The sequence below is a fragment of the Typopeltis vanoorti genome, chromosome 2 (genome assembly GCF_054136105.1).
Source record: "Typopeltis vanoorti isolate ZY-2024b chromosome 2, IOZ_Tvanoo_1.0, whole genome shotgun sequence".
NCBI lineage: Eukaryota > Metazoa > Arthropoda > Arachnida > Uropygi > Thelyphonidae > Typopeltis > Typopeltis vanoorti.
This window is the reverse complement of record NC_143550.1, coordinates 174,375,555-174,952,270: the sequence shown is the minus strand read 5'-3', so window position 1 is coordinate 174,952,270 and position 576,716 is coordinate 174,375,555. Positions and strand designations below refer to the sequence as shown.

Here is a 576,716-nt window from a genome sequence, read left to right as displayed (position 1 = left end):
ATATCATTTTAAGACTTATATTGAAATGCTAGACATTTAGACATTTTAAAACATATTAAATATATATAAAATATAGATCTCTAAATCTGTATTACAAAATGTAAATAATTTTTTTGCCTAATTTTATAAATAAGAGATATTCAGAGTCCTAGATTTTCAAACAGCATGCACATTTTGCCAACTGAATATTAATTTTTACAATAGGGGAAAAGGGCTTCAGGTTTTTTTATGATAATGTTATGTCTGATGAAGCAAGTGCTTCTAAAAATGGCTATTTGCAGTTGGATTATTCTAGCCACACTCTTCTTTTCCTTTTAGGAATGGCACCAGCTGTTTCAGGAGAAAGCAAACAGCCGAAATTATTCTAATTTTACAAACACATTTCCTCTTATATTTATGTCATAAAAATGCTAGTTTTTGAGTATTACTGTTTTATTATTATCATTCAGAACCTCCATGCTGTATCTGATTGGTATATTTACTAAAAGGTGTAAATAGGTGAACTACCATTAATGAGCCATATGAGAATGGGAAATACAATGGAGAGAAAGATCAGGTGTGAATAGAAATACTTTCATTACTGGCCAACAATTTATTAATAAGTAACATTTGTGATATTATGTGTGTGTCCTAAAAGTTGTTGGGTGGAGTGGATAGCATGTAATTCTATGAACTCTAGACATAATTATGGCATAATTATTAAAAAAAAACTTATGAGGAGAGTGAAAGAGATGTGTTTGCAAAATATAAATATAAATAACCAACCAATAATAAACAGCAGATGTATACATTTGGTAGCTTAGTAAATAAATATAGGGAGGGGCTAATCCAATGAACTAATAATGCTGATTAGATAATTCATCTAGACATGGCAGGAATACATGTGGACTGATTGAGCAGCAAATCATCTTGTAAAATTTATGTGATTGTAATGTGTATTTATTTATATTTTGCTTGGTTTTCTAAGAATTTTCTTTTATTTACTTATGATCAGTGTTCACTTTTTACATAGTAATATATAGATGAATAATTTCTGATCATCATTGGAATTATACACCTTTTCATGAATCCTCTCTTCAGCAAAATCAGTACATAATTTTTTCTTCTTTTTTTGTCAGCGGCTCTTTTGTCTTATCAATAATAGATATCTCACATATTCTAGTATTTTGTTGGAGATCAATGGACACAGTCCTCTTAAAATACAAAGAAGGATTCATTTTTATTCAGGAATAGATGTATTTTACTCACTGTCCTGAAGATACTTCAGGTGCAAACTTTGTTTGCTTACACTTCGATAAAGGATTAAGCTAGATGTATTATAGTCTAACCAAGTGAAAAAAACTTCCAACATCTTTATCTAAATTCATCATCAAATTCCTGCCATGTACCCTCAAGGGATGTACAGGATATGATAGTACTACATGAAAAATTTACATCATTACTAACTTCCTATCTACAATTTTCCTCCAAATCAGTCTCTTACTTGTCAAGACTCCAACATTATCAGATATTATATTTCTATCGTCTAAGGCACTTTGTACCGTATCAATCCACCTATATCTTGGTCTTCCTCTGGGTCGTTTTGCTGCCAACCTGGCAGAGAACACTTGTTTTGCTAATCTCTCTTTGTCGTAAAGTGAAGACCTCATCCTGACAGCCTCTATTTGACTTGAATTCAGCTTGTTCTTCACCAAGCTTTTCTTTCACAATTCTTCTCAACCGTTTCTCAAGTATACTTGCATATATCTTACCAGGAACACTCAATAGGGCTATACTTCTGTAATTCTCACATTCAGTTTTATTTCCCTTTTTATATATAGGTACTACGAGAGCTCTACTCCAATCATTGGGAATTCGTCCCTCTGTCCAAGCTTTCTGAACTATGCAGTAAAGCCACTGTAAGACTTTTTATACCTCTATATTTGAGCATTTCTGGTCGAATATCATCTACTCCTGCTGCCTTTCCACATTTCAACCTTTTGATGGCTTTTTTCTACTTCAAGTATGGATATGTATTCCTGACTGCATACCTGGTCAGTGTTTTTTATCACTGTGCTCTCATCGCAGCTTGTTTCATTTAGCAAATTTTCAAAATAATTACTCCATACTTCAAGGATATCTTTTTCTCCTTTTCATTTCACCTTTATCATCTCTAACCTCCTTTTACAGCACCCTTTCCTCCATTCCTAAGCTTCTTCAACAACCTCCAGAATATTTTGCCACCTTCTTGATATTTATTTTCTATGTTCTTGCCAAAGTCCTCCCATGATTTTTGTGTAGCTATCTTACATTTGTCTCTGTATTCTCTAAGGGCACAAGCTGACTTATTTGCCAGGAACTTTTGATATGCTTTCTTCTTTTCCTTCACTGCCTCTTTAACTTCCTATATCCACCATGGAGTTCTAATTTTTCTATCCTTGCAGACAACTTCACCACATGCCTCTCTAGCTGAATCAATCAGGGTTTTCTTCAAGGCTTGCCACTGAATCTCCAAGGTTTGGTTCCTGTTCGCAAACTCTTTCATTTTTTCTTCAATAATCTTTGTGTATTTTAGTCTACAGTTCACATCTGAGAGTCACTCAACTTTTATTCACTTTAAAACTTTCTTACATGTCATTCTTTTCAATATGAAATTCAATTTTATCCTGCTCAAGACTAAATAGTGATCACTTCCAATTTCAAATCCTCTACACACTCTGGTGTCCTGCACCAGGGAGAAAACATCACTATCAACAATAACGTAGTCAATGAGACTTTTCTTATTCCTTGCCTCTTCTCTCCATGTGAATTTGTGCACACTTTTATGTTGGAACATCGTGTTAGTAATAACCAGTCCATGTCCTGAGCAGAAATCCAACAGGTATTTGTCATTATTATTAGCTTTGCTCTTTTCTCCAAATTTTTCCAAAACATTTTTGTATATCTGACAATCATTTCCTACTCTGCTATTTAGATCCCCAACAAGGACCAACTTTTCTTTTTTCATTGTGTCAGCAGCTTTCTCTAGAGCCTCAAAAAATTCCTCCACTTCTACTTTAGTAGAGCCTTCTGTGGGACCATAGGCACAAATAAGTCTCATTGTTCAGTTCCCCATTCTGATATTTGCCCAAATCACTCTACTTGACACTGCCTGCCATTCAAGAAGATTAGCCTCATATTTTGTGTTGAATACTGTGGCTACCCCTTCTTTTCCTTAATTGTCATTGTCTGAATATAACATTTTGTATTTATTGCTCAGAAAGATCTCACTAGTTTCTGTCTTTTTTGTTTCAGTCATCCCTAATATGTTGAGCTGGTACTTATCTAATTGCTCTGCTAGCTCTATTTCTTTTCCATTCAGACTTCTTATGTTGATAGTACCGATCTTTAACTCTGGTGATGTTGAGTTGGGGTGTATTTTCAGATTTGTTCCAGTAGCTGACTTTTCGCTGTTCACCCTGGTTACCTGGCGAAAACAACGGGGGCCTTGTTTAACCAGGCGACGCCCAGCCGGCATGAAAATTTGTCATGTTGTACTATCATTTTGTAGTTTGGTTTAACCAATAAGAATACAATTTGGTCGGCTAAATCCCAAATTGCCAGCCCATCCTCATCCGTTCAGTATCCAGATAGATACCCAACAGGGTGCACCACGAGAAGGTGAGGATTGGACAGGTCAGAAGCCCTGGTCAGTCCTCCGCATTCCTTTAAAGGCTATGTGGAGGTCTCCTCTCAGTTATACAGCTCTGACCCTTAAGCACTCCCTCTCTAAATTCATAGTAATTTAATAATAAGGTGGTACACCTTTTGGCAACTCGTATAGGTAAATATGACTTCTCCATTGCATCTGCCTTAGTATCACTATTTCTGGGTCTGGCTCCTACTGATGAGACCTCAATAAAGGTCGAATCCAGTCTGGGTAGTGGCCCTTCCCTTAATGCATTGCATTATACATGTCTGCAAGGAGATGTGCTTTGCATTATGGCAGATACTGAGACAAGGAGTGATTAGAGCTTGGTCCACCTTTACCACAAGTTGCCTCCGTCCAGAAGATACTTCAGGTGCAAATTTTGTTTGCTTCCACTTGGATAAAGAATTAAGCTAAATTTATTATACATCTATTCTTTCTGAAGGCTAGAGTGAAAATGTTATTACAGTTTAAAAAACATCTCATCTGCAACAGACATTATGCTGCAGCAGCAAGAAAAACAAGTAATTTTATTGTATCACTAAATACAGTACAGATTAATTTGATTCACTTCATAATGAACAACACTCCCCTCCCACAGACACTGCTGCATGCATGCAAGCAAAACAGATTTATTGTAGCAATAACCACAGTAACTAACCAAACACATTTGACCTAACATTCTCTTTCAAATTTTTATTTGCAGAAAATGTGTAAACAGCTGCTTATAATAGTCATCGGGTACAGAAAATCACAATTATGTAAAGCAAATTTTCTAAAGAAAATATAGATGCATATGTGTATATAAAACTTGAAATTACTTTGAATTTGTATTTGATATTTTCAATATCATTAAGAGATCTCACAAATGCTAATTTCACAAATAAAATTACAAAAAAAAAAAAAAAAAAAAAAATGCAGCTAACATGCCATATAAGCATTGTGAAAATGCGACCACTTGTTGCAGAATCAGCAAAGACAATTTTTGCTGGGTTTCCATATGCATGGACACTGCCTTGCATGAATGTGTTAAACTCATTCACTCTTTGTGCTCTCACTACCCTATCAGGCAATGCACTCCAGAGTCCAAATACTATCCATTCAAAAAGGCTACTCATATGTACAATCATATGAAAGATCTCTCCAGTGTTGATTGTGTAACTGCCTCTCAACAGTTTAAATGTCTCAATTGCATCACCTCTCCTTTTATCTACCAAACTTTGCAGTCCACATGCCCTCAATCTATTTTCAAAACGAAAACTGTACAGTCCTGATATCATTTTTGTTAACTACCCTCTCCGATTTATCCCCTTCAAATCTAAGCACAATAATCCACATGTGGTCTGATCAGGGCTTTATGCAGTGGAATTACCACTCTTCTATCTCTGCTGGTCAGCATCCTTTTCAGTATTGCAGTCATTCTCTGGGTTACCTAAACCAACCCTTGTGATATGTCTTCCTAAACTTTCTATAGTCTCTATCAATCATCACCCCAAAGTCTCTTGCCTTCCTTCACTTCCTCTAGTCCCATCGACATCTATACAGCCTCCTATCAATGAATCCCAAATTTTAAGACACTGGATTTTAGCTGCATTAAACTGACTGAAAATCTTATGAACAGAGATTTAAGTTATTGTGATATGATGCTAGAAGATAGGACACCCAGGTTGGAAGGCACTGAAATGGCTACTGGGGAAGGGCAGGGAGGAACTTCCAATGAAGTTAACAAGAATGATGAAGCTGGATCGAAGCCTTCTGGAAGTTCAACTTCTAATAGAGTTAATCTCAGAAGAGGATGCCTCCACTTTACTGATTTACATAAAATAGAAACATGGAATGTAAGAGGTATGTATCAAGGAAAACTGGAACTAGTGAAGAAAGAAATGAGAACTCGAATTAAGATGTGAGAAATCAGTGAACTGAGATGGACAGGAATGGGTCACATTGATACCGATGATTTCATGATGTATTACACTGGACATGAAAACTTCAAAGAAATGGAATAGCATTCATAGTAAGAAGAGAATACAGAAAATACATTCTGGGTTACAACCCAGTGTCCAATAGAATAATTCTAATCAGAAAAAAGGCATATCCAGTGAAAGTTACACTTATACAGGTGTATGCACCCAAGTACAGATTCAAGTGAAAATAAAGTAGAAGAATTTTACAGCAGCCTACAAGTAATATACAGTACTGATAAAACAGACTTTCTTTTAATATTAGGTGATTGGAATACAAAAGTGTGTGAAAAAGAAGACTATCACTGGAAAATTTGGTTTAGCACTGGGGAATGAAGCAGGAGAAAGACTGTTGGAGTTTTGTGTTAAGAACAGTTGCTTTATTGCAAACATTTGCTTCCAACAACATAAGAGGAGATTGTACACATGGACTTCACCTAATGGAGAATACAGAAATCACATAGACTGTATTGTTGCCAGCAGCAGGTGGAGGAGGAGTGCTATCCAAGCAGCTAAAACACTACCTGGTGCAGACTGCGGGACAGATTATGAATTAGTAATACTGAAATTAAGGGCGAAGAAGAAACAAAAGGATAGTATCAGATTTGATTTAGATCTTATAAATGAAGCATTTAAAGTAGAAGTCAGTAAGAAATTAAAAAGTTTGGAGAAGACAGGAAGAGAATTAGAACTATGGGAAGAAACAAAATGTAAGTCATAGAAGCAAAGAATACTCTTAATAAAACAACAAGAAAGAATTGTAAATGGTTGTCTTCTTTCCTCTGCTAATTGAATAGCAGAGGAAAGAAGAAAAATTAAACTTCAGAGAAACAAAGAAAGGTTTAGACAACTGAGTGCAGATTTCCAAAGACAGGCTAGGAAAGATGAGGAAAAAGACATCTAAACAAAAGGTGCGAGGAAATTGAGGAAAGCAATATTAAGGGTAGAACAAGGGATCTGTCATCATCATCATCAAATTCCTGCCATGTACCCTCAAGGGGTGTACAGGATATGACAGTACTACATGAAAAAACTACATCATTACTAACTTCCTATCTACAATTTTCCTCCAAATCAGTCTGTTACTTGTCAAGACTCCAACATTATCAGATCTTATATTTGTATTGTCTAAGGCACTTTGTACCGTATCAATCCACCTATATCTTGGTCTTCCTCTGGGTCGTTTTCCTGCCAACATGGCAGAGAACACTTGTTTTGCTAATCTTTCCTCTCCCATTCTATTTAAGTGACCATACCATCTGAGATTAGCTCTGCTAATGCATTCCTGGATGCTGACAATGTCAAGTTCTTTCCTCAATATCATATTAAAAATATCCTCATTTTTAATATGATATTGCCATTGATGCCATCTGTTCACGCTTCTGATCTTTCTCAGGACTCTCATATCTGCGGTCTCTAGTCTTTTGTCAAGTGTTTTACTTCTGACCCAGCTCTCAGATCCATAAGTTAAAATTGGTTTGAACACTGTCTTGAATACAGCTAATTTAGTGTTCCAACTAATTTCTTTCTTATTCTTAATGAATTTATTCAATTGACTTCCCATGATACCAGCTTTGCTGATTCTGTTGTCTATTTCTATATTTAGTTTACCATCTTCAGTAAAAATTGTGCCTAAGTAGCTGAAATGTTTTACTTGTTCCACAGGTTCTCCATTCACAACACAGTTGACATTTTCAATGATTCTGCCTATTTTCATTGTCTTTGTCTTTTTATTGCTGACCTTCATACCATATCTATTACAACAGCTATTCAATTTAGTCAGAGAATCTTGCAGACTTGTAGCGGATTTATTTAGAAGTATAACATCATCCGCATAAAGCAAAGAGCTGACATTAACATCTCCAATTTTGATATCAGGTTTAATACCAAATTCCTTCATAATGTGATCCATATAGATAATGAATAACAGAGGGGATAATGTACATCCTTGTCTCACACCAGATTTAACATTAAACCATCTTCCTGTACTTCCTTCAATTCTAACTGCTGACTCACAACTCAAATAAAGACTAAGTATTGCTTGATATAATGCCCCATTGACACCATATAACTGCAGCGTATTGAATAGCTTCTCTCTTGGCACCTTGTCATATGTCTTTTCCAAATCGACAAAACTTAAATACAGATCTTTGTTATATTCCCATGCTTTCTCAACTATTTGTCGTAAAGTGAAGATCTGATCCTGACAGCCTCTATTTGGCCTGAATCCAGCTTGTTCTTCACCAAGCTTTTCTTCCACAATTCTTCTTAACCGTTTCTCAAGTATACTTGCATAGATCTTGCCAGGAACACTCAGTAGGGAAATACCTCTGTAATTCTCACATTCAGTTTTATTTCCCTTTTTATATATGGGTACTATGAGAGCTCTACTCCAATCATCAGGAATTCGTCCCTCTGTCCAGGCTTTCTGAACTATGCAGTGCAGCCACTGTAAGACTCTTATACCACCATACTTCAGCATTTCTGGTCGAATATCATCTACTCCTGCTGCCTTTCCACATTTCAAGCCTTTGATGGCTTTTTCGACTTCAAGTATGGATATGTATTCCTGACTGCATGCCTAGTCAGTGTTTTTTATCACTGTGCTGTCATCACTGCTTGTTTCATTTAGCAGTTTTTCAAAGTAATTACTCCATATTTCAAGGATATCTTTTTCTCCTGTTTTCATTTCACCTTTATCATCTCTAATTCCTTTTACAGCACTCTTTCCTCCATTCCTAAGCTTCTTCAACAACCTCCAGAATATTTTGCCACCTTCTTGATATTTATTTTCTATATTCTTGCCAAAGTCCTCTCATGACTTTTGTTTAGCTAGTTTTACACACTGTTTAGCTTTCTTACATTTGTCTCTGTATTCTGTAAGAGTAAAAGCTGACTTATTTGCCAGGAACTTTTGATAAGCTTTCTTCTTTTCCTTCACTGCCTCTTTAACTTCCTGTGTCCACCAGGGAGTTCTGATTTTTTTATCCTTGCACACAACCTCACCACATGCCTCTCTGGCAGAATCAATCAATGTTTCCTTCAGAGTTTGCCACTGAATCTCCAAGGTTTGATTCCTGTTCTCAAACTCTTTCATTTTCTTTTCAATAATATTTCTGTATTTTAGTCTACAGTTCACATCTGAGAGCTGCTCAACTTTTATTCGCTTTAAAACTTTCTTACATGTTATTCTTTTCAATATGAAATTCAATTTTATCCTGCTCAAGACTAAATAGTGATCACTTCCAATTTCAAATCCTCTGTACACTCTGGTGTCCTGCACCAAGGAGAAAACATCACTATCAACAATAACATAGTCAATGAGACTTTTCTTATTCCTAGCCTCTTCTCTCCATGTGAATTTGTGCACATTTTTATGTTGGAACATGGTGTTAGTAATAACCAGTCCATGTCCTGAGCAGAAATCCAACAGGTATTTGCCATTATTATTAGCTTTGCTCTTTTCTCCAAATTTTCCCAAAATATTTTTGTATGTCTCACAATCATTTCCTACTCTGCTATTTAGATCCCCAACAAGGACCAACTTTTCCTTTTTCATTGTGTCAGTTGCTTTTTCTAAAGCCTCAAAAAATTCCTCCACTTCTACCTTAGTAGAACCTTCTGTGGGACCATAGGCACAAATAAGTCTCATTGTCCAGTTCCCCATTCTCATATTTGCCCACATTACTCTACTTGAGACTGACTGCCATTCAAGAAGATTAGCCTTGTATTTTGTGTTGAATACTATGGCTACTCCTTCTTTTCCTTGATTGTCATTGCCTGAATATAACATTTTGTATTTATTGCTCAGAAAGATCTCACCAGTTTTGGTCTTTTTTGTTTCAGTCACCCCTATTATGTCGATCTGGTACTTATCTAATTCCTCAGCTAGCTCCATTTCTTTGCCATTCAGGCTTCTTACGTTGATAGTACCGATCTTTAACTCTGGTGATGTTGAGTTGGGGTTTGTTTTCAGATTTGTTCCAGTAGCTGACTTTTCGCTGTTCGTCCTGGTTCCCTGGCGAAAACAACGGGGGCCTTGTTTAACCGGGCGACGCCCCAGCCGGCATGAAATTTTGTCATGTTGTACCATCATTTTTTATTTTGGTTTAACCAATAAGAATACAATTTGGTCGGCTAAATCCCAAATTGCCAGCCCATCCTCGTTCGTTCAGTATCAAAGTAGATACCCAACAGGGTGCACCACGAGAAGGTGAGGATTGGACATTAGGTCAGAAGCCCTGGTCGGTTTTCTGCATTCCTTTAAAGGCTATGTGGAGGTCTCCTCTCAGTTATACAGCTTTGACCCTTAAGCACCCCCAAGGGATCTGTTTAGAAAAATAAATGATGTTACAGGGAAGTTTATCCCTGTAACATCAGGGATAATAGATTAGGAGTTGTAAAAAGTAATTCAGGTAAATGTCTGGTGAAAAAAAGATGGAAAGAGTATATAGAGGATTTGTACAAAAGATAATACTATTGAAGGAGAATTTGAAAGGAGAGTATTTGTTGAGGAACCCATGATAATGAAAAGTGAAGTGATATCAGCAATGGAACAGTTGCCAAAAGGAAAAGCTCCAGGAGCTGATGGTGTGTCAGTGGAATTACAGTAAATCCTTGATTTAACGGACTAATTTGGATAAGGGGGTGTCCGTTAAATTGAAAGTCTGCTAAATAGAAATTTTTTTAAATAAAAATATCTGTAACATCATACTGCAATTTTATCAATATTAGCACTGTAATAAGAAAAAAATTGTTTTACACACAATTTTCACACTTTAAGTTAATGTGAGAAATTAATGTTCGATGTTGAGGCGCTTGGTTTAGGTAACCCTGCTTTGAAAAAACTATCTTTTGAACTTTTGAATTCTGCTTTTTGTTTATAATTAACTCCCTAAAATTACAAAAATTTGTGTAATAAAACTGCCGCAGAAAGTCATACCACGTGACAAAAGAACCAATTAGAGTGCGATTGGTGTGATCACTTCCTAATCATTCGGCGAACATGTTTTCTGAGCGGTGACTCATTCATGTCGGCTAAATTACTACAGTGTTTTTCCAACATATGTTGGCCTATTTGCCAAAATTTGTTAAAAATAACAGGAAATTAATAACAAAAAAATAATTTAATTATAAGCAAATTTAACCTGTTAATTTAATTATAAGCAAATCTTGGTTAAAAGCGTTTTAAAATTAACAGGGTGTTAATTGTCACATGTGACATACGGACCGGAAATTTTGCCCGTTAAATCCGAAGTCCATTAAATCGAGAGTTTACTGTATTGAGAGAAGCTGGGGATGAAATAGTGAATATATTGACTGAAATTTGTCAACAGGTTTGGAAGAAAATATACTGGCCTAGAGATCGGAAAACATCAGTATTCATCCAATCCCCAAAAAATCAAATGCCAGATATTGTAATAATTATAGAAGTATTGCTTTAATTTCACATTCAAGTAAAGTTATGCTGAAAGTGATCCAACAAAGGTTGGAGCTATATGTGAATAGAGAAATGCCACAAGAACAGGCATGCTTCAGGAGAGGCAGAGGAACTAGAGACCAAATAGCAAACATGAGATGGATTATGGAAAGAACAAGAGAATTTCAGAAGGAAGTATTCATTTGTTTTATTGATTATAAGCTTTTGATTGCGTGGATAACAACAGACTGTGAATTGTAATGAGATAAATGGGAATATCTGAACATCTAATTCTTTTGATAAAAGAGCTGTGTGACAACCAAGAAGCTTCAGTAAAAACAGTCTTTGGAGAAACACAGTGTTCGAGTGGAAAAAGGGACAGTAAGGTTGTATACTGTCACCCTACCTTTTTAATATTTATAATAAATATGTTATGAGAATGGCTAATTTAGACAAAGATCCCACTGGAATTAAGATTGGTGGCAGAAATATATATAATTTAAGATATACAGATGATACAACAGAAACTAAGGAAGATCTGGAGCAGTTCATTGTATTGGTTAAGATGGAAAGTAACAAAGCCAGGCTTAATTTAAACATCAGCAAAACAAAAGTAATGGCTTCTGACAATTTAAATGAATTTATAATAGAGGGAGATAAAAATAGAAATCATTGAAAGTTATGATTTACTGGGGTCCAGAATCAGAAATGATTGTAAATGTGAAAATGAAAATAAAAGAAGGATAGTCATGGGGAAAAAAGCGATGTTAAACCTGGCAAAAATTATGAAAGAGGTGTGAGTAAGGCCACGAAAGTGTCAAAGCAACGATGTATAGATGTGAAAGCTGGATTATTAAGAAGATAAAAAGCGAATTGATTCATTTGAATTATGGGTGTGAAGGAGATTAAGAATATCATGGACTGCAAGAATGACCAACAAGAAGGTTTTAGAGAATATAAAGACAGAAAGTTCCTTGGAGGTGGTGATCGCTAAACAGAGGTTTATGTACTTTGGACATACCATATTTTTTCGGACGATAAGACACACCCAAAATTTATGAGACAATTTTTAGAAAAAATATATTATTATATAAAAATATTCACAAACCTTAAATTTCATTTATTTTTACCATAACTTGTACCAGCAGTATTCAGTTCATCTTCACCATCTCATTACTGTCACTTTTTGTATTATTGTCTGAACTATTGTTATCACTCTCTTCAAAAACTAAGTCATCTTCAGTACCATCCATCACATTACTTTTGCCACATTTTTTAAGAGACTTAATAATCATCTCATCTGTTCAAAACCACATACGCTTGCCTATTAACTACTATTGATGTCAGCAAAGTTTTCATATGTAAATTCGAGGATTCCCACATATGCAGTGAGACATGCATTTGGCTTGCATCGAATCCAAGATTCACCTGGCATTTACCCATATTTAATTTACAGTCTTCACTAAAAATTGTGCCTAAGTATCTGAAATGTTTTACTTGTTCTATAGGTTCTGCATTCACGATGCAATTGATATTATTTTCAATGTTTATAACCAAGCCCGAAATAGATGAAGAGAAAAAAAAAATCAATACTTCCAAGTTCGAAAGAGAAAAAACCCGAAACTAGCAGCCTGTCCAAATGGCAGCCAAGACTTCTTGGCTCTTGGCAAAGCAATTGGTCGCAATTTCTGCCCTGCACTATTCCCACCCCTATCATACTCAGGTGGTTCTATTGCATCACCACCCACAGAAAAAAAAAAAAAATTTCCTGGGCTTCACACTTTGTTTCCAATGTATGCATAACTAACAATGGTAAATGCCCCCACAACCATTCTTGATGCCCAACGTACAATGCCCCTATATCCTTTTGCTAGAAAGAGATCAGAAAAATACTGTCCAAATTAGACACAAAAAAGTCCCCTGTAAGTTTGTGCACCAGTACTGACTCCTATCCTATGTTTCTGGTATATACTCTCTTACTCTATTGGTATCTATCCCGCAGCCTGGAAATTGGCCTATATTCAACCCATTCCCAAGAAGGGCAAGAAGTTACTGTTGTCTAACCACGACCCTATCTCACTCAACTCAGTCCTGTCTAAAGTAACGGAAAAAGTCATCAATTCCCATATCCTACACTACCTTGAAGGCACCCACCTAATAAATAAACGACCGCCAGTATGGATTCTATCACTGCAGATTAAAAGGAGATCTGCTCACATGCAGAAGTTTGGTAAATCTCAAGTGGTTGCATTTGATATCTCCAAAGCTTTTGACCAGGTCTGGCACAAAGCCTTACTAAGCAAACTCCAATCGTTTGTTCTGTCTCAGAACTTCTGTAGTTGGATTGCCAGAATTCTGTCTAGATGCACAATATGTGTGGTGGTAGATGGTTCGTTATTCTCTCACCATTCAACCAATGCCAGGGTTCCACAAGGTTCTGTCCCCCTCACCAATCCTCTTCTTGCTATATATCAATGACCTACTTCAGTTGACCTCCAACCCAATACACAGTTTTGCAGATGACAGCACACTGCAGTATTCCCTTTCATTTGATAACTTTACCCTGCACAACTCACCTCAACCTACAGAACATCAACCACCACCACCTCCCTCAATTCTGATCTCCAAACCATCAAACAGTTGGGTTCAAATAACCTCATCGATTTCAATGCTAATAAAACCCAGTTCTTTCTTATTTCTCATAAAAAAGAACTATATTTTCTCCCAGTATTATTTTTGACAATACCCAAATTTCCAGATAGCATGTGATTTCTGTTCTTGGAATTACCCTGACATCAAGTCTCTCCTGGCATAAACACATCACAATCATTGCATCCTCAGTTAAAAAACTAGGATTTCTCTTTCGCTCAAGACATTACACCCCTGAACAGCTGTTAACCTTATACAACTCACAAATCTGCCCAGCTATTGAATGCTGCTCTCAGATATGGGGTGGAGCCTCTAAAAGATCCCTCAAAATGCTTGACTCAATACAGAGGAGAGCAATTAGACTTATTAATCACCCATCTCTTACCAACTAGCTCCCCCACTTTTGCACAGACGTTTTGTTTCCTCAATATGTGTATTCTACAAATATTTCCATGGATTACTGATGTTATTTCAGATAGCATCAATAATTCTGCCACTTAGTACTAAGCTGATTGGAATACATGAAGCTGCTGCTCAATATCCCTTCACAGTGCACCTTGAAACCCATAGAAGAAGTTTCTTTTCCTCCTCCTTCATCTCTGCAACTGCTGTATTGCGGAACGGTCTTTCCCCTGTTGTGTTTCCCAATGAATACAATATACAGTCTTTTAAATAAATGTAAACAAGTTCCTCCTTTCCCAACCCACTACCCATATACAATACTAATGTACTATAGGTTGATCAACCAACCTCTCATGTATGGGCTCAACATTTAAAAAAAAAAAGTAAATTAAATCGGAATTATTGCGGAACGGTCTTTCCCCTGTTGTGTTTCCCAATGAATACAATATACAGTCTTTTAAATAAATGTAAACAAGTTCCTCCTTTCCCAACCCACTACCCATATACAATACTAATGTACTATAGGTTGATCAACCAACCTCTCATGTATGGGCTCAACATTTAAAAAAAAAAAGTAAATTAAATCACGACACAAATTGCAAAAATGTAGAGAAGGAAGGGAAGAGAATATGCGTAAATAAATAAAATATGCACTTACCTTGGTTCGGGTGGACTTCTGTTATGCCTCTGTACAATTGAAGTGAGTACAGCAATTGGATTAGGAATAACCCAAATATCACTTAGTTCCTTGCCTATTAACTGAGTCAGTATGAAATCTTGAACAAACAGTTGAGCTTGATGCACATCCTGGGGAAAAAAAAAAAAATCTGAATATCCCAATAATTTAATTACTTCAATTAATAATCAATTTTATTCATAAATCTGTGCTTTTGTATTCCATTAATTCCAAAATAATCTGAATGCAATGAATGCATTCAGATTCATTTTTAAAATGAAAATAATTATTCTTGACCTGTATTAGAAATAATGAAATAATAAAAAGCGCCTTTTTTATTGCTGATTTTTCGTTCCAGATTTGTTATAGGAGTTATTAAATTTCATTAATAAGCTCTGAAGGCTTGTACTAGATTTATTTTTCATCATCATCATCATCATCAAATTCCTGCCATGTACCCTCAAGGGGTGTACAGGATATGACAGTACTACATGAAAAAATTACATCATTACTAACTTCCTATCTACAATTTTCCTCCAAATCATTCTGTTACTTGTCAAGACTCCGACATTATCAGATCTTATATTTCTATCGTCTAAGGCACTTTGTACCGTATCAATCCACCTATATCTTGGTCTTCCTCTGGGTCGTTTTCCTGCCAACCTGGCAGAGAACACTTGTTTTGCTAATCTTTCCTCTCCCATTCTATTTAAGTGACCATACCATCTGAGATTAGCTCTGCTAACGCATTCCTGGATGCTGACAATGTCAAGTTCTTTCCTAATATCCTCATTTTTAATATGATATTGCCATTGATGCCATCTGTTCACGCTTCTGATCTTTCTCAGGACTCTCATATCTGCGGTCTCTAGTCTTTTGTCAAGTGTTTTACTTCTGACCCAGCTCTCAGATCCATAAGTTAAAATTGGTTTGAACACTGTCTTGAATACAGCTAATTTAGTGTTCCAACTAATTTCTTTCTTATTCTTAATGAATTTATTCAATTGACTTCCCATGATACCAGCTTTGCTGATTCTGTTGTCTATTTCTATATTTAGTTTACCATCTTCAGTAAAAATTGTGCCTAAGTAGCTGAAATGTTTTACTTGTTCCACAGGTTCTCCATTCACAACACAGTTGACATTTTCAATGATTCTGCCTATTTTCATTGTCTTTGTCTTTTTATTGCTGACCTTCATACCATATCTATTACAAGAGCTATTCAATTTAGTCAGAGAATCTTGCAGACTTGTAGCGGATTTATTTAGAAGTATAACATCATCCGCATAAAGCAAAGAGCTGACATTAACATCTCCAATTTTGATATCAGGTTTAATTCCACATTCCTTCATAATGTGATCCATATAGATAATGAATAACAGAGGGGATAATGTACATCCTTGTCTCACACCAGATTTAACATTAAACCATCTTCCTGTACTTCCTTCAATTCTAACTGCTGACTCACAACTCAAATAAAGACTAAGTATTGCTTGATATAATGCCCCATTGACACCATATAACTGCAGCGTATTGAATAGCTTCTCTCTTGGCACCTTGTCATATGCCTTTTCCAAATCGACAAAACTTAAATACAGATCTTTGTTATATTCCCATGCTTTCTCGACTATTTGTCGTAAAGTGAAGATCTGATCCTGACAGCCTCTATTTGGTCTGAATCCAGCTTGTTCTTCACCAAGCTTTTCTTCCACAATTCTTCTCAACCGTTTCTCAAGTATACTTGCATAGATCTTGCCAGGAACACTCAGTAGGGAAATACCTCTGTAATTCTCACATTCAGTTTTATTTCCCTTTTTATATATGGGTACTATGAGAGCTCTACTCCAATCATCGGGAATTCGTCCCTCTGTCCAGGCTTTCTGAACTATGCAGTGCAGCCACTGTAAGACTCTTATACCACCATACTTCAGCATTTCTGGTCGAATATCATCTACTCCTGCTGCCTTTCCACATTTCAAGCCTTTGATGGCTTTTTCTACTTCAAGTATGGATATGTATTCCTGACTGCATGCCTCGTCAGTGTTTTTTATCACTGTGCTGTCATCACTGCTTGTTTCATTTAGCAGTTTTTCAAAGTAATTACTCCATACTTCAAGGATATCTTTTTCTCCTGTTTTCATTTCACCTTTATCATCTCTAATTCCTTTTACAGCACTCTTTCCTCCATTCCTAAGCTTCTTCAACAACCTCCAGAATATTTTGCCACCTTCTTGATATTTATTTTCTATATTCTTGTCAAAGTCCTCCCATGACTTTTGTTTAGCTAATTTTACACACTGTTTAGCTTTCTTACATTTGTCTCTGTATTCTGTAAGAGTAAAAGCTGACTTATTTGCCAGGAACTTTTGATAAGCTTTCTTCTTTTCCTTCACTGCCTCTTTAACTTCCTGTGTCCACCAGGGAGTTCTGATTTTTTTATCCTTGCACACAACCTCACCACATGCCTCTCTGGCAGAATCAATCAATGTTTCCTTCAGAGTTTGCCACTGAATCTCCAAGGTTTGATTCCTGTTCTCGAACTCTTTCATTTTCTTTTCAATAATATTTCTGTATTTTAGTCTACAGTTCACATCTGAGAGCTGCTCAACTTTTATTCGCTTTAAAACTTTCTTACATGTTACTCTTTTCAATATGAAATTCAATTTTATCCTGCTCAAGACTAAATAGTGATCACTTCCAATTTCAAATCCTCTGTACACTCTGGTGTCCTGCACCAGGGAGAAAACATCACTATCAACAATAACATAGTCAATGAGACTTTTCTTATTCCTAGCCTCTTCTCTCCATGTGAATTTGTGCACATTTTTATGTTGGAACATGGTGTTAGTAATAACCAGTCCATGTCCTGAGCAGAAATCCAACAGATATTTGCCATTATTATTAGCTTTGCTCTTTTCTCCAAATTTTCCCAAAATATTTTTGTATGTCTCACAATCATTTCCTACTCTACTATTTAGATCCCCAACAAGGATCAACTTTTCCTTTTTCATTGTGTCAGTTGCTTTTTCTAAAGCCTCAAAAAATTCCTCCACTTCTACCTTAGTAGAACCTTCTGTGGGACCATAGGCACAAATAAGTCTCATTGTCCAGTTCCCCATTCTCATATTTGCCCACATTACTCTACTGGAGACTGACTGCCATTCAAGAAGATTAGCCTCGTATTTTGTGTTGAATACTATGGCTACTCCTTCTTTTCCTTGATTGTCATCGCCTGAATATAACATTTTGTATTTATTGCTCAGAAAGATCTCACCAGTTTTGGTCTTTTTTGTTTCAGTCACCCCAATTATGTCGATCTGGTACTTATCTAATTCCTCAGCTAGTTCCATTTCTTTGCCATTCAGGCTTCTTACGTTGATAGTACCGATCTTTAACTCTGGTGATGTTGAGTTGGGGTTTGTTTTCAGATTTGTTCCAGTAGCTGACTTTTTGCTGTTCGCCCTGGTTCCCTGGCAAAAACAACGGGGGCCTTGTTTAACCGGGCGACGCCCCAGCCGGCATGAAATTTTGTCATGTTGTACCATCATTTTTTATTTTGGTTTAACCAATAAGAATACAATTTGGTCGGCTAAATCCCAAATTGCCAGCCCATCCTCGTTCGTTCAGTATCAAAGTAGATACCCAACAGGGTGCACCACGAGAAGGTGAGGATTGGACATTAGGTCAGAAGCCCTGGTCGGTTCTCCGCATTCCTTTAAAGGCTATGTGGAGGTCTCCTCTCAGTTATACAGCTTTGACCCTTAAGCACCCCAGATTTATTTTTAAGTATATTAACTGCATAAAGTAAATGGCTGATTTTTTAATATCACCAATTTTGATACCAGGGCTAACTGGTATTTAAGAGTCACTTCTTTAAAACCTTCCAAAACTTCTAAAAATTCCTAGCCATAAATGCTCTATAGAATAAAAACAGATAAGAATATACTAAAGTAATCCTGAACTCACTGATTATGTTCATAAATTAACCGCCTTACTAAAAGAGTATTCCATCTACCACTTGTTGGACTCTGATTTCACTGATACACATATTACAACTGTCCACATACTCTAAAAATTTAATTATTCACCAGTTGAAGTCAGAGACAAACAAACCTTATAAGTGCAGATTCCCGTGGAATATATGGGTAACCCGAAATCCACAACCTAACTGATCTTTATAGACCACATATTTAGCAATATCCCCTAAGATGTCAAAAGCTCAACTTATTTTAAAACTAGTTACAAAATCTTATGCTCAGTGGTACTGCTGTGTCGCTTCTTCTTATTTACACTATTTTCAATCTTTGTTGCTTTATCTCCGTAATACACTATCAGGTAGCATGTGGTACCTCTGAGGAACAATGGAATTTCCTCATGATCGAGGCAGTACCAGAGTATCAGAGTGTCTGAGATTTACCTCTCGTAAAACGTCAAGAAATTTATTTGTTTCGTTGCGCCACTTAGCGCTATTAGATTATTAATATTAATAACCAAGAGGTAATCTCAGGACAGTACTTAATGTAACCAATAAACTCTGCAGACGTGGCCAAAATATACCCTTTTAATATCCCGCATAGGTTCGCATTAATATTTTATAAGAGGTGCATCGGATTCCAGAAATCACAGAAAGTCTGTTAGAATCAAAAGCAAGGTTTATTAATTATTCTCCAAAGTAGATACACTTAATAACATAAATTAAAATCCCATCTTAAGGGAGTTCCAGACAAGGTATATAATATTCAAACACTACTATTATACTTATAAAATAATATACAGTAGCTTCCTAAAGTATGAATTATATTAACCTTCGCTAATGCATTAGTCATGTACTATTATCACAATCAATCTAAGACTCCGTAGCTCTGTCAGACTACACAAGATAACATTGATAACATTCATATCTTTCACAATCTCTTTATATTATGCCAATTCTTTACTCTAAACATATCCTTAATTTCATTCAATATAAAGGCGAACTTTAACACAACGACAGATAGTAAGGTTAAAATCAATATTCTTCTAATGATAACAATACAATCCTATCCTATATCATTAATGTTCTTCTTCTATAACATATTAACGTGACACAAATCTTTCATTCATAAATGGTGTAACACAAACAAAGTTTACTTATCTTCCCTTTTCGGCTCTTTAGTGCTTCATAGGTTCACAGGAAACTGGCCTTCTGTGGACTGCCAGACTTGCTTCTTTTCGCGGAGAATACAGCCGCCAAGACCGTAGCTGCCTATTAGGATCTGTCCGACATCGAGGGCACTCGCACCCTACACCACCACGAATGACGAACACACAGGAGATCGAGGGGAAAAAGGCCTTGTTACAGGGTCGCATGACCCTTATATTTCCCTTTCGCTGTCCAGCGAACTCTCACGTGTTACTACGGCATGCCGTCCATCATCTTCCCCGCTTATCACACATACGCTGATGTCACGTTGTTTACTTGGGGGCGAGCTGTTCCCTCGCGTTACGACTCCGTAACCTTTGGACTTGACCCCCCCCCCCCCCCCAACTGTTGGATTTGTGTTTACATTTTATAATTCTTTTATACATATTTTATAATGCTCTGCTAATGTTTTACATTTTCAATATTAAATAAACCACATTCGTGAATGGCACAAAATATATACTTATTTAACCCTTTCATAACAGAACACACCTGATTTACATATGCATATTACTTATTTTACACTTAGAGGCAGTTTGCTGTATTTATCTCCCCTTTTTGTTTGGAAAAGCATGTTAGATTGTGATAAGATAGTTCATAAAATTCTACTCCATCACAATCCAACAGTACTGACATGGTCAGCCTCAATGTTTCCTACTCATGTACTAATAACCCCTCCTAAATACATTACAATTAATCCAAATCTAATTTCATCCCAATGTCTTTACTCAATTTCAGTTTATGAAATAGATTTGTTCCTAATCTGTCAAAGACAAATTAAAAATTTTTCTATGATAAGGAAATTTTAGGAACAAATACAGCCATGGGTTCCCTACTCTCACCCATCCACACTAACTTCTTCACAGAGACATCTGGAAATAATCATCATCATCATCATGCGTATCAAGGATTTAGGCCTAGCATGGCCTGTTACGGCTTTAGAAGTCATCGTTGAATTGTTTAAGAGGACGTCCTGGTTTTCTTTTTCCTAATGGCTTGTACTTTAAGGCTTGTTTTGGTAATCTTTCTGTTTTCATTCTTTGAACGTGTTCCATCCATTTATGTTTATATTTTTTAATTTTTTCTATTACTGGTTCTTGGTTTAATTCTTTCATAATTTCTTTTGTGATCAAATAGGGTATACTTTGCAGTTTTTCTCATAAACTTCATTTCTGCTGTTGTTAATCTTTGTTTGTCTTTTTGTTTTATTGTCCAGATTTCACTTCCATACATAAGACTAGTAGGGCTAATGTCTGGTTTATTTTTGAAATAGGTTTGGTTTAAATATAGAGTTAATTACACCTGTTATTTTTAAATATTTTGCAATATTTACATTTATATCTTTTTCATTTTCATATGTGATCATACATCCTAGGTAGTTAAATGAATTCAACTGTTCTAAGATCTTGTTATCTATTACTATTTTAGTTCTTGCTGGATCTTGTCCTTTAAAGGCCATAGTTTTTGATTTTTCTGTTGATATTATCATACCATAATCTTTGGATATCTCATTTAGATCTAAAATAGCTTTCTGTAAGTTATCTTCAGAATTTGTAATTATTATTTGGTTGTTGGCAAAGAGGAGAGTGTTTAAGTTTACTGTAGTTTACTTAAGTTTACTAAATCTTTACAGTAAATCTGGAAACAATACTTTTAAAAATGTCCAACACGGACTCACCATCTGGCTATGCTATGCTATGGATGATGTGTTCTCCATATTAGTACATGGCCCCAATGTATTAACCATTTTTAACACTTTCAACACTTATGCAAACAACTAGCATCCTGGGATCCACTTCATATCAGAAAATAAAAAAAAATAAAAAAAAAAAAACAGTCTGCTCTTCCTGGAAAACTTGGTCACAAGACAATCAAACAAATCCTTAACATTCACAGTTTACAGGAAACATGCACAAACACTGAGGTAAGTTCATTCATCAACAGTTTCACCATTATCCCTCATGATATAGCATTTTAAAAGTGATTAGGTTGATCACTTTTAAAATGTGATTAACAAAAATTATCTATTCAGATGATAAAGGCCCTCACTACTGAGCTCAATGAAATATGCAATACTTTCATAGCAAATGGCTGTAATCATATTAATAAAATGTTATCTTCTGCATCCCTACCCCTCAAAACTGCAGAAATACTATTTTAACCATTTACATACCTGAAAGACCTCTGAAAATATAATTATAGTTAAAAAAAGAATTCTTTATTATGGCCAGATTATCATAATCAGGGTTGTAAGGCATAAAGATTGCATTTGGTTCCATCATTATGGAAATACAGTAGTACCTCTTATCTGTTGCTTTCCACAGTTTCAGTTACTTGTGGTCAACCCCAGTCAAAAAATATTAAATTGAAAATTCCAGAAATAAACAATTCATAAGTTTTAAAGAAATATGAATACAGAGAATAGCAGCATCATTTTTCTAACAGTAGCACTATTTCCAGGGTGTATTTAGTACTCTAAAGATAAGCTAGCTCAAAGTTGTGGAATATCATTTGTTACATTTTTTCAACATCTACGTCAATGATTTCCCCATCTTTCCAGGAACTAGAAATTTTATCTATGCTGATGACCTTGCTATAGCTACTCAATCAAAAAATTTAAAGTCCATTGAAACTACTTTATCACTTGTCTTAAATAGTCTAACCACATATTACAGCAGGAATCAATTAAAACCAAACCACTTGAAAACCGAGACTGACCTTTTCCACCTTAACAATAAGGAAGCCAACAGGAAGCTACAGATTTCTTGGGAAGGCTCTAATATAGAACATTCCTGGAACCCAATCTACTTCGGGGTGACTCTCGATCACACCCTCTCATATAAAACACACATAGAAAAAACAAAGGCAAAAGTGAATGCAAGAAACAATATACTAAGAAAGCTTACCTCCTCCAAATTGGATGCAGACACCCTAGCACACTGAGATCATCTGCCTTGACCCTTTGCTATTCTTCTGCTGAATATACCTGCCCAGTATGGTCCAGATCCTGCCATGCTGAAAAACGTGACCCAGCATTGAATGAAAGCTGCCGCTTAATTACAGGATGTCTTAAACCAACATCACTAAAAGACCTGTATATTTTGGCTGATATTGCACCTCTTCAATTCAAAGATCTGCATTCTCAGCTCACGCCACCAACTATTCGGTCAGACCGCAGTGCCCCAAAGACTAAGATTCTGACATAGCTTCCTAGCAACTGTTGAGCCACCTAAAAACCTCCCCGAGACAAGACTTCAACAATGGCTTGCACTATATCCTGAAAATAATACTAGTATTCCAACAGCTGAACATCTTCCACATGGTGCCCACTTGGACTAGAATACTTGGAAAAGCCTCAACAGACTTCGAACGACAGGATACAGCACACAAAACCTCATTAAATGTAGCTAGCTCACTGGCCAAGATAATTGTGAGTGTGGGACAACCCAGTCCATGGAACACTTCCTTTCTTGTCCCTTTCTTCCATCACCCTGCACAAAATAGGTCCTTATATCCTGCACAGAAAGAGCAGTTGATTGTGCAAGATACTGGAGGAACATCTGACCATATTTATTGTATAAAAATTATGTATAGTTTCCTTTTTTTCATATGTAATTATTATTCCCTGTATAATTCACCTACCAAATTTAAGCTGTTCTCATTTGTAATGTATCCTAATTTGTTGTAAATAATGTTGTACCACTTGGTTTGGAAACAAAATAAATAAATAAATTTGTTACATTTTCAGTAGCAGTCTTCCATTCCAAAATTTAATGGCAAGAAAGTACTAATACATACCTAAAAAGTGAAACTAATAACATCATAGTAATAAACAACGGTTTTTTTTTTTTTTTTTTTTTTTTTTTTTTTTTTTTTTTTGTATCGCATTTATGCACAAGAAATGATTTCCACTTTTGCTTGTAGATTATAATGCAGATATTCAATTACTCAAACTAAAGAAAGTACTTTTTTCCATTGCTGGAGTTTCATTCAAAGAAAATTCAGAAAATGACATCAGATATTTATATATTTATTATTATTCAGTATAATAAAATTAGTTTAATCCTTTATCCAAGTGTGAGCAAACAAAGTTTGCGCCTGAAGTATCTTCAGGACTAGGGTAAGGTGATACAACAACCCAGGGCAACTCGTTGCAAAGGTGGAGAAAGCTACCAACACTCCTATCTCAGTATCTCCTCTAATGCAAAACACATCTCCATGCGGATATGTCTAATGTTATGCATTAAGGGAAGGGCCACTACCCAGACTAGTTTCGACCTTTATTGAGGTCTCTTCAGTGGGAGCCAGGCCCTAGTGGAGATACCAGGCAGAAGCATTAGCAGATCATCTCTACCTATAGGATAGTGGGTAGTGGCCCTTCCCTTAATGCATAACATTAGACATATCCGCATGGAGATGTGTTTTGCATTAGAGGAGATACTGAGATAGGAGTGTTGGTAGCTTTCTCCACCTTTGCAACGAGTTGCCCTGGGTTGTTGTATCACCTTACCCTAGTCCTGAAGATACTTCAGGCGCAAACTTTGTTTGCTCACACTTGGATAAAGGATTAAACTAATTTTATTATACTCTAACCAAGTGAAAAATAAACTTTCAACATCTTTCTCTAAATCCAGAGTAATTTATTAAAAAAGGGTGGCACACCATTTGGCAACTCCTATAGGTAGAGATGATCTGCTAATGCTTCTGTCTGGTATATCTCCACTAGGGCCTGGCTCCCACTGAAGAGACCTCAATAAAGGTCGAAACTAGTCTGGGTAGTGGCCCTTCCCTTAATGCATAACATTAGACATATCCGCATGGAGATGTGTTTTGCATTAGAGGAGATACTGAGATAGGAGTGTTGGTAGCTTTCTCCACCTTTGCAACGAGTTGCCCTGGGTTGTTGTATCACCTTACCCTAGTCCTGAAGATACTTCAGGCGCAAACTTTGTTTGCTCACACTTGGATAAAGGATTAAACTAATTTTATTATTATTATTCAGTGTCCACTAGGAATTCAGAGATTCATTCAGGGAGGACCACTTTCAGGTCACAAAGAACCTATCATAGCATTCTTTAAAAACATTCCCTGAAGATGCACTAACTGGTAGCCACACACATACTCACTGCAAAAAAAATCTAGAAATCGTGATTCTTAACTAACCAACTTAACTAACTAGATTAACACCCTTAATCTCCAAAGATGATCCCAAGTTCTAATCCCACAACCTACCATGAACAGTAAAAGCTTGCCTTTATATTTCCTGTAATATCTTACCAACTTATATGTTTTTATTATATCTCCTCTGTCTATTAAACTTTAAAGACCCCATTCTCTCAGCTGGTTCTCATATGCAATTCCACAGGCCAGATATCATCTTAGTTATCCTAAAGTGGATCTTTTCAATTGTTTCCTAATCTCCATTAAATCATGGTGACTACACCTGAGCAGACTAGTCAAGATGTGATCTTATCAAAGGCTTATATAAGGAAAAGAATTTTTTAGTTTTTTTTTAATATCTGATCCATACACGAAAGGTCACACGACCTATAGAACATTAGTGCCATGTAGAAGAATAGAGTAGAGGGGGAATCTCTTCACATTTTGCTTGAACAGCTGAGGGTTGTAATCTTTGAGGAAGGCAGAGTGGGGAAGACTGTTCCAAAGAACAGAAGTAGATGGAATGAAAGAAGAGGCAGTGAAGTTGGTTCAGTGAGTTTCAAGATGGACTGTAAAAGTATGTTGGTTAGTGGCTCTTGTTTTAATGATTTTGGAGGAGAGTGGGAGAATGATAAGTGACCAATTCAACAAATTACTGTCCATGAAAGTATCTGCAGAAGAGGCATAAGACAGAAACTGAACATCTATGAGAGAGGGCACGTTAATTAGCCAGATTGCCCTCTTCTGGATAGAATCGAGCAATCTTAGAGAGGATTTTGGTGCACTACCCCAAATATGGAAGCAATATTCCATGACTAGGCAGATTTAGGCTTTGTAGAGAATTAGCAGCTGTGAAGGTGTGAAGTAGTGTCTTGTGCAAAAAAAGTACGCCAAGTTTTTTGGCAGCTGCAGAAACTATAGTTGAAATGTGGTTGTGTCAGGAAAGATCTAAGATGCAAGTCCAACCAAGGAGAGAAATCTGATCATGCTTGGATATCACAGTATTGCTGAAGGTAAGGGGGAGGCATGTGAGCTCTTTCTTGCGAGAAATCAGACAGGACTGAGTTTTGGTAGCATTGAAGTTTCCAAGGTTGTCCTTCTCCCACTGAGATATAACTAGGAGATCAGAGTTCAGGTTGCTGGTCATAGTAGATCTTGAGGATTCTAGTACTTGAGCAATGCAAGGTTTGTCGAATGAGGAGGAGGAAGGGAGTGTACTCTGGAGCAAAGAGGAATGGACAAAGCTATGGATAGAATTGGAAGTCGGAGAGAGCAGGTCATTTATATACAAGAGGAAGAGAGTGGGTGAATGAACACATCCCAAGGGTGTTCCTTGTTTGGTGGGGAAATCTGAGGAGAGTAAACCATCCACTGTGAAATGTAGTGAGCAATCAGCTTGAAAGTGGGCAATTCAGTTGCAGAGTGAGGAAACGCAGACCATAGGATGGTAGTTTGTTAAGTAGGCCCCCTATGCCAAACTTGATTGAATGCCTTTGAAATGTCGAGGGCAACCACGTGAATTTCTCCATGGCCTGAGTCCAGAAGTGAGTGGTGTAAGCAAGAAGATCAGCGGTAGATCACAAGTGGCAGAATTTATACTGCTGATCATTAATTAGTTGGTGTGACTCTAGGTGGTTCAAGAGTTGGTTGTTGATGACCTTCTCCATAGCTTTAGAAAGAACAGAAATGAGAACAATTGGGTTTGTTGGTTGACTTTTATCACCTTTCTTTGGGATGGGTTGGATATGGACCTGTTTCCATGTTGTAAGTAGATGCCAGTTGAATAGGAGAGATTGAAGAGGTGATACAGGATAGGTGTTAGTTCTGGGCCACAATTTTTTAACACAACAGGTGGAATACCATCAAATGCCTTGTTTGTGTCTAGGTTGCTTAGGATTCTTTGAATTTCTTTTTGTCTGAGGACTATGGATGACATGAAGGGAGCTGTTCTTGGTAGAGTAGAGGGAACTTTGTCTCGGTCTTCAATTCACAAATTGGAAGAGAAAAGTGATGCCAGTAAGTTGGCCTTGTCTTTAGACGTGGTAACTACAGTACCATCCGAATGCGAAGGTGGTGGAAACCTGAATGGGCAGAAGTTGCACCCAATATCCTTGGCAAGGGTTATTGGGCACAACATCTACCACAACCAGAAGGAGCAACTGCTATTTGGCCAGGAGTCAAGTTTGCAGCATTTGGCCCTTTCAAAGTCTGGCTTTGACTTGGTGATTGTTCTTTTACAACTGTTGTGAGCTGCAGTGTATGCCAAGTAGGCAGCTGAAGTTTTGATCTTGAGCCATATAAGCAGAGGTTTTTTCTTATATAGTATTGGCACACTTTTTTTGAGAACAAAGGCTTGCATGGCGGCTGAGAGTTCAGAGTGGAATGAGGATGAAAGCCTTCATTCCTGTGAGGATGATTTCTGTTATTCAGTCTGAGCAGGTGTTCGGATCAGAATAGCTGAAGCAGTAGTCAGACCATAGGAAGGAGGAATAGAAGTCAAGGAGATCCTCCCATTTGGCACCCTTGTAGTGCCAAAAGACACGAGACAGTAAAATGGTGGATGAAGGTAGTTCTGCAGCAAAAGAGACTTGTATGAGGTTGCGCTCCAAGTTACTAAGGAGGAGAACCGACAACCATAGTATACTTGGAAGGGGAGCATATTAGGAAGAGGTCAAGTGTGTTGGCAATTTGAAGGGGATTATCAAGTACTCTGGCTGGAAGATTGATAATCTAAGATAGATCATTGGTGATGGCAAACAAATCAACATCCCTGCCTACTTGATGAGTGAAACTGGAGAAGAGGAGTCGATACGAGTTGTGGACATTGAAGTCCCCGAGAAAGAAATCTCACAATTGGGGTATTTTGACTGCAGAAATTCGAGCTTTAGAGAGAGGTTGAAGAGGTTAGAGTGGTTGATGGAGTTTGGAGAGTGATAGAAGGAACAATGAAAAGGAGAGGTTCATTTGTTTGAGACATTTTGAGCCAAAGTAGATGAACAGTGGGGGATTCAAGGGTTTGTAGTCTCTGGCATGGCATGTTGGTTCTGATGCACAAGTACCACCCTCGTGGCAGAAAGAGTTGTGTAATGTGTAGTTTGGGCAGTTGAGGTTGCTAGTTGGAGTTTTGATAGGAATAGTACTTCTGGTTTAGATGACTGTAGGTGATGGTGCACATCGTTTATATTGCTGTGAAGGCCATGGATGTTGGTGAAGTGGATGTAGAAACTTTTTTTTTTTTTGGTAAGAATTAATGTTAGTGGGTTGTTTGATTGAATTTCTGTTGTTTTTTATGATTCTTCTGGTTGGATGTTTGATGTTTTTAATGGCTGGAATTTTTTTTATGAGTTTTTTTTAACTATTTTTGTGGGAGAATTTTTGTGATCTGCAGTTCTTTGGATTATGGTCCATTATATTTCATTAGGAAGAGATAAAAAGAGAGTGGGGCATACAATGAGAGGTGACACAAAAACATACTGCCCACACAAAAGGAACTTAGACTCCTATCCATTTGTGGCCTCGGCAGTTCCCCCTACATCCACGGTATCTGGTCTCCCTCCAGTCAAATCTTGCAGTCACATATTTGGCAAAATATGCGGCTACAAGATTTGACGCTGGCTGGTTGGGAAGTCTCCAGATTACTAACTGGTTCGGTCCATGTAATATCCAGCAGCCAGTCTATGAAACCGTTTTACTGCTGTACCCTCAAATACGGGAGTGTCCAAGACCCCCTACAACGAGATTAGCATGTCATTGCACAATCACTCTCACTCATGTGGGAAGAGTGGGACAGAAACCGGAACCCTTGCTCTAGTGACCAAACATGGCTGCAGCCTCTTCAGGTCTCTAATAAGCAAGGTGGTGGTGGTATTTCACCAGGCGATGAAAAACATCTGCCACCTAGAGGCCTAGTTGGCATTTCCTCCAACTAGGGAAGGTATACTTTTTTTGGTGGCAATGTTCACCAGAGTGCCATTTCTGGAAACAGGCTTATGCTTTTGGAAGGTGGGGATGACTTGACTGTGAGAGGCTATATATTGCACATTGACATTATTTCCTTATTTTGACAGCTTAGCATTCTCTTCATCACTGCAGTTATCCAATGTAATGACAACCCACTTCAGCAATATGGTCCCTAAATCTAGAATTTAGTTTCTCTGTCTGCCAGCACCCCCTGGTATCCAGCTTCATAACCACTTGTAGCAAATTACTCATTAGGTTTAATCGAAAGAATACAGCACATATAAATAATTAAATGCAAGTTTAATTGATCCTATATTCATCTCATTCACTGAGACATCATCAGGGGAACAATATTAGAATTGTAAAAATGCACCAAAATGTACACTCTCCTAAGTATCCTTAGGGGAGTGAAAAAGATTAGACTGAAAGCCTTAAATTCTATGATGGGAACCCTGTATACATGCTGTTGGGCAGAAGAACTAAAAATTTAAGTTCCCAAACTTTGGGATGTTTAACACAATCATATTTATTGAGATATGGTTGGTTATTTAAATCTGCTGTTGATTCAAGAAAAAGGCTTTCAAGTTTGTACTTGTTGTTGTGTTTTTAGATGTGTGGAGTGATTTGATGACAGAAAAAAGGATGGCCTGCAATTGAATTCATTTGGCATTAGGAGGCAGTGAAAATTACGTTTAGGATGACACCCAATGCAGAGTTAGGAAAACTAAATCATCAAGGGAGGAATCTGTGTGTATAAGTTCAGCTATGGTATGCAAATAGGATAAGGATATGAATAGCTTTAAGCACAGCTATGCATCTGGCAAAGGGATGGAAATATATGATTTGGGTTTGGACTTTTTAAGTATGTCCGAACATGTCCAGCATGATCTGGGGAGGGAAAAGAGAAAGTTCTACAACAAGGCCAAATAGACTGCATGTCTAATTATAAGAATAGGCCAGGTGGTTGTTATGTCTATATACAAATACCAGGTGCATCAGAAACAAATGGGTTGAGTATGTTGCTTTATTGAATATGTTGTGACCTAAGACTGTTGGCATTAGTGAAACCTAGCTATCAGAATCAGATATAGTAACTGGGAGTGAGTGTAATGGGTATATTATTTTTAAGAATGACAGAAGAGATAAGAGAGAAGGGGGGGGGGGGAGTGCTATTAATGAAATCAGACAACCAGTTGTCTGATTTCATTAATAGAAATGAAATTTCATTAATAGAAATTTTTCATATTAGTCCAGTTAGTATAGCAAAACAAAACAATGATGGTAACAATATCCCCTGAAATAGTAAGTTTGAGGCTATCTAGTATGAAGTGAAGGCTAACGGAATGAAATATATGGCAGAGTGTTGCTACAGACCTGGAGGCTCAATTGCAAGAACAATGAAATGAATTGTAAATTTAGCCTTATGGGTTCTAAATGAGTGATCAATAAGAGTGACTTTATTTATCCAAACTTTGAATGGGTAGGAGAGAAATCTCATAATAAGAATGAACAAGTTTATTGAATTGTTGCAAGCTAACTTTCTCAAGCAGCATGTAAAAGAAGGAACTTGAGATAAAAGAGTGTTTCTTAGTAAGTGCAAAGTTATACATTTAGGCATGATGAGATTTCCAGAAACATATTATATTGGCAGGGTTAAGCTACAAGAAACTGACAAGGCTAGGGATCTTGGTGTAATGGTGGATAAGAAGCAAAAGTTGCAAATACAACTCAAGGATAATTGAGTTGTATTTGTAACTCAATGAGTTGTATTTGCAACTCAATGAGTTGAGGTGAATCTTGACATGTAAGGACAAGGAAGTCATTTTGCCTCTTTATAAGGCCTTGATAAGACCACACCTGGACTATGTGTGCAGAGTTGGTCTCATGGGTTCCAAGGGGATAGAGAAGATATGAAATGGGTGCAAAGAAGTTACAAAGATTATATTGGAATTATGGGATTTAGATTATGAGGACAGATTGTGAGTATGATTCTCTGATTACAGACTCTGGTTAATAAGAGTTAGAGAAGTGATTAAATAGAGGTCTATAAACTTCTGAATGGTTGTCATAGAACAAGGATGGGCAACTTTTTTAACTGTGCATACCAAAATCAACAAACCTTTGATGCAAAATTTTCTCACGTACCAACCAAAATTTTGGAGAACACATTATTATTTGGTGTCTTTTAAGTTCTGGGAGAACCTTTTCAAATAATCAAAAATCATGCTAGAGCAGTAAAATCAAAGAATATTGTAAGTCATGTGATACTGAATGATTGTAAAAATTAGTGAAAATTTTTGAAGACACTGGCAGTCTGTTTTGTCATCCTTTTGGAGATAATTGATGTATTTCTTTAGGTTTGGAAAATATCTAAATCTTTCACTATCTACACCCCTCTTAAAATCTCCTAGTTTCATTTGCCTTTATGTCATCAAACATAACATCAAGAGTCTTACGAGAGCCCTGTAGTTTAAGGTTCAAGTAATTTAAATGCTCACAAAAATCTGCAAAAAACATCAGCTTACAAACCTACACGATGTCACACATTTCTTTATGACATTTGCTGATTAGTCAAAAAAGGGATTTATCTCATCCAAACATTCAACAAATCGTTTCCGAATAAGACCTTGACTAAGCCAACAAACACTGTTATACATTATTAGTCCTTTGTACACCAAATCCACCTCATTCAATAGATTCTAAAATTGAGTTTTATTCAAAGCACATGCAGAAATGTAATTAACAACCTTGGTTACTGTTTACAACACTTCTTGAAGTTCCTTTAGGCCAGCTTTTGCACATAAAGCCTCCTCATGTATGATGCAATGAAAACCTATCAGTGGATGACCAACATGTTTTGCAAACAGATTTACAAATCCTGCTTCCTTACCAATCATGCTGGGTGCACCATCTGTTGTGATGGATACCACTTTTGAAATGTCAATTAGCCAAATAGATAATTCGTTCATTATTGCTTTACATATTTCAACCCCAGTGGTATGCTCAGGTAGTGTTTCAAGGTTAATCATCTCTTTGCATACTTTGTCAACCCTACAAAATCCAGCAAAGATTGTAAGCCTTGATGATGATGTAATGTCTGTGCTCTCATCAACACAAACACAAATAGAAAAGAACTTATACGAAGCCAAATATTTTGCTAATTATTCTGCTGTATTCCTTTCCAACTTAAGTATCCTATCCTTAACCGTTTTTATACTCACAGACAAATCTTTAACGCACTGAATAATTTTTCCTTTTCTGAAAGACTATCAAAAAGGAAAGAAGCACATTCTAGCCATGCTTCTTTAATATATTCCCCATCACCGAGTGGTTTTCGATATTGGGCAATAACTTTTGAAACCTCAAAACTATAGCATCAGCTAAGTTGGATCTAGGCCCACCTGAAATAAATTTCATCAAAGTGTCGGATTTTTTTTGTCTTGTTCACTTCACAAGAAATTAATTCTCTTTGTTCTTGCTCACTTTTATTGCTTAAGATCTTATGAATAGTTTCAAAATGTCTCTTTACAGAAGTCCTACAAACAACTGCTTTGGAACATAAAATAAACAATGCTTTATTATCTTTCTTATCATATCAAATGTTTCAGTCCAGTATTCTTTACATTCTCTAATATCTTCTTCATTTGAATTCTTTGAATAAAAATATATGATAATGGTATATTTTTATATATAGCATAAATATGAATAGAAAAAAGGAGGAAGAAATATGGAAGTCAAGAAAGGAATAAAGCAAAAGGCAAAGGAAAAATGTAAATTACAACTGAATGACCAAAATTACAATTGAATGACCAAACCTACACTCATGCAAATGAAAGAGAAGGATATGCATGCCATCTAATCACTTGCAGATAACACTTCATAATCCTGAATATTGATAATACATTTCACATAGCTTTAACCATTAACTTATGTTTTTTGGCAATGTAAAGAAAATTTGCATTTATATCTAATAAATTAAACACATTAATTGACAATAAATACTTCCAATCCATATTTTAATGACTTATGATTTAATTAAATCCAAATCCATATATACACACACACACACTTTAGAAAACCGATAAATTGTTTACAAAACACAAAAAAATATAATTTCACATAGCTTTAACCATTAACTAATGTTTATGGCAATATAAAGAAAATGTGCATTTATATCTAATAAATTAAACAAATTAATTGACAATAAATACTTCCAATCCATAGTTTAATGACTTATGATTTAATTAAATCCAAATCCACATATATATACACACACTTTAGAAAACCGATAAATTCTTTACAAAACATGAAAAAATATATAACATGATGGTAAAGGAGTCATGCTACGTCTGGCTGCATGCCGAATGATGCAACAAACTGAACGGGACAAAACTTGTACGTCAGTGCGTCGTGGAGACAGATGGCTTGGAAATAGGATGTTTGTTTCATTTTCTTATTACTTATTATTACTAAAACAGTTGATAGTGTTTCTTTATTGCATTTTTATTTGGTATCGTTCTACTTAATAAAATTGTATTCTATTAAATTAAAACATACAACTCAGCAAAGATGTCAGATATGCGTGCCAGGAAAAAAGTCATTGCCGCGCTACGTTTGGCATGCATGCCAAGGATTCCCAACCCATGTCATAGGATATCACATTGTTATTTGTTATGAGATTAATTGTATTATTAATCTGTTTCTAACAATTATTTTTTTTATTTCTGAGTGTACCTATATATGCCCAAGGGTTCACTCCGATTGGTGCAATGACCTCTTTATTACTATTGCTTTCAGAATCCAAAAAAAATCACTGACTCAAGACCAAAATACAAAATAAATTGACAGTCTTAACTCTTCCACTTTAAAAATTTCACAGTTCTATGATTCCTTTTTCTGAATCTACTACTAACTTTCCGATTAGAGTTTCCTCGAATATTCCTTTTAAAATGTCTATAGCAATATTTTTTTTTATTTATCGATACTCATTCCACTTTGAAACTTCAGCGTTCCATGATTCCTTTTTTGGAATATACTATTCATTTTCTTCCGACTGCCACATAAAAAAAACTCACTTTCTACCAAATCTAAATATCTGCCAGCCTATGTACTTATTTCTTTCTGAACTTTGATACCGAACGCTCTCCTTGTCAGCTGTCAATCACACATCAAACTTCTCGGTGAGCATGTGCACTCCATGAAACTGGCAAGCAAGAAGTTAAGTATAATGGCTGACACATAGATTACGTTAGCGTAACGTGGATGTCTCTTCAAAACACAAAACTTAATATTTTAAACTACAATAAAATTTATGTAAGTAATACAAATATCAAATCCAGTAAGTACATCAATTTTTAACTGCTTTACATATCACTTTGACAAAAATTTCAATAGCAGGCACATCGCAAGTGCCGACAATGAGTGTTATGAAACCAAAACTAATAAACATACTAACATAAACAATTCTAAAAATATTCAGAATTTTAAATTACGATTATTTTTACAACATGATGAAATTTTCTGTTATATGGAAGGTGGGAAAAGAACATGAGGGCATTTGTGGATGTTAAATTTAAAGAAGGTATGACAGCTGTATAGTCTTGATGAGTCCTTAACTCTCTCGAGATCATCATCATCATCAAATTCCTGCCATGTACCCTCAAGGGGTGTACAGGATATGACAGTACTATATGAAAAAATTACATCATTACTAACTTCCTATCTACAATTTTCCTCCAAATCAGTCTGTTACTTGTCAAGCCAACATTATCAGATCTTATATTTCTATCGTCTAAGGCACTTTGTACCATATCAATCCACCTATATCTTGGTCTTCCTCTGGGTCGTTTTCCTGCCAACCTGGTAGAGAACACTTGTTTTGCTAATCTTTCCTCTCCCATTCTATTTAAGTGGCCATACCATCTGAGATTAGCTCTGCTAACGCATTCCTGGATGCTGACAATGTCAAGTTCTTTCCTAATATCCTCATTTTTAATATGATATTGCCATTGATGCCATCTGTTCCCGCCTCTAATCTTTCTCAGGACTCTCATATCTGCGGTCTCTAGTCTTTGGTAAAGTGTTTTACTTCTGACCCAGCTCTCAGATCCATAAGTTAAAATTGGTTTGAACACTGTCTTGTATACAGCTAATTTAGTGTTCCGACTAATTTCTTTCTTATTCCATATGAATTTATTTAATTGACTTCCCATGATACCAGCTTTGCTGATTCTGTTGTCTATTTCTATATTTAGTTTACCATCTTCAGTAAAAATTGTGCCTAAGTAGCTGAAATGTTTTACTTCTTCCACAGGTACTCCATTCACAACACAGTTGACATTTTCAATGATTCTGCCTATTTTCATTGTCTTTGTCTTTTTATTACTGACCTTCATACCATATCTATTACAACAGCTATTCAATTTAGTCAGAGAATCTTGCAGACTTGTAGCGGATTTATTTAGAAGAATAACATCATCCGCATAAAGCAAAGAGCTGACATTAACATCTCCAATTTTGATATCAGGTTTAATACCACATTCCTTCATAATGTGATCCATATAGATAATGAATAACAGAGGGGATAATGTACATCCTTGTCTCACACCAGATTTAACATTAAACCATCTTCCTGTACTTCCTTCAATTCTAACTGCTGACTCACAACTCAAATAAAGACTAAGTATTGCTTGATATAATTCCCCATTGACACCATATAACTGCAGCGTATTGAATAGCTTCTCTCTTGGCACCTTGTCATATGCCTTTTCCAAATCGACAAAACTTAAATACAGATCTTTGTTATATTCCCATGCTTTCTCGACTATTTGTCATAAAGTGAAGATCTGATCCTGACAGCCTCTATTTGGCCTGAATCCAGCTTGTTCTTCACCAAGCTTTTCTTCCACAATTCTTCTCAACCGTTTCTCAAGTATACTTGCATAGATCTTGCCAGGAACACTCAGTAGGGAAATACCTCTGTAATTCTCACATTCAGTTTTATTTCCCTTTTTATGTATGGTTACTATGAGAGCTCTACTCCAATCATCGGGAATTCGCCCCTCTGTCCAGGCTTTCTGAACTATGCAGTGCAGCCACTGTAAGACTCTTATACCACCATACTTCAGCATTTCTGGTCGAATATCATCTACTCCTGCTGCCTTTCCACATTTCAAGCCTTTGATGGCTTTTTCTACTTCAAGTATGGATATGTATTCCTGACTGCATGCCTGGTCAGTGTTTTTTATCACTGTGCTGTCATCACTGCTTGTTTCATTTAGCAGTTTTTCAAAATAATTACTCCATACTTCAAGGATATCTTTTTCTCCTGTTTTCATTTCACCTTTATCATCTCTAATTCCTTTTACAGCACTCTTTCCTCCATTCCTAAGCTTCTTCAACAACCTCCAGAATATTTTGCCACCTTCTTGATATTTATTTTCTATATTCTTGCCAAAGTCCTCCCATGACTTTTGTTTAGCTAGTTTTACACACTATTTAGCTTTCTTACATTTGTCTCTGTATTCTGTAAGAGCACAAGCTGACTTATTTGACAGGAACTTTTGATATGCTTTCTTCTTTTCCTTCACTGCCTCTTTAACTTCCTGTGTCCACCAGGGAGTTCTGATTTTTTTATCCTTGCACACAACCTCACCACATACCTCTCTGGCAGAATCAATCAATGTTTCCTTCAGAGTTTGCCACTGAATCTCCAAGGTTTGATTCCTGTTCTCAAATACTTTCATTTTCTTTTCAATAATATTTCTGTATTTTAGTCTACAGTTCACATCTGAGAGCTGCTCAACTTTTATTCGCTTTAAAACTTTCTTACATGTTATTCTTTTCAATATGATATTCAATTTTATCCTGCTCAAGACTAAATAGTGATCACTTCCAATTTCAAATCCTCTGTACACTCTGGTGTCCTGCACCAGGGAGAAAACATCACTATCAACAATAACATAGTCAATGAGACTTTTCTTATTCCTAGCCACTGCTCTCCATGTGAATTTGTGCACATTTTTATGTTGGAACATGGTGTTAGCAATAACCAGTCCATGTCCTGAGCAGAAATCCAACAGATATTTGCCATTATTATTAGCTTTGCTCTTTTCTCCAAATTTTCCCAAAATATTTTTGTATGTCTCACAATCATTTCCTACTCTGCTATTTAGATCCCCAACAAGGACCAACTTTTCCTTTTTCATTGTGTCAGTTGCTTTTTCTAAAGCCTCAAAAAATTCCTCCACTTCTACCTTAGTAGAATCTTCTGTGGGACCATAGGCACAAATAAGTCTCATTGTCCAGTTCCCCATTCTCATATTTGCCCACATTACTCTACTTGAGACTGACTGCCATTCAAGAAGATTAGCTTCGTATTTTGTGTTGAATACTATGGCTACTCCTTCTTTTCCTTGATTGTCATTGCCTGAATATAACATTTTGTATTTATTGCTCAGAAAGATCTCACCAGTTTTGGTCTTTTTTGTTTCAGTCACCCCTATTATGTCGATCTGGTACTTATCTAATTCCTCAGCTAGCTCTATTTCTTTGCCATTCAGGCTTCTTACGTTGATAGTACCGATCTTTAACTCTGGTAATGTTGAGTTGGGGTTTATTTTCAGATTTGTTCCAGTAGCTGACTTTTCGTTGTTCGCCCTGGTTCCCTGGCGAAAACAACGGGGGCCTTGTTTAACCGGGCGACGCCCCAGCCGGCATGAAATTTTGTCATGTTGTACCATCATTTTTTATTTTGGTTTAACCAATAAGAATACAATTTGGTCGGCTAAATCCCAAATTGCCAGCCCATCCTCGTTCGTTCAGTATCAAAGTAGATACCCAACAGGGTGCACCACGAGAAGGTGAGGATTGGACATTAGGTCAGAAGCCCTGGTCGGTTCTCCGCATTCCTTTAAAGGCTATGTGGAGGTCTCCTCTCAGTTATACAGCTTTGACCCTTAAGCACCCCTATATCAGATAATAATAAATGATAAGTTGCAACAAGAACAAGGAACCTTGTAAACACCTGGAACAGACAGAGGAGGGAGAGGATTTTTAGGAGAGTAGATGAGGGCATCTGGCTTCAGATGAAGTTTGAACACAGTGTAGAGATTATATTTTTATTTTTCTGAAGTGTCCCAGATAAAGAACAATGATGGTATTAATATAGTTTGCATGTTGAGAGGGATGCGAGAAAATGGAATGATTAATCTGTTGATCTTTTTGGCATTGTAACCACTGGACAAGAAGATATGACAAATGAAGTGGGAGTTCAGCTGTAAAGGAAGCTTGAGTAGAACAGAGGTTGGAGGTTCTGTTAAATTTTCCTAAGCTCAGGAATTGTTTTATTGAAGGGAAGCACAGTTGACAGAAGAAAGGCTGGTTCAGATTTACAAGAAGTTTATATGCTGATTCATATTTTTAAGCAATCAATGGCAACAAAAACCACATAGAAGACTGTGTGTATGTGTGCACGCACACCTACGACATCTAGTCTTAGCTATGACATTTGATATCATCATTGGATTTAACAGTACTGGTTGATTGTACTGTATTAGCTGTCTGGAACTCTGTCTTTGTTGGGCTTGGTTGCTGCCATCATTGCAGTAGAAACTTGCATGGGGTTGTATTGAAGTAATAAAAAAACTGCTATGATACACATACAAAGTACTTACAGGTTTTACTATGACACTAAACCCTTTAAGAACTGCTGCTGTGATTTCACTTAATGAAATTTATGTAGAAAACACTTTTTCCTATGATAAAACAAGGAGTATATATTTAGGTCATCTTATCCCATAGCACCACCTATTTTGTAAATTTAATTTTTGTATGTTTAATATTTTCTTGCAAATAAACATTTGTAATCATCCTGTATTATATAATAATTCTAACATGTAATTTCATTTAAAACTAAATGTTTTCCCTTGTTTGCCAACAGGTACAGAACATATTGTCAAGAAGATGTGGGGAAACAACCAGTAGATGCCAGGGAAAAAATTTGCAACTTTATATATTAAGATCTTTATTCAAAAGTAAAAGGAGAAATAAGACAAACACACGAATTAAAGAAAACACATTTAAAAAAAGACAACCACATTCAACTTTCTGATGGGCTGTAGGGCCTTACACTTCTCTAAAGAGAAACCGACCAAAAGTGAAATTATTCATCATGTCATAAGAACTATTTTCATACTTTTTTTTTAAATCTCAATAAAAAGCACTTAATAAACTGAAAAACAAAAACAGAAGTAAACAAATGGCTAAGAGAATTATCATAAGAACATACCAAAATCTAGTGGAAAGCCTCCCCAGAAGAGTGAAAGTTATTATAACAGTAAAGGGTGGACCAACACCATATTAATGCCTTTCTTATTAGAGCGGAAGTTGGGATGAGCAGGCTGCTGGATATTTTGGATCAGGTAATATATCTCTGTTCTTAAGAACAGCCCCCCCCCCCCCCAACACACAATATTTTCTTCAAGAAACACATAACAGATATGTTCTTTCTGTTATTTGTTCCTTGAAAAAATCCACTTGCCACACACACAGCATGGGTTGGTAATCTGAAAACCCCACTCTAGAGCTCATATATGAAACTTTAAGTCATTTCGTACCTCCAAAACACTGGGAGCCTGAAAACAGCTGATGAAATACATCTCCTACCTAAAGATATTCACAACCATTCGTGCCCATGGTGGGATTCAAATCCATAGCCTGTAGGTTGGAGAGGAGATACACTATCCACTAGGCCAAACCAGGCCAGCAACATGACTTAAGTCTGTATTCTTAATTTCACATTAAAAAAAAGATTTTGTCAATTCTCATAACTTTGTTTATTGATAATTTGAAACAATCAGCAGCAGATGTAATTACATTGGTACTATGCATAACTTTGTTTCAGATATAATAAAATTAGTTTAATCCTTTATCCAAGTGTGAGCAAACCAAGTTTTCACCTGAAAGTATCTTCAGGACTGGGCTAAGGTGGTACAACACCAGGGCAACTCGTTGCAAAGGTGGAGCAAGCTACCAACACTCCTATCTCAGTATCTCCTATAATGCAAAACACATCTCCTTGCGGATATGTCTAATGTTATGCATTAAGGGAAGGGCCATACCCAGACTAGTTTCGACCTTTATTGAGGTCTCTTCAGTAGGAGCCAGGCCCAAGTGGAGATACCACACAGAAGCATTAGCAGGTCATCTCTACCTATAGGAGTTGCCAAATGGTGTGCCACCCTTTTTTTAATAAATTACTCTGGATTTAGAGAAAGATGTTGAAAGTTTATTTTTCACTTGGTTAGAGTATAATAAAATTAGTTTAATCCTTTATCCAAGTGTGAGCAAACAAAGTTTGCACCTGAAAGTATCTTCAGGACTGGGGTAAAGTGGTACAACACCAGGGCAACTCGTTGCAAAGGTGGAGCAAGATACCAACACTCCTATCTCAGTATCTCCTATAATAATGCAAAACACATCTCTTTGCAGATATGTCTAATGTTATGCATTAAGGGAAGGGCCACTACCCAGACTAGTTTCGACCTTTATTGAGGTCGAATGGGAGTTCATGTCTCTCATCATCGGCCTTTGGAGAATAAAGCATGCTGAGGGTCAGCAAACAGTAAGAGAGGAGAATAATGAAAGATAGAGTAGGATAGTAGGAGGTAAAAGAGGCCTCAGTCAACCTGTTTAGCCTTATATGGCTAATTGGTCTGTGACACATATTCTCAATTTATCTGTTAAAAAAAAAAAAAAGAAAATTTAACCATAAAAATTTTGACTAATAGTTCACTTATAAATTTATCCTTAATAATTTCGTCAGTTATCTATGAAGGAGATCCATTGACCTGTTTTGAAAACAATAATTTCAGTTAGAACTTTTTTTTTTTTTTTTTAAATTACATAAAAATCAAAGGACCGGTCAATTGAACTGAAAGGGAACAAAATAAGGAACTTGCAGACCTGGTACCACTGGGACTTAGAATGGGGTAGAAGACTGGCCCGGGAGATGCCGCTCACAAGGAGCAGCACCGCCTCACAGTAAGCCTTCGCAGCCCGGGTTCTCAGATCTACCCCCCTTGTTCGGAGTAAAGGAAACCGTGCCAGCGAAAGCTTTGTGGCGAGGAAGAACAGAGTGGTCGTTACTTTTCCTAGGGAGAGTTAGGTGGAGTTTTGGAGATACTAAAGAGATATACAGGGCTTGATTCGTCCCTGTATAAGAAAGCATATTTTCGGTGGTTTGCAGTATTTGTTCACAAATTTAAAGTCGCCTAGTAGATGTCTCTCTTGCGCAAGAAATTTAGGAAGGTAAAAAAAGAAACCTTTCCTTATTCCTGCGTACATTAAATTTGCGTCCCGTACCTGGGATTTTTTCCGTACCTTCCAGATGTGATACTTTAAGACGTTAATTAAAAAAATGGCGAATTTTTGAGTCTTGTTGACTGGTGGCGGGAATTGCAGGTGTATGACCTCTTCTAGAGATAGCATCGGGATTCCCAGTGCTGTGCTCAGTCTTTGCCAGACGCGTTGGGCTGGTGGGCAAAAATAAAAGAAATGCTCCACCGTTTCCACGCCCCGGCAGACATCACAAAATGATCGCACGGACTGGGTACGTACCTAGATTTAACCTGTTTCACCGGGAGCTGCCCATAAGCTATTCGCCAGGCCAGATCCAGATGAAAAGGCTGTCCTCAGTTATTCTCGATGTTTTTAAAGAGAATTTCATTGTTTGTCCCGAGGTTTGGTGTATCACGCCTGGAGAGTTGGAAGAAATCCCTGTATACTGCTTTAGGTTTGTGTGTGAGGATTTCTGTTCCTTTGTCTCTAAGTACTGTGAGTGATTTTACTAGTGTGCGGTACCACTTGGGCACAACCCTTGCACGGGGTCCAGCATAGTCCGTGGTTCCAAAGAGTGGGAGGAAAAGTACTATAAAATATCTAATTAGGAGGCCTGAAATATGGTTTGAGTTTAAGGCCTTCCGTACGGTTTTGAATGTATTTGCATAAAGCAAGCTTTTGAGATCAGGCAGAGCGTACCCCCCTTCTTCATGTTTTAGTTGCAGGTATTGTTTTTTAACCTCGTGTTTTTTTTCATTCCAGAAGAAATCTATGAGTTTTTTGGATAATTGGTTTTCTTGTAGCAGTGTGATGCCTGTGATATTGACTGTGTGCATCAGCATTGGGGTAATGATTGTTTTTATCACTGTGGCTCTGCCATAAAAGGAAAAAAAGGTCGGTTTGAATAGACTTATCTTTTCCATACTTATTTCCTGTAATTTTTTAACTGGTAAAGCTAGCGACTCAGAAAAGGGAACTCCTAGTATTGTTAGCGGCTGCGTATGCAGCGCTAAACCGTAGGGAAGTCTGGTGTTATGGAAATTTCCAAAATTTTTGATTTTGGTTTTTTGGGCATTAACTCGGAGACCACTGACTATGCTGAAGTTTTGCAGTATGTCAAGATAGATGCAGATAGACTCAGAGTCACTGAGTGTGGCCACTACATCATCTGCATATGCTACTATTTTGCACTGTTTGGAGACCTGGGGCAGTGGAATACCATTAATTGCAGGGGTGTTCTCTATTCTTTTGATGAGGGGTTCTAATGCTAGGGAAAAGAGAAGGGGACTTAGTGGGCAGCCTTGCTTAACCCCTCTCTTTATACGGATTGGTTCTGTCAGAAACCCATTAATAGACAGTTGTGTCGAGGCCTCTGCGTACATATGTTTAATTGTACGCCGAAGTCTCGGGCCTATGCCTACTTTTTTTAGGGTGTCCTGTAAGTACGTGTGGCTGACGCTGTCGAACGCTTTTTCCAGGTCGGTGGAGAGAAGTGCCAGGGGGTATTTTTTTTCCTTAGCCAGTCTGATTAGGTCTCTTAGCAGGAAGAGATTAAATCCCATAGGTCTACCTGGGATTCCATAGACCTGTGAACTTGTTATTATGTTTTCTATTCCGCCCTTAATGCGTGTACAGATAATTTTTGCGAAAAGTTTATAGTCTAGGTTAGTTAAGGAGATGGGACACCAGTTATTTGACAAGGTCCGATCTTGGTCTTTTTTGGGGATAAAGATTGTATAGCTCTTAGCGAATTCCTCGGGGATGTTTCCCGAAGTGAGGAATTCATTAAAGATCTTTACTAGTGCTGGCAGTACAAGGTCCCAGATAGATCTATAGAATTCTATCCCCAGTCCGTCTGGCCCTGGGGTCTTTTTTGTCTTCATCGTTTTGCATGTGGCTTTTATTTCAGCTGCAATTATCGGCCTGTCATGTAGGGCGCTAAGATGCTCGGGAAAACGTTTGACGTCCCACTCACTGAAGTCATCCATGCCCTGCTGGTCAGCGAAGATGCCGAGATACTGCTGGTGAAAGTGACGGAGTATTTCAAGGGTTGAATTTAGAATCTGGCCTTTCTCCTCAATCTGGTAAATCGTTCTTTCATCGTTTGCTGCCACCTGTTGTTGATTGTAGAATGCGACGGAGGGTGTTTCCAAATTTCTGAGATAGAGTCTCGTGCGAAAGTCGAGGTCATCGACTCTACTCTGCACCTCTATTTCTACCTGTCTGATAAGATGTCCACAGGGAACTCCGCTCCATTCGCTTGACCGGTACCAGCCGAGTTCCCTGTAAAGATCCCTCAGCCGTTTACGTTGTTGGTAGACCCTTTCGCGCCCACATTTTTGAAACAGTTCCTTAGCCTGCCACTTAAAGTGCAGCCAGTTTTCCCAGTCCCAGTTGATGTTTGTCCATTCATCACAGAGTTTCTGTAGCTGGTCGCTAAAGAGACTGGGAAAGGTAGGAGGAAGCCTCCAAGGACCTCTGGCTGTTTCCATAACCTCTGGGAGTGTAATTTTTAAAATGACCAATTTGTGGTCTGTTGACATGTTGTGTGCTGTGGTGTGACGTGTCCTTTGAACATACTGTTTCAAGTTTTGGGACACGTACACCCTATCTAGTCTCATCGATATCTGGCCGCGGCACCACGTTGTTTCTACCTTCGATGGGTTATTCCTCCTCCAGACATCAACGAGATCAAAATTTACACAGCATCTTTTTAGAGCGGCGGTTCCGCCGGTTCTGGAGTTTGCGTTCCCGCCTACTTTGTCCAAACGTGTGTCTTCCACACAATTCCAGTCCCCGGCTACTATTAGGTGTTCTGCTCCCAAGAGGTAGTTTTCAAGGGCAGAGAAGAAACCGCTTCTGTGGTATGGGTTGTTCGGGGCGTATACTGCAACAAGCCGGATGGTACGGCCACAGTACCTCCAGTCCACCGTTATTAGACGTCCCATGGTGTCCTTCTGGACGTTGAAGAACCCCCCCGCGATTGGGGGGGGGGCGAATTAGTATCCCCACCCCTCGCGAGTGAGCATCCCCAAAGCACCAGTAGCTGGTGACTGGGTAGCTTCTCGAGAAGTTCTCCAAATGGGTTTCTTGAATCAGGAGGATATTAATTTTGTACCTTAACATTAGCTTCCAGACAGCGCTTTGTGCGAAGGGGTTGCGTAAACCGTTGGTGTTTAAAGTGGCAATTTTAAAATCCATGTTGGTATTTGGAGGAAGGGGGGGATGTTGTCTGTTTGTTGCTCTACATGTTCCACCTGTGATTCACTATCGGAGCTGTTTGGAATATCCATAACGAGGTCGTTTTGAAATTCCATTTCTGTGACGCTATAAATGTCCGTGCTGCAGATATGTAAATGGGGTTCTGCAGGTTGGTCCGCTACTGGGGATAGGTTTCCTGTCTTTGTTACCGCCTTCTCAAGGGGCTGGGTGCCTTCGTGTTGGCTTGTAGTTTGGATGTTGTCCATTTCATCTTCTGGCGAGAGTAGGCTGCTTTGTTTAGCCTTTTTTGCCTCTTCTGTTTCTGCCTCTCTTGTGCGCTTTATTGGGGCATTGGTTGTTACAACTTCTTCCTCTTTGCTGCGGGTTTCGAAGTTGGCTGTTATTTTCTTGATGTGGCGGGTTGCCCTGGGTGTCTTACCCGTTACGGGTTTCATGGAGGTTGTGTTTTCTGCTAGTGTTTCTTTTTCAGTTTGTTTCCGGAGCTCTGGAAAATCGCTCCCTGATGATACCTCAGGTTTACCGAGGGGTATAGCCCTGATCGGTATTAAGGTCCCTCCAGCTGCTTCTGAGAGTGTTCTGTGCGAACACATGTCCACTTTATCGGTCAAGTCCCCACATTTAAGACAAGCTTCTGTGCAGTTTACTAATTTGTGCTGTTGATTTGCAATTTCTACACTGTAGTTTTGGGCACTCTGCCCCTAGGTGACCCTCAGAGTTACATCGGAAACACAATCTTTTAACACCCGGGTAGTTAACCATGACTCTTGTTTGGCCCACTAAAATGAAGTTGGGAACTTCCTTTTTCATATCCATCTGTACTTCAACGTTGCCTGTTTTCCAGCCTTTGTAATCTGGATGTTCAAATGCTTTGATATTAATAATATCGCCCCATTGGCTAAAAAATTTCTTGACGTTGTCTTCATTCTCCAGGTATTCCAAGGGAAATCTAGTTATTCTTAACGTTTTTCATAAACTCCCTATTAAATAAGGTTTAATCGTTTGTCCCGCACAGGGAAAACCTTCTAATAATTTGCTTCTTGTTTGGTCATTTTTAACTACAATTTGGAATCTTTCTTTCGAGTACGGTGTGAAACCGTATATGTTTTCTGCTCCTACTGTATCAATCAGAGCTTTCACTAACGTCCGCTCATCTGGGAGCCGCTTGACTTCGATGCCAAGCGTTCTAGTTCTGGGTAAGAATAAAGGCATTGTTGGGGGAAGACCTAACTACTGGCTGTAGAAGGGGGGGAGGTAAAGGAGGGCGAAGTCAGGGAACGCCCGGTGTCCCTCACAACAAGCGAAGAGATACCAGAAGGAATGGGTAAAAGAGCCAATAATAAGAAAAAAGGTCTTACCAACACTGAGGTACTTCTGTAGAAAATGAGCATGGAGCTCTCTCTTCGGGCCGCGGGAACTGGATCCTCTTTTGGACTGGTAGGCACAGGTTCTTTCTTCTTCGAACTGGAGCTCTCTTTCACATCTTGGCGAATAATGCTGCAAATAGGTCTCTTCAGTGGGAGCCAGGCCCAAGTGGAGATACCACGTAGAAGCATTAGCAGGTCATCTCTACCTATAGGAGCTGCCAAATGGTGTGCCACCCTTTTTTTAATAAATTACTCTGGATTTAGAGAAAGATGTTGAAAGTTTATTTTTCACTTGGTTAGAGTATAATAAAATTAGTTCAATCCTTTATCCAAGTGTGAGCAAACAAAGTTTGCACCTGAAAGTATCTTCAGGACTGGGGTAAAGTGGTACAACACCAGGGCAACTCGTTGCAAAGGTGGAGCAAGCTACCAACACTCCTATCTCAGTATCTCCTATAATGCAAAACACATCTCCTTGCGGATATGTCTAATTGCATAACTTAATGCATAACATTAGACATATGGACACGAGGAGGTGTGTTTTGCATTATAGGAGATACTGAGATAGGAGTGTTGGTAGCTTGCTCTACCTTTGCAACGAGTTGCCCTGGTGTTGTACCACCTTAGCCCAGTCCTGAAGATACTTTCAGGTGCAAACTTTGTTTGCTCACACTTGGATAAAGGATTAAACTAATTTTATTACACTCTAACCAAGAGAAAAATAAACTTTCAGCATTTGTTTCAGATAAAATTTCAGCCTGGATAAGTGAGTGATGGGTATCCCTGCTTTCCAGTCTACAGACTGTGAGTTTGAATCTGGGCACAGGTAGTTTAGTTAGTTTGAATCTGTAGGTAGTTTATATCACATCTAAAACTATTTTTCTGGTTATCAAAAAAAAGTTTGTTTTGAATGCAGAGAAAAGTTCTCAGAGTATCTAAATTCACAGCCTATCCAAATTACTAATGCAGTTCTACAGTTTTTTTTTTGTGAGATGATCTGTTTCGTTTTGATTATGACAATCATCTAGAAAGATCTGTTACATGAGTATGATCTTTATATTATGTACAATACATGTTAATTAATAAAGTATGAGCCCCAAGGCAACTATCCTTCTCTATTTAGTGAACCATTTATTTTACTCACAAAAGTTTGTAAACCTATAGTACATTAATACTGTGGGCAGGTTAAGGATTTTTTCTATTTCATATATATATCTTTATATATATATATATATATATATATATATAAAATATATATATCTTTTTATGAATGTACCTACAAACGAAGTTCTAACTCTCCTGAAAGACAAGGTCTCTAAGAAAATGTTCACTCTTCTTACACACTGCATTAATTCTGGCTATTTCTGCCACGAGGAAAAAATGTATAAACAAGTCAGCGAGTTAGCTATGGGTAGTCCTCTATCACCTGTCTTAGCTAATATCTTCTTACAAGATTTTGAAGAGAGAGCTATTTCCAGTGCTACATTAAAACATAAACTGTGGTTACGATACACAGATGACGTCTTCCTGATCTGAGAACATGGTTTAGAGGAACTTCAAAACTTCCTAGAACATTTAAATAACCAACACCAGAACATCAAATTTACATCTGAACTTGAGATTAACAGTGTTCTTCCCTTCTTGGATCTTAAGATCAATAGATTGCCTGACTGTCTTAAATTTTCGATCTTTCGAAAAACTACCCACACTGATAGATACTTACATGCCTCTTCTGATCACTTTCCTCCACAGAAACTTGGCATCATCTTCTCTCTTGCCCATCGAGCAAGATATCTTACTTCTACCAAAGAAGACCTTCAAACAGAACTCAACTTCCTGAAACTAACCTTCTTGAATAATGGATATTCTTCTAGTAACATCACTAAATGTTTGAGACGTCAACAATCTATAAGAAGAGGAATCCAACCTGATCACCGACATCCAGTTTCCATATATAAGCTCTTTGACCCCAAAACTTGCTAGAATTTTGAAGAAATTCAACATAAAAACCAACTATACCACTCTCTGCCAAAGCTTCGTTCCTTTCTGAGCTGCCCAAAACCAAAACACAACCAGCTACATTTTCCAGGTGTTTATAAAGTGGTATGCGACTGTGGTAGACCTTATTTCGGTCAGAGAGATAAATCTATTTCACTACATCTTGAGGAACACAGATGTGACATCTCCTACAAAAGTACCCGAATGAGCGCCCTCTCCAGTCATGTTCTTTTCTCCGCCAACTCTAATCTTGAAGAGCATCAACACCAAATCGACTGGGATCACATGACCAATTTATATATATACAATGATGAGTTTGAAAGATGTATTGTAGAATCTAAAGAAATAGTCCTGGATCCTTCACACAAGAACAGCAATCTAAGTTACAGTTTGCCTGATTCCCATAGTACAGTAATCCAATACTGGCGCTCTAAAATCGGCTATCACCCAACATCAACCTCACATTAATAATGACACGCAGTCTCTAATTCAAATATGACTGTTACTATTCTTCTAACTCTTTGTATTAAACTGAAAAGCCCATGTTTTTTACCATATTAGTTTTTGAAAGTTTTTAGTTATTTCTTATTCACCTGAAGAAGTCGGAACTCCAGTGAAACCAGTTGTGCTTCATTAAAGTTTTTTATTATACTCCTTGGGTTCTAGTCAGTAAATTATTAATTCTAAATATAATATATACACACACACACACACACACACATATATATATATATATTGTATTTTTATTTATCCTCCGGAAAAGGGAAAACGAAAATGGAAACGACAAAATATAATACACATGGCAAACTGGAATGTAAGAGGAATAGCATATAAAGAAATAGAATGACCAGTTATTAAATGAAAGAAACTTTAAAATAGCAGTAATCACGGAAACAAAAAATAAATTAAAAGGAACTAAGAAAACTGAAAATTTTAATGTGATATACAGTGGAGTCGACAGAGACCAAAGAGCACAAGCAGGAGTCATGATCTCTGGATTCATAACTCCCTTTCAAAACAGTTAAAACATTATAAATTATGGAATGAAAGAATAATAGAAGCTAGAATAAAAATAGATAGAGGCTATTTAACAATAATTGGTTTATATGCCCCAGAAGAAGGAAGAGAACAGGATAATATCAATTTTTATAATCAGCTACAAAACATATAATAAAATAAATAAAAATGATTACATAATTTTAGCAGGAGACATAAATGCAAGAATTGGAAACATGAAAATTAATAATAATATAGGAATACATGGAGAACACACTCTAAATAGAAATGGTAAAAAATTGATTGACTTTGTAGTTTATAATAACCTAAAAATAATGAATTCCTTCTATAAACATAAAGACATACAAAAATATACTTGGGCAGCAAGAGGATGGAAATCAATATTAGATTACTTCATATTAAATGAAAAGACATCAAAATTTCCACTAGATGTTAGAGTTCACAGAGGATATGAAATAAGCAGTGACCACTTCCTTGTTAAAATAAAATTAAGATTACTGCCTAAATGGCTACAAGTAACAAGAACAGAAAGACAAATTGAAATTTGTTTATAACTACTGAATGACACAAATGTACAATGGCTATATGAACAAAGAATTAACCAATATCTAGATAAAATAAAACAAAATGAAGAAATAGAAATAGAATGGCTTAATTATAAAAACAATACTAAATGCAGCAGCAAATGAAAGATTAGGAAAGAGCAAAAAATTCAATAAAAGAAAAAAACTGAAGATCTGGGATGATACAATCAAAGAAATAATCAAAAAGAAAAAAGAAGCCTATCACAAATGGTTAAACAGTAAAAGATTAGAAGATGAAATAGAATATAAAAGAATAAGAGCCATAGCTAAAAGAGAAGTCAGAAAAAGACAGAGAATCATGGAATAAATTTGTTTCTAATTTAGAACATGATTTATATAAAATAAGACCCAATGTATATAAGATTTTGAAAAACCTAAATGCAGATACAAAGAAAAAATAAAATTAAACATTGAATTGAAATTAGAAAAATTTCTAAATTACTACACAGAACTGTGGACAGACAAATATTTACAACTGGCTAACAATTAATGAAAATGAAAAGGAAATAACTGAAGAAGAATTGGAAATCAGCCTAAAAGAAACAAGAAACGGAAAATCACCTGGAGAAGATAAGCTAGGTTCAGAACTATATAAATACGCAGGAACAAGATTCAAAGAAAGACTCGTATTATTTTTAAATAAAATTTACTCAACTGGTATCCCCCCAATAGAATGGAAAAAAGCAATTGTGATTCCTATCTTTAAGAAAGGTAATAGAGATGACCCTAAAAACCATAGAGGTATCAGTATACTAAATTCATGTTACCAAATATACAGCAGAATCTTAAATAACAAACTAGAAATTTAGAAAAGGACGATCATGTATAGACCCAGCCTTCTGCCTAAAATTAATAATAGAGAAAAGAAGAGAATATAATTTAGAAACACATATTGCATTTATTGACTTTGAAAAAGCATTTGACAAAGTTAAAAGAAACATATTATTTAACATATTAAAAGAAAGACAAATACCAAATAATATCCTAAGAGCTGTCACAAGTATATATGAAAATAATCAAATACAAATAAGATTAAATCATGAGCTATCATATACAAGAGAGATAAACCAAGGGGTCCGACAGGGATGTCCCCTCTCAGCAACTCTTTTTAATATCTACTTAAATGAAATAATAATAAAATGGAGTAAAAATTTACATCAAGGAATTAAACTTTCACCTACAGTTAACTTAAACACTCTCCTCTTTGCAGATGACCAAATAATAATTACGAATTCTGAAGATAACTTACAGAAAGCTATTTTAAATCTAAATGAGATATCCAAAGATTATGGTATGATAATATCAACAGAAAAATCAAAAACTATGGCCTTTAAAGGACAAGATCCAGCAAGAACTAAAATAGTATTAGATAACAAGATCTTAGAACAGGTGAATTCATTTAACTACCTAGGATGTATGATCACTTATGAAAATGAAAAAGATATAAACATAAAAATTGCAAAATATTTAAAAATAACAGGAGTAATTAATTCTATATTTAAACCAAACCTAGTTCAAAAACAAACCAGGCTAAAAGTATACAATACATTAGCCCTACCGGTCTTAATGTATGGCAGCGAAATCTGGACAATAAAACAAAAAGACAAACAAAGATTAACAACAGCAGAAATGAAGTTTATGAGAAAAACTGCAACGTATACCCTATTTGATCACAAAAGAAACGAAGATATTATGAAAGAATTAAACCAAGAACCAGTAATAGAAAAAATTAAAAAATATAAACATAAATGGATGGAACACGTTCAAAGAATGAAAACAGAAAGATTACCAAAACAAGCCTTAAAGTACAAGCCATTAGGAAAAAGAAAACCAGGACGTCCTCTTAAATGATTCAACGATGACTTTTAAGGCCAGAACAGGCCATGCTAGGCCTAAATCCTTGATGAGTATGATGATGAGAAACTCTGCTCTAAAGACCAATGGAACTTTTTTTTTTCCAAGCTGCCAATAAGCATAGCAGTGATCTCACACCACCCTATGAAATTCATTTCAAAACCTGGTGTGAGATCATAAAGATGATCACAAATATCCATAGGTGAGGATGGATTTGAATCCACAACCTGTTGGTTGGAGAGGGGTTATGCTAACAACTCAGCTAACCAGTTGTTTCTGGCTGTCATATACAATTTCAATAAATCAAGTTAAATATTAAATAGGAATTTTAGATTAATTAAATTAAGGTATATAATTCACAAGGTAGATCCTGTAATGCATGTTACCTTATCATTCTCGATAGCCCCAATTATAGCTTTCAATGTTGTAACAAGGGTGCTTTTCTGGGGAGGAAAATCCTAAAAAAAAAAATAATAAATAAAAATAACAATAATTTTCACAGCTTTAAAAACAATTCAGAACCACAATAATTAAGAGTAAATATCAACATGGGTAGTAAAAGCCATCCAAAAACCTGAAATGTAGAAAGGCAGCTGGAGTAGATATATTTAACCTGAAATACTATGCTATAGATTTTGCAATCTTATATATATATTAAATAATATATATATTATTTAATACACACACATGCAAAATCAGCAAAATCTTAAACAAAAATCATCTCATATTTCCATACTATCTAATTTTTTTAGGTAAAAATCTGGTTTTGTTGCACCCTATTTTCCATAATTCCAGTTTGTTCTTCACCAGTTTTGTTTTTAATATTTTTTAAACTTTTTTTTTTATGGATGTTTGCATAAAATCCTCTGTAATTCGGAAATTCAAATTTATTTCCCTTTTCATGAATACAGCTTTGTAAGCATATGGCATTTGACTTTCTGCAAGAGCCTGCTGGATTATGAACTGTTGCTGATTAAGTGATCACATTGTAGGAACGCATCTTGAATGGATGCTTCCAGTCTGACTAGATAATCAGTTGTTGCATGATATTAGTGTAATTCAGACTGACTTCTGGTGCAGGACAGCAGAGTGTACAGAGGACTTGAAATTGGAAGGGAACACTATTTAGTCTTGAGGAGGATAAAATTGAATTTCATATTGAAAAGAATAACATGTAAGAAAGTTTTAAAGCGAATAAAAGTTGAGCAGCTCTCAGATGTGAACTGTAGACTAAAATACACAAATATTGAAGAAAAAATGAAAAGAGTTTGAGAACAGGAACCAAACCTTGGAGATTCAGTGGCAAAGCCTTGAAGAAAACCCTGATTGACTCAGCCAGAGAGGCATGTGTTGAGGTTGTCTGCAAGGATAGAAAAATCAGAACTCCATGGTGAAGGAAAAGAAGAAAGCATATCAAAAGTTCCTGGCAAATAAGTCAGCTTGTGCTCTTAGACAATACACAGGCAAATGTAAGAAAGCTAAACACAATGTAAAACCTAGCTAAACAAGCTAAACAAAGTCATGGGAAGACTTTGGTAAGAGAATAGAAAATAAATATCAAGACAGTGAAAAGATATTCTGGAAGTTGTTGAAGAAGCTTAGAAATGGATTGTAAAAGGAATTTGAGATGATAAAGGTGACATGAAAACTTGAGCAAAAGATATCTTTGAAGTATGGAGTAATTACTTGGAAAAATTGCTAAATGAAACAAGCACTGTGATAAAAAACACTCAACAGGCATACATATCCATACTTAAAGTAGAAAAAAGCCATCAAAGGGTTGAAATGTGGAAAGGCAGCAGGAATAGATGAAATTAGATCAGAATTGTTGACGTATGGAGGTATAAAAGTCTTACAGTGGCTGCATTGCATAGTTCAGAAAGCCTGGACAGAGGGACGAATTCTCGAGGATTGGAGTAGAGCTCTAATAGTACTCATATATAAAAAGGGAAATAAAACTGAATGTGAGAATTAGAGAGGTATTTCCCTACTGAGTGTTCCTGGTAAGATTTATTCAAGTATACTTGAGAAAGGGTTGAGAAGAATTGTGGAAGAAAAGCTTGGTGAAGATTCAGTCCAAATAGAGGCTGTCAGGATCAGATCTTCACTTTATGGCAAACAGTTGAGAAATCATGGGAATATAACAAAGATCTGTATTTAAGTTTTGTCGATCTGGATAAGGCTTATGACAAGGTGCCAAGAGAGAAGCTATTCAATAAACTACATTTATATGGTGTCAATGGGGCATTATATTAAGCAATACTTAGTCTTTATTTGAGTTGTAAGACAGCAGTTAGAATTGAAGGAAGTACAGGAAGATGGTTTAATGTTAAATCTGGTATTAGACAAGGATGTACATTATCCCCTCTGTTATTCATTATCTATATGGATCACATTATGAAGGAAAGTGGTATTAAACCTGATATCAAAATTGGAGATGTTAATGTCAGCTCTTTGCTTTATGCACACAATGTTATACTTCTAAATAAATCCGCTACGAGATTCCCCTATACTTGGACATCCAACATTGATAGGTCAAGGCACCATATTGACTACATCCTGGCTCTCCAGTGGTGGAAGACAAGCATCTCTGATGTGCATACTTGTCATGGAGCAGATTGTGGTACAGACCATCAGCTAGTAAGAGCCAAAGTAAGACTAAGACTCCAAAAACTTCCAAGTCAGGCACATTCCACTAAATTGGATGTTAGAGTAATTCCTAATGGATTCACAGAAGAAACATCAACTCGGCTGGATGATTTTTTGGAGACCAATGAGGAAATCTCACCAGAAATGCTTTGGGAAGGAGTCAAGATGATAATACAGGATAGAGCAAAGACATATCTCAGCCCAATAAGAAAACTAAGAGACCCATGGATATCAGATTCAACATGGGAACTAATCAAAAGAAGGCGGTTGGAAAAACAAAGAGACACAGGGACCGAAGAATAAAAGAGATTACATAGAGAAATCAGAAGAGCCATCAAGCAGGACAAGGAAAAGTTCTATACTAATAAATGTGAAGAAATAGAGTTCCAGATGAGAAGGCATAATTATAAAAGGATGTTTTATTTAGTTCGTGACTTAAAGCACAAGTTCAAGCCTAAATTGAATGTCATCAAAGACAGGAATGGATCATTACTAACAGAAGAGTTGGAAATCAAAAACAGATGGATAGAATACTGTGAGGAACTGTACAGCAGAGTGGATAAAGAAAATGTGGAGTCCTCCCACCAAGAAAATTTTGATTTGGAACCTCCTCCACTTAGGCATGAAGTTGAAAGAGCAGTTAAGCAGCTAACAGCAATAAGGCCCCAGGTGCAGATGAAATCCCAGCAGAGTTAATAAGGCCACAGGAGATGGAGGGATAAGAGTGTTTCATAGATTGATTACAAGGATATGGGAGACAGGATCATGGCCTAGAGACTGGAAGAAGTCAGTTTTCATACACAAGAAAGGTGATATGAAGGCATGCAAGAATTATAAAACTATTAGTTTGATATCTCATGCAAGCAAAATTTTATTACAGATCATGCTAAATAGGATTGAGGCCAAAGTTGAGGCAGAGATGCCTGAAGAACAAGCAGGTTTTAGGAAAGGTAGGGGCACCAGAGATCAGATCCTTTGCCTTAGAAAGATCATAGAAAAATATAAGGAATTCAGACTCCCTCTGGTAATGTGTTTCTTAGACTACTCTAAAGCTTTTGACTGTGTTGAGCATGTGAAACTGTGAGAAGTAATGAAAAGAATGGGTTTTCCTCAACATACTATCAGGTTGATAGCCAACTTGTATAAGGAGCAAGAAGCCACAGTAAGAACAGGTGTCGGATTGACTGACTGGCTTCAAGTTGGAAAAGGAGTTAGACAAGGATGTTTACTTTCTCCTCACTTGTTTAGTATATATGCAGAGGACATCATGCGTGAAGCATTGGATGAGCTCAGGACAGGAATTACGATAGGAGGTAGATTGATCAGTAATCTGAGGTACACTGATGATACAGTACTCCTTTGTAATGACATGGAAGAACTAGGACTAATTCTTGACAAAGTTAACAAGATCAGTAATAACAGTGGACTTCAACTCAATTCTATCAAGACAAAGATCATGGTTCTCAAAGGAAAAACAAACAGAGAAGCTCTTGAGAAACAAATGTATCTTAATGGAGAAAGAATTGAGGAAGTCAGCAAGTTTGAGTACCTGGAATCCATTATTAATGTGAAGAATTGCTGTTCAGAAGATGTCAGAAAAAGGTTAGGAATGGCTAAAACAACAGTCAGAGACCTGTCTAAAACCTGGAAGGATGGATCTATCTCCATGGGAACAAAGTTGAGGATTCTGGATGCAATTGTTTTTCCAGCAGCGACTTATGGATGCGAGACTTGGAACCTAAAGAAGTCAGATAAGAAATGGATATCTGCTTTTGAGATGTGGTGTTACAGAAGGCTGTTGAGGATATCATATACTGAAAGGCATACAATGAATGGGTGTTAGAAAAGATTAGTAGAACTTTAAGGCTCCTTAAGGATATTGACAGAAGAAAGTTAAAATATTTTGGACACATAGAAAGGATGGAAAGAGGACTTCTCAAAACAGTAATAGAAGGTAAAGTTCCTGGAAAAAGAGGCAGGGGTAGACCATCAATGAGATGGATGGATTGGATGGCTTGTGTGGAGTGACTGATCTTCAGAGAGTTGAGGCTGCCAGAAGGGCAAACAACAGGACTACATGGCGAGGCCTAGTGTGGAACATCATCGAGCATTGGAGTGACCATATGGCATCTGTAGATGCCCAGTGAACACAGACGAGACTCCCCTGACTAAATTGAATAACTATTGTAATAGATATGGTATGAAGGTCAGCAATAACAAGACAAAGATAATGAAAATAGGCAGAAGCATTGAAAATGTCAACTATGTTGTAAATGGAGAAGCTGTGGAACAAGTAAAACATTTCAGCCACTCAGGCACAATTTTTAGTGAAGACGGTAAAATAAATATGGAAATACACAACAGAATCAACAAAGCTGGTATGGTAGGAAATCAATTGAATAAATTCATATAGAATAAGAGAGATTATTTAGTGAAAACACTAAATTAGTTGTATACAAGACAGTGTTTAAACCAATTTTAACTTATGGATCTGAAAGCTGGATTAGAAGTAAAACAGTTGATCAAAGACTAGATACTGCAATATGAGGGTCCTGAAAAAGATTAGGGGCATGAACAGATGGCATCAATGGCAATATCATATTAAAAACAAGGATATTAGTAAAGAAACTGACATTCTTAGCATCCAGGAATGTGTTAGCATAGCTAATTTCAGGTGGTATGGTCACTTAAACAGAATGGGAGAGGAAAGAATAACAGAGCAAGTGCTCTCTGCCAGGTTGGCAGGAAAAAGACCCAGAGGAAGACCAAGATATACGCGGAGTGAAGTGCCTTAGAAGATAGATATATATAAGACGTGATAATGTTGGAGTCTTGAGAGGTAACAGATTGATTTGGTGGAAAATTGTAGATAGGAAGTTAATAATGATGTAAATTTTTCATGTAGTACTATCATATCCTATACACCCTTTTAGGTTACATGTCAGGAATTTGATGTTGTTCTTACCAGTTTTCCATGATTTCTGCTTAGCCAGTTTTAACACAGTCCTTCACTTTCTTACATTTTTCTCTGTATTCTCTAAGAGCACAAGTTGACTTATGCCAGGAACTTTCAATATCTTTCTGTTTTCCTGGACTACCTTGTTAACTTCATGAGTCCACCATTCAGTTCTGATTTTTCTATCCTTGCAGACAACCTCACAATTCAGCATCTCTAGCTGAATCAATGAAATGTTTTCTTCAGGATTTCGTACTGAATTTCAAAGGTTTAGTTTTTAAACTCTTTCACTGTTTCTTTAATAATGTTTGTGGATTTAAGTCTACAGTTCACCCTGAAAGCTCGAAAACTTTGATTCATTTTAAAACTTGAAAACTTAAAACATACTCTTGTTTTCGATATGAAATTCAGTTTTATCCAGCTCAACACTAAAGAGTGATCACTTCCATCAAATCCTCTGTATACTCTCATGTCCTGAACCAGTGGGAAAATTAATAATATTAAGTAAGATAAAGTATACTAATTAAGTATATGATTCTTAAATTATTGATAAAAGATGTAAAAAGATATAGTCAATGCACACTCCAGCAAACACTATTAAAGGCAAATTCACTACAAAAGGTCTCAGTCTAAACATCATTACAATACTGCAATTTTAAAGGAAAAGAAGAAAATATATTGCAACCTTTCCACTAGAGAGCAGCAAACTTGCCTTTAATCCTCCCTTTTCATTGTGTAATAATCAACTCTCACTGTGGATTATAGTGAGAACCAATTATATAATGAAACGTGGAGTAAATTCTATACATTTTGTGTAGATAACTAAATTTAAGAACTTATGTAAGTTCATCCTTAACATTTTTAGATTCACCATTCTATTCTTCTACTTAGTCCTTTTGTTCAGCCTTACTTTAACTCTGGGTGCAAGAAATCCAGATATGATGAAATCTTTCTAGCTTAATGGCTCATGACATAAATCTACATTTTTAACTTTGTATTTAGCAGTTCTACTGTTTTAGAAACACTTTTTATATTAAAACAACACACCAAAAATGGTAATCTTAAGAAATTATATAAAGAATAGCCTTGGTAATATGATAATGCATAGGTAGTGAGTGTTAGCTCAAGTTAACTAATGTAAATGCTAAGGTATCACAGAATAAGGATTTAGAAACAGGTGTGTAAGTTATTCATACAGGATTATACAGTTATTCAGAAATTGGCTGTAAACATTTCACCATATACAAAATTAGTTACACAACAATTACACTTTCTAAGAATACAAACTTATGATGATATGTGGTTTCAATAAACTAGCTCTATAGAATTTGCACAGTTCTTGAATGAATTAAAATACATTAATTATAGAGACCACCTGTGTTGAAAGCAATAACTTTAATTTAAATTAAAATAATAAATCTCAACACGCCAGTTGTAAAATAATTTTGCCATAATGAATACTGATCACCATGTAACAATGAAAGGAAGGATGATATTAAAATAGGTCAAAACTTAACAAATTCTAATTTTCTAAGATACTGGTATATCAAATATAATAATAAGGATTTAGTATCAAAAATTCACATCATGAAAACATCAACTTACAGCACATAATATGAGATCAGATATTCCAATGTTAGAAGCCACATGAAAAAGTATTTCTTCTCCAACTAAGTAATCATGGATAGCACTGCATGGAAATGAAACAAGAATTTTATGGACTGTAATAATAAGAATAAAAGTAGCTGCACTATATAGCAGGATGAAAAACAGTGAAGCATAAATAGTGTCATATGCTTTAAAATATAAAAAGTATTAAGAGTCACTGTCATTAATGTTTTTTTCATCTACTACTGTTAAATTATAAAGGCATATTTTAGTATTTATGGGCTATCACCTTATCACAGTGAGGATGTCTGCATGTCCCAATGATCTTGAGCTATACTATACTGGCTGGAGCTTAAGTTTTTGGTAGGGCCACCTAAGCCAAACTGGAAAAAGGATAAGGACCAAAAGAAGTGTCCAACCAAATGCATGAAGTCAAGAAACCAGTTCTATCATACAGGGTCAAGTGCTGTCCACTGATAATAATTTGAATAGTGGAAACTTGTTCTACCATACTCGAGAAACCAAGTGACAGTAAAGAAGGAGTGGAGTGTTGAATACACCGAAATAGAAACCAAACATATTTAAACTTTAAACTTGCAGCCTCTGAAAATTAAAACATCTGAAAGTACAGTAATGACCATAATCTAGGTCTATGCACCAACAAGCTCTTATAATGATACTAAAGTAGATAACTTCTACAACATAGACACAAATAGATGCTGCAATAAAATAGGGCAATCCCACTCAATTAGTGGTTATGAAAGATATCAATGCCTCAATAGGGAAGAGGTTTTGATTTGAAAAGGTGGCAATTGGAAAATATGTCTTGGATCTAAAACTTTCTGAGAAGAAAAGTTAGTATATTCCCAGTAGTGAAAAATACTGTCTTCAAGAGGGAACCTAAAATACCATGGACATGGTGTTTTACAAATAACTAAACAGTTGAAATAGATTACATATTAGTTAAAAAAAAACTGTCCAGAGGACACAGATAATGAATTTAACTTGAAGACAATATATAAATTTAAATATGATTTAATATAAGTTAATAAAATTTAATTAATAATAACTTTAAATATAAATTTAATTTAAAACTGAATGTGAAAATTACAGAGGAATTTCCATACTGAGCGTTCCAGGTAAGATGTAGGTGAGCATATTTGAGAAGAGGCTAAGAAATATTGTCAAAGAGAGAAACTAGGTAAAAGACAAAGGTTCAAGCCAAGGGATTGTCATAATCAGATTTTCACTTTAAGATGGATAACTGATACATCATGGGAATATAACAAGGATCTGTATTTGATTTGTAGATGTGGAAAAGTCATATGACAAGGTGCCAAGTGCAAAGCTGCTCAAAATGCTACAGTTATATGGCATAATTGGGACATTTTATCAAGCAATACTTATTCTGTATTTGAGTTGTAAGTCACCAACAATAAGTGAGTTCTAAGTTAGAATTGAAGGAGATACAGAAGATGATTTGATGTTAAACAGTGTGAAACAAGGGTGTACATTATCTCCACTGTTATTCATGATGTATATGGATTACATGATGTAAGAAAGTGGCATTACACTTGATATCAAAACTGGAGATATTAATCTCAGTTCTTTACTTTATGCAGATGTTATACTCTTAAATAAATCCCGTAAAAGCTTGTAGGATTTCTTAACTAAACTGAGTAACTGCTGTAATAAATGTGTCATGAAAATCAGGAATAAAAAGACCAAAACTAAGAAAATAGTCAGGAACATAAAAACTTCAATTGCATTCCAAATGGAGAACCTATAAAACAAGTAAAACATTTCAGCTACTTAGGCATAATTTTTAGTGAAGATGGCAAATTAAATATGGAAATAAACAACAGAATTAGCAAAACTGATAAGGTAGGAAGTCTGCTAAATAAATTTATACAGAATAAGAGAGAAATTAATCAGAACACTAAACCAGTAGTATTCAAGACAGTATTCAAGTATTCAGTCTGTATCTTATGTATCTAGCTTACAAGGAAAATAGTTTATCAAAGACTGGAGACTACAGATATAAGTTGTGAAAAATATTAGGAGAATAAATAGAGAGCATCAATGGTATACCATGGGATACCATAACAGTTTGTTAACTTTTTCAGTTAATAACACAGATTCGGATCCAGGATATTATAAAAATAAATTATGAATTAAGGAGGTTGAGTAAGAAACAAAGTAAATTCAAAATGAATATATTTATTTAAAAACAAATAATAATTAATGTAAATATGGTACTGCATGACCATAACAGTGTGTATGTGTGTAAAATTTTATGATTAGCAAGTGTTATTATACAAATCTGCATTATAAATAAAACTTATAATCTAAAGAGAAAAGGGTCCACAAATTTAACATCACACAACATTTCTTATTTCTTCTCTTCAAGATCACAGGATCTGATGAGAACACACAAACAAAAACAGTTAACTTCAAACTTATAAATACAGTTTCTTCCATTCTCAACAATGGCCATTAAAATATAATCACTTAACTCATACTTTTTCTTTTCTTTGAGAACAAAAAACAATTTGTGCTTAACCTTTCTTGAGTAAGATATTTCTTCTTAAATTCTTAAAGATAAATTCCATTTTTATTTTTCTAGAAACTTCTTCCTAATCCTTGATCACAAAAAGTTAATCGCTTTCAAGTTCATAGCATTTAACTAGAGTAAGTTCACTGCTTAATGTATCAAAAGGATCTGTGTGTTGTTTCAGTAGAATCTATATAATTCCTCTCATCACTCTTATCTATACTCCAACTTAGTGTCTTTTTAAAAGAAATTCATCCATTAATTTTGGAATAACTGTTTGTTCCCTTTTAACAACCTTTTCCAGCCTTTATGACTTAAGAAATGTCCTTTCCATTAACCAACATATATTTCTCCCCTAAAGTTCCAACTTTCAGCACCTGTTCTGTTCTAATCAATGCAACAGCTGTTCTATTTTTCTCTCTGATTATATCAACTTCCTCCTCAGAAATACAAACTTATTCTAGTTTTCTTATTCTTTGCACACTACTAGTTGGCATGGTAAACAACATGGCAGTGAAATGAAATCAAAAGCATTATTTGTTGTTGTAAACAAGACTACAGTTCTTTATTAACATGAAAATCTTATTGGAAAGTTCAATAATTTCTTTTATCAAGTTCTTTTTTTTTCTTTTCTTCTTTTTTGAGGTACATAATCACAATGGAAACCAGACCTGCACACAATAGTTCAAGAGGTCCTATCAAGACCTTATAAAGAGGTAAAATAACATCCTTATCCTTACACGTGAACATTTATCAGCATTGCAATTATCTTTTGAGTTGTATTTGCAATCTTTGCCACATGACCACTGAACTTCAACTTCCTATCTATTAACACCCCAAGATCCCTAGCCATCAGTTTCTTCTAGCATAATCTCACCAATATAATATGACATCTGATATCTAATCAAACCAAAGTGAATGACTTTACATTTACTGACACCGAACTGACATCCATTTTCCCATGCCCACAATTGCAGCCTATTCAAGTCATTCTGCAAGTACTGCATATCAGCAGCATTCCTGATTACCCTACCTATCTTTGCATCACCAGCAAACAGCTATATGTCACTTGTCAAATCTTTCCCAATGTCATTAAGGTACAGATTGAATAACAGTGGACCAAGGATTGAACCTTGTACACCACTGGTTACCTAAACGCTGCGGAGGTCGAGGTCGAAAAAATTGCAGCATAGGTTGCATGTATCTAAGAGATCCATTCATTACTAGTATGTGCTAAAATGTGATAAAACTTTTAAAAAAAAAAAAAAACACTGCAAATATAATACATGATGGTTCATTTATTTTCAGTTGCAATCTAGAAAGGGGTGCTTAAAGGTCAAAGCTATATAACTGAGAGGAGACCTCCACATAGCCTTTAAAGGAATGTGGAGAACCGACCAGGGCTTCTGACCTAATGTCCAATCCTCACCTTCTCGTGGTGCACCCTGTTGGGTATCTACTTTGATACTGAACGAACGAGGATGGGCTGGCAATTTGGTATTTAGCCGACCAAATTGTATTCTTATTGGTTAAACCAAAATAAAAAATGATGGTACAACATGACAAAATTTCATGCCGGCTGGGGCATTGCCCGGATAAACAAGGCCCCCGTTGTTTTCGCCAGGGAACCAGGGCGAACAGCGAAAAGTCAGCTACTGGAACAAATCTGAAAACAAACCCCAACTCAACATCACCAGAGTTAAAGATCGGTACTATCAACGTAAGAAGCCTGAATGGCAAAGAAATAGAGCTAGCTGAGGAATCAGATAAGTACCAGATCGACATAATAGGGGTGATTGAAACAAAAAAGACCAAAACTGGTGAGATCTTTCTGAGCAATAAATACAAAATGTTATATTCAGGCAATGACAATCAAGGAAAAGAAGGAGTAGCCAGAGTATTCAACACAAAATACGAGGCTAATCTTCTTGAATGGCAGTCAGTCTCAAGTAGAGTAATGTGGGCAAATATGAGAATGGGGAACTGGACAATGAGACTTATTTGTGCCTATGGTCATACAGAAGGTTCTACTAAGGTAGAAGTGGAGGAATTTTTTGGGGCTCTAGAGAAAGTTACTGACACAATGAAAAAGGAAAAGTTGGTCCTTGTTGGGGATCTAAATAGCAGAGTAGGAAGTGATTGTCAAACATACAAAAATGTTTTGGGAAAGTTTGGAGAAAAGAGCAAAGCTAATAATAATGGCAAATATCTGTTGGATTTCTGCTCAGGACATGGACTGGTTATTACTAACACCATGTTCCAACATAAAAATGTGCACAAATTCACATGGAGAGAAGAGGCTAGGAATAAGAAAAGTCTCATTGACTATGTTATTGTTGATAGTGATGTTTTCTCCCTGGTGCAGGACACCAGAGTGTATAGAGGATTTGAAATTGGAAGTGATCACTATTTAGTCTTGAGAGGGATAAAACTGAATTTCATATTGAAAAGAATAACATGTAAGAAAGTTTTAAAGCGAATAAAAGTTGAGCAGCTCTCAGATGAACTGTAGACTAAAATACAGAAAGATTATTGAAAAGAAAATGAAAGAGTTTGAGAACAGGAATCAAACCTTGGAGATTCAGTGGCAAACTCTGAAGAAAACATTGATTGATTCTGCCAAAGAGGCACGTGGTGAGGTTGTGTGCAAGGATAAAAAAATCAGAACTCCCTGCTGGACACAGGAAGTTAAAGAGGCAGTGAAGAAAAAGAAGAAAGCATATCAAAAGTTCCTGCCAAATAAGCCAGCTTTTACTCTTACAGAATACAAAGAAAAATATAAGAAAGCTAAACAGTGTGTAAAACTAGCTAAACAAAAGTCATGGGAGGACTTTGGCAAGAATATAGAAAATAAATATCAAGAAGGTAGCAAAATATTCTGGAGGTTGTTGAAGAAGCTTAGGAATGGAGGAAAGAGTGCTGCAAAAGGAGTTAGAGAAGAAAAGGTGACATGAAAACAGGAGAAAAAGATATCCTTGAAGTATGGAGTAATTACTTTGAAAAACTGCTAAATGAAACAAGTAGTGATCACAGCACAGTGATAAAAAACACTGACCAGGCATGCAGTCAAGAATACATATCCATACTCGAAGTAGAAAAAGGCACCAAAGGCTTGAAATGTGGAAAGGCAGCAGGAGTAGATGATATTCGACCAGAAATGCTGAAGTATGGTGGTATAAAAGTCTTACAGTGGCTGCACTGCATAGTTCAGAAAGCCTGGACAGAGGGACGAATTCCCGATGATTGGAGTAGAGCTCTCATAGTACCCATATATAAAAAGGGAAATAAAACTGCATGTGAGAATTACAGAGGTATTTCCCTACTGAGTGTTCCTGGCAAGATCTATGCAAGTATACTTGAGAAACGGTTGAGAAGAATTGTGGAAGAAAAGCTTGGTGAAGAACACCAAGTTTTCAAAAGTAAATAAAAAAACAACAACAAAACCAATACTATATTGACATCGGAGGTCGCAGTACCTCTCAGATACAATTTACTATGAAATATCACACACATAACATTTATATAACACGTGTTAAACCAATGACTGCATACACAATGTGGAATATCATTCATAATATATGCATGCACAGCTATTCATGACCTCCAAGCTATACACTGGCTATGTGTAAGAATATTAATATTTAAAGGATTTGTTTGTATCTGTCAGATCAGCTGCGACCTCCACAGGGTTAAATGTGAATCTGCAAGATTTAACCCTGTGGAGGTCGCGGCTGATCCGACAGATAGAAACAAATTGTTTAATATAAATATTCTTACACATATTCAGCGTGTAGCTTGGAGGTCATGAATAGCTGCACATGCATATATTACGAGTGATATTCCACATTGTGTATGCGGTCAGTTTTGGTTTAACACGTGTTATGTAAAGGTGTGTGATATTTCATAGTAAATTGTATCTGAGAGATACCGCAAGAGATAAACGTAAGTCTCATAGGTTCTTATGCATTCTATAAAACATATAATAATTATCATTTTTACTATGTGTCCTTTAACAAAGTAAGTTAACAAATACTAACCATACTCCTTCTTCCGGCATAAGTGGAAAGGAATTTCGTAAAAAAGGCTTGATAAAATCTGTAATCACTTGCATCCCTGAAATGATACAGCTACATAAAATATTATATAAATAACATCAAATAATAAAAATAAAACATACAATAAAAAAAGTTTTTTATTGTATGTTTTATTATTATATAAACTCTTATTATTTTAGTATTAGTATATATTAGTATATATACTAATACTAAATAAACTTATAGTATATAAACTTAGTATTAAATAAGTATATAAAATGAGTATATATAAAATATAAAAAATAAAAAATAATAATATAAAAAAATAAAATATAATATAAAAAATAAAAAATAAATAAAAAAAATAAAAATAAAAAAATAAAATATAAAAAATATATAAAATATAAAATTAGTATATATTAGTTTATTAGTATATAAACTCTTATTATTTTTAAATAAAATTTACTCAACTGGTATCCCCCCCCCAATAGAATAGAAAAAAGCAATTGTGATTTCTATCTTTAAGAAAGGTAACAGAGATGACCCTAAAAACTATAGAGGTATCAGTATACTAAATTCATGTTACAAAATATACAGTAGAATCTTAAATAACAAACTAATGAAATATTCCGAAAACTTTATTCTTTTCTCTATTAATAATAGAGAAAAGAGGAGAATATAATTTAGAAACACATATTGCATTTATTGACTTTGAAAAAGCATTTGACAAAGTTAAAAGAAACATATTATTTAACATATTAAAAGAAAGACAAATACCAAATAATATCCTAAAAGCTGTCACAAGTATATATGAAAATAATCAAATACAAATAAGATTAAATCATGAGCTATCATATACAAGAGAAATAAACCAAGGGGTCCGACAGGGATGTCCCCTCTCAGCAACTCTTTTTAATATCTACTTAAATGAAATAATAATAAAATGGAGTAAAAATTTACATCAAGGAATTAAACTTTCATCTACAGTTAACTTAAACACTCTCCTCTTTGCAGACGACCAAATAATAATTACGAATTCTGAAGATAACTTACAGAAAGCTATTTTAAATCTAAATGAGATATCCAAAGATTATGGTATGATAATATCAAACAGAAAAATCAAAAACTATGGCCTTTAAAGGACAAGATCCAGCAAGAACTAAAATAGTATTAGATAACAAGATCTTAGAACAGGTGAATTCATTTAACTACCTAGGATGTATGATCACTTATGAAAATGAAAAAGATATAAACATAAAAATTGCAAAATATTTAAAAATAACAGGAGTAATTAACTCTATATTTAAACCAAACCTAGTTCAAAAACAAACCAGGCTAAAAGTATACAATACATTAGCCCTACCGGTCTTAATGTATGGAAGCGAAATCTGGATAATAAAACAAAAAGACAAACAAAGATTAACAACAGCAGAAATGAAGTTTATGAGAAAAACTGCAAAGTATACCCTATTTGATCACAAAAGAAACGAAGATATTATGAAAGAATTAAACCAAGAACCAGTAATAGAAAAAATTAAAAAATATAAACATAAATGGATGGAACACGTTCAAAGAATGAAAACAGAAAGATTACCAAAACAAGCCTTAAAGTACAAACCATTAGGAAAAAGAAAACCAGGACGTCCTCTTAAACGATTCAACGATGACTTCTAAGGCAGGAACTGGCCATAGTAGGCCTAAATCCTTGATACGTATGATGATGATGATAAAAAAAAGTTCTTAGTTATCTTAACAGCAATAGCAAATAAACAGCAAACAAGAATTTTCACTGTGTTTTTATCTGATATATAAAGCAAACTAGTTTAGCAAAGTGAAGAAATGTGACATGTCATGAAAGTGTAATATATACTTTTATGGCGATAACATATTAACATCACTAATAATTGCTAAAAGTATATGCTATATTTTCATGATAGCCTTTATGATAGTCCAAAGAATTACATATCACTTGATTAAAGACTTGGATTGAATCTTTACAAAAAGCATACAAAAATGCAAGTCAATACTTTGAGGAATTATGATATTCTTAAGCTTCTTTAATTTTTGGATAAAGTTATAAAAATAAGATGATGAAAATATATATTTTGTATTTGTTTTTATATATATATATCCTTGAGTGTGTTTTTCCTATGCACTTATAAAGATTTGTACAACGAATATTATTCTGTTTCTTTCCGATACATTTAAAATTTCTGCAAAATTTAAACAAATCTCATATTTTATATACACTTATCTCAGTCTCATAAGTAAGACAAGAGAATTTTAATACAAAAGGAAAGATTGTTTAATTAATATAAAAATTATACAAATACGATTATTTACAATTTATTTTTAAAGAATTTCATAAAAGATACACTTTCTCTCTCAATTTAATTTTAGGAATATAAAAAATATTCTAACAATAAAACCAAAGAAATTGCTTTCCAGTATATTCACAATACGATCAGTTTCAATAAGAGAACCATTTCGCTCTGACTCAAAGTCACCCTTCTCAAATTATTCTCCTTCCTTTTAAAGTGAAAGAAATATCCTTGTCCTACCTCAGTACACTTTAGAATAAGCAATTACCAGAAAAATCACCGTGCATCAGAAAATTATCCATGAGGAAAAAAACATTTAGAATAATCTGTTTGCTTTACTTCTCTAAACAATCTTTTAATACTAATAAAATCAGTTCTCCTTTCTGTGTGAATACAGTTTTCTTCTGGTCTGCAGTATTAGAAGAAAACACAACTTTCTGTCTTGAAGCAAATACAGAATGAAGAAAGCAAAGAGTAGACCAAAACTGCTATTGGAATTTACTCTTTCCAAACTTGTACTACTGTTTGGAAAGAGTAGTACAAGTTTATTCTTTAAAAAAAGTTGCCTTCCAGTTTTTAGATCCAAATGGTGGTCATTCACCATTTGAAGGAAAAATACTTGCAGATAAATGTAAAGGTTTCTGAATCCATTCCTTGAATTTTTTACTTATTTCTCTCTAAAAAAAGAACTCTATTCTCATTCCAATTTCCAAAATAATCAACCCGAAACAACTCAACAGTTGTTGGTAGTTATTTATTTTTAATGTTGCTCTCATCTATGAAAGGTTATTTGTTAACCTATAGTATATTTTGTACTGAATTATAGCCAAAGCAACTAAAGCCAGTGTGAGACCAGTTGTGTTATGTTTGTAAATTGCATGTGTGCTTTTATCTATTTTGTGAGATGAAACTCCTGCCACCTTCATGTGAAACTGGCTAACTTACCTTCAGATAAAAAAAACTCTCAGAAATCTAGCAGGTACTTACTATCATTATTAGCTTTGTTTTTTTTTTTGTTCAAATTTTCCTAAAAACATTGCTGTATATCTGAGGTTCATTTCCTATTATGCTGTTTAATCTCTAACAAGGACCAGCTTTTCAATTTGCTTTATGGAGGCTGCCTTTGACTCAAAAGATTTCTCCACTTCTTTCTCACAGAACCTTCTGTAGGATTATAGCCACAAATAAGTTTCATAGTCCAATTTCTCCACTTTGAAATGTGCCCATATCACTCTACTTGAAGCTTTCTGTCAATTAAGAAGTTCATCTTCACGTTTAGAGTTTGACATTATACCTACTCTTTCCTTTCCTGATCAGTCCTGCCACAATAGAACATCTTGTGTTCATTATTAAGCATAAATACACCTATTTTTTCTTATTTGTCTCAGTAACACTAAATATGCAACATGGTACATGTCTAATTTTTCTACTTTTGACTTCTTTCAATTGATGCTTCTTAATGTGATGACACCTATCTTCACTTCTGCTGAAATTTGGTTGGAATTTGTTCCAGTAGCTGATTTTTTACACTATTCACTCTGTTTCCCTGATGTAAATAGCAGCCCCTGTCTAACCAGTCAACACTCAGTTGGCAGGAAAATTCATCATGTTATACCACCATTTTGTTTTGGTTAAAGCCAATAAAGGGTACAATTTGGTCTGAGTCCCAAATTATGACTATCCTCACTCATTCAGTATCCAGCTGGATACCTATTAATGAGGTTCACCATGAGATGAAGGTGAGACTGAATATTAGGTCAGGAGTCCTTAGTTGGTTCTCCACAGTCCTTAAAAAGCTATGTGGAAGTCTCCCCCCAGTTATCCAGCTTGGCCCCTTAAGCAACCCGAGGGCTGCACAGAAATTCAAATTCTGAATTATTGGAAGAGATATTCTCTCACTGCACTTATCTATAAAAAGAAGACTCAACAACTAATGGCAGAACTCCAGAGGAATTTCTGTACTGAGTGTTCCAGTAAAAAATTTATAAGCATACTTGAGAAGAGACTAAGTAAATATGTGGAAGACACATCTGAGGAAGAACAAGGTCAGTTAAATCCAAAAGGATGTTATCAGAATTAGATTTTCATTTTAAGACAGATGAGAAACCAATAAGGATCTGTATAGAATTTGTAGTTCAGGAGAAGACAAACAATAAGGTGCCAAGGGAATAAAAAAAGCTCCTCAAAATGTTACATTTTGAAGAGCTTTTTCTGATTCTCCAACCATATCGGCTTTGCTAATTCTGTAGGTTATTGCTATGCTTAAGAGTAGAAATCACAGTAAAAATGTAACCATTAATGGTGTTAGATTCAATAGGCAAGATTTGAAGGGTAATGAAAACTTCAAATATCTGGAATAAACTTCCATCATTAGAAAGTAATGGAGGTTTAGACCCTGGTGATAATGAGGAAGATTTTGCTAGGTCAAACTTTTTTTTTAACAATGTAAGTAGTTTACTTTGGGTCAGTGTGGTCTCACTTAAGTGCAAGCTTTTGATTAACAAAAGTTACTTTTTGTCTCCATTTTGACTTATGCAACAGATATGGAGACTAACAAAAAGAGACATGAATAGAACACAAACAATGGAAATGAAAATTTTAAGGACAATGATGGCAAAAACAGGAAAGACAGAATAAGAAATGTGGACATTAGGAATAATTTAGGACTAAAAAGTGTTGAAATTTTTTTTATTAATTCTCGCATGAAGTGGTTTGGCCATCTAATGAGAATGAACTTAGAAAGAATACCAAGAAGAATGCATGAAATGAAATTTGAGGGGGGGGGGGAGAGAGAGACCAGTTAAGGAAAGATCTAGAAAAGAGAAACCTGAATTGGCACAGTGTTATGAAGAAAGAATTTGGGAGAACAGAAAGAAATGGGGAGATTTGATCTGGCTGACCTGACAGTTTCTGTCAGAACAGTAACTGCTAAAGAAGAGAATTGCTATATCTTCTTTTTTTGGCATCTTTTGCCTATACTGTCAGCTTATTTAAATCATTCTAGAGAATATCTATATCATTTTTATCAACTAATGCTCTAGCTCTAGTTGATAAAAATGATACTGAATAGCTGCAGCCAAGTACACAGCACATTGTTACCCACCTGCCTTCTGGATTCTGCTTCACCGTAAACTACTCTTTAGTATCTCTGCATCAGTCATCCTTTGCTGTGTATACATCTCCATTTCTTCCAATTCAAAAAAGAACCAGAGGAGGTTGATTATCCTTTACACTTTTAGACCTTGAGTATACAGTCGGATACTGTTTTTATCATACACTAATTTCTCATCCACTGCTAACGTCCTCCCCATGAGTATTCTTATACAATGGAACTTTGAGCTGCTTCCAAAGCTTATCATAATCCCCTAAGCTGCAGTTTCAAATATGCGCCCATTCTTTACTGAAAATTCCATCATTTGGCTCTATTATATAGTGAAACCTGTGAAGTATTCATAACTAAAACTTCACACATATACCATAGTAATTAATTTTTTTTAATAATATGCTGATATTTCCTCTTAAGTACCTCAAGACATCATCAGTACAGTTATTACAAACAATACTAGGAATTACATTCAAAGGAACAGTTAGTGCACATGTTTGAAGAAATGATAATAATAATAATGAAAAATTATTACACAATCAAACAGGAAAAGTTGGTCCTTGTTTGGGATCTAAATAGCAGAGTAGGAAATGATTGTGAGACATACAAAAATATTTTGGGAAAATTTGGAGAAAAGAGCAAAGCTAATAATAATGGCAAATATCTGTTGGATTTCTGCTCAGGACATGGACTGGTTATTACTAACACCATGTTCCAGCATAAAAATGTGCACAAATTCACATGGAGAGAAGAGGCAAGCAATAAGAAGAGTCTCATTGACTATGTTATTGTTGACAGTGATGTTTTCCCCTGGTGCAGGACACCAGAGTGTACAGAGGATCTGAAATTGGAAGTGATCACTATTTAGTCTTGAGCAGGATAAAATTGAATTTCATATTGAAAAGAATAACATGTAAGAAAGTTTTAAAGCGAATAAAAGTTGAGCAGCTCTCAGATGTGAACTGTAGACTAAAATACACAAAGATTATTGAAGAAAAAATGAAAGAGTTTGAGAACAGGTATCAAACCTTGGATATTCAGTGGCAAACTCTGAAGAAAACATTGACTGATTCTGCCAGAGAGGCAGGTGGTGAGGTTGTCTGCAAGGATAAAAAAATTAGAACTCCCTGGTGGACACAGGAAGTTAAAGAGCATACCAAAAGTTCCTGTCAAATAAGTCAGCTTGTGCACTTAGAGAATACAGAGACAAATGCAAGAATGCTAAACACTGTGTAAAACTAGCTAAACAAAAGTTATGGGAGGACTTTGGCAAGAATATAGAAAATAAATATTAAAAAGGTGGGAAAATATTCTGGAGGTTGTTGAAGAAGCTTAGGAATGGAGGAGAGAGTGCTGTAAAAGGAGTTAGAGATGATAAAGGTGACATGAAAACGGGAGAAAAAGATATCCTTGAAGTATGGAGTAATTACTTTGAAAAACTGCTAAATGAAACAAGCAGTGATGATGGCATAGTGGTAAAAAACACTCACCAGACATGCAGTCAGGAATACATATCCATACTTGAAGTAGAAAATGCCATCAAACGCTTGAAATGTGGAAAGGCAGCAGGAGTAGATGATATTCGACCAGAAATGCTGAAGTATGGTGGTATAAGAGTCTTACAGTGGCTGCACTGCACAGTTCAGAAAGCCTGGACAGAGGGATGAAATCCCGATGATTGGAGTAGAGCTGTCATAGTACCCATATATAAAAAGGGAAATAAAATTCAATGTGAGAATTACAGAGGTATTTCCCTGCTGAGTGTTCCTGGCAAGATCTATGCAAGTATACTTGAGCAACGGTTGAGAAGAATTGTGGAAGAAAAGTTTGGTGAAGAACAAGCTGGATTCAGGCCAAATAGAGGCTGTCAGGATCAGATCTTCACTTTACGACAAATAGTCGAGAAAGCATGGGAATATAACAGAGATCTGTATTTAAGTTTTGTCGATTTGTAAAAGGCATATGACAAGGTGCCAAGAGAGAAGCTATTCAATACTCTACAGTTATATGGTGTCAATGGGGCATTATATCAAACAATACTTAGTCTTTATTTGAGTTGTAAGTCAGCAGTTAGAATTGAAGGAAGTACAGGAAGATGGTTTAATGTTAAATCTGGTGTGAGACAGGGATGTACATTATCCCCCTCTGTTATTCATTATCTGTATGGATCACATTATGAAGGAAAGTGGTATTAAACATGATATCAAAATTGGAGATGTTAATGTCAGCTCTTTGCTTTATGCAGATGATGTTATACTTCTGAATAAATCCACTACAAGTTTTCAAGATTCCCTGACTAAATTGAATAACTGTTGTAATAGATATGGTATGAAGGTCAGCAATAAAAAGACAAAGACAATGAAAATAGGCAGAATCGTTGAAAATGTCAACTGTGTTGTGAATGGAGAACCTGTGGAACAAGTGAAACATTTCAGCTATTTAGGCACGATTTTTACTGAAGATGGTAAATTTAATATAGAAATAGACAACAGAATCAACAAAGCTGGTATGGTAGGAAGTCAATTGAATAAATTCATATGGAATAAGAGAGAAATTAGTCGGAACACTAAATCAGCTGTATACAAGACAGTGTTCAAACCAGTTTTAACTTATGGATCTGAGAGCTGGGTCAGAAGTAAAACACTTGACCAAAGACTAGAGACCGCAGATATGAGAGTCCTGAGAAAGATTATAGGCGTGAACAGATGGCGCATCAATGGCAATATCATATTAAAAACGAGGATATTAGGAAAGAACTTGACATCGTCAACATCCAGGAATGCATTAGCAAGGCTAATCTCAGGTGATATGGTCACTTAAACAGAATGGGCGAAAAAAGATTAGCAAAACAAGTGTTCTCTGCCAGGTTATCAGTAAAACGACCCAGAGGAAGACCAAGATATAGGTGGATTGATATGGTACAAAGTGCCTTAGACGATAGAAATATAAGATCTGATAATGGTGGAGTCTCGACAAGTAACAGACTGATTTGGAGGAAAATTGTTGATAGGAAGTTAGTAATGATGTAATTTTTTTTTTTTTTTTCATGTAGTACTATCATATCCTGTACACCCTTTAAGGTACATGGCAGGAATTTGATGATGATGATGATGATGATAATAAAAATAATAACAATAATAATTCAGCTATACTTAAAATTTAATTACATATATCTGATAAATTTATTTTATACAATCGAGGATATAATTTCCCAGACTTTTGGGATAGTGATAGTCATATGGTTCAGATTGTGTCTGTGACGTAAGGCTTCAGCACTTTCTTCATATAAATGCTCATGTTTATAAAAGGATCTGTGTAGCAGCTTGGTGTTTTTCCATTGGATCCTATGGTTAGGGTTTTCAACTCCATGTTGTGCATCTTAAGATACTTAAGACGAAATATCTACATATTATTAAAAAAATTGAATTACTGTGGTATAAGTGTGAATTTTTAGTTCCATCATTTGGCAACTTCCCAAGTCAAGGCTTCAGTAAAAGGCAATGTAGCTACCTTTGTTATAGATAGATCCTCTGATTATATCACTAGATCCAGCACTCTTAAACCTTAAGTCCTTCTCCATTCAATTATTTCTTAGTAGGTGTATAAATTTCATTTCCTTTCCAATCTCTGTCCCCTAGTTAATGTTCTCTATAATATAATAATTATTCCACCTGCATTCATTGTGCCAATGCACATCATCCAAGCAATAGTAAATCTGCACGATGGTTACCTAAAGCTGCACCCAACCATTTATTTTATCCTGTTGGCCTCTATTTCGCAGCCCCTCTATTTCTACTGCCTCAAAGGCAGTGATATCATCAGTAATACTGCTACCTATTCATCTGATATCATCAGTAATACCTCTACCTATTCTCTTTCTCTCTCTATCCTCCCTGAAGATCCTATACCACTAACATTCTATCCCTATAACTACATCATCTGCTGTTAACAAGTCTCATTAGCATCTAATTTTTGACAAGGATTGCACTCACCAATGCCAAAAATTCTTTCCTCTTGTTCCAGATACAGTAATGCCCCACATTACAACACTTTGCTTTATGACACTTTTCAATCATGATAAATTCACATTTATGTAATGACACATTCACTCATACAATGGTTTTAATGACATGATGTGGCCATTAATCAACCAATGCACGTTAATCACGAACTGTGTTTGTATGATGGTACGTTGCGTCCTTCAATTGGAAAAGGCCTAAGTTTGAGTCTCGTCATGACGGGCAGAATCTTTATATGGACTTTTTCAATCGAAGGTGAGTTAGCCCGATCTCATACAGAGGTAGAAGGGTTTTTTCTCCCAGAAACTCGGGTTTTTCATCCTGCATACAGACAAATCAGCCCTTTAGAACACATGCAATTTACAGACAAAAAATACTAGCTTTGGTGGTGGTGGTGATGGGCAGTAGATGCCGCTGATGTAGATGATTGGTGGTAGAGATTCGGTGTGGTGGTGGAGACGGAGAGGTGTACAATAGGTGTCCTCCTGCGATGAGTCTTCGGACCCCTTGGAGGTGTCACGAAAATAATAATAGTAATAATAACATCATTGCTCGCTACATCTCCCTGTATTTTGCAGCGAATTATAAACTATTACTATTATTTTATTATTAATGGCAAAATAAAATTAAAAGTAATGATGTTGTTGCTTCCATGAAAAGAAGCAGATGTGTAAACCTATTACATTACATGCTAAGATTAAAATTATTAAATTTAGTGATGATGGTGTATTGAATACAGATAGGCTATAGGCTAAACTTGCCTTGCCCTACTATATCACAGTTGTTAAAAACAGAGATAAAGTTCTTTGTTAAAAACAAAGATAAAAATAAAGATTAAGTGAAGTGACAAGTGCTACACTAGTTAATACTATAGCAATACAAACTACAAACCCAGCTACACAAAATAATTATTTTGTTTTGTTTATTAAATATGTGTAATCCATATGAATGTATCTTTGTTTAAAACAGTACAAACAATAAAAATAAAAACAGTACTTTTTTGCTAATGGGTCTTTTGTTTAAAAGACCCATTAGCAAAAAAGCTATGGTATATAGCTTTATATACCATAGCTATGGTATATAGCTATATATTTTGGTACTGCAAAGTACCAAAATCTATATAACTGTATGTGAAGTGTATATTAGAGTGTATGCTAATGAGTCTAGGAATATTTCCATGAGCTTGAATTATTTCCTGTTATAGGATACTGGCTGGTTGGATAGATTGGAGGTCTGGACTAAGGAGAATGGATGTCAATTTAATGTGACAAAATGTAAGGTTATGCATTTTGGGGTGAAAAGTTTAGCAGCAGTATACCACATTGGTGGAACTGTACTCCAGGAGATTGATGAGGCCAGGGACTTGGGAGTGTTGGTGGATAGGGAGATGAAGTTTAGGGGGCACATTGCAAAAGTGGCTAAATCAGCTCATCAAATCACTTGGATGCTGAAGAATACTTTGACGAGCAGAGATAAGAAACTTATTGTTCCTCTGTATCGAGCCTTGATAAGACCCCATCTCGACTACTGTAGGTGCCCAGATTTGGTCACCTAGGTTTCTTCTTGAAGGGGAGGAGGTTGAGAGGATCCAGAGGCGAGTGACCAAGATGATAGGTCTATGGAATGAACCGTATGAGAACAGGTTGAAGATTTGTGGGTTGCAGAAATTAGTTGATAGGTAGAAAAGGAGAGATATGATTGAGACATTCAAATTGCTGAAGGGTTTCTATAGGATTAATTCAGAGTATATTTTTGAGATCAGGACTGGTGGTGGCGGGAGGACTAGGGGACATCTATGGAAGCTGGGCAAGAGTGTGGTTGGTAAGGGTGTTAAAGCTGGGTTCTGTACTTTTAGAGTGGTAAATGAGTGGAATAAGCTGCCAGAGTCTGTTGTGGGTGCTATGACAGTGAATGAGTTCAAGGCAAGGTAAAATAGATACTGTGAGAATGTTGAATAGTTGTATGGACATGATGTTTAGGGCCTCCCTTGATGAGTCGCCCATAGTAATAATAATAATATATCAACAATAACATATAGCATGTTCTTCTAGAAACTTTACCCGTGATAAGATTGGTCATTGTTGCTTGATATTACCCTGCTGTGATGTGTTCTCTGTGGAAAAACTATTGCTACAGCATTTGGACAAGGCTATAGAATCTGTACAGCAGCTATATAAGATGACAGGATACAATTATTATATAAGACAAAAATGAACAGCAATAATAAAATTAACCACAATACCACCTTTGATGTGTTTATGTATCAATAAATACACTGATACAAATATCCACTGAAATTGAAATAGAATTTGTATACTAATGAAATAATGGATATGAAGCATAAATTATTTAATATATTTCATCCACATGACTGTTTGGGTGGTTAAAGATAAAAAATAAAATGAACAAAAGCAGCTGAAATGACATTATGCTAGATTTTAGGGTTACAAACCTGAAGCTGCAAGCTGAGAATTATCTTGAAGTGGTAAGATTACATCTTGAAGACCAAGTTCCTTACGTCTAGCCTCTTCCTGATTAATATAAGACTTATGAGTAAAAGCTCTCCTTAAAGTTTCATCATTAAATTCTTCATTCAATCTTTTACCAAAAGAAAACAGTTCAGTTGAGTAATTCCTAGGAAAAGTAAAAAAATATAATTTTTTATTCTTCTGATCTTGATTTTAGTTTGATTTTTCCATGGAGATTAAGATAATTGGATCTTAGGACAATATGAAGACTGGAGGAATTCAAAGAATGGGTATGCATCTTTGGGAATATTAGTTGCAAGAAGAGATTGCAAGAAAGGTTTCTATGTATCACTCATATTACACGTGTGTGTGTATACCATCATCTTTACAGTCACACACACACACACACATACACACACGTATTATGAGTGACACATAGAAACTGAGGAGAGAAGGTATAAGAAATTGTTTAGAGGCAAACATTTAGTTACAAACTTTCAAGAAACAAACAATTCATATCTTCAAACATTGTGAAAGGCTAATATATTGCAACTCCCAATACATTTAAAGAACATAGACAACTGTGCTTATGAACATTTTATGAGATATGAAGTATTTTATTTCATAAATATTTTATGATGCAATGAAAAATTTCTAGTTCAGTAATTTCTTCCTCTTTCTGTGTCAATATTCTGTGTATATTGGCACAAAAAGAGGAAGGACTTACTGTGCCAATATACATAGAATATTCTTCAGTTGTGAATATATTCCACATATTACTGTTGACTACTTTATATATATTAATTGCAGCAATTTTAAAAGACAAAAAAAAAAAAAATTGATTTTACTGACAATGCAAGCTCTGTTTGGTCTGTGGTGGTTATTTCTTAAAAAATGAAATGTTGTGAAAGCAATGAAATGCTATTTAGCAATCTGGATTCAGGTTCAGAATAGAAAAAAATCCAACACCTAATTTTTCAGAATAACACAAAGTGCCATATAGTGGTATGACTGTGTTCGAAGAGCTCTGAAAGCTAAGTTGTTTAGTTTTTTAAAAAAAGTGTTATCAGTTAAAAAATTGTGTTACAATCAGAATGTACTGTGGAATTAATTAGTTGCAGTGCAGTGTCTGCAAAATGTACTCATTACCGAAGATAAATGGAATTTGGTCTGAAAACCATATTGGTGGGAAAGTGTACTGAAAATCCTATGAGAGCAAGGGTCAAAAGTGTGTCTCAGGTCGCAAGATTGAAGTAGTGGATGGAACTCAGAATATGCTTGAAATTGTGTGTGATGTAAAGGCAGATAGAATTGAAAGAGATATTAAATGTGACATGATTGAGAGAGAGTGAGAGAGAGAGAGAGAGAGTAAAAGTGTTGAACGAAATAGTATGACAGATGTAAAGAATGAAAAGTTTGTCATAAACGTTCTGTATTTCAATTACCCTGCTTTGTCTTTATTTGTTCTTCACTTGAGTGAAATATTGTAAACAGTCGACTGCTGCCATTTATTTCTTTCTACTAGATTTTATTTCTCACACTCTATAGTCTAACAAATTTATTTATTTTATGACTGCACCAGTTGAACTATGTATGGAGTGCAAGATTATAAGATTTTAAACTAAAGACAAAGCAGATGTTGTTAGCATTCCTCACTTATGTTAATCTTTACCTATAATTAGTCATGGCTTAATCATGATTATACTTTATCTTATGCAGGTTTGAAATTTTCAGGAAAGCGCACTGGCAGAATTAGTCCAATGTGTTGTTCACAAACTATATAATTAAATCAAAAAGGAATATTTACAATTTGATCCATTTTAACACACACACACACAATTCTTCGCGATTCAGACTTAGTTCTATGTTTCTTCCCTTAAAGTTAAATCACAATCTATAATATCCTGCTAGTCAAACGTACACAAACTGACAATAAAGCATACCTTGAGTAAGCTTAATTCAATATACATTATCTTATTGTACACACACTTGATGGACAATCTTGTTAAGAATTATCACATACATAAGTACTTACAATTTTTGTTCAGCACTGCCTTTAACGTGAATCTTTTTCTTCACGTGAAAGTGCTCCTTGGTCTTTCTTTCCTTCTTCTGGCTCTTTCATGATTTCTCATCAAATTTCTTCTTTGTCTGATTCGTCGATTATTCCATGCCCTATGGGACCCTTAACATGGCGACCATGTGCAGCTCTTTCCTTTTGATTACAGACATTCGATATCAGCGGACCTAGGTAGAAGACTCGGAAACCTATGACACTTCTCTTTCGATTAACGACAGCAGACCTCACGTGGTGATGGACCGAGGTAAGAGAAGGTGAAAACCCTAAGACAAAGTCCTTCTTGACATCTCGCCTTATATAGGCACAGACTTCCATTATGTATGCGAGCATCTCTCAAAACTTCCATATATGGTCAGGTATTGACATCTGACCATGATGACATCATGCTTCGTGCATATTTTGAAATTTCCATATGTGGCAATTCTTAGAATTCTTCACTATTCTTAGAATTAGACATGAGTTAACAGAGTTACATGATGACATCATGCACCACATTATTTTAACAAAGGTTCATGGTTGTTATCACAATTACAAGATTATTACAGACAACATTTGATATTTTAAGTACAATCTCCTTAGAAAAATATGTAAAAGCAAATATAAGTTACATAGTTACATATCATGAGAGATTTTACAAATTGACTGTAATGAGGGAGATAGCTTAGTTACATGGAGAGAGAGAGAGAATGCAAGAGATGGAGTGAATGCAGTAATGTCTGGTGAGTGGGTCAGCTGATAACAAAAAGTGCGAGATAAGAGAAATGAGGGTCTGACAAGAGAGAAAGAAAAATCAAGAAGCGAATCTTGTATGGCAATTCAATCATAAGAGGTGTAATTGATGAGAGTTTGACAAAATTGTGCTTTCCTGGTGTGCAAATTAATGACATTAGTGAGGCTATTAGAGCACAAAAGGATAGGATAGGATGAAAGAGATGATCGTATTGGCTGGAACAAATGATCTGAAAGTATGGCATGGCATGAGAGAGAGGACATGAAAGAATTACTGAAAGTAGCAAAAGAAAAGAGTGAGACAGTTAAGATAGCGAGTTTGTTGCTGCAGTATGACAGTAGAACTGAGGAGGGGGCATAATAGTGAATGATTCTATGTGTAGGTTAAGCAGGGGGAGTGGTGTGGAATGAGTTTGATGGGTGAAAGGACTTATACAAGAAGAACGGTTTGCATCTGAATAGATTTTGAGTTCAGAGACTGAAAAAAGTGTTGGTGAATGAAGTGAAAGTGGCTGTGCAAAATCAGAGAAACTAGGGCTTTTGGAGTGGGGGGGGGGAGCTGGTGAGTGGATATGCAGACATGAGTGAGACAGCAGTTGAATATAAGAATGGGTATAATATGCCTAAGTTAGTACGACTGGTAACAAACCAGAATGAAATAGCATGAAGTGTCAGGAGAACAGTTGGCCTAGGGTGCTTTTGCACTTTATGTACACTAATGCCAGGGGTATTCAGAACAAGATCATCCTGGGCAAAGGTTATTGGCATTAGTGAGACATGGATAGCAGAAGATGATATAGTTAGTAAGACAGAAAGTGAAAGGTAGAGTGCATTCAGGGAGGAGAGAGAGAAAAGAATGAGGAATGGGGAGTGTTATTGATAGCCGATGAACTGCAACCAAAGAGAGTACAAGTTCAACTCCAGTCCAGCGAAAACAGCACATGTGAGGCTACCTGGTGTGAGATTAAGGCCAGCAGAACAAAATATATAGTTGTATGCCGCTATAGACCAGGGAATGGAAAAGATGATGAGGGATAGTATGCATCAGCAAATAGACTCAATGAGTGGAGGGGAGGTAATTATTATGAGGATTTCAACAATGGGAACATAGATTGGAAAGAGGAGAGGACACATGGTAGGAAGGAAATGGAATTTATGCAGTTACTAAGAGATAATTACCTGAGACAACATATGATGGAATATATTAAGGGTTCGAGAGTGCTCGATCTACTAATTGTATCTGAGAATTTGTCTATAATGAATATGACCACGTTGCTACCAACTGATGAGAGTGATCATATGATCTTGACCTGGGAGGTAGAAAATGTGTGGAATTTTCAGTTAAGATTGAGTATATTTGGAATTACGAGGCTGGTAAGTACAACAAGCTTAGGAGATTGCTTGGATCAGTGCCACAGCATGTAAAACTGCAAGAGCTGGATGTTGACAGTGCATGGGAAGTGGTAAAAGAGTATTTGAGGAAGATAATGGCAGACTACATACCTAGTCAGAAAAGTAAATCAACTGAGAGTTAAAGGATGAATACCTTCATTAAGCTGGAGCTGGGAAAAAAAAAAAAACAATTGTGGAGGGAATTTAAGGAGAAAGGTGACCTGCAGGCACAGGCCAGAAGGATAACTAGTATGGTAAGAAAGGCAAAAGCAGTATGAAAGGAAGTTAGCAATGCAGGCTAAAGAGAATCCCAAACAGTTCTTTTGATATGTTACAAGGAAAAGAAAGAACGTATATGGCAGAATGATTTTAATGAATGCTGATGGTAGAGAGAGAGAGATAACTGAATCAGTCAAAATAGTAGATCACTAAGTGAACACTTTGCAAAAGTATATCATCCAGGTGATGATATTGCAGGAACGAGAGAGTCAAAGGATAATATGGGAACTGAGGTAAATGAAATGGAGGCACATAGCATATTACAGAACCTTAATGTGAATACAGCATTGGGACTGGATGGTATACCAGCTCGAGTTTTACGTGAAGCTGAAAGGGAATTGTCAGTGCCCTTGACCATATTGTTTAATCTAAGTCTCAGCTTTCGGTTAGTCCCAAGTGGGTTGAAAGATGGGGGGAAATAGTTCCATTGCATAAAGGAGGCTCCAAGACTGATGAAACAAATTACTGACCGTTCAGCATATCAGGAGTTGTCAAAGTATTGGAAAAGTTGGTTAAGAGCAAAATATAGGAATAGGTAGATGGAAATACTACTGTATGAGAGGGGGGGCAACGTGGTTCTGTGAAGGGTAGGTCATGCCTCAGTAACTTGCTTGTTTGATAATACAGTGACAGCTGAGTTGGATAAAGGTAGTGGGTTTACAGTGATACTACTGGACTTAGCAAATGCCTTTGACAGGATATTATATGGAATTCTAATCTGTAAACTGCAGCACATGGGGGATGGATATATAGGGTTAGTGAGAAGGATAGGAGGGTGGTTGATGGAGAGATATCAGAGAGTAGTTTATTCAAGAGTAGAGTTCAAAAGAAGACCTGTGACTATTGGCATGTCACTCAGTTCTGTTCTTGGACTGCTACTGTTTAATTTGTACATTAATGATATAGGAAAGGATCTGAGAGGAACTGTTATTTGCTGATGATTCAAAGTTGGGTAGAGCAATAGTTAATACAGATTGTGTCAAAATTTTGGAGAATGATTTGAATAGATTGGCAGACTGTTTAATGGATGTCATTTTAATGTGGCAAAGTGTAAGGTTATGCAATTTGAGGTGAAAAGATTACCAACTGTACACCACACTGGTGGAAGTACAATCCAGGAAATTGAAATAATTTCCTGGATTGTACTTTGAAATAATTTATTTCAAAAACACATTAATTTTAACAATATCATTTTATGAAAAAAATCAATATGAACATTCAACTTACAAACAGATTTCCAAGATCACATTACATTTGTAAGCTGGGACTCACCTATACTCTTACATGGTTGGGAATGAAATAACCTAGTGCAGATTGTAAGATGATGACTATCATTCATGTTGTTGCTTAAGGAAAAGATCAATAAAGATAAATAACCATGTTTATTATTATGTAAATAATTCACATCAGTCATCAAGACAGTGATGTGATGTGATATCTATCCAAAATATGTATAATATGAGGGTTGTTCAATAAGTAATAAGACTAATTTTACTGTTGCGAAACTACTCATCACAATATTAATTTCAGTGGAATAAAGAAATGTTGCTGTCAGTATTAACAAAAGAGGGCTGATGTGCCAGAGTGTCACAGGCTGATGTGCCAGAGTGTCACATGACTAAGCGCAAGCTTGTTTCAGCGCGCCTACAAGCCACGACCAGTCGTTGAAATGGAAGCATCCTTGGAACAGCGTTATGCGATTAAATTTTGTGTGCGTTTGCAAAAATCGGCATCGGACACTTGTAACACGATACGCGAAGCTTTCCACAATGAAGCAATGTCGAGGGCAAGTGTTTTTCGCTGGCATAAAACTTTTAAGGAAGGAAGGCAAAATGTGGAAGATCTTGAACGTGAGGGAAGACCTTCAACGTCCATCACAGAGACAATGATCAACACAGCAGCGATTATGATCAAGGAGGATAGCAGAATTACAGTATGACAGCTGCATGTTGTCCTGAATATTTCTGTGGGAAGTGTTCACTCAATCATAGCTGAACATTTGGGACTGAAATGTGTTTGCGCCCGATGAATTCCCAAACTCTTGACACCGGAGCAAATGCAGCATCGAGTGGATGTGTGCACAGAATGGAAAGAAAGACTGGAACAAGAAGGCGACAACTTCTTAAAACACATCATTACAGCAGATGAAGCTTGGTTGTATCACTATGACCCTACAACGAAACAACAAAGCAGTGAATGGAAGCATCCGTCTTCGTCTACCCCCATGTAAAATCGGCTGGTTTTTGACTATAATGTTTTTTGACTACAAAGGCATTGTTTACCAACATGCTGTAGAACCCGGGAATACTGTAAATGGCTCATACTATGCGGATGTTTTAAGACAATGGTACAGCATGTCAAAAGGAAGCGTCCATTGCTGAAGAATGGCTTCTTATTGCACCACGATAATGCAAAGCCATATATTGCTGGTTGTGTAGTGGACGTTTTGCAGAAGAACAACATAGATATCCTACCACACCTTCCATACAGTCCTGATCCCGCACCATGCGATTTCTGGCTATTTCCTCAGCTCAAGAAACCACTAAGAGGCCGCCATTTCGAAAGCAACAAAGCATGTGTAAAAGCTGCGGAGGCAGTTTGAAAGAACTCTCAAAAAACGGACTTTCACATGTGTTTAAGAAGTGGACGCAACGTTGGGACAAACGCATAGCATCTCACGGTAATTACTTTGAAAAAGACCATGTAAATGATGACGATTAAAGGTAATCTGTTTTCTGTATAAATATAGTCTTATAACTTATTGAACAGCCTCCGTACATTGCCCCAAACCTGACTTTGTAGGCAGTTTAAGGCATATATGTCAGTCTAACCATAAATACTATTACAACTTGAACAGCACATAAACTGTTAATCTAGCAGTAAATCATTTACAGCTTTCAGCACATACAAAACCACATATGTAAAGTGCATACAGCAGCACTCAATATTCTCAGAACGGCCCCTTTTGCCTTCACATACACTCAAAGTTAGTGAGGCCACATATCAATGGTGGGAGGCACAACATCCAATCGAAACACTGCCACTGCTCACTCCAAATAACCCCTTCAGGCTGACAATGCTAGGGTATTGTTTCCTGCAGGCTACTTTCTCTGTCTCTCTCAAGCTCCAATTTGAAGTCCAACGGATTCAGATCAGGACTTCCAGATGACCAATCAGATGGTGAGATGTGGTCGGGAACATTCACCTTCAACCACCATTGTATGTTCTCGTCTTGTGTGCAGGGGCTGAATCCTGGTGGAAGGTCCACTGCCTACCATGAAACAAGGTGTTGTTCAGGCAGCGTACCACAGTATCTTGATACACTTTGGTGGGGTTTTGACCCCTTTCTTGCAGAAATAAAACTTGGAATCCCTTAATAAATCATCCCTCACCAAACCATCACTGACCTGCATCAGTGATGGTTTGGTGGGGGATGACCTTTCTGAATCCTGGGTGCTGTGTGACCATCTGGGGCATTTATCCAATCATATTGGTAATTAAACAACTCTTCAGTGATGAAAATCTTTTCATCTGTGAAGACGATATCTCTGTGTCTAATGTTTATGTACCATCCGAGAAGTGCCTTTGAATTTATCACCCTCTGAAGCATAAGTTGTGATATTAGGAAGTGTCCAGTAGAACAACGATTGGCTCTCAACTCCAGGTTATCAGTTAGTACATGTAACGTTCTCTTCAAAGTGCTCATCTCACATTACATCACCTTCTGCATTCTCACAGGATTACAACAGAGACGTGCTTTCACAGCCCTCACAAGCTGTTACATCCTAACACAGCATGATCAACCTGTTCTTTGACGGTCAGATATGTCTTCTGTATCATTATAATAGTAAATAGTTTGATACATAAACATCCAACTGATACCGAGTCTTTAGCATGTTGATAATAATGGGTGGCTTCCTTCCAATCTTGTGAAGTGCTATTGCAGCTACATGGCTCTCATAATCTCCCCACTGCATGTTAACATGTGCAGTGAGACAACTCTCTCTCACTACTGATAAGCATGCGAAATCATTTTTAGGTCTATAACCAGTCCTATCCAAGCTACTTATTAGTGCTGATTCCCCCCCCTCCACATCTGCCCAATCACCTATATAATTAATTATAGACAAATTATGGACACTACAAGCATGTTATAAACAACTAATTTAATTTCCTGATGTTTAGACCTTCATATTAAGGTCATCAATCTGGAGTATATACACACATATATAAAGACAAGCTACATTACATTTCACACAGTAAGCTACAAATACAATGATTTGATCAACAGTTATTCTACTGGCATGACCTCCAGTGAAAAAAATAAATAAATATATAAAAAAGAAATATGAAATAAAAATAATTAAAATAAATAAGGAAATAAAATAACAATATCAAAGCTATATCTATTTAAGATAACAACAAAGAAACATTCTTTCATATAATTGTTTTGTTACAGTAAAAACTGATGAGTAAAATCTGACATTTCATGTTTTTACAAGTGGCATTTTTTTCTCTTAATGTATTCTCTTAATCCCTGTTCTTTTCAATGGCTATTTCTTTAAATGTATCATTTTAATTATTTATATGTATGCATTCACATTTTCTGTAGTTCACTCACACAATTTTAGATTTAAGATCCTGGATTATCTATGGTCCTATTTATACTTGACTCTTAGGGAAAGGTTATGTGGAAAGAATATGTGCCTTCTATATTCCTGGAATTTTTAGGCACATCATTATTATTAAGATTAGAGTGGTTGATAATAATCTCGGGGGTGCTTAAGGGTCAAAACTAAATAACTGAGAGGAGACCTCCACATAGCCTTTAAAGGAATGCAGAGAACCGACCAGAGCTTCTGACCTAATGTCCAATCCTAACCTTCTCGTGGTGCACCCTGTTTGGTATCTACTTGGATACTGAACGAACGAGTATGGGCTGGCAATTTCGTATTTAGCCGATCAAATTGTATTCTTAATGGTTAAACCAAAATAAAAAATTATGGTACAACATGACAAAATTTCATGCTGGCTGGGACGTCGCCCGGTTAAACAAGGCCCCTGTTGTTTTTGCCCAGGAACCAGGGCGAACAGTGAAAAGTCGGCTACTGGAACAAATCTGAAAACAAACCAGAACTCAACATCACCAGAGTTACAGATCGGTACTATGAACGTAAGAAGCCTGAATGGCAAAGAAATGGAGCTATCGGAGGAATTAGATAAGTACCAGATTGACATAATAGGGATGACTGAAACAAAACAAACAAAAACTGGTGAGATCTTTCTGAGTAATAAATACAAAATGTTATATTCAGGCAAAGACAATCAAGGAAAAGAAGGAGTAGCAATAGTATTCAACACAAAATACGAGGCTAATATTCTTGAATGGCAGTCAGTCTCAAGTAGAGTAATGTGGACAAATATGAGAATGGGGAACTGGACAATGAGACTTATTTGTGCCTATGGTCCCACAGAAGGTTCTACTAAGGTAGAAGTGAATGAATTTTTTGATGCTTTAGAAAAAGCAACTGACACAATGAAAAAGGAAAAGTTGGTCCTTGTTGGGGATCTAAATAGTAGGAAATGATTGTGAGACGTACAAAAATATTTTGGGAAAATTTGGAGAAAAGAGCAAAGCTAATAATAATGGCAAATATCTGTTGGATTTCTGCTCAGGACATGGACTGGTTATTACTAACACCATGTTCCCACATAAAAATGTGCACAAATTCACATGGAGAGAAGAGGCTAGGAATAAGAAAAGTCTCATTGACAGTGTTATTGTTGATAGTGATGTTTTCTCCCTGGTGCAGGCCACCAGAGTATACAGAGGATTTGAAATTGGAAGTGATCACTATTTAGTCTTCAGCAGGATAAAATTGCATTTCACATTGAAAAGAATAACATGTAAGAAAGTTTTAAAGTGAATAAAAGTTGAGCAGCTCTCAGATGTGAACTGTAGACTAAAAAAGAGTTTGAGAACAGGAATCAAACCTTGGAGATTCAGTGGCAAACTCTGAAGAAAACATTGATTGATTCTGCCAGAGAGGCATGTGGTGAAGTTGTCTGCATGGATAAAAAAAATCAGAACTCCATACAGGAAATTAAAGAGGCAGTGAAGGAAAAGAAGAAAGCATATCAAAAATTCCTGTCAAATAAGTCAGCTTGTGCCCTTACAGAATATAGAGACAAATGCAAGAATGCTAAACACTGTGTAAAACTAGCTAAACAGAAGTCATGGGAGGACTTTGGCAAGAATATAGAAAATAAATATCAAAAAGGTGGCAAAATATTCTGGAGGTTGTTGAAGAAGCTTAGGAATTGAGAAAAGAGTGCTGTAAAAGGAGTTAGAGATGATAAAGGTGAAATGAAAATGGGAGAAAAAGATATCCTTGAGGTATTGGGCAATTACTTTGAAAAACTGCTAAATGAAACAAGCAGTGATAACAGCACAGTGATAAAAAAACTCACCAGGCATGCAGTCATTAATACATATCCATACTTGAAGTAGAAAAAGCCATCCAAGGCTTGACATGTGGAAAGGCAGCAGGAGTAGATGATATTCGACCAGAAATGCTGAAGTATGGTGGTATAAGTCATACAGTGGCTGCACTGCATAGTTCAGAAAGCCTGGACAGAGGGACGAATTCCCGATGATTGGAGTAGAGCTCTCATACCCATATATAAAAAGGGAAATAAAACTGAATGTGAGAATTAGAGAGGTATTTCCCTACTGAGTGTTCCAGGCAAGATCTATGCAAGTATACTTGAGAAACAGTTGAGAAAAATTGTGGAAGAAAAGCTTGGTGAAGAACAAGCTGGATTCAGGCCAAATAGAGGCTGTCAGGATCAGCTCTTCACTTTACGACAAATAGTCGAGAAAGCATTGGAATATAACAAAGATCTGTATTTAAGTTTTGTCGATTTGGAAAAGGCACATGACAAGGTGCCAAGAGAGAAGCTATTCAATAAACTACAGTTATATGGTGTCAATGGGGATTATATCAAGCAATACTTAGTCTTTATTTGAGTTGTAAGTCAGCAGTTAGAATTGAAGGATGTACAGGAAGATGGTTTAATGTTAAATCTGGTGTGAGACAAGGATGTACATTATCCCCTCTGTTATTCATTATCTATATGGATCACATTATGAAGGAAAGTGGTATTAAACATGATATCAAAATTGGAGATGTTAATGTCAGCTCTTTGCTTTATGCGGATAATATTATACTTCTAAGTAAATCCGCGACAAGTCTGCAAGATTCTCTGACTAAATTGAATAGCTGTTGTAATAGATATGGTATGAAGGTCAGTAATAAAAAGACAAAGACAATGAAAATAGGCAGAATCATTGAAAATGTCAACTGTGTTGTGAATGGAGAACCTGTGGAACAAGTAAAACATTTCAGTTACTTAGGCATGATTTTTACTGAAGATGGTAAATTAAATATAGAAATAGACAACTGGGATGGTGGGAAGTCAATTGAATAAATTCATATGGATATAATAAGAACATAGATGGTTAAGAAAATAACTATTTATTAACTTAAAAGCTAATATTTCGCTGGTATTATATCCAGCATCTTCAGAGCACACAACGCAAAGTTTGTTACAAAGGCAAGACAACCACAATCTGGTGTAACAGTGGGGCTAGTATAAGTAATTCAGCGTGCAACACAAGACTAAAGTCCTAATACTAAAGTATCTCCCTGTATGTACAGAAAACCCACACATACAGGGAGATACACAAACAATCACACCATCACCCTTCTGAACAATATGATATCTTAAAAACACTAACTCATAGAGCTAGAGCAATCTGTTCCAATGACATTGCTCTCACTGCTGAACTTTCTCACCTACGTCAAACCTTCTTAATCAATGGTTATAATCCCTGTAAAATAGATAACATACTAAATGCTACCCATAAATCTCCTCTATCTACCACAGAAGACTACAACAAAACCATCACCATCCCATACATTAAAGGCACATCTGAAAAGATATCTAGGGTGCTTAACAAACACCAACTACGCACAGTATTTAAACCTTATATAAAATTAGCAACTCTCATCCGTTCACCTAAGGAAAAATGCACTCCTTTATCACATCCAGGTGTCTATGAAGTGCCCTGTTCTTGCCATCAAGTATACTATGGACAGACAGGAAGAAATGTGGACATCCGCCTCAGTGAACACAAAAAATATATCCGACACTTTTGCTATGGTAAGTTGGGTCTGGCAGACAATGCTTTGGATACCACTGCACACACAGGATCAATTGGAAAGAAACAAAAATAATGCACAGAAGCTTCTACAAGTCAGAGAGGTTGTTCCTGGAATCAACAGAAGCCTTAAAACATACTCCAAACCTTAACAAGTATGGCTGTATAAATCTATCAAAGATTTGGAAGACAGTCATCCTAAGACCAAATTAATATTTATTAATATTTATTACTTTTATTTTTTAATTTATACTTTTCCAAACATTTTTAAGACTATCATTTAGACTACTATTTCAAAACTTTGAATTTTTTTTTTTTTTTTTTTTTTTTTTTAACCCAGATGGCGCCATATTAGGACTTTAGTCTTGTGTTGCATGCTGAATCACTTAAACTACCCCCACTGTTACACCGGGTTGTCTTGCCTTTGTAACAAACTTTGTGTTGTGTGCTCTGAAGATGCTGGATATAATACCAGCGAAATATTAGCTTTTAAGTTAATAAATAGTTATTTTCTTAACCATCTGTGTTCTTATTATACCGTGAAATCTATTACAACATGTCTGACGAACACATAAGCCTATCCATGCGTATAAATTCATATGGAATAAGAGAGCAATTAGTCGGAACACTAAATTAGCTGTATACAAGAAAGGTTCAAACCAATTTTAACTTATGGATCTGAGAGCTGGGTCAAAAGTAAAACACTTGACCAAAGCCTATAGACCGCAGATATGAGAGTCCTGAGAAAGATTATAGGCATGAACAGAAGGCATCAATGGCAATATCATATTAAAAATGAGGATATTAGGAAAGAACTTGACATTGTCAGCATCCAGGAATGCGTTAGCAGAGCTAATATCAGGAGGTATGGTCACTTAAACAGAATGGGCGAAAAAAGATTAGCAAAACAAGTGTTCTCTGCCAGGTTGGCAGCAAAACGACCCAGAGGAAGACCAAGATATAGGTGGATTGATACGGTACAAAGTGCCTTAGACGATAGAAATATAAGATCTGATAATGTTGGAGTCGTGACAAGTAACAGAGTGATTTGGAGGAAAATTGTAGATAGGAAGTTAGTAACGATGTAATTTTTTTCATGTAGTACTATCATATCCTGTACGCCCCTTGAGGGTACATGACAGGAATTTGATGATGATGATAATAATCTCGCAGGCCTCCTTAAATTTACCTCCATACCATGTTTTGGTGTGGTGTAACCAACAGGTGCTTTTCCACCCAATTTTATGCAAAAGTGTTCAGGGCATGATCAGACAGGCCAGCTTCACCATAATTATTAAATTTAATGTGCTTATGTTCTTTTTGTCTGATGGGAATCGTGCATCCTGTTTCTCCTATATAGGGCAAATTACAGGTGCAGTGAATACGGTATACTCCAGAGTGGGCCAGTGGAGGGAGTGAATCATGTTTCGTGTTTTTCATATTCTATGTTTTACATGTTCCATGTAAAAGTTAGCAATGGGGGGGATAGTAGTGAGACCATTTCTGTGCCTCTCTTTTTGAAGGTAAAAAGTGTTTTGCCACACAAAATAGCTAGAGCATAGTACATGCGCAAAGAGCGCTGTAATATCGGGAGGGAATTTATCCTGTAATAGAAGGATCGAGACTTTTTTTGTGCGCGTGTGTGAACTACAGAAAATGTAAGGGCATACATATAAATAATTAAAATCATACATTTAAAGAAATAGCCATTAAAAAGAATAGGGATTAAAATAATACATTAAGAGATAAAAATGCCACTTGCAAAAACATAAAATGTTAGATTTCACTCATGTCAGTTTTCACTGTATCAAAATGATCTATACGAAAGAATGTTTCTTTGTTGTTATCTTAAATACAATATAGCTTTGATGTAGTTATTTTGATTTCCTTATTTATTTTAATTTAATTTTTTAGTTATTTATTTTTTCACTAGAGGTCATGCCAGTAGAATAACCGTTGATCAAATCATTGTATCTGTAGCTTGCTGTTTCGTAAGCTTACTTTAGCTTACGAAAGGAAAAGAATCACCTTTATAACTTTATCAATATAATGAAATACAATACAACACTACACAACATGTAAAAAAAAAAATTTATAGACAAGCCTGATGATGTAACTGTATTACCAATATAATAGAGAGTTACTTCCTCATTCTGTACTTAATTCTGATTGAAGTAGAAAAGATAATAACTTGACATAAATTATAACAAGAGATCATTATGAGGCAAGCAGATATCAAATAGCAAGTTTTATGCTTCTGACAATTTGACAAAAATCTGTATTTATTAAAGATTTTTTTTTAATATTATGGAAAATTATTAAAGACTTTATATTCATATTGGATGTCAAAGGAGCTCCTCAATTTCAGCCTGTGTCCAGATAATGCAAATCCTTGCCACACACTATTTCATTTCATTAAAACACTGATACTGTTTTAACAAAAATATTCATAACAAAATTAAATAAGTAAACAAAATCAAGTTCCTAAACTAAACAAAAAAAAGTTCCACTAAATTTTGATACTAACCATGTCATCCATACTGATCTGTGGCGTAATGGCTCAGGTCCAACTTTCTTTCTTCTTTTCTTCAGTTCACGAGACAGAGCAATGTGATAAGTCCTGTACGTTCGGATATCTGCAAATTCAAAATTACTCTAGGATTAATATTTTTGAATTATTTCAACTCTGAACAAATTTTTTTTTTTAATGAATTAACAAAGAAAATATTGTCTATAAAAGTACAATATCAATATTTTCTCTCAATTCACATTATATAATAAAGTGACAGCAGAAATGGATAAAGATAATGGTTACACTGCAATACTGCTCAACTTTGCCAAGGCACTTAACAGAATACCACATGGAAAACTATTACAAAAACTGGAGAAAATGGGAATGGATACGAGGCCAATAGCATGGATGGGGGGTTCGGACAGACACCAGAGAGTAGCATATGGTGGAGTAGAATCTAATAGAATGATGGTGACTAGTGGAGTACCTTGGGGTTCGGTACTAGGGATACCTACTCTTTTATTGTACATCAATGACATAGGGAAAGATTTAAGAGGGGATATTCAGTTGCTTGCTGATGATGCAAAACTGGGGAGAGCAATAGTTGATAAGGTGATGTGGATATCCTGCAGGATGATTTAAATAAATTGGCATTGTAGGCAAAGGATAACGGTTGTCAATTTAATGTTATAAAATGTAAGGTTATGCACGTCAGGTTGAAAAGGTTGCATATGGTGTATCATATTGATAGTATTGGTTTGCAGGAAACTGATGAGGCCAGGGACTTGGCGATAATGATGGACAAAGAATTGAAGTTCGGAGGGCATATTGCAGGTAAAATAGCTCAAAGGATTGCTTGGATGTTGAAAAATACACTAACAAGTAAAGATAAGGAAGTTATTATCTCTCTTTATAAGGCATCTTGACTACTGTGCACAGATTTGGTCACCTGAGTTTCTTGAAGATCAGGTGGTGGTCAAGAGGATTCAGAGACAAGTGACTGAGATGATGAAAGGTCTGTGGAACACTCCCTATGAGAATAGGCTGAAGGTTTGTGGGTTATAATGTTCAGCTGATAGGCAAAAAGATGGGAAATGATAGAAACATTTAAAATATTAAAGGAGTTTTATAAAATTGATGTAAGTGAAATTTTTCAATATATGACAAATAGAGAAATAGGAGCCATCCATGGAAGTTGTGTAAGAGTGTGGTTAGTAAGGGGTGTGCGGACCAGATTTTTTGCGTGGAGAGCAGTGACCCATCGTGGAGACTATGATGGATTTGTGTGCATGATGGTTGATTCGGGTCTGCCACAATGAGTCTCCAGACACTATGGATGTGCCATAAAATAATAATAATTCTGCTGGTATGTAATTTCTGAGTTATTCCCAATTTACTATCAACAGTACGGTAATTCAAAGGAATTTTATATATACAGTATCCTATAGGTCATTTAATGGTCAAGCTACAAAGCCAGGAGGAAACTTCCACAGTCCGTAAAAACATGGAAACTGAACAGGGATTTTGGCCAAAAGTCCAGTCCTCACTTTCTGGTGGTGTACCAGTTAACAAGTATCTATCTTGATGCTGAACAAGCAAAGATAGCCTACAAATTTTGAAATTAGCAAACAAAACTGAATTCTATAGTGGCTTAAAGCAAACATAACTGTGTAAAATAATGTCACACCAGTCAGGATGGTTGCCCAATTAAACAAGGCCCTATTGTTTTTGTCAGGGAACCCAGAACATGCGGCAAAGAGTCTGGAACAAGTACCAATGGAAAAGAGGTATAGCTAGCAGAGTAGTTATGGAAATACCATACTTACATAACTACTCTGCTAGCTATGTTAAACAATATTAAAGAGTGATGAGAATGTGAAAGATGTGTCTATGAATTTGACACCCTGGGCAAAGGGAGTTGTCTTGTCTTGTCTGATGGCTGTGATTGTGTGAGTGTCATGTGAAAGCATGATGTGTGGAGAGAAATAAAACTACTGAAAATGCAGATGAAAGGCACGATAACTGAGCTAAAGAGAATGAATGATGAGATTAAGATACTAGAAAGATTATCTAGTGTGAGGAGAATGAGACTGAGGAGAAGTAACGCAGAAGTCATATATATGACTTCTGTACTACTTCAAACTTTGCATCTCTATCGGGCCTGGTTCCCAATGACGAGACCCCAATAAAGGTCAAAACTGGTCTGGGTGATGGCCCTTCTCATTATCCATAGCATTTTACATGTCCAAAAGGGTGTGCATGCTTTGCATTATGGGATACATACCAAGGCAAGAGATGTGAAGCGAAGCTGCCTCTATATACAGGCAGCTTAGACGTGAATATATTTCACATGCAAAACATTGTTTTGTTTCCTTGGGTAAAGAATTAAAACTAAGTATATAATTTCTCATCATCACCATCATCAAATTCCTGATATGTACCCTCAAGGGGTGTACAGGATTACTAACTTCCTATCTACAATTTTCCTCCAAATCAGTCTGTTACTTGTCAAGACTCCAACATTATCAGATCTTATATTTCTATCGTCTAAGGCACTTTGTACCATATCAATCCACCTATATCTTGGTCTTCCTATGAGTCGTTTTGCTGCCAACCTGGCAGAGGACACTTGTTTTGCTAATCTTTCTTCGCCCATTCTGATTAAGTGACCATACCACCTGAGATTAGTTCTGCTAACTCATTTCTTGATGCTGACAATGTCAAGTTCTTTCCTAATATCCTCGTTTTCAATATGATATTGCCATTGATGCCATCTGCTAACGCCTATAATCTTTATCAGCACTTTCATATCTGCGGTCTCTAGTCTTTGGTCAAGTGTTTTACTTCTGACACAGCTCTCAGATCCATAAGTTAAAACTGGTTTGAACACTGTCTTGTATACAGCTAATTTAGTGTTCCGACTAATTTCTCTCTTATTCCATATGAATTTATTCAATTGGCTTCCAACCATACCAGCTTTGCTGATTCTGTTGTCTATGTCTATATTTAATTTACCATGTTCACTAAAAATCGTGCCTAAGTAGCTGAAATGTTTTACTTGTTCAAAGAGTTCTCCATTCACAACACAGTTGACATTTTCAATGATTCTGCCTATTTTCATTGTCTTTGTCTTTTTATTGCTGACCTTCATACCATATCTATTACAACAGTTATTCAATTTAGTCAGAGAATCTTGCAGATTTGTAGCGGATTTATTTAAAAGTATAACATAATCTGCATAAAGCAAAGAGCTGACATTAACATCTCAATTTTTGATATCATGTCTATTACCAATTTTGATACCAATACCACTTTTCTTCATAATGTGATCCATATAGATAATGAATAACAGAGGGGATAATACACATCCTTGTCTCACACCAGATTTAACATTAAACCAACTTCCTGTACTTCCTTCAATTCTAACTGCTGACTTACAACTCAAATAAAGACTAAGTATTGCTTGATATAATGCCCATTGACACCATATAACTGTAGCATATGGAATAGCTTCTCTCTTGGCACCTTGTCATATGCCTTTTACAAATCGACAAAACTTAAATACAGATCTTTGTTATATTCCCATGATTTCTCAACTATTTCTCGTAAAGTGAAGATCTGATCCTGACAGCCTCTATTTGGCCTGAATCCAGCTTGTTCTTCAACAATTCTTCTCAACCGTTTCTCAAGTATACTTGCATAGATCCTGCCAGGAACACTCAAGGGAAATACCTCTGTAATTCTCACATTGAGTTTTATTTGCCTTTTTATATATGGGTACTATGAGAACTCTACTCCAATCATCAGGAATTCATCCCTATATATGGGTACTATGAGAACTCTACTCCAATCATCAGGAATTCATCCCTCTCTCTAGGCTTTCTTAACTATGCAGTGCAGCCACTGTAAGACTCTTATACCACCATACTTCAGCATTTCTGGTCGAATATCATCTACTCCTGCTGCCTTTTCACATTTCAAGCGCCTTTGATGGCTTTTTCTACTTCAAGTATGGATATGTATTCCTGACTGCATGCCTGGTCAGTGTTTTTTATCACTGTGCTGTCATCACTGCTTGTTTCGTTCAGCAGTTTTTCAAAGTAATTACCCAATACCTCAAGGATATCTTTTTCTCCCATTTTCATGTCACCTTTATCATCTCTAACTCAGCACTCTTTCCTCCATTCCTAAGCTTCTTCAACAACTTCCAGAATATTTTGCCACCTTTTTGATATTTATTTTCTATATTCTTGCCAAAGTCCTCCTACGACTTCTGTTTAGCTAGTTTTACAAAGTGTTTAGCATTCTTGCATTTGTCTCTATATTCTCTAAGAGCACAAGCTGACTTATTTGACAGGAACTTTTGATATGCTTTCTTCTTTTCCTTCACTGCCTCTTTAACTTCCTGTATCCACCAGGGAGTTCAGATTTTTTTTTATCCTTGCAGACAACCTCACCACATGCCTCTCTGGCAGAATCAATCAATGTTTTCTTCAGAGTTTGCCACTGAATCTCCAAGGTTTGATTCCTGTTCTCAAAGTCTTTCATTTTTTCTTCAATCATCTTTGTGTATTTTAGTCTACAGTTCACATCTGAGAGTCACTCAACTTTTATTTGCTTTAAAACTTTCTTACATGTTATTCTTTTCAATATGAAATTCAATTTTATCCTGCTCAAGACTAAATAGTGATCACGTCCAATTTCAAATCCTCTGTACACTCTGGTGTCCTGCACCAGGGAGAAAACATCACTATCAACAATAACATTGTCAATGAGACTTTTCTTTTTCCTTGCCTCTTCTCTCCATGTGAATTTGTGCACATTTTTATGTTGGAACGTGGTGTTAGTAATAACCAGTCCATGTCCTGAGCAGAAATCAAACAGATATTTGCCATTATTATTAGCTTTGCTCTTTTCTCCAAATTTTCCCAAAATATTTTTGTATGTCTCACAATCATTTCCTACTCTGCTATTTAGATCCCCATCAAGGACCAACTTTTCCTATTTCATTGTGTCAGTTGCTTTTTCTAAAGCATCAAAAAATTCATTCACTTCTACCTTGGTAGAACCTTCTGTGGGACCATAGGCACAAATAAGCCTCATTGTCGAGTTCCCAATTCTCATATTTGCCCACATTACTCAACTCGAGACTGACTGCCATTCAAGAAGATTAGCCTCGTATTTTGTGTTGAATACTATGGTTACTCCTTCTTTTCCTTGATTGTCATTTGCTTGAATATAACATTTTGTATTTATTGCTCAGAAAGATCTCAACAGTTTTTGTCTTTTTTGTTTCAGTCATCCCTATTATGTCGATCTGGTACTTATCAAATTCTTCTGCTAGCTCCATTTCTTTGCCATTCAGGCTTCTTATGTTGATAGTAACGATCGTTAACTCTGGTGATGTTGAGTTGGGGTTTGTTTTCAGATTTGTACCAATAGCAGACTTTCTTGGTATCTTTAATGCATAATAGAATTAAGGTCAAAAACCTTCAATATTGGTCAAAAGTCATAGGCATTAGTGAGACTTGGTTGACCAAGTATGGTATAGTCATAGCAATAGAATGCAAAGGATATAGCATCTTCAGAGAGGAGAGAAAGAACAGGATGGGGGGGGGGGGATGCCTTTGATAGCAGAGGAATTGAAGCCAAAAAGAGTAAAAGTACATCTGGAGGACCAGGATGCAAAGGGCAATTCATTTGAGGCTATCTGTTGAGAGAGAGAGAGAGAGACAAGAGACAGAAGCCAACAGGAAGAAATATGTAATTGATTGCCACTATAATCCAGGAGATATAAGGGGAATGTAGATGACATGCACTATCAAATTAGCGTGATGAGTGCAGGTTGAGTAATTATTATTGGATATTTCAACTATGGGAACATAGATTTGGAAATGGAATGGTCATGGGGGGGAATTCAGAGTCTTGGGCTTAGTTGCAGAGAACTTAACAGTAACCAATCTAGCTATGCTGTCTCCACTTGGGGAAAGTGATCATGTAGTCTTGACCTGGGAGATTATCAGACATGCAGTTTCCTGTTAAGAAAAAACATATGTGGAATTACAGAACCAGTGATTATGACAAGCTAAGGAATCAGCTTTCAGAAGTGCCATGGCATAAGAATTGGAGGCGAAAGATGTTGGTTGTGCATGGCGATCAAGGGGTGTTTTAAAGAAAGCCGTATCAGAATTCATACCCAGAGTTAGAAGGAAAAATCAGCTAGGAGTTAAATGGATAAAGAGCTTCATCAAGCAGGAGTTGAAGAAAAAGAAAAAAGTTGTGGCGGGCTTATAAAGAAAATGGTAATCAACATGCCCATGAGCAGTACAAGGCACAGGCAAGAAGGGTGACCTGCATGGTAAGGAAAGACAAAGCTAATCATGAGAGAAAACTATCTGATGAAGCCAAAAGAAATCCTAAATAGTTCTTTCACTATGAGTCAAACAAAAGGAGAAATGATTATGGAAGGATGAGTTTAAAAAAATGCTGTAGTAGGGAGGTAACAGAACTCAGTAATTCAACTAAACAGTTGAATTACTGAGTAAGCATTTTGCAGAAGTGTACCATCTAGGGGGTGACACTGCAATGCCAGATGTTACACTGACTGATAGGAGAATAGAGATGGAAGAAATGAAGGTGATTAAAATATTGAAGAACCTTAATATAAACACTGCCATGGGATTAGATGGCATAATCTATAATGCATATTGTATTACTTGGACTTTACCCAAAGGAGGAACCAAGAACTGAATAGATTATATATTAATTACTAAAAGATGGAAAAGCAAAGCAAAAATAATAGAGATCGACATACTTAAAAACCGAGCATACAAGCTTCAGTATGGAAAACTAACTACAGGGAAACTTGGAGCAATAAAAGAAGAAGACAGGAAACTACTGGAATCAAGGTAAGGAAGAATTGCTGGACACAGCAACAAGAATCCTGAGTTACTCCAAAAAACATAACCATGTAAGCAGGCTGGAGATATTTTGCAATGGGGAAGGGAGGAGAGAGAGAGAGAGAAAGAGATGAAAAACAAGCTATATGCAAAAAACACCCCTAAAAACAAAATACAGATAACCCTTGCTTAATGCATGATTTGATTAACACTGCAAAATTGTGACAATCCCTTGATATACGTGGCAAGAGTTTTAATTAACGCGCCTTTAAATGCACCAAAATTCCATCAAATAGGACATCATTGCTACAACCCATGGACATGGGCATCATTGCAACTTTCAAAGCCTATTTTCTTAAAAAGACATTCTCGAAGGCAGTAGAAACAACAACGGGAGGAAATGCGATTACGCTCCAAGAATTTTGGGAAAATTTTAACATTAAACATGCAGTTGAAAACATTCATAACTCGTGGGAGCAAGTGTCTTCTAGCTGCATGAGAGCTGTTTGGAAAAACCTTCTGCCAGAATGCACTGATGGTGGTTTTCTGTGAACAATGTGGTTGAAGAAATCGTTGTGATTGGTGAAGACCTTGGATTTGATGGTGTTGATGCTGAAGATGTTAAAGAATTATTAGCTTCAAACTGAAAAGATTTCAGTGACAACAATCTTCTTGAAATTGAACAACAACAAGCAAATGGAATGTGAAGATGAGATTCCAAAGGAGATAACAATTGGAGAACTGATGGATGTCAACTGCATGACAGTTTAGAATCGCTTAAGCATCAATTAATGGATATGGATCCAGAATGTTTGTTTGCCGAGGTCTAGAGAGTAATTTTGCTTATTATCGTAGAACTTATGCTGATAGGAAAAAAACTAAAACTGTTCAAACGACTCTGGATAACTTTTTTTTGATAAAAAATTGCAGTAACTAATGTAGGTACAAACATTTATTAAACGTCAACTTTGCATTCATTTTTTATCTTTCCTAAAAGAGTACCATATAAAACGAATTATTAATACAGTAATCAACCATGGATGAATTGTAATTTTTACCATTGATTATTGTATTTGATTAACACGATTTTGATATACGCGGTAACATCGAGGGATTAATTAATCGTGCTAATCAAGGGATACCTGTATGTGATAATATACTCAAGAAACAAGTAGACAGAAATTGTAGAGAAAGAAAGACCCAATGGCTGAATGTAAAAGCAGAAAAATGCAAAGATGCATTTGACATCAGAACTTTGTACAAAATAATCAAATAATAAAGATCTACTCCTCCTACCCCATCACAAGGTGACAGAATATCCAACAGATATAGAAACAATCTGGACAAAACACTTTTCATAATTACTCAAAAATAAGAATATCCCCCGTTAAGCCTAACACACTGCACAAAGAGATCAAACAAAATCCAAACCAAAAATTTTAGAAATTATGATGGCGATAAAATCAATGAAGAATGAAGCAATATTTGTCTTACAGAAACTGACAGATTTGACTTGAGAAAAGCAAGTCTTTTTGTATGCTTCATAGATTACAAGCAAGCTTCTCATTCAGTAAATAGAAATTGTATTGTTAATATTTAATGAATTATCTGTTGGCTGCGCCATTGTTAATATTTTATGAATTTTCCTATATACTGAATTAGCCTATAGGCTGCGCCATTTGTTATTTATAATGTGTATTATAAATAATATTTCATTTACTAACAATTATTTTTATTTTTGACTCCGAGTGTCCCTATATGTTATTATATTTTGCACAAAGAGTTCACTCCAATTGGTGCAATGACTTTAACTCACTCTTTCAGAATCCAACTAATCATTGACTCAATACCAAGTACAAAATAAACACATTTAATAAAACTTAAAACAATATATATACACTTCTAGTAAAAATACATAACTACAAATACAGATTAAATGGATCCAAGGCCTTATTTAAAAATTATAAACTTACTCTTAAGACAAAACACTTTTTCTTTCACAATCAAAAAAAATGTTCATAGTCTTTTTCTTTTCCTGTTAAGGCTCTTTTCCAGAAGTTACAAGGTTCTGTACTTCAATTTTAGGATCCCTTTAAAATCCCTTTTTACTGCCTCACACAAAACAAAATCAAGTTCCTTCCTACTTGAATATATCTTGGCCAGTTTATAAAAACTTAGTTTCAAGATTTCCTTTTTCTTCTGTACTTATTCCTTCTTGAAACATATTATTTCCACTATTCCTTATTTCCACTATTATTTCCACTATTCCTTATTGTCATGCTAGTCACTTGACATAGGGGAAACACATATTACTTTTCAAGTCTCAATGAAATCCAAACCAGACAGAAAACATGGGAAATGACTGCAAACAAACTGGAAAAGGTTAAGCAAGTTTGGAAAAAGAAAAACGTGGTGAAATATGCTACATGGAACATTAGAAGCATAGCACATAAAGAAGAATTGGATAAAATTTTAAATAACGAAAATATAGAAATTGCAGTTCTTACAGAAACAAAAAAGAAACAGCTAACTACAAAATTATATATATTGGAGTGGACAAACAATACATGCAAAAGCTGGTGTAATGATTTGGATCCATAAATCAATTAAAGCAAAAATAAGTCATTATACATACTGGTGTTATTTATAATGTGTATTTTATATATACTTCCCTCTTTATGTATATTATTATTCTCTCTATATTATATTAACTTTTTAGTCTACCGGCTGTGCCTTTGTTAATAATTATACTATATACTTATGAGATGAAATATTATTCTCTCTATATACTTATGAGATGAAATATTATATAAATTTCTTTTACTAACAATTATTTTTATTTTTTGACTCCGAGTGTCCCTATATGTTATTATATTTGCACAAAGAGTTCACTCCAATTGGTGCAATGACTTTAACTCACTCTTTCAGAATCCAACTAATCATTGACTCAATACCAAGTACAAAATAAACACATTTAATAAAACTAAAACAATATATATACACTTCTAGTAATAATACATAACTATAACTACAGATTATATGGATCCAAGGCCTTATTTAAAAATATAAACTTACTCTTAAGACTAAACACTTTTACTTTCACAATCACAAAAAAATGTTCATAGTCTTTTTCTCTTTCTGTTAAGGCTCTTTTCCAGAAGTTACAAGGCTCTGTACTTCATTTTCAGGATCCTTTTCATCAATCAATATAACACACATAGTCTTCTTGACTATATCCTGTTTTCCTTTTAGTAGTAATACTCATCAGATCAGGCACCTTTAATACCTAAAAATCTTCTTAATCAATATATTTTCTAAACTTTCACTTTCAGGCATTCTTAATACTTATAAAACTTCCTTATCAATATTTTTTCTAAGAAAAACATTCACTTTAGAATGTAAGCAACAAGTTCTCCTTTCATTCACAATACTAAATTGACAGTCTTAACTTATTCCACCTTAAAAACTTACAGTTTCAAGATTTCCTTTTATTCATTACTTATTTCTCCTTGAAACCTAATATTTCCACTATTCCCTTTTCGGAATACACTATAAAATATCTTCCGACTGCCACACACAAAAACAAATATCAAGTTTCTTCTAACTTCAATATTTACCGGCCAATTTATATAAAACTTATAGTTTCAAGACTTCCTTTTTATTCATTCCTTATTCCTGCTTGAAACCTATTATTTTCACTATTCCCTTTTCGGAATACATTATGAAAATTCTTTTGACTGCCGCACACAAAATATCAAGTTCCTTCCAACTTGAATATTCCTCGGCCAGTGTTCTAAAAAACTTCCGAACGCACTCTTGTTTACAACTGTAACTTGGATACGCAACGCTTTCCTTGTCAGCTGTCAATCACACATCAAGTTCTCTCCGGGAGCATGCGCACTTCACAAAAGTCAGAAACTACGCACTGCAATAAAATGGCTGACTCGCTGTATCCATCAGCGCTAAAAGAAAGTCTTTCACAAACACAAAATTCAGCACTTTAAAATACAACAAACTTTCTTATAAGTAACACAAATAATCAGTTTAGTAAGTACTTCAATATTTTTACTTCCTTACATGTTACTTCTAATATAACATTTTCATAACGAGCACATCACAAGTGCAGACACTGCGTGTATGAAAACAAAAACGAACAAGCATAATTAATACGTAAAAATATTCAGAATTTTTTAATATGATTATTTTTACACTGGAATGAAAGAATATCAGAACTGCGATTAAAATTAAATAAAGAAAATTTAACAGGTGTTGGAGTGTATGCCCCTGAAGAAGGAAAAGAAGAAGAAAATGGTTACTTTTACAAAGAGTTACAAGGAATATATGAAAAATTAAATAAAACAGACAATATAATTATAGCCCGAGATCTTAATGCAGAATAGGAAGGGAAAAAATAAACAATAATATCCAAAAATTTGGAGAACCAACAGTAAACAAAAATGGAAAGCGTCTCACTGATTATACAATATATAATAATTTAAGAATAATGAATACATTTTACAAACAAAAAAATGTATATAAATATACGTGGTGTGCAAGAGGACAGATATCAATAATAGACTACTTTATAGCAAATGAGAAAGCAGCAAACCTCTTCCTAGATGTTAAAGTTAAGGGAGAGCTAGAAATTGGTCACTATTTAGTACAGGCAAAACTAAGATTTCCACCAAACTGGCTACAAAAAATACAAAAAAATAAACAAACTATAGAAACAAAATTTAATTAAAAAGTAAGACTACTAAATGATTCAATACTTGAATCATTTAGTAGTCTTACTTTGTAATTAGATTTCTTATACTAAGAAATTTATACACCAACAGAGGATTAATAACTACTTAGAAAAAATACAAGAAAATGAAGACATTGAGAAAGAATTGAATAATATAAAAGAAATTATCGCATCAGCAGCATATGAAAGTCTAGGAACACACAAAAATATCATAAAAATAAAAAATTACATATGGCACAATGAAATAAAAACAATAATTGAAAATAAAAAGCTGGCTAAGTAGCAAAAAACAAGAAGATGAAATTGAATATAAAAAAAGACAAGCAATAGCCAAAAGAGAAACCAGAAAGAGACACAGAGAAAGCTGGGAAAAATTTGTATCATATTATCACATTATTACATGGCAGTGAAATGTGAGCAATAAACAAACAAGATAAACAAAGAATAAAAACAAGTGAAATGAGATTTATGAGAAGAACTACAAAATACACATTATTAGATCAAAAAAGGAACAAAGACATTTTAAAACAATTATAAAAAAAAAAACAGAAGAAAAACTAAACAATTATAAACAAAAATGGATTGAACATGTAAACCGATTGGCCAACACCCAATATTATAACAAATACTAAAATTATTATCATCATCATCATCATGAAATTCCTGCCATGTACCCTCAAGGGGTGTACAGGATATGATAGTACTACATGAAAAAATTACATCATTAATAATTTCCTATCCACAATTTTCCTCCAAATCAGTCTGTTACTTGTCAAGACTCCAACATTATCAGATCTTATATTTCTATCGTCTAAAGCACTTTGTACAGTATCAATCCACCTATATCTTGGTCTTCCTCTAGGTCGTTTTGCTGCCAACCTGGCAGAGAACACTTGTTTTGCTAATCTTTCCTCGCCCATTCTGTTTAAGTGAACATACCACCTGAGTTTAGCTCTGCTAACACATTCCTGGATGCTGACAATGTCAAGTTCTTTCCTAATATCCTCGTTTTTAATATGATATTGCCATTGATGCCATCTGTTCACGCCTATAATCTTTCTCAGGACTCTCATATCTGCGGTCTCTAGTCTTTGGTCAAGTGTTTTACTTCTGACCCAGCTCTCAGATCCATAAGTTAAAACTGGTTTGAACACTGTCTTGTACACAGCTAATTTAGTGTTCCGACTAATTTCTCTCTTATTCCATATGAATTTATTCAACTGACTTCTCACCATACCAGCTTTGCTTATTCTGTTGTCTATTTCTGTATTTAATTTACCATCTTCAGTAAAAATTGTGTCTAAATAGCTGAAATGTTTTACTTGTTCCACAGGTTCTCCATTCACAACACAGTTGACATTTTCAATGATTCTGCCTATTTTCATTGTCTTTGTCTTTTTATTGCTGATCTTCATACCATATCTATTACAACAGCTATTCAATTTAGTCAGAGAATCTTGCAGACTTGTAGCAGATTTATTTAGAAGTATAATATCATCTGCATAAAGCAAAGAGCTGACATTAACATCTCCAATTTTGATATCATGTTTAATACCACTTTCCTTCATAATGTGATCCATATAGATAATGAATAACAGAGGGGATAATGTACATCCATGTCTCACACCAGATTTAACATTAAACCATCTTCCTGTACTTCCTTCAATTCTAACTTCAATTCTAAGAGGGGGGGGGGGGGGCAGAACCAGAACTGATACTAAGGATGAAGTCATGTAGAAGTCATATTTCCACACAAGTTGACAAAAGGTGTCCCTTTATTACTAAAATACTCTGGATTAGAGATAGATCTTGGTATTAATTCTGGGTCAGGGATGCATGTGAGAGAAGAATGAATGAAGCCGTTAAGTGTGTCACATGTAAAAATTTGATCATTAGGACTGGGAAAAGTACAGTGCCAGGGGAGTGCTTGCTGGGAGAAATGAAACAGAGTATGGCAATGGTGCTAAACAGGGAGGGGCTCATGCATAGGCACTGCAGAACCCCAATTTTTCTCGATACATAAATATATTTATTAATTTATTTATATTTTCTTGTAATATTTAATTTTATCATCAACAAAATACAATTCTCTTATTTTGTATAAAAAATCATAAAAATCCATCTTGTAGTGCTTAGGAGGGTGAAGGACACTAGCAGCACTGTGTTTACTACAGTGTCATATGCTACATGCACAAGCATATGAATATCATAGTGAGATGCGAGTTATTAGCATAATGCAGCACTGTCCATAGTGCAGTTCCACTGTTGTTTACAGTATATGCAGGTTGCGCCAGCAGTAGTGTAAAATTCGATGTAGCTTAGAATTTTACAAGCGCTTTACATCGACTTTTACAGAGGTCACATCTCAAAAGTTTGTATTGTAAAATTAACCTTTGTATAAAGAATGTATATAATCCTATGGAAAATTTAACCTGCCCAAAATGTAGTAAACAAAGAATGGTTAAAATTAGTAATAACAAAAGCAAATGCTGTGTCACTGGAAACTGTATGTTGTTGTTGTTCTAACTAAATGCTTTGGAAACCTTTGTTTACAAACTCTTTGTATGCCCACCTTCAAGGTCATTCTTAAAAGGGTCAGCACGAATCAGACAAAGTTCTGCTGTCCGGCAAATCAGATTTTAGATGTGTACCAAGAGAAGAAAGAAGTAGTCGGCTTTAACAGAAGATCAAGGAGTCGCGTTGAATTCTTCGGGGGTCTCAACCCTACGTGCAAGGTCCCGGAGAAATTGAAATAAAAAGGTGCAGACAAGAGCCATGGAATCTGCAGTAAGATCAGCAGTAGGAACCAGAGGACACGACTATACGGCGAGGCCATGGCAGAGGGTGAGGGAATGATTCATTGGCGTATATTAAGAATATACACCAATGAATACACCGAAGCAGTCTAGATCGGATGTCGTTGCAGCTGGAGGTCAACGGAAGCCAGTAACCAAAGAGCGAACTTCAAGCACCAGAAAACTTGCACAGCCACCTGGATCGCATGTGCCCTGTACGCTGAAACCTCTTGCCAGAGCTATCAGGTGCTGAAAATTTGCATTCCAAAGCCCACCACCATCCTGATGAGAACCCAGTGAAGTAAGACATTGCAAAAGTAAGCCTATGGCCTCAGACAGAAGGCAAAGTCTAGGAACCCTAGTGTCGATCCTTGAATGAGTGCGCGACACAGATAACAGATCCCATGTGAGTTTGTTCCTTTTTACATGTCCTGTATTTCTTTTATGTAATCTAGGAGAAATAATTTAGATGGACTGATAAGATACTACGAAATAGCAGTGTATATGAGAAAATTTTGGCTTGCTAATGAGTGGAATACTCTTGTGTAATAACTTGATATAGCATGTTAACTTCTTTACGAATAGATTAGAGTTTCAATAATTTGATTCAATAAGCAGAGAAGTAAATGAGTAATTGTGCTGTAAAGTTTGTTTTAGAATTGAATTGAATCGAAATTGCAGTTTTTTTTAACACTAAAGTTTATCGGATAGGTTGAGAGAGTAACTTCCCTATCGTTTAATTAATGTATTTTTGTATTAATGTAAATAAATGTGTTTTAAATATATGTCAACAGAGTGCGCCTGATCTTTTAATTTACAATGCACTGTTTCTAAATAAATTTGGACCAGAGAGCGGGAAACAGATAAGGTATTAAAAGCGTGTTTGAGAACCACGACTGTTTATGATAATTTTATTGAAAGAATTTATGCTAGAAAGTGAGAGAGAGAGCGAGATCTACCAGCTGTACTATTGAGTCTTAAGCCAAGAAAAGAATACTGATGGCACAGTCGAAACAAAAAATAAATTTTCCAGTACTTGTAGGCATACGACGAGTAGTGCAAAAGGTGGATAAACTTTGTATGAAATAGTATGGTCTCTAAGGTAAAATAAGAATAAGGAACAAGATAAGATAGAGAATAAAATAAGATATTACAAAGATAGGGCAAAGATTAAAGAGGAATAAAGATTAAAGATAGTAAATAACAATAGAGAACAATCAAGAGTTTACAATGGCGCAGCACCCAACAACATAATAAGGTAGAAATAATATAAAGAGGCAAATGTAAAGATTACATCACATTGCAGTACAATAAAGTATAATAACATGGTCCCCCCCCCCCGCTTACAGTATTGTTCGTAGTGCTTACCATGTTTACTCCATCTCTATAAATATTTGGACATTACAAATTAAAATATATGGACATTACAATTAAATTATAAAGACATAACATTTGTTATAGTTTTTATTTTAGAACATTATTGGGGTTATGATAATGGATTTTATTTTTAAGTAATTTTGAATTATACTAAACTGTATAATTTTATCAATAATAAACAATATTTTTTCATGTTTAATTTTTATTTTTTTACCCTAATTTTGATATTTTATCCAAACACTTATACACTGTACTTACAGTGTGTATGTATATTTCGAAAGTTGCACCCCCCCCCCCCCACGATCTCAAGCAACGAGCTGCCACTGGTGCCGAAGTAAGTTCAAATGTAGAAGGTGATTTGCATGAAATGACCTCAGAAGTAGCCTGAATAGTGTGAGGAGAGATTTCAGGTTGATGTTAGGGATAATGCAGGAGAAATATGTCAGAGAGTTGCCTTGGTATGACGGAGAGTATACGAGAAAAGCAGTAATAATGAATGAGATGATAGTGAGAATGTGTAAGAAGAGAGGTCTGGAATTGTGGACGTGTGAAGAATATTATTATTATTATTATTCAGGCCTCCATAGAGTCAAAAGACTCGTCGTGGGAGGTCCTTCGTAAGAAACACAAAGTCTATCATACCACTCCTTAAACTCATTGACCGTTCTCACCACTCCAAGTAATGCATTCCATGGTTCAACCACCCTCCATGCAAAGAAACCACTCCGCACCCTCTTGCTCGCAGTTTCCTTTCGTAACTTCCAGGGATGGCCACTTGTCATCACTCCTTCCCTCTGTTTCAACCAAGCAAAAGAACTCCCCAGTGTCAATCCTATAACCACCTCTCAACAGTTTAAAGTCTTGATCATATCACCTCTCCTCCTTCTATCCACCAAACTCTGCAGCCCACATTCCCTCAGCCGATCCTCATAACTATCATTGTACAGTCCTGAAACCACCTTTGTTATCTGCCTTTGTACCCTTTCCACAGTTAATTTATCCCCTTTAAATCCTGGGGACCAAATCTGAGAACAATGGTCCCGGATAGGTTGAGAGAGTAACCTCCCTATCGTTTAATTAACGTACTTTTGTATTAATGTAAATAAATGTGTTTTAATTATATGTCAACAGAGTGCTGCCTGATCTTTTAATTTACAATGCACTGTTTCTAAATAAATTTGGACCTGAGATTTAAGGATAAAAAGGAGCTGTATGAAAGAGATGGATTATATTTGAATATTGCATGATGCAGGTTTTTGGGGAGTTTTTTCTGAGCAAGTGGGTGTATCAGGGCAGGGAAACTAGAACTACAAGGATGGAATGCAGCAGGATGGCCACATGTGGGGAAGAATGGCTTGAGAAATAAGATGTATTCTCTATTGCAAAACCAACTGAAGTATGTGGGAAGTAATAATAGCTATATGAATACTGCCAATCCACAGGTCTTTCTGTATACAAATGCCAGGAGAATAAGAAATGAAAATAAATGAGTTTGTGGTGGTGACTGACTCAATCTCTCAAAATGTTGTTGGTAACAGTGAAACTGAATTAACTGACAAGGATGTTCCGATAGCAACTAAATTAAAGGATATTGCATATTTTTATAGAATAGAGATGGTAAATATAGCGTCACTCATTAAAAGAGATGAGATGAACTGTGCATTCTCAGGTTAGAGAATAAGAAGGGAAATTACACTAATAGCTTTGAAGTATATGGACTGAACAAGATATTTAATAGACCAGGAAATATTATTATTATTATTAGATACCTCCATGGGGTTAATGATTCATCACAGAAAACACACACACAGCTTATCATCATACAAAGAACTTGAATACATTTCATTGTCTCCACACTTCTGGGCATGGTATTCCAACTACCCACAATTCTCCACACACAAAAAACCTACTCCTCACCCCCTGCCCTGCTTATACAGCTTCCAGGGATGGCCTCATTTTTCCATCTGTCACCATACATTCTATGAAATATCTGATCAACATTAATCTGGTAATAACCCCCTACCAACTTATAAGTCTCGATCACATCCCCCACCTCTACTAGTCTACATTTTGCATTTCTTCAATCTGCCTTCATACGCTACGTGCCAGACTAGAAACTATCTTCATCAATCGTCTCTGAACCCATTCCAACATCCTTTTGAAAACTTAGTGACGAAATATGTGCACAGTAATTCAGATACGTGAAGAATATAAGACTTGGGCCATGACTAATATGATAAGGAAAGCAAAACTGGAATATGAGAAGAGACTAGCCATGAGATCTAAAGAAAATCCCAAGGAATTCCTTTATTGTGTGGCCAGTAGGAGGAGAAATAATTGTGGAAGAATGACGCTGTTGGATAAATATCAGAATAGAATGACTGATGCAAAGGATATAGTGGAGTTGTTCAATGAACAATTTATTGGGATATTTCATCCTGGAGAAGTAAGTTTTAATACAAGAGGGACTGGGCAAGTTCAAGGTTTAGAAGTGCAAGAAGAGAGTATGTTTCAAATACCAAGTATTATGAATGTCAATAAAGCAATGGCACTAGATGGGATTTTGCCATAGGTTTTGAGAGAATGTGCTAAAGAACTGACAGCTCCATTGACCTGGCTTTTCAATGAGAGTATGGTCAAGGGAAAAGTGTCCAAGGAGTTTAAGATAGTGGTCTGCTACAACTTTTATGCAACCATTGCATAAAGGTTGTAGCAGACTGGAAGTGTCAAACTATAAACCAGTTTGTATTTCATCAATAATTAAGATTTTAGAGTAATTAGTGAGTAAGCATTTACAGCATTGGGCAGATGAGGGTAATGTTATCTGTGAGAATCAGCATGGATTTGTTAAGGGGTACTCATGTTTTAGTAATCTGATTGTCTTTTATAATAAAGTGACAACAGTGGTTGATGATGGAAAAGAATATTCTGCCCCCCTCCCTTTTTTTTTTTTAACAAAGGCATTTGACAGGGAACCACATGATAAGCTTATATTTATGCTGCAGCACATCGGTTTAGATGTCAAGTTGAACTGGTTTCAGGATTGGCTATTTGATCGGTATCAGAGAGTTGCGTATGGGGAACTAGCATCAAAGAAGTAGAAGGCTACAAGTAGGGTCTCACAGGGCCCAGTACTGCGACCTGTTTTGTTTAACCTTTATATCAATGACACTGTCAATGGATTGCAAGGGAATATTCAGTAGTTTGTAGATGATGTGAAGTTGGGAGATATTAGTAATAGCACAGCTGTGGGAGCCCTGCAAGAGGATTTGAATAAACTGGATAGATCAGCAAATGAATGGGGTGTCAGTTTAATTCAGCTAAATGTAAAGTCTTAAAGTTTGGGATACACTGATGGGAGGCTGCATGCTCTGTTGGAGGAACTGTACTGGGGAAGGAAAGGGATATAGGAATCATGACTGATGGAAACCTGAACAAGGTGCCGAAGGTAACCCAGAGGACTGTTGCAATACTGAGGACAATGACCAGCAGGGATGAAAGAGTTGTCATTCCAGTGTACAAAGCCCTGATCATGACCACACCTGCATTACGGTGCTCAAATATGGTCCCCAGGATTTGAAGGGGATCATTTAACCGTCGAAAGAGTGTAGAGGCAGATAACAAAGATGATGTCAGGACTGTACAATGTTAGTTATGATCAGGGGAGGCTCATGCATAGGCACTGCGAAACTGCAGCACCCCCAATTTTTCTCAATATATAAATATATTTATTAATTTATTTATATTTGCTTCTAATATTTAATTTTATCATCAACAATCTTATACAATTCTCTTATTTCGTATAAAAAATAATAAACATCCATCTTGTAGCACTTGGGAGGAAGAAGGACGTTAGCAGCACTGTGTTTACCACAGTGTCATATTGCTACACGTGCAAGCATATGCACGTCTTAATTAGATGCGAGCTATTAGCGTAATGGGACACTGTCCGTTGTGCAGTTCCACTGTTGTTTATATGAAGTTTGCACCAGTTCGTAGTGCTTATCATGTTTACTCCGTCTCTTTAAATATTTCGATATTATAATTAAAAGGAATGGATTTTATTTTTAAGTAATTTTGAATTATACTAAACTCTATAATTGTATCGATAATAAACAATATTTTTTTATGAAACAAAACAAGAAGAATATATTTTATTTTTAAATAATTTTGAATTATACCAAACTATACTTGCAGGGAGTATGTATTTTTATACAATGAAACCTGTGATGAATATTTACGTATTAAAACTTATCAGTTAGTACGTGTGTTTTTTTGGTGTGTATATATATTTCAAAAGTTGCTGCAGCACCACCACGATTTCAAGCCATGAGTCACATTGGTTATGAAGACAGGACAAGGAAATGTGGACTGCATTTTGGTAGATAGAAAGACAGGTGATATGATTGAGATTTTTAAACTGGTGAGAGGTAGTTACAGGATTGATACTGGAGAGTTCTTTCGTTTGGCGGAACAATGGGAAGGAACGAGGATAAGGGGCAATCCCTGGAAGTTGCAAAAGGAGGTTGTGAGCAAGAGGATAAGGAATGGTTTCTTTGCATGGAGGGTGGTTGAACAGTGGAATGCATTGCCTGATAGAGTGGTGAGAGCAAGAACATTCAATGGGTTCAAGGAGTGGTATGATAGACTGTGTTTTTTAGGTTAGGCTTCACACAATGAGCTTTGTGACCTCCATGGAGGTCCTGAATCACAATAACAATTTTGAAAACCAGTGACCAAATCTGTGGATAGTAAATGAACTTCACTGTCTTGATCACCTCAAACATAGACTAGATACAGCTTATACTAAACAATGTTTGAGTTATAAATCAATTAGAATTTACAGAGGTATTATTATTACGAGCAACTCCAAGGAGTCCATAGACTCATTGAGGGAGGCCCTAACATCAGGTTAAGAACAACTATTTGACATTCACACAGTATCTATCATACTTTGCCTTGAACTCATTTACAGTCATGGCACCCACAACAGACTCCCGCAGCTTATTCAATTCATTCACCACTTTCCAAATAAAAAACCTAACTCTAACACCCTTGCTAACCACACTCTTACCCAGCTTCCATGTTTGGCCTCTAGACCTCCCACCACCAGTCCTATTCTCAAAAATATCTTCTGAATTAATTTTATAGAAACCTTTCAGTAATCTGAATGTCTCAATCATATCACCCCTTTTCCACCTATCAACCAATTTCTGCAACCCACAAATCTTCAACCTGTTCTCATAAGGGTCATTCCATAGACCTGCTATCATCTTGTTCACTTGTCTCTGGATCCTCTCCACCTCCTCCCCATCCATAAGAAACCCTGGCGCCTATATCTAGGCACAGTAGTTTAGATGGGGTGTTATCAAGGCTCGACACAGAGGAACAATAACCTGTTTATCTCTGCTTGTTAAAGTATTTTTCAGCAATCGAGTGATTTGATGAGCTGATTTAACCACTTTTGCGATGTACCCCCTTAAACTTCAACTCCCTATCCACCAACACTCCCAAATCCCTGGCCTCGTCAATCTCCTGGAGTACAGTTCCACCAATGTGATATACTGCTGCTAATCTTTTGACCCCAAAATGCATAACCTTACATTTTGCCACATTAAATTGACATCCATTCTCCTTAGCCCAGTCTTCCTAACTATCCAAATCATCCTGCAAAATTTTGACATCCTGTGCACTCACTATTGCTCTACTCAACTTTGCATCATCAGCAAACAAATAAACAGTTCCTTTCCTCAGATCATTGTCAAGGTCTTGGAGAAAATAGTCAAGAGGAAAATACAGGATTGGATAGATAAAAATGGGATACTGTATGGGGCACAGCATCTCAGATCCTTTCCTATATCATTAATGAACAAACTGAAAAGTAGTGGTCCAAGAACAGAACCCTGTGGCACACCACTAGTCACAGGCTGTCTTTTGGACTCTTCTCATGAATAAACCACTCTCTAAGATTTCTCCATCAACCACCCTCCTATCCATCCCCATATGCTGCAGTTTACTGATTAGAATTCCATGGGGTATCCTGTCAAAGTCCTTAGCAAGGTCCAGTAGAATCACTGTAAACCCATTACCCTTATCCAGTTCAGCCGTCACTGTGTTATAAAATGTGAGCAAGTTACTGAGGCATGATCTACCCTTCACAAAACCATGCTGTGCCCCCATACAGTATCCCATTTCCATCTATCCAATCCTGTATTTTCCTCTTGACTATTTTCTCCAAGACCTTGACAACGATTCCTGATATGCTGATTGGTCAGTAATTCACAGCAGCAGTCTTGGAACCTCCTTTATGCAGTGGAACTATTTTCCCCCTCTTTCCATGAATAAACCACCCTTGGGACTAACCCAGACTAAAGACTAAAATTAAACAAAATGGTCAAGGGTACTGACAATTCTTTAGCTGCCTCACGTACAACACAAACTGGTACACCATCCAATCCCACAGATGTATTGACATTGAGGTTTTGTAATAGACTACTCACCTCCACCTCATTCACCACAATTCCTGTATAAGCTGTTGGTTCTTTCATTGCTGCAATGATACCACCTGGATTATATACTCTTGCAAAGTGCTCGCTCAGTAATTCAACTATATCAACTGATTCGGTTACCTCCCTACCATCGGCATTCTTTAAAATCATTCTGCCATATACGTTTTTTCTTTTACTTGCAACATATCGAAAAAACTATTTGGAATTCTCTTTAGCCTGCATGGCTAATGAGAATTCCTAATCCGCTTTTACTTTTCTTACCACACTCATTACCCTTCTGGCCTGCGCTTTATACTGTTCATGTGCCTGCCAGTCACCTTTCTCCTTAAATTCCCTCAACAGTTGTTTCTTTTTTTGCAGCTCAAGCTTAATGGTGTTATTCATACATTTAACCCCTACTTGATTTATTATTCGGACTCTAGGTATACTGTCAGACATTGCCTCCTGCAAACACTTCTTAACTGCCTCCCATGCACTATCAATATCCAGCCCTTGCAGTTTTACATGCCATGGCACTGAACCAATCAAACTCCTAAGCTTGTTATACTTACCAGCCCAATAATTCCACATGTACCCTGTCTTAATTGTAAATTCCACACCTTTAGCCACCTCCGAAGTCAAGACCCTATGATCGCTCTCTCACCAATTGGTCTCAACATGGTCATATTGGTTACAACCAAATTCTCAGATGCAATTACTGTCAAGCACTCTCTGACTCCTAGTATTTTCCATTACATGCTGTCGCAGATAGTTATCCCTTAATAACTGCATAAAATCCAATTCCTTCCTCCCATGTGTCCTCTCCTCCTTCCAATCAATGTTACCATAGTTGAAATCTCCCATAATAATTACGCTCCTTCCACTCATTTCTTCTATTTGCTTATGCATATCATCTCCACCATCTATTCCATCACCTGGTCTATAGCAGCACCCAATTGTATATTTTGTTCTTCTGCTAGTGATTTTGTTCCCACAATGAGTCTTGCAACTCCATGGAGGCCTTGAATAATAACAATCAAGATTAAGGTAGGCTAATACAGTTAGAAGTGTCTTAGAATTCTAAAATATACAATCTGACAAAAAAAAAAAAAAAAAAACAGTAAAGCTTATTTAACTGGAACAGAGCTACCCTGATTTATTGAAAGATTAGGCTAGATGTTAATAGGCTATTCCAGAATATAAATTACTACAATGAAATAGTTTTTAATTTGCATTTTGTATTATTAGAAAAAAAAATTAAGTTCAAACAAATCCAGATTATTGGTAATAAGGAGGATGTTACATTTGGTAATGAATTTGAAAATGTGCAAAAACATTATGCTCTAATAATGCTATTAGAGTGAAATAATTTGAAGATATGCAACCGATAAATTTAAATTAGAAAATAAAATTGCAGGATTGAAACATAAATAAATGAAAACAACAAGACAATAAATAAATTTTAAAAAATTCACTACCACCTTTTGTATAAAAGAAAATTATGGAATTAAAAAATTAAAAACCATCAGAAATGCAAAACTAGCAGGCAGTATGATGGTGTGCTGGCAATTTTGAAGAAATAATCGCCATCGGGTTGTCACTTATTTTCTTGAACTTGTGGAGTTACAAGACTCATTATGATAGATCAACACTTGATGAAAGGGCTTTTCTTAAGTTCTTTTCAGAAGTTTAGTATATAACATCTGACAATATTGGAATTCTGATAAATAGCAGACTAATTGGGTTTGATAGGAAGTTAGTAATGATATAAACTTTTCATGTAGTACTACCATAATATCCTTATCCTTAAGAGTAGATATCAGGAATTTGATGATGATAAACTTGTGAGAATAATCAGTCACTATTCCCATAAGAGAAATCAATTAAATGTGGATGATATAATAACAAGGCAGAAATAGAAACAAAAAGATATATAGCATCTTTCAAGTGGAGAGGAAGGAGGGATACATTGCTGAATTGCACAGGAAATGTGTCACCAAACATAGAGATGGAAAATGATTGTACATATGGCAGCTTTGAATCCTGGTGTGAAGCTGAAATAAATAGAACAGTATATTCATTAGGATGTTATTTCAAGCCGTGGTACATAGTATGGGCTGAATTGCCTGGAATTACAGCCAAAGAAACCATGACTATAAGATCAGTGTGGCCTTATTCTGTAAAATTTTGTTTTTCTGGCCAGTTTATTTTGCAGGATGAAAAAGCTAAAAAACTTTTCAGCTAACCAGCTAAAAAGTATTTATAAAGATTACATATTATATGTGATTCAAATCAGGTTTTTCTAACCAAAGGACATCATTATATGTTGGCCTGGTTGGCCGAGTGGTTAACATATATGCTTTCCAGCCAAAAGGCTGTGGGTTTGAATCCCACCATAGGTATGGATGTTTGTGATTGTCTGTGAAAGCACTAGTGATGGTAGTCGGCGGTAGATGCATTGGTGTTAAATGATGAAGTGAAACGAAGGGTAGTAGAGTTGATGCCCTCCCTCGACGAGTCTTTGGTGTGATATAATAATAATAATAGTAATTATTACTGATAGAGCTATGGAGGCTACATCTACAGAACTGACCATGAAATGCTTAAATTGACTGGACAAGTATATGATGGGTGATCATAATGGGGAATTTTAAGAGATGGATTTGAAGGAGGATAGAGTATACAGAAGGAAAAGGGAGGAGAAATAGGAATTTCTTGTTTCTGAGGGGCTAACTATTTTATGCATATCTGATATAAACATGAGATTTTGAATGTGATAACAATGTCGTCAGTTGGCGAGTGTTCATGAGATACCGACTTTAGGAGAGGTCAAGCAGAGAATTTAGCCAAATCATTAAATTCATGGAAACATGCACATAAATCACTATAGCAAGCATTTCTATCCTCCTCCTCCTTCTGAAAAAATTAACAAATTAACATTATTATTGCATGGAGCCTTGATGGAGTCCAAGGACTCATTCTCTGCACTATGTAACCCATCATCCACACTATACAACATTTTTGTCTGTTAATTTCGTTGTTCTGTGGCAGGTTTGCCTGAACTTGGTATGTGCATTAACACATACAGTAAACTTGCGCGAATCTGAGAAAGTACCTTATAATTTATATAGGGTTGCCACCTTTTGGTAAGTCCACTTATCGAATATAAAAGTCTTCCTCTCCTCTAAATGTATAAAATGAAAAAGCCAAAGTTGAATATGTAATTCTAACCTTATAAAAAATTAAAAGATTGAATACATTGCTACCAGTGATAATATTTGTATTTTAAATATATAAGTTGTCCCGCTTAGGTGTAACTCGGGACGCTGAAAATTTTCTTAAAATTCGGGACAGGTGGAAACCCTACTTATAATAGCAATAATAAAACCTTGCTTCTCTACAAAAGTTTTTAATCACTTCTCAATCAAGTAAGCGAGATTTAATCCTGATTATTCTTATCACAGTATTACAAGAGAAATAAACAAACAAAGCACACTGTCTACCTTGAAAATTGTCCCATCTAACAGGTATTAACACTGAAAACTTTCGAAGAGCAGACCGAAACATGCCTAAAAATTGCGAAGTCTCATCCACCACGTTGTTTGTATGACGATAGAGGGCATGCTATTGCGATCGACAACATTTTCTGCAGATTAAGTGTTTTTGCATCACGTTGTTTTTATTTTCATTGTATTATTGAAAAGTAGAACAAAAATTGTTTTTGGAATTACTCAAAAAAATTATGATATTTTTACTTTTACTTCTAACAGAAGCTGAAGACCTATGTAAATTTTAGTTTTAAAATAATAAAAGAATTTTAAGTTCTGACGATTAAGGAGTTCGAAATAACTGAATGAAATGCGTTTAGGAAGTGTATTGTTTGTAGGAAATTACTTTAGGTTTGGAAAGAGAATTCCTGGAAATCTTTGGATTGGGTGAGTAGTCAGGTGTTTCAGTGCGTAATTAGAAATGTTCAGTTCATCTTTTTCAACAAGCTTCAAGCCGTCAGAAATTGCCTCGATATCGACAATGCTCTTTGGTTGGAAAGACGTTGAGTTTGAATCACGTCAAGCACGCGAAGACAAATTCAACTTACTCATAAGTGAGTAGTAGGGTTTCTTCTACCCCCCCCCCCCACGCACTTTCTGAAATTCTCGTTTACCATTCCGCAAAACAGGCAAACCTACTAAAAAGCGCTCGTACACAAAGTTAACATACATAAACCACTGGCTTCGAAGCTTTGATTTCTTCGGTCACAAATCGAAATAAACATACTTCGGCTGTAATTCAAAATAACATCTGTCATGGCTATCGGGTCCTTATACAACTTTATGAAAGTTGTAAAAAGAAGCCATTAGAAAAAAAGAAAACCAGGACGTCCTCTTAAACGATTCAACGATGATTTCTAAGGCCGGAACAGGCCATGCTAGACCTAAATCCTTTTTACATCATCATGATGTAAAAAGAAGCGTTTTGCAAGCCTCATTGAATTCCGGGCCTCTGCCTTTCGGGTTATGGTGGCAGTTACGCCGCTAGGTTCCATCATAACAAGGAAATAACCTCAGTTTATTGCGATTTTAGAAGCTAAGCTTTGTTATGGCGCGTTGTATATCGGAACATGAAAACAGTTGATATCTCAAGTTTCTTCCCACTCTCATCTGAGAGGTATCCCAAGAAATTATGCTCTTGTTTTTTAGCCCTATTTTATATTAAGGAAATAGAACTTTGCATGTGAAGTATTTTCATAATCAGCTACATACATGGAAGGTATTAACTTTATTATAAGTTGCAGCTTGGTTAAACTTTCCATTGAGGTCTCTATGAAGATCAAAACTTGTGGAGAGTGACTCCATAATGTAAGGCAAGGATGTGTGTTTTACATATGCAAGTAGCTGGTTCTGAAGATATGGTATTACTTAATAAAAGCCATGCTGCTCAGCCAGTAAAATGTGATATTATGCCATACATTCATTCACACTCATCATAGTAACAACTTCCAACTTTAGGCAATGCATTCCACTTGTTCACAACTCTTAAATGTTTCTCCTCACTTCTGTGCACAGTGTTTTTAGGATGGTTCTGGTTCTTCTTTCCCCATTTTCCTTCAATCTATAAATAAATTCTTCTGCATCAGTTTAGTTAAATCTACTCACCAACTTAAATGTTTTTTATCATATTACCTCTCTTCTATCTATCTATCTATCTGTCTATCTATCTATCTACCCTCTTCTGGATTGACGACGACACTGTGCTTCATCTGAATGATAACTCAGAATGAAACTGAACTGTTAATTTTGAATATTCATTTATATCTCTATTGTACACCCGAAAGGAAAATGTTTTTTTCTTTCTCTGTAAATATATACTTATAATATGTAAATAGTCATTGTTGCCTATCGTGTAATGTTTATTTTAACAAGTTAAATAAAAAAAAAAAAAAAATATCTATCTATATATATATATATATATGTATAAAGTATTTTACCTTGGGTATAAGAAATGTTAAAGATACCAAGCTATTTTAAACCTGGTTTTACTCCATTTCCCAAGTAAGCAAACAGACAAACAAGTCAAGTTTGTGCCTGCAAGTGTTACAAGTCTAGCTGATCCTGCACGTAGTGCAAGACCAAGGCAACTCATGGTAAAAGTAGAATAAGCCCTGATCACTAATCTTAATATTTACCCTTAATGCAAAGCACATCTCCTGGAGGAGATGTATGGTGCTTTGTATTAAAGGCAAGGGGGCCACTACCCAGACCGGTTTCGACCTTATGAATAAGTAAAGCCATCTCTAAAAATTTGGACGATCCCTAGGCCACTCAATTGTGGGCGAAAGACCGTCCATCTCAGCATTGGCTCCACTCAGTGATGGCATTCCACCCATCACCACCACCGAGCAGAATCGCTCATATTTCGAAGAAAAGCATTCACTGACAAAGCCCCTCATCGGGCCATGCCGGAAAACACTTTCCCCAGAGACTCAAATTGCTCCCTTAAGGCAAAAACCTTAAGAGATCGAACTCATAATAGCCCCCCCCCCACCGGTTTTGACCTTTATTTATTGAGGTCTCATCAGTGGGAGCCAGGTTAGAAATACCAAGATTTTAGTAATATAGAGCTTATAAGTATTTTACCAGAACAAGTTACCATAAGGTGTTTTAACCTTATTAAATAAAAATCTCAGGAGGAGATATAAATGTATAATAAATGTTAAAGATACCAAGCTATTTTAAACCTGGTTTTACTCTAGTTGCCTTGGTCTTGCACTATGTGCAGGATCAGCTAGACTTGCAACACTTGCAGGCACAAACTTGACTTGTTTGTCTGTTTGCTTACTTGGGAAATGGAGTAAAACCAGGTTTAAAATAGCTTGGTATCTTTAACATTTATTATACCCAAGATAAAATACTTTCTACATTTATATCTCCTCCTGAGATTTTTATTTAATAAGATTAAAACACCTTATGGTAACTTGTTCTGGTAAAATACTTATAAGCTCTGTATTATTAAAATCTTGGTATTTCTAGCCTGGCTTCCACTGATGAGACCTCAATAAAGGTTGAAACCGGTCTGGGTAGTGGCCCCTTGCCTTTAATACAAAGCATCATACATCTCCTCCAGGAGATGTGCTTTGCATTAAGGGTAAATATTAAGATTAGTGATCAGAGCTTATTCTACTTTTACCATGAGTTGCCTTGGTTTTGCACTACGTGCAGGATCAGCTAGACTTGCAACACTTGCAAACTTGCCTTGTTTGTCTGTTTGCTTACTTGGGAAATGGAGTACAACCAGGTTTAAAATAGCTTGGTAAACTTTGCAATTCCATTTTCTTGTTTCACACTCCTGATATTATTAACAGTTTAATAGAAAGAAGAAATTACTCAGAAATAAATTAATTTAATGACTCCAGTATTTCATCTCTGTCAAAAAAGGCTTCTTATGGGGATGCAATATAAAATATGTACAAAAGCAAAACAAAATGAATGGAAACTGATTAGACTTAAAGCCTATAGGCCTATGAACTCTACATTACCATATTTTAAATAGATGCCCACAGGTCAGGAAGACCTTCCACAGCGATCACACCTGAAAACATCGATGCAGTGCATGCCATGATCCTTGATATTAGATGAATATCAGCCAAAAAACACTGCAAACACTCTGGGGATATCCAAGGAATGATTTGGGGTCATTATCCACCAACATCTGAACATGCAGAGGCTCTCAGCAAAGTGGGTCCTCCCCAATGTTTGAATGCCGACCAAAAGAGAATGTGTGCTGTCATCTCAAGGGATTTTTGCATCATTTTGAGAAATCAGGTGCAAATTTTTTAGTTCTTATTGTGACTGTTGATGAAACATGGCTTCATCACTGACCCAGAGACCAAACAATAGTCATTGGAGTAGACATAAAGGTTCTCCACGGCCAAAGAAGTTCCAAACTCGAAAGTCAGCAGGGAAAGTGCTTGCTATTGTCTTTTGGGATATGGATGGTAATCCTTACCAAGTACCTCAAAAAGGTGAAACTGTTACAACAGTAGTTTATTCAACAGCTTTAAAGGAATTGAAGGAGGTACAGAAGGAAAAATGCTGTGGAAAACTGAGCAGAGGCATGTTGCTTTTGCAGGACCATCCACCTACTCACACTGCTCAGAAAACCCAACAGACAATACATAACTTGGCTTTCAATGTCTGCCTCACCCAACTTATTCACCAGGCCTGGCCCCATCTGACTATTTCTTATCCCCATATTTAAAGAAACACCTGAAAGGAACAAAATTTACCACAATGATGAAGCCATGTCTACAGCTTAGGACTGGTTTGTACAACAAGGGAAATACTTTTTTTCCTGGAGGATTGCAAATGATGCAGCAGTGTTTTAACAAGACTACTATGTGCCCACAGATACGAGACCTTTTGACACTTCTGCACATGTCAGAAAAAGGAGAATCCATTCCAGTAATAGGGTAATCAATCCCTCTTGTGGGTTGAGTTGTTTATTATTACACATTGGAAAATTAACTTTTCTTTTATGAACATTGTTGTTTTTAAAGTGGTAACTATTTTGCTTCTACAACAGTTGGAAAATTTTATGTATAAAGCACGCGATTTTGCGGGTGACCAATTCGTACATTAGCTTATTTCTTTTTCCCCTTCCACATGAATTAACTCTTCTTGGCAGGTTGCCAGACAAGGATCTCCGATATGTGGTCGGACAGTATAACACTTTTCATAATTAGAATTCTGGGGGGAATGTAAAATAATCTGCATGTCACATGGTTCTACCTCAATTCCGTCACAATGATTATCACAACTTTTCAACAGACTCTCATATATTTAAGCCAGGCTGGTTTTAAAAGCATCTCATCCCTCGATGAGTCTTTTGACTCCCTGGAGGTGCCTAATAATAATAATCTGCAGTTTTTTTTTTTTCTTCCCCCTCTCTACTTGTTGAAGTGAGACATTAGTATTCTTCCATTTGATTTTTTGAATGATAACCAAGGCATATCTGCTACACCTACCCATAACAGTGACAGCAGATGTATTTCTTATGTTCTTCTAAGAACATCAGATGTTACACACTGCCCATAATAGGCAAATTTTCATTAACAAGGAACTGTACCATACCCCTTGAATTGAGAGATTGGTCTTTAGGTTAGCATATAAGGGCAGTTTCAAGTTCAATTTGATAGCAGTACCAAGATTGTATTTCTTAAAGTTATGGCAGGTTTTTCAGAACTTCCAGATATAGGGAATAGCCATAACATTACTATAATTTATCTAGAAGGCATTGTAGATGAAGTGAGCATCGAGTATTTTAATTCTTTCTTTCATTGTTATACTGTGATCAGCATTCATTTTTTAAAAATTATGGAGACAACTACCATGTTATAGAAAAAATTCAGTTTAACATAAACCAAAATAAACACCTTTTATGATTATTTTGGTTTATATGAAAGGCAATGCATGTAGGTTTCCTGTATACCATAAAAAGAGTGATTACCATTATAAAGATGCATTACTAATTGTCTAGAAAGGTCAAACTATTGTTTGTTTGTTTTTTTTTTTGTCGAAGGTAAATTGAATTCTAGAGCTTGGACTATTTAGGTCCAATGGAGGAATGTGTCTAATAGGTCTGTTACACATGACCTAGTGGACAATACTCATCAATATATCTTAACCAGATACTGTTCCAAAGAAATGTTTTCAAAAAATCTCCAAGGGAGAGAGAAAGAAAGAGAGAGAAAAAAAAGAATCCATACTCATAATTGTACTCTCTCCATTGTCCAGTGTATATAAGCCAGCAAACTGGTTTCTTCTTCTTCTTCCAGAAATTTTGGTTTTAACTCTGCAATTCAGAAAAAAAAATGACCATATTGCACTTTTTAAAATAAAACCAGTTTGGATTAGGAATACAAGGTCTGCGCGGTTACCTTAGTGGCTGTGCACTTCATAACCATATGCCTGGGGAAGGAGTGTCCTAGGTTCGATTCCCGTCGGTGACATGAGGAGCTGAAGGATCTTCTTCAGCCATAGCCAAGTTAGCCGGTCTTGGGCATGCACAGTAGGGTTTTTTCCCAGTTTATCCTGGGGTTTTTCATCCCACAAAGCAGGCAAACCGGCCTTGAACTTAACACTACAGGACATAGGATACACCGGGTCATAGGGCTGACCACCTTATCCTGTAAACGGTTTGAGGTCCAATGATTAATAAACCCTAGACACCACAAGGTAAAAGAGGGTAAAAGAAAAATGAGATGAGATGAGGTCAGAGCGGTTCTCCGTCATATACTTTGTCATCTGTAAGTCTGCAAATTATCAGTTAGGAACTCAACTACTGATGGTGATGATGATGAAGAAGAGAGTGCATAGTTGCCTACTGATTTCAGAATCGGTAGGAAAGAATTTTTTTTTAGTCTAGTGTAATCTGATCAAGGCAGTACAATGGCATAACTACCACCTTATCTTTGTCAGTGGACTAAAAAAAACTTCTTTGGGAAAGATTTTTTTGGTTCAGTATAATCTGATCAAGGTAGTACAGTGGCATAACTCCACCTTATCTCTATGTCAGTGCACTGAATCAAATATGAGATGGTTGAAATGGTTAAATTCATACAGTCTAATGACCCAAACTATTGAATCATATGCTTAGGACACTTTAACACAACACAAACTAGCTCATTCCCAGTCTGACTTCATGGATCCAGCCAGAAGGAACCCAGATCATTTGTTACCTCAGTCATTATTTATTATTCAGATAACTCTCATCACTCTTCCAACATTCTTGACCTGTAGATGTTTGTTCCCCTCTTGGCAAATCTGACTTTAGCGCCTCCGTAGCACAATTGTTCTTTCAATTGTTGCACCCTTCGATTAGAAAAGGCCTAAGTTTGATTCTCATCATGACGGGAGGAATCTTTATATGGACTTTTTCAATCGAAGGTGAGTTAGCCGATCTCATACGGAGGTAGCAGGATTTTTTCTCCCGGAAACTCAGGTTTTTCATCCCACATATAGACAAATCAGCCCTTCGGAATACACGCAATTTACAGACAAAAAAGTACTAGCTGCAGTGGTGGTGGCTGTGGGCAGTAGATGGTGTTGATGTAGGTGATTGGTAGTAGAGGTTCTGTGTAGTAGTGGAGATGGAGAGTTGTACAGTAGGTGTCCTCCTGCAATGAGTCTTCACACTCCTTGGAGGTGTCACAAATAATAATAATAATAACCTTATCTATATCTCCTCCCAGCCAGCCTTAATCTTATACTGGATGGCAATATAATGGTGCCAAGTAGGATGATATCCAGGATTTCTATGCCTCTTTTCAATGGTCTAATTACTATATTTCCACTATCCCAATCTGACCAAATAACGGAACTAATTTTGGAATGAAGGCCTTCTTTCCCTACTACAAAACCCTGACATTTGTCTGATTTCTAGTTTTCCGCACAATGCACCTTTGTATTCCATGATAAAGATATAGCAAGTTCAGTGGCTCAAGTTAAAAACTCCATCTTCTCACTCAGCCTACACTACAACTCAAAACAAGTATATGATATCATCAACAAATCCTTTCTGATCTTATTTCAGAAAGACATAAAAAAAAAATCTTCATTAATCATTTATACTAATAAATCTGTTGATCCAGATGGTATTATCTATATAGCTGTGCTCTAGAACTGACACTCATTCTGTATTGACTGTATAATCTGCCATACTCATCTGGCATCTACACAATACTCTTTCCTCCAGCTAAACTAGCAGCTGAGTCTTCTCCTCACTAAGACTGTTGGGCATAACTTCTGTCCTTCTTTGTTTACACCTGTCTCACATCCTGATAGTATGAATATCATGATGGTTACATAATCCAAAGATAAAACAGACTTCTTGACATCAGTTTTTTTTTCCTTGAACTCTTGCATAAATGGCCAAGGCAAATCACCTGCTACAATACCATGAACAGCTCACCTCATGCCTCCTTTCTGATCTTATTTCAGAAAGACATAAAAAAAAAAAAATCTTCATTAATCATTTATACTAATAAATCTGTTGATCCAGATGGTATTATCTATATAGCTGTGCTCTAGAACTGACACTCATTCTGTATTGACTGTATAATCTGCCATACTCATCTGGCATCTACTCAATTTGTCCCTAAAAAGGTAGATAAAAGTCAGCCATCAAATTATTATCCCATTGCACTCACTTCAATACTCTTGAAAGTGATGGAAAGATCATCAGCAATCAGCTTCTTTACTCCCTGGAAAGCCATCACTTCATTAGTGAAGTGATTATCAATATTGATTCCATCATTCACATCTACAACAGAGTTCCTCACTAACTTTACTCACCTTTGGACACAGGCCATGAAAAGATTTGGAGAAACTCAGAGCTCTGGTACATCAATGATCTTTCTCTCTCTGATTTCAAATCCTATTAATGACAATACTCTTCATTCCTCTGCTTCATTTGAGAAACTCTGTACTACTCAAATGATTGAAACCTCAAGATTTTCCATAACCAATGATTAAATACTAATCTTCTCAGCATTCTCAAGTGGAGCGAAACAGCTTTGAACGTCAATACTATTAAAACTCGGATAATTATTCAGATAACTTCATGCAAGAAAGATCCTACTCATGCACACTTACCTTTGATAATGTTCCCTTATATTTTCAAGATCAGTTTTCCCTTCTTGGTTACACTGTCACTTCAAGCTTATCCTGGCAGAAATATATTGGTGCTCTCTTTTCATTCAAAACACTGCTCTCCTGCTGAACTCCTAATGCTTTATAAATCCCAGATAAGACCAAACTTGGAATATTGTTCTCACATTTGGGGTGGTCATCCAAAACCTCCTTAAGAAATCTTGATGATATGCAGAAGATGGCAGTTTGCTTAACCTCTCTACCGGCCATGGTAGATGAAATAGTTAGACCAATTGCACTTCTTATCCATGTTAATAAATAGGTGTTACAGAATCATATCCAGATTTTGCTGAACGTCTATAGACGTCATGGCCAGTTGGGGTTAATAGGTGACCCCTTTTTTTCTCAGAGACTCCCTTCAGTCACTTTCCCATAGCTTCTATAGGTACTTTGATGGACATTATTCCTTATTTGGCTGCTACCGTTCTTTCAGTTTCTTTTAATCAGGTAAGAGCATGCCACTGGTCAACACCAATACACATTTCAACTCCAAACATACCAACGAACTTTTCATCATTTTTCTTTGTTCCACCTGCTTCTTGGAATTGTCCCCCCCATATTGTTTTTCCCAATGAGTATAATCCCTAACCTTTTAAGAAACATTAATAGATTACTTCTTTCAAAATGATGGTGAATGAGCAGGAGGTATATGAGGAATAATTAAATCAGATGTTAACAAGTCCATGGGACTTGATATATCACCACCTGTCTTGAGGGAATGTCCCAGAGGGTTAACAACAGCTTTAACTTACCTTTTTAACATGAGCCTTAGAATGGGCCAAGTTCCAAAGGAGTGGAAAGAGGACAAAACTGTTCCATTTCATAAAGGGGATGATGACTACTGCTTTGAATTATAGGCCACTCTGTTTGTCTGGAGTTGTGGTCAAGGTGTTGAAAAAGCTAGTAAGGAAAGGAATTCTGAAATGAGTTTACAGCAGCAGAATTCTCCTTAATAGACATCATGGGCTTGCTAAAGTAAGATCATGTTTTTTGCAATCTACTTACTTGTTAAACAAGGTGATGAATACGTTGGAAAAGGGGGATGCATATACGGTAGTATATTTAGATTTTGCAAAGGCTTTCAATAGTTTATCACATGAAAAACTATTAGTTAAATTGGAACAGATGAGATTATATAGTAGATTAATACATTGGATTGGAGACTGGCTGTCTGATAGGTATCAGCAGGTTGTGTATGGAGAACTGATATACCAGAAGAGGAAAGTCACTAATAGTGTGTCCCAGTGGTCTCTTTTCGAGCCATTATTGTTTGATTTGTATGGAAATGACATTGGAAAGGGCTTAAATGGTGATATACAGTTTGCAAATAATTCAAAGTTGGGGAGAGTTATGAAAAAATAATCAAATGTTGTAGATATGCAAGAGGATGTAAATAGACTGTCTGAATGGGAAAGTATGTGGGGGAATGTTAGTTTACAAAATCTTAGGTTTTAAAATTTAGGAAGCAAAGATGGGATACAGGCAACTCCAAGGAGTCCTTAGACTCATGGGATTGGTGAGAATATTATTATTATTACAGGCAACTTCAAGGAGTCCTTAGACTCATCGAGAGAGGCCCTAAACATCATGTCCATCACAACTATTCGACATTCACACGGTATCTACCATACTTTGCCTTGAACTCATTCACCGTCATAGCACCCACAACAGACTCTGGCAGTTTATTCCACTCATTCACCACTCTAAAAGTAAAAAACCCAGCTCTAACACCCTTACTAACCACACTCTTGCCCAGCTTCCATGGATGTCCCCTAGTCCTCCCACCACCAGTCGTGTTCTCAAAAATATCCTCTGAATTAATCCTACAGAAAATTCCTTCAACAATTTGAATGTCTCAATCATGTCTCCCCTTTTCTGCCTATTAACCAATTTCTGCAACCCACAAATCTTCAACCTGTTCTCATAAGGTTCATTCCATAGACCTGCTATCATCTTGGTCACTCGCCTCTGGATCCTCTCAAACTCCTCCTCATCAAGAAGAAACATAGGTGACCAAATCTGGGCACAGTAGTCGAGATGAGGTTTTATCAAGGCTTGATGCAGAGGAACAATAACTTGCTTATCTCTGCTCATCAAAGTATTCTTCAGCATCCAAGTGATTTGATGAGCTGATTTAGCCACTTTTGTAATGTGCCCCCCTAAACTTCAACTCCCTATCCACCAACACTCCCAAATCCCTGGTCTCATCAATCTCCTGGAGTATAGTTCCACCAATGTGATATACTGCTGCTAATCTTTTCACCCCAAAATTCATAACCTTACATTTTGCCACATTAAATTGACAACCATTTTCCTTAGCCCAGACCTCCAATCTATCCAAATCATCCTGCAAAATTTTGACATCTGCTGCATTCACTATTGCCCTACCCAACTGTACATCATCAGCGAAAAAATGAACCATTCCTCTCAGATCCTTCCCTATATCGTTAATAAACAAATTAAATAGCAGTACTCCAAGAACAGAACCCTGTGGCACACCACTAGTCACAGGCCGTCTTTTGGACTCTACTCCTGAGTAAACTACTCTGGTATCTCTCCGTCAACCACCCTCCTATCCATCTCACCAGCCCTATATCCATTCCCATATGTTGCAGTTTATGGATTAGAATTCCATGTGGTATCCTCTCAAATGCTTTAGCCAGGTCCAGCAGTATCACTGTAAACCATTACCCTTATCCAGTTCAGCCGTCACTGTGTTATAAAACCTGAGCAAGTTACTGAGGCATGATCTACCCTTCACAAAACCATGCTGTCCCCCATACAGTATCTCATTTTCATCAATCCATTCTTGTATTTTTCCCTTGACTACTTTCTCCAAGACCTTGAAACAACTCCTGATATGCTGATCGGTCGGTAATTTGCAACAGTAGTCTTGGATCCTCCTTTATGCAGTGGGACTATTTTCTCCTCTTTCCACCCCTTCAGGACTAAACACATATATTAGAGGATTCATATTTATGAATTTAGGGACACAAAACAGATGTGTTGAAAAGATTATTTTACTGATTAATAATAACATAATAACTTGACTTTTCGACCTCTGTATTGAGGTCATCGTCAGAAAGATACATGTGTATAAGAACCAAGCTACATACTGTTGCACTCTATACAGGTAAATTACATCTACGTTGTTAACTAATCTTTTTTCTTAGCCTGCCCTCTAGTGATTAAAAAATAATAATAATAATAAAAAATAATAATAAAAACTACAATAAACTCTGCTAAAGTCCTCACATACTAGGATTCTTCTGGAATTATACAGTTTATATTGTTATACTACGATTATCTTCTGGATTTGTACAGTACAGTACAGGTTGCTATTGAATGTTCAGGAAAAAAAAAAAAAACACTTCACAAAGTCTTCTTGTATTGAGATTTTTCTTCATGGTTGCTATGAAGGTTGCAGATGGGCCCTCCACATTCTTGGAATGGTTAGACCATCATTTTTATTCAGATTTGGATCATGTTTGAGCATTTCACCTGCTTCCTTGAATTTCCGCTCAAACCAGGTTTTGGTGCGGTGTAGGGACTTGGTACCTTTCCAATCAATTCTGTGGTATGTTTGGAGTGCATGGTCAGAAAGGCCGGTTTTTCCAAAATGGAGGTATTTTATGTGTCGTCTGTGTTCATCCTTTCCGATTGGGATGGTTTGCCCTGTTTCCCCTATGTATGGTATGTTACATGTGCAATCTATTTTGTAAACCCCTGGGTGTGGTAGGGGATCCTTGGAAAAACTGAGTTGGTGTCTTAATTTTGTCGAGGGTTTAAAGGTGGTTTTGATTGTGTATTTGTGTAGTGTTCTGTCTATTTTTTCAGAAATGCCCATAACATATGGTATAGCAATAGCATTCTTGAAATCTTTTTGGTATCTTTGTGGAGGATCTTGTGAATGGTTTTTATAAAGATATGTTTGATGGTCTCATATTCATGGTTAAGAGCTTGTTCATTTGAACAAATGGTTTGAGCTCTGTGTTTAATGGCACTTATGACCCTTAGTTTTTGTGTTGGGTGGTGATAAGAAAGTGTTACAACCCCCAAGCAAAAGTGTTATTACAACTAAAATTTGAGCTATCCAGTTACGTTAATCCAGAAATTTGGAATATTCTAGACAAGATCACAGACGATTCGGCCAAGCACCTATTACTCAAAAACAAAGAACAATTAATTATTATTATTATTCAGGCCTCCATGGAGTCAAAAGACTCATCGTGGGAGGTCCTTCCTAAGAACATAAAGTCTGTCAAGACTCATCGAGGGGAGGTCCCCCCCCTAAGAAACACAAAGTCTATCATACCACTCCTTGAACTCATTGACCGTTCTCGCTCTCACCACTCCATCAGGCAATGCATTCGATGGTTCAACCACCCTCCATGCAAAGAAACCACTCCTCACCCTCTTGCTCACAGTTTCCTTTCGTAACTTCCAGGGATGGCCTCTTGTCATCACTCCTTCCTGCTGTTCAACCAAGCGAAAAAACTCCCCAGTGTCAATCCTGTAACCACCTCTCAACAGTTTAAAAGTCTCAATCATATCACTTCTCCTTCTTCTATCCACCAAACTCTGCAGTCCACATTCCCATCAACTCATAACTATCCTTGTACAGTTCTGAAACCATCTTTGTCATCTGTCTTTGTATCCTTTCCACAGTTAATTTATCCCCTTCAAATCCTGCGGACCAAATCTGAGAACAATAGTCTGAGTGTGGTCTGATCAGAGACTTATACAACGGAATGATAACCCTTTTATCTCTGCAAGTCAGTGTCTTTCTCATAATTGCAGCAATCCTCTGTGTTACCTTCACCACCTTTGCAATATGTCCTCTAAATTTCAGGTTTCTATCAATCATCAATCCCAGATCTCTTGTCTCCCCTACTTCCTCCAGTATAACTCCTCCCATAGAGTATGCAGCATCCCATCGATTCCCAAACCTCAAGATCTTACATTTTGCTGCATTAAACTGACATCCCCATTCATTTGCCCATCTATCTAGCTTATTCAAATCCTCTTGCAGGGCTACCACATCTGCACTATTACTAATAATCCTTCCCAGCTTCACATCATCCTCAAACACCTGAATATCCCCTTGCAATCCACTGGCAATGTCATTGATATAAAGGTTAAACAATATAGGTCCTAGTACTGAGCCCTGTGGGACCCCACTTGTAACCCTCTGCCTCCTTGAAACTGCTCCACCATACACAACTCGCTGATACCTATCAGACAGCCAATCCTGAATCCAGTCGACCAGTCTGACATCCAGACCCATGTGCTGCAACTTAAATATCAGCTTATCATGTGGCACCCTGTCAAATGCCTTCGCTAAGTCTAAGAAAATGGCAGTATATGCCTTTCCCCTCATCTAATGCTCTTGTAACTTTATCATAAAAGGCTAGCATATTGCAAAAACAAGAGCGCCCCTTCACAAATCCATGTTGACTCTCACAGATAACATTACCCTCATCTGCCCAATGCTGTATGCAGTCCTTCACTACTTTCTCCAAGATCTTACTAACTACTGATGACACACAAACTGGTCTATAATTAGACACTTCCAGTCTGTTACCACCATCATGCAATGGCACTATCTTACCTTCCTTCCATTACCTGGGCACCTTTCCCACAGCCAGACTTTCATTGAAAAGCCAGGTTAAAGGCACTGTCAGTTCCCTAGCATATTCTCTCAAAGCTCGTGGTGAAATACCATCCAGTCTCAAAGCTATACTGACATCCAGAATACTCAGTATCTGTAACACACTCTCCTCCTATACCTCTAAACCTCGATCCAGTCCTATCCCTCTAGCATTAAAACTGACTCCTGCAGGATAAAATACTCCAATAAGTTGTTCATTGAACAATTCTACTATGTCCTCTGCATCAGTCATTCTATTCCCATTTTTATCCCACAATATCATTCTTCCACAGTCATTTCTCCTCCTACTGGCTAAAAAATTCCCTAGGAATTTCTTTGGATCTTAGGGCCAATCTCCTCTCATATTCCAGTTTCGCTTTCCTTGCCACACTAGTGGCCTGTGTCTTATATTCTTCATGCATCTTCTCTTCACCTGTCTCCTTATATCTCTTCCATAGCCTCTTTTTCGCATGCAATTCCTGTTTAATATTGTTTGTCATCCACTTTATTCCAAATTGTGTCCTCTTCTTCACTCGTGGTATATACAACTTACCATTGCTGCTAACAAATATTCTTTCTCAATTTCCAACGCACAATTATCAACTCTTCTGATGCTATAACCAAATCCAAAACTCTTGTACCTCTTGTTCCCTCTGTTACATGTTGCCTAAGACATTTGTCCCTCAAGAATTCTAGAAATTCCATTCCCCTATTGCTACATGCATTTTCCTCTCTCCAATTTATACTACTGTAGTTATAATCTCCCATAACAATCATTCTTCTTGCACTTACCAAACTTAACTGTCTAAACATCTCCTGGTCCCCATCCTCTGTGCTCCTGGGTCTGTAGTAACACCCCACTAAATATCCTGTCTTGCCTACCTCTACCTCACACCAATCCTGAATCATATTTCTGTAATTTCTCAACTGCTTGTCATATGGAAGAAATCTGGTCTTAAAAACTCTTATCTGACTCCTATTGCTGCAGAACAGTATAGCTTGTTTTTCTTTAATTTTCCGTAGGCTTTTCGGAAGTATGCTTCGGTCTGTATCAACAATGCACTTTGAATGGAAAAAACTTGTGTTTTAATCTTGTCTAGAATGTGACGTACCTTATGATTTTGCATTTGATTGTGAGTTACCTAGTCTCATATGGAGGTGATTAAGTTTTTCCTCCTGCAAACTTAGATTTTTCATCCCACAAAGTAGAAAATTTGTTCCCAGAAAAAAAGGGATACAGCTAACATACAATTATATACTGTCCTCACAGCCATAGTTGCTTAAGCCTTAAATCCAAACAAGCCAACTCTCAACTGTCTTGGTTTGGTATTGAAATTCCTCTATAATTCTCAAAGGTAGTTATTTTGGTGCAATAATTCTCACATTAGTTTATTCTCCTCAAAGTTTATTACTTCTTCAACAGCATTATTGCCTGTATCACTGTTAGTTGTGATCATAATAATGTTTATCATGTTAAGTCTTATTATTACCAGCACTGCCATTGTTGAAAAATATTGAAAGTTTTTTTACGTGGTTATACTATAAATTAAAGATGCCAAGAAATTATATTCTTGGTTTAATCCTTTATTCGGGTGTAAGCAAACAAAGTTTGCACATGAAGTATCTTCACGACCGGGTTACTTATATATAGAGGCCAATAACTTCGCATGAGATGTCTTGGTCCCGTAGTGCAAAGCACACACACACACACACACACACACACCTTTTGGATGTGTATAATGCTAGTGACCCTTCTCATAATGCCTAACATTATACACATTCGAAAAGGTTTGTGATCTTTGCATTAAGGGATACTAAACAATTGATGTGACGTCATTAGCCTCTATATACAAGTGGTCCTTTCATGAAGCTACTTCACGTGCAAACTTTGTTTGCTTACACTCAAATAAAGGGTTAAAGCAAGAATATAATTTCTTTGCATCTTTAATTTATTTTACTGGCCAAAACAGTTGATACATCACTAAATTTCTAGTTGTTTATCCTACACACTCTCCTGAAACATTATGAACAGACACATTAAGACCACCGTGTTGCATCCCAGGCATCAGTAAAAAAAAACTAAGGCAACAGTAAGTACATTCTCTCTCTCTCTCTCTCTCTCTCTCTCTCTCTCTCTCTCTATATATATATATATATATATATATATATATATATATATATATGTGGCGATTAGTTTTTACTCGGTTGTTATACATTTCAAAAAATAGATTTAATGACTCCAAGACCGAGATAACATATAAAGATTTTAATGATAAATACTACTAGTTTCGGCATATAGCAGCCTTCTTCAGGTATTTATAAAGGAAAGGAATACTAATAAACATTGAATTATTTAAATAAACAAACTGGAAATTACAGGTACAAATTGCCTCACATAATCGATACATAAAAACGTTGTATTTTTCAAGTTGTTCCAACTGGCGTGCCATTGTTTGTTGCAATTGTGCGTGCAAGTTCACGTGAACGCCAATATTGAATAACTGCAGCATGGCTATCTGGGATGTTATAACTTAAATTATTATTTAAGTGGACCGGGTTCAGTAGGATTTCCCTTGATTCTACGATTTTTCTTTCAAACTCATCTTCACAGCGAAAAATATTTTCGCTGAAAAATACAACGTTTTTATGTATCGATTATGCGAGGCAATTTGTACCTGTAATTTCCAGTTTGTTTATTTAAATAATTCAATGTTTATTAGTATTCCTTTCCTTTATAAATACCTGAAGAAGGCTGCTATATGCCGAAACTAGTAGTATTTATCATTAAAATCTTTATATGTTATCTCGGTCTTGGAGTCATTAAATCTATTTTTTGAAATATATATATATATATATATATATATAATATTCATCAACAAAGCTTGATTTACTTCCTCAGTCTTAAGAAAAGGCTGGTTATATTCCACTAATTCGAGCCCTACCCAAGGGCCTATGAGTTGTGGAAATACTTTCTGAAAATGAAAGCTATGCCGAACAAAATGGCCTTTTGCAGCTGCCCAATTTTTAATCCATTCATCTATATATATATATATATACTAGGGGGCTCTGTGTTCTGGACTGGTTGGCCGTTTCTCCTTGAATTCTGATGACTTGACACTCAGGGTAGCCCCTGAGTTTCAAAATGTTTCAAATAACTTGACAAAAACATTTCATAAAAAGGCTTATCATTTTATATTATAGAGAGTAGAAAAATGTTACGTAAAAACGTTTCATGAAAAGGCTCATCATTTTATATTATAGAGAGTAGAAAAACATTACACAAAAACGTTTCATAAAAAGGCTTATATCTACTCTATAACATTTTATGTTATAGAGTAGATATATATCAGTGGCACCACGTGACCGGCTTATGCAACCTATGCTACAAAATTCATGTCAGTTTGGCCATATGATTGCATTTTTATCGATGTTTGAAAGTTTTAAGAGTGTTTAGCACATCACATCACTGCTCATCTTAATTGATCTAATGCAATTAATTCTAGGATAACTTTGAATACTTTAATTTATCAATTAATTGTAACCAAATCAGCACAGAGTGAGGGGACAGTGTGTAGGTTTTAAGATACTGTGTATTAGAAAACAATAATGAAAGAGAATGCTATATTTGGTTAATATATTTGAATTATTCAAAGGTATAAAATTGGAAGAGAGGAGGACGAGGAATTACCTCCTTCAACTCCAATACTGTTTCCCATTGTAAATATGGACAAAAAAAAAATTATAAATTTATTGAAAATTATATATTAAAAACTTGTCTACCACGTCAGTTCACACTTCACACATGCAAAACAGATGAAACTCAGAAAATACAAACATCGACTTATGACAAATGACGATGTTCAATTGGATTGGTTGACACAATAACTAATCACATCCTCTAGGTGCTGGTGTCTCAGATGAGCAGTTTAAAACTACTAGAATGCTAAGAATATGATCCGCTATGCCATTTATACATCTTTTCCAAGGGCTCAAAGGTGTATGCATTTTGAACTCACACCTGGGCTATTAATGTGAAAGTAATGCAACGTTTACAAGTTGAAAAGTGTCCTCTTCGTGAAGCATTAATATAGTGTGTTTAGTTTTAGGAATAACGCAAAGTCTGGAAACAGTTAGGGAAGTCTTTAATTGGAATAAATGCCAAAATATAATAATGGTGATATTGCTATTTGGTGGATGAGCACCTCGCACTTAGGACACCTGGAATATTCGCCCATATATATATATATTCGAGGGCTGTTCAATAAGTCCGTGCAAAGTCGAAGAGATGGCACCACCAGTACATATCGAGGTTATTTGTAGTTGCTGGCAACTGTTGGAGGATCACACACTAAGTTTCAGTCAAATAGATCTATTACTCTGTGTTTGGCGTTGTTAAATTGTGAATGAAACTATGTTGTGTAATTTATTTTTTTTCATTCACATTTAACATTGCTTATTATGTATTAATCATAATTTGTATAAAGATTATTTATTGTTCCTTAATTAAGGATTACTATTTAAATATTTATTCTAAACTTAACCTACTATTAATTTATTAAATAATAATATGTGTAGAAATTTATGATAACTAAAATATATATGTAAAGTAACGAAAAGTGTATTATAAATAATTGTATACGTAATGAAAGAGCTGATTAAGTAGCTCAAATATTCTGTTTATTCTTATTTGTGAAAATTTAATGTTATGTAATCACTTATGTAAGAGTAGAGCATTGTATTACATTAGCGAAATGTTTACGGTCATGCGTTGTCATGGAGACGCATGAAATAAACAAGCACGAGTCGAAGAGTGCGTGACCTTGGAACCAGAAAGGAGAAAGGGAGGCAATAAGAATTTTATAGAAAGAAAAGGGAAGAGTTTTGCAGAGCCTGAAGGAAAGTAGGATATAAGCAAGGAAGTGAAAGAAAATTGTAAATTCTTTAGGGCAGAAATTCAAGAGCATAGTGTTTAGAAATAAGCAAAAAAAAAACATAGTGAATCTTATACTCAGCTGCAAGTGAAATCAGCTGTTGTTATAGAGGAAAATTGATGTCGTAATCGGATAAATAAAGAACTGGACATTCAATGGGAAATTCTGATTAGTTCCAGTTAATCTTGGATTACGTCTTAATTCTGTGTTGCCCTGAGAAGAATTATAATGAATTTATCTAATTGTAGAAAAGTAAACAAGGAAGGATATCAGTACCTTATTGCTGTTGTTTAGAGTAGTGAAGCGCGATTAACAGTAGTTCAGTTAAAGCGTTGGAGAATTTTATTTAATGTGTTCCGCTAGCTCAAATAAAATTGAGTTTCAGTTTTTATTTTGGCGTTCGTTTGAATTGATCAAGTACCGTGATTTGTGAAAAATGGATGAGAAAGAATTTCGTGCAGCGATTAAACAATACTTTTTGAAAGGCAAAACAGCTCAGGAAACCAAAGCTAAGCTTGATAAACATTATGGCGAGTCTACAACTTCGATTAGAACAGTTTATAAGTGGTTTAGTAACTTTCGAAGTGGCCATATGAGCACAAGTAACACAAAACATTTTGGATGCCCCTGTCGAGGTCACTACTCCAGAAATTATTGAAAAAATCCATGATCTGATGATGGATGAAAGAAGAGTGAAGGGGCATGAAATTGCAAAGGCTGTGAGCATCTCAAATGACCGCATACTTAATATTTTACATGAACATTTATATGTGAGTATCCGCAAGGTGGGTGCTGCGTTTGCTCACACTGGATCAAAAGCGTCAACATGTGAACTGTTTCAACACAATCCAGAGGAATTTTTGCGTTGTTTTGTAACAGTAGATGAAACATGGATTCATCACCACCAGCCTGAGACCAAGGAACAGTCAAAACAATGGGTTGCAAGCGGGGAATCTGCACCAAAGAAAGCGAAAACCGTTCCTTCAGCAGAAAAGGTTATGGCCACCATCTTCTGGGATGCTCATGGCATAATCTTCATAGACTTCTTGGAAAAGGGCAAAACAATTACCAGAGTGTATTGTGCGTCTTTGCAGGATCGTTTAAATAATGAAATAAAGGAAAAACGACCACACTTGGCGAAAAAGAAGATTCTTTTTCACCATGACAATGCACCTGCTCACTCCTCTGCAATTGTGACTGCAAAATTGTTCGATTTATGCTACAAAATCCTTTGCATCTCTCCTACTCTCCAGATTTGGCTCCCTCGGACTACTGTCTGTTTTGAAACATGAAAAAATGGCTGGCAGGAAAGAGATTTTCATCAAACGATGAGGTGATTGCTGAAACAACTGCCTATTTTGAAGAGTTAGACAAATCATACTATATGGACGGGATCAAAAAACTCGAGCATCGGACTAAGTGTATAAGTCTCAAAGGAGACTATGTTGAAAAATAAAAAATGCTTATCCCCAGAAAATTATGTTTTCTTTATTTTTGCACGGACTTATCGAACAACCCTCATATATATATATATATATATAGAGAGAGAGAGAGAGAGAGCTGACTAACCTGAATACACTAACCACTAGTGTAATTTTTGTAAGTTGTTTTTCATTTGTTTGATTGAAATTCTGGAAAAAGCAACTAAATAGCTTTAGTTGCTTGCTTAGTGGCTAATTTTTGTTAAGCTTAAATCTTATTATCATTTTACTTAATTCAAAGCATACTCATCAGCCAAAATATTAATTATAAGAATTAGTTGCAAGTAAATATATCATGTGTTCATTGCAGGAAACAGAGACTTGTACCACCTGTTGGAGAAAATACAAGACTACGGGTATGGCGAATGATGTGCCTAGAAGAAGAAAATATGGTCTATATCAGTAAACCATATTTAACTGAGGTAATCCAGTTACATTCAAGTATATTCTGTTAGTATCTTTTATTCAGACTGCCCTTTTTCATGAAAATAAATTAAAATACAAAAATTATCCTCCTAGTTTGAATAATTACAGTTCACAATTCGTCCAACTTTGGGTTGCATAAGGATTGAGCTAGATAACTCTAAGAAGACATCCACTAATGTCCATAATAAGGCACATAGAAAACTCACTAGGAGATTGACTTCTAGTGGAAATCAGTAGAAGTCACTCACTTTTAACAGTAGTCCTCATTTTCTCCATGGTGATTCCTGGTTCTAGGTATCCACTCAGAAACACAACAGATGAGCATGGGCCAGCAATTTTAGACTAGGTTGCTTAAGGGTCAAAACTAAATAACTGAGAGGAGACCTCCACATAGCCTTTAAAGGAATGGTGAGAACTGACCAGAGCTTGCAACCTAATGTCCAATCCTCACCTTCTCATGGTGCACCCTGTTAGGTATCTACCTGGATACTGAACGAACAAGGATGGGCTCGATTTGGGATTTAGCCAACCAAATTGTATTCTTAGTGGCTTAAACTGCAATGTAAAATTATGGTAAAACATGACAGAATTTCATGCCAGCTGAGGCATTGCCCAGTTAAACAGTGCCCCGTTGTTTTCATGGGGAATCAGAGTGAACAGCAAAAAGTCAGCTAACAGAACAAATCCTAAAGCACATTCCAACTCAACCATTACCAGAATTCAAGATCAGTACTATCAGTATAAAAAGACTGAAGAAATAGAGCTGGCTGAGGAATTGGATAAGTACCAGATCAACATAATAGGGGTGATTGAAATGAAAAAGACAAAACTGGTGAGATCTTTCTAAGCAATAAATACAAAATGTTATATTCAGGCAATAACAATCAGGGGAAAAAAGGAGTAGCTATAGTATTCAACACAAAATGTGAGGCTAATCTTCTTGAATGGCAGGCAATATCAAGTTGAGTGATGCATTTGTGCCTATGGTCTCATAGAATGTTCTACAAAGGTAGAGGTGGAGGAATTTTTAGAGACTTGAGAAAGCAACTCACAACGAAAAAGTTTTGGGAAAATTTAGAGAAAAGAGCAAAGCTGGTAATAATAGCAAATATCTGTTGAATTTTAGGATTTTAGACTCCTTTAGAACTTTAGGAGCAATGCCAGTTGCCATCTTCAGCCTCATTTGCTCGTTGTTAGTGCCTGCGTGCACCTATCATAGTTTTATGTTCCAAGAAGATGGCAATGTAACATTACCAAAATATAGGAATGTATTGATTAAAGTTTTTTTTTATAATTAATATTTTAGCATGCGTTGTCATTTCCTAAAAAATTTAGTCATGATCTGATAATGTTGGAGTCTTGACAGGTAACAGATTGATTTGGAGGAAAATTGTAGATCGGAAGTTAGTAATGATGTAAGTTCTTCATGTAGTGCTATCATAATATCCTGTACACCCCTTGAGGGTGCATATTAGGAATTTGATGATGATATTCTATATGGGCTGAAACTACATGTATTGGGTGGATCAAAAGTCCTTGAACACTTTCAAGCATTGGGAAGTTTTGCCACAAGAATAATTTCAATTTCTGAAAACCTCTTATCCCATGTCATGGCATAAGACGTTTTTAGAAAGTCTCTGTCATGAACAGTATTCTTGCTTGGTGGAGACTTTCTAAAAACACATTGGAAAGTTCCCACAGTTGGGTGTCTGATTTTATTTCAAAGAACCAACCACTGTGCATCGCTCTTCTGGGCATCACTATTTTTAGCTTCTCATCACATTGTATATCAGTTCCTGATTCTGCAGCCATTTAGAAATTGGGAAAACCATGAACACATCTGTCTGTTAACAGAGTTCATACGTTTTTCATGTATATGGTAACTTTTTTTTTATTTTGTATTAAATATTCAAGGCCTTTTCACCAAATGTACATTAGTGTGACATGACATAATCATATATGTCATGCAAGCTGGAGTTCCATCAGGATAAGAAACACCCCTCTAAAATAGATGAAGATTGTAGAGTAGAGGAGTTACATAAATATCAAGAAAGAGTATGGTTATTTATTTAGAACTAGAGATCAATAGCTAGATAGTTACAAATCTCTCTGACCAATAATATTACACAGCACTAAATATGAAGATTAAACTTATATGGAAGGCCATTTTGGGTATAGTTTGGACAAATTGCAAAATGATAAAACAGACAATGATAGGTGTTTTTTTATATGTACCTACAAATCTGACATGCAAGAAAAGATGTATGTGAGCTGTCCTCTCTAGTATATCATATTATTAATGGCCAGTACATTCTTTCTCAGGACAAGGCTTAGTCATTATTAATGCTATGTTCCATCATAAAAATACACAAAAATTAGTGTATTTCTTTATATAGATTTAAAAAATAAAAATTATTTTTATTATTTTAATCGTACACAAAAAATAAAAGTCCATCTGATTACATTAATGTTCATAGAGATTTCATCAGCTTGATCAGAGGTATAAGAATGTTAGGGATTCTGAATTAGGAAGTGACCACTTCTGTTAAAGAAAAATTAAAAATAAAAGTTCTGAAAAGAATTAAAGTTGAAAAACTCTCAGTTGTGAACCATAGACTCAATCATCATAATTTTCTGATATATACCTTCAAGAGACATACAGTATGCTGCAATAGCACTTACATGATCAAGTTTATGTCATTACTCACCTCCTGTCACACGTTATTATTATTATTTCGGGCAACTCCAAGGAGTCGACAGACTGCATGGCCGTAGTCCCCCCACCACCAGCCCTATTCTCAAAAATATCTTCTGGATTAATCTTATAGAAACCCTGAAGGGTTTCTATAAGATTTGAAGTAATTTTCAGTAATTTGAAGGGTTTCTATAAGATCATATATCACCAATCTTATATCACTCAATCATATCACCTCTTTTCCACCTATCAACCAATTTTTGCAACCCACAAATCTTCAATCTGTTCTTATAAGGTTCATTATACAGACCTGCCACCATCTTGGTCACTCATCTCTGGATCCTCTCCACCTTCTCCCCATCCATAAGAAACCCTGGTGCCCATATCTGGGCACAGTAGAGGAACAAGAACTTGTTTGTCTCTGCTTGTTAAAGTATTTTTCAGTAACCAAGTGATTTGATGAGCTGTTTTAACCACTTTTGCAATGTGCCCCCTAAACTTCAACTCCCTACCCACCAACACTCCCAAATCCCTGGCTTCATCAATCTCCTGGAGTACGGTTCCACCAATGTGATATACTGCTGCTAATCTTTTCACTCCAAAATGCATAACCTTACATCCTGTCTTTTAAGGTTACATGGTGATCCGAATGCATTTTTGAAAATCATGGAGACAACTATCGTGTTTGAATAAAAACTTTAGTTAATATAACTAAAATCTACATTCAACCTTTATGTCAAGATCATCTTCTATACACAGGAAAACAAGCATAAAACTATACACAGGAAACAAGCTACACTACAATCAAAGTAGTTTGTTAAAGATACTGACCAACCGCTACAACAATTGTTGGCCTGACCTCTTGTGAAAAAAAAAATTTTTTTTTTTTTCACAAGAGGTCAGGCCAACAATTGTTGTAGCGGTTGGTCAGTATCTTTAACAAACCAGTTTGACTGTAGTGTAGCTTGTTTCCTGTGTATAGTTTTATGCTCCAGAAGATGACTTTGACATAAAGGTCGAAACATCGAATGTAGATTTTAGTTATGTTAAAGTTTTTATTCAAACATGGTAGTTGTTTCCATAATTTTCAAAAATGCATAATTACACTTTGCCACATTAAATTGACATCCATTTTCCTTAATCCAGTCCTCCAAACTCTCCAAATCATCCTGCAAAATTTTTGAATCCTAAACAATTGCTCTACCCAACTTTGCATCATCAGCAAACAAGTGAACACTTCCTCTCAGATCCTTTCCTATATCGTTAATGAACAAATTGAAAATTAGTGGTCCAAGAACAGAACCCTGCGGCACACCACTAGTCACAAGCCGTCTTTTGGACTCAACTCCTGAATAAACCACTTTCTGGTATCTCTCCATCAACCACCCTCCTATCCATCTCACCAACCCTATATCCATCCCCATCTGCTCCAGTTTACTGATTAGAATTCCATGTGGTATCCTGTCAAAGGCCTTCGCAAGATCCAGTAGAATTACTGAAAACCCATTACCCTTATCCAGTTCAGTCGGTACTGTGTTATAAAACGTGAGCAAACTACTGAGGCATGATTTACCCTTCACAAAACCATGTTGTCCCCCATACAGTATCCCATTTTCATCTATCCAATCCTGTATTCTTCTCTTGACTAGTTTCTCCAAGACCTTGACAACGATTCCTGATATGCTAATAACAACAGCAGTCCTGGAAACTCCTTTATGCAGTGGAACTATTTTCTCCTCTTTCCACCCCCTCGGGACTAACCAAGACCCGAGACTCAGATTAAACAAAATGGTCAAGGGTACTGACAATTCTTTAGCCGCTTCACGTGCGACACGAGCTGGTATACCATCCAATCCCACAGATGTATTGAAATTGAGATTTTGTAATAGACTACTCACCTCCACCTCATTCACCCAATTCCTGTATAAACTTTTGGTTTATTCATTTCTGCAATGTCCCCACCTGGATGATATACTCTTGCAAAGTGCTCGCTCAGTAATTCAACTATATCAACTGATTCGGTTACCTCCCTACCATCGGCATTCTTTAAAATCATCCTGCCATATACATTTTTTCTTTTACTGGCAACATATCAAAAAAACTGTTTAGGATTGTCTTTAGCCTGCATGGCCAATGTTCTTTCGTAAACCTTTTTTTGCTTTTCTTACCACACTCGTTACCCTTCTGGCATGCACTTTATACTGTTCCTGTGTTTGCCGGTCGCCTTTCTCCTTAAATTCCCTCCATAGTTGTTTCTTTTTTTGCAGCTCAAGCTTAATGGTGTTATTCATCCATTTAACTCCTACTAGATTTATTATTCGGACTCTAGGTATACAATCAGCCATTGCTTCATGCAAACACTTCTTAACCGCCTCCCATGCACTGTCAACTTCTAACCCTTGCAGTTTTACTTGCCATGGTACTGTACCAATCAATCTCCTAAGCTTGTCATACTTACCAGCCTGTTAATTCCACACTTTTAGCCACCTCCCAAGTCAAGACCCTATGATCGCTCTCACCAATTGGTGGCAACGTGGTCATATTGGTTACAGCCAAATTCTCAGATGCAATTACTAAGTCAAGCACTCTCTGACCCCTAGTATTTTCCATTACATGCTGTTGCAGATAGTTATCCCTTAATAACTGCATAAAATCCAATTCCTTCCTCCCATGTGTCCTCTTCTCCTTCCAATCAATGTTATCATAGTTGAAATCTCCCATAATAATTACCTTCCTTCCACTCGTTTCTTCTGTTTGCTTATGCATACTATCTCCACCATCTAGTCCATCACCTGGTCTATAGCAGCACCCAACTGTATATTTTGTTCTGCTAGTTTCAATCTCACACTAAATAGCCTCAAATGTGCTCTTTTCTCTATCCTGCAGTTCCACTTCTATTTTCCTTGGCTATACCATATTTGCCAGCGTATAAGACACCCCCCCCCTTTTTTGAACACATTTTTTATGAAAAAAACTTTATCACTGAATATTATAATGAATTTATATTATTTCAATTATAAAGTAATAAGTAGGTCTACTTTCAACAAATACCTAATTTAACTAGGAAAGAGTACCCATCTTTTAATCTACTTCTTTGTCAAAACCAGAAATTCATCTCCAGAGCTAAATGAAGAGATACTTGAAACCTCTTCTAAATCAGAATCTGAGTCCTCATACAACAAATTTTCTGTACCATCCAGTGCATTACTAATGCCGCACTTAAACGATTTAACCACTGTCTCAATTTTCACAGCATCCCATGAAGCTTTGACCCACTGACAAACTTGCGAAATGCTAGGCCTCTTCCTTCTTCCTGATGGCTTAACCTCAAAATCTGAAGACTACATCTAGCTGTTCCACTTCTTCATAAATCTCTTAAATGATTTATTAACAGACATCTAAAGGTTGAAGCTAACTAGTTAGACCTCCTGGAATTACATCTAACTGAATTTTCAATTCCTTGAGTTTATTTTTAGCATCTTCTGTTCTGTGAGAACGAAACTGATCCCATACTAGCAGGGCAGGCTTCTTCAACAGGATGCCTAGACCAAAGTTTACTATCCATAACTTCATTCCTCCTCCATCTATCCAGCCTTTTGCATGAACACGTACAAACACTCCTTTGAGCAGCTTTTCTTTGGGTAGTGTCTTCCTTTTAAAAATCAACAGTGGTGGAAATTTTGTCCCATCAGCACAGCAGGATAAAACAACTGTGAGTTTTTTCGTTCCACGAAGTTTAAACAGTAACACCTTTTGTACCCTTGGAATCTACAGTTTTGTTTGAGGGCACATCAAAAGTCAGCGGAACCTCGCCCATGTTTCCTATTTGCACAAGTTAAAAATTTTCTCTTTTCCTTGCATTAATGATGAATCAATGAAATTCAATAATTTTTTCTCCATATTCAGCTTGCATCTTTTGTGATATTTTTGTTTTAGTCCACATACATAGCTGGTTTCTCTTCATGAATCTTGAACACCATGTTGTTGATCCAGTAAAGTTGGCGATCCCTCTGTTAGTGGCTATCGCTTTCACTTGATGAATAATCATTTTTGTAGACACTGAAAGTCCCACTTTTCTGTCATCTAAAATCCAAATATTCAGTTCTGCCTCAAGTTCTGGCCATTTTGCAGTTGCACTTCGTAGGTTATGTTTACCGTGAGTTGCTTTTTTTCAGATCCTTTTGCTGATTCTGCCAAGTTCTTATCATTTTCTCAGTTGGGAGTGGCCCGAAATGGCTCTCTGCAGTCCTGTTTCTATGTTCTTTAACTTACACATCACACATAGCTTGTATGCAATATTGTAGCACTGCTGACGTTTTTCAGCCATAATTTGCCAAGAAATTTAGAGAAAATTTAAACGCAGAAATTTATCATCGTTCACAACAACTGTGACAACTTTCACATCCACTGAATTCTACGTAATTGGAATGTTCTCCCACACCGCAAGGAAGCAAGAAAGAAATCGCTTAACTCGGAACAGAGAAAATTTCCAGAAATGAAATTAATAAAAAACTGAGTATCGGCGTATAAGACGAACCTTGTTTTTCACACCTATTTTCAAAGCAAAAGAGTGCGTTTTATACGCCAGCAAATACGGTGTTTTTTTAGGCTTAGGTATTGTTGGTTTTTCATAACACTGCTTCATAGTATAAACAATACCAAGAGAAAAAATATAATTTGTTGAATGTACTAATATTTTGCAAGCTTTCTACCTAGCATCTTCAGAGCACAAATTACAACTGTGACACTCACACAGCACTCAACTAGATAACTGTAGAAACAATTCAAATTGTAATCGAAAAATAATTCATGTCTTAGCAAGGCATCCTCTAGGTACCAGATAACCATAAAGTTAATTTGGAGAAGCAATGTATGTAGCCATATTTCTTGGGGTTGAGAGATTGTTTCATAGCTGATCCTGATTCTAAAAGTAATCTCTCAGACCTATAGCGACTGCTGTGTGGTAAAGATATCTTCTTCCCTTTAATCCTGTAAATATTCTGTGTGACAGAATATCATCATGGTTTGCCAGTCTCAACTTGTCATATAAATGATTGCAGATGTAATTTCTGTGTTCTTCAAAGTGTATGTTAATCAATCTACCGGTCTCTCCAGATTAGGCTAAACTGCAGACATGTGGAACTTCATACACTCCAGGATGTGCAAGAGGAAGGTACCTAAGCTAAGTTTCAAGGGCTGTGTCATTTAACCACCCTACCGGCCGAGGTGGATGAAATAGTGAGACAAAATTGCACTTCTTATCCATGTTATTCAATAGGGATTACAGAATTGTCCATATTTAGCAGGATGTCTATAGATATCATGGCCGGTTGGGGTGTTAAACAAATATTTTTCAAATGACACTGTCCTTGAAACTGAACTCAGGTACCTTCACAACACTTTTTAGCCAATGGATACAGCCTTATAAAATAGATAAAATACTGCAAACACCCTCATCCTTCCTGTAATCAATACCTAAGATCCATTTTAGTAAATTCTGGAGACTTCAATCATCCACTGGTCCGCCCTGGAGTATACCATATGTGATGAATTAATATTAATTAATTCATTGCGCCTGTAATTTGTCCTATATAGGTGAAACAGGATGCACAAGTCCTATCAGTTTATATTCCTTTTATCTGATAGGACTTGTGTATTCTGTTTCACCTATATAGGACAAATTACAGGTGCAATGAATTAATTAATATTAATTCATTGCAGGGTGGACCAGTGGATGGTTGAAGAGTCTCCAGAATTTACTAAAATGATCTTAAGTATTGATTACAGGAAGGATGAGGGTGTTTTCAGTATTTTATCTATTTTATAAGGTTGTATATTAAATTTACATACAGCATATTAAATTTACTAACTGGTAAATCTGGCCTTTCTGATCATGCCCTGAATACTCTACATAGAATCGACTGGAAAGGCACCTGTTGTTTACATCACACCAAAACATGGTATGTGCGTAAATTTAAGGAGACCTGTGAAATTCTTATCAACAACCCTAATCTTAGCAATAATGGTTGTCTAAAAATTCCAAAAATATGGATGGCACATATTCTGTCCACTTAACTTTTTGGTCTAAGAGTTAATTATAATTAGAACTGTAAGCAATCCTGGATCATAACTCTAATATAACACTCTTGCTAAATTATGGATTAGGCCACCACTGTGTTATATTAAAACTCTATATGAATTTGTTCTCTGATGATGTTATAAATAGAATATAGCATTAATGTAGTTTTTTTTTTCCACTAGAGGTCAGGCCAGTAAAATAACAGTCTATCAAATCATTGTCACTTTGGCTTACTATTAGAAATGTAATGTAGCTTGTCTTTCTGTGTGTATATATATACTCCAGATGATGACCTTAATTTGAAGGTCAAAATGTCAGGAAATTAAAGTAATTATTCCTGACATGGTTGTCTCCATAATTTTACTAAAATGAATGCTAATCACTGTGTAACACTAAAAGAAAGAATACCCAAGATCACAGCAAAACTATTCCCATCCTTTATATTTTGGATTCATCAGAAAAATATACTTAGTTGTCCATAAATATAATCTCTATACCACTTTTAAACCACTCATTCAGCTAGCTACTTTCATCCATTCTTCTAGGAATCATCTTCATCCTCTTGCACATCCTGGAGTATATAAAGTTCCTTATGCTTGCCTGCACTTTAGCCTACTTTGCACAGACTAGTGAATCAATTAGCATGCACCTTGAAGAACACAGAATTCACATCTGTAATCATCCATATGGCAAATCATAAAATTGATCACAGGGTCTGGCAGACCATGCTCTGGATATTCCATCACACAGGATTAAATGGAAGAATATATCTTTACTTCATAGAGATTACTTTTAGAATCAGCATTGGCTATGACACACTCTCTCAACCACAACAAAAATGGCTGCATTAATTTGCTAAAAATCTGGGATCATTCTGACATCAAATATAGCCTGACTTTTCCAAATTAACTTTATGGTTATCTAGCCCCTTCAGGGTACCTTGTTAAGACATGAGTTCTTCTTTTCTTGTTTTGCTTACTGTGAAGTACAGTTATAATAACTTCCTGTCAACAGTTCTTTTCCAGATTTTTTTGTTCTTTGTCACTGTTGTTGGATCCTAGTTCTTCTTAATCTATACCTTGGATCCAACATGATTACTATTATGATGTTCTTAACTAATTGATAAGTTGTGAGTTGATTTCTAATTCAAATATAAAGAAAATTTATATTTAAAGACTGCGCCACTTTATATCTGAATTAGTTCAAGAATTGAAGATAAACCAACTCACAACTATCTCTCCTTTTAGGTGTTAATATTATATATACTGGCCGAGAATATTTAACTTACCTAATTTATCCGCTTTGGTTCGAATATTTTATGAATGGTGCAGTAAAAGAGATTCAGGCAAAATACATCTTTTGATTAACAAAAACAAACATTTAATTTTAGAATCACAAATTTTACACTTAAGTTTAAATCAGTAATTAAGATATCACAAACATTTTAGCTTCTCTGATAAGTACAATCATACAAACTCAGACAATGGTAAATCTGTTATCTCTAATACAGTCTTCTTACAGTTCCTTAAGTTCCAAATACAATAAAAATTGCAGTATCACACCTCTTCACAAACAAACACTTTTAATTTTGCACTTCAGTTAATTCTCACTAATAGTTACTGTTAATATAAGGAAATTCTAGGATGAAACTTACACACTTCTCTGTATAGAAATATTAATGGTTGGAATAATCTTACCGATAATCTTCTATCTTCATCAACTTATACACAAACACTTTTTATAACCGTAAACACTTTTAATAATAATCGGCACTCATTAAAATAAATCTTCAAAGCATTAACTGAATTAATTCACGGTCACTATGCGCATAAACAAACATTGTTGCACAAAGTACTACTGATCACTCATGAAATAAGGCAATACACAATAATTCCTTAACTTTAGGTTTTATATGCACAGTTGTTCATTCCTCTGGCATTCGATTAATTCTTTAGGCACTATAATTCTAAGCACAGCTAACGGTAAACTTCAATTTTTACAGCCTCTTCTATTCTAGTAACTCCATGCTTTATTTCAAGATTCTGTGTGTCCTTGACAGGTTGGCCCTGAAATTAAATCTCAACTCAAATATCGCTAGTCTATTTAGTAGTCACTCAGCTGTCTTCCGTAGCTATAACTGTTATTCTACAACTTATTAGCTAACCGCCTCTTGACTAGTAGACCTTATTTAGCTGCTTGAGTGACTTGCCGGCTCGCTATTAATGTACTGTGATTTCTGAATGCCCCGATTCCAACCTAATGCTAATCCTCTCTCTCAGTTTCCTTATTATTCTTATTTTCCACATTCTTCCCTTTTTATATCCATCCTTCCCGCCTAAATTGTTCTCGTGATCTAAAACTCTTTTCAATAAACTTTCTCCTCACGTGGTGTTCCAAAGCGTGCTTGCTCACTTACATACGTCTCCATGACAACCAAACAAAATATAATAAAATTGAAGTATTGCATAACGCTAAACTTCTACAAATAGGAATAAATAAGGAATATTTACATTTCAATTAATGCGCAGTTAAATTATCAAATACAAGTTGTTATAATATTAATATAGTAATGAATAAAATAGCTTAATAATATTTAATACAGTCTTTTCATTATTAATACATATATCTTTGATTAATTAATTAAATATTAGATAAAATTAAAGGTAGTTATATGAATATTAAATTATAAACAAGTGATTTACAAGTCTAGCCTATGTGATGGAAGATCATGTTGAATTCTGAAGCAAATAATAATTACTTTAATCTCTACATAATCAGAATCCAACACTGTGTCAGTCTCGATATTAGCCTCCCTTTGAGTCTTTCTTCATCCTAGCATCAAAGAACTATTTTGATAATCTCTCCTCTCTCATTCCAGTTTAAGTGATCACACCACCTTAAGTTAGCTTTGTTCTCCCTTTGTTCTGTTTTCTTGAATATAGGATATGTTTTTAATGTGATTTTGCTATTGATACCATCTGTTCACTCCTCTAATTTTCCTCAGAACTTTCATATTTATGGTGGCTGCTCTTTGTCAACTGCCTTGTCTAACCCAACTCTCACCTCCTTAATTTAAAAGTAGTTTATTCGTTGACTAGTATACTGCTAGTATTTTATTATAAATATTATATATATTTATTCAACTATTTATTAATCATATTAGCTTTGCTTTTAACCATTTGATGTTCTCCATTTTCGTCTGTTCTATTTTTTTTTTTTTTTATCTTTATTGCTCATTTTCATACCAAATTTGTTATTCATTTTAGAGACCTTGAACATACATTTTCCCCATTGCATTACAAAATGTTGTTGAAGTTTAGCAACATTTACTGCATAAAGTTACAAATTGTTTTAATAACAATACTATTTTGCAAAATGGTTTATTAACATAATTCTTTATTCTCTTTAAGACAAGGACAAGTGAATCTGAATTTAAGAATATTAAAAAGAAAGTATTACATTACGGTAAACAGAAAGTGATGGAAATATATACATTTGATTATACCAGTTTCTTTCTTTCTTTTTTTTTTAAATGAAAATTACTTAAATCTAATTTACAAAAAAAAAAAAAAAATATATATATATATATATATATATAACATTTCATTCAGATAGAATGAAAGTCATCAGGTATTGCACAAGCCTTTTTACTACTTAAATTGCAGTCTTTTTATGCAAATTAACTAGGAGGATGTCCAGAAAGTAAGTTCCGTTTTTAAATATTTTCGCTGCAGCACTATGATCGCAATGGTGCACATACGTGCTGAGTTTGTTGATCATTAGCAAGGTATTGGTGCCATTTTCAGACATTCTTGTAGTGTAGATCCAGAATAAACAATGTGGCATGCTTACCATGGGCGTTGTTTTGATTCATCATAATGCCCTCCCACACACGGCCGGCGTAACACAACAACTTCTCACCATGTTCGACTCGGAACAATTCCATCATCCTCCATATAGTCCTGACTTTGTGCCAAGCAACTTTCACCTGTTCAAACATCTGAAATCTTTCCTTGGTGGTCGGCGGTTTCAAGATGACTATGAGGTCAAAGAAGCAGTCAACATGTGGTTTGCATCACAGGCGTCGACCTTCTACGGTGAAGGTATACACCTCTTAGTGCCCCATTATGATAAGTGCCTGAAGAGTGGCAGAAATTATGTAGAAAAGTAGTGAAAGATGTCTATTTTAATTTCTAATAAAGTTTTTTTTGTAAGTATATTTTTGTTTCTCTGACAGCCTATCAGAACTTACTTTTTGGACATCCCTCGTATAAACACCGTCTTGTTTTCAAGACTCAACCAAGCACTCGACACAGTCGCCCTCAAACCAATGGTTTAACTTCAGTATATAGATGGTGTGTGTGCTATTTGGCCACATGGTTTAGGCACACATTAGATACATTTTTAGTGCATTAAATTAGCCAACATCCTAAAATCCACTTCATAATGAAAAAAGAATCAAATAACTGTTCACCCATTCGTGGATACTCTAGTCACATGCCTTTCAAATAGTTCATTTTCTTTTTTCTGTTTATAATCACACTATCATCCAGCCTAACAATAATGCACTAAAAATGTCTCACAGAGTTAGAGCTATCTGTTCTAATGATACTGCTCTCATCTCTGAACTCTGCCTACCTTCATCACACTTTTTGAGGCAGTGGCTTAATCCCCAAAATATTGATAGAATGATAAATGCAACTCCACACAACATTTAAACCATATATATATATCAAACTAGTAATAACCCTAATCCATTCACCTAAGGATGAACGCTATCCTTTTTTCACATCCAAAAATATATGAAGTGCTCTGCACTTGTGACCTGGCTTGCTACGGATAGACAGAAAGATCTTAACATCGTCCTAAGAGAACATAAAAAAATGCGTTTGACACAAAATGCAATCAGCAGACCACGCTTTAGACCAGTGTTTTTTTGTAAAAAAAAAAAATATAGGTGCTGGTACTCATTCTTTGCTAGCAGGGAATATTAAAAGGACATAAAAATGAAAGGTTAAAAAAGTAGTTATTATATTTTATTGTACAATTGATATTCCTAAAGTATGGGAAATTGTCATACAAAATGGTGTGAAATAATAATTTTTTATATCTGTTATCATATTTTAATATAATCTATTTTTTTTTTCCTCCAGATATATTTTAATTTAATTCTATAACACACTACTGCACACACATATTGGGATTCCATTATAATCATGTGCCCTAACTGTATGTTATTCCTAGTATTGTTTGAATTAACTGTACTGACGATGTCCTTTGATACTTAGGATGAAATATTTACTTATTAAAACTTATTACTGTTGTTCTTTAGTTACTACATTGTTACTTCATACTATGTTATGTTTTTTGAATAAGTACAGCTAAGTAAATAACGCAGTGTTTATTAAATGTCAATATATTATATCTATCCCAATGGCTTTAACAGGCCTTTAAGGCCCACAACCTTCCAAGCATGCTTGGATTTCGTAACTGAAATACGAGGATAGAATGGTCACTCCTATGCCTCAAGGTATTCTTGGCTGTATCCCTGTGTGTTCACGGGGCCGGTTTGCCTGCTTGCAGGATGAAAAACACCAGATAAACTGGCGGAAAAAACCCTACTGCCTGTGCTCAAGACCGGCTAACTTGGCTATGGCTGAGGAAGATCCTTCAGCTCCTCACTTCTCCGACGGGAATCGAACCTAGAACACTCCTTCCCCAGGCACAATATATTATAGGAGTATATAAAAAATAAGTAAAGTGTATATATATGATTATTTTTAATTTAAAAAATTCCGAAGTTTTATTAAATTCTGATTTGGCACAATATGCCAACTTCTTTCTTTATTATTTGTGTCTGTTGCTGAATAAAATTTCCAAAGCAGCTCCATGAATTGATATATTTTGCTGGATTGAAGTGTCAGTGGTGAACGTACAATTTTAGCAAATAGTGTTCATCAGCAAAACACTGAACAAGCTGACATTCAGATTCATTTGTGAAAATTTGCATTTGTTTGTTGAAATTAGTATTATGCTTAGAGTGTTCATTAAATGCTTCAATTTACTGAAACCACCTATTCATTTTTTTTTTAATTTTTTTATTTTTATTTTTTTATGTTGGGCCCATATATGAGAAGTTGGCTGGTCAACCTATAATACTTTAGTACCGTATATGGGTAGCGGGATGGGAAAGGAGGAACTTACTAACATTCAATTTGAAAGCCTGTATATTGTATTCCTTGGGAAATACCTCAGGGTGAAGACTGTTCCACAGTACAGCAGTAGCAGGGATGAAGGAGGAGGAAAAGAAACTTGTTCTGTCGGTTTCAGGGTATACTGTGAAGGGATGTTTGGAGGTGGCTATACGTGTTCCAATGGGTTTAGTACAGAGTGGGGGAATTATTGATGTTGTTTCAGATGAGCATTTTCCATGAAAATATTTGTAGAATATACAAATTGCAGAGACTATGCGAAAGTGGGGGAGTGAGTCGATAAGATATGGATCATTTATCAGTCTAATTGCTCTCCTCTGTATTGAGGCAAGCATTTTGAGAGAGCTTTTAGGAGCTCCACTCCAAATGTGAGAACAGTATTCGATAGCTGGGTGGATTTGCAATTTGTATAAGGTTAACAGCTGTTTTGAAGTGAAGTAACGTCTTGAGCAAAAGAGAAAGCCTAGTTTTTTGGAAGCTGAGAATGCAATGGTTGTGATGTGTTTATGCCAGGAGAGGCCTGATGTCATGATAATTCCGAGAAGAGAAATTTCATCTTGTCTGGAGATTTGAGTGTTATCAAAAATGATACTGGGAGAAAGTGGTTCTTTTTTGTGGGAAATAAGACAGAACTGGGTTTTACTAGTGTTGAAGTTGACGAGGTTATCTGAGCCCATCGGAGGATGTTTTGGAGGTCGGCGTTAAGGGAAGTTGTGGTTGATGTTCTGTGGGTTGAAGTGAGTTGTGTAGGGTAAGGTTTATCAAATGAAAAGGAAGAGTGCAATGTGTTGTCATCTGCAAAACTGTGTATTGGGTTGCAGGTCAACTGAAGTAGGTCATTGATGTATAGAAGGAAGAGGGTCAGTGAGAGAACTGAACCTTGTGGGATCCCAGCATTAGTTGGACAGTGGGAGGATCGGGAGCCATCTACCATTACACATAGTGTGCATCCAGACAGGAAGCTGGCAATCCATCTGCAGAAGTCCTGAGACAGTCCAAATGATAGAAGTTTGCTTAGTAAGCCTTTGTGCCAGACCTGGTCAAAGGCTTTAGAGATATCGAGTGTAACTACTTTAGATTCACCAAATTTTTCCTGGTATATGTCCAGAAATGGGTGATATATGAGAGCAGGTCACCTGTTGATCGGCATCGGCGGAATCCATACTGGTGGTCACTTAATAGCTGGATACCTTCAAGGTAGAGTAGTAGTTGAGAATTGATGATTTTCTCCATCACTTTAGATAGAATTGAGGTGAGTGAGATAGGGCAGTAGATGGCAGCGATTTATCTCCCTTAATTGGGAATTAGCACAGAGCCACATAATTAATAAAGAGAATTAGTTTGGTAACCCCACTCATCCTAACAGCTGAACCATCATGTGACTAAAACAAAGACTAATTCAAAGTATTTTAAATAGTTTCCCTCATAAGATATGACAGAAGACATTTGAGCTGAGAATCAAATATCCCCTTTGCAGTAACTCCTGTTTGATCAAGTCCGGAAACAAGTTTATTACTGAGCTCATTCTGCTGTCCAGTATAGAATTTCAAATGTACATGATACGAGGGCAGTATGAAAAGTTCTCGGCCTTGACCATAGATGGCAACAATATCGGCAAGATTTTTTTTTCTAAGTTGGTACATCTGTCATTAGCACCCATATGAAATTGCAAGTCCTTCTATCAAGTAGTTTGTTTTATACAGCTGTCTGAAGCAAAAGTGTCCCTGTATCCCTTGAAATAGATAAAATTGGGTATCATGCAGTTATAAAAGTCTTTGTAAAAGAAGATTTAATGCAAAAGAAATTCATTCGAAGTTCACAAAAGTTTATGGACACTCCTCTCCTTCATTTTCATCAATTAAGAAATGGGCTGCCGAGTTTACACATGGCCATACCAGCCTTGAATGAAGATGACTCACGTGAAGGACGTCCAAAAAGTGTAACACCACCAGAAATCATTGATCGAGTGCACAATACGGTATTGGATGACCTTCGAATCAAAGTGCGTGAGATTGCTGAGACTATAGGCATTTCAAAAGAACATGTAGGATATATTTTGCATGAAGAATTGCAAATGAAAAAGCTTTGTGCAAGATGGGTGCTGCATTTGCTCATAGCAGATCAAAAACGCACTCGCATGAAAATCTCTGAACAGTGCTTGAAGCATTTTAACAAGAATAAAACTGATTTTGTGCCTCGATTTATTACTGTGGATGAGACTTGGATTCACCATTTCACACCAGAATCCAAACAGCAGTCAAAACAGTGGACAGAAGCTGCTGTCCACTGTTTTGACTTATTTTGAACCAAAGAAGACAAAGTCGATTCCATCAGGGAAAGCTTATGACATAGGTGTTTTGGGATACTAAAGGCATTTGTGTATTAATTATCTTGAAAAGGGTAAAGTAATAACCAGCGAATTATTCCGATCTTGCCAGACTAGACAAAAAAATTCGCGAGAAAAGACCCGTTTTGAGAAGGAAAAAATCATCTTTCATCAGGACAATGCACTTGCCCATAAAGATGTTTTTGCAATGGAAAAATTAAGAGATCTGCACTATGAATTGTTGGAACATTCACCTTATACTCTAGATTTGGCTTCCTCTGACCAAAACTAAAACCCTTCCTCGCTGGTCAGTGTTTTTCTTCGAATCAAGAGGTGATTGCAGCTGTAGAGGGATATTTTGCAGATCTTACTGAGAACTACTACAGGGACAGGATAATGGTGCTGGAGCATTGCTAGAATAAACATTAGTCTTAAGGTAGATTATGGTGAAAAATAAAAATAATTTTGAAATTATAAATTCGTATTTTCATTGTTAGGCCGAGAACTTTTCAGACCTCCCTCATAAAGTGGATTTTGTTGCCTGACATGGTCAAATCATCAATGAAATTTCACTATTCGCCATAAGAATTTTATCACCAATTTTTTTTTTCTCATTTCATCACTAATATGGTTCAAGATTTTACCACAAGCATTAGTTGAATTTTTATTTTATTAGTATGGGGTTTCTCCACTGTTCCTTAGGACTAATTGAGTCCTCCTAGTGAGGGATTAAATATATATATTTGTATGACTGTAGATCTGCGTATGTTCACAGGCCGATTTACCTGTTCTGAAGGAGAAAAACCCGAGTTTACAGGTGAAAAAACTGCCTACCTCCGTATGAGACCAGCTAACTCAAATTTAGTTGAAAGAGAGCAGATAAAAGGTTCCTCATGTCATGGACAGGAATCGAACCCAGGTCTTTCCAACCAAAGGGCTTTGTCTATACTGACTGAGCTACCTATGCTCTATTAGTTGAATGAAAACCTATGTCAATTAATTATTTTAGGTCAACCATCATCAAATTATTGACATATACCCCCAGGGGAGTGTACAGAATATTATGATAGTACTACTTGAAAAATTACATCATTACTAACTCTAATTGGCAATTTTCCTCCAAATTAATCTATTATTTCTCAAGACTGCAATATTATCACATCTTATATTTCTATCTGATGATGTACTTCTAAATGGTGATGTTGTACTTCTAAATAAATGTTGTACTTCTAAATAGATGTTGTACTTATGAATTTATTTAGAAGTACAACATCACCTGCATAAAGTAAAGAGCCAAGATTAGCATCTCCAATCTTATCATCAGCCTTCATACTACTTCTTCATAATGTGATCCATATGGATGATGAATAACAGAGGAGATAATGTACATTCTTGTCACACACCTGATTTTACATCAAAACATCTATCTGTACCTGCTCCAATTCTAACTGCTGATATATCTCAAATAATGACTAAGTATTGCTTGATATAATAACCATTTACATCATATAACTGTACTGAGCAAGAAGAAAGCTCTTTTGAAGAGCTTTCTTCTTGGCACCTTTCCCAGTCATATAGGATGAGGCTCAATAGATTGCAGTACTCTTGTAAGCTCAACACCCAGACTAGCCTATGTCATCTGCAGATGATTTGGTGCCTGCACATCATACGTGAATGGTGTGGCATAGGAAGCAGCTGCTGCATAATCTCAATGGCTATCATGATGTTTCATTCTAGTGGCCTCATCATCAGAGTAATTGCACCATAACAGTACAAAAGCAACTCCAGCTAACAATGCCTTATCATTGCAGTGGATAGATGAGATTCTGACCGAGAAGCATTCAGTCATCATCCCACATCAAGTACCTAAAGGTGTTCAGTTCTCGATGCACAAGAAGCACAACATGGCCATGCATCTAGCCATCTTTGGTCTCGGAATTTTAATTTCAGTCAAACATGCTGCTTTGGAGTTCAACACCTCATCGAACTTACACCTCTTTCTGTTTCTTTATTAGTTTATCAGTCTCTTGATCATTGTTCCCATCTTAACCTAGTTTATTCTAACTTAAACTATCTTCTTTCTAACTGTTATATTCCTGCCTAGTCCTCTTTGGGATGTGCTGTTTATAATATATATATGTAGAAAGTTTTTTACCTTGAGTATACTATACATTAAAGATACCAAGCAATTTTATAAACTTCTTTTAATCCTTTTTCCCAGGTAAGCGAACAAGCAGGTAAGTCAAGTTTGCATCTGAAGTATTTTCAGGTCTGAGGCAACTCATGGTAAAGGTGGAGTAAGCTCTGAATACTTTCCTTAGTATCTCCGATAATGACCTTCCCTTAATGCATAGCATCATACATGTCCGCAAGGAGATGTGCTTTGCATTATGAGCGATACTAAGGAAAGTGATCAGAGCTTACTCCACCTTTACCACGAATTGCCTCAGACCTGAAAATACTTCAGGTGCAAACTTGACTTACCTGCTTGTTTGCTTACTTGAGAAAAAGGATTAAAACCAAGTTTATAAAATTGCTTGGTATCTTTAAAGTATAGTACACCCAAGGTAAAAAACAATGACTACTCCTTCTTTTGTAAAAAAGAAGGAGTAGCCATAGTACTCAACATAAAATACGAGGCTAATTTTCTTGAATGGTAGTCAGTCTCAAGTAGAGTAATGTTGGCAAAAATGAGAATGGGGAACTGGATAATGAGGCTTATTTGTGCCTATGGTCCCACAGAAGGTTCTACTAAGGTAGAAGTGGAGGAATTTTTTGAGGCTTTAGAAAAAGCAACTGACACAAGGAAAAGTTGGTCCTTCTTGGGGATCTAAATAGCAGAGTACGAAATGATTGTGAGACACAAAAATATTTTGGGAAAATTTGGAGAAAAGAGCAAAGCTAATAATAATGGCAAATATCTGTTGGATTTCTGCTCAGGACATGACTGGTTATTACTAACACCATGTTCCAACATAAAAATGTGCACAAATTCACATGGAGAGAAGAGGCAAGGAATAAGAAAAGTCTCATTGACGATGTTATCATTGATAGTGATGTCTTCTCCCTGGTGCAGGACACCAGAGTGTACAGAGGATTTGAAATTGGAAGCGATCACTATTTAGTCTTGAGCAGGATAAAATTGAATTCCATATTGAAAAGAATAACATGTAAGAAAGTTTTAAAGCGAATAAAAGTTGAGCAGCTCTCAGATGTGAACTGTAGACTACAATACACAAAGATTATTGAAGAAAAAATGAAAGTGTTTGAGAACAAGAATCAAACCTTGGAGATTCAGTGGCAAACTCTGAAGAAAACATTGATTGATTCTGGCAGAGAGGCAGGTGGTGAGGTTGTCTGCAAGGATAAAAAAATCAGAACTCCCTGGTGGACACAGGAAGTTAAAGAGGCAGTGAAGGAAAAGAAGAAAGCATATCAAAAGTTCCTGTCAAATAAGTCAGCTTGTGCTCTTAGAGAATATAGAGACAAATGCAAGAATGCTAAACGCTGTGTAAAACTAGCAAGAATATTTTCTATATTCTTCCCAAAGTCCTCCCATGATAAAAGTCATGGGAGGACTTTGGCAAGAATATAGAAAATAAATATCAAGAAGACGGCAAAATATTCTGGAGGTTGTTGAAGAAGCTTAGGAATGGAGGAAAGAGTGCTGTAAAAGGAGTTAGAGATTATAAAGGTGACATGAAAACGGGAGAAAAAGATATCCTTGAGGTATGGAGTAATTACTTTGAAAAACTGCTAAATGAAACAAGCAGTGATGACAGTACAGTGGTAAAAAAACACTGACCAAGCATGCAGTCAGGAATACATATCCATACTTGAAGTAGAAAAAGCCATCAAAGGCTTGACACATGTGGAAAGGCAGCAGGAGTAGATGATATTCGACCAGAAATGCTGAAGTATGGTGGTATAAGAGTCTTACAGTGGCTGCACTCCATAGTTTAGAAAGACTGGACAGAGGGACGAAATCCCGATGATTGGAGTAGAGCTGTCATAGTACCCATATATAAAAAGGGGAAATAAAATTCAATGTGAGAATTACAGAGGTATTTCCCTACTGAGTGTTCCTGGCAAGATCTATGCAAGTATACTTGAGAAACGGTTGAGAAGAATTGTGGAAGAAAAGCTTGGTGAAGAACAAGCTGGATTCAGGCCAAATAGAGGCTGTCAGAATCAGATCTTCGCTTTACGACAAATAGTCGAGAAAGCATGGGAATATAACAAAGATCTATATTTAAGTTTTGTCAATTTGGAAAAGGCATATGACAAGGTGCCAAGAGAGAAGCTATTCAATACACTGCAGTTATATGGGGTCAATGGGGCATTATATCAAGCAATACTTAGTCTTTATTTGAGTTGTAAGTCAGCATTTAGAATTGAAGGAAGTACAGAAAGATGGTTTAATGTTAAATCTGGTGTGAGACAAGGATGTACATTATCCCCTCTGTTATTCATTATCTATATGGATCACATTATGAAGGAAAGTGGTATTAAACGTGATATCAAAATTGGAGATGTTAATGTCAGCTCTTTGCTTTATGCTGATGATGTTATACTTCTAAATAAATCTGCTACGTCTGCAAGATTCTCTCACTAAATTGAATAGCTGTTGTAATAGATATGGTATGAAGGTCAGCAATAAAATGACAAAGACAATGAACATAGGCAGAACCATTGAAAATGTCAACTCTGTTGTGAATGAAGAACCTGTCGAACAAGTAAAACATTTCAGCTACTTAGGCATGATTTTTACTGAAGATGCTAAATTAAATATAGAAATTGACAACAGAATCAGCAAAGCTGGTATGGTGGGAAGTCAATTGAATAAATTCATATGGAATAAGAGAGAAATTAGTCGGAACACTAAATTAGCTGTATACAAGAGAGTGTTCAAACCAGTTTTAACTTATGGATCTGAGAGGTGGAATCTAACAAGATCAATTACATAGTGGGGGGTGTTGTTACAGACCTGGTGGATTGGTTGCCAGTGATGAAGATATGCATCACCAAATAGACAAGATGAGCACAAAAAAGGGTAATCATAATGGGAGACTTTAATTATCCAAATATTGATTGGGTAGCAGTAGAATCTCATGAGAAGAATGAAAATGCATTTATTGAGCTGTTGTGGGACAACTCCCTCAAGCAGCATGTGACAGATGGAACTCGAGGCCAAAGGGTGTTAGATTGGTTATAGTGTCAAAGGGCATTTCAGTTAAAGATGTAACTATTCTGCCTTTGGTTGGTGACAGTGATTATGCGGTACTCACTTGTGAAGCGACTAAGTTTATGAATGTTCCATTCAGAAAAGGTTACATGCTGAACTGCAAAGCAGGAAATTATGGTCAACTGAGGAGTATACCAAGTTCAGTGGAATATGATCGGTTGATGGATGGGAAGAATATCAACAGTGCATGGGAAGCATTTAAACAATATTTACGTGATGCAATATCAAAATGTCTCCCAAGAGTTCGAAGAATAAATAGGGTAGGAGTCAAATGGATGTGTTATCTTATTAAGTAAGAGATTCATAAGAAAAGGATGATGTGGAAGGAATACTGTGTACATAAGAATGATGTGTATTATGAAAATTATAAGCAGCATGTTAGAATAGTCACAACTGTTGTACAAAAAGCAAAGTCTGAGAATGAAAAGAAACTGGCTCTTCATGCTAAAGACAACCAACAAGAATTCTATCGACATGCTGCAATTTGAAGAAAGAATAACTTCTAAATGCAGATGGAGTGAGGGTTACAGATGTCGAACAGGTTGTTCAACTAATGAGTGCCCATTTTGTTAAAAGCTATCAACCTGGCATAAGCGACATTGATAAAAAATCACTTGATAAAAAAAATTCAGGTGTATGAGGATGAGGTATTAGAGCTGTTGTACGAACTGAATAAGAATTCAGCTCTAGGGACTGATGATATATCAGCACGCATACTAAAAGTGTTCAGTAATTCCTTTGACCTGGCTATTCCTTTGACCAGGCTGTTTAATATGAGTCTCAGAACAGGGAAGATTCTGCAAGAATGGAAAGAATGTATGATAATTCCATTGCATAAGGTGGTGCAAAGACCAATATATCCAACTATCAACCAATTAGTATCTCAGGAGTGGTGTTGAAGATTTTGGAAAAATTGGTTAGGGCTTGCATTCAGAAATTGGTTGACAGTGAATCTCTACTTTGCAATGAGCAACACGGGTTTACTAAGGAAAGGTCCTGTTTTAACAACTTGCTCATATTCTATAACAATGTTACCATTGAACTAGACAAGAGGAATGGACATCATGATACTTTTGAGTTTTGCTAAGGCTTTTGACAGAATACAGCATGGTAGACTGTTGCTTAAATTGGAGAATATGGGTTTGAATTATAGAATATTAGCATGGATAAGAGCTGAGTATTAGCATGAGAAGAATATTAGCATGGCTGGCTGACAGATATCAAAAAGTGGTCTATGGGAGATGTGAGTCTGCAAGATTTAAGGTGACCAGTGGTATACCACAAGGATCAGTGCTTGGTCCACTGTTATTCAATCTATATATTAATGATATTGGAAATTATTTGACAAGCGACATACAGCTATTTGCTGATGATGCAAAGATAGGTAGTGTAATTAGGAATGCTGCTGACATGCAGTTCTTGCAACATTCCTAATTACCCTACCTACCTTGAATAGGCTGGAATTGTGGGCATGGGAAAATGGATGTCAGTAAATGTAAATCATACACTTCAGTATGATTTGATATCTAGTGTCTTATTATATTGGTGGATTTGAAGAAACTGGTGAGGCTAGGGATCTTGGAGTGTTAATAGATAGGAAGTTGAAGTTCAGAGGCCATGTAGCAAAGATTACCAATATAACTCAAAAGATAATTGCAATGCTGAAACGAATGTTCACTAAAGATTTAAGGCTGTCATTTTGCCTCTTGACAAGGCGTTGGTAAGACCTCACTTGGACTATTGTGCACAGGACTGATCTCCTGATTTCCGTTGTGATTCTGATGCATTGGAATGCAAAGGAAAGTGTTAAAAATGATATCTGGATTTTGATTTTGATATCATGATTATGAAGACAGATTGAGAATTTGTGGACTGCAAACGCTAGCAAACAGGAGAAAGAGGGATGATATGATTGAGACTTACAAACTTTTGAAAGGGACATACAGGATTTCAGTTGATGGTATTTTTCAATTTATTTAAGGTGGGGAAAGGACAAGAGGGCATCCTTGGAAGCTGAGAATGAATGCCCCTAAGAACAGGATGAGAGCTAGATTTTTCGCTCATAGAGTGCTACACGATTGGAATGGACTGCCATTTGATGTTACGAGCAGTGTGAATGAATTCAAGAATAAGTATGATAACTGGTGCGTGTAGTATGTGGCCTTCCTCGATGAGTCCGTGACTCCCTGGAGGTCTCTCTTAATAATAATAAGAAGAAGAATCTCTAAAATTTAGGAGTTCTCATTTTGGTTGCAATCGAACTATTTTAATTGCAAAATTAGGTTTATAGTACCACTGCTTTGTAATACACATAACAATTGAACTATAGTTCTAATTACTATACAAGTAGGTGATTATGACATACTTCATTTTATAGTTGCTCACAATCATTTCCTTCCTTGATTTATTGCCTTTCAATAATAATGGAGTCGAATACTAATTAATTTTCATTCCTCCATAATAATTTCTCCATCATTTAAATGTTCATTAAAGATATCTGTTAGCTGACAATGTGTGTCTTCCACTGTAACGTCTTAATAATTTGTATTCCTGTTTTTTCTTCAGTATTTTATCCTAACTGTTTGACATCTTTTTTCATGGATAGTATTTATTTATTGTATTGCTTATGTTCTTGAAATGTTCTTCCATTCATCTTCACCACAGCCTGATTCCTCTTGAAGAGTTATTTTAAAAGATGTATCAAATGTTCTTTGATGGCCATTTTACTTAGTATTTTCCACTGGTCCTCTCACCTGACACAGTCAAATGCTTTGGCATAATCAATGAAGCACATATACAAGGGAATATTGAATTCTTGAGCCTTTTCAACCAAGTGCCTTAGATTGGAAATTTGATCTCTGGTTCCACATCCATTTCTAAAATCTGCCTGTTCTGCAGGAAGTTGTTACTCAACATATTGTTTGTCTTTCTTTAATAATATAGAGAAGTATTTATTATTATTATTATTATTATTATTATTCGTGACACCTCCAAGGAGTCCGAAGACTCATCGCGGGAGGACACCTATTGTACAACTCTCCATCTCCACCACTACGCCGATCCTCTACTACCAATCATCTACATCGGTGCCATCTACCGCCTACCACAGCTAGTATTTTTTGTCTATAAATTGCGTGTGTTCTGAAGGGCCGATTTGTCTGTATGCAGGATGAAAAACCCGAGTTTCCAGGAGAAAAAACCCTGCTGCCTCCGTATGAGATCGATTAACTCACCTTTGATTGAAAAAGTCCATATAAAGATTCCTCCTGTCATGATGAGAATCGAACTTAGGTCTTTTCGAATCAAATGGTGCAACGTACTGTCATTCTTCCAATTGTGCTACGGAGGCACTACGTATTCTTTTTTGAATAAAGAACTCAAAGGATTCAGAATTTATAATTAAAGAGGTGTTTATATTTTTTGTTTAATTTTAATTAAACTTGCCTTAATAAGTAAATGTGTACTATAATATTCGTTATATATATATATATATCGGTGTTTAAAAGCTGTGATGTTCTAATACACACACACACACACACACACACACACACACACACACAAAAAAAAAAAGTGAGACACTTGTCTTATTTAATCTAAAAGGTTATTTTATTTTCTAGGAGGAAGAAAAGTACTACAATGAAAAGGTCACACCAAATCCTCCTCTTGTCCATAAATTTAATAGACTGAAACCCTTACAGCATAGAACTGTGGTAGAACATCTGAGCCACTTAAATCATTGTAATGCTTGGGAATGAGATGTATTCAGAATTGTATGTTTGTTTCCTTTCAGTGTTCCTAAGAAATAAGAGTAATTTTGAAAAATTTGTAAGGTTATAATAAATTGGTTGTTGGAATTTTACAACTTTCTCTTATATATATATATGAGAGAGAGAGAGAGAGCAATTATTGGCATACATACTATGATCTGTTTCTCATTTGTAACACAAACTTTGTACCAAATTTGATGTCTTATCTAATTTTGCAACTATAAATTTGATTTAATTAAACCAAAAAAATTTAGAATAATAGATACATTTTAGTAAAGATACCAAATTTTATAGTTATATATGGGGTAAAGAGTGTGTGTGTGTGTGTGTGTGTGCGTGTGCGCGCGCGCGCTATCTCCACTTTTATTCATCATCATAGATCACATAAAAGAAAGTGGCATTAAATATGATATCAGAACTGGAGATATTCAACTCTTCTTTCACTTTATGCAGATAATGTTATACTCTTAAATAAATCCAGTATAAGCATTCTACATTCGTTAACTAAATTGAATAACTGTTCTAACAAATTTGGAATGAAAATCAATAATAAACAGACAAACTAAAATAGGTATAGCCATGGAAAATGTCACCTGCAATGAAGAGTCTACAAAAGCAAGCGAACAATTTCAGCTATTTAGGCACAATTTTTAGTGAAAAATAAAAATTGTGCCTAAATTTGAAAGGAGATAATGAAATAAGCACAGGTGGTATGATTAATAGTCGTTTGAATAAATTTATATGCAGATCCATGAGTTGAAACTGGTTGGAATATTGTCTTGTGTACTGCCAATTTAGTGTTAACAAAAACACTAAACTTGCAGTATACAAAACTGTATTCAAACTAGTTTAAACTTATGGATCTGAGAGTTAGAAATAAACAGTTTGTTGGAGATTAGAGACAACAGATTATGAGAGTTTAAGAAAAATTAAGGGAATAAATTGATTGTATTAATGACAGAATCATATGAAAACTGAAGATATTAAGAAGGAACTTAATACTGTAAGCATTTCAAATATGTATGATAAAGCAAAACTAATTTAAGGTATGGTTACTGTTACAAACGCAGACACTGGAAGCAAAGTAGTAGCAAAAATACATAAGCTTAATGAGACAACAGTCTTACAGTAATAGTTAGTAACTAACATATAACTCAATGTACTTATGTAAGACCTCATTAACACATACATTTTGTCGCATTATTACACAAGTTGCTGGCTCACTGTGACCATCTAATGACATTCTGCTGATGCTCTGTTAATGCTAACTCAATGTCTGTTTAACATGCTGTTGATAACCTGTGGACATTTCACCAGCTTATGTATTTTGTAATTTCCCCTAGATCTTGAGCCGAGTCATGTGCAATGCTGCAGTCACTATAGTCAAAAATACGAGAGGTAAATTCAGCAAAACCCTCTGATGCCAGAAGGCAGGAAAAGCCTTGGATGAAGACTAGGATCAATCTTATTTGTTGATGCTTTTAGAAACTGAAATATGGTCTGGCAACACTGGTGTCTTCCTAAATAACAGATTAATCTGGAGGAAAAGTGTTGATAGGAAGTTAATAATAATGTTAACTTATATCAAAGTATCAAAATTTTGATTAGATCAATCCCATATGCATGAGAGGTTGTAAAGTGATCATAGTGCAACATGCAGCAAAATTTATGATTTTAATTTTACAGGACTTTACTCAGAAAATATGCCAACGTGGGAAAGAAAGAAAGAATTTATTGAAAGGTACACAGTTGTCTGCAGCATATCTATAATATGCATTATACATATTTTGGAATAACTGTCTCATTTCATTTCTCAGTGTGGACAAACTAAGTTTAATAATAGAAGAATAGCAGGCACAACTGTCAGCTAACAATTCTGTAACAAGTCACAAATTTATATCATAACTTAATGGCTATCGGTCGAGTTTGACTCCAAAACTTCATATACATGTAGGTCCCTTTCTCAGTAGTTAGAAAGCTGTTTTTTTTTTTGAAATCCAAATGCACACGTATAGCCTCAAACTGAACTGTACCTTCGCCAATTTTGAACCACCTAACTACAGAGTTGAGTAGGAAGTTTATTTCACTTGGTTATAAAGTATGTTGTACTTAACAATAAATTATATTCTTGTTTTTATCCTTATCCAAGTGTAAGCAAACAAAGTATGCATATGAAGTATCTTCATAATAGTCTCCTTGTAATATATAAGCCTTATATATACAAGTGATATAAAGCATATTTCCTTTTGGGCATCTGTGTTGCTATGCAGTATGGGAAGGGCCTCTGCTTAGACTAGTTTTGACTTTTAATGAGGTCTCACCAGTGAGAACCAGATCCAGGAAGTTGCTAAAGTTGAATCAATGCAGAAATCATATTTTCCACATACAAGTAATCGTGTATCACCATATTATTATATGGTGATACAGATACAACTTTTTGTGATCCAGACCATATTATTATAATACTCTATATGTCACAAAAGTTATAAGAATCTTTTTCACTTGCTTATAAAGTTATATTGTAAAAGTAATGATATTATTGGTTTAATCTTTTCCCAAGCTTTAAGCAAGTAAAGTTTACAAATGAAGTATCTTCACGGTCAGGGGCACACCAAGGGTATTTGCTGCCTGGGTGTAAACTTTTATCGGCTGCCCCTAATACTGCATTGTATAATCCAAATTAGATATTAGCTACATAAAATGTCCTCCCCCCCCCCCCCAATCAATGTTGCCGCCAGGGTGCAGTGCACCCTCAGGTTGACACAGCCCTGTTCACAGTTAGTCTGTTTTTATATAGAGCAGGAGTCTCAAACTCAATTGGACCGTGGGCCATTTGCTATAAAAGTGTATCTCAAATGGGCCACAAAAAATTTTCGACTAAAAAAACTTGCATTAATTAGAATCGAAGGGAAGTGAAAAAGTGAGTATAAATAAATTGGAAAATTAATAACAAAAATTTTATTTATTCTAAGTCACTACAAGACATATATAATAATAGTATAATGATTATGACAACTCAAAAAAATAATAATATAAAGAATATTTTTATTATATTAATATTTACAATAGATAGCATTTAATCCAGATTAAACCAAAATTAAATTTTATTTGAATAAATCAAATATTTATATATTTATACATTCTAAAAAAAAGTATAAACTCTCATTAATAACCATCACAAAAATTTACAGAGCCTCCTGTCAGTTTGAAATTTTTTGTGTTTGTGTTGAAATAAAATACTTCCATATTTTTTTTTTGGGGGGGGGGGGGCTATATTTTGGGGAATTTTTTAAATGTTACTGAAAATATTTTGAGGAAAAATAATATTTTAAGGTTAATATAATATAATTATAGTAATTTAATTTCATTATTTTATTTTTTTCCCGACACTTGACAACGTTTATTATTAACCAGCCTGCCAAAATTCGGACTCAAAGATTGTGAGCATATGACCTTCATTATGGCAGAAAGGTTGACGTCGGTTAATCTTGATCTGTGGGATGTTTAGTTACCTTTCATACATGAGAATAATTGTTCACATAAATAGGTGCCTCCAAAATAACATAGAATATTTTTTTATTATTATTATTATTATTATTATTCAGGCCTCCAAGGAGTCAAAAGACTCATCGAGGGAGGTCCTTCCTAAGACATAAAGTCTGTCAAGACTCATCGAGGGGAGATCCCACCCTGAGAAACACAAAGTTTATCATACCACTCTTTAAAGTCACTGACCGTTCTCGCTCCCACCACTCCATCAGGCAATGCATTCCACGACTCAACCACCCTCCACACAAAGAAACCACTCCTTACCCTCTTGCTCACAGTTTCCTTTCGTAACTTCCAGGGATGGCCTCTTGTCATCACTCCTTCCCGCTGATCAACCAAGCGAAAGAACTCCCCAGTGTCAACCCTGTAACCACCTCTCAACAGTTTAAAAGTCTCAATCACATCACCTCTCCTTCTTCTATCCGCCAAACTCTGCAGTCCACATTCTCTCAGCCGATCCTCATAACTTTCCTTGTACAGTCCTGAAACCATCTTTGTCATCCGTCTTTGTATCCTTTCCACAGTTAATTTATCCCCTTCAAATCCTGGGGACCAAATCTGAGAACAATAGTCCAAGTGTGGTCTGATCAGAGACTTATACAACGGAATGATAACCCTCTTATCTCTGCAGGTCAGTGTCCTTCTCATAATAGCAGCAATCCTCTGTGTTACCTTCACTACCTTTGCAATATGTCCCCTAAACTTCAGGTTTCTATCAATCATCAACCCCAGATCTCTTGTCTCCCCTACTTCCTCTTTGCTGCAAACTTTTTTATTTCTGGATATTTTGGACCTAAATAACTGTATATTTTTTAGTACACCAACTTCTTGGTATTTTGCTTTTAGAATGGAATCTTTTTGGGAATCAATAAGAGTTCCGTTTGAATACAAATAGGAGCTTTTTTGAAATAAAAGGAAAAAGGATCTGTAAAAAGCGAAAAAACTTCTTCTTGCTCTTTAAAATCTTTAAATCGCCTATCAAATTCTTCTTTTATCTCTTCTAGTTTGGGACAATATTGAGAAAAGGTAAAACTTTGCTTCTTATTGTTTAACTGTTCACACATAGGAAAGTAATTTAGAATATTCTCTTTTAAATGATTTTGAAACAAAACTAACTTACATCTAAAACTTGCCAGTGCATTATACATGTGTGTTATTAACTGATCTTTCCCCTGAAGTTTGACAATTAAATCATTCAAATGTCCTGTAATATCAACTAAGAACGCTAGATCTTGTTCCCATGTCTGATCATTAAGAAATGCATCATAATGATTTTTCATTTCTAGGAACAATTTGATCTCCTCTAAAAGCAAAAAAAAAAAAAAAAAAAAAAAAAAAAAAAAAGCTTTTCAGAACCTTATGAAAAGATAAACAATGAATCTCTGTGTAATAAGGTAGCCCTTCAAATTCACTCTCCAAGTCTTTTAAAAATTGTGCAAACACTGGCGGTGATTGAGGTCTCTGGATCGGATGAAGTTCACAGTATTTGTCACAGGCTTGACGCTGCTCATTTCCAACACTTTGGAGCACAGGACCTGCCAATGAATGATGCAGTGGAAAGATTGCAGTTTTGGAATATCTAGGTACATTTCCTTTAACTTTGCTGCAAGTCTTGACACAAAATCTTTATTTTTGCCTGTCATTGCTGGAGCACCATCAGTTGTCACTGCTACGAGCCTGTTCAGAGGAAGTTGGTATTTTTCAAAAATGCTCTACATGGCATCAAAAATGTCTTCCCCTGTAGTGGTTCCATGGATAGGAAATTATTTCCAATAACTCTTCAGTAATATTCATATTGTCGTCGCAAGCCCAAAGCAACTCGAGCCACGTCGTGAATATCGAAACTTTCGTCAAGTGCAATTGAAAAGCACTGTACGTTTGCAGATATTTCTTGCAACTGGTCATGCATATTATGCCATTTCGGTTATTCTTTCCATCACAGTATTTCTGGACAAAGAAATATCTTGAAATACTTGCACATTTTTGGGACATACGTTTTCAGCTGCTTTTATCATGCACTTCTTAACCAAGGAACCGTCACTAAAAAGTTTGGAATGTTTCGCCAATAAATAGCTGATTTCATAACTGGCTCTCACTGCTGATTCATTATCTTTCGTAATTTTTGAAAACACTTGTTGACTTTGAAGTGAATTCTTCATACTTCTTAATTTTTCTTCTCTCAGTTTACCCTCAAAGCATGAATATTGTTCTTTGTGAATTTTATCGTAGTGCCTTTTTATATTATATTTTTTGGCGACACTAATTGTTTCGTTACAAATAATGCCGTTACAAAAAATTTCGTTACAAACAATTTTGTCCTTTGTTTCAGTGCAGAAGTAATTTAATTCCCATTTTTCTTGAAATTTTCTCCTCTCATCAGCAATTTTTCTTTTTCTTGTTGGCTTGGAAAGCGACATTGCCTCGGTGAATAAATATATTATTAACAGTTTTTATAAAAATGCTTGAATAAAAATGCACCAAAACTGTAGACCAGTGCATGATACTATTGCAAATAAAAATAAAAAATAATAACAAAAGGGATTCTCTCACTGCTAGGTTGTTGAATCGTGCGCACTGAACTTCAAATATCACTGATTGACTGTAGCAGGCAATTATAAACTCATAGCTGGATTCCCATGAGTGCGTATGCTGCGCGTCACATGAACAGCTGGTAGCCAATAGAATTCAACTTTTTCAGTACGCTACCAGCAGCGTGCCATAAATTAACAATGAAAGCATAAATATAGTTTACCATTGATTAGGATCGGATCTAACAGTGAAATTGTGATATAAATTTTTATTACTGCAATTACATTATAGCAGGTCATTGCATCCATATTGTAACTATAAATGTCATATGAAAACGAATAAATCCATACTGTATTTACTTGAATAAAACTCGCACTTTTTTTCCCCAAAATTAAAGCTAAATAATCATGGTGTGAGATATATGTGGAGATTTTTAGAAACTAAAGTTTTCAGAAAAAAACTGAAAATGTGGATGACTTACCAAGAATCTCCTCTTCTTTATAGCTACTTCCGGCCTCGAGTGCGGTTTCCTTGTGTGCATTGTCATCTTCTTTCCCATTATTCCAAGTAAAAATTACAAGTAATTTACAAGATTTCAGATACGTAATGAACACCCTTCACGAATGTCTGAGAAGTGAAAGCAGAACGTAAAATAGACAGCAATAGTAGGCCAATGGAGATAGAACAGCTATGAAGATGTGGATATGATTGGTGCGGTATTAACAAAAGATATCGTTATCAAAACACAAAGTCAAGCCGACATTTTTGAAACGCTAATTCTCTTCAACCAAATTCCATATTATCTGAAACTGTCATAACAACATTCACTCTATTATGTCTTAGTTTTAACACATTTACGAATTTTATTGTAGCTTTGTGTTTGAGTTAGTGGGGCACTCACACACACATCTAACTAAAAACAATAGATTTAATTAGCTACTGTGTTTGCCGGTGAAACATATGGTTTTGCTTAAGTCTAAATAGCATCGTTAATGTGTGTGTGTAGGGGGGAAACATGTGAGTCATTAGTTAGTGCCATTTTTATACCAGTTGTCTCTAATCGCACTAAAGAAATATATTGCACATGTTGAGAAATATATTACACAGACATCAAATGTCTTTATTCAGTGGTACAATAAAACTACTCGTTTTTCTTGAATCTGCAGTATAATGGCAGAAGGTGTGTTGTTTATTACCATGGGGAGCGCGTTATCAGCCAGAAGTGAAAGTGGTTAAAATATATTTTCGCGTACGATGTACAGTACATGCAAAACTTTTTAATTTCTTTTTTCATAAAGTAAAATCAGGGTACAGGGCTGTGAGTCATATGCGAGGGCGAGTTATATTAGAGTAAATACAGTATTTCTGTTTTATTATAAAAAAGCAACCATCCTTTTTTTAAAATCTTTCCTTGAGGTGTCAGGGATCGCACGAAATATTGCTTTGGGGGCCGCCAGTTCGACACCCCTGATATAGAGGCTGTCAATTTAACATCCATTGCCTTAGTATCTATCCCAAAAGTCAAAGCACACGTTTTTTTAGATGTGTATTGCTATGCATTATGGAAAGGGTTGCTACTTGCTGGCCTGGTTGAACGAGTGGTTAGTATACCTGTAAATTCTTCCACCAACAGATTGCAGATTCGCCTACTGTGGGCATGAATGTTTGTGACTGTCTTTAGGTTTGAGATAAATTTCATCACCCAGTGTGAGCCCATTGCCCAGCTTATTGGAGGCCTGAAGTGGTTTGAAAAAGTTCCATGTTTGGTCTCTAGAGCAAGGTTTCCAGACCATGTAAAAAATAAATTTAAAAAATATATATAAAATTGATAAAAATCCTTAGCCCATCCACAGTACAAATATACTTTAGGTTTGATATTTTGGGTGACATTTGGAAGTCACTTATATGCCAACTTCCACGCTCCATGTGTTTCTGTTTCACTTGTATTTCTGTGTAACGGTTTCTACACATTTGGTGTTTTTTAGTTATGTAATGATTCATATTTAACCACTTAAGCTAGTGGCTTCATCTGGGTTAGGTAGAATGCACAAATATACAACAAGCCCAGATGAAGCCACTAGCTTAAGTGGTTAAACTAGTAGGTTTTATTAAATAATAATAATAATTATTATTATTTAATAAATATATTAAATATTAATTCCATATATTAATTCAATAATTATTATTATTATTATTCTGACACCTCCAAGGAGTCCGAAGACTCATCGCGGGAGAACTAGGGTTGCCACCTGTCCCGAATTTTAAGAAAATTTTCAGCGTCTCGAATTACACCTAAGTGGGACATATATATTTAAAACACAAATATTATTAAATCATTAATACTGGTACCAATGTATTCAATATTTTAATTTTTTATAAGGTTAGAATTACATATTCAACTTTGGCTTTTTTATTTTATACATTTAGAGGAGAGGAAAAGTTTCATATTCGATAAGTGTGTCCCTCTTTGGACTTACCAAAAGGTGGCAACCCTAGGGAGTACACCCTCTGTACAACTCTCCATCTCCCCCACTACACCAAACCTCTACATCAGCGCCATTTATCACCCACCACCAGTGTTAGTTATTTTTTTATTATACTTTAGGTTGCTAATAACCTTTTGTGGAAAGGAACAACAAAGGGTTATTAGTAAATTATTATGATATACTAAAGCAGTGGATGTGATGTTAATAGCCTCTTTATACAAGTAGACTAGTTATGAAGATATTTCATGTGCCAACTTTGCACTTACACTTTGATAATGATAAAAACAAGAATATTTCTTGTCAAGTATAATATAGAGTTGAATGGTGTTGCACAGCAAAAATTTGTACTTTTAAATATATTTATCATTGTAAATACTGGGTATTATGATGGAAGTATGAATTATTATGGAAATATGACTTCTGCTGAATACCACATGAATTCATCATATTCTGTAATGAGGTTCATTTTATCTCAGTAGCACAGTGATCAGAGTTATCATTCCAATCCTGAAATAAGACCGTCAGCAAAGCTTTAAAATGACTCTTAGAAATAGTACTATGGAACTCTTCATTCATATAACTATTTTCTGTTTTATTGAAATGATTAGCAGTTCAATTTCCTGACATGATCAGATAGAGAGATTAAATTATTTCTAACAAAATATTCACATTTGTGGTTAGAAATGATTCCTCATTCTGTTGTGTAAACAGTTAATATTTTCAACACTAAATCAGTATTGAAAATGCATATCTCAGTATTAAAAATATGAATATATGCCTTCATTATGTTATCTTATATTTGTGTATATGTTAATTCTGAATTGCTTCATTTTTCAATATCTTATGTGTACCTTATGGAAAACATTTTTGTAAAAAAACTGCATTTTCCATCCTAAACAATTAATTGCTTATAATGTGTAAAAATTTTGGGGAGGAAAAAAAATGCATGAAGCCATATTGACAAATGGACAGCATCTTTGACATCCTACTTTGACATGAATGTTTGCAACTCTAAATAATTGATGGTTTCATCACCCATTGTAAACTCATTCTTATTGGAGTTCTGAAGTAGCTTGAAAAAATGCTTGATCTCTAGGGCAGTTCCTGGATAATCCATAGTCATTCATAATACTAAATGTCTGCAGTTTTACATGGGTGAGACTGCCATAAATGTGTATGCATTTTCAACACAACTGTGCTTCTACCCATGTTAAGTGTGCAGCAGAAATTGCTTGTCTATGCTACATATTCCGAATCATATTGCACAATATTGGTCACTCATATCTTTGGGTCTCAGCCTCAGATTTTATCTATGAAGGAAGCAATAAAAAACAATGGACTTTGTTCTTCCATATAAGATTTACACTGATGTGTTGCATTTTGAATGCCCAGCCCCTGTGAAGACAACCAGGATGAATTTATGCAAGAGTTCCCAAGCAAACCAGTGTAGTCATTTTGAACAAATATTCGAAAACCAGGAAAAATTTCTAGGTATGAGTGCATTTATTTTTAACATTCTGGCTATTCTAATTCCTTCAACCATACGATTTCCCCATTATATCTGTAGTTGTTGGAAACATTTATCATGGTTCGTTTTGGGATATTCTAATGGCTGTAACATACAGGCAAATCTGCAACCTTTAAAAATTTAAAATAAAAAAAAAAAAAAAAAAAATTATCGTTAGAGCTAGTCATAAGAATTGGTGGCCCACGTGAAATTTTATTTTTTGAACCCCTTGTAATTCAAATATATGATTTTTGTATTACTACTGCTACTACTTCCACACAGGGATCTTGATGGAGATGTCTGTCTAGAAGTGAAATGGATTGCGAGTCTTTGCAATCAGTTTCACTCCCTACATTCATCCCATTCATGTATCATCTCCTATCCAGGAGGTGTTGACTGCCATGATGTGACTCATGGTTGACTACAGGCATAACAACGTGGTGAGGACCTTATCTCTTCCACCTATTGTTATAAGTACATCATCTACTATTACAAAAGTCTCACTAATCCCTATAATGTTTGGTGAGGTTGCACACCAATGCCCAAAACTCCTCCCTCTTGTTCCTGATACTTCTGGTATTAGTACATAAAAACTGCACCATCCCTGTAGGTCCCCACTCGCCTTTACTTCCTGAATTGACTACCCTATTCAATGTTTTTGTTTGAAAGACTAGATTCCTCATTTGGTCATTCTCACACTCACTCACTTCATGGGTGCCTTCATGGAAACTCACTTGCTTCCACCCTAATTGCTAAGTTTCCCTGAATTTGCACTTCAGCATGCTCAGTGAAAAAAAAATCTCTCTCTCTCTCTCAATACCTAATACCAAAACCATTTAGATGCAGTCCATCAACATTGTACAGATTCTTCTTTCCATTAAACACATACAACAGATCCACTCATTACCCTACCAAGGCCATTCCTCCTCAATTCACATCTGTCATAGTGTGGTAGCAGATTAACAATCTTCACCTTCTCGCTCTTCGGTTTGGCCTCTTATAACAACTCCTTTACATCCTCCCTCATAGAATATTTATTGCCTCTCAAATCATTTGTACCAACCAAGACTAACATTTCCTTTGGCTTACCTTTTTGCATCCAGATGGCATGGCTAATGTTGTGAATTTTTGCACCCGAGAAACAAGATTTTGTTGCCTCACTTTCATTAAGTATTCTCCTGATTATCGAGAGTCTCCATGCATAATTATCTCCTTAACTCTTTTCAGCCCTGCTAACCTCTTGCTGCTTCTGCAATTTTTCAATTTTGTGCTTTGTCCTATGAAAGATAACATTCAATTGCACTATTATTATTATTATTATTATTATTGTTCCAGGAAACTCCAAGGAGTCGACAGACTCATCGAGGGAGGCCCTAACATCATGTCTGGAACAACTATTCAACATTCACACAGTATCTATCATATCTTGCCTTGAACCCATTCACGGTCGTAGCACCCACAACAGACTCTGGAAGCTTATTCCACTCATTCACCACTCTCCAAGTAAAAAACCTAGCTCTAACACCCTTGTCAACCACGCTCTTGCCCAGCTTCCATGCATGGCCCCTAGTCCTCCCACCACCAGTCATATTTTCAAAAATATCTTCTGGATCAATCTTATAAAAACCCTTCAGTAATTTGAATGTCTCAATCATATCACCCCTCCTTCGCCTATCGTCCAATTTCTGCAACCCACAAATCCTCAACCTATTCTCATAAAGTTCATTCCACAGTCCTGCTATCATCTTGGTCACTCATCTCTGGACCCCCTCCACTTCATCCCCATCATGAAGAAACCCTGGTGCCCATAACTGGGCACGAAGTCCAGATGGGGTCTTATCAAGGCTCGATACAGAGGAACAACAACTTGTTTGTCTCTGCATGTTAAAGTATTTTTCATAAGCCAAGTGATTTGGTGAGCTGTTTTAGTCACTTTTGCAATGTACCCCCTAAACTTCAACTCCCTATCCACCAGCACTCCCAAATCCCTGGCCTCATCAATCTCCTGGAGTACAGTTCCACCAATGCGATATACTGCTGCTGTTCTTTTCACCCCAAAGTGCATAACCTTACACTTTGCCACATTAAATTGACATCCATTTTTCCTAGCCCAGTCCTCCAAACTATCCAAATCATCCTGTAAAATTTTGACATCCTGTGCACTCACAATTGCTCTACCCAACTTTGCATCATCAGCAAACAAGTGAACACTTCCTCTCAAATCCTATACAATATCATTGATGAACAAATTGAAAAGCAGTGGTCCAAGAACAGAGCCTTGCAGCACTCCACTAGTCACAAGACGTCTTTTTGACTCCACTCCTGAATAAACCACTCTCTGGTATCTCTCCTTCAACCACCCTCCTATCCATCTTACCAACCCTATATCTATCCCCATCTGCTCCAGTTTACTGATTAGGGTTCCATGTGGTATTCTGTCAAAGGCCTTGGCAAGGTCCAGTAGTATCACTGTAAACTCATTTCCCCTATCCAGTTCAGCCGTCACTGTGTTATAAAACGTGAGCAAGTTACTGAGGCATGATCTACCCTTCACAAAACCATGTTGTCCCCCATACAATATCCCATTTTCATCTATCCAATCCTGTATTCTTTTCTTGACTAATTTCTCTAAGACCTTGACAATGATTCCTGATATGCTAATCGGTCGGTAATTTACAACAGCAGTCTTGGAACCACCTTTATGCTGTGGAACTATTTTCCCCTCCTTCTACCCACTCAGGACTAACCCAGACCCAAGACTTAAATTAAACAAAATGGTCAAGGGTAATGACAATTCTTTAGTTGCTTCTGGTACTACACGAGCTGGTATACCATCCAATCCCACAGATGTATTGACATTGAGGTTATGCAATAGACTACTCACCTCCATTTCATTCACCACAATTCCTGTATAATCTACTGGTTTATTCGTTTCTGCAATGTCACCAACTGGATGATATATTCTTGCAAAGTGTTCACTCAGTAACTCAGCTATCTCAACTGATTCAGTTACCTCCCTACCATCGGCATTCTTTAAAATCATTCTGCCATGTACATTTTTCCTTTTACTTGCTACATATCTAAAAAACTGTTTAGGATTCTCTTTAGCCTGCATGTCCAATGTTCTTTCATAATCCTTTTTTGCTTTTCTTACCACACTCGTCACCCTTCTGGCCTGCGCTTTATACCGTTCATGTGCCTGCCGGTCATCTTTCTCCTTAAATTCCCTCCATAGTTGTTTCTTTTTTGCAGCTCAAGCTTAATGGTGTTATTCATCCATTTAACCCCTACTTGATTTATTATTCGGATTCTAGGTATACAGTCAGCCATTGCTTCATGCAAGCACTTCCTGACTACCTCCCATGCACTATCAACTTCTAGTCCTTGCAGTTGTACATGCCATGGCACTGAGCCAATCAAACTCCTAAGCTTGTCATACTTTCCAGCCCGATAATTCCACATGTACCCTGTCTTAATTGAAAATTCTACACCTTTAGCCACCTCCCAAGTCAAGACCCTATGATCACTCTCACCGATTGGTGGCAACATGGTCATATTCATTACAGCCAAATTCTCAGATGCAATTACTAGGTCAAGCACTCTCTGACCCCTAGTATTTTCCATTACATGCTGTCGCAGATAGTTATCCCTTAATAACTGCATAAAATCCAATTCCTTCCTCCCATGTGTCCTCTCCTCACTCCAATCAATGCGACCATAGTTGAAATCTCCCATAATAATCACCCTCCTCTCACTCATTTCTTCTATTTGCTTGTGCATACTGTCACCACCATCTTTTCCATCACCTGGTCTATAGCAGCACCCAATTGTATATTTAGTTTTGCTAGCCACAATCTCACACCAAATGGCCTCAAATGTACTCTTTTCTCTATCCTGCAATTCAACTTCTATTCTCCTTGGCTGTAGCTCATCAGCTATCATCAACAATACTCCTTCCCCCATTTTATTCTCTCTGTCATTCCTGAACACACTATACCCATCACATTCAATCCCACTAGCTATATCATCTACAGTCAGCCATGTTTCACTAATACCAATAACCTGTGGTCTGGAAGTGCCAACCATGGCCAAAATCTCTTCCTTCTTGTTCCTAATACTCCTAGTATTAGTGTACATGAATTTAAGACCCCCATTAGCCCCAACCCTACCTTGATGCCTTATATTAACTATCCCACTTTGGTTTGTTGTCCTTATTTGCTCTAGCATATTATGTTCATTCTTACATTCAACTGCCTCCCTAAGGACTGTATATCTACTCCCACCCACCCCCTTAACAAATCTAGTTTCCCTGAATTTGCACATCTACTACATTCAGCAACACTCCCTCAAGTCTTCTTACACCATAACCATTCAAATGCAAGCCATCCATCTTATATAGATCCTTTCGCCCATCAAACTCACTCCACACATCCACAAATTCCACACCACTCGTCATACATAACCCACGCATAAAGTCATTCGCAATTATGGCCTTCCTTTTAAACATTTCACTGTCATACCGTGGCAAAATACTAATCATTCTAACTCTCTCACTCTTTTCTTTTGCTACCTCAAACAATTCATTCAGGTCTTCTATCATTTCCATTTTATCTCCTTTCAAATCATTCGTACCTGCCACAACAATCATTTCTTTCACCCTTTCCTTTTGCTCTCTAATAGACTCAGTTACATCCTTTATGGTCACACCAGGTTGGTACGATTTTGTCAAATCCTCTACTAACACACCTCGTACTAACGAGTCTCCATACAGCACTCTGTCCTTCATTTTGTTCATGTTCACATTCATACGCCTATTTTTCCTGTCATACCTTTTATTACTGGTTAGTTCATTCAGTCGACTTTTGTTCATGCACTCTAGCTGCTGTTTTGCCCTTTCTATCGCACCATTCAACAACGCGATCTCATTCAATGCATCTATCTCATCTTTTTTATTCTCTGAGAAACCATTAATACTATCATTCACACTTTCTACATTCACACTCTCATAATTCTCATGTACAACCTTGCCGTTTCTTGTCATATCGCTATTTTCTTCATTCTGAAGGTTGACAAAATTATCACACTCACGATCCGAAATACACTTCAATTCCTCATTCTCCCTACATTTTCTACACGCATTCAATCCTTTATTATCATCTATCCACACTCCGACCGCACTTCGTAAAGCGTACATTTCACAGCTAGTACACTGACTCGTTTCTTTTATACTACCGTTCTTTGATAAAGATGGCGAACCATCATTACTGGCCACCATTTTCCTTCGTACAGGTGCCATAATTATTGCAACGTGTTTTATCAAATAATAAGTTATAACACACCAAAAACACACAAATAGACGCACTAAAATACGCAAGGCAAACAAAACCACGCAATATTAAGTAATTTTATCGACTATAACTGAAAATAATACTTATCTTATCAGGAGCTTGCACGAACACTACACACTACGATATAACCTCCTATTTCTTTATTAATGCCCTCCATTTTCTTCTCTATTTCCATGGCCCGCATATTTGATATTAATAACATTATTTTCCACCTGTTGTCTGTACTGTCCACTCTACTAATATTTGCTGCGTTCTTATCACATAACAGATGCACTTTTGAAACACGTAACACACACACACACACACACACACACACACACACACACACACACACACACACACACACACACACACACACACACACACACACACACACACACACACACACATTCTCTCTCTCTCTCTCTCTCTCTCTCTCTCTCTCTCTCCAGTTTTAATTTCCTTCCACATATCCTTTAATTTTCTTGATGAATACATTTCACACACTGAATAAAATCATCCCACAATGTGGTCTTTGCTGCCATTGTTTGTCGCATTGGTGCCATGCACATTTATTTATTATTTATTTACTTACTAAAACTTACATAATAATGTACCTTAAGAAATGAGGACGAAGATATGAACAGATTTTAAAGGCCTCACCTACTCCCTATAAGGGAATAAAAAGCGTTAGCTTATTTTTTTTAATGAAGGAACAAACTTCACAAACTCCAATTTATATATCTGCAATCTTTAAAGACTGGACCTAATAAATTGTGTTTATGTGATGACACTGGTGATTTGAACAAAATGGATAAATATAATTTCTTCTTCATTGCTACATGCTTGATGTGAAGATTAAATTTTTTAAAATTTATTCTATATAACCTTTTCCATATAGTAATTAAGGATTACGTTACTACTCATTAACAACCGTGCTTATTTAAAATTGGGTCAAAGTTTTACTTTGAGTTAAACAGGAATATACTAGGTTCTGTCCAATGGTATCATTTGCTAGATGTGAAAGATATCAGCAGTACATGGGAAGCATTTAAAAAAATGCTTAAAATGCTTAACATCGAATGTGTCTAGAGTAAGATTAAGTAGGGTAGAATGAATGTATCATCTTAATAAGCAAGAGAGTCATAAGAAAATGATTATGTGGAAGGAATAATGTGTATGTTATAAAACTTTTAAAGAGCAAGCCAGAGGGTTACAACTGTTGTATATAGAAAGCTAAGTGTCTGTATGAAAAGAAAATAGGCTCTGCAGCTAATCATGACCAAAAAAGAATCTCTTTATGTTGGAAGTAAAAAAAAAAAGTATGAATATGAGAGAATAACTCTACTGAATGTACATTGTATGCATATGACATGACTGCCCATTTTGCTAAAAGTTACCAACCTGGTGTATGCAACATCTAGCTCACTGCTGCCTCTTCACTGGACAAAGAAACTCGAGTGTATGAAGAGGCAGTATAGTCCGCCCACAGTATAGAGAGCTGTCGCTGGCAAGCTGCCAAGAAGAGTCCATTCATGTTGAAGGGGAGAAAGAAATAAGGCGATGTATGAATTGGTCACCAACACACGAATTTATGCTTTATACGTAAAATTTTCCAACTGTTATACGAGCAAATAGTTATCACTTTGAAAACTACAATGACCATAAAAGAAGTTAATTTTCCTACATGTAGTAATAAACAACCCATCCCACAAGACGGATTGATTACCCTATTATCGGAATGGATTCTCCTTCTTTTCACATGCACAGAAGTGTCGAAAGGTCTGGAATCTGTGGGCGTACTATACTGGAGCGTTTACACAAACTGAATAAGGATTTGGCAGTTGAGCCAACAGGATATTAGCATGGATGCTAAAAGACTGTTCAGATGAACTGGCTGTTTGTTTGACAAGCTAAATAATTTGAGCCTCGGAACAGGGATGATTCCACAGGAGTGGAAAGAATATATGATAATCCCATTGCACAAGGGTGATGCAAAGACCGATGCATCCAACTATTGATATATCAGTGTCTCTGGAGTGGAGTGGTAGTAAAGAATTTCGGAACATTAGTAAAAGCTTATGAGACAGAGACTGTCAGTCACTTTGTAATGAACTGCATGGGTTTACTAAGGGGAGGTCATGTTTTAGCAACTTGCTCACATTTTATAATAATGTTACCATTGATTTAGATAAGGGGAATTGATTGAGAATACAGCATGGAAGACTGTTGTATAAATTGGAGAATAAGTTTGGTTATAAGTTAGTGTGGATTAGCGCTGACTTTGTTGTATAATGAAACCTGTGAAACATTCATGACTAAACATACACACGTAACCATAGTAATAAGATTTTTTAATAAGTAAATATTTCATTCCTAAGTATCACAGGACATCGTCAGTACAGTTAATTCAAACAATACTAGGAATCACATACAGTTAGGGTGCATTGCTTACAATGGAAATATTTACTTATTAAAAAATCTTATTACTGTGGTTACGTGTGTATGTTTAGTTAGAACTGACTGACTCACTGGCAGATATCAAAAAGTGGTATATGGGGAGATGTGAGTGCAAGATTTAAGGTGACCAGTGGTATGGTTCAGAGATCAGTTCTTGGTTCATTGTTATTCAGTCTTAATGAATAAAAAGGATTTGACAGGTAACATACAGTTTGCTGATGATGCAAAGATAGGCAGGGTAATCATGAATGCAGCTGATACACAGTGCTTACAGAATGATTTGAATAGGCAGGAAGTGCAGCCAAGGCAACAGCAAAGTTTGATGCCTTGGTCAAATACGATATGAGAGGCAAACATAGTAACTGGAATCGAGTTAGAGTTGAGGCTTTTGACTACAATACTACTAACAGTTATTCATATAGGTGAGTTTGTAACCAGTGTTGTGAAGTGGAGCCTAACAAGATCAAGTCCATAGTGGGGTGTTGTTACAGAACTAAATCGGTTTGCTAGTGATGAAATGAAAATAATAGGTGACAAATGAGTAATCATAATTAATTATCCAAACATTGATTGGCTAGCTGTGAAATCTGATGAGAAGAAACTGAATTTATTGAGCTTTCATTTTTTTTTTTCATTTTACACAAATTATGGACTCTACAACCATGTTAAAAATAATTATTTTAATTTCCCGATGTTTCAATCTTCATATTAATGTCATCATCTGAAGTATATGCATATATATATTTATACAGGGTGTTCGGGATAAATTTGACAGTTTCGTAAGGAAAAAGAAAATCTTCTTTGTATCTATTAAATTTAATGAATTGACAAAAAAACATTACAGGCAGAGTTAATTACAATACTATCAACAAGATTTACTCAAAATAACCACCATTAGCATCGATCACAGCTTCAATTCTGCTTCGGAACCTCGAACAAGCTGATGCTACAGTCTCCCTGGGAAGGGCCGCAAAAACTGTTTTAATTTTATCCATTAACTGGGCTTTTGTATTACTGGAAGTGCGATTGGTGTCTTTTTCAACTGCGCCCCATACAAAATAATCCATGGGGTTAAGGTCTGGGGAGTTTGGAGGCCAAACATTTGGACTGGTGAAGTCGTAGAAATTTTCAGACAACCATTTTTGACTTTTCCCAGAGGTGTGGCAAGGGGCCGAATCCTGCTGCCATACATACGGCCTACCATTGGCTACCCTTGTTATCCAGGGCTTGACTTCAGTTAGCAACTCCACGAACAAAGCCCGAATTCCAATGCCAGGGTTCTTCAACACCTGTTCCTGCAGATTTGCGAGAAATTCTGCTGTACGAACGCAATCAGATCGTCTGCTAGGGATCTTTCTTCTTGCTACATCCTCGTAGTCACCATTGCAAGTCTCTAGTTCATGCCTGATTGTTTTTACTGTATTCAGGGAGCATTGGGCAGCAGTCGTAATATCCTTATTTTGATGGCGGGCACGAATCATCATGATACAAGTTATTCTCTTCCATGATTCAGGTGGGTTCCAGCTATCCATCCTTTCTGACATCTTGTATATGAATGAAGAAGGGTCCAAACTTTTAAATGAAGAGAAGTGTGTGTTAATACATGTAACTTACGGAAAAATATAATTAATTATAAATATGTCAAATTTATCCCGAACACCCTGTATATATATACAGGGTGTTCGGGATAAATTTGACATATTTATAATTAATTATATTTTTCCGTAAGTTACATGTATTAACACACACTTCTCTTCATTTAAAAGTTTGGACCCTTCTTCATTCATATACAAGATGTCAGAAAGGATGGATAGCTGGAACCCACCTGAATCATGGAAGAGAATAACTTGTATCATGATGATTCGTGCCCGCCATCAAAATAAGGATATTACGACTGCTGCCCAATGCTCCCTGAATACAGTAAAAACAATCAGGCATGAACTAGAGACTTGCAATGGTGACTACGAGGATGTAGCAAGAAGAAAGATCCCTAGCAGACGATCTGATTGCGTTCGTACAGCAGAATTCCTCGCAAATCTGCAGGAACAGGTGTTGAAGAACCCTGGCATTGGAATTCGGGCTTTGTTCGTGGAGTTGCTAACTGTAGTCAAGCCCTGGATAACAAGGGTAGCCAATGGTAGGCCGTATGTATGGCAGCAGGATTCGGCCCCTTGCCACACCTCTGGGAAAAGTCAAAAATGGTTGTCTGAAAATTTCTACGACTTCACCAGTCCAAATGTTTGGCCTCCAAACTCCCCAGACCTTAACCCCATGGATTATTTTGTATGGGGCGCAGTTGAAAAAGACACCAATCGCACTTCCAGTAATACAAAAGCCCAGTTAATGGATAAAATTAAAACAGTTTTTGCGGCCCTTCCCAGGGAGACTGTAGCATCAGCTTGTTCGAGGTTCCGAAGCAGAATTGAAGCTGTGATCGATGCTAATGGTGGTTATTTTGAGTAAATCTTGTTGATAGTATTGTAATTAACTCTGCCTGTAATGTTTTTTTGTCAATTCATTAAATTTAATAGATACAAAGAAGATTTTCTTTTTCCTTACGAAACTGTCAAATTTATCCCGAACACCCTGTATATATATATATATATACAGAGACAAGCTAAATTACATTTCACACAGCATGCTGAAGAGACAAAGATTTGATCAACAGTTATTCTACTGGCCTGTCCTCTAGTGAAAATAAAATAAAATTACAATAAATAAAATAAATTAATTACAACAAAGCTATATTCTATTTAAGACAACATCATAGAAACATTCTTTCATATAGATATTTTTGTTACAGTAAAAATGATGTCCTAATTTAACATGACAATTGTTATATTAGATTTAGGATCCTGGATTACCTACGCTTCTATTTATAATTAACTCTTAGGGAGAAAGGTTGAGTGGGTAGAAGCCTTCCATATTCTTCAGATTTTTAGACCATCATTATTGTTAAGATTACGATGGTTGATAAGAATCTCACAGGCCTCCTTAAATATACGTTCATATTTCAAGAACACCTGTTGTTTACATCACACCAAAACATGTTACCGTGTTTTGATGTGATGTAAACAACAGGTGCTTTTCCAGTCAATTCTATGTAAAGTGTTCAGGGCATGATCAGAAAGACAAGCATGACCATAGTTATATTTAATGTGACGTTTATGTTCCTTTTTTCTGATAGGAATTGTGCATCCTGTTTCCCTTATATAGGGCAAATTACAGGTGCAATGAATACTTTATACTCCAGGGTTGGCCAGTGGAGGGAGTGGATCTTTGGATGAGTTCTTTGCAAAATTAAGTTCTTTAATTTTGCAGGAGGTTTAAGGTTGTATTTTTGTAGTATTCTGTTTATTTTGTCTGATATCCCTTTAATGTATGGAATGGTTACAGTTTTATTGTAGTCTAGTTTATTTTTAAGTGAGGTCTTGTACAGAAGTTTGTTGATAGTATTTTGGCTGTAACCATTTTTTGGGAAGGTATTGCTGATAACTTTTAATTCCTCTTTAAGTTCTTGTTCATTGAAGCAAATCGTCAAAGCCCTGTTTTTTAGTGTATTAATGACCCCTAGTTTTTGTGTTGGATGGTGGTAGGAGTTTATGTGTATATATATATAGGCCAGTATGTGTCAGTTTCCGGGAAACAGTGAAGGAAAGACTGCCAGAAGGAAGACATGTGACAAGTGTATCTAGAAAAAGAAGTGTGTTCTGCTTTTCAATCTCAATTGTGAATTGTTTTGTGTTGTTTGAAAGGAAAAAAAAAAAGAATTTATTGAGCTGTTGTGAGACAACTTCCTCAAGCAGCATGGGATAGAAAGAACTCGAGGCCAAAGAGTGTTAGATCTGATTCCAGTGTCAGAGGAGCTTCAGTTAAAGATGTAACTATTCTGTTCCCTGTTAGTGATAGTGATCATGTAGTACTCACTTGGGAAGTTGCTAAGTTTATGAATGTTCCATTCAGAAAAGGTTACATGTGAACTACAAAGCAGGAAATTATAGCCAGCTAAAGAGTATGCTGGGTTCTGCACCATGGTATCAGTTGGAAAGATATCTACATTGCATGGGAAGCGTTTAAAAAATACTTAATCAGAATATATCCCTAGAGCTTGTAGAATAAATAGGATAGAAATGAAATAGATGTGTAATCTAATTAAACAAGAGATTTGCAAGAAAACAATGATGTGCAAGGAATACCCATGATCATAAGGATGATATTATATATGAAAATGATAAGTAGCAAGACAAAAGAGTTCACAACTGTTTTATGGAAGCTGTCTGAGTCAGTGGCGCACTCAGGATTTAATCTTGGAGGGGGCCGAGCGCTCAGGATTTAACCTTTGGGAGGGGCCAAGTTGAGTAGACGTTTTGCAAATACACACTACACATCGCATACAACCTATAACTGAGCATCTGCAGTGATCGCTAACTCATAAGTAGCACACAACATAAATAAAAAAAATGAATTTTAATTAGGAAAAGATTTTTGGAAATTTTTCTAGTGTTTTTTCCTTTTCTTTGGGGGGGGGGGGGGGGGCTGGGCCCCTTTCCCCCTCCCCCTCTGGGTGCGCCACTGGTCTGAATATGAAAAGGAACTGGCTCTGCAAGATAAAGACAACCCACAAGAATTCATTTGTTTTTCCGCAAGTAAAAGAAATAATGAATATGAAAGAATAAGTATTGAGTGGAGATGGTATATGACAAATGCAGAAGTGCTGAAAAGCTATCAACCTGGTACATTCAACATTACAATTACTGCTTCCTTTTCACTGGATTAAAAAATTCAGTTGTATGAGCATGCGATACTACAGCTGTTACATAAACTTAATAAGAATTCACCAGTAGTGATTGATGGGATATCAGTACGGATGCAAAAAGAGTGTTCAACTGAACTGGCTATTCCTTTGACCAAGCCATATAATTTTCAGAACAGGAAAGAATGTATGATAATCTCAGTGCACAAGAATGGTGCAAAGACTAATGTATTCAACTAGCAGTATCTCTGGAGTAGTGAAGATTTTAGAAAACTTGATTAGAGCTTGCATGCAGAAATGAGTTGACAGAGAGGCTATACTTTGCAATGAACAGCATGGGTTACTAAGGGAAGGTCACGTTTCAACAATTTGCTCACATGCTATAATGTTACCATTGAGTTAAACAGGGTAATGAATACACCATTATACTTTTGGGTTTTGCTGTCTTTTGACAGAATACAACACTGAAGACTGTTTCATAAATTGGAGGATGTGACAATTGATTATAATATATCAGCATGGATAAGAGGATGGCCGACTGTCAGACATCAAAAGTTTATATGGGGGATGTGATTCTGCAAGATCTAAGATCTGGCCTTAATCCATTGTTATTTAATCTCTGCATTAATGACATTGGAAGGATTTGATAGGTAACAGACAGCTATTTTTTGATGATGCAATGATAAGAAGCGTAATCAGGAGTTGAGTTGATATGCAGTACTTATGAAATGATTTGAATAGGCTGATGGCCTATTCAAATATGATGGGCATGTGAAAATGGCTATCAGTTTAGCATTAGTAAATGTCAATTTATGCATTTTAGTGTGATGGGATATTTTCGTGTAAGATGGAGGTGGTGGAGATGCAGATGTTGAGATGGATGAGTGGTGTGACAAAGGACAGGATAAGGAATGACTACATCAGAGGGACAGTTAAGGTGGGACCAATCGGTAAGAAGGTACAAGAAAGCAGGCTGAGGTGGTTCGGTCATGTAGAGAGGAGGAGTGAGGAGTATGTTGGTAAATGAGTGGATTGCATGGAGGTGGAGGGAAGCAGGAAAAGAGGCAGGCTCAAGCTCAGGTGGCATGGTGGTGGAATGAGGAGGTGCAGTTGGAGATTAAGGAAAAGAAAGAGGCAAAGAAAAAATGGGACATGACTGGAACTAGAGCCGACAAGGAGACATATAGGGTAGCGAAGAAAAATGCCAAGAGAGCTGTGGCAGGGGCAAAGGCGAGGGCAGTTGACAAGGTTTATGAAGTACTGGAGAGAAACGGTGGTGAAGCTCAGTTGTTGAGAGACATCAGTCAAGCAGATAAAGGACACCTCAGGAGTAGTACTACAAGAGGAGGACAAAATCAGAGGAAGATGGAAAGAATATTTCTGTAATCTGCTAAATGAGGAGAATCCAAGAGATGTGAGGATGGAGAGGCAAACGAGAGATCGGTACAGGACATCAGCAGAGGGGAAGTGCTTTGGGTACTGAGAAAAACGAAGAATGGAAAGGCTGTGGGAGCGAACCAGATACCTGAGGAAGTGTGGAGAAATCTCGGCAGCAAGGGCGCAAACATGTTATGGGATTTGATGAGGAAAATAGCCCAACAGGAAAAGATACTAGAAGAATAGAGGAAAATGAGATGTTCAGAACTGTGGCAACTATAGAGGGATCAAGCTGATGTCACACATGTTGAAGATATGGGAAAGAGTAATTGAAGGAAGGATACAGCAGGAAATGAAAATTGGTGAGGTGCAGTTTGGATTTATGCCAGGAAGAGGGACAACGGATGTGATATTTGCGCTAAGGCGACTGATGGAGAAATATAGGGAGATGCAGATGGAGCTGCATATGGTGTTTATAGACCAGGAAAAGGCATACAACAGAGTGGCCAGGTAGGAGGTATGGAGGTGTATGAGGAAGAAAGGGGGGGGGTGTCGGAGAAGTACGTGAGGTTGGTGAAGGAGATGTATGAGGGAGCGAAAACTTAGGTCAGGTCTAGTGTCGACATGACATGGGGTTCTCAATTTTCGTTGGGCTCCACCAGGGATCAGCTCTGAGCCCCTACCTCTTTGACCTGGTCATGGATGTACTAGTGGAGGATGTTAAGAGGGAGGTGCCATGAAGCATGATGTTTGCCAACAACATTGTTCTTTGCGAATCATCCCGAGAGAAGCTTGAAAAGACCCTGGAAGAGTGGAGAAAGGTATTGGAGGAGAGAGGCATGAGAATTAACCAGGTGAAGACTGAATATATGTCAACAGGGAGTGCCGAGGATATGGTTATATGACTCCAGGGTGAATGGTTAATTTCAAGGAAGAAATTTAAGTACCTCGGATCAAAAGGAATGGAGACCTGGATGAGGAAATACAGCACCAAATAACATGTGGCTGGAGGAAGATGAGTGGGGATCCTGTGCGACAAGTGAGTGAGTTGTAAGATGAAAGGAAAGCTGTATAAGATGGTGGTGAGGCTGGTGATGCTTCATGGCACGGAGACTTGGCCTATAACAAAGGCACAGGAGAGGAAGATGGAGATGCGGATGTTGAGATGATGAGTGGTGTGACAAAGAAGGACAGGATAAGGAATGACTACATCAGAGGGATGGTTAAAGTGGGACTGATTGGTAAGAAGGTACAAGAAAGCAGGCTGAGGTGGTTCGGTCATGTAGAGCGGAGGAGCGAGGAGTATGTTGGTAAACGAGTGGAGTGCATGGAGGCAGAGGGAAGGAGGAAAAGAGGCAGGCCCAAGCTCAGGTGGAAGGATAAGGTGGCAGAGGATCTTAGGGAGAAAGGATGGAATCGGGAAGACAGACCGAAAAACCTGGAGGAAGAATATTAAAGATAGGAACGCCAACCCTGTTTAATACAGAATAAAGGCATAGCGAAAGAAGTGTGATGGGATATCCATTGCCATATTAAATTGGCAGAATTATTGCTAGAAGAAACTGGCCAGAGATGTCATAGTTTTAGTAGATAGAAAGTTGGAGTTCAGGGGCTTATATCCAGTGCTGGATTAAGGGGATAACTGACCAGGCACCAAAACTAAGGCCGGCACTAGGGCCTTAGAGCTTGTGCTCCTTCCAAAATTAATGAAAATAATTATTTGCAGATTTCAAATTCAAAAATAACATTTTATTTTTGGAAAACATCAATGCGCCATTAGAACCTTTACAATTTAAAAGCAACGGAGTTTATCCCAGGCACTCATGGAGTCTACCTGGAACATGAAATTATCTTAATCCAGTACTGCCTATAACAAGAATTGCAAATGCAACTCAGATGATGATGGCAATGGTGAAGCAATCCTTGACATGTAGAGATGCGGAAGCCATTTTTGCCTCTTTACAAAGCCTCAATAAAACCTCACTTGGACTGTTGTGCATAGGTCTGGTTTCCATGTTGATTCTGATAAAGTAGTGAGTGTGTGTCAAAGAGTGTTAAAAATGATATCTAAATTGTGGAATATGAATACTAATTCTGAAGATAGATTGAGCATTTGTAGACTGCAGACACTAGCAAATGTTAGCAGATATTAAGGGTGATATCCTTTAGACTTACAAACTTTTGAATGGGTTATACAGGATTTCAGTAAATGGATTTTTTTAAGGAGGATGGGGAATGGATGCAAGATATATTTGAAAGTTGAGAGAGTGTATACTCTTAAAGGGGTGGGGAAGGTAGATTTTTCTCTCATAGAGTGGTTTGTGATTGGAATGTCTTGCCATTGATTTGTGTGTTGCAAGTAGTGTGATTAAATTTGAGAAGAGGTATAGCAGCTGGGATTCAATGCTATCTAGGGAAAAAAGTGCTTTTAAGAAGCTCCAGAAAGAGTGGTGATTTTTGTTGATTTAATTGGTGTATTTTTAGTGTATTATTGTAATTTTATTGAAATATTAGTTTTTGCTAGTCGTAAGAATGGTGCCAAAACTCGTCGTATGAAGGCAGTGTCTAAAGCACAAGTTAGAGATGTTACTAATGAGGAAAAAACTTTGTCCAGATGAGCAGAATCCTTGATTCAGCGATGATGATAATATATCCGAGGATAATCTGACATTAGAAATATCCCGATTAAAAGAAATTAAATAGAAAATCGACCAGAGAATTGGAAAGAGTGGAAAAAACATTTAACGAAACTTAGAAAGGATAAGAAAAACGATCGGAACAAGAAGAGGCAGGAAATCACTGAGCTTGGACGAACTCTCTTCAGCTGCACTGCCATCAATATCTGACATATGGAGAGAACACTGGTCCAACAATCTACCAACAAACATCTTCCTAGTAGAAGAGCCCTGTGCTCTGCAGCCTGGTTTTGATCTTCCTAGGAGGATTTGGTCATCAGTAAACAGGATCAGAACTAGTCAGGGCAGATATGGCTACCTTCTACATAAATGGGAGCTGTCAGATCGCCCTTATTCTGATTGTTCTCCGTGGCTCATACGATTACTCATATTGTGTACGACTGCCCAAGGCGCCAATTTCATGGTGGTGGCCTACAGGACATCCACAAAATGACGGATTGAATTGGTTTGAATTGGCTTTACAGCCTGGACCTGTAGTTGGTATGGTGGTGGCAGTGGTTGTGGACGAAACAGAGGATCACGATCCCGTCTCACCACGAAGACGTTATTCTTGTAATCACTCTCATAGTCCTCGTCATGGTATCAACAGAACACCTCCTCATGTTAGGAGATGATGATACAATGTGAAATGGGCCTCCTCTAATGGATCAAGTTTTCTCACACAAGACACAATTGCTGTCTAATTAAACTTAGGGTACAGCTACATTTATGTTGTGAAGTGTTGTGAGAACATGCAGCCTTGTCATACTTGTTATTAAAGCAGGATGATAATTGTCCCTGGCTTGATTATGACAAATTACTTTTACTTTATTTATAAAAAAAAAGGAAAGACTTAGAAAGCTGGTTGTGCCTTTTATGTAATGAACTTTTATATGTTAAGATTTTCATAATTTGTTGCTGGAAATTGTGATTCTACTTTTCACTTACTAGTTTTATGTAGCCATAAGCATAAATAAATAAACTGAGCTTAGTAATAATAATAGCAAGGTAAGTCAATTTAAGTAACGACGGAAAGTCCGGTTTTTTGTCCTGTAAACTCTAGAAAATCAACTGTAGAACAGACAGGCATTTCAGGCAGTTAACATATCCTCTAAGGGTTATTTACCAAGATATGTGAGCACATGTTTGCCTGTCTCTTCATCGGTTGCCACTTATAATTAGTGCTCGTCTTGGGCCAGCCATCTCTAATTGGCTACGAGTGGAAATTGAACTGCCCACTCAGTCTCCAAAGCTGGATAGCATTAAAAGGTCTTGCCTGCTGCCATATAAGGGAATAAAAGGTGACAGCTGTTTTTTTTTTCAAATATGGGATGAGAGAGGATACAAAAGGTCTGTTGAAGAAGTGGGAGAGTAAAAATTCTAAGTTTGCCAGCAAATATGACAGTACCGAGTTAAGGAGGGCAACGATTTAACAAAGGAGAGGGGAGTACTATTAGTGATATCAGATGACTTAAGTCCGGTTAGGGTTGAAACACAAAACAATTATGGTGAGATGATTCAATGTGCAGGATTTGTAGAAGAAATGAATGTGAGTTTTTAAATGTGTGGAGTGTGTTTTATACCAGAAAAGACTTGTATAAGAGGGACTGCCTGCACATGAAATCATTTGGCATCAAGAGCCTGGAAAAATTACTTTCTTTGGGACAAAACCTAATGCTGAAACTCAGGGAAACTGGATCAAGGGAGATATAGGGAAAATGTGTGTGAAAGTTCAGCATTGGTATACAAACTGGATAAAGATGAATGTCTTTGAGCATGGTTATGCATCTGCCAAAGCGGTGGAAATATAATGTGGGTTGGGACAGTTTGAGTATGTCTGAGGAGGAAAAAGAGAAAGTTCTTCAACCAGACGAAACAGATTGCATATCTAATTATCCTGGCATTTGTATACAAATGGTATCATTTGTATACAAATGATACCATTTGTATCATCTGGTGATCCTGGCATTTGTATACAAATTATCATTTGTATACAAATGATAATTTGTATACAAATGCCAGGATCACCAGAAACAAAAGGGTTCAGTTTCTTGCTTTATTGAATATGTTGTGGCCAAAGATTGTTGGCATTAGTGAAATTGGGCTGTCAGAGTCAATTATGGTAAGTGGGTCAAGTGTAATGGGTATACCATTTTTAGGAATGACAGAAAACAAAGGAGAGGGGAGTACTATTAGTGATATCAGATGACTTAAGTCCGGTTAGGGTAGAAACACAAAACAATGATGGGTTACCATGATTGTTTTGTGTTGCTAACATGGGACATTGTTAAATGTCCGATGTAGCAGTGAGTTAGAAGCTGTATGGTGTGAAGTGGAGAACAGAATGAAATATGCTGTGGAGTCTTTTGCTACAGACCTGGTAATTCAATTGCATGAGACGAAGAAATGCATCCACAATTTAGCCTTTTGGATACTAAACAAGTGATCATTTTGAGTGATTTTAATTATCCAAACATTGTTTGGATAAATTCCTCTTCATTCTTATCATAAGGAGGAATTTATTGAATTGTGAAAGAAACTCCAGGTCAAAGAATGTCAGATTTGTTCATAGCATTAGATGCAGTCTCTGTTAAGAATATGACGATTTTGTCACCTGTGGGGACAGTAATCCAGCTGTGCTTTCTTAGGAATTATCTAATTATATTCATGTTTCAATTAGAACAGGTTATGTGCTGAACTACAAAGCTGGAAATTATGATTAAGTTAGGAGAATACTGTTTTTATTCCCATTATATCATTTACTGAATGGGGAAAATGGTAGCGATGCGTGAAATCTTCGAAAAATGCATACGAGGGTGGTCTGAAAGTTTCTCGGTATCGACCATAGATGGCAACACTTTCGGCAAGATTTTTTTTCAAAGTTGGTACGTGTCATAAGTGTCCATGTGAAATTGAAGGTCTCTCTTAATAATAATAATAATAATAATAATAATAATAATAATAATAATAATAATAATAATAATAATAATAATAACCTCCCTACCGACTAGGACGTCTATAGACGTCCAACTAAATCTGCATATGTTTTAGCCCACCTGTTTAAAGAACCTGGATAAGAAGTGCAATTTGACTGTCATGTCCATTAGAAAGTGTGATAAACCCACACACTGAAGAGAACGGTTAATCGGGTTATCTCCCGTTCGTAGCTGCCTCTCAGTTGCCTATAACAAGAAACGCACGTACTTGTTCTATGCTGGTCAACTGGATTTTGGTAATATATGATAGACTAAAAATAGAGAAATTATTTATATTTTTGTTTTCTCTTTTTATTGTACAATACAATTTTAATTTCTGGACAAAATAAAGGTCTTGCATAATTTCTTCACTTAAATATTGCCTTACCTTGGAGAACCAATTTAATTTTTTTATTTTTTTGCGCTAGTTTTTTTCTAAGCGCTTACTAGACAAAAGATTTTTCTTTGTTCTCGAAGAAATTAATTCACGATAATTATTTGAAATATTCTTTTAAAAAAAGAAAAGAAAACCGGCTGCCGACGTTCCAGATTATATTATTTTTATTTTTGTACAAAACCATCGAAATCGAATAATACTTCACACATTTCCTTTAGGACACGCTTGAGCAACTTTGCTTTATAGAGAATAACATGAAATTCTTTAATCATATTACTAAATTTTTTCTTCGTGTTGTATAGTAATCTGTACTTTCACTTTCTTGGTTTCCTTGTATAATTGGTCATTGCAAAATGAAATTAACAGTTATGATTTAAATTTATATTTTCTGCATAATTCAGATATTTTTTCTCCAATTTTTAAAGTAAGCGATACATTTGCTTATTTTTATCATTCAAAATATGTATATCAAATGTGAAATTTCATTTCCATATTTTTACAATAGAATTGAATTTTATTTCGCCTCTGATAGTTTAACCCCCCCCCCCCCGTTGCATTACTATCACACACCCGAAAACTGTTATGAAACATAGGTACAGTTTTTATTTAATTCGTTATTTTTCTCTAGTAATTGTTCCACATAACTTTAATTTTTCGATAATGAAACTATGTGGCGATTATTATAAATTAGCAAATTATAAATCAGACAATATACATATTTCCTGATTATTATAAATCAGGAAATTATGTGATATTCGGATATAGGTAAAATTAATATTTAAAATCACTGTCATCGTTCAAATGCAATATCAGAATAAAGAAAGTGGAAAACCCGAAGTTTCGAAATACATTTCGAAAGCCCGCTCTCGAAATGTATTGGTCTACAGACTGGATTCTGAACACGCCAATGTTTCGTGATGTTATGACTGAAAAACAAATCAGTCTCATCATGAAGTATTTACATTTTCAGAATAATGAGGAATACGATCAGACAACACATTCTTGCCCAGTCCTCAACAAAATTTATGATTTTCTGATGAAAATCCATCAGAAATGTAGATCACTCTACATTCCTCAGAGAGACTTGAGTATCGATGAAAGCCTTATGCCATTCAAAGGTAGACTGAAATGTAAGCAGTATATTCCCAAAAAGAAAGCGAAGTATGGAGTAAAATTTTTTATGCTTTGCGAATCGGAAAGTGAATATCTTTGGGATTTCAAACCTTATACGGGAAAGCAAACTGTAATCGAGCATGATAAATATTCGGATCTCCCCTTGTCGATGTGTGCAGTAATGCAGTTACTAGACCCTTTACTGGGGAAAGGTTACTGCATTATAATGGATAATTATTATATATGTGTCCTGAACTCGCTGATTTGCTTTTACAGCATCGTACAGATAGTTATGGTACTGTAAATGCAAAAAGGCGAGGTATGCCTCCAGATCTGGCTTCAGGAAAGCTATCGAAGGGGGAAATCCGAGCTTATCAGCGAGGGAAAGTCTTTGCACTACGTTGGAAAGACAAAAAAGATGTTTTTCTGCTGTCTTCCCTGTACAATCCATCAACGGAATCCGTGGAGAAGCATGGTTTGAAGAAAGAAAAACCCATTGCTGTGTGTGCATACAATGACACTATGGGTGGAGTCGACAGGTGCGATCAGCAGCTATCATTCTACTCTGTAATGAGGAAACAGCATAAAAATATTACAAAAAAGTGTTTGGACATGTATTGGATTTTGTTATTTGGAACAGTTTCCTCCTGTACAAGAAAAAATGTTTGTCTACCATAACATATCTAGAATACAGAATAGAAATTGCGAAAGCATTGCTGCATGCACATGTACCTTCTTCAGCAAGCAGAAAAACAGGAAATCCTGCCAGACATCTAAGGTTGAACGCTGCTAACTCCAACCATTATCCCAAAAATCTACCACCAACGGCTAATAAAAAAAAACCTGCACGCAAATATTATGTATGTAATAAAAAAAAATCAGAAAGGAAACAAAAATCTGGTGCCCTGAGTGTAAAACTGCTTTGTGTGTTTACCCTTGCTTCAAGGTGTTCCACGCTGTTCAAGAATTTTAAATTCTGAACAGTATGAAATAAAAAATGTTTGTTTTCAAGACCATCAAAACAGTCCTTTTCAGGACTACAAATATTGATAGAGGGATACCCGAATGCATTGTTTCTTTATCATCCTGAAGGCTAATTTTTAAGTTCTTTTTATGACACAGAGAAACTGGAAAGAGTATTCCAGGTAAAGTAATTCATCAAAACAATAAATAATAATGAAATAAAATCTACCCTATATATATATATATATATATGTATATATATATATACTGTATATATATATATAATGATAAGCCTTTTTATGTCATGTTTATCGAAACGTTTTGAAACTCAGGGGCTACCGTGAGTGTCGAGTCTTCAAAATTCGAGTCATCAGAATTCAGGGGCGGAAGTCCCTTTCGAGTTATCACAATTGAAGGAGAACTGGCCAACCATACCGGAACACGGGGGGTTGGGCATAGCCCCCCCTAGTTAATAAATGAAATATATAAATAATAACGGGAATATTTTCACCTTGCGAACACTCAACATTGATGTGATATGGGTTCCAAATTTCTTGTTTCGGATATATATATATATATATATATATATATATATTACAAAGTTTTGTAATAAAAATTTCTGCTACAATGAAGTTTGGCAGAATCAACAATATTATTACTACCTTATTTCTGTTTCTCATGTGGGAGAAAAACGGTAAAATATCACTCTTATAATTATTATTATTATTTTTATTATTATTGTTCCGGGAAACTCCAAGGAGTCGACAGACTCATCGAGGGAGGCCCTAACATCATGTCTGGAACAACTATTCAACATTCACACAGTATCTATCATATCTTGCCTTGAACTCATTCACGGTCGTAGCACCCACAACAGACTCTGGAAGCTTATTCCACTCATCCACCACTCTCCAAGTAAAAAACCTAGCTTTAACACGCTTGTCAACCACGCTCTTGCCCAGCTTCCATGCATGACCCGTAGTCCTCCCACCACCAGTCATATTTTCAAAAATATCTTCTGGATCAATCTTATAAAAACCCTTCAGTAATTTGAATGTCTCAATCATATCTCCCCTCCTTCGCCTATCGTCCAATTTCTGCAACCCACAAATCCTCAACCTATTCTCATAAGGTTCATTCCACAGACCTGCTATCATCTTGGTCACTCGTCTCTGGACCCTCTCAACTTCCTCCCCATCACGAAGAAACCCTGGTGCCCATAACTGGGAACAGAAGTCCAGATGGGGTCTTATCAAGGCTCGATGCAGAGGAACAACAACTTGCTTCTCTCTGCATGTTAAAGTATTTTTCATAAGCCAAGTGATTTGGTGAGCTGTTTTAGTTACTTTTGCAATGTGCCCCCTAAACTTCAACTCCCTATCCACCAGCACTCCCAAATCCCTGGCCTCATCAATCTCCTGGAGTACAGTTCCACCAATGCGATATACTGCTGCTGTTCTTTTCACCCCAAAATGCATAACCTTACACCTTTGCCACATTAAACTGACATCCATTTTTCCTAGCCCAGTCCTCCAAACTATCCAAATCATCCTGTAAAATTTTGACATCCTGTGCACTCACAATTGCTCTACCCAAATTTGCATCATCAGCAAACAGTGAACACTTCCTCTCAAATCCTTTCCGATATCATTGATGAACAAATTGAAAAGCAGTGGTCCAAGAGCAGAGCCCTGCAGCACTCCACTAGTCACAAGACGTCTTTTTGACTCCACTCCTGAATATACCACTCTCTGGTATCTCTCCTTCAACCACCCTCTTATCCATCTTACCAACACTATATCTATCCCCATCTGCTCCAGTTTACTGATTAGGGTTCCATGTGGTATCCTGTCAAAGGCCTTGGCAAGGTCCAGTAGTATCACTGTAAACCCATTACCCCTATCCAGTTCAGCTGTCACTGTGTTATAAAACGTGAGCAAGTTACTGAGGCATGATCGACCCTTTACAAAACCATGTTGTCCCCCATACAATATCCCATTTTCATCTATCCAATCCTGTATTCTTTTCTTGACTAATTTCTCTAAGACCTTGACAATGATTCCTGATATGCTAATCGGTCGGTAATTTACAACAGCGGTCTTGGAATCACCTTTATGCAGTGGAACTATTTTCCCCTCCTTCCACCCGCTCGGGACTAACCCAGACCCGAGAATCAAATTAAACAAAATGGTCAAGGGTACTGACAATTCTTTAGCTGCTTCTCGTACTACACGAGCTGGTATACCATCCAACCCCACAGATGTATTGACATTGAGGTTATGCAATAGACTACTCACCTCCACTTCATTCACCACAATTCCCGTATAATCTACTGGTTTATTCGTTTCTGCAATGTCACCACCTGGATGATATATTCTTGCAAAGTGCTCACTCAGTAACTCAGCTATCTCAACTGATTCAGTTACTTCCCTACCATCGGCATTCTTTAAAATCATTCTGCCATGTACATTTTTCCTTTTACTTGCTACATATCTAAAAAACTCTTTAGCCCGCATGGCCAATGTTCTTTCGTAATCCTTTTTTGCTTTTCTTATCACACTCGTCACCCTTCTGGCCTGCGCTTTATACCGTTCATGTGCCTGCCGGTCACCTTTCTCCTTAAATTCCCTCCATAGTTGTTTCTTTTTTTTTTGCAGCTCAAGCTTAATGGTGTTATTCATCCATTTAACCCCTACTTGATTTATTATTCGGACTCTAGGTATACAGTCATCCATTGCTTCATGCAAGCACTTCTTAACTACCTCCCATGCACTATCAACTTCTAGTCCTTGCAGTTGTACATGCCATGCACTGAGCCAATCAAACTCCTAAGCTTGTCATACTTTCCAGTCCGATAATTCCACATTATATCAGATGTTATAATGGCAAAAATAGTAAGAAAAAGTCATTTGCACTTTCTCTTCAAAACACAAAGAAAGAATATTGTAAATTCGGCCAGTGGAAAAGAAAATAATGCATATTTTTCTTCTGTTATCTGATTTTTTTTCTTGTAGTACAAAGAAGAAATCACTGCATATAACATGAAGTCTGCAGGAGGGAAAAAAATCTGGAAATTGGTTACATTATAAAGAATAGAGAAATTATGTCAGAAAAAATTTCACGTAAGATTCTAATCTCAGCAGACATAACATTTTCTTCTAGATTACATATCTAAAGTAACTGAACCTTTGCTACTATTTTACACTAAAATGAATGGGTATGTTCCCCAAGTGATTTACGTTTGTAACAGGTGTCTTGCGAACGATTTATGAAATAAATTATCTGAAATATTCGCAGATTGATTAGGTCTATACCCCCCCCCCCCCAAAAAAAAGAAGATTATGAAACTCATATGCACGTTTTCTTTGAAAATAATTCAAATCCTCTTTTTCAAGATAATTGTATGATTTAATTTCTAATTTTTGATAATATAAGTGAAACTGATCATTATAAATTAAGCAATTATTTTGGCATAAATAATGTATAATCATGTAAACGAAATATCTGTATTTCTGTTAGGATATAGGTAATCAACAATCGTAAAGGAAACAAGACATTCTTGACATATTCTGCACTACAGCCTGAGGCACTTTAGTGTTCTCCCCTTTCTTCTCAATAGCACTGAGAGTAATAAGCCTTCAACTTTTCCTCCAGCTAAGAGGATATTACCAAGTATTTACAAGACGTAGATTATTTCAGAAATAGCTTCCAGCAGCAGAAGAAGTAATATTTAGATTTTTTTAAAGAAAAACAAACACAAATAATACTACTGAACTTTCTTTTGTGTGGTATGCATATAAACAATTTTGCATGGTGAAAATATACCATATTATCTCTAGAGCCTGTGTAGCTCAGTGGATGTGGCGTTTTGGCCACACGAAGGAAGACTTGGTTTCGAGTCTAGTCGGCGACTAGAGGATATTTTTCTAAACCTTTTTTCGACCGGTTCCCAAGTTAGTCGATCTCTGGCACGGGCAAGCGGGTTTTTCGTCCCGTAAACTCAAGAAAATCGACCGTAGAACAGACATTAAATATATTGTGTTAGGGTTAGGTTCCACGAGATGGCGGCACATTTGAGCCGTCTCTCTTCACTGTGTACTGCTTAATTAGTAATAGCCTTGGGCCATCTATCTCTGATTGGTACCAGTGGAGATTGAACTGCCCACTCAGTCTCCAAAAGTTAGATAGGGCTAAATGGCCTCGCCTACTCCCGTATACGGAAATAAAAGGGCGTTAGCTGATTTTTTTTTTATTTTATTATTTCTAAAATTTCACATAATTTCAGCGGACAGTAGAACAGCTGGTTTTAGATTGCAAATAAATAGAACAGATTTAGAAGCTTCACGATACAATCTGATTGCTGTATATCTATTGTCAAAATGGTAAAATGAAGTAATTGATTTTGAATGCTGTCTAGAAAAGCTTTCAAACCTGTATAGAAATTTAGAGTAGTTATGCAATTGAGTTCCAGGAGAGAATAAGGAGGGGGGACGCATTAGAAAATCTTCAAAATGAGCAAAAATGTTGATTCATTCCGTATATGATATTTTTCACATTATATTTTCAACATATCTACGAGGTTATGCACTAGATATTATCGTAATATGCATAATACAAATAAATAAATAAATGACGAAGGCGAAGAATCACTGCTAAAATATCAGTTGATATAAATTTTTGATACAAAAAAGACATGATCGGAAACCGAGTAATGCAATTTAGCATTTTAACATTTTTTTTTTATTTTGTCTTTATGAATAACAAAAAATCGTATCTAAATCTGAAATGCGATGATCCATATAATGCTATTTGGCTAGAAACGAAAGAAAAAGGACATATTTATTTCAATAAATATTATTTAAAAATATAAATATTTGACATAATATTTTCAAAGCAAACATTTGAAAATTCTAAAATTCGAAAAAAAATTATTCAATTATTATAAGTAAAGTGAAAGAACAATCAGTGCAACTCTTCCGGTGCACTGATTTGTAGAATAAAATACACCAAATTTACTATCACTAAATAGATTCATTGCAAAAGCTGATCAGTGGTCATTTCAGGATTGATTTTTTTCGCATATGTGAAATTCGTTTCAATTTTTGGGAAGAGACACAATAAATCATTTTAGAGGCAAGATAGGTCAAATAACTTAGGACAGTAAATGAAATTCTAAGCAACACAATAGATGTAAAGACAGGGGGAGGGGACACAAAAGTCACTCAGCAACAGTTAATCCACTAATGGCTATGGAATAGCGTAACGAGATTAACGGTGGAGGAAGGTAATGGCATGATAAAAGGTAGAATGCCGACGAAGTTTTGATCCATGAAAAAAGCTAGGGAGTGTTGAATATTTCATCCACACTGGCCGGTTGGAAGGTTAATAATAATAATAATAATAATAATAATAATAATAATAATTTTCGTTGCCTTTTGCCCCATCAGAAAAATCTCCACCTTTCTCACTTCTCAAAAAACAAGCTTCCACATCTCAATCATCCAGGTGTCTACCAGATTTCTTGCTCTTCTGGGTAGTCTTATTTTGGACAAACAGGAAGATCCGTTTTTATTCGGCTAGAAGAACAAGACAAAGGTTTCTACCAGATTTCTTGCTCTTCTGGGTAATTTTATTTTGGACAAACAGGAAGATCCGTTTTTATTTGGCTAGAAGAACAAGACAAGAGTCCTTCACAAAAGTCGGTTCCTCATGGAAACGGCTTTATAAAGAAACATGTGAAACTTGACTTCACTCTCCTAACTTAAACAGATCCGATGGTCTACGTCTATCAATCTTATTACTTTTTAAATCAGCTAATCTTTCCTAACTTTTTTAATTTGTGTGTGTGTGTGTGTGTGTGTGTGTGTGTGTGTGTGTGTGTGTGTGTGTGTGTGTGTGTGTGTGTGTGTGTGTGTGTGTGTGTGTGTGTGTGTGTGTGTGTGTGTGTGTGTGTGTGTGTGTGTGTTATTTGTCCGCGTGGTTAGCCGAGTGGCTATGCACTTCGCAATCATATGCTTGGGAAAGGAGTGTTCTGCGATCGATTCCCGTCGCCGACGTGAGGAGCTTAGGATATTTTCCAGCCATAGCCAAATTATCCGGTCTTGGGCGTGGACCACAGGGTTTTTCTCCCCAGTTTATCTGGTGTTTTTCCTCAAGCAGGCAAACCGGTCCCGTGAACACATGCTTCTACAGACATAGGATACCTCCAGGAATAAGGAGTAACCAACCTATTCCGTAGAATTTCGGTTCCGTATGCCTCCACGGTAAAAAGCATAGATCTACGAGTGAGAGTAATTTATTTAATAAGTTATGAAATTTAATAACCTTTTTTAGTTATCTTACATTAGCTCCTTAGGTGGCGCTTTTTGGAATTGTCAGTTATTGTTCTATTAGATTTGTACTCAAGATGCCTTTGATACTCAGGCGAAAATTATACTAATAAATAATATTTTATGTGAGTTAATTCCGGTATTATAATTTATTCAAATATGTCTACTCATGGTATTTCCTTATCCACCAAACTTTACTGTGGGTACAGCGCACTGTAGTAACAAAAGTTCACAAGGCTACCTCCACACCCTGTCATCAGACGGGAAACAGGTGAACCTTGATTCATTGCTCCAGAGTACCGTTTTCCACTAGTCAATTGTCCAGTTCACACCCTCTTTGCACCAGACCAGACAAGCCACCATGTTCATTATTGTGATGTTGCTTGTGTGCCGCTGCTTTTCCGTGGAAACCCAGTAAATAGAGTTCTTTTCGTATATTAGCGCTCACCATGGTGTTATTGGCACTCTGGAACACGGATGGTCTGTGCCGATTGTAGCCGTTTTTGCGTGCTACCCTTTTTAACAGCCTCCTGTTCCTGTCAATCATTTTCGGCGGCCGCCCTGAGTGTCTTCCTGCACTAGTGATGCCAGAACGTCTCTATTTATTGATCACATCGCCATCTGTTGATTTTGCATGCTCTAGTTGAGCACAACGGCACGTATAGACATATCACCAATGTGACAGCCACGATGACACCACTCTCAAAGTCTCTAAGTTCACGTCGTGTTTCCATACGACCTGTATTCAACTAATACGATGAAATGCTGCTACTATCTGTATTCCAGTTTTTAGGCCATTAACAAATCTAGAATGTTCCATAACTTCAACAGGGGTGTCCGGACAATTATTGGTAAATAGTGTATTTGAATAGATGTTATAGGATACTGTATGATGAATTTTTTTTATATATATGGAATGTGGCGAGAGAACAATGTTGCATGGATGGAAGTTAAGTTTGTTTGTTTGCAGTCAAGACACAATAAGAGCTATGTTATCCTCTCACAGAGAAGTGAGTAAATGAGCGAATATTGGCCTTTAGTGAATGCATCTAATGTGAATGAATTTAAGAGAGGGTATCACATCTGATTTGACTGATGTATAGGTCAAACCAGGTGATTTGACCTATACATCAATGATTCTCATAAGATCTCAGATAATAATAAATTTTTTTAAAAAAATCAAGTAACGCCTTTTATTCCCGTATAGAAGGGGGAGGCCGTTTTAGCCCTATCTAACTTTTGGAGACTGACTGGCATCTCAATCTTCACTGTAGCCAATCAAAAATAACTTGCACATTCCATCACTCACTATCTCGGCAAGCAGTGAAGAGACAGCTAACAAGTGCCTCCATCTCGTGGTCCCTAGCCCTAACACAATATTCCATCATCATCATCATCATCAAATTCCTGTCATGTACCCTTAAGAGGTGTACAAGATATGATAGTACTACATGAAAAATTTACATCATTACTAACTTCCTATCTACAATTTTCCTCCAAATCAGTCTGTTACTTATCGAGACTCCAATATTATCATTATCACATCTTATATTTCTATCGTCTAAGGCACTTTGTACCATATCAATCCACCTATATCTTGGTCTTCCTGTGAGTCGTTTTGCTGCCAACCTGGCAGAGGACACTTGTTTTGCTAATCTTTCTTCGCCCATTCTGATTAAGTGATCATACCACCTGAGATCAGCTCTGCTCACTCATTTCTTGATGCTGACAATGTCAAGTTCTCTCCTAATATCCTCATTTTTAATATGATATTGCCATTGATGCCATCTGCTCAAGTCTACAATCTTTATCAGCACTTTCATATCTGCGGTCTCTAGTCTTTGGTCAAATGTTTTACTTCTGACCCAGCTCTCAGATCCATGAGTTAAAACTAGTTTGAACACTGTCTTGTATACAGCTAATTTAGTGTTCCGGCTAATTTCTCTCTTATTCCATATGAATTTATTTAATTGACTTCCCATCATACTAGCTTTGCTGATTCTGTTGTCTATTTCTATATTTCATTTACCATCTTCACTAAAAATCGTGCCTAAATAGCTGAAATGTTTTACTTGTTCCACAGATCCCCGTTCACAACACAGTTGACATTTTCAATTATTCTGCCTATTTTCATTGTCTTTGTCTTTTTATTGCTGGCCTTCATACCATATCTATTACAACAGTTATTCAATTTCGTCAGTGAATCTTGCGGACTTGTAGCGGATTTAATTACAAGTATAACATTGTCCGCATAAAGCGAAGAGCTGACATTAACATCTCCAATTTTGATATCATGTTTAATACCACTTTCCTTCATAATGTGATCCATATAGATAATGAATAACAGAGGGGATAATGTACATCCTTGTCTCACACCAGATTTAACATTAAACCATCTTCATGTACTTCCTTCAATTCTAACTGCTGACTTATAACTCAAATAAAGACTAAGCATTGCTTGATATAATTCCCCATCGACACCATATAATTGTAGCGTATTGAATAGCTTCTCTCTTTGCACCTTGTCATATACCTTTTCCAGATCGACATAACTTAAATACAGATCTTTGTTATATTCCCATGCTTTCTCAACTATTTGTTGTAAAGTGAAGATCTGATCCTGACAGCCTATATTTGGCCTGAAACCAGCTTGTTCTTCACCATGCTTTTCTTCCAGAATTCTTCTCAACTATTTCACACGTTTACTTGCATAGATCTTGCCAGGAACACTCAGTAGGGAAATACCTCTGTAATTCTCACATTCACTTATATTTCCCTTTTTATATATGGGTACTATTAGAGCTCTACTCCAATCGTCGGGAATTCGTCCCTCTGTTCAGGCTTTCTGAACTAAGCAGTTCAGCCACTGTAAGACTTTTATACCACCATACTTCAGCATTTCTGGTCGAATATCATCTACTCCTGCTGCCTTTCCACATTTCAAGCCTTTGATGGCTTTTTCTACTTCAAGTATGGTTATGTATTCCTAACTGCAAGCCTGGTCAGTGTTTTTTACCACTGTGCTCTCATCACTGCTTGTTTCATTTAGCAGTTTTTCAAAGTAATTACTCCATACTTCAAGGATATCTTGAAGTAAATCAAGATTCTTGGCAGTGTCAACTGCGAAGTTAAGAGATTGTTTAACTGTAGGTTAGCTTTAATGTAATTGTAACTGATGTAATTGTTGAAAGGGAGCAAGAACAAAGAAACCATTAAATTTAATATGTTTATTTTCTCATTATTATATACCTACTTTATAAGTTACAATGCATGATATGAATGTATTATATTCAAATAAACTGCAATTTATGTTTTTACCATATTTTTTTTGTGCTTTCTTATATTGCCGAGCCACGAAACATTATCCGAGATTTAACTGGTCCACGATAGACAAAAGGTTGAGAAACGCTGACATAGAGGGCATTACTCGAATTTGGGAAAGTTGTTCTGTTATTGAGTTAACCTTGATTACAAAAAAAGCGTGAAACTTAAAACTGAATCTTGCATGACATCCTCCTTTTAGGTATTCAGTTAAGGGAGGGTGGTTGCCACTTGGTTCAGTTCGATGAAAAGTTCTTGATAAAAGGAGGGGATTTCTTCTTAGACTAAATTTGTGTAGCTGTTTCAATATTCCAAATCTCCAAGTAATGTCCACTATACCAGCCTGGCTGGCCGAGTGGTTAGCATATCCGCTCTCCAGCCAAAAGGCTGTGGGTTTGAATCCTGCCGTGGGCATGGATGTGTGTGTGTGTGTGTGGTTGTCTCTGGAAATACTAGTGGTGTTGGTCGGCGGTAGATGGCATTGGTGTGGTTGCAGTCGTTGGTAGATTGAGTGGGGGGGAGACAGAGTTTTAGAGCAGGTGCCCTTCCTTGATGAGTCTTCGGACTCCCTGGAGGTGTCATATAATAATAATAATGTCTTCTGCATCAGTCACTCTATCACTCTATTCCCATTTTTGTCGATCAATGTCATTCATCCACAGTCAGTCATTTCTTCTCCTATTGTCAATACATAAAGAAAAAATTCTTTTGGACTTTGCTTGGATCTCATGACTAATTTCTTATCATATCCAACTTTTGCCTTCCTCAACATGCTGGTTGCATTCCTGGCCTCAATCTTATATTGTTGATGTATCTGCTTTCCATCCCTTTTATAAATTTCACATGTTTTTTTTTTTTTTTTAAACTCATCTGCAGTTCCTTTAGTCATTAGTTCTCCACTTTGCACCAAATCATGTTTTTCAGTCAAGGTATACAAATTTCTGCTGCTACTAATAAATGTTTACACGTTTTAATGCACGGGCAATACTTGCCCCTTCCATTCATAAAATTGTCTCAAGCTGATTTTTAATATTTTATTATAGTAACCTACATTACATTTTCACATAAATTCGTTTCTGCTAGATACTTCTGTATGTCCATTTGTTGGTTAAGTCAGGCCTGCATGTTCGCCCTCTCCCAACCAAGGGCATTAATGACATTTGTTACAATCAGATCATTTGGTGCTATGACCAAATTCAAAACTTCATATACCCTCTAGTACATTTTGCCTAACACATTTTCCCTTCATGCAGTCTAGAAATTCCATTCCTTTGCTACTGTTTCCTGAATTGGGAAGAAATAGAATTACATCTATTTCTTCCCAATTCAATACTCTCCTAAGCAGCAAACAAATTAATCTGAACACTCACATTTTAAAGAAAATTAATTATAAAATAAAAATTAAATTCCAACTTTACGCTTGAAGTTAGACCTAAGTTCAAGTCTAGTCGCTGAGTGGAGGAACTTTTTCTAAGCCTTTCTTCGACCGGTTCCTGAGTTAGTCGATCTCTAGCACAGGCAAGCGGGTTTTTCGTCCCGTAAACTCAAGAAAATCGACCGTAGCACTCACATTATTTCATACAGTAACATATCTTGTTAGATTTAGGTACCAAGAGATGGCAGCACTTGTTTGCCAGCCTCTTCATCGGTGGCTGCTATAATTAGTGATAGACATGGGCCAGCTATCTCTGATTGGCTACCAGTGGAGACTGAACTGCCCATTCAGTCTCCAAAAGGTAGATAGGGTATAAAGGCCTTGCCTACTCCTATAAGAGAATAAAAGTGTTAGCCGATTTTTTTTAAAATCCAACTTTACTTAATAATTTATGTGCTCAACCAATGTAGAACAAATTTTTTCTTTCCTGTAGTGTTACATGGTGATCAGCATTCATTTTACACAAATTATTAATATTATTATTATTATTAAGGCCTCCATGCAGCCAAGAAACTCATCGTGGGAGGACCTTCCTAGGAAATGCAAAGTCTATCACACTTATCCTTGAACTCATTGACTGTTCTTGATCTTACCACTCTATCAGCCAATGCATTCCACAGTTCCATCACCCTCCATGCAAAGAAACAACTCGTCACCCTCTTGCTCACAGCTTCTTTCGTACTTTCCAGGAATGGCCTCTTGTCATCACTCCATCCTGCTGCTCGACCAAGTGAAAGAACTCCCTACTGTCGATCCTGTAACTGCCTCTCAACAGTTTAAAAGTCTCAATCATATCACTTCTCCTTCTTCTATCCATATAATTCTGCAGTTCCAAATTCCCTTAGCCGATCCTAATAACTAACATTGTACAGTTCCGATTGTTATCTGCCTCTCCACCCTTTCCACAGTTAATTTATCCACCTCAAATCCTGGGGACCAAATTTGAGAACAATAGTCTAAGTGTGGTCTGATCAGTGTCTTATATAACGGAATGCTAACTCTGCAGGTCAGCATCCTTCTCAGTATTGCTGCAATCCTCTGGGTTACCTTCACCACCTTTGCAATATAGTCCCTGAATTTCAGTTTTTTATCGATCATCACCACAGATCTTGTCTTCCATACTTCATCCAGTACAGCTCCTTTAATTCAGTATGCAGCCTCCCATCGATGTATCCCAGACTTCACATTTTGCTGCATTAAACCGATACCCCCATTCATTTGCCCATGTGTCTAGTTTATTGAAATCCTCTTGCAGGGCCGCCACGTCTGTACTATTATCAATAACCCTTCCCAGCTTCACATCATCTGCAAACAACTAATCCCCCTTGCAATCCATTGACAATATCATTGATATAAAGGTTAAACAATACATGACCTAGTACTGAGCTCTATGGAACCCCACGTGTAACCTTCTGCTTCCTTGATATTGCCCCACCATACACAACTACGATACCAATCAGTCAACCAATCCTGAATCCAGTTGACTAACCAGACATCCAAACCCATGTGCTGTAACTTAAATATATTGGCTTATCATGCGGCACCCTGTCAAATGCCTACGCAAAATCTAAAAAAAAAAAAAGGCAGTTTATGCCTTTCCCCTCATCAACTGCTCTTGTCACTTTTTTATAGCAGGCAATCATATTACTTAAGCAAGAGTGTCCCTTAACAAATTAATTTTCACAGATAACATTACTCTCATCTGCCCAATGCTGTATATAGTCTCTCACTAATTATCTACTAAAAAAAAATTATAATTATTTTAATTTCTCGACGTTTCGCCCTTCATATGAGGGTTATCATCAGGAGTATACACATCTATACAGAGACAAGCTAAATTATATTTCACATAGTAAGCTGATGAGAATTATTTGATCAACGGTTAATCTACTGGCTTGACCTCTACTGAAAATAAAATAAAATTACAATAAATAAAAGAAATAAAATAAATTAACTACATCAAAGCTATATTCTTTTTAAGACAACAGAGAAGCATTCTTTCATGTAGATAGTTTTCTTACAGTGAAAATGATATCTTAATTTAACATGACAATTGTTATATCAGATTTAGAATCCTGGATTACTTATTGTTCTATTTAAAATTAACTCTTAGGGAGAAAGGTTAAGTGGGTAGAATATGTGCCTTCCATATGCTTCGGATTTTTAGACCATCGTTTTTGTTAGATTAGAGTGATTGATAAGAATCTCACAGGCTTCTTTAAATTTATGTTCATACTATGTTTTGGTGTGATGTAAACAATAGGTGCTATTCCAGTCAATTCTATGTAAAGTGTTCAGGGCATGATCAGAAAGATCAGTTTGACCATAGGTATTATATTTAATGTATCTTTTGTGTTCCTTTTTTTCTGATAGAAATTGTGCATCCTGTTTCCCCTATATAGGGCAAATTACAGGTGCAATGAATACTGTATACTCCAGGGTGGGCCAGTGTAGGGAGGGGATCCTTGGATGAGTTAAGTAAGTTCTTTAATTTTGCAAGAGGTTTAAAGGTGGCTTTAAGGTGGTATTTTTGTAGCATTCTGTTTATTTTGTCTGAAATCCCATTAATGTATGGAATGGTTATAGTTTGATTGAACTCTTGTTTATTTACCCGTATCTGCTCCACAGCCAAAAGGCTGCGGGTTCGAATCCCGCTTTGGGCATGGATGGTTGATTGTCTGTGGAAATACTGGTGGTGGTCAGCGATAGATGGCATTGGTGTAGTTGCAATCAGCTGGTGGATTGTGAGTGGTGGAGACAGAATTGCAGAGCTGATCCCCTCCCTCGATGAGTCTTTGGACTACCTGGAGGTGAAAAAAAATTATTATTATTATTTTTGTTTTTAAGTGAGGTCTTGTACAGAATTTTGTTGATAGTATTTTAGTTACAACTAAAATATTATCAACAATTACTGATAACTTTTAATTCATTTTTAAGTGCTTGTTCATTGAAGCAAATCTTCAAAGCCCAGTTTTTAAGCGTATTAATGAACCCTAGTTTTTGTGTTGGGTGGTGGTAGTAGTTTTCGTGTATATAATAACTGCCAATACGTGGCGGTTTCTAGTAAACAGTGAAGGAAAGATTGAAAAAGGAAGACGTGTGACAAGTGTATCTAGAATTGGAAGTGTGTCCTGCCTTTCAATCTCGATTGTGAATTGTATGTGTTTGTGTTTAGGTGGCTGAGGAAAGTGTCTAGTGTGTGGCAACCATGGAGCCAGATAGCGAAAATATTGTCAAAGTATCTAAGCCAGACTTTGGGTTTTAAAGGAGAGGAATCTAGAGCACGTTGCTTAAAATGTTCCATGTAAAAGTTAGCAAGGGTGGGGGGGGGGATAATGGTGAGCCCATGGCTGTACCTTCTTTTTGACGGGAGAAAGTGTTTTGCCACACAAAATAACCAGATGTTATTTTGTACATGCGCAAAGAGCGTTGTGATATCGGGAGCGAATTTGTCCCGTAATGGGATTGTGTCACTTTAATTGGGACATTTGTGAAAAGTGCAGAAATATCAAAACTGACTAATAAATCATCTTTTTCCAGTGTGGTGTCTTTGATTTTGTTTAAAATGTATTGTTTCGCTATCCGGTCCCATGGCTGCCAGACATTAGACACTTTCCTCAGCCACTTAAAAAAACACAAAGGAATAATTCACAATCGAGATTGAAAAGGACACACTTCCGTTTCTAGATACACTTATCAACGTCTTTCTTTTCAGTCTTTCCTTTTTTGTTTACCAGAAACCAACACATACTGGCCAATATAAACAAGACTACAAAAAAAAAAAAAAAAAAAAAAACTGTAGCCATTCCATACATTGAAGGGATATCAGACAAAATAAACAGAATAATACAAAAATACAACCTTAACGCCACCTTTAAACCTCCTGCAAAATTAAATCTTACTCAACTTACTCAACTCATCCAATGATCCACTTCCTCCACTGGCCCCCTGGAGTATACAGCATTCATTGCATTTGTAATTTGCCATATACAGGGTGGTTCAAAATTCCGCATACAAACTTTGAGGGGAGGTAGAGAATACATCAAAATCAACCATATTCACATAGGAAAGCATGACCGGAAACGCCACCCGAAAGTGATAGGTGGTGCTGTTCGCCAGCGCTCCAGGAGAGCAATTGGGGCTTCCTCATGCCATCTCAGCGTTCGTAAAACGACGCATGTGTTTCGTATGATGTCGAACCTCGTGGCAAGAATCGCCATCGCTGCTGCTAATATCTGGGAAACTCCAGGTATTTTTGAAAATGAATGGCATTCAATGCATCGGCGGTGTAAGGCATGCATCACTGCTAATGGTCGTAACCTTGAGCACCTGATGTGAAACTATATTATGTATCCAACTACTATTGAACTGTTCAGTTACGCCTAATAAAGTTTTTTTACACTACTTACTGCCTTGTGTTATTTATGTATCTTATAACAATTGCCATGTTAGAAGCTTCGGGTGGCATTTCCTGTCATGCTTTCCTACGTGAATATGGTTGATTTTGATGTTCGCTACTTCCCCTCAAAGTTTGTACGTGGAACTTTGAACCACCCTGTATATAGGGGAAATAGGATGCACAATTGCTATCAGAAAAAAGGAACATAAATGACATTAAATATAATAATTATGGTCAAGCTGGTGTTTCTGATCATGCCCTGAACATTTTACATAGAAGTGACTGGAATAGCATCTGTTGTTTATATCACACCAAAACATAAATTTAAAGAGGCCTGTGAGATTCTTATCAATCTTTCTAATCTTAACAATAATGATGGTCTAAAAATCCCAAGCATATGAAAGGCACATATTCTCCTTAAGAGTTAATTTTAAATAGAACCATAGGTAATCCAGGATTCTAAATCCAATATAACAATTGCCATGTTAAATTAGGATATCATTTTTACTGTAACTAAACGATCTACATGAAAGAATGTTTCTCTGTTGTCTTCAAATGAATAGCTTTGATGTAGTTAATTTACTTTATTTCATTTATTTATTGTAATTTTATTTTATTTTCACTAGTGGTCAGGACAGTAGAATAACCGTTGATCAAATTATTGTCTTTTCAGGATATTATGTGAAATGTAATTTAGCTTGTCTCTGTATACACATACATGGGTATACTCCAGATGATGACCTTAATATGAAGTCGATATGTCGGGAAAGTAAAATAATTATTTATAACACAGTTGTATATTCCATAATTTGTGTAAAATATAACACATTTTTCTTATCTACATCTCAGAACCATAGTTTTATAATGGATTATATTAAGTTATCCTTGGTATCACAATTTCATTTTCCCTTTTTCACTATGGCCCACAAATTTTTTGTTGGGTTAATGTCAGGAGAGTTACCTGGGCCACTGAAGCAATTGGAAGTTGATATTTTCTGGCATGGAGTGAAATCTGTTGGAGGATGAGTTGTTTTTCTGGATATGTGGCATTACACTTCTCTCCATTATTTTTATGTATTGGTTACTTTTCACCATACCATCAACAAGTGAACCTAGATCATGATGTGTAAAACAACCACAGAATATATTTTTAGCTGGGCATTTAGGAGCTTGTTCAGAGTGGGTGGGAGATGTCTTCTCTGCCACTGATTTGTGAACATAGAGTAATCTCTCTCTCTCTCTCTCTCTCTCTCCTTGGACAGAGAAATGGCTCTCAACTGAGAATGACCATCTTCCACTTCTCAATAGGCCAATCTTTGTTCCCTTTTGCCCACTGGACCCTCTTTTTCTGCATAGCAGTGGTGTAGCTAGAGCTTTTGCCGCCCGGGGTGATCCCCGAGTTTGCCGCTCCTCTCAATACACACCAAAAATACTACAAAAAGTCAAAACGACGTATAGGGAAATAAATTAAAACACTATATTTATTTTTGAAGTAAAACTTTTTTAAAAACTTTTTGATGAAGAAATTTTTGAAGTAAAACTTTTTTAAAAAGTTTTACCTCAAAAATTTAAAATTAAATTTTTGAAGAAATAAAAAAAAATTAAATTTTACTTCAAAGTTAAAAATTTCTTCAAAAATTAAAAATTAATTTCGAAAAAAAATCAGCTAACGCCTTTTTATTCCCGTATACGTGGAGTAGGCGAGGCCATTTAGCCGTATCTAACTTTTGGAGACTGAGTGGGCAGTTCAATCTCCACTGGTACCAATCAGAAATAGGTGGCCCAAGGCTATCACTAATTAAGCGGTACACAGTGAAGAGAGACGGCTGAAATGTGCCGCCATCTCTTGGTCCCTAACCCTAACACAATATATTTAATGTCTGTTCTACAGTCGATTTTCTTGAGTTTACAGGACGAAAAACCCGCTTGCCCGTGCCAGAGATCGACTGACTCGGGAACTGGTCGAAAAAAGGCCTAGAAAATTTCCTCTAGTCGCCGACTAGACTCGAAACCAAGTCTTCCTTCATGCAGCAAGCGCCACATCCACTGAGCTACACAGGGTTCGACTTTCTAAAATGTCATTTTGTTGCTTTTCTGTTAGCAAAATCGTCGATGGCATTGCCGAATTATATATGTCCAATTAAGAATTACCTACATTACATTTCATTGTAATGTAGGTAATTCTTAATTTTATTTAGAAAAAACTCCTCTCACAACCAGCAATACTTACAGCAATTGTTAGGAAAATTCACCGTAGTATTACAATAGTTGGAACAGAATTCTCGAGACTGTATTTTAGAATTAACTGCAAAAGTTCAAAAATGTTCTAAGTGCCTCCCGTGGCAGACCTCCCCCTCTAGCTATGCCTCTGCTGCATATCCTTCATCAACAGCTGTTTCTTTATTTGGTCTGTGGGCAGTTCTCTCTGCTTCCAACAATCTTTGAAGGACTGTCATGTTAGAAACATTAATCCCACTAGGTGCCAAGTCTTTTTTAAGTTTACAGCAGACAATCTTGGATAAATTTTTGCTTTTTCTAATTAGTAAGCGATGTTGAGTAAGTGTACTTTTCCCTTTTTCACCCAAATTTCCCTCTTCTGTCAGGAGAAAAGGCACCTGTCTCACTAAACCTCTTTAAAATCTCATTAACAGTACCCAAAGCTCTGGCAATTTGTCAATCACTAATGGGTGTGCTGAGAAAGAGTACTATTTTTGAACGCTTTCTTGGAAATGTATCCATTTTGTAGCTACAAAAAATTAAATAAAATACAGTACTACGAAAGTCAGATTGTTTACACTATTAAAAATGCACAACACTATTAATAAACATCGCAGAGGCAGTTAAAACATGGAGCACTCAACCAAAATAATGAACTATAACCAAAACTGAAAATAGTAAACCGAAAACAAAATTATTATGAATTGAAACCAAAAACTTGAAAATTCGGCTTGTTCAGATTAATTTGTCCACTATTGTATATAGCATCATGTTACTCATTATACAGTCTGTTATACGTTTTTTAGGTTTCTTGTTTTTGAAGTGAATTTATGGCAAAATTTTAAATGAAGAGTGCAGAACTTTTGGAATGAAAATCAATCTGAACAAAACTAAAACCATGAAAATGGGGAGAGATGAAGAAAAAATTTTAATAAACTTAGAAAATCATAGACTTGAACAAGTAAAGCAATTTACATATCATGGCAGTGTCATCACTCACAACTTTGACCAGGGTCGTACTTACACTTTTCATGAGGTGGACGGGGCCTCCAGGGCACTCCTCTCCTTAAATTGACCCTAATTTTTTGCCGTCATCAGCTAAAGCCTCGTACACCTGTGCATAAGTACAGCCCTGATCTCGACAACACAGAAACAGTAAAATACAAACTGGATTTTACTGCATTAACAAAGGATGGTCTAATGTGAATAATTTAAACAAAACATGGAAAAATAGCAGTATTTCAAAAAGCCTCGAACTATATAAAACTATTGCTATATCTATGGTACTATATGTAACCGAGACATGGAGACTCAATTAGAAAGAAATACATAGCATTTAAAATGAATGCTTAAGAAAAACAATCCTCACTGGTCAGAACACAAAACAACTGAGCAAGTCTAACACGAACTATAGAGAAAATATCAGCTATAATTCTAAACAGCAATTAAGACAGTTTGGACACCTCAAGAGAATGGCCATTCAGAGATTACCAAATATAGATTCGAATGCATCACTGGAGGAAAACAATCCAGAGGCAGACCAGAAAGAACTTGGCTACAGTCTGAAGGAAAGGTCACAATCATCGAACTTCAGAGAGATGACAGATATGATCAGAGATAGAACCAGGTGGCAAAGATTTGTTCATATGGGAGTCAACCTGTCATCTGACAGATGAGAGAGAAGAACAAAGGGCACTGTATCCTCTGTTCCTTCATCTGGGAGGCAGATGTCAATAATAGTCAGGAATAAACAGCTTATTTTTAATCTTAGCTGTTAGAATTTTCTCATTCCAAATAAGGCTAAAATATGACTTTTTATATTCAAAACTACCTCTTTTTATTTGAACCATAAATAATCAAGGGAAAGATAAACCAGAAATCCTGTTTTGGAAACCAAAGATGACGTTCGTCATGCCTTCTCTGTCATTAATAAACTAGATAGGGGTTGCTTAATGATCAGACCTATTTAAATGGGTGGAATCTGAACAATCTTTTAAGGAATGTGGAGAACTGAATGCGGACTTCTAACCTAATGCCCAGTTTTCACCTTAGTTAGTGGGAATCCATTTAAATACTGACTGAAGATAGCAATTTGGGATATAGTGTCATCAGTAAATTTGGCTTCAGACTTCCTACAATCTGAAGGAAATTTTGCCAACCAAAGTGTATTCTGTATTGTCTTAATCCAAAAGACAAGGATAGTACAATATGATATATTGTGCTGGCTTTTCACTGTTTGCCCTAAATCACCTAGGGATTTAGGGCAAACAGTGAAAAGGAGCTACTGAAACAAACCAGCTCAGAATCAGTAGAACTCAAGATAGGCACAATCAACATAAGATATATCAATGGAAAAGAAGTGAAACCAGCTGAAGAGAAGTTTGCCACATCAACATAACTGGTGTTGCCGAAAAAAAGACAAACATGTGCAATTCTTCTAAATAAGAAATATAAGACGTTACATTCAGGCAATAATAATGTAGGAAAGGAAGAAGTAGCCATCAAGTACAGTGATGTGGGCCACTATGTGCTCCTGATGAATAATATGCAGAGTTTCCTGTTTAAGTCAACTCTACCTTCTCAAGGTGTGGTCTGTTTTCACCGAATCAGCTCTGGCATCAGAAAGCACCCCATCCCATAAAAGGAGATGTTCCCAGATGAAGGAAATGCCAAATAGACCTACTATGAGGATAACCTTCATCACGTGATGAAAAATCGCAACCACATTGCTTATTGGGAGAGTGAAGTGGCAGATAACATGTTTGGTTCTTAGGGATGGGATTCCAGTTGCTGTTCTCCTACCCTTCAACATACAGTGCCAGTGATATAAAGGCATAGCACATATCTATATCCTCTACTCTTTTTCCCCTTCATGTATGTAATACTGACATGAGTTTTTTTTTTATGTCCCTCCCCTCATAAAAGATTATTGCCTAGAGTAAATTTTGTACTGTCGATGGATAAAGGTCCCCACCTGTCACATTTTTATCAATTTTATATATTTTTTTATTTCTTTCATTTATTTTTACAAAGTTCAGAAATCCTGTTCTAGAAACCAAGCATGAAACTTTTTCAAGCCACTTCAGGTTTCTAATAAGCAGGTTGGTGATCTCACGCCAGGTGATGAAATTCATCTCCCACCCATAGACAATTACCAACATCTATGCCCATTGTGGAATCCGAACCAGCTACCTATTGGTTGGAGAGAGGATATGCTAACTACTTGGCCAACCAGACCATCAAACCTAAATTGCAATTCAATATGCCCATTGTGGAATCCGAACCAGCTACCTATTGGTTGGAGAGAGGATATGCTAACTACTTGGCCAACCAGACCATCAAACCTAAATTGCAATTCAATTAGATAAACCTCCCTCAAAAATATATAAATAAAACAAAAAATCATACAAAAATGTTTCTTCTAGATTCATGGCATTTGCACCAGTTTGGATGTCTGCAGGTGATGGGAATCATCACCTGCAGACATCCAAATCTGATCTGTTTTTGAGTGAACCCCAAAATCTTTGCACCACAGTCAATTTAACTGTCCAAACACATTTGCATAATTCCTCACACCAGAAGGGTAGTATTTGTGCTTTTGTGTGATCCAGTACTCCTTGCCAAAGGATACCTAATGTGGAATCTCCCCTTTATGATTGAAAGAGTGTTCAAATAGTTAATTCATCCAATATTTCATCTGTCACTAAGACATTGTCAGTGAGCATAATATGAGACTTGTAACACGTACACACAATCTGAGTAAAACACATGGAGGAAAGACTAGAATCCTATTGTGCTTCCAGATGATGTCTCAGTGACAGACAAAATACTGAAAGAATTAACAGCACTTAACACATATGACTTAAGATTTCCCTGCCTCATGTCTCATTCATCTACTCTCCCCAAAATTTTGACCTCTAATTTCTTAGGCTCACATTAAAAAATCAAAAAAAATCAGCTAACGCCTATGTTGTTCCCGTATAGGGAGTAGGCGGGACCGTTTACCCTATCTAACTTTTGGAGACTGAGTGGGCAGTTCAATCTCCACTGGTAGCCAATCAGAGAGATAGCTGGCCCAAGGCTATCACTGATTCATTGGTACGCAGTGAAGAAGGCGGCAAGCTAGTGCCGCCATCTCGTGGTCTCTAAACTTAACACAATATTTTTAATGTCTGAAAATAGTGTGCTGTGGGTTCTACGATCGATTTTCTTGAGTTTACGGGACGAAAAACCCGAGTTTCCGGGAGAAAAAACCCGTTGTTCCGTGCCAGAGATCGACTAACTCGGGAACCGGCAGAAAAAAGGCTTAGAAAAATTTCCTCTAGTCGGCAACTAGATTTGAACCACCAAATCATTTCCTCGTGCGGTCAAGCGCTGTAGAGTGCAAACGCCACTTCTACTGAGCTATACAGGCTCCTCTAGGCTAACATTAACATTGGCAAAAGTTTTGCTGCTTTCTGATCAGTTAAAAACCGGAACATGTACAATAAAGAAAAGATGCAATTTCTGTACCTTAAAAACTACATTCTTTTAGGTGTTGATGGTCATGAAATCCTATGAAAGGAGTGTAGAATTTGAAATGTGCTGTGAAGCTTTATGGAAAATATCACTTCTAAATTCCTACCCATATCCCCTAGCAAAAGAATGTGGAACAAATTACATATTTACTAGATCAGTTCCTTCTAATTGCCTACCCCTATGCTCTTTTAAGAAATATGGAATCAATTTTCAATTTATTTGGTTCTCCAAGTGGTTAGTGCCGCTGCTTCCAAAAAAAACAGGTTGCATGTTCGAATCGCACTGTGGACATGGATGTTTGCAATTGTCTGTAGGTGGAAGATGTATTTCTTCCCCACTTTGAGACCACCGCCTCACTTATTTGAGGTCTGAAATGGCTTGAAAAAGTTCCACGTCTGGTTTCTAGAGCAGGATTGCCAGACCATGTAAAAATATAAAGAAAAAAAATACAAATATATATATAATTGATAAAAATGGGGGAGAGAACCACATAAAAACTGGCAGTTCTCTAGTCGCATTTACCTCTAAATGCCTCATTTCCCTTGTAAAAAAATTACTGAACAATTGCATGTTTTCTAATTGCATTTACCTCTAAACATATGAAACTAAGTGCATGATCCACATTTTCCATGAAACTGATTTCTACATCTGTGCTGTGCAAATCCTAGGGATCAAATATTTATCCCTTCTTATCTATGAATTGGAATGATTTCATACAATCCGACTTACCTAACAACAATCTCATTTTCCTTGTTGACTAATGTTCACAATTCCATTTGGTTCCCTCTTTTGAATCCCACTGACCAAGCTGGAAGAGAAGCAAGAGGTATTTGCTATAAGCATCGATTAAAAAAACAATTGCAAAATCTGTTGAGAGTAACTTTTATTCATCTGTCTTTCTCCTAAATGGTGGCATTACAATATCACTTAAGGATAAGGCCAACCTCCTGGGATTATTCTTTGTATTGAACTCCTACATTGATTACAAAGGCAAATCACTTCCTTCTTTACCTGGAACGCTGCATCACATGCCAGCTGTAGCCTTCTGGTAGAAAGGAAGAAGAATCTCGAAGAACCTGAATACAAAAAAATAAGGCTTCTGGTCCAAAGAATCCCACCATTTGTGCTCAATCGATGGGCTCCTGAAACTACTAACTTTTCTTTACAGTGCCGTAACGAGGGCGTGGCGAAAGAGGTGCCACACCGCGGGTGCAACTAGTTTTGGAGTGCAAAACGTAAAAAATAAAAATAAATAGATATATAAGTTATATTGTATTTTTAAATTTCGACAATACGTCACTTTAGACACACAAATTCTGCAACACACTGGAACTCATTTTGATGGGGTTAAATGGGGTTAGTATTTAACATATTGCATTTAGTAAAATTTAACTTGTCACATTTAAATTTTTGTCATTTTTGGGTTGGGGGGACACAATTTAGACACTTGTCACAGGCACTTCATATCCTCGTCACTACTGGTGCTTTATCTTCTAAAGACTATATTATGCTCGGCTGTTATCTACCATACAGAATGGAAGCAAGCTTATACATGAGTATAATCATGTACTCATGTATAAGCATTCCAAAAAGAAATGTTAAGTGTCTACTATTAGTATTGACAAATTTCTTCAGGGCCACATTTATACTTTTGGAAGCCTAGGCGCAACATCATTATGAGGCCTCAAAAATAAGCATTTTTTTAGTTTATTGAAAATAAGTCAACATTTCCATAATAACTCATTTTAATAACACAATACAACATTGGTATACATATATTTGCATTTTTTTAAAAGTATTAAAATAAATCAGTTCAAATTTAAATAAAAAATTAATCACAAAGTTTTTATTTTGGCTTTGGTTTTAGCAAATATATCTATAATGTCGTCATAATTAATCGAGTCCATTACATCTGATTCAATGCATAATAGCGACAAGTCACTTGTTTTATTTTGGTGCAAGTTGCTTCTTAAATAATTTTTTATTCGTTTCAACACTGAAAATGAACGTTCAGCACTTGCATTTGAAATAGGCATCTTGTAAAATATTTTTAAAATTGTTTCTATGTTCGGAAAAGCAGACTGCTCAGTAGAATGCTCGTGATCACATAAGGTTCGTGTGATATTTCCCCTTTGTTTCTGAAAAAATTAACCACTCTCGTTTCTCCTTTGTTCTATTCGCCTTTTTACAGTAAAAATGCGATTCATTTACGTTTCTGACATATATTCTATTGAGTTCTGTGTATTTTTTTCTTTTTTAATTTTCAATTTTACTAACACTCTGAGGCATATTTATTAAAATATACTCGATAAACTGTTCATTAATAGTAAGTGACCACACTGCTATATCTGTAGGATAAGAGATAGCTTGCTTGCTGGTAAGTACAGACTCCGATTGACAAATTTCTTCAGAATCCTCTTGATTTGCTTCATTTACTTCTTTCTCTCCTTCTATGTTTTCCACATCATTTTGATGTTCTTCATTTTCACTTTCATCTCCTCCTGATAATGATACCAATGTTTCATTTTCATTCCGAGAACTGTGAAGTCAACTTCAGTTCTACGAAATTCATTTTCAGAACGCAAGAATGACAAAATGGCCTCCTTCTGACTATTTAGCTGTTTTTAATTTTCTCTGAGTCGTTTTCTTTTACTAGCTCCGGATTCAAATTTTCTTGGCATCGTTATGTGTATTAATCTATCAAAAGCGAAATAAATATTTATTAAATCCAAAATAAACATCTAAATAAAATAAACAGTTACGTTAAAAGCTTAAAACATACAAAAATAGAAACAGTAGTATCTTGGTTTTGTTAAAATAAAGGAGTAGCAGTAAAATAAGAATAATAAATTAATTGAAAAATATATTCTTACCGACTGCGACAATTACTTTAACCATATATTTAGGTATATACACTTGTATACAGTATACTGTTTTACAAATAGCCATATAACAATTGGCAATGGACAATTATGTCTTTAGGGGTGAAGCAAGATGCATTTCATATTCCCCGCTATCCGTGGTGGTTACAGTGAGGGTAAAATTTATGAGCAATTTGCTCGCCCTGAATGGGCATGGAGATTATGTATCGCTATAGGAGACGAATATAGCTTTTGGTCTTCTATTTTTGAATATGTCCGTTGGATCGTATGCTGCAGCTTGCTGAACCAAATCGTTGGGATGTGTGGACGTCTTGAGGAAAAACTTGGATGCTAAGGATTGTAGAAAAGAGAAAATATAGGAAATATTTGTGTCTCTGTGGTGTTGATTGTTTCTAACATACCACAGGGCGTTCAGAATCATTCTCAAGCCCTTGTTCTGCACTCGCTGTATTTTGATAATGTTAGCATTAGAGGTGTGGCTCCAGGCTGGAGAGGCATAGGTGATTATAGGACGAATCGTCATCTGGTATAGTAGCAATTTGATTCTGTTGCTGAGCTTGCTATTTCTATTAATTAGCAGATAGATCTGAGCTATGGCTTTAGATGCCTTTGCGCACGCAGACTTGATGTGTTGGTTGAAAGACGGATTTTTGTCGAGAATTACACCCAGGTAATTTGTTTCTGTCTGCCAGGGAATTTTAGTATTGAATAGTAACTCATCTCCTGCAGGAGACATTGGCCTTTTTTGAGAAAAGAACGGCTGAGCTTTTCAGGGGGTTAACTTCCAGTCTCCACTTGGAGAACCAGCCCACCAGCTTTAGAAGGTTTTCTTGAAGCTTTCTGTTAATGAAATGGGGTCTGAGAGATCTGGTTAGTATTGCCGTATCGTCTGCATACAGGGCCAAAATGGAAGTCATCGGATTGTGCGGGATGTCTGACATGTATACAGAAAACAGCAATGGAGCCAGTAGAGATCCCTGCGGCACGCCAGCAAAGATATGGTGCTGCGACGATGTGGAACCATTGATTTTCACTTGCATTGATCTATTTTGAAGATATGAATGGATTAGATGAACCACTTTTAGTGATGTACTGGCTGAGATAAGTTTGTGCAGAAGAGCAAAATGCCAGATTTTGTCAAATGCTTTGGATAGGTCTAGGAAAACAGCTCCCATACACTGGCGCCAGTTGTAGCCGGTGGTGATGTATTCGACAATTCTGTGGATTTGCCGAGTAGTACTATGGTGTTGCTGAAAACCAAACTGTTCTTTAGGGAGGATGTTTAAGTCATTTACTGAGGTTTGGAGGATAACCTTCTCTGCAACCTTACCCAGATTAGAGATAAGACTGATTGGACGATAATTTTGTGGTAGGTGTGGGTCTTTGCCTGACTTATGAATAGGAATTACATCAGCCAGTTTCCAGGTGGAAGGAAAATAGTGAAATCTTAAGATTGCATTTATTATACTGGTCAGGTGCACTACAGCTTTTCGAGGCAGCAGCGTGATCACCCTGGTCCAGGAGCTTTATTGTTCTTAAGTTTTTTAATAATATCATATAATTCAACAGGTGATGTGGATGCAATATGGTCAGCGCTGGTATCTGGGAGATTTAAAGCGTGTCTGACCTGTCTGTGGATTTTGTATAAGTGATTGAAATCTAAGTTGTTATAAGAGGGTTTGCACTGCTCTTCAAGTGATTTTAGTATGGCTTCTGCCTTATCTACATCTGTGTGAACTAAGCCCTGATTTGAGATTATGGGAGGAAGGGAACTGTTTTTATTTCTGATGTTTCTCAGTAACCCCCAGACAGAGTGATCAATAAGAGAGATAGATGATAACGTTTTATCCCAAACTTGGTTTCTATGAGTTTTAAGCATCTCTAACTGCCCCATTTATCCTGTTTAGAGCTGTTTTATCTTGTGGTGCACGCATGTTACAGAATCTTTTCCTAGCTCTATTTTTGTCTCTGATCAAGTTCATGATGTCTTCAGGCAAACGATCTGGCTTGTGGGCAGATTTGTAGGAGGCAGCTACCTTTATAGCAGAATTAATTTGTTGTGTGAGATTTATAACTGCAGTTTCTTCTTCTTTTGTGCTTATGTGGGGAACAGGTCCAATATAATCCTTCAGTGCTGCTGACAGTCTTTCCCATGCAATGTAGGCGTGAGGAGGAGGACACAGGTATTCTTGATTTCCCAGCTGTAGTAGAATTGGATTGTGATCGGATGATAGTTCATCCATAGATATGATGCTGTATTGAAGTTTGATATCCTGCAGGATAGCTATATCCAGGATGTCAGCAGTACCGAACGTACTGAGATGAGTTGGTTCGGTGGGGCCTGCCACAACAGCGTTGCTTGATCCTAAGTAATTGGAAAGGATGCAACCATTCTTGTTAGTGGTTGTACAATTCCACGCAGGATAATTGAAATTCAGATCCCCAGCAATAATGGTGGGCTCTCTGTTGCATAAGATGGCATTTAGGTCAGAATGAAGTAAAGATTTTTGGGGAGAGTTGTAAGCTGAGTAGATTTTCAGTTTGCCAGTGGAGCTAGTGACTACTTCCACGCCTGTGATCTCAAGGTTAGTGGTTGAACGATTGCTCACAAAGTGGTGCTTAATGTAGTTTTTAATGAAGATGGCAGTGCCGGCGCCTCTGTATAGTAGTCTGTCATTTCTGTATAGATGATAGCCCCTTATTGTAGGATTGTCTGAGGGTCTTAAATGAGTTTCACTGATTAAAATAACATCTGTTTGATACCTATATGTGAAATCTTGGAGTTCCAGAATTTTGTTTTTGAGGCCATTTGCGTTCCAGGCAAATATCTGAAGAGATGTTGGAATGAGTTTGTTACCATTCATTTATAAGAGCAGTGAGGATGACCTCCGTTTCACGAAGAAATCTTTTAGTGGAGGTTTCAGTAGGGTTTGATAGGCTGAAAATTTTTAGCATGTTTGCTAGTGAGGCCGTAATAACAGCTGTTAGTTTTTTAGGTGCTGGTGGTTGATTTTGTTCTGGTATTGGTCTATTTGTAAGGGTCACATCGGCATAACTTCTTGTTTACTTTTGGGTGTCTCTATTTTTGGAGGTCTCCGACTGTGGTAGCTGAGTCTCCGGTTTTGATGCCTGGGGCTCAGTTCTTCTGATACTGTAGGAGACTTCCAAAAATAGAGACATTTCTGTCATTTCTGTATAGGTGATAGCCCCTTATTGTAGGATTGTCTGAGGGTTTTAAATGAGTTTTACTGATTAAAATAACATCTGGTTGATACCTATATGTGAAATCGTGGAGTTTCAGAATTTTGTTTTAGAGACAGATTGACTGATTTAGGAGGGCAGATTGACTGCCTCCATCCATCTGTTCTTTGGGTGCTGAGTACATCCTTTGTAGTTCGCAGGATGAGGGCCACCGCAGTTGGCACATTTGGCCAAAGTGTTCCTCGGTCAAATGTGCAGGTATTGGTTGGGTGGTTGTCCCTACATTTCAAACTGTTATGTCCCCGTTTTGTAGTTTTGTCTTTAATTTGGCTTTTACTTTACTTTAACTTTAACATTAAATTTTGTATCTCTGTTTCTCAGACTTCGGTTGCCAACAAATTTGTATAGATTAAAGACTGCGCCAGGCAGCAACTAAAATCTGATGCACTATCTAAATTACTTAAAGAAAATTGTAGGGATCAAGATATATGCAGTCGTGGTTCCTATTCTGATATCACTATTGGTTTCCCCCTTAAATGCATGGTACGATATTTTCCAAACGGTAATTCAAATCCGCAGAAGATATGACAAACTCAATTGATTATGCAAAAAAGAAACACGTTTATTATTTCACAAAGACAAGTATACATGTTATTTAAATTCTTAACCTTAAAAGGGTCTGGGTTCCCCTTTCTTAATTAAGCACATTTAAACTTCTGCACTATGATCTCTTACTGGGCATAAATTCCTCACTTCTGTACATATATCTATCCTCAGACTCTCACAATTAAGTTACCTGATAATATCATACATGAAACATTACATATAAACATTAGACAATTCAATAAATCTAACATGTAATTCTCTAGGACAATAGTACTTATTTCTACTTAATTCTCTCCCCAAAAATATCTGTTAACATTCAATTACTTTCTGAACATATGACATTACTTTCCTTAAATCACTTAAACAGTCCGGACCTCGGCCACCTGTTCGGCTGGAGCCTAATATGCGTTCTTCTTAACAGTAGACAAAAGTGTCCAAATTGCAGACTGTTCCTATGGCACAACACGTAAATAGCGTGTGTTCTTAACTTATGTTTTATTATATCACGGATACTTTAATCCTACATTAATATAAGAAAATCTTCGCTTACCATTCTTGCTTTGACAAGGTATTCAGATCTGTACACTGTACCTCCTCTGAAGGCGGGCTTTGCTCCTTTGTTCTACACGAACCGAAAAGACTCATGCACAGACCTGTACGCTGACGTGGATTTCATCAGCGGCTCTTTCTCCTTATGTGTTTGAACACATTGTAGTTGGGGCTTTGACCGATGTAACATGCATAGCAAGGGGAGATCCTTACTACACGTGGCGCAAGCTCTACATAGCTCTCCTTCGGGAAACTTGGTGCCGACGAACCTCGGAGACGAGACACAGGCAATAAGAGATCGGAGATAAGAGAGCGATTCGAACTCCTGCCGAAACTTTTATACTCCGAAACTCTTCTTCTATGTTTCCTATTCTGGCATTTAAATCCCCTGCTAGCAGTAAATAGTCAGTTTTGTTTGTTTTATCTATTGCATTCTGTAATTCTTTATAAAATATATTACTGTCTTCTTCTTTTCCCTCTTCTGGTGCATATGCACCAATTATTGTTATGTGGCCTCTTAATGTCTTGAGTCTAATTTCTATTAGTCTTTCATTCAAATAGTTGTACTATACAATATTGTTCTTTAGGGATTTATGTACCATAATCATTATACCTGCTTTTGCTCTTTCTTCTTTTTTTACCCCACTGTAGATTTGTATATAGTTGTTTGTTTCTTTTGTACCTTTTTGTTTTTTCTTTGTTTCTGTTACTATACATATCTTTATGTTAGCTTGGTTTAGTTGTTTATCAAGTTCTTCTTTGTGTGCAATGCTTCTCACATTCCATGTTGCAATCTTCATTATGTGTTCCTTTTTCCAATTTCGTTTACCGTTTCCTGGGTTGTGGTCTTTTCCCTGACAGTCTGTCCGGCTTTTCTTTGCATGAAACTTGAAAGCATTTTGAATTTCCCCAGGGCAGGTTACTAACCTGTCGCTGGGTAAGTCCAGTGGTAGGGCTGCTACCTAACGCCTCTGGACAGGCAGATCTAACAGCATTTACTCTGTTAGGGTGTTAAGGTTATACCGCCCATACTCGGTCGCCAGTGCCTCGTTTATACTTTTAGAACAGGATGGACCATGGGAAGGTGAGGTTGACATTTGAGTGGGAGAGGCTATGTATTGCGCTTCACCACCCCTTCCACCCCATACTCCGAAACAGTTCCCTCAATCGGCGGTGTCGTCACGCATACCGCGGCAGCCGATTGGACGCAGTGGCTATGAACTGTCTTTACATGCCTTAAACTTGTACTTAGCTTATACATATTTATCTGTTAATACTACATGACTTTCTACTTTAATTCATTCACAATTACTATCTCAATAAACATATTGGCTATCTTAACAGTGTTTAGAATTTACACATCTGGTTATTTACATTTTCATGGGACATTATTCGGTACATTTCCCATCAGGACGCATAAGCATGTCCTTATCCCTTCCTTCGGAGGTGAGGTAACGTAACGTTGGGTGGGAAAAAGGGATGACTCATCACTTTTTCCGACACAACAAAACATCTATATTCTGCTCTACAAAGATTCTGGGCATGGCCAAACTTCTGGCACCTGTGGCACTGCCCAGAAGATGATCTTTCCTGGAGTGGTTCTGGTGTGACGATGACACCACAAACCGTTTTTAAGTTGTGGATATCCTTGTATATTTTATAAATCTCAAATAGGACTAATGGGATGGGAGTCTTGTCTGCTTTGTACATTCTGCTGACCTTGACTGCAGGCAGAATCTTGATAATTCTGGTCAGCAGCTATTTCTGATGTGTCAATGTCTTCACAGACACCACGAAGGACCACTTTTAAGTTTTTTTTTCGGAACTGAGCGCAAAGGTATGATACTGGATGCCTCTGTCATCCAGTTCTTTGGTCAACCTTCTATAATCTGTCACTGTTGCTGACTGGATCTTTATGCCTTCATCCATGTTTTTGGCCTTAATGAAGCCAATGTGCAGATTGGACATTGTGGATCTTAAAGCTGCCCACTTCTGCTTTTCTCTAAGGATGATCGGAGGCACCTTTTCTTTGGGAGAAATAGCGGCGTCCGAACCCTGAGAATCCTGTTCCATTTCATTATTGTCATTGTGTGGTTCTTCTGTTGTTCTTCGCTTTTTGCGTGCTTGCACTTCTACAAAGTCTGAAGAAGTAGAAGGCACTGAATCTGACTGACCTTCTGCGATAACGTCTGTGACACTTTCCGGAGGAAACGTGTCGTACAGTTTCACTTTTCCCGGCCAATTGTTGTTAAGTAGTTCACCTAGTCTTATAAATTCTTTATATACCTCCTCGAATATCGTCTCATTTAGCTGTTTTTCCATGTCTATCAATGTGAAGTATCTATCTATAATAATAATAAGAAGAATACTGTGTAGCTCAGTGGATGTGGCGTTTGCACACCACCGCGCTTGGCCGCACGAAGGAAGTCTTGGTTTCGAGTCTAGTCGGCGACTAGAGGAAATTTTTCTAAGCCTTTTTTCGACCGGTTCCCGAGTTAGTCGATCTCTGGCACGGGCAAGCAGGTTTTTCCTCCCGGAAACTCGGGTTTTTCGTCCTGTAAACTCAAGAAAATCGACCGTAGAACCCACATTATTTTCAGACATTAAATATATTGTGTTAGGGTTAGGCACCACGAGATGGCGGCACATTTGAGCCGTCTCTCTTCACTGCGTACCGCTTAATTAGTGATAGCCTTGGGCCATCTGTCTCTGATTGGGTACCAGTGGAGATTGAACTGCCCACTCAGTCTCCAAAAGTTAGATAGGGCTAAATGGCCTCGCCTACTCCCGTATATACGGGAATAAAAAGGCGTTAGCTGATTTTTTTTTTTGATAAGAATAAATTAATTAAATAAAAAAACGCTTACCGTGCAGTTGTAGTCTTACCAGGACTGCTACAGGACCCTGTACTGTTTTGACAAGAGCACTGAATCAAAAATTGCATGATGATATTTAAGACACATAATATAATAAAAGCACAACAATTCCAAAACTGACCGAGCGGTGGACATCACTATAGCGCTCATCCTGTTTTCTAGCCATATAACGGTAACTAAACTATCAGTTTAATTACCGTTATTTGGAATTTTCTTTACTGTTCTACGATATTTGACCCTTTTTGGTGCACAGTTTATTTAATGTGTCTCTTCCCCAAAATAAAAACGAATTTCACATGTATACAAGGAATATTAATATTAAAAACATCTTGGTAATATTAAAATAGCAACGTTGTAAATCATTTTATATAAATAAACGACTAACTTTTATCGATGGATTATAAATAATTATGCAACTTCTACGATACTTTATATTTAATATTAAATTTTCTAAATAGTTTAAAATTTTAAATGTATTATTCCACGTATTATTTACACTTTTAAATATTCCATGTAATTGAATCATAATTAATTTAAAGAAAGATGTAATTAAAATTTTTCTGTGAAAGATTTCAATTACAGTGTTGATTGTTGATTTTGAGAACGTTGATTTTGTTTCACAAGCTTCGTTGACAAGCATCACAGTTGCTACAAAAATTCTGAATACCGAAAAAATATTAAAAGGTATGGTAATAATTTAGTATAGCGATAAGAGTTTTTTTTTTTTATTTTAAGAATTTAAATGCAATCAAATTAAGCTTGCTATTCAAGGTATGTGTTTGCTAATCAAGGTAAAAAATTGAAAGAGCCATAAAGGGTGAATTGTGTGAACAACAGAAAGGCTTCAAATGAGGAATGGGAAGCATTAATGCCATTCCTGGAACTAAAAAAACTAATAGAAAGATCGCTTGAATGAAATAAGAACATTCACATATGCTTCACAGACTTTCAGAAGGCTTTTGACCAGGTAAAACATAATAAAATGTTCAATATATTAGATAAATTAGACATAGAAGATCATGTGCTTAAGATTATTACTATTACCATTATTACGGGGACTCCAAGGAGTCCTTAGACTCATCACCGACATTCACACAGTATCTATCATACCTTGCCTCGAACTCATTCACTGTCATAGCACCCACAACAAACTCTGGTAGCATATTCCACTCATTTATCACTCTAAAAGTAAAAAATCCAGCTCTAACACCCTTGCTAACCACACTCTTGCCCAGCTCCATAGATGTCCCCTAGTTCTTTCACCACCAGTCCTTATCTCAAAAATATCGTCGGAATTAATCCTTTAGCAATTTGAAAGTCTCAATCATATCTCCCCTTTTCTGCCTATCAACCAATTTCTGCAACCCACAAATCTTCAACCTGTTCTCATGAGGTTCATTCCATAGACCTGCTATCATCTTGATCACTCGCCTCTGGATCCTCTCGACCTCCTCCCTATCAAGAAGAAACCTAGGTGATCAAATATGGGCACAGTAGTCGACATGAGGTCTTATCACGGCTCGGTACAGAGGAACAATAACTTCCTTCTCTCTGCTCGTCAGAGAGTATTCTTCAGACTCCAGGTGATCTGATGAGCTGATTTAGCCACTTTTGCAATGTGCCCCCTAAACTTCAACTCCCTATCCACCAGCACTCACAAGTCTCTGGCCTCATCAATCTCCTGGAGTACAGTTCCACCAATGTGATATACTGCTGCTAATCTTTTCACCCCAAAATGCATAACGTTACATTTTGCCACATTAAATTGTCATCCATTCTCCTTAGCCCAGACCTCCAATCTATTGAAATCATCCTGCAAAATTTTGACATCTTCTGCATTCACTATTGCCCTACCCAACTTTGCATCATCCGCAAACAAATGAACCATTCCTCTCAGATCCTCCCCTAATCGTTAATGAACAAATTAAATATCAGTAGTCCAAGAACAGAACCCTGCAGCACATCACTAGTCACAGGCCGTCTTTTGGACTCTACTCCCAAGTAAACGACCCTATATCTTTCCATCAACCACCCTCCTATCCATCTCACCAACCCTATATCCATTCACATATTTTGCAGTTTACAGATTAGAATTCCATGTGGTATCCTGTCGGAGGCCTTAGCCAGGTCCAGCAGTATCACTGCAAACCCACTATCCTTAACCAGTTCAGCCGTCACTGTGTTATAAAACCTGAGCAAGTTACTGAGGCATGATCTTATTTCAGTTTATTACTATGGATTAATTTCATTCGCACATTGCCTCATGCTATGTTTTCCCAATACTTTCTGTCCCCAATGACATAATAGTGTTGACCCTACTTGCAACTTCCTGTTTTGGAATTCTGGTAGATTTGGTTTTCGGTCCTCTTTCAATTTCCCACAGTTGCTCGTTCCTCCACACACATATGACTAAGTGATTTTAGCATTCATGTGATGCTGAACTATGGTTTTACAGTAGAGGCAATAATTTTCCATTAACTCAACATGTCTTTTACTGAGTGATATCCTCAAGTGACCCACAAATTCTTATCTCTCAAAGCGGAGAGATGCGATTTTTTTACAATAATTAAATAGAATTGCATTAAGGTATGTTATGAAATTGTATGTCAAGCCAGTACAACAAATAAATAGTTATTTATTATTTCAAATGAATATTGGCTCTGTAGTATACTTTGTAATTAATTAATTTAATTTTCATGTTACCAAGTTCTAATCATTTAAAACAAGCATACAAAGTGTCTTTTCATGACTCATTTCCTCCCTTTTGATGTTTTGCGCAGTCTTTCTGTGTTCTTATGACACAACGTTCTATCAGAGATTAGCAGTTCGGGGTTTTCGAACATGTGAACGAAATGTTTATAGATATCTCAAACAATGTCAATAGCTAGCTAGCATTAGACAATTTTCTAAATTAATTAATTACAGGATATCCCTTTTTTTTTCGTTCCCTTAATGGAACGGAATGTTATGTTATGTTAAGTTTTGAAAAAAGTTTCGAATGCCAGTCACGTCTTTAAACTTTTTTATCTTTTTTGTAAAAAGAGTTTGAGAAACATGATGGGTTTAACTATCTACTGTCTCTGTGTAAATGCCCTTCTCTGTTAATTTTACTTTCGATTCCTTGTGTTCTTAATCTATTTCTGTAACTGAAATTTATTTTATTTATTTTTTTTTAGCATTAGCAAATTAATTAACATATTGAGACAAACAAGGTTTTGAACTCTCCATTAGCATTTTCTTTTAGAATCCAAAGACAATTACATTATTAGCTATCACATCTGTCTTTTTTTTCTAAACCAAATGTTTTTTTTTTATTTTTAAAGTTGAGGAAACGTGATGGGTTTAACTATCAATTGTCTCTCTGTAAAATAATTCTAACAGTCGTACTTTAATTTCGACTGTTTTTTTCTATTCTGGTGAAGGTATTTACAGATATAGTAACAAACTGTCACTTTTCACGTGAAATCTTCTCCATTAAAATTCTAGCTATTAATTTAATACCCGTTTCCTTTTGCTTGCAAGAGTTTCTTGAAATATTTGAGGTTTTAATTAACAAATAAGACTTTTAATTCACTGAGTGGATTTTCAAAAAAAAAAGTCCGTGGTTAGTTTGTAGCAAGAAATTTTACAAGAAAAAAAAAAATATATACATATATGTATGGTCTTACTTAAATTTGCATAACACATCAACGACACCTATTTGCTCATTTAAATTTACAGATTTTATTTGAGTGAAATATTATTTACAAAATGTATCTACTGAATCTAACATACACAAAATAAAAAAAGTGAAAAATACAATCTATTTTTTGGTCCTTAATCTGCTTATTGTTAATTTTGCTCTGTTCAAAAGTTCTTCCCATGGTTGAGAAATTGCCAGCATGTGGTTTTCAACAATGTGACTCTCATCTGAAGGTTTCTTCATTTGTGATCGTTGATAATTTATTACTGTAGTAAAATTAAGGGTCACGTTTTTTTTTTTGAAACGAATACATATATTTTTGAGCATTATTAGACACACAGAAACGTTCGCTGTTTCCAAAAGCATTTAAAAGTACACATTATGTTTTCACATTTTTGGTATCCAATTTCATTTAAATCAAGAAGAGGTCTCTCAATTAACCTTCTTAATGTTTTTGATTTGTCTCTTCCTTTGGCGAGCAATATTTGATATTTGTATGTTGATTCTATCATGCAATTTCTTAAATTGTCCAGAGATAGTGAACCAATTTCCCACTTCAGCTGATGGTTATATTTTATTAACCAAGAATTCTGTTTTTTTTTTTTTTTAACTCTCTCAGGTAATTCATTCCAACTAAAAGGTGATTTTGTCAATGCATATCTTAAAATAATTCCATCAGAAATACAAATTTCTTTAGGAAATAAATTTGAAGTCTTATTCAAAAGAAACTGACAATTATACCAATGATAACCGAAAATTCGTATTTTTTACCCAGTCGATTTTTCATATTCGTTTACCTTCATTCTTCTTACATTACTTCATATGGCACAAAAATAAGTAGTTAATTATTTCACGGATTAATATTATTAGCTCTGATCTTATATTTTATGCTAACTTTCTGTTAAAAAATTCTTACCAATTAGAACTTTTCACAAAGAAACTTACAAAGAATTTTGTGGCTCACCCATTATTTTTACATTGCTGGACACAAAACACCACAACACAATACAGCAGCTGCAGTGTATGAACGATTACCTTAAGTCCAAAGCCACTCAACTCGATTGTTTTTTCTTATTCCTTATAGTACTGTTTACCTTACTCAACCCTATCCTGACCGTTCCTTCAAAAACGATCCTTTTGTGCAGATGACTCAACATGTTTTCGCATGCTGCTGGATATACTGTTGATGTGTTTTTATCTTACTTTGTGTGGGGTAAGGTAAAATTAGTATTTGTGTTATCTGGAGAGTACAAACCTTTTTTCTATACCAAACTTTAAGAGACTGGATGTTTTTGGGTTAAATTATCTCCTGTCTCTCTCTGTAAAACCACCAAATTCTAACAGTTCGGATTTTCGATTATGTGAATGAAATTTTTCCAGATAACTCAATGTCAATAGGTAGCATTAGACAATTTTTAAAATAATCAATTACACGGATATCAGTTTTCACCACTTTTTTCTCCGTTCCTGGCATTAATTTACAGTAGTGATTTTTTTTACAATAATTAAACAGAATTGCATTAAGGTATAAAGTTATGGATTTAAATATCAAATTCTAATGAGAATAACTGAGTAAAAAATTCACTGTGGAAAAATACAACAAAAGCCACATCGTTGTTCATTTAAGTTTACAAATGCATATTTTGCAGTGGAAGTGGTGCTTGCGTCCTCTGCGCTTTTCCGAAAGTAGAAATTTTTAAAATATTTTTCTCGATGCCTATTTCAAATGCAAGTGCTGAACGCTCATTTTCAATGTTGAAACGAATAAAAAATTATTTAAGAAGCAACTTGCACCAAAATAAAACAAGTGACTTGTCGCTATTATGCATTGAATCAGATGTAATGGACTCGATTAATTATGAAGACATTATAGGTATATTTGCTAAAACAAAAGCGAAAAAAAAATTTTTTTTTAAATTTAAATTTGAACTGATTTATTTTTATACTTTTTTAAAAATGCAAATATATGTATACCAATGTTGTATTGTGTTATTAAAATGAGTTATGGAAATGTTGACTTATTTTCAATAAACTAAAAAAAATGCTTATTTTTGAGTCCTCATAATGATGTTGCTCCTAGGCTTCCAAAAGTATAAATTTGGCCCTGAAGCAATTTGTCAATACTAATAGTAGACACTTAACATTTCTTTTTGGAATTGATTGTACTCATGTATAAGCTTGCTTCCATTCTGTATGGTAGATAACAGCTGAGCATAATATAGTCTTTAGAAGATAAAGCACCAGTAGTGACGAGGATATGAAGCGCCTGTGACATGTGTCTAACTTGTGTCCCCCCCCCCCCCCAACCCAAAAATGACAAAAATTTAAATGTGACAAGTTAAATTTTACTAAATGCAATATATTAAATACTTACTATTAACCCCATCAAAATGAGTTCCAGTGTGTTGCAGAATTTGTGTCTAAAGTGACGTATTGTCGAAATTTAAAAATAAATAGTTTTGCACCCCAAAACTAGTTGCGCCTGCGGTGTGGCACATCTTTTGCCACGCCCTCGTTACGGCACTGTAAAGAACAGTTGGTAGTTTCAGGAGCCCACCTCTTGAACACAAATGGCAGGATTCTTTGAACCAAAAGCCTTTTTTTTTTTGTATTCAGGTTGTTCAAGATTCTTCTGCCTTTCTACCAGAAGGCTACAGGAGGCATATGATGCAGTGTTCCAGATAAAGAAGTGATTTGCCTTTGTAATCAATGTAGGAGTTGAATAAGAATAATCCCAGGAGGTTAGCCTTATCCTTAAGTGATCTTGTAATGCTATCATTTAGGAGAAAGAAAGATGAATAAAAGTTACTCTGAACAGATTTTGCAATTGTTTTTTTTAATCGATGCTTATAGCAAATACCTCTTGCTTCTCTTCCAGCTTGGTCAGTGGGATTCAAAAGAGGGAACCAAATAGAATTGTGAACTTTAGTCAACAAGGAAAATGAGATTGTTGTTAGGTAAGTCGGATTGTATGAAATCATTCCAATTCATGGATAAGAAGTGATAAATATTTGATCCCTAGGAATTGCACAGCACAGAGGTCGAAATCAGTTTAATGGAAAATGTGGATCATGCACCGAGTTCTATATCTTTAGAGGTAAATGCAATTAGAAAACGTGCAATTGTCAGTAATTTTTTAGAAGGGAAATGAGGCATTTAGAGGTAAATGCGACTAGAGAGCTGCCAGTTTTTGTGGTTCTCACCCATGAATGTGAATGGGCTAAGGATTCCCCCCGCCATTTTTTATCAATTTTATATATATATTTTATTGTATTTTTTTCTTTATATTTTTATAGTCTAGCAATCCTGCTCTAGAAACCAGACGTGGAACTTTTTCAAACCATTTCAGATCTCCAATAAGTGAAGCGGTGGTCTCAAACTGGGGAAGAAATACATCTCCCACCTACAGACAATTGCAAACATACATGCCCACAGTGCGATTCGAACATGCAACCTGTTTTTTGGGGAGCAGCGGCACTAATCACTTGGAGAACCAAATAAATTGAAAATTGATTCCATATTTCTTAAAAGGGCATAGGGGTAGGCAATTAGAAGGAACTGATCTAGTAAATATGTAATTTGTTCCACATTCTTTTGCTAGGGGATATGGGTAGGAATTTAGAAGTAATATTTTCCATGAAGCTTCACAGCACATTTCAAATTCTACACTCCTTTCATAGGATTTCATGACCATCAACACCTAGAAGAATGTAGTTTTTAAGGTACAGAAATTGCATCTTTTCTTTATTATACATGTTCTGGTTTTTAACTGATCAGAAAGCAGCAAAACGTTTGCGAATGTTAATGTGAGCCAAAGAAATTAGAGGTCATAATTTTGGGGACAGTAGATGAATGAGACATGAGGCAGGGAAATCTTCAGTCTTATGCGTTAAGTGCTGTTAATTCTTTCAGTATTTTGTCTGTCACTGAGACATCATCTGGAAGCACAATAGGATTCTAGTCTTTCCTCCATGTGTTTTACTTAGATTGTGTTGCCTTTGTGTGTGTGTTACAAGTCTAATATTATGCTCACTGACAATGTCTTAGTGACAGATGAAATATTGGATGAATTAACTATTTGAACACTGTTTTAGTCATAAAGGGGAGATTCCACATTAGGTATCCTTTGGCAAGGAATACTGGATCACACAAAAGGACAAATACTACCCTTCTGGTGTAAGGCATTATGCAAATGTGTTTGGACAGTTAAATTAGACTGTAAGTGCAGAGATTTTGGGGTTCACTCAAAAACAGATCAGATTTGGATGTCTGCAGGTGATGATTCCCATCACCCGCAGACATCCAAACTGGTGTTAATGCCATGAATGAAATGAAATGGATGCAGAATGAAATTAGGAGAATTCAGGTCAAAACTATTAAAATAAATCATGATGGCATGAAAGAGTTAACAAAAGATGAGCGAGTGGCGTTGTATGGCGACTCCATTATTAAAGGTGTACTAGAGGATAAAATGCACAAGGTATGTTTTCCAGGCGGTAAAATGAGTAGAGTGATTGAGACATTGAATATGAGGCGGGAACGAGCAAAAGAGTTAATTGTATTAATTGGTACAAATGATTTGAGAGAGAACAAAGAGCATATCAAAATGAATGTCAGGAGACTGCTTGGAAAGATAAAGGAGAATAGTGTGACAGGAAGGGTAGTCAGTGTGTTGCCTAGGTATGATTGTGGTGAAATGAGGCGGAGAGCAAGGATTATGAATGATATTCTGGCTGAAATGTGTGAGGAGATGGGAGTACAGTTTGTTAATGTGTGGAATGAGTTTGAGGGACGAAGTGAGCTGTATTGGAGCGATGGACTGCATCTGAGTGGTTATGGTGTGAGTCGCTTGGAGAGACTGCTGCTGGAAGGTAGAGAAGTGAATAGAGAGAATGAATCAGATCGAGAGGGGAGTGATGTGGAAGAGCAAGAGAGTAAGACAGGAAAGATTGAAAAGGTGGAAATGAATGGGGAAGTGAGTGGTATGAGTATAGAAAAAGAGAAAATGGGTGTGCAAGAGCAGGGAAATGGGGAGGCTCAGGGTGGACAGGGGTACACAGCATGAGAAAGGTGGATGCTCCAAGAGGAGATGAGAGCATGTGTAGGCAGGAAAGAAATGGGATGACCAGGGATCAAGAGGAAATGATTGAATAGCAAAGGGTTCTAAAATGAAGAAGCAGAAAGGGAAATGGCCTCAGTCCAGCATGGAGAGATCACATCGAGAGAGTGGTATCAGTGAAAATAGCTGTAGATCCAGAAATGAGCTGTTGTGTTTGTATACCAATGCTAGAAGTATAAGAAACAAGGCGGATGAAATGACTGTGCTAATTGCGTCTGTGCACCCAAAGATTGTCGGAATAAGTGAGACATGGTTAGATAAGGACGATATCCTGACAGGAATAGAGATGGAAAGGTATGATGTGTTTCATGAAGATAGAAGGGGTAAAAAGGGAGGGGGAGTGCTATTGATGATAGAGAAAGAGTTATGTCCATAAAAGGTAGAGACGCAAGAGAGAAATAGGGCCAGTGGTTTTGGGGCAGTATGGTGTGAGATAGAGGTGAATAGAATTAAATACTTGGTAGGATGTTGTTATAGACCTGGTAATGTGGATGGTGGTAATAGTGAAATGTATAGTCAAATAATCCAAGCAAATAAGAAAAGGGTGATCATTATGGGCGATTTTAATTATGGCAATATAGACTGGAATGAAGAGATAGCAACTGGAAGTAAAGAAAATGAGTTTCTTGAGTTTTTGAGGGATAACTTCCTCAGACAGTATGTAACAGAGGGCACACAAGGATTAAGGGTCTTGGATTTGGTCATCTCATCGGAGGATGTAATTATATATGAGGTGTCAAATCATCCACCAATTGGTGAAAGTGACCATGAGGTGATTACCTGGGTGGTTGCCAGCAGTGCAAGGACCCCTGTGAAAAAAGGGTATATGTGGTACTACAAAGGGGGGTGATTATGAAGAGCTCAGGAGACAGCTTGCAGGTGTAGCATGGAATGAGGAGTTAGCTGGAAAAGAGATCAATGCAGCTTGGGGGGTTTTCAAAAAATATTTAGTAGATGCAATGTCTAAATGTATACCATGGGTGAGAAGGTTAAATAAGGTAGGTGTGAGATGGATGAATAAAGAGATTAAGCATGCAATACAGAGAAAAAGGGCACTGTGGAGGCAGCATAAGAGAAGTGGAAGTAACCAATTTCATGAGGTCTACAAAGACCAGGCAAGGAGGGTGACTTGGTTGGTGAGAGTAGCTAAAGAGAGGTATGAACAGCAGTTAGCTAATGAAGCTAAAAAGAATCCTAGGGAGTTCTTTCGATATGTAGCCAGCAAAAGAAAGAATGATTATGGAAGGATGACAGTGATTGGAGGAAATGGTATAAAGACAGCTGTTGCAGAATGTGTGGTGGAGATACTTAATGAGCAGTTCATAAAGATCTTTCAATCTTGTGAATGTGACTTCATGGAGAGATTAAGAGCAGTTGATGATGGGGAGGAAAGACCGACTGTAAGTGAGCAAGAGGTGTTTGGGGAGTTGAGTAAACTAGATGTAAATAAGGCTGTGGGACTTGATAATATATCACCACGTATTCTGAAGGAATGTGCCAGAGAGTTGACACCTGCCTTGACATATTTTTTTAATACGAGTCTTGCACTTGGTCAAGTCCTTAAAGAGTGGAAGGAGGGCAAGATTGTGCCACTTCATAAAGGAGGTGATCGAACTCAAGCATCAAACTATAGGCCTATCTGCCTATCAGGTGTTGTGGTTAAGTTGTTGCAGAAGCTTTTGAGAACTAGGATCCAGAGTTGGGTTGACAACAATGGTATAATCTTTGATGGACAGCATGGATTTGCTAAAGGGAGGTCGTGTTTTAGTAATCTACTTACTTATTACAATAAAGTGACTGCTTCCTTGGACAGAGGAGAAGGATACACAGTAATATACTTGGATTTCACAAAAGCTTTTGATAGAGTACCTCATGATAAGTTGACAGTCAAACTAGAGCAGATGGGGTTGGATATTAGATTAGTGCATTGGATTGGAGACTGGCTATCTGATAGGTATCAACAAGTTGTGTACAGGGGTGCAATATCCAGGAAAAGGAAAGTCACTAGTGGAGTGCCTCAGGGATCTGTTTTAGGGCCATTACTATTTAACTTGTATATTAATGATATTGGTGAAGATTTGGATGGAGATATTCAGTTGTTTTCAGATGATGCAAAGTTGGGACGAACCATAAAGAGTAGTGAAGATGTTGTGGCCTTGCAAGAAGACTTGAATAAATTGAGTGATTGGGCAAGCAAATGGGGATGTGAGTTCAATGTTGCAAAATGGAAGGTTTTAAAATTTGGAAAACAAAGATGAGATGCAGAATTTATGCTTGGTGAGAATATATTGCTGGAAGTAGAGGAAATAAGAGATCTGGGGGTGATAGTGGATAAGGATCTAAAATTTAGGGGACACATCGCCAAAATTGTGAAGACAACACAAAGACTTCTGGGAATGATGCGGAGGACACTGACGTGTAGAAGTAGGGAGATTCTTGTTCCATTGTATAAGGCTTTGATTAGGCCACACATGGACTATTGTGCCCAGATTTGGTCACCTGGTTTTCAGAAGGATGAAGAGATGTTGGAAAGGGTCCAAAGGCGACTAAGGTAGTTTCTGACCTCTGGAATGTCGAGTATGAGGAAGTCTAGTGGAGAGAAGAGAAGGAAGGGAGATATGATAGAGACCTTCAAGTTGGTAAGGGGTTGTTATAGGATCAATGGTGGAGAAGTTCTACAGAGAATAGTGGGAGATCAGGGGAGAACCAGAGGTCAACCCTGGAAACTGTATAAAGAGGGTGTGAATATGGGAGTGAGAGGCAGGTTTTTTTCGTGCAGAGTTGTGAATGATTGGAATGCCTTCCCTGAGAGTGTGGTGTCTGCGAGGAGTTTGAATGTGTTTAAGACGCGGTATGATGAGATGTGTGTGAGATAAAAGGACCTCCTAGATGAGTCTTTGACTCCATGAGGTCTTGTTTAATAATAATAATAATAATAAAATTTTTTTGTTAGATTTTTTTGTTTTATTTATTTATTTTTGAAGGTGGTTTATCTAATTTAATTGCAATTTAGGTTTGATGTCTGGTTGGCCGAATAGTTAGCATATCCTGTCTCCAACCAATAGGTAGCTGGTTCGGATCCCACCATGGGCATAGATGTTGGTAATTGTCTTTGGGTGGGAGATGAATTTCATCACCTGGTGTGAGATCACCAACCTGCTTATTAGAAACCTGAAGTGGCTTGAAAAAGTTCCATGTTTGGTTTCTAGAACAGGATTTCTGAACTATGTAAAAATAAATGAAAGAAATAAAAAAAATATATAAAATTGATAAAAATGTGATGGGGGGGGAGGGTGACCTTTACCCATCGACAGTACAAAATTTACTCTAGGTAATAATCTTTTGTGAGGGAGAGGGACATAAAAAAAAAAAACTCATGCCAGTATTACATACATGAAGGAAAAAAAAAGAGCAGAGGATATAGATATGTGCTATGCTCTTATATCACTGGCACTGTATGTTGAAGGGTAGGAGAACAGAAACTGGAATCCCATCCCTAAGAACCAAACATGTCATCCGCCACTTCACTCTTCCAATAAGCAAGGTGGTGGCAATTTTTCACCAATAGATGAAGGTTATCCTCATAGTAGGTCTATTTGACATTTCCTTCATCTAGGAACATATCCTTTTATTGGGGGGGGGGGGATGGCTATGCAGAAACAAAAAGGAAAGCCAAGAACAGAGAGAACTGGAAGGACATGGTGCTGCACCCTCTCACTGAGGAAGCTACATGAAGAATCAAGGTAAAAATAGGAACTTCATCAACTGTAAAGTTCAGATATTCCCACTAAAAATAAAAATTTTGAATTTACAGTAATAAAAATTGTAGCAAAAATCATCGTATTTATGGACATATTACAACACGGATCTAAATATAAATATAAAACGTTTCAGTTTGCAGTAACATGCATACTATGCCTCCCTAGTTAACAGAATGGTTAAGGTATCTGCTTTCCAACCCGCCCAACTTTAGGTGAAAGGTAAATTTTGTCGCCTAGTGCGAGACCACCTTACGTACTGGAGACCTGGGTTTCATATAAAAAGCATGTAATATATATTCTATGCTTTTTTAATGAATAAAGATTAGCAGCAGTATATCACATTGGTGGAACTGTACTCCAGATTGATGAGGCCAGGGACTTGGGAGTGTTGGTGGATAGGGAGTTGAAGTTTAGGGGACACATTCAGTGACGTAGCTAGAGCTTTTGCTGCCCCTCTTCATACACACCAAAAATATTACAAGTCAAAATGACGTAGGGAGAGAAATTAAAACACTATGCTTGTTTATTTTAGTTGTAAGTATAGTTGTTGAAAACTAATTATTACTTAAACAATAAAATTACTAAGTCAACATAAATAGAAGAATCGTCGAAAAATAAAGTGTCTCACATAAAAAGTGCCACCCGGGGCGACTGCCCCCCGTCCCCCAGTAATGCCACTGGGCACATTGCAAAAGGGGCTAAATCAGCTCATCAAATCACTTGGATGCTGAAGAATACTTTGACGAGCAGAGACAAGTAAGTTATTGTTCCTCTGTATCGAGCCTTGATAAGACCCCATCTTGACTATTGTGCCCAGATTTGGTCACCTAGGTTTCTCCTTGATGGTAAGGAGGTTGAGAGGATCCAGAGACAAGTGACCAAGATGATAGCAGGTCTATGGAATAAAGATTTGTGGGCTGCAAAAATTGGTTGATAGGCAGAAAAGGGAAGATATGATTGAGACATTCAAATTGTTGAAAGGTTTCTATAGGATTAATTCAGAGGATATCTTTGAGAACAGGACTTGGGGACATCCATGGAAGCTGGGCAAGAGTGTGGTTAGTAAGGGTGCTAGAGCTAGGTTTTTTACTTTTAGAGTGGTGAATGGGTGGAATAAGCTTCCAGAGTCTGTTTTGGGTGCTATGACATTGAATGAGTTCAAGGCAAATTATGATAGATACTGTGTGAATGTAGAATAGTTGTGATGGACATGATGTTTAGGGCCTCCTTCGATGAGTCTAATGACTCCTTGGAGTCAACCGTAATAATAATAATAATATATATATATATATAGGATTAATTCACTTCCAACTTTATCGCACAATTATTAAGATTTATTCAATTCCAGTTTTAATTTTTTTAAGTTGCAATAATAAGCATAATTCCAGCTTTAGTTAAAACGTAGAGGCAATAAATAGTAATGATAACGTGCTATGATTCCTAACATCCACTTTTTTACTCGACATTTTACTCTAAAATAATTAGAATCTTGATCAACAAAAAATTGAACTGAAAAATAAATTTAATTTATAAATAATAATAAACTTGAAAATCAAATGCTCTGTTTATGTGATATAGAAACTGCTCTTACCGAAAAAATGAATACAAATAAATGCAGCACACAAAAAAACCTGTTGTCTCAAGAACGTGTTTCAAAATGACCGCAGTTCAATACTCAGGGTGAAACATTCTTAAGAACGTTATGGATTAAACTGACAATATATTTAATCTCTGGATTAAACTGCTGACTCAGTGGTTGGTCAACACAAGTCAAACATTTATTAAGAGAAAATTTCCAGAGAAAGGAGATTGGAATTTAATAATATTGATAAGAATAATAGTCTAGAAGTCCAGGTAGTCCAGAGGCAAAAACCATCTGTGACAAAATGAAACTAGTTTATTTAAGTAAAAAACACAAAAATACAATCAATTTATTAAGTATATCTTTATAGAGTTCATAATTAAAGGGACTCTAATAATAATAATAATAGATTTCTATAGATGTATCTCATCTTGTTTTGGTATTATCAAAATTATCAAGTTATTCTGAAGCATTGTGAATTTTGCTATTTTTTTACTATGCCATTAATATTCCTTCAAATGCACCACTTTTTACAACATAATTGGCTAAGTTATGTTGAATATATCTGTTCGCAAATATACTCAAAATCCCTTTGACCTAATAAAAAGTTAGAATGCTGATGAAGTTTCATCAGCATTCTATCTGTTAAAACACAGTTACCCCCCCCCCCCCATCAACAGATTGTCTTTATGTGCACCGAATTACTTGGAATTTCCTTTACTGTCCTGCGATATTTAACCCTTTTTTGCTACACAATTTATTTATTGTGTCTCTTCCGAAAATAAAAAACGAATTTCACATGTGCGAAAATAAACAATCAAAATGTTTGTTTGCATTGGAAATATTATGTGAAATATTTATATTTTTTATATAAGCTTATTGAAATAAATATGATATTTTGCTTTCTTTCCATGCAAAAAAAATAAGATTATATGGGTCACACATTTCATTATGAACAACAAATGATGTTAAACTGCATTACTCGGGGTTTCCAATTGCAAGTCGTTTTAATATCCAAAATTTATATCCAATGGTATTTTATCAGAGACTCTTCGCCTTTGTCTTTTGTTTAAAACTGAAACAGATTTGTTTTTTTTTTAGGATCCGCATTACTATAATATCCAGTGTAACCACTGTAGATATGCTGAAGATATAATATGAAGGATATCCTATACGAAATAATTCAAAATTTTTGTCAATTTGAAGATTTTCTACTGCATCTACTCCCTTCTCCTCTCCTGGAACTCAATTACATAACTACTTTAAATTCCTACTGTTTTGAAATCTTTCAGACAGTATTCAATATCTGTTACTTCAGTTTTATCGATTTGACAAAAAAAAAAAAAAATAAATAAAGCAATAATATTGATGTGCCGTCGAAGCTTCTAATTCTGTACTATTTCTTTGCAATCCTAAACCAAATCCTAAAACACACCCCAACTCAACATCCCCATAGTTAAAGATCGGTACTATCAACTTAAGAAGCCTGAATGGCAAAGAAATGGAGCAAGCTGAAGAATTAGATAAGTACCAGATCGACATAATAGAGGTGACTGAAACAAAAAAAGACAAAAACTGATGAGATCTTTCTAAGCAATAAATACAAAATGTTACATTCAGGAAATGACAATCAAGGAAAAGAAGGTGTAGCCATAGTATTCAACACAAAATACGAGACTAATCTTCTTGAATGGCAGCCAGTCTCAAGTAGAGTGATGTGGGCAAATATCAGAATGGGGAATTCAACAATAAGACTTATTTGCCTATGGTACCACAGAAGGTTCAACTAAGGTAGAAGTGGAGGAATTTTTTGAGGCTTTAGAAAAAGCAACTGACACAATGAAAAAGGAAAAGTTGGTCCTTATTGGGGATCTAAATAGCAGAGTAGGAAATGATTGTCAGACATACAAAAAATATTTTGGGAAAATTTGGAGAAAAGAGCAAAGCTAATAATAATGGCAAATACCTGTTGGATTTCTGCTCAGGACATGGACTGGTTATTACTAACCAGGTTCCAACATAAAAATGTGCACAAATTCACATGGAGAGAAGAGGCAAGGAATAAGAAAAGTCTCATTGACTATGTTATTGTTGATAGTGATGTTTTCTCCCTGGTGCAGGACACCAGAGTGTACAGAAGATTTGAAATTGGAAGTGATCACTATTTAGTATTGAGCAGGATAAAATTGAATTTCATATTGAAAAGAATAACATGTAAGAAAGTTTTAAAGCAAATCAAAGTTGAGCAGCTCTCGGATGTGAACTGTAGAATAAAATACACAAAGATTATTGAAGAAAAAATGAAAGAGTTTGAGAACAGGAACCAAACCTTCGAGATTCAGTGGCAAGCCTTGAAGAAAACCCTGATTTATTCAGCCAGAGGCATGTGGTGAGGAAGTCTGAAAGGATAGAAAAATTAGAACTCCATGGTGGACACAGGAAGTTAAAGAGGCAGTGAAGGAAAAGAAGAAAGAATATCAAAAGTTCCTGGCAAAGAAGTCGGCTTGTGCTCTTGGTGAATACAGAGACAAGTGTAAGAAAACGAAACACTGTGTGAAACTAGCTAAACAGAAGTCATGGGAGGACTTTGGCAACAATATAGAAAATAAATATCAAGAAGGTGGTAAGATATTCTGGAGGTTGTTGAAGAAGCTTAGAAATAGAGGAAAGAGTGCAGTAAAAGGAGTTAGAGATGATAAAGGTGACATGAAAACAGGAGAAAAAGATATGCTTGAAGTATGGAGTAATTACTTCAAAAAATTGCTAAATGAAACAAGCAGTGACAGCACAGTGGTAAAAAACACTCAACAGGCATACAGTCAGGAATACATATCCATACTTGAAGTAGAAAAAGCCATCAAAGCCTTGAAATGTGGAAAGGCAGCAGGAGTAGATGATATTCAACCAGAAATGCTGAAGTATGGTGGTATAAAAGTCTTACAGTGACTGCACTGCATAGTTCAGAAGCCTAGACAGAGGGACGAATTCCCGATGATTGGAGTAGAGCTCTCATAGTACCCATATATAAAAAAGGGAAATAAAACTGAATGTGAGAATTACAGAGGTATTTCCCTACTGAGTGTTCCTGGCAAGATCTATGCAAGTATACTTGAGAAGAATTGTGGAAGAAAAGCTTGGTGAAGAACAAGCTGGATTCAGGCCAAATAGAGGCAGTCAGGATCAGATCTTCACTTTACAACAAATAGTTGAGAAAGCATGGGAATATAACAACGATCTGTATTTAAGTTTTGTCGATCTGGAAAAGGCATATGACAAGGTGCAAAGAGAGAAGCTATTCAATATGCTAGAGTTATATGGTGTCAATGGAGAATTATATCAAGCAATACTTAGTCTATTTGAGTTGTAAGTCAGCAGTTAGAATTGAAGGAAGTACAGGAAGATGATTTAATGTTAAATCTGTTGCGAGAAAAGGATGTACATTATCCTCTGTTATTCATTATCTATATGGATCACATTATGAAGGAAAGTGGTATTAAACATGATATCAGAATTGGAGATGTTAATGTCAGCTCTTTGCTTTATGCGGACGATGTTGTACTTTAAATAAATCCGCTACAAGTTTGCAAGATTCCCTGACTAAATTGAATAACTGTTGTAATAGATATGGTATGAAGGTCAGCATTAAAAAGACAAAGACAATGAAAATAAGTACAATCATTGAAAATGTCAACTGTGTTGTTAACGGGGACCTGTGGAACAAGTAAAACATTTCAGCTACTTAGGCACGATTTTTACTGAAGATGGTAAATTAAATATGGAACTAGACAATAGAATCAACAAAGCTGGTATGGTAGGCAGTCAATTGAATAAATTCATATGGAATAAGAGAGAAATTAGTCGGAACACTAAATTAGCTGTATACAAGACAGTGTTCAAACCAGTTTTAACTTATGGATCTGAGAGGTGGGTTAGAAGTAAAACACTAGACCAAAGACTAGAGACCGCAAATATGAGAGTCCTGATAAAGATTAGTGGCATGAACAGATGGCATTAATGGCAATATCATATTAAAAACGAGGATATTAGGAAAGAACTTGACATTGTCAGCATCCAGGAATGTATTAACAGAGCTAATCTCAGATGGTATGGTGAATTAAACAGAATGGGCGAGGAAAGATTAGCAAATCAAGTGGTCTCTGCCAAGTTGGCAGGAAAACGACCCAGAGGAAGACCAAGATATAGGTGGATGGATTGTACAAAGTGCCTTAGACGATAGAAATATATCTGTTAATGTTGGAGTCTTGACAAGTAACAGACTGATTTGGAGGAAAATTGTAGATAGGAAGTTAGTAATGATGTAAATTTTTCATGTATTACTATCATATCCTGTACACCCGTTGAGGGTACATGTCAGGAATTTGATGATGATGTTCTCTGCCAGGTTGACAGGAAAACGACCCAGAGGAAGACCAAAATATTGGTGGATTGATACGGTACAATGTGCCTTAGAAGATAGAAATATAAGATCTGATAATGTTGGAGTCTTGACAAGTAACAGATTGATATGGAGGAAAATTGTAGATAGGAAGTTAGTAATGATGTAAATTTTTAATGTAGTACTATCATATCCTGTACACCCCATGGAGGGTACATGGCAGGAATTTGATGATGATGATGATTCTTTGCAATCTGAAATCAGTTGTTCAGCAGTCTGCTGAAATTTCACTAGTGTTATTTTTGTTATTTATTTTTTTGTTAAATTCTAATATTACTACGTCTTCAAAATATTCCATAATAATCCTCTTAGCTGGAGGAAAAGCTAAACTTAGATTACTCTCACTGCTATTGAGAAAGACAAGAGAGAAAGTTTCCCCAGAAATCACATTAAATTGCCTAGCTGTAGTGCAGAATACATCAAGAATGTCTTGTTTCGTTTTCCATTGTTGATTACAGCATCCTAACACTGAAATATTGCCATATCTTTTACAGGCTGAAACAACAGTTATACCAAAATGATTTCTTAATTTATAGTGATCAGTTTCATTTTTATTATTGAAAAATTATAATTTGATACAATTATCTTGAAAAAAAAAAAACGATTTGAATTATTTAAAAGAAAAGGCGCATATGTTTACTTAAATATTTAAGTTTTTTTTTTGGGGGGGAATTATAGACCTATTCCTTTCTGCTCGAGTAACAGTCCGTAAGCTAACGAAAATTATTGAGAAAGCGAGAAACGAACACGTCCAGTAGACGCACTAAAAAGACCCTAACAATAGTCGAATACACAGAGTAGAATACACTAAAGTGAGCCCTCCTTAAGGGCTCACTTTGTTGAGTACGGGCATGGCAAACCCGAGGTATCTGATGCTGGCCCATGCCTTACTTCATGTAATATACATCTGTTATATTATCTGTAGACTGGTCCCTCCCCTTTTTTTCTTTCCTTCTTGCTACCTTCCCCCCAATGCTATTAGAGTATTCAAGGGCTAGGGGTGAATCTTTCCTATTTTGCTATTTCATCTTATGTGGAAAGGGCCTCTGCAACCCTACCACTTTCTTCTTGCAGTGACTTCACTCCAAAATGCTACTATGATTGTGCCTAATAATGCATCTCATGCTGCATTGGCTGTCGCGCAGAATAATCAGAGCATGTTCAGGGCTTAGGCAGAGGGTCCTGTTCAAGAAGTATATTACTGTCTCCATCAAAAGTCAGTGATACCGTGAATGAGCAACACAGAATGTATAAGATTAATCTTAGAAAGGAATTTTACATAGGTACATGGAATGTCCGGGGTTTACAGATGGGTACTCTTGAGATTGTCTGTAAAGAGATGGATAGGTATAAAATTAACATCTTGGGAATTACAGAGACCAGATGGAATGGAGAAGGTCACTTCAAAAGACAGGATAGTAAGCTAGTTATTTACTCAGGTGGTGACTCAAAACATCATGGAGTAGCTGTGATACTGAAGACAACTCAGGCAAGAAGCCTTCTTGGTTATAATCCCATTAATGATAGGATACTCTCCATTAGACTTAAGGCTCAGCCTACCAATGTATCAATTGTGGTAGTTTATGCACCCCACACGGATAGGCCTGAAGAAGAGAGTGAAGAATTCTATGAAAACTTACAAATTTTGGACTGCCTACCAAGGAGAGACATACTGTACATCTTAGGAGACTTAAATGCAAAAGTGGGAAAGAGTATAAGAGTCAGGCTGGAGTGTGGCATGTTTGGTCTGGGTGCACGTAACACCCATGGTGAAAGACTGTTGGAATTTGCCCGTGCTAACAGATTAGTTATTACCAATACCTGCTTCCAGAAACATCCACGACGGACCTATACTTGGACATCCAACAATGATAGGTCAAGGCACCAGATTGATTACATCCTGGTTCTCCAGCGGTGGAAGATAAGCATCTCTGATGTGCATACTTGTCCTGGAGCAGATTGTGGTACAGACCATCAGCTGGTAAGAGCCAAAGTAAGACTAAGACTCCGAAAACTTCCAGGTCAGGCACATTCCACTAGATTGGATGTTAGAGTAATTCCTAATGGATTCACAGAAGAAACATCAACTCGGCTGGATGATTTTTTGGAGACCAATGAGGAAATCTCACCAGAAATGCTTTGGGAAGGAGTCAAGATGATAATACAGGATACAGCAAAGACGTATCTCAGCCCAATAAGAAAACCAAGAGACCCATGGATATCAGATTCAAAATGGTAACTAATCAAAAGAAGATGGTTGGAAAAACAAAGAGACACAGGGGCTGAAGAATACAAGAGATTACATAGAGAAATCAGAAGAGCCATCAAGCAGGATAAGGAAAAGTTCTATACTAATAAATGTGAAGAAATAGAGTTCCAGATGAGAAGGCATAATTATAAAAGGATGTTTTATTTAGTTCGTGACTTAAAGCACAAGTTCAAGCCTAAATTGAATGTCATCAAAGACAGGAATGGATCATTACTAACAGAAGATTTGGAAATCAAAAACAGATGGAAAGAATACTGTGAGGAACTGCACAGCAGAGTGGATAAAGAAAATGTGGAGTCCTCTCACCAAGAAAATTTTGATTTGGAACCTCCTCCACTTAGGCATGAAGTTGAAAGAGCAGTTAAGCAGCTAACAGCAATAAGGCCCCAGGTGCAGATGAAATCCCAGCAGAGTTAATTAAGGCCACAGGAGATGGAAGGATAAGAGTGTTTCATAGATTGATTACAAGGATATGGGAGACAGGATCATGGACTAGAGATTGGAAGAAGTCAGTTTTCATACCACTACACAAGAAAGGTGATATGAAGGCATGCAAGAATTATAGAACTATTAGTTTGATATCTCATGCAAGCAAAATTTTATTAAAGATCATACTAAATAGGATTGAGGCCAAAGTTGAGGCAGAGATGCACGAGGAACAAGCAGGTTTTAGGAAAGATAGGGGTAACAGAGATCAGATCCTTTGCCTTAGACAGATCATAGAAAAATATAAAGAATTCAGACTCCCTCTGGTAATGTGTTTCTTAGACTAAAGCTTTTGACTGTGTTGAGCATGTGAAACTGTGGGAAGTAATGAAAAGAATGGGTTTTCCTCAACACACTATCAGGTTGATAGCCAACTTATATAAAGAGCAATAAGCCACAGTAAGAACAGGTGTTGGATTGACTGACTGGCTTCGAGTTGGAAAAGGAGTTAGACAAGGATGTGCACTTTCTCCTCACTTGTTTAGTATATATGCAGAAGACATCATGCGTGAAGCATTGGATGAGCTCAGGACAGGAATTAGGATAGGAGGTATATTGATCAGTAATCTGAGGTACGCTGATGATACAGTACTCCTTTGTAATGACATGGAAGAACTAGGACTAATTCTTGACAAAGTTAACAAGATCAGTAATAACAGAGGACTTCAACTCAATTCTAGCAAGACAAAGATCATGGTTCTCAAAGAAAAAACAAACAGAGAAGCTTTTGAGAAACAAATGTATCTTAATGGAGAAAGAATTGAGGAAGTCAGCAAGTTTGAGTACCTGGGATCCATTATTAATGTGAAGAATTGCTGTTCAGAAGATGTCAGAAGAAGGTTAGGAATGGCTAAAACAACAGTCAGAGACCTGTCTAAAATCTGGAAGGATGGATCTATCTCCATGGGAACAAAGTTGAGGATTTTGGATGCAGTTGTTTTTCCAACAGCGACTTATGGATGCGAGACTTGGAACCGAAAGAAGTCAGATAAGAAACGGATATCTGCTTTTGAGATGTGGTGTTACAGAAGGCTGTTGAGGATATCACATACTGAAAGGCGTACAAATGAATGGGTGTTAGAAAAGATTATCATCATCATTATCAAATTCCTGCCATGTACCCTCAAGGGGTGTAGAGGATATGATAGTACTACACGAAAAAAAATTACACCATTACTAACTTCCTATCTACAATTTTCCTCTAAATCAATCTGTTACTTGTCAAGACTCCAACATTATCAGATCTTATATTTCTATCATCTAAGGCACTTTGTACTGCATCAATCCACCTATATCTTGGTCTTCCTCTGGGTCGTTTTGCTGCCAACCTGGCAGAGAACACTTGTTTTGCTAATCTTTCCTCGCCCATTCTGTTTAAGTGACCATACCACCTGAGATTAGCTCTGGTAACACATTCCTGGATGCTGACAATGTCAAGTTCTTTCCTAATATCCTCGTTTTTAATATGATATTGCAATTGATGCCATCTGTTCACGCCTATAATCTTTCTCAGGACTCTCATATCTGTAGTCTCTAGTCTTTGGTCAAGTGTTTTACTTCTGACCCAGCTCTCAGATCCATAAGTTAAAACTGGTTTGAACACTGTCTTGTATACAGCTAATTTAGTGTTCCAACTAATTTCTCTCTTATTCCATATGAATTTATTCAATTGACTTCCTACCATACCAGCTTTGCTGATTCTATTGTCTATTTCTAAATTTAATTTACCATCTTCAGTAAAAATCATGCCTAAGTAGGTTGAAATGTTTTACTTGTTCCACAGGTTCTCCATTCACAACACAGTTGACATTTTCAATGATTCTGCCTATTTTCAATGTCTTTGACTTTTTATTGCTGACCTTCATACCATATCTATTACAACAACTATTCAATTTAGTCAGAGAATCTTGCAGACTTGTAGCGGATTTATTTAGAAGTATAACATCATCCACATAAAGCAAAGAGCTGACATTCACATCTCTAATTTTGATATCACGTTTTAATACCACTTTCCTTCATAATGTGATCCATATAGATAATGAATAACAGAGAGGATAATGTACATCCTTGTCTCACACCAGATTTAACATTAAACCATCTTCCTTCAATTCTAACTCCTGACTTACAACTCAAATAAAGACTAAGTATTGCTTGATATAATGCTCCATTGACACCATATAACTGCAGCGTATTGAATAGCTTCTCTCTTTGCACCTTGTCATATGCCTTTTCCAAATCGACAAAACTTAAATACAGATCTTTGTTATATTCCCATCCTTTCTCGACTATTTGTCGTAAAGCGAAGATCTGATCCTGACAGCCTCTATTTGGCCTGAATCCAGCTTGTTCTTCACCAAGCTTTTCTTCCACAATTCTTCTCAACCATTTCTCAAGTATACTTGCATAGATCTTGCCAGGAACACTCAGTAGGGAAATACCTCTGTAATTTTCACATTCAGTTTTATTTCCCTTTTTATATATGGGTACTACGAGAGCTCTATTCCAATCATCGGGAATTCGTCACTCTGTCTAGGCTTTCAGAACTATGCAGTGCAGCCACTGTAAGACTCTTATACCACCATACTTCAGCATTTCTGGTTGAATATCATCTACTCCAGCTGCCTTTCCTCATAGTTGAAAAAGATATCCTTGAGGTATTGGGTAATTACTTTGAAAAACTGCTAAATGAAACAAGCAGTGATGCCAGCACAGTGGTAAAAAACACTGACCAGGCTTTTTCTACTTCAAGTATGGATATGTATTCCTGACTGCATGCCTGGTCAGTGATTTTTACCACTGTGCTGGCATCACTGCTTGTTTCATTTAGCAGTTTTTCAAAGTAATTACCCAATACCTCAAGGATATCTTTTTCAACAACCTCCAGAATATTTTGTCACCTTTTTGATATTTATTTTCTATATTCTTGCCAAAGTCCTTCCATGACTTCTGTTTAGCTAGTTTTACACAGTGTTTAGCATTCTTGCATTTGTCTATATTCTCTAAGAGCACAAGCTGACTTATTTGACAGGAACTTTTGATATGCTTTCTTCTTTTCCTTCACTGTCTCTTTAACTTCCTGTGTCCACCAGGGAGTTCTGATTTTTTTAGCCTTGCAGACAACCTCACCACATGCCTCTCTGGAAGAATCAATCAATGTTTTCTTCAGAGTTTGCCACTGAATCTCAAAGGTTTGATTCCTGTTCTCAAACTCTTTCATTTTTTCTTCAATCATGTTTGTGTATGTCTACAGTTCACATCTGAGAGCTGCTCAACGTTTATTCACCTTAAAACTTTCTTACATGTTATTCTTTGCAATACGAAATTCAATTTTATCCTGCTCAAGACTAAATAGCGATCACTTCCAATTTCAAATCCTCTGTACACTCTGGTGTCCTGCACCAGGGAGAAAACATCACTATCGACAATAACATAGTCAATTAGACTTTTCTTATTCCTTGCCTCTTCTCTCCATGTGAATTTGTGCACATTTTTATTTTGAAACATGGTGTTAGTAATAACCAGTCCATGTCCTAAGCAGAAATCCAACAGGTATTTGCCATTATTATTAGCTTTGCTCTTTTCTTCAAATTTTCCCAAAATAATTTTGTATGTCTGACACTCATTTTTCACTCTGCTATTTAGATCCCCAACAAGGACCAACTTTTCCTTTTTCATTGTGTCAGTTGCTTTTTCTAAAGCCTCAAAAAATTCCTGCACTTCTACCTTAGTAGAACCCTCTGTGGGACCATAGGCACAAATAAGTCTCATTGTCCAGTTACCCATTCTCATATTTGCCCACATTACTCTACTTGAGACTTACTACCATTCAAGAAGATTAGCCTCATATTTTGTGTTGAATACTATGGCTACTCCTTTTTTCCTTGATTGCCATTGCCTGAATATAACATTTTGTATTTATTGCTCAGAAAGATTTCACCAGTTTGGTCTTTTTTGTATCAGTCACCCCTATTATGTCGATCTGGTACTTATCTAATTCCTCAGCTACCTCCATTTCTTTACCATTCAGGCTTCTTACATTGATAGTACCAATCTTTAACTCTGGAGATGTTGAGTTGGGGTTTGTTTTCAGATTTGTTCCAGTAGCTAACTTTTCGCTGTTCGCCCTGGTTCCCTTGAGAAAACAACGGGGGGCCTTGTTTAACCGGGTGACGCCCCAGCCGGCATGAAATTTTGTCATGTTGTACCATCATCTTTTATTTTGGTTTAACCAATAAGAATACAATTTGGTCAGCTGAATCCCAAATTGCCAGCCCATCCTCTTTCGTTCAGTATCCAAGTAGATACCCAACATGGTGCACCATGAGAAGGTGAGGATTGGACATTAGGTCAGAATCCTTGGTAGGTTCTCCGCATTCCTTTAAAGGCTATGTGGAGGTCTCCTCTCAGTTATAGAGCTTTGACCCAAGGCTGCTTAAGGATATTGACAGAAGAAAGTTAAAATATTTTGGACACATAGAAAGGATGGAAGGAGCACTTCTCAGAACAGTAATAGAAGGTAAAGTTCCTGGAAAAAGAGCCAGGGGTAGACCATCAATGAGATGGATGGATGGATGGCGTGTGTGGAGTGACTGATCTTCAGAGAGTTGAGGCTGCCAGAAGGGCAAACAACAGGACTACATGGCGACGCCTAGTGTGGAACATTATCGAGCATCGGAGTAACCACACGGCATCTGTAGATGCCCAGTGAACACAGACATAGACATATGATTTGAATTATTATATTATAGATTTAAATTATTTTAAAGAAAAGGCACATATGTATTACATAATTATTTATGTTTTTTTTTGGTGGGTGGTGGGGTGTATAGGCCTATTCCTTTCTTCTCGAGTAACAGTCTGTAAGCTAACAAAAATTATTGAGAAAGTGAGAAACGAATACATCCCGTAGACGCACTAAAAAGTTCCTAACAATAGCCGAATACACAGAGAAATTTATTTTATTTTATAATTATATTTTTCTCCTTTCTGATTGCTTTACAGATATTCAAAACATTTTATTCTGATATTGCTTTTGTATGATGAAACTGTTTTTTAAACATTAATTTCCACAATATTACATAATTTAATGATTTATACTTATCAGGAAATAATATGAATGAAAAAATATACAAAATTTGCTAATTTATAATAATCACAATTTAATTTTGGTATTGGAATATTAAAAATTCTCTGGTACAATTACTTTGGAAAAATAATTAATTCAAACAAAAAGAAAGTGCACACACATATGTTATCTAGCAGTATTTTGTGTGTGTGGTGATAATTTTGGGAGGGGGAGGAAGTTAGCCATTAAAGGTGAATTCTGTTATGAAAATTTTAGAAATAAAATTTCATTTTGATGCATGCACCTACACGTTTCGAAAGATAAATGGTAGAGAAAATATCGCTACTTCAAAACTGCCGCATCATAGGTTACCGAGTCTGGTTACCGAGCAAGCGGCAAGCAACTGCGTTTCTTGCTATAGGCAACTGAACGTACTATCTATGCCATGTAATCTAGTTAAGTGTTCTTTTAGTGTGAAGGATTATTGCCCCTTCTAATGTGCATGACGGTCAAACTGCACTTCTTATCCATGTTCTTTCAACAGGTGGACAGAATATTATCCAGGTTTGCTGGACGTATATACACGTCCAGCAAAGAAATGGTATGCTTACATACATGAATTTCATGGAATACAGGAGTTCCTGTTTGTTCCTTCCTTAGAATATAAAACTATGTATTTCAAATGGAACCAGGAGGCCTCATAAAATTTTCAGCGGCCTCTAGTTTTTATATTATGAATTTAATATTTAAAAATAAGTATTTTATTTTGCAACTATAACTATGCTTTTTTTATTATTATTATTGTTCTTTGCGAGGAGTAAGGTTTTAAAATGTGTCCCTCATAGAGAGTGAGGCCCCACTTGCACCTAATGGCGCAAAGTGGGGCCTCACTGATTTCACTGAGGTGAAAGCAGTACAGGGCCACCAAATGCGGCCCTGTACTGCTTTCACCTCAGTGTTGTCGAGAGTAATGGACTAAGACAAAGAAGTTGACACCTAGAGAACTATCTACTAATCAGTAGCCACCAATATGAATTTCATCAATCAAAATCCACAGATCTCCTGACAAAAAAAATCACTCACCTCTAGACACTTGCCAGGATTTCTCCAAACCAGAAAGGTTTGGAGAAATCCTGTACTGTTCAAATGCTGTGGAAAGGTCATGTTGCACATGACCTTTCCACAGCATTTGATAGAGTATGGGATTGAGAGCTTCTCAGCAAATTGCCATCTTATGGTCTGTCTTCCTCCCTTTGCTAGTGGCTTGCCAGTTTCTTTCGGGGTCTTTCACTGTGTAAATGTTGTTGAAGGTTTTCTCTCTGTCTCACTCTCTTCAGATTTTCCTGTTGGCACAGAAATTCTTCAGGGCTCTGTTTTTTCCAACCCCACTTTTCCTTTTATACATAAAAAGTAGAATCCAGTTATTTGGGACAAATCTTAAAGGACAAAACCAAATCAAGAAAATTGCCAGAGTTTCCTTCACTTATTTGGAACAGGAGATTGCAGTAAGTATTCAAAGATTATCCTTCTGAGGTAATCGCTTATAAATGGTTGGTGGTTTAATGATTATTGGCACAAGGAGAGTGAGAGTGAGGTACAGTTTATGACTTTACAACTTTGTTCCACACATGTTTTAGGTAAAGCACGTGAATACCAATTCAGATTTTACAGCATATTACCTTCTGGGGGTAACTGTTTCTAACATAGCTTCAGTTGTGTGCACTTGTCATCTTTCATGCTGATCCAATGCCTAATCAAAAAATGTAGAGATTTTTCAGTAATCTTTTTTTGAATAATTTTAATTTTGTAAAAAGTTGACCCTTTACTAAGATGCCATGTAAAGATTTGTTCACTAGCCGAAAAAGTGCCTTACTAGACCAAATGAAAGATATTCGTCTAACACCAGTCATCGTTGCTTAGCAGAGATAACTAGAATACTGAAAACTACATTTGGACACTTGATATAATAGTGAGAAGAATGGACACACCATAGAAAACAGGGAACATCCCAAGAATGGAAGACTGAAGGTAAGGATCCTGATGGCAGAAAAGCCCTTAAATAAATGGTTTGCAGTTATAACCAGATGAGGAGTGTGCATCAGTAGTCCAAAGTTAAAAAGGAAATCAGAGGAGCTAGCTAAGAAACTGGGTCATGTATGATCTTAAATAGGATTACATTGAAGGACTTTGAGGTCATTATCTCTGTTGATATTGACAATGAGGGAAATTTATATATATATATACACACACACACATTTTGCTATTATAATTAATTTGAATAAATGATTTGTTGTTCAGTGAAATGTTAGTTTGTCTTTTTATATCTTTTTAACTAATAACATGAAACTTTGCATACTTGGGACCAAAATGTTCTAGTCCTGATGTGTCCTAATTAACTGGACTTTACTTAGAGAGATCAGGCCTGATCTCAAACCCTATTCACAGTTAGAATGATGAATGAAATCTCTACTTATACTAAAAACCCTGCGGTGCTCAAATATCAAACATTAGTGCCTTAAACACTGATTTCCACTGGGGTGACAACAACCTAGTCACACCTTAATTGCTCTCCAAGTTAACAGTTCTCTTGCATAAAAGACTTGCGTTTTTTTTCACTTAATTTGATCATGCTTAAATGAACAGTAAGACCAGATCCCCCCCCCCCCCTTCCCAAGCCTTTCTTAGCATAAATGCATCACTTCTATAGTATTTCTAGCTTCCAAAACGTGGTGCCTTTTTTGGTTCAAGATGATACTCTTTCTATCTAGCTGATTACTATGTACAAATCTACCCAACACTGGAATACTGATTTCTTATTTGGTGTAGTGCATATAAGACCTCTCTAAAAATTCTTGAAGCAGAAGAGAGCAGTTTGGTTGACTGATAACCCTTCTCTCCCTCTCTTACAGATGCAATTCAGCCACTATATCAAAGATGGATTAGTCAGTTTCTGCATTGTGCCTCTTCTACAGATATTTCCATGGGTACTGTTTGACAGAACTAGCATTCATCATGTCCCCCATTTCTACCAAATCTACAAGAATATGAGCAATAACTGCCCAGCATCCTTTTTCAGTTGAACTGCTGACTCATACAACCTGATATCCTACAATCCAGTGGCGGCCAGTGAAAATTTTAAGTGGGGGTGCTGCATATACAAAATAAGAAAAATAATTCATTTTTTCCTAATCAGTAACCAATTTATTAATAAGTAAATTTACATATTACAAAAATTGCTTTATTAAACAATATTTCACACTCACTATGAACACACACCAATAATAAAAGCTTCATACACAGAAATAACGCGTGCAAGCATGCAATATATCTGTAGCAATACTGCTCGACGAGCAGTGGTTTCCACATTCTGACAAGGCATTAGATCACAGTGCATTTGTTTCATGCAATGATAATTGAGAAAATATAATTCTTTTCATATTTTCAACAGTGACACTCGTCATAATTCAGCCTTGTATTTATAATAAATAAATAATTATATGTTATTTTAACAGAATAAAGTAAGATTTATCAAAAATATTTCACCCACACCACGAACACACACCAATAATAAAAGTTTTGTATTTCACAGAAATAACGCACACAAGCATACAATTTATCTGTAGCGACACTGGTCATTGAGCAGTGTCAGATTCGTTTGTTATGTGCAGTGACAAGTGCAAACGAATATCGGCGAGTCTAGCTAGAACTGACCGAACGTGATAATTCTGACACTGCGTTAGATCGCAGTGCATTTGTATCATAATCTAAAGCATTAATCAAACAATTCCAATTATTAACTATTCAATCAATGTTGAAATATAACCTTTAACATGTTGTAAGCATTGTTATTATTTATAAACACAAACAAAATTTAATTTTTTTGTGTTTTCCTTGGGGGTGCTGCAGTGTCGCAGTGCTTATGTACAAGCCACCACCGCCCCAGTCATCTTTTATTCTGTCTACCTCAGTTCTGTGGAGCATTCGTCCACATGAAGTATTCCCAAAATTATACCTCCAGCTCTTTTCGAATATCAACACATTATTACCAAGTCCATGGTTTGACCACTTTATTTCATAATGCGATCCACATAGATGATGAATAATAGTAAAAAGAGAGCATGCACTTGTCTAATTTTGATTTTACATCAAACCATCTTCCTGTATTTCTTTCAATTCTAACTGCCAAATTATAACTTAAATACAGACTATGTACAGCTCTGTATAATGTGATTTCATTAATGTACAAATTAAACAGTAGCAGTCCAAGAACAGAACCCTGTGGCACACCACTAGTCACAGGCCTTCTTTCGGACTCCACTCTGGAATAAACTACTATTTGATATCTCTCCATCAACCACCCCTTCTATCTATCTCACCAAACCTATCTCCATCCCCATGTGCTACAGTTTACTGAGTAGAATTCCATGTGGTATCCTGTCAAAGTCCAGCAGTATCACTGTAAATAAACCCATTACCTTTATCCAACTCAGCTGTCACTGTATTATAAAATGAGCAAGTTACTGAGGCATGACCTACCCTTCACAGAACCATGCTGCCACCATCCCACATACAGTATTCCATTTCCATCTACCCATTCCTATATTTTGCTCTTGACCAACTTTTCCAGTACTTTGACAACAACTCCTGATATGTTGAATGGTAATTTGCTACATCAGTCTTGGAGTATCCTTTATGCAATGGAACTATTGTCCTGCATATCATAATGTAATATTATAATATTCAGGACAGAAGATTATACAGGTAATATGAAATAGGAAATAATTATTTAGTTTTGAACAACAAGATAAAATATCCAAAACATGTGGACTCTGAAGAAAGCATTGATTGATTCAGCAACAGAAGCATGTGGTAAAGTTATCTGCAGGGATAGAAAAATCTTCATGGTGGACTCAACTTAAAAAGCCAGTCATGAAAAAGAAAGAATATCATAACAAAGAAAGTTGGCAAGTTCATTGAAAAAATACAGAGAAAAATGTAAGAAAGCAAACTTTTCAGACCACCCTTGCACTTGAGAAGAGACTTTTAAAAAAATGGAGAGAAACTTTCAGAACAAGCTGAGTTAAGGACAAAGAAGGGTTGTTGTAATCAGATTTTTGGTTACAAGACAAAAAAGATGAGAAATCAAATTAATATAAAAGAGATCTATATTTAAGTTTTGTAGATTTAGAAAAGACATATAACAAAGTTCAAAGAGTCTGAAAACATTACAATTATATGGTTTATGTAGAACATTCTATGAAGCAATCAATAATCTATATCTCAGTTGAAATTCAGCAGTCAGAATTAAAGGAGATATATGAAGTAGTTTGATGTAAAATTAGATGCAAGACAAGAGTGTACACTATCTCCTTTAGGTTATAATAAATTTAGTTTAATCCTTTATCCAAAGTGTGAGCAAACAAAGTTTGTACCTGAAAATATCTTCAGGACTGAATATGGTGTTGTACTACCTTACCAGGGTACGTGGTACAACACCGGGCAACTCGTAGCAAAGGTGGAGCAAGCCACCAACACTCCTATCCCAGTATCTCCCATAATGCAAAACACATCTCCTTGCAGATATGTATAATGTTATGCATTAAGGGATTGCCACTACCCAGACTAGTTTTCTCACACTTGGATAAAGGATTAAACTAAATTTATTATAGTCTAACCAAGTGAAAAATAAACTTTCAATATCTCCTTTAGGGTTCATACGAAGGTGGTCTGAAAAGTTCTCGGCCTAACAATGAAGAAAAGAATTTATAATTTCAAAATTATTTTTATTTTTCAACACAATCTCCCTTAAGACTAATATACATTTATTCCAGTGATGTTCCAACGCAATTATCCTGTCCCTGTGATGGTTCTCAGCAAGATCTGCAAAATACCCCTCTACAGCAGCAATCACCCCTTGATTCGAAGAAAAATGCTGACCAGCAAAGAAGAGTTTTGGTTTTGGGAAGAGATAGAAGTCAGAGGGAGCCGAATCTGGAGAATAGGGTGAATATTCCAACAATTCATAGCACAGATCCCTTAATTTTTTCATTGCCAAAACACCTTTGTGGGCAGGTGCATTGTCCTGATGAAAGATGATTTTTTCTTCTACAAACCAGGTCTTTTCTCACGAATTTTTTCGCCTAGTCTGGTTAAAAGATCGGAATAATATTCCCCAGTTATTGTTTTACCCTTTTCAAGATAATTAATAATCAAAATGCTTTTAGCATCCCAAAACACTGATGCCATGACCTTTCCTGCTGATGGAACGATTTTGTCTTCTTTGGCACTGAACAACCAGCTTCTGTCCACTGTTCCGACTGCTGTTTGGATTCTGGCATGCAATGGTGAATCAAAGTCTCATCCATAGTAATAAATCAACGCACAGAATCAGTTTTATTATTGTTAAAATGCTCCTAGCACTGTTCCGAGATTTTCATGTGCGAGTGTGTTGTTTGATCTGCTGTGGACAAGCGCAGCACCCATTTTGCACAAAGCTTTTTCATTTGCAATTCTTCATGCAAAATATATCCTACATGTTCTTTTGAAATACCTATAGTCTCAGCAATTTCACACATTTTGACTCACCAGTCATCCAATACCATATTGTGAACATGATGGATGATTTTTGGTGTCGTTACACTTTTTGGATATCCTTCACGTGGATCATCTTCAAGGCTGGTACGCCAATGTTTAAACTTGGCAGCCCATTTCTTAATTGTCGTAAATGAAGAAGAAGAGTGTCCATAAACTTTTATGAAGTTCGAATGAATTTCTTTTGCCGTATAAACAAACTACATGATAAAATGACTTGCAATTTCACATGGATGCTAATGACAGATGTATCAACTTAGAAAAAAAAAAAATCTTGCCAATAGTGTTGCCACCTATGGTCGAGGCCGAGAACTTTTCAGGCCACCTTCATATAATTCTCAGCAAAGGCTGGTCAATTGGTAGAGCCTCTGCTACTAATGGCTCGCAAGAAGTTAAGCAAGTTTGAGCATGGTTACTAGTTGGAAGGGAACCAATCGTTCGATGCTGTTGGCACACTCTCCCTCGATGAGTCTTTGGATTCCCTGGAGGTGCCTAATAATAATAATAATAATAATAATAATAATAAAAGAAATTGGCATTAAATATGATATCAAAATTGGAGACGTTAATCTAATCTCTTTATGCAGATAATGTTACACTCCTAAATGAATCCAGTACAATAATGCATTACTCCTCAACAAAATTGAATACCTGCTGTAACAAATTTGACATGAAAAGCAGCAAAATCTTTTTTAAAATAGCAATTTGGCATAACAAATATGTTAATTTTTCATAACAAACTTGGCATGAAAATATCTTTCAACCATGAACAGTGAAAACATCAAGTGCATCCTAAATTGAGAATTTGTGGAATAAAAAAACATTTCAACTAGGCACAATTTTTAGTGCAATATGGTATATATTAATACAATATGAAAGTAGACAACAAAATAAGCAAAGCTGATATGGTGGGTAGTGAACTGAATAAGTTTATATGGAATAATAGAGAAATAAGGTACTGCTTAAACCAATTTTAACTTATAAATCTGAGAGACAGGACAGAAGTAAAATGGTCAAAGAATAGAGTCCACAGATATGAAAGTCAGAAAAATTAAGAAAGAAACAAATGGTATGAAATACAGCATCATATTACAAATGAAGATTTAAGTGAAGTTGTCTGACATCATTAGCATTCTAAAATGTGTGAGCAGAGCTAATCTCACGTAATATGGTCAATTAAACAGAATGAGAGAAGAGAAATTAGCAAAGCAGGTGGTTGATGCAATCAGAAGTGGCTTAGAAGAGTGAAAAATAAGATCTGACAATATTGGAATTCTGCAAGATAAAATAAATTAGGAGGAAGACTCCTCCAAATTCTTCATATTCCTTCATACTCCTTGATGGTACATATCAGGAATCTGATTATAATCAAGGTGATCTCAAGCAGGTGATGAAAATCATTTAACCACTTAAAGCTTTTCAAAAGCATCCATGCTATAATTGGATTCTACCTTTACAACTTGTTGATGACAAAGTATGAACAATACGTATTCACAAAAAAAAGGTGAACCATTTAATTAATTATACATTATTAACAGATATCATTTTGTCTCATAAAACATTGGTGAGAAAGAAAGAATTACAGAAAATTTTAATCTGAAAGATTCAGGCCAAAGAGAAGTTGTCAAGATCAGATTTTTTACTTTAAGACAGTTGAGAAATTGTGGGAATATGACAAGGATCTGTACTTAAGTTTCGTAGATCTGGAAAAGGCATGCAACAAGGTGCCTAGAGAAAAGTTTATATGGGGTGAATGGAACATTATACAGAGCAATACATAGTCTATATTTAAGTTGTCAGTCAGTAGTTAGAATTGAAGGAAACACAGGAAGATGGTTTGATGTAAAATCACGGGTAAGAAAAGGATGCACATTATCTCCACTCTTATTCATCTTGCACTAAACACATCTAGTGAAAGTCTCCAGGATTCTCTAACTAAATTGAATAACAGCTGTAACAAATTTGGCATGAAAATCAACAATAAAAAGACCAAAACTATGAAAATAGGCAAGAACATAGAAAACTTCAGCCGCATTCTGAATGGAGATCCTATAGAACAATTAAATTATTTCAGCTATTTAGGCATAGTGAAGATGAAAGGTCAAATCTGGAAATCAACAACAGAATAAGCAAAGCTTGTATGGTGGGTAGCCAGCTGAATAAATTTATATGGAATAAGAGAGAAATTGGCCAAAAGATCAAACTAGCAGTATACAAGACAGTGTTTAAATCAATTTTATGTTATGCACCTGAGAGTTGGGTTAGAAATAAAGCACTTAATCAAAGACTAGAGGCGATATGTGGGTATTGAGATAAATTAGGGGAGTGAACCGATGGCATCAATGGAAGAATCATATTAAAAATGAAGAGATTAGAAAGGAACTTGACACTATTAGTATTCAAGAATGTGTCAGCAGAGCTAATCTAAGGTGGTATGACCACTTAAATAGAATGGGTGAAGAAAGGTTAGCAAAACAGGTTTTTGATACCCAGATGGCAGGAAAGAGACCCAGAGGAAGACCAAGATCTAGGTGGCCAAAAGTATCTTAGAAGCACAAAATGTTAAATATGACAATATTGGAGTGCTTATAGGTAACAGACTAATTTGAAGAAAACTGTGGATAGGAGATTAATAATAATGTAAACTTAATCATGTTAGTGCTGTCATAGTAACCTAAACACCCCATTTAGCACTTTCTTTGAAGAAGCATGCATATTTGAAACTACTACTCCAATGTAACCTGATATTGTTTTGAAGGATCCAGTGGCTAACGTCAACTTCATGTTATACTAATCCAGACTTCTTTAGGTTTAATCAATCAAAGATGACATTGATATTCACAGATATGTTTCTCATTTGAATGGCATAGGATCTCACAGAAGCATGGATACCAGTTAACAGTGATGGAGAAGATTTTAATTTAGGAAAAATAAAAGCTGACAGATTTGAGTGATATCTTTGAAAAGTGATAGCAAGTTAAAATTTTCTGAGAATCTTTGCAATACGTCCTGAAGAACCTTTTACAGGTAAGATAGGAATTCTGCAAATGTCACATTGATTAAGAGGATGTGGAAAGAAGTGCTTGATAATTTTTTTGTTATTTTTGGATTGTAGCTATTGAGAAGAGAGGTTGAATAGTTCAGAATTTCGAGACTTTCTTGTGAAGTGCAAATTTTGTAAGCTCTTGGCACCAGAGATTTGATTATTCCATATTTTGAATAATGATGAGTAGAAGACTGGTATATATAATGTCTTGAAAAAGTGGGTTTTAACAGACTTAAGTAAACAGAAGGAGCTGTCTACTTCATTTTCAAGATGAACATCAAGAAAGGGATAAAGTTTCTTGTGATTGTTGAAAGTGTTTCCACTTGTTTATACTATAAATTAAAGATACCAAGAAATTATATACTTGGTTTAATCCTTTATCCAAGTGTCAGCAAACAACTTTGAGCCTGGACTATTTTCAGGACTGGGACAACTTGTAGTAAAGGTGTATGACTTCGCATGCAAACTTGTTTGCTTACACTTGGATAAAGGATTAAATCAAGTATATAATTTCTTGGTATCTTTAATTTATAGTATAACTAAATGGAAACACTTTCAACAGCTATCTCTAATCCAGAGAATTTTAATAATAAGGTGAGAAACCTTTTGTCACCTTGTATGTAAAAATATGACTTCTGCATTACTTCAACTTAAGGTTGAAGTAATGCAGAAGTCATATTTTTATTTAATTTTAATTTTAATTTAATTTTTATTTTAATTTTTATTTTATTATATAAAGCACATATCCTTACGGGTATTACATACCCGTAAGGTTCTCAAAATAGTTCAGGTGCAAACATGTTTGCTTACACTTGGATAAAGGATTAAACCAAGTATATAATATATGATTTCTTGTGATTCTTTCTCAAGAGTAAATTAGATTCTACAATATTTATTTATTTTTTTTTGTTAAGGCTTGCATTTCTTGATCTTTTTGTTTTCTAATAGCAAAAATGTCATAAATATAATAGATCAAGCAGAAAGGCTGTGAATTTATGGAGGATGAAATTTTCCCTTCCAAATGTTCTCAATTACAGTTTGCAAGAAATGGACATTTAGGCATACACCCCTTGAAGATGACAGGAATTTGATGATAATGATGAAGAACTGGACATAAAGGGGAACTCATAGCAAGTCCTTCTATTTGTTTATCTCTCAGTGAAATAACTTGAAATTATAACAAATATGAATAAATCGACAATGTCAGCTGGATAATCAAGAGTTATATATTTCAAGGTGTTGGTCACAGGTACATTAAGACAGGGACATCAAAGCTTATTGTAGTATCAGAAATCAAGTTTTGTATCAAATATCAAGTTTTGAATAACTAATTTTAAGAAAAAATTCTCTAGTATTTTCAATACAAGAGATGACTTATAAGAGGATGAGTGTTGGACAGAATCTGGCTTATTTATAGGTCAGACTACTTATACAATCTTTATTAATGTAATTATGTGTTCTTCAAATAAGGATATCCCACAGGTTTCTCCACATTATAAAAAGTAAAGAAGCAATGGTGTTTGCCAGAGTGTGCTGATTGCATAATATACAAAACCTTTTAAAAATACAGGTTATTTTATTTACTCATTCATTTACTATTATGCCCAGACTGAAAATTTCAGGAGCTTTATTTAAATAAAGATCTGTTATTGAAATTTCTTCACCTGATACCAATAAGCATGCTATTAATTAACACTGTCAAATACTTTAATATATATAATCATAAATATATACATACAATTTAATGTACAAAGCAATGCATAGATTGCTTGCATTCATTTCTGCAGATTAATAAGCATAAAAAAATAGCTCCATTAATTCTACATTTAGTGTTAACTTTCTTAATTCTCTGTTGTATTTTGCATAAAATGCAATATAAAAATTAAAAGCACCAAAAGAATTTATACATCAAATTTAACCCGACATTAAGCTTCTTTCAGAGAAGACACCATGTAAGCGCACAAAGCAGATGACACTAAGGAATAGGCTACTGAGTAATGGGTCCCACTCTTTCAAACCAAGCACATGGATCACACCTGAAATGATGAAAACAGTTTTAATACCGCAATTATAAATTCAAAGTATTTATACAGACCTCAACTTATGTAATTATCATGAAAGGGCAATGGAAAAAATTTCGATAAAAATTTTACTTAACATACCTATGTTACTGATACGGCACTAATAGTGGTCTTCCTCCTTCCTGTGGAAAGCACTCATGAGGGGAATGGGTGTGCCTTTGTTTTTCATTCTTATTTTGTTTACTGTTGAACATGGAATACTGTGTATATTCATACAAACAAGGGTTTTTTTTTTTTTTTTTTTTTTTTTTTTTACTCTATTTCGAGTGCTTCCAAGCAAATCATGACTGGAAAAAGGAACAGAAGTTGAAAAAGTGAACTCATGCATAAATGGACAGACTGATCTAGAAATAAAATTGAAAGTTATTAAACAAGGATCATTAAGCTTTGTCCATTGGTGATGCAAGGCCACAATAGTCTCACACTATGAACAATGAAAAGATCTATCTCTTCAAACTCAACAGTAATAATAATATCATCATCATCAAATTCCTGCCATGTACCCTCAAGGGGTGTACAGGATATGATAGTACTACATGAAAAAAATTACATCATTATTAATTTCCTATCTACAATTTTCCTCCAAATCAGTCTGTTACTTGTCAAGACTCCAACATTATCAGGTCTTACATTTCTATCGTCTAAAGCACTTTGTTCCATATCAATCCACCTATATCTTGGTCTACCTCTGGGTCGTTTTGCTGCCAACCTGGCAGAGAACACTTGTTTTGCTAATCTTTCCTCACCCATTCTGTTTAAGTGACCATACCACCTGAGATTAGCTCTGGTAACACATTCCTGGATGCTGACAATGTCAAGTTCTTTCCTAATATCCTCGTTTTTAATATGATATTGCAATTGATGCCATCTGTTCACGCCTATAATCTTTCTCAGGACTCTCATATCTGTGGTCTCTAGTCTTTGGTCGAGTGTTTTACTTCTGACCCAGCTCTCAGATCCATAAGTTAAAACTGGTTTGAACACTGTCTTGTATACAGCTAATTTAGTGTTCCGACTAATTTCTCTCTTATTCCATATGAATTTATTCAGTTGACTTCCTACCATACCAGCTTTGCTGATTCTGTTGTCTATTTCCATATTTAATTTACCATCTTCAGTAAAAATCGTGCCTAAATAGCTGAAATGTTTTACTTGTTCCACAGGTTCTCCATTCACAACACAGTTGATATTTTCAATGATTCTGCCTATTTTCATTGTCTTTGTGTTTTTATTGCTGACCTTCGTACCATATCTATTACAACAGTTATTCAATTTAGTCAGAGAATTTTGCAGACATAGCAGATTTATTTAGAAGTATAACATCGTCTGCATAAAGCAAAGGGCTGACATTAACATCTCCAATTTTGAAATCATGTTTAATACCACTTTCCTTCATAATGTGATCCATATAGATAATGAATAACAGAGGGGATAATGTACATCCTTGTCTCGCACCAGATTTAACATTAAACCATCTTCCTGTACTTCCTTCAATTCTAACTGCTGACTTACAACTCAAATAAAGACTAAGTATTGCTTGATATAATGCCCCATTGACACAATATAACTGCAGCGTATTGAGTAGCTTCTCTCTTGGCACCTTGTCATATGCCTTTTTCAAATCGACAAAACTTAAATACAGATCTTTGTTATATTCCCATGCTTTCTCCACTATTTGTCATAAAGTGAAGATCTGATCCTGACAGCCTCTATTTGGCCTGAATCCAGCTTGTTCTTCACCAAGCTTTTCTTCCACAATTCTTCTCAACCGTTTCTCAAGTACACTTGCATAGATCTTGCCAGGAACACTCAGTAGGGAAATACCTCTGTAATTCTCACATGCAGTTTTATTTCCCTTTTTATATATGGGTTCTATGAAAGCTCTACTCCAATCATCAGGAATCATCCCTCTGTCCAGGCTTTCTGAACTATGCAGTGCAGCCATTGTAAGACTCTTATACCACCATACTTCACAAATAACCGATGGAAGTCTGTAATGGAAAATAATAGAATGTTTGTAAACGCCAATAAAATGAAGGAGCGAGTGCTGTATGGTTATCCGCTATAAAGAGACGTAATAATTGAGAGTTTAACGAAATCGTACCAGCCGGGTGCGAACATAAAGGACGTCAGCGAATCTATTCAACTGCAAAAACAGAGGGTGAAAGAGATGATAATCGTGGCAGGAACGAATGATTTGAAATAGAACAAAATGAAAATGATAGAGGATGTGAGGGAGTTGTTTGACGTAGCAAAAGAGAAGGGTGAGAGAGTTAGGATGGTGAGTATCTTACCGCGGTATGACAGCAAAGTGTTTAGAAGGACGGCCATAATTGCCAATGACTTTATGCGTGGGTTATGCATGTAGAGTGGTGTGGAATTTGTGGATGTGTGGAATGAGTTCGATGGGCGAAAGGACTTATATAAGATGGATGGGTTACATTTGAACGGAGTTGATGTACGGAGACTTGAAAGAGTGTTGATGAAGGATGTGGAAGTGGATGTACAGACTCAGGGAAACTAGATTTATTAAGAGGGGGGGGGGAGTAAATATGCAGACTTTAGGGGGGCAGTAAAGTGTATGAATGAGGCATCAAAGTAGGGATGGGACAAATGGGCTTCTGCGATTCATGTACACTAATGCCGGGAGTATTAGGAACAAGAAGGAAGAGTTTTTGGTCATGGTTGGCACTTCCAGGCCACAGGTTGTCGGTATTAGTGAAACATGGCTGATAGAAGATGATAAAGCTAGTGGGATTGAATGCGACGGGTATAGCGTGTTCAGGAGTGACAGGGTGAATAAAAATGGGGGAGGAGTGTTATTGATGATAGCTGATGAGCTTCAGCCAAGGAGTATAGAAGTTGAACTGCAGGATGGGGAAAAAAAAGCACATTTGAGGCTGTTTGGTGTGAGATAGAATCTAGCAGAACAAAATATACAATTGGGTGCTGCTATAGACTGGGTGATGGAGTGGATGGTGGGGATTGTATGCATAAGCAAATAGAAGAAATGAGTGGAAGGAGGGCAATTATTATGGGTGATTTCAATTATGGTAACATTGACCGGAAAGAGGAGAGGGCACATGGGAGGAAGGAATTGGATTTTATGCGGGTATTAAGGGACAACTATCTACGGCAACATGTATTGGAAAATACCAGGGGGCAGAGAGTGCTGGACCTAGTAATTGCAACTGAGAATGTGGCTGTAACGAACATGACCATGTTGCCACCAATTGGTGAGAGTGACCATAAGGTCGTGACTTGGGAGGTGGCTAAAGGAGTCGAATTTACAATTAAGACAGGGTACATGTGGAATTACCGGGCTGGTAAGTATGACAAGCTTAGGTGTGTGCTTGGCTCAATGCCATGGCATGTGAAGCTGCAGGGGCTGGATGTTGATAGTGCATGGGAGGTGGTTAAGAAATGTTTGCAGGAGGCAATGGTTGACTGTATACCAAGAGTCCGAATAATAAATCAAGTAGGGGTTAAATGGATGAATAACACTATTAAGCTTGAGCTGCAAAAAAAGAAACAATTGTGGAGGGAATTTAAAGAGAAGGGTGACCATCAGACGCAGGAACAGTATAAAGCTCAGGCCAGGATGGTAACAAGGGTGGTAAGAAAAGCAAAAGCAGATTACGAAAGGAAATTGGCCATGCAGGCTAAAGAGAATCCCAAACAGTTTTTTCAATATGTTGCAAGTAAAAGGAAAAACGCCCATGGTAGAATGATCTTAAATAATGCTGAGGGTAGTGAGGTAACCGAATCAGTTGATATTGTGGAATTACTGAGCGAGCACTTTTCAACAGTATATCATCCAGGTGGTGACTTTGCAGGAATGGAAGAACCAACAGCTTATACTGGAATCGTGATGAATGAAGTAGAGGTAACTAGTCTATTACAGAACCTCAATGTCAATACATCTGTGGGATTGGATGGTATACCAGCTCGTGTCGTACGTGAAGCTGCCAAGGAATTGTCAGTGCCATTGACCATTTTGTTTAATTTGAGCCTCAGGACTGGGTCAGTCCCGAGGGGGTGGAAAGAGGGGAAAATAGTTCCACTGCACAAAGGTGGTTCCAAGGCTGCTGTTCAAAATTACCGACCAATCAGCATAACAGGAATCATTATCAAGGTCTTAGAGAAAATAGTCAAGAGGAAAATACAAGATTGGATAGAAGAAAATGGGATACTGTATCGGGGACAGCATGGTTTTGTGAAGGGTATACTTGCATATATCTTACCAGGAACACTCAATAAGGCTATACTTCTGTAATTCTCACATTCAGTTTTATTTCCCTTTTTATATATAGGTACTACGAGAGCTCTACTCCAATAATTGAGAATTCATCCCTCTGTCCAAGCCTTCTGAACTATGCAGTAAAGCCACTCTAAGACTTTTTATACCTCTATATTTGAGCATTTCTGGTCGAATATCATTTACTCCTGCTGCCTTTCCACATTTCAAGCCTTTGATGGCTTTTTTCTACTTCAAGTATGGATATGTATTCCTGACTGCATGCCTGGTCAGTGTTTTTTTATCATTGTGCTCTCATCGCAGCTTGTTTCATTTAGCAATTTTTCGAAGTAATTACTCCATACTTCAAGGATATCTTTTTCTCCCGTTTTCATGTCACCTTTATCATCTCTAATTCCTTTTAAAGTACTCTTTCCTCCATTCTTAAGCTTCTTCAACAACCTCCAGAATATTTTGCCACCTACTTGATATTTATTTTCTATATTCTTGCCAAAGTCCTCCCATGACTTTTGTTTAGCTAGTTTTACACAGTGTTTAGCATTCTTGCATTTGTCTCTATATTCTCTAAGAGCACAAGCTGACTTATTTGACAGGAACTTTTGATATGCTTTCTTCTTTTCCTTCACTGCCTCTTTAACTTCCTGTGTCCACCAGGGAGTTCTGATTTTTTTTATCCTTGCAGACAACTTCACCACATACTTCTCTGGCAGAATCAATCAATGTTTTCTTCAGAGTTTGCCACTGAATCTCCAAGGTTTGATTCCTGTTCTCAAACGCTTTCATTTTTTCTTCAATCATGTTTGTGTATTTTAGTCTACAGTTCACATCTCAGAGTTGCTCAACTTTTATTTGCTTTAAAACTTTCTTACATGTTATTCTTTTCAATATGAAATTCAATTTTATCCTGCTCAAGACTAAATAGTGATCACTTCCAATTTCAAATCCTCTGTACACTCTAGTGTCCTGAACCAGGGAGAAAACATCACTATCAACAATAACATAGTCAATGAGACTGTTCTTATTCCTAGCCTCTTCACTCCATGTGAATTTGTGCACATTTTTATGTTGGAACATGGTGTTAGTAATAACTTGTCCATGTCCTGAGCAGAAATCCAACAGATATTTGCCATTATTATTAGCTTTGCTCTTTTCTCCAAATTTTCTCAAATATTTATGTATGTCTCACAATCATTTCCTACTCTGCTATTTAGATCCCCAACAAGGACCAACTTTTCATTTTTCATTCTGTCAGTTGCTTTTTCTAAAGCCTCAAAAAACTCCTCCACTTCTACCTTAGTAGAATCTTCTGTGAGACTATAGGCACAAATAAGTCTCATTGTCCAGTTCCCCATTCTCATATTTGCCCACATTACTCTACTTGAGACTGACTGCCATTCAAGAAGATTAGCCTCGTATTTTGTGTTGAATACTATGGCTACTCCTTCTTTTCCTTGATTATCATTGCCTGAATATAACATTTTGTATTTATTGCTCAGAAAGGTCTCACCAGTTTTGGCCTTTTTTTGTTTCACTCACCCCTATTATATCGATCTGATACTTATCTAATTCCCCAGCTAGCTCCATTTCTTTGCCATTCAGGCTTCTTACGTTGATAGTACCGATCTTTAACTCTGGTGATGTTGAGTTGGGGTTTATTTTCAGATTTGTTCCAGTAGCTGACTTTTCGCTGTTCGCCCTGGTTCCCTGGCGAAAACAACGGGGGCCTTGTTTAACCGGGCGACGCCCCAGCCGGCATGAAATTTTGTCATGTTGTACCATCATCTTTTATTTTGGTTTAACCAATAAGAATACAATTTGGTCGGCTGAATCCTAAATTGCCAGCCCATCCTCGTTCGTTCAGTATCCAAGTAGATACCCAACAGAGTGCACCACGAGAAGGTGAGGATTGGACATTAGGTCAGAAGCCCTGGTCGGTTCTCCACATTCCTTTAAAGGCTATGTGGGGGTCTCCTCTCAGTTATACAGCTTTGACCCTTAAGCACCCCCAGTAATAATATATATATATATATATATATATATATTCTGGTGTTATTTATGACATGGAAAAAATTTTAACCATCAGGATGAAAGACGAAATCCACCAAAAGAGCACATTCTGCTAAGCTTTGGATGAAGGATGAAGTATTTTCAAAGAAATAAAATCAAAATATCCAAATGGTTTTTAATCCACTATGGCAAGTAATGGCTGGTTTGCTAGATTTAAGAAGTGTGCTCAACAAGAGCACACTTCTTAGCCTGTAAACAAGAGATTTATGAAGAGAAGAAAGATGCCCCTGCTAAGTTACCTCTTGAAAATTTCAAGGAAGGACAAGAAGTCAAAAACATGTTTTCTTATTTTCCTCTTTTCTCATACTATTGCATTAAGAATTGAATAAAGAAATCTAAGTTTCCATGTGCATCTATAAATGAAACTAACAGATATAACATAACCTGAAAAGCATGTTAATGTACTACTGTATACATTTAATATAAACATGTAAGTAAGAGGGTGTGATTAACATTTGGAATGTGTTAATCCCAACTTATGTAAAAATTCACGTTATATAAAGGACTGAACTCCTACATAGGTGGGCGTCTGTCCATACTGTATATATAAATATACCAGATAGTTTAAATGTCTAAAATTAAATATGATATAACATTAGCCTGCAAATGCATTTCATTCTTTTTCCAAGTGATCTGCACTTGTCAAATTTTAATTTTTGCATCTCTCCCTTTAATAATTAATTATAAAATTAATTTATACATGGCAATACAAAAGTAATCACCCTTTCCCCCTCAAAAAATAATTTATTTAACAGACTTTTACATGGGCTAATCCTCCATTTTTTGTGAGCATTCTATTGTTTTTCAAAAGTCTCCATCATTTTCTATACATTTTTGTCATTGATGAGTGAAATGTCATATGCTGATTCCATAAAAAAAGTCTTAGCTCTTCATGAAACAGTTTGTTTCAGCCTGTTGTCCATAAAATGGTATCCTTCGAGTGATCCTTCAGACAGACAAACAGGTGATAGTCAGAGGGTGCCATATCTCAGCTATGGGCAAAAATGAAGATCAATCCAGTCAAATGTCAACTGCATCCCTCATATGAAAACTAGTGTGCTGTCATGGAGAAGGAGGGACGATCTCATTCATGTTATCGTATTGTCTCCATACACATATTATACATATGCATTTCTATTAAATTCACATCTACTGCAATACAAAATGAGTACACTGTGTACTCATGTGACCAATCACAGTACCACTCACTGTCGTGGAACAAGAGACTCCTATTGTTCACTCAATGATGTGTATAGCAAAAAGCTATATGAATGAACCAAAAAAAAAACCCGAGGCATTACTGTCACAAATTCCTGTCATTACATATACCCCATAATTAAAATTTTAATGTTTGAATTAAAAATAAAATTTATTATAAAAATAAATTGTAGAATTAAAATTTATACTTGAAAATGTTAATATGCTATTTTATATAGTTGTGGAGCAGTCTTGGCAGAGGTTTCAAAATAGCTAATATTGTTAAGTTTTATACTATTGGATGCTATTACATCAAGGCATATAACATACTAATCCTCATTGATGAATTTGTGAAACCAAACTTATGTCATATTCCATATACTTTCAATTTTGGTTTGTTTATATCTGTCCACAAAACAATTAAATGATGCTGAACTGAACTGAAACCTGCTCAGTAATGCATTATAACTTGTCAAGAAAGAGAAAGATAGAAAGAACAGTAAAATCACCATAACACAACTTATGCAACAACATCCTTTAAAATTAAAAATAATAATAATAAAAAAAAAAAAAAAGAAAATAGATATCTACATGTGGAAGATAGCAATCATCAAACACTTTCTCAATTCTAGCATATACTATTTGGAAGTGGATCAAACTCATGCAATTTTTCTAATGCAGCATATCTTCTTCGGAATGGAAAATGTAAATTGTGTAAACTTACTATATATATATATATAATTGTTATCAGTTCCAAAGCTTCTGATTAGTAGCTACCTTAGACTATACATGAAAAAGAACACAAATAGTATAATTTATTAAAATGATATTGTATGTGAACAAAATATAAGAGCAGAAAATAAAGAACAGTTATCATTCACTTAGTTCAGAAATCAGGAACTAGTGGTTCTGCACATTCCTTTGGGAATGTTCAGAAAACTATCAGAGAGCAAATGAGAGAGCTAAAAAAGATCATTATGGATCTTTGGAATTTTTTCCCCTTTTATGGTTTTCAATACCCCCCCCCAACTCTTTCTCCTGCAAAGGTACCCAACCCCTGATCTAAATGGAACACTACTGATAGACAATTAAGAAAATTAATTCATTGCTTTTTGTTTGAATTTTTAAGGTTTCTGAGTTACCATCAACAGATGTGAAAAGTATGATATGATAGAGAAATTTGCATAGTGTTGATAGTTTGCTTTAGGCATAGTCACTATCATTAAATTACTCATATCTATCCTCATGAGCAGGGTGTACTAGATATTATGATGTACAAAAGGGTTATACAACTGCCTACCGAGAATTTTTCTCCAAATTAATCTGTTATCCATCTGGACTTCAATACTGTAAAATCTTATCTCTAGGTCTTCTAAAGCACCGATCCGCCTCAATCTTGATCATCTTCTGAGTTTTTACCTAACATACTGGCAAAAACATAAAGCACCGTTTTGATAACCTTCCCTCTCCCAGTCTGTTTAAGTGACCATAATACTTGAGATTAACTTTACTAACACATTCTTGAATACTAACAATGTCATGTCTAATATCCTCATTTTTAATATGATACCACCTTTGATGCCATCTGGCCACTATCCCAATCTTTCTCAGAACTCTCATATTCATATGTTAAATATGATTTGAACACTGTCTTATATTATTATTATTATTAAGAGAGACCTCCAGGGAGTCAGACTCATCAAGGGAGGCCACATACTACACACACCAGCTATCATACTTATTCTTGAATTCATTCACACTGCCTGAACTCACAACATCCAATGGCAATCCATTCCAATCATGGACCACTCTATGAGAGAAAAATATAGTCCTCACCTCCTTCTTAACAGCATTCATTCTCAGCTTCCAAGGATGCCCTCTTGTCCTTTTCCCACCCTCCATAAATTAAAATCCTTTACGACCCTTTCAGAAGTCTAAGTCTCAATCGTATCCCCATCTTTCTCCAGTCTGCAGTGTACAAATTCTCAATCTGTCTTCATACTCAGTATTCCACAATCCAAATATCATTTTTAACACTCTCCTTTGTACTCTCTCCAATATATCAGAATCGCATCGGAAACCAGGAGACCAGACTTGCACAAAATAGTCCAAGTGAGGTTTTATCAAAGCCTTGCAAAGAGGCAAAATAACATCCTTATCTTTACATGTGAACATTTGTTTCAGCATTGCAATTATCTTTTGAGTTGTATTTGCAATTTTTGCCACATGACCCCTGAACTTCAACTTCCTGTCTATTAACATCCCAAGATCCCTAGCCTCATCAGTTTCTTCTAGTCTAATCCCACCAATATAATATGACATTGGATATCTAATCATGCCGAAGTGAATGACTTTACATTTACTGACATTATACTGACACCCATTTTTCCATGCTAACAATTCCAGCCTATTCAAATCATTCTGCAAGTACTGCATACAGGCAGCATTTCTGATTACCCTATGTATGGAGCTTGTCAAATCCTTCCCAATTTCATCAATGTACTGACTGAATAACAGTGAACGAAGGACTGATCCTTTTGGTACACCACTGGTTACCTTAAAATTTTGCAGATTCACATCTCCCGTATACCATTATTGATATCTGTCAGTGAGCCATCCTCTTATCCATGCTAATATTCCATAACCTAGACTCATTTTCTCCAACTTATGCAGCAGCCTGCCATGCTGTATTCTGTCAAAAGCTTTAGCAAAATCCAAAAGTAATGGTGTATCCATTCCCCTTGTCTAGTTCAATTGTAACATTGTTATAGACTGTGAGCAAGCCACTAAAACATGACCCCCCCCCCCTTAGTAAACCTATGTTGTTCATTGCAAAGTAGAGATTCACTGTCAACCCATTTCTGAATGCGAACCCTAACCAATTTTCCAAAAAACCTTCACCACCACTCCAGAGATACTAATCGGTCGAGAGTTGGATACATTGGTCTTTGCACCACCCTTGTACAATGGAATTACCATACATTCCTTCCATTCCTGCAGAATATTCCCTGTTCTGAGACTCATTAAACAGCCTGGTCAATGGAATGGCCAGTTCAGCTGAACACTCTTTTAGCACACGTACTGATATTCCATCAGTTCCTATTGCTGAATTTCTGCAACAAATTTCAATTTCTTGCAACAGATCTAATAGCTCATCCTCATACAACTGCGTTTCTTCCTCTAGTGAAGAGGTAACAGTGAGCTTAATGTTGCGTTCACCAGGTTGATAGCTTTTAATGAAATGGGCATTCATTAACTGAACTACCTCTTCTGCATTTGTAACCCTCATGCCATCAGGATTTAGAAGAGTTATTCTTTTATATTCATTCTTTCTTTTACTTGCGGCCTATCGATAGAATTCTTGTGGGTTGTCTTTAGCATGCAGAGCCAATTTCTTCTCATACTGAGTTTGTTTTCCATACAACAATTGTGACTATTCTAGTCTGCTGCTTATAATGTTCATAACGGACATCATCCTCATGCACATGGTATTCCTTCCACATCATCCTTTTCTTACGAATCTCTTGCTTAATAAGATTACACATCCATTTGACTCCTACTCTATTTAGTCTTCAAACTTTTGGGACACATTCTGATATTGCATCATGATATTCTGCTATTCAGGCGCAAACAAAGTTTGCGCCTGAATGTATCTTCAGGACTGGGGTAAGGTAGTACAACACTAAGGCAACTCGTTGCAAAGGTGGTGTTGTACTACCTTACCCCAGTCCTGAAGATACATTCAGGTGCAAACTTTGTTTGCTCACACTTGGATAAAGGATTAAACTAAACTTATTATAGTCTAACCAAGTGTAAAAAAAACTCTCAACATCTTTCTCTGAATCTGGAGTAATTTAATAATAAGGTTGTACACCCTTTGGCAACTCCTATAGGTTGGGATGACCTCTCATTGCTTCTGCCTTGGTGTCTCCACTACTGGGCCTGGCTCCCGCTGACGAGACCTCAATAAAGGTCGAAGCTGGTATGGGTAGTGGCACTTGCTTTAATGCATAGCATTACACATATCTGCAGGGAGATGTGCTTTGCATTATGGGAGATACTGAGATAGGAGTGAGGAGAGCTTTCTCCACTTTTGCAATGAGTTGCCTTGGTGTTGTACTACCTTACCCCAGTCCTGAAGATACTTTTAGGTGCAAACTTTGTTTGCTCACACTTGGATAAAGGATTAAACTAAACTTATTATAGTCTAACCAAGTGTAAAATAAACTCTTGGCGGACAGATAGTGGGTCAGTTATTTCCGACACAATAACTCCTATACCATATATCAAAGGCATCTCTGAACAATTATCAAAAATTTTGAAGAAATACAAACTTGGGGCTATCTATAAACCAATAAACCATATTCACAATTTGTTACCTTCTCCAAAAGACAAACTCTCACCACTGATGCTACCTGGCATATATGAAGTGCCATGTTCTTGTAACTTGTCTTACTATGGATAAACAGGAAGATCTGTAAATAAACACACCTCTGAACATCAAGACCACATCCATCTTATCAAACCTCACAAATCTGGCCCCACACAACATGGAGTTGAAAATGCCAACCACAGGATCCAATGGCAACACACCAAGCTACTACACTGATCCATATATAATCATGAGCATTTGTATAAAGAAAGTGTTGAAGTCTTATGGCACAGAACCAATCTTAACTATAATGACTGTCTCACTATCCCAAAAGTCTGGGAAATTGTTATCCTCAGCTGTATAAAATAAATGTATCAGTTATATTTTCATTTAATTACAGCCAAATAGTATTTAGTCCTTAAACATGCTACTGTATACATAAAGGGATTCCAATGTAAGCATGCAAACTAAATGTGTTTTTTAAAATGTAATTCAAATTGTTGTTTAATAACTGTACAGATGATGTCTTATAATACTTAAGATTAAATATTTACATATTATTAAAAAGTTAATTACTGTGACCTACATGTGAATTTATAGCTATGAATACTCTACAGGTTTCTCTATATAAGAAAGTTTAGTGTTTTGACTAATTTCTCTCTTATTCCATTGACTTCTTACCATACCAGTTTTGCACGATCTATTGCCTATTTCAAATCTGAATTTGACATCTTCACTAAAAACTGTGCCTAAATTGCTGAAATGTTTTGCTTATTCTGTAGCTCATTCTTCAGGTTTTCAATGTCTCTGCCTATTTTCGCTGTCTTTGTCTTTTCAAAGTTTTTTTTTTTTCCTTTTCAGATTTTCATAACGATTTATTACAGTTTTTCAATTTAGTCGAGAAATCCTGCAGACTTGTACTGGATTTATTCAGGCATATAATGTCAACTATATAAAGTAAAGAACTGATATCATGCCCAATGCCACCTTACTCCATACTGTAATTCATACAGATGATGAATAAGTAGAGATAATAATGCTTTTACACCTGGTTTAATAAGATCTGAAAACCATCTTCCTGTATCCTTTTCAATTCTAACTGCTGACTTGCAATTCAAACAGAATGGGCTAGCCTAGTTGTCCAAATGGTTAGTGTATTTGCTCTCCAAACTAACAAGCAGCGGGTTTGAATTCAGATGGATGTTTGTGAATGTTCTTTAGGTGGGATATGAATTACATTGCCTGATGTAAGACAACTGCTCTACTCACATAAACAAAAGAACAAAGATTATGTCATGCTTGATATAATGTCCCATTTACACCATATAACTGCAATGATGTTTTGAACAGCTTTTCTTTTGACACCTTGTGAAAAGAAAGATCTACAAAACTGAGTCAGTTGATCCTTGTTATACTTCCATGATTTCTCAACTTTATCTTAAAATGAAAATCTGATTCTGACAACTATTTCACCTGAACCCAGCCTGTAATTCTCCAAATTTCTCTTCCACAATTTTTCTTGGCATCTTCTCAAGCATGCTTGATAAATCTTATTTGGAATATTCAGTAAAGAAATTCCAATGCAATTTTTACATTTTTTTTTTCTCCCCTTTTCATATATAGGCACTATCACAGTTCTATTACAATAATCCAGAATTTGACCTTCTTGACCATGCCTTTTGAATTATGTAGTGCAGCAAATGTAAAACTATTATACCTCTATAAGCATTTCTGGTCAATAATCATCTACTGCAGTTAGCCTTCCACATTTCAGGTTACTGTTGGCTTTTTTTTTATCTGAAATATTAAAAGGAACTCCTGATTGTATTCCTTTTGCATATTTTCCACTGACGTAATATCACTTTTTGTTTTATTTACACATAAAGATAGGTGTGGGACCTCTTCATTTCATGTATGGGGACTCAATGATCGGTGGTGTTCAAGATAGGATGCGTGAGGAGTGTTTGCCAGGAGGAATGAAAGAAAGGGAGGCTTTGGCAGTTAAGAGAGCTGAAAGGGTGGACGAGATGATTGTGATGGTGGGAACAAATGACTTGAGTGGTGGTGTAAATAGGGCATTGAGAGATATGGGATTCTTGCTTGAGGTGGTAAGAAAGAAGACACAGAGAGGAAAGATAGTGTGTGTGTTGCCTAGGTATGATAATGACGAACTGAGCAGAAGAGCAGTAATATTGAATGACATAATAGCAAGAATGTGTGATAAGAGAGGACTGGAATATGTGGATGCTTGGAATGCATTTGAGGACAGAGAGGAATTGTATGCAAGAGACCACTTACATTTGAATGAGGAAGGACGAACACATCTGGAGAGATTGCTGTTCTGAAAAAGTCAGTGTGTCTCAGGGAGGATGGTGGCAGGGGTGGCCTCTTGTAGGAATGGGTACTTGGGAGAAGGGAGACTACATCAGGTACCACTGAGCTCAGTGGAGTCCAGAGGGGATAATGTTGGGTATAGAAACAACGGCATTTATATGCTATATACTAATGCCAGGAGTATCCGGAATAAGGGAGAGGAATTGGTGGCACAGATAGCATCAGCCTGGCCAAAAATTATCGGGATCACAGAGACATGGTTGACAGAAGAGGATATAATAACAGGAATAGAAGTCGCTGGTTACAGCATTTTTCGGCAGGATAGGAAGGGAAAGCATGGTGGTGGTGGAGTACTGCTTATGATAAGTGACGATCTATGTCCTCTAAGAGTGGAGGCTTTGGAAGGCAGTGACACTAATGATTTTGAAAGCATATGGTGTGAGGTAGAGATGCACAAGACAGAATATTTAGTGGGGTGTTGCTACAGATCCAGGAGCACAGAGGGTGGGGACCAGGAGATGTTTAGACAGCTAAGTTTGGCAAGCGCAAGAAGAAGAATTGTTATGGGAGATTTTAACTACAGTAGTATAAATTGGAGAGAGGAAGATGCATGTAGCAATAGGGGAATGGAATTTCTAGAATTATTGAGGGACAAATGTCTTAGGCAACATGTAACAGAGAGAACAATAGGTTCAAGAGTTTTGGATTTGGTTATAGCATCAGAAGAGTTGATAATAACTGAGATGACATCTCTTCCACCAGTTGGAGAAAGTGACCATATGGTTTTGACTTGGAAAATGAATAGACATGCAGGAGTATCAAAGAGACAGGAGCGTATGTGGAATTATAAGGCAGGTGATTATAATAGTCTAAAAGGTCAATTTGGGGAAGTTTCATGGAAAGAGGAATTGGAAGGCCGGTATATCATTAGTGCATGGGAAATTATGAAAGAATATTTGTTAGCAGCAATGGTAAGTTGTATACCATGAGTGAACAAGAGGACACAATTTGGAGTAATTGTATAAACAGGAATTGCATGTGAAAAAGAGGCTGTGGAAGAGATATAAGGAGACAGGAGAAGAGAAGATATATGAAGAGTATAAGACACAGGCCAGAGGAGTGACTAGTATGGTAAGTAAGACAAAACTGGAATATGAGAGGAGATTAGCCCTAAGATTCAAAGAAAATCCTAGGGAATTTTTTAGATATGTGTCCAGTAGGAGGAGAAATGACTGTGGAAGAATGATATTGTTGGATAAAAATGGGAATAGAGTGACTGATGCAGGGGACATAGTAGAATTGTTCAATGAAAACTTTATTGGAGTATTTCATCCTGGAGGAGTAAATTTTAATACTAGAGGGATAGGGAAGGCTCAAGGTTTAGAAGTACAGGAGGAGAGTGTGTTTCAAATACTGAGTACTTTGGATGTCAGTAAAGTTGTGGGACTGGATGGTATTTCACCATGAGTTTTGAGAGAATGTGCTAGGGACTTGACAGTAACTTTGACCTGGCTTTTAAATGAAAGGCCGGCTATGGGAAAGGTGCCCTTGGAATGGAAGGCTATTGCATAAGCGCAGTAGCAGACTGGAAGTGTCTAATTATAGACCAGTTTGTGTGTCATCAGTAGTTAGTAAGATCTCGGAGAAAGTAGTGAAGGACCGTATACAGCATTGGGCAGATGAGGGTAATGTTATCTGTGAGAGTCAACATGGATTTGTGAAGGGGCGCTCTTGTTTTTGCAAATATGCTAGCTTTTTATGATAAAGTTACAAGAGCATTAGATGAGGGAAAGGCATATACTGCCATTTACTTAGACTTAGTGAAGGCATTTCACAGGGTGCCACATGATAATCTGATATTTAAGTTGCAGCAAATGGGTCTCGATGTCAGATTAGTCAACTGGATTCAGGATTGGCTGTCCAATAGGTATCAGAGAGTTGTGTATGGTGGGGCAGTTTCAAGGAAGCAGAGGGTTACAAGTGGGATCCCACAGGGCTCAAAACTAGGACCTATATTGTGTAACCTTTATATCAATGACATTGCCAGTGGATTGCAAGGAAATATTCAGTTGTTTGCGGATGATGCAAAGCTGGGATGGATTATTAGTAATAGTGCAGATGTGGCAGCCTTGCAAGAGGATTTGAATAAGCTAGATAGATGGGCAAATGAATGGGGGTGTCGGTTTAATGCAGCAAAAATGTAAAGCCTTGAGGTTTGGGAAACATCGATGGGACACTGCATACTCTATGGGAGGAGTTATATTGGAGGAAGTAGGGGAGACAAGAGATCTGGGATTCATGATTGATAGAAACCTGAAATTTAGGGGATATATTGCAAAGGTGGTGAAGGTAACACAGAGGATTACTACAATAATGAGAAGGACATTGACCTGCAGAGATAAAATAGTTATCATTCCGTTGCATAAGACCCTGATCAGACCACACTTGGACTATTTGGTTCCCAGGATTTAAAGGGGATAAATTAACTGTGGAAAGGGTACAAAGGCAGATAACAAAGATGGTTTCAGGACTGTACAACGATAGTTATGAGGATCGGCTGAGGGAATGTGGACTGCATAGTTTGGTGGATAGAAGGAGGAGATGTGATATGATTGAGACTTGTAAACTGTTTAGAGGTGGTTACAGGGTTGACACTGAGGAGTTCTTTCGCTTGGTTGAACGGCGGGAAGGAGTGATGACAAGAGGCCATCCCTGGAAGTTACGAAAGGAAACTGTGAGTAAGAGGGTGAGGAGTGGTTTCTTTGCATGGAGGGTGGTTGAACCATGGAATGCATTGCCTGGTGGAGTGGTGAGAGCGAGAATGGTCAATGAGTTCAAGGAGTGGTATGATAGACTTTGTGTTTCTTAGGAAGGACCTTCCACGATGAGTCTTTTGACTCCATGGAGACCTGAATAATAATAATGCCAGGAGCATTAGGAACAAGAAGGAAGAAGTTTTGGCCTTGATTAGCTCTTCCTGGCCACAAGTTATTGGCATTAGTGAAACATGGCTGATGGAAGATGATATAGTTAGTGGGACAGAATGTGTAGGTTATAGTGTGTTTAGGAGGTACAGAAAGAATAAAATGGGGGAGGAGTGTTATTGATGATTGCTGATGAACTGCAGCCAAGGAGGTTTAAATTGGTATTGCAGGATAGTGAAAAGAGCTCATTTGAGGCTATTTGGTGTAAGATTGAGACTGGCAGAACAAAATATATAGTTGGGTGCTGCTATAGACTAGGTGATGGAATAGATGGTGGAGATAGTATGCATAGTAAACAAATTGATGAAATGAGTGGAAGGAGGGTAATTATAATGAGGGATTTCAACTATAGTAACATTGATTGGAAGGAAGAGAGGACACATGTGAGGAAGGAAATGGATTTTATTCAATTATTAAGGGATAACTATCTGAGACAGCATGTAAATGAAAATACTAGGGGTTTGAGAGTGCTTGACCTGGTAATAGAATCCGAGAATTTGACTGTAATGAATATGACCATGTTGCCACCTATTGGTGAGAGTGATCATAAGGTCTTGGTCTTGACCTGGGAGGTGGCTAAAGGTGTGGAATTTTCGATTAAGACAGGGTATAGGTGGAATTACCATGCTGGCAAGTATGACAAGCTTAGGAGATTGCTTGGATCAGTGCCATGGCATGTGAAACTGCAAGGGCTGGATGTCGATAGAGCATGGGAAGTGGTCAAGGAGAATTTATGGCTGTTATTTAAGGAGGTTATGGCTGATTGTATACTAGGGTCCGAATAGTAAAACAAGTAGGGGTTAAATGGATGAATAACACTATTAAGCGTGAGCTGCAAAAAAAGAAACAACTGTGGAGGGAATTTAAAGAGAAAGGTGACCTACAGGTACAAGAACGGTATAAAGCGCAGGCCTGAAGGGTAACGAGTGTGGTAAAAAAAGCAAAAGTGGATTATGAAAGGAAACTAGCTATGCAAGCTAAAGAGAATCCCAAACAGTTCTTTCAATATGCTGCAAGTAAAAAAAAAAACTGTACACAGCAGAATGATTTTAAGGAATGATAATGGTAAGGAGGTCACTGAATCAGTCGATATAGTGACCTCCTTTTTTCACCACCTGGAAGAGTGTATCATCCAGGTGGTGACATTGAAAAAATGAAAGAACCATTATGATGGCCTTTTTCTTGACCACTAGTATTAATAATTAGACTGATTTTGTAAGCTAGCCAAGTAAATAATAGTTTAATATCCAACGTTTCACTGACTAATATCTGTCAGCATTTTCAAAGGAATACACTGGTAGGCGATAGAAAGTAATAAAAACTAGGAAACTAACCGACAATTCTAAAAATTATATAAAGTTATCACTGAACGTGAAATAGTGATATGATACGAGCGTCACAAGTACAACGTTTTATTTGTTGAGATATTTATTGTAATTTTCATGAAAGTTCATTTCTTTTTGGTTAAATGATCTGATTAGAGTTTTCCATATATCTGGTAAGATTAGGCCTTGATTCTTATTTAAGTTACCTGTTGAATGGGTGACTGTAGCAGCTTCGTTGAAAGTTCTGGAATGGTAGTTCTCTTCTATGTAGGGCACTACCATTCAACATTATGGTTGGTAGAGGCAAAGTGGGAAGAAAGGCCTGATATATCATGTCTGTTATTCCTAACATAGCCTATGTGTTCCTTCTTTCTTGTTTCAAAACTTCTTGATGTCTGTCCGATGTAATTGATATTATCACATCAACTCCAAACCTTCCCTACCAGACAACCAAGCCATTGTAAACTAATCTAATCCCATCTTAACTAAACCAGAGATCTCTATTCTCAAAAAGGGATTCAATTTCGCCTCGAAACCAACCACTATTTCAAAAATGGACTATCTGCAACTTAGAGAAAGCCTTCTCATTATTTCCACATACAACAGAAAATGACTTACGATTAAAAAGCAGCATAATCCTCTCCGCTCCCTCGAGATATTCTCACACCAACTCTAGCGCCATAGAAAGAAAAGTACTACTGAAATTAAAGAACAACAAAGAAATCATTATACTGAAAGCTGACAAGGGCAACAACACTGTCATCTTAAATATTAAGGAATACGCAGAAAAGATCAACAATCTATTATCGGACAGATCTGTCTATGATGTTCTTAATACAGATCCTACTCACAAAAACCATCTTGATACCAATGAACTATTATGTGATATGACCAACTGGCCTGTGGACTTAATCAAAAAACTTAAATCCATGCATCCGTTAACCCCAAGACTATAAGGTGTTCCCAAAATCCATAAAGAAGGTACACCATTACGTCCAATAGTAGATGGTGTTGGAGCCTACTTCTTCTCAATCTATACTTTGGATCCGATATACAGTTATTAAGATGTTCTTAACTAGTTGATAGGTTGCAAGTTGATTTCTAATTCAAATATAAAGAAAATTTATATTTAGAGACTGCACCACTTTATATCTGAATTAGCTCAAGAATTGAAGATAAACCAACTCTTAACCACCTTTTCCTTATATGTTGTTAATATATATACTGGCTGAGTATATCTGACTTACTTAATTTACCCGCTTTGGTTCGAATATTTTATGAATGGTGCAGTAAAAGAGATTCAGGCAATATACAACTTTTGATTAACAAAAACAGACTCAGACAAAGGTAAATCTATTATCTCTATAATACAGCCTTCTCACAGTTCCTTAAGTTCTAAAATACAATAAAAATTTCAGTAACACCTCTTTACAAAGAAACACTTTTAATTTTACACTTCAGTTAATTCTCGGCAATAGTTACTGTTAGTATAAGGAAATTCTAGGATGAAACTCTCACACTTCTATGCAAAGGAATATTAATGGTTGGAATAATCTTACCGATAATCTTCTATCTTCATCAACTTATCCATAAACACTTTTTATAACTGTAAACACTTTAAACAGTAAACGACACTCATTAAAATAATTCTTCTAAGCAATAACTGAATTAATCATCGGTCACGATACAAATAAACAAACGTTGTTGCATAAAGTAATAATCACTCATGAAATAAGGCAACACAATAATTCCTTAACTTTAGGTTTTATATGCACAGTTGTTCATTCCTCCGGCATTCAATTAATTGTTTAGGCACAATTCCAAACACAGCTAACGGTAAACATCAACTTTACCGCCTCTACTAATCTCTAGTAACTTAGTGCTTTGCTTCAAAGTTCCAATGTCCTTGAAAGGTCAGCGCTGAAATTATATCTCAACTCAACTAATGCTAGTCTATATAATAGTCTCTCAGCTGTTTTCTGTAGCTATAATTGTTATTCTACAACTTATTAGCTAACTGCTTCTCGACTAGTAGACTTAAATTAACTGCTTGAGTGACTTGCCGACTCGCTAATATCGCACTCTGATTCCCCGAATGCTGAACACTCCAATTCCAACTGAATGCCAATCTCTCTCTCTAATAAATCGCTAATGCTCTCTTTTTTCCACCGTTCATCGCTTATATATCCATTATTCCCGCCTAAATTATTCTCGTGATCTCTAACTTTCCAGTAAGCTTTCAGCATTTTCCCTCACGCCTTGTTCCAACTCATGCAAGCTTACTTACATACGTCTCCATGACAACAAAACAAAATATAATAAAATTGAGCTATTGAATTTCCACAAGTAGGAATAAATAGAGAATATTTACATTTCAATTAATGCGCAGTTAAATTATCAAATACAAATTCCTATAATACTGACATAACAATAAATAAAATAACTTAATATTTAATACAGTCTTTTCATTATTAATACATATATCTTTGATTAAATAATTAAATATTAGACAAAATTAAGGTAGTTATATGATTATTAAATTTTAAAATAAGTTATATATTAAATAATATTTACAAATGTAGCCTTTGTGATGGAAGATCATGTTGGATTCTGAACCAAATAATAATTACTCTAATCTCTACATAATCAGAATCCAACAATGGCATCCATTCCCCTACTTATAGACTATCTAAATATCTAGCCAAATTGTTACAAGAACACATTCACAACACGGATTCTTACATCAAGAACTCCTAACATTTCTTGGAAAAATTAAAATTCGTCCTTATCTCTGATGATAATATTCTGGCTAGCCTGGATGTCACAGCTCTGTTCACAAATATCCCAGTTTCAGAAGTCATCGACATCTTAGAAAACTTGTTCCCACCAAACATCACCAAGTTGTTCAAGCATTGCTTAACTTCGAATTACTTTACATGGCAAAAAACCTACTACAAACAACTGATTGGTTTAGCCATGGGTAGCCTTCTCTCTCCTTCTTGTACCGACCTATTCTTAGAAAATTTGGAAACTCAAATCTTATCCCAAATTACCCCTAAACCAACCACATGGTTTAGGTATGCTGACGACATCTTCATCAATTGGAATCACAAAAAGGAAGATCTAATAGATTATCTAAACAAAATTAATTGCTACCACAACACAATCAAGTTCACATTGGAACTTGAAAAAGATAATAAACTTCCATTCTTGGATGGCCTTACTAAGAAACAAACTGACAATAGCATCAAGCTGTCAGTATATAGAAAACCTACTAACACTGGACGTTACCTCCATTTCGACTCATGTCACCACATATCCCAGAAACTCAGCATCATCTATATGCTCAAAAAAAAAGAGCTATTCACTGTACCACACACCCTGGCGACTTACAAGAAGAATAATTGAAAATATCCAGAGATCTATCCCTAAATGGCTACCCAACAAGAATCATCAACAAGATTCTCTTTAGTGACATACAGCAAAGACAACGAGATGCAACCCAATACAATCCAGTACATCAGCTCTATAACAATTCCATTTGTTAGTACCATATCCAAAAAATTAGCTCTTCTTCTAAAACCTTATAATATCAGAGTAACCTTCAAACCTATTGAGACCATACAAAAGTTTATAAGATCACCGAAAGATAGCCATCCTTTCTACAAATACTCTGGAGTTTATAGCATACCCTGTTCATGTGGTATCAATTATATTGGACAGACATCAAGAAGTTTTGAAACAAGAAAGAAGGAACACATAGGCTATGTTAAGAATAGCAGGCCTGTTATATCATGTCCTCTACCAACCATAATATTGAATGGGATATGAGTCATATGCCCTACATAGAAGAGAACTACCATTCCAGAACTTTCAAAGAAGCTGCTACAGTCCCCCCGTTCAACAGGTAACTTAAATAAGAATCAAGGCCTAATCTTACCAGGTATATGGAAAACTCTAATCAGATCATTTAACCAAAAAAAAATGAACTTTCATGAAAATTACAATAAATATCTCAACAAATAAAACGTTGTACTTGTGACACGCGTATCATATCACTGTTTCACGTTCAGTGATAACTTTATATAATTTTTAGAATTGTCAGTTAGTTTCCTAGTTTTTGTTACTTTCATCGCCTACCAGTATATTCCTTTGAAAATGCTGACAGATATTAGTCAGTGAAACGTTGGATATTAAACTATTATTTACTTGGCTAGCTTACAAAATAAGTCTTTAATTATTAAGGAACCATTAGTTTATATGGGAATTGTGATGAATGAAGTGGAGGTGAATAGTCTATTACAGAACCTTAATATGAATACATCTGTGGGATTGGATGGTATACCGCCATGGGTCTTATGTGAAGTGGCTAAAGAATTATCTGTGCCCTTGACCATGTTGTTTAATCTGAGTCTTGGGTCTGGTTTAGTCCCAAAGGTGTGTAAAGAGGGGAAAATAGTTCCACTGCATATCAGGAGTCGTTGTCAAGGTCTTGGAGAAAGTAGTCACGGGAAAAATACAGGAATGGATTGATGATAATAAGATACTGTATGGGGGACAGCATGGCTTTATGAAGGCTAGATCATGCCTCAGTAACTTGCTCAAGTTTTATAACACGGTGACGGCTGAACTGGATAAGGGTAATGGGTTTACAGTGACACCACTGGACCTTGCAAAGGCATTTGACAGGATACCACATGGAATTCTAATCCATAAACTACAACATTTGGGAATGGATATAAGGTTGGTGAGATGGATAGGTGGGTGGTTGATGGAGAGATATTAGAGAGTAGTTTATTCAGGAGTAGAGTCCAAAAGATGGGCTGTGACTAGTGGTGTGCCACAGGGTTCTGTTCTTGGACTACTGCTGTTGAATTTGTTCATTAACGACATAGGGAACGATCTAAGAGGAACAGTTCATTTGTTCACTGATGATGCAAAGTTGGGTAGGGTAATAGTGAATGCAGAAGATGTCAAAATCTTGCAGGAAGACTTGGATAGATTGGAGTTCTGGGCTAAGGAGAATGGATGTCAATTTAATGTGACAAAATGTAAGGTTATGCATTTTGGGGTAAAAAGATTAGCAGCAGTAAACCACATTGGTGGAACTGTACTCCATGAGATTGATGAGGCCAGGGACTTGAGAGTGTTGGTGGATAGGGAGATGAAGTTTAGGGGGCATATTGCGAAAGTAGCTAAATCAGCTCATCAACTCACTTGGTTGTTGAAAAAAACTTTGACGAGCAGAGACAAGCAAGTTATTGTACCTCTTTACAAAGCCTGATAAGATCTCATCTCGACTACTGTGCCCAGATTTGGTCACCGAGGTTTCTTCTTGATGGGGAGAAGGTGGAGAGGATCCAGAGGCGAGTGACCAAGATGATAGCAGGTCTATGGAATGAACCTTATGAGAACAGGTTGAGGATTTGTGGGTTGCAGAAATTAGTTGATAGGCAGAAAAGGGGAGATATGATTGAGACGTTCAAATTGCTAAAGGGTTTCTATAGGATTAATTCAGAGGATATTTTTGAGATCAGGACTGGTGGTGGGAGAACTAGGGTATATATCTATGGAAGCTGGGCAAGAGTGTGGTTAGCAAGGGTGTTAGAGTTGGGTTCTTTACCTTTAGAGTGGTAAATGGCAGTGGAATACGCTGCCAGAGTCTGTTGTGGGTACTATGACAGTGAATGAGTTCAAGGAAAGGTATGATAGATACTGTGAGAATGTCGAATAGTTGCGTGGACATGATGTTTAGGGCCTCCCTCGATGAGTGTAAGGACTCCCTGGAGTCATCCGTAATAATAATAATAATAATGATAAATTAGCAATCTTTCAAGGTAATTACTCAAGACATCTAGAATGTTATTATCTTCAGTTTTCATTTAACATTTATCATCTCTAATTCCTTTTATAGTACTCTTTCTGCAAACGCTAAGCTTTGCTTAATGTACTCCTGAACATACTCCTATTTTCCTGATATTTCTCTTCTACATTCTTCTCAAGTATGCTTGATAAATCTTATTTGGAATATTCAGTAAGGAAATTCCAATGTAATTTTTGCTGTTCTGAACGAGTCGGTGTATCAATGCAAGGAAACTAGAATGCCCAGAGTGGATGGTAGCAAGGGTGGCCTCTAGTGGGAATGGGTACTTGGGAGAAGGGGGATGACATCAGATAACGCTGAACCCAGTGGAGTCCAGAGGGGATAATGCTGGGTATAGAAACAGTGGAATTTTTATGCTTTATACTAATGCCAGGAGTATCTGGAATAAAGGAGAGGAATTGGTGGCGTTGATAATATCATCAGCCTGGCCAAAGATTATTGGGATCACTGTGACATGGTTGACAGAAGAAGATATAATAACAGGAATAGAAGTAGCAGGGTACAGCATTTTTCGGCAGGATAGGAAGAGAAAGCGTGGTGGTGGTGGAATGCTGCTTATGATAAGTGACGACTTATGTCCTCTAAGAGTGGAGGCTTTGAAAGGCAGTCACACTAGTGGTTTTGAAACCATATGGTGTGAGCCAGAGGTGGGCAGGACAGGGTTCACTCCACTTTGTAGCAACACTCCACTAAAAGAGAATTTAGTGGAGTGTTGCTACAAACCAACAAGCACAGAGGGTAGGGAAAAGGAGATTTTTAGATGTTTAGTTGAGTTCGGCACGTGCAAGAAGAATGATTGCTATGGGAGATTTTAACTACAGCAGTATAAACTGAGGAGAGGAAGATGCATGTAGCAATAAGGGAATGGAATTTCTAGAATTCTTGAGGGACAAATGTCTTAGGCAACATGTAATAGAGGGAATAAGAGGTTCAAGAGTTTTGGATTTGGTAATAGCATCAGAAGAGTTGATAATAACTGAGATGACATCTCTCCCACCAGTTGGAGAGAGTGACCATGTGGTTTTGACTTGGAAGATGAAAAGACATACAGAAGTATCAAAGAGACTGGAACATATGTGGAATTATAAGGCAGATGATTATAATAGTTTTAGACATCAACTTGGAGAAGTTTCATGGAGGGTGGAATTAGAAGGCTGGGATATCATTAGTGTTTGGGAAATTGTAAAGGATTATTTGTTAGCAACAATAGTAAGCCGTATTCCACAAGTGAAGTAGAGTACACAATTTGGTGTAAAGTGGATGACAAACAATATTAAACATGAACTGCATGTGAAAAAGAGACAATGGAAGAGATATAAGGAGACAGATGAAGAGGAGATGCATGAGGAATATAAGACACAGGCCAGGAGAGTGACTAGTATGGTAAGGAAGGCGAAACTGGAATATGAGAAGAGATTGGCCCTAGATCCAAAGAAAATCCTAGGGAATTTTTTAGCTATGTGGCTAGTAGGAGGATAAATGATTGTGGAGAATGACATTGTGGGATATAAATTGGATTTGATGCAGAGGACATAGTGGAATTGTTCAATGAACACTTTATTGGAATATTTCATCCTGGAGGAGTAAATTTTAATACTAGAGGGATAGGGGGATAGGGCAGGGTTGAGGTTTAGAGGTGCAGGAGGAGAGTGTGGTTCCAAATACTGAGTACTCTGGATGTAAGTAAAGCTGTGGGACTGGATATTTCACCATCAGTTCTGAGAGAACGCACTAAAGAACTGACAGTTCCTTTGACCTAATGGTGGTAGCAGACTGGAAGTGTCTAATTATAGACCAGTTTGTGTGTCATCAGTAGTTAGTAAGATCTTGGAGAAAGTAGTGAAGGACCGCATACAGCATTGGGCAGATGAGGGTAATGTTATCTGTGAGAGTCAACATGGATTTGTGAAGGGGCGCTCTTGTTTTTGCAATATGCTAGCCTTTTATGATAAAGTTACAAGAGCATTAGATGAGGAGAAAGGCATATACTGCCATTTTCTTAGACTTAGCGAAGGCAATTGACAGGGTGCCACATGATAAGCTGAGATTTAAGTTGCAGCACATGGGTCTGGATGTCAGATTAGTCAACTGGATTCAGGATTGGCTGTCTGATAGGTATCAGAGGGTTGTGTATGGTGGAGCAGTTTCAAGGAGACAGAGGGTTAGAAGTGGGGTCCCACAGGGCTCAAAACTAGGACCTATATTGTGTAACCTTTATATCAATGACATTGCCAGTGGATTGCAAGGAAATATTCAGTTGTTTGCGGATGATGCGAAGCTGGAAAGGATTATTAGTAATAGTGCAGATGTGGTAGCCCTGCAAGAGGATTTGAATAAGCTTGATAGATGGGCAAATGAATGGGGGTGTCAGTTTAATGCAGCAAAATGTAAGGTCTTGAGGTTTGGGAAACATCGATTGGATACTGCATACTCTATGGGAGGAGTTATACTGAAGGAAGTAGGGGAGACAAGAGATCTAGGGTTGATGACTGATAGAAACCTGAAATTTAGGGGACATATTGCAAAGGTGGTGAAGGTAACACAGAGGATTGCTACAATTATGAGAAGGACACTGACCTGCAGAGATAAAAAGGTTATCATTCCGTTGTATAAATCTCTGATCAGACCACACTTAGAGTATTGTTTTCAGACTTGGTCCCCAGGATTTGAAGGGGATAAATTAACTGTGGAAAGGGTACAAAAATGGATAACAAAGATGGTTTCAGGACTCTACAATGTTAGTTATGAAGATCGGCTGAGGGAATGTGGACTGCAGAGTTTAGTGGATAGAAGAAGGAGATGTGATATGATTGAGACTTGTAAACTGTTTAGAGGTGGTTACAGGGTTGACACTGGGGAGTTCTTTCGCTTGGTTGAACGGCGGGAAGGAGTGATGACAAGAGGCCATCCCTGGAAGTTACGAAAGGAAACTGTGAGTAAGAGGGTGAGGAGTGGTTTCTTTGCATGGAGGGTGGTTGAACCATGGAATGCATTGCCTGGTGGAGTGGTGAGAGCGAGAACGGTCAATGAGTTTAAGGAGTGGTATGATAGACTTTGTGTTTCCTAGCAGGGACCTCTCACGATGAGTCTTGATAGACTCTGTTTCCTAAGAAGGAGTGCGATAAGTCTTTTGACTCCATGAAGGCCTGAATAATAATAATATTCTTAGTCTTCCCATGACTTCTATTTAGTTAATTTTACACAATGGTTTTCTTTTTTAAAGTTTTATCTGTCTTCACTGTTATGAATCTACGGAGGTCTGAAATAATAAATCTCACAGGGCACATGTTGACTTATTCATTGGAACTTTCAATATGCTTTCTTCTTTTCTGCAATCACCTCTTTAACTTCCTGAATTCATCACTGAGTTGTGGTTTTTCTATTCTTGCTGATAACTTCACCACACCTCCCTAGCTGAATCAACTGACATTTTCTTGACTATGTCCTACAGGATGATTTAAATAAATGCCAGTGTGGGTGATTGATAAAAGTTATAATTTAATGTTGCAAGATGTAAGGTTATGGTCTTTGGAATGAAATAATTACATACTGTGTATCACCGATGGAGCTGAATTGCAGGAAATTAATGAGGCTAGTAGGGAAAGAACAATGTGTCACCTCTGGAAATTGAGTAAGAGTATGGTCAGTAAAGATCTGTGGACTAGATTTTTCACTTGAATAGTGATGAATGATAGGTATTGTGTAAATAATGATTAGTGTGGATCTCCCACAATGAATCTTCTGACTCCATGGAGAAGCCCATATAATAATAATAAACAGATGAAAAAAATAATGAAAAAGATCACATAGCAATATGTAGAAACTTCTAAATGTAATAAATAACTTACAATTACTTCAGCATACTCACATGATTTCTTCTTTTGTTAAGGTTTTACCACTATAGATTAATGATGCAAATTGTGATGCTACTGGATCACTATTCATTGTTGCTATAGCAATAACAATTCCATCCCTATTTCAGAAAGGAAATTTCTTCATAAAAGATGAACTAACTTGATATTTATTCCATGTTCATTTTATTCTGCATATATTTTAATTTATAAAATCCAATAATCCTTGGTGTTAATAAAGTTCACTATATTACTACAATGCAACATTTATTTTACTTGAAACAAAGAAGACAAGAAACAACCAACCTCCATATTTAACTTCCAAACTTATTGACCACATCTTCCCATTTAATAATTCCCTTTACTTCACCATCCACAGTAACAGATTGTGGATGGTAAAAGTAAAGAGAATTAATGATAATGATTTAATTTTAAGCTTCAGCTTTGATTACACTATTCAAAAGAAAGCTTATATATATATATCTGAATTTCTTAGTGGGCAAACTGATTGAAATGACATTTGACTATGAAACCAAATGTCTTTTAATTAAATAACATTAAAAAAACTTATGCAGAAATATATGATCTTAAGAGAGTCCATATTTCTTATATATATTTATATACAAGAGGAGTCTTTAGAATGGATACAAGTAGGAGGACATTTATTTTTTATTTTTAATATCTGAACCACACAAATAAAAAAAAAAAAAATTAAAAAAAAAAAAAAATCACAAGACCCATGGCAATATCAGTGCCATGTGTTGAAATAGGATAAGAAGAAAGGGGAAAATCTGTTTACATTCTTTTTTTTTTTTTTTAAACAAATGAAGGCAGTATTCTTTGGGGAAGGCAGAGTGGGAGAGGCTGTTCCAAAAGAATGGAGGTCGATGAACTGAAAGAGGAAGCAGTAAAGTTCGTTTGATGAGTTTCAAGATGGACTCTAAGTGTTGGTTACCAATACTTCCAATGGTTTTGGAGGAAAGTGGAGGAATAATAGTGGCAATTCAGCAGAACACTGTCCTTAAAAATAACTGCAGAAGAGACAAGAATATGTAGATTTCTGAATGTAGTTTTTCTGAAAGGATTTGTCTGTGAGAGAGCGATCATTAATTATTCAGACTATCCTCTTCTGGATAGAATTAAGCAATCTTAGAGGGGAGTTTGTTACACTATCCCAAATATGGGAGCAATATTCCATAGTTGGGCAGATTTGGGATTTGTATCGAGTTAGCAGCTGCAAAGGTGTGAGGCAGCATCTTGTATGAAAAGTACATCAAATTTTTTGGTGGATGTAGAAACTATGGTTGAAATCTATTTGTGCCAGGAAGGGGTAAAGGTATAGGTCAGAGGTGGGGAACCCTTGGCACATGTGTCAAACGTGACATGTCAACAACTTTTTTCTGGCACGCAATCCAGGACTTACCTTAAAAATAATTAAATAAATAAATACGTATCCGACATCTTATGATACTTTTTTATTGCATCATACATGAGGAGACTTTATGTGCAAAAACTGGTTCTAAAGGAACTTCAAGAAGTGATGCAAAAAGTAACACGGTTGTTAATTACATCTGCATGAGCTTTGAATAAAAGAACAATTTCAGAATCTATTGAATGAAGTGGATTGGTACAAAGGACTAATAATGTAAACAATGTTCGTTGGCTTAGTCGAGGTCTTGTTCTGAAACGATTTGTTGAATGCCTGGAAGAGATAAATCTCTTTTTCACTAATCAACAAATTATAAAGAAATGTATGACATGGTGTGGGCTTGCAAAGTGATGTTTTTACAGATTTTTGAGAACATTTAAATGACTTGAACCGTAAACTACAGGGCTCTGATAAGACTCCTGATGTTATGTTTCATGACATAAAGGCATTTGAAATGAAACTAGGAGTTTTTAAGAGGGATGTAGACAGTGAGAGATTTAGATATTTTCCAAACCTAAAGAATTACATTAATAATCTCCAAAAGGATGACAGACAGAACAGACTGCCAATGCAATGGCATCAAAAGCTATTTTTAAACGTCATTGTGTGTCAACTGTTCAGCAGTTCTCTCTAAGATTTGACAAGTTCAGAGAATTAGAAGATGCAAAATTCATTAAGTTTCCAGACACTACAAAACTGGATGAATTAAAATTGCAGATGTTTTCATGGATAAACGTGGATGATTTTGAAATGCAGCTGACTGATTTTCAAAGTAGCTCAAATTTGGAGACAGAAATTTGTTGATCTAAGAGTTGACATGGAAAACATTGAAAAGGAGCGATTAGAGATGGGAGTAACAGAGAGAAGTTCATCACTAAGGAATTGATATATTATTCAAGAAACTTTTGTATATTTAAAAACCCTTGCAACAGTATTAGTATCCATTTTGCATCTACATATTCTTGTGAATTATTATTATTATTATGGGTATCTCCATGGAGTCAGTTGACTCATCGCAGGAGACCCAAACTATCAAAACAATATCTATCATATCTCTTCTTGAATTCATTTACAGACGAAGAACTCAACTGAATCAGGCAATGCATTCCACTCATTCACCACCTTCCAGAAGAAAAACCTCGTTCTCACACCCTTGTTAACCACACTTATCCTTAATTTCCAGGAATGACCTATTGTTCTTCCATCACTATCACACAGCTGAAACATTTCCCCTGCATCAATCTTATAAAAACCTTTTAGTAATTTAAATATTTCTATCATATCCCCTCTTCTCTGCCTATCAACCAACCTCTGCAATCCACAAGCTCTCAATCTATCAATGTAGGGAGCATTTTTTACATCACTCACCAACTTAGTCACTCTCCTCTGAACCCTTTCCACAACCTCCTCCATCTCCAAGGAATCCAGACGACCAGACCGGAGCACAGTAATCCAAATGTGGAAGTATCAACGCTTAATAAAGGGGAATAATAACCTCTTTATCTCTGGACGTTAGTGTGCTCCTCAATAACCAAGTAATACTATGTGCAATCTTGGACACCTTAGCAATGTGTCCCCTGAACTTCATCTCCATATCTACCAACACCCCTATGTCCCTAGCCTCATCAAGCTCTTGGAGTACCATTCCATCAATGTAGTACACAGCTGGTAATCTTTTACTCACAAAATGCATAACTTGACACTTTTCCACATTTAACTGACATTCATTTCCTTTGGCCCATTTTACCAGCTTATTTAAATCATCATGCAAACTCTCAACATCAGCTTGATTTTTTATTGTGCTACCCAACTTTGCATCATTTGCAACTGAATATCTCCCTTTAAGCCATTTTCTATATCATTTATGTACAAATTAAACAACCAGTGGCAGATTACCCATTAAGGCAATGAGGTACGTGCCTAGGGGCCCCAGGCTTTGGGGGTCCACAAGCCAAGACATTTTCCTAAAATAGATTAATGTTTTCAGTAAACATCATAAAAATCTTGATTATTTTAAGTGGAAATTTTTTCAAAACAATTATTACGTTTTAATACGTATTTTGAATAGCACACACAATGGTATCTCCACTTAGGGCCTAGCTCCCACTGAAGAGACCTCAATAAAGGTCGAAACTAGTCTGGGTAGTGGCCCTTCCCTTAATGCATAACATTGTACATATCCACAAGGAGATGTGTTTTGCATTATGGGAGATACTGAGATATTAGTGAAGTTAGCTTAGTCCACCTTTCCTACGAGTTCCCAGTGTTGTACTACCTTACCCCAGTCCTGAAGATATTTTCAGACGCAAACTTTGTTTGCTCACACTTGGATAAAGAATTAAATTAAATTTATTATAGTCTAACCAAGTGAAAAATAAACTTGCACTATGAATTGTTGGAACATCCACCCTATTCCCCAGATTTCACTCCTGACTTCTGTCTCTTACCAAAACTAAAACTCTTCCTCGCTGGCCAGCATTTTTCTTTAAATCAACAGGTGATTGCAGCTATAGAGGAGTATTTTGCAGATCTTACTGAGAACCACTACAGGGACGGGATAATGGCACTAGAGCATCGCTGGAATAAATGTATTAGTCTTAAGGAAGATTATGTTGAAAAATAAAAATAAATTTGAAATTATAAATTTGTTTTTTCACTGTTCGGCCGAGAACTTTTCAGACCACCTTCGTACATGAAATAAAATGTTATTTTACCCACATAATATATTAAACATAAGTTAATCTTTACAATTTTAACAAAAACATCAAATCAAAACTAGAGAAAGAAAAATAGAGGATGTTTTATTTATTTAGCATCAGTGAGACTTCTGCTGCTTCATCACTGATGACTGATAATTTATATTAGATTTATATTTTGTAACCTTTAGAGCTATGCATGTGCTACTAGTTTCATCTGTAAGGCTACTCCTATTACGAGACTTAACAAAATTTATCACTGAGAACAATGATTCGTCAGTATCGTTAGTAAATGTGGCGGTCGTGTTGTGAGTTGTACTGGAAAACGTGGTTTTAAATTAAAGTATAGTGTGCCTTTTTGTCTCAAATTGTGCTGCATTTGTGTTTCAGTTGGATACAAGTGTCCTTCAATGGTGTTATTGTTTTGAACTCTGTTGTATATAATGTGTTTTTGATGCTGTTTGTTTCACTACTTCAGCCACTAAAGTTGGCGTCCAACAAGAGACGTACGTCAGTGGCTCATAGCACTTCTATACGAAAGTCTGGCTCTGTGTTGGATTTTTCTCAGTGGATGCGTTATATGTATGCGCCGAGGAATGTGAAGGATCTGTGGACTGTTTGGCTAAATGAGAAGAATGAAAATGTCGATGTATATGAGAAGTGTTGGGATAGGCTGGAGCGATTAGGAATGGAAGCAGACGTTGGGACAGTAGTGGATGAACTTCAGCAGGAGTTCGAGAATATGAAAAGTGACCATCTTTTGCAAGAGGAATTGGAAGTGCTCCATAAGGGGGTTCTGGAAATTAAAACCGAATTCAATGGGTTGAATAGAGAAATTAGGACTATAGAGATTACTCTAGCTGAAGTAACCAGAACAGGATTAAGTATGTGAGAGTCTTTGGAGATTGATGAAGAAATAAATAGTATGGGAGTGACTGGGAGTCAACAGAATGAAAGCACAAGAGGTCTAGAAGAAACGAGATGTTGTGAGAGTGAGGAAGTAAGTAAAAGGGCATTGAGTAAAATTGGGAGAGTCATGCTGAATAGCATAGAAAATGAAGCCGTGAGTGACTCTTGTTTGGACTTGAATGAAGTTATGACTGGTAAAATATATGGTGATTTTATGATTAAGGATATGGAGAGCAGTGTGCCTGATGAGTGCTTGCCTGGTGGAACAATAGAGAGAGTGGCTTTAGCAATAAAGAGAGGGCATGATGCAGAAAATATGATAGTTATGGTAGGTACAAATGACCTGAGTGGTAGTATAAATTGGGTAGCAAAAGATATAAGAACATTGTTAGATATTGTGAAGAAGAAAAGTGTCAATGGGAGGATAGTGTGTGTGTGTGTGTGTGTGTGTGTGTGTGTGTGTGTGTGTGTGTGTGTGTGTGTGTGTGTGTGTGTGTGTGTGTGTGTGCTTCCTCAGTTTGACAATTATGAGTTAAGTAGACAAGCAATAATAATGAATGATATGATTGCAAGAATGTGCAAAAAGAAGAGGTCTGGAATTTGTTGATGTCTGGAGTGTGGTTGAAGGCAAAAGACAGCTGTATGCAAGAGATGGGTTGCATGGAAGGTCATAAGCGATTGAAGAAGTTACTGTTTTTGGAACAAGTTGAAGAAAATGGGCAGGGAAACTAAAATTGAAAAGTTGTTGATCCTTATTCGTGGAATAAATTGCAGAATAGAGGGGATAAAAATCGGCAAGGGACTACTGAAATTAGTGACATGTATATCAGTTCTAAAGCTGGTACAAGAACTAAAGGGAATCTGCAATTTTTGTATACAAATGCAAGAAGTATTCGAAATAAGAGGAAAGAATTTTTGGCATTAATCAGTGCAATCTAACCAAAAGTTGTAGGCATTAGTGAAACTTGGCTGTCAGCAGATGTGGTCACTAGAATTGAATGTGATGGGTACAGTATTTTCAAGGAGGAGAGAGAAGATAGAAAGGGGGTGGGGGGGAGTAGTAGTGTTGATGTTAGTAGATGAGTTGCAGCCAAAGAAAGTAGTATATCAAGATGATAGACATGTAAATGATAGTGCATTTGAGGTAGTCTGGTGTGAAATAGTGACAAACCCAACCAAATATATAGTTGGTTGTTGCTATAGGCCAGGGTGTATAGGGGTGATATTGAATTCATGCATCAGCAAATTAGTGCAATGAGTGCAGGGTTAGTGATTATTATGGGGATTTTAATTATGGTGATATCATTTGGAAGGAGGAAATATCACGTGGCAAAAAGGAAATGAAATTCATACATCTTCTAAGAGATAATTACTTGAAACGCACATAACTGAAGGGACACGTGGTGTGTGAGTGTTGGATCTGGTCACTGGTTCAGAGGATATATGCATAAGTAAGGTGTCCTTGTTACCTCCAATTGGTGAGAGCGATCATGTGGTATTGACTTGGGAGGTTGCAAAATTTGTGGATCTCTCTCTTAAGAAGGGGCATATACGGAACTACAGGTTAGGCAATTATAACAAGCTTCGGAGTGAGCTTGCAGCAGTCCCATGGCAGAACATACTGCAGGGGAAAGATGTTAGCAGCGCAGGGGATAAAATCAGCAGGTATCCATGGAAGGCAATATCAAATTGTGTCCCAATGGTCAGGAAGACAAATTAGATAGGTGTTAAATGGATGAGTAGTAGTATCAGGCTTGATCTGCAAAAAAAGAAAATGATATGGAGAATTTACAAGGAGAAAGGCAATCAGTACACCCATGAGCAGTACAAGGACATTATGTTGGAGGTTTAATGGACTTTTTACTAGTTGTCTAGATAGTCGTAGTTTTGACTTACCGTATTGCTTGGATTTGCGTGCTAACTCTTCTCCATGGATGATTAGAATTCTTGTGTAGAGGCTTAAGTGCTGTGAGGACATTATGTTGGAGGTTTAAACCTCCAACATAATGTCCTCACAGCACTTAAGCCTCTACACAAGAATTCTAATCATCCATGGAGAGTAAAAAGTCCATTAAACCTCCAACATAATGTCCTCACAGCACTTAAGCCTCTACACAAGAGCAGTACAAGGCTCAAGCTAGGAAGGTTACCAGCCTAGTAAGAAAAGCTAAATCAGATTATGAGAAGATCTTAGCCAAGGAGATCAACGGTAATCACAAAGAGTTCTTTAGCTATGTGGCAAGTAAAAGGAAGAATGACTTCGGAAGGATAACCTTAGTGGGTGCTGATGGTATCGAGGTGACCAATTCAGATGTAATAGTAGAGTTACTGAGTGATCACTTTTCAAAAGTCTATCACCCAAGTGAGAATATCTCTGTTCCTGTAGCAATAACTAATGTGAGAATTGAAATCAAAGGTACTTAGTATATTGCAAAATTTAAATTCGAACACTGGTGTAGGTTTAGATGGAATATCAGCTCAGGTGTTGCATGAATGTGCAAAGGAATTGTCAATGCCTCTTGATTATTTAACTTAAGTTTGAACTCTGGTTTGGTTACGAATGAGTGGAAAGAAGGCAAAGTAGTTCCTTGGCATAAAGGTGGCTCTAAAACTGCGGTAGTTAATTAGCGACCAATCACCATCTCGAGAGTGGTGGTAAAAGTATTGGAAAAGTTGGTTAAAGACAAAATTCAAGAATGGGTAGATTAGGATATGATACTCTATAGGGGCCAACATGGTTTTGTTAAAGGTCGATCCTACCTTAGCATTTTATCAACTTTTTATAATAGAATGACATCTGAGTTGGACAAAGGAATTGGCTACACAGTGGTACTTCTGGATTTTACTAAGGCTTTTGACAGGATACCCCATGGAATACTGTTGCGCAAATTGGAGCAGTTGGGGATGGATACTAAACTGGTGATATGGATAGGAGATTTGCTCAGGTGACCAGTGGTGTGCCTCAGGCTCTGTGCTTGGGCCATTGTTGTTTACAGTGGTGGATTAAGAATAGTTGGGGCCCCTAGGCAAATTATATTCGGGGACCCCCAAAAAATGAATAAAAAAAAGTTATGTGGCAAATAAACGAAATTTTGTACTTTTGAATTTTTTAAACTTCTGGAATTTTCTGCCTGTTAAAGAATTAAAGGATGATAAATAATAAAACTTTTTAGTTTAATGAATAATTTTTTATGTCATTATTGCAAATTTCCTTTGCGAAATTTAGAATTCGCGAATTTATTGATTATGTCTCCAAAGTTTATTTTTTTGGCAAACTCGTGTTCAATGGAAATTAGGGATAAGGCATTTAATTACTCTTGGCTCATTACATCCCTCTTTTGATTTTTTATTAATGCCATCTTAGAAAAAGATGGCTCCCCTTCACACACTCCGCACGCCAATGTTAAATATAGTCAAAATGCGATACTCACGTTTGGATAGCATTTCATGGACAAAATTTTCTTAAATGTGTCTATGATATTTCCTTCATTTTCGCCCTTTTCCTTGATGTGAAGCGCGACATGTTGATGAAATTGAATTATTTCGTTTTCTAAAAGTTGTTCGAGATCGTTTGAATATTTTGCAACAAGTTGTTTAGCAACCTATTGTTTCTGTTGTAAATTAAAATCTAAATATTCAAAGAGAAACTAAAAGTTTGAATGAAGTTTTTCGTAGGCAACAGAGCGTTTTGCCATTTCTGTGATTACACTGTTGCATATAGCTAAATATGTTTCAATTTTGAACCAATCCATTGCCAAAAAATTATCATGGTATGTGGAACAAGATTCGTCTGTGAAAAATTTCAATTTCCTTTTATGCTTCTTCAGTTGTTAAACAGTTCAAATTCATTCAAATTTTTGATGGACTCTAAAATTTTTTTTCCTTCTGTTTCAAATTGATCAAAATTTCCTCGAATTTGTTTTAGATATTCTATTAAACTTCTTAAATGATCTGTAACATCGTTCACTATGACTGCATCTTTTTGAAATATTTTATTGACCTTGTAAATTCTTTCCAAAATATTGTACCAAAATACACATAGCATACATGTTTCTATTTCGCATAGTTTGAACAAAATGTTTGCTGCTTCATTTCTTGTGTCACAATTTTGTTAAATGGCTATTGCTAACATTTTTAAAAATTTAAGGATTGAAATATAATTTGATTTTAAAGATCTAACCGCGTCATCTCGTGCAGACCATCTTGTATCGGAAAGGGATTTAATCATAAAAGGTCGATTATTTCTTAAATTATTTAAGCGAATTTGTTACTTTAATAAATTCCATCTGTAAGTAGATCCGGACACAAAGTTAAATAGTTTTTGAATAAGTCCAAAAAACGACGTTACTTCAACACAAATACTCGCTGCAGTTTGTCCCACGAGATTTAGAGAATATTCAGCCAGATCATTGATTTCTTTTATTTGGCTTTGCACTCCACTGTATTTCCCTGACATGTTTGCTGCATTGTCGTAACTTTGACAACGACAATTTTTTATATCGAGGTTGCAATCTTGAATAAATTGTAAAATCTCTTGAGATAATGCACTACTTTGTGACTTTTAATAGGCAAAAATTTCAGAAACCTCTCATGTACTTCAAAAGTACTTGGATTTACATATCTTATTATAAAGGTAAGCTGATCAACATGTTGCAAATCAGGAGTGGAATCTACCATAATATCAAAGTATTTTGCTTCTTTAACTTCTTTTAGAATTTTGTCAAGTAAATACTCTACTAACAATTGAATAAACTCATCACAAATAGTTGAGGACAGGTATGACACATTTCCACGTCTACAATTTGTAAATTTCTCTATGTGATTTGCCGAAACACATCATATTTTGCTAATAATTCTAGCAATCTCAAATAATTGCCATTGAAAGGCGATCCAAATATTTCGTTTTTTCCTCTTAGTGCAAGCCCTCGCTCACAAAGAAAAAGTATTACATCGGCTATTCTTTGTAATACTTGTTTCCAATATTCGGACTGGGTTTCCATTTTTTTTTAATAAAAAGCATATCCAAACCCCTCTTGTTAGATCAAATGGACCAACTCATAACTGATCTTGAACGAGGCGCGTTATTTTCGTGGGTCGAAAGCTGAGATCCGGCATTTTTCCATCATTAAGCCCAACTATTAGTTGATCCCGAACTAAGAAAATAACTAGCAAAATCTGCAATACACCATTTTTGCCTTTGGTGAGAAAACTAGCCAAGGAAGATCAATTTCTTCGCAATTCAGCATTTTCCGTTTGAAAAAGGATTATTGAAATGAACCGTTGAACTCCTCCACTTATTTGAAGCATAGACTTTATCGTTGCTTTGTCATCAAAATCAATATTTTGTGGAAAATAACCTTTTTGAACAAAATATTGAATAAGCTGTTCTTGTTCACAATTATTCCATTCAGCAGGATCATCATTTGGCAAAACACGAACAGTCACTGTGTGTGATGCACTTTCTTGTCCATTATTATCATTAAGCACAAATTTTCCTCTCTCCTTAAAATTTTCACCATTTGAATCAGAACTAGGCAGAGAAGAAGGTGCGATTATTTGTTCATCATTTTCTATTTTCATAATAGAGCTCTCGGATGTCAATGTCGAAGAAAACAAAATACGAAGCTTGTCAACTAGCGGCGATATTAGTATTGTGGCATTATTTAAAGCGTAGTGTTAAATTGTGAATGAAGATATTTTATATATTATAATACTTCATTCATATTTAACATAATCCACCATGTCATAAGCAAGATGTGGTGTTATGTGGATTAATGGGCGGATGTTAGATGTACTGAAATACTTTCCCCTCGAAATAATAAGTGTCATGTTGTTCTATTAAATGTTAGCTGACTGAGAAAGAATATAGTGTAGCCTGTCATAAAATTAGTTATTGTGACAATAATAGATTTAAACTTTTAAGAACTATTTTCAACTTGATTGACTGAGCATAAAGAACTGAAATATTAATGTTTGATAGTTCATGGATTGTAATTATTCTGAATACTTTAAACTGAGCTAATATATTTATGATATGATTTATCCAATTGGATAGAGAGAACTATGTCAAAAAAATACTTATGCTTTAAGAATTAAGAAATGTTAACATTAGTCATGATCCTCAAACCTAATTGAGAAGTTATTAATATCTGAATGTGAATTTTTGTAATTTTTTAATTGGAAAACCTTTTGCAGATAGTTATACTTGTATGTATATGTTGTACTATTCTACATTAAATGTTTTCTTTTGTTGACTTAAACTTGGTGTTTGCCTGATTTTCTTTCATTGCACCACTCATAAAATTAATCGGACCTTTGCGGAAGCCTTAAATACTATGAATAATCTCGGCCTGAAGACAAAGTGATAATATAAGTATAGTTGATGATTGATTCCTCTATATTATTTAGACTAATCTGAATATAAGGTGGCACAGTATAATATCAATTTCTTTATATTCAGATGAGCATCAATCAACAACTAACAAATAAAAACAGAACTTAAGGAGGTAAAGATAAGATTAACAAACCAACAAAAATGGAACAGTCAGCTGGGTAGGACGTTCCAACAAAATGGCACAGTTGGCAGGATGTGAATTCACTAGTATAAATTAAGCAATTGAAATTTTGTGTGATAGTAGAAGAAGTAATCCTTAAAACCTTGATAGTAAAATTAAGTGAATCACAGTGAGCAGGTTATGGAGCAGAATCAGGCAAGGAAAAAGGCTATTTTAGAATTGAGATTATTGAATTTAAGTTTGAAGCTAATAGATTAATATGGATGTTACACTCAGTACGGGAATGGAAGATAGTGAATTTTTCCGAACTGTAAACCCCCAACAAGTCTTTCCTCAATTTTCAGGAGAAGAATCAGATGATGTACTATCTTTTTTTTTTCTTTCGTTGAAAAACTCAGAGACAGCAAATTGGACTGACTTTCAGTTACTGATATTGCTCAGAAACAAATTAATTGGTAAGGCTAAAGCGTATTTATGCTCTTCCCCTGTCCTTAAGAAAACCTTAGAATATGACCAATTTAAAGAAGTGCTAATCTCAGTATTCTCCCACACAACAAATCAATACCAAATCCTTAAACAACTACATGAATGTGTTCAAAGTGATAAGGAAAGTGTGAATACCTATTTCAATAGACTGTTAAGCATTGCCAAGTCAATGAGGATATCCTTTGCTGAGAAACCCCACTTAGAATGGACCACCTTCCAGCAATTTAGAATAGGATAACATGATAATTTAAGGGAAGTAATTCATAAGAAGGGGCTACTGATCTGGAGGGGTGTTTTGAACTAGCAAAAAGTAGAGAGAGGATACTTGAGGAAATGCATCAAATTTCCTCCATTAGGCAAATGTTAGCCCAAGATTGTAATGCTCAAGTCCCCTCCTTATCAACTCTTATGTATCTATCAGGTGCCACTTACCTACCAAGGGCAATGCCAAAGAGGCTTTCTGTTGTTCCTACTATCTCTGGATGGGAAAATGATAGGGAAGCCACTCAAATCTGAAAGAAAGGAAGATTAATACCCTGTATTAGACCCTCAAGAGATGACAAACCCTAAGTTGATAAGTTCAACTAAGTCTATTGAGAAAATTCCTTTTAACCTTGGGACTAAAAAAGGACAAGCTGAGCCTTTAAACCCCTGCAGATACGATCAATCATCTGATAACCTTATCAGCTATAAAGACATCCTAGATTCCTGTGGTTTCAATTCTCTAAAAATGCAAACTGTAGTCAAAGTAACCGGGAGATTGCCATTGTCACTCGTACAGGGCTTAATCGAGGAGGTTCCTTGTGAGATGCTTTTGGATACTGGTGCCCATATATCTGTTATTTCGAGTTCTCTGGTAAGTAAGTTCAATAATCAAATCTCTGATAATGCCTCCTTGATCCAGAACCCTATAAAGATTACGAGTATTGCTAAAGTTGAAATGATTGCATAAAGGAAAATAGTCGCTAATTTACACATTCCTTGCTTCCCCATTTCATTCTTGCATGAGCTCGTCATTCTTCCTGAGATTGCGGACACAAATGGTCAAGTCATTTTGGGTCTAGATTTCCTAGAAAAGAATAGGAACAAAGAGCATGATACGATGGAGATGGAAGTAGTAAGGCCCAAGGAGGGTCTTGAAAAAAAAAAAAAAAGAAGTTATTGAATGAAGCATTCAGCTCAACTGAATCGGAGACTATAAAGAGTGAAATTGAGGAATTTATTCAATCAATCTTCTTAAAATATTCTCAAGTCTTTACGGATGATGTCGGCTCATTAACCTGTGCTGAGAAAATTGCGCACTCCATTCAGATTACCACGGACTGTCCTTTGTACATAAAACAGTACAAGACCCCCCTAAAATATTTGGACAGACTTCAGGACCTCTTGAATGAATATAAAAAGGTGGGAATCATAGAAAAGTCAAACTCCAGGTGGAACAGCCCCTTCATATTAGTAGAGAAACCTGATGGGAGCCCAAACCCTGCGTGAGATTAATAAGGTCACTAAGCCCATTGATTGAATGAAGCCCTTTGCAACATAGAAGAATTGCTAACAAGTCTAGAGGGAGCAACGTTCTTTTCAAATTTAGACCTGAACTCTGGCTATTTCCAGATTCCCCTTAGGAAAGAAGATAGACAGTTTTTCGCCTTCACAACTCATTGGCAGAAATATCAGCTCTGTCGACTTCCATAGGGGGCAAGAAACTCAGCCATGAGCTTTCAGTGTCTAATGAACACTGTTCTCTCAGACATGTTGGGGAGGGGAGTCACGTGCTTTCAGGATGACCTGTTGATCTACACCCAGGACCTGAAGTCTCACATGAATATCTTGAATGGTGTGTTGGAAAGATTAGACAAATCAGGACTATCACTGAAGTGCTCAAAGTGTAAGCTCTTCATGAAGGAAGTAGAATATCTGGGTCATGTAGTAAGCAATAGAGGCATTATTCCCACCCAAGAAAATGTCACTGCCATCCTAAAGACAAGAATCTCTACTTCTGTGAGGCAAGTTCGAAGGTACTTGGGAATGGTGAACTTTTATAGAAAGTTCATTCCTAATTGCTCCCAAATAATGCAACCCATCGTCGAACTGACCAAAAAAAGGGAAAAGTTTTGTTGGAGGGAAAAACAACTGCTTGCCCACAACTCCCTCAACCTTGCACTAACCAAGGCTCCAGTCTTAGCCTACCTGAAACTCGAGAAGCCCTTCTTTCTATCCACGGATGCTTCTAATGACACCATTGCTTCCGTAGTGGAACAAGAGGAAGGGGGAAATCTTAGACCAATAGCGTTCTTAAGTAGGAAGCTCTCCACATCTAAAAGGAATTATTCTGTAATTGAGAAAGAAACCTTAGCCGTTGTACATGCCCTAAGAAAGTTCAGGTACATGCTGCTAGGGCAGAAGATATTTTTAAGGTCAGACCACAAACCTCTGACATTCTTGTCTTCCATGAAAGACAAGAATTAGAGAATAATCCACTGGGCATTGGAGATACAAGAGTTCCACATCGAGATAAGCTACGTTCCTGGAAAGCATAATGTAGTCGCTGACTACCTTTCCAGAGCGCTAGATGAAGAGACAAAAGAGAACTCAGATTATGAGGAAGGAAACATCAAATTAATAAAGACAGGAGGAGAACAACAAAACCACAAGAAACCACCCCACCTCCAGAATTGGAGAATTTCCCATAAGGGAAGCTCAAAAGCAAGACCCAATATGGGGAGAAATTTATCTACAGATCCAAAAAGGAAATGGAGTTTTGGAAAAACATTCCTTCCTACAATCCCTATTCGTAGATGGTGATGGTCTTCTGTTGGCAAAACAAGACATCACTGGACATTGGAAAAATAAGATAGTAGCTCCCACGATAACAATCCCTTGGATACTACATTCCTTTTACGATGCAGGTTTGGAAGGTCACCAGGTTTTTTTTTGAGAACTTGGAACAGAATAAAAGATAGGTATGTGTGGAAAAGAATGAGAAGAGATGTTGAAGCCTATGTATCTTCATGTATATTGTGTCAACATAAACCAGGTAACAGAAAAAGGCTCCCCTCCAGCCCTTTCCCATTCCAAGTGTCGTACATTTCAAGCTGTGGCAATGGACATCATAGGGCCCTTCCCAACCAAATTGAAAGGAAACCGATATATACTAGTGGTAATTGACACCTTGTCTAGATTTCCTGAGGCCACTGCTATGAAGCACCAAACTGCCCAGACTGTGGCAAACAAATTCTTTGAGCTGATAATTTCAAGACATGGAACTCCCAAAACCTTCTCACTGATAAGGGAACAAATTTCACAGCTGAAGTCAAGCTTCAGTTATGTAAATTACTGAAAATACAGAAACTGTTCACCACTTCCTACCATCCTCAAGGAAATGGAATGTGTGAGAGAATAAATCTAACTCTGAAGCAAACCCTATCTAAACTTGCAGATGGTCAATTAACTGATTTGGACAACTTCCTCTCACACACCCTCTTTGCCTGTAGAACAGCATTGCACTCTGCTATAAGGGAGGCTCCAGCAGTGGTCCTATACGGGTTTGAACCCCCTTTCCCTTATGACTTTAAGGACTTGAAAGCTAGTTCTGGTTTCCTTGACATAGACGAGTATATTAATAACTTGATTTATGAGAATAGAGTTGCATATGACCTTGTGGCAGAAGCCAGTTAGAATAGCTCACAAAAAGCCAGAGCTTATGCAAATAAGATATGAAGGTATAAGGAGCTAAAGCCTTGGAACCTTGTGTTTCTAGAACAGCAACCCAGCAATAAGAGAGGGGGGGAAATTTGGTAGAGGTGCTGCAGGCCCTTATGAGATAGTTGATAAAACATCCCCTGTGAACTATAGAATAAAAAAAAATATCAGGACAAAAAAGAACCATATTTATCCATTCAGACACGTTGAAATTAATTAAGAATAGGTCAGATTATCTGGTCTGCCTGGGAGATCCCATTGAAAAGGTATGGGATAGAAAAAGAAATTATCAAAGAGTGAGTGAATTTGGAAGAAATAACTTGGATTCAGAAAAAAAAAAAATGAAACAACCTAGGCGCATCGCCGAAAGTCTAAGGAAGGATTTGTATACTGAAGAAAACCCCCCAGATTACCAATATAGAAGATATACTACACTTGAACGTGATAACAGTAGGGATCTAAGTAAGGAAGGGGAAGAAAATGCATGTATTATAGAAAACACAGGAAGGAATTTCATCCAAAAGAGATATAACCTAAGACCCAGAAAAAAAGTAGTATGATACGATGGAGATAGAAGTAGTAAGGCCCAAGGAGGGTCTTGAAAAAAAAAAAAAGAAGTCTGATTCCTCCACCAATGAATCTTAGGTGAAAAATTTTTCTTTAAAGAAAAATTTTTCAGAGAAAGAGTAGGCCATTGTTAAATTGTGAATGAAGATATTTTATATATTATAATACTTCATTCATATTTAACATAATCCACCATGTCATAAGCAAGACTTGTAAATACTATTTGTTCTTAGTCTCTTGCTTATAATATGTTATTCATATAATTGCTTTGAGTTTTGTTTGTTGTTAATTAATTATATAATCTTAGGATATGTAATAGTAATAAAAAGACTATAAAAATGTCATTCATTTTATTTACTATTCTGTAAAATTTATTAAAAGAAACTTTGTGTATATAAATTTAAATGTACCTTATGTGAACTGTGATATATTTTTTTATTATTTCTGTAAGTGAAAGTAATTTTATGGAATTCTACTGATTGGATTTGATTGGCTGCTGACGGAGAAACGGAGTTTATTTTAGTTAGCTCGAGCTGACAGCATGAGCTACTGTGTATGAAGAGAAAAGCCAGATGATATAAGCTGAACTGGTTAAACCCAGATTTTGGCGGGAAGGAGAGAATGTAGTTGATTGGAAAACAAAAGTAAGGAGGAGAAGCCTTAGAGACAGCATAGAGATTGGTAGCGAGTGACAGAAGGGGAGTTAATATATGCCGCAAATCGACTAGGAAAGGACAGGGAATTAATAGGTATTTCGAATTACTTATATGGGAGTTCTGATACTACGATAAATTCCAAATGGTTAGTGGAAGAATAGTGCAGAACTGAAGTTAATACATAGAAGAAAATAAGGAATTAGTAGATAACTTAAACCAAATGCATCAAGACTTGTGTATTTGTGTGTCTATAATTCAGTTATTATAGTGGAAGATTTCTTTTGAATTGTGTTGCCATAAAGTAAAAGTCAACAAGAATTTCAAGTGTGCCCATGCGAATTTGTTGTGTAGAAGTGGTAACCCAGTAAGAGTTGTCCTTTCTATAAATTGTGACGCAATATCAGTTAACTCCATTGGATATATTTTGACCTTAGCTGTGGTGTTATGTCGATTAATGGTTGGATGTCAGATGTACTGAAATACTTTCCTCTCGAAATAATAAGTGTCATGTTGTTCTATTAAATGTTAGCTGACTGAGAATGAAAATAGTGTAGCCATAAAATTAGTTATTGTGACAATAATAGAGTTAAATTATAAGAACTATTTTCAACTTGCTTGACTGAGCATAAAGAACTGAAAAATTAATGTTTGATAGTTTATGAATTGTAATTATTCTGAATACTTTAAACTGAGCTAATATATTTATGATATGATTCATCCAACTGGACAGAGAGAACTATGTCAAAGAAATACTAATGCTTTAAGAATTAAGAAATGTTAACATTAGTCATGATCCTCAAACCTAACTGAGAAGTTATTAATATCTGACTGTGAATTTTGTAATTTTTAATTGGAAAACCTTTTGCAGATAGTTATTATTATTATTATTATTGTTCCGGGAAACTCCAAGGAGTCGACAGACTCATCGAGGGAGGCCCTAACATCACGTCTGGAACAACTATTCAACATTCACACATAATCTATCATATCTTGCCTTGAACTCATTCACGGTCGTAGCACCCACAACAGATTCTGGAAGCTTATTCCACTCATTCACCACTATCCAAGTAAAAAACCTGGCTCTAATACCCTTGTCAACCGCGCTCTTGCCCAGCTTCCACGCATGGCCCCTAGTCCTCCCACCACCAGTCATATTTTCAAAAATATCTTCTAGATCAATCTTATAAGAACCCTTCAGTAATTTGAATGTCTCAATCATATCACCCCTCCGTCGCCTATCGTCCAATTTCTGCAACCCACATATCCTCAAACTATTCTCATAAGGTTCATTCCACAGACCTGCTATCATCTTGGTCACTCGTCTCTGGACCCTCTCCACTTCCTCCCCATTACGAAGAAACCCTGGTGCCCATAACTGGGCACAAAAGTCCAGATGGGGTCTTATCAAGGCTCGATACAGAGGAACAACAACTTGTTTGTCTCTGCATGTTAAAGTATTTTTCATAAGCCAAGTGATTTGGTGAGCTGTTTTAGTCACTTTTGCAATGTGCACCCTAAACTTCAACTCCCTATCCACCAGCACTCCCAAACGCCTTGGCCTCATCAATCTCCTGGAGTACGGTTCCATCAATGCGATATACTGCTGCTATTCTTTTCACCCCAAAGTGCATAACCTTACACTTTGCCACATTAAACTGACATCCATTTTTTCTAGCCCAGTCCTCCAAACTATCCAAATCATCCTGTAAAATTTTGACATCCTGTGCACTCACAATTGCTCTACCCAACTTTGCATCATCAGCAAACAAGTGAACACTTCCTCTCAAATCCTTTCCTATATCATTGATGAACAAATTGAAAAGCAGTGGTGCAAGAACAGAGCCCTGCGGCACTCCACTAGTCACAAGACATCTTTTTGACTACACTCCTGAATAAACCACTCTCTGGTATCTCTCCTTCAACCACCCTCCTATCCATCTTACCAACCCTTTATCTATCCCCATCTGCTCCAGTTTACTGATTAGGGTTCCATGTGGTATCCTGTCAAAAGCCTTGGCAAGGTCCAGTAGTATCACTGTAAACCCATTTCCCCTATCCAGTTCAGCCGTCACTGTGTTATAAAACATGAGCAAGTTACTGAGGCATGATCTACCCTTCACAAAACCATGTTGTCCCCCATACAATATCCCATTTTCATCTATCCAATCCTGTATTCTTTTCTTGACTAATTTCTCTACGACCTTGACAATGATTCCTGATATGCTAATCGGTCGGTAATTTACAACAGTAGTCTTGGAACCTCCTTTATGCAGTGGAACTATTTTCCCCTCCTTCCATCCGCTCGGGACTAACCCAGACCCGAGACTCAAATTAAACAAAATGGTCAAGGGTACTGACAATTCTTTAGCTGCTTCTCGTACTACACGAGCTGGTATACCATCCAATCCCACAGATGTATTGACATTGAGGTTATACATGTATAACTATCTGCAAAATTTAATTCCACATTAAATGTATTCTTTTGTCGAGTTTCTTTCATTCCATCGCTCATAAAATTAATTGGACCTTTGCGGAAGCCTTAAATGCTATTAACAACCTCGGCCTGAAGAAAAAGTGATGATATAAGTATAGTTGATGATTGAATCCTCTATATTATTTAGACTAATCTGAATACAGGGTGGCACAGTATAATATAAATTTCTTTATATTCAGATGAGCATCAATCAACAACTAACGAATAAATACGGAACTTAAGGAGGAAAAGATAACATTATCAAATCAACAAAAATGGAACAGTCAGCTGGGTAAGACGTTCCAACAAGTTTCGATCTTTATTGAGGTCTCTTCAGTGGGAGGCAGGCCCTAAGTGGAGATACCAGGCAGTAGCATTAGTGAGGTCATCTCTACTTATAGGAGTTGCTAAAAGGTGCGCCACCTTTTTATTAAACTATTCTGGATTTAGAGAAAGATGTTGAAAATTTATTTTTCACTTGGTTAGACTATAATAAATTTAGTTTAATCCTTTATCCAAGTGTAAGCAAACAAAGTGTGCACCTGAAAGTATCTTCAGGACTGGGGTAAGGAAGTATGACACCAGACAACTTCACCACGTAATAAAAAGGTGGCACACCTTTTGACAACTCCTATAGGTAAAGATGACCTTGCTAATGCTTCTGCCTGGTATCTCCACCTAGGGCCTGGCTCCCACGGAAGAGACCTCAATAAAGGTCGAAACTAGTCTGGGTAGTGGCCCTTCCCTTAATGCATAACATTATACATATCCACAAGGAGATGTGTTTTGCATTATGCATTACTGAGATAGGAGTGATGTTAGCTTGCTCCACCTTTGCAATGAGTTGCCTGGTGTTGTACTACCTTTCCCCAGTCCTAAAGATACTTTCAGGTGCAAACTTTGTTTGCTCACACTTGGATAAAGGATTAAACTAAATTTATTATAGTCTAACCAAGTGAAAAATAAATCAACGTCTTTCACTAAATCTAGAGTAATTTAATAAAAAGGTGGCACACCTTTTGGCAACTCCTATAGGTAGAGATGACCTTGCCAATGCTTCTGCCTGGTATCTCCAATTAGGGCCTGGCTCCCACTGAAGAGACCTCAATGAAGTTCGAAACTAGTCTAACCAAGCGCAAAATAAACTTTCAACATCTTTCTCTAGATCCAGAGTAATTTAATAAAAAGGTGGCACACCTTTTGGTAACTCCTATAGGTAGAGATGACCTTGCTAATGCTTCTGCCTGGTATATCCACTTAGGACCTGGCTCCCACTGAAGAGACCTCAATAAAGGTCGAAACTAGTCTGGGTAGTGGCCCTTCCCTTAATGCATAACATTATACATATACGCAAGGAGATGTGTTTTGCATTATGGGAGATACTGAGATAGGAGTGATGTTAGCTTGCTCCACCTTTGCAACAAGTTCCCTGGTGTTGTACTATCTTACCCCAGTCCTGAAGATACTTTCAGGTGCAAACTTTGTTTGCTCACACTTGGATAAAGGATTTAACTAAATTTATTATAATTCATAGTGCAGATACCTTAATTTACCCATTGCCAAAACACTTTTGTGAGAAGGTGCATTGTCCTGATGAAAGATGATTTTTTCTTCTGCAAACTAGATCTTTTCTCACGAATTTTTTCGTCTGGTCTGGTTATAAGATTGGAAGAATATTCCCCCGTTATTGTTTTACCCTTTTCAAGATAATTAATAAACAAAATGCTTTTAGCATCCCAAAACAACGATGCCATGACCTTTCCTGCTGATGGAACCGACTGTCTTCTTTGGCACTGAACAACAGGCTTCTGTCCACTGTTTTGACTGCTGTTTGGATTTTGGTGTGTAATGGTGAATACAAGTCTGATCGATAGTAATTGATGCACAAAATCAGTTTTATTCTTGTTAAAACGCTCCAAGCACTGTTCAGAGATTTTCATGCAAGTGTGTTTTTGATCTGCTGTGAGCAAGCATGGCACCCATCTTGTGCAAAGCTTTTTCATTTGCAATTCTTCATGCAAAATATATTCTACGTTCTTTTGAAATGCCTACAGTCTCAGCAGTTTCATGCACTTTGACTCGCTGGTCATCCGATACCATATCATGCAATTGATCAATAATTTCTGGTGTTGTTACACTTTTTGGACGTCCTTCACGTGGATCATCTTCAAGGCTGGTACGGTCACGTTTAAACTCCGCAGCCCATTTCTTAATTGTCGAAAACAAAGGAAAAGAGAGAACTTTTATGAAGTTCAAATGAATTTCTTTTGCCATTAAATCCTCTTTTACAAAGAATTTTATAACCGCACGATACTCAATTTTATCCATTTCAAGGGATACAGACAACACTTTGGCTTCCGACAGCTGTATAAAATAAACTACTTGATAGAATGACTTGCAATTTCACATGGATGTTTATGAAGATGTATCAACTTAGAGAAAAAAAATCTTGCTGATAGTGTTGCCATATATGATCGAAGCGGAGAACTTTTCAGACCACCCTCATATAATTTTATGTATTACTCATAAGGAATTAAGAATTAATAAAAGAATATCTCTAATTGTATTTTATTTTATTGTGCTTTAGTCAAATAAAACGATTATGAGATTGTACACTGTAATATATTGGAAAAACTTGAAAAACTTGTCTGATTGATCTTTATAAAAAAAAACAAAAACAAAAATTTCAGAATTATTGTTTACTCTTTTGCTGATGTTAAAATTTGCGTCTTTAAATTGTGCCTGTATATGGCAGCTAGAATTACACTTAAAGGCAAACAAAAAATATCCACGCTATCAACAAGGTAGAAAAAAATTTCCATCACTAATTTTTACATTAATTCAATCTTATATGACTTACAATAATCACTCTTATATTCTTTGATTTTACCACTCTAGTGTGATTTCTGATCATCAAAGGTTCCTTCCCCAATACGTAAACGATACCAAATAATAATATATTTCTCAAAATTTCAGTGTACACATGAGAAAATTTTGTATCAAAGATTTGTGATTTTGGCATGCAAACTTAAAAAAGGTTGCCCACCCCTGGTATAAGTCATTTCAAGATGAGAAGTCGATCGTGTTTTGATATCTGGTATTACTGAAAGTAAGGGAGAGGGATGCATGCTCTTTCTTGCACGAGACCAGAAGTAACTGCCATTTGGACAAGAGGCAAGTTTGCAGCATTTGGTATTTCAAAGTCTGATTTGGATTTGATGATGATTCTTTTACAGCTGTTGTGAGCTGCAGTATAGTAAGAGTGAGCAGCTGAAGTTCTGATCTTGAGCCATTTTTTCTTGTATTTGCACACTTTTTTGAGAACCAAGGCTTGAATGATGGCTGTGAATGTGGGGTGAAATAAGATAAGGCCTTCATTCCTGTGAGAATTTCCATTATTTGGTCTGAGCAGGTGTTTCGATCAGCAGAAATGAAGCATGACCATGGGAAGGAGGAACAGAAGTCATGGAGATCATCCCATTTGGCATCCTTGTAGTGCCAAAGGACATGAGACTGAGAACTGGTGGATGAAGTTTGTTCTTCAGTGAAAGAGATTTATACGGTGTTGTGATCTGAGTTACCAAAAGGAGAACTGCCCTCTGCAGTATACTTGGAAGGGGAGCTTGTTAGGAAGTGATCAAATGTGTTGGCAGTCAGGTATTCTGGTAGGGAGATTGATGATCTGTGTTAAGTCACTGCTAATGGCAAGTACCTCGGTATTCCTGCCTGCTTGATGGGTGAAAGAAGGAAAGCCAATTTGAGTTGTGGACGATGAAGTCCCCAAGAAGGATGACCTCATGATTAGAATATTTTGACTGTAGAAAGTTGAGCTTTAGAGAGAAAGATAGTTGAAGAAGTCAGAGTGGTAAATGATATCATATGATATACATCATTATTTAATTTCCCCTCCCTTCTTTTATATTAATCCCAGACATGAACAAACCTACAGCACATCTGTGTTGTGTGGGAGCAGGTGGAGTTAAAAAAACAGAATTATTGATTTATTATTATTATTATTTGACACCTCCAGGGAGTCCAAAGACTCATCGAGGGAGGGACCTGCTCTACAACTCTGTCTCCACCACTCAATCCACCAACTACAATGAACTGCAACTACTTTAATGCCATCTACTGTCCACTACCACCACTGCTAGTATTTTCACAATCACAAACATCCATGTTCACAGCGGGATTCTAATCCACAGCCTTTTGGCTGGAGAGCGGATACGCTAACCACTTTTTTTCTTGAAAAGTTATAGTCCTTGGGAGAAAACACCAAGAGGAAAAAAGACTATATGCCAACAGATGGAATGACAGAAGGGGATTAATGTAGATTTAAAGTAGTACTGTAATGGCTGTTGAACTTGCTGTTTTTAAAAGTAGAAGAATAACTGAAGCTAGTTCAGCAGAAAAATGAACATTTTTCTTAAACATTTTCATGAAAATGTTTAAGAAAAGACATAATGCAGGAATGAACATTATCAGAAAGTTACTGGAGTCAATATTTTGTAAAACTGATATCTAGATTGTCATTTTAAAGAAAGCAGGAAGCATTTTTAGAGGTTTTTGGTGCACCAAGCATTAGCTAAAAGTACAGATGGCAATGCTGAGTGATTTTCATAATAGACATAATACACATTATATTAAAAAAGGGGTCTGTTCAGGGATTTGTCATACTGGGTATATATGTACCAAGGATGGTTGGGACAAGATATGCAAATGCAACAGATGTTCCTAAAATTGGAATGGAAAGTGGGAAAAGAATTTTCCATAGATAAAAGAAAGTATCATGAAATACAAGGGATGTGCTCAAATTGAGGAATAATATGGAAGTCTGCCCTCTCAGCAAATGTTAATTGGTCTAATCTTTGTACATTTTAATCAAACTTTGCCCAAATGAATATAGAGCAAACTTAATTAATATTAAGTTTGCTCTATATTGCATGCATTATCTCCTTCATTTGATTATCATATATTCCATATCTCACAACTTCTGGCAAAACTGTAAACAACCTCTATCTCAGTCCTGACAAGCTTTGATACATGATCTCATGTGAACAGGTGAAATCTTCTTTCTTCAGTTATTTCCTGTGTAGAGGGTTTCTTTTTTGCATCAATATCCCCATTTTCAAAGTAATGCATTGCATACATATTTTCATATTCCCTTTTCCAGTCGCATGCTTGATTTGATGGTGTACCTTACTGAAAGTCAGATCCATTATTAAAAGCTAGTGTAGTCCAATGACATACACTTCGATGCAACTTCTATAATAATTTCAGAGTAACTGCCTCCCAGTAGCAGTAATTTTGGTGAAAGCATTAAAAATATTGATATTTGATTGTTTTTTTTTAAATAGAAAATTAACTAATAGATAATAAGACATTAACTAAAAAACCAACTTACTTGACAAAGTAGGCAACAAACTTCAGGTCCTCTAAGCTGCCATCAATAACAACATCTTCAAATGTCCGTACATATCCTAGGTATAAATTATAACATCTCAAATTTTCAATTATTAGATAAATATGACCATTTTCAATATACAAAAATTAAACTCATAATTATTTTTTATTCTTACTCAGAATAATTTATTTTCCATACATAAATCCCGGATGAGCCCATGTTTCACAGATGTTTATTTTTAGTCCAACGGTAGCTCAGTTGACAGAATGGTAGACTGTAGGAGGACAGTACACGTATCTATAGATTGGTGGTTCAAATCCACCTCAATGGAAATTCTTTTGCCTGAAAGTGTAGTGAGTGCAGAAACTGAAATGGGTTTAAGGTTTAAGGCATCGTTCAATGATTTTTTTGCAAGAGAGTATAGACCTCCTGCAATGAGTTCTTTGACTCCATTGCAGTCAGATAATAATCATACTAATAAAGTGTAAATAACCTTGGGCAGTTTCTTTCAGACTTTGTTGGCTTCTTAACACAGCAATTTAAGATTAAAAATGTCCTTTAAAATTTCCTAGTCTTTACGCAAAACAATATGATGTTGATAGTTGGAAATGAGTGTTACTCATTGGCTGAACTGAAATATTACATTTAGTATATATACAATCTCAACATTAATGAACTACTTGCTGACAGCCACATGTAGCTCAGCATATTGACGCTTGATGCACTGAGTGTTCAAACAAGTCATTTTGAGCGCTTCTTTAAATTTTTTTACACAGATGCTGCAAGAAATGTAAATCATCTTAATCTCTGGTCAGATATCACAAATGTAATAAAAGGCAATTTGACATTCAATATCTTTTGACAATCAAAAGATATTGAAACCAATAAACCACAATTCCCCCCCCCCCCAAACAACAAGGATTACTCTAAATCCATCATCATTCCCTATATCCGAGGCACCTCGGAAAAAATTACAAAAATCCTAAAAAAAACATGACTTAACTTCTTGTTACAGATCTTATAAAAAAAATTGGCATCCCTTGTCCACTCCACTAAAGACCAACTCTCCCTCCCCCTTCCCCCTAGACCTACCTGGTGTATACCAAGTCCCTTGCAGCTGTAAGCTGTCCTACTTTGGCCAAACAGGCAGGACAGCTAATATCAGAATTTCAGAACAGAAGGACTACATCCAGTTTCATCAATACAGCCACTCTGGTCTTGCAGACCATGCACTGGATTTCCGCCATAGAATACGGTGGAAGAAAGCCACGATAATACACCGTAGTAAATTCAAATACGAAAGGCTATTTATGGAATCAGCCTCAGCCCTAAGAAACAATCCAAACCTAAACAAATTTGGTTGCATGAGACTGCCCTAAATTTGGGAAACCTACATCAGAAGACCTTCAGCCCAATCGGTGAAGAATACCAACATTGCCTGCTAGGGGGCACCATCAGGACCTTTAAGAGAAAGAATAGTTTCCTGCTTCGTTCTTCATTTACTGTCTGTTGTGCTTGCGTGCACGTGTCTTGTATTTAAGTTCCAGTGATAATGGCAACGTGACGCTGCCGAAATATTGGAAGTGTATTAAAATTTATTTTAATGTATATTCTATTATACATTGTAATTTCCTTAAGCTATTTAGTAATTAAGTAATGAAGTATTCTGTAGTATAAAGGCTGCAATTTCAAAGTTTTGAGAGAGAGAGAGAGAGAGAAACATGTTTTTATTACTCATTGTTCTTACAAAAAGATCTTGTATGTTCAAAATTGCACAATTTTGAAAGCATGGTACTCTTTCATGAAATTTATTGAAACTGTTTCTTCATTATAATTATAACCAAAATATATGCCAAAATATTTATCTAAAATTTCAATTTTTTACTTCCAAAAATTTTCCAAATCCTCAGGAAAGGTAAATTGATTAAATACTGTGACGTAACAGTTTTAGCAATACGATTTGCACCATATCTTTTTATCAAATACATTATTTGTATTTGATATGATCACTCAACATTAGAGTGATCACATGGTCTTGACCTCAGAGATGACTAAATGTGTGGAATTTTCAGTTAAGAAGAGGGGGAGGGGGTAATATGCAGAATTACAGGGCTGGTGAGTCTAACATATTTAGGAGATTGCTTGGATCAGTGCTATGGCATGTGAAAATGCGGGGGTTGTTGTGTTGGGAAATGTGAAAAGGCTGGATGTTGATAGTGCATGGGAAGTGGTAAAGGAGCGTTTGAGGGAAGTAATGGCAGACTGCATATCTAGAGTCAGGAGAATAAATCAAATGGGAGTTAAATGGATGAATACCATTATTAAGCTGGAGCAGAAAAAAAAAAAAGTAAAAATTGTGGATGGAATTCAAGGAGAAAGGTGACCAGAAGGCATACGAGTAGTACTAAGCACAGGCCAGAAGGGTAACCAGTGTGGTAAGAAAGCCAAAAGCAGAGTTTGGAATTAAATTAGCAGTGCAGGCCAGAAATAGTCCCAAACAGTTTTTTGATATGCTGCAAGTAAAAGAAAAAATGATTATTATTCTTATTAAGAGAGACCTCCAGGGAGTCAGAGACTCATCAAGGGAGGTCACATACACCAGCTATCATCCTTATTCTTGAATTCATTCACACTGTTTGCACTCACAGCATCCAATCGCAATCCATTCCAATCATGCACCACCCTATGAGTGAAAAATCAAGCCCTCGCACCCTTCATTCTCAGCTTCCAAGGCTGCCCTCTCGTCCATCCCCACCCTCCATAAATTGAAAAATTCCAAAAATTGAAATCCTGCATGAACTTTTCAGAAGTTTGTAAGTCAATCATATTATCCCTCTTTCTCCTGTTTGCTAGTGTCTGCAGTCTACAAATTCTCAATCTGTCTTTATAATCTGTATTCCAGAATCCTGATATCAATTTAACACTCTCCTTTATACTCTCTCTCTCTCTCTCCAATATATCAGAATCACAATGGAAAACAGGAGACCAGACCTGCGCACAATAGTCCAAGTGAGGTCTTATCAAGGCCTTGTAAAGAGGCAAAATAACATCCTTATCTTTACATGTGAACATTCATTTCAGCATTGCAATTATCTTTGAGTTGTATTTTCAATCTTTGCCACATGGCCTCTAAACTTCAACTCCCTATCTATTAACACTCCAAGATCCCTAGCCTCATCAGTTTCTTCTAGCCTAATCCCACTGATATAATACGACACTGGATATCTAATCATGCTGAAGTGAATGACTTTACATTTACTGACACCCATTTTCCCATTCACACAATTCCAGCCTATTCATCAGCAAATAACTGTATGTCACTTTTCAAATCCTTCCCAATATCATTAATGTACAGATTGAATAACAGTGGACCAAGCACTGATCCTTGTGGTACACCACTTTTTTTATTTTTATTATTTTTTTAAATTAATCTTTATACTGGTTACGGGCAGTATTACCCTTACATCACGTCCAGACTTGATATAGGCCTAAGCCTTTACAAGTGTTTTACCCTATGCCTGTTCTAGTTATCATTGTATTCATTGTATACACTGGTGGCAACACCATGCCACTAGTGTGCCCTGTAGGGCCCTCAAGGAAAGAACTTTTATATTCTTCTGCATAAGCCCAAGCTGTTTTAAGTCATTATAACTATCTGCACTCCATACGCCATGTAAAGATATGGTAGAGCTGGTAAACCTCGGAGTTGACTCATGCTCCTCCCGTATCTTGCTAACTAGATCTTGGTTATTTTTATAATAGTTTACTTTATTATGGCTATAGGCTAGTGGGTGCCCTGTTCCCGCCACCTGGGCATCAACTACCCAAACGTCACCATCTCTTTTAATCACTACGTTTGGCTTATGCAAACCCCCGGAGGTCCTATAATGTGGTTCCACTGCAGTCTCCCAACCTTTGTTCTTAAAGCGGTTGTTCAGAATGGAGACTATGGTATCATGCCTCCGCATGTGGACCCCATGGGTGCAGAAGCAACACTGGGCTATATGAGACAATGTCTCACTGTAGTGGCAGCCAGCCCTACAGTTGGAGTTATCACTATCCCATCGAGCTGTGCGGGCTCGAGTAGAAGAGCATTGATCCTCGTCCTGATAAGGTCAATATACTCAAACCCAGGGAGGAGTATGGTGCCATCCCTTACCCAATCGAGCTGGGGAGGCACCAGATATGACTCTTTTAGAGGAGCACCATCTACAGAACAGTGCAACAGAGATGCCCACCTCTTGTGTTCTGCAGGTGCTGACTTGATTAAAGTATCTTGATAATGGGACCAGCCTTTACCCTGCCTAAAGTCTTCATGTATTAATGGGTTATAGAAAGCCTCTCTGCAGATGGGGGAAGAAGATAGTTCTAACTGCGCGATTTTTGACAGCCACAGGCATGGGATCAGCCATTTAAGTGATGGAACTCCAAGCCCACCATCCTTCACCCTCGCATGGAAATATGCAGTAGGAGTGTCAGGCGACAGTCGGAGCCATGATCTCATGGCTGAAAGGATAGCCCTGTCCATTCGAGACAGTACCGAGATATATGTCCTACCAAGCACCAACGTGATAAAAGCGAGGTAGGAGATAGTGGGAAAGGAGAAACAGTCTTTGCTGAAGCTTGAGAGGAGCTTTCCTCAAAGAAGCAATCCCAGTTTCTAGGATAGAAGGGACAGAAGACCTTCCCTTTGGAGTGAACATGATATTGAGGTATCTCCACTCTTCCAGGATAGTCAAAGCATGCAACGGCCTCCAGTGCAGGGAAAACTCTATAGTCTCGACCTTAAGCTTCTTGTCACGACCAGAGGGGACAAGAGCTAAAGAGCAGGACTTCTCTACATTAATAGAAAGGCCTCGAACAGAGAAAAAGTCAACTGCCTGGTCAAGGAGTTCCTGCAAGCCTATCTTAGTAGAGGCTACGAGAATAAGATCATCCACAAAGGCCATAGCATTAAAGGAAGAAGCACCTAGAGAGTAGCCTATATGGCTAGGAAGAGAGTGAAGAAACTCATTTATGATGCAGTTAAAGAAAAGGGGAAATAGAGGATCACCCTGGTGAACATCCCGCACTGCAGGAATATAAGTTGCATGGGACCCTGTAGTGATAGTGATGGAGCAAGAAGGGAGACTCTATCACAGGCCTTTTGGAGGTCCAGCAACGCCATATATAGAGGCTTAAGGTGGCATCGGGAATCAGAGAGATGAGAAGAAAGAAGATATATATTTTTGGCACAGCCATCCAAAGGGACAAAAGCTCTCTGTCTATAATCATGCTGTATATGTTGGTGAAGTCGTTTAACTAATATTTTATGATAGAGTCTAAGTAACACAGGGGAGATGGTAATAGGTCTAAAGTCTGATGCACAGCTTGATGTTTCTTTCTTTAGAATGAAGATAGTTCTTGAAGCACGTAAGTATGGTGGTATTACTTTACTGGAAAGGAGAATATCCACTAAGTCTTGAAGACTCTTCAATAGCACCTTTTGAAGCCTAGATGCAGGAAAGCCATCAGGTCCAGAGGCAGAGAAATTGGATGGAAGAGCCTGCTTTAATCTCCTGGATGGAGACAGGCTGGTATATTTGAAGGGCAGGAATGGACCTCAATATCGTAGGTTGGTCATTATAATCAGGGAAGTGTGGAGGTGGAGCAGAAATGACTGTACTTTAGACTGTACACCTTGGAGGTGGACCAAGCACTAATCCTTGTGGTACACCACTCGTTACCTTAAACCTTTCAGACTTAGATCCCGTATACACTTTTTGATATCTGTCAGTCAGCCATCCTCTTATCCATGTTAATATTCCATAACTTAGACCCATTTTCTCCAACTTATGCAGCAGCCTGCCATGCTGTATTCTGTCAAAAGCTTTAGCAAAATCAAAAAATAATGGTGTATCCATTCCCCTTGTCTAGTTCAATGGTAACATTGTTATAGAATGTGAGCAAGCCGCTAAAACATGACCTCCCCCTAAGTAAACCCATGTTGTTCATTGCAAAGTAGAGATTCACTGTCAACCCATTTCTGAATGCGAGCCCTAACCAATTTTCCAAAAAACCTTAACCACCACTCCTGAGATACTAATCGGTCGAGAGTTGGATATATTGGTCTTTGCACCACCCTTGTGCAATGGAATTACCATACATTCCTTCCATTCCTGCAGAATATTCCCTGTTCTGAGACTCATTAAACAGCCTGGTCAAAGGAATGGCCAGTTCAGCTGAACACTCTTTTAGCACACGTGCTGATATTCCATCAGTTCCTATTGCTGAATTCTTATTCAATTTGTGCAACAACTCTAATACCTCAGCCTCACACACCTGCGTTTCTTCATCTAGTGAAGAGGTAACAGCGAGCACAATGTTGCATTCACCAGGCTGATAGCTTTTAATGAAATGTGCACTCGTTAAATGAACACCCTCTTCTGCATCTGTAACCCTCACGCCATCTGGATTTAGAAGAGTTATCTTTCACATTCATTCTTGCTTTTACTTTCAGCATATCGATAGAATTCTTGTGAGTTGCCTTTAACATGCAGAGCCAGTTTCTTTTCATAATCAAACTTTGCTTTCTGTACAACAGTTGTGACTATTCTAGCCTGCTGCTTATAATGTTCATAACAGACGTCATCCTTACGCAAACAGTATTCCTTCCACATTGTCCTTTTCTTATGAATCTCTTGCTTAATAACATTACACATCCATTTGACTCCTACTCTATTTATTCTTTGAACTCTCGGGACACATTCTGATATTGCATCATTTAAGTATTGCTTAAATGCTTCCCATGCGATGTTGATATTCTTTCCATCCAGCAACTGATCCCATTCCACTGAACTCAGTATACTCCTCAGTTGGTCATAATTTCCTGCTTTGTAGTTCAGCATTTAACCTTTTCTGAATGGAATATTCATAAACTTAGTCACTTCCCAAGCGAGCACCACATGATCACTGTCACCAACTGGAGACAGAATAGTTACGTCTTTAACTGAAATGCCGCTCTGATACTATAATCATATCTAACACTCTTTGACGTCGAGTTCCTTCTGTCACATGCTGCTTGAGGAAGTTGTCCTGCAACAATTCAATAAATGCATTTTCATTCTTCTCATGAGATTCTACTGCTACCCAATCAATATTTGGATCATTAAAGTCTCCCATTATGATTACTCTTTTATGACAGAATGATTTTAATGAATGCTGATTGCAGGGAGGTAAGCCGAATCAGTCAAAATAAGTAGAATTATTAGTGAACACTTTGCAAGAGCATATCATCCAGGTGGAGATATTGCTGCAATGAGAGCGGCAAAAGCTTATATGGAAACTGAGGTAAATGAAATAGAGGTGCATAGCATATTACAGAACTTTAATGTGAATACAGCTATGGGATTAGATCGCATACTAGCTCAAGTTATGTGTGAAGGTGATAGATAATTGTCAGCTCTCTTGACCACATTATTTCATCTAAGTCTCAACTCTGGGTTAGTCCCAAGGAGGTGAAAAGAGGGGAAAAAAGTTCCATTGAATAAAGGATGCTCCAAGACTGTTGTAGCAAATAACCAACTTCTCATTCACTTCTTTAATTCCATCTGTCTCTATTGTTTGGAACAGCCTTTCCAAAACAGGTTTCCTTAATGAACACAAGTGTCAATATATGACACTTGTGTTATAAAGTTTTGTGACCTCTCATGCATACAGATGATAAATGTTTGTTCTTTTTATGTATAATGTAAAGTGCTCGTCACTATTACAGGGGATAGTAAAATCGAATATGGTGAGTGTACCTGCCAATAGTTGTTACATCTAACAGTATACATCTCAAGACAGTAAGGTTTTGGGCATTAGGTAAGACCTACATTCTCTGCATTCTGTATGGGCTACATAGGAGTCTCCTCCCTAGTAACTGGCTTCAATCCTTAATTGACTATGATATTTTTAACAACAAACTCCAAGAAAAAATATTATTATCATCAGAACACCATGGAGTCTGAAGAGCCCTCATAAGAGGTCCTACTGTCACACACAGTTCATCATACTGTATCTTAAATGCATTTACCACCATGCACTTACCACACTAGCAGGCAATGGTATTCCAAACACCTACCACTTTCCATTCAAAAAACCTACTTCTTAATTGCCAGCTCACACTCTCATTATATAGCTTCCATGAATTCCCTCTTATCCTTGAAAAACCTTATCAACATTAATATGGTAATAATCCCTCACTAATCCCATATGCAGCCTGAATAAAGCCTTATACAATGAAACCATGACATCCTTACTTCTATACATTAGTGTACTCTGCATTATTGCCATTATTAGGTATTATCCTCACAATTTCAGGTCTCCCCCCTCCACACACAGACATGCCAAATCTCTCATCTCCTCCACTTCCTCTAAGATATTACCAATTGTACTCTGTATCACATCTTTGCTTCCCAAATTTTAAAAGTTACACTCTGCAATAATGAACCAACAATCCCACTTGCCCATTCACCCTGTCTGTTCAAGTCTTCTTGCAAAGTCACTATATATTCTCTACTCCTCAGTTCTTTCTAACTTTGCATCATCTGCAAACAACTGCATATCATCATAAAAACCCATCCCAATATTGTTAACATACAATTAAACAGCAGTGGCCCAAGAATAGACTGAGGCAAACCAATGTATCTTTCCTCTTCTGGGATATAACTTCTTATATACAAATTGCTGATACTTACCAGACAGCCAATATCCTATCTAGCACACTAATCCACTATCCAACCCTATCTGTTCTGATTTAATTACCAGCTAATCATGTGGCAATTATTAGTGTGCATGCATCCCTTGTCCAATGCATTTGTCACTTTGTTATAATAAGTTGGTAGATTGCTAAAACCTGATTTCCCTTTGTTACTATGTTTCTAAATCTAATGGAAGTTTATTTTGCACTTGGTTAGACTATAATAAATTTAGTTTAATCCTTTATCCAAGTGTAAGCAAACAAAGTTTGTGCCTGAAAATATCTTCAAGACTGAGGTAAGGTGGTACATCCCTTGGCAACTCGTAGCAAAGGTGGACCAAGCTCTCATCACTCTTTGTCTCAGTATTCACATATTGCAAAGCACATCTTGCAGACTTGTATACTGACATGCATTAAGGGAAGAGCCATACCCAGACCGGTTTTGACATTTAATAAGGTCTCGTCAGTGGGAAGCAGACTCAGAGTGGTGATACGAAAGCAAAAGCAACGGAGAGGTCATATTTACCTATACGAGTTGCCAACCGGTGTACGACCTTATTATTAAATTACTCTGGCTTTTGGAGAAAGATGTTGGAAGTTTATTTTGCACTTGGTTAGACTATAATAAATTTAGTTTAATCCTTTATCCAAGTGTAAGCAAGCAAAGTTTGTGCGTGAAAATATCTTCAAGACTAAGGTAAGGTGGTACATCCCTTAGCAACTCGTAGCGAAGGTGGACCAAGCTCTCATCACTCTTTGTCTAAGTATCTCCCATAATGCAGAGCACATATCTCTCCATTGCTTTTGCCTTAGTATCACCACTCTGGGTCTGCCTCCCACTGACGAGACCTCAATAAAGGTCAAAACTGGTCTGGGTAGTGGCCCTTCCATTAATGAATGGCAGTATACATGTCTGCACGGAGATGTTTTGCATTATGGGAGATACTGAGACAAAGATTGATGTGAGCTTGGTTCACCTTTTCTACAAGTTGCCAAGGGATGTACCACTTTACCTCAGTCCTGATGATATTTTCAGGTACAAACTTTGTTTGCTTACCCTTGGATAAAGGATTAAACTAAATTTATTATAGTCTAACCAAGAGCAAAATAAACTTCCAAAATCTCTCTCGGGGTGCTTAAGGGTCAAAGCTGTATAACTGAGAGGAGACCTCCACATAGCCTTTAAAGGAATGCGAAGAACCGACCATGGCTTCTGACCTAATGTCCAATCCTCACCTTCTCGTGGTGCACCCTGTTAGGTATCTACTTGGATACTGAACGAACGAGGTGGGCTGGCAATTTGAGATTTAGCCGACCAAATTGTATTCTTATTGGTTAAACCAAAATAAAAAATGATGGTACAACATGACAAAATTTCATGCCGGATGGGGCGTCGCCCGGTTAAACAAGGCCTCCGTTGTTTTCGCCAGGGAACCAGGGCGAACAGCGAAAAGTCAGCTACTGGAACAAATCTGAAAACAAACCCCAACTCAACATCACCAGAGTTAAAGATCGGTACTATCAACGTAAGAAGCCTGAATGGCAAAGAAATGGAGCTAGCTGAGGAATTAGATAAGTACCAGATCGACATAATAGGGGTGACTGAAACAAAAAAGACCAAAACTGGTGAGATCTTTCTGAGCAATAAATACAAAATGTTATATTCAGGCAATGACAATCAAAGAAAAGAAGGAGTAGCCATAGTATTAAACACAAAATACGAGGCTAATCTTCTTGAATGGCAGTCAGTCTCAAGTAGAGTAATGTGGGCAAATATGAGAATGGGGAACTGGACAATGAGACTTATTTGTGCCTATGGTCCCACAGAGGGTTCTACTAAGGTAGAAGTGCAGGAATTTTTTGAGGCTTTAGAAAAAGCAACTGACACAATGAAAAAGGAAAAGTTGGTCCTTGTAGGGGTACTAAATAGCAGAGTAGGAAATGATTGTGAGACATACAAAAATATTTTGGGAAAATTTGGAGAAAAGAGCAAAGCTAATAATAATGGCAAATACCTGTTGGATTTCTGCTCAGGACATGGACTGGTTATTACTAACACCATGTTCCAACATAAAAATGTGCACAAATTCACATGGAGAGAAGAGGCTAGGAATAAGAAAAGTCTCATTGACTATGTTATTGTTGATAGTGATGTTTTCTCCCTGGTGCAAGACAACAGAGTGTACAGAGGATTTGAAATTGGAAGTGATCACTATTTAGTCTTGAGCAGGATAAAAATTGAATTTCATATTGAAAAGAATAGCATGTAAGAAAGTTTTAAAGCGAATAAAAGTTGAGCAGCTTTCAGATGTGAACTGTAGACTAAAATACAGAAAGATTATTGAAAAGAAAATGAAAGAGTTTGAGAACAGGAATCAAACCTTGGAGATTCAGTGGCAAACTCTGAAGAAAACATTGATTGATTCTGCCAGAGAGGCATGTGGTGAGGTTGTGTGCAAGGATAAAAAAATCAGAACTCCCTGGTGGACACAGGAAGTTAAAGAGGCAGTGAAGGAAAAGAAGAAAGCATATCAAAAGTTCCTGGAAAATAAGTCAGCTTTTACTCTTACAGAATACAGAGACAAATGTAAGAAAGCTAAACAGTGCGTAAAACTAGTTAAACAAGTCATGGGAGGACTTTGGCAAGAATATAGAAAATAAATATCAAGAAGGTGGCAAAATATTCTGGAGGATGTTGAAGAAGCTTAGGAATCGAGGAAAGAGTGCTGTAAAAGGAGTTAGAGATGATAAAGGTGACATGAAAACACGAGAAAAAGATATCCTTGAAGTATGAAGTAATTACATTGAAAAACTGCTAAATGAAACAAGCAGTGATGACAGCATAGTGATAAAAAACACTGACCAGGCATGCAGTCAGGAATACATATCCATACTTGAAGTAGAAAAAGCCATCAAAGGCTTGAAATGTGGAAAGGCAGCAGGAGTAGATGATATTCGACCAGAAATGCTGAAGTATGGTGGTATAAAAGTCTTACAGTGGCTGCACTGCATAGTTCAGAAAGCCTGGACAGAGGGACGAATTCCCGATGATTGGAGTAGAGCTCTCATAGTACCCATATATAAAAAGGGAAATAAAACTGGATGTGAGAATTACAGAGGTATTTCCCTACTGAGTGTTCCTGGCAAGATCTATGCAAGTATACTTGAGAAACGGTTCAGAAGAATTGTGGAAGAAAAGCTTGGTGAAGAACAAGCTGGATTGAGGCCAAATAGAGGCTGTCAGGATCAGATCTTCACTTTACGACAAATAGTCGAGAAAGCATGGGAATATAACAAAGATCTGTATTTAAGTTTTGTCGATTCGGAAAAGGCATATGACAAGGTGCCAGGAGAGAAGCTATTCAATACGCTGCAGTTATATGGTGTCAATGGGGCATTATATCAAGCGATACTTAGTCTTTATTTGAGTTGTAAGTCAGCAGTTAGAATTGAAGGAAGTATAGGAAGATGGTTTAATGTTAAATCTGGTGTGAGACAAGGATGTACATTATCCCCTCTGTTATTCATTATCTGTATGGATCACATTATGAAGGAAAGTGGTATTAAACCTGATATCAAAATTCGAAATGTTAATGTCAGCTCTTTGCTTTATGCGGATGATGTTATACTTCTAAATAAATCTGCTACAAGTCTGCAAGATTCTCTGACTAAATTGAATAGCTGTTGTAATAGATATGGTATGACGGTCAGCAATAAAAAGACAAAGACAATGAAAATAGGCAGAATCATTGAAAATGTCAACTGTGTTGTGAATGGAGAACCTGTGGAACAAGTAAAACATTTCAGCTACTTAGGCACGATTTTTACTGAAGATGGTAAATTAAATATAGAAATAGACAACAGAATCAGCAAAGCTGGTATGGTGGGAAGTCAATTGAATAAATTCATATGGAATAAGAGAGAAATTAGTAGGAACACTAAATTAGCTTTATACAAGACAGTGTTCAAACCAGTTTTAACTTATGTATCTGAGAGCTGGGTCAGAAGTAAAACACTTGACCAAAGACTAGAGACCGCAGATATGAGCATCCTGAGAAAGATTAGTGGCATGAACAGATGGCATCAATGGCAATATCATATTAAAAATGAGGATATTAGGAAAGAACTTGACATTGTCAGCATCCAGGAATGCGTTAGCAGAGCTAATCTCAGGTGGTATGGTCACTTAAATAGAATGGGAGAGGAAAGATTAGCAAAACAAGTGTTCTCTGCCTAGTTGGCAGGAAAACGACCCAGAGGAAGACCAAGATATAGGTGGATTGATGCGGTACAAAGTGCCTTAGACGATAGAAATATAAGATCTGATAATGTTGGAATCTTGACAAGTAACAGACTGATTTGTAGGAAAATTGTAGATAGGAAGTTAGTAATGATGTAATTTTTTCATGTAGTACTGTCATATCCTGTAGGAATTTGATGATGATGATGATGAACATCTCTCTCTAAATCTAGAGTAATTTAATAATAAGGTGGCACAACGGTTGGCAACTTGTACAGTTAAATATGACCTCTCCATTGCTTTTGCCTTAGTATCACCACTCTGAGTCTGTCTCCCACTGAGTAGACCTCAATAAAATGTTGAAACCGGTCTGGGTAGTGCCCCTTCCCTTAATGCATGGCAGTATACACGTCCGCAAGGAGATGTGCTTTGCATTATGGGCATACTGAGACAAATAGTGATGAGAGCTTGGTCCATCTTTACTAGAGTTGCCAAGGGATGTATCATCTTACCTCAGTCCTGAAGATATTTTCAGGTACAAATTTTGTTTGCTTACACTTGGATAAAGTATTAAACTAAATTTATTATTTTCTAAATCTATGTTTTCACCAACCTTCCTAACAATTTAACTGTCCCTCCAAACACATACATCTATAATTCAAAAATTTATTATCACTCATATAAAGCAGAATAATTTTTCTCTCTTTCTATTCCATTGGAACGTGGTCCAATGTAAGTCTCATGTTAAAAAGGTACGTCAATGCTGTTGTTAACTCCCTGGAACATTTCCTCAAAACATGCAGTGATACATCAAGCACTACAGCCTTATTGACATCCAGTTTACTCAATTCCTGATTTATCTCCTGCTCCTCCCTTTAATCAAGTTCTGCATATCACATTCTCAATGTGATATTATGTAGAATATCATTTTATCCTTGATGCAGATATCACATTGATATCTGTATCAAGGATAAAATACCTTAATGTATTGCTTATTTAATATCACAACTATAACTTCTGCAGTTGTTATTTTATCATCTGTGCAAACCAATAATAACCTTCCATAATTATTTTCTTTCTTCTACTGGTCAAATATCAAAAGAATTTCCTGGGATTTTTTTTTGGCCTCATTAGCTAAGCCCATACTGCACTTGTGCTAATTGATACCGATAATTATCAGTGATCATGTTCTACCTTCATAATGGTTCTGCTTCCAGACTGAATGCCTCATCTGTTTATTCATCCATTTCACACCTACCTTATTTAATCTCCTGATCTTTCAAATACATTCAGATATTGCCTCTGTCCTGAGAAGAGCCCAAGCAAAGCTGCTCTCCTTTCATCCAATTCCTTATTGTGTACTAGATTTTACCAGATAAAATGTCATCATTTTGTGTTAATCATTATCAAACAGATAAAAAAATATGCTATGCAATAGTTACCTCTTAATCAGATCAACTGTAATATAGAATATCCCCAATATGTACATTAAGAAATAAATATTAGTTCAAACAAAATTATAATAATAGTAATCAGTTTTACCAGCATATCTTAAAGATTTTCCAAACATCATGCACCAGAAAAACGGAACACTTCTAAGCTCTTCATTCCTTCCTAACATGTTTTTTGCTGCTATGTAACCTGCAAAAGCATTTCACAATTTTAACATATAATTTGAACAATTTGGATTAAAATACTAAAAAATAATTTCATAAACACATTGGAGGTAGGCTTGGGTTTTGGAGTTAATTAGCTGAACTTTTGACTTATTAGATAAAAACTAAAAACAAAATAAATTAGATATTTGAAAACGCAAGTTTCCGTGGTTTAGCAGTTGTGGGAAGTTTTCGGTATTGAGACCACATTATGATGTAATAAAGAGTTTAATAAAAAATATTAATCAATTTAAAACCCGACAAGTTTAGAAAATCATAAGACTTACATCAGCATCATCATCAGAGGTACTACTGGTACAAAAAAGCACTCCACACAACTACTACAGTTTGGCAGCAAACAAAAATGTCATATGCATTTTTGAAAATTATGGAGACAACTACCGTGTTTGAATAAAAACTTTAGTTTAATATAACTAAAATCTACATTCGACGTTTCGACCTTTATGTCAAGGTCATCTTCTGGAGCATATAACTATACACAGAAAACAAGCTACACTACAATCAAACTGGTTTGTTAAAGTTACTGACCAACCACTACAACAATTGTTGGCCTGACCTCTGGTGAAAACAGAAAAATATATATACATCAATGCTAGAGTCCTATAATTAGTGTTATCTGTTGGTTGTAGACATATATTGGGCGCAACGACAAGTCTATGTATCTATCTATATAGATATATTAACATCATGATTATACATGTACATTCCAGCCAGTTGGTATGGAATGTTTCTAATACTAGCTGAAGATTGGCTAGAGTCCATCGGCACATCCTGGAGTTTATTGCATGTGCTGCACCTGTAACTTACCGTACATTGGTGAAACAGGATGGACAATCCCTATACGCAAGAAAGAACACATTAGACACATTAAATATAACCATTATGGTCAAGCAGGCCTCTCAGATCATGCGCTCAACACCTTACACCAAATCAACTGGAAAAGCACCCACTCTTTACACCACACAAAAACCTGGTATGAAAGAAAATTTAAGGAAGTCTGCGAAATCCTGATAAACCACCCAAATATCAACAACAAAGATGGCATGAAAATTCCAAGGATCTGGATGGCACACACTCAGCCCACCTAATACATAAGATCCAGCATAAGTCAGGACTCTAGCCAATCTTCAGCTAGTATTAGAAACATTCCATACCAACTGGCTGGAATGTACATGTATAATCATGATGTTAATATATGTATATAGATAGATACATAGACTTGTTATTGCGCCCAATGTATGTCTACAACCAACAGATAACACTAATAATAGGACTCTAGCGTTGATGTATAATTTTTTTTTTCATCAGAGGTCAGGCCAACAATTGTTGTAGCGGTTGGTCAGTAACTTTAACAAACCAGTTTGATTGTAGTGTAGCTTGTTTTCTGTGTATAGTTATATGCTCCAGAAGATGACCTTGACATAAAGGTCGAAACGTCAAATGTAGATTTTAGTTATATTAAACTAAAGTTTTTATTCAAACATGGTAGTTGTTTCCATAATTTTCAAAAATGCATTCGGATCACAGTGTAAGCTTAAAAGAAAGGAAAAAAAAAAAAGTCATATAATGATCACAATTGTTTTACAAGAAAGTTTAAAGAAGCCTCGCAAATGTTAAGGATTCTTACAAAATGCAACAAAAAAAAAAATCAAGGTATAATCTTACCTCAAGTATAGTCTGCTTTCATAAAAAAATTTAACTGCCATGGATCTAGGATATGTATGACAAGCGCAATGCACAGAATGTGATAGCGACAACTAGTAGTGTTCGAACATGCATACAGTAATGAATTTACCATTTTTATTCTGGTTTCTCATTTGTATGGAACAGTTGAAGTTATCATAACATCTATTATGTGTAATTAATTGTTCATAGTCTTTTGTTGTGTAAAACGTTTTTGTACCAGTGTAAAATTCGATGTAGAATGGAATTCGACAAGCGCTTTACATCGACTTTTACAGAGGTCACATCTCAAAAGATTGTAATATAAGAAGGTTTGTAAAAAGAATATATTTAATCCTATGATAAATTTAACCTGGCCAAGACACAGTAAACAAAGAATGAGTAAAATTGCTAGTAACAAAAGAAAATGCTATGTCACTGCAACCTATATGTTATTGTTAAACTAAGTGCTTCAAAAACCTTTGTTTACAAGCTCTGTGTATGCCCACCGTCAAGGTCATTCTTAAAAGAAACGGTGCAATTCACAAGATGTTCCAGTGTCCATCTAATTGGATTTGTGTAGTATATCAGGAGAAGAAAGAACGGGTCTGTTGAAACAGAAGATCAAAGAATCGCACTTATTTTTTGGGGAGTCTCAACACTTCATGCAAGTCCCTGGAGACGGTGAAATAAAAAGGCATTGAAGATCGACAGAAGATCATCAGTAGTTAGAGGCAGAAATATTGGGAGTAAGATCCAGAGGACAGGACGTTACAGCACACCATGCCAGAGGAGAAGCCAATGGGAATGACAAGAGAACAGCCGATGAAAATACCAGAGGCAGTTTCGGTCAGATGTCTTTTGCCGCGGGAGGTCAACCGAAGTCAATGGCTGCAGAGGGAACTTCAAGCACCGGAGAACTTGCCGTATGCTGAAACCTCTTGCCTGAGCTATTCGAGTGTCAGAGATTTGCAGTTCAAAGCCCGCTACTATCCCGACGAGATGCCCTTTGAAGCAAGACTCTCCAGAAGGAAGCCTAAGGCCCGAGATGAAAGGAAAAGCATTAGGACTTTAGTGACTTCAGATGAGTGTATGACACAGAGCCTCTGTAAGTTTGTTCCATCTTTTGTTATACATTCCCTTTTGTAATCTTGGAGATACATTATAGATGGACTGATAAGAATTAAGTTAATAGTAATAAGATGTGTCTTTAAGAGAGTCATTTGGCATGTTAGAAATTGGTATAAAGTTTGTGAAATAACTTGGCATAGTTAGCTAACCTCTTTTTGAGTGGATTAGAATTTCAATTAGTTGATTTTGTAAGCAGAGAGTAAAACAAGTAATTGTGCTATAGAATTATTTAGTATTGAAGTGAAAGAGTTTCTCTTTACGCTAGAGGTTTGACAGATATGTAGAGAGGACAACCTCCCTATCGTTTGATTGATGTACCTTTTATACTAGTGTAAATAAATGCATTTTGTTTATATGTCAATAGAGTGCTGCCTGATCTTTCAAATTACAATGCACTGTTCCTAAATAAATGCGAACCTAAGAGTGGGAACCAAGTAAGATAGCAGAAGCATGTAGTTAAGTGCAATTAGACCATGACTGTTCATGTTAAATTTTACTGAAGGAAATTGTGTTAGAGAGAGAGAAATCAACCGGCCGTATTACTGAGTTTTATGCCAATTAAGCGATACTGGTGGCACAGTCTTAACAAATTTTCCAGTGTTCATAGGCATACGACTCATAGTGCGAAAGGTTGATAAACCTTTTACGCAATAGAAGGATAGAATAAGAAAGGAATATATAAGGAAAGCATATAATATAATAAAATAAAGGTATTCCAAATAGCAGCAAATAATAGCCTCATTATTACAATATTGGAGGCAAACACATTATTACACCAGTATTCCTGATGATGTAAAAGTCTTACCACTTACAAAACTTGTCAGATTTTAATTGCTTATTTTTATAACTCTTGATTTACATCATAATTGAAAACTTCCTGAAAAATTAGATATTTATTAATCAATTGATATTTAACTGAATTTTAAATGTTACACAATTTAGAGCACAACTTGTTGAAGTCATATAGCAATGACAGTGTTGGAAAAAGAGTTCAAATTGTAACAGAAAATAACTAAAGTCCTAACCTGCTATCTTCTAATGTTAGACAAATAAGTTTTTAACAGTTGTTAGGTTGGAATTGATCTAAAATAACTGTCTTCCAAATTTCAATAAATTAATGCATCCATAACTGTTTAGAACCGGAGAGTCTTTCATAGTTATTACTGTCGACCACACACAGCTATCTACTATTAATGACTTCTATATAGCATGAGGTTTTTTTTTTTTGTTTCTCTGATCAAAGTGAGGTCTAATCAGATGACTTGCCATAATGATGGTAGCAAATGTATCTCTGTGTTCTCAGAGGCAAATGCTAAACAGATCTTTCTGTCTGTCCACTGAAAGACAGCCACGTGTCGTTCTGTTATAGTCATGGAGCATACTCCTGGATGTGACATGACAGAGAATGGAGTTTATCCTTCAGCAAATAGATAAATAAAGGTTGCTAGTTTGAAATGTGGCTACACATGGTGGGAAAGTTAGAATTTAGTATTTTATTATTATTATTGGAAATCCAAGGAGTCAAAAGAATTCATCCTGGGAGGTCAAAACTTATACCAAAAAAAATCAAACGATGTGCCTTAAAGTCATTCAGTTTTCACACCCACCACACTGTCAGAAAATGTATTCCAATAACAAACCACTCTCCATGCAAATAACCTGCCCTTTACTCTCATGCAAGTTCCAGAGATATCTCTTGTTTTACCCTCATCTTCCTCTACTCTATGAAAAATCTCAACGTTAATCTGGTAACAACACCTAACAAAATTATGTTTCAATAATACCCCCTCTCCTATTAATAAGTCAGTGCAAATTGCATTTCCTCAATCTGTTATTATATTCCAGATTCCAAAAGACATAACAGAGATTTAGTGAATCTTCTCTAGTCTAAGTTATTCTCATTCCCTTAAAAACCAGATGGCGAGATCTCTGTGTGCTTGCACACGCATATGCATGCATGCGCGCGCACACACACACACAGTAATCTATATGCCTGATTAAAGCCTTATACAAGCTTTAGCAACTATAGCATCTTTGTCTACATGTTGCCCTCCTCTTCATTGCCATAACTGTTGAGATGTCCTCACAGTCATAGGAATGTGACTCCTAAACTTCAAGCCTGTCCACTGCCACTCCCAGATTTTTCATCTCCTTCGTCTCCTTCAAAATCTCTGCATCCCATCTTTGCAAACCAAATTTCAAGAACTTACACTTTGCAACATTAAACTGGTAGCTCCTATCAACTGCCCACTGACATCCTATGTAGATCCTCCTCTAAAGCCACATCTGTTCTAGTTCTCATACTTCTTTACAACTTTCAAAACTATAATAGACAAGAAATTATATTCTTGTTTTAATCCTATACCCAAGCTTAATGTAAAGTATCTTCACAATTAGCCTATTAATATATAGAAGCTGATGACTTCACATCAGCTGTCTTAAGTATCGCATAATACAAAACATGTGAAGTACACTTCCTTTCAAATATATATTGCTATGCATTATGGGAAGGGACATTACCCTTCAATAAAGGTCAAATCCACTCTTGGAAGTGACATATATGAAAGAAAGTATGCTTTGCATAATGGGATACTGAAGAAACCAATGTGAAGTCATCAGCTTTTATGCACAAGTAGCCTACTTGTAAAGTTATTCGTGTACAAACTTTGTTTACTTATGGTAATTCCTATCCGTTTCTCATCTGTCCAAGACAAGTTGAGTCTCCCTGATTAGGGGCTTTAGGCAACTTAATGGAGCCACTTACCATTCCTCTGCTGCATCCTTCTAGGGATAAGTTTTATTATTATTATTATCTAAGACCTCCAAGGGAGTCAAGAACTCATCAAGAGACGCTATAAATCACCCAAATCAGATGTCTTCCCTTAAATTCATTCACACTAGATGCACTCACTACAACTAAAGACAAACCACTCACTCACTCACTCACTGCTTGTGATAGAAAAACCTAGCTCTTACCCCTTTCTTGACTGTGAACCACTTAACTTCTATGGATGCCCCTGTGTTCTCTCCTCACCTTCAATATAACGAAAAAATTTCATCAGACGCTATCCTATAATACCTATTCAAAAGTTTACAGACCTCTATTATATCATCCCTCTTTCTCCTGTTAACCAGAGTCTGTAATCCACATAGTTGCAATCTGTTCTCATAATCTAAATCCCATAATCCAGATATAATCTTTGTAACTCTTCTTTGCACCCTTTCCACATCTTCTTTATCTCCTTGGAATCCAGGAGAACAAATCTGTGTAAAATAATCCAGGTGTGGTCTTATCAAACCTTATAAAGTGACAAAATGACTTCCTTATCATTTCATGTCAAGGTTTGTTTCAACATCGCAATTATCCTCTGAGCTGTATTTGCAACATTTGCTATGTGACCTTCGAACTTCAAATTCCTATCCCCCAATATGCTAAGATCCCTTGCCTCCTCAGTTTCTTGTAGCACAAGCCAGTTAATATAATATGCCACTGGAACTCTAATCATGCCAAAGTGCATGACTTTACACATACTAACATTAAACCGATGACCATTTTCGTTTGCCCAAATTTCCAGCCTATTGAAATCATTTTATAAGTGCTGAATATCAGTAGCATCCCCGATTGCCCTGCCTATTCTCACATCATCGACAAACAATTGCACACCTCATGTCAGATCCTTCCTGATGTCATTAATGTATAGATTGAACAATAATGGTCCAAGAACTGAACCCTGAGGTACACCACTGGTCACCTTAAATCTGGCAGATTCACACACACTGTATACCACTTTTTGATATCTGTCTGTCAACCATCCCCTGATCCATGTCAAGAGTTTATATTCTAATTCCATATTCTCCATTTATGCAACGGCCTTTTGTGTGGTATCCTATGCAATGCCTTAGAAAAATCCAACATTATTATAGCTTATCCATTCCCATTATCCAACTCGGCTGTAACATTGTTATAATCAACAAAAACCATGGGTTAAATGCCCGTATGTGTCTGATGCCATCTTAATATGATTGTTTCATTGCATTCTATTTCGTGCAAGATGACTCAGTTTGTGTACAGAGCCTCCGCACCATTTGACAAAGTCACCGCCCCATTCTGTGTTTGGTCTTCCTCTTTTGTTCTTTCAATTAATCATCCCAAACAACAGCGTTTTTAACACGTTCGCTGCCACGCTACTTCGGCATAGTCTGTTCCCGTACGGCGAGCAATTTCACTTCTTCAAGGTCAGTATGGTAATCTCGTTGCCGGCGGTAAGCATCCTACGAGTATACTCATAGTTGGCTTGTGCAGAGCATATATTCCATCTATGAGAATACACAATTTTGATGCTAGCTCCACAAGTCAAGCATTTTCACTTCTTCAAGGTCAGTACAGTAATCTCGTTGCCGGCGGTAAGCGTCATACGAGTATACTCGTAGCTGGCTTGTGTGGCAGGTTTACCAACTACGAGTATACTCGTAGTTGGCAGCGAACGTGTTAATTTCCTCTCATCTTTAATTCTACATATATGGTCAATCAGACAGTTTCCTTTTTGATTATTTTCCTGGATCAGATTTTCATTTGGTTGTATTCATCTATAGATTTTCTCATTGTTCACTTTCTGGATCCAACTTATTCTCAAGATCTTTTTTTTATAGCACTTCCTCTTAAATGCTAATATCCTTATTTCAGATTCTCTCAGGAGAACATCCATAGAGCATGCTGCTGAAGATGCAGGTTTCCACAATGTGCATCTTTATAGCTTGGCTCTATCATATTCTGTCCATGGCTTTTAAGATAGCTGTTGCTCTGGCTATTTCAATTTTTACCTTTTTTTTTTTTTGGGTCCAAGTCATGCATCACGTGGCATCCAAGATATGTGAAGTGTTCCACATTTTCCAGTTGAAATCCTTCAATGATAACTTTGTTCAGTAACTCCTGTTGTCCGAATATCATTGTTTAAGTTTTTTCAAAATTGACATTTAGTCCAAGTCTTTTTCCTTCTGCGTATAGTGTTTGCAGTGTCTGTTCCAGTCTTGCTGTGTCTTCTTCAATCAGGACAATATATCTGCAAAGAAGAGATAGTTTATTGAAATGCCTCCACCATCTTCTTTAATCTTATCTAGTGTTCTTCTCGGATATGTGACGAAAATGATTGGTGATATTTCGTCCCCTTAAATTAAAGATACCAAGAAATTATATACTCAGTTTAATCCTTTACCCAAGTGTAAGCAAACAAAGTTTGCGCCAGACCCAGAAGTGATAACTTCTGGGTCTGGCTCCTGCTGATGAGACCTCAATAAAGGTCAAAACTGGTCTGGGTAGTGACCCTTCCCATAATGCATAGCATTATACATGTCTGCAAGGAGATGTGCTTTGCATTATGGGATACTAAGGCAAGTGATTTGAAGTCATACTAACTTTACCACAAGTTGCCACAAACTTTGTTTGTTTTGCTTACACTTGGGGAAAGGATTAAACCAAGTATGTAATTTCTTGGTATCTTTAATTTATCGTATAACCAAGTGGAAAAACTTTCAACAATTGGGTCCCCTTGTCTTGTGCCTTGACTAATGGAAAACCAATCTCCAGTCACACCTGCTATCCTGACTGTTGCTTGTGCTTGGCTGTCTATATCGTTCAACAGGATGATCAATTTATTGTCCGCAACATAGAATTCCAAGATAGCCTATGTTATATTTTGGTCAATATTATCAAATGCTTTTTGGAAGTCCACGAAACAGCAGTATATCTTTTTGTTCTTTCTTCGAGGTTTCTCTGCTATTAGTCTTAGTGCGAGTATTTGTTGCACTGTACTTCGATCTTTTCAAAATCTGGCTTGCTCATAAGGAAGATGTGCCTCCATTGTATAAGACCCTGATCAGACCACACTTAGACTATTGTTCTGAGATTTGTTCTCCAGGATTTGAAGGGGATAAATTAACTGTGGAAAGGGTACAAAGGCAGATAACAAAGACAGTTTCAGGACTGTACAATGTTAGTTATGAGGATCGGCTGGGGAAATGTGGGGTGCAGAGTTTGGTGGATAGAAGGAGAGGTGATATGATTGAGACTTTTAAACTGTTGAGAGGTGGTTACAGGGTTGACACTGGGGAGTTCTTTCACTTGGTTGAACATCAGGAAGGAGTGATGACAAGGGGTCATCCCTGGAAGTTATGAAAGGAAACTGTGAGCAAGAGGGTGAGGAGTGGTTTCTTTGCATGGACGATGGTTGAACCGTGGAATGCATTGCTTGATGGAGTGGTGAGAGCAAGAATGGTCAATGAGTTTAACGAGTGGTATGATAGACTGTGTTTCCCAGGAAGGAAGGACCTCCTGTGATGAGTCTTTTGACTCCTTGGAGGGCTAAATAATAATAATAATAATATGACCCTTCAGGCATTCTGTAAGAATTTTCATCAGTACTTTGTCAAGATGACTCATTAGTGAAATAGTTCTGTAATTGGTGCATTCTAAAGCACTGCCTAGGGGAGTGCCAGTAGTGTCTGGTGTCTGAGTGCATAACTTTAGTTGGCGCCCCTATACCCCCCCCCAATAAAAAAATCACTTTATAAAAACGTATCAGTGAGTTAAAATGAAATACGAAATATACTAATTATAAGTTTATTGAACAAAAAGCAGAAATTACAAAAAAATGTATAAAAAACAATAAACATACAAGAAGGGTACAAAAACAACAAAAATAATTTGAAAAAAAAAAAATAAAGTAAATAAATAACAGTAACTTAGAAGTATATAAAATAGGAACATATTAAACATTATTGGGTAAAGAAATAGTTAAATAAATATTTAAACAGAAAGAAAAATCACTTAGTGAATTGAACTTTTATAGTTTTCATTAATGAAAATTCTCAAATAATATCATGTATATCAAGTTGATCCAAAATCTCTCTATTGATACAATGGCAAGATTTGAAAGTCTGTCTTGTACCACTGTGGAGCACAAGTAGTTTTTAATAATTTTAAGTTTAGAAAAGGACCGTTCCACAGATGCTACAGATACTGGTAATGACAAAAGAATCCGAAGAGCAATTGTAAAGTTTGGATAAACTGTGATTAAGTCATTTGAATAAATATACTGAATTATCTGATATACATCGTTTTTAAAATTAGAAATAAATGGTTGACAGTGTAAAATTTCTTCGCATAAATTGTCTGTGTCTGAATGATTCTCATGCGTTAATTTTTGTCGTAACTTTTTACAACAAGATAATAAATATTCTTTATTTCGTGAAGTACTTAACAAATACAAAAACTGAAATGAATTCATATGTTCTTTTAATAAAGTAAATCTCTCTTTAAAGATTGTAATATTTGATCTATTATACAGAGAAAAAAAAATTACTTTAAATGAAATTTCAGGATCTACTATATTTTGATTTTCATGTTAGTAATCAAATTGTGTTGTCTTTTTACTCCACCTTAGTGGTCTACTACTACAAAATACAGATTTTGCATCATATTTTGCTGCAATTAATTTTAGCTTTCTACAATTTCTTTGAAAGTTTCATCATTTTTAAATGACCTATAATCATTTAAAAATTGATTTAGATAATTCAATGCATCTAAAGTAAGTTGGAGATTCATAAATGAAAACTGCAGTATTTTGCTGACAAAATTCACTTTATTTAAAATATGATACCAAATCTTTGGCGCCTTTACTATCCTGGCACCTGTGTGCATCACACACATTGCACATATGGTCGGCACTGCCTTTAGAACAACCAAGACTGATTTTTCCACTCTTCGGGGACATACCCTGATCTCCATATTTCATTACATAGCTTATGCATTTCTTTTACAACCAGTTCTCTCCCATATTTTAGCATATTGCCTATTATGTTGTTATTTCCAGGACCCTTGTTGTTCTTGAGATGTTTTATAGCCTTACTCACTGCTCTTCCAGGATGTCATTTTCAAAGATCTCTGCTGGTGGAAAGATGGCTTTTAGTTCTGTGATTACATTTGTAGCAGTATTATTTAGTTGATTTTTATATAGTTCACTGCAATATCTTGTCCATTGTGTATGATTTCAGTCTTGTCCATCAATACTTTATCATCTTCATCTTTGACTGCTGCTGCTGATCTTGTTTGCCACTTCCTATTGACATTTCTTATAAGTTTACAGACCTCACTAGATTTGTGTTCTCCCTAGTACTGTTCAATTCTTATTATTATATTATTATTAATTATTTAATAATAATATAATAAACATAATATATAATAATATTAATTATTATATATTATGTTACTCATTTCTGCATGCAGTTCTTACAAACTGCTCTAAAACCATCACTACAAACACCAGAGATGCTGATAGGTTGGTAGTTAGACACCTCAGTTTTTGCACCACCCTTGTACAATGGAACTATCATACATTCCTTCCATTCCTGTGATATCGTTCTTGAGCTGAGACTCAGGAATGATATACAAACAAGTTATACAAACAAAATTCAGCTGAACATTCCTTTAGAAAACAGGCTGATATTTCATCTGTCCCTATAGACAAATTCTTATCCAGGTTATGCAATAGCTCTTCAACCTCATTTTCATGAACCTCTAATTCTTCATTCAATGTAGCAGTAGCACTGTGATCATATTACATACATCTGGGTGATATATCTTAGCAAAGTGAGCACTCATTATTCGAATCAATCTCATTAGCTTCTGACACTCAGGTACCATCTGCATGTAATAAAATTATTCTTTTACATTCATTCTTTCTTTTGAATTGCCTTTAGTTTGCATGGTCAATTTCTTTTCATACTCTGATTTAGCTATCTGCACAATACTCGTTACTTTTCTGGACTAAGCTTTATATGTTTCATAACTCGTGAGTCAAGCACAGTGACATGTAGAAGAGCTCCTGATTGGGATAAGTTTTCTAGGAATAATTAAATATATATGTATAATTGTTTGAGTAAGAGAGGCTGTAAACGTTGTGCACTACTGGTTTTATTAGTGTGGTTTTTTTTTTTTTTGCCAAAACTTAATTACAAAATCGTTATTATTAGACTTAGTAACCTGCAAAAAATGGCTGCGGCATTGTCATTCCATGACTTTAATTTAGATTTCCGGCAAAGGTTGGTCGAGTGGTAGAGCCTCTGCTACTAATAGCTCAGTTAAGTAAGTTTTAGCGCGGTTAGTAGGTGGAAGGGGACCAATCGTTCGATGCTGTTGGCACACTCCCCCTCGATGATCTTTGGACTCCTTGGAGGTGTCTAATAATAATAATAATAATTTCCGTCGTTTCGTTAAGTGTGAGGTCTGTTATATGTATTCTTTTGATTACATAAATGATTTGTGGATATTTGGTGAGGATGGAATGAGGGTGTGTGCGAAGTGTGACCTGAACGAGGAATTGATGAATGCAAATATGAAATTGATGACAGAAAGTGTTAGTAGTGAGATTGTCGAGGGGAAAATGGGTGCACGTTTGAAGGAGAAGGATGGTGAAAAGGGGAGAGGCGAAAAAATGTTAAAAAATCATTAAAAAAGAAAAAGAGCGATTTGAAAACCATAATGGATGTTAAAAAGAATGAAAGTGAGATGAGAGTGACGGAAGGAAATGAAATTGAAAAACGAATGAAACTAGAAATGGCATGACGCAAAAATCGAAAGAATGGATGATAGCAAAAAAAGAATGAATGACAGCGAAACTTTGACACGTTGGACTGAAAGTACGGAAACAAAGAAGGATGAATGAGAGTGAAAGTGAGAAGAGGGGTTGAGAGTTAGAAAGATTGAATAAGAGAGAGAACGTGTCACGAGATTCGGAAGTTGAATTGGATTGGATGAGGCAAGAAATGAAATTAAGAAATCAGGTAAAAACAATTAAAATAAATAATGATGGCATGAAAGAATTAACGAGAGATGAGCGAGTGGAATTGTATGGCGACTCCATTATTAAAGGCGTGCTGGAGGATAGAATGCACAAGGTCTGTTTTCCAGGTGCTAAAATGAGTAGAGTGATTGAGGCATTGGATATGAGGCAGGAGCGAGCAAAAGAGTTAATAGTATTAATAGGTACGAATGATTTCAGAGAGGACTGAAAGAGTGTGTCAGAATGGATATCAGGAGGCTGCTTAGAAGGATAAAAGAGAATAGTGTAACAGGAAGGGTAGTTAGCGTGATGCCTAGGTATGACTATGGTGAAATGAGGCAGAGAGCAAGGATTATGAATGATATTCTGGCTGAAATGTGTGAGGAGACGGGAGTACAGTTTGTTAATGTGTGAAATGAGTTTGAGAGATGAAGTGAGCTGTATGGGAGCGATGAACTGCATTTGAGTAGTTATGGTGTGAGACGCTTTGAGAGATTGCTGCTAGAAGGTAGAAAAGTGAGTAGAGAGAATGAATCAGATCAAGTTGGAAGTGATGTGGAAGAGTGGGAGAGTAAGACAGGAGAGATTGAAGAGGTGGTTATGAAAGGGGAAGTGAATGGTATGAGTATAGAAAATGAGAGAATGGGTGTGCAAGAGAAGCAGGGAAACAGGGAGGCTCAGGGTGGACAAGGGTACACAGCATGAGAAAGGTGGATGCTCCAAGAGGAGGTGAGCATGTGTAGGCAGGAAAGGAATGGGATAACCAGGGGTCAAGAGCAAACAGTTTGAAATTGAAAAGGGTTTTAAAATGAAGAAGCAGAAAAGGAAATGGCGCCAGTTGAGCATGTAGAGATCATATAGAGTGAGTGGTATCAGTGGAACTAGCTGTAGATCTGGAAATGAGCTGTTGTGTTTGCATACAAATGCTAGAAGTATAAGAAACAAGGCAGATGAAATGGTTGCACTAATTGCGTCTGTTCACCCAAAGATTGTCACAATAAGTGAGACATGGTTGGAAGAGGACGACATCCTGACAGAAATAGAGATGGAAGGGTATGATGTGTTTCGTGAGGACAGAAGGGGTAAAAAGGGAGGGAGAATACTATTGATGATAGAGAAAGAGTTATGCCCATATAAAGAAGAGATGCAAGAGGGAAATAGTGCGAGTGGTTCTGAGGCAGCATGGTGTGAGATAGAGGTGAATTGAATCAAATACTTGGTGGGATGTTGTTATAGACCAGGTAATGTGGATGGTGGTGATAATGAAATGTACAATCAAATTAGCCAAGTAAATAAGAAAAGGGTGATCCTTATGGGTGATTTTAATTATAGCAATATAGACTGGAATGATGAGATAGCAACTGAAAGTAAAGAAAATGAGTTTCTTGAGTTTTTGAGGGATAACTACCTCAGACAGTATGTAACAGAGGGCACACGAGGATTGAGGGTTTTGGATTTGGTCATCTAATCAGAGGATGTAATCATAAATGAGGTGTGAAATCATCCACCAATTGGTGAGAGTGACCATGAGGTGATTACCTAGGGTGGTTACCAGCAGTATGAGGACTTCTGTGAGAAAAGGGTATATGTGGAACTACAAGGGGATGATTATGAAGAGCTCAGGAGACAGCTTGCGGGTGTAGCGTGGAATGAGGAGTTCGCTGGAAAAGAGATCAATGCGGCTTGGGGGATTTTCAAAAACTGTTTAGTAGATGCAATGTCTAAATGTATTCCAAGGGTGAGAAGGTTAAATAAGGCGGGTGTGAGATGGATGAATAAAGAGATTAAGCATGCGATACAGAGAAAAAGGGTATTGTGGAGGCAGCATAAGAGAAGTGGAAATAACCAATTCCATGAGGTCTACAAAGACCAAGCAAGGAGGGTGACTTTGTTGGTGAGGCTACTGAAGGTTTCTTTTTGGCTACTGAAGCCAAAAAGAAACCTAAGGAGTTCTTTCGATATGTAGCCAGCAAAAGAAAGAATAATTATGGAAGGATGACATTGATTGGAGAAAAATGGTATAAAGACAGCTGATGCAGAATGTGTGGTGGAGATACGTAATGAGCAATTCATAAAGATCTTTCAATCTTGTGAATGTGACTTCATGGAGGGATTGAGAACAGTTGATGATGGGGAGGAGAGACTGACTATAGGTGAGCAAGAGGTGTATGGGGGAGTTGAGTAAACTAGATGTTAATAAGGCTGTGGGACTTGATAATATATTACCACATAATCTGAAAGAATATGCCAGGGAGTTGACACCTGCCTTGACATATTTTTTCAATATGAATCTTGCACTCGGTCAAGTTCCTAAGGAATGGATGGAAGGCAAGATTGTGCCACTTGATAAAGGAGGTGAGCGAACTCAAGCATCAAACTATAGGCTCATCTGTGTGTCAGGTGTTGTGGTTATGTTGTTGGAGAAGCTTGTGAGAACTAGGATCCAGAGTTTGGTTCACAACAATGGTATAATCTTTGATGGACAGCATGGATTTGCTAAAGGGAGGTCATGATTTAGTAATCTACTTACTTATTACAATAAAGTGACTGCTTCCTTGGACAGAGGAAAAGGATACGCAGTAATATACTTGGATTTCGCAAAGGCTTTTAATAGAGTACCTCATGATAGGTTGACAGTCAAACTAGAGCAGATGGGGGTTGGATATCAGATTGGTGCACTGGATTGGAGACTGGCTATCTGATAGGTATCAACAATATCCAGGAAAAGGAAAGTCACTAGTGGAGTGCCTCAGGAGTCTGTTTTAGGTCCATTGCTGTTTAACTTGTATATTAATGATATGGGTAAAGATTTGGATGGAGATATTCAGTTGTTTGCAGATGATGCAAAGTTGGGACGAACCATGAAGTGTAGTGAAGATGTTGTGGCCTTACAGGAAGACTTGAATAGATTGAGTGATTGGGCACGGAAGTGGGGATGCGAGTTCAATGTTGCAAAATGTAAGGTTTTAAAATTTGGAAAACAAAGATGGGATGCAGAATTTATGCTTGGTGTGAATATATTGTTGAAGGTAGAGAAAATAAGAGATCTGGTGGTGATAGTGGATAAGGATCTAAAATTTAGGGAACACATCGCCAAAATTGGGAAGACAACACAAAGGTTTCTGGGAATGATGCAGAGGACACTGATGTGTAGAAGCAGGAAGATTCTTGTTCCGTTGTATAAGGCTTTGATTAGGCCACACATGGACACTTGTGCCCAGATTTGGTCACAGGGTTTACAGAAGGATAAAGAGATGTTGGAAAGGGTCCAAAGGAGACTGACTAAGGTAGTTTCTGACCTCTGGAATGTCGAGTATGAGGAAAGATTGAGAAGATGTAATTTGCAGGTCTAGTGGACAGCAGGAAGAGGGGAGATATGAGAGAGACCTACAAGTTGGTAAGGGGTTGTTTGGAGAAGTTTTACAGAGAATAGCGGGAAATCATGGGAGAACAGAGGTCATCCCTGGAAATTGTATAAAGAGGGTGTGAGTAGGGGAGTGAGAGGGAGATTTATTTCGTGCATAGTTGTGAATGATTGGCATGCCTTGCCTGAGAATGTGGTGTCTGCAAAGGGTTTAAATGTGTTTAAAACACTGTATGATGAGCTGTGTGTGTGTGATAGAAGAACCTCCCAGATAAGTCTTTGACTCCATGAGGCCTTGGGGTGGTAATAATAATAATAATAATAATAGCTTCTCTCACTCTTGTTCTCACGACATTATTTCCACACCTTCTTTTTGTGGATCTCTTGCTTACTAAACGTTGCACATCCATTTCATTACCAACCTATTTATTCTTCGAACACTAGGGATACATTCAGATATCGCATTATTTAAGCACTTTTTCAAAGATTCCATGCATTATCATGTCTGCAGAACTGTGTGTGTTCATAATGCTGGTTTGCTGTTGTTTGGGATGAAAAACCCTTTACCTCTGCATGAAATCTGTTAGCTCACCATTTGAAAAGACCTGATAAAGGTTCCTCACATCATTAATGGGATTCGAACCCAGGTGTTTTCAACCAAATGGCTAATTTATACCGACTTAGATACAGAGGCTCTACATGTATGTATAGGATTAAAACAAGAATATAATTTCTTGATTATTATGATTTACTTGATATAAAAAAAATGAAAAAACTACCCTTTCCACAATTATGTTTGTTCTATAGTTACCAGGTTGTCGTGCGGCAATCTACAAGATACCTTCAAAAAGTCCAAGTACAAGGATGTCCCTTGTCAAATGAATTTGTTGCAGTAAATGGTAAAACATGACCTATCTCCCCCCATTAATAAACCGATTCTAACTATCAGAGAGAATACTCTCATCAATCTAATTCAGAATCCTAGCCCTCACCAACTTCAACTTTAACCACAACTCCCATGATATATAGATTGGTCTATAACTTGTAGCTTGAGTCTTATCTCTCCCTTCATAAAGCAGACAATTTTACCTGTAAACGGGGGGGGAAGGTTATTTATTAATTATATATTTTATCTTACTATATTTATCCTTTTTTTATATTTGTATGACCCCTTCTTCATATCTTTATTTATCTCTCTAATATCTTGTGTTGTATGAAAAGAGAGAAGGTTAGCACTCCCCTTGATAAGGACGGACCAGCCTCTAGGCCAAATACACATAAGGTTAAGGCACTGCCGCTTACTTTGGGGCACTTAACCAATTTTTAAATTGGAAAGAGGAAGATGCATGTAGCAATAAAGGAATGGAATTTCTAGAATTCTTGAGGGACAAATGTCTTAGGCAACATGTAACAGAGGGAACAAGAGGCTCAAGAGTTTTGGATTTGGTTATAGCATCAGAAGAGTTGATAATAACTGAGATGACATCTCTCCCACCAGTTGGAGAGAGTGAACATGTGGTTTTGACTTGGAAGAAGACTAGACATGCAGGAGTATCGAAGAGATGGGAACGTATGTGGAATTATAAGATAGGTGATTATAACAGTCTAAAAGGTCAATTTGGGGAAGTTTCATGGAAAGAGAAATCGGAAGGCCGGTATATCATTAGCGCATGGGAAATTATGAAAGAATATTTGTTAGCAGCAATGGTAAGTTGTATACCACGAGTGAACAAGAGGACACAATTTGGAGTAATTGTGTAAACAGGAATTGCATGCGAAAAAGAAGCTGTGGAAGAGATATAAGGAGACAGGAGAAGAGAAGATATATGAAGAGTATAAGACACAGGCCAGAAGAGTGACTAGTATGGTAAGGAAGACAAAACTGGAATATGAGAGGAGATTAGCCCTAAGATTCAAAGAAAATCCTAGGGAATTTTTTAGATATGTGTCCAGTAGGAGGAGAAATGACTGTGGAAGAATGATATTGTCAGATAAAAATGGGAATAGAGTGACTGATGTAGAGGACATAGTAGATTTGTTCAATGAAAACTATATTGGAGTATTTCATCCTGGAGGAGTAAATTTTAATACTAGAGGGATAGGGAAGGTTCAAGGTTGTGAAGTACAGGAGGAGAGTGTGTTTCAAATACTGAGTACTTTGGATGTCATTAAAGCTGTGGGACTGGATGGTATTTCACCATGAGTTTTGAGAGAATATGCTAGGGAACTGACAGCTCCTTTGATCTGGCTTTTCGATGAAAGTCTGGCTACTGGAAAAGTGCCCATGGAATGGAAGGAAGGTAAGATAGTGCCATTGCATAAGGCAGTAGCAGACTGGAAGTGTCTAATTACAGAATAGTTTGTGTGATCAGTAGTTAGTAAGATCTTGGAGAAAGTAGTGAAGGAGCATTGGGCAGATGAGGGTAATGTTATCTGTGAGAGTCAACATGGATTTGTGAAGGGGTGCTCTTGTTTTAGCAATACGCTAGCCTTTTATGATAAAGTTACAAGAGCATTAGATGAGGGGAAAGGCATATACTGCCATTTTCTTAGACTTAGCGAAGGCATGTGAGAGGGTGCCACATGATAAGCTGATATTTAAGTTGTAGCAAATGGGTCTGGATGTCAGATTGGTCAACTGGATTCAGGATCGGATGTCCAATAGGTATCAGAGAGTTGTGTTTGGTGGGGCAGTTTCAAGGAAGCAGAGGGTTACAAGTGGGATCCCACAGGGCTCAGTGCTGGGACCTATATTGTTCAACCTTTATATCAATGACATTGTCAGTGGATTGCAGGGGGATGTTCAGTTGTTTGCAGATGATGCAAAGCTGGGAAGGATTATTAGTAATAGTGCAGATGCGGCAGCCCTGCAAGAGGATTTGAATAAGCTAGATAGATGGGCAAATGAATGGGGGTTTCAGTTTAATGCAGCAAAATGTAAGGTCTTGAGGTTTGGGAAACTGCATACTCTAAGGGAGGATTTATACTGGAGGAAGTAGGGGAAACAAGAGATCTAGGGTTGATGATTGATAGAAACCTGAAATTTGGGGGACATATTGCAAAGGTGGTGAAGGTAACACAGAGGATTGCTGCAATAATGAGAAAGACACTGACCTGCAGAGATAAAATAGTTATCATTCTGTTGTATAAGAACCTGATCAGACCACACATGGAATATTTGGTCCCCAGGATTTGAAGGGGATAAATAAACTGTGGAAAGGATACAAAGGTATATAACAAAGATGGTTTCAGGACTGTACAATGATTGTTATGAGGATCGGTTGAGGGAATGTAGACTGCAGAGTTTGGTGGATAGAAGGAGAGATGATATGATTGAGACTTTTAAACTGTTGAGAGGTGAGTTACAGGGTTGAAACTGGGGAGTTCTTTCGCTTGGTTGAACAGCGGGAAGGAGTGATGACAAGAAGCCATCCCTGGAAGTTATGAAAGGAAACTGTGAGCATGAGGGTGAGGAGTGGTTTCTTTGCATGGAGGGTGGTTGAACCATGGAATGCATTGCCTGATGGAGTGGTGAGAGCAAGAACGGTCAATGAGTTCAAGGAGTGTTATGATAGACTTTGTGTTTCTTTGCCAGGGGGGGGGGGGTTGTTCAGTTTTTTGAGCTGTCTTTTTGTGGGATCATAATCAAGTTTGGTATAAGTATTTCAATCTCGCAGTAGTAAATTCATTTTCTGGTCATATGACCGAGTATCAAGAACCACAGTGGTATTTCCCTTGTCGGCTCTGGTGATGATTATGTTTTTATTATGTTTTAAGGCGGTAAGAGCTTTCAATTCTGATGGTGGAATATTTAAGTCTGAGGGTTTGGTATCAAAAATTATTTTTGCTATTTGAAAACGAAGTTTGTTGGCTTCAATACTGGAGAGGTGGCCAATGTTTCTTTCGATGTTGTGTATAAAATCTAGATATGGAAAGCATTTTCGAGAAATAGCAAACTTATGACCTCTTGCTAGAACATTTAATTCATCTTCTGTTACAGGAAGTTAACCACCGATTTTTCGGACGGTAATTTGTTCGTATTTTTCTTACATCCCTTTGACAAATTGAGGTATTTTTTATGTAGGTCAGTGTTACTTTTATCAAAAGCTTTGGTCCCCAAATTTTTTGAAACATTAATAATCACTAGTAGCAACTTTTGATTTAACATGCTTGACAATTCTGCTTCTAATTCTATAATTTTTAAATTATTTGTTGCCAATTCGTGTTTAGAAACTTGAGCCAATTTGAGTTTAGAAACTCAAACTGATTAAGCAGAAGTGAATGGCCTCCAAAATGCTTTCCATATTTAGATTTTATACACAACACTTAAATAAACATTGCCCACCTCTCCAGTATTGAAGCCAACAAATTTCATTTTGAAATAGCAAAAATAATTTTTGGGGGTGCTTAAGGGACAAAGCTGTATAACTGAGAGGAGACCTCCACATAACCTTTAAAGGAATGCGGAGAACCGACCAGGGCTTCTGACATAATGTCCAATCCTCACCTTCTCGTGGTGCACCCGGTTAGGTATCTACTTGGATACTGAACGAACGAGGTGGGCTGGCAATTTGAGATTTAACCGACCAAATTGTATTCTTATTGGTTAAACCAAAATAAAAAATGATGGTACAACATGACAAAATTTCATGCTGGCTGGGGCGTCGCCCGGTTAAACAAGGCCCCCGTTGTTTTCGCCAGGGAACCAGGGCGAACAGCGAAAAGTCAGCTACTGGAACAAATCTGAAAACAAACCCCAACTCAACATCACCAGAGTTAAAGATCGGTACTATCAACGTAAGAAGCCTGAATGGCAAAGAAATGGAGCTAGCTGAGGAAATAGATAAGTACCAGACTGACATAATAGGGGTGACTGAAACAAAAAAAGACCAAAACTGGTGAGATCTTTCTGAGCAATAAATACAAAATGTTATATTCAGGCAATGACAATCAAGGAAAAGAAGGAGTAGCCATAGTATTCAACACAAAATACGAGGCTAATCTTCTTGAATGGCAGTCAGTCTCAAGTAGAGTAATGTGGGCATATATGAGAATGGGGAACTGGACAATGAGACTTATCTGTGGCTATGGTCCCACAGAAGGTTCTACTAAGGTAGAAGTGGAGGAATTTTTTGAGGCTTTAGAAAAAGCAACTGACAGAATGAAAAATGAAAAGTTGGTCCTTGTTGGGGATCTAAATAGCAGAGTAGGAAATGATTGTGAGACATACAAAAATATTTTGGGAAAATTTGGAGAAAAGAGCAAAGCTAATAATAATGGCAAATACCTGTTGGATTTCTGCTCAGGACATGGACTGGTTATTCCTAACACCATGTTCCAACATAAAAATGTGCACAAATTCACATGGAGAGAAGAGGCAAGGAATAAGAAAAGTCTCATTGACAATGTTATTGTTGATAGTGATGTTTAGTCCCTGGTGCAGGCCACCAGAGTATACAGAGGATTTGAAATTGGAAGTGATCCCTATTTAGACTTGAGCAGGATAAAATTGAATTTCATATTGAAAAGAAACACATGTAAGAAAGTTTTAAAGCGAATAAAAGTTGAGCAGCTCTCAGATGTGAACTGTAGACTAAAATACACAAAGATTATTGAAGGAAAAATGCAAGAGTTTGAGAACAGGAATCAAACCTTGGAGATTCAGTGGCAAACTCTGAAGAAAACATTGATTGGTTCTGCCAGAGAGGCATGTGGTGAGGGTGTCTGTAAGGATAAAAAATTCAGAACTCCCTGGTGGACACAGGAAGTTAAAGAGGCAGTGAAGGAAAAGAAGAAGCATATCAAAAGTTCTGTCAAATAAGTCAGCTTGTGCGCTTAGAGAATATAGAGACAAATGCAAGAATGCTAAACACTGTAAAACTAGCTAAACAAAAGTCATGGGAGGACTTTGGCAAGAATATAGAAAATAAATATCAAGAAGGTGGCAAAACATTCTGGAGGTTGTTGAAGAAGCTTAGGAATGGAGGAAAAAGTGCTGTAAAAGGAGTTAGAGATGATAAAGGTGACATGAAAATGGGAGAAAAAGATATCCCTGAAGTATGGAATAATTACTTTGAAAAACTGCTAAATGAAACAAGCAGTGATGACAGCACAGTGGTAAAAAACACTGACCAGCAATGCAGTCAGGAATACATATCCATACTTGAAGTAGAAAAAAGCCATCAAAGGCTTGAAATGTGGAAAGGCAGCAGGAGTAGATGATATTCGACCAGAAATGCTGAAGTATGGTGGTATAAGAGTCTTACAGTGGCTGCACTGCATAGTTCAGAAAGCCTGGACAGAGGGACGAATTCCTGATGATTGGAGTAGAGCTCTCATAGTACCCATATATAAAAAAGGGAAATAAAACTGCATGTGAGAATTACAGAGGTATTTCCCTACTGAGTGGTCCTGGCAAGATCTATGCAAGTATACTTGAGAAACGGTTGAGAAGAATTGTGGAAGAAAAGCTTGGTGAAGAACAAGCTGGATTCAGGCCAAATAGAGGCTGTCAGGATCAGATCTTCACTTTACGACAAATAGTTGAGAAAGCATGGGAATATAACAAAGATCTGTACTTAAGTTTTGTCAATTTGGAAAATGCATATGACAAGGTGCCAAGAGAGAGAAGCTATTCAATACGCTGCAGTTATATGGTGTCAATGGGGCATTATATCAAGCAATACTTAGTCTTTATTTGAGTTGTAAGTCAGGAGTTAGAATTGAAGGAAGTATAGGAAGATGGTTTAATGTTAAATCTGGTGTGAGACAAGGATGTACATTATCCCCTCTGTTATTCATTATCTATATAGATCACATTATGAAGGAAAGTGGTATTAAACATGATATCAAAATTGGAGATGTTAATGTCAGCTCTTTGCTTCATGCGGATGATGTTATACTTCTAAATAAATCCGCTACAAGTCTGCAAGATTCTCTGACTAAATTGAATAGCTGTTGTAATAGATATGGTATGAAGGTCAGCAATAAAAAGACAAAGACAATGAAAATAGGCAGAATCATTGAAAATGTCAACTGTGTTGTGAATGGAGAACCTGTGGAACAAGTAAAACATTTCAGCTATTTAGGCACGATTTTTACTGAAGATGGTAAATTAAATATAGAAATTGACAACAGAATCAGCAAAGCTGGTATGGTGGGAAGTCAGTTGAATAAATTCATATGGAATAAGAGAGAAATTAGTTCGGAACACCAAATTAGCTGTATACAAGACAGTGTTCAAACCAGTTTTAACTTATGGATCTGAGAGCTGGGTCAGAAGTAAAACACTTGACCAAAGACTAGAGACCACAGATATGAGAGTCCTGAGAAAGATTATAGGCGTGAACAGATGGCATCAATGGCAATATCATATTAAAAACGATGATATTAGGAAAGAACTTGACATTGTCAGCATCTAGGAATGCGTTAGCAGAGCTAATCTCAGGTGGTATGCTCACTTAAACAGAATGGGCGAGGAAAGATTAGCAAAACAAGTGTTCTCTGCCAGGTTGGCAGAAAACGACCCAGAGGAAGACCAAGATATAGGTGGATTGATATGGAACAAAGTGCTTTAGAAGATAGAAATATAAGATCTGATAATGTTGGAGTCTTGACAAGTAACAGACTGATTTGGAGGAAAATTGTAGATAGGAAATTAATAATGATGTAATTTTTTCATGTAGTACTATCATATCCTGTACACCCCTTGAGGGTACATGGCAGGAATTTGATGATGACGAAAATAATTTTTGATGCCAAACCCTCGGACTTAAATATTCCACCATAAGAATTGAAAGCTATTACCACCTTAAAACATAATCATCACCAGAGCCCACAAGGGAAATACCACTGTGGTTCTTGATACTCAGTTATATGACCGGAAAATGAATTTACTACTCCGAGATCGATATACTTATACAAAATTTGATTATGATCCCACAAAAAGACAGATCAAGAAACTGAACAAGCTACTTGATGAAACAACTTCTTTAGATGACGAAACCGTAAAAAAACTCAAGACATACCACGCTAGACCTCCTACAACATACGGTTTACCCAAACTTCACAAGAACAACGTCCCACTCAGACCAGTCGTTGATTCTATTAGCAGCCCGACTTACAAGTTAGCAAAATTCTTATCTAACCTTCTCCGTCCACACATTGGCCACTCAGCCTCATCAATTAAAAATTCTACAGAGTTTTACACTAAAATAAAAGACATTCAAATATTGGAAACTGACATGCTAATTAGCTTTGACATTGTCTCCCTCTTCACTAATATCCCCCATAAGGAAACTGGACCTGTTAACTCAGAAATTTCCATTTGATATTGTTGAACTATTCAAATTCACAATTACTTCCGGTTACTTACCTTGGAAAGAAAAAATCTACAAGCAAGAGGATGGAACAGCTATGGGGTCCCCCCCTTATCACCTAACTTGGCAGACCTGTTTATAGAAGATCTTCAGCAAAAATTTTCGTGTTTCAATCCAAACGAAAAATCTGGCTAGGTTATGTCGATGACGACTTTGCAGTCTGGGGTCATTCCGAACAAGAGCTACATCTGTTTCTAGATAAAATAAACCTTCTTCACCCCAGCATCAAATTTACGTTAGAAAAAGAATCTCCACAGGGTATCTTTTTCCTGGATTTACACATCCAAAGAAAAGAAGACGGTTCCATCTCCACTTCTGTCTATCGAAAGCCGATCTTTTCAGGTCGCTACATCCACAACTCTTCTGCTCATCATCCTTCTCAAAAATTTGGCATCATCAAATCACTGGTAACCAGAGCACACACAATTTGCTCCAATGAGGAATCTCTAAAACAAGAATTGGAAATAATCAAAAACACAGCCATTCTAAATGGATAAAATCCTAAAACTACTCAAAAAATCATCAGCAACTTCTCCACACATCAACCCAGACAAGAAAAAGCCCATAGGATTCCCATACCTTGTCAAAAGGTATCTCAGAGAGACTTTCAAAAATTATGAAAAAATACAATCTTGCTGCGACCTACAAACCAATCAACCAGATGTACAACTTGTTACCTTTGCCTAAAGACAAACTCCCACCTCTGTTACTACCTGGCATTTACGAGGTACCTTGCTCTTGCAAACTGTTGTACTATGGGCAGACAGGCAGATCTGTTCTTAAACACATCTCTGAACATCAATATAATATCTGTCTCATCAAGGCACAGAAATCCGGCCGCTCCCAACATGGAGTTGAAAACCCAAACCATAGGATCCACTGGGAAAAGACCAAACTTCTAAACAGATCTTCATACAAACATGAACGTTTATATAAAGAAAGTGCTGAAGCCCTACTTCACAGACCAAATATAAACTGCAATGATGTTCTTCATCATCAAATTCCTGCCACGTACCCTCAAGGGGTGTACAGGATATGATAGTACTACATGAAAAATTTACATCATTACTACCTTCCTATGTACAATTTTCCTCCAAATCAGTCTGTTATTCGTCAAGACTCCAACATTACCAGATCTTATATTTCTATCGTCTAAAGCACTTTGTACCGTATAAATCCACCTATATCTTGGTCTTCCTCTGGGTCGTTTTCCTGCCAACTTTTCCAGGCAGAAAACACTTGTTTTGCTAATCTTTCCTCGCCCATTCTGTTTAAGTGACCATACCACCTGAGATTAGCTCTGCTAACGCATTACTGGATGCTGACAATGTCAATTTCTTTCCTACTATCCTCGTTTTTAATATGATATTGCCATCTGTTCATGCCTCTAATCTTTCTCAGGACTCTCATATCTGTGGTCTCTAGTCTTTGGTCAAGTGTTTTACTTCTGACCAAGCTCTCAGATCTATAAGTTAAAACTGGTTTGAACACTGTCTTGTATATAGCTAATTTAATGTTTTGACTAATTTCTTTCTTATTCCATATAAATTTATTCAATTGACTTCCTACCATACCAGATTTGTTGATACTGTTGTCTATTTCCATAATTAAATTACAATCTTCACTAAAAATTGTGCTTAAGCAGCTGAAATGTTTTACTTGTTCTATAGGTTTTCCATTCACAATGCAGTTGATATTTTCAGTGCTTCTGCCTATTTAGAAGTATAACATCATCTGCATAAAGCAAAGAGCTGACATTAATATCTCCAATTTTGATATCAGGTTTAATACCACTTTCCTTCATGATGTGATCCATATAGATTATGAATAACAGAAGGTGATAACATACATCCTTGTCGTCTGACACCAGTTTTAATATTAAACCACCTTCCAGAATTTCCTTCAATTCTAACTACTGACTTACAACTCAAATAAAGACTAAGCATTGCTTGATAAAACTGTGGCATTTTGAATATTTTCTCTCTCTCGGCACCTCGTCATACGCCTTTTCCAGATCTACAAAACTTAAATACAGATCTCTGTTATATACCCATGATTTCTCAACTATTTGTTGTAAAGTAAAAATCTGATCCTGACAGCCTCTGTTTGGCCTGAATCCAGTTTGTTCTTCACCAAGCTTTTCTTCCACAATTCTTCTCAACCGTTTCTCAAGTATACTTGCGTAAATCTTATCATGAACACTCAGTTGAGAAATACATCTGTAATTCTCACATTCACTTTTATTTCTATTTTCACATATGGGCAGTATTAGAGATATAATCCAATCATCCTTTGTCCATGCCTTCTGAACTATGCAGTGCAGCCACTGCAACACTTTTATACTTCCATACTTGAGCATTTTTGGTCGAATATCATCTACTTCTGCTGCCTTTCCACATTTCAGATTTATGATGGCTTTTTCTACTTCAAGTATGGATATGTATTCCTGACTGCATCTCAGTTGAGTGTTTTTTTTTACCACTGTGCTATCATTTATCAATTTTTTGAAGTAATTACTCCATACTTCAAGGATATCTTTTTTTCCAGTTTTCACGTTACCTTTATCATCTATAATTCCTTTTACAGCACTCTTTCCTCCATTTCTGAGCTTCTTCAACAATCTCCAGAATATCTTGCCACCTTCTTGATATTTATTTTCTATGTTTAAAGTCTTCCTATTGATTAGTGTTTAGCTTTCTTACATTTGTCTCTGTATTCTCTAAGAGCACAAGCTGACTTTTTTTTTTTGCCAGGAACATTTGATATGCTTTCTTCATTTCCTTCACTCTCTCTTTAACTTCCTGGGTCCACCATGAAGTTCTAATTTTTCTATCCTTTCAGACAACCTCACCACATGCCTCTCTGGCTGAATAAATAAGGTTTTCTCCAGAACTTGCAACTAAATAACCAAGGATTGTTTCCTTTTTTCGAACTCTTTCATTTCTTCTTGAATAATGTTTAAGTATTTTAATCCACAGTTCACATCTGAGAGCTGCTCAACTTTTATTGCTTCAAAACTTACGTTCTTCTTATCAACATGAAATTCAATTTTATTCTGCTCAAGATTAAATGGTGATCACTTCCAATATCAAATCCTCTGTGCATTTTGGTGTCCTGCACCAAGGAGAATACATCACTATCGACAATAACCTATTCAATGAGATTTTTCCTAGTCCTTGCCTCTTCTATCCATGTGAATGTATATGCATTTTTACGTTGGAACATGGTGTTATTAATAACCAGTCCATGCCCTGAGCAGAAATCCAACAGGTATTTGCCATTATAATTAGTTTTGCTCTTCTCTCCAAATTTTTGCAAAATATTTTTGTATGTCTGACAATCATTTCCTACTCTGTTATTTAGATCCCCAACAAGGACCAACTTTTCTTTTTTTTATTGTGGCAGTAGCTTTCTGTAAAGCCTGAAAAAAAAAAAAATTCCTCCACTTCTATCTTAGTAGAACCTGCTGTTGAACCATAGGCACAAGCAAGTCTCATTGCCAGTTCCCCAATTTCATATTTGCCCACATTACTCTACTTGAGACTGCTTGCCATTCAAGAAGATTAGCCTCGTATTTATTGTTGAATACTATTGGTTACTCCTTTCTTTTCCTCGATTGTCACTGCCTGAATATAACATTTTATATTTATTGCTCAGAAAGATCTCACCAGTTTGTCTTTTTTTGTTTCAGTTATCCCTATTATTGTATGGTAATTCCACTGCACAAGGGTTGTGCAAAGACCGATGTATCAAACTATTGACTAATTAGTATCTCAGGAGTGGTGGTGAAGATTTTGGAAAAATTGGTTAGGGCTCGCATTCAGAAATAGGTTGACAGTGAATCTCTACTTTGGAATGAACAATACAGGTTTACTAAGGGAAGGTCATGTTTTAGGGAAACTGAGTCTGCAAAGTTTAAGGTAACAATTCCTCAGTTATTTCCATTTCTTTGCCATTAAGGCTTCTTATGTTGATGTACCGATCTTGAACTCTGGTGATGTTATGTTGGGGTGTGGTCTAGGATTTGTTCCAGTAGCTGTATTTTTGCTGTTCATCCTGGTTCCTGGGCAAAATCAACAGGGGGATGGGGGCTCTTGTTTAACTGGAGGATGCCCAGGCTGGCATGAAATTCTGTTATGCTGTACCATCATTTTATATTTTGGTTTAAGCCAATAAAAATACAATTTGGTTGGCTAAATCCCAAATTGCCAGCCCATCCTCAGTTCAGTATCCAGGTAGATACCTGGATACTGAATAATGTCCAATCCTCACCTGCTTGTGGTGCACCCTATGCACCACAGGCAGGATTGGAGATTAGATCAGAAGCCATGGTCAGTTCTCTGGATTCCTTTAAAGGCTCTGTGGAAGTCTCCTCTCTCAGTTATACAGCTTTGACCCTTAAGCACCCCCCCCCCCCATTTATCTTTTTGATGAATAATTTTTTTCCATTTTAAGTGAACCATGTCATTTTTCCATAAAGGGAGAAACTATGCAAAAATGATTTTGTATTTTTCTTTTCAGCTTCGAAGTTTTTGAACTTTATGAAACAGAGCTGATAGTTTTAGGAAATTATTATTATTATTTAATATTATTGTCATGAACACTGATGTCTATATGTTAAATTGTTTATGAGAGTCACATAAATGCAGAAAGCATTAAAATCGATACAATAATATTGGCATGCTGCAAACTAATAGACTAATTTGGTGGAAAAGTACTAATAGGAGATTAGTAATAATGTAAACTTACTCACATATTACTGTCATAGCTTGTACACTGCTTGAGAATACATATCAGCAAAGTGATGATGCTGACTTAATCAGTGGATTTTGTCAAATAATAATTCTTCAACCTTTTTTTTTAATTATGAAATTCCCCACTACTTGTAACATTAATCGTGCTTCAATATTAGTTGATGTTAATGTCCTTGCCATCATACATAGTGGCCATTCCAAAATGATGTGAAAACACAACATTCATATTCCAATTTTGCCATCTATTCCTGATGACATGAAATGTAAACCCACAGACACATACTAACTCCAAAGAAATTTTGTATATATGCACATAATATACAAGAGTTTAAGTTTGCTAAAGAATGAAACAAATTTAAGAATAAACAAAATATACAAAGTAAAAGATCCGAGTTTACCATGGGTATGAGCCATTTGCCAATGTCCAATATTTACTTTCTGGCCATTTCCAATGGTAAGTGGAAACTCAACTATATCTCCTGCAGCAAATACTCCTTCTACTTCAGTTTTCATATACTAAAATATGAAAAACAGTAAATTAAAAACATTTCAATAAAAAAATGTAATACAGTAATCCCTCGATTAGTGCGTTTTCAATTAGTGCATCGTTTTTTTTTTTGATACCCAAATTCGATTATTATGTCTATATACATCTTAAAAATAAATGTTACAGATTTTAAAAATTTTCTATCTATACATTTTTATGGCTAACTATTTTAAAAAATCACTCACCAGAATGAAATAATTTAGTTACTGATTTGAAACATTTTACAAAGTTATTTTTAATGGCACACTACACTACTTCCATGTACACTATATACACTATGTTCCAAATTTTTACTGCCAAAATTGATGTCGTCTGCTATAGTACGCCCACAGATTCGAGACCCTTTGACACTTCTGCACATGTCACAAAAAGGAGAATCCATTCCGATAATAGGGTAATCAATCCGTCTTCTGGGATGAGTTGTTTATTATTACACATTGAAAAATTAACTTCTCTTTTATGATCATTGTAGTTTTTAAAGTGGTAACTATTTTGCTTATATAACAGTTGGGAAATTTTATCTATAAAGCACGTGATTTGGCGTGTTGGCAACCAATTCATACGTCCTTCATTTTTTTCTCCCCTTCAATGATAATGTCCAAGAGTTAGTTAAATATCATTCTGAAGAACTGAGTGATTCCGACCTGCTAAATTTAGATGCACAGTGGGAAGATCCCGAAGAATATGAAGAAAATTGAACCACTGATAATCAGCCAAAAGAGATTTCACAGAAACAAATTGAAAATATTTTTCGTACAATCGAAATTTTTAAGCAGCAATGCTTAGGCGCTGACCATGATGAAGAGAGAAGCAGTAAAATTTGCAGAAGAGGCAATAGGGCCATACTGTCGGTTGTATGAAAACAAAGAAACAAAATGCCTGCCAAACTACGTTAGCTCAATTCTTTGTTAAGAAGAAGAATAATAAATTTATATTCTGAATATGTTTTATTGTCTTGCAGCTTCATGGTGTTCCTTTAACTAGGCCCTGAGACATACTCTAATTCTTTTATATAAAAAAAAAAAATAAGGGTCAAAAATGAAATCCGAGGAATGAATTATACATTTTCCCATAGGTTATTATATTCAATTAATGTGCCTGTTTTAAAGAACGGATTAGGCGCACTAATCGAGGGATTGCTGTATTCTAAAGTCATAATTAGCTCGTTACAGCTATTTTAGATAAAAAGAACAAATATTTATCAAGAAAGTTTGTTAGATGCTTGTATAGTCTTGACATAGCATTTCTAGTTCTTTAATATTAGATTTCCAGAAGAAAAAGATTATTACAAATTCAATTCTAGTCAACCAGAAGAACTTTTCTAAGCCTTTTTTCAGCTAGTTCATAAGTTAGTTGATGTCGGATGTAATCAAGTAAGATTTTATTATTATTATTATTATTATGAACCTCCAATGGAGTCATAAGACTCATCATTGGAGGTCCACCTTAAATAACAAAGTATATTGTACTACTCCTTAAACCTGTCCACAATTTGCACTCTCAATAACCTATAAGGCAATGCATTTTATGCTTCAACTCTCTCCATGAAAAACCTTACTTCTTACCCTCTTTCTTACTTCCCTTTGCAACTTCTTTGGATGATCCTATTCACTTGTTCCACCATATGAAAAAAATCAATCTAGTAAATACCTTTCAATAGCATAAACGTCAAAATCATATCCTCCCTTCATCTGATATGCACCTTACAGTCTATCCTCATAGCAAAACATTATACAATCCTAATATAATTTTTACCCATCTGCACCCTTTCCAAGGTTATTTCATCCTCTTCAAATCCTAGTGACCAGATCTGAGAACAGAAATCCAAATATGGCTAATCAAAGCTTTATACAAAGGAATCATAATGCTCTTTTCTCTTGTGGTGAATATCTGCTCAATATTGCAGCAAAACTCTGAGTTGTCCTTCAGACATATCCTCTGAACTACAAGTGTTTATCTACAATCAACCCCAAAGAACCTTGCTTCCTCCACTTCTTCCAGTATAACTCCACCAAGTGAGTATGAAGCTTTCACCAATCGGTGGATTCCATATTTCAAGACCCTACATTTAGTTGCATAGTCAGTGTGTTCTGACAAATGCTTTATACAATACCACAACTACCTCCTTATTTCTACATGTCAGTGTACTTCTTACTATAGCAGCATTATGATGTGCAGTCTTTGCAGCACTTGCAATATGTCCTCTAAACTTCAGTCTGTCACCTATCCTCACAAATCTTGAATCTCATCAACTTCTTGCAGTACAGCACCATCAATATAGTACACACAGCCTTATATTTCTACACTCTTAAATGCAACACCTTGCACTTATTAATATTAAAACTATAACCCCACTCATCTCTCTCCAAGATAAAAGTTTATTCAAATCTTCTTGAAAGGAATTAACATCAGCAGTACAACTTATAAATTTCTCCAACTTTGCATCCCCAATCAGTTCACATGATATATCATTTACAAACAAGTTAAACAGCAAGGGCCCAAGAACAGAACCCTGGAGAATGCCACTGGTTATCCTCCTTTTTTGGAGAAATTGCTCCATCATACACAACTTACTGGTATCATTCAGAAAGCCAATATCTGGTCCATCTAACTAATATACTATCTATTCCCATCCTCTGTAGCTTGTACATCAATTTATCATGTGGTAATCTATAAAATGATTTTGCTAAGTCAGAATATCCCTGCATATGATTCTCCCTTATTTTACACACTCATCATCTTGTCATAAAATATAAGTAAATTGCTAAAACAAGACCTACTACTTACAAATCCATGCTGATCATTATAAAATATACTATGTCAATCCTGTATTCTATTCCTAAACAATCTCTCCAACACCTTGACTACAACTGCAGTTATACAGACTGGTCTATAATTGGAAACTTTTGTCCTAGAACCATGCTTTTGGAGTGGTACTATTTTGCCTTTTTTTCCCACTCTTTAGGAACCTTACCTACTTCAAGCCTTTCATTAAATAACCAGATTCCTTCTTGGTTATTTAAGAATATGTGGTGATATGTCATCCATTCCTACAGCTTTATTAACATCTAACCCAATCAACACCTGGTATGCCTGTGATTCTTTCACTCCCAACTTTCCTAATACTTGTCTCTCTTCCATATATTGCATGGCATCATTTACACCAGTATGTATACACTGATAAAGTGCTCATTCAATAATTCCACTATATTCTTTCCAATAGTCATTCTGCTGCCATGATTATTATCCACCAGTGTCAACCTGCTATAATTATTCTTTCTATTGCTTGCCATATAACAGAAGAATTCCCTGGAATTAACCTTGGCCTGACCAGCCAACTTTTCTTTCTTTGCCATGCTCGTCACCTTCCTAGACTGCACTTTATACTCTACATGGATCTGATCACCACCAATTGTCTTGTACCTCCTCCATAGCATTTTCTTTTCCAATACAGATTGCTATATTTCACTGTTCATCCATTTCACTCCTACTCTGTTTATTCGCTTAACCCATGGTAAGCAGTTATGCATTGCTTGTGTCACACACTGCCGTGCAAATTTTCATGTATTGTCAATATCTTTTCCACTCATCTCATCTGCCCAACATATTGTTGCTAACTGACTACAGAGCGTCCTATAATCATCTGCTTTATACATTCCACATACATCCATTTTGGGCAGTAACTTTTTCTTACTTCACCACTTCCCTTCCCAAACAAGTACCTCATGATCACTCTCACCAACTAACAGCAGTGTCACCACCTCATTAACAACTACATCTTGTTAAGTTATCATTAATGGCCTTTTTTCCTGTGTACTCTAACCAAGTGCTGAAACATTTCTCCTGCATCAATCCTCTAAAAGCCCTCAAGTAACTTAAATGTTTAGTAACTTAAGCCCTTAAGTAACTTAAATGTTAAATGTTAAAACTAGGGATAAATCCCTAGTTTTTCACCTCTTAACCAACTTTTGCAATCCACAGATCACTCATCATCTTGCTCACTTGTCTCTGATCCTCTCTTCCTCAGCCTCAAGAATCCCAGGCAAGCAGACCCTGAGTATACAGTAATCCAAAAGTAGTCATATCAAGGCTTTATAAAGAAGAATGACAATTCTTTATCTCTTCTTGTTATCGCTTCTTCATTAACCAAGTAATCATGCGAGTTATTATGGCTACTTTAGCAATATGTCAATTAAACTCCAACTCTCTGTCTACTACTACTACCTGCAAATCCCTGGCTTCATCAATTTCCTGGAGTAGTTCCCTTAATGTGGTACATAGGTTGTGATTTTTGTGTCCCAAAATGCAAAACTTTATTCTTTTCCACATTAAATTCACATCCATTATGTTTTGCCCATACTCTCGAACTATTTAAATCATCCTGCAAGATCTCTACAACACCATGATATATTACTCTACCTAACTTTGTAACTTCAGCAAAGAACTTAATATCTCCCTGCAAATTATTTCCTATATCATTTATGTATAAACAACAGTGGTCCAAGCACAGAGCCCTGTGCCACACCTCACCTGCCATTTCCTGGATTCTGCTCCTCCATATTTTACTGTTTGGTATCTGTCCATCAGCCATCCTATTATCCATATTACCAGTTTCATATCCATCCCCATTTGCTGCAGTTTTGTATAACAGAGTTCTATGTGGTATCCTATCAATTGGTTTTGCAAAATGCAACAATATCATCATGTAATCATTCTCTTTATCCACTTCAACTGTCACTCTATTATAAAAAAGTTAGTAGATTATTAATGCATGATTGACCCTTCAAAGCATGCTGCCCCTCATATTCTTATACATCCATTCCTGAATTCTTTTTTTGACCAACTTTTTTGAGTACTTTTACCACCACTCCTGAGATACTAATTAGTCTATAATTTGCTACCAAAGACTTAGATCCACCTTTATGCAAAGAAATTGTCTTTTTTACATTCTCTTGGGATTTTGCCAAAGCTGAGACTTAAATTAAACAACCTAGTCAAGGGCATCACCAGTTTCCCTGCACATTCTTGCAAAATGTGAGCCGATATCCCATCCAATCCCACAGTTGTATTTGCATTCAGATTTAGCAATATACTAAGTAATTCTTCAACCTCTGTTCTATCAGTCCTTGTCACCACTGTCATAACAATCTTCACTTGGATGAAATACCCTTGCTAAATGATAACTCAGTAGCTCAAATTTTGTCTGCATCATTACTTCTCTTCCATCTGCGCTTATTAAAGTTATCCTTCCATAATCATTCTTCCTCATACTTGACGTAACAAAATAATTATTTAATCTTTAAAGGTACAAAAGAGACAATCGTTCCGATTCAGATTTGGCTGATGTCAAAGGGCTTTGCAACTAACTTTCTTTGAAAAGGCATTCATATTTAAAACTACTTCTATGGAGAAGACAAACTTGATCCTACTGGATCCGTGCTCGGATTGCCTTTCTCAAAAAAATGGCATGATACAAAAGTAATACCTACATTTGCTAGATTCAGAGAAACTATTTGGTTGCCTGGAGCTCACTCCCAATTTATATTCGCACATATTTTTCCTTAATACAGAACCAACTTCGAGTGACTAAAAAAGGATTTAGCATCTAATATTCAGTTTATTTTAGATCTTGAAAGAAGGATTTCAGCTACTCTGGAATTCAAATTACTGGGTATCGTTCTACGTATTTCTAAACAATCTTTAGCCCATTCTTATGAAAGACATTTCTGATGCAAAAATATGAATCACTATACTGTAAGCAAAAAATTACTTCTGACAACACTCCTACTAATAAATGGATTGTGAATATTTCTGGATGCCCATTGTCTGATGCTGAAACTAGTGGCTAAAGGTCATGATTTTGCTTTGGTACCTAAATGCATCCTGTATCTTGTTTTTTTTTGTATAACATTAAATGCAATTAAATTATTATTATTATGATTTGTCACCTCCAGAGAGTCCAAGGACTCATCGAGGGAGGGCATCCACTCTACAACTCTGCTTCCACCACTCGCAATTCACCAACTGACCGCAACTACACCAACGCCATCTACCGCTGACCACCACGACCACTGGTATTTCCATAGACAATCACAAACATCCATGCCCATGGCGGGATTCGAACCTGCAGCCTCTTGACTTGGAGAGCAGACAATCTGTAAGGCCTTTCAAGCAAAGATGCTAATAAACTATGCTTTGAAGTTGCTGCTTTACTCTTTAAAGGCAAATGACTTCAATGTATATTATCTAGTTATGAAACCCGTGCGCTGTTTTCATTAAGACAAAAGAACAACATATTTATTTCGAAAATGGATAAAGGAAAAGTTGTAGTGGTAATGGATAAGGCCGACTATGAGAGGAAGATAGACTGCCTTTTACAGGATACCTCCACCTATCAAGAAATTTATAACCCTACAAAAACACAAATTAAACAATTAAATAAGCCAACTGCTTCATTAAGCCAACTGCTTAATGAAGTTGTTAGTTGGGATCAAAATACTTTGTTATGCATCCATTTTGGAAGCACTCCTCATTTATATGGCCTCCCAAAAATTCATAAAGAAGGTTATCCAGTAAGACCATGAATTGTATCGACTCTCCCACCTATAGAATTGCTAAATTTCTATCACATTTATTAACTGCCCGTACTGGACAATTCAGATCACTCAAGAATTGTACATATTTTCTTGAGAAAAATCAAGGTTATTCAAATACAGATTTGTTAGTCAGCTTTGACAATGTTTCCCTCTTTATCAACATTCCGTTATATGACACTGTTAGCTAATGATGATTACCCTCCTGATATTGCAAGGATTTTTTAATTTGTTACAGAATCTGGATATTTCAGCTGGAAAAACAAGATCTGTAGACAGGTTGAAGGCACTGCCATGGGCAGCCCTCTGTCTCCACCTCTGGCAAACCATTTTTTGAATCATCTGGAAGATACCTCGTTCTCATCCATTCATCCCTAACCTTCTCAATGGTTTCGTTATGTTGATGACGTTTCTGCTGTTTAGCTTCATTCTGAAAATTAACTTACCACTTTCCTATAACAGATCAATAGCCTTCATCCACACATTAAATTCACCATGGAAAAAGAAAAGACTGGTAGTTCACCATTCTTGAACATCCTTCTTATGCACATAGCTTCCAGTAATTTATCAGCCAGTGTTTATCGAAAACCTACCTTTACTGGCAGATACATTCATAGAGCATATAATGTGTGCTCCTCTCCCTCAAGCTTACAACAAGAACTTATCACTATCAAAATGTTAAATGGAATTTAATGGTTACAACCCCAATCAAATCCAGCAGATAATTGACTCCTATGTTCCAACACCTCAGGATTCTTCAACAGACCACAGGGTTCCAATTCCTTATATTTCTGGTATCTCTGAGCCGATTGGTAGCATTTTGAAAAAGTATCACCTTATTCCCACATATTTTCCTATCAACAAAATTTCTCATCTGTTGCAATCTACAAAAGACAAATTGGTACCTCTATCATTAGTTGGCATTTACCAGAATTACATTCACCGTGTGAATGTAATCTAACATACTTCGGAGACACAGGCATTCTATAGAAAAAAAAAAAATTAACGGACATCAATATTATACTGAATACATTAAACCTCAAAGGTCTGGTCTGGTCTGGCACAATAGTACTGACATTAAATACAGTATTCAATAGGATGAGGCTCATGTTCGCCATAGAAGCAGCTTGAATTATGTATACCTTTTCAAAGAAAGTTGCAAAGCAATTTTATATCGGCCAAATCTGAATTGGAACAATTGTCTCTCTCTCCCACAAAAGTTTAGGAGATTCTCATTTTATGTAACCCTCAAAAATAGTTTTAATAATAATAAGCTGTATAATTGAGAGAAGACCTCCACACAGCCTTTAAAGGAATGCAGGGAACCGACCAGGGCTTCTGACCTAATGTCCAATCCTCACCTTCTCATGGCGCACCCTGTTGAGTATCTACTTGGATACTGAACGAACGAAGATGGGCTGGCAATTTGAGATTTAGCCGACCAAATTGTATTCTTATTGGTTAAACCAAAATAAAAAATGATGGTACAACATGACAAATTTTCATGCCGACTGGGTCGTTGCCCGGTTAAACAAGGACCCCGTTGTTTTCGCCAGGGAACCAGGGTGAACAGCGAAAAGTCAGCTACTGGAACAAATCTGAAAATACACCCCAACTCAACATCACCAGAGTTAAAAATCAGTACTATCAACATAAGAAGCCTGAATGGCAAAGAAATGGAGCTAGTTAAGGAATTAGATAAGTACAATATCGACATTATAGGGGTGACTGAAACAAAAAAGACAAAAACTGGTGAGATCTTTTTGAGCAATAAATACAAAATGTTATATTCAGGCAATGACAATCAAGAAAAAGAAGGAGTAGCCATAGAATTCAACACAAAATACGAGGCTAATCTTCTTGAATGGCAGTCAGTCTCAAGTAAAGTAATCTGGGCAAATATGAGAATGGGGAACTGGACAATGAGACTTATGTGTGCCTATAGTCCCACAGAAAAGGTTCTACTTAGGTAGAAGTGGAGGAATTTTTTGAGGCTTTAGAAAAAGCAACTGACACAATGAAAAAGGAAAAGTTGGTCCTTGTTGGAGATCTAAATAGCAGAGAAGGAAGTGATTGCCAGACCTACAAAAATGTTTTGGGAAAATTTGGAGAAAAGAGCAAAGCTAATAATAATGGTAAATATCTGTTGGATTTCTGCTCAGGACATGGACTGGTTATTATTAACACCATGTTCCAACGTAAAAATGTGCACAAATTCACATGAAGAGAAGAGCCAAGAAATAAGAAAACTCTCATTGACTATGTTATTGTTGATAGTGATGTTTTCTCCCTGGTGCAGGACACCAGAGTGTATAGAGGATTTGAAATTGGAAGTGATCACTATTTAGTCTTGAGCAGGATAAAATTGAATTTCGTATTGAAAAGAATGATATGTAAGAAAGTTTTAAAGCGAATAAAAGTTGAGCATCTCTCAGATGTGAACTGTAGACAAAAAAAAGAGTTTGAGAACAGGAATCAAACCTTGGAGATTCAGTGGTAAGCCTTGAAGAAAGCCATGATTGATTCAGCTAGAGAATCATGTGGTGAAGTTGTTTGCAAGAATAGAAAAATCAGAACTCCACGGTGGACACAGGAAGTTAAAGAGGCAGTGAAGGAAAAGAAGAAAGCATATCAAATGTTCCTGGCAAATAAGTCAGCTTGTGCGCTTAGAGAATACAGAGACAAATGCAGAATGCTTAACAGTGTGTAAAACTAGCTAAACAAAAGTCATGGGAGGACTGTGGCAAGAATATAGAAAATAAATATCAAGAAGGTGGCAAAATATTCTGGAGGTTGTTGAAGAAGCTTAGGAATGGAGGAAACAGTGGTGTAAAAGGAGTTAGAGATGATAAAGGTGACATGAAAATGGGAGAAAAAAGATATCCTTGAAGTATGGCGTAATTACTTTGAAAAACTGCTAAATGAAACACTGACCAGGCATGCAGTCATGAATACATAACCTTACTTGAAGTAGAAAAAGCGATCAAAGGCGTGAAATGTGGAAAGGCAGCAGGAGTAGATGATATTCAACCAGAAATGCTGAAGTATCATGGTATAAAAGTCTTACAGTGGCTGCACTGCATAGTTCAGAAAGCCTGGACAGAGGGACGAATTCCCAGTGATTAGAGTAGAGCTCTCATAGTACCCATATATAAAAAAGGGAGATAAAACTGAATGTGAGAATTACAGAAGTATTTCCCTACTGAGTGTTCCTGGCAAGATCTATGCAAGTATACTTGAGAAACGATTGAGAAGAATTGTGGAAGAAAAGCTTGGTTAAGAATAAGCTGGATTGAGGCCAAATAGAGGCTGTCAGGATCAGATCTTCACTTTACTACAAATAGTCGAGAAAGCATGGGAATATAACAAAGATCTGTATTTAAGTTTTGTCGATTTGGAAAAGGCATATGACAAGGTGCCAAGAGAGAAGCTATTCAATACGCTGCAGTTATATGGTGTCAATGGGGCATTATATCAAGCAATACTTAGTCTTTATTTGAGTTGTAAGTCAGCAGTTAGAATTGAAGGAAGTACAGGAAGATGGTTTAATGTTAAATCTGGTGTGAGACAAGGATGTACATTATCCCCTCTGTTATTCATTATCTATATGGATCACATTATGAAGGAAAGTGGTATTAAACATGATATCAAAATTGGAGATATTAATTTCAGCTCTTTGCTTTACTTTATGCGGATGATGTTATACTTCTAAATAAATCCGCTACAAGTCTGCAAGATTCTCTGACTAAATTGAATAACTGTTGTAATAGATATGGTATGAAGGTCAGCAATAAAAAGACAAAGACGATGAAAATAGGCAGAATCATTGAAAATGTCAACTGTGTTGTGAATGGAAAACTGTGTAACAAGTAAAACATTTCAGCTACTTAGGCACGATTTTTAGTGAAGATGGTAAATTAAATATAGAAATAGACAACAGAATCAGCAAAGCTGGTTTCGTGGGAAGTCAATTGAATAAATGCATATGGAATAAGAGAGAAATTAGTTGGAACACTAAATTAGCTGTATACAAGACAGTGTTCAAACCAGTTTTAACTTATGGATCTGAGTGCTGGGTCAGAAGTAAAACACCTGACCAAAGACTAGAGACCGCAGATATGAGAGTCCCGAGAAAGATTATAGGCGTGAACAGATGGCAATATCATATTAAAAATGAGGATATTGGAAAGAACTTGACATTGTCAGCATCCAGGAATGTGTTAGCAGAGCTAATCTCAGGTGGTATGGTCGCTTAAACAGAATGGGCGAAGAAAGATTAGCAAAACGACCCAGAGGAAGACCAAGATATAGGTGGATTGATACGGTACAAAGTGCCTTAGACGATAGAAATATAAGATTGAACGTGATGGTTATAGTGTGTTCAGGAATGACAGAGAGAATAAAATGGGGGGAGGAGTATTGTTGATGATAGCTGATGAGCTCCACCCAAGGAGAATAGAAGTTGAATTGCAGGATAGAGAAAAGAGCACATCTGAGGCCATTTGGTGTGAGATTGTGGCTAGCAGAACTAAATATACAATTGGGTGCTGCTATAGACCAGGTGATGGAAAAGATGGTGGTGACAGTATGCACAAGCAAATAGAAGAAATGGGTGGAAGGAGGGTGATTATTATGGGAGATTTCAACTATGGTAGCATTGATTGGAGTGAGGAGAGGACACACAGGAGGAAGGAACTGGATTTTATGCAGTTATTAAGGGATAACTATCTGCGACAGCATGTAATGGAAAATACTAGGGGTCAGAGAGTGCTTGACCTAGTAATTACATCTGAGGATTTGGCTGTAACAAATATGACCACATTGCCACCAATCGGTGAGAGTGATCATAGGGTCTTAACTTGGGAGGTGGCTAAAGGTGTAGAATTTTCAATTAAGACAGGGTACATGTGGAATTATCGGGCTGGAAAGTATGACATGCTTAGGAGTTTGATTGGTTCAGTGCCATGGCATGTACAACTGAAAGGACTAGAAGTTGATAGTGCATGGGAGGTAGTTAAGCAGTGCTTGCATGAAGCAATGGCTGACTGTATACCTAGAGTCCGAATAATAAATCAAGTAGGGGTTAAATGGATGAATAACACCATTAAGCTTGAGTTGCAAAAAAAGAAACAACTATGGAGGGAATTTAAGGAGAAGGGTGACCGGCAGGCACATGAACGGTATAAAGCGCAGGCCAGAAGGGTGACGAGTGTGGTAAGAAAAGCAAAAAAGGATTACGAAAGAACATTGGCCATGCAGGCTAAAGAGAATCCTAAACAGTTTTTTAGATATGTAGCAAGTAAAAGGAAAAATGTACATGGCAGATTGATTTTTAAAGAATGCTGATGGTAGGGAGATAACTGAATCAGTTGAGATAGTTGAGTTACTGAGTGAGTACTTTGCAAAAGTATATCATCCAGGTGGTGACATTGCAGAAACGAATAAACCAGTAGATTATACGGGAATTGTGGTTAATGAAGTGGAGGTGAGTAGTCTATTGCATAACCTCAATGTCAATACATCTGTGGGATTGGATGGTATACCAGCTCGTGTTGTACGAGAAGCAGCTAAAGAATTGTCAGTACCCTTGACCATTTTGTTTAATTTGAGTCTCGGGTCTGGGTTAGTCCCGAGCGGGTGGAAAGAGGAGAAAATAGTTCCACTGCATAAAGGTGGTTCCAAGACTGCTGTTGTAAATTACCGACCGATTAGCATATCAGGAATCATTGTCAAGGTCTTAGAGAAATTAGTCAAGAAAAGAATACAGAATTGGATAGATGAAAATGGGATATTGTATGGGGGACAACATGGTTTTGTGAAGGGTAGATCATGCCTCAGTAACTTGCTCATGTTTTATAACAGAGTGACGGCTGAACTGGATAGGGGTAATGGGTTTACAGTGATACTACTGGACCTTGCCAAGGCCTTTGATAGGATACCACATGGAACCCTAATCAGTAAACTGGAGCAGATGGGTATAGATATAGGGTTGGTGAGATGGATAAGAGGGTGGTTGAAGGAGAGATATCAAAGAGTGGTTTATTCAGGAGTGGAGTCTAAAAGACGTCTTGTGACTAGTGGAGTGCCACAGGGCTCTGTTCTTGGACCACTGCTTTTCAATTTGTTCATCAATGATATTGGAAAGGATCTGAGAGGAAGTGTTCACTTGTTTGCTGATGATGCAAAGTTGGGTAGAGCAATTGTGAGTGCACAAGATGTCAAAATTTTACAGGATGATTTGGATAGTTTGGAGGACTGGGCTACGAAAAATGGATGTCAATTTAATGTGGCAAAGTGTAAGGTTATGCACTTTGGGGTGAAAAGAATAGCAGCAGTATATCGCATTGGTGGAATCATACTCCAGGAGATTGATGAGGCCAGGGATTTGGGAGTGTTGGTGGATAGGGAGTTGAAGTTTAGGGGGCACATTGCAAAAGTAACTAAAACAGCTCACCAAATCACTTGGCTTCTGAAAAATACTTTAACATGCAGAGACGAACAAGTTGTTGTTCCTCTGTATCGAGCCTTGATAAGACCCCATCTGGACTTCTGTGCCCAGCTATGGGCACCAGGGTTTCTTCGTGATGGGGAGGAAGTGGAGAGGGTCCAGAGACGAGTGACCAAGATGATAGCAGGTCTGTGGAATGAACCTTATGAGAATAGGTTGAAGATTTGTGGGTTGCAGAAATTGGACGATAGGCGAAGGAGGGGTGATATGATTGAGACATTCAAATTACTGAAGGGTTTTTATAAGATTGATCCAGAAGATATTTTTGAAAATATGACTGGTGGTGGGAGGACTAGGGGCCATGCATGGAAGCTGGGCAAGAGCGTGGTTGACAAGGGTGTTAGAGCTAGGTTCTTTACTTGCAGAGTGGTAAATGAGTGGAATAAGCTTCCAGAGTCTGTTGTGGGTGCTACGACCGTGAATGAGTTCAAGGCAAGGTATGATAGATACTGTGTGAATGTTGAATAGTTGTTCTTGACATGATGTTAGGGCCTCCCTCGATGAGTCTGTAGACTCCTTGGAGTTTCCCGGAACAATAATAATAATAATAATAAAAGATCTAATAATGTTGGAGTCATGACAAGTAACAGAACTGATTTGGGTGAAAATTGTAGATAGGAAGTTAGTAATGATGTAATTTTTTTCATGTAGTACTATCATATCCTGTACACCCGTTGAGGGTACATGGCAGGAATTTGATGATGATGATATATTATTTATTAATATATTAATTTTTAGCACACGGCAATAGTTTTTAATTCTTAAACTAACTGTTGTATGTACCTTGTATTCTTGTTTCTTTGATTTGCTTGTTTCTACACACTGATGATGTACTGTTATTTTCAGTAAGAAATATCTGTACTTTCATTTCATTAAAGTTGATTACTGTGGTTATCATGCAATTCCCTTTAACATGTTCAGCTAATCTCTTCTCATAACTTTGCCTTACTCACCATGCTGGTCACTTTTTTTTGCTTGATCCTTGTACTTTTCATGAGTTAGCTGGTCAACTTTCTCCTTATATAATCTCCACAACATTTTGTTTGTTTACATCTCATATTTAATGATATTATTCATCCATCTAACTTCCACCCAGTTTACTCTACTCACTTGGAGAAATCAATATCACACTGAATACCAACGTAATATTGTTTCCTCCAGATATCCCTTGACTATCCTGCATGCACTATGAACATCCTTCCTTTAAAGATCTATATGTTATGGTACTGCTTCAAGCAGCCTCCTAAGTGTATCATAATCACCTGCCTTGTAGTTCTACATAAAGCCCTTAATGTGAATTTCCATATATTTTGCTACCTCTCAAGTCAAGATCATGTGATCACTTTCCCCAATTTGAGGTAATACAGCCACCTTAGTTATGGAAGTCTTCTGATCCTATAACAAGATCCAACACTCTCAAACTCCGAGTCCATCACATTTTGCTTCATGTAATTATTATTATTATTATCTGAGACCTCTAGGGAGTCAAGGACTCATTGAGGGAGGCTATAAATCACCCAAACCAGCTATCATACCTTCCCTTAAATTCATTCACACTAGATGCACTCACTACCCCTAAGCGCAAATTATTCCACTCACTCACTGCTCTCTGTTAGAAAAACCTAGCTCTTACTCCTTTCTTGACTGCAAATAAATTTAACTTCCATGGATGCCCCCGTGTTCTCTTCCCACCTTCCATATAACGAAAAATTTCATCAGTTGATATCCTATAACATCAATTTAAAAGTTTATAGGCCTTATCATATCACCCATATTTATCCTGTTAACTAGAGTCTGCAATCCACATACTCACAATCTGTCCTCATAAACTAAATCCCATAATACAGATATAATCTTCATAACTCTTCTTTGCACCCTTTCCACAGCTTCTAATCCCCTTGGAACTTGGGAGACCAAATCTGTGCATAAAAATCCAGGTATGGGTCTTCTCAAAGCCTTATAAAGAGGCAAAATGACTTCCTTATCCTTACATGTCAAGGTTCGCTTTAAGATCACGATTATCCTCCAAGTTGTATTTGTAACTTTTGCTATGTGACCTTAGAACTTTAAATTCCTATCCACCAATATGCCAAGACCTTGCCTCTTCAGTTTGTTGTAGTATAACTCCACAAATATAACATGCCACTAGAACTATAATCATGCCAAAGTGCATAACTTGACACTCACTAACATTAAATTGACAGCCATTTTCGTTTTCCCAAATTTCCAGACTATTCAAATCAATTTGTAAATGCTGAATATCAGTAGCATCCTTGATTGCCCTGCCTATCCTCACATCATCGGCAAACAATTGCATATCCGATGTCAGATCCTTGCTGATGTCATTAATGTACAGATTGAACAATAATGGTCCAAGAACTGAACCCTGAGGTACACTACTGGTCACCTAAAATCTGGCAGATTCACACCCACTGTATACCACTTTTTGATATTTGTCTGTCAACCATTCCCTGATCCATGTCAAGAGTTTATATTCGAATTCTTTTCTTTTAGGCTTGCCCGGTGATCCGAATGCATTTTTGAAAATTATGGAGACCACTACCGTTTTGAATAAAAACTTTAGTTTATTTTAGTATAGTATATTTTTTTTATTATATTATTAATATAGTATATTATTTTAGTATAGACTAAACTTTAGTTTAGTCTATAGTAGATTTTAGTTATATTAAACTAAAGATTTTATTCAAACGCAGTAGTTGTCTCCATAATTTTCAAAAATGTATATTCAAATTCCATATTCTCCAGTTTATGCAAAAATTTAAACCCATGCTGTTCCTTGCAGAGTATAGCATGTTTGTCTACCCATTTCAGTATGTGAGTTCTTACCAACTTCTCTAAAATCTTCACTACCACACCAGAGATACTGATAGGTCTGTAGTTAGACACATCAGTGTTTTTTTGCACCACCCTTGTACAATAGAACTATCATACATTCCTTAGCTGAGACTCAGTTGTTACAAACATGTGAAAGATATAGCCAATTCAGCTGAACGTTTCTTTAGCAAACAGGCTGATATTCCATCTGTCTCTATAGACAAATTCTTATCCAGGTTATGTAACAGTTCTTCAACCTCGTTTTCATGAACCTCTAGCTCTTCATCCAATGTAGCACTGTGCACCATATTACATACACCTGGTTGATATATCTTAGCAACCTGAGCACTCATTAACTGAACAATCTCATTAGCTTCTGACACTGCATTCAATAAAGTTATTCTTCCACATTCATTCTTTCTTTTACTTGTGACATAACGATAAAATTCCTTTGGATTGCCTTTAGTTTGCATGATACATCATGGCCAATTTCTTTTCATACTCTGATTTAGCTTTCCTCACAATAGTCGCTACTTCTCTGGCCTGAACTTCATATAATTCATAACTCCTCTCCCCTTATTCTCAGAATATTCTTTCCACATTACCTTCTTCTTGTGGATTTCTTGCTTAAGGCAAGAAATCCACAAGAATGAAAAATATCCATTTCACCAACCTATTTATTCTTCAAACACTAGGGATACATTCAGATACTGCTTAATTTAAACACTTTTCCAAATATTCCCATGCATTGCTGATATTTTTCCCATTCAGTAACTGATACCATGGGACCAAAGACAGTATTCTCCTAAGTTAATCATGATTTCCAGCTTTGTAGTTTAGAATGTAACTTGTTTTAATTGGGGCGTCAATACAATTAGATACTTTCCAAGAAAGTACAGCATGATCACTGTCACCAGCGTTGGCACCTAGTATTTTTCTTGTGTGCGATTAATGTTCGGCACCTTTCCAAAAAAGTTTTTTTTGAATAAAGTATGAATAAAACGAACAGGAAATGAAAAACAAATGAAAACCGCTTTACAGTATAATGTTACCTATGGATTAGTCCTGCTTATACAAATTTTTTTTTTTACATGGAACTCAACAATTAATCATAAGTTGATTTATGATACATCAAAAAATAAAACTATTTTAGGTATATTTTTGTATATTTTAATCAAAAATTACAGTGATATAATCAGGTCCAGGGTAAAATTTCAGAATTTATTTGTTCATTTCTGGGAAGATCTGAAGGGGCCTGAACGGAAGACGATGTACATTCATAATTATATGTACCATTCTGTACCATTTGTTGTTCGTTTAAATTCTTATCTCATTTTTGACATCTTTTAGGCGCCTGCGTATATTGCATACTTCGCACACACCACCAGCCGGGCCTGACTGTCACCAATTGGGTGGAAAAATAGCCATATTCTTGATAGAGACCCCTTCTGATGCTATGAGCAAATCCAACACTCTTTTACCTCGAGTTCCTTCTTTCACATGCTGCTTAAGAAAGATGTCTCTCAACAATTCAATAAATTCCTCTTCTTTCTTATCATGAGATTTTTCTTCTACCCAATCGATGTTTGGAAAATTAAAGTCACCCATAACGATCATTCATTTGGTACCCATAAGGCTAAATTGGTGATGCATTTCTTCGTCCCCTAAAACTGAGCCACCAGGTCTGTAGCAACACCCCACCATATATTTCATTCTGTTAACCTCCACTTCACACCAGACAGACTCAAACTAAGTCTCAATTATCTCTCAGTAAATGTATAAATTCCATTATCTTTCATCCTGTGATGTGATCTTTCCTCTTTCCAATCTATGTCTCTGAAGCTGAAGTCCCCATGATAATTACTCTACTTGCACTGATTGAATTAATAATCTTCTGATGCATGTCGTTTATATCATCCCTATCACTGTCTGGCCTACAGCAGCAAACCAGTTTTATATTTGTCCTCTTGGCCTCAATCTCACACCGGATTGACTCAAAAGAACTGTCATCTGTCTAACTGACTCCTAAACATGCTGACTGCAATTCATCTGCTTTCATCAGCATTACCCCCCCCCCCCCACCACCACCAACTGTGTATTATTATTATTATTATTATAAAGGTTATTATTATTATTATATCTTATTAAGATATCTTAATAAGATATCTTATTATATCTTATTAAGATATTATTATATCTTATTATAAAGTTTACTCTATCCTCTCTAGAATTATTAAATCCATCATATTCTATCCTTGTAACTACATCATCCTGCTGTTAGTCAAGTCTCACTAATGCCTATAATATTTGGTGAGGTTGCATTAACTAATGCCAAAAACTTCTCTGTCATATTCATGATGTTCTAGCATTAGTATATAAAAACGATGTCATCCCCTTAGGCTCCCAATCACCTTTACATTCTGAAATGACTACCTCATTCAATATTGTTGCCTGAGAGACTAGATTCTTTATTTCTTTTTTTGTTCATTCAATTCATGATGTCTTCACACACACTAATTGCACCCACCTTAATTTCTGTAGTTTTCCTGACTTTGTAATTCCACACTCTCTCAGTAAACAAAGCTCTCTCTCTCTCTAGACACCTAACTCTGAATCCATTTAAGTGCAGTCTATCAGCATTGTACAAATCTTTCTGCCCATCAAACTCAGGCCATAGGTCCACAACCTCTACACCATAGGTTCCCAAAGTGGGCGTTACCGCCCCCAGTGGGCGCTGAAGCATTTGGGGGCGGTCTAGGGGTCGGTGGCTCTTTATAGAAGAAATTAATAATATATATTTAAAAATTAATTATTTTCGTGATTTTGCGATTAGATAATCATTTAAAATTTATGCCCGTCTTACACGATCAATTTTTTTTTATCAATTTTCTATTTCAATTATTTAATCATTTGAAAACTTACCATGTCAGATAGAAATAGATGTCAATTTTCTATGTCAATGAGAAAATAGAGCATGTATATATGTGTGTATAATAGGTTATGTTTAGAGTAGCAAATATATTCGTTATATTTCATTTCAAAATATATATAAAATATATAAAACCACTTTTCTAATTGATTTGTAAAAAATAAACCCAATTTTATATAATTTAATATTACGAGTAAAAATAATAATGGCAAGAAAGAAATAAAATCGTAAATTTTAGTTAGCACTAACTTATATTGCTAACTAGAGGGAAAAAACAAAGCAAATATTATTCGAAACTTATTATACTGTTTTCTGTGATTATGTTTGGTAGGTTTGTTTTTTATATCTTGTGTAATTATTTTATTTATTAATTATTATTTATGGGGAGGCGTTACAAAATTTATGTCTTGCAAAGTGAGCAGTGGCCCGAAAAAGTTTGGGAACCTATGCTCTACACCATTCCCTCTGCCAGCCTGTGTATTGATTCATTAGCCATCATTGCCCTCCTCTTCTGCATGTCCTCGTCTTCTCCTCCTTGTCATAGTGTGGCAGCAGACATACAAAACTTTACCCCTTGCTCTTCTTTTTTGCTTCTTTCAAAAACTCTTTACATCTTCCCTCATGCAATATTTCTCACCTCTCAGGTCATTGGTTCCAACCAAAACAGTCAATTCTTTCACCTTTCCTTTCTACATTCTGAAAGCATTACTAATATTATTACTTTTTTTCTCCATGGAAACAAAATTTTGTAGCACTTTCGTGAAGTACCCCCTTCCTTATCAGAGAATTGCTGTAATAAATAATCTGCTTATGCTCTACTTCTCGTTAATGCTTACAATTTTCTTGTAGCCTTCAGACCTCTTGTGTGTGCGTTTTCCCTCTCAATTTGACTACTCTCTCTTGCTGTTTCTACAGCCTTTTTATCCCACTCTTTGTCCTGTGAAGGACTACATGCAAGCAAGCTATTTCTTTATTCAAGCCGTCTATGGTCTCCTGAACCTCTGCCACCGCAACTTCTATCTTACTTTGTTCTTTGTATGCAGCAGGAGTCTGCTTTCTCTCCCACCATGCCCAGCTAAAGCTTAGAAGGAAAATGTAGCAGATGAGTAGCAAAACTGGCTGCATTAAAATTGCCAAACATCTTATGGATAAAGAAGGCCACAATTATTGAGCTTCAAAGAGATAACAGAAATGGCTGGAGAGAGAGCCAGATGGCAAAGATTTCATAAAAGACTCAACCTATCATCTGACAGATAAGAAAGAAAAAGGCACTATTAACTGCATCAATTTGACTGGATTTTCATCTTCCTCCAGAACTTTAGATTACTTCTGCTAATGTATTCTTGATTCTGATAATATAAAGTTCCTTTCAGAAATAGTATCTTTATTTTCTATAATTTTTGCTATTGATCTCATCCATTTACTTTTCTTATTTTCCTCAGAACTCAAACCTATGATGTCTAGGAAGTTATCTATTTTTTTTATAATCAACTTTTAGATCCATAAGTTAAAATTGGTTTGAACATCGTCTTGTATAATGCTAACTTGTTATTTTGTCTATCTTTCTGATTCCATATATATATATATGTGTGTGTGTGTGTGTGTCGGCCTTCCGACAAAACATGTTGCGTTGTGAATAAATTTAATTGTTTGTACTAACTCTCGGATCTAAGTCAGTTTATAAAAATATGTCCCAATTTCAAGTTAATATACCAGATAGTCACACACACACACATACATAAAAAATGTTTTTCAGCTTATTTGACTTGTTCTACAGGCTCTTCATTGAGTGGGCATGTCAATTAATGTGTGTTTGTTTTCATAGGTAGTCTTTTATTGCTGAATTTTACACCAAATTTGTTATAGAATAATGTTACTTTCTTTCATAATGTGATCTGCATTACATCTGATTTGATCTAATCTTCCTGTACATCTTTCAACTGTAGCCCCTATCTTACAATGTGTAGACTATATATGACTATGTATAATGACCTACTTATGCTATATAATTGTGGCATTTTGAAGGGCTTTTCTCATGGCATCTTATTATGCCTTTTCCAGATCTAATCTTTTATTATTATTATGTGACACCTCCAGGAAGTCCAAAGACTCATTGAGGGAGGGCACCTACTCTACAATGAACCACATCTACACCAACACCATCTACTGCCCATCACCACCACTAGTATTTTCACAGACAATCACAAACATTCATGCCTACAGCAGGATTCGAACCCGCAGCCTTTTGGCTGGAGAGCAGATACGCTAACCACTCGGGCAACCAGGCAAAAATAATCTTGGGCAAAATAATACATCCTTACATCTTGTAAGGATGTATTATTTTACTTCTATTATTTTAATCTACTTCTATTATTTTACTTCTAAAATAATAGAAGTAGATTTACTTTTGTAGATTTCCTTCTGTAATAACAATTTACCTTTTTTAGCTTTTTGCAATATTTTATGCACATACCTATCTAATTTTGAACTTTTAATACAAACATGTTCCATGGAAATGTTCTTTCTGCTGACATAAGAACATAATCTTGTACATATCCTTGTCATTTTCCAGTGATGTTATGATTAAAATAAACTTCTCTAATCTTTACAACTCTATTTATTCTGAATCTAACTTGTCTTTCCTACATTTCTCTTTGAGAATTTATTAGCCTCCTCAAGTATATGATTGCATAAATTCTTCCTTGAACACAAAGGAGGAAATTTCTGCTTGATTCTCTTTCTTTTATTTCTTCCTTTATAGACAGGTATTGTGAGAGATGTACTTTATTCAGAATTCAGTCATCTCACCCATCAAAATTGTGCAATCATATATATATTATACAACCCCTGTATAATATTCATACTTCCATATTTTGAACATTTTTGGTAAAATATTGACTCCACATACCCCTTTCCATATGTTGGATTCTGAATGAAGAGAAAATGAAATTATTAATATTCCCTTCAGAATCCAACATAATCCACCATGGCAAAGGCTACATTTGTAGATATTATTTTATGTAAATTTCTTGTTATAAACTATTATTCATATAATTACCTTTGAGTTTTTTTTTTATTTAATTAATTAATCTAGGATATGTATTAATAATGGAAAGGACTCTGTATAAAAATAACGTTCAGATTATTTTATTATTTCCTATATTAATAGTAGAAGAATTTGTGTTCATCATATTTAATTATATATTATTTGAATTGAAAAATATTCTTTTATTTAGTTTCTGTATGTAAAGGTAAAATGTTATATAATGCTCATGTACTGCTCTAATTGTTGTCATGGAGATGGAGTTAAAAGTAGAAAGTGCGAGCGTGGTAATACATGAATTATGGATGTGAGATGGAATTGATATGAGCTAGACAGAGAGAACAAGTTTTGGCAGGAAAAAGGAGTAAAAGTATATAAAAGGGAAAGCGAGAGTAAATGAGGGGGACACAACAGTCGGTCATAGCACTAGAACTGGGAAACTAGGGACTGAGTACAATTGGAGCACTCAGCACAGTAACGGCACTGAGAACAGTACAATAGAGATGAGGAAATAATTTATTAGCAGCACGGAGTTAAGTAAGAGGCTGTAGTACAAAGAATTAAGTGTTGTAATCAGATTACTAAGGATTGAAATGTAAATTTACAACTCGGAATACTGTTGTGTCCTGAAAGGGCTAAGAAATGTTTAATATAAATTATTCAGGTCACAACTTTAATACAACTTAGGCAGAGAACATGGAACGTTGGCAATAGGATAAGTGTAAGCTGCTTACAAGTGCAAAACAATTAAAATTTAGGAATTACATAAAAATTGTATAATGAGCTTTTATATATAATCTGTATTAAGTGTGGCCCATAGAGATCCATGTAAGCTGGCAAATCCACTTGAAAAACCAGTCTCTTGTACTAAAATAGCAAAGCCTATGAGTCAGGGTTCAAGGGTCACTTTGCCGTCCTGTATTATTCATAAGAAAGGAGGGAAAGAAGTACTGGAAAAAGAAACCTAAGCATCTTCCAGGAAGGGAAAGCATGTACACGTGCGACTAAAATAGAGGGAGCTAAGGAGATTGACGTTAACACACGTGACTGCATCGGCACACATCGCGAAGATTGAGAATTGCCGAGAGGAGAAAATTAAACAAAAAGGCCTTGCAAGCACGATTCCAAACTTTTTTTCCTGGATTCCTGGTTCCTGATCTCTCGGACAGTGGTCGAGCTCACCGTCGGGGGAAGTTCCTGGCTAGTCATGGAAGGCATTTGGTTCGTCTGTCGTAGCGTTCGTAATGGGTCAAGCTATATCCGTGCACTAGGATAGCTGTGCATTGTTGTGTGATGGAGGAACCAAATTGATGCTGTCCGTTCAAGGCGACGTTACCGTGCCACCCCCCAGTTTTCCCGCTGAGATTCTACTTGCACAGATTAATGGGAGATATCCTCTTGGGAAACTATACTGAAGGCCTTGATGACTAGACAAGGCAGGAAGAAATTTAAGAAATAAAGAACAGAGATGGTAATGTAGACCTTTGAATTCCCATTTCCAGTTATAGAAGAGAGTGAATCCCCTGTGAGAATATTTTGTATTGGACTTAAATTAAGGAACTGTAAGAATAGCCTATAACTAGGCATAGGCCCGAGATTGTGTTAAGATTTGGTTGCCCTACAAGGCCAAGTAGATATCTGATCAAGCTAAACTTATTGTATAAAGTGTGTTATTGTGTTAATTCATGACCACACATATTAGAATGGCACAGTGATTACCTACGAATTTATGCTATAGATGATTGTATTAGTGGTCAATGCAAGTTAATATGTGTGATTAGAATAATTTAATTAGAGCCTTTGATCTAACTTGAGAGCATTCATAATAACATGTTTGTATTGTATAATCGTATATTTCCTTAAAGCTAAATAAATTGTTTCATTCAAGTACCTGCCTGACCTGCTTTTTTCTTATGAATTCAAAATTACCGCCCATAAAATATTAACGAACTAAGTGGGATGAACTTATGTGCATAAATGTTTTAAGCAAGCCACGACTGTGAGAAAGAAATAGGCGAACGGAGGAATAAGATAAATCTTGATCTAATTATCATGTATCACTCTGAAAAGGTTCACCCTGGGCAAGAACCCTGTCTATCCTAGGTATTAGCTGGCGCAGTGAAAAATAAATGTGTTAATACTTATCGGGTGAACTCTATCAGATTGTTGTGTGATTAGATGTAGTTTAGAATATAGAGAGGCCAATAAGACTGCAAAGAACTTAAGGGAAGAATATTTGATAGGAAACAAGTTTTACCTGCATATGTGTTAGAGAGAGAGAGCTAAGATAACAGTAGCAATATAATAAACAAATAATAAAGGCACAAGGTAAAACAAGGGGGAGAAAGAACGTAATAACAAGTGGCATAGTCGAAGGGATATAATATAAAAAATTAAATATTATAACTAATGGCACGGCCGGTAAGATTTTGATAGAAGAGGTATAAGTAAGAAAGGATAAATAAGTAGGAATAAGGTACAGTGTTAGACGGAATAAAAATTTAAGAAAGTGCAAAGGGAAGTAAGCATGACAATACTGATATGGAATTCTGAAGTTAATGTTGTATTCCAGTGCTTTCAAGGAAGATTAGTGGAAAGCGGATTCTATTGTAGAGCAGTATGTGAGGAATAAGTGAATTTTCTAATGCAAGTGTGTCTGAATTTGTGATGTGCTGAAATTAAAGATTAAGTTAATTTAAAGAAGATTACCTTTGAAATGTGTAGCTCCAGTGTGATAATTAACTAAAGTTTTAAGTGTACCACAGTGAATAATATGTGCAAAGATTTATTCCAGTAAGAACAGTTGTACTTTATAGCATTTTAGAGTGATGTTATAAGAGTTATCTCCTTCTGTTAAATCCTAACATTAACTCTGGTGTTTATGCTGAAATTAGCCGAAGCTAGAGGATTAATAGTCTTCCCCCATTAAAGTGATAGCTATCTCTTGACTGAGCTATGTGATTTCTGACTAAGGGATAGATAAAGAATACTATTGTTAAAATATTTGTTGTGAATTTCAGTGGTAAAGAACTTTAGAACTATCTTTGCCTATTAGGGAGAAATTAGATTTTGAAGCTCAGTGTTTAATACCAAAAGTTAAGTGAATGTTATATGTAGTTGAACTGAGTTAATTTTGCATTATCTTGTATCCAAAGTATGTTTATGTATATATATTATATAACCTTGCATTAAATGTTTTGTTCTATTGATTTCAATTTGCTGTCAGCCTGATTCTTTTCCACTGCACCGTTCATAAAATTATTGGACCTAGTGGGAACCTAAAATATTAATGTAAAATTCGGCCTATATATAAACATTAGACTGCTAAAGTTAATTAATATTTGATTACACAATTTTGCATAGCCTAATCTGAATCTAGGGTGGCGCAGTATAATAGAAATTTCCCTATATTTGGATTAGTAATCAACATACAATTAATTAACCTTAATAAGAACAACATTAAAACAAGATGGCGGATCAAAAGACAGGAAGGACGATCCAACACATATTTTGGATTTCTGTTAGCTTTTCTATCTCAAGCACTGAATTGTGCTCATGACTACATTCTTCCTCTATTTCTATTTTTTAATATCATATCTTCAATTTATATATAACTTATCTTTGGTTCATTTCATGGTTCTCTTTCCTTCTATTCCAAAGCTTTTTTGTATATTCTCCAACACCAGCACTCTCAAGATATTTCTTTTCTATATTTTCTGAAACCTTTTCCATGACTTTTGTTTAGGTTTTACCAGCACAAAGTGATGGAATGCATAAACATAAGAATGAGATGGGCATGAATGACAATCAAATCAGGATCATGGAAATGGTTGGCTGTGGCCTGGTTGGACGAGTGGTTAGCATATCCGCTCTCCAGCCAAAAGGCTGCGGGTTTGAATATCGCACTGCACATGGATGATTGTGAAAATAGCAGTAGTAGTTGGCAGTAGATGGCATTAGTGTAGATGATAAAAGTAGTTGTGATGGGTGGAGATAGAGAGTTGGTACGCTCCCTTGATGAGTCACTGTACTCCTTGGAGGTGTTACGTAATAATAATAATAATAAATGGAAATGGTTAGACAGAAGTATGGTATCTATACATACTAAATAACGGAAAAACTCACGTAGAAATATTATTTAATAGTATAATTTTCGCCTGTGTGTCACAGGCATCTTCAGTACAATTAAGCTCAAAATTAAACACTAAATGACAATTCCAAAAAGCGCCACCTTTATACATAATAAATAATGGAAAAACTCACGTAGAAATATTATTTAATAGTATAATTTTCGCCTGTGTGTCACAGGCATCTTCAGTACAATTAAGCTCAAAATTAAACACTAACTGACAATTCCAAAAAGCGCCACCTAAGGTGGCGCTTTTTGGAATTGTCAGTTAGTGTTTAATTTTGAGCTTAATTGTACTGAAGATGCCTGTGACACACAGGCGAAAATTATACTATTAAATAATATTTCTACGTGAGTTTTTCCGTTATTTATTATGTATAGTTATGTCTACTCACGGTTTACCTCTTTTAAAACTTAGAAGTATGGTATAGCAGCTATAATAAAGCATGCTGGTGTGTGGTCTCCTCTCAAAGATACAGGGATTGTTATGTTTGCATACAAATGTAAAGGGTATTCTAAATAAGAAAGCTGAGTTTGTTGCACTGATTGAATAAATATGCACAAAGATAATTGAAATAAATGAAACTTGGTTGTCTATGAATGACGTGATATCAGGAATAAAAATGGAAGTGTATGCAATTTGCCAGGATAGGAAGGTGAAAAGAGGAAGGAGAGTGCTTATAATGATTGAAGGCATTGCATCCACTAAGTGTGGAAATAGATAGTATATGCACAGATTATAAATTTTATCTTTGTGGTGTAAAGTTGAAATCAACAGGCTAATATACCTGATAGGATGTTGTTATAGGCAGTAATGTAGAGAATACTGATTGTGAGTTGTTCTAGGCAAACTTGTTGGGCATAAAAAGGTGATCCTGATGAGAGACTTTAATTACAGGAATATAGAATGGACCATCATTTTATATTTTGGTTTAAGCCAATAAGAATACAATTTAGTTGGCTAAATCCCAAATTGCCAGCCCATACTCATTCGTTTAGTACCCAGGTAGATACATAACAGGGTACACCACGAAAAGCTAAGGATTGGACTTTAGGTCAAAAGCCCTGGTCAGTTCTCTGCATTCCTTTAAAGGCTATGTGGAGGTCTCCTCTCAGTTATACAGCTTTAACCCTTAAGCACCCGCTTTAAGCAATGACAGGGAAAAGAAGGTGTAACAAAATACGAGACTAATCTTCTTGAATGGCAAGCAATATCAAGTAGAGTTATGTGGGCAAATATCAAAAAAATGGAGAACTGGACAATGAGACTTATTTGTGTCTATGGTCCCAGAGAAAGCTCTACTAAAGTAGAAGTGGAGGAATTTTATGAGGCTCATTATCGGGGATCTAAATAGCAAAGTAGGAAATGATTTTCAGACATACAAAAATATTTTGGGAAAATTTGGAGAAATGGCAAAACTAATCTTCTTCTTCTTCTTCTTCTGCAGCTTCTCCCACTTAAGTGGGGTCACTGTTTGTTATGAGTCTCCTCCACACCTTCCTGTCTTGGGCTGTCACCACATCCATCTTCAAGTCCTCTTCTACCAGCTCCCTCCATCTCTTCTTTGGCCGCCCACGCTTCCGCTTTCCTTGCACATCCATCTGCATGACCCTTCCTCCCACATATTCGTCCTCCCTCCTCATCACATGACCAAACCATCTCAACCTTGCCTCCTGTATTTTCGCTCCTAAGTTCGTAACTTTCACTGTTCCCCTGACATAGTCATTTCTCAGATGATCCTTTCTGGTCACACCGCACATCCACCTAAGCATTCTCATCTCTGCTACTTCCATCCTGCTAATGTTATTTTTCCTCAGGGCCACAGTTTCTATAGCATATGTCATAGCTGGCCTCACTACTGTCCTATAAATTTTGTCTTTCAGATTGATCGGCACCCTCTTATCGCATAACACTCCAGCCATCTCCCTCCAGTTCCTCCAACCTGCTTGTATCCTGCATCCCACTTCCTTCTCAGCTCCTCCATCTTCTTCCACTGTTGAACCTAAGTATCTAAATGGCAAAACTAATAATAATGGCAAATACCTGTTGGATTTTTGCTCAGGACATGGACTGGTTATTACTAACACAATGTTCCAACATAAAAATGTGACAAATTCACAAGGAGAGAAGAGGTAAGGAATAAGAAATGTCTCATTGACTATGTTATTGTTGTGATTTTAAAAGGAACCTGTGGCATAGTAAATTAATCACCATATATTATCGCGTATAATGCGAAAAATTTATGGTAAAAAATACTACTTAAAGTTAGGGGCTCACATTATATGCGGATCCTAAAAAATATAACATCTTATTAGACTTGCACACACAATATATACTACCTAATGCCTATGCAACCAAATCTACTTGACCCACTCGCATTCGGTGACCGAGCGTGCATTGTATCTGCACATAAAGCCAGTAATGTAAGTAGTGCTAATGATAGAGCACAGTGAGATAGATAGATAGAGCACAGTTAGGTATATCGGTTTAACCACAGTTCATTTTAAATATTATTCGTTAAACAAACCTAGCCTGAAAATGAGCCAACAGAAACGTAAACGTTCATCTTTTGAAGCAGGATTTAAATTGCATGGCATGCAGTTTGCAGTAGAACATAATAACTGTGTTGCCATGAGAGAATTTGGTGAAGCAGAGAGTAATATTAGACTTAGGCGTAAGCAAAAAGACAGTCTTGAAAAAATCCTCCAAACAAAACGTGCCCATCGTGGATGTGTAGCATCCTTTCCAGAACTCGAAGAAGAGCTAAATGAATGGATTTTGATGCAACGACAAGATGGCATTATAGTAACGAGAAATGCAATTCGTTTTCGAGCTCTACAACTCAAGAATGGTAAATTCAAGGACACACCAGGTATTTCAATACATAAAAATATAACGGAAAAACTCACGTAGAAAAATTATTTAATGGTATAATTTTCGCCCGTGTGTCACAGGCATCTTCAGTACAATTAGGCACAAAAATTAAACATTAACTGACAATTCCAAAAAGCGCCACCTAAGTAGCTGGTGTAAGATAACTAAAAAGGTCAATAACTTTCCTAAAAAAAAAAAAAAAAAAAAAAAAAAAAAAAAAAAATTAATACAATAAAAAGTTAGGAAAGATTAGCTGATTTGTAAAGTACTATCTCCCATAAAGGGGATAGACGTAAGTATATTTGTAGTACTTTACAAATCAGCTAATCTTTCCTAACTTTTTATTGTATTAATTTTTTTTTTTTTTTTTTTTTTTAGGAAAGTTATTGACCTTTTTAGTTATCTTACACCAGCTACTTAGGTGGCGCTTTTTGGAATTGTCAGTTAATGTTTAATTTTTGTGCCTAATTGTACTGAAGATGCCTGTGACACACGGGCGAAAATTATACCATTAAATAATTTTTCTACGTGAGTTTTTCCATTATATTTTTATGTATAGTTATGTCTACTCACGGTTTACCTCTTTTAAAACTTACCAGGTATTTCATCTTTTCTTGCTTTGCCTGGGTGGTGCAACAGATTTATGGAATGCAAAGCATTAACATTAACACCGAACAAAAACTGCCCAGAAGTTACAAAAGCAGCTTGAAGAATAAGTGCAGTCCTTCCATAAATTTATCATAAAATTAAGGAAGTGTCACGGATATGAACTTTCCCAAATTGGCAATATGGATGAGATGCCCATGTACTTTGATATGCCTGTGAATCGAACAGTAAACTCAGTTGGAGAAAAGGTTGTCTTCATAAAAACAACGGGACATGAAAAAACGCATTTTACCGTTGTTCCGGCATGCATGGCAGACGGAACCAAATTAAAGCTGACAGTGATATTTAAAAGGAAGAAAATTCCGAAGCATATGAAATTTCATATGCTTTCATATCCAGGTGTAATTGTTCTTGCCAATCAGAAAGGTTGGATGGATGAAGAAGGTTTACAATTGTGGCTGGATCAAGTATGGAACATGCGTCCAGGTAGCTTGTTACGTCAATAACAAAGCATGCTATTCTGGGATATGTTCTGGGCGCATTTAATGGAGACAAGCAAAGAGAAAGCATGTGAGCTACGTACAGACCTAGCAGTCATACCGGGAGGTCTAACTTCCGTTTTGCAGCCGCTTGATGTCAGCTTGAATAAGCAGTTTAAAGATCACTTACATGAAAAATGGAGAGAATGGATGTCATCTGGTTTGGTGAAGATGACAAAGGGTGGGAATTTTCAGAAGCCTGAGATCACCCTAGTCACCAGCTGGGTTAAAGAAGCATAGGAATCAAGACCATCTGAAATGATTCAATGCTCATTTCCTAAATGTGGAATAAGTAATTCAATGGATGGATCCGAAAATCGCGTCATATACGAAAGGGAGGATGATGCACAACAAATTGGAGAGAATGAAGACGATGATGACAACTGCTACACTGATGATGATGCAATCCCTACAGATGAATTTATAAACGAAATGTTTGACGACTCAAAAGATGAAGAGAATTTAAAGGATTTTGATATTTTGTTTTAAAATAAATATTTCTTTCGTTAATTCATATTGTATTATTTATAATGTTATGGAACAAGATTAACAGATTGCATTATACGTAGACATGGCATTTTAGGGCTAGTTTTCAAACAAAATTTCTAGTTCGCATTATACGCAAAAATGCTTATTCAAAGAAAGTTGTGAAACTATCTTACACAGACCGAACTTAAATAGAAATGACTGTCTGTCTCTCTCAAAGATCTTGGAGACGTTTATCTTATGTAAAAAAGCATTTATCTTAATAGATTAAATTTGTTAATTTCTATTATTTCCCAGCACGCGATAATAATTGTATTTTAATAGGTGATCCACCGAACGTTATGCTTGTATTCCATTCCTATTACTGTAACAGACACTGAAGATATACTATTAATTTTAGTACGAAATATTTGTCCTTTTACTAATTAAAGACATCACTGTGTTTTTTTTTTTTTTTTTTTTTTTTTTTTTTATGTGTTTCTTTATTAATTATGTTATTGTTGATCGTGATGTTTTCTCCCTGTTGCAGGACACCAAAATGCACAGAGGACTTGATATTGGAAGTGATCACCATTTAGTCTTGAGCAGGATAAAAGTGAGCAGTCTTGAGTAGCTCTCAGATGTGAACTGCAGACTAAAATATTCAAACATTATTCAAGAAAAAAATGAAAGTTTGAGAACAGGAACCAAACCTTGGTTCAGTGGTAATTTTTTTTATGTGTTTCTTTATTAATTATGTTATTGTTGATCGTGATGTTTTCTCCCTGTTGCAGGACACCAAAATGCACAGAGGACTTGATATTGGAAGTGATCACCATTTAGTCTTGAGCAGGATAAAAGTGAGCAGTCTTGAGTAGCTCTCAGATGTGAACTGCAGACTAAAATATTCAAACATTATTCAAGAAAAAAATGAAAGTTTGAGAACAGGAACCAAACCTTGGTTCAGTGGTAAATACTGAAGAAAACATTGATTGATTCAGCCAGAGAGGCATGATGAAGGTTGTTTGCAAGGATAGAAAAATCAGAACTCCATGGTGAACACAGGAAGTTAAAGCGTCAGTGAAGAAAAAGAAGAAAACATATCAAAAGTTCCTAGAAAATAAGTCAACTTGTGCTCTTAGAGAATACAGAAACAAATGTAAGAAAGCTAAACACTGTAAAACTAGCTAAACAAAAGTCAATGGGAAGACTTTAGTAAGAACATAGAAAATAAATATCAAGAAAGTGCCAAAATAGCTCAGAAATGGAGGAGAGAATGCTGTAAAAGGAATTAGAGATGATAAAGGTGACATGAAAACTGGAGAAAAGATATCCTTGATGTACGGAGCAATTACTTCAAAAAATTGCTAAACAAAACAATCACTGACAGCATAGTAGTAAAAAAACACTCAACAGGCATGCAATTAGGAATATATATCCATATTTGAAGTAGAAAAAGCCATCAAAATCCTGAAATGCGGAAGGCAGCAGGTAAGTTCACTGCATAAGGTCAGGACAGAAGGATGAATTCCTAAAGATGATCTTTAGATACTTTGTATCCTAGTTGAGATGCTTCAGTTTTTAGCTAGGAAAGTTTCTGTTGGGATATGCTTCCAAACGAGACCAGTTTCATCGACGTTGAATATTTGCCGATCATCATAATCACCCTCCTGATTTATCCTTTGAATTCTTCAGGAAATTTGGAAACAGAATCTTTATCAGCACTAGCAGATTCCCCAAGTATTCTTACATTATGCAGCCCAGGTCAGTTTTTAAACGGTCAGACCATCCTAAACTCACAGTAAAGCTTTCACATTCCTCTTGAAATTTGGTCTCTTTCAATGAGGTAAAAAGATTGGGAACATTTTCCTGAATATTCCCTGTACTAAGAGATATTCTTTTTTTGTTATAATCCTCAATTCGGAGTGATAGAAGATGTTCCATCTCGATCATTAAATGGTTTCTATTTCAGGTGATCTGCATACTTAAAGAAGCAATAGCAACTTTTCCTTGTTCTTTGTTTTCTTTACTCTTATTTAATATAGTCCAAACTGTATATTCGCTGTATCCCAGGTCTCACACAATCATTGTATTACTGATGCCACTTTCATGTCTCTTAATGACTTCCAGCTTTTCCGTTCACTGTAGATTGGCGGCAAACAATTTCATGTAACATAAAAAATCACATTAACTGATTAATCACTTGCTTAAAGCAGGAAATAGTATCATTTCACTCAATCAAGCTAAATGATTATCGCTCATATCAAATTCACACTAAGAGAGGTTTTCCTGTATATTCTTTTTATGCATTACTCTATTAAAAAACATAAAAACTTATGTTTAAACTTTTTCATTGCCTACTTCTGTTGAGATGGAATCAATTACCACATTTTTGATATAATTATAAGTTTGAATAGTGTGAATCTGAATAATGAGACCACTTCATGGGATTCATTATCTACACTAATCAAGACCTAGCTGTACATATATATATACACACACACACACATATACTGTATGTAAACTATATACAATTTATATTTTATAGTTACCTTATCCACAATTACATATCCCCGGGTATTCAAAGGTATTTCTGAATTTTTTAGAAATTCAGTAGATGGTTTCGTACCTAAAATCAAGAAAAATAATTTAATAAGAAATTATAACTTATTAATTTATATACTTATACTAGAAAGGGCCATCAACATCAAAAGGTATTCATAATTTAAATAATGATTTTTAGATTAATCTGGATGGAAACACAGACACAGAAGGAAATATATTTAAATATACTAATATTACATGAAATATTGGCATTAAAATTAGTCTGTTTCTTTCATATTCTGCAGTTTTCTGAATCTTTTTAAATACTTTTTTAAAATTATTTTTAAGATGCTAATATGTTGACTTTTCTAATCTGAGAAAATTCAACTCTTATAACATGACATCATTTTAAAATCATGTTTCTCAACCTTTTTGGGAAGCAACAGAGATCTAGTTTAAGAAAGAAAAGAAAGATTAAGAAAAGCATATTGTATGCTTTTCATAAGGTTTCAAATCTGACCAATCACTCCAGACATGTGATCTATCCATCTCATTGAGGTTCTACTATTTTCTCTTTGACCAGGAACCTCTATGACTGTTTTCAGAAGCGTTCCTTTCATTCTTGGTGTGTTGAAAGTAATTCAGCTTTCTTTAGTTAAAGCTCTTACGATTTCTTATAGTCCTACCAATCCTTTCTAGGACCCATCTATTTGTCCACTTTTCAATGTATGAAATGTGAACAAATCTCAAAAGTAGCTATCCTATTCTTATTATACTTCTTTAGGTTCCAAGTTTTGCATCCAACAGAAAAAAATTGCTGCAGTCAGAATACTCAGCCTTGTTTCTATAGTGATGGATTACATACATAATAAATGGGGTTCTGACAGCAATTCTTCACAATTATAATGGATCTCAGATACTCAATTTTTTATTAATAAATAAATTTTTTATTTCTCCATTTTATTTCTTAATTTGCTAAGCAATCTAAGACCTTCTCAGTCTATACTTCCTTCAAATACCATAATCTTCATGTTAATAGAACTGAGTTAAAGTCCTCTGCTGTTACTAATTGCATTCATCCCGGGGTCCTTAACATTACAGAGAAGCACTGCATTATCAGCATATCTAAGGTTGCTGACCTATCTGCCACCTTCCTAATTCCCATCTTCAGTTCATCCATGGCAGTATATAAACTACCATGACTGACAGAATTGGCAGAAAGAGCCTTAAGACTAATAAAATGTATCCTGTCATTTGTGGGCTTGTAACCAAGAAGGAATATAGCATGACCTTTTCTCAATCAATGCAACAACTACCTTGTGGTGGTGGTGTGAATTTCCCCACTAAGTAAACAACTAGCTCACCATCTTGCCTTCTGAAATGACCTTTGCATCTATAAATTAAAGATACCAAGAAATTATATACTTGGTTTAATCCTTTATCCAAGTGTAAGCAAACAGAGTTTGTGCCTGAAGTATTTTCAGGACTGGGGCAACTAGTGGTAAAGGTGGTATGACTTCACATCACTTGCCTTAGTAACCCATAATGCAAAGGACATCTCCTTCCACACATGTATAATGTCTATGCATTATGGTTCCCATACCCAGACCGGTTTCGACCTTTATTGAGGTCTCTTCAGTGGGAGCCAGATCCAGAGGTGATACTAAGGTTGAAGTAATGCAGAAGTCATATTTTCCTATACCAGTTGCCAAAAGGAACCAAGTGAAAAACTTCCAACAACCCTTTCTCTAATCCAGAGTAATTTAATAATAAGGTGTGACACCTTTTGGCAACTGGTATAGGAACATATGACTTCTGCATTACTTCAACCTTAGTATCACCTCTGGGTCTGGCTCCCACTGAAGAGACCTCAATAAAGGTCGAAACCAGTCTGGGTAGTGACCCTTCCAATAATGCATAGCATTATACATATCTGCAAGGAGATGTGCTTTGCATTATGGGATACTAAGGCAAGTGAAATTCAATTAAAGATAACATTAGACTAATGTAAGAATTAAAGGTCTCACTTAAAAAAAAAAATTTAGTGTGTTATCCGGATTAAACTTTCCCATATTTTTGACAAGGATATACAGTCATTTCAATTCAAGTTAGGGCATTGAAGTAAGGCCTCAGCACTTTCTTTGAATAGGCGTTCAAATTTATAGTGACATCTGTGTAGAAGGGGAGTCTGGGACCAGAGAATGTTGTGGCTTATCTCTATCCCATGCTGTACCAATTCAGACATATCGGATTTGTTGTGAAGAATGTATGATTGATGTTCTTGTATTCTTTTTTCTATAGAGTGTCCAAAGTACAACAGATTGCAGTTACAAGGAGCTTTATATACACCAGGCAGAGACATAGTTGAGTGTTCATCTTTAAAAAGGGAAAATAGGTGGATATTTTGTTATAGGGATATAAGTGGCTGTTAAATCATATTTCTTCAGAATTCTTGAAATTGGTTCTGAAATCCCGGAAATATATGGAATTGGAACTCGATGTACTGATTCTTTGTTGTTCTGGAATGGACTATAGGAATCGAACAGATGTTGGGTAGTTTTTTTAGAGAAGCCATTTAATTTCATGTGCTGTTTGATAGTTGAAAGTTCTTTCTGTAATTCATGGGGAGTTGAGCAATTAGTTCTAGCTCATTGAATTAAACATTTTATAATTCTTATTTTTTGATAAGGATGATGGGTAGATTGTTTGAGAATGTAACGTCAGTAAAAGTGGGTTATCTGTAAACCTGTAGTTGTCAGAATACCTGAAGGCGAGTGGATGAGGAGGATGTCTAAAAAGGATAACTTGTCTTTTTCAATCTCCATGGTAAACTTAATACGAGGATGTAAGGAATTAATTTTGGCTAAAAAGGAAGGTGAGGAATCTCTGTTGTGAGGCCACGCTGAAAAGATGTCATCTATATATCTAACCCAAAAGGATGGTTGAGGGAATATAGATGAAAACAGGACGTCTTCTAGATGTTCCAAATAAAAGTTGGCTAAAGCAGGTGAAAGTGGACTTCCCATGGCCGTTCCTTCCACTTGATTGTAGAATTTGTTTTGACACAAGAAATATCCGGAGTGCATCACCAAATCGCATAATTTTATAATGGGAAGATGTCAGCAAGTAATTGTAAAGTCTCTTTAAGAGGCACATTAGTATATAGAGATTCTACATCGAAGCTCACCATAAGATCAGTAGGTTGTAATGAGATATTTTTTAATTTATTTAAGAAATCCGAAGTTTTTCAAAAAAAAAAAAAAAAAAGTGTGATTTGCCTATATGTGATAAGTAGGTGAATCGATATAGTCAACTATAGGATGAAGAGCAATGTCTGTCTTGTGAATTATTGGTAGACCATAAAATCTAGGTGGTCTTGCAAAATGTCTTTTTAACCTTTCTATCGTATCTGCATCTAAACTTATGACCTCATCTAGAACGGAATTTAATTTCTTCAGTTGCCTGTTGGTGGGTTCGTGATCAAGTTCTTGGTATGTTGAGCGATCTCGAAGTAAGAGCGAAATTTTTCTTCTGTAGTTTGAAGAATCCATAATTACTGTCGCTTTTCCTTTGTCTGCTTTAGTGATAACAAGGTGACTGTTGCTTCTTAAGGAATATAGTGCTTTCTTTTCAGAAGGAGATATGCTGGAAGGAGGAAGCTTGGCTTTAAGTAGCATAGACGCAACTTCTAGGCAGAGAGAATCTAAATAAGGAATTTTAAGAGAATAAATAATAGAATCTAAATAAGCCAGGAAATCTAAATAAGGAATTTTTTTTAGGGACTATAGCAAAATTATGTCCTTTTGAGAGAATGAGTATTTCACTACTCGTTAAAGGGCAACTGGACACATTGATGATACAATTATCTGGAACATGGAAAGGTTGATTTGTCTAGAAACTAGGACATCAAATTTGCGGTTTAGATGTCAATTCTGTTTGTTATATGAATGTTGTATAGAGCATTCAGCCACATTAAGAAATATGTCAGAAAGTTGTGGGTCTAACTTTGCGACGATAAAGGTACAGAGATCTAATCAGTGTGACACCAAGCTTCCACTTGGTGTCGCACTGATTAGATCGTCGGCTTGTCGAGAGCTCCTGAAAAGATGAGTAGTATTTTGTGTTAACATTAGATATTTTACTAGAATTTTAAGTAGTATTGTTTGCTTTTTGTTTCTTGGTGTGTCTGTGCAATTTTTGCGTGATTTCTGTTATTTTAATTATTATTTTTAAGAAAAGATAGCGTACACATGGCACCGATAAAGAAAAAAATGGCGGCCAGGTTGCCATGTTTGTTTAAGAGTTTTGATGTAAACGAATTTATGCAATGTGCTGTCTGTGAGATGTATGCCTTGCGAAGAGCGGTGGGAGTCTGGTTAGAAAGTGATAGTGGAGTTAATATGTGTAGAAAGTGTAAAGAGAATGAGGACTTCAAGCGTGTTTCGTGTGTGATATTGTTAACGATAGATAGTCAGAATGTAGAAAATGGCGGTGTGCTAGAGAATTGCGTGGTAGTGCCAGATAGGTGTGAGAGCGTCGCTGAAAGTGTAAATGAAGGTAGAAACACAGAAAGAATGAATGATTTGATTGATAATGAAAATGGTGAGATAAATGCGAGTAGCGAAATTGCCCGTTTGAATGGTGCGATACACAGAGCTAAAAGACAACTGGAGCGTATGGAAAAATGTGTGTTGAACGCACCGACAAATAACCGGCGGAAGTCTGTGACGGCAAATAATAGAATGTTCGTAAACGTCAATAAAATGAAGGAGCGAGTGCTGTATGGGGATTCGCTATTAAGAGGCATAATAATTGAGAGTTTAACGAAGTCGTACCAGCCGGGTGCGAACATAAAGGACGTCAGCGAATCTATTCGACTGCAAAAACAGAGGGTGAAAGAGATGATAATCGTGGCAGGAACGAATGATTTGAAAGAGGACAAAATGGAAATGATAGAGGATGTGAGGGAGTTGTTTGAGGTAGCAAAAGAGAAGAGTGAGAGAGTTAGGATGGTGAGTATCTTACCGCGGTATGACAGCAAAGTGTTTAGAAGGACGGCCATAATTGCCAATGACTTTATGCGTGGGTTATGCATGGAGAGTGGTGTGGAATTTGTGGATGTGTGGAATGACTTCGATGGGCGAAAGGACTTATATAAGATGGATGGGTTACATCTGAATGGAGTTGATGTACGGAGACTTGAAAGAGTGTTGATGAATGATGTGGAAGTGGATGTACAGACTCAGGGAAACTAGATTTATTAAGAGGGGGGGGAGTAGATATGCAGACTTTAGGGGGGCAGTTAAGTGTATGAATGAGTATATTATGCCCGAGTGAGTACGACGGACAACAAATCAGAATGGGATAGTTAGTATAAGGCAGCAAAGTAGGGATGGAACAAGTGGGCTTCTGCGATTCATGTACACTAATGCCAGGAGTATTAGGAACAAGAAGGAAGAGTTTTTGGCCATGGTTGGTACTTCCAGGCCACAGGTTGTAGGTATTAGTGAAACATGGCTGACAGAAGATGATAAAGCCAGTGGGATTGAATGCGACGGGTATAGCGTGTTCAGGAGTGACAGGGTGAATAAAAAGGGGGGAGGAGTGTTATTGATGATAGCTGATGAGCTTCAGCCAAGGAGTATAGAAGTTGAACTGCAGGATGGGGAAAAAAGCACATTTGAGGCTGTTTGGTGCGAGATAGAATCTAGCAGAACAAAATATACAATTGGGTGCTGCTATAGACCGGGTGATGGAGTGGATGGTGGGGATAGTATGCATAAGCAAATAGAAGAAATGAGTGGAAGGAGGGTAATTATTATGGGTGACTTCAATTATGGTTACATTGACTGGAAAGAGGAGAGGGCACATGGGAGGAAGGAATTGGATTTTATGCGGTTATTAAGGGACAACTATCTACGGCAACATGTATTGGAAAATACCAGGAGGCAGAGAGTGCTGGACCTAGTAATCGCAACTGAGAATGTGGATGTAACGAACGTGACCATGTTGCCACCAATTGGTGAGAGTGACCATAAGGTCATGACTTGGGAGGTGGCTAAAGGAGTTGAATTTACAATTAAGACAGGGTAAATGTGGAATTACCGGGCTGGTAAGTATGACAAGCTTAGGTGTGTGCTTGGCTCAATGCCATGGCATGTAAAACTGCAAGGGCTGGATGTTGATAGTGCATGGGAGGTGGTTAAGAACTGCTTGCAGGAGGCAATGGTTGACTGTATACCAAGAGTCCGAATAATAAATCAAGTAGGGGTTAAATGGATGAATAACACTATTAAGCTTGAGCTTCAAAAAAAGAAACAATTGCGGAGGGAATTTAAGGAGAAGGGTGACCATCAGGCGCAGGAACAGTATAAAGCTCAGGCCAGGATGGTAACAAGGGTGGTAAGAAAAGCAAAAGCAGATTACGAAAGGAAATTGGCCATGCAGGCTAAAGAGAATCCCAAACAGTTTTTTCAATATGTTGCAAGTAAAAGGAAAAATGCTCATGGTAGAATGATCTTAAAAAATGCTGAGGGTAGGGAGGTAACCGAATCAGTCGATATTGTGAAATTAATGAGCGAGCACTTTGCAAGAGTATATCATCCAAGTGGTGACTTTGCAGGAATGGAAGAACCAACAGCTTATACTGGAATTGTGATGAATGAAGTAGAGGTAACTAGTCTATTACAGAACCTTAATGTCAATACATCTGTGGGATTGGATGGTATACCAGCTCGTGTCGTATGTGAAGCGGCTAAAGAATTGTCAGCGCCCTTGACCATTTTGTTTAATTTGAGCCTCAGGACTGGGTCAGTTCCAAGGGGGTGGAAAGAGGGGAAAATAGTTCCACTGCACAAAGGTGGTTCCAAGGCTGCTGTTGAAAATTACCGGCCAATCAGCATAACAGGAATTATTATTAAGGTCTTAGAGAAAATAGTCAAGAGGAAAATACAAGCTTGGATAGAAGAAAATGGGCTACTGCATCGGGGACAGCATGGTTTTGTGAAGGGTACGTCATTCCTCAGTAACTTGCTCATGTATTATAACACAGTCATGGCTGAACTGGATAAGGGTGATGGGTTTGTAGTGATTCTACTGGACCTTGCTAAGGCCTTTGACAGGATACCACATGGAATTCTAATCAGTAAATTGCAGCATATGGGAATGGACATAGGTTTGGTGAGATGGATAGGTGGTTGACGGAGAGATATCAGAGAGTGGTTTACTCAGGAGTAGAGTCCACAAGACGGCCTGTGATTAGTGGTGTGCTACAAGGATCTGTTCTTGGACCACTGCTGTTTAATTTGTTCATAAATGATATAGGAAAGGATCTGAGAGGAATAGTTCATTTGTTTGCGGATGATGCGAAGTTGGGTAGGGCAATAGTGAATGCAGATGACGTCAAAATTTTGCAGGATGATTTGGATAGATTGGTGGTCTGGGCTAAGGAGAATGGATGTCAATTTAATGTGGCAAAATGTAAGGTTATGTATTTTGGGGTGAAAAGATTGGCGGCAGTTTACTGCATTGGTGGAACCGTGCTCCAGGAAATTGATGAGGCACGAGATTTAGGAGTGTTGGTGGATAAGGAATTGAAATTTAGGGGACACATTGCAAAAGTGGCCAAATCAGCTCATTAAATCACTTGGTTGCTGAAGAATACATTGACAAGCAGGTTATTGTTCCTCTGTATCGAGCCTTGATAAGACCCCATCTGGACTACTGTGCTCAGATTTGGTCACCTAGGTTTCTTCTTGATGGGGAGGAGGTGGAGAGGATCCAGAGGCGAGTGACCAAGATGATAGCAGGTCTGTGGAATGAATCGTATGAGAACAGGTTGAGGATTTGTGGTTTGCAAAAATTGGTTGATAGGCGAAGGAGGGGAGATATGATTGAGACATTCAAATTACTGAAGGGTTTCTATAAAATTAATTCAGAAGATATTTTTGAGAACAGGGCTGGTTGTGGGAGGACTAGGGGACATCCATGGAAACTGGGCAAAAGTGTGGTTAGTAAAGGTGTTAGAGCTGGGTTCTTTACTTTTAGAGTAGTGAATGAGTGGAATGCGCTCCCTGAGTCTGTGGTGGATGCTGTGACAGTGAATGAGTTTAAGGAGAGGTATGATAGATACTGTATGAATTTCAAATAGTTGTGATGAATATGATTTGGGGCCTCCCTCGATGAGTCTAATGACTCCCTGGAGTTGCCCGTAGTAATAGTAATAGTAATAGATCAGTAACTTGACGAATATTGTTAGCAAGATCATGTTTAGCTGCTCTGAGTTGATTACGGATTAAAGCTAAGCTGGTGGTTCCTATAGATATTTCGAGTCCAGGAGATTTGATGGTTTCTTTTATCTTAGCGAAGTTATGAATAATCTGATTATCGCAGAATTTCTTCAGAAAAATGATCCTCGCTCGTAACTACCTTGTATTATAGATAGTTTACCTATTTTACCGTTTTTTATTGGTAAAGTTTTGCCCATGCAAGAATAGAATTCTATTCTTAAGAGACACTTGTGACATTAAATTAAGAATTATAAACATGTTAACACAAGAATATTTTAATATTTGCCAAATATTTCAGTCTGAAACTAACAAACTATCCTCAGTAACTTAATAGGAACAGTTTTTACAAGGCGGAATACGAACAATTGATCATTCAAAAGTAGAACGAGCCACATGATGTTACATCGCTAAGCATTAAAGAGAGGTAAATTTCATCAGTGATGAATAAATTATATGTATTAATTCACAATTTCATATAAAAATCTAAATTTATAAATTCAATTAAAGATAACATTAGACTAATGTAAGAATTAAAGGTCTCAATTAAAAAACCTTTTAGCGTGTTAACCAGATTAAACGGAATGAAATATTATTATTATTATTATTACTCCAAGACCTCATGGAGTCAAAGACTGGGAGGGCCTTTTATCACACACACTGCTCATCATACCGTGTCTTAAACACACTCAAACTGCTTGCAGACACCACACTCTCAGGAAAGGCATTCCAATCATTCACAACTCTGCATGGAAAAAATCTGCTTCTCATTCCCCTACCCACACACTACTTATACAGTTTCCAGGGATAACCTCTGGTTCTCCCTCGATCTCCCACTATTTTCTGTAAAACTTCTCCAGCATTGATCCTATAACAACCCCTTACCAACTTGTAGGTCTCTATCATATCTCCCCCCCCTTCCTCCTGTACACCAGACTCTGCAAATTACATCTCAATCTTTCCTCATACTAGACATTCCAGAGGTCAGAAACTATCTTAGTTAGTCGCCTCTGGACCCTTTCCAACATCTCTTTGTCCTTCTGAAAACCAGGTGACCAAATCTGGGCACAATAGTCCATGTGTGGCCTAATCAAAGCCTTATACAATGGAACAAGAATCTCCCTAATTCTACACGTCAGTGTCCTCTGCATCATTCCCAGAAGTCTTTGTGTTGTCTTCACAATTTTGGGGATGTGTGTTCTACATTTTAGATCCTTATCCACTATCACCCCCAGATCTCTTATTTCCTCCACCTCCAATAATATATCCTCACCAAGCATAAATTCTGCATCCCATCTTTGTTTTCCAAATTTTAAAACCTTACATATTTGGCAAACATTAAAATATTCTTGTATTAATGTGTTTATAATTCTTAACTGATAGGAGTGGATTTCCCCCAAGGGAAGACTTTCTGCTTTACTTTTATATACAAGAAAGGTGGGATATTATTTTGTTCTTTTTCATAGAAAACTTTATCCTTGGGAATAGTGATGATTCAGTTAAGAAATACTGCTGATTTATTAGTGATATTTTATGCACTATCATGTGGACTGACTGTAGATATATCAGCAGATAATGCAAAATTGGAGAGAGGTATAAAGAGTGATGCTGTTATCATGTTCCCTTTAGGAAGACTTAAATATCATTTTAGCTTTGGCAAATGAATTGAGATTATTACTTTGATATTAATAAATGCACATTTTTGTACTTTCAGCAGAGAGGTATTGGAGTTGCACACTTATGTTCCCTTCAGGAAGACTTAAATATCATTTTAGCTTTGGGCAAATGATTTGAGATTATTATTTTGATATTAATAAATGCACATTTTTGTACTTTTAGTACAGAGGTATTGGAGTTTCATAATGGCAGAAATGTACTCTAGGAGGCAACTGAGATTCAGAATCTGGTGAAACAGCAAATTCTTGCTATGATAAGAAGCTCACTAACATGTAGAGATAAGGAAGTGGTTGTGCCAGTTAATAAGGAGGTGATCAGACTATGCGCACACTATTGCTCAAATTTTATTACCTGACTTCCACTATGATAAGGAATTCAGGAGAAGAAACAGAGATGAGCAACGAAAGTAATAACAGGAATTTAGCATTCTGGTTACAAGAAGAGGTTGAGGAAGTATAAATTACAGAGTTTAGTGAGGTGGAAAAGAAGGGTTATCAGAGATGATTAAGATGGAGAGAGAATTTTACAGGAATATAGCATCATCTGTATAAAGCAAAGAGCTAAGTTTGATATATCTGATTTTAATATCACTTTCTTTCATAATGCAATCCATACAGATTATGATTGTTTATATGCACCTTGCCTTGCACCTAATTTTACATCAAACAATCTTCCTGTATATCCTTCAATTCTAATTGTTGACTTACAACTTAATATGGACTATGTATTACTCTGTATAATGTTCCATGACAGCATATACTTTTGCACTCCTAAACAAATCCAGTACAAGACTCCAGGGGTCTCTGACTAAACTGAATAACTGATGTAACAAATCTGGTGTGAAAATCAGCAATAAAAAGACCAAAACTACAAAAATAGGGAGGAACAAAAACTTCAACTGCATTTGCATTGGAGAACCTACAGAAGAAGTATAATATTTCAGCAATTTGGACAGTTTTTAGTGAAGATGGCAAATTAAATATGGAAATAGACAAAAGAATAAACAAAGCAGGTATGGTAAAACTGCTGAATAAATTTATCTGAAATAAGAGAAATTAGTCAAAACACTGAACTAGTAGACCACAAGCCAGTATTCAAACCAGTTTTAAGTTATGGATCTGAGAGTTAGATTGGAAATAAAGTATGTCATCAAAGAATAGAGAATTCTGAGAAAAATTAGGGAAGTGAACAGATGGCATCAATGGCAGAATCATTTGTTAAAAAGGAAGATATTACAAAAGAACTTGAAACTGTTAGAATTCAGGAATGTGTGAGCAGAGTTAATCTAAGGGATTACTTAAACAAAATGGGAGAGGAAAGGAGTTTGTTGTCAGGAGGGCAGGAAAAAGATGGACTGATACTATAAGAAGTATCTTAGAAGACTATAATATAAGAATTGATGATACTGGAGTACTAAGTGATAAGACTAATTTGGAGGAAAATTGTCAATAAGAAGTTAGTAATAATGCAAACTCATGTAGCACTATCATCGCACCCTTCATATTACTTGTGGGTACATGATATTGGGATAGGTTTAACTAGTGATATGCAGCTGTTTGTTGATGATGCAAAACTGAGGAGAGCAATGTCAAAGTCAAACAGATGTTATGGCCTTACAAGAGGACTTGAACAGATTGCATGAATGTGCAGGTAAGTGAAACTGTCAGTTCAATATTGAAAAGTATGCATTTGGTAGGGAAACTTTAAAGGAAGTAGAGGAGATGAAAGATCTAGGAGTGATGGTGGACAAAAACCTGAAATGCAGAGGCCACGTTGCACAAGTTATGAAGACGTCACATCATATAATGGCAATGTTGCAGAGGACCCTGACATGCAGAAATAGAGGTTATGATGCTATTGTATAAAGCCTTGTTCAGGCTTCATATGGATTATTGTGCACAGATTTGGTCGCTAGGTTTTTATGGTGACGAGGATATGCTGGAAAGGGTCCAGAGAAGATTCACAAAAGTGGTCAGTGGTCTTTGGAATGTGGAGTACGAGGACAGATTGAGAGAATGTAAGTTGCAGAGCCTCGTGAATAGGAGGGAAGGGGGGGGTGATATGATTGAGGTTGTTATCGGGTCGACATGGAAGAGATTTTTCATAGAATGGGAACAAGAGGCCATCACTGGAAACTGTATAAGGAGGATGTGAGCAGAGGAGTGAGGAGTAGGTTCTTTGCAAGGAGAAGGGTTGGTGAGTTGAATACACTGCCTGAGTGTGTCGTGGGTTGAATCAGTTTAAAGCACAGTTAGACAAGCACTGTGTGCAATAGTGTGTACTTCCCACGATGAGCCGCTGACTCCACGGAGGTCAAATGTTAATAATAACAACAACATCAGGAAATTCATGACGATGATACAGAGGATATTATACATAGAATAGAGTGTGACAGGTGAAAGATGAGAATAACAGGTTATCTGTGGAATTTGTATAAAGGTGTAGTGAAGAAGAAAATGAAGATGGAATATTTCATAAAGAGTGGTAGGTAAATGGAATGCACTACAGCAACTTACTGTGTATGCCATTAGTGTGATCATTTCAAAGATGTGTGCTATGACAGAGAGGTTGCTGGGTGAGTAAGACCTCCTGATGCCTCCATGGAGGTTTGTTATTAATACTAACAGGAGGAAACAATCCTGCATATGTGCAGTATAATATAAATATTCTAATGTATCCATGAAAATAAATATCAAGAAGTCGCAAAATATTCTGGAGATTGTTGAAGAAGCTTAGAAATGGAGGAAAAAGTGCTGTAAAAAGAGTTAGAGATGATAAAGGTGACATGAAAACTTGAGAAAAAGATATCCTTGAGGTATGGAGTAATTACTTCGAGAAATTGCTAAATGAAACAAGCAGCGATAGCACAGTGGTAAAAAAACACTCAACAGGCATACAGTCAGGAATACATATCCATACTTGAAGTAGAAAAAGCCATTAAAAGCTTGAAATGTGGAAAGGGAGTAGATGATATTCAACCAGAAATGCTGAAGTATGGTGGTATAAAAGTCTTATAGTGGCTGCACTGTATAGTTCTGAAGGCCTGGAAAGAGGGACGAATTCCCGATGATCAGAGTGGAGCTCACATAGTACCCATATATAAAAAGGGAAATAAAACTGAATGTGAGAATTACAGAGGTATTTCCCTACTGAGTGTTCCTGGCAAGATCTATGCAAGTATACTTGAGAAATGGTTGAAGAATTGTGGAAGAAAAGCTTGGGGAAGAACAAGCTGGATTCAGGCCAAATATTGGCTGTTAGGATCAAATCTTCACTTTACAACAAATAGTTGAGAAATCATGGGAATATAACAACGATCTCTATTTAAGTTTTGTAGATCTGGAAAAGGCATATGACAAGGTGCCAAGAGAGAAGCTATTAAATATGCTACAGTTATATGGTGTCAATTGGACATTATATCAAGCAATACTTAGTCTTTATTTGAGTTGTAAGTCAGCAGTTAGAATTGAAGTACAGGAAGATGGTTTAATGTTAAATCTGGTGTGAGACAAGGATGTACATTATCCCCTCTGTTATTCACTATCTATATGGATCACATTATGAAGGAAAGTGGTATTAGACATGATATCAAAATTGGAGATGTTAATATCAGCTCTTTGCTTTATGCGGACGATGTTATACTTATCAATAAATCTGCTACAAGTCTGCAAGATTCCCTGACTAAATTGAATAACTGTTGTAATAGATATGGTATGAAGGTCAGCAATAAAAAGACAAAGACAATGAAAATAGGCAGAATCGTTGACAATGTCAAATGCGTTGTGAATGGAGAACTGTGGAACAAGTAAAACATTTCACCTACTTAGGTACGATTTTTAGTGAAGATGGTAAATTAAATATGGAAATACACTACAGAATTAATAAAGCTGGTATGGTAGGAAGTCAACTGAATAAATTCATATGGAATAAGAGAGAAATTAGTCGGAACACCAAATTAGCTGTATACAAGACAGTGTTCAAACCAGTTTAACTTATGGATCTGAAAGGTGGGTCAGAAGTAAAACACTTGACCAAAGACTAGAGACCGCAGATATATGAGAATCCTGAGAAAGATTAGAGGTGTAAACAGATGGTATCAATGGCAATATCATTTTAAAAAAATGGGGATATTAAGAAAGAACTTGATATTGTCAGCATCCAGGAATGCGTTAGCAGAGCTAATCTCAGGTGGTATGGTCATTTAAACAGAATGGGCGAGGAAAGATTAGCAAAACAAACATTCTCTGCCAGGTTGGCAGGAAAACCATCCAGAGGAAGACCAAGATATAGGTGGATTTATACGGTACAAAGTGCCTTAGCCGACAGAAATATAAGATCTGATAATATTGGAGTCTTGACAAGTAACAGATTGATCTGGAGGAAAATTGTAGATAGGAAGTTAGTAATGATGTAAATTTTTCATGTAGTACTATCATATCCTGTACACCCCTTGAGGGTACATGGCAGGAATTTGATGATGTATCCATGATCACATTACTGTGATCATTGATACATTAGAATATTTATATTATACTGCTTCTGTTTCTTAGTAATTGTGACATGATTACAGGAATATCATACCTGACTTCTGTCACTGGGATTCAGAGAAGGTAATAATCTAGATGTATAAAGAATATGCACGATTTCATTTGTTGGCTGATCTGCAAGCTGGTTGTTTTAAGTTATGCTTGAAGCCTAGCAGGTTTATAGATAAGGATTACAATTTTAAAGATTACTAAATCTAGTCCTGATCCACTTTCACAACCCCAGGATAACTGCTCTGTCTGTACTGGATATTTCTATCAAAGCTGAAACAAAATGTTTAATATTATTTTTTTCTAGTATAAAACCACAAACAAAGATGTCAAATAGAAACTGTCCACCCACCCCAAACTAGTTTCGTGAAATTCTTTTGTTTTACTTCATCAGGAAATAACATGAATAAACTAAAACCTAGAAAGCAAATAATAACAGTTAACATTTCTAATGAAAATTATTTGAAAATGTTTAAACAATGGAGAGTATGCATTTGTTATTATGATTGCTGTTGGTTCATGGGTTGGTGTAATATACTACTTCAAGATAGAAGTGTGTCATGATGGATTAAGGAAAACCAGATGCAATGTAAAATCATCTCTTGTTTTCTGTTACACCATACAGGAATTTCAGCTGATTCTTTGAATGCTCTTAAGTAAAAATGGTAATCATTTCAGTTTGTTGCTTGGTGTTACGTTTCTGTTGTATGTGCTGCCTGCTTGGTTTGTGCTTTCTTTCATTTGCAATGTCTTTGAAGTGCTCTGATCAATGTATCTCACCAAATCAGTCTGTCCAATGTAGTGTAGACCACGACAGCAACTGATCTTGTAGACACTTATTTTTTTTTGAGTGACAGATGTGGAGGTTTAGGAGGCTTAAGATGTTCAGAGATTTTGTTAAGTGGAGAGAAGGTGGCTTTTTATTATTGGTGAAGCAATCTTGTTATTTTATCTGTGAGTGAGATATACATATATACAGGGTGTTCGGGATAAATTTGACAGTTTCGTAAGGAAAAAGAAAATCTTCTTTGTATCTATTAAATTTAATGAATTGACAAAAAAACATTACAGGCAGAGTTAATTACAATACTATCAACAAGATTTACTCAAAATAACCACCATTAGCATCGATCACAGCTTCAATTCTGCTTCGGAACCTCGAACAAGCTGATGCTACAGTCTCCCTGGGAAGGGCCGCAAAAACTGTTTTAATTTTATCCATTAACTGGGCTTTTGTATTACTGGAAGTGCGATTGGTGTCTTTTTCAACTGCGCCCCATACAAAATAATCCATGGGGTTAAGGTCTGGGGAGTTTGGAGGCCAAACATTTGGACTGGTGAAGTCGTAGAAATTTTCAGACAACCATTTTTGACTTTTCCCAGAGGTGTGGCAAGGGGCCGAATCCTGCTGCCATACATACGGCCTACCATTGCCCACCCTTGTTATCCAGGGCTTGACTACAGTTAGCAACTCCACGAACAAAGCCCGAATTCCAATGCCAGGGTTCTTCAACACCTGTTCCTGCAGATTTGCGAGGAATTCTGCTGTACGAACGCAATCAGATCGTCTGCTAGGGATCTTTCTTCTTGCTACATCCTCGTAGTCACCATTGCAAGTCTCTAGTTCATGCCTGATTGTTTTTACTGTATTCAGGGAGCATTGGGCAGCAGTCGTAATATCCTTATTTTGATGGCGGGCACGAATCATCATGATACAAGTTATTCTCTTCCATGATTCAGGTGGGTTCCAGCTACCCATCCTTTCTGACATCTTGTATATGAATGAAGAAGGGTCCAAACTTTTAAATGAAGAGAAGTGTGTGTTAATACATGTAACTTACGGAAAAATATAATTAATTATAAATATGTCAAATTTATCCCGAACACCCTGTATATATATGCATTGCTGCTGCTTTGTATTATTCTAATTCTTCTTTTTTTTTTTTTTTTTGGAAGTTGGAATAGAATTTGTTTGACTAATGTTCTGTTGTAGTCATTTTTTGGAAGCACAGTATTAAAATACTTTAAGATAGCCCTTGGTTTCTTTTATCCATGTTAGTAGAAATTCTGTAGACTATCGCATAAGGAATGAATGATGCCCGTTTTCTGCACTAGATGGTGGTGAGAAGTTGTCTGTAGCTATGCCCTGTGTTTGTTGGTTTCCTGTAGACAGAAAAATTGAGTGTGTTTTGTTCTGATATCTCAACTAGTTTATCCAAAAATGGTAAAGGCCTATTTCTTTCTGGTTCAACTGTGAATTTAACCCAAGGATGAATGCTGTTCAGGAAGATGATGAAGTCAGAGAGTATCATGCATCAACAATTGGTCTTAATGGCAAGTCTTGTTTATGCAGTTTAGGCCTCCATATATTCTTGGAATGGCATATCTCACCATATCTGGTGAGATGTGCCAATCAGGGCACTTTAAGGAATGAAAGAAAGCACAAATCAAAGCTGGCAGTACATACAACGGAAACACACTGAAATGCTTCACTGATTACCATTTTTACTAAAGAGCATTCAAAGAATCAGCTGAAATTATGAAAAATCCTCTATGGTGTATGTATATATATATATATATATATATATATATATATATATGAAAAAAGATTTAATGACTGATACTTTTGACTATTATTTTGACTGGAGGTGTCAAAATAATAATAATAATAATAATAATAATAAATAATAATAATAATACCGAGAGAAAAAGATGACGTGGTACATTTGAAAAGATACTACTAGTTTACTAGTTTCATTGAATTGATCAACATCTTCAGGTATCACAATCAAAGAAATATATAAAGAATTAGAGAGACTTAAAATTGTAACAATAGAACAAGTACAAAAAAGACAGTAGCATGTTTGAAAACAAAAAGTGAGCTTGAGTTCCAAACAAATGTATACTATGCGCTGTCGCGAGTGCGCCAATATTGAAAAGAGGCAACGTGTGCATCAGAGAGATTAAAACTTAGGCTGTTATTGATACGAGAAGAATCTAGAGAAATTTCTCTAGATTCGACAATCTTTCTCTCGAGTTCATCATAGCACACATGGATGTTAGAAATTCGAGTCCAGTTCACAATGTGTTGGTAGTCTTCATCTGAGTTAACTGAAAAGAGAACATGGCTAGAGAGAGAGAGGGAGCGCTAGATCTAGTCCTGTTATAGGAGATATCTCTACGATGTTCTTCCAAACGTAGAAGGATGGATTTAGCAGTCTGGCCATAGTATGGTTTTCCACAATCACATAAAATCTTGTACAAACTTCTAATATCCATGTGAGCTATGATGAACTCGAGAGAAAGATTGTTGAATCTAGAGAAATTTCTCTAGATTTTTCTCATATCAATAACCGCCTAAGATTTAATCTCTCTGATGCACGCGTTGCCTCTGTTCAATATTGGCGCATTCTCGACAGCAGATAGTATACGTTTGTTTGGAACTCAAGCTCGCTTTTTGTTTTCAAACATGCTACTGTCTTTTTTGTACTTGTTCTATTATTACAATTTTAAGTCTCTGTAATTCTTTATATATTTCTTTGATTGTGATACCTGAAGATGTTGAACAATTCAACGAAATTAGTAAACTAGTAGTATCTTTTCAAATATACCATGTCATCTTTTTCTCTCGGTATTAGTCATTAAAGCTTTTTTCATAATATTCCAACAGAGTAAAAATGAATTCTGGAAAAGAAAAACACATATACATGCATACATACATACAAGAAATCAACTATCTCAAAACTACATTCGTACCTTAATGGATATTCTAAAAGAATTATTGAAAAATTCCTTCTTAATCCACCTAGTCATCACACAGAAGAAATAAATACATTTAAAGGCAATATATCTATTCCTTATATAAGTTCAGTTTCACAAAAATTAGTCAAGGTTCTAAAAAAATACAATATCAGAACTTTGTTCGCTCCACTTCCAAAAATCTGCTCCTTAATAAGTCACCCAAAACCATGTCATCATCATCTTAAATTTCCTGGTGTGTACAAAATTTGGTGTGATTGTGATATTCCTTATTTTGGCCAGACAGACAAATCTATTGAATTGTGCATGGAGAAACACATGAGTGACATTACCTACAAGAGCGAGCCAGTGCCGTATCAAGCCATATCCTTTTCTCGGCTAATCCTAATGATGAAACCCCAAGTCATACAGTCCGCTGGGACAGATCTACTAACATCTTTCATTGTCATGATGAATTGGGAGAGAAAAATCGTAGAATCTAGGGAAATCAACCTCAACCCTGAACATCTAAATAATAACTTGAGCTACAACCTCACAGATAGCCATTCAGCTGTAATCATGTACTGGCGTTCACGTGATGCTGCAAGCACGCGCTCTCCTAACAATGCAACAAACGAAAGAACAGCTTTAAATACAACTACGTTTTCATACTAATTATGTACAGAGACTCTCTATGTTGTTCATAGTTTTTTTTAACCTTCGGTGTTTAGTGTTTTTTCTTTTATAATGTCACCTGATGAAAGCTGTTATAAGCCGAAACTAGTTGTGTTTTACTATTAAACCTCCTTTTACCTAACTCTTGGTTTAAGTCATTCAACTCATTTCACAATATTGAAATTAGCAGAACAAAATATACAGTTGGGTGCTGCTATAGACCAGGTGATGGAATAGATGGAGGAGATAGTATGCATCAGCAAATAGAAGAAATGAGTGGAAGGAGGGTAATTATTATGGGAGATTGCAACTATGGCAACATTGATTGGAAGGAGGAGAGGACACACGGTTGGAAGGAATTAGATTTTATGCGGTTATTAAGGGATAACTATCTGCGACAGTATGTAATGGAAAATACTAGGGGTCAGAGAGTGCTTGACCTAGTAATTGCATCTGAGAAATTGGCTGTAATGAATATGACCATGTTGCCGCCAATTGGTGAGAGTGAACATAGGGTCTTGACTTGGGAGGTGGCTAAAGGTGTGGAATTTACAATTGAGCAGGGTACATGTGTAATTATCGGACTGGAAAGTATGACAAGCTTAGGAGTTTCATTGGTTCAGTGCCATGCCATGTACAACTGCAAGAGCTAGAAGTTGATAGTGCATGGGAGGCAGTTAAGAAGTGTTTGCATGAAGCAATGGTTGATTGTATACCTAGTGTCCAAATAATAAATCAAGTAGGGGTTAAATGGATGAATAACACCATTAAGCTTGAGCTGCAAAAAAAGAAACAACTATGGAGGGAATTTAAGGAGAAAGATGACTGGCAGGCACATGAACGGTATAAAGCGCAGGCCAGAAGGGTAATGAGTGTGGTAAGAAAAGCAAAAAAAGATTATGAAAGAACATTGGCCATGCAGGCTAAAGAGAATCCCAAACAGTTTTTTCGATATGTTGCAAGTAAAAGAAAAAATGTATATGGCAGAATGATTTTAAAGAATGCCGATGGTAGGGAGGTAACCGAATCAGTTGATATAGTTGAATTACTGAGCGAGCACTTTGCAAGAGTATATCATACAGGTGGTGACTTTGCAGGAATGAAGGAACCAATAGATTATACGGGAATTGTGGTGAATGAAGTGGAGGTGAGTAGTCTATTGAAAAACCTCAATGTCAATACATCTGTGGGCTTGGATGGTGTACCAACCCGTGTCGTACGTGAAGTGGCTAAAGAATTGTCAGTACCCTTGACCATATTGTTTAATTTGAGTCTTGGGTATGGGTTAGTCCTGAGGGGGTGGAAAGAGGGGAAAATAGTTCCACTGCATAAAGGAGGTTCCAAGACTGCTGTTGCAAATTACCGACCGATTAGTATATATCAGGAATCGTTGTCAGGGTCTTGGAGAAATTAGTCAAGAGAAGAATACAGGATTGGATAGATGAAGATGGGATACTATATGGTTTTGTGAAGGGTAGATCATGCCTCAGTAACTTGCTCACATTTTATAACACAGTGACGGCTGAACTGGATAAGGGTAATGGGTTTACAGTGATTCTACTGGACCTTGCCAAAGCCTTTGACAGGATACCACATGGAACTCTAATCAGTAAACTTGAGCAGATGGGAATGGATATAGGGTTGGTGAGATGGATAGGAGGGTGGTTGATGGAGAGATACCAGAAAGTGGTTTATCCAGGAGTTGAGTCCAAAAGACGGCTTGTGACTAGTGGTGTGCCACAGAGCTCTGTTCTTGGATCACTACTTTTCAATTTGTTCATTAACAATATAGGAAAGGATCTAAGAGGAAGTGTTCACTTGTTTGCTGATGATGCAAAGTTGAGTCGAGCAATTGTGAGTGCACAGGATGTCAAAATTTTGCAAGATGATAGGAGAGTTTGGAGGACTGGGCTAAGGAAAATGGATGTCAATTTAATGTGGCAAAGTGTAAGGTTATGCATTTTGGGGTGAAAAGAATAGCAGCAGTATATCACATTGGTGGAACCGTACTCCAGGAGATTGATGAGGCCAGGGATTTGCGAGTGTTGGTGGATAGGGAGTTGAAGTTTAGGGGGGGCACATCGCAAAAGTGGCTAAATCTGCTCATCAAATCACTTGGCTTCTGAAAAATACTTTAACAAGCAGAGACAAACAAGTTATTGTTCCTCTGTATCCAGCCTTGATAAGACCTCATTTAGACTACTGTGCCCAGATATGGGCGCCAGGGTTTCTTCTTGATGGGGAGGAGGTGGAGAGGATCCAGAGACGAGTGACCAAGATGATAGCAGATAGTGTGGAATGAACTTTATGAGAACAGGTTGAAGATTTGTAGGTTGCAAAAATTTTTTGATAGGTGGAAAAGGGGTGATATGATCGAAACATTCAAATTACTGAAGGGTTTCTATGAGATTAATCCAGAAGATAATTTTGAGAATAGGACTGGTTACGGGAGGACTAGGGGCCATACATGGAAGCTGGGCAAGAATGTCGTTAGCAGGGGTGTTAGAGCTAGGTTTTTTACTTGGAGAATGGTGAATGATTGGAATAAGCTGCCAGAGTCTGTTGTGGGTGCTATGACCGTGAATAAGTTCAAGGAGAGGTATGATAGATACTGTGTGAATGTCGAATAGTTGTTCTTGACATGATGTTAGGGTCTCCCTCGATGAGTCTGTCGACTCCTTGGAGTTGCCCGAAATAATAATAATAATAATAATAATAATAATAATATATTATTATTATTATATATATCTCACTGTGTAAACTCTGGCTATTTTGAATTCGAAGGTAAACTATACAAACAGGTCAAAGGATTAGCTATGGGAAGCCCCCCCTCTCCTATGTTAGCCAACATTTTTTTCGAGGATTTTGAATAAAAGGCAATCTCCTCTTTTAGTTTAAAACCAAGAATTTGGCTTAGATATATGGACGATATATTCCTCATATGGGAGCATGGTATTGAGAATCTTCATAGGTTTCTCAACCATTTAAACAACCTCCATCAGGCTATAAAATTGACCATGGAGATTCAAGAAAATAGTTCCCTCTGTTTCCTTGATATTAGGCTCACCAAGATGCCTGAAGCAATAAAAGTCTCTATATTTAGAAAGCCAACACACACGGACAGATATTTGCATGCGTCCTCACATCACCATCCAGTGCAAAAGTTGGGTATTATATCAACTCTTGCGAATCTTGCAAGATCTGTACTGTCAGATGAAGAAGAACTAAAAAAAAGAACTACAACATCTTAAATGGACCTTTAAAAGCAATGGCTACTCTTTAAAAAGTATCAACAAACAATTATCTCACCGTCAACTCAACGTAGAGACACAGAAGGACTCCAAAGGTTATATCTCCTTGCCATATATCAGCACACTATCCAAAAAACTGAGTAGAATCTTAAAGAAATTCAACATACAAACGTGCTTCTTGACTCTTCCAAAAATAAAATCAAGTTTCAGCAACTATAAAGAATCTCACAACCTTCTACAATTTCCATGTGTATACAAAGTCACATGTGAGTGCGGAAAAACCTTACTATGGCCAAACGGAGAAATCTATTCTCCTACATCTTGAGGAGCACCAGAGAGACATTGTTTATAAGAGAACCAGAGCAACTGCCCTGTCAGGCCATGTCCTGTTTTCAATAAACACGAACAAAGAAAGCCGCCAACATGAAGTAAATTGGACAACAACTTCAAACCTACACATTTGCCATGACGAAGTAGAACGCTGCATTGTAGAGTCAAAAGAAATCACCTTGGACCCTCTTCATATGAACAATAATCTCTGGAGATCGCGTGGTTCCACACATGCACAAGTGTACAACAATAGAACTTTAACACGGACTACAGCACAAGTTCGTAATAACTGTAATTTACAGTCGAATATCATAACTTTATAATTGTATAGCTTTAGAGTGTCTCAATGTTTATTTCAGTGTCTTTTAATATCTTTCTATTTTCTTAACGCCTGATGAAGTCAATCTCAACGAAACATGTTGCGTTTTCAAATAAATCTCAATTTGTAATAATTCTCAGGTTTATAGTCAATTTATATTAAAAATAAATAAATAAATAAATAAATATATATATATATAAAAGGGATGATTTTACATCACATCTGGTCTTCCTTAATCCATCACAACACATTTGTATCTACCAGTAGTAAACCTATAGATAGATAAACTATCAGTTTACAGGAAACCTACGAATACAGGTCGCTATCTAGATTTCAGCTCCTCTCACCATATTTCTCACAAACTCAGCATAGTACACATGTTAAAGAGAAGAGCTATCCGCATCATAACAGATAACAAGGACCTTCAAGACGAGTTAACTTTGATATCTAATAATCTGTACTTGAACGGCTATCCACGAAGACTCGTCAACAAAATCATTTTCTCTGAACCACCACAAAGAGGATGAGAGGATACTCAATATATCAAAACTATCACAATTCCGTATGTGAGTGGCATCTCCAACAAGCTCGCTAGTCTCCTCAAACCACACAAAATAAGAGTGACATTCAAACCTATAGAAACAACTCATAAACTACTAAGATCTCCAAAAGATAACTATCCTTTCTATAAATATGCTGGAGTTTACAATATTCCATGCTCATGTGGTTCAAGTTACATCGGACAAACATCAAGAAGCCTCAAAATTAGACAGAAGGGGCACATTGGTTACGTCAAAAACAACAGACAAGACATATCAGGCCTGTCATCTCATTTTTCTATAACTAACCATGTCATTGAGTGACATGGTTAGTTATATTCTTTATTGTAATATTGGCACACTCTCGACAGCATGTCATTGAGTGACATGGTTAGTTATATTCTTTATTGTAATATTGGCGCACTCTCGACAGCACGTAGTATACGTTTGTTTGGAACTCAAGCATGTATATATGAGTGCGCCAATATTACAATAAAGAATATAACTAACCATGTCACTCAATGACGTGCTGTCGAGAGTGCGCCAATATTACAATAAAGAATATAACTAACCATGTCACTCAATGACATGGTTAGTTATAGAAAACCTTGGCTAATTTTTGTGAAACTGAACTTATATAAGGAATAGATATATTGCCTTTAAATGTATTTATTTCTTCTGTGTGATGACTAGGCGGATTAAGAAGGAATTTTTCAATAATTCTTTTAGAATATCCATTAAGGTACGAATGTAGTTTTGAGATAGTTGATTTCTTGTATGTATGTATGCATGTATATGTGTTTTTCTTTTCCAGAATTCATTTTTACTCTGTTGGAATATTATGAAAAAAGCTTTAATGACTAATACCGAGAGAAAAAGATGACATGGTATATTTGAAAAGATACTACTAGTTTACTAATTTCGTTGAATTGTTCAACATCTTCAGGTATCACAATCAAAGAAATATATAAAGAATTACAGAGACTTAAAATTGTAATAATAGAACAAGTACAAAAAAGACAGTAGCATGTTTGAAAACAAAAAGCGAGCTTGAGTTCCGAACAAACGTATACTACGTGCTGTCGAGAGTGCGCCAATATTACAATAAAGAATATAACTAACCATGTCACTCAATGACTTTTATCCATAAAAGCTGTTCCCCTTACATAGAAGAAGACTACCACACCCGAATGTTTAAAGAAGCAACTACAGTCGCTTGCTCTGTTGATAACCTTAACAGGAACCAGGGTTTAATACTCCCAGAGACATGGAAAACCCTAATTAGATCTCTTAACACACAGGAAATGAACTTCAATGCAATCTACAGAATGGCCCTTATCAACAACTAGTTAATCATGTACACGCAATACGTGTATCACTCACGTCCAATGCTATTTCAGTTTGTAACTATAATCGTTAGAATTTTACAGTTATTCATATTTGTGTAATGTTTTTTAACCTAAGTGCTTGTACCCTGAAGATGCCAACAGCTAAAGTTTGGGGAAACTAATAGGTTTAATAAATATTTATTAGTTAACACTTGATCTATTGTCCAAATAATTACTCTAGTTAGATGATCAAGAAAATAAACATTCATTATTCCTAAGAACAAATTCTCTGGTTGCCATTCCCAAATTTCCATTCTCTCTCTCCCTACTCATTTTCCTCATTACTCGGATACCGAATGCTCTGTCAGCTGTCAATCACCTCTCAACCTCTTTGGTGAGCATGTGCACTTCATGTAAATGGCAAATGAGAAGTTATGTGGTAATCAGCTGACACATTGTCTTCATTAGTGTAAAAAGAATGTCTTCACAAAGAACAAAATTATCTCAACATTTAACAATTTTGAATTTAAAAAAGACTGAAATAATTACAAACTATCAGAATCTAGTAAGTACATCAATTTCAAATGCTTTACATTTCATTTTGACAATAATAGGCACATCACAAGTACCGATATATGTGTTACAAAACCCAAACTAATAATATACTAACATTGAGAAATAATTATAAAAAGATTCATAATTATAAATGATAATTATTTTTGCAATTCTCCCTGATTGGAGGCAGAGTGTCTACCTTGGTTATGGATACATAGTCTGCAGCTACTGCCAGATTCAACACACTCAAATTCTCAGTCCCCTCCATGACATGCTGTTTCAGATAATTATCTCTTAGGAACTGTATAAATTCCACTTTCAGCTTGCTATGCCCCTTTTCCTTCCTCCAATCTATGTCTCCATAGTTGAAGTTCCCCATAATTGCTCAGCCTGCACTGATCAGCTGATGCTTGGCATGGTTATCTTCCTGTGCCCCCCCCCCCCAGTCTATGCAGCAACCTACAATATATATTTAACCTATTGGCCTTAATCTTACCCAGATAGCTTCAAATGAACCATCCCTCCCCCTCCTCCTCCCTAGACCTAAAATCCATTTTCACTTCTAATTTTGATGGTTGAAGTTCTTCAGCTATCATCAGCAAAACACCACCTCCTACCTTATTTCTCTATCCTCCCAGTAAATACAATATCTTTAATTCTATCCCTGTAAGTATATAATTTTCCATCAACCAGGTCTTACTGATACCTATAATTTTTGGCCAAGTGAAGCTGACTAATGCCAAAAACTCCTCTCCTTTATTTCTGATATTTCTTGCATTCATGTATATGCATTTCAGCATTACCTTGAACTCACAGTTACACTCGCATAAGGTCATTACAAATCCATCGGATTTGAAACCTGTGAAATTGCATTCAGCGCTGCATATTCATTTCTACACACAAACACACACACACACACCTTTGTCTCCTGCATCCACACTTGGCTTCCCCCCAAAAGGTTAAGTATCCTTGAGTTTGTACTTCCTATCTCTCACTGAACAACACCTCTTCCAACATTTAACTCTAAAACCATTTAAATGCAGTCCATCAAGCATATACAAGTCCTTTCATCCATCAAATTCACTCTATCTATAAACTGCATGCCATTCCTCCTGCACAATATTCTCATTGATTCATTAGCAATAATGTCTCTTCTCAAATCAGTCTCAAGGCAACAGACTCATGGATCTTTACTTCATCACTTTTTTTTTGCTTCTATCAGCAATTCTTTCATATCTTCTCTCATTTCTCACCTTTCAAATCATTTGTGCTAGCCAAAACAATCAATTCTTTCACTTCTCCTCTCTGCAAACACCTCCACTGGCATCCTTGATCTTTGCACCTGGGAAATATGTTTTCATCATTTTATCATTAAGTACGTCTCATCATCGAATCCACATACGGTATCTTCTTCTTACTCCCAGTTTCTTGCACTTTTATACTTTTCCTAACCACTTTTTCTTTCATTCTACCTGCTTATGTACCACAAGACAATCTTATCTCCACTTTCTAGTTTACATACCCACTAAACTTCAAACATCATCAAGTCCCTGGTTTCAGTTTCCTGCAGTTCAATTCCAACAATATAGTATAAAGTTTGTGATCTTTCTTCCCAAAGTATAGCACCTTGGCCAAGTTAAAATGGCAATTTATTTATGTTCATAGTGCCAGACTCTAAGTCTTCCTGCAGGATCACTACATTATCTTTATTGCTTTATTTTCTCCAGTCCCGCTCTCCTAACAGCAAAATCATTCTCCTGGGTGATTTTAACATCCATAACATCAATGGGCTTTCCTCTTCCAGTTGTACAGATTCTGCAGGCAGAGATGCTGAAACATTTGCCATCACTAACGACTTACATAAATTGTTCAAAAGCTAACCAGAATACCAGATAACCCGAACCACTTCCCAAATACCCTAGATCTCTTCCTTACTAATGGCCCCTCCAAATATGCAGTGAATGTAGTGAGCCCCCTGGGTAATTCTAACCACAACCTAGTGCTCATCTCTCCTCCATGAAACAACACTTACACAGTCACTCCCACACAAGATTAGTTTGGCATTATAACAGTGCCAAATGGAACGGTCTCCGAGACTACTATGCTTCATTTCCATGGTTGGATTATTATTTCCAGTCTTCCAGTCCAAACATAAACACCGAACGTGTCACCAAAGTAATCCTCACTGGCATGAAAACATACATTCCCCACACTACTCTGACCTGCTTCCCCCTAACTAAACCCTAGTTCTCCAAAAAATGTGTCAAGGCTGCACAAATGAAAAATCAGGCATACACAACTGGCTCAAATCAAGAACCCCATCCTCCTTCAATGCCTATACTAAAGCCCGAAACAGATGCAAGAAAATTATCAATGCTTCTAAAACAGAATTTGAACAGGCAAAAAAAAGCAGGAAGCTTGCAGCCCGTCAAAATGGCAGCCATGCCTTTTGGTCTCTGCCAAGGCAACTGGTCACAACTTTTGCCCAACACTATTCCCACCTCTATCATACCCAGATGGCTCAATTGCAACATAACCCACAGAAAATGCTAACTTCCTGGCTTCACGCATAACTGACAATGGCAAATACCCTCCAGTCATTCCAACTGCCCAACATACAATGCCCCCTATATCCTTTTGCCAAAGAGATATCATAAACCTGTTGTCTAAATTAGACACAAAAAAGTCTCCTGGGCCTGACAGCATTCCTCCAATTGTCCTGAAGGTCTGTGCACCAGAACTAACTCCTCTCCTATGCCATCAGGCAAAAAACTCTCTCTTACTCAACTGGTATATATCCCAAAGCCTGGCCTATATTCAACCCATTCCTAAAAGAGGGTGACAAATTACTGCCATCTAACTACTGCCCTATCTCACTCACTTCAGTCCTATTGAAAATGGAGAAAACATCAACTCTCAACTCCTACTCTACCTTGAAGGTACCGAGCTATTAAGTGACCACCAGTACAGATTCTGTCGAAGCTGATCAACGGGAGATCTACTCTCATACATCACCCATCGCTGGATAAATGCCATGGAGAAATTCGGCGAATCCCAAGCAATTGCACTAGATATCTCTAAAGCCTTTCACCAGGTCTGGCACAAAGGCTTACTAAGCAAACTCCCATCATTTGACTTTCTCAGGACTTCTGCAGATGGATTGCCAGCTTCCTATCTGGACGCACACTATGTGTGATGGTAGACAGCTTCCTATCCTCTCATCATCCAACTAATGCTGGGGTCTCACAAGGTTCAGTTCTCTCACTGACCCTCTTCCTTCTATATATCAATGACCTACTTCAATTGATCTCTAACCCAATACACAGTTTTGCAGATGACAGCACATTACACTCCTCCCTTTCATTGACAAACTCTATTCTATCCCACAGAACATCAACCACCACTGCCCTTAATTCCGACCTCCAGGCCATCCTCCAATGGGGCTCAGATAACTTCGTTAACTTCAATACTAGTAAAACCCAGTTCTGTCTTATTTCTCACAAAAAAAGAACCATTTCCTTCCAGCATTGTTTTTGATAACACTCAAATTCCCAGACAAGATGAGATTTCTCTTTTCAGAATTACCCTGACATCAAGCCTCTCCTGGCATAAACACATCACAACCATTGCATCCTCAGCTTCCAAAAAAGTAGGTTTTCTCTTTCACTCAAGATGCTACGTCACCTCTAAACAGCTGTTAACATTATACAAATCACAAATCTGCCCAGCTATCGAATACTACTCTCACATTTGGAGTGGGCTCCTGAAAGCTCCCTCAAAATGCTTGACTCAATACAGAGGAGAGCAATTAGGCTGATAAATGACCCATCTCCCACAACTCGCTCCCCTTGCTTTCACGTAGATGCTTGTCTCTGCAATTTACATATTCTATAAATATTTCCATGGGAAATGTTCATCTGAAACAGCATCAATAATTCCCCCACTCTGTACTAAGTCCATTTGAACACGTACAGCTGCCTTCCAACATCCTTTCACAGTACACCTTGAAACCCACAGAATAAGTTTATTTTCCTCCTCCTTCATCCCTGCTACTGCGGTACTGTGGAACAGTCTTCCCCCTGATGTATTTCCCAAGGAATACAACATACGCTTTTAAATCAAATGTAAACAAGTTTCTCCTTTCCCAACCTATCGCTCATATACGGCACTAAAGTACTATAGGTTGACCAGCCAACCTCTTGTATATGGGCCCAACATAAAAAAAAAAAAAAAAAAAGCATTATCACTCTTCCCCATTTTGCATCATCTATATCATTGATGGAGAAAATAAACAACAGAGGATCAACTACTGAGCTGTGTAGTATACCACTAGTCACTTGCCTTTTCGTGAACTCAACTCTCTATAACCTACTCTCTGATATCTATCCATCAGCCACCCTCTAATCAAAATCACCAGATTTGTATCCATCTCCATTTGCTCCTATTTATGCAACAGAGTTTCATGTGAAATCTTGTAGAATGTCTTTGCAAAGTCAAGCAGTATCAATGAGTAGCCATTTCCATTATCCAACTCCATTGTCACATTATTATAAAAAGTAAAACCATGTTTCCCCTTATAAAGTATCATATTCTTATCCACCCAGTCCTGAATTCTGACTTTTACAAATTTCTCCAATACTTTAACCACTCTTTCTGAGATACAGATTCACTTATAATTTGTTACTCCTGTTTTGGAACAGTGTTTATGCAGTAGAACTATTTTGTCCTCTTTTCAAACTCATGTATCATTCTCATAATACACAGGCCAATATGCCGTTTAATCCCATGGCTGTGTATTATTATTATTATTCCTGATACCTCCAAGGAGTCCGAAGACTCATCACGGGAGGACACCTACAACTGTCTCTACACCTAACCTCTACTACGAATCATCTCCATCAACGTATGTAATAGGTTCTGCAATATTTTAAGCACCTTCAACAATTTCTTCAGTCCCTATTTTCCCATCAATTGTCACATCCAGCATTGCAACATCACCACCAATATGATATATATACCTGCAAAATGCTCACCCAGTAACTCAACTATTTGGTTTGCTTCTGTTACCTCCCACTATCAGCACTTTTCAAAGTCCTCCTTCCTTAGTCATTCCTCATTTTACTTGCCACATACTGAAAGAACTCTTTATTTTGGCTCATCAGCTAGTTTTCTCTCATAATTAGCTTTTTTTGTCTTCCTTACCATATATATCACCATTCTGCCTGTGCCTACCTTGTATTGCTCATGGGCATGCTGATCATCTTTTTCTTTATAATCCTTCCACAGCTTAATGATGCAATTTATCAATCTAATTTGTACTGATTTATCCTCCTAACTCTGGGTATACAGTCTGATACCTGGTAGTTTCTGACCTCTGGAATGTCGAGTATGAGGAAAGATTGAAAAGATGTAATTTGCAGAGACTAGTGGAGAGAAGGAAGAGGGGAGATATGATAGAGACCTACAAGTTGGTAAGGGGTTGCTATAGGATCAATGGTGGAGAAGTTCTACAGCGAATAGTGGGAGATCAGGGGAGAACCAGAGGTCATCCCTGGAAACTGTATAAAGAGGGTGTGAGTAGGGGAGTGAGAGGCAGGTTTTTTTCGTGCAGAGTTGTGAATGATTGGAATGCCTTGCCTGAGAGTGTGGTGTCTGCAAGGAGTTTGAATGTGTTTAAGACCCGGTATGATGAGATGTGTGTGAGATAAAAGGACCTCCTAGATGAGTCTTTGACTCCATGAGGTCTTGTTTAATAATAATAATAATAATAATAATACTGCTTTCTTCAAGCATCTCATGACTACCTCCCATACACTACCATTGCTTCCCTCCAAATTCTTATACCATAGTCCTGCTGCAGGGTGACTCTTCAGCTTGTCAATCACCTGCATTGTAATTCCACATACACATCTTCTTAATTTCTATCACAAAGCTTATGATTCCTTTTTCTTCTGATTCAGAACTTCAGGAAGTATGCTCATTAGAACTTACTAGCTCTAGTGATGTTGATAAAAGACTCTTCTTATGAAACTTTACTAAATAGAAGTTAAGATAATTTAAGTTCAAACCTGCAAAAGGATAAGGTTGCTGAGTTTATGAAACGTCTGTTTAAAAGTTCAACACAGAGAGAATATTAGGCCTCTCTCCACCTTTCTCTATCCAACAAATATGCTTGATCAGTCAGTTAAATAGACAGAGCAATTTTTATTAAACAATACCAAACATCAGTGACATAACAAGGGTATGAAGCGCCTGTGGCAAGTGTCTAACGTGTGCCCCCGCCCCCACCCCCAAAATGACAAAAACGTTATACATTTTGCACACCAAACCTAGTTGCGCCTGTGGCGGGTGCTTCTTTCGCCATGCCCTCGATACGGCATTGCCAAACACTGTTAAAATATATATAAAACTCAAGAAACTTTTGTAGCAATATTTAGAGGCAATTATTATTATTATTACGGGCAACTCCAGGGAGTCATTAGACTCATCGAAGGAGGCCCCAAATAATATTCATCACAACTATTCGACATTCATACAGTATGTATCATACCTCGCCTTAAACTCATTCACTGTCACAGCATCCACCACAGACTCAGAGAGCGCATTCCACTCATTCACTACTCTAAACGTAAAGAACCCAGCTCTAACACCTTTACTAACCACACTTTTGCCCAGTTTCCATGGATGTCCCCTAGTCCTCCCATAACCAGCCCTGTTCTCAAAAATATCTTCTGAATTAATTTTATAGAAACCCTTCAGTAATTTGAATGTCTCAATCATATCTCCCCTCCTCTGCCTATCAACCAATTTTTGCAACCCACAAATCCTCAACCTGTTCTCATACGGTTCATTCCACAGACCTGCTATCATCTTGGTCACTTGCCTCTGGATCCTCTCCACCTCCTCCCCATCAAGAAGAAACCTAGGTGACCAAATCTGAGCACAGTAGTCGAGATGGGGTCTCAACTGTTCCTCTGTATCAAGGCTCGATACAGAGGAACAATAACCTGCTTGTCTCTGCTTGTCAACGTATTCTTCAGCAACCAAGTGATTTGATGAGCTGATTTGGCCACTTTTGCAATGTGTCACCTAAATTTTAATTCCTTATCCATCAACACTCCTAAATCTCGTGCCTCATCAATTTCCTGGAGCACGGTTCCACCAATGCAGTAAACTGCCGCCAATCTTTTCACCCCAAAATGCATAACCTTACATTTTGCCACATTAAATTGACATCCATTCTCTTTAGCCCAGACCTCCAATCTATCCAAATCATCCTGCAAAATTTTGACGTCATCTGCATTCACTATTGCCCTACCCAACTTTGTATCATCTGCAAACAAATGAACTGTTCCTCTCAGGTCCTTTCCTATATCATTTATGAACAAATTAAACAGCAGTGGTCCAAGAACAGATCCTTGTGGCACACCACTAGTCACAGGCAGTCTTGTGGACTCTACTCCTGAATAAACCACTCTCTGATATCTCTCCGTCAACCACCCTCCTATCCATCTCACCAACCCTATGTCCATTCCCATATGCTGCAATTTACTGATTAGAATTCCATGTGGTATCCTGTCAAAGGCCTTAGCAAGGTCCAGTAGAATCACTGTAAACCCATTACCCTTATCCAGTTCAGCCGTCACTGTGTTATAATATGTGAGCAAGTTACTGAGGCATGACCTACCCTTCACAAAACCATGCTGTCCCCAATACAGTATCCCATTTTCTTCTCTCCAATCTTGTATTTTCCTCTTGACTATTTTCTCTAAGACCTTGATAATGATTCCTGTTATGCTGATTGGCCGGTAATTTTCAACAGCAGCCTTGGAACCACCTTTGTGCAGTGGAATTATTTTCTCCTCTTTCCACCCCCTTGGGACTGACCCAGTCCTGAGGCTCAAATTAAACAAAATGGTCAAGGGCACTGACAATTCTTTGGCCGCTTCACGTACGTCACGAGCTGGTATACCATCCAATCCCACAGATGTATTGACATTGAGGTTCTGTAATAGACTAGTTACCTCTACTTCATTCATCACAATTCCAGTATAAGCTGTTGGTTCTTCCATTCCTGCAAAGTCACCACTTGGATGATATACTCTTGCAAAGTGCTTGCTCATTAATTCCACAATATCGACTGATTCGGTTACCTCCCTACCCTCAGCATTTTTTAAGATCATTCTACCATGAGCATTTTTCCTTTTACTTGCAACATATTGAAAAAACTGTTTGGGATTCTCTTTAGCCAATTATAACTAAGCATTCACAATCATTGTGGAACAGTTCTTTCCTCCAAGTGGACAACTCAAATGGTGATATGTACTTTGTGCTTGATTAAGAGCAGTATTAGGATCATTGAACATATTAATTTTCATTTGAAGAGCATAGAGGAATTCAAAAATGAGATGCTTTTAGGGAAAGAAAGCCATACATTTACAAAAAACAACAACAACAACAAGGAGTGATGAGAGCTTGGTCCACCTTTACTACGATTTGCCTCAGTCCTGAAGATACTTCAGGCACAAACTTTGTTTGCTTACACTTGGATAAAGGATTAAACTAAATTTATTACAAAAAAACTTTATTGGAAATTAAAGTACACATTTTTCACTACTTTTCTACATAATTTTCACCATTATTCAGGCACTTATCATAATGGGACACCAAGAGTTGTATACCTTCGTCATAGACGGTTGACTTATTGACTGCTTCTTTGACCTCGTCATTGTCTTGAAACCACTGGCCACCAAGGAAAAATTTCAGATGTTTGAACAGGTGAAATTCACTTGGTGAGAGATCAGGACTATATGGGGGGATGATGGAATTGTTCCCAGCTGAAGGTGGCGAGAAATGTTGTGTTATGCCAGCCGTGTGTGAGTGGGCGTTATCATGAATCAAAACAACGCCCTTGGTAAGAATGCCACGTTGTTTATTCTGGATCGCACAGCGCAGTTTCTTAAGGGTTTGGCAGTACATATTCACGTTGATTGAGGAGCCTTGACCCAAAAAGTCTAAATTCCTTGTCTGTCCCAAAACACAGTGCACATGATTTTCCGAGTGGAAACCACTGTCTTCAATTTCATCTTGACTAGTGATATGGTGTGCCTCCACTCCATGGACTGTTGTTTGGATTCAGGGGTTGCGTGCGAGACCCAAGTCTCGTCCCCAGTGACAAGTCTGCTCAGGAAAGCATCACCATCCTCATGGTAGCGTGTCAAGAATTTCAATGCACTGCCCAGCCGATTCACTTTGTGTTGTTCTGTAAGCAACTTCGGCACCCAGCATACACACAATTTCAAATAATTCAGTTTCTCTGACACAATCTGATGAAGACATGAACGTGAAACTTCTGGAAATTGCAGCGAGAGTGACGTCATAGTGAATCCCCTATTCTGTTGAATCTTCTCTTCAACTGACTGCACCAAATCATCAGTCACTAAAGATGGTTGTCCACTCCATTCATCATCGTGCATACCGGTCCTTCCTTCATTAAGAAGTCTTACCCATCTTCGTACCACTGAATCACTCATTGCGTGTTCTCCATAAACCTCAATAATTTGCTGATAAATTTCAGCTGCTTTAATTTTATTCACATTCAAGAAATGGATAACTGACCTAATTTCATATATGGCAGGCGATTCGATTTTCTTAGACATTATAAACACACGCTAAGAAGCGTAAGCACTGAGAAAATGTCTGAAAATGGCAACAATGCCTTGCTAAGGAATCAACAAACTCAGCACGCATGTACACCATTGCGATCACAGTGCTGCAGTGAACATATTTAAAAACAGAACTTACTTTCTGAATGTCCCTTTTATATAAACATTGCTGAAGAAAGAATAAAACAGTTCAAAAACAAGAGCTAAATCTTGGAGTCTCAGTGGCAAACTGAAGTAAATTGATTGATTCTGCTAGGGAAAAGTGGCGAAGTTGTCTGCAAGGATCAAAAAAATAAGAATGCTATGGTGGACACAAGAACTTAAATAAGCAGTCCAGAAAAATAAGAAAGCATATCAACAGTTCCTCATAAATAAGTCAGAAGATGCTCTAAAAGAATACAGACAAAAATGTAAGATGTCCAAGATATGCAAAGCGTGGTTAAACAAAAGTCATGGGAAGACTTTGGTAAGAATATAAAACATAAATATCAGGAAGATGGCAAACTGCCTGGAGCATACTGAAAAACCTTAGAAATGGAAGAAAGAGTACTGTAAAAGAAATCAAAGATGATAAAGGTGACACAAAAACTGAAGATAAGGATATCCCAGAATATATAGAGTAATTGATGTGATAAGTGGATGAGATGATTGTGATGGTAGGAACGAATGACTTGAGTGGTAATGTAAGTCGGGCAGCGAGAGATATGAGATTTTTGCTCGAGACTGTATGGAAGAAGACAGAGAGAGGAAAAATAGTGTGTGTGTTGCCTAGGTATGATAATGATGAGCTGAGTAGAAGAGTGGTGATATTGAATGGCATAATAGCGAGAATGTGTGACAAGAGAGGACTGGTATATGTGGATGCTTCGAGTGCGTTTGAGGAAAGAGAGGAATTGTATGCGAGAGACAGTTTACATTTGAATGAGGAAGGACGTAGGCATCTGAAGAGATTGCTGTTCTGAACGAGTCAGTGTGTCCCAGGGAGGATGATAGCAGGGGTGGCCTCTTGCGGGAATGGATACTTGGGAGAAGGGAGACAATGTCAGGTAACACTGAGCCCAGTGGAGTCTACAGGGGATAATGCTGAATATAAAAACAACGGCATTTATATGCTATATACTAATGCCAGGAGTATCTGGAATAAGGGAGAGGAATTGGTGGCGCAGATAGCATCAGCCTGGCCAAAAATTATTGTGATCACTGAGACGTGGTTGACAGAAGGGGATATAACAACAGGAATAGAAGTCGCTGGGTATAGCATTTTTCATCAGGATAGGAGGGGAAAGCGTGGTGGTGGGGTACTGCTTATGATAAGTGATGACCTATGTCCTCTAAGAGTGGACAATTTGGAAGGAAGTGAGACAAATGATTTTGAGAGCGTAAGGTGTGAGGTAGAGGTAGGCAAGACAGGATATTTAGTGGGGTGTTGCTACAGACCCAGGAGCACAGAGGATGGGAACCAGGAGATGTTTAGACAGCTAAGTTTGGCAAGTGCGAGAAGAATGATTGTTATGGGAGATTTTAACTTCAGTAGTATAAATTGGAGAGAGGAAGATGCATGTAGCAATAGGGGAATGGAATTTCTAGAATTATTGAGGGACAAATGTCTTAGGCGACATGTAACAGAGGGAACAAGAGGTTCAAAAGTTTTGGATTTGGTTATAGCATCAGAAGAGTTGATAATAACTGAGTTGACGTCTCTCCCACCAGTTGGAGAGAGTGACCATATGGTTTTGACTTGGAAAATGAATAGACATGCAGGAGTATCAAAGAGACGGGAACTTATGTGGAATTATAATTCCACATAAGTTCCCGTCTCTTTGTCGCTGATTGTCGAGGCTAGCTGGTGAACGGACGTGCTATCGGAGAGCTCCTGAGAGATTTGTGTTTTTTGTTGATTTATTGGTGTTTTGGATTCAATTTAATGGACTTAAGTGTGTAATTTTGGTATATTATTGGAGCTTTATTAGCGTGGTTAGTGTACTAAAGTGTCTTATAACATAATCTATGTCAGGAAGTCACCGCTAGATGAATTCGTAATGTGTAGTGTTCGTGCAAGCTCCAGATAAGATAAGTATCATTTTCAGTTATCGATACAAATTACTTAATATTGTGTAGTTTTGTTTTGTTTGCCTTGCGTATTTTAGTGCGTCTATTTTTGGTGTGTTATAACGTATAATTTGACAAAACACGTTGAAAATAAGTATGGCACCTGTGCGAAGGAAAATGGCGGCCAGTAATGAACGTTCGCCATCGTTATCAAAGAACGGTAGCATAAAAGAAATGAGTCAGTGTACTAGCTGTGAAATGTACGCTTTGCGGAGTGCGGTTAGATGATAATAAAGGATTGAATGTGTGTAGAAAATGTAGGGAGAATGAGGAATTGAAGTGTATTTCGGATCGTGAGTGTGATATTTTTGTCAACCTTCAGAATGAAGGAAATAGGGATATGACAAGAAACGGCAAGGTTGTACATGAAAATTGTGAGAGTGTGAATGTAGAAAGTGTGAATGATAGTATAAATGGTTTCTCAGAGAACAAAAAAGATGAGAGAGATGCATTGAGTGAGATCGCGTTGTTGAATAGTGCGATAGAAAGAGCAAAACAGCAGCTAGAGTGCATGAACAAAAGTAGACTGAATGAACCAACCAATAATAAAAGGTATGACAGGAAAAATAGACGTATGAATGTGAATATGAACAAAATGAAGGATAGAGTGCTGTATGGAGACTCGTTAGTACGAGGTGTGTTAGTAGAGGATTTGACAAAATCGTACCAACCTGGTGCGACCATAAAGGACGTAACTGCGTCTATTAGAGAGCAAAAGGAAAGGGTGAGAGAAATGATTGTTGTGGCAGGTACGAATGATTTGAAAGGAGATAAAATGGAAATGATAGAAGACCTGAATGAATTGTTTGAGATAGCAAAAGAAAAGAGTGAGAGAGTTAGAATGATTAGTCTTTTGCCACGGTATGACAGTGAAATGTTTAAAAGGAGGGCTATAATTGCGAATGACTTTATGCGTGGGATATGTATGACGAGTGGTGTGGAATTTGTGGAAGTGTGGAGTGAGTTTGATGGGCGAAAGGATCTATATAAGATGGATGGCTTGCATTTGAATGGTTACGGTGTAAGAAGACTTGAGAAAGTGTTGCTGAATGTAGTGGATGTGCAAATTCAGAAAGAGGGAAACTAGATTTGTTAGGGGGGGGAGTAGAGATACAGTCCTTATGGAGGCAGTTGAATGTAAGAATGAATATAATATGCCAGAGCAAATAAGGACAACAAATCTGAGTGGGATAGTTAATATAAGGCATCAAGGTAGGGTTGGGGCTAATGGGGGTCTTAAATTCATGTACACTAATACTAGGAGTATTAGGAACAAGAAGGAAGAGTTTTTGGCCATGGTTGGCACTTCCAGACCACAGGTTATAGGTATTAGTGAAACATGGCTGACTGTAGATGATATAACTAGTGGGATTGAATGTGATGGGTATAGTGTGTTCAAGAATGACAGAGAGAATAAAATGGGGGGAGGAGTATTGTTGATGATAGCTGATGAGCTCCAGCCAAGGAGAATAGAAGTTGAATTGCAGGATAGAGAAAAGAGCACATTTGAGGCCATTTGGTGTGAGATTGTGGCTAGCAGAACTAAAGATACAATTGGGTGCTGCTATAGACCAGGTGATGGAAAAGATGGTTGTGATGACAGTATGCACAAGCAAATAGAAGAAATGGGTGGAAGGAGGGTGATTATTATGGGAGATTTCAACTATGGTCGGATTGATTGGAGTGAGGAGAGGACACACGGGAGGAAGGAACTGGATTTTATGCGGTTATTAAGGGATAACTATCTGCGACAGCATGTAATGGAAAATACTAGGGGTCAGAGAGTGCTTGACCTAGTAATTACATCTGAGAATTTGGCTGTAACAAATATGACCACATTGCCACCAATAGGTGAGAGTGATCATAGAGTCTTAACTTGGGAGGTGGCTAAAGGTGTAGAATTTTCAATTAAGACAGGGTACAGGTGGAATTATCGGGCTGGAAAGTATGACAAGCTTAGGAGTTTGATTGGTTCAGTGCCATGGCATGTACAACTGCAAGGACTAGAAGTTGATAGTGCATAGGAGGTAGTTAAGAAGTGCTTGCATGAAGCAATGGCTGACTGTATACCTAGAGTCCGAATAATAAATCAAGTAGGGGTTACATGGATGAATAACACCATTAAGCTTGAGTTGCAAAAAAAGAAACAACTATGGAGGGAATGTAAGGAGAAAGGTGACCGGCAGGCACATGAACGGTATAAAGCGCAGGCCAGAAGGGTGACGAGTGTGGTAAGAAAAGCAAAAAAGGATTACGAAAGAACATTGGCCATGCAGGCTAAAGAGAATCCTAAACAGTTTTTTAGATATGTAGCAAGTAAAAGGAAAAATGTACATGCCAGATTGATTTTAAAGAATGGCGATGGTAGGTAGGTAACTGAATTAGTTGAGATAGTTGAGTTACTGAGTGAGCACTTTGCAAAAGTATATCATCCAGGTGGTGACATTGCAGAAACGAATAAACCAGCAGATTATACGGGAATTGTGGTTAATGAAGTGGAGGTGAGTAGTCTATTGCATAACCTCAATGTCAATACATCTGTGGGATTGGATGGTATACCAGCTTGTGTTGTACGAGAAGCAGCTAAAGAATTGTCAGTACCCTTGACCATTTTGTTTAATTTGAGTCTCGGGTCTGGGTTAGTCCCGAGCGGGTGGAAAGAGGGGAAAATAGTTCCACTGCATAAAGGTGGTTCCAAGACTGCTGTTGTAAATTACCGACCGATTAGCATATCAGGAATCATTGTCAAGGTTTTAGAGAAATTAGTCAAGAAAAGAATACAGGATTGGATAGATGAAAATGGGATATTGTATGGGGGACAACATGGTTTTGTGAAGGGTAGATCATGCCTCAGTAACTTGCTCACGTTTTATAACAGAGTGACGGCTGAACTGGATAGGGGTAATGGGTTTACAGTGATACTGCTGGACCTTGCCAAGGCCTTTGATAGGATACCACATGGAACCCTAATCAGTAAACTGGAGCAGATGGGTATAGATATAGGGTTGGTGAGATGGATAAGAGCGTGGTTGAAGGAGAGATATCAAAGAGTGGTTTATTCAGGGGTGGAGTCTAAAAGACGTCTGGTGACTAGTGGAGTGCCACAGGGCTCTGTTCTTGAACCACTGCTTTTCAATTTTTTCATCAATGATATTGGAAAGGATCTGAGAGGAAGTGTTTACTTGTTTGCTGATGATGCAAAGTTGGGTAGAGCAATTGTGAGTGCACAAGATGTCAAAATTTTACAGGATGATTTGGATAGTTTGGAGGACTGGGCTAGGAAAAATGGATGTCAATTTAATGTGGCAAAGTGTAAGGTTATGCACTTTGGGGTGAAAAGAATAGCAGCAGTATATCACATTGGTGGAATCATACTCCAGGAGATTGATGAGGCCAGGGATTTAGGAGTGTTGGTGGATAGGGAGTTGAAGTTTAGGGGGCACATTGCAAAAGTAACTAAAACAGCTCACCAAATCACTTGGCTTCTGAAAAATACTTTAACATGCAGAGACGAACAAGTTGTTGTTCCTCTGTATCGAGCATTGATAAGACCCCATCTGGACTTCTGTGCCCAGCTATGGGCACCAGGGTTTCTTCGTGATGGGGAGGAAGTGGAGAGGGTCCAGAGACGAGTGACCAAGATGATAGCAGGTCTGTGGAATGAACCTTATGAGAATAGGTTGAAGATTTGTGGGTTGCAGAAATTGGACGATAGGCGAAGGAGGGGTGATATGATTGAGACATTCAAATTACTGAAGGGTTTTTATAAGATTGATCCAGAAGATATTTTTGAAAATATGACTGGTGGTGGGAGGACTAGGGGCCATGCATGGAAGCTGGGCAAGAGCGTGGTTGACAAGGGTGTTAGAGCTAGGTTCTTTACTTGGAGAGTGGTAAATGAGTGGAATAAGCTTCCAGAGTCTGTTGTGGGTGCTACAACCGTGAATGAGTTCAAGGCAAGGTATGATAGATACTGTGTGAATCTTTAATGGTTGTTCTTGATATGATGTTAGGGCCTCCCTCGATGAGTCTGTCGACTCCTTGGAGTTTCCCGGAACAATAATAATAATAATAATAATAATAATATAAGGCAGGTGATTATAACAGTCTTAGACGTCAACTTCTGGAAGTTTCATGGAGGGAGGAATTGGAAGGCCGGGATATCACTAGTGCGTGGGAAATTGTGAAAGAATATTTGTCATCAGCAATGGTAAGTTGTATACCACGAGTGAAGAAGAGGACGCAATTTGGAGTAAAGTAGATGACAGACAATATTAAACAGGAATTGCATGCAAAAAAAGAGGCTATGGAAGAGATATAAGGAGACAGGTGAAGAGATGCATGAGGAATATAAGACACAGGCCAGAAGAGTGACTAGTGTGGTAAGGAAAGTGAAACTGGAATATGAGAGGAGATTGGCCCTAAGATCCAAAGAAAATCCTAGGGAATTTTTTAGCTATGTGGCCGGTAGGAGGAGAAATGACTGTGGAAGAATGATATTGTGGGATAAAAACGGGAATGGAGTGACTGATGAAGAGGACATAGTGGAATTGTTCAATGAACACTTTATTGGAGTATTTCATCCTAGAGGAGTCAGTTTTAATGCTAGAGGGATAGGACTGGTTCAAGGTCTGGAGGTACAGGAGGAGAGTGTGTTTCAGATACTGAGTACTCTGGATGTCAGTAAAGCTGTGGGACTGGATGGTATTTAACCACGAGTTTTGAGAGAATGTGCTAGGGAATTGACAGTGCCTTTAACGTGGCTTTTCAATGAAAGTCTGGCTTTGGCAAAGGTGCCCAGGTAATGGAAGGAAGGTAAGATAGTGCCATTGCATAAGGGTGGTAACAGAAGTGTCTAATTATAGGCCAGTCTGTGTGTCATCAGTAGTTGTTAAGATCTTGGAGAAAGTAGTGAGGGACCGTATACAGAATTGGGCAGATGAGGGTAATGTTATCTGTGAGAATCAACATGGATTTGTGAAAGGACGCTCTTGTTTTAGCAATATGCTAGCCTTTTATAATAAAGTTACAAGAACATTAGATGAGGGAAAGGCATATACTGCAATTTTCTTAGACTTGGCGAAGGCATTTGACAGGGTGCCACATGATAAGCTGATATTTAAGTTGCAGCACATGGGTCTGGATGTCAGATTGGTCAACTGGATTCAGGATTGGCTGTCTGATAGGTATCAGAGAGTTGTGTATGGTGGAGCAGTTTCCAGGAGGCAGAGGGTTACAAGTGGGGTCCCACAGGGCTCAGTACTAGGACCTATATTGTTTAACCTTTATATCAATGACATAGCCAGTGGATTGCAGGGAGATATTCAGTTGTTTGCAGATGATGCGAAGCTGGGAAGGATTATTAGTAATAGTGTAGATGTGGTAGCCCTGCAAGAGGATTTGAATAAGCTAGATAGATGGACAAATGAATGGGGGTATCAGTTTAATGCAGCAAAATGTAAGATCTTGAGGTTTGGGAATCGATGGGATGCTGCATACTCTATGGGAGGAGTTGTACTGGAGGAAGTAGGGGAGACAAGAGATCTGGGGTTGATGATTGATAGAAACCTGAAGTTTAGTGGACATATTGCAAAGGTGGTGAAGGTAACACAGAGGATTGCTGCTATTATGAGGACACTGACCTGTAGAGATAAGAGGGTTATCATTCCGTTGTATAAGTCTCTGATCGGACCACACTTGGACTATTGTTCTCAGATTTGGTCCCCAGGATTTGAAGGGGATAAATTAACTGTGGAAAGGGTACAAAGACGGATGACAAAGATGGTTTCAGGACTGTACAAGGATAGTTATGAGGATCAGCTGAGAGAATGTGGACTGCAGAGTTTGGTGGATAGAAGAAGGAGAGGTGATATGATTGAGACTTTTAAACTGTTGAGAGGTGGTTACAGGGTTGACACTGAGGAGTTCTTTCGCTTGGTTGAACAGCGGGAAGGAGTGATGAAAAGAGGCCATCCCTGGAGGTTACGAAAGGAAACTGTGAGCAAGAGGGTAAGGAGTGGTTTCTTTGTGTGGAAGGTGGTTGAGCCGTGGAATGCATTGCATGATGGAGTGGTGGGAGTGAGAACGGTCAGTGAGTTTAAAGAGTGGTATGATAGACTTTGTGTTTCTCAGGGGGGGGGGACCTCCCTCGATGAGTCTTTTGACTCCTTGGAGGCCTGAATAATAATAATAATAATTACTTTGAAAGACTGTTAAAAGAAACAAGCAGTGACGGAACCATAATAGAAAATTTTCAGGAGGAAGGCAAACAGGAGTACATATCAATACTTGAGATAGAAGATGTCAAAAACTTGAAATATAGAAAGGCAGCTTGAGTATACACGATATTTGACCAGAAATGCTTAAATATGGAAATATAAAAATTTTCAGTAGCTACACTGCATAATTTAATGGACCTGATCAGAAGGCGAAAATCCAGATGATCTGAGTAAAGCTCTCATAGTTCCTATCTATCAAAAAAAGAAATAAATCTGAAGGTGAGAATTACAGAGAAATTTCTCTATTAAGTGTTCCAGGTAAGATTAATGCAAGCATACATAAAAACAGGTTGAGAAAAATCGTGGAAGAGAAACTGGAAGAACATACCGGATTCATACCAAAGAGAGGTTGTCAGGATCAGATTTTCGGTTTACAGCAAATAGTTGAAAAATCATGGTAATATAACATGGATTTGTACTTTTGTTTTGTATATCTGGAAAAGGCAAACTGCATGGTGTCCAGAGAAAAGTTTTTCAAAACACTGCAGATATGAGGGTTAAATGGAATGTTATAGCAGAGCAATATGTAGTCTATATTTAAGTTGTAATTCAGCAATTAGAATTGAAGAAAATACAGGCGGATAGTTTGATTTAAAATCAGGCATAAGATTAGGATGCACATTATGAAAGAAAGTGGCATGAAACCTGATATTAGAATTTTACATATCAAACTTATCTCATAGTTTTATGCAATGATGTTATACTCCTAAACCCATTCAGTGCAAGTCTACAGGATTCTGTAATGAAATTGAATAACAGCTGTAACAAATTTGACATGAAAATCAGCAATAAAAAGGACAAAACTATGAAAATAGTCAGGAAGATTGTAGCTTCAGCTGCATTCTCAATAGAGAGCCTATAGAACAAGCAACATATTTCAGCTATTTAGACAGTTTTTACTAAAGATGACAATTAAATTTGGAAATATAGAATACACAAAAATGGTATGGCAGGGAGCTTGTTGAATAAATTTATATGGAATAAGAGAGATATCAGACAAAACACTAAACTAGCAGTAAACAAAACAGTGTTCAAACTAACTTTGGTTATGGAACTTGTTGTTGTTGTCATGTGGGATTGCCCAATTTTCCTCATCTGTCCCTTAGGACCAGCTGAGCCCTCCAATGAGAGAGTTTAAGTATGTATTTTTGACATACTTAAAATTTGACATAGTGTAGATCCGTGTACATTCACAAGCTGGTTTGCCTGTTCTGAGGAATGAAAAAAATCGAGTTTCCAGGTGAAAAAATTCTCTCCCTCCATATGAGACCAACTAACTCACCTTTAGTCGAAAGATACAGATAAAGGTTCTTCATGTCATGGATGAGAATCAAATCCAGGTCTTTCCGAACAAAGGGCTTTGTCTATACTGAATGAGCTACAGAGGCTCAAGTTATGGAACTGAGAGCTGGATTATAAATAAAGCACTTGATCAAAGAATACAAACCACAGACAAAATAGTTCTGAGAAAAATTAGGGGAGTGAACAGATAGCATCCATGGCAAAATTATATTAAAAATAAAGACGTTAGGAAGGAACTTGACATTGTTAACATTTAAGAATGTGTGAGTAGGGCTAATCTAAGGTGGTCTGATCTTAAACAGAATGGGAGAGTAAAGAGTAGTAAAAAACAGGTGTGTGATACCAAGATGGCAGGATAGAGTTCCAGAGGAAGACCAAGGTCTAGGTGGATTAATTTAATCAGAAATGCCTTAGATGAACAAAATGCTAGATAGGAAAATATTGGCGAAATATTGTTGCATCATTTACGAAATTACCATATTCATCGGCGTATAAGACACACTTTTTTTCTTTGAAAATAGGTCTGAAAAGCAGGGTGCGTCTTATACGCTGATACTCAGTTTTTTATTATTTTAATTCATGGAAATTTTCTCTGTTCCGAGTTACGTGATTTCTTTATTGGTTCCTTGCGGTGTGTGTGAGAGCATTCCAGTTACGTAGAGCAGTGCTTCTGAAACTTCAGACATCCGCGTTAATATGATTGGTGTGGTATTAACAAAAGATCGTGCTACTAAATAACAAAGACAAGTCGACAGTTGAGTTGAAATGCTAATTCTCTTCAACCGAATTCCTTATATAATATCTGAAACACATTTACTATATATTTCTTCGTTTTAACACTTTCACTCAAACAAAACCATATGTTGCACTGGCAACATATGGTTTTGCTTGAGTCATACAGCATTTTTTGTGGGGGGGCGTGCAATTCATTAGTGCCGTTTTTATCCCGGTTGTCTCTAATTGCACTGTTTGTTGAGAAACATATTGCACAGCCTGCAGATGTCTCTGTACCTTATTCAGTGATACAATAGGAACGTTTTACTATCTTGAACTTCACAGATACATTGAATTATATTCTATGCGTTAATGATGCATAGCCGAAAATTGCCACGGACCTCCTGAAGACCTTTCACGTACCCCCCCCGGGGGTTCGTGCATGACACTTTGAGAAACACTGCCATAGAGTTCAGTGGATGCGCTGTCATCGACGATCACAGCTGTGTCCTGTTCGTTTAAACTTTCCAAATGTTGTCGCAGTTGTGAACAGTGATAAATTTCTGCCTTTAAATTTTCTCTAAATTTCTTGGCAAATTATGGCTGAAAAACGTTGGGATTGTTACAATATTGCATACAAGCTATGTGCGATTGCGTATGCTAAAGAACATGGAAATGGGGTTGCAGAGAGGCATTTCGGACCCCAACTGAGAAAATGATAAGAAATTGGTGGAATCAGGAAGAGGATTCATAAAAAGCAACTCGCAGTAAACAAAACCTACGAAGTGGAACTGCAAAATGGCCAGAACTTGAGGCAGAACTGAATACTTGGATTTTAGACCATAGAAAAGCAGGACTTTCAGTGTCTACAAAAATGATTATTCATCAAGCAAAAGCGATAGCCACTAACAGAGGGATCGCCTACTTTACTGGATCAACATCATGGTGTTCAAGATTCATGAAGAGAAACCAGCTATGTATGCAGACTAAAACAAAAATATCACAAAAGATGCCAGCTGAATATGAAGAAAAAAATGATCGAATTTCATCGATTCTCATTAACCAAGGAAACGAGAAAATTTTGAACTTGTGCAAATAGGAAACATGGATGAGGGTCTTCTGCTGACTTTTGATGTACCCTCAAACAAAACTGTAGATTCCAAGGGCACTAAAAGTGTTACTATTAAAACTTCGGGGCACGAAAAAACTCACTACACAGTTGTTTTATCCTACTGTGATGATGGGATAAAATTTCCCCCACTATTGATTTTTAAAAGGAAAACGCTACCCAAAGAAAAACTGCTTAAAGGAGTGTTTGTACATGTTCATGCAAAATGCTGGATGGATAGAGGAGGAATGAAGTTATGGATAGATAAAATTTGGTGTAGGCACCCTGGTGGACTGTTGAAGAAGCCTACCATGCTAGTATGGGATCAGTTTCATTCTCACAGAACAGACGATGGTACAAATAAACTCAAGGAATTGAAAACTCAGCAGTAATTCCAAGTGGTCTAACTAGTCAGCTTCAACCTTTAGATGCCTGTACCATGTCCTATTCTGCACCTCTCTGCTGCATTCCATATGAGAGATAGGTCCAGTCTTCTATATTTTTCATCCACTCTAGTCTTTATCTTCCTCTCCTTCTCTTTCCCTCAAAAGTTCCTTCGAGAAGTGTCCTTTGTAGGCAGTTATGTCTCAGAATATGTCCAAAATAGCTGACTTTTCTCTTTTTAATTTCTTTCATCAGGATCCTGTTTATGCCTACCATCTCTAGTACCTTTTCATTTGTCTTTTCATGATATCCTCATAATTCTTCGCAGCATCTACATTTCAAAGGCCTCCAGTTTTTTCACACTCAGATTGGAGAGCGTTCACGTCTCTACTCTGTATAATAATGTAGACCATATGTGTAGCATTTGGAGTTTCTTAGTCTTGTTTTCAGATTTAATTCTCTAGATGTAAGTAGATTTTTCACACTGTTGAAAGTTGACTTTGCAATTTCAATTCTTTTTCTAATTTCATCTTCTGTCCTGCCCTTCTCTGTGATCAAGTGTCCGAGGTATATGTATGTTTGCACCTGTTCTAATTTATTTCCTTTTATATTGATGCATATTTTTGGTATTTCCTTTTCTCTTGAAATTATCATGATTTTTATCTTTTTAAAGTTGAAACTGAGGCCATATTGTTCGCTGTACTTGAGGGTTTCATCTATAAGAGTTTTCAGGATATATTTGTTTTCAGCTAGAAGAACCATGTCATCTGCATATCTTAGGTTATTAATATTTCTGCCCCCTACAGTGATTCCTTTGAGGTTACTAATTTTATTAAATATTTCTTCCGTGTACAGGTTAAAGAGAATCGGAGAAAAGACACAGCCTTGTCTCACACCTTTCTGAACTAGGAAATCTTCTGAGGGCTCTCTATTTATTCTCAAAGATGCAGTCTGTTCCCAGTCAAGATTAGTTATTAGCCTAATGTCTTTTCCATCCATACCTATTTTTGAAAGGATTTCAATTAATTGTTCATGTTGAACATTGTTGAATGCCTTTTTGTAATCTACGAAGCAGAGGTACACATCTTTTTGTTTTTCTTGAAAGTTTATTTTTCACTTAGTTAGACTATAATAAATTTAGTTTAATCATTTTTCCAAGTGTCAGCAAACAAAGTTTGCACCTGAAAGTATCTTCAGGACTGGGGTAAGGTGGTACAACACCAGGCAACTCCTTGCAAAGGTGGAGCAAGCTTACATCACTCCTATCTCAGTATCTCCCATAATGCAAAACACATCTCCTTGCGGATATGTATGATGTTATGCATTAAGGGAAGGGCCACTACCCAGACTAGTTTCGACCTTTACTGAGGTCTCTTCAGTGGGAGCCAGGCCCATATGTGGAGAATCTCCCATAATGCAAAATACATCTCCTTGAGGATATGCATGATGTTATGCATTAAGGGAAGGGCCACGACCAATACTAGTTTCTACCTTTATTGAGGTCTCTTCAGTGGGAGACAGGCCCATATGTCCTTGCGGATATGTATGATGTTATGCATTAAGGGAAGGGCCACTACCCAGACTGGTTTCGACCTTTATTGAGGTCTCTTCAGTGGGAGCCAGGCCCATATATATATACCAGTCAGAAGCAATAACAAGGTCATCTCTACCTATAGGAGTTGCCAAAAGGTGTTGTACCTTTTTTTTATTAAATTGCTCTGGATTTATAAGAAGATGTTTAAAGTTTATTTTTCACTTGGTTAGACTATAATAAATTTAATTTAATCCTTTATCCAAGTGTGAGCAAACAAAGTTTGCACCTTAAAGTATCTTCAAGATTGGGGTAAGGTGGTACAACACCAGGCAACTACTTGCAAAGGTGCAGCAAGCTTACATCACTCCTATCTCAGTATCTCCTATAATAAAGGTCGAAACTAGTCTGAGTAGTGGCCCTTTCCTTAATGTATAACATCATACATATCTGCAAGGAGATGTGTTTTGCATTATGGGGAGATACTGAGATAGGAGTGATGTAAGCTTGCTCCACCTTTGCGAGGAGTTTCCTGGTGTTGTACCACCTTACCCCAGTCCTGAAGATACTTTCAGGTGTAAACTTTGTTTGCTCACACTTGGATAAAGGATTAAACTAAATTTATTTTCGTGTTTCTAGATATCTTTCTATGGTGGTACCCTATACAATGCCTTAATTAGGTCTCAAATGGATTATAGTGCATAGATTTGGTCACTTGGTTTTCATGGTGACAAGGATATATTAGAAAGGGTCCAGAAAAAGCTCAGTATGGTGGGAAATGTCTTTGGAAAGCGAGATATGAAGACAGATTGAGGAATGCAATTTGCCGAGCCTCAAGAATAGTAGTAAGAGAGGGAACATGACAGATGTTTCAAGGGGTTGTTATCAGGTTAATATGGAAGAAATTTTTCATAGAATGGGTGAGTGGAGTAGAACAAGGGACCATCTCTGGAAATTGTATAAGAAGAATGTAAGTGCATAAGGAGCAGGTTCTTTGGTTGGTGAGTGGAATGCATCATTTGAACAGTGTGGTGAATTCATGTGATGAAAGATGGTTTGATAAACTGTGTATGACAGAGTGTACCTTCAGCAATGAGTCGTGATTTCATGGAGGTCTGGTGCTAATAATAATAATGTTTGAAATGTTAAATATTTGAAATCCTGAACTGTGGTCTGTCCCATATTCCATCTCCAAAGTGTCAGCAAAAAAATGATTCACAAAATTCATGCTATGCCCTGAGTGCAACTTTGTAGCGTTACATGGTTATAAATTTATAGTCACAACTGCTCACAGAAGAAACTACTAACATCCTCAGTCGCGGTCATAACTTCACTTGTACTGAAACAAGTTCCAAAGCTAGAAATTATAATGAATATAGATGTATCTACAATCTGCTATGTACATAAACAATAATGTTCACTTAGACACAGCAAAACATTCTAACCAAATCTCAATTATCTGAAAGCAATATACCACAGAAAGAAATAGCTGCCTTAATAAAAGTTACACAAGAATAAAAATACTGTGATTACAAAAGCTAATAAGGGTGATGCTGCCATTTAGAATCAAGAGGCATACAATAAAAAAATGCATGATCTTTCATTTAAAAGCTACTTCTTGGCCAAAAATCATTAACAAATTAAAATCATTAATTCATTAATTTCCTTATATATACTCTCAAGAGGTGTGTACAGGCTCCTATGACAGTACTACAAGATTAAGTTTACATTATTACTAATTTCCTATCAAACAATTTTTTTCCGAATTGATCTACTACTTGTTGGCATTCCAACATTGTTGAATCTAACATTTCAGTTTTCTAGGGCACTTCTGACTGAATCACTCCACCTAGATCTTGGTCTTCCCCAGGTCCTTTTCCTTTGTCATCCTGATATCAAACAACTGTTTTGCTAACCTCTCTTCACCAATTCTCTGTTTAAGTGACCATACCACCTTGATTAGCCCTACTCATACATTCTTGAACACTAACAATGCCAAGTTCCTCATCTTCATTTTTAATATGATTCTGCTATTGATGCCATCTGTTCACTCCCCCTAATCTTTCTCAGAAATCTTTCCAACCTAACTCTCAGATCCATAACTTAAAACTGGTTTGAACACTACCTTGTATACTTGCTAGTTTAGTGTTTTGGCAAATTCCTCTCTCATTCTATATAAATTTATTTGACACCCAACATATCAGTTTTGCTTAGTTTGTTTGTCTATTTCCATATTTAATTTGCTATTCTTCACTAAAACACAAACAATATAAAATAACTAGTGCAATATAAACTAACAGTGCCAAGTCCAAGAACACTACATTATATATGAATCTTCCTTTTCCAATTCATTTGTTACCTTTTCATAAAACATAAGTAGATTGCTGAAACAAGATTATCCCTCACACAAACCCATGTTGACTATCATAGAGAACCTTACATCCATCAATCCAATCATGTATTCTATTCCTAACCAATCTTTCCAAAACTTTCATCACAACTGCAGATAAATAAACTGGTCTATAAGTAGAGATTTCTATCCTAAAATTATGCTTTGGCATCAGCAGCACTATTTTACTCCTCCTTACTGCAAGACCCTCATTAAATAACCAGGTTAAGGAATAGCAAATATTTTCAAATATTTTAAAAATACATAGAAACATCATTCATTCATTCATTCATATGGTCTTATTAACAAGAATGCTCAATCAATACTTGATGCACTTTAGATACCTTCACTAATCCTTTGTCCCCCAAAATTTGCCTCTACTGCAAGTATTACAGCATCATTTACATATGAATAATAATAACATACTAAGTGCTTATTAAATAATTTCATTAAATCTGTTATCATGATCAGTCTATTACCATAACCATCCACCCTTCTATAATTATTCTTCCTCTTGTCTGCCACATAACAAAAGTCTTTCTTCAATATTCTTTATCCTGAACATACACTTTTTGTAGAATTTTGTCACATGGTTACAAAGTAAATTACAGTTGATGAGAAATTATATTATTGTTTTTAATCTTTAAAATGTATAAGCAACCAAATTTTGCATATAAACGTCTTCATGATTAGACCTACAGGACATTTAATGCACATCGATTGCCTTAATATCCCATAATGCAGGCCACATTTTCTTTCATTTCCTTTATATCACATACAATTAATACAAGGGTGGTCTAAAAAGTTCTTGGCCTAACAATGAAAAAACAAATTTATAATTTTGAAATTATTTTTATTTTTCAACATAATCTCCCTTAAGACTAATACATTTAATAAGTTTAGTTTAATCCTTTATCCAAGTGTGAGCAAACAAAGTTTGCACCTGAAAGTATTTTCAGGACTGGGGTAAGGTAGTAACAACACTGGGCAATTCGTTGCAAAGGTGGAGAAAGTTCTCATCACTCCTATCTCAGTATTTCCCGTAACTCAAAGCACATCTCCTTGCGGATCCGCAAGGAGATGTACCGTGCATGCGGATCTGCAAGATGTGCCTTGCATTATGGGAAATACTGAGATAGGAGTGATGAGAGCTTTCTCCACCTTTGCAACGAATTGTCCAGTGTTGTTACTACCTTACCCCAGTCCTGAAAATACTTTCAGGTGCAAACTTTGTTTGCTCACACTTGGATAAAGGATTAAACTAAACTTATTATAGTCTAACCAAGTGAAAAATAAACTCTCAACATCTTTCTCTGAATCTGGAGTAATTTAATAATAAGGTTGTACACCTTTTGGCAACTCCTATAGGTTGGGATGACTTCTCATTGCATCTGCCTTGGTGTCTCCATTACTGGGTCTGGCTCCCACTGACGAGACCTCAATAAAGGTCGAAACCAGTATGGGTAGTGGCCCTTCCCTTAATGCATAACATTATACATATCTGCAAGGATATGTGCTTTGCATTATGGGAAATACTGAGATAGGAGTGATTAGAGCTTTCTCCACCTTTGCAACGAGCTGCACTACCTTACCCCAGTCCTGAAGATACTTTCAGGTGCAAACTTTGTTTGCTCACACTTGAATAAAGGATTAAACTAAACTTATTATAGTCTAACCAAGTGAAAAATAAACTCTCAACTAATACATTTATTCCAGCAATGCTCCAGTGCTATTATCCCATCCCTGCAGTGGTTCTCAGTAAGATCTGCAAAATACCCCTCTACAGCTGCAATCACCTCTTGATTCAAAGAAAAACGCTGACCAGCAAGGAAAAGTTTTAGTTTTGGGAACAGATGGAAGTCAGAGAGAGCTAAATCTGGGGAATAGGGTGGATGTTCCAACAATTCATAGTGCAGATCCCTTAATTTTCCCATTGCCAAAACACAAATTTATGGGCAGGTGCACTGTTCTGATGAAAGATGATTTTTTTTCTTCTGAAAACCAAGTCTTTTCTCATGAATTTTTTCATCTAGGCTGGTTAAAAGATTGGAATAATATTCCCTTCTGTCCACTGTTTTGACTGATGTTTGGATTCTGGTGTGTAATGGTGAATCCAAGTCTCATCCATAGTAATAAATCTATGCACAAAATCAGTTTTATTCTTGTTAAAATGCTCCAAGCACTGTTCCGAGATTTTCATAAGAGTGCGTTTTTGATCTCTATAAGCAAGAATGGCATCCATCTTGTGCAAAGCTTTTTCATTTGCAATTCTTCATGCAAAATATATCCTATGCATTCTTTTGAAATGCCTATAGCCTCAGCAATTTCATGCACTTTGACCAATGAGCTCTGGTGTTGTTACACTATTTGGACATCCTTCACGTGGATCATCTTCAAGGCTGGTAAAGCCATGTTTAAACTCAGCAGCCCATTTCTTAACTGCCAAAAACGAAGGAGAAGAGTGCCCATAAACTTTTATGAACTTCGAATGAATTTCTTTTGCCGTTAAACCTACTTTTACAAAGAATTTTATAACCACATGATATTCAATTTTATCCATTTCAAGGGATACAGACAACACTTTTGCTTTAGACAGCTGTATAAAACAAACTACTTGACAGAATGACTTGCAATTTCACATGGATGCTTATGACAGATGTACCAACTTAGAAAAAAAAAAATTGTGCTAATAATGTTGCCATCTATAGTCGAGGCTGAGAACTTTTTCAGACCACCCTCGTATAAACATCTGAAAGGAAATATGCTGCCCATTATGGGATAGTAAGGCAAGTGATGCAAATCAACAGCCTCTACACTAACTGAATAAAGTCAATGGACACCACAGTGTGAGGAACAAACAGTCATGGCACCCACCTAAGACGCTGGACCTCCTTTCGCTGCGATGACTGTGGCAATCCTAAGCGGTACACTTTTCACAAGCGTACTATAGCAATCGATGGAAATTTTGGATCATTCTTTCTGCAGGCATGTAATGAGGTCCCGGACTGTTGTAGAGTGGACATTCCTTGACCTCAATCGACACTCCAGTTCATGCTACAGATGTTTAATAGGGTTCATATCAGGGCTCTGTGGAGGCCAGTCAAGTGTGGTGACATTCATGTCCACAAACCTCACCGTTACAGCGGCAGCCTTATGACACAATGAAATGTCTTGCTGAAAGATACAATGGTCAGTTCTGTAGAAATGCCACAAAGTATGAAGTATTGCATTGAACAGAATTTTCAGATAATACCTTTCAGGGTTCAATGTTCAAGGTCCAACAAACGTAGATGCAAAACAGGAAAAACAGGATCATACCATCACACTGCCAGCTCCAAATTTCATTGTTGGTTGGGGTTACACACTCTGGTAAGAGATATTCATCAGGCATCTACCACACTCACACCCATCCATCTGCTTGGTAAGGGGGGGGGGGGGGATATGGCATGATTCATTACTCCCTAACACAGCTTTCCAAAGCTGCCATGTCCCACTGCACATGGACTCTTCATGCTGGAGATGACACCACATATTGGTTTGGGTAATGCGGGACTTGCATATTGCGGCCCTACCATGGAAACCCATGTTGTGAATCTCAGTTCTGAATGTTTTTGTGCAGATTCACATTCCAATCGATGCTTGAAACTCTGCATTCAACTTACTGGCTGACAAATGGTGATTTTTATATCTTACCTTTCTAGCACCCTACAGTCACATTCAGTGAATCATTAATTGTGGGTAGCACTTGCAAATGACTCCCTGCACATCCATTTTAGTATGGTATCACTTATTCTTGACCTGGGATGGTCCAATTGGTCAATAATTTGCTGAACAAATAGGCCTGCAACATGGCATTCTCTCACAATGCCTCTTTCAAAGTCTGTCAGTTCCCTTCTCACAGCCATTTCACCCAAACACAGTTATATACTGATTTGGGAGCATCATATTCCTCAAATTTATACCAGCAACAAATATGACTACTTACATGGCACAATGCACCTTGTCCATGAGGGTGTCTGTGACTTCTTTTCATGTGCAAACTTTGCTTGTCAGCACTGGAGTAAATGCTGCAAGCCTTCATTAGAAAGGCTTGCAGGCTCCAAGTGTAAACATCTCCGAAGTCAGTCAAGAAAGAGTTCAAACAACTTTCCGATGGCCGGCAACTTACAATCAAAAGAAAGCATTGCCGAACTTGAAACTTAGATGAAAGACTCATACCGATTCTTCGGGGGTTGCCAAACTTCATGCGAGGTCTCAGAGAAGGACTAATAAAAAGGAACCGAAGCAAGCAGAAAGGGTCCCGGTCCAGAGTCACCATCAGAGAGACTGCCCGGATCCACGTTGCTTGAGAGAGGAGTTTCCCCGCTTCCAGAAAGGAGCTTCTCAGTTCGAGACGTCGCTAGAGAGAGACTACTTCTAGGCCGCAGACAAGGTTTCAAATTGCCAAAAGGCAGAGTTCCAATTGCCGGAGAAAAGTTTCCAGGCCAGGTTAATGTCAGACATTCACCAGTGTGTTGCGTTTTCATTACAATTTGATGAATCAAATGACTTCACTGATATTGCTCAGTTAATGGTATTTATTCACATGGTATTTCAAGATTATTCAAGTAAAGAAGAACTTTTGAAAATTATACCATTATTCGGAAGGACTAGGGGAGAAGACATTTTTTTTAGCATTTGATGAATTTGTGAAACAACACAAACTTCTGCTTTTTAAACTTGTGTCTATTACTACTGATGGTGCTCCTGCAATGATAGGTAATAAATCAGGCTTCATTTCATTATGTAAAAATGATGACAAATATCCAGATTTTTTAACATACCACTGTATTATTCACCGACAAGTACTGTGTAGTAAAAGATTAAACACAAAAGATGTTTTGGATATTACATTTAAAAATGTAAATTCTGTTCGAGAAAAAGCCCAGCAACGGCGGTTATTTAAATTACAGGCAGATGATGATAGGGAACTTCTGTTGTACAATAATGTTCGCTGGCTCAGCAGAAGTAAATTTTTAGAAAGATTTCTTGTATCCATTAATGATATAAAAAATTTTCTTGATGAAAAAGGAGATATTTATCCACAATTGAGTGATGGTTGTTACACTTATCATTTTTAGTAGATTTCTGTGCGAAATTAAGCAATTTAAATTCAGAGTTACCAGGTAGAGATAAAAATTTAATTGACATTTTAAGTTTAATAAAAACTTTCCAACAATACTTACTTTTATTAAAGAAAATTATAAATGACTGCAAATTTAGACATCTCCCATATTTATTAAAAGTTTTTGAACAAAATCAAGAAATGCTTCGCTATGATTTGAAAGAATTTATTCGTGAAATAGAATTAGTCGAGGAAGAAATAAATTCAAGATTTAAAGATTTTAATAAAACTGAAATGATTGTATCTTTTATCAATAATCCATTTCAAGAAAACTTGAACATCACAGAAATTTCAAATAAAATTAGTGGGCTGTTTGATATAAACTAAGCTGAAGTAGAACTTGAGATAATAAACATTCAAAATAGTTTACAAAACAATGAAGTCATTTGAAAGTATGCACATGAAAAATTCCCAATATTAACTGATATTGCGTGAAAAATTCTGTCGTGATTCAGATCGACATACTTGTCAGATCCGCTTTTTCAAATATGACCGTCATAAAAAATCAATTAAGAAACCAAATTACAAATGATCATTTGGATGATTGTCTGCGATTGGCCACTTCTTCATATCAACTTGACTATGAAAATATTGCGAGGTCCGAACAATGCCAAATTTCACATATCATTTGTAAAATAAGTGTTGTATTTGTATGATTAAATGCACATAAATTTCTAAATATATAGTTTTAAATGGTCAGTAATTCATTATTTATTAATCAGACTTCAATTCACCTCTCACTCCTAGGGTGCAGCAGATAAGAACTTGATTGGAGTTTTAAAGTAAGATAAGAATTTTGTTACTTAGAAGAAATTAAAGAGTAAATAAGTTATACAAATAAATATATTAAGGAACAACCACACATATTTAACACCTTCCATCAGATCTCATCTTAAATGCTTGTTTAACCATCCTTTTCATGTGCCAAGGCATTTCAATCTGGTAAACCATAATTTTATCAGTTTTTAATAGAAATCTGAATTGATTATGTTATCCCTGGTATCCTGTTATCTCTATTTGGAGCTGATAACAGGTCCAAATGCTCTAAGAATTTCATTTTCAGATTTATAAGGATTTTTTCATTTTGGTCTGTTATACTACATGTTTATTCCAATATATATATATATATATATATATTTTTTTTTTTTGTTGTTGTTGTATTAAAATATTTTTTGTATTAAAATAATTAAAAGTGATAAATAAATTTTTAAATACACAAATAGTTTTTAGTTGTTTATTTGTGCATAATCAGATATCAGGGTGGGGGAAGTGATCTATATAAGAGAGTAGATCGCTGAATAACTTTTTATAGAAAAGTAGCTAACGTAGTAAAAAAGGTTGAACACCACTGGCCTAGGATGTAAGGTGAGATCTCAGATGATTAATGTTTTCAAAATTTTGGGAAGTTTTATGGAATTGCATTTATTTAAATTCAGTTGATTTGAAGATGCCATTGCAGATTCTAAAAATAGTTTTTCTTTTTTGAATTTACTATGGTGGAGAATGCATGGTACAATAGTTTTTTTGTAATCCCTGAAGATGTCTCGGTGACAGACGGAATATTCGAAGCATTAAAATCAGTTTTAATCCTTTCGGAGTGCTGTATGTATTCCATTAAGCCTTCAACATGATGTCCTCACAGCACTTAGGCCTCAACACAGGTTTTTTTCAATACTTGGCAGGAAGTGAGAGAACAAGGGATAACTCCTGAAAAATGTGTAAGAGTGCAGTTTCAAGGGTGCAAGATATACAATTTTTATCTGGAGGATGGCAAATGGGTGGAATAGGTTACCAGAGGAGGTTTGTGGGTGCTTCTTTAATGAAAGGAGAGGCATGATAGGAATTGTGTGAATAATATCCCTCAAAACAGGCAAACTGGCTCTGTAAACACATAGATCTACAGACACTGAATACTTCGGAGAACGATGGTAGCCTACAATGATCCCCAAGCTAGGATACTCATATATGCTAACAACATATCTACTCCCATATTTAGCATATGGGAGTACCCATACATATAAAAGTACAGATACTTCCATATGCATTTTCATCTATTTTTTTTTTTTTTGGTTACTTTTGGTCGTACTATTCTCATCTTTCAAGTCTCCGGTCTATTTACACCGTACACGATCTTAAGAACATGTTATGTTTTGTGGATTTTAGGGACTCCACTTCTAGGAGCTGGGGATATTAATTTCTTAATGCCTAAAGTGACAAAGACATACATTCTTGCAATAACTTTCTCCATTTTTTTTTATCTAATTAGTCAAGTGGTAGCTAATCTTTACATAAATCTCCTCAACTTCCAGGAAAGTTGCAAAAGGAAGAAAGTAAGAGGATAAAAAAGTAAAGTTTTTGCATGGAAAGAGGAAGTATGCTGAGAGGGTGGAGAAAGTGCAAAGTGGACACATTTTAAGATTGGTATGACAGTGTGTTGAAAGTTGGCTAAAGTGGACCTCCCATGATGAGTTATGAATCCACGAAGGTCAAGCTGATAAAATACTCATTTTCATTTGTTGAAAGTTTATTTTTCACTTGGTTAGAATACAATAAATTCAGTTTAATCCTTAATCCAAGTGTGAGCAAACAAAGTTTGCGCCTGAAAGTATCTTCAGGACTGGGGTAAGGTGGTACAACACCAGGGCGACTCCTTGCAAAGGTGGAGCAAGCTACCAACACTCCTATCTCAGTATCTCCCATAATGCAAAACACATCTCCTTGCGGATATGTCTAATGTTATGCATTAAGGGAAGGGCCACTACCCAGACTAGTTTAGACCTTTATTGAGGTCTCTTCAGATGACCTTGCTAATGCTTCTGACTGGGATCTCCACTTGGGCCTGGCTCCCACCGAAGAGACCTCAATAAAGGTCGAAACTAGTATGGGTAGTGGCCCCTCCCTTAATGCATAACATTAGACATATCTGCAAGGAGATGTGTTTTGCATTATAGGAGATACTGAGTTAGGAGTGTTGGTAGCTTGCTCCACCTTTGCAAGGAGTCGCCCTGGTGTTGTACCACCTTACCCCAGTCCTGAAGATACTTTCAGGCGCAAACTTTGTTTGCTCACACTTGGATAAAGGATTAAACTAAATTTATTATACTCATTTTCATTATGTAAGTTTATTTTTATTATTTTATTTTTTTTTATTTGTATTCAAGCTTTTCAATTATAATGCACCTACATCATGGCCCTCTCTACTGACATACTCCATTCAGGATATTTCATATAATAATAACGTAACTTAAAGTGGCAATGCAATCACTACTCCCTGACTGCCATTTTATATGGAAGCATTAGCAATTTACTGTTGATTTTTCAGCTCTAATATCAAAGCTGGCTTAGATATGTATATAATATTTTCATTATTTTGTCTCATGGTCACCAAATCCTCTCGGCCACTCTACATAGTGAATAATGAAAAGCAGAACATTACAATTCGGCTATGGAGAATATGGAAATAAAATAGAATCAATGCACTGGTCTATTAATGCTTTCCTTTCTTAAAAATATGACTTACCAATTCCTAAAATGCAAATATCAGCAGGAATTTCTTCTCCTGTTGTTAATGATACACCTGTTAAAATTCCATCATTTCCTAGAAATTCTGATATCTCTGCTTTGCTGATAAAACTAATGCCCTTTTCTTCATACAACTAAAAATAAATATATTACTTAAAAATGAAAGCAGAAACATTTTCCCCAATCCAACTGTAAAATAAAATTAATCAAAGATGACCAAAACTTACTGTGTAAATATTCTGCTCAACTACTACAACCTTATTTTTTCACTACATTTCAGAAAATATCAGTCTGTCTCTGAACATAAATTATTACTGGACTATGAATGGATTATACTGCAATTGGTTATGTGGAAATTCTTGCAAAAATATGTCCAGCCATCCAAATTTCTTTCAAATATCATTTATTATTCTTATTATTATTAATATTCAAATTATATTAATAAAAATATTCAAAAGGTAATTTGTTTATCATGTCTGGGATGTAGTAAGTTTCATGTGGCCTTTCCATAGTAATTATTGTATTTATAATTCAAAATGTTTTTCAAAAAAAAAGTCAAAATTCAAATAAAAAAAAAATTCTTTGACACCTCCAGAAAGTCCAAGGACTCATCAAGTGAGGGCCTGCTCTACAACTCCATCTGCACCATTCAATCACCAACTGACCGCAACTACACCAATGCTATCTACTGCAGACATCACCAAAGTTAAAGATCAGTACTATCAACACAAGAAGCCTGAATAGCAAAGAAATGGAGCTAGCTGAGGAATTAGATAAGTACCAGATCGATATAATAGAGGTCATCATCATCATCATACGTATCAAGGATTTAGGCCTAGTATGGCCTGTTCCGGCCTCCTTAGAAGTCATCGTTGAATCGTTTAAGAGGACGTCCTGGTTTTCTTTTTCCTAATGGCTTGTACTTTAAGGCTTGTTTTGGTAATCTTTCTGTTTTCATTCTTTGAACGTGTTCTATCCATCTATGTTTATATTTTTTTATTTTTTCAATTACTGGTTCTTGGTTTAATTCTTTCATAATATCTTCGTTTCTTTTGTGATCAAATAGAGTATACTTTGCAGTTTTTCTCATAAACTTCATTTCTGCTGTTGTTAATCTTTGTCTTTTTGTTTTATTGTCCAGATTTCGCTTCCATACATTAAGACCGGTAGGGCTAATGTATTGTATACTTTTAGCCTGGTTTGTTTTTGAACTGGGTTTGGTTTAAATATAGAGTTAATTACGCCTGTTATTTTTAAATATTTTGCAATTTTTATTTTTATATCTTTTTCATTTTCATAAGTGATCATACATCCTAGGTAGTTAAATGAATTCACCTGTTCTAAGATCTTGTTATCTAATACTATTTTAGTTCTTGCTGGATCTTGCCCTTTAAAGGCCATAGTTTTTGATTTTTCCGTTGATATTATCATACCATAATCTTTGGATATCTCATTTAGATTTAAAATAGCTTTCTGTAAGTTATCTTCAGAATTTGTAATTATTATTTGGTCGTCTGCAAACAGGAGAGTGTTTAAGTTAACTGTAGGTGAAAGTTTAATTCCTTGATGTAATTTTTTACTCCATTTTATTATTATTTCATTTAAGTAGATATTAAAAAGAGTTGCTGAGAGGGGACATCCCTGTCAGACCCCTTGGTTTATCTTTCTTGTATATGATAAATCATGGTTTAATCTTATTTGTATTTGATTATTTTCACATATACTTGTGACAGCTTTTAGGATATTATTTGGTATTTGTCTATCTTTTAATATGTTAAATAATGTGTTTCTTTTAACTTTGTCAAATGATTTTTCAAAGTCAATAAATGCAATATGTGTTTCTAAATTATATTCTCTTCTTTTCTCTATCATTAATTTTAGGCAGAAGGCTGGGTCAATACATGATCGTCCTTTTCTAAATCCATTTTGTACCTCTAGAATAAAGTTTTCGGAATATTTCATTGGTTTGTTATTTAAGATTCTGCTGTATATTTTGTAATATGAATTTAGTATACTGATACCTCTATAGTTTTTAGGGTCATCTCTATTACCTTTCTTAAAGATAGGAATCACAATTGCTTTTTTCCATTCTATTGGGGGGATACCAGTTGAGTAAATTTTATTTAAAAATAATAAGAGTCTTCCTTTGAATCTTATAATAAATTTAGTTTAATCCTTTATCCAAGTGTGAGCAAACAAAGTTTGCGCCTGAAAATATCTTCAGGACTGGGTTAAGGTGGTACAACACCAGGGCAACTCGTTGCAAAGGTGGAGCAAGCTACCAACACTCCTATCTCAGTATCTCCTATAATGCAAAACACATCTCCTTGCGGCTATGTCTAATGTTATGCATTAAGGGAAGGGCCACTACCCAGACTAGTTTCGACCTTTATTGAGGTCGAATGGGAGTTCATGCCTTTCATCACTGGCCTCTTTAGATTTAATAAAAGTTGTGCTGAGAGTCAGCCTGATAGTGAGAGAGGAGGAGAAAGATAGAGTGGATAGTAATAGATAGTTAAAAGAGGCCTCAGTCGATCTACTTGGCCTGACTTAAATGCCCGCACCAAGCAGATCTCCGACATTATCTCCCTCCATCCGTTCTTTTCAGCTTTCCTCGGTCAGTCACCTCTTCAGATGACTGCCCGAGGAAAGCAGGGAAAAACAAATGAAAGAAGCAACACATGAAAAAGGAAACTGGTAAATAACATTAAAACGTACATATAACAATTTGTAAGACAGAACCAAAGAAATAAGAAACTAGGTGAATTTCGGAATTTCAAACTGAATGATCAGAAGAGCGGGGGAAGATGCAGCCCACAAGGAGCTGAACCGCCTCGATGTAGGCCTTCGCAGCCCAGGTTCTCAGGGTACCCCCTCCTGTGTGGAAAAGACCTTTTCAAAACAAAAATTCTAATTTGAAAGAGAACAAAAAAAAGGACCTTTTTTTTTTCCTCCCCCCCCCCCTCGGCAGCTGCGTGTTAGGCAGGGCTTGAATCCTCCTGCTTTCTGCTGTTGTGGGTACTAAGGATGTGATCATATAACTTATCTCCACGGGAGTAGTTTAGCATTCCTAGGCCTCTGTACAATGCTGCTCCCACGTCATCCTTTGTATCAATAAATTCTTCGATTTTTTCTGGTGTGATTTCGTCTATGTCTTCGACAAACATATCATTCCACTCGGCACTTACCACTTTAGGCCCATTTTTCCCTGTGAGGATAAGTAGGATATCCCCGAATGTTTCTATTCCATTTTGTAAAACCTTCGCATCCTCGGGGAAGTCTTTTAGCAGATGCAGTATCGGTGCATTGGCTTTTGCATAAGGGTACTTTGCGGGTTCTGCTGTTACTTTTCCAGTTTCAACTACGCCCGGACTCCCTGGTTTTGGTTTTTTTACATTCCCTTCTTTAGGGCTGCCTGGCCTTTTTTGTGTGGTTTCTTCACTGTGAGTTTCCATTTCTACTGTTTCTTCTGCTGTTGTTTCTTCAACTACCGTGCTAGAACCTTCTTGCTGGTGGTTCTGTTTAATTTCTATGGTGGCGGTTTGGTCGTTGGCTGGTTCCTCCTGCTTTGAGTCTTTCCTGGCTGCTTCCACAGTTTTGGCTGTAGGTTTCTCTGTTGCTTCAATTTGCGATGTGGCAGTATTATTCTTTGTTGCTGCCCTTTCATGTGCAGTCTTCAGGGTTGGGAAGTCGTTCTGCTCCATGCCACTGATATTGTTTTCTGGTGTTGGAGTGTTGGGCGTGATAGTTCCTCCCACTCTTTCGGCATGGTTCCTGCTTGGACAGGTGTCCACTTTGTGGTCCTTGTTGCCACATTTTAAGCAGGCCGACTGGCATTTCTCCAATGTATGGCCCGTTGTAAGGCAGTTGCGACATTTCATTTTCGGACACTGAGTCCCGAGATGCGTGAGGGCACCGCACTTAAAGCATTGTCGCTTTACGCCAGGGTAGCTAACCATTACCCTGGCCGATCCTATTTTGACGAAATTCGGAATTTCTGCCTTCATCATGACAGAAAAAGTGACTTCTCCTGACTTCCATTGAGGGAAGTCAGCGTCCGTGCCAATTTTTATATCCCGCACGGCTCCCCATTTCGAGAAGACTTTAGTGATGATGTCAGTGTCTTCTTCGAGATATTCAATTGGGAAACGATCTATTCTTACACTTTTGGAAAGACTTCCTACCACAAAAGGATGAAAAATTTTTCCCTGGCACTCGACACCTTTCAGTAATTTTTCTCTAGTTGCAACGTTAGTGCATACAACTTGAAACCTTCCCCCCTCCCGTAAGGGGTAAAACCAGAAATGTTGTCTGCCCCGACATAGTTAATTATAGTCTTCGCAAACGTCCTCTTCTCAATATTAGCATCAATTTCGAACCCGAGGGTTCTTACCCTCGGTAAAACCGAAGACATTATTACTTAAAGAAAGAAAGGAAGAAGACTTTCCAAGGATAGTCTATTCCTATAAAGTAGCGGAATGCCGTGTATAGGCCTAAAAAACCCACAAAAAGAACAAGGAATCTTACCAAGGCAGGACCCTGTTGGTAGCAGGACTTCAATCGGAGCTCTCTTTTCGGTTCTCGTAAACTGTTGCTGGAATCCGCTGGAACAGGTTTGAAGAAGGACTGGAACATGGAGCCTTCTCTCGAGGCCAATGGAAACAGGTCTCTTCAGTGGGAGCCAGGCCCAAATGGAGATATCAGGCAGAAGCATTAGCAGGTCATCTCCACCTATAGGAATTGCCAATTGGTGTGTGCCACCCATTTTTAATAATTTACTCTGGATTTAGAGAAAGATGTTGAAAGTTTATTTTTCACTTGGTTAGAGTATAATAAATTTAGTTTAATCCTTTATCCAAGTGTGAGCAAACAAAGTCTGCGCCTGAAAATATCTTCAGGACTGGGTTAAGGTGGTACAACACCAGGGCAACTCGTTGCAAAGGTGGAGCAAGCTACCAACACTCCTATCTCAGTATCTCCTATAATGCAAAACACATCTCCTTGCAGCTATGTCTAATGTTATGCATTAAGGGTACATGTGTTTTGCATTATAGGAGATACTGAGATAGGATTGTTGGTAGCTTGCTCCACCTTTGCAACGAGTTGCCCTGGTGTTGTAAAACCTTAACCCAGTCCTGAAGATATTTTCAGGCGCAAACTTTGTTTGCTCACACTTGGATAAAGGATTAAACTAAACTTATTATACTCTAACCAAGTGAAAAATAAACTTTCAACATCCTTTGAATCTTGTTCCTGCGTATTTATATAGTTCTGAACCTAGCTTATCTTCTCCAGGTGATTTTCCGTTTCTTGTTTCTTTCAGGCTGATTTCTAATTCTTCTTCAGTTATTTCCTTTTCATTTTCGTTAATTGTTTACCAGTTGTCTTTTTTAAAATATTTGTCTGTCCACAGTTCTGTGTAGTAATTTAGAAATTCTTCTAATTTCAATTCAGTGTTTAATTTTATGTTTTCTTTGGTATCTGCATTTAGGTGTTTCAAAATTTTATATAAGTTGGGTCTTATTTTATATAAATCATGTTCTAAATTAGAAACAACGTTATTCCATGATTCTCTATGTCTTTTTCTGACTTCTCTTTTAGCTATGGCTCTTATTCTTTTATATTCTATTTCATCTTCTAATCTTTTACTGCTTAACCATTTGTGATAGACTTCTTTTTTCTTTTTGATTATTTCTTTGATTGTATCATCCTAGATCTTCAGTTTTTTTCTTTTATTGAATTTTTTGGTCTTTCCTAAGCTTTCATTTGCTGCTGCATTTAGTATAGTTTTTATATTAAGCCATTCTATTTCTTCATTTTGTTTTATTTTATCTAGATACTGGTTAATTCTTTGTTCATATAGCCATTGTACATTTGTGTCATTCAATAGTCTAGTTTTATAAACAAATGTTTCAATTTTTCTTTCTGTTCTTGTTACCATTTAGGTGGTAATCTTAATTTTATTTTAACAAGTAAGTGGTCACTGCTTATTTCATATCCTATGTGAACTTTAACAACATCTAGTGAAAATTTTGATGTCTTTTCATTTAATATGAAGTAATCTAATATTGACTTCCATCCTCTTGCTGTCCAAGTATATTTATGTATGTCTTTATGTTTATAGAAGGAATTCATTATTTTTAGGTTATTATAAACTACAAAGTCAATCAATTTTTTACCATTTCTGTTTAGAGTGTGTTCTCCATGTATTCCTATATTATTATTCATTTTCGTGTTTCCAATTCTTGCATTTAAGTCTCCTGCTAAAATTATGTAATCATTTTTATTTATTTTATTATATATGTTTTGTAGCTGATTATAAAAATCAATATTATCCTGTTCTATTCCTTCTTCTGGGGCATATAAACCAATTATTGTTAAATAGCCTCTATCTATTTTTATTCTAGCTTCTATTATTCTTTCATTCCATAATTTATAATGTTTTAACTGTTTTCAAAGGGAGTTATGAATCCAAATCATGACTCCTGCTTGTGCTCTTTGGTCTCTGTCGACTCCACTGTATATCACATTAAAATTTTCAGTTCTCATAGTTCCTTTTAATTTCTTTTTTGTTTCAGTGATTACTGCTATTTTAAAATTTCTTTCATTTAATAACAGGTCTAATTCTATTTCTCTATATGCTATTCCTCTTACATTCCAGTTTGCTATGTGTATTATATTTTGTCGTTTCCATTTTCGTTTTCCCTTTTCCATTCCAGGGTTGTTTCCCATAGATTTAATCCGATTATCTTTTTCTTTCAGCTTACAAGTATGGTTATGTTCTCCATATCAGGGGACTAGCCTGACGATGGAATAGTTCAGTGGTAGGGCTGCTACCTAAGGCTTCTGAACTCGCCTTCTTCCGAATTTAAACCCATAGGAGGAATAGGGTATATTGAAGGGGAAAGGGTAGATTATAGAAGAAATATAGTAAGGTTTATAGAGAGGACATAGTTGTAAGGCCAGAAATGATAAAACTCCCATGGCCCTCGAGTACTCTAATAGTACAAGGGTCATAAAGTAAGAAGAGTTGGCTGATAAGGCCTTAGAGGAAAGATTAAAGTAAGTGGGTCTTCCTCAAAGTAGAAGAAGGAGAGGATAGATCCAGCTAGGGGTCCACTCCCATGGACCCCTAGCTGAATCCTTACAATCAAGATGATTGCCCCTTATGGCCCTGTTGGTCCACGAGTCCTTATTCAGTATATAATAGAGGTGACTGACACAAAAAAGACAAAACTGGTGAGATCTTTCTGAGCAATAAATACAAAATGTTATATTCAGGCAATAACAATCAAGGAAAAGAAGGTGTAGCCATAGTATTCAACACTAAATACTAGCCTAATCATCTTGAATGGCCAGCAGTCTCAAGTAGAGTGACATGGGCAAATATGAGAATGGGGAACTGGACAATGAGACTTATTTGTGCCTATGGTCCCACAGAAGGTTCTACTAAGGCAGAAGTGAAGAATTTTTTGAAGATTTAGAGAAAGCAACTGACACAATGAAAAATGAAAAGTGGTTCCTTCTTGGGGATCTAAATAGCAGAGTGAAAAATAAGTGTCAGACATACAAAATTATTTTGGGAAAATTTGAAGAAAAGAGCAAAGCTAAGAATAATGGCAAATACCTGTTGGATTTCTGCTTAGGACATGGACTGGTTATTACTAACACCATGTTTCAAAATAAAAATGTGCACAAATTCACATGGAGAGAAGAGACAAGGAATAAGAAAACTCTCATTGACTATGTTATTGTCGATAGTGATGTTTTCTCCCTGGTGCAGGACACCAGAGTGTACAGAGGATTTGAAATTGGAAGTGATCGCTATTTAGTCTTGAGCAGGATAAAATTGAATTTCGTATTGCAAAGAATAACATGTAAGAAAGTTTTAAGGTGAATAAAAGTTGAGCAGCTCTCAGATGTGAACTGTAAACTAAAATACACAAAGATTATTGAAAAAAAAAAATGAAAGAGTTTGAGAACAGGAACCAAACCTTGGAGATTCAATGGCAAGCCTTGAAGAAAACCCTGATTGATTCAGCCAGAGAGACATGTGGTGAGGTTGTCTGCAAGGACATAAAAATCAGAACTCCATGGTGGACACCAGAAGTTAAAGAGGCAGTGAAGGAAAAGAAGAAAGCATATCAAAAGTTCCTCGCAAATAAGTCAACTTGTGCTCTTAGAGAATACAGAGACAAACGTAAGTAAACACTGTGTAAAATTAGCTAAACAAAAGTCATGGGAGGACTTTGGAAAGAACATAGAAAATAAATATCAAGAAGGTGGTAAGATATTCTGGAGGTTGTTGAAGAAGCTTAGAAATGGTGGAAAGAGTGCTGTAAAAGGAGTTAGAGATGATAAAGATGACATGAAAACGGGAGAAAAGGATATCCTTGAAACATGGAGTAATGGAGTAAAAACAGGCAAAGTCAGGAATACATATCCATAATTTTTCTACTTCAAGTATGAATACTTTTTCTACTTGAAATGTGGAAAGGCAGCAGTAGATGATATTCGACCAGAAATGCTGAAGTGTAGTGGTATAAAAGTGTTACAGTGGCTGCACTGCACTGCATAGTTCAGAAAGCCTGGTCAGAGGGACGAATTCCCGATGTTTGAAGTAGAGCTCTTATAGTACCCATATATAAAAAGGGAAATAAAACTGAATGTGAGAATTACAGAAGTATATTCCTACTGAGTGTTCCCGGCAAGATTTATACAAGTATACTTGAGAAACGGTTGAGAAGAATTGTGGAAGAAAAGCTTGGTGAAGAACAAGCTGGATTCAGGCCAAATAGAGGCTGTCAGGATCAGATCATATCTTCACTTTACGAGAAATAGTTGAGAAAGCCTAGGAATATAACAAAGATCTATATTTAAGTTTTGTTGATCTGGAAAAGGCATATGATAAGGTACCAAGAGAGAAGCTATTCAATACGCTATGGTGTCAAAGGGGATTATATCAAGCAATACTTAGTCCTTACTTGAGTTGTAAATCAGCAGTTAGAATTCAAGTACAGGAAGATGGTTTAATGTTAAATCTAGTGTGAGACAAGGATGTACATTATCCCCTCTGTTATTCATTATCTATATGGATCATATTATGAAGGAAACTGGTATTAAACATGATATCAAAATTGGAGATGTTAATGTCAGCTCTTTGCTTTATGCGGACGACGTTATACTTCTAAATAAATCCACTACAAGTCTGCAAGATTCCCTGACTAAATTGAATAGCTGGTGTAATAGATATGGTATGAAGTTCAGCAATAAAAAGACAAAGACAATGAAAATAGGCGGAATCGTTGAAAATGTCAACTGTGTTGTGAACGGAGAACCTGTTAAACAAGTAAAACATTTAGGCACAATTTTTAGTGAAGATGGTAAATTAAATATGGAAATAGACAACAGAATCAACAAAGCTGGTATGGTAGGAAGTTAATTGAATAAATTCATATGGAATAAGAGAGAAATTAGCTGTATACAAGACAGTGTTCAAACTAGGTTTAACTTATGGATAATGAGAGCTGGGTCAGAAGTAATACACTTGACCAAAGACTAGAGACCACAGATATGCGAGTCCTGAGAAAGATTAGAGGCATGAATAGATGGCATCAATGGCAATATCATATTAAAAAGGAGGATATTAGGAAAGAACTTAACATTGTCAGTATCACTTAAATACTATTTAAGTGACCATACCACCTGAGATTAACAGAGCTAATCTCAGGTGGTATGGACACTTAAATAGAATGGGCAAGGAAAGATTAGCAAAACAATGTTCTCTGCTAGGTTGGCAGGAAAATGACCCAGAGGAAGACCAAGATATAGGTGGATTGATACTGTACAGTGCTTATGATGATAGAAATATAAGATCTGATAATGTTGGAGTCTTGAGAAGTAAAAGACTGATTTGGAGGAAAATTGTAGATAGGAAGTTAGTAATAATGTAAATTTTTCATGTAGTACTATCATATCCTGTACATCCCTTGAGGATACATGGCAGGAATTTGATGATGCTGAACTACAGGATGAAAAAAAATTCTTCTTTGTCAAATTCTATAAAACTTCTTTAATAACTTATGTTTCTATCATTCATTTCATACAGATTATGGAAACTACAACCATGTTAGATATAATTACTTTAATTTTCCCAACATTTCAACTTTCATATTAAGTCATCAACTGGAGAATACACACACACACACATATAAATATATATACACACACAAAGACAAGCTATATTACATTTCAAACAGTATGCCAAACAGATAGTGATTTTATCAATGGTTATTCTACAGCCAGACCTCTAATAAAAAAATAACTACATTAAAGCTATATTCTATTTATAACATCATCAGAGAACAATTTCATATAGTTTTATTACAGCAAAAGTGGTGTCCTAATTTAACTTAAAGTTGTTATATTAGAGTTAACTTCCTGGATTATGTAACATCTTATTTATAATTAACTCTTAAACGGAAAGGTTATGTTGGTAGAATATGTGCCTTCCATATTCTTGGGATTTTTAGACCTTAATTATTGTTAAGATTAGAGTGGTTAATAAGACCTCCTTAAATTTACATTCATATAAGGTTTTGGTGTGAAAAACTGATAGAACTGAAAAACTGACTGAACAAGTCAGTTTTTCAGTTCAAGTGAACTGAAAAACTGACTTGTGAACAAGTGTTTTTCCAGTCAGTTCTATGCAGAGTATTCAGGACATGATCAGAAAGGCCTGATTTACCATAGTTATTAAATTTAATGTGCCGTTTATATTCCTTTTTCTGGATAGGAATTGTGCGTCTGTTTCATTTGTATATGGCAAAATTACAGGTGCTATGAATATGGTATACTTCAGGGTGGGCCAGCAGAGTAAGTGGATCCTTGGATGAGTGGAATAAGTTCTCTAATTGTACAGGAGGTTTAAAGGTGGCATTAAGGTTGTATTTCTGTAGTATTCTAGAATAGAGATTGAAAGTGAGAACACACTTCCTTTTCTAGATACACTTGTCATGCGTCTTCTTTCCTATCTGTTTATTTTATCTGATATTCCTTTAATGTATAGAATGGTTACAGTTTTATTTCTTGTTTTTAGGTGAGGTCCTGTGAAGAATTTTTTTTTATAGTATTTTGGCTGTAGCCATTTTTCAGGTGTTGCTGATAACTTTTAATTCATCTTTAAGTGCTTGTTAATTGGAGTAAATCTTCAAAGCCCTGTTCTTCAGTGTGTTAATGACACCTAGGTTTTGTGTTTGGGTGGTGGTAGGAATTTATTTGTATATATAGTCGGTCATATTGTTGCCCTCCGATCAATATATATATTGATTGGAGGGCGCTAGTGAGCCAAGTGCAGTGGACGCGATTTGAAGAGCTCCTGATTCAGATAAGTTTTACTAGGAATAATTAAGTATATATGCGTAATTGTTGGAGTAAGAGCAGCTGTAAATGTTGTACGCTACCGGTATTATTAGTGTGGGGATTTTTCTTGCTTAAACTAAATTACGAAATCGTTATTATTAGACCTAGTAACTTGCAGAGAGAAAAAAAAAAAAAAAATGGCAGTGGCATTGTCATTCCATGATTTTAATTTAGATTTCAGTCGTTTCGTTAAGTGTGAGGTCTGTTATATGTATTCCTTCAATTACATAAATGATTTGTGGATGTTTAAGTGCAGATGGAAGAAGGGTGTGTGCGAATTGTGACCTGAACGAGGAGCTGATGAATGCAAATAAGAAATTGATGACAAAGTGTTAGTGCCGATTGTGTCGCGAGTGCACGTTTGAAAGAGAGGGAAAAAAATGCTAAAAAATCAGGAAAAAAAAAAAAAAGAGCGATTTGAAAACCGTAACGGATGTTAAAAGGGACGAAAGTGAGGCGGAAAGAAACGAAATTGAGAGAACGAATGAAAGTAGAAATGGCGTGATGCAGAAATCACAAGTGAAGAAAATCAAAAGAATAAATGATAGCGAAAAAAGAATGAATGATGGCAAAAGTTGGACGCATGTTGGATCGAAAGTACTGAAACAAAGAAAGATGAATGACTGTAAAAGTGAGAAGAATGATAGCGAAAGTTGGATGCATGTTAGTACGAAAGTACGGAAACAAAAAAAGATAAATGAGAGTGAAAGTGAGAAGAATGATAGTGAAAGTTGGACGTATGTTGGACCGAAGGTACGGAAACAAAGAAGGATGAATGAGAGGGAAAGTGAGAAGAGAGGGTCGAGAGTTAGGAAGTTAGAAAGATTTAATGATAGAGAGAATGCGTCACGAGATTCGGAAGGTGAATTGGATTGGATGAGGCAAGAAATGAAATGGATGCAGAATGAAATTAAGAGAATTCAGGTCAAAACTATTAAAATAAATCATAATGGCATGAAAGAGTTAACGAAAGATGAGCGAGTGGCGTTGTATGGCGACTCCATTATTAAAGGTGTGCTAGAGGATTAAATGCACAAGGTATGTTTTCCAGGTGGTAAAATGAGTAGAGTGATTGAGGCATTGAATATGAGGCGGGAACGAGCAAAAGAGTTAATTGTATTAATTGGTACAAATGATTTGAGAGAGAACAAAGAGCATGTCAAAATGAATGTCAGGAGACTGCTTGGAAAGATAAAGGAGAATAGTGTGACAGGAAGGGTAGTCAGTGTGTTGCCTAGGTATGATTGTGGTGAAATGAGGCGGAGAGCAAGGATTATGAATGATATTCTGGCTGAAATGTGTGAGGAGATGGGAGTACAGTTTGTTAATGTGTGGAATGAGTTTCAGGGACGAAGTGAGCTGTATGGGAGCGATGGACTGCATCTGAGTGGTTATGGTGTGAGTCGCTTGGAGAGACTGCTGCTGGAAGGTAGAGAAGTGAATAGAGAGAATGAATCAGATCGAGAGGGGAGTGATGTGGAAGAGCAAGAGAGTAAGACAGGAAAGATTGAAAAAGTGGAAATGAATGGGGAAGTGAGTGGTATGAGTATAGAAAAAGAGAGAATGGGTGTGCAAGAGCAGGGAAACGGGGAGGCTCAGGGTGGACAGGGGTACACAGCATGAGAAAGGTGGATGCTCCAAGAGGAGATGAGAGCATGTGTAGGCAGGAAAGAAATGGGATGACCAGGGATCAAGAGGAAATAGATTGAATAGCAAAGGGTTCTAAAATGAAGAAGCAGAAAGGGAAATGGCCTCAGTCCAGCATGGAGAGATCACATCGAGAGAGTGGTATCAGTGAAACTAGCTGTAGATCCAGAAATGAGCTGTTGTGTTTGTATACCAATGCTAGAAGTATAAGAAACAAGGCGGATGAAATGACTGTACTAATTGCGTCTGTGCACCCAAAGATTGTCGGAATAAGTGAGACATGGTTAGATCAGGAAGATATCCTGACAGGAATAGAGATGGAAAGGTATGATGTGTTTCATGAACATAGAAGGGGTAAAAAGGGAGGGGGAGTGCTATTGATGATAGAGAAAGAGTTATGTCCATACAAGGTAGAGAAGCAAGAGAGAAATAGGGCCAGTGGTTTTGGGGCAGTATGGTGTGAGATAGAGGTGAATAGAATTAAATACTTGGTAGGATGTTGTTATAGACCTGGTAATGTGGATGGTGGTGATAGTGAAATGTATAGTCAAATAATCCAAGCAAATAAGAAAAGGGTGATCATTATGGGTGATTTTAATTATGGCAATATAGACTGGAATGAAGAGATAGCAACTGGAAGTAAAGAAAATGAGTTTCTTGAGTTTTTGAGGGATAACTTCCTCAGACAGTATGTAACAGAGGGCACACAAGGATTAAGGGTCTTGGATTTGGTCATCTCATCGGAGGATGTAATTATATATGAGGTGTCAAATCATCCACCAGTTGGTGAAAGTGACCATGAGGTGATTACCTGGGTGGTTGCCAGCAGTGCAAGGACCCCTGTGAAAAAAGGGTATATGTTGAACTACAAGGGAGGTGATTATGAAGAGCTCAGGAGACAGCTTGCAGGTGTAGCATGGAATGAGGAGTTAGCTGGAAAAGAGATCAAAGCAGCTTGGGGGATTTTCAAAAACTATTTAGTAGATGCAATGTCTAACTGTATACCACGGGTGAGAAAGTTAAATAAGGTAGGTGTGAGATGGATGAATAAAGAGCTTAAGCATGCGATATAGAGAAAAAGGGCATTGTGGAGGCAGCATAAGAGAAGTGGAAGTAACCAATTTCAGGAGGTCTACAAAGACCAGGCAAGGAAGGTGACTTGGTTGGTGAGAGTAGCTAAAGAGAGGTATGAACAGCAGTTAGCTAATGAAGCCAAAAAGGATGCTAGGGAGTTCTTTCGATATGTAGCCAGCAAAAGAAAGAATGATTATGGAAGGATGACACTGATGGGGGTAAATGGTATAAAGACAGATGTTACAGAATGTGTGGTGGAGATACTTAATGATCAGTTCATAAAGATCTTTCAATCTTGTGAATGTGACTTCATTTAGAGATTGAGAGCAGAAGGTGATGGGAGGAGAGACTGACTGTAAGTGAGCAAGAGGTGTTTGGGGAGTTGAGTAAACTAGATATAAATAAGGCTGTGGGACTTGATAATATATCACTGCGTATTCTGAAGGAATGTGCCAGAGAGTTGACACCTGCCTTGACATATTTTTTTAATCCGAGTCTTACACTTAGTCAAGTTCCTAAAGAGTGGAAGGAGGGCAAGATTGTGCCACTTGATAAAGGAGGTGAGCGAACTCAAGCATCAAACTATAGGCCCATCTGTGTGTCAGGTGTTGTGGTTATGTTGTTGGAGAATCTTGTGAGAACTAGGATCCAGAGTTCGGTTCACAACAATGGTATAATCTTTGATGGACAGCATGGATTTGCTAAAGGGAGGTCATGATTTAGTAATCTACTTACTTATTACAATAAAGTGACTGCTTCCTTGGACAGAGGAGAAGGATACACAGTAATATACTTGGATTTCACAAAGGCTTTTGATAGAGCACCTCATGATAAGTTGACAGTCAAACTAAAGCAGATGGGGTTGGATATTAGATTAATGCATTGGATTGGAGACTGGCTATCTGATAGGTATCAACAAGTTGTGTATGGGGGTGCGATATCCAGGAAAAGGAAAGTCATTAGTGGAGTGCCTCGGGGGTCTGTTTTAGGGCCATTACTATTTAACTTGTATATTAATGATATTGGCGAAGAATTGGATGGAGATATTCAATTATTTGCAGATGATGCAAAGTTGGGACGAACCATAAAGAGTAGTGAAGATGTTGTGGCCTTACAGGAAGACTTGAATAGATTGAGTGATTGGGCACGGAAATGGGGATGTGAGTTCAATGTTGCAAAATGTAAGGTTTTAAAATTTGGAAAACAAAGATGGGATGCAGAATTTATGCTTGGTGAGAATATATTGTTGGAGGTAGAGGAAATAAGAGATCTGGGGGTGATAGTGGATAAGGATCTAAAATGTAGGACACACATCCCCAAAATTGTGAAGACAACACAAAGACTTCTGGGAATGATGCGGAGGACACTGACGTGTAGAAGTAGGGAGATTCTTGTTCCATTGTATAAGGCTTTGATTAGGCCACACATGGACTATTGTGCCCAGATTTGGTCACCGGGTTTTCAGAAGGATGAAGAGATGTTGGAAAGGGTCCAAAGGAGACTGACTAAGGTAGTTTCTGACCTCTGGAATGTTGAGTATGAGGAAAGATTGAGAAGATGTAATTTGCAGAGTCTAGTGGAGAGAAGGAAGAGGGGTGATATGATAGAGACCTACAAGTTGGTAAGGGGTTGTTATAAGATCAATGGTGGAGACGTTCTACAGAGAATAGTGGGAGATCAGCGGAGAATAATAATAATAATATTGGCAAGTACGAGGATGATCTGAAAGGTTCTCAGCTTAGCAATGAAAAAATGAATTTATAATTTCAAAATTATTTTTATTTTCAACATAATCTCCCTTAAGACTAATACATTTATTCCAGCGATGCTCCAGTGCCATTATCCCTTCCCTGTAGCAGTTTTCAATAGGATCTGCAAAATTCCCATACAGCTGCAATCACCTCTTGATTTGAAGAGGTGATAAAAAATGCTGACCAGTGAGAAAGAGTTTTAGTTTTGGGAAGAGACAGAAGTCAGAAGACCCAAATCTGGGGAATAGGGTCGATGTTTCAACAATTCATAGTGCAGATCCCTTAATTTTCCCATTACCAAAAAATACCTCTGTGGGCAGGTGCATTGTGCTGATGAAAGATGATTTTTTTCTTCTGCAAATCGTGTCTTTTCTCACAAATGTTTTCATCTAGTCTGGTTAAAAGATCAGAGTAATATTCCCCGGTTATTGTTTTACCCTTTTCAAGATAATTAATAAACAAAATGACTTTAGCATCCCAAAACACCGACCTGCTGATGGAACTGACTTTGTCTTCTTTGGCGCTGAACAACCAGCTTCAGTCCACTGTTTTGACTGCTGTTTGGATTCTGGTGTGTAATGGTGAATCCAAGTCTCATCCATAGTAAACAAAATTGATGCACAAAATCAGTTTCATTCTTGTTAAAAACGATCCAAGCACTGTTCAGAGATTTTCATCAAAGCGTGTTTTTGATCTGCTGTGAGCAAGCATGGCACCAATCTTGCACAAAGCTTTTTCATTTGCAATTCTTCATGCAAAATATATCCTACACGTTCTTTTGAAATGCCTATAGTTTCAGCAATTTCACACACTTTGACTCACCGGTCATCCAGTACCATATCGTGTACTTGATCAATGATTTCTGGTATGGTTACATTTTTTGGAAGTCCTTCATCTAGATCATCTTCAAGGCTGGTACAGCCACATTTAAACTCTGCAGCCCATTTCTTAATTGTTGAAAACGAAGGAGAAGAGTGCCTATAAACTTTTATGAACTTCTTTTGGCATTAAACCTTCTTTTACAAAGAATTTTATAACCACACGATACTCAATTTTATCCATTTCAAGGGATACAGACAACTTTTGCTTCAGACAGCTGTATAAAACAAACTACTTGATAGAATGACTTGCATTCTCAGATGGATGCTTATGACAGATGTTTCAACTCAGATAAAACAAATCTTGCTGATAGTGTTCCATATATGGTTGAGGCCGAGAACTTTTCAGACCACCCTCATATGTGTAGGCTTCCAGTAAACAGTGAAGGAAAGACTGCCAGACAGATAGCAAAAACATTGTCCATACATCTAAGTCAGACTTATGGTTTTAAAGTGGAGGAATCTAGAGCACATTGCTCAAAAGCTTCCATATAAAAGTTAACAAATGGTGGGGGGTAATGGTGACCCATGGCTATGGGTCACCATTCAATTCACAAAATAGATTAAAAGTCAGAACACACTCTTTTTCTAGTTACACTTGTCACATGTCTACTTTCTTTTTGTATGTAGAAAGTGTTTTGCCACACAAAATAGTCAGAACTTAGCACATATGCAAAGAGTGCTGTGATATTAGGAGGAAATTTGTCCTGTAAAAGAAGAATTGTGTTACTGGGGACATTTGTGAAGTGGGCAGAGGCATCAAAATTGACTAATAAATCACTTTTTTCCAGTGTGATGTCTTTAATTTTGTTTACAAAGTATTGTGTGTTTTTAACATAGAAGGGGGAATGACCTACCAACACGTACCTACCAACTTAAAAATACACGGCACTTTGTAAACACTTAAGCACCTAAAAAGTCACCTAAACAAACAACACAAACGTATACAATTCACAATAGAGATTAAAATTAAGAACACACTTCCTTTTCTAGATACACTTGCCACACGTCTTCCTTCTGGAAGTTTTTCCTTCACTATTTACTGGAAGTACACATTCTGGCCAATATATACACAAACTCCTACCACCACCCAACACAAAAACTAGGTGTAAGTAACACACACACACACACACACACACACACACACACACACACACTAAAAAACAGGGTTTTGAAAATTTGCTCCAATTAACAAGCACTTAAAGATGAATTAAAAGTTATCAGCAACATCCTTTTGAAAAATGGCTACAGCCAAAATAATATCAACAAAATTCTTCACAAGACCTCACCTAAAAACAAAAATAAACTAGATTACAATAAAACTCTAACCATTCCATACATTAAAACAATATCAGATAAAAATAAACAGAACACTACAGAAATACAACCTTAATGGCACCTTTAAACCTCCTGCAAACTTAAAGAACTCACTCAACTGATCCCACAATCCATTTACTCTGCTGGCCCACCCTGAAGTATACCATATTCTTTGCACTTGTAATTTTGCCCTATACAGATGAAACAGGATGAACAATTCCTATCTGAAAAAAGGAACATAAATGGCACATTAAATTTAATAACTATGGTAAATCTTCCTTTCTGATCATACCCTGAATACTCTACATAGAAATGACTGGAAAGAACCTGTTGTTTACATCACACCAAAATGTTGTATGAACTTAAATTTAAGGAGGCCTATGAAATTCTTATCAACCATCCTAATCTTAACAATAATGAGGGTCTAAAAATCCCAAGAATATGTAAAGCACACATTCTAGCCACAACATAACCTTTCCGTCTAAGAGTTAATTACAAATAGGACTGTACATAATCCAGGATCATAATTCTAATATAACAACTCTCAGGTTAAATTAGGACACCACTTTTGCTGGAATAAAACTATCTACATGAAATTGTTCTCTAATAATGTTATAAATAGAACATAGCTTAAATGTAGTTATTTCTTTTTAGTTTTTTTTTAATTTTTTTTTTTTTCACTAGAGGTCAAGACAGCAGAAACCATTGATCAAATTACTGTCTATTTGGCATACTGTTTGAAATGTAATATAGTTTGTCTCTCTCTCTCTGTCTGTCTGTGTTTACTCCAGATGATGACCTTGATATTAAAGTCAAAACGTCGAGAAATTAAAGTAATTATTTCATTCTACCCACAGTTGTAGTCTCTATAATTTGTCTGAAATGAATGCTGATTACCATGTAACACTAAAGGAAAGAATGTTTCTATCATATCCCCTCTTTTCACGAATAAACTGGCCTTTTTAACGAATAAATATTCAATATATTTTCAAAGCACTCAATAGACCTGTCATTATCTTATCTCGGTTGCCAAGATCTGGATCCTCTTCACCACTTACTCATCTTTAAGGAATTAAGGATGAGGAATTGAGAGGACTATTACTATGTGCAGATCTGTGTGTAATAATCAAGGTATGTATGTGGCATATCAAAACCTTATAATGAGGGATAATAACCCTTTCTTTTAGAGTTATACGGTGATCAGTATTCATTTTAAAAATTTATGGACTTTACAACCATGTTAAAAAACCTTTTTATTAAAAAGTCATAAACTTCCGTTTCTGGATACACTTGCCACACATCTTCCCTCTGGCAATCTTTTCTTCACTGTTTACTGAAAACCGATGCATATGGGACAATATATACACATAAACTCCTACCACCACCCAAAACAAAAACTAAGTGTCATCAACACGCTAAAAAACAGGGCTCAGACGATCTGTTCCAACGAACAGCCACTGAAAGACGAATTTAAAATTATCATTAATACTTTACAAAAAAACGGATACAGCCAAAACACTATTAACAAAATTCTCTACAAAACCTCAATAAGAAACAAAGACAAACCAGACTACAGTAAAACTATAACCATTCCCTACATTAAAGGATTATCAGACAAAATAAACAGAGTACTACAAAAATACAACCTCAAAGTCACCTTTAAACCTCCTGCAAAATTAAAAAGCTTACTCAACTCATCCAAAGACTCACTCCTTCCACTAGCCCACCCTGGAGTATACCGGATTTATTGTACCTGCAACATACCATATATAGGAGAAACAGGATACACAATTCCTATCAGACAAAGAGAACATAAATGACACATTAAATATAATAATTATGATAAAGCTGGCCTTTCTGATCATGCCCTGAATACCTTAAACAGAACTGACTGGAAAAGCACTAGCTGTCTACATCGAACTAAAACATGGTATGAATGGAAAGGAAGCATGCGAGATTATTATCAACCACCCCAATCTGAACAATAATGATGGTCTAAAAATCCCAAACATAAGGAAGGTATATATTCGACCCATGGAACGTTCCTCACTAAGAACAACTATAAACAGGACTGTAGAAAATCCAGTATCTTAAAAGCAAAAATAAGAATTGTAATACAAAAAATAAGACATCATTGTTTCTGAAAGAAAATCATCTGAAAGAATGTTTATTCCTGTCATCGTAAATACAATTTAGCTTGACGTAATTTTTTTCTTTTTTTTCCCCTAGAGGACATGCCAGTAGAATTGCATGTGATCAAATCGTTGTTTCTTTAGCTTACAGTTAATGATGTAACTCAGCCTGTCTTGTATATTGATGTATGCTCCAGATGATGATCTTAATGTGAAGATCGAAACGTCAGGATAATAAAAAAGTTTTTTTTAATACGGTTGCAAAGTCCATAAATTTTTAAAATGGAGGGATAATAATCTTATTTCTGATTTTCAGTGTATCCTTCAACATCCACATGACCTTTCGATCTTTTTCATCTGCTTTTTTGCAATATACCATCTAAACTTAAACTCTATATCCACAGATATTCACAATAATTTTAGTAATTTTATAATTTGTCATATTAAAATGGCCACTATTATCCTCTACCTATATATGTCAGTTTATTATTATCCCAAGATCCTCATCACAAACTCATCTAGGAAGTCCCTTTTGTCATATCGTACCAACCTGGTGTGACCATAAAGGATGTAACTGAGTCTATTAGAGAGCAAAAGGAAAGGGTGAAAGAAATGATTGTTGTGGCAGGTATGAATGATCTGAAAGGAGATAAAATGGAAATGATAGAAGACCTGAATGAATTGTTTCAGGTAGCAAAAGCAAAGAGTGAGAGTTAGAATGATTAGTCTTTTGCCATGGCATTACAGTGAAATGTTTAAAAGGAGGGCCATAATATGACGAACGGTGTGGAATTTGTGGACGTGTGGAGTGAATTCGATGGGCGAAAGGATCTATATAAGATGGATGGCTTGCATTTGAATGGTTACGGTGTGAGGAGACTTGAGAAAGTGTTGCTGAATGTAGTGGATGTGCAAATTCAGGGAAACTAGATTTATTAAGGGGGGGGGGGAGAGTAGATATACAGTCCTTAGGGAGGCAGTTGAATGTATGAATGAATATAATATGCCCGAGCAAATAAGGACAACAAATCAGAATGAGATAGTTAATATAAGGCATCAAGGTAGGATTGGGGGTAATGGGGGTCTTAAATTCATGTACACTAATGCTAGGAGTATTAGGAACAAGAAGGAAGAGTTTTTGGCCATGGTTGGCACTTCCAGACCACAGGTTTTTGGTATTAGTGAATCAGGGCTGACTATAGATGATATAGCTAGTGGGATTGAATGTGATGGGTATAGTGTGTTCAGGAATAACAGGGAGAATAAAATGGGGGGAGGAGTATTGTTGATGATAGCTGATGAGCTCCAGCCAAGGAGAATAGAAGTTGAATTGCAGGATAGAGAAAAGAGCACATTTGAGGCCATTTGGTGTGAGATTGCGGCTAGCAGAACTAAAGATACAATTGGGTGCTACTATAGACCAGGTGATGGAAAAGATGGTGGTGATGACAGTATGCACAAGCAAATAGAAGAAATGGGTGGAAGGAGGGTGATTATTATGGGAGATTTCAACTATGGTCGGATTGATTGGAGTGAGGAGAGGACACATGGGAGGAAGGAACTGGATTTTATGCGGTTATTAAGGGATAACTATCTGCGACAGCATGTAATGGAAAATACTAGGGGTCAGAGAGTGCTTGACCTGGTAATTACATCTGAGGATTTGGCTGTAACAAATATGACCACATTGCCACCAATAGGTGAGAGTGATCATAGAGTCTTAACTTGGAAGGTGGCTAAAGGTGTGGAATTTTCAATTAAGACAGGGTACAGGTGGAATTATCGGGCTGGAAAGTATGACAAGCTTAGGAGTTTGATTGGTTCAGTGCCATGGCATGTACAACTGCAAGGACTAGAAGTTGATAGTGCATGGGAGGCAGTTAAGAAGTGTTTGCATGAAGCAATGGCTGACTATATACCTAGAGTCCGAATAATAAATCAAGCAGGGGTTAAATGGATGAATAACACCATTAAGCTTCAGCTGCAAAAAAAAGAAACAACCATGGAGGGGATTTAAGGAGAAAGGTGACCGGCAGGCACATGAACAGTATAAAGCGCAGGCCAGAAGGGTAACGAGTGTGGTAAGAAAAGCAAAAAAGGATTACGAAAGAACATTGGCCATGTAGGCTAAAGAGAATCCTAAACAGTTTTTTAGATATGTTTCAAGTAAAAGGAAAAATGTATATGGCAGAATGATTTTAAAGAATGCCGATGGCCCGGAGGTAACTGAATCAGTTGATATAGTTGAGTTACTGAGTGAGCACTTTGCAAGAATATATCATCCAGGTGGTGACATTGCAGAAATGAATGAACCAGTAGATTATACAGGAATTGTGGTGAATGAAGTGGAGGCGAGTAGTCTATTGCATAACCTCAATGTCAATACATCTGTGGGATTGGATGGTATACCAGCTCGTGTCGTACGAGAAGCAGCTAAAGAATTGTCAGTACCCTTGACCATTTTGTTTAATTTGAGTCTCGGGTCTGGGTTAGTCCCGAGAGGGTGGAAAGAGGTGAAAATAGTTCCACTGCATAAAGGTGGTTCCAAGACTGATGCTGTAAATTACTGACCGATTAGCATATCAGGAATCATTGTCAAGGTTTTAGAGAAATTAGTCAAGAAAAGAATACAGGATTGGATAGATGAAAATGGGATATCGTATGGGGGACAACATGGTTTTTTGAAGGGTAGATCATGCCTCAGTAACTAGCTCATGTTTTATAACACAGTGACGGCTGAACTGGATATGGGTAATGGATTTTCTGTGATACTACTGGACCTTGCCAAGGCCTTTGATAGGATACCACATGGAACCCTAATCAGTAAACTGGAGCAGATGGGGATAGATATAGGGTTGGTGAAATGGATAGGAGGGTGGTTGAAGGAGAGATGCCAGAGAGTGGTTTATTCAGGAGTGGAGTCTAAAAGACGGCTTGTGATTAGTGGTGTGCCGCAGGGCTCTGTTCTTGGACCATTGCTTTGCAGTTTGTTCATCAATGATATAGGAAAGGATCTGAGAGGAAGTGTTCACTTGTTTGCAGATGATGCAAAGTTGGGTAGAGCAATTGTGAGTGCACAGGATGTCAAAATTTTACAGGATGATTTGGATAGTTTGGAGGACTGGGCTAGGAAAAATGGATGTCAATTTAATGTGGCAAAGTGTAAGGTTATGCACTTTGGGGTGAAAAGAATAGCAGCAGTATATCACATTGGTAGAACCGTACTCCAGGAGATTGATGAGGCCAGGGATTTGGGAGCGTTCGTGGATAGGGAATTGAAGTTTAGGGGGCACATTGCAAAAGTTACTAAACCAGCTCATCAAATCACTTGGCTTCTGAAAAATACTTTAACATGCAGAGACAAACAAGTTGTTGTTGTTCCTCTGTATCGAGCCTGATAAGACCCCATCTGGACTACTGTGCCCAGTTATGGGCACCAGGGTTTCTTCGTGATGGGGAGGAAGTGAGAGGATCCAGAGACGAGTGACCAAGATGATAGCAGTTCTGTGGAATGAACCTTATGAGAATAGGTTGAAGATTTGTGGGTTGCAGAAATTGGTCGATAGGCGAAGGAGGGGTGATATGATTGAGACATTTAAATTACTGAAGGGTTTCTATAAGATTGATCCAGAAGATATTTTTGAAAATATGACTGGTGGTGGGAGGACTAGGTGCCATGCATGGAAGCTGGGCAAGAGTGTGGTTGACAAGGGTGTTAAAGCTAGGTTTTTTACTTGTAGAGTGGTGAATGAGTGGAATAAGCTTCCAGAGTCTGTTGTGGGTGCTACGACTGTAAATGAGTTCAAGGCAAGGTATGATAGATACTGTGTGAATGTCGAATAGTTGTTCTTGACATGATGTTAGGGCCTCCCTCGATGAGTCTGTCGACTCCTTGGAGTTGCCCGGAATAATAATAATATACACAGCTCATAAATCCAGACCTTAAACACATTCGAATTCTCTGCAGATAGCACACTCTCAGGAAATGCATTTTCCATGCAAAAAACCTACTTCTTGCTCATGCCGTCTCTTTATACTGCTTTCAAGGAAGACCACTTATTCTTACCCAATCTCCCACATTTTAAAAAAAACCTCTTCAACATTAATCCTATAACAATCCCTTACCAACTTATACGTCTATCATATCACTTCTCTTCCACCTATCCACTAGACTCTGCAAATTGTGTCATCTCAATCTTTATTCATGTTCAACATTCCAGAGATTAGAAACTATTTTGGTCAATTGCCTCTGGACCCTCTCCAACATCACGTCGTCCTTTTGAAAACCATGTGACCAAATCTGTGCAAAGCAGTTCATATGTGGCTAATTAGAGCATTTTAAAATAGAACCAGAATCTCCTTACTTCAACAGGTCAATATCCTCCACATCACTTCCAGAATTCATTATGTTGTCCTCACAATTTTTGTAAAATCTTCTCTAAATTTTAGATCGTTAACCACCATCACCCCCAAGATCTCTTATTTCCTCCACTGCCAACAAAATATCCCCATGAAGAGTAAATTCTAAACCCATCTTTGTTTTTCAAATTTTAGCAATTTACATTTCACAACTTTCGACTGACATCCCCACATCGGTGATCATTCATTCAGTCTATTTAAGTCTTCTTGTAAGGCCACAACATTTGCTCTACTTCCCACAGTTCATGCCATCTTTGCATCATCTGCAAACTGCTGTATATCCCCATTCAAATCTTCCCCAATATCATTAACATACACATTAAACAGCAATTGCCCTGAAACGAAACCCTGAGGCAAGCCACTAGCGACTTTCCTATTATGGGATATTGCTCCTCCATAAATAACTTGTTACCTATCAGACAGCCAATTTCCAATCCAATGCATCAGTCTATTATCCAACCTCCATCCACTCTATTTTGACTATAAACTTATCATGCAGTATCTTTCAAAACCTTTGCAAAATCTAAGTATGCTAATTTGTACCCATCTCCCACATCCAATGCTGACACCTTATAATAAATAAGCAGACTGCTAAAACATGACCTCCCTTTAGCAAATCCCTACTGTCCATGAAAGATATTACCATTGTTGTAAACCCAATTCTGCATCCTGATTCTCACCACTCTTTCCAACCCTTTAACCACATTACCTGGCAAACAGAGTGGCTCATAATGTGATTATTATTATGATTCAGGTCTCCATGGAGTCGAAATACTCATCATGGGAGATTCTTCCGAGAAAACACAAAGTCTATCATACCACTCCTTCAACACAGAGCTATTTGTGCTCTCACAACTCTATCAGGCAATGCATTCCACAGTTCAACCACCCTCCATGCAAAGAAACCACTCCTCATCCTCTTGCTCACAGATTCCTTTCATAACCTCCAGGGATAAGATTGTCTAGCTGGCGGAGTGGTTAGCATATCCGCTCTCCAGCAAAAAGGCTACGGGTTCAAATCCCACTGAGGGCATGGATGTTTGTAAGTGTCTGTGGAAATACCAGTGGAGGTGGTCGGCAGTAGATGGCGTTGGTGTAGTTGCAGTCAGTTGGTGTATTTAGTAGTGAAGACAGAGTTGTAGAGCAAGTGCCCTCTCTCGATGAGTCCTTGGACTCCCTGGAGGCATCAAATAATAATATCACCTCTCCTATCTACCAAACTCTGCAATCCACATTCCCTCAGCTGATCCTCATAACTAACATTGTATAGTCCTAAACCATCTTTGTTATCTGCCTCTGTACCCTTTCCACAGTTAATTTATCCCCCTTAAAATCCTGGGGACCAAATTTGAGAACAATAGTTCAAGTGTGGTCTGATCAGGTCCTTATACAATGGAATGACAACTCTTATCTCTTACAGCGTCCTGCAGGACAGTGTCCTTCTCAGCTTTGTAGCAATCCTCTTGGTTACCTTCACCAATTTTGCACTATGTTCCATGAATTTCAGGTTTCTATCAATCATCACCTCAATCTCTTGTCTCTCCTACTTCATCCAGTACAGCTCCTCCTACAGAGTATGCTGCCTCCCATCGATGTAGCCCAAACTTCATGACTTTACATTTTGCTACATTAAACTGACACCTTCATTTGCCAATTTGTCCAGTTTATTCAAATCCTCTTACAGGGCTGCCACATTTGCACTATTACTAATAACCCTTCCTAGCTTCACATCATCTGCAAACAACTGAATATCTTCCTGCAATCCACTGACAATGTCATTGATATAAAGGTTAAACAATACAGGTCCCAGTACTGAGCCCTGTGGGACACCACTTGTAACTTTCTGCCTCTTTGATATTGCCTCACCATACACAACTCTCTGATACCTATCGGACAGCCAATACAACCCAATTGACCAACCTGACATCCAAACCCATGTGCTGCAACTTAAATATCAGCTTATCATGTGGCACCCTGTCAAATGCCTTCGCTAAATCCAAGAAAATGGCAGTATATGCCTTTTCCTCATCAACCGCCCTTGTCACATTATTAGAAAAGGCAATCATATTAATAAAGCAAGAGCACTCCTTAACAAATCCATGTTGACTCTCAAAGATAACATTATAAAAATGTCACTGTTTCTATACCCATCCTTATCCCCTCCTGACTCCACTAGACTCAGCGTTACTCAATGTATTCCCCCTTCTCCCAAGTACCTATTCCCACAAGAGACCACTCCTGCTACTATCCACCCAGGCACTTTTAGTTTCCCTGCATTGACGCACCTACTCTTCCAGAGAACAGCGAAAAAATAAGGTTCATTTTTTTTTTTGTACAGAAGAAAACTCAGGGAAGATAATCTGTGTGTTGTCCAAGTACGATAATGATGAGTTGAGTAGAAGAGCATTAACAATAAATATCATGATAGCCAGAAAAGAGGATTGGAATATGTGTATGCTTGGAGGGCATTTGAGGACAGAAAGGAACTATATGCAAGAGACCATTTGCATTTGAATGAGGAAGGATGTAGAGGCATCTGGAAAGATTGCTGTTCTCTGAAAGAGTTGGTGTGTGAATGCAGGGAAACTAAAAGTACCTGGGTGGCCTCTTGTGGGAATAGGTACTTGGGAGAAGGGGGAATACATTGGGTAATGCTGAGTCTAGTGGAGTCAGGAGGGGATAAGGATGGGTACAGAAACAGTGACATTTTTATAATGTTATCTTTGAGAGTCAACATGGATTTGTTAAGGAGTGCTCTTGCTTTATTAATATGATTGCCTTTTCTAATAATGTGAAAAGGGCGGTTGATGAGGAAAAGGCATATACTGCCATTTTCTTGGATTTAGCGAAGGCATTTGACAGGGTGCCACATGATAAGCTGATATTTAAGTTGCAGCACATGGGTTTGGATGTCAGGTTGGTCAATTGGGTTGGATTGGCTGTCCGATAGGTATCAGAGAGTTGTGTATGGTGAGGCAATATCAAAGAGGCAGAAGGTTACAAGTGGTGTCCCACAGGGCTCAGTACTGGGACCTGTATTGTTTAACCTTTATATCAATGACATTGTCAGTGGATTGCAGGAGGATATTCAGTTGTTTGCAGATGATGTGAAGCTAGGTAGGGCTATTAGTAATAGTGCAAATGTGGCAGCCCTGTAAGAGGATTTGAATAAACTGGACAAATTGGCAAATGAAGGTGTCAGTTGAATGTAGCTAAATGTAAAGTCATGAAGTTTGGGTTACATCGATGGGAGGCAGCATACTCTGTAGGAGGAGCTGTACTGGATGAAGTAGGAGAGACAAGAGATTGAGGGTGATGATTGATAGAAACCTAAAATTCATGGAACATAGTGCAAAATTGGTGAAGGTAACCAAGAGGATCGCTACAAAGCTGAGAAGGACACTGTCCTGCAGGACGCTGTAAGAGATAAAAGAGTTATCATTCCATTGTATAAAGCCCTGATCAGACCACACTTGAACTATTGTTCTCAAATTTGGTCCCCAGGATTTGAAGGGGGATAAATTAACTGTGAAAGGGTACAGAGGCAGCACACAGATTATCACACATATTCCAATCCTCTTTTCTGGCTATCATGATATTTATTGTTAATGCTCTTCTACTCAACTCATCATTATCGTACCTGGACAACACACCGAGTCTCAAGTCATTCGTGACCACCATCACAATCATCTCATTTACCCTTTCATCCCCACTTAATTGCCAGCCACATTTTTAGGCAAACACTCTTCTGGCATCCTATCTTGAACACCACAGATATCACACCTCTCACCGCTCTTCCTTGACTGCTCACCTACATCCCTCACTCTCCTCTAACACTTTATCTCTTTGTGTTCCCCTACTTACCTACCATCTCTCTCTATCCTTGATTCCATCATTCCCTTGCATTCTTCTCATTGATGCTTGCATTTTGTTACCTCCTTTATGAAGTGGCACAATCTTAACTTCCTTCCATTCCTTTGGAACTTGACCCAGAGTAAAACTCATATTAAACAAATATGCAAAGGCAACTCCCTGGCACATTCCTTCAAAATATGCAGTGATGTATCATCAATATAATATCATCATAATATCCTCTGCAGCAGTTGTCATTTTACCATTTTCTCCAATCAGTGCCATCCTACAATAATCATTCTTATTTTTGCTGGCTACATATCAAAAGAACTGTGTAGGATTTTTTCTTTTTTTTTGCTTCATTAGCTAACTGCTGCTCATACTGAACTTGAGCTACCCTTACTGACCAAGTCACCCTCCTTGCCTGTTCTTTGTATTCCTGATGGAATTGATTATTAACACTCCTTTTATGTTGCCTCTAAAATGCCTTTTTTCTCTGTATTGCATGCTTAATCTTTTCATTCATCCATTTCATACCTACCTTATTTAATCATCTGACCTTTGGAACACATCTAGACATTGCTTCTACTGGATAGTTCTTGAATAGCACCCAAGCAGCAGTTTGATTTTGATTAGATTTGATTTTTTTTTAATGGCACAAAAGCATCACGGGGTCATACTATGCCAGGACACAAGTCATAGCAGTACATATGATAAATGATTACTAGGACAATCACAAACATCCGTGTCCCTGAGGGGATTTGAAACTGCAACCTGTTGGCCAGAGAGCAGATATGCTAACCAATCAGTCAACCGAGCCAGCCAAGCAGGCAGTGGTGATCTCATTTCTACCCAACTCCACATTCTATCACACAGCACCAAGCTATGAGCTTCTCACAATCACAAGAGTTGTAGTTACACATATACCCTTTCCTCACAGAAGTCTTAACATGGGTGGCAACCACCCAGGTAATCACTTCATTGTCACTCTCACCAAATGGAGGAAGATTCGACACCTCATTTATAATAACATCCTTTGATGAGATGATCAAATCCAAGACCCTCAAATCCTCATGTGCCCTCTGTTACATGCTGCCTTAGGTAGTTCTCCCTCAAAAACTCAAGAAACTGATTTTCATTACTTCCAGTTCCTATCTTGTCATTCCAATCTATATTGCTGTAATTAAAATCACTCATAATGATCACTGTTTTCTCATTTGTTTGACTAATATGCTTATGCATTTCCTGGTCCCTACTCTCTAGATTATCAGGTCTATAGCAATATCCAACAAAATATTTCATTCTATTCACTTCTTATCTCACACCATACTGCCTTAAAACCACTACTACTGCTTCCCCTTTGCATCTCTACCTTGCATGGACAACTTTTTCCATCATCAATATCACTCCATCTCCCTTTTTACCCTCATGAAATACATCATACCTTCCATCTATATTGCAGCAAGGATGTCATCCTCATCTAACCATGTCTCACTTATCCCAACAATTTTTGGGTGAACAAACTCAATCAATGCAACCATTTCATTTCCATTGTTTCTGATACTTCTAGTGTTCATATACAAAAATAAAAGCTCATTCCTGGATCTATAACAATTTCACTGTTACCACTTATTACATGAGACTTCTCCATACTTTCCTCAAACTGTTTTTCTCTTTACTTCTCCTAGAACCTTCTTGAAATCTGCTTTCTCTACATCCCAGGTAATCCCTATCCCATTTTTTATCTACACACACACATACACATCCTCTTGGGGCATCAACCTTTCACGCGCTGTGTTCCCCTGCCCACCCTGAGTCTCCTCGTTTCTCTTTGTCTTGCACACTTGTTCTCTCATTCTCTACACTCATGTTACCCATTTTTTCCATTCATAATTGCCATATCAATCTCACCTTCCTTACTCTACCACTCTTTCACATCACTTTTTACTTGATCAAATTCATTTCCTGCACTGATTACTCTCCCTCTCTCGATAAAATAGCAATCACTCACACTATTTAATCACCAGTCACACACCTGTTCATCTCAATCCCACTCGCTACCTTATGTTAATTGCACTATTTTTTGACATCATTATTGCATACTTTACTGTTAATTTCACTCTGTTTCTAATGTCATTATCACCTGCATTATCATTAATCAAACTTTTTTCTCATTATCACTTCCACACACTATCTGGACTTTTGCACAATCTTCAACTGCCGTGCTAGTTATGATGGCATGTTCTCTATACATATTTAACCTATTCAACCTCATATTTAAGCAAGCCTCATGGTCCATCAGAATATTGCATTTCCTACATACCAACACTCATTCTCTTCTCTTATTCAGCTTCTACATAAATATCGACACCTTCCCAAGCATACATCCTACATTCATGGCACCAAAACATTTTTGAGAAATTAACACTGTTTAATTTGTCTTCTGAGCAGACCTACACAATGATTTGCTTTTACTGCCATGTTGTATCAGTTTATCAGTGTGCTAACAAAGACAATGAATTTATGATAATATCACCTAAGGAAATTTATTCAAACACTGCATCTTACACTTGTGTCTCACAGTAATAACTAATCTGCAGTTTAGACAATATTTACCCACATCCAAATATAAAATTTACTTATCTTGCTGCAACTCACATGATGACTGATGTTTAACTTCAAAATCACCCATTTATTATTATTTCACCCTGCATGGAGTTGGTGAGTTGGAAGACTCATCATGGGAAGTTCATTCAACTGACAACATATTTATCATACTGAATCTTAAAATCCTTATAACTCCTTGCATTAACAATTCTCCATGTAAAAAATCCACTCCTCACACCCCTCTTCACCACACTTTTACATAACTTCCAGGGATGGCATCTGGTTTTTCCCTCTCTCACCTTCTACTATTTTTTATAATATCTGGATAAATCTGATAAAATCCTTTTACTAACTTAAATGTCTCTATTGCATCACCTCTTTTACTCCTATTCACTAAACTCTGCAATCCACATTTCTTCAAGCTCTCTCTCTCCATAGCCAGCATTTCCAAGTCTTGATATTGTCTTCGCCACTTGTCTCTGCATCCACTCCAATGTTTTCACATCACATTGAAAACCAGGTGACCAGATTTGAGCACAACAGTCCAAGTGTGGTCTGACCAGTGCTTTATAGAGTGGCACAACAACTTCCTTATCCCTACATGTTATAGTACTTCTTATCATAGCAGCACTACGATGTGCAGCCTTTGCAACACTACAAATATGCCCTCTAAAAACTTCAGTGAACTGCAGTATGGCACTGCCGATATAGTACAGCATATTTCTGCACTCCAAAATGCAACACCTTGCACTTAGCAATATTAAAACCACAATCCCATTCATCTCTCAAAGATAAAAGTCTATTAAAATCATGAAGGGAATTAATATCAGCAGTGCTTTTAATTCTCCCCAACTTTGCATCATCAGCAAACAACTGAATATCCCCACTCAGTCCACATGATATATCATTTGCAAACAAGTTAAACAGCAGGGATCCAAAAACCATAATAAAGAATGCCATGTCCATCAACCCAATCCTTTATTCTATTCCTAACCAATTTCTCAAATACCCACAGTTATACAGACTAGTCTGTATAACTGTGTCTATTTTGCCTTCTTTCCACTCCATAGGAACCTTACCCACTACAAGACTTTCATTAAATAACCAGGTCAAGGAAATAGCCGACTGTGGTGCACATTCCTTAAGAATGTATGGTGATAAATTCCCACAGATATTAGCATCTAACCCTAGATGCTAATATCTGTGGATATTAGATACATTCCTAACGAATACTGGATACATCACTGATTCTTTCACTTCCAGTTCCCTATTGCCTCCCTTCTATATATTGCACTGTGTAATTTACACTAGTATGAACACTGATAAAATGCTTTTTCAATAATTTCACTACATCCTTTGCAACTGTTATTCTGCTGCCATGACTATTATTCACCAATGTCAACTACCATAATTATTCTTTCTCTTGCTTGCCATATAGCAAAACTTGTACTTACTTGGGAAGTATCTAATTGTATTGATGCTCCGATTAAAACAGATTACATGCTTAACTACAAAGCGGGAAATTATGATCAACTTAAGAGAATACTATCTTTGGTCCAATGGTATCAGTTACTCGGTAAAATGTCAGCAATGCATGGAAAGTGCTTAAATGAGGTGGTATCTGAATGAATCTCTAATGTTCAAAGAATAAATAGGTTGGGAGTGAACTGGATGTGCAACCAATTAAGCAAGAGATCCACAAGAAGAAGATGATGTGGAAAGAATATTGTGAGAATAAGAGTAAGAGGATTTATGAAATATATAAAGCTCGGGCCAGAAGAGTAACAAGTATTGTGAGGAAAGCTAAATCAGAGTATGAAAAGAAATTGCTTGCCAATTTCTTTTCATACTCTGATTTAGCTTTGCTGAATTTGCTAAAGGGAGGTCATGTTTTAGTAATCTACTTACTTATTACAATAAAGTGACTGCTTCCTTGGACAGAGGAGAAGGATACACAGTAATATACTTGGATTTCGCAAAAGCTTTTGATAGAGTACCTCATGATAAGTTGACAGTCAAACTAGAGCAGATGGGGTTGGATATTAGATTAGTTATTAAATTAGTTATATTATTGCACTGTGATTCCCGAATGCTCCGATTCCAACCTAATGCCAATCCTCTTCTTTCTCTCTCTCTTAATCTATCTAATCCCCTCTATATTTTCAGCGTTCTTCCCTTTTTATATCCATTCTCCCTGCCTAAATTATTCTTGTGATTTCTTTCTAAAACTCTTTTCAATAAACCTTCTCCTCACGTGGTGTTCCAAGTCATGCGTCTCCATACATACGTCTCCATGACAACAAAACAAAACATAATAAAATTGAGCTATTGCATAACATTAAATGTCTACAAACAGGAATAAATAGAGAATATTTACATTTCAATTAATACGTAGTTAAAATATTGAATACAAATTTTTATAACATTATCATAGCAATAAATAAAATAAACTTAATAATATTTAAATACAGAGTTTAATACTGTTATTATATATCTTTGATTAATTAATTAATTATTATTAGAACTTCAAGGTAAAACACATGAATAATAAATCTTAAGCAAGGGACTAACAAATAATATATAAACAAGTCTTGCTTAGTATATGGTAGATTGTATTAAATGTGAATGAAGAACAAAAACATACAAAATAATTTCATTCACAGTTTAACATTACTACTACATTGGATGAAGAGTTAGAGGTTCATGAAAATGAGATTGAAGAGCTGTGTTGCATAACCTGGATAAGAATTTCTCTACAGAGAGAGATGGAATATCATCCCTTTTGCTAAAGAAATGTTCAGCTGAATTGGCTATGTCTTTCACATGTTTGTATAACTTGATCAACTCAGGAATGGAAGGAATATATGATAGTTTCATTGTACAAGGGTGATGCAAAAACTGATGTGTCTAACTACACACCTATCAGTATCTCTGGTGTGGTAGTGAAGATTTAGGAGAAGTTGGTAAGAACTCGCATACAGAAATGGATAGACAAACATTCTATAATCTGCAAGGGACAGCATGGGTTTACTAAAGGAATGTCATATTTTAGCAATTTGCTTATGTTTTATAACAATGTTAAGAGCAAAGTTGGATAAAGGGAATGAATACACTATGATAATGTTGGAATTTTCTAACACATTTGACAGAATACCACACAAAAGGCTGTTGTATAAAGTGGAGAATATAAAATTGAAATATAACCTCGGCTTGGATCAGGGAATGGTTGACAGACAGATATCAAAAAGTGGTATATAGTGGGTGTGAATCTGCCAGATTTAGGGTGACCAGTGGTGTACCTCAGGATTCAGACCTTGGGCCATTATTGTTCAATCTATACATTAATGACATCAGGAACTATCTAACATTAGTGTCCAATTGTTTGCCGATGATGCAAAGATAAGCAGGACAATTAGAGATGCTACTGATATTCAGCACTTACAAGATGATTTGAATAGGCTGGAAATTTGGGAAAACGAAAATGGCTATCAGTTTAATGTTAATAAATGTAAAGTTATGACTTTGGTGTGATTAGAGTTCCAGTAACATATTATATTAGTGGGGTTATGGCACAAGAAACTGAGGAAGCAAGGAATCTTGGCATATTGGTAGATAGGAATCTGAAGTTCAAAGGTCACATAGCAAAAGTTGCAAAAAAACAAGTCAGAAGATAATTGCAATGTTGAAGCGAACCTTGACATGTAAGTATAAAGAAGTTATTTTGCCTCTTTATGAGGCTTTGATAAGACCACACTTGGATTACTGTGCATAGATTTGGTCTCCTAGGTTCCAATGGGATAAAGAAGCTGTGGAAAGGATGAAAAGAGTTACAAAGATTATATCCAAATAATGGAATTTAGATTATGAGGACAGATTGCGAGTATGTGGATTGCAGACTCTGGTTAACAGGAGAAAGAGGGGTGATATGATAGACAGATTTGGTCTACTAGGTTCCAATGGGATAAAGAAGCTGTGGAAAGGGTGAAAAGAAGTGTTACAAAGATTATATCCGAATAATGGAATTTAGATTATGAGGACAGATTGCGAGTATGTGGATTGCAGACTCTGGTTAACAGGAGAAAGAGGGGTGATATGATAGAGGTGTATAAACTTTTGAATGAGTGTTATAGGATATCAACTGATGTATTTTTTTTGTTATATAGAAGGTGGGGGAGAAAACACATGAACATCTATGGAAGTTAAGTTTGTTCACAGTCAAGAAAGGGGTAAGAGCTAGATTTTTCTTAGAGAGAAATGAGTAAGTGGAATAATTTGCCCTTAAGGGTAGTGAGTGCATCTAATATGAATGAATTTAAGAGAAGAAATGATAGCTGGTTTAGATTATTTATAGCCTCCCTGGAGATCTCAGATGATAATAATACATTCCACATGCATCGATTTTGGACAGTAACCTTTTCTTGTTTCTCTACTTCCCTTCCCAAGCAAGTACCTCATGATCACTCTGACCAACCGGCAACAGTGTCAACACTTCATTAACAACTACATCTCGTGAAGTTATCACCAAATCAAAAACATTAAAGCCGCTAGATATTCCAATTATCTTTGGGCATATCGACTAAATCAATGCAACAAAATCAGCTCTCTTGTTTCAAATATTCCTTACATTTGTATACAAACATAACAATCCCTGCATCTTGGAGAACATTCTACCGCACCACCATTCTCTATTCTAGGTGCTATATACACTCTCTCTTTGGTGTGACCATCCTGTTTTCCTGATCCTGACTCTGATTTCCATTCCTATCTATCTCATTCTCACCCTTATACATTCCATCATCTTGTGCTGCAGCAACCACATCTTCAACCTCATATCCATCTTCCTCCTGTCGTACAATCTGTTTTAACTGTGCTATCCTGTTTCACAAGTAGACTCTGATCATTTGCTAATTAACTTCTAGACTCTGACTTCTCAGAAAACAACAGACTTTCTAAACACCTAACAGCAAACCATTCAAATGTAATCCATCAGCTTTTTACCATTCCAACTCCACTTCAAATTCACTCCACAGATTTACAAACTGAACCCCCTTTGCTTCACACAACTCAGCGATCTTACTATTCATTACCTCTGCTCTCCTTCTCAATTCAATGTTGTTATATCTGGGCAACACGCCTACAACTTTCACAACAACACTATTCTTCTTTACCTGCTGTAACAACTTCCTCAAGTTTCTATCAAGAATTTTTTTCTCCCCAACTAAGTTATTTTTGTCCACGACTACCAATTCTGACACTTGCTTTTTCCTTTTCTGCAGTGAATCAGTTATTTGTTTCATAATTCCACCAGGAAAGCATGTTTTATGCATTTATTAGAAATCACACCTCTAATGATCAAGTCCTCCATACACTGATATACGACTATCCTTTGACTCTTTCTTCATAATATTAACCTCCTCCTCCTCATTATCATCAGCCAATCTCTCCTTCATCATCAACAAATTCCTGCCATGTGCCCTCAAGAGGTGTACAGGATATGATAGTACTACATGAAAAATTTACATCATTACTAACTTCCTATCTACTATTTTCCTCCAAATCAGTCTGTTACTTGTCAAGACTCCAACATTATCAGATCTCATATTTCTATTGTCTAAGGCACTTTGTACCATTATCAATCCACCTATATCTTGGTCTTCCTCTGGGTCATTTTCCTAGCAAAGAACACTTGTTTTGCTCTTCTTTCCTCGCCCATTCTGTTCAAGTGTTTAAGCTCTGCATTAGCAGAGCTAATCGCAGGTTGTAAGTGACCATACAACCTGAGATTAGCTCTGCTAACACACCTGGATGCTGACAATGTCTTCTTCAACCTTCTGGTTCTGTCCAGTGCTGAACGAAGGTCTCCCCCATGATTTTCAAGATCACTCGATTTTCTGCTTCTCCCATCCATCTCACTCCTGCAATTTGTTCCAGTTTGTCTCTCCACCTTCTTCTCGGTCTTCCTCTTTGTCTTGCTCCATCCATTGATCTGCATTCTGTTGTTTTTCTAGTCCATCTCCCGTCACTGCATCTGGCAATATGGCCAGCCCATCTCCACTTAGCCTGTTTAATGTATTTTACAATATCCATGACACCTGTTTGAGATCTTATCCAGATATTTGTCTTCCTATCTCTTAATGTTATTTTTAGCATACTTCTTTCCATGCAATGTTGTGTTGTTCTCAGCTTTTTGTTTAGGGCTTCTGTTAAAGTCCATGTTTCTCCTCCATATGTTAGGACAGGAAGTATGCACTGATCGAAAGCTTTCCTTTTTAGACTCATAGGGATGTCACTTCTGAATATGTCTCTCATTTTCCCATAAGCCATCCATCCAAGGTGAATTCTTCGTTCAATCTCTTTTCTTTGGCACTCCTCAAAGGATAATAATTGGCCCAAATATACATATGAAGTAACTTGTTCTATGGTTTCTGCATTTATTCATCATTATTTTTGTTTTTTCTCTATTTATTTTTAATCCAATTTCTCTGGAGGCTTCATTTAGCTGATTTAGCCTTTCTTCCAGATCTTCAAGATTATCTGCTATCAGGACAATATCATCTGCAAATTTCAGATGATGCAGCCTTTCTCCATTTATGTTTATTCCTTTTGTTTCCCAATCAATGCTTCTAAAGACTTCCTCTAGTGCAGCTGTAAATAATTTGGGAGATATGGTGTCACCTTGCCGAATGCCTTTTTGTATTGGAAACTTTTCACTGTTTTTATATAATTTAATTACAGAAGTTGCATTATTGTAAATATGTTTTAGTGTTTCAATATATGGTTTCTCAGTTCCCTAGGTTTCAAGTGCTTTTAGTGTTGCAGATGTTTTAACTGAATCAAATGCTTTTTCATAGTCTATATAGGCCAGACATAAGGGTTTATTGTATTCAATTGATTTTTCAATGAGCTGTCTTAATGTGTGAATATAGTCCAAAGTATTGTAATTCTTCCTAAATCCAGCTTGTTCACAGGATTGCATTCCCTCTAGTTTAGATTTTATTCTATTATTTATAATTTTTGTGAAGACTTTATATGTGGTGGGGAGAGTAGGCTTATAGGTCTGTAGTTTTTAATTTCTTCCTTATTGCCCTTTTTAAAAATTAATATTAGAAGTGAATTGTTCCAATTTTTTGGAATTTTTCTCTGTTTTAGGCATTTATCGAAGAGTTTACTCAACTGTTTGATGACAGGGCTTCCTCTCAGTTTTAAGAAGTCTACCATAATTCCATCTTCTCCTGGGGCCTTTCCGTTCTTCATTTCCCACAGTGCCATTTCCACTTTACCTTGTAAGATCTCAGGGGCATCATGTTCTTCCTCACTCGAGTAATCCATAGATGATACTTGGATGTCCCAGTCTTTGTCTTCATAGAGTTCAGTATAAAATTCCTGAATTCTTTTGATTATTGTATCTCTATTTTTTTTTATCAGTTCACCATTTTTTTCCCCCTTACAGCAGCTATTTCCTTTGTTCCAACTGATAATGTTCGTTTTAGGACCTTCATATTACTATTATTTTCTATTGTTTCTTTAATTTTCCTAGTATTATACGATCTAAGTTCATGTTACATCCTTTTACGTATAGTTTTACAAATTTCCGTATATTCTATTTTATTGGTGTCATTGAAATCTCTTTTCATATCTCTTCTTTTCTTCATCAGATCTAAGGTTTCCTGTCTTAGTTTTTCCTCTCCTTGGTGCCTTTTTAGACCTCTTATTTCCAGTGTTCAATTCAAGATAGATTTTAATATTTCATTAACATCATCGATGGTAGTAGCTGTGTTTAACTTTTTTAGTTCATTTTTGAGCTTTTATTGTGGTAGAGGTTTTGTAGATTCACTAAATTGGACCTTTTTCTTATGAGCTTATTCCGTTCCCATTTTTTGTTGATCCATACTTTTGCCCTTATTAGTCTGTGGTCACTTCCTGTGTTAAATCCATTAAGCACTTCGGTATTATTTATTATATATCTTCTGTTGGAGAGGAAGTCTATTTCATTGCAAGTTTGTCCATTTAGGCTTCTCCAAGTCCATTTTCGGTTGATTTTCTTCTTGAAAAAGCTGTTCATAATAAAGAGGTTATTTTCTTCTGCAAATTCAATGTCTTTCTCTTCTTTCATTCCTCTGTTCAAATCCAAATTTACGATTGGAGTTCAGATGGTCATCTCTGCTTCCAATTTTGGCATTAAAATCACCCATTATAATTATGAAGAATTCTTTAGAATTATTGAATGTGGATTCTAATGTTTCATAGAAATCTTCTATCTCTTCATCTGGATGGTCCATAGTTGAGGCATATATTTGTATAATTTTCAGTTGGTATCTTTTATTTATGAAGAGACTTAGTTCAGCTATTCTTGATGTTATTTTATTTACAAACAGGACATTGTCCTTGATTGTTTTATTTATTAGGAATCCTACACCACCAGTTGAGTTTCTGTCACATTCACAGTGGTAGAGTATATGTCCATCTTTTAATCGCATGAGAGTCTCTTCTTTCCTTCTTATCTCTGAAAGGCCCACAACTTCCCATATTATATGTTCCAATTCCTTCATCAGTTCTTCCAATCTATTATCATCCTGCAGAGATCTGCAGTTATATGTTCCTACTAATATTCTTCTATCACTGTGCACTGTAGGTGGAGTCATTGTAGCTAATGGAGAGCTGACAATGTAGTTCTTTCCTAATATCCTCACTTTTCAATATGATATTGCCATTGAGGCCATCTGTTCACCCCCTCTAATCTTTCTCAGCTGTCAAATCTGCTGTCTTTAGTCTTTGGTCAAGTGTTTTACTTCTGACCCAGCTCGCAGATCAATAAGTTAAAACTGGTTTAAACTTGAACACTGTCTTGTATACAGCTAATTTAGTGTTCCAACTAATTTCACTCTTATTCCATATGAATTTATTCAATTGACTTCCTACCATACCAGATTTGTTGATTCTGTTGTCTATTTCCATATTTAATTTACCATCTTCACTAAAAATCGTGCCTAAGTAGCTGAAATGATTTACTTGTTCCACAGGTTCTCCGTTCACAACACAGTTGATATTTTCAATGATTTTGCCTATTTTCATTGTCTTTGACCTTCATACCATATCTATTACAACAGTTATTAAATTTAGTCAGGGTATCTTGCAGACTTGTAGTGGATTTATTTAGAAGTATAACATCGTCTGCATAAAGCAAAGAGCTGACATTAACATCTCCAATTTTGATATCATGTTTAATACCACTTTCCTTCATAATGTGATCCATATAGATAATGAATAACAGAGGGGATAATGTGCATCCTGATCTCAGACCAGATTTAACATTAAACCACTTCCTGTGCTTCCTTCAATTCCAACTGCTGACTTACAACTCAAATAAAGACTAAGTATTGCTTGATATAATGCCCCATTGACACCACATAACTGTAGCGTATTGAATAGCTTCTCTCTTGGCACCTTGTCATATACCTTTTTCAGATTGACAAAACTTAAATACAGATCTTTGTTATATTCCCATGATTTCTCAACTACTGTCGTAAAGTGAAGATCTGATCCTGACAGCCTCTATTTGGCCTGAATTCAACTTGTTCTTCACCAACTTTTCTTCCACAATTCTTCAACCATTTCTCAAGTATACTTGCATAGATCTTGCCAGGAACACTCAGTAGGGAAATACTTCTGAAATTCTCACATTCACTTTTATTTCCCTATTCATATATGAGTACTACGAGAGCTCTACTGCAATCATCAGGAATTCGTCCATCTGTGAAGGCTTTCTGAACTATGCAGTGCAGCCACTGTAACACTTTTACCTCCATACTTGGCATTTCTGTTCGAATATCATCTACTCCTGCTGCCTTTCCACATTTCAAGCCTTTGATGGCTTTTTCTACTTCAAGTATGGATATGTATTCCTGACTGTATGCTTGTTTTTACTCCCTTACTCCATATTTCAAGGATATCTTTTTCTCCCATTTTCATGTCACCTTTATCATCTCTAACTTCTTTTACAGCACTTCTTCCTCCATTTCTAAGCATCTTCAAGAACCTCCAGAATATTTTCCCACTTTCCTGACATTTATTTTCTAGGTTCTTGCCAAAGTCCTCCCATGACTTTCGTTTAGATAGTTTTATACAGTGTTTAGCTTTCTTACATTTGTCTCTATATTCTCTAAGAGCACAAACTGACTTATTTGCCAGGAACTTTTGATATGCTTTCTTCTTTTCCTTCACTGCCTCTTTAACTTCCTGTGTCCACCATGGAGTTCTGATTTTTATGTCCTTGGAGACAACCTCAACACATGCCTCTCTGGCTGAATCAATCACGGTTTTCTTCAAGGCTTGCCACTGAATCTCCAAGGGTTGGTTCCTGTTCTTAAACTCTTTCATTTTTTCTTCAATAACATTTATGTATTTTAGTCTATAGTTTACATCTGAGAGCTGCTCAACTTTTATTCGCTTTAACTCTTTCTTACATGTTATTCTTTTCAATATGAAATTCAGTTTTATCCTGCTCAAGACTAAATAGTGATCACTTCCAATTTCAAATCCTCTGTACACTCTGGTGTCCTGCACCAGGGAGAAAACATCACTATCAACAATAACATAGTCAATGAGACTTTTCTTATTCCTTGCCTCTTCTCTCTATGTGAATTTGTACACATTTTTATGTTGGAAAATGGTGTTAGTAATAACCAGTCCATGTCCTGAGCAGAAATCCAACAAGTATTTGTCATTATTATTAGCTTTGCTCTTTTATCCAAATTTTCCCAAAATATTTTTGTATGTCTGACAATCTTTTCCTACTCTGCTATTTAGATACCCAACAAGGACCAACTTTTCCTTTTTCATTGTGTTAGTTGCTTTCTCTAAAGCCTCAAAAAATTCTCCACTTCTACCTTAGTAGAACCTTCTGTGGAACCATATGCACAAATAAATCTCATTGTCCAAATCCCCATTCTGATATTTGCCCATATCACTCTACTTGAGATTGCCTGTCATTCAAGAAGATTAGCCTAGTATTTAGTGTTGAATACTATGGCTACTCCTTCTTTTCCTTGATTGTCATTGCCTGAATATAACATTTTGTATTTATTGCTCAGAAAGATCTCACCAGTTTTTGTCTTTTTTGTTTGTCACCCCTATTATGTTGACCTGGTACTAATCTAATTCCTCAGCTAGCTCCATTTCTTTGCAGTTTTTCTAATTCCATTCCTTTGCAGTAATATCTAATTTCTCAGCTAGCTCCATTTCTTTACATTCAGGCTTCTTATGTTGATAGTACCAATCTTTAACTCTGGTGATGTTGAGTTGGGTATGTTTTCAGATTTGTTCCAGTAGCTGACTTTTTTGCTGTTCACCATAGTTACCTGGCAAAAACAATGGGTGCCTTGTTTAACTGGGCGACTCTGCAGCCGGCATGAAATTTTGTCATGTTGTACCATCATTTTGTATTTTGGTTTAAGCCAATAAGAATACAATTTGGTCGGCTAAATCCCAAATTGCAAGCTCTTCCTCATTCATTCAGTATCCAAGTAGATACCCAAGTAGATTACCAATAGCCTTTCATGACAAACATCACATCAATACTTTCCTCAACTTCTAAAAAACTTGGCATTCTTTTTCCCCAAGATACTACTTTTTACCCATCTAGCAATAATCTCTTAAATCCACCCAATCTTAGAAATATTGTTCTTGTATTGAGGGCAGTGCACCAAAAACCTTTCTTAAAAATTCTTGATACCCTCCAGAGGAGGGTAGTTTAGCTGACAACTCTCTCTCTCTGATTCACTCCAATCACTGTCTCATAAAAAGAACTATAGAAAACAATAGGCAAAGAGACATATCTTTTCTAGAGGAACTTTCAGGGGTACTGCTTGACTGAACTTACATCCATCACTACTCCTCTGTCTTCCATTAAACCTCCTTCTGCCTAATATCCTTTTCGAGTAACTGAAAAACCCGCTGCATGTTCTTCCTCAGAAGAGGAGAAAATGAAAGGAAAACCTTTCATTCCATCTATATCTATTTTCTGGAATAGCTTTCCCTAACAAAATGTTTCCAACAACTAGGTCTAACTATTCAAGAAAAATAGCATTAGTTCCTTTTCTCTTAACTCTCACCTACACAAGGTACCAATATGCTACAGGTTCAGCTGCAACCTCTTGCGTGTGTGTGGGATTTATATATAAAAATGAAAACAAAATTAAACAATATGGACTGCACAATAATTTATTTATAAAGATATCATGCAATATCTTTGAGATATACACTAGAGAGTGAGTGAGTGTTCACTAGTATACTTTCAGTTTTTGATGAATATTATGCAGATTAAATTGTTTTAAGGTCAGGAAAAGGAAGAAGATAAATACTTCTTTTTCCTGATATTCTTAAAGTCAAATTTAAAGATAGTGAAATTTTCATATCTATCAGAGTAAAAAAAACACCTATAAAAGAAATCTCAGGTGTGTTTGTACTCTGATATAAATCAAGAATAACCAGTTACCTATTCATCATCCATGGAATCCACATCACAGTCATGTGTTCAAGGCTATATAAATTCAACTTAATACAATTGAACATAATAATAGGATAAACATGTGACCTGAATGACTGTTTTAGCATTTCTGGTACTGACTATGATAGTATCAAAAAGACCAGTGCAAGTATCATGGAAATTGCCACCAGGATGGGAATAATCATGCACAACAGTAGAAATATACCAAGAATAAGCCAATAACCAGATATATTCACATTAGTACTTCATGATATAAGTGATACCAAGAGATGAAAAATAAATTAATTTATTGAACTTACTAATATTTTGCTGGTTTTCTATCCAACATCATTAGAGCACAAATTATAACTGTGACAAGCATTACACAAAAACATCAGGAACAATTTGAACTGACATAGAACTAATGTCCTAACGAGGTGCCCTCTATGGACTGTTGAACAGTAAAGTTAATTTGGAGAAGTCAGGATATGTGGTCTCATAATGACTGTCTTCCAGATTATTTGCAAACGAACACAACCATACTGTGTAAAAACAATATCTTCTTCCATTTAATCCGATGTGAAGGAGTGTCCAGAGCATGGTTTGCTAGTCTTGACATGCTATAAAAATTATCACTGATGTAATTCTTGTGTTCATTAAGGTGAATATAAAATGATATACCAGTCTGTCTAAAATAGGCCAAACTGCAGGCACAAAAAACATTATACACTCCAGAATGTGCAAAAGGATAACATTGATCTTTTGGAGAGCAAATGAAGCAAGCTGAATAAGTGATTTTAAATCACAAGTGGGATGGAGATCATATTTGGAGAGAACTTTAGTTATCCTTTCCAGTGTGCTCTTAATATACGGAATTGGGATAGTTTTGCTGTGATCCTGTGTGTTGCCTGCAGAGTTGATGGGAGTGCATTTATCTATGGCTGATGGGAGTGTTTTATCTATTTTATGCAGGCTATAGCCATTTGGCTAAAAAAAGTGTCCAAAGTCTCCTGAGCTCAGTTTTAAGAAATGTGTCATTTGAACAAATAGTCCTGGATCACTGAATAAGGATTTTTTGGATGCTATACTGTTGGGATGGGTAGCGTGATTGCTATGCAAGTACCTTCGTGTATGTGCAGGTTTCTGTAAATGGAAAAGGATAATGAGCCATTAGGAAGTCTTGTCACTAGTGTATCTAGAAAGATGAGAAAATTGTTACTTTTGTTTTATACAATGATGTTTATTTTTGGATGTTGGCTATTGAGACATGCTAAAAAATGTATTTGAAGTGTCTGGGCCATGAGGCTAAATGGCAAATATATCAACATGGCAGAGCCAGACCATTGGTTTGAGTGTAGCTGTGTTGAGTGCTTGGTTTTCAAAATGTTTCAAGTAGAAGTTGACTTGTGTGTGTGTGTGTGTGTGTGTGTGTGTGTGTGTGTGTGTGTGTGTGTGTGTGTGTGTGTGTGTGTGTGTGTGTTTGGGAGGGAGGGAGAGCAGTCCAATTTGGCTGTTCATATATTTTTCTTTGCCATAAAAAGTAACTGGAATAAATGGTGAATTTGAATAACTCAATTATATCAAAGGGGAAAATGTGGCTTAATAAGAAAGGAAGAAGAAAGATAAGCAAAACAAGTGTTCTCTGACAGGTTGGCAGGAAAACCACCCAGAGGAAGACCAAGATATAGGTGGATTGATAAGGTACAAAGTGCCTTAGACAACAGAAATATAAGATCTGATAATCTTGGAGTCTTGACAAGTAACAGACTGATTTGGAGGAAAATTGTAGATAGGAAGTTAGTAATGTAAAGTAAAGTAAAGTTTTTAAAACAACGTTGGGATACAAGAGTGATACCGAACTGCGTTAAAATGAAGATCAATTTCCATTCCAAAAAAGCACTTCGTATATATAACCGTGCCAGCCTGGCATTACTACGCGAGCAAATCGCCTCTACTCGTGCTATGCTCTCAGTGACGAACGCCGCCATTGGCTCCTTACATTCAGAGCTCTCCACCGTTCTTAACCCTGAACTTTGGTCGATTCTCTCCGGTAATTCGGAAACTTCCACACAGAGAGAATTTCAAAAAATAAAAAATAAACACGTCAAGAAATATAACAACCTGGTTAAAGACAAACCACAACCACAAATTCAACCGCTCCATACAGTAGTAAACCTCTCTTCCAAAAGGCTCAACAACAATGCCATCAGCGCCCTTTGCCTCCGCCGTAATTTTGCCGTCGCTCAAAGGAAGTCCTGGTGCTTGACGTAATGGTTAATATCGAACGGGGGATCGGTTGTTTACCGTCGGAGATAGCCAACAAAATCAGACTTGATGTAGCTAACATCCTCGCTCATTCATCGCTGCCAAAAAGTAATTTATCGTATGCCCAATGCACTGCTCTCCTGAAACTACGGAAAGAAAAAAGTATTGTCATCACCAGAGCGGATAAGCGAAATGCCACAGTCGTTCTTAACACCAGTGAATATAATCGTAAAATGAACATTATCCTCCGCGATCGCGCTACCTACATCCCTTTAGAACACGATCCCACAAAAACACAAGTTAAGAAATTAAAAATCTTACTTAAAAAAGTATCTTCCTGGTCCCCTGAAGTCACGAAAAAAATTAACCCCCCCCCCCCCCCGAATATACGGTTTACCAAAAATCCACAAACCCAATTCCCCACTCAGGCCTATAGTAGATGCCACCAATGCACCTTGCTATAGACTGTCTAAGCAGCTGGCCAACTCTCTGACCCCCCCTAACCGGAAGGTCCACTTTCTTTATAAAAAACTCTACCCACTTTAAAGCCCTCACAGAAAATTTAACCTTGAATAAGACAGACATATTGGTAAGCTTTGATATCTCCTCTTTGTTTACCAACATTCCCTTAACTGACACCTTATCTCTCTTAGAAAACGTTTTTCCCGCCGACATCTTAGATCTCTTTTCCTTTGCCATTAACTCTGGATATTTCTCTTGGAAGAACAAAATCTACAAGCAGATAGAGGGAACCGCCATGGGTTCCCCCTCTCACCCCCCTTGCCAATTTCTATATGGAAGATTTCGAAAAATGAGCCATAGACTCAGCCCCAATCAAACCTTCTATCTGGCTAAGATATGTAGATGATGTGTTCTCTATTTGGCCTCATGGTCCAGACACGTTAGATTCCTTCCTCAGTCATCTCAATAGCCTACATCCAAGAATCCAGTTTACTATGGAAAAGGAAAAGAACAATTGCTTACTCTTCCTAGACACCTTAGTCACACGCCTACCTAATGATACACTTGCCTTCACTGTATACAGAAAATCCACACACAGGCAGATACATTCACAAACTCTCCCACCACCACCCCTCTCAACAATATGGCATTATTAAAACTCTTACCAAGAGAGCCCACAATCTTTGTTCCAGTGGAACTGCCCTCACTACTGAGCTTAACCACATACACAACACTTTCCTTTCCAATGGCTACAGTGATCACAGTATCAAAAAATAATCAACTCCTCCCCCATTCCCCGTCCTTCTCGTCAACAAGAATTTAAAAATGCCATCACCATACTCTACATCCGTGGCACATCCGAAAAAATAGCCAAGATACTAAAAAAGTACAACCAACACACAGCATATAAGCCCCACCGCAAACTTGCTACCCTTATCCCTTCTACGAAAGATCAGCTCCCTCCTCTCTCTCTACCTGGAGTTTACAAAGTACCCTGTTCCTGTAAGCTGGCGTACTTTGGACAGACAGGCAGATCAGCATCCATCTGCCTAGAGGAACACAAGTCTTACATCTGCAAACACAACTATGGCCATTCAGGCTTGGCTGACCATGTTTTGGATACCACCCACAGAGTATCTTGGAAGAAAACCACCATGCTCCACCACAGCAAATTCAAGAAAGAGAGACTTTTCTTGGAAGCAGCAGCAGCTCTCAAAAACCAACCAAATCTGAATAAATATGGTTGTATTAAGCTTCCGAAGATTTGGGAAACACTCATCACCAGAGGTCCCACCTTACTTTCCAGGCCACCTACTACTGCCCTTAGAGGGCGCTCCAACTAGATAGGACTTTAGTGTCACCCACGTGGTTGGGCTCAGTATTGTTTATTATTTGTGTGTATGTTACATTAACTGTTTTTGTAATCCCCGTAGATGTCCTAGTGACTAGGACGAAATATAGGAAGTATTAAATTCTATTTTAATTCTTTTTGAGTGTTGTAAAAAATCCATTAAGCCTCCAACATGATGTCCTCACAGCACTTAAGCCTCTACACACGAAGTAATGATGTAAATTTTTCATGTAGTACTATCATATCCTGTACACCCCTTGATGGTACATAGCAGGAATTTGATGATGATGAATTTTAGGGAGTCCATATAACTTAGGTTTGACATGAAAAGGTTTAAGATCTTTGGTAATCTCTTTTTGGGCCAAAATGTAACTTTAATAGTTTACATACTTTTTTCCTTTTGGGATTTGGTATGATTCCACTCTATAATTGATAAACAGAGGAGTCCTTAAGAAGATTATTCATTTTTCTATTATAATCTGTTCAGACCATAATAACAGAAACAGCCTTTTTCAGCTTTGGTTGAATTTTTTTTTTTTTTTTTTCCTGTATAACTTTTTAAATGCTGCTATTTCTTCAGTTGGAATATTATTTTTGGAAGGTCCAGATTTGGTCAGAATATGGGCCACATCAAATGAGATCATAAGATACCACATTCCACACCAGTCATTATTTTCAGAAATGGTACTTTTGTGGGAAAAATGATGAAATTATGTTTTCAACTAAGTGCATTGACAGTATTTTCTGAGAGTGCTTGTGACAAAAAATTCACCAATACATGTTCTTGAGTTGCAGTTGGCAAGTGTTACAATGTTGAAGAGTCTCAAATTTTTTAAAATGGCAATCCTAAACATTCTTAAATTCTTTAGTGTTAACATTTTCTGAGAGGATATATAGAATTGACCACAGCTCTACATTAAGTATTTCAGAATTTCTATCAATTCAAAATTTTTTTTCTCTCCAAATTTTGTAACTAAAAATGTTCTAGAATGTAATCTCCTCTGAATGGGTCATACTTACTCATCTCTGTGGGTAACTATAAGGTGCATGCACACCTTATGGAGTCACTCCAAAGAGTGAGACTTCAGAGAACTAAAAGGTGATGGTTACTTATTAGATAGATGAGCACTCTCAGAAAATACACACACATATACATAAATATCAAGAAGGGAGAAGAAATTCGTAAAGATTATATCCATTATAAAGAATAAACTGGTAGCTTAATCCTGAATTGCCAGTCTATCCTAGTGGCTACGTGGACAGCACTTCTACTCTTCAATCAAGAAGTTGTAGAGTTTAATCCCAATGCGAGCATTTAGAAGTTGGATTCATAGATGTCGCAACTTTCACGTTAAGGTTGCCTCTTCAGATAAGTGGCAGATGACTTTCATCACTCAGAATAATACTACTCTGCTTTTTACAAGCCTGATGTGGTTTGGAAAAGTTCAATTTTTGGTCTAGTATTAAGGCTTATATACTGGTTTAAACTCATTATATAACTCAACATAGATATAATGGAATGAATACAGAACAGAGGAACAATAAAATAGAAGTTTATTGGATCCTATATATTGTCTCTGACATCAAGGATACGATCTCAAAATTGTAAAATGTGTGCGTGCATGCGCACGCGCACACTCACACACACAACCATTCAAAACAACAATTGGAAAAAAATTAGACTAAAAGCCTAATGTCCTATAAGGGGCTGTTGCTGGCTAGACCAAACCATTGGGTGGGAGACATGAAAATTAATGTTCCAAATTTTGGGAAGTTTAACACAACCATATTTATTAAGATCAGGTTGTTTAACAAATCTGCAGCTGATTCTAAGAAAAGTCTCTCAAATTTTTATTTGTTGCCATGAAGCATAGTTACTTCTTCCCCTGTTTGATTCTGTGAAAGGTATCAAAAGCATGGTCATCAAGATAAGACTGACCATAGTTATGACCCCATCATCAACATAAAATTCCTGACATATACCCTCAGGGAGTATATGTCAGGAATCTTATGATAGTACTACATGAAAAGTTACATCACTACAAACTTCTTATTACCAATTTTCCTCCAGATTAACCTGTTATCTGTCAACATTCCAATATTATCAGATCTTTTATTTCTGTCTTCTAAGGCACTTTTTACTGTATCAATCTTGGTCTTCCTCTGGATCTTTTTCCTGACATCCTAGCAAAGAACACTTGTTTAGCTAATCTTTCCTCTCCCATTCTGTTCAAGTGGACATGCCACTGGAGATTAGCTCTGTTAACATATTCCTGAATCTAACAATGCCAAGTTCATTCCCAATATCCTCGTTTTTAATATAATACTGCCATTGATGCCATCTGATCATCCCCCTAATCTTTCTCAGGCCTCTCATATCTGTGGCCTCCAGTCTTTGATCAAGAGGTATTTCTAGTCCAGATCTCAGGTTCATAAGTTAAAATAGGTTTGAACACTGTCTTATATACAGCTAGTTTAGTGTTTTGACTAATCTCACTCTTATTCCATATAAATTTATTCAATTGACTTCCTACCATACCAACTTTGCTAATTCTGCTGTCTATTTCCAAATTTAATTTGTCATCTTCACTAAAAAAGTGTACCTATATAGCTGCAATGTTTTACTTGTTCTATAGGTTCTCCAATTTTCCTCCAGATTAGCCTGTTATTATCTGTCAACATTTCAATATTATTGTCGGCCTGCTTGGCCGAGTGGTTAGCCTACACGCTTTCCAGCCAAATGGTTGCGGGTTCAAATCACGCCCACGGCAGGATTTGAACCCGCAACAAATTTGAAGGGCACCTGCTCTACAAATCTCCATCTCCTGGCGTGGGCGTGGGAGATGGAGATTTGTAGAGCAGGTGCCCTCCCTCCCTCGATGAGTCTTTGGACTCACTGGAGGAATTATGCAATAATAATAATTACCAGATCTTATATTTCTGTCTTCTAAAACACTTTTTTACTATATCAATCCACCTAGATCTTGGTCTTCCTCTGGATCTTTTTCCTGCCATCCTAGCAAAGGTTATCAGTAATAGTGCAGATGTGGCAGTCCTGCAGGATTTGAATAAACTAGACAGATGGGCAAATGAATGGGGATATCGGTTCAATGCAGCAAAATGTAAAGTCTAGAGGTTTGAGATCCATCGATGGGAGGATGCATACTCGATTGGAGGAGCTGTACTTGAGGAGGTAGGGGAGACAAGAGATCTGGGAGTGATGATTGATAGAAAACTTAAATTCAGGAAGCATATTGCAAAGGCGATGAGGGTAACTCAGAGGATTACTGCAACACTGAGAAGGACGCTGACCTGCAGAGATAAAAGAGTTATCATTCCATTGTATAAGACCCTGATCAGACCACACTTAGACTATTGTTCTCAGATTTGGTCCCCAGGATTTGAAGGGGATAAATTGACTGTGGAAAGGGTACAGAGGGCAGATAACAAAGTTGATTTCAGGACTGTACAATATGAGTTATGAGGATCGACTGAGAGAATGTGGACTGCAGAGTTTGGTGGATAGAAGAAGGAGAGGTGACATAATTGAGACTTTTAAACTGTTGAGAGCCAGTTACAGGGTAGATATTGGAGAGTTCTTTAACTTGGTGGAACAGCGGGTAGAGCGATGACAAGGGACCATCCTTGGAAGTTACGGAAGGAGGCTGTGCACAAGAGGGTGAAGAGTGGTTTCTTTGAGTGGAGGGTGGTTGAACCTTGGAATGTATTGCCTGAGAGAGTGGTTAGAGCCGGAACGGTCAATGGGTTCAAGGAGTGGTATGATAGACTTTGTGTTTCCTAAAAACAACCTCCCACGACGAGTCTTTTGACTCCATGATGATGTTTGATGTTTCAATGTTTCTGCCTATTTTCACTGTCTTTGTCTTTTCAATGCTGATTTTCATAGGAAATTTATACAGCAGTTACAAGGGGGAAAGGAATCTAGAAAGTTCTGATAACACCTAGAACAAAAATGTGATATTAAAGCATCTGATATTACCACAAGAAAGAACATATGAGGATATAAAAATATAAGAACATAACTTACCTTCATAACTCTGCTACACAAGTATGTTCTTTCTTGTGGTTATATCAGTTGCTTTAATATTATTTTTGTTCTAGGTGTTATCAGAACTTTCCTGACCCCCCCCCCCCCCCAATATTCAATTTGGTCAGGGAATCTTGCAAACTTCGCCTGGATTAATTTAAGAGTATAACACCGTACAGAGTTGAGATTAGCATATCCGATTTTGATATCAGATTGAATACCACTTTCATTCATAATGTGATCCATATAAGATAATGAATAACAGTGGGATAATGAACACTCTTGTTGTTACCTGATTTAACATCAAACCATCTTCCTGTACATCCTTCAATTCTAACTGCTGATTTACAACTCAAATAGAGACTATGTATTGCTTGGTATAATGTTCCATTTACTCTATAACTGGAGCATTTTGAACAGCTTTGCTCTTGGCACCTTGTCATATGCCTTTTCCAGATCTACAAAACATAAAAATAGATCCCTGTCATATTCTCATGATTTTTCAACTATTTGTCTTAAAGTGAAAATCTGATCCTGACAACTTCTGTTGGGCCTGAAACCAGCTTGTTCTTCTCCAAGCTTCGTTTACACAATTTTTCTTAACTGTTTCTCAAGAATACTTGCATAAATCTTACTATGCATACACAGCACAGAAATTTCTCTAATTCTCACATTCAGCTCTATTCGTTTTATATAAATATATATATATATATATATAAGGATACCAAGTAATTTTATAAACTTGGTTTTTTTACTCCTTCTCCCAAGTAAGCAAAACAGTTAAGTTTGCGCCTGAACGTAGTTCAAGTCTAAAGGTAGTGCAACACCAGGGCAACTTGTGGTAAAGGTGGATAAAGCTCTGATCACTATTCTTAGTATTTCCCATAATGTAAAACACATCTCACTAGGAAATGTATACTGTTATACATTATGGGTGTGTGTGTGTGGGGGGGGGGTCACTACCCAGACCGGTTTCAACCTTTTTTGAGGTCTCCTCAGTGAGTAACTAGATCCTGAAATACCAAGGTTTTTAGTAATACAGTACCCATATATATATATATATATATATATATATATATATATATATATATATATATATATATATATATATATATATATATATATATATATATATATATATATATGTTAAATATGTTAAAGATACCAAGTAATTTTAAACCTGGTTTTACTCCATTTCCCAAGTAAGCAAACAGACTAAAAGTCAAGTTTGCGCCTGCAATTGATGCAAGTCTAACTGATCCCACAGGTAGTGCAGGATCAGGGCAGCTCGTGGCAAAGGTGGAACAAGCTCCGATCACTAATCTTAATATTTACCTTTAATGCCAAAACACATCTCCAAGAAGAGGATGTATAATGTTTTGTGTTAAAGGCAAGGGGCCACTACCCAGACCGGTTTCGACCTTTATTGAGGTCTCGTCAGTGGGAGCTAGGCTAGAAATAGAAATACCAAGATTTAGTCATACAGAGCTTGTAAGTATTTCGCCAAAACAAGTTACCATAAGGTGTTTTAACCTTATTAAATAAAAATCTCTTATTTAATAAGGTTAAAACACCTTATGGTAACTTGTTTTGGCGAAATACTTACAAGCTCTGTATGACTAAATCTTGGTATTTCTATTTCTAGCCTAGCTCCCACTGACGAGACCTCAATAAAGGTCGAAACCGGTCTGGGTAGTGGCCCCTTGCCTTTAATACAAAACATCATACATCCTCTTCTTGGAGATGTGTTTTGGCATTAAAGGTAAATATTAAGATTAGTGATCGGAGCTTGTTCCACCTTTGCCACGAGCTGCCCTGATCCTGCACTACCTGTGGGATCAGTTAGACTTGCATCAATTGCAGGCGCAAACTTGACTTTTAGTCTGTTTGCTTACTTGGGAAATGGAGTAAAACCAGGTTTTAAAATTACTTGGTATCTTTAACATATTTATACCCAAGGTAAAAATACTTCCTACATTTATATCTCCTCCAGAGATTTTTATTTAATAAGGTTAAAACACCTTATGGTAACTTGTTTTGGCAAAATACTTACAAGCTCTGTATGACTAAATCTTGGTATTTCTATTTCTAGCCTAGCTCCCACTGACGAGACCTCAATAAAGGTCGAAACCGGTCTGGGTAGTGGCCCCTTGCCTTTAATACAAAACATCATACATCCTCTTCTTGGAGATGTGTTTTGGCATTAAAGGTAAATATTAAGATTAGTGATCGGAGCTTGTTCCACCTTTGCCACGAGCTGCCCTGATCCTGCACTACCTGTGGGATCAGTTAGACTTGCATCAATTGCAGGCGCAAACTTGACTTTTAGTCTGTTTGCTTACTTGGGAAATGGAGTAAAACCAGGTTTTAAAATTACTTGGTATCTTTAACATATTTATACCCAAGGTAAAAATACTTCCTACATTTATATCTCCTCCAGAGATTTTTATTTAATAAGGTTAAAACACCTTATGGTAACTTGTTTTGGCGAAATACTTACAAGCTCTGTATGACTAAATCTTGGTATTTCTATTTCTAGCCTAGCTCCCACTGACGAGACCTCAATAAAGGTCAAAACCGGTCTGGATAGTGGCCCCTTGCCTTTAATACAAAACATCATACATCCTCTTCTTGGAGATGTGTTTTGGCATTAAAGGTAAATATTAAGATTAGTGATCGGAGCTTGTTCCACCTTTGCCACGAGCTGCCCTGATCCTGCACTACCTGTGGGATCAGTTAGACTTGCATCAATTGCAGGCGCAAACTTGACTTTTAGTCTGTTTGCTTACTTGGGAAATGGAGTAAAACCAGGTTTAAAATTACTTGGTATCTTTAACATATTTATACCCAAGGTAAAAATACTTCCTATATATATATATATATATATATATATATATATATATATATATATATATATTAGGGTTACCAAATAATTTTTTAAACTTGGTTATTTTACTCCTAATCACAAATAAGCAAACAGTTAAGTTTGCGCCTGAAACGTAGTTCAAGTCTAAAGGTGGTGCAACACCAGGGCAACTCAAACACCCAGACCAGTTTCAACCTTTTTTTGAGGTCTCCTCAGTGAGTAGCTAAACCCTAAATACCAAGGTTTTAGTAATACAGAGCCTTATCAACTTTACCTATATAAGTTGCTACAAGGTGTTTTTATAGTATGGGATTAGGATTTTTTATTATTATTATTTTTGGGATTAGGAGTAAAATAACCAAGTTTAAAAAATTACTTGGTAACCCTAATATACATTATTCCCAAGGTAAAAAAACTTATTTACATATATATGGGTACTATGAGAGCTCTACTCCAATCATCAGGAATTCATTCCTTTCTGTCCAGGCCTTCTAAATGCAGTGCAGTCACTGCAAGACTTTCATACCTCCATATTTTAGCATTTCTGGTAGAATATCATCTACTCCAGCTGCTTTTCCACGTTTCAGGCTTGTGATAGCTTTTTCTACTTCAAGTACAGATACATACCAGATGGCATTCCAGTTGAGTGTTTTCTACCATCATGCTATCACTGCTTATTTCATTTAGGCTACATATGGAAGAAAGTCCATTTTCACAAGGCTCAATAGGTTGGTATAAAAAATATCCTGTTTTGTTCCATCCTGCACTCACAGAGCACCTCTACCAGGATGCCTCATGAGAAGGATCAAACTATGTCAAATGCCGCAAGTTATTACAATGTTACGAAATCTAACAATGCCTCTTGCGCTTAGATGCACTGGACTTGCAAGCCACATTTACTAATTTATTCATCTAAGAAATAAGTAAATTGATTTATTAATCTAATAAATGTTTAATGTCAAACAAAACGCTCTGAAAATTTTACTTTACATATGAGCATTCATACTATATTCTCTGTGCAAATTTAATAAACGAAGCCATTTTAATTTTAATAAAAATGTTCACACCAAAAATTAGACATTCATTAGTCAACAAAAGCAGTTAGTAACATACCTTTTGAAATCTACGACCCAAACTCTCCCCAAGAGTAGCCTCAAATGGAACACTGTTTCTAACAATAATAGTAACAGATTCTGCTTTATCTGCTAAAGTTGCTGCTACTTCCATACCTGTATACAAATGTTAATTAACTATGTGCAATTGAAAATTAGCATGCATATAACAAAAAGTTCATGACTTAACATCTCATCTGAAAAAGAAATAGTAAACCAATTTATAGAAACAAATTTCTCTTAACATATTTAATCATCAATTTTCTCATACATACCCTCAAGGGGGTGTTCAGGCTATAATGACAGCACTACATGATTAAATTTACATTATTATTAATCTCCTATTAACAATTTTCCTCCAAATGAGCCTATTATTTGTCAGCACTCCAATATTGTCATATCTAGCATTTCATTCTTCTAAGGTATTTCTAAATGAATCAATCCACCTAGACCTTGGTCTTCCTCTGGCCCGTTTTTTGCCATCATGTTATGTTAGATTAGGCCCTCTCAAACATTCTTGAATGTAAACAATGTCAAGTTACTTCCTAATATCTTCATTTTTAATATTCATTCTGCCCATTCCATCCACTGATGCCATCTGTTCAAGCCAATGATTTTTCTCAGAACTCTCATATCTTTAATCTTTGTTCAAGTACTTTATTTCCAATCTGACTCTCAGATCCATAATCTAAAATTGATTTGAACACCATCTTATATACTGCTTGTTTGGTGTGTTTTGGCTAATTTCTCTCTTATTCCATATAAATTTACTCAACTGCCTCCCCACCATTCCAACTTTGCTTATTCTGTTGTCTATTGACAGATATAATTTCAAACTTAACTAAAAGCTGCATAAATAATTGAAAAACCTTACTTGTTCTATAAGTTTTCCATTGAGAATGTATCTGAAGTTTCTATGTTCTTGCCTATTTTCATAGTTTGTCTTTTTTATTGCTGATTTTCATGACAAGTTTGTTACAGCTGTTATTCAATTTAGTTAAAGAATCCTGAAGTCCTGCAATGGACATGCTTAGAACTACTACATTATCTGCATAAAGGAAAGCGTTGATATCTCTGATTATAATATGAGGTTTAATATTACTTTCTTTCAAAATGCAATCTGTATAGATGATGAATAAGAGCGGAGATAATGTGCATTCTTGTCTTGCACCTCATTTTACATCAAACCATGTAAATATATTTTCTTCAATTATAATTGCTCACTTAAAACTTAAATAAAACTATATATATAGCTCTTATTCATAAACTATATGGATAATCTATACTACGATTATATGGAAGTGATTATTTTGTAGGACTCCTGGCTAGCTCCATGGGACCCGCTAACCAACGACAGCTGCGATCCTCCATTCATATTGCGGGTTGGATGGTTCTGGCAGCCCATTCCGTAAAAAATGCTGCTATGTAAAGCATCATGTCTACACAGAAAAGAATTAAAGCCCGGGTAGTCTCAATATGTCCGGAACGATGTTGTCACGGTGATATAGCAGGTCCTGCTGTATTGTCAGTTCGTGACTTCTATAAAGAAACTCGATGCAGAAATTGCTTGAATATTGCTACTTGGAATGTAAGAGGATTGAATAGATGTGGGAAATTGGCTAATGTGATGAGAGAGAGATGGAGAGATTGAATATTAGTATACTAGAAATAAGTGAAACTTTTTGGAAAGGATAATCAGATTTTGAGTCGAAACTTCCAAATGGCAATATATATAAATATAAAATATATACATCAGGTGGTGAAATATCAAGAAGAGGTGTAGCATTTATTGCAGAGAAGAAAACTAATAAAAACATTATCCATATAATTAAAAAAATCAGATAGAGTGATGGCAATTCTAGTGAAATCTAAACCTAGAGATATGCTGATCATTCAAATATATGCTCCTACAGAACAGAATGAGGAAGCAGAAATAGATATCATGTATGATGAAATAGAATGATGTATAAAGGTAGTCGGAGGCAAGAAAGATCGAGTTATTTGTGCTATGAGCAACTGGAACGCAAAAGTTGGATCAGAGAAAACATCTACACACGTGGGTCCATTTGGACTTGGAATGAGAGAGGACCAAAGCTATTTATTAACTTAAACGTTAATATTTCGTTGGTATTATATCCAGCATTTTCAGAACATATAAACAAAGTTTGTTACAGCAGTGAGACAACCGCAATCCGGTGTAACAGTGGAATAGTATGAGTAATTGTAGCATGCAACACAGAGACTAAAGTCCTAATTAGGTGCCATCTAAGTTTAAAAAAAAAAAAAAAAAAAAAAAAAAAAAAAAAAAAAAAAAAAAACAGATACTAATTTGGTCTTAGGATGACTGTCTCCCAAACTTTGGCAGATTTATACAGCCATACTTGTTTAGGTTTGGAGTATGTTTCAGGACTTCTGTTGATTCCAGGAACAACCTCTCTGACTTGTAAAAGCTTCTGTGCAGTACTTTTGTTTTCTTTCCAACTGATCCTGTGTGCAGGGGTTTCCAAAGCATGGTCTGCCAGACCCGACTTGCCATAGCAAAAGTGCTGGATATATTTTTTGTGTTCACCGAGGCAGATGTCCACAGTTCTTCCTGTCTCTCCATAGTAATCTCAATGATATGAACAGGACACTTCATAGACTCCTGAATGCGATAAAGGAGAGAATCTGTCCTTAGGTGAACGGATGAGAGTTGCCAATTTCACATAAGGTTTAAATACAGTGCGTAGTTGGTGTTTGTTAAGCACCCTACACATCTTTTCAGATGTGCCTTTAATGTATGCGATGGTGATACTTTTGTTGTAGTCTTCTCTGGTAGATAGTGGGGGGGGGGGGGAGAAGCATTTGGTATTTTATCTATCTTGTGGGGATTATAGCCATTGGTTAGGAAGGTGAGAAAGTTCAGCAGTGAAAGCAATGTCATTGGAACAAATTGCTCTAGCTTTATGGATTAATGTTTTTAAGATACCATATTGTTGAGAAGTGATGGTGTGATTGTTTGTGTAAATATCTCCCTGTATGCGTGGGTTTTCTATAAACCGAGAATGATAAGGAACCTTCTGGAAGACGTGTGATAAGTGTGTCCAGGTCATTGGCTTCTAGTTCCATTGTAAAGTGGATTTTAGGATTTTGGCTATTTAGATGCACTAAAAATGTATTCAATGTGTCTGGGTCATGTGGCCAAATAGTAAACACATCATCAACAAAGCATAGCCAGAGACTAGGTTTGAGAGTGGCTGTGTTGACAGCTAGCTTTTCTAGATGTTGTATGTAGAAGTTAGCTAAGGAGGGAGAAAGGGGGGATCCCACAGCTGTCCCATCTAATTGTTTGTATAATTTTACCTTTCCATGTAAAATAACCTGCTTGTACTGTGAATTTAAATAGCTGAAATATATCAGGGGGAAATTGTGAATTTAGTAATTAAGAGTTTCAGTTAATGGTACATTTGTGAATAATGAGGTGATATCAAAACTCACCATTAAGTCTGAACTTTTTAAGGTGTGGTTTTCTAAAATACTTTTTTAGGTGGGTACAATTTTTAACAAAAGAGGGAGAATTGTTTGTGCAAGTGGCTAGTAGTTTGGCTAAATGTTTAGCAAGTTTATATGTGGGACTGTTTAAACTATCTACAATAGGGTGTAAAGGTGTACCTTGTTTGTGAATTTTTGGAGCTCCATATATCCTGGGTGTTTTAACGTGGAGAAGTTTGAGTTTGATGACTGTATCTTTTGGCCAGGAAGTGACTTTGTTCAATAACTTGCACACCTTATTCTTTTGTGAGTTAGTGGGATCTCGATCTGTAATTTGATATGTTGACTGGTCTTGGAGACATATGTGCATTTTGTTTTCATATTCTGTTGTATCCATCACTACAGTTGCGTTTCTTTTGTCTGATTTGGTTATGGTAATGTGGTTATTATCACGTAGCTCTTTTAGAGCCATGATTTCTTTATGTGGGATATTATTTTTGGGAGGCTTAGAATGGATTAGGATGTTGGCCACGTCTAATCAAATATTATTGGCTATTGCTGGAGGCAGGTCGTATATCCCACGTTCATTGGAAGCCATTATTTTGGCTTTTGGAGCTTCTTTAGGAGTAACGGCAAAATTGTGTCCCCAACTTAACACACTCATAGCTTCTTTGGTTAAGGTTACCGATGATACGTTCACAACGACACCATCTTGACGTAATTGCAGCCGTTGCGTAGCACTGCATTGTTGGAAGATATTAAATTTCTTCTGGTGCTGGCTTTTAACTTTGGCAAATTCTTAGTTGGCTGTAGAGTCGGAGATGCTATCCAGGATATCCCATAGTTCCAGGTTTAAAGTGTTAGATAGTATATCACGTAGTGCACTGATGGAAGAATTTATTTTTGATAGTTATTGGAGAGTAGCGTATAACTGTTCCCATTGTAAAACTATGTAGCTTGGAAATACCAAAGAGCTTTACATCGATTTTTATAGAGGTCAAGTCTCATGAGATTGTTACAAAAATAACCTTGTATATCTCTATATATGTTATGCTAAATATTAATGTAAATACCCCTATGGGAATTGACTGTACTACTGCTTTAACAAAAATTTCTAAAATGTTTTTCAAAATTTCAAAAACAAAGGCAATGCTTTGCCAAAGAAACTTGGTATAATAGCTCTACATAAGGTGTATAAGTGTTGAATCTTTAATGGGAAATTCTATAATATTTTGATTTTTATTCAGGATTCAACAAGAATTAGAAAACAATTAAGAGATACTTGAGCTTTAGTATAGATATTGATTGTGAAAAGAGTATATAGAACAAATATTTTATGTAAAGATACAAAGCATAAATCTATTATGCCAAGTTTTTCTGTGTAAAGAATTATGTTTTAGTAAGTTGCAACGACCATATTATGTTCTATGTGAAACGTATGTAATCTACAGTTCAAGGTGCTTGGGCGAGCGTTATGCTTGTGGCAGTGTAAATTATCGGAAAGCAGCTCACGCTCGAATTCACAGAAGAGCCAAACCCAAGGAGATGCAGTGACCCGGATGGACTAGCGGGAAAAGAAGATGAGCGTCAGGCGAAGATTTGTAAAAGAAAAGAGCACACTAAGGGTGCGAAATAAAGAGAGGTTGCTCCCCTTGCAGAGGAATGTTTTTGGCTTTTTGATGATCGCTTTTCGCCCTTGCTCGTGTCTTGACTCGTTTGGCTTTTGACCTGCTCTTTGCAAACGAGCGGTTCTATTTCACCTCATGATGGATACAGGATAGCTCGTAGATGTTCAATATCGGCAGTCGAAGTTCCCGTGTACGTGACCGCTGAGACGGTGATGTGGAAGAGAACAACCGGCAACGGAACCAGACCAGCGTGGACAGATCACCAGTCATACTGAAGGGGCAGACGAGACGAACGACATGTATGACCACATGTGTAAAGGTAATTCTTTATGATGTTCCTGACCCAGTTTTCAAGAAAGGAGAACCTAGCACTGTATGCAGAATGTGGACTATCTTGGTAAAGTACTGTTTTATTCTCCTTTATGTTAATAGAAAAGCATGCTGTGAAATAAGTGTGAATTGCAGTTAAGTATTAATTGTGAACAGACATTCTAGTAAGAAAAAACTTTAAGTGATTAGTGTTAACTGCAAAGGTTTAGTTCTATCGGTAACTTTGTCTCAGATTGTGAATTAGGTAGAGTGTGATAATCATGATTTGTAACTTTTGACATAGCTTGATAGGATAAATTGTGAAGATTAGAATTTGTGTACTTTTATGTACTGTGTACTGTATATTTATGTATTGTGTACAGTCAGTTGAGTGAAATTGTGAAGGAGCTTATGTTAGATTTCCAATTAAGTTCTAAATATCAATAATAGCTCCAAACCTGAGTATGACTTTAATATAATAGTGAGAATGAATGTAACTATGTACAAGTTAGTGATCTTAATAAAATGTGTTTAATGTTTTAACCTAAAAATAGTCTGTGCCTGAATTCAACTCATCACTCATAAAATTTGGAACCTAATGGGTATAATTGAATATATAGGCCACGATTGCAAGCATCATTGAGTGTAATTAGTTTAGATAATTAGGTGCTGAAGGATAAGCATAAGGATAATCACCTCTGTATAATTTCTGAGAGAAGTTCCCTGGTTAAGGATTCCTCCTAACTTAAGGATATTGGCTGGTGCAGCGGAACAAATAAATTTGCCAGTATCTGATGGAGGAACAACTCCAGACAGTTAATACAAAGGATTTGTCTCCAACAAAGAGATAAGCCCTTTGTCTGAAAGTTCAATACATGTGGTTACTCTAAGTATTTGGCAAATTGTTGTTAGATAGCCTTTCTGAGTTTAGCATCATAGCTTGTGTTAAGACAGGATTTTGAAGGTAGTCAGTCTAAGTCAGAATTAAAGTAAATCGATTAACACAAGGACGAGATATGGTTAATAATAATAACAAACAAGGAACATGATAAAAGGAAGATATAACAATAAGAAAGTTGTTCGCGAGCTCCACGCATAAACACCTTCTAGGTCAGTGTCAAAGAGATTGGCAAGTTTCAGACAAGTTTCCGTTGCCCGACAAGATAGGATTAAAAGAGTGCACAGAAGAGAAGAAAGAACGGGTCAGTCTTAACAGAAGATCAAGGAGTCGTGTTGAATTTTTCCAGGGTTACAACCCTTCGTGCAAGGTCCCGGAGAACATGAAATAAAAAGGGACTGAGCTGAACATCGATGAGGCAGTTAGAACCAGAGAGAGTGGCAGTTAGAGGCAGAAATACCCGGAGTAGGATCCACAGGAACGGACCTAACAGCAAATCCATGCCAAAGAAGAATGGGAATGACGAGAGAGCAGCCAATGTAAATACCCGAGCCAAGTGTTGGTCAGATGTCTTTTTGCCATAGGAAGTCAACTGAAGCCAATAGCCGCAGAGCAAACTTCAAGCACCGGAGAATTTGCCTGTATGTTGAAACCTCTTGCCTGAGCTTTTCGAGTATCTGAAAATTGCAGTCCACAGTCTGCCAGTATCCCGATGAGATGCCGCTGAAGCAAGACACTCCAGAAGGAAGCCTAAGACCCGAGATGAAAGAAAAAGCATAGGGACTTTAGTGCAAGACCTTTGGATGAGTGTGCGACAATTAATAACAAATCAGAGGACTCTCTTATAGACACTTCTTATTACTATTTCTTATCAGTCCATCTATAACATATCTCCTAGATTACAAAAAGGAATGATAAGAAATAGTAATAAGAAGTGTCTATAAGAGAGTCCTCTGATTTGTTATTAATTGAAATATAATTTGTGAGATAACTTGGCATAGCTAGGTAACCTCTTTATGAGTAAATCAGAATTTCAATAATTTGAGTTAATAAGCAATGAAGTAAGTAATTATATTGTATAGTTATTTAGTATTGAAAAGGGAAAGTTTGTTTCTTTATGCTAAAAGTCTAAAGGATAGGTAGCGAGAGTAATCCTCCCTATCGTTTAATTAATGTACTCTGTTATTAATGTAAATAAATGTTTTATTTATATAGAGTGCCACCTGATCTTTTAATTTACAATGCACTGTTCCTAAATAAATTTGGACTTCTGAGCGGAAAAAAACTAAGGCATTAAAAGCATAGTTTAAGTACTTGAGAAACTACGACTATTTATGTAAACTTTATTGAAGGAATTTATGCTAGTAAGAGAGAAAGAGATCTACCGGATGTATTACTGAGTCTTATGCCAATATAGAAATACTGGTGGTGCAGTCTTTTAACAAATAAATTTACCTGTGTTCATAGGGCATATGACAAATAAATGCGAAAGGTGGATAAACCTAATACGCAATAGAATAAGTAAGAAAGGTTACGAAAGCAAAAGCGCACTGCTAATTACAATAAAGATATTACAATAGCGTGGTAACCTAACTGGCTTACAATATAGGTGAACAGCATTTTATTACAAATAAAGCATTAGACTTCCTTCATTTTGTTACACTGTAATAATGCTAAACTTGCTCTTTTATAATTAAGAACAAGTTTCACTCGGCCAAAGCCCAACGTATTTATAAAAGAGTGAGTTTAGCATTATACTAAATGCTCCCCAAAAATCCCACCCACTATCTACCACAGAAGACTACAACAAAACTATCACCATCCCATACATTAAGGGCACATCTGAAAAGATATCTAGGGTGCTTAACAAACACCAACTAGGCACTGTATTTAAACCTTATGTGAAATTGGCAACTCTCATCCATTCACCTAAGGACAGATTCTCTCCTTTATTGCATTCAGTAGTCTATGAAGTACCCTGTTCATGTCATCAAGCCTACTATGGACAGACAAAAAGAACTGTGGACATCCGCCTCGGTGAACAGAAAAAAATATATTCAGCACTTTTGCTATGGCAAGTCAGGCAGACCATGCTTTGGATACCCCTGCACACAGGATCAATTGGAAAGAAACAAAAGTACTGGACAGAAGCTTTTACAAGTCAGAGAGGTTGTTCCTGGAATCAACAGAAGTCCTGAAACATACTCCAAACCTAAACAAGTATGGCTGTATAAATCTGCCAAAGTTTGGGAGACAGTCATCCTAAGACCAAATTAGTATCTGTGTTTTTTTGTTTAACTTAGATGGCGCCTAATTAGGACTTTAGTCTTTGTGTTGCACGCTACAATTACTCATACTAGTCCCACTGTTACACTGGATTGCGGTTCTCTCGCTGCTGTAACAAACTTTCTTTGTATGTTCTGAAGATGTTGGATATAATACCAGCGAAATATTAGCGTTTAAGTGAATAAATAGTTAATTTCTTATCAATCTGTGTTCGCATCTATATCATTAAAATCCAATCAACATGTGTGACGAACACATAAGCCTTTCCACGCGATACAGGACAAAAGCTGATTGATTTCTGTAACAAGCATAGTCTCATCATAACTAACACTTATTTTGAGCAAAAACCAACAGCACAATACACATGGGAAAGTCTGGATGGAAGATACAAAAATCAATTAGACCAACTTGTAGTCAGTAAAAGTTTCTTCAATGGAATACTGAACTCAAAGGTGATGCCTAGTGCTGACTGTGGATCTGATCATAGATTGGTCTTAATGAAGATGAACATTCGCCTAAAAACAATAAAATTTAAAAGAAGTCAACCCCTAAAATGGGATCTGCAAATGGCACAAAATCCAATAATAAAATCAAAATTTAATGAAAATATTTCAGAATTGCTGTCTGCACAGTTGCAAAAAGAAAATGAACTGTTTCAGTGGAACAGACTACAAGCAGCAATCATAACATCTGCTAAAAACCACATCAATAAACAAGAAGAAAGAAAGAAAAAATCATGGATAACTCAAGAGGTAATCAACCTTATTGATGAAAGAAGAACATGGAAGAGGAGCAAATGAAGAAGAAAGGTTAAGATATAAAACTTTGGATAAAAGAATCAAACTGTTATGTAAAAGATTGAAAGAAAACTGGACAAATAGGCAACACTAAGACAGAAGAATTACAAAATAGGAACAAAACCAGAGAAGCATTCCTGAAAGTGAAAGAACTTAATGGAAAAGCAAAACGTACACGGTCTAATAACATCAAGGACAAAGATGGAAACATACTCATTGATATGGAAAAGATAAATGGAAGATGGGTGGAGTACTTATCAGATCTCTATGATGATACTAATGATAACATGTTAGATGATTCACGACACTTTAAGTTAAACGTAACAACAGATACCACTCTACCCACAAGAAAGGAGGTAGAACACGTAATTAAGAATCTTCCTAATAATAAATCCCCTGGGTGTGATAATATTCCAGATGAGCTGCTGAAAGCTTTGACTGGCAATAATAACTATTTAGTGGAATCTATTCAGGACATCTATAAAACAATACAATTACTATATATTATCGCATATAATGCGAAAAATTTATGGTAAAAAATACTACTTAAAGTTAGGAGCTCGCATTATATGCGGAGCCTAAAAAATATAATATCTTATTAGACTTGCACACACAATATATACTACCTAATGCGTATGCAACCAAATCTACTTGACCAACTCGCATTCGGTGACTGAGCGCGCCTCGTATCTGCGCATGCGCAGGCATCAGATCCCTACCTAACAATATAGCAGATAAAATACGACTAGAAACCAGCAATGTCCTAAATACCAAGAAAACCATACAGAACAACTTGACTAAAACCGAATTAGCAGCAATCAAATCATTAAAAGCCAAACAAAACATAATAATAATGAAAGCGGATAAAGGCAGTGCCACTGTTGTCCTTGACAGGTCAACATACATACATACATACTTCAAATGAACCAACTAGCAGCCGATAACAACACATATAAAATGGTAAATTATAACCCAACAAAAAGGATAAAGGATAAAACAGAAAAACTACTAAAGTCCGTCACTTCTTGGCCACCAGACACAGTTAAAAAAACTCAAACCCCACTACGCCTGCCCACCCAGATTATATGGGGTTCCGAAAATACACAAACAAAATGTATTTTGTTTGTGTATTTTCGACCAATCATGGAAGGAATAGACAGTGCCAATTACCACCTAGCCAAGAAATTAGCGGCAACACTCAAGGAGTTGGTAGGTCATTCCCCCTCCTACATAAAAAACACACAACACTTTGTAAACAAAATCAAAAACATAACACTCGACAAAGACGACTTATTAGTCAGTTTTGACGTTTCTGCCCTTTTCACTAATGTCCCCATCAATGACACAATTCTCCTACTACAGAACAAATTTCCGCCCGACATTACAGCCCTCTTTGCCCACGTACTAAAGTCTGGTTACTTCGTGTGGCAAAACGAATTCTACCTACAAAAAGAAGGTACAGCCATGGGCTCACCACTATCCCCTAATCGCTAACTTCTAAATGGAAATCTTTGAGTAAAGGGCTCTTGATTCCGCCACGCTACGACCGACAGTCTGGCTCAGATACGTTGACGACGTGTTCGCGATCTGGCCGCACGGGCGACAAACGCTAAACACATTCCTCAGCCACCTAAACAAACAACACAAACGCATACAATTTACCATCGAAATCGAAAACCAAAATTCACTCCTGTTCCTAGACACACTAGTTACACGTCTTCCTTCAGGCAGTCTATTCTTCACGGTCTACCGAAAACCGACACACATTGGCCAATACATACATGCGAATTCATACCACCACCCATCACAAAAATATGGAGTCATTAACACCCTTAAAAACAGAGCCACAACTATTTGCTCTAACGAGCAAGCCCTGAAACAAGAACTAAAAATCATTAGTGACACATTCATAAATAATGGCTATAACAAAAATACTGTCAATAAAATACTCTATAAAACTACAACAAAAACGAATCTAGATTACAGTAAAACCATAGCCATCTCATACATTAAAGGGTTATCAGAAAAAAATCAACAGAATCCTACAACATTATAACCTCAATGCCACCTTTAAACCACCCACTAAACTTAAAACCATATTCAGCTCTTCTAAGGATCCTCTCCTCCCATCAGCACATCCTGGAGTCTATTGCATCCGCTGCACCTGTAACTAACCGTGCATTGGTGAAAAAACAGGACGGACAATCCCTATATGCAAGAAAGAACATATTAGACACATTAAATATAACCATCATGGTGAAGCAGGCCTCTCAGACCACGCACTTAACACCTTACATCAAATCAACTGGAAAAGCACCTGCTCCTTACACCGCACAAAAACCTGGTATGAAAGAAAATTTAAGGAATCCTGCGAAATCCTGATAAACCACCCAAATATCAATAACAAAGATGGCATGAAAATTCCAAGGATCTGGATGGCACACATTCAGCCTACCTAATATGAAAGATTCAACATAAGTCAGGACTCTAGCCAATCCGCTAGTATTAGAAACCATTCCACTCCGACTGGCTGGAATGATGTTAATATACGTATATAGTAGACAACACAAATAATAGGACTCTAGCGTTGATGTATAATTTTTTATTTTTTATTTTTTTTTTATTTTATTTTATTTATTTCTTTTTTTTCACCAGAGGTCAGCCCAACAATTGTGGTAACGGTTGGTCAGTGTCTTTAACGAACCAGTTTGGATTATAGTATAGCTTGTTTCTTGTGTATATTTGTACGCTCCAGAAGATGACTTTGACATAAAGGTTGAAACGTCGAATTGTAGATTTTAGTTATATTAAACTAAAGTTTTTATTCAAACACGGTAGTTGTCTCCATAATTTTCAAAAATGCATTCGGATCACCGTGCAAGCCTAAAAGAAAGGATCAAGAATGGTAAATTCAAGGACACACCAGGTGTTTCATCTTTTCTTGCTTTGCCTGGGTGGTGCAACAGATTTATGGAACGCAAAGCATTAACATTACGACACCGAACAAAAATTGCGCAGAAGTTACCAAAGCAGATTGAAGAAAAAGTGCAGCCCTTCCATAAATTTATCATAAAATTACGGAAGTGTCACGGATATGAACTTTCCCAAATTGGCATTATGGATGAGACGCCCATGTACTTTGATATGCCTGGGAATCTAACAGTAAACTCAGTAGGTGAAAAGGGTGTCTTCATAAAAACAACAGGACATGAAAAAATGCATTTTACCGTTGTTCTAGCATGCATGGCAGACGGAACCAAATTAAAGCCAACAGTGATATTTAAAAGGAAGAAAATTCCGAAGCATGTGAAATTTCCACCAGGTGTAATTGTTCATGCCAATCAGAAAGGTTGGATGGATGAAGAAGGTGTACGATGGTGGCTGGATCAAGTATGGAACATACGTCCAGGTAGCTTGTTACGTCAACAAAGCATGCTAGTCTGGGATATGTTCCGGGCACATTTAACAGAGGCAAGCACATGAGCTACGTACAGACCTAGCAGTCACACCGGGTGGTCTAACTTCCATTTTGCAGCCGCTTGATGTCAGCTTGAATAAGCCATTTAAAGATCACTTACGTGAAAAATGGAGAGAATGGATGTCATCTGGTTTGGTGAAGATGACAAAGGGTGGGAATTTTCAGAAGCCTGAGATCACCCTAGTCACCAGCTGGGTTAAAGAAGCATGGGAATCAACACCATCTGAAATGATTCAAAGCTCATTTCTTAAATGTGGAATAAGTAATTCAATGGATGGATCCGAAAATCGCGTCATATACGAAAGTGAGGATGATGCACAACAAATTGGAGAGAATGAAGACGATGACGACAACTGCTACACTGATGACGCAATCCCTACAGATGAATTTATAAACGAAATGTTTGATGACTCAAAAGATGAAGAATTTAAAGGATTTTGACATTTTGTTTTTAAATAAATATTTCTTTCGTTAATTCGTCTTGTATTTTGACATTTTGTTTTTAAATAAATATTTCTTTCGTTAATTCGGCTTGTATTTTGACATCTTGTTTTTAAATAAATATTTCTTTCGTTTCGTATTGCATTATTTATAATGTTATGGAACAAGATTAACAGATCGCATTATACGTGGAAATGGCATTTTAGGGCTAGTTTTCAAACAAAATTTCTAGTTCGCATTATATGCGATAATATACGGTACCTAAAGTTCTTAACAACACCTATCTGCATACCAACTCCAAAGAAACATAATGCACAAAATTGCGAGGATTATAGAACTGTGAGCCTGATATTCCATGCATCTAAAATTATTTTAATCATTGTTAACAAACAAATTGAAAGAGCCTTAAGCAGTGAATTGAGTGAACTACAGAAAGGCTTCAGAAGAGGAATGGGAACCATTAATGCTATTCTGGAACTAAAAATACTAATAGAAAGATCACTTGAAAGAAATAGCAACATTTACATATGCTTCATAGACTTTCAGAAGGCTTTTGACTGGGTAAAACATAATAAAATGTTCAATATATTAGATAAATTAGACATAGAAGATCATGTACTTAAGATTATAAAAATGATTTACACCAAACAGAAAATGCAGCTGTTTAACGATGAGGCTTCTGTGGTGAAAATAAAAAGAGTTAGACAAGGTTGTATTCTTTCACCAAATCTATTTAATATCTATAGTGAGACAGTGATGAAAAAGATTGAAAAACAAAAAATAGGAATTAATATCAATGGTATAAAATACAACAATCTTAGATATGCTGATGATACCATTCTAATAGCAGAAAACAGAAACAAATTAATCAAATTACTGCAGCTACTAATTGAAGAAGGTAAAAAATTTGGATTAGATATAAATGTAAAAAAAAAAAAAGAGACCAAATTTATGAAAATCTCAAAAGAAAGCAGATCCGAGCGAGAAATATTCATAAACAATATGAAAATTGAACATACAACAGAATACAAATATTTAGGCACCTACTTTACTGCAGATGGAAAGCATGATAAAGAAATAAAAATTAGAACAGCCACAGCTAAAGATGCATTCTGGAAAAATAAAGATCTGCTCAGAAGTTCTGTGAGTATTTAGACAAAGAAAAGAATGATAAGAACATTAGTGTGGCCAATTTTCACATATGGAAGTGAGACCTGGATATACAAGAAAAGAGTAAGGCAACAGATAATGGCCTTTGAAATGTGGTCTATAGGAGAGCTCTGAAAATCCCATGAACAGAACATGTGACAAATACAGATGTTCTACAGAGAATGAGAACACAGAGATCTTTATTACAGGAAATGATCCAGAGAAAGATGAGATTTGCCGGACATGTACCGAGATGTTTGGCAGGACAGAGGATACTAACAGTTTTAGAAGGAAAAATTATGGGAAAAGGATCAAGAGGCAAAAAGCGAAGGACATGGCTTGAAGATATAAGATCATGGACAGGATCACATGGCTATGCAGAAACAAAAAAGAAAGCCACCAACAGAGAGAACTGGAAGAACATGGTGCTGCACCCTCTCACTGAGGATGCTGCATGAAGAAGATAGCTCTTATTCATAAACTACATAGATAATCTATACTACAATTATATGGAAGTGATCTGAAAAGTCTTTTTCTGCACACCACGTCATATGAGTTTTCCAGATCTACAAAATTTAAGTAGAGATTCTATGACTTCTCAACCATTTGTTGTAAAATGAAAATCTGATCTTAACTTGTATTTAGCCTGAACCCAGCTTTTTCTTCTCAGTTTCTCTTCCACAATTTTTCTCAGCCTCTTTTTGAATATGCTTGCATAAATTTTATCTGGACCACTTAGTAGAGAATTACACTTAGTAATTCTCACATTCAGCTTTATTCGCTTTTTAATACATGTTAACTATGAGAGCTCTAATTCAATCTTCTGACTAGGCCTTCTGAATTATGCAGTGCAACCACTCCAAAACTATTATACCTTCATATTTGAACATTTTTGGTTGAATATCATCTACTCTAGCTGCTTTTCCACATTAAGTTTTTGATGGCTTTTTCTACCTGAAGTTTTGTTATGTACTCCTGTTTGCATTTCTCTTGAAAATTTTCTATTACTGTTCTGCCACTGCTTGTTTCATTTAACAATCTTTCAAAGTAATTACTTTAGACATCTACAATATCCTTTCCAAGTAATTACTGCAGACATCTAGGATATCCTTATATTCAATTTTCATGTCACCTTTATCATCTTTTATTCCTTTTATAGCACTATTTCCATTTCAAAGCTTTCTCAATATCCTCCAGAACATTTTGTCACCTTCCTGATATTTTTTTTCTATATTCTTACTGAAATCTTCCCATGACTTTTGTTTATATATTTTTACACACAGAATAGCTCTATTACATTTTTCTCTATTATTTTAGGACATCTGCCAACTTATTTGCTAGGAACTTTCAGTATGCTTTCTTCTTGTTCAGGACTGCTTCATTAATATCTTGTGTCCACCATAATGCTCTAATTTTTCTATCCTTGCAGACAACTTCATCACATACCTCCCTAGACGAATCAATCAATGTTTTCTGCAGAATTTGTCACTAAGACTCCAAGGTTTGGGTCTTGTTTTCAAACGTTTCATTTTTTCTTCAATAATGTTTGTATAGCTGAGTCTACAATTTACTGTAAAAGCTGCTCGACTTTTATTCGCTTTAAAACTTTCTTATATATGCTTTATTCCAATGTGATACTAATTTGTATCCAACTTAAAACTACGTGACGGTAACTTCCAATTTCGAATTCTCTGTATGCTCTTGTATCCTGAACCAGCATAAAGATATCACTATCAGCAATGACATAGTCAATAAGATTTCTTGTGTCCTTTCTCCGCATGAACTTGTGCACATCTTTATGTTGGAACATGGTATTAGTAATGACCAGGCTGTATCCTGAGCAGAAATCCAGCAGATACTTAATGTAATTATTAGCCTTGCCTTTTTCTCCAAATTTTCCTAATGTTTTATATGCCTAATTCGATTCATTTCCTACTCTGCTGTTTGCATCTCCAACAAGGATCACTTTTCCATTTTCTTTATGTTAGTGGGCTGCTGTAATGACTCAAAATATTCCTCCTATTCTTCCTTAGGAGATCCGTCTGTGGGACCATAGGTACAAATAAGGTTCGTTGTTCATATCTCCATACTTCATGGTTAGTGTTGAATGCTACTGCTACCCCTTCATTTTCTTGATCATTATTGCCTAAATGTAACATCCTACACTTATTTAGTATACAATCTCAACTGTTATCTTCTTTGTCTCAGTAATGCCAATTATGTCCACATTGTACTTTTCCAGTTCTTCTGCAAGTTCAATTTCCTTTCCATTGATACTCCTTATATTATGGTTCCTACCTTCATTTCTTTTGACAATGAGCTTATTCTTCTTCTTCTTCTTGATGTTGAGTTTGTTCCAGTAGTGGACTCTGCACTGTTTGTCTGGGTTCCCTGATGAAAATAACAGGGCTTTGTTAAAACAGGCAACATTCCGGTTGGCATGAAATCTCATCATGCTACACCATCATATGGATTTCTGTTTCAAGCCAACAGAGAGTACAGTACCCAGTAGATATCTACTAATGGGGCACACCATGTGAAGGTAAATACTGAACATGGGGCAGAAGCCCTAGTCTGTTCTCTGCCTTCCTAATAGATGATTTAGGGGTCTCTTCCCAGTTATTTGGCTTTCATCCTTAAACAACTCCATAACATATTTCTAAATTTCAAATTTAGAAATGTTATTTTAATGGAATTTTCTGTTATTAATGCTATGAACTATTTAAGGGATTCATGATTATATAATCAATTACAGATGTCTTCATAGCTGAGGTGTCTTGCAATGACATGATTTTTACACAAGAAATTTGGAGTGGGGGGGAGGTCAGACTGATTTGGTTTGTAGTTTATTTGGCACAAAAACTACAAAGGTCATACTGTACCATACTAAAGGTTATAACATAAGCATTTACAGAAAAATAGTTTCATAAAGCAGCATCTCTAGGTAAACAGAACTGCTGCAGAGGGCACAGCAACACACAAGATCAGAGGTTATTACAGTAGTGCAAAAATAGTTAACAATACAAGGTAATACATAAAATATGAAACACTAAGTCAAGGAATGCAGTATCTACATATAGGTAAAGATTATAGTAGATGCCTTTATGGCAGTACAAAAATAGGCAAAAAGGGATTATTATACAATATGCATGGATGAAAATTAAATTTAGCAATGCAGTAGAAACAGAATTTAGAATACATATAAACAGAATTACTAGAAAGTACACAAATAGGTAAGATGTCCTATAGCATTAAAATAAGATGCATACACAAAATGCATGTTAAGCGATACAATATCTACATATAAACAAAATTACTGCAGAGGTTTCAGCAGTACATAAATAGATAATTATAGGTTAACATATATATATACAAAACAAGTCAAGGAAAGCAGTGTCTACATCTAGGAAGATTACAACAAACATTATTATACTAATAAAAGGAATTATTATACAGCGTTGATGCATAAAATTTAAGTTTAGCATTATGGTATTTACATATTAACAAAATTACAGCAGAGTGATACAAATATACAAGATCAAGGCCTATGGTAACACATAATTGGTCAGATATATTACAAATAAAAGATAAAAGTTAAGTTAAGCAAAAAAAGTATTTACATATAAACAAATTTATGGTCAAATGTGTTTGTACAAATTAATTCTTTCTAAAAAATTAAAAACATCATACAATTTGCCTGAGTCTGCTAGCATTTCCCTGAGTGTATATGGCTTGGTTAGATAGGTGAAAATTTCATTCCTCTCTGTGTAAATTTTTGACAATCTACCAGAATATGATGAATAGTGAGATGTGTGTTGCATTTTTCACATATGGGAGGGTCATCAGTTCTCAGTAAATGAGAATGCGTAAGGTGACTGTGACCTATGCGGAGCCTAGCAAGGACAACCTCCTCCCTTCTCTTTGTATACGTTGACTAGAAAGCCAGTATTTAATTTCAGGTTTAATGTTATATAATTTGTTTGCTGATGTTTCTTGCCATGTTAACTCCCACTGAGCAATTATCTTTGATCTTGTAAGTTATCTGTAGTCGGTCAGACTGAGGACAGAAGTGTGGTATAGCAGCTATAATAGCTAATGTTGGTGGAAGTATGGCCTAAAGCATTTGGATTGTTATATTTGTACACAAATGTAAGGAATATTTCAAAGAGAGCCGAGTTTGTTGCATTCATTGAGTTGGTATACCAAAAGATAATTGGAATAAGTGAAACTTGACTGACTGAGGATGTGATGTCAGAAATAGAAATGGAAAGATATATAATTTTCCAGAAAGATAGGAATGTGAAAGGGGGGGGGAGTGCTGTTAATGATTGCAGAAGAAATGTGTCCAAAAGTATGAAAGTTGAGAGTACGTGCACAGATTTTGAATCTGTGTGGTGTGATGTTAACAGGCTAGTAAATCTGATAGGATGCGGTTATTAGGACAGGGAATGCAGAGAATACTGATTGCGAAATGTTTAGGCAAATTAGTTGGGCAGGTAAAAAGAAGGTGATCCTGATGGGAGACTAATTACAGGAATATAGAATGAAAGGAGGAGATAGTGTATCGGAACAACAAGAGTGAATTTAGTTTCTGAGAGATAATTATCTTAAGCAACTAGAGGGTTTAATGTGTTTGGATTTGGTGAGATAACTTCACGAGATGCAGTTGTTAATGAGGTACTGACACTGCTGATAGTTAGTGAGAGTGAACTTGTTTGGGAAGTGGTTAAACAAGAAAAGGTTGCTGCCAAAATCATATACATATGGAAGTATAAGGTGGGTGATTACGAGAAGCTCTAAAGTCAACTAGCATCAATAGATGCTAGTTCATCTAGCCAATTAGCATCAATAGATGCTAGTTGGCTAGATGAACTGAGCAGAAAAGATGTTGACAGCACATGGAAATTCATAAGGCAGTATCTGACACAAGGAATGAATAACTACATACCAAATGTTAAGCGAGTATATAGAGTAGGAGTGAAATTGGATTAACAGTGAAATCAAGCAAGCCGTGTTGGAAAAAAAAATGCTATGGAGGAGGTACAAGACAGTTAGGTGATCGGATCCATGAAGAGTATAAAGTGCAGGCTAGGAAGTGAAAGAATCCGAGGTGTATCAGGTGTTGATTGAGTTAGGTGTTAATAAGCATTTTCGTCAGTATAGGAGGAGAAAGTGTGGTGGTGGGGTACTGCTTATGATAAGTGATGACCTATGTCCTCTAAGAGTGGAGGCTTTGGAAGGAAGTGAGACAAATGATTTTGAGAGCATATGGTGTAAGGTAGAGGTAGGCAAGACAGGATATTTAGTGGGGTGTTGCTACAGACCAAGGAGCACAGAGGGTGGGGACCAGGAGATGTTTAGACAGCTAAGTTTGACAAGTGCAAGAAGAATGATTGTTATGGGAGATTTTAACTACATTAGTATAAATTGGAGACAGGCAGATGCAGGTAACAATAGGGGAATGGAATATCTAGAATTCTTGAGGGACAAATGTCTTAGGCAAATGTAACAAAGGAAACAAGAGGTTCAAGAGTTTTGGATTTGGTTATAGCATCAGAAGAGCTGATAATAACTGAGATGACATCTCTCCCACCAGTTGAGGATAGTGACCATATGGTTTTGACTTGGAAAATGAATAGACATGCAGGAGTATCAAAGAAACAGGAACTTATGTGGAATTATAAAGCAGGTGATTATAACAGTCTTAGACGTCAACTTCGGGAAGTTTCATGGAGGGAGGAATTGGAAGGCCGGGATATCATTAGTGCGTGGAAAATTGTGAAAGAATATTTGTAAGCAGCAATGGTAAGTTGTATACCACGAGTGAAGAAGAGGACACAATTTGGAGTAAAGTGGATGACAAACAATATTAAACAGGAATTGTATGCAAAAAAGAGGCTATGGAAGAGATATAAGGAGACAGGTGAAGAGAGGATGCATGAAGAATATAAGACACAGGCCAGAAGAGTGACTAGTGCGGTACGGAAAGCAAAACTGGAATATGAGAGGAGGTTGGCCCTAAGATCCAAAGAAAATCATAAGGAATTTTTTAGCTATGTAGCCAGTAGGAGGAGAAATGACTGTGGAAGAATGATATTGTGGGATAAAAATGGGAATAGAGTGACCAATGCAGAGGACATAGTGGAATTGTTCAATGAATACTTTATTGGAGTATTTCATACTAGAGGAGTCAGTTTTAATGCTAGAGGGATAGGGCTGGTTCGAGGTTTAGAGGCACAGGAGGAGACTGTGTTTCAGATACTGAGTACTTTGGATGTCAGTAAAGCTTTGGGACTGGATGGTATTTCACCACGAGTTTTGAGAGAATGTGCCAGGGAACTGACAGTGCCTTTAACCTGGCTTTTCAATGAAAGTCTGGCTTCGGCAAAGGTGCCGAGAGAATGGAAGGAGGATAATGTTGAAAGTTTATTTTTCACTTGGTTAGAGTATAATAAAATTAGTTTAATCCTTTATCCAAGTGTGAGCAAACAAAGTTTGCACCTGAAAGTATCTTCAGGACTGGGGTAAGGTGGTACAACACCAGGGCAACTCGTTGCAAAGGGGGAGCAAGCTACCAACACTCCTAACTCAGTATCTCCTATAATGCAAAACACATCTCCTTGCGGATATGTCTAATGTTATGCATTAAGGGAAGGGCCACTACCCAGACTAGTTTCAACCTTTATTGAGGTGTCTTCAGTGGGAGCCAGGCCCAAGTGGAGATAACAGGCAGAAGCATTAGCAGGTCATCTTTACCTTTGCAACGAGTTGCCCTCGTGTTGTACCACCTTACCCCAGTCCTTAAGATACTTTCAGGCGCAAACTTTATTTGATCACACTTGAATAAAGGATTAAACTAATTTTATTATAGAAGGAAGGTAAGATAGTGCCATTGCATAAGGATGGTAACAGACTGGAAGTGTCTAATTATAGGTCAGACTGTGTGTCATCAGTAGTTGTTAAGATCTTGGAGAAAGTAGTGAGGGACCGTATACACCATTGGGCAGATGAGGGTAATGTTATCTGTGAGAGTCAACATGGATTTGTGAAAGGGTACTCTTGTTTTAGCAAAGTTACAAGAATATTAGATGAGGGAAAGGCATATTATACTGCAATTTTCTTAGACTTAGCGAAGGCATTTGACAGAGTGCCACATGATCAGCTGATATTTAAGTTGCAGCACATGTGTCTGGATGTCAGATTGGTCAACTGGATTCAGGATTGGCTGTCTGATAGTTGTGTATGGTGGAGCAGTTTCAAGGAGGCAGATGGTTACAAGTGAGGACCCACAGAGCTCAGTACTAGGACCTGTATTGTTTAACCTTTATATCAATGATATTGCCAGTGGATTGTAAGGGGATATTCAGTTGTCTGCGGATGATGCGAAGCTGGGAAGGATTATTAGTAACAGTGCAGATGCGGTAGCCCTGCAAGAGGATTTGAATAAGCTAGATAGATGGGCAAATGAATGGGGTTATCAGTTTAATGCAGCAAAATGTGATTTTTCTTAGGGGGGGGGACCTCCCCTCAATGAGTCTTGACAGACTTTATGTTCTTAGGAAGGACCTCCCACGATGAGTCTTTCAATCTCCATGGAGGCCTGAATAATAATAATAATAAAGCTGTGGGAATGGATGACCTATCACCACATATTCTTAAAGAATGTGCACAACAGTTAGCTATGCCCTTGACCTGATTGTTTAATGAAAGTCTTGCAGTGGGTAGGGTTCCTAAGTAGTGGAAAGAAGAGAATACAGTACCCTTCCACAAGCATGGTTCTAGGACAGAACCATGCTTGTGATTAAGGAAAAGAGTGTTAAGGATCTTAAAATCCTTAACACTCTTTTCATTAACATTCTGGTAATGCATTCAATTCCCTGACAATTCTCCTTGTAAAATATCTACTCCTCAAACCAATCCTCTATTCTATTCCTAACCAATCTCTCCAACACCTTGACTACAACTGCAGTTATACAGAATGGTGTATAATTGGAAACTTATAACTGCAGTTGTAGTCAAGGTGTTGGAGAGATTGGTTAGGAATAGAATACAGGTTGAAAGTTTATTTTTCACTTGGTTAGAATACAATAAATTTAGTTTAATCCTTAATCCAAGTGTGAGCAAACAAAGTTTACACCTGAAAGTATCTTCACGACTGGGGTAAGGTAGTGCAACACCAGGACGACTCCTTGCAAAGGTGGAGCAAGCTACTAACACTCCTATCTCAGTATCTCCCGTAATGCAAAACACATCTCCTTGCAGATATGTCTAATGTTATGCATTAAGGGAAGGGCCACTACCCAGACTAGTTTCGACCTTTATTGAGGTCTCTTCAGTGGGAGCCAGGCCCAAGTGGAGATACCAGCCAGAAATATTAGCAGGTCATCTCTACCTATAGGAGTTGCCAAATGGTGTGCCACCTTTTTAATAAGTTACTCTCGATTTAGAAAAAGATGTTGAAAGTTTATTTTTCACATGGTTAGAATACAATAAATTTAGTTTAATCCTTAATCCAAGTGTGAGCAAACAAAGTTTGCGCCTGAAAGTATCTTCAGGACTGGGGTAAGGTAGTGCAACACCAGGACGACTCCTTGCAAAGGTGGAGTTTGTGCCTGAAAGTCCTGAAGATACTTTCAGGTGCAAACCTTGTTTGCTCACGCTTGGATAAAGGATTAAACTAAATGTATTATATTCTAACCAAGTGAAAAATAAACTTTCAACATCTTTCTCTAAATCGAGAGTAACTTATTAAAAAGGTGGCACACCATTTGGCAACTCCTATAGGTAGAGATGACCTGCTAATATTTCTGGCTGGTATCTCCACTTGGGCTTGGCTCCCACTGAAGAGACCTCAATAAAGATCGAAACTAGTCTGGGTAGTGGCCCTTCCCTTAATGCATAACATTAGACATATCTGCAAGGAGATGTGTTTTGCATTATGGGAGATACTGAGATAGGAGTGTTAGTAGCTTGCTCCAACTTTGCAAGGAGTCGCCCTACCTTACCCCAGTCCTGAAGATACTTTCAGGTGCAAACTTTGTTGGCTCACACTTGGATAAAGGATTAAACTAAATTTATTATATAACAGAATACAGGATGGGTTTGAGGAGTAGATATTTTACAAGGAGAATTGTCAGGGAATGGAATGCATTACTAGAATATATTAATGAAAAGAGTGTTAAGGATTTTAAGATTCAGTACAACATGTTGTTAGTTGAATGAACCCTCCACAATAAGTCTGCCAACTTAATGGAGCTGCAATAATAATAATAATAATAATAATAACAACAACTGGTTTTGATTTTAACCTTACAAATTGATTTTTAGCAACTGCTAAATTTCTGCATGCCTTTTGGTTTGATCTTGCATAATAGCTTTCACTGCAGGAATAAATGAACAAATTTTTTTTCGTTTTTTTGGACCTTGACACAGGAATAAGTTTGATGACTATATATGATTTGTTACAAAATGCCAGGTAAAAAACAACAACAAAAAAAAAAAACATTTTTAGCATACTACAATGAATGCACTGCTTATAGACCAAATCTCCATGTATTATGATAATCTTATGAAAATCAGTACTCATTATAGTTATGAATACAACTATGTCGCAGTCATAACTTTAAAATAAAACACTTAAGTTTCAACTTTCATATTCAGATCATCTGGAATACATAAATATACGCACAAAAAGCAATGCTATATTACAATTCACCATAGTTACTATAGCATAACTAGTGTAGACAACTATTGACTAACCTGACTTCTGGTGAGAGGAGAATAAATAAAAACTAATGCTTTTGCTAATGATAGTAGAAAAATTGAAACCAAATGAGTAAGAGTTGAGTAAAAAGACAGAGACTGGTGTGAGGTAGAGGCCAACAGACTTCTATCTCACACCAGTCAATTAGATATGCTTGAGCCATTTAGATATGCTGAATTTTTAACTACTCTGGCACACTTGGAAAAACAAAGGGTTGGAGAGTGGTCTGGGATTTTGAGTAGAGTGGGGGATAAAGGTCCTCAGTTCAGCAAGGATTATTTACAGTTATTCAGTGAGAGTAAATGTTTGGATCAGATGAAGAGAAACAATAATCAGATCGAGTCAAGTAAAAAAAAGACATCAAAATCACAGAAGCATCCCAACTGCTACTGTTGTAATACCAAAGGAAACAAGGCCAAGACACTTGCTAGGTGAAAGTGCCAAAGGAAATGCAGACAAGGTCATGATTAGAGTTGCTAAGAGGTAAGCAGGCATACGGCATATTTAGAGATGGAGATTGATTAAAGTGGGTTAAAATACATATATGGTTAAAGAAAGTATATGCAGAGTGTTGGAAGTACTATAAGGTGATTCTGGTTGATAGAGGGAAAATTTTTGTTAGATAATTAAACAGCACTTATTTCAGAAACTCTTCCAGCTTGATTTGTGAATCAGAGAAGGAAAGCCAGAATAAATGCAATAAAGATAATCTCTGTTTAGATAATTAGATTGCAGAAAATCAATTTTCAGAGATAAACAAAAAAGTTTGGCATTGTTATTGAACGAAGAGAGCTAAAGACAATAAACAAAAGTAAGAAAGTGTAGCAAGGAAATTTTGAACCAAAGGAGATCAAAGAATTTTAGATTTTTTTTTTTTTTTTTTAATTTTATTTATTTATTTATTTTAAACAAAGTGTCACTCATATTTCTAATGGTGTCTTTCATGGGTGGCAACATCACATTGAGCAGTGGTATGCAGGGACAGGGGACAAACATACACGCATACAAATATATTAGTTGAGTGTTACAGAGTTACAAGGAGAATGAGGCATACAGACAAATGATTTTCAATTAAAAATATTTAATAATATTGCTGATTGTTATTGGTAGCTTTTACCTGTTTTATGATTTTGCAAGTGAGTGTTTGTTCAATGAGTTCTGTTACATATATAGACAGTGATTTTACATGGTGCCAATGTAAACAAGAAGAATGGCAGCCAAGGTTCATTGTTCAAAGGATTTAACATGAGGAATTTCATGCAATGTAGTGTATACTCACCGAGATGCCATAAAAGCAAGAGTAGAGTGAGTGTATCAGAAATGTTTCATGAGTGCCAGAAATGTGAGACATGTCAAAAGTGAGAGAAATGAAGCAATGAATGTTAATGATAAAAGCTGAGAAAGTGAATACTATAGAGAACATAGTCTAAACAGTGAGCAACAATGGATGAAATGTGAATGTTTATGAAAGAAGTGGTGGAAAATAATGTGAACAACAATGCGGTAGTGATGAGAGAAAAACAGTGCACCTATGCAAAGTCTTCAAAGGAAAATATGTGAGCTCTACAGACTTGAAGAGTCTGGTGAGTGGGAAGAGTATGAAAGAATGAGAAAGGTGGAATAAATGGAAAATAATATATGAAGACTCTATGATAAAGGGTATGCTTCATGACAATGTGATGAAAATATGTTTCTCAGGTGCTATGTCAATGAAGCTTTTAATATGCAGATGGAAAATAAGAATGATTTGGCTGACTGATTTGGCAGGCACAAATGATTTCAATGTGAAAAATACAAAATGAGAAGAGAGATGAGATAAGAGAAGAGAGAGAAAAGGAAGAAAGAAAAATAAGAAAGCAAAGATTTTGAGTTTGCTTCAATGGCATGATACAAATAAATGAAAAGAAAAATGATTGTGAATGGGTCACAAGAGAGAAAAAAGGAAGAAAGAAAAATAAGAAAGCAAAGATTTTGAGTTTGCTTCAATGGCATGATACAAATAAATGAAGAGAGAAATAATTGTGAATGGGTCACAAGAATATATATATATATATATATATGGTAGATAGAGAGAGAGAGCATGCAACCATCATATATATCAGGAGTGGCTAACTACGCGTCCTATTGGAGCCAATGGAAGAGCAGCAACCTTTGACCAATGCGATGGTACGGGAGAAAGTCAGTGTGCACATTGCGAGGTTGTAACAAGCTTGTATGAACTGCTTTGATTAATTACACACCTAATTTTAAGGAGCTCACTAAGAAAATGGATACAAGGAAGGCCTCTACTAGTAAATAAATAACTAAAATTATTGTGTTTAGGCTTAAATTGTTGAAAGTAAATTTCATTTAATGTGTTTCAAATTAAACTTTTTTTTATTGCAGTAATTTTTATTAACCTGTTTTTCTCTCTCTCTCTCTCTTTTTTATTTTTATTTTGTTCCTCTTTTTTGTTGTCTCCTCTTCTCTTTTTGTTTATTTTTTCCTCGTAGATCATGAAGAGCTGCGTGCATGGAAGCGAGCCACATTGTGGCCACCTCCCTGATATATATGACGGATTGCATTTCAACAGTTTTGGAGTTATATGTTTGGAGGAAACATTGTTAAGTGGTTGAAAGTGCAAAATCAAGGAAACTAAGTGCCAGGAGGGGTATCAAGTATATGTTTAGCCACCTCTGGGACAGATGAATGAGTATTGAAAGGAAGTTGCTCTTGGCATTGAATGATCCTATGTTTTGCATCTGAATGGGTTGCAATTATATTATGCATGGGTAAATGTGGTCTAAGAGATGCTGAAATTAATGTAAAAGAATGACGTATCAGAAATAAAGGCTCTGGTAAATAAGTTAATAAGTAAAAAAAATAAGTTTCTGGCATTGGTTAAACTTTCACTTGGCCAAAAATTATCATCATCAGCGAGGATTGCTTGACAGAAGATGTAGTTATAAGTAAAGAATACAAGGAGTACTACATTTTCAGCAAGGATACAGGGAAGAGGATTGGAGGAAGGACATGCCTGACTGAAGTGTTATAAGGAGCATGAGGTATACAGATAAGTGATTTTCATTTAGTAAATACATACATACATACATCTTCAAGGCCCACTCTTCCTAATTGGGTTGTGGGGGCAAAAGCTGCAAGAGGAACTTCCAATGGTCACGATCCTCTGCCACCAAGCTCAGGTATTCTGGTGGGATTCCCAAACGTGTCCACCCAAGGTTTTGGATATAATCTATCCAGCGAGTCCTTGGCCTTTCACGTGGCCTCCCACCCTCTGGCTTGGCAAAGAGGCCTGCTGAGGGAGCCTCTCTTGTGGCATTCTGACCAGGTGCCCATACCAGCGTAACTGTGATCTCTCAACACGGAGAAGCAGCGGTTGAGTATTGAGGGTTCCCGAATTGCAGAGCTTCTGACTCTGTCGAGTTCTGTCAGCCCCGCAACTCCTCAAAGGAACCTCATTTCAGCCGCTTGGATTCGTGTCCGCATTCTTTCGGTCATTACCCAACTCTCATGACCATAGGTGAGGATGGGGACATAGACTGTATTGAAGACAGCCAGCTTTGCCTTCTGCCTTAACTCCCGCTTCAATACTACCGAACGGCCAAGCTCCCGCAATATTGAGCTTGCTAAGCCAATTCGAGTATCTAGCTCTACGTCCCATTTTCCATCATTCGTGAATATGGACCCAAGGTATTTAAACTTCTCCACCTGTCTCATTGGGACTCTACTTACATTTAGAGTGCACTGGGATAGTTGTCTTGAGATCACAAATGTTTCAGTTTTGGCCACACTGATCTTCATTCCAGCGTCTGCACAAACAGCTACAAACCTATCCAGGGTCCGCTGGAGGTCATTTGTGGAAGAGCTAAGCAGAACTAGGTCATCTGCAAAAAGCAGATGTCCAATGCTACATTTTCCAATTCTGACACACTCACTGCCTCGGCTGTGCCTATCAATCCAGTCCATAAATATTATGAAAAGGAGGGGTGACAAAACACACCCTTGGCGGAGGCCAACGGAGACTGTGAAAGGTTCAGACTTTGTGCTGTTTACCCTGACACAAAACTCTGGGCATTCATACAAGGACTTGATGGCAGCTAATAGTTGACCATCCACTCCATACTCCTGTACTACTTGCCAAAGCTTATCCCGAGGAACCCGGTCATATGCCTTCTCCAATTCCACAAAACATGTGTAGACATTCTTGGCATATTCCCAAGATTTCTCAAAGACTTGCCTTAAAGTGAAGATTTGGTCAGTTGTGCTTCTACCAGGACGAAAGCCACATTGTTCTTCCTGGAACTTTGACTCAACTATGCTCCTGCACCGTCTTTCCAAGCACTTAGAATACACTTTCCCAGGCAGGCTGAGCAGAGAGATGCCACGATAGTTACTGCAATCCTTCTGGTCTCCCTTCTTAAAGACTGGTATTATTATGCCTGTCTGCCATTGCTTTGGTGCTCGCCCAGATATCCAAGCAGCCTGACACACTCGAGTCAGCCAGAGAACACCGTCTCAATTTAAGGCTTTTAGCATTTCGGGCCGAATTTCATCATCGCCAGCAGCCTTGCCCGATTTTAGCGATTTTATTGCTAAATGGACCTCTTCTTCTGTGAGACTAGTCATTGCCCCGATCTGCACCTCTTGGATGTCCACAACTGCTGGGCTACCCAGGTTAAGAAGGCTCTCAAAGTATTCCCTCCATCTGTGGAGGATATCCTTCTCGGTTGTTAAAAGTGCACCATCAGAGGCTTTAATTACCCTTGCTGTGCACGATTTCCTCCCTCGAAGGCGGCAGATGGTCTGCCAGAATACTTTGTTTGCATTTGCATAGGATGAATCTAATCTTTCTCCAAAGGATTCCCAAGCCTTCTGCTTTGCTGTCTTTACTGCCTTAGCAGCAGCTTTTCGTGCTTCAGCATACTGCAAATGCATCTCAGGTGACCTGACTCTAAACAATGTTAGGTAGGACTCCTTTTTTGCCCAGACAGTTTTTTGGACTTCTTGGTTCCACCAAGGTGTCCTTTTCTCACTGCCCGTTGCCACGCCAAGCCGCTTTCTGCCACACCATGAGAGTGCAGAGGCAGTGACAGCTGTTCTGAACAGCTTCCATTCCTCCTCAACATCTGCAGTATGCTTGGGAATCTCTTTGAACCTGGAGGAAATGTCATCTGCAAAATTCTTCCTCACAGCCTCATTTTCCAATGCCTCCCATTTCACGCGGTATATCTGCTTAGGCCTACCAGCGTTGATGGTAGCATCTGGTTTCTGAAGCCGTAGAGTGCACATAACAAGGTGGTGGTCGGTTGACAGCTCTGCCCCTCTTCTCACACGAACGTCCAACACTAAGGAAAATAGGTCTGCTGAGACTATAAAGAAGTCAATCAGAGACCTTTGTTCTAGTGTATCCCTGTACCAGATATACTTATGGACTTCTCGGTGCTGGAAGAAGGTATTCATTATGGACAAGCTGTTAGTACAGCAGAAGTCCAATAATTTCAACCCATTCGCGTTAAGGTCAGGGGCATCGTTCCTCCCAACCACACCCCTCCATGTCTGGTCATCTGTTCCAACATGTGCATTGAAGTCGCCCATTAGCAGGACTGATTCCATGTCTGCCACCCTGTCAAAAGCAGCATCCACTTCCTCTAGGAAGGCAGAGTATTCTGACTCCAGATTAGGTGCATAGGCTTGCACCACAGCCAAATCATGGTTTTTCATCTGAAGCCTTAACACACATACCTGTCCCCCCAATGGGATCCACTCAGCAACACAGTCTGACAGCTGGGGGCTTGTGAGTATCCCCACACCCGCCTGAGCACACATTGTCGGGCTCACACTAGAGTAGTAGAGCTTCCACCCCTTATCCAGGTCGACAGTTCCAGAGTCCTCTCCTCTTAAATATCATTAAACATTTAGTAAATATTTAATGATATTACTGAATACCGATGATAGCAAAAGAAATGCCTGCAAAAAAAAGTAAAAGTTATGGAAGACTTCAGGACCAGAGGAGAAGGCTCTTTTCTAGGCTATCTAGTGTGAGATATAAGCCAATAGGACAGCATACTATTTGTTGCTGTTATAGATTGGGGAGGGGAGTAAAGAGAAAGATGTGGATGCCAGGTATCAGCAGATTGGCATAATGAATGCAGGCTAAGCAATTATGAAAGACATCTACTGCGAAGAAACTTTCTTCACACAAGTGGTGTTGTCCTGCAAGGTTCTTAAACATGTGGAATTCTCAGATAAGAGAGGATATATGTGTAACTGCAACATCAGGGATTACAACAATCTTATGAAGAAGAAGAATGGAGCAGTGTTAAGGCATAAGAATCTACGAGAAAAGAATGTCAGTGGATGGGTAATAGGGGGAGTTTGAGAGAAGCAATATCAAGCTGCACATCCAGGGATCGAGAAGATAAACCAAGTGGGAATTAAACAGATGAGTAGCATCATAAAGTAGGAGCTGAAAAAACATTGAAAAAAATATAAAGAAAAAGATGATCATCATACCTATGAGCAATATGTATAGGCAAATACACAGCACAGGCAAGAAGGGTGAATCGCATGGTAGGAAGGTCTAAATTAGATTTTGAGAGGAAACTAACCAAGCAGCCAAAAAAGAAATTGTAAAGAATTTTTTTTTCCCTAAATAACAAGAGGAAGGATGATTATGGAAGAATAACTTTAATCAGTGCTGATGGTAAGAAAGTAACAGAAGCAGAAAAAAATAGTTGAGATACAAAGCAATTATTTAGAAAGGATGTATCATACCCTTGCTAAAGGCTTACTTCTACAAGTCAGTATTATTATTATTATTACGGGCAACTCCAGGGAGTTATTAGACTCATCGAGGGAGGCCCCAAATCATATTCATCACAACTATCTGACATTCATACAGTATCTATCATACCTCGCCTTAAACTCATTCACTGTCACAGCATCCACTACAGACTCAGGGAGCGCATTCCACTCATTCACTACTCTAAAAGTAAAGAACCCAGCTCTAACACCTTTACTAACCACACTTTTGCCCAGTTTCCATGGATGTCCCCTAGTCCTCCCACAACCAGCCCTGTTCTCAAAAATATCTTCTGAATTAATTTTATAGAAACCCTTCAGTAATTTGAATGTCTCAATCATATCTCCCCTCCTCCGCCTATCAACCAATTTTTGCAACCCACAAATCCTCAACCTGTTCTCATACGGTTCATTCCACAGACCTGCTATCATCTTGGTCACTCGCCTCTGGATCCTCTCCACATCCTCCCCATCAAGAAGAAACCTAGGTGACCAAATCTGAGCACAGTAGTCTAGATGGGGTCTTATCAAGGCTCGATAGAGAGGAACAATAACCTGCTTGTCTCTGCTTGTCAAAGTATTCTTCAGCAACCAAGTGATTTGATGAGCTGTTTTGGTCACTTTTGCAATGTGTCCCCTAAATTTCAATTCCCTATCCACCAACACTCCTAAATCTCGTGCCTCATCAATTTCCTGGAGCAGGGTTCCACCAATGCAGTAAACTGCCTCCAATCTTTTCACCCCAAAATGCATAACCTTACATTTTGCCACATTAAACTGACATCCATTCTCTTTAGCCCAGACCTCCAATCTATCCAAATCATCCTGCAAAATTTTGACGTCATCTGCATTCACTATTGCCCTACCCAACTTCGCATCATCCGCAAACAAATGAACTGTTCCTCTCAGATCATTTCCTATATCATTTATGAACAAATTAAACAGCATTGGTCCAAGAACAGATCCTTGTGGCACACCACTAGTCACAGGCCGTCTTGTGGACTCTACTCCCGAGTAAACCACTCTCTGATATCTCTCCGTCAACCACCCTCCTATCCATCTCACCAACCCTATGTCCATTCCCATATGCTGCAATTTACTAATTAGAATTCCATGTGGAATCCTGTCAAAGGCCTTGGCAAGGTCCAGTAGAATCACCGTAAACCCATTACCCTTATCCAGTTCAGCCGTCACTGTGTTATAATACGTGAGCAAGTTACTGAGGCATGACCTACCCTTCACAAAACCATGCTGTCCCCGATACAGTATCCCATTTTCTTCAATCCAATCTTGTATTTTCCTTTTGACTATTTTCTCTAAGACCTTTACAATGATTCCTGATATGCTAATCGGTCGGTAATTTACAACAGCAGTCTTGGAACCACTTTTATGCAGTGGAACTATTTTCCCCTCTTTCCACCCGCTCGGGACTAACCCAGACCCGAGACTCAAATTAAACAAAATGGTCAAGGGTACTGACAATTCTTTAGCTGCTTCTCGTACAACACGAGCTGGTATACCATCCAATCCCACAGATGTATTGACATTGAGGTTATGCAATAGACTACTCACCTCCACTTCATTAACCACAATTCCCGTATAATCTACTGGTTTATTCGTTTCTGCAATGTCACCACCTTGATGATATACTTTTGCAAAGTGCTCACTCAGTAACTCAACTATCTCAACTGATTCAGTTACCTCCCTACCATCGGCATTCTTTAAAATCAATTTGCCATGTACATTTTTCCTTTTACTTGCTACATATCTAAAAAACTGTTTAGGATTCTCTTTAGCCTGCATGGCCAATGTTCTTTCGTAATCCTTTTTTGCTTTTCTTACCACACTCGTCACCCTTCTGGCCTGCGCTTTATACCGTTCATGTGCCTGCCGGTCACCCTTCTCCTTAAATTCCCTCCATAGTTGTTTCTTTTTTTGCAACTCAAGCTTAATGGTGTTATTCATCCATTTAACCCCTACTTGATTTATTATTCGGACTCTAGGTATACAGTCAGCCATTGCTTCATGCAAGCACTTCTTAACTACCTCCCATGCACTATCAACTTCTAGTCCTTGCAGTTGTACATGCCATGGCACTGAACCAATCAAACTCCTAAGCTTGTCATACTTTCCCACCCGATAATTCCACATGTACCCTGTCTTAATTCAAAATTCTACACCTTTAGCCACCTCCCAAGTTAAGACCCTATGATCACTCTCACCGATTGGTGGTAATGTGGTCATATTTGTTACAGCCAAATCCTCAGATGTAATTACTAGGTCAAGCACTCTCTGACCCCTAGTATCTTCCATTACATGCTGTCGCAGATAGTTATCCCTTAATAACCGCATAAAATCCAGTTCCTTCCTCCCATGTGTCCTCTCCTCACTCCAATCAATGCGACCATAGTTGAAATCTCCCATAATAATCACCCTCCTTCCACCCATTTCTTCTATTTGCTTGTGCATACTGTCACCACCATCTTTTCCATCACCTGGTCTATAGCAGCACCCAATTGTATATTTAGTTCTGCTAGCCACAATCTCACACCAAATGGCCTCAAATGTGCTCTTTTCTCTATCCTGCAATTCAACTTCTATTCTCCTTGGCTGGAGCTCATCAGCTATCATCAACAATACTCCTCCCCCCATTTTATTCTCTCTGTCATTCCTGAACACACTATACCCATCACATTCAATCCCACTAGTTATATCATCTACAGTCAGCCATGTTTCACTAATACCTATAACCTGTGGTCTGGAAGTGCCAACCATGGCCAAAAACTCTTCCTTCTTGTTCCTAATACTCCTAGTATTAGTGTACATGAATTTAAGACCCCCAGTATCCTCTGCATCATTCCCATAATTTGTTGTGTTGTTCTCACAATTTGGCAATATGTCCTCTAAATTTCAGATCCTTATCCATCATCATCCCAAGATATCTTATTTCCTCCACCTCCAACAATCTATCCCACCAAAAGTAAATTCTACACCCCATCTTTGTTTTCCCAAATTTTAAAACCATACATTTTGCAACATTGAGCTGGCATCCCCACTCCCATACCCATTCACTCAGTCTATCTCTGAGGCTACTGCTCAAAGATGATCAAATCCAAGATCCTCGTGTGCCCTCTGTTACATACTGCCTGAAGTAGTTGTCCCTCAAAATCTTGAGAAGCTCATTTTTTTTTTTTTTTTTTTAACTTCCAGTTGCTATCTCATCATCATAGTCTATATATTGCTTTAATTAAAATTGCCCATATGTCAATAATGATCACCCTTTTCTTATTTGCTAATTTGATTATACATTTTGTGGTCACTACCCTGCCCATTACCAGCATCCCATAATGCAAAGCACACTTCTTTTCAGACATGTATATTGTATATATTATTAGGAAGGGTCACTACACTAGCAGAAGTCATATAATTTTTAAAATGCAAGTAACAAAAAAGGGAGGCCTGTGGCAGCTTAGTGAAAGTGGTATTTGCTCCTACAGTGTTTGGCCTTCCAAAGAAAGACCTAGTTCAAATCTAATTACCAATAAGAGGAACTCTGTCTGAGCATTTCTTTGACTGGTTCCTGAGCCAGTCGATTTATGGCATAGGCAAGCGGGTTTTTTTTTTTCTAAGAAACTCAGGTTCTTTTGTCCTGTAAACTTAAGAAAACTCAACTGTAGAACCCATACTATTTCAGACACTAACATATTGCATTAAGGACTATAAGATGGTGACATTTCTCTGCCATCTCTTCAATGGACGTTGCTTATAATTAGTGATAGCCTTGGGCCAGCTATCTGATTGGCTACCAGCAAAGGCAGAACTTCCCAATCGGTCTCCAAAAGTTAGATAGTGTGGACTCGCCTACTTCCTATAAGGGAATAAAAGGCATTAGTGGATTTTTTTTTTTTAGCAGAAGTAGAAAAAGGAGTATCACCTTATTATTAAAATACTTTGAATCAAAGACAGTTGTAGAAAGTCTGGTTTGGGTAATAATGGGTTTGGATAGTAGCCCTTCCCATAATGCATAGTAATACACATGTCCAAAAGGAAGTGTTCTTTGCATTATGGGATACCGAGGCAATTGATGTGAAGTCTCAACAGTCTCTATATACGAGTAGCCTAGTCGTGAGGATACTTCATATGTAAAACTGTTTTATATGTATACTGTTTGCTTACACTTTGGTAAAGGATTAAACAAGAACATTATTTCTTGGTAAGTATAATTTGCTTTGATTTGTTTAGGAGTACATCATCTGCAGAAAGCTAAGAACGAAGTTTGATACTCCAGTTCTGATATTAGGTTTAATGCCATTTTCTTTCACATCTATTTATTTATTTATTTATCGTATGGCTTGTACACATGGTTAAAAGACGTGTACTGACATGAGTATAGATAATAATCAACATGAGTATAGATAAAATACACATATATGATTTAAAAAAAAAATCTACATTCAGGCAAATACAAATATGAAATTTATGACAAGCATCAGATAGAAGATTAGCCATATTTTAACATTTAGGTTTTTGATCCAGTTGATTGCCTCTGGGGATAGGTCAAAGGGTGCAATTCTAGCTCACCTCCTAGTGGTGCACCCTGGGTCATGCTAAAGAGCTAGAGCGACTGGTGGCCAGACTATTGTACAATTGTGCAATCTCCTGACCATACTTACACACGGAAATTCACATCTATGTGTGATCCATATAGATGAAAACTGAGAGTGGAGATAGAGTACACCCTGATTTCTTATCAAACTACCTTTCTCTACTTCCTTCAATGCTAAATGCTGACTTAAATTTAAATTCAATGTAGCATATATGTTGCACTATGTAATGTTTCATTTACCCCACACAATTACAGTTTTGAATAGTTTTTCTTTGTATCTCATTGTATGCTTTTTGAGGATCTACAAAACTTATATAAAGATCGTTGTAATATTACCATGATCTCTGAAGTATCTGTTGTAAAATAAAAATCTTGCTGAAGCAGTAATCTACTTTTTCTTTTTCAAGTTGAATCAGAACGTTTAAGTTAATTAACAGTGCCTATGTATCAGCCTCATTCTTCTTTTATTTAAAATGAAATAGCAAGTTACAAAATGAATTAAAAAAAAAAAACATTGGTCTATATAGGTCTCTCATTAGTTCTCTTATTTTCCTGTAGGCTTCTCCAATGCACTTTATCTTGGTATTATCTATTAAACAATCAGTTTATATCTTTCCCAGTCTACTCTCGGTAACATGATGCAACAGGTGTTAAGTGTGTTCTCAATCTTTCGGGACCTTCCTGATATTAAGTTTCTAACAAAACAGTATTAAGTAATAATAAAACCAACAAGTAAAACTTTTCATAGTTACAAGAGATAATTTCCTTACACAGTTAAAATATATCTGAAATGTTAAACATATTATTTAACAGTGTGGTCAATGTTAAAAAATCAGTGACCACACTAAACTAACAAAATCAACACTGATGTATAACAACTTGCCAAACAACTTACCAATAAATGATGCTCCAACAATTACAACACGTTTCTTTTGTGCCTGCTCAAAAATAAAATTGCCATCATCTGGAGTACGTAGCACACAAATGTTTTTAAGGTTATTGCCAGGAACTTCTAAAAAGCAAGGACTGAAAAATAAAAATAATAATAAAAATAGAGTAATAATTAATTTAAAAAAAAAAAGTGTTATAAGTAATATTAAAATTCCACAAGTATATTGGATAAGACAAAACAGCTAAACAAGAATAATCAAAATAACTTAGTCAATTTTCAATATAGAAAACTTAAAGAGACAAAAGGAATTTGATATACTGAATTTCCCTGATGCTTTTGTTAGGACTTTCCAATAGTTGGTTGTAATTATGTGTTTGTAATAACAAACACATAATGGTGTTTGTTATGGTGAGAGTTACATACTGAATAAATAATATCTATTTCTAATGCACACAATAAAAATTTGCCATTTTTTGTTTATTCATAGCAAGAGATGAGTTGACTTGAATAACAGCCCAAAAACTGAGGCCGATGCACTATCTATTAACTGTGTATGTGATTTTTGCCTGTTTTGGAAGTGAAAAATTCTGCTTCACATGTAGGCAGCTAAATCATCTTCGGTTAAATATCCCTTTTAAAGATTCCTTGCATACAGACAAGAGGCTGAACACAGGTATCATTCCAACTAAAGTAAAAAATGTCACAACACCATAACTACACTATAAAAGGTAGTTTTTTTTTTTTTTTAAATCAATAACTTTCTTCCAAATTGGTTTGTTATTTCACATCTCTGACTTGACAGTTCATGTATTTGATTTTCTAAATCAATCTTAACCGTATTGATCCACTTAAATCTTGGTTTCTCCTTTCTTTTTTTATTGCTAATATTTTATTATTATTGACAGAAGATTACCTATTTTGCTTAAACTATGAATGTAAAGTTCTTTTCTTATATACTGAATTTTAATACAGTTCTACAAGTGATATTTTCCTTAAAATTTCATATTTGTGGTCTTCAGTCTGGGATCTACTATTTTAAACCCAGCTCTCTGATAACTGACAGTGTTTAAATCAGTTTTATCATAAATATTAAGTGATTTAAACATATACTACTAGATTACTTTCTGCTTATTTTCTTTCTTTATAAATTTAGTCAACTAGTTTCAAACAACAGTAACTTTACTTATTCCATATTTATATTTCCATATTTAATTTATAATCCTTATTAAAAATTATCCTTAATAAAGTGTGTTATTACCAAGTATGAAATTGATATTTTAGTCTCTTCTAGCAATAAAAAGACTAACTCAAAGTTTTATTCTTTATTGCTTATTTTCACACAGAATATGTTATAGCAATTCCTTAATTTGACTAAAGAACACTTCAAGACCAGATATAAAAAGAAAGATAATATAATATCAGAGAGAGGTATGGGAATGCTAGAAGATGAGAGGATGGAAACAGTAGGAGAGATGGAATGAGAGAGGGATATGGAAGTGCTAGAAGTGGAGAAAATGGAAACAGTAGGAGAGAAGGAATGAGAGAGATGTATGGGAGTGCTAGAAGAGGAGAGAATGGAAACAGTAGGAGAGAGAGGTATGGGAATGCTAGAAGAGAGAATAGCAGTAGAGGAGAGGGAATGAGAGAGAGAGACCTATGGGAATGAAAGAAGAGGAGAGAATGGAAACAATAAGAGAGAGGAAATGGTAGGAGGCATAATGTATGGCAACTCAATGATCCGTGGTGTTCAAGATAGGATGAGTGAGGAGTGTTTGCCAGGAGGAACAATAGAAAGGGTGGCTATGGCAATTAAGAGAGGTGAAAGGGTGGATGAGATGATTGTGATGGTAGGAACAAATGACTTGAGTGGTATGTAAGTCGGGCAGCAAGAGATATGAGATTTTTGCTCGAGGCTGTACGGAAGAAGACAGAAAGAGGAAAAATAGTGTGTGTGTTGCCTAGGTATGATAATGATGAGCTGAGCAGAAGAGCAGTAATATTGAATGATAATAGCTAGAATGTGACAAGAGAGGACTGGTATGCGAGAGACCGCTTCCTTTTGAATGAGGAAGGACGTAGGCATCTGGCGAGATTGCTGTTCTGAACGAGTCCGTGTGTCCCAGGTAGGATGATAGCAGGAGTGGCCTCTTGTGGGAATGGATACTTGGGAGAAGGAAGACGACATCAGGTAACACTGAGCCCAGTGGAGTCTAGAGGGGATAATGCTGGGTATAGAAACAATGGCATTTATATGCTTTATACTAATGCCAGGAGTATCCGGAATAAGGGAGAGGAATTGGTGGCGCAGATAGCATCAGCCTGGCCAAAAATTATTGGGCTCACTGAGACGTGGTTGACAGAAGAGGATATAATAACAGGAATAGAAGTCGCTGGGTATAGCATTTTTTGGCAGGATAGGAGGGGAAAGCGTGGTGGTGGGGTACTGCTTATGATAAGTGATGACCTATGTCCTCTAAGAGTGGAGGCTTAGGAGGGAAGTGAGACAAATGATTTTGTCTCACTTCCCTCCTAACATAACAATCATTCTTCACTTCTCATGTCTAACTTCCCTTCTCTCATAACAATCATTCTTCTTGCACTGGCAAGTGCAAGAAGAATGATTGTTATGAGAGATTTTAACTACTATAGTATAAATTGGAGAGAGGAAGATGCATGTAGCAATAGGGGAATGGAATTTCTAGAATTCTTGATGGACACACATGTCTTAGGCAACATGTAACAGAGGGAACAAGAGGTTCAAGAGTTTTGGATTTGGTTATAGCATCAGAAGAGTTGATAATAACTGACATGACATCTCTCCCACCAGCTGGAGAGAGTGACCATATGGTTTTGACTTGGGAGGGAGGAATTGGAAGGGCAGGATATCATTAGTTTTGTGGCCAGTAAGAGGAGAAATGACTGTGGAAGAATGATATTGTGGGAAAAAAAATGGGAATAGAGTGATTGATGCAGAGGATATAGTAGAATTGTTCAATGCACACTTTATTGGAGTATTTCATCTTAGAGGAGTCAGTTTTAATGCTATAGGAATAGGGCAGGTTCGAGGTTTAGAGGTACAGGAGGAGAGTGTGTTTCAGATACCGAGTACTCTGGATGTCAGTAAAGCTTTGGAACTGGATGGTATTTCACCATGAGTTTTGAGAGAAAGTGCTAAGGGACTGACAGTGCCTTTAACCTTGTTTTTCAATGAAAGTCTGGCTGTGGGAAAGGTGCCCAGGGAATGGAAGGAAGGTAAGATAGTGCCATTGCATAAGGATGGTAACAGACTGGAAGTGTCTAATTATAGGCCAGTTTGTGTGTCATCAGTAGTTGTTAAGATCTTGGAGAAATTATTGAGGGACCGTATACAGCAGTGGGCAGATGAGGGTAATATTATCTGTGAGAGTCAACATGGATTTGTGAAAGGGTGCTCTTGTTTTAGCAATATGCTAGCCTTTTATAATAAAGTTACAAGAACATTAGATGAGGGAAAGGGATATACTGCAATTTTCTTAGACTTAGCGATAAGTTGCAGCACATGGGTCTGAACGTCAGACTGGTCAACTGGATTCAGGATTGGCTGTCTGAGAGGTATCAGAGAGTTGTGTATGGTGGAGCAGTTTCAAAGAGGCAGAGGGTTACAAGTGGGGTCCCACAGGGATCAGTACTAGGACCTATATTGTTTAACCTTTATATCAATGATGATTGATAGAAATCTGAAATTTAGGGGACATATTGCAAAGGTGGTGAAGGTAACACAGGGGATTGCTGCAATTATGAGAAGGACACTGACCTGCAGAGATAAAAGGGTTATCATTACGTTATATAAGTCTCTGATCAGACCACACTTAGACTATTGTTCTCAGATTTGGTCCCCATGATTTGAAGTGGATAAATTAACTGTGGAAAGGGTACAAAGACGGATGACAAAGATGGTTTCAGGACTGTACAATTTTGGTTATGAGGATCGGCTGAGGGAATGTGGACTGCAGAATTTGGTGGATAGAAGAAGGAGAGGTGATATGATTGAGACTTTTAAACTGTTGAGAGGTGGTTACAGGGTTGACACTGGGGATTTCTTTCGCTTGGTTGAACAGCAGGAAGGAGTGATGACAAGAGGCCATCCCTGGAAGTTACGAAAGGAAACTGTGAGCAAGAGGGGTGAGGAGTGGTTTCTTTGCATGGAGGGTGGTTGAATCGTGGAATGCATTGAATGATGGAGTGGTGAGAGTGAGAACGGTCAGTGAGTTTTTTTAGGAGTGGTATGATAGACTTTGTGTTTCTTAGGTGGGGGACCTCCCCTCAATGAGTCTTGACAGACTTTATGTTCTTAGGAAGGACCTCCCACGATGAGTCTTTTGACTCCATGGAGGCCTGAATAATAATAATAATAATCTGCATGCAGAGCAAAAAACTAATGCACAGTATCTTCTATTTGAATATTAGTTTCAATAGCATATTTTACTCAATACTGCCAAATGGATCAAGCAATCCAAATGAAATTATGCTATGCATTAAAAACATATTTATCAACAACTTATATAAAGAAAATGATAAATATTTATATTTTTAATGTAATACAAAGATTACAAAGAGCTTAATATTAGAGTCCAAATATGAGCTTAATAAAGATAAACAACAACTAACCTCCCACCTGTTGCAATCATAATACAGTCATAAGCTGTATGACTGCCATCAGCACATTTCACAGTCTTGGAAACTGAATCGACATGCACTACCTGGAAGATAATTAAGAGAAATTAAACAAAATCGAAGAATGCTACTGATATGAATTGAAAAATGTGCTGATACCATCTCTGATTTAATCACATAGCGTAGAGGCAACTAAGTCTAAATTACATGATAAGTCCATGGTTATAAAATAAAATATAAAAAAAAGCTACTACATATACCAAATTAATATAATCCATTTAAAAACAATATATACCTAAATATATGTATATTTTTTGACAAAAAAATCTAATGTAAAAAGAGATAAATACATTAAAAATGTCTGATAACATCTGTCTGAATAATAAGATCAGCAAAAAAACCTAATGGTCATAAAAATAAAAGAACAGCACTAAATTAAAAAAAAAAAAAAAAGAAAAGAAAGGTTAAAACTGATTCACACACAGACACGTAACTCCTCAACCACAAGCTTCTTTGAATTTATTAATTTTTATAATTTGAATATTATTAATTTAATAATTGGAACTGGAAAGGTGCCAAATCACCTTTCCAGTACCAAAACCTGGCACTGGAAACGTGACTTTCCAGTACCAGGAAAGTCACTTTCTGTCATTTTCTGTTCATTCTGTCACATTTTCACTTCTTCAAGCCTGGACCCTTTTGAAAACAGAGACAGCAATTGTTTCGTTGCATCTTTCTTTCAGTGAATTTAGTACATCCATTTATCAAGACATGTTTAAGGATCTCCTAATAAGTGAATTAAGCAAATTACATGTTGAAAGTTTTTACATGTCACCAGCATTAATGTAAAAGTAGAATAAAACATTAAAAGTAAAATATTTTATTTTTCATACTATAATTTGCAATGCACAGGACAATATAATTTCTTATCGCTAGGTTTTGTAAAGTATAGATGCACCTGCATTTGAAGTATTTATTAAATTTTGTTCTATTTTTAACCAATTTTAATTTAACTATATAATAACTAGTACTTACTCTTGTTGTCAATTTTAATAGCTGTTCTATAGTAAATCAGTTTTAATTTCAAAAGTTACCACTGTAAATAGCCGATGTAATCAATCAGTCATGGTGAAATAACCTTTGATGCTCTGGTGGCTGCAACAACTTCAAAGTTCTGTGAAGCAGAATAGTGATGGACAGCAACATTTTACTCATTTACTGGAACATAGCTGTGATACAATCTTGTGTTGCAAATTTTCTCTGCTTTTCAAATCTTTTTTTAAGATGGCCACACCAGGTTATGTTCCCCATGTGCTGGGCATCTGGCAGAACATGGGGAACTGCCAGATGTAATGTGTATATTTTGCAATATACACATTACATGACAATTTCAAGTTTTTTTTGTAGAATTTTCATATAAAACTAATACTTATGAACCATCTTCACATTATATATATGTTCTCAGAATTTAAAAATACAACAATTATAGAATTTATCATAATTATCAATGAATTATAAAACCAGAAAGCAAAAAAGTATTTTCTCCTTCTAACATTACTTTGGTTTCTTCAGAAAGCACACAATGATTAATAACATGTCCAACAGATGGCCCAATGTATAAGATGATATATCGTATCCTATCCCCCTCCTTCCAATGAAAGAGTACCAAATGATACAATTTGTATAGTCCCCAGCACTGAAATGTGAAGTACCTCACCTTCATGTTCAATGTCTTCACTGGATACAAAAAATTATTATTATTTTTTTTTTTTTTTTACCAGCAATGATGCTAGAACAAAAGTCAAACATAGTTTAGCAGTGACAATATGGCTTTCAACAGTCTCTGCAGACTTGCCTTTATGACCTACAATAACTCAGTCTCATGTGATATGGTTAAAAGTGCCAGTGAGAATAAATCCAAATCCAAATAGAGATTCCCCAATTATCAGTACATATAATTTTTACTTTTTTTAAAGTACTTATTCATTCATTTTTTACTCTCCAATTTACTAATGTCATGACACTCCATGCATAAACCTGTTATTGATAGGTGGATTGGTCCCTTACAATTTCTTTGGACTTCAAAGTCAGCCATTTTTTATTTATTTTTTTTTTTTTTTGCAAATTGCAAGTATTTTATTTTATTTTTTATTATTTCTCAGACATCTCTAAGGGATCACAGACTCATCATGGAAGATTCACTCTAACTATTGTTCACATAATACTTATCATCCTTCTCCTTGAACTCATTCACTGATTAAGTGAACGACATCAGTGATCTCATTCATTGATGACAAGAGAAATTAAAGAGATTATGGAAAACATACAGAGGTGGAAAACAGTTGCACGAGTAATATAAGACTCAAACTAGGAAAGTGATGAGTATTATAAGAAGAGGAACAATTAGAATATGATAGGAGACTAGTGCCACAATCCAAGGAGAATCCCAAGAGGTTTTTTCACTATGTGGCGAGTAGGAGGAAAACTGATTCTGGACAGATTACCTTGCCAGATGGAGATGATACTTGTGACTAATGCAGATGACATAGTTGAGCTATTTAATGATCACTTGATTAGAGTGTTCCATCTTGATAAAGTAGACTTTATTCCTAGAAGGATAAGGAGTACTAAAATGTTAGAAATTAAGAGGTTGTATTCTGAGTATGCTTAATGACAGTAAGGCAGGGGAACTAGATCTGTGCTGTGGAACTAACTGTGTCATTAATGAAAATCTTGACAAGCAAAAGGAGGGAAAGATAGTGCCATTGCATAAAGGTGGTGGTAGAATAAAGGTATCAAAATATAGTACTGTTTGTATTTCCTCTGTAGTTGTTAAGATTTTGGAGAAATTGATAAGAACTCACATACAGAATGGGGGATATGAGAGTAGTATTATTTATTCAGGTCAGCATGGATTTGTTAAAGAACACTTCTGTTTTAGTAATCTAGTTACCTTTTACAATAGAGTAACAATATCAATGGATGAGGGTAAAGCATACACCATCAATTTTTTTGGATTTTGCAAAGATATGTGACAGAGCTCCACATGACAATTTGGTTTTTGTGTTTCAACATATGACTGTGGATATTTAGTTAGTGGATTGAAAACTGGCTTTTTGACAGATTATTATTACCCAAGATCTCATGGAGTCAAGGACTCATCTAGGAGGTTCGTTTATCAAACACACAGCTCATCATACTGTACTTTAAACACACTAAAATTCTCTGCAGACACCACACTCTCAGGCTAGACATTCCAATCATTCACAACTCTGCATGGAAAAAAACCAGCTTCTCACTTCCCTACTCATACACTCCTTATACAGCTTCCAGGGATGACTCTGGTTCTCCTAATATTTTCTGTAAAACCTCTCCAGTATTGATCTTATAACAGCCCCTTAATAACTTATAGGTCTCTATCACATCTCCCCTCCTAATCCTGTCCACCAGACTCTGCAAGTTGCATCTTCTCAATCTTTCCACATACTCGACATTCCTGAGGTCAGAAACTACCTTAATCAGTCGCCTCTGGGCCCTCTCTAACATCTCTTCATCATTCTGAAAACCAGGTGACCAAATCTGGGCACAATAGTCCATGTGTGGCCTAATCAAAGCCTTATACAATGGAACAAGAATCTCCCTACTTCTACAAGTCAGTGTCCTCTGCATCATTTCCAGAAGACTTTGTGTTGTCTTCACAAGCTTGGCTATGTGTCCCCTAAATTTCAAATCCTTATCCACTCTCATCAACAGATCTCTTATTTTCTCCACCTCCGAACAATATATCCTCACCAAGCATAAATTCTGCATCCCATTTTGGTTTTCCAAAATTTAAAACCTTACATTTTGCAACATTCAACTCTCATCCCCATTCCCAATCACTCAATTTATTAAAGTCTTCTTGTACGGCCACAGCATCCTCTCTACTCTTCATGGTTCATCCTGACTTTTCATCATTTGCAAACAACTGAATATCTCCATCCAAATCTTCACCAATATCATTAATATACAAGTTAAACAGCAATGGCCCTAAAACAGACCCCTAAGGCACACCACTAGTAACTTTCCTTTTCCTGAATATCGATCCCCCCATACACAACTTGTTGATACCTATCAGATAGCCAGTCTCCAATGCACCAATCTGATATCCAACCCTATCCACTCCAGTTTTACTATCAACTTATCATGCAGTAAATTATCAAAAGCCTTTGCAAAATGTAAGTATATTACTGTGTATCCTTCTCCTCTGTCCATGGAAGCAGTCACCTTATTGTAATAAGTAAGTAGATCACTAAAACATTATTATTATTATTTTGGGCGACTCCAGGGAGTCCTTAGACTCATCGAGGGAGGCCTTAAACAGGACTGGGGGCTAAAAAACTTCAGGATTGGGGGCAAACTCTGTTTGCCCCCAGTCCTCAAGATACTTTCAGGCACAAACTTTGTTTGCTCACACTCGGATAAAGGAATAAACCAAATTAATTATATTCTAACCAAATGAACAATAAACTTTCAACATCTTTCTCTAAATCCAGAGTAATTTATTAAAAAGGTGGCACACCAATTGGCAACTCCTATAGGTAGAGATGACCTGCTAATGCTTCTGGCTGGTATCTCCACTTGGGCCTGGCTCCCACTGAAGAGACCTCAATAAAAGTCTAAACTAATCTGGGTAGTGGCCCTTCCCTTAATGCATAACATTAGACATATCCGCAAGGAGATGTGTTTTGCATTATGAGAGATACTGAGATAGAAATGTTGGTAGCTTGCTCCACCTTTGCAAGGAGGCGTCCTCCTGGTGTTGTACCACCTTACCCCAGTCCTGAAGATACTTTCAGGCGCAAACTTTGTTTGCTCACACTTGGAAAAAGGATTAAACTAAATTTATTATATTATTATTATTATAACACAAACTTATAATTTAAACAAATCTTTGTGACAACAAAATATATTAAGTATTACTTTTATGGAATTAAGGATCAAAGTTAGATAACTAGGAGGAAACCTCCACATAGCCTTTTCAAGAATGCAGAGAACTGACCAGCGCTTTTGACCTAATGTCCAGTCTTCACCTTTTCATGATACACCCTGTGAGATATCTGGATATTGAACAAACGAAATGATCTGGTAATCTGAGATTTAGCTGACCAAATTATATTCTGACTGGCTTAAACTATAATGCAAAATAATGGTGCAAATTAAATATAAGAAAAAAGTGGTATAGTGAGTGAATAAATAAATTTGTGACAGACAAAGGAGTAACTACAATGAGCATCCCAGGAGAATAAAAGATGTAAAGGCAATAGTAAAACAGATGGTAATGTAGGATATCTGATAATCAGCAATATCATATTATCTGACATTTTTAAAAAAAAAAAAAAAAATTTAGTTGCAACCAATTTTGAGTAAATAAATAAACAAATAAATAGAAAGAAAGGATATCTTTTAGTTTTATTATATATATATAAACATTTACTAAATGTATAATGATAATGCATTATTTCTTATAATCAGAAATTTCTTTAGTAATATTTACAAAAGAAATTTTTTATAGTTACAGCCTATCGCAAACTGCTGAACTGCAATATTTATTTGTAAAAAGGTCTCACCTCAAATTTAGTTTTTTATTTTTGTAACTTAAACTTGAAAGAAAAAGCTATTGAACTTTCTGGCGCACTGTTTTGTTCGTCGGCTTGTCGAGAGCTCCTGAAATGATTAGTAGTATTTTGTGTTAACATTTGCAATTTTATTAGAATTTTAAGTAGTATTGTTTGCTTTTTGTTTCTTGGTGTGTCTGTGCAATTTTTGTGTGTTTTCTGTTATTTTAATTGTTATTTTTAAGAGAAGATAGTGTACATATGGCACCGATAAAGAAAAAAATGGCGGCCAGGTCGCCATGTTTGTTTAAGAGTTTTGATGTAAATGAATTTATGCAATGTGCTGTCTGTGAGATGTATGCTTTGCGAAGAGCGGTGGGAGTCTGGTTAGAGGGTGATAGTGGAATTAATATGTGCAGAAAGTGTAAGGAGAATGAGGATCTCAAGCGTGTTTTGGGTAGAGAGAGTGATATCGTTAACGATAGTCAGAATAGAAAATTGCATGGTAGTGCCAGATAGGTGTGAGAGCGTCATTGAAAGTGTAATTGACGGTAGAAATACAGAACGAATGGATGATTTGATTGATAATGAAAATGGTGAGATAAATGCGAGTAGTGAAATTGCACGTTTGAACGGAGCCATACACAGAGCGAAAAGGCAACTGGAGCGTATGGAAAAATGTGTGCTGAATGTACCGACTAACAACTGGCGAAAGTCAGTGACGACAAATAAGAGAATGTTCGTAAACGTCAATAAAATGAAGGAGCGAGTGCTGTATGGGGATTCGCTATTAAGAGGTGTGATAGTTGAGAGTTTGATGAAGTCGTACCAGCCAGGTGCGAACATAAAGGACGTCGGCGAATCTATTTGAGTGCAAAAACAGAGGGTGAAAGAGATTATAATCGTGGCAGGAACAAATGATTTGAAAGAAGACAAAATGGAAATGATAGAGGATGTGAGGGAATTACTTGAGGTAGCAAAAGAGAAGAGTGAGAGAGTTAGGATAGCGAGTATTTTGCCGTGGTATGACAGTGAAGTGTTTAGAAGGAGGGCCATAATTGCCAATGACTTTATGCGTGGGTTATGCATGGAGAGTGGTGTGGAATTTGTGGATGTGTGGAATGAGTTTGATGGGCGAAAGGACTTATATAAGATGGATGGGTTACATTTGAATGGAGTTGGTGTACGGAGGCTGGAAAAAGTGTTGATGAATGATGTGGAAGTGGATGTACAGACTCAGGGAAACTAGATTTATTAAGAGGGGGGGGGAGTAGATATGCAGACTTTAGGGAGGCAGTTGAGTATAAATGAGTATAATATGCCCGAGCGAGTACGAAGGACAACAAATCAGAACGGGATAGTTAGTATAAGGCATCAAAGTAGAGATAGGACATATGGGCTTCTGCAATTCATGTACACTAATGCCAGGAGTATTAGGAACAAGAAGGAAGAGTTTTTGGCCTTAGTTGGCACTTCCAGGCCACAGGTTGGTGGTATTAGTGAAACATGGCTGACAGAAGATGATAAAGCTAGTGGGATTAAATGTGACGGGTATAGCGTGTTCAGGAGTGACAGGGTGAAAAAAGAGGGGAGGAGTGTTATTGATGATAGCTGATGAGTTGCAGCCAAGGAGTATAGAAGTTGAACTGCAGGATGGAGAAAAGAGCACATCTGAGGCTGTTTGGTGTGAGATAGAATCTAGCAGAACAAAATATACAATTGGGTGCTGCTATAGACCAGGTGATGGAATAGATGGTGGAGATAGTATGCATAGGCAAATAGAAGAAATGAGTGGAAGGAGGGTAATTATTATGGGTGATTTCAATTATGGTAACATTGACTGGAAAGAGGAGGGGCACATGGGAGGAAGGAATTGGATTTTATGCAGTTATTAAGGGACAACTATCTGCGGCAGCATGTAGTGGAAAATACCAGAGGGCAGAGAGTGCTTGACCTAGTAATTGCAACTGAGAATGTGGCTGTAACGAATATGACCAGTTGCCACCAATTGGTGAGAGTGACCATAAGGTCATGACTTGGGAGGTGGCTAAAGGAGTGGAATTTACAATTAAAACAGGGTACATGTGGAATTACCGACCTGGTAAGTATGACAAGCTTAGGTGTGTGCTTGGCTCAGTGCCATGGCATGTAAAACTGTAAGGGCTGGATGGTGATAGTGCATGGGAGGTGGTTAAGAAGTGCTTGCAGGAGGCAATGGTTGACTGTATACCAAGAGTCCGAATAATAAATCAAGTAGGGGTTAAATGGATGAATAACACTATTAAGCTTGAGCTGCAAAAAAAGAAACAGTTGTGGAGGGAATTTAAGGAGAAAGGTGACCAGCAGGTGCAGGAACAGTACAAAGCTCAGGCCAGGATGGTAACAAGGGTGGTAAGAAAAGTAAAAGCGGATTACGAAAGAAAATTGGCCATGCAGGATAAAGAGAATCCCAAACAGTTTTTTCAATATGTTGCAAGTAAAAGGAAAAATGTTCATGGTAGAATGATCTTAAAAAATGCTGATAGTAGGGAGGTAACCGAATCAGTCGATATAGTGGAATTACTGAGCGAGCACTTTGCGAGAGTATATCATCCAGGTGGTGACATTGCAGGAATGGAAGAACCAACAGCTTATACTGGAATTGTGATGAATGAAGTAGAGGTAATTAGTCTATTACAGAACCTCAATGTCAATACATCTGTGGGACTGGATGGTATACCAGCTCGTGTCGTACGTGAAGCGGCTAAAGAATTGTCAGTGACTTTGACCATTTTGTTTAATTTGAGCCTCGGGTTTGGGTTAGTCCCAAGGGGGTGTAAAGATGGGAAAATAGTTCTGCTGCATAAAGGTTGTTCCAAGGCTGCTGTTGAAAATTACTGGCCAATCAGCATAACAGGAATCATTAGCAAGGTCTTGGAGAAAATAGTCAAGAGGAAAATACAAGATTGGATAGAAGAAAATGGGATACTGTATCGAAGACAGCATGGTTTTGTGAAGGGTAGGTCATGCCTCAGTAACTTGCTCACGTATTATAACACAGTGACGGCTGAACTGGATAAGGGTAATGGGTTTGCAGTGATCCTACTGGACCTTGCTAAGGTCTTTGACAGAATACTACATGGAATTCTAATCAGTAAATTGCAGCATATGGGGATGGATATAGGGTTGGTGAGATAGATAGGAGGGTGGTTGACGGAGAGATATCAGAGAATGGTTTATTCAGGAGTAGAGTCCACAAGATGGCCTGTGACTAGTGGTGTGCCACAAGGATCTGTTCTCGGACCACTGCTTTAATTTGTTCATTAATGATATAGGAAAGGATCTGAGAGGAACAGTTCATTTGTTTGCAGATGATACAAAGTTGGGTAGGGCAATAGTGAATGCAGATGACGTCAAAATTTTGCAAGATGATTTGGATAAATTGGAGGTCTGGGCTAAGGAGAATGGATGTCAATTTAATGTGGCAAAATGTAAGGTTTTACATTTTGGGGTGAAAAGATTAGCAGCAGTTTACGACATTGGTGGAACTGTACTCCAGGAAATTGGTGAGGAACGAGATTTAGGAGTGTTGGTGGATAAGGAGTTGAAGTTTAGGGGGCACATTGCAAAAGTAGCCAAATCAGCTCATCAAATCACTTGGTTGCCGAAGAATACGTTGACAAGCAGAGACAAGCAGGTTATTGTTCCTCTGTATCGAGCCTTGATAAGACCCCATCTCGACTACTGTACAAAGATTTGGTCACCTAGGTTTCTTCTTGATGGGGAGGAGGTGGAGAGGATCCAGAGGCGAGTGACCAAGATGAGAGCAGGTCTGTGGAATGAACCTTATGAGAACAGGTTGAGGCTTTGTGGGTTGCAAAAATTGGTTGATAGGCGGAGGAGGGGAGATACGATTGAGACATTCAAATTACTGAAGGGTTTCAATAAAATTAATTCAGAAGGTATTTTTGAGAACAGGGCTGGTTGTGGGAGGACTAGGGGACATCCGTGGAAGCTGGGCAAAAGTGTGGTTAGTAAGGGTGTTAGAGCTGGGTTCTTTACTTTTAGAATGGTGAATGAGTGGAATGCGCTCCCTGAGTCTGTGGTGGATGCTGTGACAGTGAATGAGTTTAAGGCGAGGTATGATAGATACTGTATGAATGTCGAATAGTTGTGATGAATATGATTTGAGGACTCCCTCGATGAGTCTAATGACTCCCTGGAGTTGCCCGTAATAATAATAATAATAAAAATTTTCATGCTAGTAGAGAACTGTAGTCTTCTTTACACAGTGAGTGAAGACTACTTTCGTTTTGCAACCATTATTTACCATGCTAGGCAGAAATGGCTCGTACAAAGTTTGTACTTCTGAAGTTGAGATAGTGAGAGAGAAAAAAACAGAACAGCTGTTGTGTTGGATTAGAAGAAATCTGAAAGTTCTAAAAAAATGACCATTATGAGGATGAATTTCTTTATTAAAACACTTAAGGAATTGAACAACGTAGTTAAGGATATAAATTAAATTAAACTTTAATAAATATTTTCTGATATTTCGGCAACGTCACATTGCCATCTTCTAAAGGGAACTTACAAAACGTTACGTGCACGTAGGCACTACAATACAGAAACTGGGAATGAAGAGATGAAGCTATTGTTCTCCTAGCAGTCCTGATGGTGCCCTCTAGCGGGCTAAGTAGGTGTTCTTGGCCGTTGGGCTGAAGGTCTGCTGATGTAGGCCTTCCAAATTTGGGGCAGTCGCATACAACCAAATTTGTTGAGGTTTGGAGAATTTCTTAGGGCTGAGGCTGATTCCATAAAGAGGTAAATTGAATTGAAGGTAAATTGAAATTGAAGCTGTCTAGACAATTAAATCATCTAGCGTTCCTGAAACGCTGCCGGGATAATAATGTAATCCCGAACTATGTAAAATTTAAGCACAGGTTTGTGTCACAAAAAGCTTTCTGAATATATAACTGCACTAGCTACGCATTGCTACGCGAACAAATCACCGCCACGTGGTCGCTCTTAGCAGACATTAATGAAGCTATTCGTGCCGCCGAAGATGAGCTTTCATGCACTTTGAACCACTAACTTTGGTCGATTTTACATAAAGTCTCATGTACCGCAGCCGAAAAAGAATTTAAAAAAATACGAGGCCGACAGATAAAAAAGTTCGATAAATTAAAAAAGAACTCTACCGTCCTTCCAAAACCTGCTACCAACACGGTAATCAACCTTTCTTCAGTCACCCTGAAGCCTGAAGCACTCAACGCGCTGTCACGTGGATACAACTTCGCCATTGCTCCCAATAAAATACCTAGTGAGGATATTATGATCCAGATCGAACGCGGAATCTGCCACCTTCCACATCAAGTCGCCAACAGTGTAAGACTGGATGTAGCCTGTGTCCTTTCCAAAGCAAGACCACCAAAAACCAACATATCAAACAAGGAATATAAAGCTCTACAGGAAATGAAGAATAATAAAGAATTAGTTATCACCAAAGCAGATAAGGGAAATGCAACTGTAGTCCTTAATCAAAAGGACTACACAGGTAAGCTGAATGCTCTTCTATTAGATCGGGCCACTTACCTCCCTATCAATTACAATCCCACCAACTCTCAAATTAGAAAACTTCACAGGCTCCTTAAGAGAGTCACTTCTTGGCCTGTAGAAGTTACCAACAAATTAAAACCGTTTAACTCTATACCCCCCCCCCCCTATTTACGGACTCCCAAAAATACAGAAAGAAAATGTGCCATTACGTCCCATAGTGGATGGCATTGATTCCCCCACATACAAACTAGCTAAACATTTGGCCAAAGAGCTCACACACTATACTGGCAACACACCATCACACATAAAAAACTCAACCCATTTCAAAGCCAGCATAGAAAACCTTACACTCCAACATACTGACATAATGGTCAGCTTTGATGTCTCCTCTTTATTTACAAATGTCCCACTCAAGGAAACTTTAGAGCTAATCCAAGCTAAATTTTCTCCCGATATCTCAGCCTTATTTCAGTTCACAATGAACTCAGGCTATTTCGTTTGGCAGGGAAAATTCTACAAACAAATAGAGGGGACAGCCATGGGTTCACCACTCTCCCCACCCTTGGCCAATTTCTTTATGGAGACCTTGGAAGAAAAAGCCTTAGCCTCTGCCCCACAAAAACCAACCGTATGGCTTCGCTACGTTGATGATGTGTTCACTATTTGGCCACATGGCTCTGAAACACTTCTCTCCTTCTTAACACATTTAAACAACCAACACCCCAGGATCAAATTCACTCTGGAAAAAGAGGAAAACAACAGCCTCCCTTTCCTAGACACGCTAGTCACCCGCGAGCCTAATGGATCCTTGGTTTTCTCAGTTTACAGAAAACCCACACATACAGGCAGATACATTCACCAACAATCCCCCAATCCCCCCCTCACAACAATATGGAGTAGTGAAAACACTATACAACAGGGCTAAACTAATCTGTTCAAACGACTTAGCCCTAAACACTGAACTAAATCACATCCTCAACACTTTCTCAGCCAATGGCTCCCCCCCCCAAAAAAAATATTAGAACCTACAAACCACAGATCCCCTCCACAACAAGAATTACTCTAAATCCATCACCATTCCCTACATCCGAGGCACCTCAGAAAAGATTACCAAAATCTTAAAAAAACATGACCTGACCTCCTGTTACAAACCTTACAGAAAACTGGCATCCCTTATCCGCTCCACTAAAGACCAACCACTTCCCCTAGCCCTACCTGGTGTTTACCAGGTTCCTTGCAGTTGTAAACTGTCTTACTTTGGCCAAACAGGCAGGACAGCAAATATCAGAATTTCGGAACAAAAGGACTACATCCGTTTTCACAAATACAGTCATTCTGGACTTGCGGACCATGCTCTGGATACATGCCACAGAATACGGTGGAAGAAAGCTACAGTGATACACCGTGGCAAATACAAATTTGAAAGACTCTTTATGGAATCAGCCTCAGCCCTAAGAAATTCTCCAAACCTCAACAAATTTGGTTGTATGCGACTGCCCCAAATTTGGGAGGCCTACATCAGCAGACCTTCAGCCCAACGGCCAAGAACACCTACTTAGCCCGCTAGAGGGCACCATCAGGACTGTTAGGAGAACAATAGCTTCATCTCTTCATTCCCAGTTTCTGTGTTGTAGTGCCTACGTGCACGTAACTTTTTGTAAGTTCCCTTTAGAAGATGGCAATGTGACGTTGCCGAAATATCGGAAAATATTTATTAAAGTTTAATTTAATTTATATCCTTAACTACGTTGTTCAATTCCTTAAGTGTTTTAATAATGCATAACCAATGTATAAGCCTGTCTACGAGGATGAATTTCTTTCAAAGGTTAGTTGTAGTATAGATAAAAGAGAAATATAATTTTTCCAAAATTATAGCATAAAATTAAAATTAAAGTAATAAACTTTTTGTACTTGAGGATAAGGAAGTGGCTTCCAACAGAAAAATGGAAACTTAAATATTAAGTTTGTATTCTAAAGAATTAGAAAAAAGAAACTGATATGTTCAAAACATGAAATAAGAAATATTTTGCTCAAGAATGGTTGCATACAAATTATTATTATTATTATTTCTCAAAGGACATGTTTGAGTTAAGTAATTATATTTTAATGGTCATTATTGAGAGCAGAAAAAAGTGTGCCTTATAAGTTTGAAGTTAACGACCTCTGTGCATTCTAATCAAATTCTGTTATCCTGAAGAGAAGAAACAAGAAATCTTGTGTGATGTTTATGTTCCTAAGTCTGATATTAAGTTTGTGGGCCTCTCTTTCTCTCTATGCAGATTTGTATATAATGCTTGCAAATCATATTTTATACACACCCATTTACTTAAATTTACACTAATATTTGTTTGTAAATTAAGATATGAAATTTGCATCTTCTTTGTCTCTCACTCAATCTCTTATAAAAGTTAATTTATTTTATAATAATATCCTGGATCAAAATCTGCAATATTAACTGAAAAATTAATAAATCACTCTGGTATATAACACAGGGATGAACAAAAAAAAATAATAATAAAAAAAAAAAAATGGAAAATTTTGTCTCCTGTCTCAAGGACCCCAGTGATAAATTATTTTCTCAGAACAAGCAACAAAATTAGATAAATCAAACTGTAAGTGATATTAATGAAGAGCTCTATTTGAATACATATTGTTTACAAAATAGTAAATGAAACCGTTTTTCTCTGATAAAGAATCTGTGATTTGTGCTTCTTGTAATTAAATTGCATGATGCAAGAATATTTATATCCTTATATGGCCTTTTTCATAGCCTTATATCATGACCTATATGAGCTTATCCTTATATGGGTTTTTTTCAATTGAAGATGAGTTAGCTGATCTTATATAGAGTTGGCAGGGTTTTTTCTCCTGGAAAGGCTGGTTTTTTAATCCCGTGTACAGACAAATAGGCCTTCAGAACACAGGCAATTTATAGACAAAACATACTGTTGTTGGTGATGATGGGAGTTAGATGGTATTGATGATAGTAGTGTTATAGTAGGAGAATTAAGTAGTAGTGGAGAGGGCGAGATGTATTTAGTGAAGTCTAGTTCAGTGTCCTCCCACGATGATTCCTTGTACTCCTTAGAGGAGTCACGTAATAATAGTAATATTTATACTCAAGTGAATCAGTGTGGATGAATGGAACAATATATTATTATCAGACACCTCCAGGGAGTCCTAAGACTCATCAAGGGAGGACACCTACTCTACAACTCTCCGTCTCCACCAATCAACTTCATCCACAAACCGCCTCATCTACACTGACGCCATCTACTGTCCACCATCACCACTATTATTTTCACAGCCAATCACAAACATCCATGCCCACGGCAGGATTTGAACCCACAGCCTTTTGGCTGGAGAGTGGATACGCTAACCACTCGGCCAACCAGGCTCGCGAGAAGAAGGATACATAGTCCCATGGAAGATAAGAAGTTTTTTTTTTTTGAGAAAATTTTATATTTTGAACTGACTAATGAACATTTGTTTTTATAGGACTTTGTGAAAAACAAAATGTTTGGTCTAGTAGACCAAACATTTTTTAGTGCATTGATTAAGTGCATGATTAACAAACCAATAATAGAATGAGTCAGCAAGAGAACAAATTTATCCACTAAAGATACAGATCTCAAACTAAAGTTATATTTAGAAGGGTTTGGATCCAAATAGTTTTGGTAGTTATTAATTTAATTATCTCATCTCATCTTCCTTTTCCCCTCTTTTACCTTGTGGTGTCAAGGGGTTATTAATCAACAGACCTCAATCATTCACAGGATAAGGTGGTCAGCCCTACACCCAGGTGTATCCTATGTTCATAGTGGTGTAGAGTTCTCAAGGCCGGTTTGCCTGCTTTGCAAGATGAAAAACCCCAGATAAACTGGGGAGAAAAACCCTACTGTCCATGCCCAAGACCAGCTAACTTGGCTATGGCTGAGGAAAATGCTTCAGCTCCTCACGTCTCCGATGGGAATCGAACCTAGGACAGTCCTTCCCCAGGCAGTTGCGAAGCGCACAGCCACTAAGGCTAACCACACGGACTAATTAAATTATATTAACCATATATATAGTTTTATTTAGTTTCATTAAATATGTCTTAAAAACATGTAAGATAATCTGATGTCACTAAAGAGCAGATATCCTAAAATAGTACTAGTTGAAATGAATGATTTATGACATTAATGACAAATATAATATGTGAGAGGATATAAAATGCTTGATGGAAGAAGTGAGAAAGAAGAGTGAGAGAGTAAAAATGATTAGTTTATTACCAAGATACAACAGTAATTAGTTAAGAAGGGCAAAGGTAGCAATGATTCAATGTTCAGGCAGTCTAGTAAAAATGGGTGCAAGTTTTTGAATGCGTGTGGAGTGAGTTTGATGGTAGAAACGATTTGTATAAGAGGGAAGGGTCTAGAATGGATCTGGAATTAGGTGCCTGGAGAAATTATTTATTGGAATGGGACCTAATGCAGAGTGTCATGGAAACTCGATCATCTTGGGAGGTACACTGAGGATGTAAGTGCAGATGGGATTTGTAGACATAATAGTGATATGAATGTCAGTGAACATGGTTATAAATCTGATGAAAGGATGGGCTACACTTCAAGTTCAAGTATTTTGAGTGTGAAGGGAGAAGGGAAAGTTGCTGAACTTAGCCAAGCAGACTGTAAATTTAAGTATAAGAGAAGTGAGATTAACTTATGACTATACATAAATGCTAGGAGCATTAGAAACAAAGTGGTTCAGTTCCTTTCTTTTTTTTCTTTTTATGTTGCTCCCAACCAAGAAAGGTTATTTGCAGGCCTATAGCACATTTAGTACAGTGAGTGGGCTAAGGATTTTTTTTTTCCTTTTTATTAATTTTATAGTTATTTTTATTTTTAATTTATTTTTTACCTATGCCAGAAACCTTGCTCTAGAGATTAAACATGGAACTTAATGATATCAGATGACTGTTAGGATAAAAACATATGAAAGCAATTAGTAATATCCAATGTAACACTGAGTTCGAGGCTATATGGTATGAAGTGAAGGATAACAGGATGAAATATATGGTGGAGTGTTGCTACAGACTTGGCAGTTCATTTGCTAGGATAAAGAAATTCATTGCCAAATTACCCTGATGAGTACTAAATGAGTAATAATGATGGGTGACTTAAACTATCCAAATAATGATTGGGTAAGAGAAAACACATAAAATTGAACTCCTTCAATCTTATGTTTTATTGAGCTGTTATATGACAACTTTCTTTATATGACTGCTTTCAAAGCAGCATGTGAAAGAAGCAACTCTGGGCAAAGTGTTTGATTAGATCATAGCATCAAGAAGGTGTCAGATTGATTGCTTTGCCACCAATTGGTGACAGTAATCATGCTGTTCTGACCTGGGGGAGTAGCTAATTATGCAGCCTTTCCATAAATGCTGTTACAACCTCTGCACCCCCTTGTTTTGACCACAGAATTGCATGAGCCCAGTTCTGTTAGCAGCACTGTGTGCAGCCAATATTTGAATTTTATCAGTAGAGAGTTGTCTAGCTGTAAGGGTTAACATGCAGTGGGGAGATTATATGAACTTTAGCTGTAATAGCATTTCACATGCAGCCACGTTATTTTCAGTGATGGTTTGGTAGGGGACAGTGACGTATCAGGGATTATCCAAGCTTCATTTCTGTGAGAAAGGGATCAAACCTCTGTCAAAGTCAAAACACCATGCTGGAACCTATGGTACTTTGTTTCACAGTAGACAGTGGACCTTCCAATGGGACTCTCAGCCTCTGCACACAAGGCAAGGACCACACAACAGTGGCTGGAGATGAACGTGCCCAAACACATATCACCATCTGATTAGAAATCTGGAAGTCCTGATCTGAATCAGCTGAACTTCAAACTGTGGTAGGAGCTTGAGAGAGAGAGAGTAGCCTACAAGAAATGACACCCCAATATATCCAGCCTGAAGGTGGGTTTCAAGAGCAGTGGAAGTGTTTTTGTTGTGATGTGCATGCCACTATCAATATGTGGTCTCACAGACTTCAGCCATGCATGAAGGCAAAAGGGGGAGGGATTTCTAACATTGAGTGCTGCTATATGCACATGATACATGTGGTTTGTATGGTCTGAAAGTTGTAAATGATTTAATGATGGATTAAAGGTTTATGCACTGTTCAAGTTGTAACAGTATTTATGGCTAGACTAGGTATACAGATGTTCAAATCAGGACAGGTTATATGATGAATTACTAATCTGGAAATTATGACAAACTAAAGAGAATATTATCTTTGGTTTCATGGTATCAGTTGTTGAATGGGAAGGATGCAAATATTTGAAAAGATGCTTAAATGATGCAGTCTCTAGAGCTCAAAGAACAAATAGAATGGAAGTGAAATGGATATGCAATCTCATCAAACAAGAGATTCATAAGAAGAATATGTGAATGGAATATTGTGAGAATAAGAGTGAGAGGAGTTATAAAACATATAAAGCTCATGTCAGAAAAGATGAGATTGGCTAAATCATTTTCAACTGAATATGGGATTGGAATATAAAGTATTGGTTTGAATAAGCAGGTGCTGACAAACAGATATCAGAAAGTGGTACGTGTGTAGAGGCTTAAGTGCTGTGAGGACATCATGTTGGAGGCTTAATGGACTTTTAACAACACTCAAAAAGAATCATCATCATCATCATCATCATCAAATTCCTGCCATGTATCCTCAAGGGGTGTACAGGATATGACAGTACTACATGAAAAAATTACATCATTACTAATTTCCTATCTACAATTTTCCTCCAAATCAGTCTGTTACTTGTCAAGACTCCAACATTATCAGATCTTATATTTCTATCGTCTAAGGCACTTTGTACCGTATCAATCCACCTATATCTTGGTCTTCCTCTGGGTCGTTTTCCTGCCAACCTGGCAGAGAACACTTGTTTTGCTAATCTTTCCTCTCCCATTCTATTTAAGTGACCATACCATCTGAGATTAGCTCTGCTAACGCATTCCTGGATGCTGACAATGTCAAGTTCTTTCCTAATATCCTCATTTTTAATATGATATTGCCATTGATGCCATCTGTTCACGCCTCTAATCTTTCTCAGGACTCTCATATCTGCGGTCTCTAGTCTTTGGTCAAGTGTTTTACTTCTGACCCAGCTCTCAGATCCATAAGTTAAAATTGGTTTGAACACAGTCTTGTATACAGCTAATTTAGTGTTCCGACTAATTTCTTGCTTATTCCATATGAATTTATTCAATTGACTTCCCACGATACCAGCTTTGCTGATTCTGTTGTCTATTTCTATATTTAGTTTACCATCTTCAGTAAAAATTGTGCCTAAGTAGCTGAAACGTTTTACTTGTTCCACAGGTTCTCCATTCACAACACAGTTGACATTTTCGATGATTCTGCCTATTTTCATTGTCTTTGTCTTTTTATTGCTGACCTTCATACCATATCTATTACAACAGCTATTCAATTTAGTCAGAGAATCTTGCAGACTTGTAGCGGATTTATTTAGAAGTATAACATTATCTGCATAAAGCAAAGAGCTGACATTAACATCTCCAATTTTGATATCAGGTTTAATACCACATTCCTTCATAATGTGATCCATATAGATAATGAATAACAGAGGGGATAATGTACATCCTTGTCTCACACCAGATTTAACATTAAACCATCTTCCTATACTTCCTTCAATTCTAACTGCTGACTCACAACTCAAATAAAGACTAAGTATTGCTTGATATAATGCCCCATTGACACCATATAACTGCAGCGTATTGAATAGCTTCTCTCTTGGCACCTTGTCATATGCCTTTTCCAAATCGACAAAACTTAAATGCAGATCTTTGTTATATTCCCATGCTTTCTCGACTATTTGTCGTAAAGTGAAGATCTGATCCTGACAGCCTCTATTTGGCCTGAATCCAGCTTGTTCTTCACCAAGCTTTTCTTCCACAATTCTTCTCAACCGTTTCTCAAGTATACTTGCATAGATCTTGCCAGGAACACTCAGTAGGGAAATACCTCTGTAATTCTCACATGCAGTTTTATTTCCCTTTTTATATATGGGTACTATGAGAGCTCTACTCCAATCATCGGGAATTCGTCCCTCTGTCCAGGCTTTCTGAACTATGCAGTGCAGCCACTGTAAGACTCTTATACCACCATACTTCAGCATTTCTGGTCGAATATCATCTACTCCTGCTGCCTTTCCACATTTCAAGCCTTTGATGGCTTTTTCTACTTCAAGTATGGTTATGTATTCCTGACTGCATGCCTGGTCAGTGTTTTTTTATCACTGTGCTGTCATCACTGCTTGTTTCATTTAGCAGTTTTTCAAAGTAATTACTCCATACTTCAAGGATATCTTTTTCTCCTGTTTTCATGTCACCTTTATCATCTCTAATTCCTTTTACAGCACTCTTTCCTCCATTCCTAAGCTTCTTCAACAACCTCCAGAATATTTTGCCACCTTCTTGATATTTATTTTCTATATTCTTGCCAAAGTCCTCCCATGACTTTTGTTTAGCTAGTTTTACACACTGTTTAGCTTTCTTACATTTGTCTCTGTATTCTGTAAGAGTAAAAGCTGACTTATTTGCCAGGAACTTTTGATATGCTTTCTTCTTTTCCTTCACTGCCTCTTTAACTTCCTGTGTCCACCAGGGAGTTCTGATTTTGTCCTAGTCACTAGGACATCTACGGGGATTACAAAAACAATTAATGTAACATATACACAAATAACAAACAATACTAAGCCCAACCAAGTGGGTGACACTAAAGTCCTATCTAGGTAGAGCGCCCTCTAAGGGCAGTAGTAGGTGGCCTGGAATGTAAGGTGGGAACTCTGGTGATGAGTGATTCCCAAATCTTCGAAAGCTTAATGCAACCGTATTTATTGAGATTTGGTTGGTTTTTGAGAGCTGCTGCTGCTTCTAAGAAAAGTCTCTCTTTCTTGAATTTGGTGTGGTGGAGCATGGTGGTTTTCTTCCATGATGCCCTGTGGGTGGTATCCAAAACATGGTCAGCCAAGCCTGAATGGCCATAGTTGTGTTTGAAGATGTAAGACTTGTGTTCCTCTAGACGGATGGATGCTGATCTGCCTGTCTGTGCAAAGTACGCCAGCTTACAGGAACAGGGTACTTTGTAAACTCCAGGCAGAGAGAGAGGAGGGAGCTGATCTTTCGTAGAACGGATAAGGGTAGCAAGTTTGCGGTGGGGCTTATATGTTGTGTGTAGGTTGTACTGTTTTAGTATCTTGGCTATTTATTCGGATGTGCCATAGATGTAGGGTATGGTGATGGCATTTTTAAAATCTTGTTGACGAGAAGGACGGGGAATGGGGGAGGATTTGATTATTTTTTTGATACTGTGATCGCTGTAGCCATTGGAGAGGAAAGTGCTGTGTATGTGATTAAGCTCAGTAGTGAGGGCGGTTCCACTGGAACAAAGATCGTGGGCTCTCTTGGTAAGAGTTTTAATAATGCCATATTGTTGAGGGGTGGTGGTGGTGGGAGAGTTTGTGAATGTATCTGCCTGTGTGTGTGGGTTTTCTGTATACGGTGAAGGTAAGTGTATCATTAGGCAGGCGTGTGACTAAGGTGTCTAGGAAGGGTAAACAATTGTTCTTTTCCTTTTCCATAGTGAACTGGATTCTTGGATGTAGACTATTGAGATGACTGAGGAAGGAGTCTAACGTGTCTGGGCCATGAGGCCAAATAGAGAACACATCATCTACATATCTTAGCCAGATAGCAGGTTTGAGTGGGGCTGAGTCTATGGCTCGTTTTTCGAAATCTTCCATATAGAAATTGGCAGGGGGAGTGAGAGGGGGGAAACCCATGGCAGTTCCCTCTATCTGCTTGTAGATTTTGTTGTTCCAAGAGAAATACCCAGAGTTAATGGCAAAGGAAAAGAGATCTAAGATGTCAGAGGGAAAAACGTTTTCTAAGAGAGATAAGGTGTCAATTAAGGGAATATTGGTAAACAAAGAGGAGATATCAAAGCTTACCAATATGTTTACCATATTGGTAAGCTTTGATATCTGGCTAAGATATGTAGATGATGTGTTCTCTATTTGGCCTCATGGCCCAGACACGTTAGACTCCTTCCTCAGTCATCTCAATAGTCTACATCCAAGAATCCAGTTCACTATGGAAAAGAACAATTGTTTACCCTTCCTAGACACCTTAGTCACACGCCTGCCTAATGATACACTTACCTTCACCGTATACAGAAAACCCCCCCACACACACAGGCAGATACATTCACAAACTCTCCCACCACCACCCCTCTCAACAATATGGCATTATTAAAACTCTTACCAAGAGAGCCTACGATCTTTGTTCCAGTGGAACTGCCCTCACTACCGAACTTAACCACATACACAGTACTTTCCTCTCCAATGGCTACAGCGATCACGGTATCAAAAAAATAATCAACTCCTCCCCCATTCCCTGTCCTTCTCGTCAACAAGATTTTAAAAATGCCATCACCATACCCTACATCCATGGCACATCCGAAAAAATAGCCAAGATACTAAAACA

General features: G+C 36.8%; 3 protein-coding genes and 1 non-coding gene across 7 annotated transcripts in view; 2 read left to right on the top strand and 2 right to left on the bottom strand.

Annotated features, from left to right (window-relative positions):
- The window catches only part of mRpL44 (mitochondrial ribosomal protein L44), a 132,865-nt gene extending 14,541 nt beyond the window's left edge, over positions 1–118,324 (bottom strand). The window contains exons 1-7 of one of the 3 annotated variants that reach the window (XM_090409664.1): positions 118,192–118,324; positions 92,398–92,506; positions 77,151–77,332; positions 65,259–65,334; positions 58,665–58,749; positions 51,841–51,912; positions 14,757–14,905 (exon numbers count right to left, since the gene is read on the bottom strand). In XM_090409664.1, the coding sequence (XP_090265790.1) occupies positions 14,757–14,905; positions 51,841–51,912; positions 58,665–58,749; positions 65,259–65,334; positions 77,151–77,332; positions 92,398–92,506; positions 118,192–118,255 (737 nt within the window). In that variant the 5' untranslated portion in view covers positions 118,256–118,324. Of the gene's footprint in view, positions 1–14,756; positions 14,906–51,840; positions 51,913–58,664; positions 58,750–65,258; positions 65,335–77,150; positions 77,333–92,397; positions 92,507–102,356; positions 102,707–102,752; positions 103,045–118,191 lie in introns of those variants that run through there. The other 2 variants (XM_090409673.1, XM_090409682.1) reach the window with 2 other exon arrangements.
- An 82-nt stretch (positions 118,325–118,406) lies between these two features.
- Positions 118,407–165,801, top strand: LOC150109680 (large ribosomal subunit protein mL63). 2 transcript variants are annotated; one of them, XM_090409685.1, is made up of 3 exons: positions 118,407–118,623; positions 139,267–139,378; positions 165,557–165,801. In XM_090409685.1, exons 1-3 carry the CDS (start codon positions 118,547–118,549, stop codon positions 165,692–165,694), a joined length of 327 nt encoding a protein of 108 aa, XP_090265811.1. In that variant the 5' UTR covers positions 118,407–118,546; the 3' UTR covers positions 165,695–165,801. The 2 variants fall into 2 exon arrangements, with proteins under 2 accessions (XP_090265811.1, XP_090265812.1); XM_090409686.1 differs by lacking the exon at positions 118,407–118,623 and adding an exon at positions 119,233–119,353.
- A 101,616-nt stretch (positions 165,802–267,417) lies between these two features.
- Positions 267,418–555,681, bottom strand: LOC150109678 (apoptosis-inducing factor 3-like). The gene is made up of 11 exons (XM_090402963.1): positions 555,625–555,681; positions 555,024–555,115; positions 550,380–550,510; positions 513,859–513,974; positions 458,170–458,305; positions 398,782–398,858; positions 365,559–365,676; positions 335,902–336,000; positions 321,398–321,473; positions 296,578–296,682; positions 267,418–268,243 (listed from the first exon to the last, which is right to left on the bottom strand). The coding sequence occupies exons 1-11, from the start codon at positions 555,679–555,681 to the stop codon at positions 268,195–268,197; spliced, it is 1,056 nt and encodes a 351-aa protein (XP_090259089.1). The 3' UTR covers positions 267,418–268,194.
- On the top strand, positions 353,235–353,353 carry LOC150109679 (U6atac minor spliceosomal RNA). Its single transcript, XR_016550571.1, has one exon. It is a non-coding gene; the product is annotated as a U6atac minor spliceosomal RNA (small nuclear RNA).
- Positions 555,682–576,716: the final 21,035 nt, after the last annotated feature.

Bases quoted from the DNA above. Each gene is read 5' to 3' on its own strand.
- LOC150109680 (XM_090409685.1), top strand. From the start codon at position 118,547: ATGCGTTTAGGAAGTGTATTGTTTGTAGGAAATTACTTTAGGTTTGGA. The intron at 118,624-139,266 runs GTGAGTAGTCAG...TGTTCATTGCAG, and splicing joins CCTGGAAATCTTTGGATTGG to GAAACAGAGACTTGTACCAC. The intron at 139,379-165,556 runs GTAATCCAGTTA...TTTATTTTCTAG, and splicing joins GTAAACCATATTTAACTGAG to GAGGAAGAAAAGTACTACAA.
- LOC150109678 (XM_090402963.1), bottom strand. From the start codon at position 555,681: ATGACAGAAAGTGACTTTCCTGGTACTGGAAAGTCACGTTTCCAGTGC. The intron at 555,116-555,624 runs GTACTGGAAAGG...ATTATCTTCCAG, and splicing joins GTTTCCAGTGCCAGGTTTTG to GTAGTGCATGTCGATTCAGT. The intron at 296,683-321,397 runs GTAAGTTGGTTT...TTTCTGAAATAG, and splicing joins TTTGTTGCCTACTTTGTCAA to GGATGGAATTGTTATTGCTA.